Below are 576,716 nucleotides of genomic sequence, written 5' to 3' on the forward strand. Positions count from 1 at the left end.
ATGCAAGTCGATGAGCAAACTTGCTCTGGACAGCGGCAGAAGGCTCAGTTGATGAACAGAAGTGTACAAGAGTGGACAGGCCTCCCTGAGAAAGGAAGAGCTGTGTGTGCAGAGTGAATGCAGGCAGTCCTTGGTGACTTGTCCTGAGTGATCGCTCCTCACTCAGTTGGGGATTAAATGGTGCCTCCAGTGGTTTTCTCTAAGCCTAAAATTCATGAAAAACTTCACACTACAAAGTGTTCTGTCATCCCTGGACAAATCAATACATCAGACCCTATCCTTAAGGATAATCAGCATAATTCAAATTACGACACTTTAAAGGATGCCCTAAAAAAGTCATCACTGCAGTATTTCACGTTGTATCAGAGTGACAGGAAGAGGCAAAATTACCCACAAAATGCTAAACTAGCACTGAAGATGTAGCTTGTTCACACCCAAGATCTGACCTGTCTGGAAACCAGCACTAGGACAGGTTCCTCTGAATAAGGAAGCAGGCCATCTGCATATTTCCAAAAGAGCCTCAGAAATCCATTTCCCCACCCCTAACCCTCTCACTGCCTCACTTTTCAGAAACACTTACATGCCAGACATAGGAACAGTAGTTTGATTTACACAACAGTGTAGCATACTGTAAAAATCTTTTATGAAACATAAACCAAAACCAGTTGGCTTAAAGGAGATGTCAACCATTAAATATACTGTTAGACACTGCTTGCTTTTATAAGAAGGGTTAAAATAATCAAAGCCAGGAAAATGTTATTAATTTCAAAATGTTTTCTCTTTGCTTCTCATTGCTCCCATTCTACATAAAGAAAAGGAAGAATATAGGAAAAGAAAGACAAATTATCAGGATAGTGTCCTCAGAATCTAAGCTCCTGGGATTACTAGCTAGAATGTACAATTCTTCCAAATCAGTTACTAATATTTAGCATAACTATTTTCAGACGACATTAGGTTTGACATTAGTAAATTCTCACCAAACATGGACAAAAATCAACTGATGACAGAACGAATTTGAGTTTATCCATTAAAGATCTAATCTCCACATAGCATCCAGTTTTTTGCTATATTCTATACTGCCGGGTGATTTATTTTTAAAGGTCATTTTGAGTACTCTCAGCCACTTGGCCCATTTTAAAAGCTACACTTGATTAAATTTGGGCAACAAGTTCATCGCAATATCACTGAGATCATCTGAACAAGTGAACAGACTATAAATTCAAAAACAAATGAATTTGGATTCCTTTTCTTTTGCTTGACATGGGTATAACTATCTCAAAATTTTGGTACACATGTTCATCTGTGACCCATCCAAAATTTAGATGCATTAGGGATATTACACTAAGCTGTGGAGCTGCTGACCATTATCTTTCTGAAAACAATTACATATGCCTGTAATAAATTGCATCAATAGCAGTCAATTATCTCAAGAACACTCTACTAACCCTTGTCACAAATGTATTGCTGTGCATCAGATTTTTTTCCCCAACAACTGAATTATTCTCGAAACTTAGTATTGCTTCACATCCTAAAAATAGCCACTCCAGTTCTCTTGTGTTACCCTGCTCTGTTCCCAGGAGGTAGGGCAGTGCTATAAACAATGCTTTATTTTTTACAGATGAAGAAACAATGAAATGTAACGGAGGTACAGGCACTTGGCCTGAATCATTTTGAAAATCAATAATGAGGCAAGCAATGAACTAGTGGGGTCAAGGTTTACTGTCAGCCCTCCTGGGGTCCTCTGCAACCCTGGTGTGAGCTCTAATGAGCACATCCTCACAACACGGGCACAAAAGAAATCTGAAATCCTCATTTTTACCCCCCAGATCTCTATCTCTCCCAACACAACCTTGACACATGGCAAATACATTGAATGACAAGAAAATTAATTGAATGTTTCCAACCCTGGATTCTTTTTTCCCTCGCTTAGAGAAATGGGGATTGTTCAAAATGGAAGCATCAGGAGAAAAAAATAATAATAATACAGTCTGATAACTGTTCCATGGATAAAAGAGAAGCTGAACTTCCCATGACCTGTCCATCAAGTGCCGGGGCCAGCCATTAGGACTGTCCCATGGGGCACCGCTGAATTGCAAAGACAGATTTCCTCACTCGATTCAAGTGAAAAGAAAAGACTCACCCCCAGCTTCTTCATTTTTCTCTGCCTCCATAGGGCAAGATCTTCAGTGGAGAAAAGGCACATCCTCCCTCTTTTCTGCCTAATTCAATCCAAGCAGGCCCACCAAGAAACAAGTCTTTCTCAAACCCCACCGCCCTAAGCCATGACCACCTCCATACAACTCTCCTCCTCAGAGCACCCTAACAAAATATGGTCGAAGAAAACTGTTCTGCAGAGAGGAATCCCGGTTCGACACTAAACTTCTCTATCCAACCGCAGGAAAAAAACTACCTCAAGATGACTCCATCTGTGCGGAACACGAGGAGAGGCTGACTATGGCTGCAAGAAGTATCCGGGACTGCTGCACAGAGAGGTGAGGGAGCTGTTTCCTGGAGGACTTCTTTAGAAAAAAACTGAAGAAACAGTTAAGGGTGAGCAGACTGATGTGCCTGTGGGAGCAAGATTTCATCCCTCATGTGGTTCTGATGACCCCTTTGCTTACAGTGGGTCAAAGGTCTGTTCTCACCATGCAGACAGTAAGCGTCGTGAGAATTAGGACTTTAGGCATTCACCAGATATCTACTGTGCACCTACTGTGCACCACGCCTTGTGTCTACCACACTTTTGTGAAAGCGAAAACCATCCTCACCCATTAGAAATTTTATAAGAAAAATCACGTTAAAAATGAAAAATTCATTTAAACAAGATTTAAAATACATTTTAAAAATTCATTTAAACAAAATAAAAACAAAATTAAAAATCCAAATATTATTTGCAGTAATCACTTTAACAAACTGATCAATGCGTTTTACAATAGTTACGTGTCATTTGTAAACCATTTTTTTCCCTCCGTCCCATTAAAAAAAAAAAAAAAAAAGCCAGGAAGTGATTCTATAAGTATGAAGGGTTGTAATGCTAAAGAGGAATTTTTTAAAAAGCTAGTGTTATAATATTTAGTTATATACAAACAGCACTTCCTCAAAAATTACCTTACTGCAAAAAATATTTCTAGAAGCTACCTTACTAGAAATACAAATATATGTGTGTGTGTGTGTGTGTGTGTGTGTGTGTGAAAAGCGAAAGTGAAAGTCCCTCAGTCATGTCCGAATCTTTGTGACCACCTTGGAATTCTCCAGGTCAGAATACTGGACTGGGTAGCCTTTCCCTTCTCTGGGGGATAGTCCCAACCCAGGGATTGAACCCAGGTCTCCCACACTGCAGGTGGATTCTTTACCAACTGAGCTATCAGGGAAGCCCTATATATATATAATGGGATGTTTTCATTACTGATTTAGTAAGATTTTACAATGCTTCTTTAACTGTTATTTGGGTGGAGTGACTCAATATAAAAGCAGAGATTCCTAAAAACACTAGAAAGGAGTATAATGGCTGAATACACCATAAAAAGTTTATAAATTAGTCCACTAGAATATAAACAGCATGAGGACAGGATTTTTTTTTTTTTTTTTTACTGTTTTGTTCACTGATGAATCCCCAGTGTATAGTACAGCACTTTTTCCAGAGTAGGTGCCTAATAAATTTTTGTTGCATTAATAAATGTTTGTTTAAAAGTCAACAGTCTCATAAACACTTTAGCTGGTCTCCTAAGAAAGCCCAAGGCCCCAGGAGTAAACACTGGTTCTCTGGCTCTTGCAATTTACGTAGAAGTTCAAGTTGGGTAATTCTGGCCCCAAAGGCTATTTTTAGATCAAAAACTCAAGAAGGATGATACACAGAGAACCACATAATTTAGTCCACTTCACTAGTGTAGCACTGGCTGAGTTAAAGGAGAAATATCCCAAATTTTAATTGCCATTTCCATTTGTTAACTATGAAGAAACAAGTGTCTTCTGACATCACTTCTTAAACCATTTCAATCAAAAGTCTAAGTATTTTATTGTCTTTTCTTTTGATCTAACCCCTTCTTTGGAGAAGGAAATGGCAATCCACTCCAGTATTCTTGCCTGCAAAATCCCATGGATGGAGCAGTCTGGGAGGCTATAGTTCATGGGGTCGTGAAGAGTCAGATGAGTAACTAACATATAACCCCCTCTTAACAATAATCTTGCCTGCGCCTGTGCATGCTCAGTCACTAATTTGTGTCTGACTCTTTGCGACCCCGTGGACTGTAGCCCCCCTAGGTTCCTCTGTTCATGGGATTATTCAGGTAAGAATACTGGAATGGGTTGCCATTTCCTCCTCTAGGGGATCTTCCCAAACCAGGGATCAAACCTGTGTCTCTCTGTGTCTCCTGTATTAGCAGGAGGATTCTTTACCACTGAGCCACCTGGGAAGCCCCAATCATAGCTACGAGGTATCAAGTGTTTACTGTGTATTGTGGAGAAGGGAATGGCAATCGGTGCCAATATTCTTGTCTGGAGAATTCCATAGACAGAGGAGCCTGGTGGGCTACAGTCCATGGGGTCGCAAAGAGTTGGACACAACTGAGTGACTAATACTTTCACTTTCATTGATACCAATGTCCACATTCTCTTAAAAATTTCACAATGACCCTTAAACAGAGATTACCATTCTCATTTTGTAATTGCAAAGAGATTAGCTGGCCTTCCTAAATTCCCCGAGCTGGTCGTGGAACTGGAATTCACCCAGGTCTGAAATGAAGTGAAAGTCGCTCGGTCGCATCCGTCTGACTTTTTGAGACCCCATGGACTATAAAGTCCATGGAATTCTCCAGAATACTGTACAGCAGAGCTTTTCCCTTCTCCAGGGGATGGTCCCAGCCCAGGAATTGAACCCAGGTCTCCCACATTGCAAGTGGCTTCTTAACCAGCTGAGCCACAAGGATAGCTGCCCTCAAACCAGGTTCTTAACCCCTAGGCTGCCTGGGTATCCCACTGGCAGATGTGTATAAACTACTGGGGAGAACAATGTGATGAGAGACAAAATGGCTGATGATTTCTTTAAATCTGTGAACTAATTTTGATGTGCAAACACTAGCTTATGTGGTGTGGAATGGTGAAAAGACCAAAGGTTGTTGGAGCCAAACGGCCCTGAGTTCAGATCCAGCTTCACCACCAACTATCAGAGCATCCTTGCAAAACCACTTACCCTTTCTGAGTCTCAGTTTCGTTAAGTGTAACCATGAAGAGCATGCCTGCGCTGAAGCCTGCACAGAGTAAGTGTTCTTAAAACCTAAATTCCCTTCCTTCTAACGGATTTGCTAAATTGGCACCGGGCTGATTTTTTTAAGTGTTTGGTTCATCCTTGTAATACCATAATTACAGAATATAATGACACTGCATTCTCTATAACTACAAAGTAGAATTTATAAACTGATAAAATTATGAGTTGGAAGAGCCTTTAGAAGCCATCTGTTCCCATCTTTTCCATTTCCAAATCAAGTCCAGAGTTTAAAATGACCCATTTCCAAGTTTTTACAGAAAGTTAATTGCAAAGACACAACTAGACTTTAAGTCCTCTGCCCCGGCTCCCACTAACCCCCTGGTTTTTGCCTCACATTACACAGGCATGGCAATGCATGTAATTTTCAGACAATTAAGCAGTATAAAATAACCTCAGTTTAATTGCATCCAATTAACAAACCAAATTAGTGTTTCATATGTACACTATTAAACTAGTTGTCTGGTTTCCAAAAGAAATAAAACACTGTTTCAAATGAATCTAGCATTTTAGTGAACAAAGCTACTTACAATTTAAATTACCTTTCCTATAATCTTCTTTATATGGAATTAGACCTAATCTCCATTTTAAAAGAAATACTCTCTGCAACTATCAGGATGAGAATTACTACACTGCATTCTAAGTATCAAATTTTCCTTCTCACTGTACACACATGATTTTCTGAGATTAGCGTGTTTGTGCACTTGCATGCCCATACACATATGCATGCCTACAGATCCCCAAGCAAATACAAATGAGGGTGTGTCTACATTTACTTATTGCCTAGTTTCAAAAGTCCCATCTTTCTGGTGAGCTTCTGAAATGTAGTGAATCTGCTTTAGTGCAAATAATGAGTTTCAGAGAGCTCCTGCTTTCTTTTTCAAAGAAAATAAAACCACCAAATAAATCTGTCAAAAAAAAAACAAAACTGCTTTTCAAGAGCACTGCACTAAGCTATCTGTCCAGTATTGCTGTGAATTAGGTATAAAAGTTATCAATGAAAAAGCAGTATTTTAGGGTTTCCCTGGTGGCTCAGTGGCAAGGAGTCCTCCTGCCAATGCAGGAAACACAGGTTTGATCCCTGGTCCAGGAAGATCCCACATGCTGCAGAGCACCTAAGCCCATGTGCCATGTGCTACGATTACTGAGCTTGAGTTCTAGAGCCCAGGAACTGCAACTACTGAGCCCCATGTGCCGCAGTCACCGAGCCCTCGCCCCCAAGAGCAACAAGAGAAGCCATCTCAATGAGAAGCACACACACCGTAACTAGAACTACTCACCACAACTAGTGAAAGATCTGTGCGGCAAAGAAGACCCAGTACAGCCAAAAAATCAATAAATAAAATTTAAAAACAGTATTCTAATGAACCATGAAATGAATCATCTATTCATTTCTTAAATACTTACATCTAAAAACATAAATACCTTGTAATTCTGAGTATAACCATTTTCATAAGTTGGCCAACTTTATTAGTATTTATGAGTATTTTCTGGAGCAAAAAGTTCTACAGTAGGTTAAAATAATAATGCAGTACTGTATTTAAAATGTAGTTCGAACTGACAATCTGTCACACCTATTGGGCCATTTTTATCAAAATATTTTAATCACTCTTATTACTATTTTACAAGGTGCTTTTAAGATGTCCATTAACAGGATTAAAAGAATCATACACGCAGTAGTGTCAATCTTTGTTACTTCTCTTTGGAGCATTACAACAATTTTACTGCCTCTCAGCTACCAAGATATCCATCCCATATACCCTTATCATCTTTCTAAAACATATACATCATAGCATCACTTCTCTGCTCAAAAACCTAAGTGAAATCCAGCTCAGGAGGGCTGTAGAGCCCCACATATCTGGAATCAATGTATCTTTCCAGGCTCACCTTACTCCTTCTCTCCCATTAGTTTAACTCTGCCCCCGGACTCCAGGTCAAATTGTGCTGGGCCTTTCCCTTCCCCTTTTGTTTACTGAAATCCTACCCAGTTTTCCAAGGCCTCAGTTAAAAATCACATCCTCCCAAAAATATTTTCTAATCTTTCCTGCTGGGGGAAAATAAAAAAAGTGCCTCCATTCATACACTGCTTTCACTCGTAAGCTTAATAAACTTTACTTAGAAACCATCTGTCTTCTCTAGACTGTAAAATTCTTACACTCTTTGTCTTTCTATTTCTCAGTTATTCATTCTGATCTCCAGTATGACTCCATTGCTTGGAATAACTACAAATACTGGCTCTTTCTACCACCTAAATAAAATTTTTTACATTATATAAATTTTAGAACAGGAAGCAAATAATTAAATGATACAGCTGACAAAATGGAACATGAGTCCAAGACTACATAAAAGAATGTTGTATTTCAAGAACCTCACATTCTCTTGTAAGTATTACACTGACCACTCATCACACATAGAGCAAAAAAAAAAAAAAAAAATCAGATCCAAATTTCTCCAAAATTTCTGAAGTTTGCAAACATGTAGACTAATTATCTGGGAAAATGAATGTTTTAGTAGCTATTTAGAATCATATAGATCCAGCTCATGCAGAGCTCTAAAGATTAATCGGTTACTTCACACAGTGACCTTGTAAAGACTTTTGAATTTGCAGTTATTTATTAACTGAATCAATGATGCCAGCCAATGTAGTTAACTGGAGACCCAAATAAGTATATTATAAAACAAACTGTTTATTCCTAAAAAAGAGAAAAAAGTTAGTTTTCATACAACTAACCCCCTCAAACTGAAGTCAGCATATAAAATCATAACAAATTTCCAGGAGAGTCATTTATATGGAGGTACTATGAAAAGACACAGGTTATACACAAGCCTGCTCCAGGTTCTAGGCCCTGCCTCCCAAATTCCCTCCCAATGAAAGTCTCTAACATGGCCAATGGCAGGGTCATCATATGCCTGGATTTGCCAAGGACAGTCTCCATTTATGCCAAGAAAGACAATCATTCATGTAGTCAACCTGCCCACATATTCTGAACTCATCTTGCATTACCTCTCCTGTTACCTGCCCTCCAGCCCCACTGGCCTGCTTCTAGCTCTTCAAAACACTGTACATCCCCCAACCTCAGCTCATCTGCATTTTTCCTTCACTGAAGGATATTCCCCTCTCCCTATCTATCTTTTTCTCCTCTTATTTGTTCTGCAGTCTCAGCTCAAATATCACCTCCTCAGAGAGATCGCCTCCTCACTCCCAGACAGGGATGACAGACCTCTTCTTACACATTCCTTTATGTTTCTTCCATAGCATGTATAACAGACCTAATGATTAGGACCCGGCAGCGCCAACAGATTACAAGTTCCTTTTGTGATCTGGTTCATCATTCTACCTTTGGTATCTAGCACAAGGTCTGACTCCTAGTAAATACTTGTTGAATGAATGGATGAATAAGTTGCAACTGATCAAGACAACCAGGGCACCTGCCATGATACTCTAAAGAAAGGGCTAGGATTTTAAGTGAGTGACAACGCAGAACACTGGAGGGCCCTGAATACTTCCTGACTTTACATCCAACCATCCTGTGACCAAAAGAGCAGGTCAAACCCCACCTGCTTTCTGCACAGAACTATCTTCAGGCACACAAACATCACTTTCATTGCTTCTTTCCAAAGCTATAAATTTGGAGCCTAACCCTTCATTCATTGCTTCTCTTCAAAGCAAGCACTTTCCTCAAATACATCAAATGGTTAGATTCCAAATTTGTAGCTGTTAGGAAATCTAAAGTTATGGACACTTGTAAGATCACATGTCACAGTTAATACATGTCACATGTCAAGTGATGGGCAATGAAAGTATATGTTAAGATTAGTGGCTCATTATTTGACCCAGAACAATAATGACACAAATTATCAAGCAGTTCTGATTCTATTCTAAATGCAGCGGTTAAAACAGTATGCGGTCCTAGGTTTATATTAATGCTAGTAGCCATGATACACCTCAGAAACCAAAGATTTCACAGATCAAGTAAGCTGTGTCCTCCCTTTGTACATAAAGACTTGGTGTTGCTTCACAACAATAGATGAAATGCTGAAATATTTTTCCAAATTACTTAGAGCCATCTCATAGCTACAAATACTGATCTATAACCTCCCTTTTTATTAACTTTATCATAAACAGCATATAGAAAGCAATGCTTTTGATTGTGATCAAATACCAGGAATGGGTAGAAAATTACATGACTTGCACAATTTCCTTCAAACAAGCACAATATTATTTTCATAAAGTTTTCCCATTTTCCCTCCATCCTCTGTGTTCATCCACAGCTTCAAACATTGAGAAGACTGACTCATTGACTTAAGATTCACTGCAGTTTTACTCAAGATTAATGAAGACTCTGCCTCTGTGATTACAGCAAAGCCATACACATGGTCTGTTCCTTATGAAATCTGAAGTCCACTGAGTTGACTTAGCAAACTACCTCTGCTCCTTTTTCTAATATCAGTTTAAAAGGCACAATACTTACATACCAAGTTTTAGCCAAAATATGCATTCACAATGAATTAATATATAAATACATTAACCAGAAGCATATCACTGGAAGCTTCAGGTGGAAATTTAAATTGTGAACCATTTCTCCACCTACAGGACCAGTGCATAGACCTACAGAGAGTACTGCTGAGGCTGGCTATGAACCAAAATGTGATAATCATGTTTAACAGACATAGGTGATAAGTTTGATGCACAACCATCCATCCAGTTGATCTTAGCCACTTTCCCCTTATTATAATATTTACCACATCAGGTATCAATATTCCTCATCTTAATGGATTACACTTTCCTCACCAAATAACATTTTCTATAGGTCTTTAAAACTACTTTTCCTATGTTGAAGCTTTCTGATTAATTTCAGCTAAGTACTAATAACTCAAAATCTAAAACCAATACAGAAAGAGTACATGTTATTTGTAGCTGCTACTGCTGAAATAAACCCTGCGTAAAAAAAAAATTGACAAATTCTTAAAGATTCTTTATTTTGATTGAATCAGCATAAAAGATTCAGCCTGATTTTCTGAATAGTGACAAAGCGCCAAAACCTCAAGCAGACACATGTACCATTATTCCACAAGGAACACCTGCAAACATGTTGCTTGTTTTGTTTTCATAGTAACAAGAACGTTTATCAACACATCTTATGTAAAAGGAGCCTGATCAATCAAAAGATTTTGCTGGCTAATCTTTCAATGTAGTCAAATAACATGATCTCATTACATGATAATATACACAGTAAATTCACTTTTACATTCCATGTTTAAGAGACATATAAACATGTTTTATCTACTCTAATGGTATCTTTCCAAAGACTGCTACAAGGATCTAACGAGTTGAAAATCAGTTACATCTTAATTTGTAGCATCATTAATATATTATCATGCCCCAAATTGCACCCAAATTAATTTCACATCGGTTTAATCATAAATGCCCTTATATAAATAAAAGCAGTCTCTAATAAAGGCAACCACATAAAATACAATCATCATCACAGAAATATAGATGCCAACAAGCAGATTTTGTTTTATACCTGACCGATGTTCAAAGCAAGAAACTCAGACAATTTTCTAACAGCTTCACCACTTAATACAACATTTTCCTATATATAAGAAATATACTGCATTTCAAACCTAGTGGTCAAAAGGGATTATGACACTTGAAGCACACTGTTATTAAGGAGATACAGGTAAATCCCTTTCACCTCAAAATTAAAATACACAGTTTTCATCTGGTACCATGACTTCGTAGTGTTCCACAGGAATTTTGTCTGAATAATGAAAATGATATCCTTTCTACTCAAGTGGAGGGCATTTCTGTCTTGATAAATTATTTGGCCTATATCCTAAAAATCAAAACCAATCTATTTATTATACAATCTTCTTGGGTAAATTTTTGCTTTGGCACTGTTATACAGAGAAAAAGCACAAGACATTCACAAATTCTAATATATATGATATATATAATATATATTTAAGTACATATAACACATGTGCAAATATTTTAAATAACTTGATTTCCTCAAAGACAAACAGCACCAAACATTACTATATCACTAGAGAAAACGTTTCTAATAAAGTTAAACTGTTTTTTTTTAGGAGGACAGATCATAGCAAACTTAATTAAAATGGATCTTATTAATATTTCAAGTAATTTCTGGGCTTGATTATGCACTACAGAAGAAACAACTGTACTGAAGAGAAAAATCAATAGCCCTTGACCAGGGCTGTGGGTATGCTAGAAAAAACACAGTTCTCTCGTGCCTTACCCAGGTCGAGCCTTTGGGGGTGGGGGAGAGTACCAATAACAATTTGGAAGTCAACTGAATTATTTTTAACACGGCAAAAAAAGGAAGGAGGAAAATCAGTTCAAATTTTCCATTATAATGAAAGTACCGGAAACAAGCCTTTTTATGTTCATTTTAGGCCCAAGTAACTGTGCAGAGAATAGGGCTTTTGCAATGTCAGTTGCACACTCTGCTTCCTGTGCGAATTTCAACCATTACAGGTGTCCTAAACCCTCCAGTGAAACCGATCTACTATCAAGGGATTCCTGCGGTCCCCTCGAAGCCACCCGTACTGCCCCTACCCCGCACGTATGACTGCCCATTTCCTGCGAGTGTCTCTAGTAAGGACCCTCTCTCTTCTGCACTCCTGCGGTTAAAATACCCACTTCTCCTTGGCGTGGCATGTAAAAGCTTTCCCATTAGAGAGGACTAGTTCCTGCAGTCCTTTCTACTTAGATGCTGTCAAGTCAGAGAGGAGTCACTTGAAGAAAACCCTCCTCCCCCGCTCCTTTCCCCCCACCGGAGCCACGTCCCTGAAGGACAACACCAAGGGACACTTCCTGACCTTCTACCCTTTCGCCCGATTTGGGCTGGGAGGGCTGGGGTCGCATTTTCTCGTGTCCTCTGCTGCACTGGATGTGTTATGTAAGACGGACAGGACGCGGGAGGCACATGCGTATAAAGCGCACGGATCTGTGATAACAGCTGGGGTGGCAGGGCAGATCTGGAGTCTCCCCCACCAAATACGACAGACACCACACACACACACACATACACACACACATTACCCCCACACACACACACGCCGCCGCCGCCCCCCCCCCCACCCCCAGCAGTGTTTTCCTGTCTCGCCCCTACCAGAACCAGACGCACAGAAAGGAAAGGCGGGGGGGAGGGGTGAAGGGAGGTGAGAGAGGAGGAGGAGCGGCCGCACGTCTGCTTTGATAGCAGCCGGCAGAGCCGCCGCGGCAGAGAGCCCCTCGTTAACCCCCTTCCTGTGGCTGCACCACGTCATGGAACATTCCCGGAACGGGCCAACGTTCCACCCACTTCAGGGAACAGACATAAAGGCGCAGACCCAGCTCCCCACAGTGCACAGCCCAAACACACATGTCCCTTTCCCGGTCCCCCGGCAGACGCACAGGCGAACACGCATGCAAGACGCCCCCACCGGTCTCCGCGCGCCCCCGGCCAGCCCGCCGCGCCGGGAGCCACTCTGCGGCCGGTGCACCCGCAAGGCGAGGGCGCCTTCGCCTGAACCTTCCATCGAGACAGTCCCCTCCTTCCTCGCTTCCTTCCTTCTCTCCTTCCTTCCTTCCTTCCCCGCTGGGGAGGAGAAAGGAGTCGCCGAAATGCCAACAGCCGGCTCCTCCGCTGCGCTCGCTCGGCCGCAGGCCGGCGGCCCGGCCCTCGCGCCGCCCGCCCCCGGCCCCGGCCCGCTCCGCGCGGCCCCCTCCCCCGTTACCTGACGACGGGCGGCCGGCGGCCGCGGCAGCCGCAGCGGTGGCCCGGCGGTGCGCGCCGGTGCACGTCCCTCATTAGTAACCAGGCACATTCCTGCCTCCAGCGCTCCCGCGCCGCCCCCTCCCCCCAGGACATTACGCAAAGCAGCCTCCCCTCATCTGCATAGATCCTCGGCCAGGGTATTCCCCGCATTTCCCAACGCGCCCGACCCCCCCTCCCGAGGTCTCCCCCATCCCCGCCCCCTCCGACCCTCACCCTCCGGACGCCGGTCCCGAGCCGGGGGCGCGCGCCGGGAGGGGCCAGGGGGGTCCGGCGGAGGCGATTACGGTGTAAAGTGAAACGAGCTCCCAATGCTAAAGGAGGCAGGAAAAAACACCGCGCCAAGGCCACTTACCGAGCCGAGGGACCTAGATTCCCGCCGCTCTGCTCGCCCGAACGGTCGGTCCGCCCTCCACGCACCCCGAGGCTGCACCCAGCACCCCCAAAAGTCGAGACGTGTAGGAATATGGTTAAGGAGCCAGGAGACCCTCCAAGTTGCTCCGGGCTCCCGGGAGCCTCAACGTCCAAGACACAACTTGGCCAAGACTTGTGCCACAGTCACCGGAGATGTTTCTGCGGAGACCCTCCTCCGGCGGGCAGAGACAGCGCTCGGCGGCGCCCCGCTCGCCTCCTCTCCACCCCCTCACCTCCAGCCCGCCTCCGGCCGGCCGCCCGCCCCCGGGCCGCTAGCCCCTCGGGCGGCTGTCAGCTCCCGGCAGCCGCCGGGTGACAGGGGCGGGAGGAGGGCGCGACGCGGCGGCCCGAGCCCGAGCGGGCGAGGGGGATCCTCGCAGCAGCAGCAGCGGCAGCCGCTCACCTGGAAAGTCACCGCTGAGAAGAAGGAGGAGGAGGAGGACGGAGAGAAGGAGGAGGAAGAGGAGGGAGAGGAGGAGGGGGAGGAAACCCCCCTGGTGCCCTTGTTCTCGCTGCCGCGGCGGCCGCTCCTCGCCAAGGCTGAGCGTGTCTGGTGGGGGGTGTCTGGTAGCATTTCCTTAAGGACAGAGGGAGGGCGGGTGCGGAGGGAGGGAAGCGATCCCGACCGCCGGCCCAGGCTCCTCTTTCCTTTTATTTATTTTTCTGACACTGTACGGAGATGGGCCCGGGGCAGGGGCCACGAGGCTCGGGAGGGAGCCGCGAGGCCCGGGCCGCAGCCTTCTGCGTGCGGGAGCCGCAGCGGCCGCCTCCCCTCCCGGTCTGTGGACGCACCGGGTTATTCCTGGCAGCGCCTCCCCGAACAGAAGTTACTAGGAGGAGTGCGCGGCGAGGGCGGGCGGGGGGGAGAGGCGGAGAGAGGGAGGGAGGAAGAGGGAGAGACTCAGCCAGCGACGTCATCGGATCCCCCAGCGCGTCCCAGGGAGGGAGGCTGAACCAGAAAAACCAGTCTGGAGCCGGCGAGCGGAGTGGGTTGAGCGGCTCGCGGGGCGACGGGGCAGGGAGGCGACCGCTAGGGCAGGGCCGGGCCCCCGCGCGGCCGCGCTCTCGCTCGCTCGGATCGGGGATCTCCCCCGGAGAGCTGGTCTCTACTTGTCTTGCAGAAAAAAAGCTTGGGCGTCTCTGGGAGCCTGAGAATTTCCTATAGGGATATGGAAACCTCCTCTCCCCACCCCCATCTTCCCCATTTCCCAGATGCTGGTTCCCGGTCTTGAACACGCACGGCATTACAGAATAATGAGTATTGTCTTGGACGATTCTGGCCGGTTCCATCCTCTGATCCCTTTCCCTCACCCCGCCTCTGCTACTCACATTTGTTATCGGTCAAGAAAAACAAAATCAGACTGTAGCTGCTGGCTGCGTTTCTGGAGCTTTGCAAAGTGTTTTAGTAGCACTTTTCTTGGCCCCCACCCCCAACCCCCGCGGAAGCACGAACTTTTCTGGCGCCCGAAATGCCCCAACTGCCTTCCCTGAGGTCACTCACCAGGGCGCCCTGGGCGCACCCAGTTCGGGGAACGCGGCCCGCCCCGCCGGGGTATTCAAATCGGCTGGGGCCGCGGCGCAGGGAGCAGCTGCCGGCTTCCTGGTGGGCCGAGCTGGGACCTGGGGCGAGCGGCCGCCCCCAGCCTGCGCGAGTCCCTTCCTCCGAAGGGACGCGAGTGAAATCACACGCAGCTCGGGGAGAGCGGGGCCATGGGGCGGGGGAATCCCAGGCGAGTAGGCGCCGGGACGCTGGGCTTCCTCCCCGGCCCGGCGACACCCCGGGGGACGCCGGGGCTCCCTCGAGCCGCTAGCCTGCCCGTGTGGACTCATGTACACCCTAGAGGGGGAGGTTCCCGGGAGGCCGCGGCGGCCGGAGAGCCGCAAGAGGCCGTCGGGCCGGGCGGATGTCCCGAGCGCCTCCTCCGGGTGGTCTCCGTACCGAGCGGGGACCGCGCGCCGCCCCTCCCGGGCGGCCGATAGGAGCCGAGGGCCCGGGCGCCGCGAGCCCCAGCCGCCCTCCCCACCCCGCGGCCGCGCCGCCGCCCTGCCCCGGGCAGAGTAAACAAGAGACGCGCAAGATTTGACCTGGCGCGACCCGGATTTCTGGCCGGGGTTCCCCCTGAGCAGGTGACTCCGTGGGAGGGGTGGAAATTAGTCTCTGGAATTCCGGGCCAAATACATTCACTGTGGTTCTGCTTTTAAGGCAGGTATTTCACCGACAACTGCGGACTGTTTTGCGTCTCAAGTTTCAGATTTCGCGGAAAGGGACCAAATGTCAAGGCATATCAAATATTCCCTTCCCTTTTCATTAAAAGAGAGTGCATTAATAGGACAGCCCCTTTAATGACTGCAAGAATAGCACTGCCGGTTTCGTTTCTGTTTTGTTTTGTTTTTCATTTCGACGTATAATCAGTGCATTTCTGAGGTTCCGGTGCAAGGGCGACATAGTCCTGAAGGCCGCTTCTGCACCGTCAAGAGGTGATACATTTTTTTATCGATATATTTTTAAAGGAGAAAAATCTGAATGATTTGTAAAAAGTTTCACTGTGTCCTTTGAGAGTGAGTTCATTTAAATTCAGGGCCTACTTCCACTGAAGCGGCTTCTCCTTTCATTGTATAAGTTTTTTTTTATCGTTCTGCCTCTCTTGACTTAACTTGAAGCACTTAATAAAAACTCCCGATCATCATTTTCTCTTAAATGTATGCTATTGCATTTTTAGACATCCGTTTATTAAGCAAAACGTGATTTTTGAAAATATTTTTCACTGTCAAGCCTACCTGCTACATACTCCCAGAACCCATTTTATTTAATTGCTTAATAGAGATTAAGCAGTTTCTTTAAGAATCCAAATTTCTTTCACACACAATAACAGCTGCCCAAGCTCCCAGAAGCTAAGCAAGGAAAGTAGCAAGCAGTGTTTTGCTTCACAAGAATAAATGTTAGTTGAAATCTTAAAAGTCTGTTTTAAAGGACTAGATTAAGTGGTATAATGTGAATATTAGGATACTTAGGTAATTAGTTTACTTTTTTTAAAGCAAATAGACATGAGTTTTGATGACCTAAGTGGACCCCTAAAGATAGTCTTTAGTCCAACTTTTGTCCCAAGATCATCAGATACTAAAGATGATAGCCTGAATTGAGTTAAAGCACAAGTAAAAATACTTATGAATATGTGTACACTAGATGACATCCCCTCTGGTAGGAAGAATCACTGTCTTTAAGTAAAAGCATCCCTGTCTCCAGCTGCTAATGCTAAGACATGTCTGTCTAGTTGCTTCTATTTAAGGGCAATATGGTAACACAAAAATTCCTCTCCCCAGAGAACTTCAAAGTCAAAACCAAAACTGGCCTTGGTAAACTGTGCACTCAGCCCTGAGAAGTGCTATAGTTAAGTGAGGTTGGCTAGGGCAGAGCTTGACCCTGCCTGGAAACCCACATGGAGCATTACAACAAGGTAGGAACTTTCTTTTCATTCCTTGTCTTTTTCTTCTTACTTCTCAGGTTCAAAGGAAAGGAAAATCTGGTAATCTGGATTATAAGATATTAAGAAAGTAAAATAATGCCTCATGGCAGTAGGGTATTTTTTTTCAGAGTCAGAAATCACTTCAAACTGAAAGCGCTTTTTTTTTTTTAACTTTCACTGCACTGGTTCTTAGTTGCAGCACGTGGGATCTAGTTCCCCAACCAGGGATCAAACCTGGACCCCCTGCATTAGGAGCGAAGGGTCTTAACCACTGGACCACCAGGGAAGTCCCTGAAAGCACTTCATTCAAAAAATATTTATTGAGTATCTACTACATGCTGAAGACACTTAGGATCAGTGAACTCACAAAAAAATCTCTGCTCTCTTGGAACTTGTATTCTAGTAAGGGGGAAAGGAGATGGAAGAGGAACAGGATATAAAACAGCCCTAACATATAAATGGTAGAGAACTTTGGAAGATTACAAGCAAAAACAAAAATAGGGTAAAGGGTGGGGTGGGAGGTGTCATGTTTCAGTATTAAATAGGAAGATCAGAATGGGACTCACTGAGAAGTGACATTTCTGCTGAGGCTTGAAAAGGAAATGATTTAGCAGTGGATATATCTGGAGTAAAGAACAAGTTGCAGGTAGAGGGACCAGCTAAGATTAAGTTCTAAGACTGGAGCAGGCCTGGCGTGTTTGTGGACTTAAGGGAAACAGTGTGACAGGAACAGAATGCAACTGCCTATGAATGAAACAGCCTCCCCGGCCACTGTCAGGACTTTTCTCATTCAGAAAAAAAAAAGCTTGACAAAGGGTAGATTTATTGTGTTACCACCCAATCCCACTTAATCTGAAAATTTGTGGGCCAGGAATCTGCATTTCAATAAGTTTGTGATCCTTATCCATTCTAAATCTCAAGATGTACTGCCACAAAGCACAGTGACTGATACACCCAGTCAGGTAGGAACTGGGTACCAGGAGCCATTGTACAGAAAGCTTCCAGAATCAGGCAAGGCTGTGTTGTTAATCAGGACTCTTGCAGTTGGCAAGTTGCAATCCTCAACTCAAACTAGCTTAATTAAAGGGACTTTATTGATTCACACAACCAGAATATCAAGGACTATATTCCAATTCAGTGGGACCCTGAGGCTCAGATGATGTTACCCTGGTTCAGTCATTTCCCCTCTCTCCGCTCTTTGTGTCTCTCTGTTTCATTTCCCTCTTCAGACCAGCACTCTGCGGTGTGCTGGCTGTAATCCCAAGTGACTGCTTTCCTGGGTTAGCAACCTCAGTAGGAAAAGACCTTCCCAGATAGCTCAGGCAGGCTTACTAGTCAAGTCCTTGCACCAGAACCAATCATTGATCACAGTTTCTGGAAGAGTACTGTGCATTTCAGCAGTCCATGCTGCTAGGAAGACTAAATTCTTCATTCTTGAGAGCACTCAGGGAATATGAACATCTGGTCTTTTTCCTAAGGAAGATGGGTTCAGAGGCTTCTCATGGAAAACCTTCTTAATAAAGTACAAAAACTCAGATTAGGAAACAGTCAGTACCAGGATTACTGAAATCCAAATGCACCTTAGATACAGGGAAAACAGAGGCTTAACAATACCTCACTAATAATTTACCTACATCACACTGGTACTCTGATGCTCAGTCGTGTCCAGCTCTTTGCAACCCCATGGGCTGTAACCTGCCAGGCTCCTCTCTCCATGGAACTCTCCAGGCAAGAATACTGGAGTGGGTTGCCATTCTCTTCTCCAGGGGATCTTCCTGACCCAGGGATCAAACCACATCTCTTGTGTCTCCTATGCTGGCAGGAGGATTCTTTCCCACTAGCGCCACCTGGGAAACGCACATTAGCCCTTTCCCACTCTACTCTTTTCCATCAGCTCCTGCCACTCCAAAATAAATTATAACTGAAATTCCTTCACTCAACAGTCATTGCTGCTGCTGCTGCTGCTGCTGCTAGGTCGCTTCAGTCGTGCCTGACTCTGTGCGGCCTCATAGACGGCAGCCCACCAGGCTCCCCCGTCCCTGGGATTCTCCAGGCAAGAACACTGGAGTGGGTTGCCATTTCCTTCTCCAATGCATGAAAGTGAAAAGTCAAAGTGAAGTCACTCAGTCGTGTCCGACTCCTGGCGACCCCATGGACTGCAGCCTACCAGGCTCCGCCATCCATGGGATTTTCCAGGCAAGAGTACTGGAGTGGGGTGCCATTGCCAACAGTCATTACTTGGGGTTAAGTCTTTGCATCTATCGAAATCTTCCATTACAAGCCAGATACAAGCAGTGAGCTCTTACTATCCTAAGCTCTTAATAGGTCATTAACTTCTTATGAGAGATTTATTTTTTAAATTGCCTTTCCAAAGCGACAGCTACCTCAGGACTCAGACTGATTTATCTTGATAAAACATAAGATGGGGATGATATGAGGAGGGGGATAAGACAAAGAGGTCAAGCTTGGGCAGGACTGCTATGGGGGAAAGGGTGGAGAAATATGAAATGAGAGACAGGCAAAACAAAAGGAGGTCTTCAGTACCCACTGAGGATGCCTCTGCTCAGGGTCTGTGAAGGGGGCACCATGATGGTCTGGGCTTCTCAGGCAGGAGGGAAGTGGGTGGCTCCAGCAGTCTAGAGTGTAGGTCCCCCTCTGACCTTGAGCTCAAGGGAGACTTGCCTTCCCTCTCCAGGCCTCTACTTCCTCATCTGAACAACAAGGAGATCCCCTTCTAACCACAGATTCTGACAATTCTGAACTCCCTACAGTTCAGTAGAGCCTGAAGGGAGGGAACAAGAGGGGAGGGCAGCAGAAAAGAGAAAAATAAAAGGGAGAGAGCCTATCAAGGACCATTGCATTCTTCAAAAGCTTGTGAGTAGTTTCTTAGGAGAAAACCTCAATTTCCAATTCTAAGGAAATGGACATATTTGGGAGGATGGATAAATAATGGATAAGGATGAGGGGACAGAGATTTGGGGTTAAACTTATGCTATATAAATTCACTGTGCTGTATGCCCAGATATGAAAAGAACTGTTTCCCATTATCAGCCTTAAGACGTGTTAGGGAAAAAAGGTATTTTTCTTGAGTTTATCCAGTGAAGTCTTTTGTTGTTTGTTGTTGTTCAGTCACTCAGTTGTGTCCAACTCTTTGGGACCCCGAGGACTGTAGCCCGCCAGGCTCCTCTGTCCATGGGGTTTTCCAGGCAAGAACACTGGAGTGAGTCACCATTTCCTCCTCCAGGAGATCTGTCCCACAAGGGGTTGAACCAACATCTCCGGCATTGGCAGGCAGATTCTTTACCAGAGCCACCAGGGAAGCCTTTTATTGATACCTAAATCCTTATACTTTGGCGATTTCTGAAAATAACAACTTGACCCACTCCCAATCTGTCTGCTGATCAGCTCTAATTCTCTTTTTTATAGCTTGGACTCTGAGTTAAGAGGAGAAATAGAAGTCAAATAGCTGTCACAAACCTTGTGTAGTAACTCAGGCCCTTATCTAGAAATTTTATGTAAAATAAGGTTAAAAAGCATTATGTCAAAGAGAATATGTGCTAGTAGAGGATATTATCTGAGACCCAAAGGAGAATACTCTCAAATTACATAGATGTGCAGCAAAGGGATTCACCAAGCTGTTGCTTTGATCACAATACAGTACAGGGGGTGCCCATTGAGATGGTCTCACGCAACCATCAATATGCTTGATGAACTCAAACCACAGAGAGAAGTGTGTCATAGCAATACATTTTGTGTAAGGGAAAGAAGAAATTCAGGACTGTTTAGAAAGATTTCCACAAGAGAAAATTACAATCATTTTTTAAATATTTTGTATCTAAGAGGATTGATTCAATTATTTGAAAATTCCATGTATATAGGTAAGACCATTCTCATTGATTTTTCATATGGTATAGCAGTATTACAAAGCTAATTATTTGGTTTCTATCTTTTAAAAATTTTTTATGGAGTATTTCTTTAGTATGTCATTTTCCATTGACATTCTTACCTATGTACATGAATATGTCAGAAGGCTCTGTCCCAGCAAACTGACACACTCCATGTCCCCATAGTGCCCTCTCATTTTTATCTGTCATTGTGTTCTAATCATTTCTCCTAATCTAGACTGTGGAATCCTCAATTAGCTGAGACTGTGTCAACTGTGCATTGGGGTGAATAAATACAATGAATTTTAAAGTCAGTGTTTTATCCTTGCCTTCTTACTTTTCCTGGCCGCTGCGTACAAGCCATGGCACAGCCTTAGCTAAATAAAATCTCATATAATGACACAGACAGGGTCAGATTTAAAACAGATCTACATTAAAAAGAACTGTATGTGCTTTGGGGAAGCAGCCTGTTCTGATGTTGATCTTAGATCTGTTCTTTAAGGCAATTATTACTTTCCAGCAATTAAAGATTTTGTGCCGGATATTAGGGATGCCTGACAAAGCACCAGGGTTACTGAATGCCATGCACATAGACCAGACCTTGAAGGACTGATACAACAGCCAGTATTATTTTTAAATTTAGGTACACAAAATGAATAAGTTGTGTGATTGCTTTTTGCATATATATATACTGTGCTTAGTCACTCAGTCATGTCCAACTGTTTGCAACCCCATGGACATTAGCCTACCAGGCTCCTCTGTCCACTGAATTCTCCAGGTCAGAATACTGGAATGGGTAGCTGTTCCCTTCTCCAGAGGATCTTCCCACCCCACGTCTCCTGCATTATAGATGGATTCTTTACTGTCTTGAGTCACCAGGGAAGCCCAGTATATGTGTATATGTGGGTCTAGATAGATGGATAGATATGTGTGCCCAGTTGCTTAAGTCATGTTCGACTCTTTGCGACCCTTTGGACTGGTAGCTCACCAGGTTCCTCTGTCCATGGAATTTCTAAGGCAAAAATATTGGAGTGGGTTGCCATTCCCTTCTCCAGAAGATCTTCCAGAACCAGGGATGGAATCCATGTCTCCTGTGTCTCAGGCTGCTTCTATACCACTAAGCCACCTGGGAAGCCCATATATATAGGTGTGTATGTATGTGTAACCATTACCCTGACCAAAATGGAAAATATTTTTAACACTCCAAGATGCTCCGTTATGACTCTTCCCAGTAAATGTACCCCTGAAGTAATCAGCATTCTAACTTCCATCTCCATAGATTAGATTTTGAGCAAAGACATCTATCATCTATCCATCTATTTTTTTTGTTCCAAAAATTAATCATGTGGTGCACACTGTTTGGTAGCTGGAGACACAGGAATAAACAAAGCAGGTGAGGCCTCTAGGTTCTGTGGGGCTCACATTCTGGTTGGGGAGCTGATCATAGACAAATTAATAAGATAGTCCAAATTATGAAAAAAACCCATGAAAAATGGATCAAGGTAATTGATAGACAGTAGATAGGTAAGGTTGAGAAGTGTTGGATGGGGGTGGGGAGTATCTGCCCAGGTAATATTTGGGCTGAGAACTGACGGAAGAGCAGGGAAAGAGAGCCCCAGGAAGAGGGAACTGAAACTGTAAAATCCCTAAGACAAGAAGCAGCTCAGTACCAAGAGGAACTGAAAGGCCAAGTGTGGCTGGACTTGAGAGGTGGGGGGTCAGGGAGAAAGTCCTGAGAAATAATGTAAGAAAAGCAACAAGGAGCCAGAGTAACATGCCTTTATGGGAACAAGGGGAGTGCCTGGAACAAGGGGAGAGACCTTGGAGTTAAAAAATATGTATCTGATATACTCTATTAATTAACTGTAAAAACTTTTCCCATAAAGAACCTTCAGTAAATAAGTAGTGGCTGCTAGAGATGACTTGCAACTGGATGGCAGGTCAGTGAGGAAATAATTCCAAAGCAGAGGACTTTGTGAAAACGTAATTATACATGTTGAATGTAACAAAGGAAAATAGTTTTTAAGGTAGCAAATCCTAAAGAGAATTTGGATAATGTGGGTGCTGTTCTTCACATTTTTCTATGGCTAATTAGAGAGAACTGGGAAACACACAATGCTGCCCACCGCCCTGCCAACTCATTATGGGCAGTTCTAATTTCAGATAAATGAAGCCCTTGGTTACCACCCCCAGCTTGTCTCAGAACATGTATTGTGTTATCAGAGCAGATGAGTAAAAATAATAGCTTTCTGAATATCTATTAAGGGGTAGCTTTCTCTTATTCAATCAGTTCAGTTCAGTTGCTCAGTCGTGTCCAACTCTTTGCAACCCCATGAATCGCAGCACACCAGGTCTCCCTGTCAATTACCAACTCCCAGAGTTTACTCAAACTCATGTCCATCGAGTCGGTGATGCCATCCAGCCATCTCATCCTCTGTCATCCCCTTCTCCTCCTACCCCAATCCCTCCCAGCATCAGAGTCTTTTCCAGTGAGTTAACTCTTTGCATGAGGTGCCCAAAGTATTGGAGTTTCAGCTTTAGCATCAGTCCTTCCAGTGAACACCCAGGACTGATCTCCTTTAGAGTGGACTGGTTGGATCTCCTTGCAATCCAAGGGACTCTCAAGAGTCTTCTCCAACACCACAGTTCAAAAGCATCAATTCTTCAGTGCTCAGCTTTCTTCACAGTCCAACTCTCACATCCATACATGACCATTGGAAAAACCATAGCCTTGACTAGATGGACCTTTGTAGGCAAAATGTCTTTGCTTTTTAATATGCTATCTAGATTTAGCTTATTAAAGGATACTTAAGTTCAAATCTGTCTCCATGTTAATGAAGCAACTCCCAAATTCACTTTGCTCTTAAAAATCTAAGTTTTCCATTTTTCCCCTTTACACAGAAAAATGTGATATTTGGCTAGGTAGCTTAGAAAACCAACATTTTCATATGCATGTAATTAGAAAAAGTAAGTGATTATGTAAAATCTCAGGTGTATATATATATATATGTATATGCATATACACACTTGTGTCTATCTTCTCTTTAGCAAACAATATATATATTTCTCATTTTAAAAAGCATTTCTAATATTTACTTATCCAACTATGTAGAAACAGATAGATACTAAAAACAAATAGCCAGTTATCACCTTTAAAACATCCCTTTTTAACCATGAGGTTACTAAAAAGCAAAAACTGTGAAGTATACATGATGGGAAACATTAAATTTCATGGTGAGGGTGAAATTTGAGGATGGAAAAAAATCAGGATAACTTACATTTGAGTTGAAGTTCTCCGTAAGGCATTTCATCACTGGGTTCATTTATGTGAGTATTAATAACAGTATTTGGAAAATGTACTCCCAAAAAAGCCTAAATTGAAAGCAGAAATGAAGAAAATTTGCATGATTTTAAATATCAAAATATCTGAAAGCATGAAGCTATATGATTGAATTTTCCATGATTATGGAGATTTTGTTTTATGTGGAACAAACTGAAAGGGTCTTCCTGATTCTGGTGCTTCAGAACTTAGAAGAGAGGCTGGCTCTCATTTTTGTTAGGCTGGCACCTAACATCTCTGAGAGCAGATTCTCCTGCATAATTGGGACAATAGTATTTATTTCAGTGTTACTGCAACAGGTAAGTGGCATGCAACAAGCACTTACTATGTGCTGGTTATTTGTATAAATATCTGCGGCTTGGACACTATATTTTTTTATGACTCTGAGCAAGACACTAGTCTCTGGGTCTAAGTATTTTTGTTTATAAACAGAGTTGAACAATGTGAGCCCTAAGTTTCCTTTTAACTCTGATATTTGATAATTCTTATTATCTAGATGGTATCAGTTTCCTCATCTTTGTAATGGGCATACTAAGATCACCTCCCTCACAGAATTTTTGAGAGGATAAAATAAATTAACAGGCAGAAATTCTTAGAACATTGCCTGGCACACACATATTAGCCATGATGGTGATAATGATGATGATAACTCCACTGGTAAATAGTGTGGTAGTTCTAAAACATTTAGTGTCTGGTTGATTATATGATCTCTTCTTTCTAGAGTAAATGCCAGAGTTACTAAGATTTTACCCTCTAAAGGCTCTTCAAAACTAAACTTATTTGCTTCTCAGTAAAAAATTGGTAGAGATTTCCCAGGACATATATTCTGACCTGCTAACATCTTCATTTTTTTTCATCTAGTAACAATGTTTTAAAAAATTAATTGACTCACTTATCACCCCCCTCTCTTTTTGTGAGTCTGAAAATGGGTACTTTTGGTGTGTACTTTTGTTGTAAAAAAACCTCTAGCACCAAAATTCTACACTTATTGTCAGAGCTCAGTAAATTTACTTGGAGAGTTTCCTCTTCAAATTATTTTAAATAAAACTTAATTTCATCAAATAACTCAAGCATGCTAACATTTCATTGGCACTTGAAGAAAAGTTTGGATTTATCCCGAACTGTGATTTGCATAGGTCATTTCCTCAGTCGCCCTAACCTTTTTGTGAAAAGCTACACACAATTAAATAAGCCGGTTCAAGCAAATGAACCGGTGAGTGCATTATAAATAGCAACCAAAATTATACTTCAGATGTTAACTGGTTTGTCCTGATTTAATAATGAATTGCATCATTTGACAAATGAGATAAGGCCTTCACCTTTAGCTTTCTGATCCAAACTTCTAATAGTTGAAATTTATTATTACCATCTGGTGTCTGGCCTTTGAGATGCCCCGGTGATGTCTGCCTCATTGCAAGTAGTCAGGGCTTGTCTGCCAAAAAAGCTCTCTGCTAAGAGTCTTGATTGGCAGGCCCAGTGAGGAGGCAAAGAACCCACTGAACCATGTAGACACAGTTCAAACTCTGTAGAAGTTTCCTCTAGTTCCAGGCAGACTCAGTTTCTTAGCTTGTGTTGCAAAGAAACTATCACTATCAAAGCTGTTTTTATTTTTAATCTCAATCTTGAAGGATGTAGTTCCTACACTTGTTAATATTTTGGGCCTCTTTTAAGCTATTAGGCACCGTTTACAAGATGGGCATCATTTTAATGCTTTTCATCCTCAGCTAAAATTGAGGCTGAAGCTAAGAGTGCTGTATAGCCTAGGGTTTTAACTCAATGAAGCCCACGAATCTGGCTGTTCTTTATTGTTCTTCATATTGTCCTAGGTTCTGGGAAAGGCTAGATGAATCTTACTGCTTCCAAGAAACTTAAAATAAGGGAGGAAGGACAGAGTAAACACACATAGTGCTTGCGTACATGCTCAGTTACTTTAGTCGTGTCTCTTTGTGACGCTATGGACTGTAGCCTGCCAGGCTCCTCGGTCCAAGGGATTCTCCAGGCAAGAATACTGTAGTGGGTTGTCATTTCCCACTCCAAAGGATCTTGCTGACCCAGAGATCAAATCGTGTCTCCTGTGTTTCCTGCAATGCAGGCAGATTCTTGACCCACTGAGCCATCTGGGAAGCCATGCAGAGAACCATAGCCAGTTACATAAATGAACGTGAAAGTGCTAAGCACGATGGTACATATTATCAGTGCAATCAATTATTTGGTACGTATACAAGAACATTTAAGAAGGTAAAATTTAGGAAAACAATTAGAAATGAAATGCAAATAGCAAGATAGCTAGTGTCTCTAGAGTTGAAAATTTGGTTTGAGTAAAAGCATCTGCCCGCAATGCAGGAGACCTGGGTTCGATCCCTGGGTTGGGGAGATTTCCCTGGAGAAGGAAATGGCAACCCACTCCAGTATTCTTGCCTGGAGAATCCCATGGACGGAGGAACCTGATGGGCTAAAGTCCACGGGGTCGCAAAGAGTCGGACACGACTGAGCGACTTCACTTTCACTTTCACTATCTATCTTAGTAGGTTTGACTAGTGTGGAAATGCCAAGCCTGGGGAAAACAGGAGTTTCCAATACTAGTGTCTGCAGCATTCATTACTAGAAGTATCCAAAAGATAATCGATATTAAGTCTTAGTTGGTCTATGAGGAGGCTGAGATGGAGGGAAGTTAAACAGTCTTCCCATGATCACCCAGTCATCAGGTAAGAGCAGAGATTCAAGTCCAGGGCTAAGGGCTCTAAAGTTATGCCCCAGACTCCTCACACATGCATTTAGTAACCACACCCCACCTTTGGTTGGGTGTACAGAGATGTACAGAGATGACTGTACATTTGAGAGTGGAAGAAGCTATGAATAAATAAGTCTTGGTGAGTGGCATGAACCAAGACAGTCCAGGGTCAACTGGGAGGTTTGGTCACCTTCTCTCTTCTCCCCACTCCAGTCATCTACCAGACACTGAGTGTTTCTGGCCAGGTGCTGAGTTCTCAGTCTAAATTGATTGAAGTCTTACAATTCTAGGAAGTCTTCCATTTTCAGTGAGCCCTCAGAGAAACAGTTTCAATCAAATAAACCACTGACAGTGGAATTTCAAGTAGTCAGGTACCAGATAATGCAAACTATTTCAAAACAACAGTATTTTCCTGACATCTGTCAGCTCACATCTTTCCTATGATACTCAGCCAGCTCAATGTTTAAGCACTATTGATCAGCTGAATACTACATGTACTGATGGAATTCACAGGTAAAAACTGTAAATTAACAAGGTAGAAATGAAAGGTGTTCTGCCCAATATCCTTAGGTAGATAGATAGATAGTGAAGTTGCTCAGTCGTGTCCGACTCTTTGCGACCCCGTGGACAGTAGCCAACCAGGCTCCTCCATCCATGGGATTTTCCAGGCAAGAATACTGGAGTTGGTTGCCATTTCCTTCTCCAGGGGATCTTCCCGACCCAGGGATTGAACCCGGGTCTTCCGCATTGTAGGCAGACGCTTTACCATCTGAGCCACCAGGGAAGTCACCCAAGATCCTTAGCACTAGCCAAAGCTTAGATTTTCATATCTAGTTCAGAGCTCATCAACAAAAGGAAAAATCTGGAAATTTGGAGAGCATTCAAAAGAGACTGAAGACTAAAACAAAATTATACATATGTTTAAATGTTTGTGTTGTGTGTGTTTAGTTGCTCAGTTGTGTCTGACTCTTTGCAACCCCATGGGCTGTAGCCCACAAGGCTCCTTCTGTACCTGGAATTTTCCAATGAAAAAAAAAAAAACTGCAGCAGGTTGCCATATCCTACTCCATGGGATCAAAGCTACTAAAATGTAATGTGTTTCAATAAAATGGTATATGTCCCCAACTCAGCCAAGTTCACAGGTGTCCAATAGCAGAGAGGCACAGACTATCAAATGCCTGGCTACTACTTGTATAAAATTTAAGTTAAAACTCATTTTCATCCCAAGAATGTGTGACATCTAAATTAATATTTTACCTGTTTTGCTTTTAGTTTAGGTTTTTGGCAATTTTCAATTTCACTCTTATTTGCAAAAAAAAAGGAAAGTCTACAAGGGAAATTAGTGGAAAAAAGGCAAAGAAGGGAGGGGATAAAATAAATACTGAAGGAGGAAATGGGAATAGGGAAAAACACCAACACATAGAAACTTAAAAATACTCCAGTTAGGCTCAGGGAACCAGCACCCCTGGTAGCAAGTGTTATTAAACATCGGAACGGGTTGCTAAGGGAGGTGAGGGAATCTCCCTTTCCCAGAAGTCTTTAAAAATAGGATCACATCTGGTGGGAATGGAATAATGGTGGTACTGCCTGACTGCACAGCATCCAGAGGCTGGTAATTCTACCATTTCTATTTCTGATTGTTGAGAAGTAACAAATAACTTCAGTCCACCTATCATACTGGGACTTACAATGTCTATCATTTTAATTGTGTTACAAAATTGTTTTCACTGGGTTTTGCCATGCAAAACTAGATAAGTAAATTATTCAGTGTATAGTTGAATTTGGGCTTCCCTGAGAGCTCAGCAGGTAAAGAATCTGCTCACAATGCAGGAGACACAGGAGATTCAGGTTTGATCTCTGGATAAGGAAGATCCACTGGAGAAGGAAATGGAAACCTACTCCAGTATCCTTGCCTGAAAAATCCCACGTACAGAGGAGCCTGGCAGGCTGCAGTCCAAAGGGTTGCCAAGAGTCGGACACAACAGAACACACAAACACGCACATAACATGTAGTTGAATCTATAGCAAAGGCTCAAACCTTACTTACTTATTTGTAATATTTTCCCAAAACACTACAAAACCAGAAAGGTACTGAGTTTATGTCCTCACAAAGAAGTTAGGGATAAGACAATGTACAGAATCCTGTCTTCAATTTTTAATTTTAACTGAGTAGTACTTGGGGGGTGGGTGAAGTTGTAGGAGGGCTGGATTGAATAAACCTAATTAGAATTTCAGTCTTTCAGGCCAGTGTTTCAAGAAGTGAAAGGATATTTGTTCCTTGGAGAGAGTGTGGGTTGGGATCTGATATATCTGCAGTGCCCCTTTCATCACTGATATTTTGCTTTATACGAAGCTACCAGATTATGTGCCCTGTTGCATTTAGTTGCACATATATTTGTTATGCTCCTACTTTTTATTAGGCACTGTGCCAGGAATACAAGGAGAAACAGATCACAGCCCATGACCTTGAATAACACAGTCTAAAAACAGCAGTTGAGCCCAGGTGTGGTGGGGAGTTCTGCTAGTGTAAGTTTGGATCTGCATTTTAGGACAAAGAATCCATAATTACAAATACAAAATTAAGAATGAAAGTGAACATTTATTTCATCGAGAAAAGAAGCCACAACAAATTACAAGTCTTAAAATTCCAAAAAATTCCAGAACCATCACAAAACCTAGGGGAAAAAACTGTTTTTAATTAACTGTGCGATTCATATCTGTAATTCTATTTGTCCTTCATATTGGTTGCATATTGTTGACCACGACAAGAATTTTGTTATATCATTTCCCATCAAAAGAATAGAATAATAGTTCCTCTGGTATGCATTCCTCTAATAATCTTGATCAAAATTTATTTTCTTTCTGGTTCACAACTTAGTCATAATTAAAAGTAAATTTTCAGAATTGTTGTCAAGTAGAGAAAAATCTCAATCAAGTTTCCTTCTTACATAAACCGTAAGAGCTGTAAGATTTCAAGGCACTGCAAATTTTCTTATAAATGAATAATTTTAAATACTCTTTCAGTTGATGATACTTGTGAATCAGCTAGTCATTCATGTCCTTTTTGTAATGGTATATTGTAAATTTGATTTTGACTCCATCAATGCCAGTATTATGTGTTTAATTTGAAAGACATTTAAATATTTTTCCAATGAGTTTGAGTGATTCACTCCTCTTCAGTCATTAGATTTTCAAAGAATAAAGAGCTTGTTTAAAACCTGTCTCTTCTTAAAGAATTATTACTCTTTTTATTATCTGAAACTGTTTTTGTTATAATTTACTTCTTGATGACAAAAGAATTTGTATTGATTTTATTACCCAGTTTTATTTTATAATCCATTAATTTTCATCTGGATTTTTTTCTCAGAGCTTCCATAAATTAATTCACAGGTGACAAAAGAAGTACTCTTCCTGGATGTCCATATCAAAAGTCATTGATTTCTCAGATTTTTTAGTTGAAAATTTCCAAAATGTCTATCAAATTTCAGGTAGAATGAAGTATTTATGATTTTTCATCTGTTTGAATAAACTTTTTGCACCTTGTTTGTATTTATATTTCTCTTCAAGACTTTTGAAATTTTATTTTAGTGTTGTTTATTGTAATGACCCACACTGCAAGACTTGAGCAGCTTTTCTATGAGCAAACAGTCTTGTTACTCTTAGACTTTTGAAATAAATATTCTTTTGCATTTTTAAAAAAATAGAAGTATAATTACCATTCAGTAGACTGCACAGATCATAGTGTTTAACTCGGTGAGTTTTTCCATTCAGAAAACTAAGATCATGGCATCTGGTCGCATCACTCCATGGGAAATAGATGGGGAAACAGTGGAAACAGTGTCAGACTTTATTTTCGGGGCTCCAAAATCACTGCAGATGGTGACTGCAGCCATGAAATTAAAAGACACTTACTTCTTGGAAGGAAAGTTATGACCAACCTAGATAGCATATTCAAAAGCAGAGACATTACTTTGCCAACAAAGGTTCATAAATCAAGGCTATGGTTTTTCCTGTGGTCATGTATGGATGTGAGAGTTGGACTGTGAAGAGAGCTGAGCACCAAAGAATTGATGCTTTTGAACTGTGGTGTTGGAGAAGACTCTTGAGAGTCCCTTGGACTGCAAGGAGGTCCAACCAGTCCATTCAGAAGAGATCAGTCCTGGTTGTTCTTTGGAAGGAATGATACTAAAGCTGAAACTCCAGTACTTTGGCCACCTCATGCGAAGAGTTGACTCATTGGAAAAGACTCTGATGCTGGGAGGGATTGGGGACAGGAGGAGAAGGGGACGACAGAGGATGAGATGGCTGGATGGCATCACGGACTCGATGAACGTGAGTCTGAGTGAACTCTGGGAGTGGTGATGGACAGGGAGGCCTGGTGTGCTGCGATTCATGGGTTCGCAAAGAGTCAGACACGACTGAGCAACTGAACTGAACTGAACTGAACCACCACCTAAAACGGGAGGAAGGATATATCCACCACCCCAGGAAATTCTCTTTGTCTCTTTCCCATCAATTTTCCCTTCTCCATTCACCCTGACACCCAGAGTAATCATTTTCTGATTTCTGTCACCATAATATATGTTACCTCTTCTTGGAATTTATATAAATGGGGTCTGTGTCTGTCTGTCTTTGCTCAGCATAGTGATTCTGAGAATCAGCCACGTTGTATGTCTTGGTAATTTGCTCTGTTTTATGACTGACTATGATTCCATTACATAAACATACCACAATTTGTTTATTCATTCTCCCATCGACAGACATTTGAGTTCTTTCCAGTTTAGGGCCATTATGAATAAGATTGTCTTGAACAGTCTTGTACAAGTGTTTGTGTGGACATAATATGTTGTTTGTCTTTCTCTTAAGTAAATACCTGAGAGTAGAATGGCTAGGTCACAGGATAGAAGCCTATTTAACTTTATTAGAAACATGCATATGTGTTTAATATGTTTCATCTGGAAGGAAAACACAAAAACAAAACATGTAGTTGCTGCACAGTACCAAGGCAGTCAGTGATTTGGGGTTCTGTAAAGGCAGTTAATCCTGCACCTGAACGTCCTCTCTGGCTTCTCACCACCATCATTCACTGGTCCAGCCATGCAGAACGACTTGCTGGTCCATGAGTATGTGACTTAGTCTCTTCCCTGTAATTCTGCCTATAAGACACTTCCTCTGGATGGCTGCTCTTCTCTTCTTTATCTGCCCTATCTATCCTCAAAGATGAGAATTCTTTTCATCCCTGGAAGGCCTTTATATCACCCTTCTCTAGTCCCCCCACAATCTCTCTCCAAGCTGAATGAAGGGTCCCTACTTGGTGCTCATATAGAAACCCGTGTTTCCCCTGTAAGTGGAAAACTTGGTTATTTATCAATGACAAACCTGGACAGCATATTAAAAAGCAAAGACATCACTCTGCCAACAAAAGCCTGTCTAGTCAAAGCTATGGTTTTTCCAGTGGTGAGATATGGATGTGAGAATTGGACCATAAAAAAGGCTGAGAGTCAAAGAATTGATGCTTTTGAATTGTGTGCTGGAGAAGACTCTTGAGAGTCCCTTGAACTGCAAGAAGATCAAACCAGTCAATTCTAAAGGAAATCAACCCTAAGTATTCATTGGAAGGAGTGATACTGAACCGCCAATACTTTGGCCACCTAATGTGCAGAGCAGACTGATTGGAAAAGACCCTGATGCTAGGAAAGACTGAAAGCGAGAAGAGGGTGGCAGAGGGTGAGATGGTTAGACAGTATCACCAACTCAAGGAATATGAACTTGAGCATACTCCAGGAAATAGTAGAGGACAGGGAAGGCTGGTGTGCTGCAGTCCACGGGGTCATGAAGAGTGGAACATGACTTAGTGACTGAACAACAGCAACAATTTATCTGTCTCCACCACTGGACTATAAGCTCCCCAAGGACAGAGTCCTGATCACAGTCAGAATCTAACATCCAGCAAAGGTTTTCACTCAGAGTATGTGCGGTTGTCGCTCAGTCATCTCCAACTCTTTGCTTCCGCATGGACTGTAGCCTGCCAGACTCCTCTGTCCATGGAATTCTCCAGGCATGAATACTGGAGTGGGTTGCCATTTCCTTTTCCAGGAGATCTTCCTGACCCAGGGATTGAACCCAGGTCTCCTGTACTGCAGGCAGATTCTTTACCATCTGAGTAATGCTCAGCAAATGTTAGTTGAATCAGTGAATAAGTACTTGAACAGGTTTGATGTGGTTGTTGGGGATGGAGAAGTTTCTTTATACCTGCGTGATATTCAGGTAGAAATAGATAGTTGACAATATAGGTTTGGTGTGGAGGTGGGTGGAGTGTAGATAATATGAACCCTCACTGCTCTAGTAGGTAAGAGTTGGAAGCTTCAAACTGAATGAACTCACCTGAGAATAGGTGCCATTTTTAAAAGTAGCTGAAAATGAGATGAGAGGGCCAAATTGTAGTAGGTGGTGGAATAAATGGGAAGAGAGAAGACACACGCAAACTGTGTGGACAACTAACTGAAAAAATTTGGTGGTGAGATTTTTATATATATATTTTTTATTTATTTGGCTGCGTTGGGTCTTAGTTGCAGCATGCAGGATCTTTCCTGGTGGTGCACAGCCTTCTCTCTAGTTGTGGTTCATGGCCTTATGGCCTGTGGTGTTTATGATCTTAATTCCCCCACTAGGGGTCGAACTCACATCTGCTGCATTGGAAGGAGGATTCTTAACCACTGGACCACCAGGGAAGTCCCCGTGCTGAGATGTTGAGTAAAGCAGGTAAGAGAAAAGCAAGAGAAAAGGTTGAGTAAAGCAAGTAAATGAGATTGGATAGTATTATGCTGTTTTCATCTTTGTTTTATTTGTTCAAAAAAGAAAAGCTGATTGAGCCTATTTTCAAACTGAGGGACCAGAGTCATTGGAGAGATATTATTTTGAAAGTGTGAAAGTGTTAGTTGCTCAGTCATGTCCAACTCTTTGCAACCCCATGAACTGTAGCCTCTGTCCATGGAATTCTCCAGGCAAGAATACTGGAGTGGGTTGTCATTCCCTTCTCCAGGGGATCTTCCTCACCCTGGGATCGAACCCAGGTCTCTCACATTACAGACAGATTCTTTGAGCCATTGAAATATGATAGCAAATAAGAAAAATTAATAAAGTTTTTACTGAGGTCTCATACCTTAGATCATGACTTGGGTTTTATCTTCTATCCTAGGTGACCTTATTTTCATTCCAAGGCATTGATTAAGATTGGAGGTCAAAAGTATTAGGGTGGCTTCAAGCAGAAGCCTTTATCTATAATGAGTGGAACACAGTGAAGACTGTGAGAGGCTATCCATCAGGAATTCCATGAGCTCGCTCTACTGCGAGCTTGTATTAGAGCCCTAATAATGCTAAGAGACCATTGCATAATGGAACCTAGATAATGACATTTTGGAGCTGGAAATAGGCTGAGACTATCTTGTCCAGCATGGTCCGGTCCTTATTTATTGGTCAGGACACAGCTTAGACATCATATCTTCTGGGAATTCTTCCTCAGGATGTGAATAAAGTGAAAGTTGCTCAGTCATGTCCAACTCTTTGCGATACCATGGTCTTTACGGTCCATGGAATTCTCCAGACCAGAATAGTGGAGTGGGTAGCCTTTCCCTTCTCCAGGGGATCTGCCCAACTCAGGGAACAAACCCAGGTCTTTCGCATTACAGACAGTTTCTTTACCAGCTGAGCCACAAGGGAAGCCCAAGAATACTGGAGTGGGTAGCCTATCCTTTCTCCAGTGGATATTCCCGACCCAGGAATCAAACCAGGGTTTCCTCCATTGCATGCAGATTCTTTACCAACTGAGCTATCAGGGAAGCCCTCGGGATGTGAATAAATACGCCTTTAAAAAGTCACAAGGAGATTTTACATCCTCCTCTTGGAGTTTCATGATGTTTAGTCTTAAATGTGCACTTTAAAAACCTCTGAGAAGTTCTGCAATTAAAAAAAAAAAACTGTTTAATTTTGATGCCCAAAGCGGTTTTCAATCTTATTTGAACATGAACTGCTTATGCTTTTATTTTGTGGACACCTATAGGCATCCTACAGAATCTACTTCAAGAGTCACTAAACTACTCTAATTCTTTCATTCAGTTGTGGAAGTCTCATTCAGTGTTTTTATCCCCTTGTTTCAGCTAATTAAACTTAGTAGTTTTTATTTTATTATTTTGGTTGACTGGGATAATCTAGGCAGTTCCGTTCCATGTAACGTTAGCTGAGTTTGCAGTTATCTGTGGCTTGACTTGGCTAGAACACCCCAGATGCCCCACTCTGATGTCTCGGTTAGGATGGATGAAACCTGAACTTAACTTTGGATGCTAGAATGGTTCAATGTGTCTCTCTTTCCATCTAGTCTCAGGACCTCTAGCTCTTCACATGCATTTACCATCTGATCTCCCCTTATGGTATCTTCATAGGATAAAAAGGTGACTTACATAGTGACTCAGGACTCCCAAATTACCAAATCAGAATATTCCTATGTCTTCTTATGGTTTAGGCACAGAACTGGTACAGTTATCACTTTCATCACATTCTACTGGTTAAAGTTGTCACAGGGCCAGCTCAGATTCAAGAGGAATAGTCCATGGTGGTGACAATGAAAATTGCAGTCACATTTAATCCACCATACTTCTCATGGACTTTTGGCATCTTGTGAAATAAAGAACCTGTTCACTGACCCTGGAAAAGTCCCTAGATAAGTCAGGCTTCTTGGCACCACAGAGATGGCTGAGATCCATTATGTCATTCTGGACACCCAGGATCAATGTCAGGCAAATGGCCAGTAGGATCCAGCTCATCAAGGAAGGGGAACTTTCAAAGACTCACATCAGTGCTAGTAATCTAAACCAGAGGGCCAAATTCACTCACTGTCTGTTTTTGTAAATAAAGATTTGTTGGGTCACCGCCACCCCCATTCATTTATGTATTGTCTGTGGCTGCCTTTGCGCTGTAAGATCAGAGCTGAATAGTTGTGACAGCAACAATCTGGTCTTCTGAGCCTAAAACATTTTCTCTCTAGCCCTTCATCTAAAGAGATTGTCATCCCCTGGTCTAGGCTGTGTAAGCATTACAATATGACAGTGACATTATCATGAGATGAGTCTATCCATATATCTTAGTCAATTCCAGCTGCTGCAACAAAAATTCCATAGACTGGATGACTTAAAAAAGAAATTTATTTTCAGTTTTGGAAGCTGGGAAGTCCAAGATCAAGGTGCTGCCCAATTCAGTTCCTGGCTCCATCTTGTTCCTGCTTTGCAAAGGATGCCTTCTTACTTTAGCTGCACATGACAGAGAGAGAGGTCATCTCTTTTGTGTCTTTTCTTATAAAGGCACTAATACCAATCATAGGGGCTCTACCCTCTTGACCTGATTGCCTCCCAAAGACTCTTACCTCCAAATACCATCACATTCGTGATTAAGGCTTCAACATGTGAATTTGGGGAAGGATATATTCAGTTCACAGCACCATATATTCAGGAAATTCACAATATTAGCAAACTGTAGAGCATTTTCCAAGGATATAAATATTGTTTTGTGTTGTCATATGCATCAGTTCAGTTCAGTTCATCGCTCAGTCGTGTCCAACTCTTTGAGACCCCATGAATCACAGCACGCCAGGCCTCCCTGTCCATCACCACTCCCAGAGTTCACTCAGACTCACGTCCATCGAGTCCGTGATACCATCGAGCCATCTCATCTTCGGTTGTCCCCTTCTCCTCCTGCCCCCAATCCCTCCCAGCATCAGAGTCTTTTCCAATGAGTCAACTCTTCGCATGAGGTAGCCAAAGTACTGGAGCTTCAGCTTTAGCATCATTCCTCCCAAAGAAATCCCAGGGTTGATCTCCTTCAGAATGGACTGGTTGGATCTCCTTGCAGTCCAAGGGACTCTCAAGAGTCTTCTCCAACACCACAGTTCAAAAGTATCAATTCTTTGGAGCTCAGCCTTCTTCACAGTCCAACTCTCACATCCATACATGACCACAGGAAAAACCATAGCCTTGACTAGACAGACCTTAGTCGGCAAAGTAATGTCTCTGCTTTTGTATATACTATCTAGGTTGGTCATAACTTTTCTTCCAAGGAGTAAGCGTCTTTTAATTTCATGGCTGCAGTCACCATCTGCAGTGATTTTGGAGCCCAAAAAAATAAAGTCTGACACTGTTTCCCCTGTTTCCCCATCTATTTCCCATGAAGTGATGGGACCGGATGCCATGATCTTAGTTTTCTGAATGTTGAGCTTTAAGCCAACTTTTTCACTCTCCTCTTTCACTTTCATCAAGAGGCTTTTTAGCTCCTCTTCACTTTCTGCCATAAGGATGGTGTCATCTGCATATCTGAGGTTATTGATATTTCTCCTGGCAATTTTGATTCCAGCTTGTGTTTCTTCCAGTCCAGCATTTCTCATGATGTACTCTGCCTAGAAGTTAAATAAGCAGGATGACAATATACAGCCTTGATGCACTCCTTTTCCTATTTGGAACCAGTCTGTTGTTCCATGTCCAGTTCTAACTGTTGCTTCCTGACCTGCATAGATTTCTCAAGAGGCAAGTCAGGTGGTCTGGTATTCCAATCTCTTTCAGAATTGTCCACAGTTTATTGTGATCCACACAGTCAAAGGCTTTGGCATAGTCAATAAAGCAGAAATAGATGTTTTTCTGGAACTCTCTTGCTTTTTCCATGATCCAGTGGATGTTGGCAATTTGAACTCTGGTTCCTCTGCCTTTTCTAAAACCAGCTTGAATATCAGGGAGTTCAAGGTTCGCGTATTGCTGAAGCCTGGCTTGGAGAATTTTGAGCATTACTTTACTAGCATGTGAGATGAGTGCAATTGTGTGGTAGTTTGAGCATTCTTTGGCATTGCCTTTCTTTGGGATTGGAATGAAAACTGACCTTTTCCAGTCCTGGGGCCACTGCTGAGTTTTCCAAATGTGCTGGCATATTGAGTGCAGCACTTTCACAGCATCATCTTTCAGGATTTTAAACAGCTCAACTGGAATTCCATCACCTCCACTAGCTTTGTTGGTAGTGATGCTTTCTAAGGCCCACTTCACTTCACATTCCAAGATGTCTGGCTCTAGATTAGTGATCACATCATCATGATTATCTGGGTCGTGAAGATCTTTTTTGTACAATTCTTCCGTGTATTCTTGCCATCTCTTCTTAATATCTTCTGCTTCTGTTAGGTCCAGACCATTTCTGTCTTTTATTGAGCCCATCTTTGCATGAAATGTTCCCTTGGTCTCTCTAATTTTCTTGAAGAGGTCTCTAGTCTTTCCCATTCTGTTCTTTTCCTCCATTTCTTTGCATTGATCACTGAAGAAGGCTTTCTTATCTCTTCTTGCTATTCTTTGGAACTCTGCATTCAGATGCTTATATCTTTCCTTTTCTCCTTTGCTTTTCACCTCTCTTCTTTTCACAGCTATTTGTAAGGCCTCCCCAGACAGCCATTTTGCTTTTTTGCATTTCTTTTCCATGGGGATCGTCTTGATCCCTGTCTCCTGTACAATGTCACAAACCTCATTCCATAGTTCATCAGGCACTCTATCTATCAGATCTAGGCCCTTAAATCTATTTCTCACTTCCACTGTGTAATCATAAGGGATTTGATTTAGATCATACCTGAATGGTCTAGCAGTTTTCCCTACTTTCTTCAATTTGAGTCTGAATTTGGCAATAAGGAGTTCATGATCTGAGCCACAATCAGCTCCCAGTCTTATTTTTGTTGACTGTATAGAGCTTCTCCATCTTTGGCTGCAAAGAATATAATCAATCTGATTTCAGTGTTGACCATCTGGTGATGTCCATGTGTAGAATCTTCTCTTGTGTTGTTGGAAGAGGGTGTTTTCTATGACCAGTGCATTTTCTTGGCAAAACCCTATTAGTCTTTGCCCTGCTTCATTCCATACTCCAAGGCCAAATTTGCCTGTTACTCCAGGAGTTTCCTGACTTCCTACTTTTGCATTCCAGTCCCCTATAATGAAAAGGATATCTTTTTTGGGTGTTAGTTCTAAAAGGTCTTGTAGGTCTTCATAAAACCGTTCAGCTTCAGTTTCTTCAGCATTACTGGTTGGGACATAGACTTGGATAACTGTGATATTGAATGGTTTTCCTTGGAGACGAACAGAGATCATTCTGTCGTTTTTGAGAATGCATCCAAGTACTGCATTTTGGACTCTTTTGTTGACCACGATGGATACTCCATTTCTTCTGAGGGATTCCTGCCCGCAGTAGTAGATATAATGGTCATCTGAGTTAAATTCACCCATTCCAGTCCATTTTAGTTCGCTGATTCCTAGAATGTCGATGTTCTCTCTTGCCATCTCTTGTTTGACCACTTCCAATTTGCCTTGATTCATAGACCTGACATTCCAGGTTCCTATGCAATATTGCTCTTCACAGCATGGATCTTACTTCTATCACCAGTCACATCCACAACTGGGTATTGTTGTTGCTTTGGCTCCATCCCTTCATTCTTTCTGGAGTTATTTCTCCACTGATCTCCAGTAGCATATTGGGCACCTAATGACCTGGGGAGTTCCTCTTTTGGTATCCTATCATTTTGCCTTTTCATACTGTTCTGGAGAAGGGAATGGCAAGCCACTTCAATATTCTTGCCTTGAGAACCCCATGAACAGTCATATACATCAGTACTTCATTATTTGTCAATGCTGATTGTATTTTCATTATTATCCATTCACCTGTTAATGGACATTTAAATGGTTTGTAGTTTTTTATTTATTACAAATAAAGCTTCTATGAACATTCATGTAGAGGTTTTGGAAGAAATACATGATATTATTTCTCTTGAGTAAATACCTAGGACTAAAATGTCTGGATCGTGTGGTTGGTATACATTTAACTTCTTAAGAAACTGTCAAAATATTTTCCAAATATTTTCCATTCCCATTATCAGTTTATGAGAATTGTTATTCTGCCACATCCTTGCCAACACTGGGTATGGTCAGTCCTTTAATTTTAACCATTGTAATGGGTCTGTAGTGGCACACTATTGTGGTTTTAACTTGCGTTTCTCTAATGAATTATGTCTCTGAGCATCACTTCATATGCTGATTAGCTGTAAAGTGTCTGTTCAGAACTTTGACTCATTTATTTAAAAAATGAATTATTTCTTATTGTTGAGTTTTGAGAGTTCTTTAAATATTCTGGATATAATTTTTATCAATTATCTGATTTACAAATATTTTCTGTCTGTCTGTGGCTTTTCTTTCTCTTTTGATGAAGTTCCACGTTTCCATTTCTTCTTTTATGGACAATGCCTGTGTCATATATAAGAAATCCTTGTCTAATCCAAAGTCACAAAGTTTTCCAAAGAGAGATGATGAGAAGGGAGAGAAATATACAGATTAAGGAATTATGGAGAGCTTCCCTGGTGACTCAGACAGTAAAGAATCTGCCTACAATGCAGGAGACTTGAAGACTTCCCCTGGGAGGGGGAAGATCCCCTGGAGAAGGGAATGGCTATGCATTCCGGCATTCTTAATTGGAGAATTCCATGGACAGAGGAGTCTGATGGGCTATAGCCCATGGGGTCGTAAATGAGTCAGGCATGACTAAGCATCTAAACAACAACAACAAGGTCTACAGGGCCCAGTTAAAGAGAAATAAGAATTAAGAATGATCCTGTGTTTTTGGCCTGGCTGATTAGATGGATGATGATGTCCTTCAAAAGTATAGGGAAAGATGATGGATTCATTTTGTATATCTTGTTTTTGAGAGTTTGTTGGTGCAATGTCAGTTTTTGGCAAAATCTTGGTGCATAGTATTTTTATGATTTAAAAAATGCATAAATAAAGAAGTCAAATGTGGTAACGATTTCTGCAGCTGTTCTCATTCTGAAGATAGAAAAGACAAGGAACACTTCCTCTAAGGTCTAGAGAAGGCTGAATCAATTGCTGCTATTGTAAATTCATGTTCTTCTACATAAATTTGCTGGATCTGAAGCACTGTTATTATTAGTGACATTGACTTTTTTTTTCCTAGACTTGCTCATTCTATTAAGCTAGTTGTAAAAAAAAACACACAAAAAAACAAAACCCAAATCATAGACTTAATACGATAAAAATTCACTCTTTTGAAGCATTTCAAAGTTGATCTAGTGGTTTCCCCTAGTCAGAGCTCCTGCTAGCTCAATGATTCATGCTCCTACAGTCTTAAAAATCGGCTATCTTAGAGATGACTTCCGAGGGTGTCACATTTGGTGATAGGGCTGAAGAGTTGCTCAAGATATTTTAAGGATTAGGCCTCAGTCAGTTCAGTTCAGTCACTTAGTTGTGTCCGACTCTTTGTGACCCCATGAATCGCAGCAAGCCAGGCCTCCCTGTCCATCACCAACTCCCGGAGTTCACTCAGACTCACGTCCATCGAGTCAGTGATGCCATCAAGCCATCTCATCCTCTGTCGTCCCCTTCTCCTGCTGCCCCCAATCTCTCCCAGCATCAGAGTCTTTTCCAATGAGTCAACTCTTTGTGTGAGGTGGCCAAAGTACTGGAGCTTAAGCTTTAGCATCAGTCCTTCTGATGAACACCTAGGACTGATCTCCTTTAAGATGGACTGGTTGGACCACCTTGCGGTCCAAGGGACTCTCAAGAGCCTTCTCCAACACCACAGTTCAAAAGCATCAATTCTTCAGTGCTCAGCTTTCTTCACAGTCCAACTCTCACATCCATACATGACCACTGGAAAAACCATAGCCTTGACTAGATGGACCTTTGTTGGCAAAGTAATATCTCTGCTTTTTAATATGCTATCTAGGTTGATCATAACTTTCCTTCCAAGGAGTAAGCGTCTTTTAATTTCATGGCTTCAATCACCATCTGCAGTGATTTTAGAACCCCCAAAGTAAAGTCTGACACTGTCTCCACTGTTTCCCCATCTATTTTCCATGAAGTGATGGGACCGGATGCCATGATCTTAGTTTTTTAAATGTTGATCTTTATCAACTTTTTTACTCTCCACTTTCACTTTCATCAAGAGGCTTTTTAGTTCCTCTTCACTTTCTGCCATAAAGGTGGTGTCATCTGCATATCTGAGGTTATTGATATTTCTCCCGGCAATCCTGATTCCAGCTTGGGCTTCTTTCAGTCCAGCGTTTCTCATGACGTACTCTGCAGATAAGTTAAATAAGCAAGGTGACAGTATACAGCCTTGATGTGCTCCTTTTCCTATTTGGAACCAGTCTGTTGTTCCATGTCCAGTTCTAACTGTTGCTTCCTGACCTGCATACAGATTTCTCAAGAGGTAGGGCAGGTGGTCTGGCATTTCCATCTCTTTCAGAATTTTCCACAGTTTATTGTGATCCACACAGTCAAAGATTTTGGCATAGTCAATAGAGCAGAAATAGATGTTTTCTGGAACTCTCTTGCTTTTTCCATGATCCAGTGGATGTTGGCAATTTGATCTCTGGTTCCTCTGCCTTTTCTAAAACCAGCTTGAACATCAGGAAGTTCACGGTTCACGTATTGCTGAAGCCTGGCTTGGAGAATTTTGAGTATTACTTTACTAGCGTGTGAGATGAGTGCAATTGTGTGGTAGTTTGAGCATTCTCTGGCATTGCCTTTCTTTGGGATTGACACTTTCACAGCAACATCTTTCAGGATTTCAAATAGCTCAACTGGAATTCCATCACCTCCACTAGCTTTGTTCACAGTGATGCTTTCTTAGGCCCACCTGAGTTCACATTCCAGGATGTCTGGCTCTAGGTGAATGACCACACCATCATGATTATCTGGGTCATGAAGATCTTTTTTGTACAGTTCTTCGGTGTATTCTTGCCACCTCTTAATATCTTCTGCTTCGGTTAGGTTCATACCATTCCTGTCCTTTTTTGAGCCCATCTTAGCATGAAGTGTTCCCTTGGTATCTCTAATTTTCTTGAAGAAATCTCTAGTCATTCCCATTCTGTTGTTTTTCTCTATTTCCTTGCATTGATCATTGAGGAAGGCTTTCCTATCTCTCCTTGCTATTCTTTGGAACTCTGCATTCAGATGCTTATACCTTTCCTTTTCTCCTTTGCTTTTCATTTCTCTTCTTTCCTAGCTATTTGTAAGAAGCTATTTGTAGGTCTATGAAGACCTACAAGGCCTTTTAGAACTAACACCCAAAAAAGATGTCCTTTTCATAATAGGGGACTGGAATGCAAAAGTAGGAAGTCAAGAAACACCCAAGCTATTTGTAGGTCTATGAAGACCTACAAGACCTTTTAGAACTAACACCCAAAAAAGATGTCCTTTTCATTATAGGGGACTGGGATGCAAAAGTAGGAAGTCAAGAAACACCTAGAGTAACAGGCAAATTTGGCCTTGGAGTATGGAATGAAGCAGGGCAAAGGCTAATAGAGTTTTGCCAAGAGAACACACTGGTCATACCAAACACCCTCTTCCAACAACACAAGAGAAGATTCTACACATGGACATCACCAGATGGTCAACACCAAAATCAGATTGATTATATTCTTTGCAGCCAAAGATGGAGAAGCTCTATACAGTCAACAGAAACAAGACCAGGAGCTGATTGTGGCTCAGATCATAAACTCCTTATTGCCAAATTCAGACTTAAATTGAAGAAAGTAGGGAAAACCACTAGACCATTCACGTATGATCTAAATCAAATCCCTTATGATTACACAGTGGAAGTGAGAAATAGATTTAAGGGCCTAGATCTGATAGAGTGTCTGATGAACTATGGATGGAGGTTCGTGACATTGTACAGGAGACAGGGATCAAGACCATCCCATGGAAAAGCAATGCAAAAAAGCAAAATGGCTGTCTGAGGAGGTCTTACAAATAGCTATGAAAAGAAGAGAAGCGCAATGCAAAGGAGAAAAGGAAAAATAGAGTTAAGAAAGGATTAGGCCTAGAAGCAGATCAAATCACCTCTGCCCACATTCCATTGATAAACAGAGTCATGTGGTCTCAGCCCAATACAAAGAGGCTGTTAAATTTGATCCTATGACTGCCTACAAATGGGAAGGAGGATTGATGACCATCTGGTCAGTCTCTACAACAATTCACAGAGAGCTAGTTTTCAGGTAAGTGCATAAATAAATAGACAATACCAATCGTCAGCATTTGTGCTTCCACACAGATTTACTGCTCAAAGAATGAATAATTTACAGTATTTTGTAACTGCAAAAATAAGATCATACTATTTTCTCCTACTCATTTAAGACACTCTGTTACTTGGATGCCAAAGGCTTTCTAATTCTTCTGGAGGAATTCAGATCCTTATGCAAAAGGTAATAATACTTAGTGGTTCTTTTCTTCTTTCTCAGCTCTATGAGAAATTGCCACCATAACTACAGGGGAGAATTTGGCAAACTGAAACAGAGACCTTCAAGAGATGTAGAACTCAGATGTTTCAAGTTACAACATCTCAGATGTCATTATTGAACAATAAAGAGTCTGTTAGAGGTATCAACATCTGGCATAATAAGGATCCTTATGTTTGCATAATATCTCATGTACATATATTAGGTTATCATCACAGTCACTGTCTATGTATCATAATACCATCCAGATTTTCTATGAGGAACTGCTGGGTGGAGTTGGCTCTACCTCTAATTTATGGGAAGGGCATATGGCCTAGACCCGGCTAATAACACTTCAAAACTCCTTATTGCAAGGAGTGGTTCAGAAACAATCACAACATCCAAGTCATACTAGTCAGAGTCATTGCCAATTGATGATTTGACTACTGTTGCAACAGTTGAGAAATAGACCTTCTGTTTCTGAAGTTCGCTGGATATAAACTGGAGTTGTTGGAGGCCATCTCACCCCATGAGGAAAACCTGCCTGAGCGTTGGGTCTAACAGGAGAAAGCAGAGTCAGGGCATTAGTTTTGGCATAGTCTCTTAGTCTATTCGGGCTGCTATAACAGAATACCATAAACTGGGTGGCTTATAAACAACAGAAATTAATTTTCTCTTAGTTCTCAAGAATGGGAAGTCCAAGATCAAGTTGCTTGGCCCATTGCTGTCTAGTGAGAACCTGCTTCCTAGTTCATGGACGTCATTTCCTTGATGTGTCCTTACTTGGAAGGAAGGGCAGGGGTGCTCTCTGCAGTCTCTTTTATGAGGTCACCTCTTGACTTTCATGACCTAATCACCTCCCCCAAACCACACCTCAAAATATCATCACATTGAGAATTAAATTTCAACATATGAGTTTTTGGTGGGGGACAGAAACTTTTAGTCTGTAGCAGTGACAACATATAAACCAGAATCCAGACACACCAATGCATGGCTAATCCTGGAGGGTCAATGCATTCTTTTTGTTCCCTTTTGCCATTTTGAGCTGAGTATTTTTTTCTTTGCAACTGAATATGCTTTGGTTGAGCTGTTACTAGTTTCCTTCCCAGATGGCTCAGTGTTAAAGAATCTGCCTGCCAAGCAGGAGACACAAGTTTGATCCCTAGGTCAGGAAGATCACCTGGAGAAGGAAATGGCAACCCATTCCAGTATTCTTGCCTGGGAAATCCCATGGACAGAGGAGCCTGGCAAGCTCCCGTCCATGGGGTCGCCAAAGTGTTGGACACAGCTTAGCAACTAAAACAACAACAACAAACTGAGATTTAGAGATCTTAAGCAACTCATTTGGGTAGAGCAAAAGGAAAATTGATTTAAAGGGCAGTGCTCTAATTAATTTTTATTAATTAAGATTCTTTTAAGGTTTTAAAGCACTTTTCTCTTTGTATCAAGACTTAAGAAAAGTTTCCTCAGGATAAAACAATTACTGAACTGTAACTAGAAAGTTCAGCCTTTCCAATATTTATTGGCAGTTCTTGCACAGCATTTTTTATTATAAATATGAATGCTGAGTCATTCTCAAGAAGTAAATAGTAAATTTAAGCACTTTATGAGCCATATGATGGATGCATCTGCTTCTGTTCTGTACTTGAAATTTTTGTCTCAGGTCTAATCTAAAGTCAACAGAGAAGGTTTGAAATACTCAAATGTGTGCTTCTTGTGAAATCTAGTGGTTTTAGGGGAAAAAAACATGCATGTACTGTATACTTCAAAATAACTAAATAACAGTATTCTTAATGGGAAAAAAATCCCATTTTTTCCTGGAACTGTGAATGGAAAACTCAACTGCATACCATTCCAATTCAAGGATCTGTAATCTTAGACCATTGAAGAGTTCCTCTTTCCAAGGAATGTTTCTCTGTGTGGTTTCTAAACCTCCTGACTTTTTTTTTGCAAAAATTTAGCATGCCCTGAGAAGCTTAAGAGAAACAGCAATGTAAGAATATAATAGGCCTCCTTGAGTTTTCATATCTGACACAGAGTTCTTCCATTTTTATCATATTTAGTCACACTCTTTACCTCTTTTGATTTTACTGAATATTTAGAGCAAGACAATGAGCTGAATTTTCTCTTTGACAACAAATGTGAAGACAAGATTTGCCAGGCCTCAGCCATAGGTACTACAGAAACACATGGATAGCCAACTTGTCAGAAATCTAGGGTTCTCTTTACTCTTTTACAAGTCAATAGTTATAATTTTATTCTTTTAGAAGATTTTTCTTGATGCGGACCATTTTTAAAGTCCTTGTTGAATGTGTTACAATATTCTTCTGTTTTTTTTTTAAAACATTTTGTTTTTTTCGCCACAAGGTGTGTGGGATTTTAGCTGCCTGCCCGGGACCAAAATCACATTCCTTATATTGGAAGCTGAAGTTTCAACCACTGGACCACCAGGAAAGTCCCAGTAGTTATAATTTTAATCAAACTCTGGGCCTTCTATATGGTATTTGTTTACCTTAATAAGACTATTTACTAATTGCTTGCCTCCTTCAGGTGCCCTCTGAATATCTCATGGGAATAAATAGCTCAAACAGAGTCACAAACAGAGGGGAGAGGGAAGTTGTTTTTCTCTTTCTACAGTGATGAGAATGATCCTGAAGCCCAACAAAAAGATATCCTGATACCAGTGCCCAGATTTTTTGGCTCAGAGGCTAGTGCTGCACTTGGGGTTAAGCAACCTAATTATTCAACTTATCTGACCCTCAGTTTCTTTTTCTTTTAGTAAAATAGAAATACTAATGTTTTCCTCAGGGAATTTGTAAAGATTGAAAGATTAAATGTCCTTTCACTGTTCAGTTTTTTAAAAAAGCACTGTAATCTGTATGTGAAAATAAGATATTAAAGATAATTGAGCACCAGTTTTCAACTCCTTCCCTGACATAAAAATTATAGTAAATAACGTTTAAAATCCAAAAACTAACACAACTGTCAGTTCAGTTCAGTTCAGTTCAGTCACTCAGTAGTGTCCAACTCTTTGCGACCCCATGAATTGCAGCACACCAGGCCTCCCTGTCCATCACCAACTCCCGGAGTTCACTCAGACTCACGTCCATCGAGTCAGTGATGCCATCCAGCCATCTCATCCTCGGTCATCCCCTTTTCCTCCTGCCCCCAATCCCTCCCAGCATCAAAGTCTTTTCCAATGAGTCAACTCTTCACGTGAGGTGGCCAAAGTACTGAAGTTTCAGCTTTAGCATCATTTCTTCCAAAGAAATCCCAGGGTTGATCTCCTTCAGAATGGACTGGTTGGATCTCCTTGCAGTCCAAGGGACTCTCAAGAGTCTTCTCCAACACCACAGTTCAAAAGCATTAATTCTTCGGCATTCAGCCTTCTTCACAGTCCAACTCTCACATCCATACATGACTACTGGAAAAACCGTAGCCTTGACTAGACGGACTTTAGTTGGCAAAGTAATGTCTCTGCTTTTGAATATACTATCTAGGCTGGTCATAACTTTCCTTCCTAGGAGTAAGCGTCTTTTAATTTCATGGCTGCAGTCACCATCTGCAGTGATTTTGGAGCCCCCCAAAATAAAGTCTGACCCTGTTTCCACTGTTTCCCCATCTATTTCCCATGAAGTGATGGGACTGGATGCCATGATCTTCGTTTTCTGAATGTTGAGCTTTAAGCCAACTTTGTCACTCTCCTCTTTCACTTTCATCAAGAGGCTTTTTAGCTCCTCTTCACTTTCTGCCATAAGGGTGGTGTCATCTGCATATCTGAGGTTATTGATATTTCTCTTGGGGGCTTCCCAAGTGGCCTAGTGGTAAAGAATTTGCCTGCCAATGCAGGAGATGTAGGTTTGATCCCTGGGTCAGGAAAATCCCCTGGAGAAGAAAATGGCAACCCACTCTAGTGTTCTTGCCTGGAAAACTCCATGGACAAAGGAGTCTGGCAGGCTACAGTCTGTGGGGTCGCAAAGAGTCAGACATGACTGAGCACACAGTCCAGTTCACATGGAATTTAAAGGGGATTTTGGTTACAGTGTTGAGACATCTATGGGCAATAGACTTTTCTTCATTCCTCTAGCTTTCTACTCATATGGGATGCTTCCCCCACGCTTTGGCTTGGGTGAGTCCCTAGAGACTCTGCATTTATTTCCAGAGAAGAGTTACTTCTGACTGCCATCTAAGCTTGATGCTGAGAATGCAGCTTTGTTCATGGAGCATGAAAGCAGCTTGCAGAGTCCTGCTGATTGGCATAAACCCACTTGGAAAGGAACTTTTTCATTCATGTGTATATACACTCACAAACACACACACGAAGCAGCACTTCTTCCCCATTCATGGGCAGAAACAATTTCAATTGCATTGGACACTTTTTCATCTTTCTGGTTTTAAAACATAGAAAAATACAGGTGTGACTGGTGATTAATTACTGATTTGTCAATTGACAAGTCTGGATGCTACAAACTTCAGCTTTCTTGGCCTTTGTATAAACTTCCTCTCTGAAGGTGTTAGAGAGTCTTAGGAAGACTGAGTGTTTTGTGTAAATTGTATTCTTTTGCTGAATATGTGAAGTTGCAGTGATTCCGTCTGGCGCAGTGTTCATAAACTGTTGCAATGCATTCTTTTTATTGATTGCTTTGCATAAACTTACATATAATTGATTGGTAGAAATAAATTATGCTTATTGTTTATTTGATATTTTTTGTTTGCACCTCTTGAACTGTAAGAAGCAGGAAGATCAAAATGTTTGAGGACCATAGAACCACATATTCCCTCAGTTTGAGCACAGACTCATGAAGGGAGCAAGAAATGTACACTGTGTTCTCAAAAGCTAAAAGTGAGGTGGGAGTTACTAACTTGCTTCTGAGAAAAAAAAATATTTATGAGGCTGGTCTTGAAAAATAGTCTCAATGTTCTTCAACATGTATAATCCAACTTTTACTTCCACTCTACTATTACAATAATTCACAGGCTAATTCACCAACTGACTTTCAATGGTCATATTTTATGACCTCATTTTAGACCTTACATCATGCAATTGACACCTTCTCATATTGACCCTTAAGTATTGGAGCTCCCAGAGTTTTGTCCACTGTTAAAACTCTTCTTCACTCTACTCTTCTTCAGAGTTCTCAAAGTAGGAGCCTATAAACTGGATACAGTCCACAGATATATTCAATTTGGGCTCAACAGTATTTCAGGCAAATTTAAGAAACAGTATTTAAAAGTAGAACTTTTCACTTATTCATTTGGATTTTCCAGGTTCTTTTAAAACATAGAAAGATTTGACAACACTAGACCAACACTTCTGCATAGCTAATTAATTGGAACTAAATAGAGGTTGCTGGACATTTGCCGTAGTTCTCACCACTCCCTGCTGCCTTGAATCTCTGGCCCATTCCCTTAACTCACTTCCATGACCCCTTGAACTCATCCTGTGGAGTCTTACCCACACTTGTGGTCTGAACTACCTCACTCTAAAGTTCTAATCCAGAACATATTCTAAAAAGCCCTACAGTATCTCCATTCCAACTAGAGGGACTGTAGGTTCCTGAGTCTCAGCGTGTCCAAAACCAAACAGGTTTTTTTCTCATTAGCCACCAAATTTGCTTCTCCTATAGTCTCTATATAATTAATAATGTCACCATCCATAGTGGTCAGGTTTTTTAAAAAAAATATTTATGGTTTTGGCCATGCTGGGTCTTAGTTGCAGCATGCGAGACCTTGAGTTGCCATATGCAAACCCTTAGTTGAGGCATACAGTATATAGTTACCTGACCAGGGACAGAATCTGGGCCACCTGAATTGGGAGCACAGAGCCTTAGCCACTGAACCACAAGGGAAGTCCCTGTAATGTTTTAAATGTCAATTTGTCTAGGCTGTGCTCCTGCTAAGTTGCTTCAGTCGTGTCCGACTTTGTGCAACCCCATAGACGGCAGCGTACTGGGCTCTCCCATCCCTGGGATTCTCTAGGCGAGAATACTGGAGTGGGTTGCCATTTCCTTCTCCAATGCATGAAAGTGAAAAGTCAAAGTGAAGTTGCTCAGTCATGTCCGACTCTTAGCGACCCCATGCACTGAGGCCTACCAGGCTCCTCTGTCCATGGGGTACCCAGTTATCAAATAAACACTAATCTAGGTCTTGCTGAGAAAGTATTCTGTAAATGTGGTTAACATCTACAATCAGTTGACTTTAAGTAAAGGAGAATATCTTTATAATCTGAGATCTCATCCAGTCAGTTGCAAAGCAAAACTGAGGCTTTCCTGGAGAAGAAGATATTAGGCCTGAAGACAGCAGCATCAGCTCAGCTGCTGCTTGAGAATGTCTAGCCTGCCGGTCTTCCCTATCGACTCCAGACTAGCCAGCACCCCACCATCCGACTGTTTCTGTTCCTTTGAACAATCCGAAAGTGATGCCTCAGTCCTCTAGACATCCGTACTAAGAACCTACAAGACTTCCTCAACACATTCTCCATACAGCTTTCATCCAGTCATACTCCTTTCCAATTATTTTTCAAAATTTCATACTTCTATAACTCAAATATTCTCCCTATTTACTTAGACATTAAAGTCCAAACTCTTAAGTAGGGTATACCTGGCTATTTATTTTCTGGACCTGCATACTTCTCCAGACTAATGTTTACCTGTACTATTCACTTATCTTGTACTTATCAGCTGGATGGAAACACTTCCATATATTTGAAGGCACCCCATCATATTCTGTTCTATGCTTAAGCTGCTCCTACAGTTTCAAATATCCTAGCTTTTAAAGCACCTGGCGAAAACATACTCAGCTTCAAAGACTTGGTTAAAGCATCTTCTATAAAACCTCCCCATCATTCCCCTTCCCGGTAGAACCGATCAACTTTTCCTTTGTACCCCAGCTTCCTCTTGTGTACTTCACCCAATTACAGCTATAATATAAGAATTTATTACATTTGTTCATTTACATGTTTGTCTTTCTCCGTTAAGCCATGAGGCCTAATTCTTTCCCTAATGTAGTAGACTCTGGTGGCAACAATTGCTAATGCCTCATCAACATCCATTCTCTCCTCTTCCACAGTAATAGAACTACTAACTTGGCACATAGCCATCCAGAATAAAGTCTGCATTGTCAGTCTCCCTTGCAACTTGCTGTGGTTAAGTGACTGAGTTCTGAACAAATGAAAATGGATCTAATGAAAGTGTCCTGGGCCAGCATTCAAGAAGCTTCCACTGGCGGCAGGTGATCTGTTTTCTTTTTTAATTGAAGTATAGTTGATTTACAATGCTGTGTTAATTTCTTCTGTTTTCTATTTACAGTAGTTTTTATCTGCTAACCCCAAACTCTCAGTCTACCCCTCCATCCTGTTCTCTCTATCAGGGGCAGCTGTCTTGATGCACAGAAGGTAGTAACCTGGCCAGCACCTTAGGCCAACATAAAGACGCCCTCTTTGACCCTTCTTCTTCTCTTTTTTCAGTCTACTTTTGGAACATGGATTTGATAACTAAGGTTCCATTTTGGTTCTTGAGGAAAAGGCATGGTCAAGTGGAAAGCTGCAAATTGTCTAGGTCCCTGAAGACTTTGTAAAACAAAGTCATGATACCAGCCTTAGAATACTACTTCTGCACATTCACTCAGGAAAAAAATGAATTTTCACTATATATTAATATATGATTATAGTAACACCTTCACTTGGCACTAATTTTCATTTTCATTGTCATTTAAGCTTTGAAATCAGCACAAAGATTTCTTCCTAGGTCCAAGTCAGAGAGAGGCTGATAAGCTCAGCAGTGATCCGACTGTGTCTGGGTTTTAAAGCTCAAGTCCAGTGTTTGCATTTGGTCCTCATTTTGCTTGTACAGAGTAACTTCTGCTTTTCAACCTCTGGACTTTGACTTGCTTCCAGCTCCAGTCCCCGGGAAACCCAGTCCTTGACACATTCTGCTCCACTTGGCCAGTATCTGACTTAGCAGGCCAATTCCATCTCCTACATGTAGGGATGAGTTAGCAAACCAAACAAGAGGGAGGAACAGCTCAGTTAGAGCCAAGATAGAGGCGAGATAGGAGGCTGTGAGCTGAGTGGAGAAAGTGCCAGCAGCAAAGCAAAGAATTTGAGCCCACAGTTGGTGCACTGGGAAAGCAAGACTAGGAGAGAAATATGACAAAAGACTGCTAGGATGGATCTTAATTTACTGCTTCAAGGACCATGTTCATTTCATGCCCAGATGAATTATGACACATTATGACTCTTTTCCAATATGGATATAGAAAGTAGACACTCTTAGATACTTGAGTGGGAATATAAATTGAAAAAAAATTTTAAGAGGGAAACTTGACAGTTCTCTCAAATATTTTAAATGCGCATTCACTAGCGTGCATGTGTGCTTTGTTGCTCTTTTACAATCCCATGGATGGTAGTCCACCAGGCTCCTCTGTCTGTAGGATTTCCAGGTAAGAATACTGGAGAGGGTTGCCATTTCCTCCTCCAGGGGTTATTCCCAACCCAGGGATCGAACCCATGTCTCCTGCATTGGCAGATGAATTCTTTACCACTATGCCACCTGGGCATTCACTAGCAGCAAAAAAATTTAAAGAAAGAAGCTATATTATTTAATATTGTTCAAGATGTCTTACTTAACACAATAAGACACACAGACCCACATTCACCTATATAGTCTTTTCCCAACAGAAATAGAAACTAAATTTAGCAAGAAATACCTAAAACTCCTATGAAGAAAACTGTATAAATTCATTGGTGTTTACATGAGAACTAAAAATATTAAATCTCTCTTTGATGATTTTAGTATTCTTATATAGAAAACTCAAAGAAATAACTGATACTTCAACATTAGAATTCAGTAAGATAGTTAGAAATAAGAAAAATATGTAGAATTAACTATATACATAAGAAATAATAATCAGAAAATATAATGAAGAAAAGGAAGCAATTCAAATCAGTGAATAACTGACAGATTAATCAATAGTTTGGAAAAATTTGCTAGTCAAAATAGGAAAAAAAATTATATTCTTTCTTCATACAACACACAATCCAGATGGTTTAAATGTGCAAATAAAGAATATATAGAATAAAATATGAGAGCACCTAAACAAAATATAGTATCAAAACAAAAATCTTTCATGGTGTAGAAAAAAGCCTATTGTGACCCTCAGAAAAAAGTACAAAAACTGAAAAGGAAATTATTGACAGTTGATTATATAAAATTAGAAACTTAAATATCATAGAAAACTTGGCCAGTAAATAACACACTAAGAGGATATACTTGTGATACATTTGAAGGTTGAATAGTTTTGTTATAAAGAGTGCCCACACATGGGAAAGTGAGAGTCGCTCAGTTGTGTCTGACTCTTTGTGACCCCATGGACTGTAGCCTGCCAGGCTCCTCTGTCTATGGGATTCTCCAGGCTGGAGAATACTAGAATGGGTAGCCATTCCCTTCTCTAGGGGGTCTTCCCAACCCAGGGATCGAACCCAGGTCTCCTGCATTGCAGGCAGATGCTTTACAGTCGGAGTCACCACGGAAGCCCATGGGAAAAGAACCTAACAGAAAGAGTGGATGTGTGTAGACATAGAATTGATTTACTTTGCTGTACATCTGAAACTGCCAAAGAGTGCTCCAACTACTGCACAATTGCACTCATCTCACATGCTAGTAAAGTAAGGCTCAAAATTCTCCAAGCCAGGCTTCAGCAATACGTGAGCCGTGAACTTCCTGATGTTCAAGCTGGTTTTAGAAAAGGCAGAGAAAAAAAAAAAAGAAAAGAAAAGGCAGAGGAACTAGAGATCAAATTGCCAACATCCGCTGGATCATGGAAAAAGCAAGAGAGTTCTAGAAAAACATCTATTTCTGCTTTATTGACTATGCCAAAGCCTTTGACTGTGTGGATCCCAATAAACTGCGGAAAATTCTGAAAGAGATGGGAATACCAGACCATCTGACCTGCCTCTTGAGAAATCTGTATGCAGGTCAGGAAGCAACAGTTAGAATTGGACATGGAGCAACAGACTGGTTCCAAATAGGAAAAGGAGTACGTCAGGCTGTATATTGTCACCCTGCTTATTTAACTTACACGCAGAGTACATCATGAGAAACTCTGGACTGGAAGAAACACAAGCTGGAATCAAGATTGCCGGGAGAAATATAAATAACCTCAGATATGCAGATGACACCATCCTTATGGCAGAAAGTGAAGAGGAGCTAAAAAGCCTCTTGATGAAAGTGAAAGAGGAGAGTGAAAAAGTTGGCTTAAAGCTCAACATTCAGAAAACAAAGATCACGGCATCCAGTCCCATCACTTCATGGGAAATAGATGGGGAAACAGTAGAAACACTGTCAGACTTTATTTTGGGGGGCTCCAAAATCACTGCAGATAGTGACTGCAGCCATGAAATTAAAAGACGCTTACTCCTTGGAAGGAAAGTTATGATCAACCTAGATAGCATATTCAAAAGCAGAGACATTATTTTGCCAACAAAGGTCCGTCTAGTCAAGGCTATGGTTTCTCCAGTAGTCATGTATGGATGTGAGAGTTGGACTGTGAAGAAGGCTGAGCTCCAAAGAATTAATGCTTTTGAACTGTGGTGTTGGAGAAGCCTTTTGAGAGTCCCTTGGACTGCAAGGAGATCCAACCAGTCCATTCTGAAGGAGATCAGCCCTGGGATTTCTTTGGAGGGAATGATGCTAAAGCTGACACTCCAGTACTTTGGCCACCTCATGCAAAGAGTTGACTCATTGGAAAAGACTCTGATGCTGGGAGGGATTGGGGGCAGGGGAGAAGGGGATGACAGAGGATGAGATGACTGGATGGCATCATTTACTCGATGGACGTGAGTTTGAGTGAACTCCGGGAGTTGGTGATGGACAGGGAGGCCTGGCGTGCTGCTATTCATGGGGTTGCAAAGAGTCGGACACGACTGAGCGACTGAAATGAACTGAACTGAACATCTGAAACTAGCATAACATTGTGAATCAACTTACTCCGATTCAGAAAAAAGGAATGCTTGCACATCAATAAGAGAAAAACCATCCATTGGGAAATAAGCAAAGAAAATGAAAAAGTGATTCACAAAATAGACTTATAAATGAAGAAAAACATGGGAGAAGGTGACCGATGTCACTAAACAAAATACACAGAGATTCAAACAAAGTAAAATATAATCTAATACTTATTAGGTTCACAAAGATGAGAAAGATTTCTAATCAATGTGGAAGAGAAGAAAAACCTCAAGAGAAAAATGAGCCAAGAAAAGAATAACAATTTTTGTATATCAGATTAACAGAAGAAAAAGACACAGTGGAGTGGAATACAGTGGATCTGTGTTTGTTCTTCCTGTAAGCATGTTCTACCTCCAGCCTTTCTGTTTTCTTACCTCATGGGTTTTTCCAGCTTTGGCAGACAAAATCTGCCTGGCTTTGCCTATCATTTGTACACAACTGAACTCACTGACCAAATTGTCTGGTTTCATAGATAGGTGGGGAGAAGGTGGAAAGAGAGATAGAGACAGAGACAGAGGGTGACTTACAGGGGAAAAGAAAGTTGAGATTCAAAGGTCCTGAGGGCAGCAGGACTTATGCCATTCCCAGGGGCAGCAGCCTGGGAGTCTGGGGACCAGTTCTAGGTTTACAGCTTTTCAAAGATCCCCAAGTATGGCATGGAAACAGCAGAGTCACCAGATGCCAGGGGACATGAGCCTTGGAGGATAAGCACGCCTATTGTAGCCTCATGGACAGAAGGCTTCAGGGAGCTCTCTGCTGCACTGGAGTAGTTTTAAGAATCCCCAGGTTTTGCAAGACCTTGTGGCTTCGGTGGAAGAGAGCCTTGGAGGAGATCCGCAGTTAAAGTTGTAATTTAATCCCTTTTCTCACGTCAAGAGGATAGACCACCAAATCTAATTTAAATTTTTTTTAAGTAAATAAGGGAATATGACATTTCTTGTGCACCAAGTTTCAGTGGCTTAGTTGCGACATGGTTAACCAGCATGTGGAAAAAGAGGCACCTCTGGAAAATAAGCATAAACTATTTGGGAGAGCCATTTGTTAATACATATTAAAATAAAAAATGAGCATTTTTTGATGAGCAATCTTTTTTTTTTTAATTTTTATTTTTACTTTATTTTACTTTACAATACTGTATTGGTTTTGCCATACATTTACATGAATCTGCCACGGGTGTACATGAGTTCCCAAACATGCAATCTTAATCCTAGGACTTTACACTAAAGAACTTTATTAACTGGGCAAAGTGAATAGATAAATTGCAAAATTACTTATACTACTGAAAAGATTTTGGAAAATTCTGCATGCCTCTCAGTAGGAAACTGCTTGAATAAATTATGAAATAAACCAGGGTATATACATACCATAGACTATTCTGAAGCATTATAAGTGATTAGGTGCTCAAAACATCATTTATTAAGGAAATAGAAGCCAAAGCCACAATGAGATGCCACTTCATACCCACTAGGCCAACTGTCATTCAGTCTTAATTACGTTGATTCACAGTGCTTATCAGGTCTACTATATCCTTCTACTTTTCTGTCTATTCATTCTTTTAATTTCTGAGTTTGATATTGAAACTACAACTAAAAATCTAGGTTTATCTACTTAAAAAAGTATTGCACTATATAGTGGAATGATGTGTAACTTTGTTCTGTATTTTCCAAGTCTCCTATAAATGTGTTATCATACTTTCATAATTTAAAAAAAAATTTGTTTTTAAAAAGTGTTAGTGAGGATAGAGAGAAATTGGAATCTTCATAAATTGCTAGTGGGAAGGTAAAATGTTGCAGCTGCTGTGGAAAACAGTTTGGCAGTTCCTCAAAAACTTAAACATAGGATAACCATATGACTCAGCAATTCCACGCTTACTTATATAGCCAAATGAATCGAAAACATATGTCTATACAATAACTAGTACATGTGTGTTTATAGCAGTATTATCCATAATAACCCCAAAATGGAAGCAATCTGAGTATAGATGAATGGGTAAACAAAAGTGTATTCATGCAATGAAGTATTATTCAACAATAAAAGGGAATGAAGGACTGGTACAACCATGAAAAGGAGCAAGGTACTGTGATGGTTAATATTTTGTGTCAACTTGACAGGGCTAAAGGGATGCCCAGATAGTTGGTAAACAATACTTCTGGGTATGTCTGTGGGAGTGTTTCTGAAAGAGAATCAGTAGACTGGGAAAGAAGACTTGCCTCCCCAGTGTAGATGGGCATCATCCAATATAGTTAAACCCAATCCAGTCCACTGAGGGCTCACATAGAACAAAAAGGCAGAAGAAGTGTGACAATTACCCTTGTGGTTCTTGTGAAGATTGAGAAAATGTGCATTAGAAGATCCTGATTGAAAAAAAGAGAGAGGGGTTGATGGGACATTCACATCTCCTGCTACAACGCGGAGCTCCTGGTTCTCCAGCTTTCAGACCAAGTAATTCTGAGGCTGTGGGCCTTGGAGTAGGAGTGACATCATCTACTCTCTTGATTCTCAGGCCGACAGACTGTGACTGAATTATGCCACCAGCCTGGTGTTCCAGACTCTGGGACTCCTTGGACTCCATAATTGCATGAGCCAGGTCCTGTAAGTCTCCTCTTATCTGCCTCCCTGTATATCCCACTAGTTCTGCTTCTCTGAGGAACTCTGACTAATACAAGTACTCCTATTGATATCCTTCTCCATATATTAATAAGTTACATTCACAAGGTCCTAGGGAACCTACCTTTGTGGGAGCACCCATCAACACACTACAGATGTGTAGAGAAATATTTCATTGGCCACAAGTTCATTCCAGTTTTCCCATGAGATCTTATGCAACAAATGAACAAAATTTTTGGCCAACTCAGTATTTCAATAGAATTTCTTGAAGGGTGTGATTTCAAGGGTTATTAGCTTTTCATATACTTAACTGTATTCTTAAAATAAGGAACACACACTATTTCCCAAAACCGGTAGGAAAAAGAAATTGTTAACAACTAGAGTTTGCCAGGGTGCAGAGAATTGAGATTTTCCATGTACCACTAGTATAATTGTAAATTGGTAGAGCCTTCTAGAGGGCAATTTGATAATTCAATTTCTAGGAATTTATCCTGTGGGAGTAGTTATACCCTTGTGCAAAGTTATATATGCTCAGCGATGCCCATTATAGCATTTTTTGTGACAGCAGAAAAGTTTTAAAAATTACTTTTTTTAGTCTATTTTTCCTCAGCAAAGATTCCTTATGGACCTAGTTCAAGAAAGAGTAAACAAGTCTATATTAAAAATAAGAGATTATTTCCTGCATATTGATAAGGACCACAATATATTGTTAAATAAAAATAGTAAGTTAAAATATTATGTATGGTGTGATCTCATTTAAAATTACTGTTTTTATACACTCCAGACAAAAAATTCTAAAAGATGTATACCATTTGGGTAGCAATTATCTCTGAGGGATGAGATTATAGAATTTTCACTTCCTGTTTTATAGATTTCTGCATTGTAGAAACGTTTTACAATGAGCATCTATTATTTCTATTATAAGAAGGAAACAATGTAATTTAATCTTTTTTTTTTTTTTTTGAAAGAAAAAAAGGAAAATCTCACAGAGAGCAGCATTGTTCCAGGGCTGGGTCTTGGGCCAAGGTTTAGACTCTGTTGCACAGCGGTGGACAGGACCTTACTCAGCTGGAGCTTGTGCATGGCTTGATTGACATTCTCTTTCTGGCCTGGGCTTTCATGCATCTGGCATGGCTCAGCTGGGAACCCCGTTGAAATTTCCATGAAGGGGCCTCTCCCGCTGTGTGTGTGATATTGACCATTTCTTAGTTTTCTGCACAACCAGAGCACCAAGAATGCTACCAGCATTGAAACCAAGCCCCATTTAGATCACTGCTTCTTAGCTGTGTGACTTTGAGTGTTATTTAACCTCTCTAGGGTCCAGTCCGTCCTAAAGGAGATCAGTCCTGGGTGTTCATTGGAAGGATTGATGCTAAAGCTGAAACTCCAATATTCTGGCCACCTCATGCAAAGAGTTGACTCATTGGAAAAGACTCTGATGCTGGGAGGGATTGAGAGCAGGAAGAGAAGGGGACGACAGAGGATGAGATGGCTGGATGGCATCACCGACTCGATGGACGTGAGTTTGAGTGAACTCCAGGAGTTGGTGATCGGCAGGGAGGCCTGGCATGCTGCGATTCATGGGGTCACAAAGAATCGGATATGACTGAGTGACCGAACTGAACTGAACTGAACTGAACTGGGGGTGCCTACCTCAAAGATCGATTTTCAAGATAAAATTTAAAAACATGTGAGATACTTTCATAGACATTGCGACATAGTAGATGTGTTGTTGCTGTTCATTGTTTTTCCATCACCAAGTCGTGTCTGACTCTTTGCAACATCATGAACTGTAGCACATCAAGCTTCCCTGTCCTTCACTATCTCCTGGAGTTTGCTCAAACTCATGTCCATTGAGTCGGTGATGCCATCCAACCATCTCATCCTCTGTTGCTCTCTTCTCCTCCTGCCCTCAATCTTTCCCAGCATCAGAGTCTTTCCCAGTGAGTCAGCTCTTCAAATCAGGTGGCCAAAGTATTGGAACATCAGCTTTAGCATCAGTCCTTCCAATGAATATTCAGGGTTGATTTCCTTTAGGATTGACTGTTTCTATCTCCTTGCAGTCCAAGGGACTGTCAAGAGTCTTCTCTAGCAACACAGCATGAAAGCATCAATTCTTTGGTGCTCAGCCTTCTTTTGGTCTAACTCTCACATCCATTCATGACTACTGGAAAAAACATAGCTATGACTGTATGGACTTTCGTCTGCAAAATGATGTTTGTGCTTTTTAATATGCTCTCTAGATTTGTCATAGATTTTCTTCCAAGGAGCAAGCATCTTTTAATTTTATGCCTGCAGTCACCATCTGCAGTGATTTTTGAGCCCAAGAAAATAAAATCTGCTACCATTTCCACTTTTCCTCCATCTATTTGCCATGAAGTAATGCCCTTGGATGCTATGATCTTAGCTTTTGAATGTTGAGTTTTAAGCCAGTTTTTTCACTCTCCTCTTTCACCTTCATCAAGAAGCTCTTTAGTTCTTCTTTGCTTTCTGCCATTAGTAGGTGTGTGCATGTGTACATTCTAAGTTGCTTCACTCATGTCCTACTCTGTGTGACCCTATGGACTCTAGCCTGCAAGGCTCCTGTGTCCATGGGATTCTCCAAGTAAGAATACTAGAGTGGGTTGCCATGACTCTTCCAGGGGCTCTTCCCAACTCAGGGATTGAACCCAGGTCTCCTGCATTGGCAGGAGGGTTCTTTACCACTAGTGCCACCTGGGAAGCTCTAGTAGGTGTGTAATGAACAGCAATCCATACCCCCATGAATGTTGACACACTCCTCCTTTTCTCCCTGCTCACATTCACTGGCAGATGGATAACTTAAAGCAGTGATTATCGATGGGAACACTCTCATCTTCTTGGTGGCATTTCATAAATGGGGGAGAGGAACAATTTTGGGTTGTCCCCACAGGGAAGATGCTACTGGTTTTCACTAGATCTGTTGGCAGGGTCCAGGAATACTAGGTGTCCTGGAATGCATGAGACAATCTAGACAATAAAATCTATTAATAGCATCATACATAACTTATCATTGTCCCACAAAGTATTCATAGAAGTTAAAATCCTGTTTAATATTATCTGAGTTTAGAAACTAATTCCATTTTATATAACAACACTATTATTTTTCAGGGGAAGGATTGTATTTTTTATTGTTTGGACTTCATCACTATTTCTTGATCACATTCTGACAGGAGCACCGCTTATGTATGTTTTTTGAGTCTCCAAATAAACATACCTCTAACCATCTGCCTCTGTGTTTGTCACAAGTTGGTTTGGTACATAGGTACAATCATATGACTACACTATTCTATCTTTTAGAAGGCTCAGTCTTAATCATTTACCTAATGAAGTTCTTGCTGCTGCTGCTGCTAAGTCGCATCAGTCGTGTCCGACTCTGTGCGACCCCAGAGATGGCAGCCCTCCAGACTCCCCCGTCCCTGGGATTCTCTAGGCAAGAACACTGGAGTGGGTTGCCATTTCCTTCTCCAATGCAGGCAAGAGCACTGGAGTGGGGTGCCATTGCCTTCTCCGGAAGTTCATGCTAATCTGTTATAAATTATTTTTCTCTTACCTCTCTCCTGTATTGGTTTGTGCATTTTATTGATTTTTTTGAAACTTTGTGCATGTAGCTTACATTATTCATGACTTTTGCTTTGGAATCATAAAGGTAGCATCACAAAATAGGTATCACAAAAAGAAGACATGGAAGAGTCTAAAAGATCATAAACTTTTTCAGTTGCAGCCAAAAACCTGGAAGAGATCTCTCCTGTGAAGTAGGGTGGGTTCACAATTAAATGCTTTCAACTGAAGAACAGTGACATTGACAAAAATTCAGGTATCTCGCTGTCCCCACTTCCACAGGGCTTATAAGCCTTCAGGATAATAGCCAACACATTTCTGGGTACGTCTGTGAGGTGTCTCTGGTAAGGACTAACATGTGATTTAAAATACTGAATAGAGATGCATCCTCACCAGCGTTGGAGGCAGGCATCTTTCAATTCATTGAGAGTGTGAATGGAGCAAAAAGGCAAAGGTAGGGTAAATTCTTTGACTCTTCTTGAACTGGGACACCCCTTTTTTCCTGCCCATAGACATTGGAGCTCCTGGTTCTCGGGCCTTCAGACTTCAGGATTTACAGCAGCAGCTTCTCTGCTTCTCAGACTTTCAGACTCAGATTGATCACACCCCCAGCTTTCCTGGTACCTCTGCCTGCAGGTGGCGGATTGGGAGCTTCGTCAGCCTCCATAATCACGTAAGTCAAATCCTATAATAAATCTCTTTTATCTGTCTGTCTATCTATCTATCCTGTTGGCACTGTTTCTCTGGAGATCCCTAACAATCATCATGGCAAATAAAATGGAAAATAGGCAGACTTTCAGTTGTTTTTAGTGCCTGGAAAAGGGGAAAAGAAAAAGTGGTTATAACAGTATTTCAGATAAGGAGGTACTATTATCTGAAGCTACACCACGTGTGAAAATGAGGAACTATGTGAGAAATGTGAGGAAATCAGTGCTGCTACAGAAGAACAGATGAAATAGCAAGATAAGTTATTAGCATTAAGGCCAGTCATTAGTGTTAAGGCCAGTACAGGGCAACTAAATCAGAGATGCAAGGCCACTGGATTTAACCAGAAGAAATCACTGTTCATCTGAAGTGGATACCCAATTAAATGATAGTGCAAAAGGAGGGGGAAATGTTAACAGAAAGCAAAACAATGGTCAAATTACCGAGAGAGATAGAGGGTGGGAGGGAAAAAAGCAACAAAATTTGTCTGGACCTCAGAAGTATGGAGAGAGAAATTTGAAAAGCGTGAGTAAAAGCCAGAACTGTTCTGGTCATTTTAGAACTCCCGCTACTTTTTATTGCTCTTTGAAGTATGAATTGTGGAGCCTTAAAATTGTTTTTGACGTAGCATAATAGATGGGGAGAGAGCACGGCTTCAGCCCTCAGTGCCTCCATCTTGTCATTCATCCCTGAGAAAGCCAAAAGTGGTGCCACAAACACAGAGGAGTAGGAGAATCTGGTGGATGAAAGACAGATACAGTAGTGGAATAATGGTTAAAGAGATGGAAGGAATAAGTGTGGGGAGGGAATAAACATTTATTTCCTGATATGAACCAGATGCTCTAAATACATTATCTCATTCAACCTTCACCACAGTCCTGAGGAGTCACCATGGCCCTTTTAGGATCCAAAAAGCAGGAGGTTAAATAATTTGTCCAAGAATATACAGTTCCATTGAAGCTGAGACTGTGTTCAGAGTCTCCTATCACAACACGTGTCCTCAATACAGAAAAAATGGCATTTGTAGAATAGAAGAAACAAAGTTGAAGCTGTAAATTCTTAAGTAGAAAAAAATCCCAGGGAGATGACATTAAAAATATTCGAATAAGTCATGGTCAAAGTCGAGCCAAGGGTCACAGTCATTGAATTGTTGTGGAAAATGCTCCTGAACTATTAAGGAAACAGGAGCTATTTAATAAAATGTAATTTTCACTTAGGGAGAGGTGGGAAGAGACTTTGTAATCAACTGAGACCTAGTATGAAAATTGTAAATAATGAAGAGACCGTCATGTTTCCTCTGGCAGAAAAAGATGGCCAGATTGCGGCAACAGTTCAAGAATTTTATAAAGGAGAGACCCACCCCCCAACTCCTGGAGAAGAGTCATCTTTCCTCTCCCTTCCCCCCAGTTCTTTCTTCCAGCCAGACCTTTCTCAGAAACTCCGATTTGGGGAAATAAAAACGGCAGGAAATTCAGCGTTTGCTCTTGGCAGCACTGCCTCTCTCTTCAGGCCGCCCCCCACATTTCCTATTTGATCTATCTGTTCTAATCTGTACCCACATCTCGCACTCTCCATAACTAAAAGAACTAGTAGCTATTAGCAAAAGAGTGCCTCCCTCACATGTGATCTTCTTACACACCCCTACATTAAGTCCACGTGGAATAAATTGATCCATGAAATGTGAAATGTCTCTTTCCTGGACAAAACATTTCTGAAAATTGTTTATTTCATGACAAATGCATGACAGATGGTGTGAGGAGTAGTGAGGCATTCAAAACAGTACAAAGTTTCCTACTGTTCTATCAGATGTTTCCACTGTCTGTTCCATCCATTAAATGCTGCCTGATTTTTCCTCCGCAAACTTCACTTTGACTTTTTGCAAACAAATAATGCCTTTGGTGTTCATTTAAAATCTTCTTACACTATTACTGGAAACCTCCGCCTTAAATGGAGCCCTCACATGACTTAGAACAAGCGGTGGGAAGCATTCATCGTCACATCAACGTCCCAACACAGAGAATATGGAGCTCATTGATCAAGGAGCGTTGATTACATTACCTGTGATTGCTGAAATTCTTAAATTCAAGGTGTCGCTTGATACATAAGTAATTTTAAAATTTGTTTAGTTACGGAAAATTAGTACTACAATTTTAAATGTCCCACTCTGTCAGGAACTGATTTGTTGTAACAATACCAAATTATGTTACCTCAAGGATAGTTCTTTTCGGCTCTATTTGGGTAAATGATGACTGGTATTCCCCTGGAGGTCCACTCTACTTTATGGCTGTGAATTAATAAACACACGGAACTGGAGTATTTGCATACGCACAGGCACACGTGTGCACACAAACACGACTCCCACCAAGATGCTATTTAAAAATGCTCCTACATGATCCAGATGTTCCAAGCCTACTGCATGTTGCCCCTTCATTCAGTTTGTTTTGTTCATTTTCCCTTTATGAATCTTTTGAAGAACAATTTTGGATCGAAAGTAACAATGAGCTTCTAGAAGAAAACTTGTAGAGATGTGGATGATGTTGTTTTCAGTGGGCCTTCCAGATGACAACTGTGTTGTGTTTTTGCTCTTCCTGCTGAGTCAGATCCTTTATAGAATCAAGTGGCTCTGTATATGCTGATCTCTGGTAGAAACTGAGATTTTTATCACATTTTTATAAAAAGACCATACTCTCTAAAATGAAACAGGAAAAAAGCAAAGATATCTGATGAAAGACCCCAATTAGAAGCCAAAATCTTTTCAGCAAAATCATATTTGCTGAAAAGTAGAAGGATGTTTTCGAAGTTATTCTGAAAATAAGTTGACTCTACTTGGCATCCTTCACAAAATGGAAAGTACTGCAGTGTCTGCTGCCTGTTTTCTTGCGCACAACTGACCCATGCTAAATAAGAAACAAACCCCAAACTCCTTTGCCTTAATTTTTTGTCTGACCAGCAAACCAACTTAACGAATTATTTTATTTCTACTGAAGAGATTTGCCAAGTAGATTGCCATCTGTAATTGTTTTTTTAAAATACACCACTCAGTAGCATAATTGGCTAAAATTTTGTTGTTGATAGAATCCTAATAGTAATTGCAAACCGAAGAGAAAATGAAGATATTGAAATGTGAGTAATTTGAAGCAGCATTTTTAAAGGAGCAGTGAAATAAGTCTGCTATGGAGTGTTTGGAGAAGGAAATGGCAATCCACTCCAGGACTATTGCCTGGAAAATCCCCTGGACAGAGGGGCCTGGTAGGCTACAGCCCACGGGGTCGCAAAGAGTCGGACACGACTGAGCGACTTCACTTCAAACATTAATTCAGAGGTGATGGCATCCCACTCCAGTACTCTTGCCTGGAAAATCCCACGGACAGAAAAGCCTGGTAGGCTACAGTCCATGGGGTCACGAAGAGTCGGACACGACTGAGCGACCTCACATGGAGTGTTACCTTCCAGGTTTCTTGTCTCCAGAATTCAAATCTGTGACAAGCGCAGGTTGGCATTTCAGCTTTATAAGGCTCAGTTTTACTGAAGGACTAATAGAGAAGGTGACTAGGGGAGAGAGGGAGAGAGAGAAAGAGAGAGAGATGCCAGCAGTTTAAGTATATTACATGTGGTCACCAGTTCAGAGCAAACGTCTAAGTCACTTAGTCTTGATTTTCATGGTGCGTTCCCACCATCTTAGTAGAATAAAGTGTGATTCCTTCTTATAAGGTTAGCTAACTACTTTCATGTATCCATTTAAGAAGTATGTATAGAATATTTATTTGCTGGTAATTACAAAGTGAATGTTAGCCACATTACCAATGGTAACTATCACCACTAAAGAATGGAACTTTAAGTCTGGTTGTTTGTTATGATTCAAAAATTAAAATAAGATTCTGCTGAAATTAATTTCTCTGCTAGATAAAGGGAGACTGAACTATCATCAGTTCTCTGGGAACTACCATCAGTTCTCTCTCATGACTTTTTATGATTAGGTATCCTAGTTAGCAGTACGATCTAGTTCAGCCCCTCTATTCCCCATTTCAACCAGATGTTCTGCTCAAGTTGCAAAATGCCAATAAAGTAACATACATTCCTTATACTTTTGCATTAGATCATGGCTCACATTGCCCTGAGAGTAAAACACAGGCATTTTTCCAGAACATAACAAAGCCTCCTGCGTGTGTCTACTACCGGGTGGTGTTCATGTCCTCCTACCTTGGTGCTTCCACTTGACATGTGTCCTGTGGCCAGCTCTAGTATTCTCCCTGCCAAATGGCCCTACCTTGACCCAAATGTACATTTCATTTCTTGCTGTGGCTTCTCATGCTCAAGGGAGCTGTGGAATAAATGGGAAAAGCCTGGATTTAAGTCCAATTCTCCTGCCACTCAAATATGCAGATGACACCACCTTAATGGCAGAAAGTAAAGAGGAACTAAAGAACCTCTTGATGAAGGTGAAAGGGGAGAGTGAAAAAGCTGGCTTAAAACTCAAAATCCAAAAAACTAAGATCATGGCATCTGATCCCATTCTTGGGCTCCAAAGTCACTGCAGATGGTGACTGCAGCCATGAAATTAAAAGATGCTTGCTCCTTGGAAGAAAAGCTATGACAAACATAGACAGTGTATTAAAAAGCAGACACATCATTGTGCCAACAGAGGTCCACAAAGACAAAACTATGGTTTTCCCAGTAGTCATATATGGATATGACAGTTGGACCATAAAGAAGGTTGAGTGGCAAAAAGTTGATGCTTTTGAACTGGGGTGCTGGAGAAGACTCTTGAGTGTCCCTTGGACTGCAAGGAGATCAAACCAGTCAATTCTAAAGGGAATCAACCCTGAATGTTCATGGGAAGGACTAATGCTGAAGCTGAAGCTCCAACACCACCTGATGTGAAGAGCTAACTCATTAGAAAAGACCCTGATGCTGGGAAAGATTGACGGTAAGAGGAGACAGGGATGACAGGATGAGATGGTTGGATGACATCACTCACTCAGTGGACATGAATTTGAGTGAACTCCAAGAGACAGTGAAGGACAGGGAAGCCTAGTGTGTTGCAGTCCATGGGATCACAAAGAGCTGGACACAGCTTAGCAACTGAACAACAACTCCTGCTACTCTGTGACTTTTGGGAAAATCATTATAAGCATTAAACGCGATGTGCTTTCTGAGAGGCTCTGTGTGGGCTGTAAAAGAAAGGAAAAAAGAGATTCTCAAGTATTTGATTTGAGTAAACAGAGCTATGTTTACTGAGATGACATGAACATTGGACTCTTTGCCACCCCATGGACTATACAGTTCATGGAATTCTCCAGGCCAGAATACTGGAGTGGGTAGTCTTTCCCTTCTCCAGGGGATCTTCCCAACCCAGGGGTTAAACCCAGGTCTCCCACATTGCGGGCAGATTTTTTACCAGCTGAGCCGCAAAGGAAGCCCTAACATTGGAGTAGTAGGTGTGAAATGGGGAGAAGGTTGGCAGCTACATGCTGGATGTGTTAATTTCATGATTCCAATCAGACATGCAAAGTTAGAGGTCAGCAATGCAGCTTAGTATAGCGGTCTAGATACTAGGAGAATAGTCCGGGCTAAAGGTACAATTTTGGAACCCTTAGCATATTGGGAGCATCTAATGCCTCAGGACTAGATGAGATAACCTACCTGTCATCTAAGCATAGACAAAAAATAGAGAAATGCCCCAAAGTCCGAGCTCTGGGCAGGCAATCATTTAGAAGTGGGTAAGTGGAGAGCCAACTGGCAAATGAAGGGGCAACAGGGGTGAAGAAAATCCAGGAATGTGAATAAATGATATATCCTCAATTACACACTTTATATATGATTAATAGATATTTACTAAGCATATGATTAGTGCAAGTAACTTCAGGGTAACAAAATGAAACAGACTTGCCATGAATCCTGCCTTCAAGGTGGTTCCACTCTAGCAGATAGATAAATGTCTGCTAATGCTAAGTCACTTCAGTTGTGTCCGACTCTGTGCGACCCCATAGATGGCAGCCCACCAGGTCCCCCTGTCCCTGGGATTCTCCAGGCAAGAACACTGGAGTGGGTTGCCATTTCCTTCTCCAATGCATGAAAGTGAAAAGTGAAAGGGAAGTTGCTCAGTCGTGTTCACTGTTAGCATGGACTGCAGCCTACCAGGCTCCTCCATCCATGGGATTTTCCAGGCAAGAGTACTGGAGTGGGGTGCCATGTCTACACATCACTGAAATGCAAGGTAAAGAGTGATAAATGAGTCAGAGACAGTAGTATAAGATTTTAAAGATGTGGTAACTAAGTGCAGTGTGGTATCCTGGTTTGAATCCTGAAATAGAAATGCACATTAGTGGAAAAGCCAGTGAAATTTGAATAAAGTCTGTGATTTAGCTGGTAGTATTATTGTGCCCTTGCTATTTTACCAGTTTGGACAAATAATGCTATTGTTATTTAAGAGTTAACAGCTGAGTGAGCAGCCTATAGGCATCCTCTGTAATATCTTTGCAATTTTTCTGAAAATCTAAAATCATTAAAAAAAAAATTAGATAGTCTGGAGAGGGCTTTCCTGGTGGCTCAGTGGTAAAGAATCTGCCTGCCAGTGCAGGAGGCATGGGTTTTATCCCTGATCCAGGAAGATCCCACATGCCACAGAGCAACTAAGACCAAGGGCCACAGTTATTGACCCTATGCTCTAGAGCCCTGGAGCTGCAACTACTGAAGCAACTACCCTAGAGTCTGTGCTCTGCAATGAGAGAAGCCACTGCAATGAGAAACCTGCACACCACCTCTAGAGAGTAGTCCTCACTCGCAGCAACCAGAGGAAAGCCACACAGCAACAAAAACCCAGCAGAGTCAACAAATAATAATAATAAATAAAAAGTCTGGAGATTGAGATGAGAAAGACCTGGGGTGAGGAAGTACATAGGAAAAAACTCCATGGTTATATCAGGTGGGTAATGTGACGTCAAATGGGCCTTGAAAGCATCATTATGAACAAAGCTAGTGGAGGTGATGGAATTCCAGTTGAGCTATTTCAAATCCTGACAGATGATGCTGTGAAAGTGCTGCACTTAATATGCCAGCATATTTGGAAAACTCAGCAGTGGCCACAGGACTGGAAAAGGTCAGTTTTCATTCCAATCCCAAAGAAAGGCAATGCCAAAGAATGCTCAAACTACCGCACAATTGCACTCATCTCACAGGCTAGTAAAGTAATGCTCAAAATTCTCCAAGCCAGACTTCAGCAATATGTGAACCGTGAAACTCCAGATGTTCAAGCTGGTTTTAGAAAAGGCAGAGGAACCAGAGATCAAATTGCCAACATCCGCTGGATCATGGAAAAAGCAAGAGAGTTCTAGAAAAACATCTATTTCTGCTTTATTGACTATGCCAAAGCCTTTGACTGTGTGGATCACAATAAACTTTGGATAATTCTGAAAGAGATGGGGATCCCAGACCACCTGACCTGCCTCTTGAGAAACCTATATGCAGGTCAGGAAGCAACAGTTAGAACTGGACATGGAACAACAGACTGGTTCCAAATAGGAAAAGGAGTATGTCAAGGCTGTATATTGTCACTCTGCTTATTTAACTTCTATGCAGAGTACATCATGAGAAACGCTGGACTGGAAGAAACACAAGCTGGAATCAAGATTGCTGGGAGAAATATCAATAACCTCAGATATGCAGATGACACCACCCTTATGGCAGAAAGTGAAGAGGAACGAAAAAGCCTCTTGATGAAAGTGAAAGAGGAGAGTGAAAAAGTTGGCTTAAAGCTCAACATTCAGAAAACGAAGATCATGGCATCCGGTCCCATCACTTCATGGGAAATAGATGGGGAAACAGTGGAAACAGTGTCAGACTTTATTTGGGGGGGCTCCAAAATTACTGAGATGGTGATTGAAGCCATGAAATTAAAAGATGCTTACTCCTTGGAAGGAAAGTTATGACCAACCTAGATAACATATTCAAAAGCAGAGACATTATTTTGCCAACAAATGTCCATCTAGTCAAGGCTATGGTTTTTCCTGTGGTCATGTATGGATGTGAGAGTTGGACTGTGAAGAAAGCTGAGCGCCAAAGAATTGATGCTTTTGAACTGTGGTGTTGGAGAAGACTCTTGAGAGTCCCTTGGACTGCAAGGTGATCCAACCAGTCCATTCTAAGGGAGATCAGTCCTGGGTGTTCATTGGAAGGACTGATGCTAAAGCTGACACTCCAGTACTTGGGCCACCTCATGGGAAGAGTTGACTCACTGGAAAAGACCCTGATGCTGGGAAGATTGGGGGCAGGAGGAGAAGGGGATGACAGAGGATGAAATGGCTGGATGGCATCACTGACTCAATGGACATGCGTTTGGGTCAACTCTGGGGGTTGGTGATGGACAGGGAGGCCTGGCATGCTTCGATTCACGGGGTCATAAGAGTCGGACATGACTGAGTGACTGAACTGAACTAAGGATTAACAACAGCAAAAGAGGAGATGCATTCCAAGCAGAGGCAAAAACATTTTCAAAAGCGAGGAGGTACAGTTCTGACTCAGCATAAAATGTTAAACAGCAAAAGCTCCCTAGCTAAGTGATTCTAAGTGTGGTTTAGAACCATTTCCCTGCTAGCCTTAGAAATGGGGGACCAATCACTAGACCTAGGGTTTGCATCATGTCCCAAACTTTTGTCTATGAAACACTCAACCTGGTACCCCTAGAGGCTATCTGTCCCCATCGAGTGGATCTGGTTTTCTTCCTGGGCCTGTGATGGCAGATATACAACATATTGTCACAGTCACTCTGACCAAGCTGTTTGGAAATGGAACTTTTTTGACATCACTACTCATTTTACAACTCCAAATCTAGTGCTACTTTAACGTGAAAGAAGTCTTCCTTTCTTTATCATGGACTCTTGAGTATTTTTCTAGATGAGCAGCTTAGTAATGATCACTTTCTGCCTTAAACCAGTGCCTGAGAAACAGATACTGCTGCATTGGTGAAGTGCTCTTGGTCTGTATTAGTTGGTTACATAAGGGATGACCATAGTCATCTTTAACTTTTCTGAATGGATTCTTTACTGTTGTGATGCTAGTAACTTTAGCATTGCGTTGTTGTAAAAATGTAATGAAATAAGATAATGTTGTCCAGGGCCTGGAATAACAGAAGCGCTTAATAAATTTGATCTTATTCTCAAGAAGTTTCTTTATAAGAGGAGAGATTGTGTCCTATTCAACTCGAAACCCCTGTAACACAGTGCTTTTTGACTATCAAGTTGAATTCTCAAAGGAAAACACAAACAGCCTATCTAGATATCTTTCAATCACACTTGAGGATTGTACTTCACTGCTCATCTGTAGTGTTTAGAAAGAGTAGTACTTTGTATTGTAGATATCTTAGCATTAAAGGACTCTCACTGTATAAATTTTACATAAAAAATTAAAGATCAAAGGGTTTAAGTGACTTGCTCAAGAAAATACAAGCTGGCAAGTGGCCATGTTACTCCTATGAGATAGTTCCTATCTCCCAAAAGTTGAGCCAACATATATTAAATGTCTACTCCTTATCAATCACTATCATAAGTACTTTCAATAAAGATTTTATTCTTAAATACGATCTTGGCATTTGGATGTTACTTCCTGTATTTCCCCTGTTTCGGCCCTGACTACCGAATTGCATTTTGACTGTGAGCAGTTGTAGCTGGATGTGCTGACTGAAGAGTCCATTTTAGTTTGCTGTCTAATCCTATAAAGTTCCTGATGTCATGTGAGAAGCTTCAGATTACCAACAGAGGCTCCTTTCCTTACTCGGGCTCTTTCCTTTACTCACACCTGCTGTCTCTGCTAGTCTATGTCCAAGAAACTCACCAACTCCTGTCACAGTCAATAAATGGTAATCATTCAGCTAAAAAATATCCACTTCTTCATTCTAGGGGAAAACTGTACCTAATTCAGACAAGATATAAAGTCACAATGTGTGATAACTGTGTAATGTTTGATCAGAGAACAGCAAATTTCCTTAGTGCTTCTAATGCAAAATTGTGTGATCCTGTGCTTTATTTATATAATTAGAGGTAGATATTTGTCATAATATATTTACATATGTATGTAACTGAGTTTCCATAACTGAGTTTCTTCTCTTTTAGAAACATTAAAAAGTATTTTAAAAACTCAACTTGTTAGCCACAATATTGAAATCATTGGGATGTGTGTTTTATTTTTTTTCTACCATATTTATAAATTAATATTCTAGAAAACCTATATTTCTATTTAGACTTAACATGAAAAAGTATTTGGGGTCATTGTATATTAATGCATATATATGGAATCTATAAAAATGGTACCAATGAACCTAGTAGGGAACTTGTAGACACAGTGGGTGACGGTGAGGGTGGGGCGAATTGAGAAAGTTGCATTGACATATATGCGCTATCATGTGTGGACTTCCCAGGTGGCGCTAGTGGTAAAGAAACCACCTGCCAATGCAAAAGGTATAAGAAACGCAGGTTCGATCCCTGGGTGGGGAAGATCCCCAGGAGGAGGGCATGGCAACCCACTCCAGTATTCGTGCCTGGAGAATCCCGTGAGCAGAGGAGCCTGGCAGACTATAGTTCATAGGGTCACACAGAGTTGGACACAACTGAAGTGACCTAGCACACAAGCATGTGTAAAATAGTGGGAAGCTGCTATAATACACAGGGAGCCGAGCCTGGTGCTCTGTGATGATGTAGACAAATGGGATTGGAGGAAGGATTTCCACTCAGGAGGGAAGGGAAACCAACACAAAATCGTAAAGCAGTTTTTCGCCAATTAAAAAATGAATAAAGTTTAACCCCACCCCCCCCCCCAAATATGAAAAGGTATTTGGGCTTGAGACAGAGTAGAAATCTGAATATGGTAGAAAGCTATATTAAGATACTTTAAAATTGTTTTTGCTAAATTTTTAAAGAATTTAAAGCTTGTCAATGTGCTCATCAAGGTAACTATTAATACATAGTAATATAACAATTGCAGATGTTCCTTTTTACATTCTAAGAATACATGACTGGTTTGGTGTAAAAGATGTATTGATAGAACAGATATCTTTCCTTTCTGTGTCAGCACACGTGGGTCAAAGGGTGCAAACTCCCAGCTATAAGATGAGTAAGTTCCACAGATCTAATACACAGTGTAGTGACTATCATTATTGTTACCATATTGTATACTGGAAAGTTGTCAAGAGAGTGAATCTTAAATATTATTATCACCAAAAAATGATAATGATATGCGAGGATACAGGTGTTAACTCACTTTATTGTGATAATTTTTTCATAATATACATATATATCAAATCATCACATTTTGCATCTTAAACATACATGTTGTGTGTCAATAATCTCTCAATAAACCTGGAAAATAAGAGGAGTCTATAAAAATAGAATACTAAAGAGTCTACATTCCAATCATCTTGAGGAACTGGGGGAATTATAGAAGGTTATCAATCATATACTGAAATAAACATGCAAAGTCATAATTGTCTCTACATTATATATGTGTTATTTTTTTGGCATAGAATGTTAGGATATTATTTAATTTGGCTATTATCTTTAGGTATGACTTTTTGATACTAAAACGCTTGGCAGTTAAACATGATTCAGAGCCATTTCTTGTTTAGTTTACTGTCCCCCACCAAGTGCCTAATGAGCACGCATAAAATTTTCTTGATGAAAGGAAAGCATTCCCTTGTAGGAAAAGAACCTGCTGTTGGGCTATCAAGGTGCAGCCCATCTTTATCCTTACTTAACATCACCTTGACCTTGAAAGCATTTAAGTGTTTTATTCATTATTTCATGAGCTTGATATGATCTCAGGGCTTGTTTTACGTCCTGCTCTAAAGAACTGAATCATAAAGGTGAAGCAGTGAGCCCTTTGCAGCCTTTGAAATACAGGTCAATCTGGGGGAAACTGGGTTTAGAAAACGGTGACTCTGTGAGATGTAGCAGCAAATCAAAAGAAAAATATAAGACCTCTGTGTTCTGTCTTAATGGAGTAACAGAACTCAGATTCACTTCCCCACCATAAACTGGTAGAACACTGGACAAACAAATGTTTGTCAAGCAAATGAAACAAATGTTTCTAGATGTCTGCATGTCTGTGATCTCTGATAAAAACAACTTTTAAAAAACTGTGTATCAAGCATCAGTGACCTGTGGAACAATACCAGCTGGTTTAACATATTTGAGTATTGGGGGAAAGGTAAGATTATTTGAGGAAATAATGAACTAAGCTGTTGTAAATTTGATGAAAATTTCAAAAATGTCTTCAGAGAAAAGTTAACAATGTAAGATAATGATAATTTAGATTAAATTCCAGATTACATCAATCAAAATTGTGAAGTGGGGGAGAAACAGCAAGGACAGCAAAAGCCTGAAATATTTCTCATTTTATACAGATGATAATTATTAGATATTGTTACATTCTTAGGCTTGATAAATATTTCAAACTGCTCTTAACCACAAAAAGATAATCACTAATAGTAAAACTGTAATTGTACCTTCCAAACTACTAGAGAAATAAGAGCTAAGAAAATATAGTTGGTGGAAATATAATGGATATAAAGACTTTTATACAATATGATCCTGTTTTATTATATGTATATATAACATATATAGAAAAATTAAAAGCTGAAAATCCTCAGATTATAAAAGTAGTTGTGTCCAACAGGTTGGGATCAAGGGGTTTTGGCTGTTTTTGTTATTTACGTATTTCAACATTTTCCAAATGTTCTATGATTAGAACACTATTTTGTGATTTTAAAAAATTAATAAAATTGAAACTTTAAATTTAAAAACACACAATATATATACATCCAGATAGATTATATTCCACGTTGGTGAGGGTGTGGACTAGTAACTGGAACTTCCATTCATTGCGGATAGAATGCAAACTTGTACACCTTTGTGGAAAAACACTTGACAGTTTCTTGTAAAGTTAACATATGCTTACCATACAACCAAGCAGTCCTGTTTCTAGATATTTACACAAAGAAATGAAAACACATGTCCACAACAAGACTTGTATATTAATGTCACAGAAACTTTATTTATAATAGCCAGAGTTGTAAATAATTCAAATGTTCATCAATAAGTGGTGACTGGATAAACACGTTATTTATACACAGATGTGCATAAAGGATTACAGCAATTAAAAAATAACAAATTACTGACATCGTCAACAACATGAATGAGTTTCAAAACATGATCCTAAGCAAGAGAAGTCAGACGCAAAAGAATTTACAGCAAATTGTTTCTTTTATATGAGATCCTAAAATGACAAATTCAATTTAAATGGACAGAGAACAGGTATGACTCTTTGGGATAGGGAGAATGGTAGCAAATGACTAGAAAGGTACATAAGGGAATTTGGAAGGTTGACAGAAAGTTCTATATCTTGATTGTGGTGGTGGTTGCATGGCTATCTATATCTTTCAAAGCGCACCAAACTATACCTTTAAAGCATATGCAGTGTGCTCAGTCACTCAGTCGTGTCGAATTCTTTGTGATCCCATGGACTGTAGCCTGCCAGGCTTCTCTGTCCATGGGATTTTCCCAGGAAGAATACTGGAAGGGGTTGCCATATCCTCCTCCAAGAGATCCTCCTAACACAGGGATTGAACCCACGTCTCTTGTATCTCCTGCATTAGCAGGTGGGTTCTTTACCACTGCACCACCTGGGAAGCCCACCCTTAAATTAGGTACATAACGAAGATCATGGCATCTACTCCCATCACTTCATGGGAAATAGATGGGGAAACAGTAGAAACAGTGTCAGACTTTATTTTTAGGGGCTCAAAAATCACTGCAGATGGTCACTGCAGCCATGAAATTAAAAGACACTTACTCCTTGGAAGGAAAGTTATGACCAACCTAGACAGCATATTCAAAAGCAGAGACATTGCCGACTAAGGTCCGGCTAGTCAAGGCTATTGCTTTTCCAGTAGTCATGTATGGATGTGAGAGTTGGATTGTGAAAAAAGCTGAGTGCCGAAGAATTGATGAGTTTGAACTGTGATGTTGGAGAAGACTCTTGAGAGTCCCTTGGACTGCAAGGAGATCCAACCAGTCCATTCTGAAGGAGATCAGCCCTGGGATTTCTTTGGAAGGAATGATGCTAAAGCTGAAACTTCAGTACTTTGGCCACCTTGTGCAAAGAGTGGACTCATTGGAAAAGACCCTGATGCTGGGAGGGATTGGGGGCAGGAGGTAAAGGGGACGACCGAGGATGAGATGGCTGGATGGCATCACCGACTTGATGGATGTGAGTCTGAGTGAACTCCGGGAGTTGGTGATGGACAGGGAGGCCTGGCGTGGTGCAATTCATGGGGTCGTGAAGAGTCGGACACGACTGAGCGACTGAACTGAACTGAATTGTATGTAAACTATTTCTCAATAAAGATGATTTTTAAAGCAAATTAACACTGGCATAATTATATGATGAACTTGAAAATGCCACTTATCTTTCAAGGCTTTATTTATTTTTCTTTTAAGGCTTAAAGTCAGGTCTTAAAGTCCATATTCACTAATCCTGTGATCTTACAGCAAATGACTTCAACTTCCTTAACTTTTTCCTTAAAATGTGGATAATTCCTCATAGGATTGTTACTCCAAAAGTACTGTGAATTGTTTGTGAGATTGTATTTCAATCAATTTTAATGTTTTTTGAAAAATTTTTACTTGATTTTCATGTAACTTCAGATTTATATATGATAACATTCTCCATATCACTTCACCCAAATTCCCCCAAAGTTAACAATCTTGCATAACCAAATAATCAAAATAAAGAGATTAATATTGTTCAGCACAATCACTGGATCTTATTCACGTTTTTATGAACTATCCATTGATGGTCGTTTTTCTAATCCAGCATCCAATTCATGATCACATGTTACATTTAGTTCCACATATTTTTAGTTTCCTATCTGGAACTATCCCTCAATCTTTCTTCATCTTTCACATCCTTGATACTTTTGAAGAGTGTTGGTCAGGTATTTTTAGAAATGTTCCTAAATTTAAGGTTATCTGATATTTTCTCCTGATTAAACTCTGGTTACTCATTTTGGGTAAAAATTCCACAAAAATGAGATTGTGTCCTCATTAGTGTAGCACAGCCTGCTGTTGACCGTCATCTCATTACCGGTAATGTTAATTTTAATTGGCTAAGGCGATATCTTCTAGGTTTATTTACTGTAGTTACTATTTTCCGTGTTTTAATCAATAGGTAACTTATAGAGGGATACTTTAAGACTACATAAATATACCATTCCTCACGGTATTTTTCATCCAGTAATTTTTGCATCTGTTGGTGATTCTTGCCTGGAACAATTGCTACCGTGTTTGTTATCAAGTGGTGATTTTCTGTTTTCACCCCTTCTCTATTTGTTAGAACTCTATCAGGAGGACGAGCTTTCCACTTTCCACTTATTTGTTTCAATTATCTATTTATAGCAGTATGCACTCATGGCTTGTTGTTCTAGCCTCTGGATTTTAACTCATCATTATCATGATTAATTCATTTGCTTTTTGCTCACATTGTTCAGGCGTGGCCATTGGAATTCCACTCAGATTGACTCCTGTGTATTTTTGACACTTTCCAGTCACTTTTGTTGTTGTTTAGTCACTAAGTGGTGTCCGACTCTTTTGCAACCCCATGGACAGTAGTCTGCCAGGCTCGTCTGTTCATAGGATTTTCCAGGCAAGAATATTGGAATGAGTTGTAATTTCCTTCTCTAGAGGATCTTTCCGACCCAGAGATTAAACCCATGTCTCCTGCTCAGCAGGCAGATTCTTTACCACTGGGTCACCTGAGAAACTCATTCTTATTACTTTTAGTTCATTTCAGTTCAGTTGCTCAGTCGTGTCCGACTCTTTGTGACCCCATGAACTGCAGCACGCCAGGCCTCCCTGTACATCACCAACTCCCGGAGTCCACCCAAACCCATGTCCATTGAGTCGATGATGCCATCCAACCATCTCATCCTCTGTTGTCCCCTTCTCCTCCTGCCCTCAATCTTTTCCAGCATCAGGGTCTTTTCCAATGAGTCAGCTCTTTGCATCAGGTGGCCAAAGTATTGGAGTTTCAGCTTCAACATCAGTCCTTCCAGTGAACACCCAGGGCTGATCTCCTTTAGGATGGACTGGTTGGATCTCCCTGCAGCCCAAGGGACTCTCAAGAGTCTTCTCCAATACCACACACCTCCTTTATTATCTGGTATCACAAAATATTATCTTGCACTTTTTTTGGTCTCTGTTCTGGAGTCAGACATTTTTCTATGGAGCTCTGCCTTCTTAGTAATGAAAATGAAGGCTCATATCCCACCTCTTTAATCAGTCTTAAAATATAAGTCTGGGAAACTGTGTGAGTAGTGGATGGTAATAGAAAAAAGACATGCAGAAGCTTGTGTTTTCATCAAGTGATTGGCTTTAAATTCAAAATTGTTGTTGGCTTTCAGTTTTACCAGCTGAAACATATCTTAGGATTTTACATACTATTAAACTGATACTGGAATCAGAAGGTGATAATGGCATGGGGAGGGTGTGAAATTGCCATTCAAGATCTTTCTCGTGCTGCACAGAACACCACAAACATGGGTCATAACCAGGACTGTGAAGCTAATATTTGAGTCGTCATAAAATTCTGGGCCCAGAGTATGGCAAAGAGGAACTAAGCTTAAAGCGTCAATAAATGAGCCACTTGATGTCCCAAATGACTTACTAGTTAGGGAATAACTCACAGAAAGACAGTCTGGCTGAGCTCTGAGTGAAGTTCAATAAGCACTCTATGTGGGAATCCAAAATAGTAACTTCAATCTCTTCTGAGAAATGGGATTGAGGCACCAAAAGACATTTTCCATTGGGATTTCTGTGAAAAGGCGAAATTCAAACACAATTTTAAAGAAATGATTATCAACTGAGCCATTTCACTTGATAAACTCAGTTTTCAAAATGACACTTCTGAATTTTTCAGAACAAGTAGAAAATTGATATGATTAGCATGTAACTATTATCACAATACTTGAAGAGTAGCCCACATCTTGAACCTACTCAGGTAGAATTCCAGGTTTTATAAAAAGGGAAAAAACGCTCAGAAAGTGTATGCTGCCACAGTTTACCCCCAAGTTGGCACAGAGAGGAAAGGGAGTCCTACATCTTTTTCAGGGTACATGGTATCCCTTTCTACATTTCCATATTTTTCCTCTAGTCAAATGTTTTTCTTGAAGTACTTTAATTTTTTTTCTTTAAGTAGAGATAGAAGGAATCTTCTCTATCCCCTTGCCAGTCAGACTGGAGTTAACTTAGTCATGCCAAATATAAAGAACTCAGTTCAGTTCAGTTCAGTTCAGTCGCTCAGTCGTGTCCGACTCTTCGCAACACCATGAATCGCAGCACACCAGGCCTCCCTGTCCATCACCAACTCCCGGAGTTCACTCAGACTCACGTCCATTGAGTCAGTGATGCCATCCAGCCATCTCATCCTCTGTCGTCCCCTTCTCCTCCTGCCCCCAATCCCTCCCAGCATCAGAGTCTTTTCCAATGAGTCAACTCTTCCCATGAGGTGGCCAAAGCACTGGAGTTTCAGCTTTAGCATCATTCCTTCCAAAGAAATCCCAGGGCTGATCTCCTTTAGAATGGACTGGTTGGATCTCCTTGCAGTCCAAGGGACTCTCAAGAGTCTTCTCCAACACCACAGTTCAAACGCATCAATTCTTTGGCACTCAGCCTCTTCACAGTCCAACTCTCACATCCATACATGATCACTGGAAAAACCATAGCCTTGACTAGACTGACCTTAGTTGGCAAAGTAATGTCTCTGCTTTTGAATATACTATCTAGGTTGGTCATAACTTTTCTTCCAAGGAGTAAGCGTCTTTTAATTTCATGGCTGCAGTCACCATCTGCAGTGATTTTGGAGCCCAAAAAAATAAAGTCTGACACTGTTTCTACTGTTTCCCCATCTATTTCCCATGAAGTGATGGGACCGGATGCCATGATCTTCGTTTTCTGAATGTTGAGCTTTAAGCCAACTTTTTCACTCTCCTCTTTCACTTTCATCAAGAGGCTTTTTAGCTCCTCTTCACTTTCTGCTATAAGGGTGGTGTCATCTGCATATCTGAGGTTATTGATATTTCTCCCAGCAATCTTGATTCCAGCTTGTGTTTCTTCCAGTCCAGTGTTTCTCATGATGTACTCTGCATAGAAGTTAAATAAACAGGGTGACAATATACAGCCTTGACATACTCCTTTTCCTATTTGGAACCAGTCTGTTGTTCCATATCCAGTTCTAACTGTTGCTTCCTGACCTGCATATAGGTTTCTCAAGAGGCAGGTTAGGTGGTCTGGTATCCCCATCTCTTTCAGAATTTTCCACAGTTTATTGGGATCCACACAGTCGAAGTCTTTGGCATAGTCAATAAAGCAGAAATAGATGTTTTTCTGGAACTCTCTTGCTTTTTCCATGATCCAGTGGATGTTGGCAATTTGATCTCTGGTTCCTCTGCCTTTTCTAAAACCAGCTTGAACATCAGGGAGTTCATAGCTCACATATTGCTGAAGCCTGGCTTGGAGAATTTGGAGCATTACTTTACTAGCATGTGAGATGAGTACAATTGTGCAGTAGTTTGAGCATTCTTTGGCATTGCCTTTCTTTGGGATTGGAATGAAAACTGACCTTTTCCAGTCCTGTGGCCACTGCTGAGTTTTCCAAATTTGCTAGCATATTAAGTGCAGCACTTTCACAGCATCATCTTTAAGGATTTGAAAAAACTCAGCTGGAATTCTGTCACCTCCACTAGCTTTGTTCGTAGTGATGCTTTCTAAGGCCCATTTGACTTCACATTCCAAGATGTCTGGCTCACTAGGCCCCTGAATTGTATGGATAGCAACTGTTTTTATGTGGGAAAGCCTAAGAAATCTATAAGGGGACCGAGAATGTGCTAATGTGGGTCTTTTCCTGGGTTTTCCTCTGTGTAGCATGCCATTTTCTGCTCCATAAGGTAGTTATGTGAGCTGCTGCCCCTCATTACACCCCAGAAATTGGCCTTGAATAGCCTGAAGAAGTCAGGCAGCTCTAGAGCACCTCCCTATCTGGAATGTTAAACAAGTACATTTTTACCTGACCCTGTAACCCTGGATTCATCCTTGGCTCTGAAAGCTTCTCCTCCCACGTGGTCTGCAAATCAACTTATCCTCCCCTCACTATGCCTGTTTGTGACTTCATCTGATGATCCTTTTAATGGTAACATCTGTGGCTTCTCGGCCTTTTAGGAGTTTGTGGAGATGAGTGAGGTCATGTGTGTTAAACCGAAAGGAAAGCACTTCAGCTCACTGTTTGCCAGGAATAGAGTGCCTGAATAACAGAAGGTGTCCTTTTACATGTAGGAAGATATATTTCCCAAGGAATGGAGAGACTTAATGGAAACTCAATTGAAGATGTAAATAATCCAAATTTAGAACTCAAATTTCCAGATTTTCCAAGGGCTATGTTTAAAACTCTACTGTCTCTCTACTTCATGGAACATGTAAGAAAGGTGTATTAACACATGCAAGATTCAGCTTCATAGTTACACCAAACTGCAGCTTCCTAGACTATAAAGCTCAAGGCACAGTAATTCTTCTCATGGAGGAATGCATTTAATGAGGAGTAAGGCTAAGTTAACCATTTGAAAATGACTTTATTGAATTTACATCCATATCACAGCCTATTTTTAAGCATGCTTTAATTTTTAAAAAATCATATGCATTTTTTCTGATTTAAAAAGTAATATAGGAACAATGTAAACATTGAAAATGCAGGGAAAATGTAATGTAAAAAATGTGAAGTGTAATGTAATAAAAATAAAAATAATTGTTAAAGACACCATTATTATTTCAGTTAGTAAATCCCCCCAATTTTTTTCTTTCTTTTTTTAATTGAAGTATAATTGACATATGCCATTGTGTAAGTTTAAAGAATAGAACATAGTGATTTGATGCATTTAAGTATTGCAGTATGATTTCCACCCAAAACTTTTCTGTTCATGTAAATGTAATTATACTTTTATATATTTTATATTATATAAGTACATTTATTTTTACAATTACATAGATTATATATAATAATACTACACATGTGGTACATATCAACATATTCTAGAATATATATTAGTACCTATTATTATTTGTTGTTGTTTAGAAGCTAAGTCGTATCCATGTCTTTTGCAACCCTGTGGACTGTAGCCTGCCAAGATCCTCTGTCCATGGGGTTTTCCAGACAAGAATACTAGAATGGGTTGTCATTTCCTTCTCCAGGGGATCTTCCCAACCAAGGGATTGAACTCATGTCTCTTGTGTCTCCTTCATTAGCAATCAGATTCTTTACCACTGCACCACCTGGGAAGCCCCATCTACCCCATCTATTATTATACACTATTAATATTAATTAAATAAAAATTATTATTTTATTTTGGAGAAGGGGATGGCAACCCACTCTAGTATTCTTGCCTGAAGAATCCCCATGGACAGAGGAGCCTGGAGGGCTACAGTCTATGGAGTCGCAAAGAGTCAGACACGACTGAGAGACTAACACATAACACAATATTAATTAAATAATAATTATTATTTTATTTAAAAATCAGTTGGTTCCTACTTCTTTTAAAAACAAAACTCCTTCTTACATTTATTATGAAACTTTACCCGTGAACTTATACAACTTGAGTTTTAATGACTGTGAAGTGTTCTTTTGGATAATTATACCATAATTTATGTAAATATTTTGTAATACTTAGGTAGATAACACATTGTTGGGACATAGAGCCTTTTTTTATACTATTGACAGTGGTCAAATAATGTTCTATATTTGAATCTTTGTGCATACTCATATTTTTCCTATAGAATAAATACAAATAGGTAAAATACATAATAAAGTTTAAAAGATTTTGTCACACATCTCTACATTGCCTGTAAAAAGTTGGCTTTAAGTTATACCTTTCAAGCACTGTCTGTTTCCCTGTCTCTTTGTTGTAACTATTACAGTTGCATCTGGTGTCAGGCAACTGAAAAGTCTGAGCACAGTGGTTTTCAAAAGTAGGCAGAGTTGTCTCAGGCCACAAAAAACCAGGAGTCAAGGTCAGCCTAATACAGATGCTCAAGGATATCATCAGAAAGCTTGTCTTTTTCAGATTTTCAGCTTTGCCATATTTGGCATTTGGCTTGCATCCCTGTATTGCAAAACAGCTGTTGCACTTACAGGCATGTATTAGTAATGCTGATTCAAAGAAGGAAAAGCACAGGATTTCTCCATGTGGACCTGCATCATTTGTTTGGGGAGGACCTCCTTGGGGACATCTACCTGTATTCCATCATAGCACATCCCTTGTTACCAGGAGAGGCGACTGTTTTTGCTTTCCCAATTCCTGATTCTGTAATAGGGAAAGGCAGGAACAAAGACCTTGAATATTTGGAGTCAGGCTCAGGGTTTGTAATCGATGGTATGCCTACTTGAAGTTTTTAAAAACAATGCTAAAACCCACTGCCCCACAACCCCACCGAAGGCTTAGACCAAAATACATTCTCACCAACAATGCTAGAGGGTATCAGTTGCCCTTTATATAGTTGCCCTATATTTTTTGTCTTTTTAATTTTTAAAAATAGTTTCAGAGAGTAGCACTGATACATTTATACTACCATGTGTACAATAGATAACTGGTGGGAAGTACCTGTATAGCACAGGGAACTCAGTCTGGTGCTCTGTGATGACCTGGAGGAGTGGGATGGAGAAGGGATGGGAGGGAGGCTCAAGAGAGAGGGGATATATGTATACATATCTCTGATTCACCTTGTTGAACAGCAAATACTAACATATTGCTGTAAAGCAATTATCTCCCAATTTAAAATAAAATAATTTTAAATTAATTGGAAAAATAGTTTTAAATATATCTCCTTTATCATTATAATTTTTTTGCCCAATTGTATTCTGTTTTTCCAATTGAGTAATTTTGTTATATGTGTTGCTCCTATTATATATATAATTTTACATTGTCTTTTCATTTAAAATTATTTCATATACATTTTCCCATGCCATTATTACTTCAAAAAATGACACCAAATGGCTGCCTAATATGATGATTTTATTCTTATCTTCTCCAATTTCCCCTTTTTGCTATCTCAATTAATTTTTTTTTTAAAGCTTTAGGTATAATTTTTAGTCTGAATCTTGGATTATTATTCTATGAATGAGGACTTCTATCTACTTTGATGTTGCAGTCTAATACTTTTTAAGTTAAAAACTTTTATTTTTAAATGAACTTTTTATTCTAGAATAGTTTTAGATTTATAGGAAAATTGCAAAGATTATAAGAAGGCTCCCCATAAATCTTGCACCCAGTTTCTCCAATTCTCAACATCTGATACTAGTAGAGAATATCTGTCACAACTAATGAGTCAATATCAATACATTATTATTTACTAAAGTCCATACATTATTCATATATTCTTAGGTTTTTACTATTGTCTTTTTTTTTTGTTCCAGGATCCTATCTAGAATATCATGTATTAACATGTCTCCTAAGGATCCTTTTAAGAAAGACTGTGGCACTTTCTCAGACTTGCCTTGTTTTTCATAGTCTTAATGGTTCTGAAGAATACTGGTCATGTACTTTGTAAAATATTCTGCAGTTTCTACTTGCATGATTTTTTTCCCAGTGATTAGACAGAGGTTAAGAATTTGGGGGAAGAAGAACACAGAGGTGGAATATTATTTTCATCACCTCATATTCGAAGAAAGATGCTATCAACAGAAGTTATAACTAATAATGTTAAGTTTGATCACTTGTCCAATAGTGTCCTTAAGCCTTCTCCACTCTGGGGTCACTCTTTTCCCCACTTCCCATTCTACTCTTTGGAAGCGTGTCACTATGAGTAGCCCATACTTTTAAGGAGTGAATGTTATTCTCACTTCCGTGAGGGGGCAGTATCTGTATAGACTCACCTTCATGAATCACAGCCTTGTCATGGCAAATGGGCTTGCATAACTCAGTGAAGCTATGAACCATGCCATGCAGGGCCACCCAAGACAGACAGGTCATAGTGAAGAGTTCTGACAAAATGTGCCCACTTAAGGAGGGAATGGCAAGCCGCTCCAGTATTCTTGCTGCAAGAACCTCATGAGCAGTATGAAAAGTCAAAAAGATATGACAACAGAAAACAAGCCCCCAGCTTGGTAGGTGTCCAATATGCACTCAATATGCCAGCAAATGTGGAAAACTCAGCAGTGGCCACAGGACTGGAAAAGGTCAGTTTTCATTCCAATCCCAAAGAAAGGCAATGCCAAAGAATGCTCAAACTACTGCATAATTGCACTCATCTCACATCCTAGTAATGTAATGCTCAAAATTCTCCAAGTCAGGCTTCAGCAATACATGAACGGTGAACTTCCAAGATGTTCAACCTGGACTTAGAAAAGGCAGAGGAACCAGAGATCAAATTGCCAACATCCACTGGATCATCAAAAAAGCAAGAGAGTTCCAGAAAAACATCTATTTCTGCTTTATTGACTATGCCAAAGCCTTTGACTGAGTGGATCACAATTAACTGGAAAATTCTGTCAAAGGCCTTCTCTGCATCTATTGAGATACGCAGCACTGTTTATAATAGCCAGGACATGGAAACAAACTAGATGTCCATCAGCAGATGAATGGATAAGAAAGCTGTGGTACATATACACAATGGAGTATCACTCAGCCATTAAAAAGAATACATTTGAATCAGTTCTAATGAGGTGGATGAAACTGGAGCCTATTATACAGAGTGAAGTAAGCCAGAAAGAAAAACACCAATACAGTATACTAACACATATATATGGAATTTAGAAAGATGGTAATGATAACCCTGTATACAAGACAGCAAAAGAGACACAGATGTATAGAATGGACTTTTGGACTCTGTGGGAGAGGGAGAGGGTGGGATGATTTGGGAGAATGGCATTTAAACATGTATACTATCATGTAAGAAACAAATCGCCAAATGTTCGGTACAGGATACAGGATGCTTGGGGCTGGTGCATGGGGAAGATCCAGAGAGATGATATGGGGTGGGAGGTGGGAGGGGGGTTCAGGATTGGGAACTCATGTACACCCATGGCAGATTCATGTCAATGTATGGCAAAACCAATACAGTATTGTAAAGCAAAATAAAGTAAAAATAAATATAAAAAAAATAAACTGGAAAATTCTGAAAGATATGGGAATGCCAGACCACCTGACCTGCCTTTTGAGAAATCTGTATGTAGGTCAGGAAGCAACAGTTAGAACTGGACATGGACCAACAGACTGGTTCCAAATAGGAAAAGGAGTATGTCAAGGCTGTATATTGTCACCCTGTTTATTTAATTTATATGCAGAGTACATCATGAGAAATGCTGGATTGGATGAAGCACAAGCTTGAATCAAGATTGCTGGGAAAATATCAATAACCTCAGATATGCAGATGACACCACCCTTATGGCAGAAAGTGAAGAAAACTTAAAGAGCCTCTTGAAAGTGAAAGAGGAGAATGAAAATTTTGGCTTAAAGCTCAACATTTAGAAAACAAAGATCATGGCATCTGGTCCCATCACTTCATGGCAAATATAAGGAGAAACAGTGGAAACAGGGGCAGACTTTTATTTTGGGGGGCTCCAAAGTCACTGTGGATGGTAACTGCAGCTGTAAAATTAAAAGACTCTTACTCTTTGGTAGAAAAGTTATGACCAACCTAGACAGCATATCAAAAAGCAGAGACATTATTTGTCAACAAAGGTCCATCTAGTCAAGGCTATGGTTTTCCCAGTAGTCGTGTATGGATGTGAGATTTGGACTATAAAGAAAGCTGAGTGCCAAAGAATTGATGCTTTTGCACTATGGTGTTGGAGAAGACTCTCAAGAGTCCCTTAGACTGTAAGGAGATCCAACCAGTCCATCCTAAAGGAGATCAGTCCTTAGTGTTCATTGGAAGGACTGATGTTGAAGCTGACACTCCTATACTTTGGCCACCTGATGTGAAGAGCTGACTCATTTGAAAAGACCCTGATGCTGGGAAAGATTGAAGGCAGGAGGAGAAGGGGATGACAGAGGATGAGATGGTTGGATGGCATCACTGACTCAATGGACATGAATTTGAGTAAACTCTGGGAGTTGGTGATGGACAGGGAGGCCTGGCATGCCTCCCTGAGGTCACAAAGAGTCAGATACAACTGAGTGACTGAACTGAACTGAACTGAACTGAACTGAACTGAACTGGGTGCTGTCTCCAAAACAAAGCATGATCTTGGTTTGTTTCCAAGGCAAACCATTCAATATCACAGTATCCAAGTCTATGACCCACCCACCGATGCTGAAGAAGCTGAAGTTGCATGGTTCTTGAAGACCAACAAGAGCTTCTAAAACTAACACCAAAAAAGATGTCCTTTTCATCTCAGGGGATTAGACTGCAAAAATAGGAAATCAAGAGACACTTTGAGTAACAGGCAAGTTTGGCCTTGGAGTACAAAATGAAGCAGGGCAAACGCTAAAAGTTTTGTCAAGCAAACACACTGGTCACAGCAAAACCCTTTCCCAACAACACAAGAGACAACTCTACTTGTGGACATCACCAAATGGTCAATACCGAAATGAGATTGATTATTTCTTTGCAGCTGAAGCTGGAGAAGCTCTTCACTGTCAGCAAAAACAAGACCTGGAGCTCACTGTGGCTCTGATCCTCAGCTCCTTATTGAAAAATGCAGGCTTAAATTGAAGAAAGTAGAGAAAACCACTAGGCAATCCAGTTCAGTTTAGTTCAGTCATTTAGTCATGTCCGACTCTCTGTGACCCCTTAGACTACAGCATGCCAGGCTTCCCTGTCCATCAGAAACTCTTGGAGCTTGCTCAAACTCATGTCCATTGAGTCAATGATGCCATCCAACCATCTCATCCTCTGTTGTCCATTCAGTTCAGTTCAATTCAGTTCAGTCGTTCAGTTGTGTCCGACTCTCCGTGACCCCATGAATCACAGCACGCCAGGCCTCCCTGTCCACCTCCAACTCCTGGAGTTTACCCAAACTCATGTTCATCGAGTTGGTGATGCCATCCAGCCATCTCATCCTCTGTTGTCCCCTTCTCCTCCTGCCCCCAAACCCTCCCAGCATCAGGGTCTTTTCCAGTGAGTCAACTCTTTGCATGAGGTGGCCAAAGTATTGGAGTTTCAGCTTCAGCATCAGTCCTTCCAATGAACATCCAGGATTGATCTCCTTTAGGATGGACTGGTTGGACCTCCTTGCAGTACAAGGGACTCTTAAGAGTCTTCTCCAACACCACAGTTCAAACGCATCAATTCTTTGGCACTCAGCTTTCTTCACAGTCCAACTCTCACATCCATCCATGACCACAGGAAAAACCATAGCCTTGACTAGACGGACCTTAGTCGGCAAAGTAATGTCTCTGCTTTTGAATATGCTATCTAGGTTGGTCATAACTTTTCTTCCAAGGAGTAAGCGTCTTTTAATTTCATAGCTGCAATCACCATCTGCAGTGATTTTGGAGCCCCAAAAAATAGTCTGACACTGTTTCCACTGTTTCCCCATCTATTTCCCATGAAGTGATGGGACCGGATGCCATGATCTTCGTTTCTGAATGTTGAGCTTTAAGCCCACTTTTTCGCTCTCCTCTTTCACTTTCATCAAGAAGCTTTTTCGTTTCTCTTCACTTTCTGCCATAAGGGTGGTGTCATCTGCATATCTGAGGTTATTGATATTTCTCCTGGCAATCTTGATTCCAGCTTGTGTTTCTTCCAGTCCAGCGTTTCTCATGATGTACTCTGCATAGAAGTTAAACAAGCAGGGTGACAATATATAGCCTTGACGTACTCCTTTTCCTATTTGGAACCAGTCTGTTGTTCCATATCCAGTTCTAACTGTTGCTTCCTGACCTGCATACAGATTTCTCAAGAGGCAGGTTAGGTGGTCTGGTATTCCCATCTCTCTCAGAATTTTCCACAGTTTACTGTGATCCACACAGTCAAAGGCTTTGGCATAGTCAGTAAAGCAGAAATAGATGTTTTTCTGGAACTCTCTTGCTTTTTCCATGATCCAGTGGATGTTGGCAATTTCAAGTATGACCTAAATAAAATATCTTATAATTATAGAGTGGAGGTGACAAATAGATTCCAGGGATTAGATCTGATAGTCAGAGTGCCTGAAGAACTATGGACAGAGGTTCATAACCTTGTACAGGAGGCAGTGACCATAACCATCCCAAAGAAAAAGAAATGCAAGAAGGCAAAGTGGTGATCTGAGAGGGCTTTGCAAATAACTGAGGAAAGAACAGAGAAAGGCAAAGGAAAGAGGGAAAGATATACCCAACTGAATGCAGAGTTACAGAGAATACCAAGGAGAGATAAGAAGGCTTTCTTAAATGAACAATGCAAAGAAGTAGAGGAAAACAATAGAATGGGAAAGAATAGAGGTCTCTTCAAGAAAAATGGAAATATCAAGGGAACATTTCATGCAAGGAAGGGCATGATAAAGCGCAGAAACGGTACAGACTTAACAAAAGCAGAAAAAAAGAAGAGGTGGCAAGAATACACAGAAAAACCATACAAAAAGGTCTTAATGACCAGGATAACCACGATGGTGTGGTCACCTGCCTAGAGCCAGACATCCTGGAGTGTGAAGTCAAATGGGCCTTAGGAAGCATTACTGCAAACAAAGCTAGTGGAGGTGATGGAATTCCAGCGGGGCTATTTAAAACACTAAAGATGATGCTGAAAATGCTGCACTCAATATGTCAACAAATTTGGAAAACTCAGCAGTGGCCACAGGACTGGAAAAATTCAGTTTTCACTCCAATCACAAAGGGCAGTGATAAAGAGTGGTCAAACCACCGTAACTGCTAGTAAGGAGTTATGCTCAAGATCACATGCTAGTAAAGTTATGCTCAAGATCAAATTGTGGTGCTAGGGAAGACTCTTGAGCATCCCTTGGACTACAAGATCAAACAAGTCAATCCTAAAGGAAATCAACCCTGAATATGCATTGGAAGGACTGATGCTGAAGGTCCAATACTTTGGCCACCTGATGCAAAGAGCCAAAGCATTGGAAAAGACCCTGATGCTGGGAAAGATTGAGGGCAAGAGAAGAGGGTGACAGAGGATGAGATAGTTGAATGGCATCATCAACTCAATGGACATGAGTTTGAGCAAGCTCCAACATACAGTGAAGGAGAGGGAAGCCTGGTGTGCTACAGTCCATGGGCTTGTAAAGAGTCGGACATGACTGAGTGACTGAACAACAACAACCTACATAAACTGTTTTGGGTTCTTCCACATGGCTTAGTTATTCATTCATTCATTTATGCTAGTGAGAAACTCACGGATGTTTGTTAAACACTTTGGGTTATAACGCAATACTGCATTATATCTTTTCTTTTTCAAATGGTTCCAGTTTTGGCCACTGGAAGCTCTTTCTGTTGGCTCCTGTTTCCTTTGGCATATTTCCATCTTTGGTTTTGTTGTCATTGAACATCCTTACTTCGTGATACCACAAAATGCTTCAGGCTTATCTTGTATGTTGCCTGCCTCAGTCGTGGAATCAACCTATTCTCCAAAAAGTCTGGTTTCTTCTTTTGGAGAATTGGAAACCTGGCTCTGGACACTGGGTTTGTTTAGGATGTTACATCTTATAATCAATGAATATATTTTATTCAGTTTTAATTTTCTTCTCATTTTTTTTTATATATATGTTCAGTTTAAGCTAATTCTCTGTATCCTATTCTTGATAGAAATAAAGGATTTTTCCAAACATGCATTAGGTTTCTTCTAATTTTAACATGAATAGGGGTGGTACAGGGCTTCCCAGGAGGCTCAGTGGTAAAATATCGGCCTTCCAGTGCAGGAAATGGAGCTTGATATCTCGGTCAGGAAGATCCCTTGGAATAGGAAATGGCAGCCCACTCCAGTACTCTTGCCTGGGAATCCCGTGAACTGAGGAACCTGGTGGGCTACAGTCCATGGGGTCAGAAAGAGTCAGACACAACTGAGCATGCATGCAAGGGGGATACATGGATATCTGTTCGCTGGCAGCAGAGGCCTCTTCAGCCTTACTGAGGTCCATCTGAAGTTTACGAGGCTTGTGAACTTGCAGAGGAGGAAGGGGACCGTCCGCGCTGCCATTCTTCATCAGCTCAGTAAACCCAGCCATGAAAAGGCACTTATGACCTTTCTTCACACCTCCCACTACAGAGACCCAAGATTCTGCCTCTGAAAAAGAAATTTTATATAGCAAAGGGACAACTGAGCAAAATACACCCTGATTCGAAATCCCATTTTGTACCATTCCATTTTTAACACCATGTTTGTGGAATGACAAAACAAAAACAACAGATTTAAGAAACATGAGTAGCCCCATTCATTTCTATGCAGGCATTATAGGCATTGTACAGTGACAGAGGCCACTGGCATCAGAGCTAAAATAAGAACAGACAAGTAGTGTAATGGGGAATCCATCAATCACATTAACAGCAAATGGCACACTAATCATTTATCTATTATTTATCATACAGATAAGTATATCCTGTCTAGACTGCAGAAGCACTCAAATACAAAGGTGTCAATAAGTACAAATAGAAATAACTTGGTTGAATAATAATAGACATTAATTATAAATTAAAATGAATGGAATATAAGGAAAAACACCTTCTAGATTGTGCTTATTGACACAGCCTATTCTGTGAAACTGTTCAAGGGATTAAGGTTTTTGTTACCTGCTGAATCTGATTTTGTAAATTAGATGAAAAAAATACTTGTTCAGATTTTTCAAATAAACATACTTGCTAGAAAAAGGATCCCTCAAATAAGCAGAATTCTTAATTTGTATAATGCATGGTTTTGGTGTTTCCAGGTATATTTATTTGACTTTCAAATTTTTCTTACATCAATTTCATGTCTAAAAAAAAGAACTAAAGCAAATAGTTTACTTTGATCAAATCTACCAATCATAACTTGTGTAGACTTAAATAAGGAAAGATCACTGTTAAAGACAATAGCTATTATAATAATCTTGATTAGTAAAAATCACAAAATTCAGTGTAGAATTTAACACATAATTGCTTCCAAATAGGAAAAGGAGTATGTCAAAGCTGTATATTGTCACCCTGCTTATTTAACTTCTATGCAGAGTACATCATGAGAAATGCTGGGCTGGATGAAGCACAAGCTGGAATCAAGATTGCCAGGAGAAATATCAATAACCTCAGATATGCAGATGACATCACCCTTATGGCAGAAAGTGAAGAAGACTTAGAGAACCTCTTGATCAAAGTGAAAGAAGAGAGTGAAAAGTTGGCTTAGTGCTCAACATTCAGAAAACTAAGATCATGGCATACAGTCCCATCACTTCATGGGAAATAGATGGGAAAACACTGGAAACAGTGGCTGACTTTATTTTGGGGGGCTCCAAAATCACTGCAGATGGTGATTGCAGCCATGAAATTAAAACACACTTAACTCCTTGGAAGGAAAGCTATGACCAACCTAGACAGTATATTCAAAAGCAGAGACATTACTTTGCCAACAAAGGTCCATCTAGTCAAGGCTATGGTTTTTTCAGCAGTCATGTATGGATGTGAGAATTGGACTATAAGGAAAGCTGAGTGCTGAAGAATTAATGCTTTTGAACTATGATGTTGGAGAAGACTCTTGAGAGTCCCTTGGACTGCAAGGAGAACCAACCAGTCCATTCTAAAGGAGATCAATCCTGGGTGTTCGTTGGAAGGACTGATGTTGAAGCTGAAACTCCAGTACTTAGCCACCTGATGCAAAGAGCTGACTCATTTGAAAAGACCCTAATGCTGGTAAAGATTGAGGGCAGGAGGAGAAGGGGATGACAGAGGATGAGATGGTTGGATGGCATCACTGATTCAATGGACATGAGTTTGAGTAAACTCTGGGAGTTGATGATGGACAGGGAGGCCTGGTGTGCTGCAGTTCATGGGGTTGCAAAGAGTCGGACACGACTGAGCGACTGAACTGAACTGAATTGTGTTAACACAATTTAACACAAAAAACTGAGTTTCCCCTTTTTGCTGAGTTGTTCAGTCAAAAGAAAATTTCATTTGGACAGTGTGAAAAATGGCTTACAGTGGGACAAGGCAGGCAGTGAGGAGCCTGGCATGACAGAGGGGCCCATTCTTTCCACTGGGAAAGCTGACCAGCATCCAAGACTTATATCCTTAGGTTTAAGCTTATGGGCACTTACTCAGGGCGACTTGAGTACATTACCAGTATCAGGAGCCATGGGGACCCCCTCACAATCGTTAGTTTCATTTAGGGAGTCCTTGGCTTGTGTGTTACAGGCTAGGGCTGAGAGTGGAGATCCATGACACAATACCCGTGTCTCAAAGAAAGTGGGGAGTCCCACTTGCAGGAGATTCAGGTGTCGTGGCTGTACTGGGCTTCAGGAACAAGATGCCAACATCTGGTAGAGCATCTGCCTGGAATGAAACAGGTTACTCATTTTCTGCAAGTACCCAGGTAGATCATTTAACAAAGGTCTTGAACTGGATTAAAGCAGAAGCCGTTGGGCTACAGTTGTGTAGAATCAGAGGCACCTAGCCAGAGTGGGTAGGGGTACAAGACCACCTTTGAAGAACATGGCACCCAAGGGAGATTGTGACTAAGGCATGTATGCAGAAGTCAAAATTCAGCTGGAGATACTACACCAGATTGAATAAATGCCAAAATGTCTTGGTCTCAGCAAATCAGATGCTGGAACAGAGCACCATGGAGAGCGTTAGGGCTGATCTGGTACCTCATCAGGGGCTGTTTGTATGGGGTTAATTTGATGATGATGGGATTTTAGGAGAAGGCTTCTTTCTGATGGACCAGAGCAGATTAATTGTCACCTGACATAGGGCTGGAGTTGCTCTACAAAATGGGAAGGCAAGAGGCCGGCTGTGGGGAACCAGAAACACAGGAGACTCAAACACAGGAGGCTCAAATCTACAGATGTGACTAAGCATAACGTGGAAACCTGAATGGGATCTTGGGACCAAAAAAGATCCTTGGGTAAAAATGAAGACAATCTGAATATTCATTGGAAGGACTGATACTGAAGCTGAAGCTCCAATCTTTTGGCCACCTGATGCAAAGAGCCAACTCACTGGAAAAGACCCTGATGCTGGGAAAGATTGAAGGCGGAAGGAGAAGGGGACAACAGGAGATGAGATGGTTGGATGGCATCACCAACTCAATGGACATGAGTTTGAGTAAACTTTGGGAAATAGTGAAGGACAGGGAAGCCTGGTGTGTTGCAGACCATGGAGTTGAAAAGAGTTGGACATCACTTGGCAACCTAACAACAACAATCTGAATATCTTATGGACTTAATCATAATGTATCAACGGTACATATTTGTTACAAAAGTGTGGAGGTCAACCATAAGAGAACCTGGGTCCAGGGTATCTAGCAAACTTTGTACTATCTTTGAACCTTCTCTTTAAATCTGAAACAACTAAAAAATAAAAATAAAAGTGTCATTTAAAAAAATCAGGCTTCTCATCATCTTCCTCTTCTTTTTTCTCTTTTTCTTGTAAACATTTTTCCTGTTCAGTGAGAAAACAGCATTTCTAATTAATTTGATTGGGATGTTTTTGTTATTTTACAACTCAAAATATCTTCCCAGTAATATGATATTTATGTACATATTTTGTGTATTTCATATACAAAAGCTAGCCAATTTGCCTACATACTACTTTGTGTATCATTTTAAGAACAAACATACTGTGACTTCAAGTGTAATAATTCATTTGAAAAAAATACATTTGGAAGAAACACATTTTAAGAACAGTATCGTTGAAAAACAGAATCAACATCTGTCAACAAAGATGAATTTTTTAGATTAAAACTTGAAATCTTTCTAAATTTACTTCTTCACCTCTTTCCTTCTTTCCTCATCTCTCACTTTCTTTTTTCTTTCCCCCCTCCCTCCTTCTGTTCCTTCTTTCCCTCATGCCTAGTTTCTTTATTTTTCATTTTAATAGGCTTGAAATCCTTATTTAGATAAGTCTCCTTTGGATCTCTCCATGTTCTAACATTATTTAGCAACTCCCTGGGAATTAGTAACCTGGATATATATACCTTAAAGTATTTTGTTAAAATCTGCAGTTATATTTGATAACTATAAACATCTAGTTCAATCCCATCTTTTGATTAAAAACTTGAGGTTTAGGGTTTGGAGAGGTTGGCCAAGCTGTGCTATGTAATTCCACAGATTAATAAGTAGCAGTGTGTGTCAGCAGCTCAGTCGTGTCCAACTCTTTGCAGCTCCATGGATTAGCTCACCAGGCTCTTCTGTCCATGGGATTTTCCAGGCAAGGATACTTAAGTAGATAGCCATTCCTTTCTCCAGGGGATCTTCCCGGCCCAGAGATTAAACCCGGGTCTTCTGCATTGCAAGCAGATTCTTTACCATCTGAGCCACTAGGGAAATCCAGTAAGTAGCAGAACTGGGCCTAAATCCAGCAATCTACCTTCCAGTCAAATGCACATGTTATTGCACAGTATTGCCTTCACTGTATAAAAATAACTTTGTTTGCAGAGTACTCTTGAAATTTCCCTCCCTGTAAGAAAAGGACAAGCTTGGGCCACTAACTATTTGCCTGGACTTTGTCATCTATTGTTCCAGCAGGATGCTGTGAATCCTTTTACAGCCTAACTTTATTATCTCTCTAAAAGGAAATGCTGAGAAAAATTCATGATTCTCTTACTTAGATGAAACTATCAGCTAGTTAATAATTTATAAAATTAATTTACAACCATATGGATTTCCCTCTTATCTAAACCTTTCTTCCAAGTACAAATATGGGCTAAAATTTTAATAGTATAAAGAGTGGTATTGTATTTTAAAGTGTCTTGCCAAAGAGTTATCTAGATGTAAAGTAGATGAAAGTTATTAGCCTTGAAGATGATGCTGTAAAGCTATATCGTTACTCGTTCAGAAAGGCACACTCATTTATATATTGTGGGTAATTCTCTATTTTGTAGCTATGGTCTATTTGCTGTAAGCTTGTCTGAGGGAATTTCTGCTTCTGTAACAAATGGTCTGTGTTCAAGAAGAGCTACCTGAGTTAATTTCTAATATTCTTTTTATTTCCTACAAGTCAATATCCTGCTTCATGGGATATGTTTTCATGTCCTCAGGGCACTTCTGCCCAAATAGCAGTTGCCTCAGGTGGTTTTACCTGAGAGCGATTGCTATCTTCCTACTTGGCTTTCAGTGATGGTGCGTGGAACAATGGAAGAGTATTTTAGTTCAGTTCAGTTCAGTGGCTCAGTCGTGTCCGACTCTTTGCGACCCCATGAATCGCAGCATGCCAGGACTCCCTGTCCATCACCAACTACCGGAGTTCACTCAGACTCACGTCCATCGGGTCAGTGATGCCATCCAGCCATCTCATCCTCTGTTGTCCCCTTCTTCTCCTGTCCCCAATCCCTCCCAGCATCAGAGTCTTTTCCAATGAGTCAACTCTTCCCATGAGGTGGCCAAAGTACTGGAGTTTCAGCTTTAGCATCATTCCTTCCAAGGAAATCCCAGGGCTGATCTCCTTCAGAATGGCCTGGTTGGATCTCCTTGCAGTCCAAGGGACTCTCAACAGTCTTCTCCAACACCACAGTTCTAAAGCATCAATTCTTTGGTGCTCAGCCTTCTTGACAGTCCAACTCTCACATCCATACATGACTACTGGAAAAACCATAGCCTTGACTAGACGGACCTTTGTTGGCAAAGTAATGTCTCTGCTTTTGAATATGCTATCTAGGTTGGTCATAACTTTTCTTCCAAGGAGTAAGCGTCTTTTAATTTCATGGCTGCAATCACCATCTGCAGTGATTTTGGAGCCCCCCCAAAATAAAGTCTGACACTGTTTCCACTGTTTCCCCATCTATTTCCCATGAAGTGATGGGACCAGATGCCATGATCTTCGTTTTCTGAGTGTTGAGCTTTAAGCCAACTTTTTCACTCTCACTTTCATCAAGAGGCTTTTTAGTTCCTCTTCACTTTCTGCCATAAGGGTGGTGTCATCTGCATATGTGAGGTTATTGATATTTCTCCCGGCAATCTTGATTCCAGCTTGTGTTTCTTCCAGTCCAGCGTTTCTCATGATGTACTCTGCGTGTAAGTTAAATAAGCAGGGTGACAATATACAGCCTTGACGTACTCCTTTTCCTATTTGGAACCAGTCTGTTGTTCCATGTCCAGTTCTAACTGTTGCTTCCTGACCTGCATACAGATTTCTCAAGAGGCAGGTCAGGTGGTCTGGTATTCCCATCTCTTTCAGAATTTTCCACAGTTTATTGGGATCCACACAGTCAAAGATTTTGGCATAGTCAATAAAGCAGAAATAGATGTTTTTCTGGAACTCTCTTGCTTTTTCCATGATCCGGTGGATGTTGGCAATTTGATCTCTGGTTCCTCTGCCTTTTCTAAAACCAGCTTGAACATCAGGGAGTTCACAGCTCACATATTGCTGAAGCCTGGCTTGGAGAATTTTGAGCATTACTTTACTAGCATGTGAGATGAGTACAATTGTGCAGTAGTTTGAGCATTCTTTGGCATTGCCTTTCTTTGGGATTGGAATGAAAACTGACTTTTTCCAGTCCTGTGGCCACTGCTGAGTTTTCCAAATTTGCTGGCATATTGAGTGCAGCACTTTTGCAGCATCATCTGTCAGGATTTGAAATAGCTCAATTGGAATTCCATCACCTCCACTAGCTTTGTTCGTAGTGATGCTTTCTAAGGCCCACTTGACTTTACATTCCAGGATGTCTGGCTCTAGATGAGTGATCACACCATCGTGATTATCTGTGTCATGAATATCTTTTTTGTACAGTTCTTCTGTGCATTCTTGTCACCTCTTCTTAATATCTTCTGCTTCTGTTAGGTTCATACCATTTCTGTCCTTGATCGAGCCCATCTTTGCATGAAATGTTCCCTTGGTATCTCTAATTTTCTTGAAGACTCTAGTCTTTCCTATTCTGTTGTTTTGCTCTAAAAGAATGGCTTGATAGGTCAGATTAGTGGTTCAGCAGGTGTGGGTTTCCAGTTTTGTTGATGGGAAACCCTACCCTGCTCTAGTGCTTGAGTTTGGTGAAGGGCTAGGTGACTCTCTGGCGCCACACACTGGTGTCCTGCTCACAGGCAAATCCCTTCAGACTCTCCATCAGTAAGTGCAGCAGATTATACCCAGAAAAATTGCAAAAGGCAAGGTAAACACTTTTGCAAAACCAATCTGATTCCAGAAGCATAGGACTAGTATAAGTAATTTTCCTCCAAAATTTCTTCCCTTCAGGTATTTACAGCTAAAGCACAAATTTAGCTTTGCGTTCCCATTTGTACCATAGATTCCTTAATTTTCATGTTCTCTTTTCTATTTTCTAATTAAAAATAACATGAGTGAGTGAGTGCTTAGTCACTCAGTTGTGTCTGACTCTGTGCCACCCCATGGACTGTAGCCCACCAGGCTCCTCTGTCCATGGGATTTCAAGGCAAGAATACTGGAGGAGGTTGCCATTCCCTTCCGCAGGGGATCTTCCCGATCAAGGGATTGAATCCGCGTCTCATGCATTGCAGGCAGATTCTTTACTGTTTGAGCCACCAGGGAAGCCTCAAATAATATAGGAATCATTTTTTTTTTAATAGGAATCATTTTAAAAAATCATTTAAAATGAAGAAAGTAGTGAGAATCTCTACCCTACCCCTTAGAAAAAACTACTAATGGCATATAGCCTTCCAGCTTTTTAACTGTTTATGCTACCAAAAATACATCATACTGTGTGTGACTTGCACTTACTTTTTAACTTATCAATACACATTGGGCATCTTTCTATACAATACACATTGAATCATCCCATTATTGTCAATTGCTACATAGTATTCTATTTATGTTATGTGAAGTTATCTCATAACTTATTTAACCACTCCCCCAATGATGTACATTTAGATTATATTTTTGCTGAAGGTAACAGCATTATTCATATACCTGTGATTACTTTGGACAATATTTCTGCAGGATAAATTCCTAGAAGAGAAATTACTAAGGTGAAATATTATAGCTTTTCATTTATACTTCAACACAGCAGATGGTGACTGCAGGCATGAAATTAAAAGACACTTGCTTCTTGGAAGAAAAGCTATGGCAAACTTAGACTGTATATTAAAAAGCAGAGACATTACTTTGCCAACAAATGTCCATATAGTCAAAGCTATAGTTTTCTAGTAGTTATGTATGGATGTGAGAGTTGGACCATAAAGAAGGCTGAGTGTCAAAGAATTGATCATTTTGAACTGTGGTGCTAGAGAAGACTCTGGAGAGTCCCTTGGACTGCAAGGAGAACAAACGAGTCAGTCCTAAAGGAAATCAATCTTGAATATTCATTGGAAGAACTGATGCTGAAGCTCCAATACTTTGGCCACCTGATGCAAAAAGCCAACACATTAGAAAAGACCCTGATGCTGGGAAAGACTGAAGGCAGGAGGAGAAGGGGACAACAGAAGACGAGATGGTTGGATGGCATCACCAACTCAATGGACATGAGTTTGAGCAAGCTCCAGGAGATAGTGAAGGACAGGGAAACCTAGCGTGCTTCAGTCCATGGGGTCGCAAAGGATTGGACATGACTGATCAACTGAACAACAAATCAAGAATGTATGAAAACTTTTATTTTCTTATGGTCATACCTAATACTGTGAGTTTTTAATCTTTTTTATTCTTTGCCAGCCTAATTGAAATTTACTCTTAGAAGTGAGCATGGGTAGCTTTTTAAAAATGTTCAATCATCATCTGAGTTCTTTTTTTAAAACATAATTTCATTTTTGTCTGTGCTGGGTCCTCCTTGCTGCACTCGGGCATTCTCTAGTTGTAGCGAGCAGAGGTTACTCTCTAGTTGCGGGTGCATGGGCTTTGCACTGTGGTGGCTTTTCTTGCTGCAGAGCAGAGCTCTAGGGCATGCAGAGTTCAGTAGTTGCGGCACGTGGGTTCAGTAGTTGCAGTTCCTGGGCTTTAGAGCACAGACTCAACAGTTGTTGTGCATGGGCTTAGTTACTCTGCTGTGTGTGGGATCTTCCCAGACCAGGGATTGAACCCACATCCCTTGCATTGGCAGGCAGATTTTTTATCACTGGGAAGCCCCATCTGAGTTCGTGTATTTTATGTTCATATTTTTTGAATATTTTCCATAGTGGTGTTTTCCTTTATCTCATGGATTTGTGACTGTTATATTTCCCTCCTTTGTCATTAGTCTTTTATCTTTGTTTATATAGTCCTTTCTGTTCATCTTTTTCTTTATGGTTTCTATCATGATGTTATTTAGCAAGGTGTTCCTCACATAAAAATTATTTTCTCCTTGGACATTTACTACTTTTGTAATACGTTCTAATAAACTACAAATCTAGACTTCATTAATCCTTTGTGTATTTTTCTTGGCTCTTTTAATTTACTTATTCTTTTCCAAATGAAATTTTAAAATAATTTTTCAAGGTTCTGAAAATGCTACATTTAGTTTTCAATTGCAGTTGCAGTAACTTTATTAAAATTTATCACCTTATACTCTCTCCCCAATATGGTTATGTTTATTCTTTATTTTAGTCTGCTTTTTGTATTTCATTAAAGCCTTGTGTCTTTCTTGTTGAATTTATTTCCAAGTATGTTTATTAGTGTTATTAAGGAGTCTTCTTTCTCAGTCCATTTTCTAACTTATTATTAACTTTTGGTATATTTCTCTTGAATTGACTGTTTTCCTGTTCTTACTTTCTCTTGCTACTAATGCATCAAATAATTTTCTTGATTTTGCTCCAAGGAGGTTAAGTGATGGTACACTTTCACTAAATATGCTTACCTCATTTCTTTTTCTTATATTCTTTCATTGGTTAAAAGTTCCAAAATATTGTTGACCAATGGTGGTGTTACCAGAAAGATTAATTTATGATTTCGATGTAATTATTTTTTATATTTAATTACTAAGTATCATATTTGTTCTGGAATTCTGAAAAATACTCCTTATCAAATTAAGAAGGCTTGTTTCTTTCATAGCTCACTAAGAATTTTAATCAGAAATAATATCGAGGGACTTCTCTGGTCCAGTGGCTAAGACTTCATGCTCCCAATGCAAGGGGGACTGGATTCAACTCCTGGTCAGGGAACTAGATCCCACTTGATGCAACTAAGACCTGGCATACAATAAATAAATATTAGCCAAATAAATAAATTATAAGCCAAATAAATAAATATTAAAAAAAGAAAGAATGTTGAGATTTTGAACTTGTCCTTTTAGCATCTACTAATATTAAATTTACATATTTTCAACACTGGATATACGACATCATACATTTGTCAAACTCATAAAACTAGACAACACAAAAAGTGATTTCTAATGTAGCTATGGACTTTTATTAGTAATAGTGATCAATTGTAACAAATATACCTAGCTAATGCAAGATATTAGTAATAGGAGAAACTGTGGTAGAAGAGAGGGAGTATATGAGAATTCTCTGTTTCCTGCTCCATTTTTCTGTAAATCTAAAACTGCTCTAAGAAATAAAATCTATTCAGTTAAACAAAATTAAAAAGAAAGAAAAATTACATTAAAAAAGTCATTTAACCCTCCTCAGCCTCTGTTCCCTCATCTATGAAATAAGGGGCTTAGACTAGTTGATCTCTACCTATTCCTCCGAATAGAAGTTTCCATCATTCTGACTGTCTATATAAAGATGTCTGTCTGCCACTGTATATATTTTTTCTTTCAGTTTTACTGAGATATAATTGACATGTAGCACTCTGTAAGCTTAGGATGTACAGTACCATTATTTGACTTACATACATCACAAAATGATTATCACAATAAGTTTAGTGAACATCCATCATCTCATAAAGATACAAAAATAAAGAATTGGAGAAAAATTTTTTTCTTCTAAGACTTTACTCTTTTCGCAACTTATATGTATAACATACAGCAATATTAATTATATTTATCATGTCGTATATCATATCCTCAGTGATTAGTCCTCTTATTACTGGAGATTTATACTTTTTGACCACCTTCATTCAATTTCCCTCCCCTAAATCCCCATCTCTGCTAACCATAAATCTGACCTCTTTTGCTATAAATGAGTTTGTTTTTGAAGAATAATTGACCTACAACCCTATGTTGGTTTCTATCTCACAACACAGTGATTCAATATTTCTATACATTTCAAACTGATCACCATAATGTCCAGTTATGATGTCTAATTATGACATCATACAAAGATATTACATAATTATTGACTATATTTCCCAGTGTACATTTCATATCTGTGACCAATTTATTTGATAAGCAGAATTTTGTACTTCTTAATCTCTCTCACCTATTTCTTTCCTCCTCCTGATTTCACTCCTGTCTGGCATTTTGTTTGCTATATCTATAACTACTTCTGTTTTGTTATACTTGTTCACTTGATTTGTTTTTTTCTTTAGATTCTACATATAATATCATATGATATTTGTCTTTGTCTGATTTACTTGGCTTAGTATGATAATTTCCAGGTCCATTCATGTTATCACAAATGGAAAAGTTTTATTCTTTATTCTTTTCTATTGCTGAGTAATATTCTATCCTCTTTATTCACTCATCTGTTGATGGATACTTAGGTTGGTTCCATATCTTGGCTATTGTAAATAATGCTGTAGTGAACACAGAGGTGCATAAATCTTTTGCAATTAACGTTTCTGTTTTCTTCAGAGAAATACTCAGCAGTGCAGTTTCTGGATCATATGGTAATTCTTTTTTTTTTTTTTTGAGGAATCTCTATACTATTTTCCACAGTGTATATTTTCCAATACATATTAAGGTGGAAGAAAAGAGTAAGTTGAAAAAGATAATCTATCAGTTTAAGTAAAAGGTAAAGGAATATCATTATGCAATTCTGAAAAATAAAAGAAACAATACAATTATTGGATGAATCTGGTGATGAAATGTAGTTTATAGGAAAGGGATCATGGAGAAATACATTCATTTAAATAAAATAACTCAAGTTTTTAAAGGATAACTTCAAATGACTCAGGTGCTATGAAATGATAACTAAAAGACTGTCAGTAATGGAACCTATGAAAATTATTATAAAATGATTTGTGGCTCAGGAAATACTTACCTAAAAATTTCTCATCATCATGAATCAGACAATAATGTCCACAAAGATGCTGAGATACAGATGTTGTTTCTGCCTCATATGATATGTTCTCCATCAGATGTTAGTGTGGGTGGAGCAGGCAGCTGCCTGAGAGGGGTGGTGGGAACTGTAACATGAGAAAACACAACCCAAAGCACATGGCTCATCGGAACCAGAAGAGGAATTACACCTGGGTTCTGAGGTGCACTGACTGGCAGCATCGGTGTGGTGTTGTGATTAAAAACCCCAAACACCTGTTTTTAATTCCCAGCTCTGCCATTCTCTGGTTGTGTGACTTTGGGCAGTTTACTTAATTTTCTCTATGTCTCCGTTTCCTTTTATGTAAAATGCAGATAATAATAGTAACCCTTCTCAGTGAGGATAAGAAGAGTTAATATTTACAAAGTTCTTAGATCAGAGCCTGGCCCGCAGTAAGTGTTATGTGAGTGTTTATTAAATAAAAAATAGATGCATTAGTTCTAGCTTACTATCCTATGACTCGGCACTTTTTGAAGCCTGCCAGGAAATCACAAGTATCTCCTGGTATCATCATTTAGCTGCATATAACAGAACACTTTTCTACATTGCTTTAAACAAATACAGGGAGTTATTTTTCTCCCATCACAAGACGTCTGCAAGGAGGCCACAGCTGGCATAGGTTCAGCAGGTTAAAGATGTCAGGGCAAAGAGCTCTGAGAGTCTCTGCTTCTTTTCTTTGAGCTTACCAAGTGGTTACTGAAGCTTTAATCATCCTATATACAGTGAAACAGGAAAACTAGGGATGGCGGTGGTGGGGGCTGTACTATTGCAGCATTTCTCAAAAGTCCTTTCAGCAGATTCTGACTTTCCATAGAATTATGGCTTGGTCCAGATACATCATTGCATTCCCAGGTGAATTTCCAAATACCCTTTTGGGTGTGTCCTGTGTTCAGAGCCCAGCTGTCAGTGAAGTGAGTAATTCACCAGCTTTTTTTGACAAATGAAATTTCTTCACTAAAGGTTTTTTTTTTTTTTTATGTGGACCATTTAAAAAAGTATTTTCTTGAATTTATTACAATATTGCTTCTGTTTTATGTTTTGGCTTTTTGGCCCCAGGGCATGTGGAATCATAGCTCTCCAACCAGGGATAGAACCCACACCCACTGGTGAAGTCTTAACCACATCTCTGGTGAAGTCTTAACCACGGGACTGCCAGGGAAGTCTGGACATACGAAGTTTTGAGAGGAAGGCAAAGTGGATGCTCAGCTCTTGGGATGGGAGATGAGGTATCTAAACTAGCCTGGGTTCCAGCATGTCTGCTTGGCTACCAGTCTTCCCTTGGGACAAGGGAAGCTGGGGTTCTCTCTGCTCTCAATTGGCCAGTTTCACAGATAATTTAAACTGGCTTCTGGCACTTGGCAGGACTGCTTGACACTGCCATCTCTCGTGGTAAATCATATGTTTCCTGAAAACAAAATGAAAACGAAATTGTTTAATTTTGTCTAACCCCTCGTTAGTGTTGGATGTTTATTACACTAGGTTCTAAAATGAACTTTTAACTAGCTCTGAGGATAACTAACACAGAGAGCTAGTAAATGGACTGCAAACATTTAACTGCCCTTAACTATGGGGGAAAGTTCCTTAATATGGTAAGAAGAATGATCCATCCCACCATCCCTGCATTCCACATTTCTGTGATATTGCCCTCTTGCAGATGCTACCAGCTTGCCCAATGTCTTACCTTCTATGGACAAAGAGTTTGGGACTCAAGTTTATAGTTTAATTATCTTCTTCACATAATTTCAAACTACTGGGAAATACATTTTCCATCTTACAAAAGACAGGGAGTGTTCTTTGGCAACTACACCTCCTTCAAGTTGCTTCCACCTGAAGCGCATCTCAAGGCAACCCCTTATGAGGGTAATGGTGGTTGTTTTGGAGGCTCATAGGCTGCTCCATTAGGAAAAGATGACCTTTAATGTGAAAGTGCTCCCTAGTTGGCAAAATATTTGCAAATATAGGCATTATTAGAGAATTTTTGCCAGAGATGAGCCTTGAGAGATGAGTAGAAATTTGAGAGATGGAGAAAATGACATGAATCATTAGTGCTTAAGGGGCATGGAAGAACGAATGTTGACTTTTGGGGGGTGTTCCTATGATAACAAAATACATAATTATTTTAAAAGGTGCAGTAACAAAAGTTGAAACACTGTGTTAAGGTCAGATAAATGGAAGAGACTGAACACCAAGTCAAGGGGGTCGGTTGGTTGTAGGCCATGGGGAGCCATTGACTATTTCTGAGGCAAGGAATGACAAAGTTCCAATTGAAGCTATCGTTCCAAGAAGATAACTCTAGTGGCCGTGATAAGGGGTAGTGAAGGTGCAAGGATGGTGGTAGAAAGAGCAATCACAGAATTTATGCACTAAGGCAAAAGCAGTAGAAGTAAAACCAAAGGCTCAGAATTGAGAAATGTGGCAGATAATGGATTCCTGTAATTTGACTACTGGTTGGACTGCAAGGAGATCCAACCAGTCCATTCTAAAGGAGATCAGTCCTGGGTGTTCTTTGGAAAGAATGATGCTAAAGCTGAAACTCCAACACTTTGGTCACCTCATGTGACGAGTTGACTCATTGGAAAAGACTCTGATGCTGGGAGGGATTGGGGGCAGGAGGAGAAGGGGACGATAGAGGATGAGATGGCTGGATGGCATCACTGACTCGATGGATGTGTGTTTGAGTGAACTCCAGGAGTTGGTGATGGACAGGGAGGCCTGGCATGCTGCAATTCATGGGGTTGCAAAGAGTTGGATATGACTGAGCAACTAAACTGAACTGAACTGGATGTTGGGAGGGGGAGGAACCATTAGTGGTCTCTCAATATGTCTGTTTTCTCCTTATATTAGAGTTCTGGAGGTGTCGTTGACAAAGTACTGCAAACTGGATGGCTTAAAACAGTTAACAAATTTACTGTCTCAGAATCCGCAGGCTAGAAATGGAGGTGTCAGCAGGGCTGGTTCCTTCTGAGATCTGTGGGCAGAATTGGTTCGGAGCCTCTCCCACTTTCTGGCGACAATCTGCAGTCCCTGGTATTCCCTGGCTTGTCACGACTCCAATCTCTGCCTCCATCTTCCGGTGGCATTCTCTGTGTGTCTCTGTCTCCTTATAAGGACACCATGTTGGATTAAGGATCCACTGGGATGATGTCACCTTAACTAATGACATCTGCAATGACTCTGTTTCCAAAGAAGGCCACTTTCCAAGGTCCAGGAAATTAGAGCTTTCACATATTTTCTTGGAGGACATATTTCAACCTGTAACATTCCCCCACCCCTTCCTTACAAATGGAGCCCTGACGTGGGGCCTGACTTAGATGGAGGCTGCTTTTCTGGGTGGAGAGTTCTGTATCTCGTTTCATCAGGCAGCCAGCCCAAGTAAGTTGGTGCAGCCATTCCTAACCTTGAGACCAGATCAGCAATTCTAATCTCACCTGACTGACAAGGGGAGGCTAACAGCTGCCACAGAGGATAAGTGGGGGGCCACTCAGGGGCAGGAAAGCAAGTAAGGGCTGAGTGAGGGGCAGGGCTCCAGGGCAAGCAAGCCCAGCTGGGATGAAGACAAGGTTTCAACTCACTGTCTTTTCCTTTTAAACAGTGTTTTTCATTTGTGAATTTAATAAAATCTGTGTAAAAATTTTTTTAAATAGTTATAAAAAGGCCCATACTGGAGGCTGCTTTTCCGAGGTTTGGCCACATGGAAGTGCACTGGCCAGTGACGCGAAGGTGGAAGTCATTCTTTAACGGACAGCGTACATATGTCCTTTTGACCTGACTTTGTGTTTCCCTTCAAGGAACAGGGATGCCAAAGTAATCTCAACCCTTACTGAGGAGGAGGCAGACGGGGTATGATTCTAAAGCAGGCTTGAGAGAGTTCTTTGGATATCCTGCTTAAGATGTGAACCTGGCCTTCTTTCAAAGTCCCAACCTGCAGGCTTCTAGCTGACTCCAGCTGAGTGACCCTAGCAAACGGTCACCATACCAGTGTGGTGATGGTGGTGGTGTTTTGGCTGACTTAACTTCCAAAAATTTGAACTAAAATGCACCCACGTAGGCCATTTACTCATTTTTCATAGATACAATTTTACCCTATTATCTTACATCTAGCTTTACTTATATATATGCCTGGTCTCTGAATGATTTGGGTTTAAGACCTCTGAAATATTCTTAAAATATATGTTGAACATTTATTTAGACTAGAGGCTGAAGACTGTGGCAGGAAAAAAGACCCCTTGGTGATGGAGGTCTGCCTCTTCTCTACTGCCCAGAGCAAGAGATTTAGAGTTCCAAACTCCTGTATATGGTCTACTCAGCAAAGCAAAAGCTCTGCAATTACCCTGACACCCACCGGGGAGAGGAAATTTAGCAATGATTTACTGTCATTCTAAAATGCGTTTAGAAAGTTCTCTTACCATTCATTCACCTATCTATCAAAGCAGTTTATAAGAACGTTTCTTCTAACAACACAGTTTCCTCTGTGAGAATAATTCTGGTAAGTGGATTACCTTCAATGCGCCACACTTCCAGGGATATTTTGGCACCATTAAGAGACTGTGGGCTTCCCTGATGACTCAGTGGTAAAGAATCTGCCTGCAATGAAGGAGATGGGGTTCCATCCTTGACTTGGGAAGGTCCCCTGGAGAAGGAAGTGACAATCCACTCTAGTATTCTTGTCTAGAGAATTCCATGGACAGAGGAGCCTGGCGGGCTACAGGCCATAGGGTCACAAAAGAGTTGGATACGACTTAGCAACTGAACAACAGCAAAGAGACTGGCACCCCCAGGCCATCTGGTTCTTCTAACACAGTACACTGGTGATGCTTCCAGACAGTGGGGACATTGGAGATGGGCCAGTTGTTGAGAAGGAAATAATGAGCACAGGTAGAATGTGAATCGCCACTGAGCCATCCGCATGGATTGTTGACAGCAGGAAAATGACATCTTACATGATGAAGAGGGACTGGGAAGGTGATGTGCTGCCAGATGTGCTGGTCTGGATACGTTCACATCAAGAGCATTCCTGGCAAGATGAGTAGCTTTGGCAAACTTACCGACAGATCTCCGGGAGTGGAGGGGGGCGGGGGTGCTTCAGATCTGTGTGAGATTTAGCCAGTGACTTGTGCCTAGTCTCAACACTACCCTTTCTGAAGCTTTTCAGTGACTCCCTTTGATGTTCAGAAATCTCATAACTTAGTAGAGCTCTCTATAGCAAATAGAGTCCATTTTTAAACCCGAAACTAACTGTTTCCATCAGCTACATCAGCACAGCTGCTAGTTGCTGCTGCTCTTTTGACCTGTAAGTAACAACCCTTCCTGATTAACAGCAAAAAAAACCAGTCTGGCTAATGAACGGTACTGGCACTATATTCCATATCTAAAGCAAGAATGGCAGGACATACTTAAAGTGAAGCAAGAATATAACCTACAGCCCAGATTACTGTACCCAGCAAGGATCTCATTCAAATATAAAGGAGAAATCAAAAGCTTTACAGACAAGCAAAAGGTGAGAGAATTCAGCACCACCAAACCAGCTTTCCAACAAATGCTAAAGGATCTTCTCTAGACATGAAACACAGAAAGGGTGTATGAACCTGAACCCAAAACAATAAAGTAAATGGCAACAGGATCATACTTATCAATAATTACCTTAAATGTAAATGGGTTGAATGCCCCAACCAAAAGACAAAGACTGGCTGATTGGATACAAAAACAAGACCCCTATATATGTTATCTACAAGAGACCCACCTCGAAACAAGGGACACATACAGACTGAAAGTGAAGGGCTGGAAAAAGATATTCCACGCATATGGAGACCAGAAGAAAGCAGGAGTAGCAATACTCATATCAGATAAAATAGACTTTAAAACAAATTCTGTGAAAAGAAACAAAGAAGGACACTACATAATGATCAAAGGATCAATCCAAGAAGAAGATATGACAATTATAAATATATATGCACCCAACATAGGAGCACCGCAATATGTAAGACAAATGCTAACAAGCATGAAAGGGGAAATTAACACAATAATACTGGGAGACTTTAATACCCCACTCACACCTATGGATAGATCAACTAAACAGAAAATTAACAAGGAATCACAAACTTTAAATGATACAATAGACCAGTTAGATCTAATTGATATATATAGGACATTTCACCCCAATACAATGAATTTCACCTTTTTCTCAAGCTCACACGGAACCTTCTCCAGGATAGATCACATCCTAGGCCATAAATCTAGCCTTGGTAAATTCAAAAAAATTGAAACCATTCCAAGCATCTTTTCTGACCACAATGCAGTAAGATTAGATCTCAATTACAGGAGAAAAACTATTAAAAATTCCAACATATGGAGGCTGAACAACACGCTGCTGAATAACCAACAAATCACAGAAGAAATCAAAAAAGAAATCAAAATATGCATAGAAACCAATACAAATGAAAACATTGCCTTCTCCGAAAAATGAAAACACAACAACCCAAAACCCGTGGGACACTGTAAAAGCAGTGCTAAGGGGAAGGTTCATAGCAATACAGGCATACCTCAAGAAACAAGAAAAAAGTCAAATAAATAACCTAACTCTACACCTAAAGCAACTAGAAAAGGAAGAAATGAAGAACCCCAGGGTTAGTAGAAGGAAAGAAATCTTAAAAATTAGGGCAGAAATAAATGCAAAAGAAACAAAAGAGACCATAGCAAAAATCAACAAAGCCAAAAGCTGGTTTTTTGAGAGGGTAAATAAAACTGACAAACCATTAGCCAGACTCATCAAGGAACAAAGGGAGAAAAATCAAATCAATAAAATTAGAAATGAAAATGGAGAGATCACAATAGACAACACAGACATACAAAGGATTATAAAAGACTACTATCAGCAATTATATGCCAATAAAATGGACAACTTGGAAGAAATGGACAAAGTCTTAGAAAAGTACACAGGCAATAAATGCTGGAGAGGGTGTGGAGAAAAGGGAACCCTCTTACACTGTCGGTGGGAATGCAAACTAGTACAGCCACTATGGAGAATAGTGTGGAGATTCCTTAAAAAACTGGAAATAGAACTGCCATATGACCCAGCAATCCAACTGCTGGGCATACACACCAAGGAAACCAGAATTGAAAGAGACACATGTACCCCAATGTTCATCACAGCACTGTTTATAATGGCCAGGGCATGGAAACAACCTAGATGTCCATCAGCAGATGAATGGATAAGAAAGCTGTGGTACATATACACAATGGAATATTACTCAGCCATTAAGAATACATTTGAATCAGTTCTAATAAGGTGGATGAAACTGGAGCCTATTATATAGAGTGAAGTAAGCCAGAAAGAAAAACACCAATACAGTATACTAATGCATATATATGGAATTTAGAAAGATGGTAACGATAGCCCTGTATGCAAGACAGCAAAAGAGACACAGATGTATAGAACAGTCTTTTGGACTCTGTGGGATAGGGCGAGGGTGGCATGATTTGGGAGAATGGCTTTGAAACATGTATATTATCATATGTGAAACGGATCACCAGTCCAGGTTCGATGCAGGATACAGGATACTTGGGGCTGGTGCACTGGGATGCCCCAGAGGGATGGTATGGGGAGGGAGGTGGGAGGGGGGTTCAGATTGGGAACTCATGTACACCCATGGCGGATTCATGTTGATGTATGGCAAAACCAATACAATAATGTAAAGTAATTAGCCTCCAATTAAAATAAATAAATTTATATATTAAAAAAATCTGTAATGAGCATCAAATATAGGGAAAAAGAGTGATTTTTACCTGCTTCTTAATCTTCCCAATTGCCCTCTAGAGCAACAGAGCTCTCCTTGGAAACTCAGTCCATAATAAACACATGTCTGTGAACAAATATACACATTATTTTGCCAAAGGGTGATTTCTTTGGTTTTTGAGCTACAAATAACCCCTGAAAAGTGGCTTTCTCAACTAAATATGCAGTCATTACAGTGTATTTATAGTGATTAAAAATCTTTATTAGGGACTTACTTAGATTTTCAGTAGATCTGCTTTTTAATTTTGCAATTTTATGATCACGGAGCATGGACACACAATTTTTAAAAATGCACCCAACTTCTACATGAAGATAAAATCAGGCTTTGTCAATAATAGTTTTATGCTAGTAGAATCTTCTTGGAATTATCTTGATTTGGGGAACACTATAATTTCTATTAGCATAATTATAAGGCCAATTAGAAAATATATACTGGTTTTCTCTGGGTTAAGAGCTCGGGTGGAAAAATTCAGGAAAACATTCATGAGTTGCTACTTTACCTCCGGCACTCTGCTCATCCTGCTCTGACTCCACATTTTCTGACTCAGAGACTATTTGCAGAGGACACCTGTTTTAAATGTACCAACAGGAAATACCTATGTTGTCTTTTCATAATCTGATGCTGCATTTGGTTAGCTGAAATGTGACGCTGCCCATGGACTGAAGCAACTTCAGTGTGACAGCATTTACTGGAAGGCAGAGGGAATCCAGTTTATATTTATTTTCCTTCTATTAAGATCTGGCATTGTAGCATAAAAAAAAGGGCAAAACCAGTTTAACTCTCAAAAGATTAGTATTAAATTACATAACAGGAATTTACATCCAGACTCAGTATAATTTGCCCTTAATGCATAAAACTGTTGTCTGACAATGCTTGCTTTATAACATTTTATTTATAAACTTTTTGTCCAGTCTGTCTTGTTATATATCGACAGGATATTTATTAATATAAACCTTCAGTGGAAAAGTGCAGGGCAGTCTGCCCGCTGGAATAGAATTAACAAGGGAATTTCATAATGATTAACGGTAGTCTAACACTAAAATTCCAGCTGGGTCCGAACGCAAGCAAGTCACAGGAGGCGGGTGGGATGCGCGGTTTACACCCCACGTGCACGCCTCCGACGGTGCCACTCGGCCAGCAAGTCCTCGAGCTGGACCGTTGGTCCACACTGGGGTCCCCTCCTTCCGAGCGGGTTTCCAGGCCCCGGTGCCCGGCCCCGCGCCCGCCCAGCCCGGGCCGCGCTCCGTCTTCGCCCGGCAGACGCTGCGGGCCGCGGTTCCCGGAACCCCATGCGCGCTCCTCGAGCCCCGGAAGCCCTCGGAGGCCGCCCACCCGCTCCTGGGACTCCGAGGGGGTGTCCCCGGCCAGGTCTCCAGGGCTGGCGAAGGCAGCAGCAGAATGAGGGAGATGACGAAAGAGCTGACGCCACGCCGCCCACCCGGCCGCCGCCGGAGCCCGCACACGCCGCCCCGCCCGGGCGGTCGCCCGCGCGCTCGCGCTCGCGCCGGTCCCGCGGGGCGCGCCCCGCCTCCTCCCGCCCCGCCCCGCCCGGGGTTCCCACGGCGCCCGCCCGCGCCCGGCGCCGTCCTCCCCGCCGCCCAGGCCTTTGGCGAACATGGCGCTTGTCCCCTGCCAGGTGCTGCGGGTGGCCATCCTGCTGTCCTACTGCTCTATCCTGTGCAACTACAAGGCCATCGAAATGCCCTCGCATCAGACCTACGGAGGGAGCTGGAAATTCCTGACGTTCATTGATCTGGTAAGGCCGCCCCCCTCCCCTCCCCCGTCCTCCCCGCACCCGGAACCCGCGTGTGTTTGAGGGTGCGTCGGCGTCTGCGCGCGTGCCGCCGGCATCTAGCCGCGTCCTCGCTTCTTCCCCAGTGACTGCGTCTCAAAGGCCCCGCTGCCCCCGCAGCAGTACCTTCGGAAGCACCCAGCGTTGCCTGGTAGCTGGGGCACAAGTGCAGATGGGTCGCAGCCAGGTGGTGGGCTCTTTGGAGGGGAACACACACCTGCTTCTAAGAGGTGCCTTGGGAAGATTCTCCTCTTAGCAAATGGATCGGACGACCTTGATCAGGAGCGGCCTGAGACCCATTCGACCCCCAGGATGCTTTCCAGAGCACCCACCGTGGGATCAATTTGCAGCAGCTGGAAGACACTGGATATCTTCGAATGACTTGAAGCTTCCTCTGAAAGGACCAGAGTCCTCCTCACAAAGAAGAGAAAGTTCCTCAGAAAAAATAGAAATCGCCTAATAAAGTTGTCTTCCTTTTATCTGTTTTTTTTTTTGCCCCTTGTCACTAATTTACTTCCAAACTTTGTCCTCAGAAACATTAGAAGAGAAAGATTTTCCAAATGTATTCTCATTGTGACGCTACACTTCTCCCTATCTTACCGTGTAAAAGTTCACAGTAGTTTGCATAAGCAACTCCTCTGTTGGCACAACATCATGGCCTTGGAAGTTGTAGTTTGTTCCCTTTCTTTTCGACAGCTTACCACTTCTGGCACTAAAAGGGCCAGAGAATCAGCCTGAGCATAAGACTCAATAAGGACATGGGGTGGAGCCTAGGAACTTCAAGGTGATAGGTGACTCAGACGAGCTCAAACACACAGTAAAAGATGGTCAAGTACGAACAGAGAAAACAAAAGCGAGAAGTTCTAGGGACTAGAGAAAATGCAGAACCCAGTAAACCGGTCGCCAGAACTACCGCTACACGAGGTTCGCTGCACAAACGAGATTGTAATCTTATTGTTGACCCTTCATTTTGATGAAGAGAACTTGATAACTGTTTTGAGATACTTCCAAAGGCTGAGGATCCTTCAAAGAAATGCAGTCAGCGGGAGTTTTGTGTAGAAATGCCATTTTAAATCTGTATCTTGTTAGATATGTTCTGAGAGGAATTAAAGTCATTTTTTTCTCGGCACTCTCCAAATTGGGCACCAAGACTGCCCAGGACATAGTGTTTTAGGGGTTTCAATTTTCAGTTCCTCAACTTCCAGGTCTTTCTGGAAACGGATCTGCCTCTGAACATGGCTATTGCCTGCCAGTTCTCCTTTCTTCTGCCCCATTCATCCAAGACTCAAGCATGGGACAAGGCTCTGTGCTGTATTTATCTGTTCCTTTTAGCTTTCAGAAGATGGACTGGTGTCACTAGAACTATCTTCATATTTGCTTGAAAAACGAAGTCAGACTTGTCTTGACAGAAAGTCGTCTTGGGTTGATTAGTTCATCCACGGGCTCTACCTTTTCTAATCTTCCATAAGACTCAGTGAAACCTGTAGTCCTGAGATTCTAATAAATATGGATCAGAGCATTAGAAATCATGTCCCCCTTCAACTGTGCAAACTTAGGTTATTTAGATGTTTAAACATTTAGATGTTATTGAGAAATATGTGCATAGATTTTCAGAATTCTTTTTTACTGGCTATATGAAGAAAATCTGTCAGATCACTACCTTATCCTGTTCTTGATCTCGCTTAGAGCTGGCCCAAGGAACTGCATTGAGTTGATGCACTGATGAAAATCCCACCAGAACCATAGGAGCTGTGAACAGTTCTCAGAAGTATTAGATGTAATTTTGAGGGCATAGGAGAGAGCATCAGCAGGTGAGAGGGGGAGATATTGAGGGTGTCATTAACCCGTGCAAGAGATGACAACTCACACTGGCATGGCTTACTGTGTGTTACAGAAGAAGACTCACAAGAAACAATATATCTCTCATAACCTTTGTGTGACATCAAACTTTAATAGAGCCCATCTGACTGCTTAAACTGTCATACAATTTGTATTTTAGCATTTGGCGATTGGACCTACCTGTTTTAAATAATGATAATCACCACAAACATGCTTTTGTCTATCAGAATTTAGGCCATGAATTCAAATTTGAAGCTTTTACTTTGTTTCACATTTAGATTCAGTTTGCATAGGGCCTTCAGCCAATCATTCAAACTCTGTCTCTGTGGCTTTGGATTGAAATATAATAAATCCTTCGTCGAGAGTTCCTGTGAGAAAGTACAGTCTAGAATATATTCAAAGAAACACTCTTGCAAAGTGTTACTCTTTTTGTTATTAGAGATTTAGAGTCTTTGGCGCATAAGCATTGTACAGCTGTTTAAACAACCATCCTGTCAATCCCTAGTAATGGCATGAAAAGATTAGGCTACTATAATTGACTCATTTAATTTCTCATTTTTTGTGTGTTTAAGAAAATAATAAACACTATTACTTCAGTGCTTTGGACATTTTTAATGGTTCTAAACCCATTAGAGCAATTCTGAAAGAAGATTTAGTTTCTTAAAACTTCAAGGAAAAGGCCCTTTTTGTAGGCAACTTAGTAGGCAACTTAGATCACAGAGAATCAAGACATTTATCCTGGTGGTCACATTCTGATTCTGTGATCTGTGGCATCAGTTTACCAAAATGTAGCTCAGAAATTTCAGGCAACATGGATCCAGGATAATATGGTTATGCTGCAGTGGCCATTCCAGCCATATCTGTATCTTTCTTTGAGTATGAGAGTCATCCCAAAAGAATTGGAGCTCATGGCTAAAAACTGAAATGCAAGTTATTGCTATCAGCAATCTTATCCTATTTTTTTTCCCTAAGAGCTTTATTTCCTAGAATCAAAGAACAGTGAGAAAACTAAACGTGCTTCAGGAAAATTCAAGTTAGTAAATGGAAATGGAACACTTGGCATGACAGGCAGAATAATAGACCACCCCCCCTCCAAAAAAAAAGTCTGCATCCTGATCCTTGGAGCCTGTAAATATGTGAGGTTACATGGCAAAGGAATTAAGATTGCTAATCAACTGACCTTCAAAGAGAGAGGTTTATCTACAGTTTATTGCAGTTTATCTACGTTACTGCAAGGTTTCTTAAAAGTGAAGGGAGGCAGAAGAGACGAATGAGTTGGAGGAAGATGGGACAGTGGAAGAAAGTCACAGAGAGATACAACATTGCTGGCTTTGAAGGTGAAGGAAGGGGCCAAGAGCCAAGGAATGTGGGAGGTGTCAACAGGCTGTAAAGGGCAAGGAAATAACCCCTCTCCCAGAGACTCCAGAAGAAGCACAGTTCTGCTGACACCCTGATTTTAGTCATGTGAAACCCATTTTGGACTTCTGACCTCTAGAACCATAAAATAATAAACCATGAAATAAAAAATCTGCATTTAAACCACTAAACTTATGGTAATTTGTTGCAGCAGCAATAGAAAGCTTGTACACTTGGCTCTAAAGCCTGTGACCTAAGAAGAAAACCTTAAACGTTATTGTACTTATGCAGTAAGATAATGACTTAGATAGTTCTTTATGTATATTAGACAATTGGTTAATTTTAGTTTTAACCAAAATACAGGTTTTTCCCTTCTGCATCTGTGAAACTGCGCTGGGAAGACATACATGTGACAACGGGCAATGTAAGAATCTATAAAAGTGGAATAGCTTCAGAAAAACTAGACCTTTTCTTTACTGTGAAGTATTTTAGAAATTATCATTGTGCAGCATGCCATGCCAGAAGGAATACTCTTAACTGGAAATAAACTGGAAAGAAAAAAATATTGAACTGACTACTGTTCAAATATTTTCTTCACCAGTATTACTGGTGAAGAATTTTCTTCAAATGATGTAGATTCATTCACTTATTCACTAATCAAGTAATTTCCCAAGTTATATAATAATTGACCCTCAACGTGATAGAAATGAAGAATCAGAATCAAACCAACATAAATAAAAGAAAAAACAGACTGGATGTTGAGGCCTATGAGTAGTACTAGAATAGTGGGGGTTTAGTAAACATTTGAATAGAGAGCATCTTTCCATGTGTTCAGTAAGTATTCTTTCCTTGTGTGTCCTCCTATAACCATTCAAAATACTGTGGATTTTTGGAAATATATCAATCAGAATTTTACTGAACTCTATATGATAGAATGTCTAAACCATGAATGAGAATCAACTTCTCTGAAAAACATGAACTGGACATTTGTTATAAAAAATTACTATAGACTTGGGATTTAAGATGCTTTGATTTTTAAAAATTGAAACAGAAATGTGATTATCTGGTCCCATTTGCTCTAGTTCGTGGTTCTCACCGTTTCGAGGGTTATCATGTCTTGCGTGTGTGCATGCTCAGTTGTGTCCAACTCTTTGTGACCCCTTGGACTAAGAATACTGAAGTGGGTTTGCCATTTCCTACCTCAGGGGATCCACCTGATCTAGGGATCAAACCCATACCTCCTGCATCTGTTGCAGTGGCAGGTGGATTCTTTCTCACTGAACCACCTGGGAAGCCCTGTCATGTCTTAGGGCTCCATTATATTCATTATTTCTCCTGTACTGACTTTCCATTCATGCACAGGCAGAATGTTGGTGAGGCCCTACCTCCTCAGAGTGTGGTCTGAGGACCAGAAGTGATCTCATCTGGGAGCCTCCTAGAAATGTGGAACCTTTGGCTCTGCCCCAGACTTTCTGAATAAGCATTTACCTGTTAATAATATCATTCTGTGATTTTTTTGCACATTCCAGTTTGAAAAATACTGCTCTAGGCCACACTGTTTCTGTTTTGTCATTTACTATGGAGTAGCTTGTAGAAAACAGCCTTCATATATTAATTCTGCCTACTGTATTTAAAACAATTAAGCATACTTCAATATATATTTAATTATGTCACTTTTATTGTTACATGGTTAAAACGATGTTGTAAAAAAAATGACAACTTTAAGTGAAAGAGAAAAATATGTATTTGGCACCAAGGGTAGGCTGTTTGTTGCAGCTGAGAAACAAATTTGGCTAATCTTCAGGGAAACCAAGCGAAAAAGAATACACGTTTGATTGCATTGTCTCTACTGTTGGAATAAAGGAAGCATAACAATTTATCAGGAAAAATACAATTCTTTCCAGACAACTGACTTTGCAAGGTTCTTTACCACTCAGCTAGTCATATAAATGACCTTGGGTAGCGTAGCAGATAATGCCTTTGATTATTTTCCAGCAGATTATCTATGGAAATATTCTTATAGTTTTTTTTTACATTATGATTTTATGAAAGCCAAAGGCATGGTCTTCTGTTTTGACTGGGTGAAGGCATTTTTGCAGAGGTTTAAGGTAATACAATCTGGATACTTATTTTTGTTATCTAAATCTGTTTTGTAAAAGAATTTAAGAAAACCACAGAGGAAGCAGGATAAATAAGAGTTCAGATGTGGAAAAGCTTGGGGTGTTCAAAGAACAGGAAATGGTCAAGTATACCTGGAGGATACATTTTTTTCTTTTAGGCATGCTAAGAATTTTTGACCTTTAAAAATATTTAAAAGGGAGAATGAGCAGTGTAAGTATACTAAAGGATGCATTTGAGTTTGTCTTACATTTTCTTATATACTTGTAAGAAAATATTCTTGATTCTAGTCCATGGCTTAATTTCAAATAGGAAATAAAATATCTTGAGAGGAGAGTCTATATACCATTATGTAACTATGATATTTAGCTTTGCCAGTCAAAACCACATAGTGCCATGTGAAGGCCAGTAGTTCACTGAGTAGTCTGAACAAAATTAGACAGGTTTGTTGTGTTCAATATTGTGAAACTGCAACTTTTTTTTTTTTCAGTGCAATCAGACTTGACCCTAAATGCATATAAACTTCAAGGATTAAATAATGCTTTTTCCTAACCTGGGGGAAGAATTTTGAGTAGGATACTTTGCACAGAGTTCTCTTCCCTCTCTTTGAAAGTGTTTCTTTTGGATCAGGCATAAAATAGGGGCCTGGATTTGTCAGAGTTGGGGAAATAGTTGATGATATAATCACTCATTCCCTTTCTTAGTTGCAAATGTTATTGAAATTACAGAGTCATCTGACCATGCTGAGGTCACTTCTTTTCCCATCTCTGCCATTCCCTGTGTCTGGTATAACATTTAGCAAAATTGGTAGCTGCTCTTGAGGCTTTCATTTGTTTCTCTGTGTTCCCCTGAAATATCACATGTTTCTGTGGAAGTGTGAACAATAGTACAGTTTTCCATATTGAATCAGATGTCCCCGTGATCCAAGCACACTTGGAAAAATCTTACTGCTTAGGATTCCATAACAACATAGCTTGCTTTGTGTCTAGCAGTCTGTGGCTAGACAGTTAAAGGGCCCCTGTCTCCTCTGCCCGGTAGTCCTGCCAGAGGACTGAGTACAGGGCTCTCTCTATGCACATGAGAAAACCCCTGGAGCAGATCCATCATGGAGGGCAGCAAGGTATGGGATGTTGCTTCGGTAGGCTGGATCAAATAGGTTAATGGAGAATCATTAGAGAAATTGCTGGAATTCACCAGGTGGCAAGAATACTGTCATTTTGAATCTTGAGCAAATGGCATGTGTTCAAGACGATGCTTTAGAAGCATGAAATTATAAAAAATCATTGAGATAATGGTTTAGCCCCTTCGTGTTGACTTTATATTTAGATCTCTCAGGATGTGTTATAACTTAACAGTTTAATTTCAGATCAACACATAGCATTCCAGAAAATTTGTACAATTCTGTTGCATAGAATTCCATAGCCTACACACATGCTCAGTCGTGTCCAACTCTTTGGGACCCTATGGACTGTAGCTCACCAGGCTCCTCTGTCTATGGGATTATCCCAGCAAGAATACTGGAGTGGGTTGCCATTTCCTCTTCCGGGGAATCTTCCCAACCCAGAGGTCGAAACCATATCTCCTGTGGCTCCTGCCTCAGCAGGTGGATTCTTCACTGTTGAGCCACCTGGGAATCACGTAGCTGCTACCACAATCACTTAAAAATATTAGAATATTTTCCTGTGATATTCCCTTATAGTCAAACCCTCCCCCTGAATCTTAACAATCACAGGTTTGTTTTCTATCCTTATAGTTTTGCTTTTTCTAGAAATACATATATATAAAGCATATGATATATAGTCTTTGAATCTGGCTCTTTTCATTTAGCATAATGCATTTCAGATTCATTCACGTTGCTGTGTATATCCACAGTTTGTTCCATTTTAATGCTGAGTAGTATTTTATGGCATTGATATATTGCTTTGTTGATTCACTGATAAACTGAAGTGCATCTGAGTTTTTTTCTAGTTTGGAGTGATTGTAAGAAAAGCTGCTATAAATATTTGCACAAGTTTTGTATGAACATGAGCTTTCATTTTTTATGGGAGTGGAATCACTTGGTTATATAGCAATTATATGTTTAGCCTGATAAGAAACCACCAAACTGTTTTCCAGAGTGATTATGTCATGTGGCACTGCCTTCGGCAATTTATGAGAGTTTCAGTTGCTCTGTGTCCTCGTCTGTGGGCATTGTCAAGTGTCTTCTACTTTAGCTGTTCTAATTGGTGTACAGTGTTATTTAATTTGCATCTCCCTCATGACTAATGATGTTAAGCCTCTTTTCTTGTACATCCTTATCATATATATATATCTTCTTTCCAGGTACTTGTTCAAATCTTTTGCCCATTTTAAGAAAAGATTGTTTTATTATTGTTAAGCTTAGAGAGTTTTTGTGTATGCTAAATAGAAGTTCTTTGTCAAATATGTGATTTGCAAACATTTTCTTGCTATCTGGGGCTATCTTTACATTTTGTTAGTAGAGGCAGTCCCCGATTTACATTGGTTCAACTTTATAGTTTTTTGATGGTATGAAAGCATTACACATTCATTGAAAGTTGCTCAGTGGTGGTGTCCAACTCTTTGCGACCCTGTGGACTATACAGTCCATGGTATTCTCCAGGCCAGAATACAGGAGTGGGTAGCTGTTCCCTTCTCCAAGGGATCTTCCCAACCCAGGGATCAAACCCAGGTCTCCCGCATTGTTGGCTGATTCTTTACCACTTGAGCCACAAAGGAAGCCCTCATTTTACTTATAAGTGAGCAGTCATGGATGATCAAGGGCTCAGACTGTCCTCTAGCAGCTTCCTTTGCTTAAGCAGAAGGGAAAAAAGGAAAGGAACACTCTCATACAGAGGTGGATGTCACCAGAGTGAACCCTGTCATTCTGGATGTGAACCCCGCCATTCTGGTTGTGAGGCCGCTTGGAAATACGAGCAAGCTCAAGGGGCTCAGAGTGTTGGTTGGGACAGGACGCAGGTAGTTAACATCTAGGAGCAGAGTCAGGAAACCAGCATTTACATCTGTCTACACTGTGCATTGACAGCAGAAGCCAGGGCAAGAAGCTTTACTCTGCCGCCCCTTGCTTTGTTTATAAGCATGTGATATGCAGTATGATATGCTCTTGAGATGCAAGCCTCAGCTCCCAGGCACCCATGGGGTCAGGAAGGCAAACAACTGATACACTTAAAACCATTCTGTATCCACACAGCCATTCGGTTTTTCACTTTCAGTAGATTATTCAATAAACTACATGAGACATTCAACACTTTATTTTAAATTAAGCTTTGGATTAGACTGTTTTTCCCAACTGTAGGCTCATGTAAGTATTCTGAGCACGTTTAAGGCAGGTTAGGCTCAGCTATGGTGCTTGGTAAGTTGTGCATGTTAAATGCTTTTTCAGCTAAGGCAGTATTTTCACCTTACCATGAGTTTGTCATGGTATGGATGCACCACACTTTGTTTAATCATTCATCCATTGAAAGTAATCTGGCTTGTTTCTGCTTTTGAGCTATTATGTATAAAGCTGCTATGAATACTCATGTATAGGTTTTTATGTGAACATAAGTTTTTATTTCTCTGGCATACATGTCCAAGAGGGCAATTTCTGGGTTTTATCATGATTGCAATTTTAGTTTTAAAAGAAACTATCTAGGGCCACAGAATGGCTATACCAGTTTACATTTCCACCAGCAATATACGAGTGATACATTTTCCCCTCATGTTGACAGTTATGTGGTGGTGTCACTATTTTGAAATCTTGGCCATTTTAACTGATGTGTAGTGCCCTCTCATTGTGGTTATAATTTGCATTTCTCAAGTGCCTAATAATCTTGAACATCTTTTCCTGTCTTACTTGCCATGTGTATATCCTCTTTAGTGAAACAAATAGTATTCTTTTGTTAAATTTTACTTTCTGGTTGTTTATTGTTAGTATATAGAGATATAATTGATTTTTACATACTGACCTTATATCCTGTGACTTTGCTAACTCACTTATTCATTCTATGAGCTTTGTTGTGAATTTCATGCAGGTTTTTTTTTTTTTTTAATGTAGACAGTCATATCATCTGGTAATAGAGACAGTTTTCTTCCTTTCTAATCATCATGCCTTTTATTTCTTTTTCATGTCTTACTGTCTTGTTTAAGACTTCTAATATGATATTCATAATATGCGTTGAGAGTGGATAGTCTTGTCATTTCACTTTTAGGGGGACTTTTTTTGCACTTAAGTATAATATTAGCTATAGATTTTTTGCATACCCTCTTTATCACTTTGAGCACAATTCCTATTTCTTGTTTACTGAGAAGCTGTTTTTAAAAATATCATAAATGGATGTTGAATTTTGTCATGTGACTTTAACTGCATCTATTGATATGTTCATATGACTTTTTTCCTCTTAACATTGATTGATTTTTGGATATTAAGTTGATCCTGCTTTCCCAGAGTGAATGTACTTGATTGTGGTATAGTGTCCTTTTTATCCCTGGAGAAGAAAATGGCAATTTGCTAGCATTTTGTTGATTTTACCTCTCTGTTAAAGAGGAGTATTTGTAGTTTTGGGGGTGTTTTTTTTTTTTTTGGCCTGGCTTTGATAGTATTGTAATGGTGTAGCCTTATTCCTTCTTGATGTTCTGGAAGAAGACGGAGTAAATTTGCTATTACTTCCTCCTGAAATTTGTGATAGAATTTACAAGAGAAAATCACTGAGCCTGGAGTTTTCTTGGTTGAAAATTCAATTTGGTTGATTTCAAGACATAGGATTATTCAGGTTATTTCTTTTCTTTTGAGATGTGGTAGTTTATGTCTTTCAGGGAATTGATTCATTTCATCTAATGTCAAGATTCTCTCCTTTTCTTTCATTGTCTTTAGGGTCTGTAGTGATAACCAAAGTTCACTCCTGTCATTGGGAATCTGTATCTTTTTTCTTCGTTAGTATGGCTAAGGACTTCTCAGTTTTGTTTATTTTTTCAGAGGTCAGCTGTTGGTTTCACTGGCTTTGTCCTATTGTTTTTCTTTTTTTCAGTTTCATTGATTTCTGCATTTAAACTTTATTACTTTCTCCCTTCTGTTTGTATTGGGTTTAATTGGTTCTTCTTTTATTAGTTTTCTAATGTGGAAACAGGTTTATTAAATTGAGTTCTTTTTTCTTTTATAATATTTAATACTGCTTTAGTTTCATGTTACAAATTTTAATATACTTTATTTTCATTGTCATTCATTTAAAAATATTTTAATATCTCTTTTGAAATTCAAAAAATTATTAAGACTTCATTTTTTTAGAGCAGTTTTAGGTTCACAGCAAAATTGAGGCAATGTAGGGAGGTTTCCTGTACACCCCTTGCCCTTACCAGAGTCTTTCTGTTTCACAATGGGTTATTGAAACATGTGGTGTTTAATTTATACATTTTTGGCTATATCTCAGATATGTTTCTGTCATTTTTCTAGTTTAATTTCATTCTGATCAGAAGTCATTTTCTGCATAAGTTCACTTCTTTTAAAATTTGTTGTTCGTTTTTATGGCCTTGAGTATGGACTGTCATGTTAAATATTCCATGTACACTTGAATGTCAATTACATTAAGTTAGTGAATAATGTTGATCGGGTCCCTTATATCTTGCTGATTTTCTGACTACTCTCTTATTAACTGAGAGAGGAACCTTGAAGTCTCTGGGTGTAATTGTGGGTTTGTCTACTTCTTGTTTCAGTTTTACTTCACATATTTTGGGGCATATATTTTGTTAAGTACATACGCATTTAGGAATGCTGTATATCTTGATGAATTATTTGTTTCATGATTATAAATATTCTTTTTCCTTGATAATTTTTCTTTGCTTTGCCTGATACTATCATAACTTTTCCAGTTTTCTTTTGATAAATGTTGGATTGTATATTTTTTCATCCTTTTACTTTTTTATCTATAGTGACATATTTAAAGTGGACTGTTTTGTTGACAACATATTGAGTCTTATTTTTAAATTTAATTTGATAATCTCTATACTTTAGTAGATACCGTGTACATTTAATTATTGAAATGGTTAGATTTAGGTCTGCCATTTATTATTTTCTTTTTCTGACCTTTTTTTTTTGTTCCCTCATTCCCCATTTCCTGCCTTCTACTAGTCTATTTTTTAATATTCATTTTAATTTCACTATTGGCTATTTGGATCATCTCTTTGTATTATTATAGTTGCTGTTCTTTGGATTACTGAATACACAACTTACTTTACGTATTCTAGAGTGAATAGTTTACCATTTCAATTAAAACATTCCAACCTTATTGCTTCACTCACCCCACTTAGTTGTCATATTAAGTACACCCACATAACTTGAGAAATCCACAGATAGTGTTTTAAGTTTTGCTCTCAAGTCAAACGTTTTAAATAACTTGGTTGAGTAAAATAGTCTATTTCTTGACCCAGATATTTACTATTTCTGTTGTTCTTCTTTCAGCCCTTGTGTCCACATTTCCGTCTGATATCATTTCCTGTAAGCCTGAGAATTTTTTTTTTAGTATTTCCTTAATATTGGTTCTACTGGGAACAAATTATATATTTTAATTTTCCTTAATCAGAGAGTTCCTCCTAATTTTGTTTTCAGTCCCGAGAGATATTTTCACTGCGTATAAAATTCTGTTTAATCTTTTATCACTTGAAAGATGTTGTGCCACTGTCATCTGGCTTCTGTGATTTCTGATGCGAAGTCTACAGTCATCCAAACCATTGCTCCCTTGAATGTAATGTGTTATTTTCTGCTGGCTTGCTTGAAGTTTTTTCCCTTTGTCTTTAATTTTCAACAGTTTGATTATGATGTGTCTGGCCATGTTTTTATGAGTTTACCCTGTTAAGAATTTGCTAAAGAACCTCTTGATGAAAGTGAAAGAGGAAAGTGAAAAAGTTGGTTTAAAGCTCAGCATTCAGAAAACTAAGATCATGGCATCTGGTCCCATCACTTCATGGCAAATAGATGGGGAAACAGTGGCTGACTTTCTTGTTTTGGGCTCCAAAATCACTGCAGATGATGACTGCAGCTATGAAATTAAAAGATGTTTACTCCTTGGAAGGAAAGTTATGACCAACCTAGATAGCATATTCAAAAGCAGCGACATTACGTTGCCAACAAAGGTCTGTCTAGTCAAGGCTATGGTTTTTCCTGCGGTCATGTATGGATGTGAGAGTTGGACTGTGAAGAAGGCTGAGCGCCGAAGAATTGATGCTTTAGAACTGTGGTGTTGGAGAAGACTGTTGAGAGTCCCTTGGACTGCAAGGAGATCCAACCAGTCCATCCTAAAGGAGATCAGTCCTTAGTGTTCATTGGAAGGACTGATGTTGAAACTGAAACTCCAGTACTTTGGCCACCTGATGCGAAGAATTGACTCATTGGAAAAGACTCTGATGCTGGGAAAGATTGAGGGCAGGAGAAGGGGACGACAGAGGATGAGATGTTTGGATGGCATCACCGATTCAATGGACATGGGTTTGGTGAACTCCGGGAGTTGGTGATGAACAGGGAGGCCTGGCATGCTGTGGTTCATGGGGTCGCAGAGAGTCAGACAGGACTGAGCGACTGAACTAAACTGAACCTCTTGAATCTACGATCTTTAACACAGTTTGAAAAGTTTTCAATCATTATTTCTTCAGATATTCTTTCTGCATCCATCTGTCTCTTTTATCTCTTCTCAGACTCCACTGATACGAAGATCATACCTTTTGATTATTGTCCCACAAGTTTCTGAGGACTTGGGATTTTTTTTCTCCAGTCTTTTTTTCCTCTCTGTTCTTTAGGTTCTGTGATTTCTATTGATTTATCTCCTAATTCAGTGACTATTTCCTTTGTTATCTACATTCTGCTATTAAAAACATCCAGTGAGTTTTAAAATTTCAACTTTTGTCTCTTTCAGCTCTAAAATTTCTGCTTTTCTTCATAGCTTCTGCTTCTCAATTAAGCATCTCTCTCTTTTATCCTTTTAAACAATGTTCACCTTTACCTTATTCAGGATTGTTGAAGAGCTGCTCTAAAGTCCTCGTGTGATAATTCCAACATCTCTGCCAACCTGGAATAAGTATTTGTTAATTGTCTTTTTCCTTGAATATTGATCAGATTAATGTCCTTTGGAAAATGGTTTTCTGTTTGATTGTTTAGGAGGCAATCAATCAATTTAGGTGCAAACTTCATATTCTGTCTCATAGTGGTTTCTGATGTCAGCTGTAATTTCAAATACTCTGCCAGGAGTTTTGGATCTGACTGGGGCTTATAGCACCCAGGAGTTAGTCTAGAACTAGTATAATGATTTCTATGGTAGTTTATGTCTCGACACCTCTGCTGAGCCTCTTGAGGTTCGTTCTGGTCAGGTCCAGGACTTACATTAGTTCATAACACAGACTTAGGAATTGCTTCTTTTCATGTGTCTTCTCTCCATGATTTCTCCCATGCTCTAAAACTCTCACATGCTCTTTTTCTTGGTTCCTCTGGTCAGAAGGATGGCGTCCTCTCAGAATTTTAGCCTCCCATGCCGTTGTGCAGCCTACACAATTGGAGCTTTCTTATGGACAAGCGGCAGGAGAACCCTTTGTAAGAAGGTCTTTTCCCAGTTCCTCTGGCTGGAAAGATGGGCTTTTCTTGGGGTTTCAGGTACCTGTGCTGTTGCCAGTGAAGCTCTCTATCTGGGGCCTGGCTTCATAGCAAAGCTGAGAGTGAAATAAAAGGTGAAAAAAAAAAATATTCAAAGTCTCCAGCACGCAAGAGTAATTTCCCAGTCCTCTGGCTGGGAAAAAGGCAGTTCTCCTGGAGTTCTGGCTGTCTGTGCTTGCTGCATAATTCCAGGATTCAACTTACCTTCAGGTCAATTCTAGGTGAGAAAGGACAGTGAAGCTCCATCAACCTCACACATTATGGGTCTTTATTTAAGTTTTTCTCTAACTCCTGATACACCTAATATGTGTACTTTTCAAAGTCTTCAGGTAGTTGGTTTTTGTATTTTGTTAGGAGCTTTAGTTGTAGTCAGTGGGAATGTTGGGCTGCAATCAGCTTTCTTCATCTTGGCTGACAGCAAAAACACCTTATATATCATTTTATTACCTGTTTTCCACCTAGAATATTTTATAAATAATTCCGTGTCAGCATACGTTCTTCCATAACATAATTTTTAATGACTGCATATTCCTTCCTATGGGAGTTTATATTATTGATTGTCTTAGTGAATATATGGGTAGATAAATCTTTACGTACATCTGTGATTATTTTCTTAGGATAAATTCTTAGAGGCAGAACTGATATACAAAGTCCTTAAAAGAGTATCTTAACTTTAGGTCAATCAATTTATAGTCTCTCCAATATTTAGAGTATTTATTTCTCTATTAATGCTCACACATTTTCCATGAATAGAAAAATAATGCCAGTGATCACTGGAGGTACTTCAGCCCCCCAGTTTCCTGTCCAGGAGATGCTCTGCAAATATTTCATCACATTATCTAATAAATATAAGTGATTAGTTGTCTTTGACTGTTTATAAAACCCAGTGGTATTAGACACATTTAGTATGGGCTTATAAATGCTTAAGGCAAATATAAATCTTTAAGTGCCTAAAGATTCCATCGTAATTAGGATGAAATTGACATGGCTGAAGTGAGCAATATAGCTTTCTATACACTGTAATCATGGGTTTGCTTGTGCATTCCATTCATCTTGCATTGAAATTGTAATTTAGCTGAGTCATGAATGATTTATTAGATTCAGATTGAAAAGTCAACATTAGGAGTCAAGGAAAGTGTGTTTGCTGTAGCATTACCTATGTTTTTATTTGTAATTACACTTACACAATGTTGCTATTTCTAAAAAGGCATATAAACATTCCTGTCCTACTCTTGCAACTCCAGGGAGTGTGTAGCTCATGAGGCTCCGCTGTCCATGGAATTCTCCAGGCAAGAATACTAGAGTAGGTTGCCATTCTCTTCTCCAGGGCATCTTCTTGACCCAGGGATCAAACTTGGGTCTCCAGCATTGTAGGAGATTCTTTGCCATCTGAGCCATAGGGAAGCCCTACATGAACATTAAGAATTCATATAGAATGGGAAAATATCCTCTTCTAGAATATTAAAGCATTGTTCTATACCAGAATAGATAACTTCTGTATCAGCCCAGGCCCTACAGAGAAAAGAGATGGGACGCTTAAAATGAGTAATTTAAGTGAATTTAGGGAAGGAATGATTTACAAGGGTGGACAGGGTATAGTGAAGTCACATGAAACAGCACAAAACTGGTGGCCTAGTAATAAGGATAGGTTACCACTGCAAGGCCTGAGCAGAGCCTTTGTTTCTCATCCAGCCTGCAAAACAGAACAAATATCCCAAGGTTCTTTTTCTTTCTCTGTCTGATTTTCTGCCAATACTCTTTGTCGGTTAAACACTGCAGGAAATCAAAGGGTAAGAAAGCCTCTTGATGCAGTGCACAGCTATCTACCAGGGTGCATATAGGAAAAATTATGGAATTTAAACCCCCTACCACAAGTGCATTCAAATGTCTCTGGTTAATTTGTAACCTTTTGTATTTAATGAAGGAAAATTTTTGTCTCAGAAGGTATTAATTTATAGTTGAATATAGAAAACGATCATTCTTGACATATGAAATTTCTTAGCAAAATACACTATACATTTACTGGAGTATATGCAACATGTTACACCTATTAAATAGAGGTGTTATAGCATAAGAGATGAGTGCTTGTGTTTAGAAGTCAGATTGAATTTGAATCCCAACCTTTTCATCTGCCAGTTATCTGACTCTGGGTAAATTTATTCCCATCTCTAAGGCCTAATGTTGTCATTGCTGTTGGTTTTAATTTATTAAATGGGAATAATAATAGTATCCATCACAGAGTTGTGAGTATTAAATCGATTAATGTTTGTTAATTGCACAACCCAATGCCTGGCACGTATCAGTTAGTTAATAAATGTTATCTTCTTGTTGTTCAGTCACTAAGTTGTGTCTGATTCCTTGGGACCCCAAGGACTGCAGCACATCAGGCTCCTCTGTTCTTCACCATCTCCCAGAGTTTGCTCAAATTCATGTCAGTTGAGTCAGTGATGCTATCTAACCACCTCATCCTCTGCCGCCCCCTTCTCTTTTTTGCCTTCAGTCTTTCCCAAGATCAGGGTCTTTTCCAGTGAGTCAGCTCTTTGCATCAGGTGGTCAAAGTATTGGAGCCTCAGCTTCAGCAACAGTCCTTCCAATGTTCAGAGTTGATTTCCTTTAGGATTGATTGGTTTGATCTCCTTGCAGTCCAAAGGGACTCTTAAGAGCCTTCTCCAGTACCACAGTTCAAAGGCATCCATTTTTCAGTGCTCAGCCTTCTTTATGGTCCAACTCTCACACCTGTACATGACTTCTGGGAGAACAATAATTTTGACTATATGAACCTTTGTCAGCAAAGTGATGTCTTTGGTTTTTAATATGCTGTCTAGGTTTGTCATAGCTTTCCTTCCAAGGAGCAAGTGTCTTTTAGTTTCATCACTGCAGTCCAAAATTCCACAGTGATTTCGGAGCCCAAGAAAATAAAATCTGTCACTAATTGTTTAATTTAGCATTTGGAAAGAATAGAGAATTCAGTGATTAAGTGCATAGGCTCTCGAGTAAAGTCTTCTGGGTCGGCAGCCTAGTCCTGCCTCTGAATCTTTCCTTGGGGTAGCCACATTTGGTGACCTCGTTTCTCCATCAGAAAATTGAGGATGATATATATATCCTCAATTATATATTTGTGTATCTATAATGAAACTTCATAATAATATAAAAAATTTAGAATTAACAGTCAACCTGGTTTCACAATCTGAGAGGGTAAGTCCCATGAAAGCTAGTGAAATTATCTCCAAATATGTAATCAATAGCCCTCCATATCTGCTGGTGTAAAACCTGAGATGATAGTACTGAAACTGTTTTCCTGTTTCTGATTCAGGGATAAAAGTATCTGGAAAGACTTCTCTTTTTTATTCATTTTTTCTATTTTATTTTTAATTAACGTACACTAAATTTGATTTTTTTGTGTATATAGTTATTTTAACACGTGCATAGATTTGTGTAACTGTCACTGTGATCAAGATACAGAACACTTCCATCATCCCATAAACTCCATCATGCTATTTATTTGAAGTCCCCCAATTCCTAACCACTGTTCCCTTCTCCATCACTATATTGCCCTTTCAAAAATGTCATAGAAATGGAAGCATACAGTTTGTAATGTTTTGAGGTCACCTGGGAAGGACTTCTTTATTCCAGTGGTATGGATCTGAAAGGTGGCCAAAGTGATGCCTAACTGGTGTCTGTAAAACCAGAAAATAAGAGGGCAAGAAGGAAGTAGGAAAAAGACTAACAGAAGTGCACTGCATCCTGAGAAATTCATATACACAAACCAAGTGGTGTAGGTTTCAACTAAGAAGCAATAGTGTACTCTTGGATTTATAGTTTCTTTTTCATGAACTCCATTAGTTCAGAGTGATGGAGAACCAACCCATGAGGTGCAGCAAAATGCCTTCTCAATGGGCAAATGCTCACTACTTGGAAGGCTTACAAAATACTACTGAACTGAGCTAAGATTATACATATACATTATTCAGTTCAGATCAGTCATTCAGTCATGTCCAACTCTTTGCGACCCCACGGACTGCAGCACACCAGGCTTCCCTGTCCAGCACCAACTCCCGGAGCTTACTCAACCTCATATCCATCGTGTCAGTGATGCCATCCAACCATCTCATCCTCTGTCGTCCCCTTCTCCTCCCACCTTCAATCTTTCTCAGCATCAGGGTCTTTTCCGATGAGTCAGCTCTTCACATCAGGTGGCCAAAGGATTGGAGTTTCAGCATCAGTCCTTCCAGTGAATATTCAGGACTGGTTTCCTTTAGGATTGACTGGTTGGAACAATGCAATAATAATTATAGATTGTATTTGACCATAATTCTGGGACTAGAGGAGCACTGAAGAAAAAGAGTGACCCTCAGATTAATCTACATATACTATCTGTTGGAAAAATATTAGTCTTAGGTAAATCTTTTTGTTGTTGGTCCAAGCTGAGTAAATAGAGAAGCAACTTATATACAACCCTAGAAAATTATTGCAGAACATGGGAAACTGGAGAAGGAAATGGCAGCCCACTCCAGTGTTCTTGCCTGGAGAATCCCAGGGACGTCAGAGCCTGGTGGGCTGCCGTCTCTGGGGTCGCACAGAGTCAGACACGACTGAAGCGACTTAGCAGCAACATGGGAAACAGAAGTGAAAGTGAAAGTCGCTCAGTCTTTGCCACCCCGTGGACCCCTTGAAATTCTCCAGGCCAGAATACTGGAGTCGGTAGTGTTTCCCTTCTCCAGGGGATCTTCCCAACCCAGGGATCGAACCCAGGTCTCCTGCATTGCAGGTAGATTCTTTACCAGCTGAGCCTCAAGGGAAGCCCAGGAATACTGGAGTGGGTATCCTATCCCTTCTCCAGGGGATCTTCGTGACCCAGGAATCAAACCAGTGTCTCCTGCATTGCAGGCGGATTCTTTACTAACTGAGCTATGAGGGAAACAGAGTGTCATCCTAAAGACTCAAAAGAGGAGCATGCTCATAAAGTTTTTTTACGCTAGGAAACCAAAAATGTGGTTAATAGAAAACTGTTCAAAATCCTCAGGCTCATTAGAATGAATAGTATCTAAGAAACAGAGTACAAGATCGAAAGTTGAGAATGGAGAAGTGAAAAGACAACAGAAATGAAAAGGAAGGTGGTGACAGAACTTTAATCGCAAGACTCTAAAAATGCAGTGGCAAAATGAGATTTACAGTGGGGCCACTAAAAACTAAAATTGATATTGTGGAAAATCAGATCAGTGTGGTGGAGAACAAGCTAAAGAAATTCTCTCAGAATTCGAAAGAAAAAGGAAAAGGGACTAAAATAAGGAAAATGAGGCTATAAAGTAGAAAGAATGGAAATTCAATAACAATTATTACTTCTGAAAAATAAACCACAGCAATTAGGACAGACATAATAAATCAAAATAGAAAAAAAAATCCTCAGAGCTGAGAGAAAAAAGGTCTGAGTATATGGATTGAAATGTTCATATTTCTCAAGCAAAAGAAATAAGAAATGACACACACCTGGATTTATCCTGGCAAAGTTTATGATTTAAGATAGTTATTAACTATCATGTAAGTCTCCATGTGTGAAAAACAAAATAAAATATAAAGAGTACTTTTAACAAATTACCTGCTGTGGAGCAAATATTACGATACTCTGAATCATCTAAATTTAGCGTCTGTCATTTAGACTGCAGCTTAAAGAAAGTAACAGAGAAACACCTACAGAATTTTGAGGAGAAAATAATGTGACATAAAATTTCATGTTCAGCCAAGTTATCTTTTCAAGTTCTGGCAACTGACATTTATTATCAGTTATATCAGATTTCGTAAAATCCTACCCCTATTTACCTCTTCTTGTTTTTTTAAATTCTATTTATTGCTGCCTTTTCACAGAACAAGCTGAGAGAGGAATTAAAAATGTAAAATTCAGGAATGAAATAGGCACAGTATAAGATTTGTCCTTGATAATGATGAATTATAAAGTCTAAAAAATTTGTTAGGTTTTCTAAAGTAGCAAGGAGTAGTGGAATAGTTGAAAGCTAAAATGTCACTAAGAGAGACTTTTGGCCAGTAATCTAGCTTGAGTTAATGAAGTCTGAATTATATATTTTTCTTTTTTTTAATATAAATTTATTTATTTTAATTGGAGGCTAATTACTTTACAATATTATATTGGTTTTGCCATACATCAACATGAATCTGCCACAGGTGTACACGTGTTCCCCATCCTGAACCCCCCTCCCACCTCCCTCCCCATACCATCCCTCTGGGTCATCCCAGTGCACCAGCCCCAAGTATCCTGTATCCTGCACTGAACCTGGACTGGCGATTCATCTCTTATATGATATTATACATGTTTCAATGCCATTCTTCCAAATCATCCCACCCTCTCCCTCTTCCACAGAGTCCAAAAGACTGTTCTATACATCTGTGTCTCTTTTGCTGTCTCTCATACAGGGTTATCGTTACCATCTTTCTAAATTCCATATATATGCATTAGTATACTGTATTGGTGTTTTTCTTTCTGGCTTACTTCACTCTGTGTAATAGGCTCCAGTTTCATCCACCTCATTAGAACTGATTCAAATGAATTCTTTTTAATGGCAGGATCTAATTACAATTTGGATATACTTATTACAGTAGTCTCTCTGCTTGGAAGTATTTGTCCAGATTAGTTCTTGACACTCTAATCAAGAAAACAGCATTAGAGGGACTTCCTTGGTGCTACAGTGGTTAGGACTTCACCTTCCAGTGCCTGGGGTGCACGTTCGAACCCTGGTCAGGGAGCTTGATGTGGACCATTTTAAAAGCTTTACTGAATTATTTTACAGTATTGCTTCTGTTTTATGTTTTGGTTTTTTGACCGTGAAGCATGTGGACTCTTAGCTCCGTGACCAGGGTTCGAACGTGCACCCCAGGCACTGGAAGGTGAGGTCGTAACCACTGTAGCACCAAGGAAGTCCCTCTAAAGCTGTTTTCTTGATTAGAGTGTCAAGAATTAATCTGGACAAATACTTCCAAGCAGAGAGACTACTGTAATAAGTATATCCAAATTGTAATTAGCTCCTGAAAGTGCTAAACTGAGCAGTATTGGTTTTGCTGCTTCCATTGCAGTTTATGCGAATGAATGTAAATTGATATACCTAAGCTGGGTAAATCACCTTTTCTAAACCTTTAGAATGCTTTCATCATTGGTCAGTTTCAAAGGCAAATAAATATAGTCTTATTTAGGTCAGTCTACAATGAGAGACCTCTGTTGTCCAGATTGCTCCTCTCTTTACTCTTAAATTCTGATTTCAAATGAATTAAAAAACAAACCAAAAAAGAAGATCCTTGTATTGTCACTGTAAGTAAAGCTTCATCTTGAAACCTCACTATATAAATTTCCTTGGACTAAGATTTCACCTATGTGCATACCACCACAATGCTATAAATACTATATAATGGTCAACAAATACTATATAATGATAATTGTTTGGAAGTTTTCTTAATGACTTCCCTGTCTTCAAAAAGTAAGTTTAAAAGGGAATAGCCTTCTATCTAGACATGGTCTCTATCAAATATAAGTTAGAAATTAATAGGAGTTTATTACATGCGTGCGTGTGTGCTCAGGCGTGTCCGATTCTTTGCAACCCCATGGACTGCAGCTTGCCAGGCTCTTCTGTCCATAGGATTTTCCCAGGCAAGAATACTGGAGTGGGTTGCCATTTCCTTCTCCAGGGAATTTTCTCAATCCAGGAATTGAATTCACGTCTCCTGCATGGGCAAGCAGATTCTTTACCACTATGTCACCTGAAAAGCCCTATATCATAGATACTATATAACACAGTTACAATTGCTTCATTCCTACTTTACATTTTTACTGAAGGGCAACCTAGAATTATCATTTTAAATGAATTTTTCCTTCTAATATTTAAAATTTCTTCATACATTAAAGAAGTTAAACTCTTGACTGTAATAAACCCATCTGAGCCAATTTCTGTTTGCCACAGGGAGCCATTTATGATGTGACCTCATTTGATATTTTAAAAATTGCCATCAGTGACCTTAGACATAAATAGAAAGGGGAGCAGCACTTTCCCGAAGAGCTAAATTATAAAGGAAAAGTGAGACTTTCTTTTCTAAGGGAATGCCTGTCAGAAGTAACATCCCTTGCTTTTTGCTGAACTTGGGATTGCTCTGTTACTTTGCAGTGGGATGATTTCTCAAGAGACATTCTGCTGTAGCATCTTTTCCAGTCCTTACGCCCCTCTCCTTTCCGCATGTTTTAGCATAGATTCTGTGGTCCAACATTGTAATCACACCCTTGTAAACCATCAGCTACTATATCCTTTTCTGCCTTCAGTCTTATTCGCCTAGAAAATCTGTAATTCTGATTAAACTCAACCACCTACTTACTCATTCTTGCCCCTGAGCAGTTGAGCACGATTAAAGTAACTCGCGGAAGCATGCTCTTTGGCCTTCCTTCGTATGTGTGACCACAGATATCCTGTGGGCTCTCAGTACTGCCTAACAATGCACTTCCCTCATCATTTGACTCTCCTGTTCTCACAGCACCTCTTTCCCCTGTGTTCTTTTGTCTTCAGATCTTGGGCAGCCTTTCTCTGATCCTCTCACTCAGAGAAGTCTTCATACTGGCCAAAGAGCATGGTGAACTTACTGTTTGTTTCAGTTAGGAAACTAAAGCAACCAGAAGAAACCTCTTCATTCTTCCACCATCAACCCTCCTTCATGTGAACCGTACTCTGTGTTCCCTCCTGTTAGGGTGGATGACCTGCCCGGACTTCTAAGAACAGCTCTTCCATGTGTGTCCTGGACTCCACAACTTCTTGCCTACTTGAGCATTCCATTACTGTAATCATTTCCTCTCCTTCCTGTTTTATTCAATTTTCCATTTCAGCTTCTTCATTTCCATCAGTCTACAAACATTTGCTATCTCTTATCATAAACAAAACAAATAAAATATATCTCCGTCTTTAATCTTTTATGCTACCCTGTGTCTCTTGTTCCATTTCCAGCAAAACTCTTTGAAAGAACTGTCTATGCTTCCAGTTTCCTCTTCCTCTTTGCCATTGTCTCTTATACCAACTCCATTCTGAGTAAGGTCACCAGGGACCACCTCATTGACAAATACAGTAGCAATAATAATTTTAAGTCTTCAGTTAACTTAAACTCTCAAGAACATTTGTTCCAGCCAGTCACTTTCTCTTCCTGGAGACAATTTCTTAACACTTGGCTGCTGGGAAAGTACATTCTCCTGACCTTCTACCTTCATTTCTGACTCTTTCTTCTCAGTCTTCCTTTCTTAACTCTCTTTCTCTTCTTAAACTTTCAATTTCAGATGCCGCAGAAATCAGCCCTAGATTCTCTTTTGTGTCTAGTCCATATTCATTCCCTGGGGGAATGTAGGGAACAAGGTATAAGGAAGGTTGAGAGTCTCGTTTGCAAGCACTTCTCAACCTTCCTTATACCTTGTCCCTACACTGGGCAGAACATCTCGTTTGTAAGAATGTTCAGCCTTGGTTGAGAGTCTTGTTTGCAAGCACTTCTCAACCTTCCTTATACCTTGTTCCCTACACTGGGCAGAACATCTCGTTTGTAAGAATGTTCAGCCTTGGTTGAGAGTCTTGTTTGCAAGCACTTCTCAACCTTCCTTATACCTTGTTCCCTACAGGGGAACTCATCTAATATCGTGACTTTAAATACATTCTATTGATGATCTTCCAGATTTATGTTTTGAGCCCCAGTCTCTTTTGAGCACCTTATTCTTATATCCAACTGCCTGATTTGTGTCTCTGCTTAGAGGATTAATATACATTTCAAACTATGTTAAAAAAAAAAATTACTGGTTTCAGCTTCCAAACCTGTGTTCACCTCATTGTTCTCTATTTCAATAATTATTACCATCACCCAGGACTGCAGTGTTGTAAAAATCCAGGTTACATTGTTCTTGTGAATTAAGTGAATTTTTATTTGCGTCTTCTGTGTGTTTTCCCCAATGGGCATCTTGTTTATAATGGGCTTAAAATGGTAAACAATTGAGCATCAGGATCTAGCTCTTGAAATTTTCAACCTACTGCAGATGGTGACTGCAGCCATGAAATTAAAAGACGCTTACTCCTTGGAAGAAAAGTTATGACCAACCTCGACAGCATATTAAAAAGCAGAGACATTACTTTGTCAACAAAGGTCCATCTAGTCAAGGCTATGGTTTTTCCAGTGGTCCTGTATGGATGTGAGAGTTGGATTATAAAGCTGAGTGCCGAAGAATTGATACTTTTGAACTGTGGTGTTGGAGAAGACTCTTGAGAGTCCCTTGGACTGCAAGGAGATCCAACTAGTCCATCCTAAAGGAGATCACTCCTGAGTGTTCATTGGAAGGACTGATGTTGAAGCTGAAACTCCGATACTTTGGCCACCTGATGTGATGAGCTGACTCATTTGAAAAGACCCTGGTGCTGGGAAAGATTGAGGGCTGGAGGAGAAGGGGACGGCAGAGGATCAGATGGTTGGATGACATCACCAACTCAATGGACATGGGTTTGAGTGAACTCTGGGAGTTGGTGATGTACAGGGGGGCCTGGCGTGCTGCGGTTCATGGGGTCGCAAAGTCAGACACGACTGAGTGACTGAACTGAACTGAACTGAACCGAGCAGCTACTATACTAATAATATGATGAAAATTGCTAACTAATATAACTTGGTTGGAGAAATTGCTATAAATCAGGGAATAATCTTCATACTGGCCAAAGCACACACATAATGCCAAAAAATCTTTAACCAGTTTTAGGTCTTGGAGATTTTTTAGCAAAGGGTTTTTGATTTTTTTTTTTAAAAGAATCAGTTTTTAACCTAGTTCTTAGGGAAGTAGCATATATTATAAAAATTAAGGTAACTGTAAATGGAAAATAACCTTTAAGAATTGTATAAAATTTTAAAAAAATAATGGGTAAAGAACCTGAATAGATATTTCTTTAAAGAAGACATATAAATAACCCAGTTATATGAAAAGGTTCAGTTCAGTTCAGTTCAGTCGCTCAGTTGTGTCTGACTCTTTGCAACCCCATGGACTGCAGCACTCCAGGCCTCCCTGTCCATCACCAACTCCTGGAGTTTGCTCAAACTCATGTCTATTGAGTCGGTGATGCCATCCAACCACCTCATTCTCTGTCAGCCCCCTTCTCCTCCTGCCTTCAATCTTTCCCAGCATCAGGGTCTTTTCAAATGAGTCACTTCTCATCAGGTTCAGAACATCACTAATCATAAGGGAAATGCAAATCAAAACCACAGTGAAATATCACCTCACACCTGTTAGGATGGATATTGTTAAAAAGACAAGCAATGACAAGAATTGGCAAGGATGTGGAGGAAAAGAAGTGCTTGGACACTGTTGGTGAGAATGTCAGTTCATGTAGCCATAATAGAAAACATTATGGAGGTTTCTAAAAAACTAAAAATAGAACTGCCATTCGTCCATGGTAAGTTGTTTCAGTTGTGTCCGACTCTTTGTGACCCTATGGACTATAGCCTGCCAGGCTCCTCTGTCCGTGGGATTCTCCAGGCCAGAATACTGGAGTGGGTTGCCATGCCCTTCCCCAGGGGATCTTCCTGACCCATGGATTGAACCCAGGTCTCCTGCACTGCAGGCAGATTCTTTACTGTTTGAGTTACCCATATAACTCAGCAATTACACTCTTGGATATATGTCCAAAGGAAATGAATTCACTATCTTGAAGAGATGCCTGCATTTCCATGTTCATTGCAGCATTATTCACAGTTGTCAAGATATGAACACAACCTAAATGTCTGTCATTTGATGACCAAATAAAGAAAATGAGATACATAGAGAACATTATTCATCCTTAAAAAAGAAGAAAAGCCTGCCATTGGCAGCAACTGGAATGAACCTAGAGAAAGCTTTGCAAAGTGAAATAAACCAGACACAGAAAGACAAATACTTAATGACCTCACTAATATGGGAAATCCAAAATAGTCAAAGAAGCAGAGACTAGAGTGGTGCTTTCCAGGAACTGGGTGAAGGGGACAATAGGGAGATTATTAAAGGATGAAAAGTTTCAGTTATGCAAGATGAATAAGTTCTGGAGCAGTATTATATTGTACATCTGAAATTTTCTAAAAGGTAGATCTTGAGCACGTTGAAAGAAAGAGAAAGGAAGGAAGAAAAGGAGGCAGGGAAAGAAAATGATAACTGTGTGAAGTGATGGATATGTTAATTAGCTTGTTTGTGGTAATCATTTCACAGTGTATACATGTATCAAATATAAGTGATAAATCTTAAATATATACAGTTTTGTCAATTGTACTTCAATAAAGCTGAAAAAAAAATCAATTTTTACCTAGTGTTTAGAGAAATAACTGTAAGTCATTTTTTTGATTTGACCAAAGATAGCCATGGTTGTTTTTGACTAAAAAGAGGTAAATATTATGTAGAAAATCTGAAAAAACAAACCAAAAAAAAATCCGGAAACTAATGTGTTATAGCAAGATTGCAGGATATACTCACTTTCCTGTGTACTAGCAATAAACAGATGGAATTTGAAATTTAAAAATACCATTTACATTGGGATGCCGCAAAATGGAATACTTAGGTATAAATCTAAACCAATATGTACAGGATCTATATGAGAAAAACTAGAGAATTATGTTAAACAAAACCAAAGAAGAACTGAATAAATGGAGAGAGAGTCTATCTTCATGGATAGGAAGACTCAAGTTGTTCCTCCCAATTTGAATCAATGCAATTCTGATCAGAATTCCCAGAAAGTTAGTTTGTGGTTATCAAAACACTGATTCTGACCAAAGACCCAGAAAACCAACAGAAAACTGAAGAAGACCAAATTTGGAGGACTGACTCTACCTGACTTCAAGACTTGTAAAGCTATAGTAATTAAGACAGTGTGGCATTGGTGAAAGAATACATCAGTAAATCAGTGGAACAAAATAGAGAGCCCGGAAATAAACCCAGACAAACCTAGACTACTGATCTTTGATATGAAGAAACAAAGGCTATACAATGGAGTAAAGATAGTCTTTCCTGGAAAAACTGGATGCCTACATGTAAAACAATGCATCCAGACATAGATCTTACACTCTACAAAACTTAGCTCAGAATGGATCACAGGCCTAAAGGTAAAACACCGGGCTATGAAACTTAGAAGACAACATAGAAGAAAACCTAAATGACCTTGGGTATGGTGATGACAGTTTAGATACAACACTAAAGGCATGATCCATGAAAGAAATAATTGATAAGATGGGCTGTATTAAAATTAAAAATGTCTGCTTTGCAAAATAAGCTGAGAAGGCTAGCCACAGAATGGGAAAAAGTATTCACAAATAAAAGGGACCAACAAGGGATTAGTCTCCAAAACAGACAAACAGCTCATGCCAATCACTATCAAAAAAAAAAATCAAAAAATGGGCAAAATATCTAAATAGACATTTCTCCAAAGAAAACATCAGTTCACTTCAGTTCAGTCACTTAAGTCATGTCCGACTCCTTGGCGACCCCATGGACTGCAGTGTGCCAGGCCTCCCTGTTCATCACCAACTCCTGGAATTTACTCAGACTCATGCCCATCGAGTAAATGATACCACCCAACCATCTCATCATCTGCCATCCCATTCTCCTCCCACCTTCAATGTTTCCCAGCATCAGGGTCTTTTCAAATGAGTCAGCTCTTTGCATCAGGTAGCCAAAGATTGGAGTTCCAGCTTCAGCATCAGTCCTTCCAATGACTATTCAGGACTGATTTCCTTTAGGATGGACGGGTTGGATCTTCTCGCTGTCCAAGGGACTCTCAAGAGTCGTCACCAACACCACAGTTCAAAAGCATCAATTCTTCGATGCTCACCTTTCTTTATAGTCCAACTCTCACATCCATACGTGACTACTGGAAAAGCCATGGCTTTGACTAGATGCACCTTTGTTGGACAAGTAATGTCTCTGCTTTTTAATATGCTGTCTAGGTTGGTCATAACTTTTCTTTCCAGGAACAAGCATCTTTTAATTTCATGGCTACAGTCATCATCTGCAGTGATTTTGAAGCCCCCCAAATAAAGTCTGTGACTTTCCACTGGTTCCCCATCTATTTGCCGTGAAGTGACGGGACCAGATGCCATGATCTTCATTTTCTTAAAGTTGAGTTTTAAGCCAACTTTTTCACTCTCTTCTTTCACTTTCATTAAGAGGTTCTTTAGTTCTTCTTCACCTTCAGCCATAAGGGTGATGTCATCTGGATGTCTGAGGTTCTTGATATTTCTCCCAGCCATCTTGTGCTTCATCCAGTCCAGCATTTTTCATGATGAACTCTGCATATAAGTTAAATAAGCAGAGTGATAATATGCAGCCTTGACATACTCCTTTCCCAATTTGAAACCAGGCTGTTGTTCCATGTCCAGTTCTAACTATTGCTTCTTGACCTGTATACAGATTTCTCAAGAGGCAGGTCAGGTGGCCTGGTATTCTCATCTCTTTCAGAATTTCCCACAGTTTGTTGTAATCCACACAGTCAATGGCTTTGGCATAGTCAATAAAGCAGAAGTAGATGTTTTTCTGGAACTCTCTTGCTTTTTTGATAATCCAACAGATGTTGGCAATTTGATCTCTGGTTCCTCTAACTTTTCTAAATCCAGCTTGAATTCTGGAATTTCATTGTTCATGTACTGTTGAAGCCTGTCTTGGAGAATTTTGAGCATTACTTTGCTAACGTGTGACATAAGTACAATTGTGCAGTAGTTGAGCATTCTTTGATATTGCCTTTCTTTGGGATTGGAATGAAAACTGACCTTTTCCCGTCCTGTGGCCACTGCTGAGTTTTCCAAATTTGCTGACATATTGAGTGCAGCACTTCCACAGCATCATCTTTTAGGATTTGAAATAGTTCAACTGAAATTCCATTGCCTCCACTAGCTGTTTTTGTAGTGATACTTCCTAAGGCCCACTGGACTTTGCATTCCAGTATGTCTGGCTCTAAATGAGTGATCACACCATCGTGTTTATCTGGGTCGCGAAGATCTTTTTAATATAGTTTTTCTCTGTATTCTTACCACCTCTTCTTAATATCTTTGGTTCTGTTACGTCCATTCCATTCCTTTATTGAGCCCATCTTTGCATGAAATGTTCTCTTAGTATCTCTAATTTTCTTGAAGAGATCTCTAGTCTTTCCCATTCCATTGTTTTCCTCTATTTCTTTGCACTGATCACTGAGCAAGGCTTTCTTAACTTTCCTTGCTATTCTTTGGAACTCTGCATTCAAATGAGTATATTTTTCCTTTTTTCCTTTGCTTTTCACTTCTCTTCTTTTCTCAGCTACTTGTAAGGGCTCCTCAGACAAACCATTTTGCCTTTTTGCGTTTCTTTTTCTTGGGGACAGTCTTGATCACTGCCTCCTGTAAAATGTCACGAACTTCTTCAGGCACTCTATCAGATCTAATCCCTTGAATCTCACTTCTCACTTCCACTGTATAATCATAAGGGATTTGATTTAGGTCATACCTGAATGGTCTGGTGGTTTTCCTTACTTTCTTCTATTTCAGTCTGAATTTGTCAATATGGAGTTCATGATCTGAGCCACAGTCAGCTCCCAGTCTTGTTTTTTGCTGACTTTATAGAGTGTCTCCATCTTTGGCTGCAAACAATATAATCAGTCTGATTTTGGTATTGACCATCTGGTGATGTCCATGTGTAGTTTTCTCTTGTGTTGTTGGAAGAGGGTGTTTGCTGTGACCAGTGCGTTCTCTTGGCAAAACTCTGTTAGCCTTTGACCTGCTTCATTTTGTACTCCAAGGCCAAATTTGCCTGTTACTCCAGGTGTTTCTTGACTTCCTACTTTGGCATTCCAGTCCCCCATAATGAAAAGGACATCTTTTTTGGGTGTTAGTTCTAGAAGGTCTTGTAGGTCTTCATAGAACCGTTCAACTTCAGCTTCTTCAGCATTACTGGTCAGGGCATAGACTTTGATTACCGTAATACTGAGTGATTTGCCTTGGAAACAAACAGAGATCATTCCTTTGTTTTTGAGATGTCATTCAAGTACTGCATTTCAGACTCTTTTGTTGACTATGATGGTCACTCCATTTCTTCTAAGGAATTCTGGCCCATGATAGTACATATAATGGTCATCTGAGTTAAATTCACCCATTCTAGTCCATTTTAGTTTACTGATTCCTAAAACGTTGATGTTCACTCTTGCCATCTCCTGTTTGACCACTTCCAATTTGCCTTGATTCATGAACCTGACATTCCAGGTTCCTATGCAGTGTTGCTCTTTACAGCATCAGACTTTACTTCCATCACCAGTCACATCCACAACGGGGTGTTGTTTTTGCTTTGACTCCATCCCTTCGTTCTTTCTGGAGTCATTTCTCCACTGATCTCCAGTAGCATATTGGGCACCTACTGACCTGGGGAATTCATCTTTCAGAAGACATTAGATGGCCAAGAGGCACATGAAAAGATCTTCAACATCATTAGTTAGTAGAGAAGTATAGATCAAAGCTATGAGGTATGACCTCACACCGATCAGAATGGCCATCACCAAAAAATCTACAGATAATTAATGCTGCAGAGGGTGTGGAAAAAAAGGAACCCTCCTAAACTGTTGGTGGGAATATAAGTTGGTGTAGCCACTGTGAAGAACAGTATGGAGGTTCCTTAAAAAATTAAAAATAGAGCTGCCATATAATCCAGTAATCTTACTCCTGGGCATAATATATTTTGAGAAAAACATGATTTGAAAGGATCCATGAACCCCCTTCATTGCAGCACTGTTTATAGTAGCAAAGACATGGAAGCAACCTAAATATCCATTGACAGATGAATGGTAAGGAAGATGTGATACATAGGTGTAATGGAATATTACTCAGCCATTTAAAAGAATGAAATAATGCTGTTTGCAGCAACATTGATGATCCTGGTGATTATCATATGGTTATCATACTAAGTGAAGTAAGTCAGAGAGAAACAAATATCATATATCACTTATATGTGGAATCTAAGAAAAATGATAAGAATGAGCTTATTACAAAACAGAAACAGACTCACAGACTTAGAGAATGAACTTATGATTACTGGGGGGCATGAGTGAGGGGAGGGATAGATTAGGAGTTTAAGATTGACAGGTACCCACCTTTATAGTTAAACTAGATAACCAACAGGGATCTACTGTATGACACAGGGAACTCTGGTCAATATTATGTAATAACCTAAATGGAAAAAGAATTTTAAAAAGAACAGATACATGTGTATGTATAACTGAATCACTTTGCTATACTTCTGAAACTAACACAACATTGTTAATCAACTGTACTCCAATGTGGGCTTCCCTTGTGGCTCAGCTGGTTAATAATCCGCCTGCAATGCCAGAGACCTGGATTCAATTCCTGGGTTGGGAAGATCCCCTGGAGAAGGGAAAGGCTACCCACTCCAGTATTCTGGCCTGGAGAATTCCATGGACAAAGAGTCAGACATGACTGAGCGACTTTCACTTCACTTCACTTCATACTCCAATATAAAATAAAAATTACAAAAATTAAATTCCTAATTTAAAAAGAAGTGGTAAATATCAAAGAACGAAAAGTACGTCATTAGCTCTTCTTATATGCTGTTTTGTTGTTGTTGTTTAGTTCCTAAGTCATGTTCTACTCTCTGTGACCCCATGGACTGTAGCCCACCAGGCTCCTCTGTCCATGAGATTTCCCAGGCAATCTGGAGTGGGTTGCCATTTCCTTCCTAGGGGATCTTCCCAACCTAGGGGTTGAACTCATGTCTCGTGCATTGGCAGGCTGTTTCCACTACTGAGCCACCAGGGAAGTCCTTATATGCTGCTACTATTGCAGAAAATTTTGCTTTGCAGCTGGAAATATTGGAAAGATCAAGGAGCTTTCAAAGGAATTTCTAGCTAACAGTAAATACAAGTACTCTGCCTAATCTGGGCTTGCAATGCTGTCTTCCATGTTGTTGTTCAGTCGCTAAGTTGTGTCTGAGTCTTTGCAACCCCATGGACTGCAGCATTCCAGGTCTCCCTGTCTTCCACTATCTCCTGGAGTTTGCTCAAATTCATGTCCACTGAGTCGGTGATGCTATGTAACCATCTCATCCTCTGCTATCTTACACAGAGGACTCCATATTCCAGGAAAGATAGAGACTTTTCAAAAGTCAATCATGGAAAAAAATGACAGACATAAAATGGTATAATAGGTCTGTGCAAAAGTTATTAAGTACAGTTGTAGAATTGATTTTGCTATTGTTACTTTCTATGTCATGTTCCTTTCCCATCGCATATTTCTGCCTCTTGCCAAGGGGTAGCTGCTATCCCTAATTTTGTGTTTATAATTCCTTCTTTTTAAAAGATAGTATGTACTCCTAAACAATATATTGTGTCGGTTAGTTTTGCTTGATTAGGACCTTTATAAAAATGGTGTCATTATGGAGGCTTTCTTCATCTAAATAGAAATGGCATGCTTAAGTAGGGTAAACTTGACAGGACAATGAGCCATTGTGATGTTGTTTACATGCCTGTGTTTCTTATTGCCTCAGTACTCTGTAATTTGGTCTTGCAACTGATTAGCCAGTTAGGAACTGGAAGGGTGATATGTAAATGTTACTGTCTAACTGACAGAATGATTTATTAGATGTGTATATTTGAGGAATTTCACCTGCTTTGTTGTTTGGGAGGCCCAGTGCCAAACTGAAACATGGATGTCAAGGGCAGCCCTGTGGCCAGCTTTTTAAGAAAATTCAGCCAAAGTTGAATTCCATTCAAGTACAGTTTTGTTTGTTTGCCAGTGGTGTCAGACTGATTGTAAAATGGATTTATCTTTCCTATAGTTTCGATCAGCACTGTTGAATCTTTGAGCACGCCTGAGTATAACCCATGAGGCCTGATGTCACCCACTCATTGACTACACTAGCTTGGCTTTTACCACTGCTCATGTGAGGCCTTTCTGTTCTTCCAACATCAACTGCCAAGTGGAGCCTCTGAACCATAGGATTTCCGTAAAGATGTCTTCCCTTTTTGCTTAGGGAACAATGTGTACTACTCATTGAGCCAGGGTGTTTACCTTGGTCTCAGAGATCATTGGAGTTTTGTTTTCATTAAAAATACTCTTTTGAATTCAGTGTTGGTCTCAATGTGATTAGAATAGAAAATGCTATCAATTATTTTTATAAAGAAAGCAAAAAAAGAAGAAACTTGAAGTTGGATGTAACTTTAATTTTCAAAATAAAAAAGCTTTCATTTACTTTAGGAAATAGCAGGAGTCAGTATTATAAAAATGTGTTGGTTAAAGCTTCCTAATTTTAAAATGGGTCCCTTAATACTCTAATCTTTTAAACCTTTGTTTTAAAAGGCAAGTGATATGTACATACCTCTATACTAAGATTTTATAAGATACTAGTGGAGAATAGGGCTCCTCAGATGGCTCAGTGGTAAAGAATACACCTGCCAATGCAGGAGAGGCAGGAGTTGTGAGTTTGATCCCTGGGTCGGGAAGATCCCCTGGAGAAGGAAGTGGCAACCCACTCTAGTATTCTTGCTTGGGAAATCCCATGGACAGAGGAGCCTGGTGGGCTACAGTCCGCAGGGTTGCAAAAGTGTCGGACACAACTTAGAGACTAAACAACAACAACAGATGGGGAGTAGAATAATATGGTCATAGTGAAATGTAATGCCTTAAATAATTAATTTAAGCTTGCTGGTTTAAAAGCTTGAATTTTATTTTGTATCATTTTTATATGTGTATCTGAGAAGCTTTTGTTTTCCTTATAACTCTTTTTACTTGTACTGAAACTCAGTATATTGGAAAACTCAGCAGTGGCCACAGGACTGGAAAAGGTCAGTTTTCATTCCAATCCCAAAGAAAGGCAATGCCAAAAAATGTTCAAACTACCGCACAATTGCACTCATCTCACACGCTAGTAAACTAATGCCAAAATTCTCCAAGCCAGGCTTCAGCAATACATGAACCGTCAACTTCAAGATGTTCAAGCTGGTTTTAGAAAAGGCAGAGGAATCAGACATCAAGTTGCCAACATCCGATGGATCATCAAAAAAGCAAGAAAGCTTCGAAAAATATCTATTTCTGCTTTATTGACTATGCCAAAGCCTTTGACTGTGTGGATCACAATAAACTGTGGGAAATTGTGAAACAGATGGGAATACCAAACTACCTGATCTGCCTCTTGAAGAACCTGTATGCAGGTCAGGAAGCAACAGTTAGAACTGGACATGGAACAACAGACTCGTTCCAAATGGAAAAAGGAGTACGTCAAGGCTGTATGTTGTCACCCTGTTTATTTAACTTATATGCAGAGTACATCATGAAAAACGCTGGGCTGGAGGAAGCACAAGCTGGAATCAAGACTGGGAGAAATATCAATAACCTCATATGCAGATGATACCACCTTTATGGCAGAAAGTGAAGAGGAACTAAAGAGCCTCTTGATGAAAGTGAAAGAGGAGAGTGAAAAACTTGGCTTAAAGCTCAACATTCAGAAAACGAAGATCATGGCATCTGGTCCCATCACTTCATGGCAAATATGGGGAAACAGTGGAAACAGTGTCAGACTTTATTTTTTTGGGCTTCAAAATCACTGCAGATGGTGATTGAAGCCATGAAATTAAAAGATGCTTACTCCTTGGAAGGAAAGTTATGACTAACCTAGATAGCATATTGAAAAGCAGAGACATTACTTTGTCAACAAAGGTCTGTCTAGTCAAGGCTATGGTTTTTCCAGTGGTCATGTATGGATGTGAGAGTTGGACTATAAAGAAAGCTGAGTGCCGAAGAATTGATGCTTTTGAACCGTGGTGTTGGAGAAGACTCTTGAGAGTCCCTTGGACTGCAAGGAGATCCAACCAGTCCATCCTAAGTGAGATCAATCCTGGGTATTCATTGGTAGGACTGATGTTGAAGCAGAAACTGCAATACTTTGGCCACCTGATGCGCAGAGCTGACTGATTTGAAAAGACCCTGGTGCTGGGAAAGATTGAGGGCAGGAGGAGAAGGGAAGGACAGAGGATGAGATAGTTGGATGGCATCACCAACTCAATGGACATGGGTTTGGGTGAACTCTGGGAGTTGGTGATGGACAGGGAGGCCTGGCGTGCTGCGGTTCATGGGGTCACAAAGAGTTGGACACGACTGAGCAACTGAACTGAACTGAACTTGTACTGATGTCAAACTGCTTTAAGTAGCAGACATAGTTAAAGTTTATAAACATGAGATGCTGAGTTGATGGCTTTCATTCTGCAAGTTTTATTTTAGTGGAGTAAAATGAGAAAGTATGATAGTGAGATGGCAGCTGGGAGACCACTAAACCCAGTGCTCAAAAATCCCAGGGAGCACATTTTATCAGTTAAAGCACAAATAGCCCATAGGGTGGTACAGATCAATTATGGACAACATTGTGTGAATTGCTCTAATTAGGTGATCACATTGTTTACATTCCAGCCTCTTAGTATAATTTCTAGGGAATTGTTGGTTAGAGGAAAGAGGAGCAAGTTGGAAGGGTTGGGGAGAGAAAGACCTTGTTCAAGGGCATGAATGGAGCCTGGGATTGGAGAGGTCTGCAGGGGCTGGTGTCTTTGGAGGTCATGTGAAGGGTGGGGCCCTGAAAATCAGGAAGAACGAATCCAGAGTGGATTGTCAGACAAGATCACCATCGACATCATCTACTGTGACTTCCTAATTAGTGTCTGAGTAAACCATTGGACAGAAAGAAGATCAAACCAGTCATTCCTAAAGGAAATCAACCCAGGATATTCATTGGAAGGACTAATGCTGAAGCGCCAATCCTTTGGCCACCTGATGCGAAGAACCAAACTTATTGGAAAAGACCCTGATGCTGGGAAAGATTGTAGGCAGGAAGAGAAGGGGATGACAGAGATGAGATGGGTAGATGGCATCACCGACTCAATGGACATGAGTTTGAGCAAACTCCAAGAGTTGGTGATGGATAGGGATGCCTGGCGTGCTGCAGCCCATGGGGTGCAAAGAGTCAGACACAAATCAGCGACTAAACTGAACTGAAACATTTATAGTCAGAAGAATGACTTAAAGCAACCAGGACATGTTAAATGAAAATGTCATTATTTCGGGTCTCTTTGGATATTTTTTAAAGCTCATACACAGAACATACCCAGTGGGAAATTACATTAGTTGCTCATCATTGCCTTCACTTTAACATTCAGATACCTGCATGTAAAAGCGTTCTAGGTAAAATAATATTATTGCTTGATATTAAGATATTTCATATTTCACCACGTCATACATCTTTAGTTCCTGTTCTAGTTAACAGATAACTGACTTAGTAGAATCTGAAATTTTCTTAGAAGCAGACAGGCGTAGACATGCTGAAGTCATTACTGATATTTTCATCAAAGCCAAAGCCAAACTAAATAAAGAAACAAACCCCAAACTCTGTACATCTATTGCCACTTTGTCTTTTATAATGTCCCGAAGTCCTGACCAGGGTCCTGAAGATTTGTGTACACTTTAGGCACAAATATCTAGTATTCAAATAGGACTTGGGCCATTAGCAGTGAACGTATACTTTTGGAGGGTGTTGCTGGAGTGTACATTTAAAATCAGCACAAAGGCAGTGAAAACTGGCCATTTTTATTAGTGGATTGACTTACCCTGCAAACACTTCCTGGACACTACTATGTGTTGCTTTGATAAGTTGTGGTAATACAATGATAAGTAACACCCAGCCTTTGCCTTCAAAAATGTTGCTGTGTAATGGGAGCATCAGACCCAAACACTTATAAAACACTGTAGAAGAATCGTGAAGGAGAGATGTACCGGATCTTATGAATGATTGGAAGGTCTACTGCTTACCATCATGGTTGGCTTCTAAAGTGACCCTGATTAGTCAAGTTAAGCCCACCTACATCTGGAACCCCAGTGCTTGGTAGAAAGCATATATGATTCTTCCTTTACCTGGTGAAGTCTATGACTGTGTTTAAAAGTACACTGTTTTAGCACATTGAGGTCTCATTTATAGCACTGGGAAACAGGGGAGCTATGATAAATATAGAAGCCTTCAAAAACAAGCTGCTGAACCTCCTTTATTTTCTGATAAGTTCAAACCTGAAATTATTCACTAAAGGAGAATTACGAGGGCCATAGAAGGGGGTTTGGTCACTAGCCAGGATTCCTATGAAAAACTGAATGAAAAGTACTTGCCCCATTAAAAGATTTTGCCAGCCCTTTCTGCCCTCCAAGGAAGGAACTGACAGTATTTCTGGTTGTTATTGTTGCTACTGCTGCTGCTGGTGATGACAGTTGTGGGTAAGATGGAAAGAGATTATTTTTTAAATTGTGGTAAAAATAACATAAAAGATACTATTTTAACCATATTTAGCTGTATAGTTCGGTGGCAGTGAGCACACTCACATTGTCATGCAACTCTCACCATCATCCATCTCCTGATGTTTTCACCTTCCTAAACTGAAACCGTTCCCATTAGACACTAACTCCCCATCTCCCCTCCCTGCCCCCCCCCCACCTACCCCCACAGCCCCTGGCGTCCACCAGTGTACATTCTGACTCTGAGTTTGACTCTTGGAGATATTTTATATAAGTGGAATCCAACAGTATTCGTCTGTACCTAATGTATTTTGGAATGCATTTTTTAAAAAATTCGGGTATATTTGCTTTACAGTGTTGTGTTAATTTCTGCTGTACAGTGAAATGAATCAACTGTTACTTTAATCAACCCTAGAGGTGTTCCGGAGAAGCCAGGAGATAAGCAAACGTGGAGTTGAGGGTTGGTCTATGGTGATTTCTGCGAATCCTCTTTGCTGCCTTTCTAGTGTCTCCTTAGAATTGTTTTTTGAGTTTTACAAATAATCATTCCATGGAAACAAATGAGATTCCGAGATAAAAAGTACTAACACTGAAAATTTATGGCGCTTAACAGCCCTTTGCCTTGTATTCCTCTATTCCATTCACAGTAATACATGTAGGACTCTGGTGTCTCTTAATGTTGAGCGTGGAGCTTTGCTCTGACCTCATCTTAGTGAGGGACTCTTCTCCATGGAGGCCTCTGTTCCCATCCTGAAGTGCCATCTGTGCAGCAGCATAGTGGTCCTCTGTCTCAGCTGGGTGCTCTGTACTTTGAAAGACCTTGGAGTGTGTGACATTTGGTTCACCAGAGACCTCTTAGCCTGTCCGAGGTTTGAGCCCTTCTGTTTTTGTTTTTCTGTGCTGCATCAGAGAGAAAACCAGAGAAGCCACAGAAGACGCCGAGTGTGTCCCACAGCTCCAGGTTGTAAGCTGAAAGTAAACTCCAGAACTAGGGATGTTTATCCTGGGCAGAAAAATGGCATATGAGCAGTTTAGTTCAGCTAAGATAGGGTTTTTATAGTACCTCTCAACTCATGGCGACATTTCTATATTTTTAAAACTTTTGTAAGTTGAGGGATAATTGCCTTACAATGTTGTGTTAGTTTCTGCTGTACAACAGCATGAATCAGCTACAAGTATACACGTATCCCCTCCCTTGACCCCCGCAGCCTTCCATCCCTCTTTGTCATCACAGAGCACCAAGCTGAGCTCCCTGTGTTATACAGCAGGTTTCTGTTCAGTTCAGTTCGGTTCAGTCGCTCAGTCGTGTCCGACTCTTTGTGACCCCATGGACTGCAGCACGCCATGCCTCCCTGTCCATCACCAACTCCCAGAGTTTACTCAAACTCATGTCATGATGGCGTGGTTGATGTCGTCCAACCATCTCATCCTCTGTAGTCCCTTCTTCTCCCGCCTTCAATCTTTCTCAGCATCAGGGTCTTTTCAAATGTGTCAGTTCTTCGCATCAGGTGACCAAAGTATTGGAGTTTCAGCTTCAGCATCAGTCCTTCCAATGAATATTCAGGACTGGTTTCCTTTAGGATGGACTAGTTGGATCTCCTTGCAGTCCAAGGGACTCTCAGGAGTCTTCTCCAACACCACAATTCAAAAGCATCAATTCTCTGGCACTCAGCTTTCTTTATGGTCCAACTCTCACATCCATACATGACCACAGGAAAAACCATAGCTTTGACTAAATGGACTTTTGTTGGCAAAGTAAAGTCTCTGCTTTTTAATAAGCAGTCTAGGTTGGTCATAACTTTTCTTTCCAGGAGCCAGCTTCTTTTCATTTCATGGCTACAGTCACCACCTGCAGTGATTTTGGAGCTGCCCCTCAAAATAAAGTCTGTCACTGTTTCCACTGTTTCACCATCTATTTGTCATGAAGTGATGGGACCGGATGCCATGATCTTAGTTTTCTGAATGTTGAGCTTTAAGCCAAATTTTTCACTCTCCTCTTTCACTGTCATCAAGTGGCTTTTTAGCTTCTCTTCACTTTCTGCCATAAGGGTGGTGTCATCTGCATATCTGAGGTTATTGATATTGCTCCTGGCAATCTTGATTCCAGCTTGTGCTTCATCCAGTCCAGCATTTCTCATGATGTACTCTGCATATAAGTTAAATAAGCAGGGGACAATGTACAGGTTTCTGTTAGCTATCTGTTTTACACACAGTAGTGGAGAAGGCAATGGCAACCCACTCCAGTACTCTTGCCTGGAAACTCCCATGGACAGAGGAGCCTGGTAGGCTGTAGTCCATGGGGTCATGAAGAGTCGGACACAACTGAGTGACTTCACTTTCAGTTTTCACTTTCATGCATTGAAGAAGGAAATGGCAACCCACTCCAGTGTTCTTGCCTGAGAATCTCAGGGACGAAGGAGCCTGGTAGGCTGCCATCTATGGGGTCACATGGAGTCGGACACAACTGAAGTGACTTAGCAGCAGCAGCAGCAGCGTATTGTTAGTGCAACTCTCAGTTCATTCCATCTTCTCCTGTCCTCACTTATGTTCACAAGTTTGTTCTCTACATCTGCATCTCTTCTCTCTTATTCATGCCCTGCAAATAGGATCATCAGTACCATTTTTCTAGATTATATATATGTATATATGTGTTAATATATGGTGAAGGTACTGATAAAGCTATGAATGGTGAGCGATCAGAGCATAGACCTTCAGAGAAAAAAATCAGGAAGCACAGCCCCCTGTTGAGTATCATAATTTTAATACCACTTACCTCCTTAAATCTAAAATACTTGCCTAGGAGTGATAGCTGGAATGCTTCCTGAAGTTGGCCACAAACACTATGAAGTGTAAGTTTTACTGAGAAAAAAGTGTCAAACCATGTCAATATCCTTTCCACAGCTCCAGAGAAAAAACATGTGCACAAGCACAATTCTACCCTTGAATTGGCAATGCAAGTGAAATGGATCATTTACTGTAGAGGAATGTGTTATTGAGTTCTCTGATTTGTTTTCTGAAACTTCAGTAGCCTGGGTTCAGACGTAGGGCTTTGCTTTGGAAGTGCAATAGAACATTAGGACCTTCGCACAGTTCTTGGGCACACTCAGCCGCAGTAGTTGTCATTCCTGAGAATTTAGCTCTACAGGCAGCCAGCCTCCAAGCAGGGCAGATGGTGGGAACAGGAGATGATTGACTTTTGGGGAAATGTGGTAGGAATGGAGGCCATTAAGGAAATGGTAGCCTTTCTACAAGGATCCCCAAAGTCCGATAGGGGAGTACAGTGAAACTGAATGCCTTTTCTTTCTGTACAATGATGGACTGAATTGTGCCCCCCTGCCTCTAAATTCTTCTTGCTTGGAGAATCCCTTGGACAGAGGAGCCTGGTGGGCTACAGTCTATAGGGTCACACCGAGTCAGACATGACTGAAGTGACTTAGCATGCAGCACAAATTCTAATGTTGAAGTCCTCACATCCAGTACCTAAGAATGAAACCAGACAGCAAGGAGATCAAACCAGTCAGTCCTAAAGGAAATCAACTCTGCATATTCATTGGAAATCTGTTGCCGAAGCTGAAGCTTCAGTACTTCGGCCACCTGATTCCATTCATTGGAAAAGACTGTGATGCTGGGAAAGCTTGAGGGCAGGAGGAGAAGGGGATGACAGAGAATAAGGTGGTTGGATGGCATCACTGACTCAGTGGACATGAATTTGAGCAAAATTCATGAGATGGTGAAGGACAGAGGAGTCTGGAGTGCTGCAGTACATGGGGCAGCAAAGAGTTGGACATGACTAAGTGGCTGAAAAACAAGATGTAATTAGTTGAGATCCTGAAGCATAGGGTGGGCCCCTCATCCAACATGATCGGCGTCCTTGTAAACAGGGAGAATTTTGCCCGAACACACACATGGGGAGAGCACTGTGAAGATGAGGGCAGAGACTGGGGTGATGCCTCTGCAGCAAAGAAGGCCAAAGATGGCCAGGAAACCACCATTGAGTTGGAGAGAGGCATGGTATAGTTTTCCTCTCACAGGCCTCAGGAGGACCCCCTCTGCTGACACCTTAATCTTGGACTTCTAGCCTTCAGAACTGTGAGACAAGATATTTTTGCTGTTTAAGCCATTCCGTTTTTGGCACTAGAAGATGAATAGATGTTTTATCGTTTCTTGTCTGTCTCTTCCAGTTCACCCTGCATTCACTGAGGTCAGGGACTACAAACCTGGTCATTTCCAAAACCTCATCCCATAACACAGTGTCTGGCAGCACGCTTGGTAGTAAGGCTGGTTTAGTCACTGTGTCTGACTCTGCAGTCTGACAGACTGCAGCCCATCAGGCTCCTCTGTCCATGGGATTTCTCAGGCAAGAATACTGGAGTGGGTTGCTGTTTCCTTCCCCAGGGGATCTTCCCGACCCAGGAATCAAACCCAGGAATTCACCTGGGCCACCAGAGAAGCCTGAAGTATTTATTGAATATATAAGTAAATATACTGGTTCCTACTGATAAGCATTTGGATTACTCTCAATTAGGAAAGGAATTATTCTATTCTCCTAATTCTCGAACTTATACCTGTTTATTTTTGACATTGGCTTAGGTTCAGAGTGGCTCCTTTTCATTGCTGCTGCTTTTCCCCAGATCATACTCCTGCACTTAATTCAGGCATTTCTCTATTTTAAAAGTTAAATATATCAATTTTTATAGTTTCTGTAGCTTCCCTGGTGGCCCAGTGGATTGGGCAAGCTCTGGGATATGGTGGGGGACAGGGAGTCCTGGTGTGCTACAGTTGGACACGACTGAGTGACTGAGTCTCGAAGCTTTCCTTTATGATAAAATTTGTATAGGTTGTGTGAAACATTCAGTCAGGAATCTTTTTGAGGGGAAAATAGCAGTTTTAAAAAAATTGATGTACAAATAAAGTCAAAGATTCATTTCAGCATAAAGATGCCTACACATTGTAGAGATGTGTCATCAGTAAATAACCTGCATGGACAATTTATCTAGACAGAGCGAAAGTGATAGGTTTATCTAAAAACTTGGCCGTAGACTAGACATCTGTCATCTAGATTGTGGGAACTAGCTATACTGATTTCTAGTGATATGTGAGTGAACTGAGATATTTTCAAACTAGAAGTGAAAATGCAGGTCCTCAAGAATAAACTGCAAAACTTGCCCACTTCCAAGTGCAAGCAATGAAACTGTGCCAACTGGGCATGCACGGACACCTCAGCGTCCATCTACTTAGCACTGAACCTTTCTTTCAGGGGGCTAAAATGCAGAGGGGACAGAGGTTTACTGAAGACTGAGGAAACGAGATGACTCAGAAGGACACAGGGAAGGGCAGAAGAATTCTGATTCTGAGGCGTATAGTTTCTGTGATATTGGTTCTTAGAACTCCTGAGTTACAAATCTTTTCTGAAAACTTGGAAATCACTAAAATATCCTTACATCATGATAACCTGGAAATGTTTCTAACTTAACATCTTTTGTGTGTTTTGGTTTCTGTGGTTCTTTGTGCTTGTTTAGTTGTATTTCTTCTAAAGAAGGGAAATAGAGAACAAATACTTGATTAGATTCACAGTCCGGTTATATAGATGATGGACAACATGGTTTTTACAGAAAACGTCCCTCTGAAAATTCATCTGCATGAATTGTTGTTGTTTTAGCTGGAGGGATATATTTTGCTTAAATGTTTACACTTGTCAGAATGGCTACACAAAAACTTTCATGCTGAATTGTGTCTCTCAATTTACAGTTAAGTAGAAAACTTTTTCAGAGTACAGGGAAGATCATATCCTATGTGGTCACGGGGGATTCCTGAAGGTTTTTGTCTGCCGTGTTTGCTGTGTAAGATTATTGTAATGTGAATTAGAGGCTCTAGACTCAGATCTAGTTGAAAAACATTCCAGATTTACTCTACCAAAAGTGGTTAAAATAAAAATTTTCTGCAAGATTTCCCACTTACTACGCAGCATTTAAGAAAAATTTACTCAATTTAAGACAGTATCTTGAGACACCTAAGATCAAGCAAAAGAACTTGGAAGGAAAAACATCTTCTGACTGTGATGGTCTTTCGTGGTGTCTATTTGATAGCACAACAAGCGAAATAGAACTCCTTGCTTTCCCTTTTCACTGATCTAACCTCTGTTTCTAGAAATACCAACTAGAAGGGCAGCTCAGAGAATTCTCACTTAACAACTTCAGCTGGATGGGACCCAGAGCCTGGCTCTAGGGCATAAAATTACACTTTTAACTGTATGTGTGGATACTAACACTTGCCTTTGCGAGTTTCAGACAGACACATATATGTGGTATGTATGTGTGTGCTAAGTGTGCTAAGTCACTCAGTCCTGTTTGACTCCTTGCACCCTATGGACTGTGGCCCACTGGGCTCCTCTGTCCATGGGATCCTCCAGGCAAGAATACTGGAGTGGGTTGTCATGCCCTCCTCCAGCAGATTTCCCGACCCAGGGATCAAACCCGCATCTCTTATGTTTCCTGCATTAGCAGATGAGTTTATTTTTTATTTTTTTACTTTATTTTACTTTACAATACTGCATTAGTTTTGCCATACATTGACATGAATCTGCCACGGGTGTACATGAGTTCCCAATCCTGAACCCCCCTCCCACCTCCCACCCAACTAGTGCCACCTGGGAGTCACCATATGTGGTACACTCATATTAACTTTCTAAGATGTTTACTATTAGAAATGCCTTTTAAGCCCCTGGGCTATAGAGGTATTCTCTGGAGAAAAGAATGGCAATCCACTCCAGTATTCTTGCCCGGAGAATTCCACAAACAGAGAAGCCTGGCAGGCTACAGTCCATGGGGTCGCAAAGAGTAAGACATGACTGAGCGACTAACACACAGAGATGTATTACTGTGGAATGCTATAATTCTATACATTTGACCACACCTCCTTAATATACCCCATTTGTTTATACATTTATTCACACACTCATTAACTCACTTGTTTATTTATTTTATAAACCCAACAGGTTTACTGAGAAATGCACAGATCTTATGTAAGTACCTCAGAAAACTTTTGCAAAGGGAACATGTCTGTGTAACCAATGCCCAGATCAGGCTCTCAAATAGCAGTCCAAAGTCGCCTGTGTCCCCTCCGTGCCATCACCTCCTCAGAGGTAACCACTGTTATGGCCTCTGTCACTGTGGACTAGTGCTGCCTTTTTGTGCTGGGGTTTTTGTCTAGCTGTTCTTGCTCAGTATTGTAATCTACATGATTCATCCATGTGCTTACATGTAGCAGTGATTTCTTCTTTTTCATTACTGTGTAGGATTCTGTTTTAGGTATTTTAAAACTTACTTTCAATTCTGTTGCTCATGCACTTTGGAGTTAGTTTCCGTTTGAAGCTATTAGGAATAACGCATCGGGGAACATGCTGGTGCATGTGTTTGGTGCGTGAGTGTGTTTGCCCAGGAGTAGAATTGCTTGGTTAACATCAACTGTTAATATACCCATGTTTAGCTTAGTAGGTACTGCCTAACAGTTTTCCAGAGTGGCTTTAAATTTTTACATTCCTGCCAGCAGTGTTTAAAAGTTCCAGTTATTCTGTGTCTTCACCCACACTTAGGGCATCCCTGATAGCTCAGTTGGTAAAGAATCTACCTGCAATGCAGGAGACCCTGGTTTAATTCTTGGGTCGGGAAGATCCCCTGGAGAAGGGATAGGCTACCGTATCCGGTATTCTTGGGCTTCCCTTGTGGCTCAGCTGGTAAAGAATCCGCCTGCAATGTGGGAGACCTGGGTTTGATCCCTGGGTTGGGAAGATCCCCTGGAGAAGGGAAAGGCTACCCACTCCAGTATTCTGGCCTGGAGAATTCCATGGACTGTATATATAGCCCATGGAGTCACAAAGAGTCAGACACAACTGAGAAACTTTCGCTTTCACTTTTTACCAACATTTGTAGTGTCGAGTTTTAAATATTATTTTATTATTTTAATTTAGCTATTCTGAGGGTTATAATTAATACTTCATTATGTTTGAATGTATTTTCTCTAATCAATAATAATGTTAAGTTTTTTATTTGCTTATTGATGATTTCACTAGCCTTTTTAATGAAATGCCTGTTAAAGTCCTTTACCATTAAAAAAAATTGAGTATTCTCACTTTTTTGATTTGTAGGAAACTTTAAAAATATATGTATATATCCATTTCATTGTCTAACTCACTGAAACTATGAACCATACTGTGTAGGGCCACCCAGGATGGACCAGTCATGGTGGAGAGCTCTGACAGAACATGGTCCGCTGGAGAAGGGAATGGCAAACCACTTCAGTATTCTTGCCTTGAAAACCCCATGAACAGTATGAAAAGGCAAAAAGATAGGATACTGAAAGATGAACTCCCAAGTTCAGTAGGTGCCTAATATGCTACTGGAAATCAGTGGAGAAATAACTCCAGAAAGAATGAAGAGATGGAGCCAAAGCAAAAACAACACCCTGTTGTGGATGTGACTGGTGATGGAAGTAAAGTCTGTTGCTATAAGGAACAATATTGCATAGGAACTTAGAATGTTAGGTCCATGAATGAAGGTGAATTGGAAAAAGTCAAATAGGAGATGGCAAGAGTGAACATCAACGTTTTAGGAATCAGTGAACTAAAATGGACTAGAATGGGAGAATTTAACTCAGATGACCATTATATGTACTACTGTGGGCAAGAATTCCTTAGAAGAAATGGAGTAGCCATCATGGTCAACAAAAGAGTCCGAAATGCAGTACTTGGATGCAATCTCAAAAATGACAGAATGATCTCTGTTCATTTCCAAGGCAAACCATTCAATATCATGGTAATCGAAGTCTATGCCCTGACCAGTAATGCTGAAGAAGCTGAAGTTGAACGGTTCTGTGAAGACCTACAAAATCTTCTAGAACTAACAACGAAAAAACATGTCCTTTTCATTATGGGGGACTGGAATGCAAAACTAGGAAGTCAAGAGATATCTGGAGTAATAGGCAAATTTGGCCTTGGAGTACAAAATGAAGCAGGTCAAAGGCTAACAGAGTTTGCCAAGAGAATGCACTGGTCATAGCAAACACCCTCTTCCAACAACACGAGAAGACTCTATACATGGACATCACCAGGTCATCAGCACCAAAATCAGATTGATTATATTCTTTGTAGCCAAAGATGGAGAAGCTCTATACTGTCAGCAAAAACAAGACTAGGAGCTGACTGTGGCTCAGATCATGAACTCCTTATTGACAAATTCAGACTGAAATAGAAGAAAGTAAGAAAAACCACCAGACCATTCAGGTATGACCTAAATCAAATGCCTTACAATTAAACAGTGGAAGTGAGAAATAGATTCAAGGGATTAGATCTGACAGAGTGCCTGAAGAACTATGGATGGAGCTGTGTGACATTTTACAGGAGGCAGTGATCAAGACCATCCCCAAGAAAAAGAAATGCAAAAAGGCAAAATGGTTGTCTGAGGAGGCCTTATAAATAGCCAAGAAAAGAAGAGAAGCGAAAGGCAAAGGAGAAAAAGAAAAATATACCCATTTGAGTGCAGAGTTCTAAAGAATAGCAAGAAAAGGTAAGAAAGCCTTCCTCAGTGATTAGTGCAAAGAAGTAGAGGAAAACAACAGAATGGGAAAGACTAGCGATCTCTTCAAGAAAATTAGAGATACCAAGGGAATATTTCATGCAAAGATGGGCACAGTAAAGGACAGAAATGATATGGACCTAACAGAAGCAGAAGATATTAAGAAGAGGTGGCAAGAATGCACAGAAGAACTATACAAAAAAGATCTTCATGATCTAGATAACCACGATGGTGTGATCATTCACTTAGAGCCAGACATCCTGGAATGTGAAGTCACGTGGGCCTTAGGAATCATCACTACGAACAAAGCTAGTGGAGGTGATGGAATTCCAGTTGAGCTATTTCAAATCCTGAAAGATGATGCTGTGAAAGTGCTGCACTCAGTATGCCAGCACATTTGGAAAACTCAGCAGTGGCCACAGGACTGGAAAAGGTCAGTTTTCATTCCATTCCCAAAGAAAGGCAATGCCAAAGAATGTTCAAACTACTGCACAATTGGACTCATCTCACATGCTAGTAAAGTAATGCTCAATATTCTCCAAGGTAGGCTTCAGCAATACGTGAACCGTGAACTTCCAGATGTTCAAGCTGGATTTAGAAAAGACAGAGGAACCAGAGATTAAATTGCCAACATCCTCTGGATCATGGAAAAAGCAAGAGAGTTCCAGAAAAACATCTATTTCTGCTTTATTGACTATGCCAAAGCCTTTGACTGTGTGGATCACAAGAAACTGGAAAATTCTTCAAGAGATGGGAATACCAGACCACTTGACCTACCTCCTGAGAAATCTGTATACAGGTCAAGAAGCAACAGTTAGAACTAGACATGGAACAACAGCCTGGTTCCAAATTGGAAAAAGGAGTACGTCACAGCTGTATATTGTCATTCTGCTTATTTAACTTATATGCAGAGTACATCATGGGAAATGCTGGGCTGGGTGAAGCACAAGCTGAAATCAAGACTGCTGGGAGAGGTGGATTCATGTCAATGTATGGCAAAACCAATACAGTATTGTAAAGTAAAATAAAGTAAAAATAAAAATTTAAAAAAAAAAGAAAAACAAACAAACAAAAAAACAATAACGTCAGATATGCAGATGACACCACCCTTATGGCAAAAAGCAAGGAAGAACTAAAGAGCGTTTTGATGAAAGTGAAAGAGGAGCGTAAAAAAGTTTGCTTCAAACTCAACATTCAGAAAACTAAGATCATGGCATTCAGTCCCATCACTTCATGGCACATAGATGGGGAAACAATGGAAACAGTGAGAGACTTTGTTTTTGGGACTCCAAAATCACTGCAGATGGTGACTACAGCCATGAAATTAAAAGATGCTTGCTCTTGGAAGAAAATTTGTGACCAACCTAGACAGCATATTAAAAAGCAGAGACATTACTTTGCCAACAAAGGTCCATCTAGTCAAAGCTATAGTTTTTCCAGTAGTCATGCATGGATGTGAGAGTTGGATTCTAAAGAAAGCTGAGCACTGAAGAATTGATGCTTTTGAACTGTGGTGTTTGAGAAGACTCTTGAGAGTCCCTTGGACAGTGAAGGTATACAACCAGTCCATCTTAAAGGAAATCAGTCCTGAATATTCATTGGAAGGACTGATGGCTGAACCTGAAGCTCCAATCCTTCGGTCACCTGATGCAAAGAAGTGACTCATTTGAAAAGATCCTGATGTTGGAAAAGATTGAAGGTGGGAGGAGAAGGGGATGACAGAGGATGAGATGGTTGGATGGCATCACTGACTCAATGGACATGAGTTTGAGTAAGCTCTGGGAGTTGGTGATGGAGAAGGAAGCCTGGCATACGTACTGCAGTCCATGGGGTCACAAAGCGTCAGACACAACTAAGGACTGAACTGATCTGAACTGATACGATTACAGAAGTACGTGTATTACAAAGATATATATTTTAAATATAGCTTGTTGTAACTCTACATATACTGCATCTTTTGAGCAGTTGAAACATGTACACCCATGGCTGAGTCATGTCAATGTATGGCAAAGAAGTACTACAGTATTGTAAAGTAATTAGCCTCCAATTAAAAGAAAATTCTTATTTTCAACAAAGCCATTTTATTAATCTGTTCCACTACTGTACATGATTACTTTTGCCCTTTTAAGAAATAGCTGTGTGATCCAAGATCATGAAGATATTCCCCTATTCTATATTCTAGTTTTGTCGTCTGACATCTCACATTTACGATCCATCTGGTAGTAAATTTTGTGTGTGGTGTGAGGTAGGAGGCTTCTCTCTCACATGGATGTCTGTTCTTTCACCCAAACAATGGCAGTGGCAGCTTTGTTCTATATTAGATGACTGTTATGTGTCAGTCTGTGTCTGGATTCTCTTCTGTCTCATTGGTCTTTTTATCTGTCCTTGCCACACACTTACAATTATAGTAGCTATAAATTAAATCTTGATATCTGATCCTGTAAGTCCTCCAACTTTATTCTTAAAGATTGTTTTTATTCCTCTTGGCCTTTTGAATTTCCATTTTAGAATCAGCTTGCCATTTTCTTTTACACAAAAAAATTAGGTTGTTAATTGAAATAACATTGAGTGCTATCAGTTTAGGGAGAATTCACATTTTTGCAATATTGTACCTTCTGGGAACATAGTATATTCCTCCATTTCTTTAGGGCTCCTTTTAACCTTATCTCTGTAAAGTTTTGTGGTTTTCTATGTGGTGGTCTTACACATCTTTAGCTTTTTTCTGGTAATGTGCCTTCTTTGTAGTTTGAGAGCTGCTTCTAATTTGTATAAAAGCAAAATCTTCCTTTAGACTCACAACCTTAAGCAAAATGTTATGGAGAAACTATTTTGAAGCTGCAGAGAGGAAGTGCCCTTGTGCCTTGAAGAGGAGGTGTGGGGTTTTTTTGGGTGGTGCTTTGAGGTAGGTGAGATGCAGTATGTCTTGTCCAGATGGAGTCTCTGGAAATCTTAAAAGCAGCAGATGGGTGTGGGAAGAATGACAGAGAATTGAAAAGCATACTGACTTACTGCCTTGGGTAATTGCATAGTTGAATGAAGAAACCAATGTGTATTTTAAGTATCTGAACCACATTCATTGACATTAAACAAAGGCCCATTCTAAACAAATAAATTACATCCTGGACCTTCCTTCCTAAATCTTTGACTTTCCTTCACCAATTGCCAGAGATTAAGCATTTTACCATTAATGATCAAAAGATTATTCAGGTGACCGAGTAAGGGATAAATTGGATTTACCATCAAGTAGATTTCCCATTAAATAAAAAAAATACTTCAAAATTTCATAAATCATGCATAAGTCAGTGAAAGCATACTGTTTCAGAGTTGAAGTCTCTTAGAGTCCCTCTAATTATTCATTTATGTTTCTTCCCTTTCCCAGACACTCTTTGGGAAAGAATATTTCTTATTCACTGATTTCAGTGTCTCAACTCCAGCTCACTTCTCACACTGGTTCCTGATTCCCGAAGTCTGTTGAAATTACTGTTTTCATCAAGACATAAAACCTCCTCATTGTCAGATTCAGTGAAAACATTTGTGCTCCTCCAGCTTCTTTTCAACATTTGAGATTATTGAAATACTCCTTCTCTGTGGAACTATTCGGCCATGGCTTCCTTGATGCTCATCATCCTTGCCTGGTCTTTCTCCTCCCTCTCTGACACTCTTCCTCGGGCCATTTTCCAGGCTCTCTTTGTCCCATAAGTGTTGGTTTTGCACACGGCCAGCTTCCCTGATAGCTCAGTTGGTAAAGAATCCTGAAATGCAGGAGAACCCAGTTCAATTCCTAGATTGGGAAGATCCCCTGGAGGAGGGATAGGCTACCCACTCCAGTGTTCTTGGGTTTCCCTGGTGGCTCAGCTGGTAAAAAATCCACCTGCAACACAGAAGACCTGGGTTTGATCCCTGGGTTGGGAAGATCCCCTGGAGAAGGGAAAGGCTACGCACTCCTGTATTCTGGCCTGGAGAATTTCATGGACTGTATAGTCCATGGGGTCATGAAGAGTTGGATATGACTGAAGCGACTAAGTTCAGCGCCACTTGGGAAACCCCGTCAATATTACTAACAACTGCTTTTTTTCTGTTCCCACATATGCTCACATGTGGCCTTCCTAAACAGCCTCCTCACAGGCTCCTCTGCCTTCAGTATTCTCAGTCTTCAGTCTGTTATCTGCTTTTAGGGTGAGCTCTCTTGAATGTGCTGCTCCTCTATTGAAAATTGTACAGTGGTGCTGATTTTCCTTTGACATAAAGGCCGAACTCCTCACCGTGGTGTTCCAAACCTAGTCATACTGGAGCTCCTTTCTGCTTCTCTTATCTCATCTCTTGATGTTAGTTCTCCCGAATTGCTTGCAGTTCCTTCTATCACTCGCTGCTGCTTCTGCCCAAACAGGCACACCCCTGTCCTCATCCATCGCCCTCCTCCTGGGGACCGCCTCCTACTCATTCTGCAGAACTCAAGATAGGACACACTCTAGGGAGAGTCCACACCCTGCCGGTATGGACTCTATTAAATTACATCGTGATTATCTATTTTGGTCACCCCGCTGTGAATTTCTTGAAGGCAAGGAACATGCCTTTCACGTTTGTGTTCCTCTTCCACGGCTGCTTTTACAAATGAGCACTGTAATAGGCCTTGGGAGTGCCCAGATGAGTAGGGCATTATCTCTGCCCATGGGGCTCCCACAATAGAGAAGGAGAAATAGAAGCATCAACAGATAGTTATGGTGTGATTTGATGTGTACCATGTTACAGGTGTTTTAAAACAAGGAAGAGGCAGCACCTGATTCTGGGTCTGACAGAGTTCTATTAAAGTGTACCCAAGGGATCTCTAGAGAAATCACATGTGGAGAAATAGTCCACCGAGTAAAGATCATCTCTAGGAAAATTCCTGACAGCCCTGCAGCCTATGTTACCAGCTGCTCCCCTGAGAGTGTTCCCTCGGGTCTCCAGGTGAAGAGGACAGTATGAGAGTTAAAATACTTACAGTTGATATTGGAGCGTGTAAATAGACATTATGAGGTTTGTATGTAGAGATCGATGCATTCAGCTGTGTTTTGATTGGAGAGGTATATGCATTAAGATTAGTGGAGACTTGGAAGAAAATCAGCATCTTATTTTGTGTGCTCAGGAGCTCTCTGACCAAAACCCTAACCCTACTTGAGGCAGATGTCCACCCTGACTTTGTAAATGTTTGCCTTGACAATGAATGAGAAAAACCTAAAGCCTTGAAAGGTTCCATTTGGTTCTTTTTTTGGATATATACTGTTAAATCGCAGAAAACAATCCAGAAAAGCAGGATCTTTACATTTTGGTTTCCCTGCATCCACATCCCAGGAGAGGACACTTCACGGTTGAGTGTTCCATGGGTATTCTTCCAGACCCGAGGGTAATGACCAGAGTCTTATGCAGTTCAAGGTGAACTCACACTAGCCGTCAGAGAAGGAAGCTGAATTCATCTGGACCAGAGTCATCTAGTCTGTATACGGGATTGTCTTCAGTAGTGCCTTGTGCCTGGTGTGCTGTGGTTCATGGGGTCACAAAGAGTGGGACACAACTGAGTGACTGAACTGAACTGAACTGAACTGAATGCCTTGTACTGATGCCTATCAACTTGAGGGGCCATGACTAAACTTCAGGAGGTTTGGAGAGTCCCTGAGATTCCACATAAAATTGAGTATGTGTGCGTAGGGGAAGAAAGGCCATAGCTTTCATCGTATCCTTGAAGTTCTTGTAACTTAAAGAACCACTGGTCTACACCCTTTGCTTTCTGTTCATTGTATTTATTCATTTGGTAATCATGTATGGAGGATCTACACCTTGGGCATCTTGCTGCCTGCTGACTTACTCTTTTGACATGTGTTGCAGCGATGCATGGAGTGGTGGGAAAAATTGAAGGCGGGAGGAGAAGGGGACGATAGAGGATGAGATGGTTGGATGGCATCACTGACTTGATGGACGTAAGTTTTGAGTAAGCTCCAGGAGTTGGTGATGGACAGGGAAGCCTCATGTGCTGCAGTCCATGGGGTCGCGAGTGGTGGGAAAGATTGAAGGCGGGAGGAAAAGGGGACAACAGAGGATGAGATGGTTGGATGGCATCGCTGACTCGATGGACATGAGCTTGAGTAAGCTCTGGGAGTTTTTGATGGACAGGGAAGCCTGGTGTGCTGCAGTCCATGCGGTCACAAAGAGTCAGACATGACTGAGTGACTGAACTGACCTGACAGAGTGGTTCAGATTCAAGTCAGCAGTCATGACAACCTAGGTTGCAGGCACTTCATGTGCAAGATCTCACTGAGTCTTCACAGTAAATCTGTGTGGTATGTATTCTTATGACCATTTTACAGAGAGAAAACAAGTTAAGAGTGTAAAAAATACATTCCTAAGGGCAACTGAATACTCAAGCAGGTGAACTGAACCCAAGCATCTAAAGATGGATAGAACATTATGCTCCCAGTCTTAAGCTCACAGTCTTCTGGGGCAGCCAGAGAGAAACAGATACTTAAATCCAGTGACATAAATTTAAGGATAGACCAATATACAATATAAAATCTCAGTATCAATGTGTATATCTTTCCTCCAGCTGTACTTTGTCAAGGAGAGAGAGGAGCTGGGTCTCGAAAGATGAATAATAGTTGACTTGGTGGACTGGAATTAAAAAGCATACAAGGTTGATGGAAAAACATTTACAAAACATAGATGTGAGCTAGTTTTCTGCTTGTGATGAAATGAGAGTGGTTTGAAACAGTGAGCACATAAATAAATATCACAGCTTTTAGAAAGAGGTAAGTGGGAGAATCAGGTTCTACCGTATGTGTTTCCACATATATTAACAAATCTACAGTTTCTTTCCAGAAAGTAGTAGTCCAGGCTATACAGTAGCCACAATTTTAAATGCCTTTTTTTCTTTTTTTAAGAATTTTTCCCCCATGGCTAATTCAATATGTGTGTCCTTCACACTGTACGTATTTAGGACTTGTTGATTCTGTAAGTTCTCTTAGGGCAGAGACCCACTGTAAACATTTTCCTAACCTAATCTAGATACAAACAAAATCTCAGCTTAACAACTAACCCAAACACACAGGTAACTGCTTCATCTACTTCATGGCCCTAAATAGCAGGAAAGTTTATAGAAAGTATATTTTCAAATTAAATGATCAAAACATATTTTCAAAACTCTTCTAGGGATAGTAAATTTAATGCTTGTTTTTTTCTCCTGAAAAACAGCACAAGTAGTATAAAACAATGGTAGTTAATTCCTAAGGGGAAATACTTCAAGAAACTTTGACATATTAATACTTGTTTGTGCTTTAGCTTGCTGTTTCCTTTAAAAGTTTTCAGCAAGTTCTCAGAAATATGAATGGAAAAAACTTTTCTTGACTCCACTTTAAAGTAAGTGGGAAAGAAAATGCACAAAATTGGAAGTGGTGGCAGGGAGGGAAAGAGAATACAAGCAAATAGGAAGCCAGCACTGTTTTTATTTTACTACTGATTAGACATGGTAAGTTATAATTTGAATAAAATGTTCAGGTTGTAAGTGTGTATTTTTCCACTTGAAAAAGCTATTTACACTATGATATAATTTTCAACGCATGTCAGCTTACTGGTTATCAATCACTAGAACATAGTATCCCAGCGTACTGTATACCCTTGCATCAATGGACATCAAATGTCCATCAACTGCTTCAAGTATCCTGCCTAAAAACTATATTTTTAGGTCATTATGTTTTTGTTTTTATGTTTTACATAAACTGAGATCATGATCTATATAAAAGTTTTCTGGCCCAGTATTCTTTAATCTGTAAAATCAAGTTTGTTGGAGTCTCTGGCTTCTGAGGTTTTTGTAAGGATTAAATGAGATGGGTCAGGAGGGAGCTCAGCTCAGTGCCTGGCACATAGTCAGTGTTCAGTTATATTAGTGTTGCTGTGGGGGTTGTGGTTACTTTGTGTGTGTGTGATGAGATTTTTTTTGAGATCCTGCTGTTCAGTTCAGTTCAGTTCAGTTCAGTCGCTCAGTCGTGTCCTTCTCTTAGCAACTTTCAAATAAGCAGTACAGTATTACTAACTATAGTCATCTCTGGTTACTTTCTGTTACTTGTTTTTCATACTTGATTATGTGAGTATTTTCTCAAGTTGTTCGCTGTTGTTCAAAGACATGATATTTCAAGGATATAGAAATATCCCCCCATTCCTTCAAGGTTTAAATATGTCATCTGGGTCAGGTTAACCATTTCCAGATTGTTAATATATGGACTGCAGTGAAACAGATGTTCTTGTCTGTAAGTTTCTGTGAGCCAGTAAGATGCATTTCTAAAAGTATTTGAAAAACTTTTGATTCATCTGTTCAAATTATATCCCTGAAAGATTGTACCTGTTTGGAACTCCCCATTTCTATTACAGTGTTGAAATAAGAATTAAGTAAATGTAAAAGAATGTGGGGAAATGTAATAGAAGGCTGTGAGTTTCAGAATCAGAATATTTGCAATCATTTATACCATGGAAGGCAAGGTAAATTTAATGGCTATTATCTTTCATATTTACAAGAAGCTTTTGTATAGATAATAGCTTTTTTGTGTATAAATAAAAGCATTGTATAGAAGTCGAAAGGTCTAATCCCAAGACTGAATCACACAGGAATGTATACAAGCTTGAGGAAGTCACTCTACCTCCCATATTTATTTAGTTATAGTTTGTAAAATGGTGATGCAGTCCTATCTTAAAGGGCTCTTTGGGTGGTTAAATAAGATTGTTAAGCACCAGGCAAAGGTCTTGGCACAAAGTAAGCACCTGTGGTTGACCACAGTGTTATTGACCAAGAATATAATTTTTGCTGAAGAACATGCCTTCAGCCTTCCTCATTTGTTGCCTCATTCATAAAGCAGGAGAGTTCCCATCAGGTGCTCTGGCTGCTTCACAAGAGAGCAGAGGGCAGAATTCCACGACACCCGTCAGTTTCACTGTCAGCATTTTCACTGTCGGCCATTTCAGTGGTCCTGGTTAGGGTTAGCTTAATACGGTTCTCTTCCTCGACTGAATGTACATTTAGCTCCAGCCTAGTTCTAAACTCTGAACCAAGCACTGGTGATTGGGGAGTGAATAAAATATACTCTTGTCTGTGATGGGTTCACAATCTAGACAGGAAGTGGTTACCATCCTTTTTGGGTAAAATTCTTCTCTGTACTTTTTAGTGAACATTTTTTAATGCTCTTCCATTGGGACATGAACTGGTAGATATGGCAGCCCACTCCAGTATTCTTGCCTGGAGAATCCCATGGACAGAGGAGCCTGGTGGGCTACAGTCGACAGGGTCGCAAAGAGTCGGACATGACTGAGCGACTTCACTTCAGTAAGAAAACCAAGCCTGAGGTGGTGCTCCTTATCTGAGATGATAAGACTGTGGTAATGTGTTAGTCACTGAGTCATGTCTGACTCTTTGCAGCCCCATAGACTGGAGCTTGCCAGGCTCCACTGTCCATGAAATTCTCCAGGCAAGAATACTGGAGTGGGTAGCTATTCCCTTCTTGAGGGGATCTTTCCAACCCAGGGACTGAACCCAGGTCTCCTGCATTGCAGGCAGATTTTTTACCATCTGAGCCACCAGGGAAGTCATATTACAAGTTAGTTAGCAAGCCTTGGTAGAAAGAGGATGGGCTTTTCATCAAAAGACCTGGGTTGACAGCCAGGCTTCAAAACATACTTGTTGAATGATTTTGAGCAGGGCAGGCTCAGAAGACAAAAAGAGGTAAAATTTGATCATTCATTCATTCATTTGGCAAGTATTTGTTGAGCACCAGGGAATCACCAGTGAATAACTTATACAACAAATACCAGCCTCATAGAGATCAGATTCTAGTGGGGAGAAAGGGTAGGATATAAAAAATGATGCTTGTGAAGGAGCAACATTTTTTTTTTTTAATCCTCTCCTTTCTCCCACTAGAATCTGCTCTCCATGAACCTATTTGAAGGGCAGTAATGGAGATGCAGAAATAGAGAACAGATTTGTGGACACAGAGGGAAGGAGAGAGTGGGAGGAATTGAGAGAGTAGCATGGAAACATATACATTACCATATGTAAAATAGGTAGCCAGTGGGAATTTGCTATATGACACAGGGAGCTCAGCCTAGTGTTCTGTGACGTCTAGAAGGGTGGGCTGGAATGGGAGGGCGGTTCAAGAAGGAGGGGACAGATGTATACCTATGGGTGATTCATGTTGATGTATGACAGAAACCAACACAAAATTATAAATCAATTTTCCTCCAATTAAAAATGAATAAGTATGTTTTAAAATGTTGCTTGGGAAGGAGAAAAAGGCAGTATAGGAGCTAGGGAGTATCACTGGGGAGGAGCCTCCCTACAAGCTAAGGTTTGCATGAAGACAGTGGAAAAGTGGTTTAAGAAAACAGCAAATTTAGAGGCCCCAAACAGAAGGCCAGTGGGGCTGGAGCAGGGCGAGCTAGGGGGACAGTGGCAGGAAAAAGCAAAGGGCCTCTTGGCATGTGCTGCGAAGGGCCCTTTGGCTTTTCCTGAACATGAGATAGGAAGCTTTTGAAGGGCATTGAGCAGAGTGACGTGATCTGACTTTTCATAGCCTCACTCTGGCTGCCGCATAGAACAGAGTGGAGTCAAGCAGAAAAGCCAGACGGTCAGGCAGGAGGCTTTGCCAGCAACTGAGGGGAAAGTTGGTGGTGACTCGGATCACGGAGGGAGCAGCAGAAGTGGCACAAAGTGTCAGATTCTGGACATTTTTAGACACAGAGCCATCCGGATCTGCACATGAATGGCACAAGCAGAGCTGGGGGACGCATGACTATAAAGTCAGAATTTCCATCCATGGAGATGAGGATGACTGTGAGAGATTTGTCAGGGAATGCAAGGTCTGTGTTGGACCTGTGAAGTTGGAAATTCCTATCTGAAATGTTCAAATGAGGATGTTGAATAGATAGCTGGAATTCAAGGGAGAGATCTGGGCTAGAGATGTCCGTGTAGGTAGGAGCCCTTATCACAGAGATAGTATCCAAAGTCAGGAGACTGGATCAGATCTTCAAGGTAGTGAATGAGGCTGGAAAAACAGACAGCACTCCAATGTCTGAGCCCTGGGGTATGCAGAGTTTAGAGGCTGAGGAGATAGCAAGGAAGCAGCAGAGACAGAGAAGGGATATTCAGTGGAAAGGGGGGAAAGCCAACTTGCAGAACAACTTCATAAACACATATTACATGCCGTAGACTACCATATGTTGTTGTTTAGCTGTTAAGTCGTGTCCAACTCTTTTGTGACTCCATAGACTGTAGCCTGCTATGGAATTTCCCAGGCAAGAATACTGGAGTGAGTTGCCATTTCCTTCTCCAGGGGATCTTCTCAACCCAGGGATCGAACCCACTTCTCCTATATTGGCAGGTGGATTATTTTTACTGCTGAGCCACCAGAGGAGGCCTAGACTGGATGATCATTGCTATAACATACTTTTGGAAAAATGCAATATATCATGATTTTAATGCACGATTTGATTGGGGTATATTTCAAGTATAGCCTTAATACCCTATACACTGTGGTGACTACCAAAAACATTTTTTTTTACTAAAGTTGTCCTCATGGCCTGAAAGATTTAAAGAATTTTCTCATCAGGGATTGATTCAGGCACAGAGATGATTTGGGCGTCACTGGAGATGATTACGTGCAACCCTGTGCAGAATATTTCATGATAGTGTTCAAGTAGAAATAGTCATCTTAGTCTCTAAATTTACTACCTGAAAACACAGTGATTTGGAAAAACACCAAAGGATTTGGGTCCATAATTACAGTATTACTAAAATAGATGTATACATTATTTACAATGTGCTTTCAAAATTAAGGTAAGACAGACCTGTTGATTGGACTTAAAACAGGGACCAATTTTTCTACGTTAATGACACCTTCCAGAAAATGGTTGTGTAAACATGCTTTTATCATCATGTATTTGTAGAGAGCTTTTTCACATCTGACTAGATTTATTCAATTTAAAGAATTTAGTAGTTTAACACATTATGCTAAGTGAAATAAAGCCAGTTACAGAAGGGCAAATATTGCATGATTCCACTTATACAAGCTTTCTAAAATAATCAGACTCAGAGAACAGAATAGAATGGTGGTTGCTAGGGGGTTGTCAGAGGGGAATGAGGAGTTGCTAATCAGCAGTTACGAAGTTTCAGTTACGTAAGGTGAATAAATTCTAGAGACCTGTTTTTCACCATTGTGCCTATAGTTAATAATACTGTATGATACCCTTAAAATCTGATGAGGGTAGAGTTCATGTTAAATGTTCTTACTACAATAAAATAAAAATAAAAATGAATTAAAGAAATGAATTTAATGACATGGCCTAAGATCTATCATTTATGTTGCTTTATGGTGGCTCAGATGGTAAAGCGTCTGCCTGCAATGCGGGAGACCTGGGTTCGATTCCTGGGTCGGGAAGATCCCCTGGAGAAGGAAATGGCAATCCACTCCAGCACTCTTGCCTGGAAAATCCCATGGACAGAGGAGCCTGATAGGCTACAGTCCATGGGGTTGCAAAGAGTTGGACACGACTGAGTGACTTCACTTTCACTTTATGTTAATAAGTAACTGAATCATAATATTCTGTTAAGAGTTTACAACAAAGAGGGAATTGAGGGACCTAAGTAAAACCATTGCCAGAGATGCACCTATAGGGAACTTCTGGAGAGTGTTTCTAAGAAAGAATTTTCATAGCACTTTCTCTTTATCACTTACTAACACGTCTCTAAGCTCATGTCTGGAAGCATTCTGGCTACCAGAAGACGTTAAGATATTTTCCCAGATGTGCTCAATTTAAATATCAAACACATCATAAACTGCCACATATATGTTTAAATCAAAGAGTTTTGGAGACTAAGAAATTCAAAAGTAGGGAATAATTTTCATAATATGCTACACTCTTGAGAGGTATCCGTGTCTAGGACAATACTTAAGTGGAGTAAAGCCCACATCTGTGCATGGGTAACAGCCACTGGACCTAAAACCCACAGGCAGCTGGTCCGTATCATAATAGATACACATGCTGTGCATGGAAGAGAATGATGCTAAAGCCCTATACCTCTTATACTCCCAATGGAAGGTAGGGTTTCCAAAACTGTGGAGCCTTCACTTAAGATAAAGAGATAAGTAGTTAAGTGTTTGCAGTAGCTCAGGAACGCTTCAAACTTAGTTATCTAAGTGGCTTATCCCTTCTTCCTCCAGTATTTGGGATCTGGGGCTTCTACCTGGATAAAGGGTGTGGACAGAAACCTTCATCCCTTTCTGTAAATCCTACTCAGTGCATTGATATGTGCGATTAGCACCAACACAGCATAAGGAAGGAAAAGAAACCCACTAAATAGAAAGAGTTTTCAGATCCAGCATTTGGGGAGATTTGATCCAGGATATTTTGATGTCACAAAAGTGTATTGACCAAAACATTTGTCCTGGATTCAGTATCAGTAATGGATTTTTAAAACAATCTGCTACTGCTAAGTCACTTCAGTCGTGTCCGACTCTGTGTGACCCCGTGGACTGCAGCCTACCAGGCTCCTCCGTCCATGGGATTTTCCAGGCAAGAGTACTGGAGTGGGTTGCCATTGCCTTCTCCTAATTGACAAGTAATAGCTGAGGCAAATATTGTGTGTGTGTGTGTGTGTGCGCGCGCGCGTGTGTGCTGTGTGTGCTTAGTCGCTCAGTCCTGTCTGACTCTTTGCAACCCCATGGACTGTAGCCTGCCAGGCTCCTCTGTCCATGGGGTTCTCCAGGTGAATATTGGAGTGGGTTACCATGACCTCCTCACACACACACATATATGTATGTATATATATATACATGTATATAGGCTTCCCAGATGGCTCATTGAGTGAAGACTCTGCCTGTAGTACAGAAGATAAAGGTGCCATATGTTCAGTCCCTGGGTCAGGAAGATCCCCTGGAGAAGGAAATGGCTCTCCATTCCAGTACATGGACACAGGAGCCTGGAGGGCCGAGGTTCGTAGCATTTCAGAGTCAGAAATGACTGACGCAGCTGAGCACACATGCAGCTTATATATATGTATATGCTTCCTCATGGCCAGTCTGTAAATTTGAGATAATCTGATGAACATCTCTAGGTACTAGTTCATTTGTAGCATCTGATGTCAAGTAAGATAGAAAAGATGGCTAGACTAGGTCTTTGCCCACCCCATATTCTCAACTACATCGTTCCTTCTAGCATTTACTAGTTTGAAACATTAACCTTCAGCTACTGCGTTCTGATCGAGAGTTACTGACTCTAAGTTTAACATCCATGTAATATTAAGGATGAAGAGTATATATAAACTTTTCCTTCAGAACTTGTGAGCTTATTACAACTTTACGTTTTCTTTGGAGTAAATTTTTGTGTTCCGTGTCCCCCTCCAGCCAAATCCATATGTTAAAATCTTCAAGGTGATGATGATATTAAGAGGTGGAACCCTTGGGAGGTGATTAGGTCATGATAGTGGAACCCTAGTGAATGAGATTATACCCTTACAAAAGAGACCGCACAGAAGTCTCTTGACCCTTCTGCCTTGTAAGAGCACAGCAAGAAGACTGCCATCTGTGAACCAGAAGGCAGGGCTTCACCAGACACCAAATCCACCAGCACCTTGATCTTGGACTTCCCAGCCTGTAGAACTGTAAGAAATGAATTTCATTTTACAAGCCACCCAGTGTATGGTGCTTCTATTCAATTCAGTTCAGTTCAGTTGCTTAGTCATGTCCGACTCTTTGCAACCTCATGAACTGCAGCATGCCAGGCCTCCCTGTCCATCACCAACTCCCAGAGTTTACCCAAAATCATGTCCATTGAGTCGGTGATGCCATCCAACCATCTCTGTCATCCCCTTCTCCTTCCACCTTCAATCTTTCCCAACATCAGGGTCTTTTCAAATGAGTCAGCTCTTCGCATCAGGTGGCCAAAATATTGGAGTTTTAGCTTCAACATCATTCCTTCCAATGAACATCCAGGACTGACCTCCTTTAGGATGGACTGGTTGGATCTCCTTGCAGTCAAAGGGACTCTCAAGAGTCTTCTCCAACACCACAGTTCAAAAGCATCAATTCTTCGGCACTCAGCTTTCTGTATAGTCCAACTCTCACATCCATACATGACCACTGGAAAAACCATAGCCTTGACTAGACGGACTTTTTTTGACAAAGTAATGTCTCTGCTTTTGAATATGCTATCTAGGTTGGTCATAACTTTCCTTCCAAGGTGTAAGCATCTTTGAATTTCATGGCTGCAGTCACCATCTGCAGTGACTTTGGAGCCCCCCAAAATAAAGTCAGCCACTGTTTCCACTGTTTCCCCATCTATTTGCTTTTATTACAGAGCCCAAACAGACAGAGACATTACATAAATCTTTTCTCCCAAAGATCATGTCTTTGTTTTCCCCCCTTCTTCCCCCACCCCCTATTTTCTTCCTTCTTCACTTAACAGAATTGCCATTAAAATATCACTAATGGCAACCCACTCCAGTATTCTTGCTTGGGAAATCCCATGGACAGAGGAGCCTGACGGGCTACAGTCCATGGAGTCGCAAAAGAGCTGGACACAACTTAGCGACTAAATGACTAGTTATTTGGAGAAGCTATCAAAACCATTTTCTTAGGATCATCTCCAGTGTGGTCCGCAGTTTGGGCTTTCTCACTGGCAAGTGGCTGAGGCTGTACTGTTCACGTTTTAACTCTTAGAAACATAAGTAAATGTTTGATTTTTCTAAAACCCATGATATTTATTTCAAATAGAGTTATTTTTAGTGGTTCTGATTTTAGAAAGCTCAGAAAAATCTTATGTGGAATCACTTAGAAATTTATAAAGGTTAAGAAAAGTTTGTTTTTTTTTTTTTTTTTACTAAATTTAGTATGTTATACCCTGCACAAGACAGTTTTTCAGAAAATTGGCTTTCCCAGCTGTCTTTAAAATTTGGTATAAATTTTAGTATGCTTCCTAATATAAAAGTTAGTATACTTTCTGATTTCTAACCAACAACAGATTATTTTCATTTATTTGTTATCCTGGTGAGAAAATTATTGCTAGCTTTAAAAGTTAATGTACCTTATGAGGCAACATAAAATATGTATTGTTTTGTTTTGTTTTCTGAGGTTCTAGAACTCTTCGGTTGTTTCTTCTTGAGTTTATACTTTTAAATGTATTTTGATTTCATAATGGGTAGTATTAGAGTCTCTTAGGAGAAGTTCCTGGATGAATAGTATTTTGAGGAAGAAATGAATATTTTAAATGAATGTCTGCTGTAACTCCACAGGATTTTTGGTTTTCCTTCCTTATTCTACCCATAATAAAAGTGGTGAGATTTATCCCTTTGTGGAATATATTTATCATTTTTAATTGTTCTGTCCATGACAGCACTGGGTTTGTGTGTGTGTGCATGCTATTTATTGGCTTTTAAACATACTTTGTGTGTCTATGAGAACAGGAATGTGACAGGGTCAAAAGAAAAAAGATGAATTACTTTAATGTAATTGAAAGGAAAAAATGCTATTCTTTGTATTTCTATTGATGCAAGGCACTCAGTTAATATTCATTGTTTATAAACATATATTTTATATTGATATACTTAATTGACAGGTTTCTAAAATATCTGTGATAATTTTTTAGAACCTATGCTTCTTTGTATTTTTGGTTCCAATTTCTTAACTTTTTTTTTTTTTTCGCCCCAGAAGTTTACAATCCCATGAGTACATAAAATTCACTCCTCATGATATTTTTTTTCTCTCCAACTCTGCTGACTTTTATCACAACCTCCCAGGAGTTGCTTGTCATAGCCACCCCTGGATCTCATGGTTGCTGAGAACAGCTTGAGCTCTAGGTCATTCTTGGACCATAGGCTCCCACCATTCAGTTTTATTTGCTCCCACTGCCTGGAGAATCCCAGGAATTCTCCGTCTATGGGGTCGCACAGAGTCGGACACGACTGAAGTGACTTAGCAGCAGCAGCAGACCTGTGACTGCCCCTCCCCCCAAAAAAAACCCCTCACGCTCTGCCACTCTCCTGACTTCGTGCTTTTCTCTATTCACCTCCTGACACCATCACCTTGTGGGTTTTCCCTGCTGAGCCTCATACCCACGAGGTCTACCTGCATGCCCTTGACTCGGGTGTTGAGCATGACTGGCAGCAAATGCAGGTACACCCCACCCCGATTTTCCAGAGCTTGCTGTATACCACTTGGCTTTTGTTATAAAAGACCTACATTAGTATCTTTTTGCTAACTGAAAGAAATCCATAGAGGATTTTCACTTTTACATGGAAAAAAGATGAAAGGAAGAGGTAGAGTTCAGCTTCTGCTTTATAGTGAATTGTATGTGCTTCAGAGCAGTGGCAGGGATATCACCAAGCTCCTTCCTTGGGAACCACACTCAGCTTAAAACTATGGTGGCTTAATGCTTTATGTCAGTTTATTTTGTGCATCTGTTAGCATGATATGTCCTAAAGTCCTTGCTTCTCTGCTTTACCCTTATCAGCTTGTGAAGGGTTGCATAGCACTACAGCAGTGCAGATCAGTTGAAATATAGCCGTGCAGTCACCTTCGTAGCAGGGCCCTCTGCATCTCCTGGCCATCCTTCTACCAGCCCTCCTTCTCTACTCAGCTGTCTTTGCCACTGTCATTAATTCTGTAATTAGATGTCATTAATTCTATAATGTAGGTATGTGTTAATATCACAGCCCAGATGTGCCAATCTCTAGAGATACAATATCGAACAAAAACCATACTCTGCCCCCATGTGCCTGCAAGAGAGTCAGGCATTTATAAAATAGCAGCACTAATGATGATTTTATTACACTTGAATCCAGGGGGAAAAAACAAAAGATAACCTAAAATGCATACTGGGGTAGAGAGAAGGAGACTCTAACTTGGCTCTAGGTAGCATTTTATTGTTATTATTGTCTTGCTTTTCCTTATGATTTTACCACATGTGTGTCCCTGGACTGATATTGTGGGTTTTTTTTTCCCTTTCTTTTAGAACTTTATTTCAATGGTGTGATACTCTTTTGGTCTTCTAAGACTTGCTTTTATTGTTCAGTGTTACACTTGTGTGATCACCTGTATTAATTTATATAACTAGGTATTTTATTTTCACTGCTGCATATTATTCTTTTATACCTCTGTTTATCCATGGTTGAGTCTGCTTTGTGCACATTTGGTTGTTTTGTTCTTTCTGTTATAAACAATTCAGATACGAACAGGAAAGGTGTGATAAAGATTAGTTAATTTTCAATACGCATGCAAATTTTAGTTTAGGTCTTTCACTTCAGCCTTATCTATCTATCACAAGTACCACAAACTGGGCTTCCCTGGTGGCTCAGTGGTAAAGAATCTGCCTGCAAATGCAGGAGATGAGGATTTGATTCCTGGGTCAGGAAGATGCCCCGGAGAAGGAAATGACAACCCACTCTAGTATTCTTGCCTGGGAAGTCCTGTGGACAGAGGAGCCTGGTTGGCTACAGTCCATGGGGTGCAAAGAGTCAGACATGGCTGAGTGACTAAACAACAGCAACCATGAAGTAGCAACAAATTTGACCACTTTGAATGTTGCATCATGTTTAAAATGTTATGATAAAATCTCCATCATCTTTTCCTGATATACTATCTGTAGAAGGTGGCATAAAATAATTAAATGACCCAAAGTCAAGAGACAGGTCAGACTGTCTGTCTGAATAACTAAAAGCAAATGTCCTTCCCTCTTTCTTAGCATTTCGTTAGAATAATTACAGTATTGTCAGCAGTGCTCTTAAAATATCAGTTAAGTCATGGTGAGTTAAACGAGATAGCTGTTGTCTCTCAGCTTCAAATTCACCCTGTAACACCTGCTCTTCCATAACCTTTTAAGCATTTCTCCTTTACATTGAAGATGATGTTGAGCTTTCTCAGTAAAGGACACTGAAGGGATATTGCAGAAGGATGGGGCGTCACTTACTGGTTCCAGCTGCTGTCCCAGTGGTCAGCTGTGTGGGTAGAAGAACATTTAGTGTTGCTCAGCCCCAGCTACAGGTAGGGGGTGTGCAGTCCCTGCAGCCCCTACCTCCCAACCTGGGCACCCACCACCTGCTCCAGGTCTCCTGCCCACAGTGGTCGCTCAGCTCCTTCTGTGCACCTGCCCATTGGCAGAGGCTCACCTGTACCTCCATCATCTCCCTGACCGCCAACACAGTGTCTTTTGTGAGGTCTGAAGCCCATCCTTGGGTAGGGGGCTTCTTCCAAGTTCTTCTTTCCTTGGCTGCTCTCCCTGAGCCCCAGGGCACCATCTAGCATCCTCTTTACATGTAATACTTACTCTCCTATGATAACCTAATCAATCTTTGTATTAAACGTACCCTGCTTTAAAAAAAATCAATGAAATCTAAAACCTAGCATAAACTTCCACATCAGGTGTTCTAAATGTCACCAGTTTTTTTACTTCTTTTCTATGCATGATCTAAAGTCTTGGTTTATTTATTTATTATTATTATTTATTCTTTGATTGGAGGAAAATTGCTTTACAATGTTGTGTTGGTTTCTACTGTACAACAGTGCAGTTCAGCCATAATTATACATACATCAGTTCTCTCTTGAGTCCCTCGTCTGCCCCCATCCCACTCCTCTAGGTCATCACAGAGCACCAGGCTGTGCTCCCTGTGTTACATAGCATTGAATCAGTTCTCATGAGGTGGATGAACCTAGAGGCTGTTATACAGAGTGAAGGAAGTCAGAAAGAGGAACGCAGGTATCGTATATTAGCGCATATATATGGAATCTAGAAAAATGGAATTGATGAACCTATTTGCAAGGAAGGAACGGAGATGCAGATACGGAGTATGAACTTGCAGACACAATGGGGGAAGGAGAAAGTGGGACGAATGGAGAAAGTAGTATCAACATATGTACACTGCTGTGTGTAAAACAGATAGCTGGTGAGAAGTTGCTCTATCACCAGGTTTTAAGTACAAGAAAATCATGTTCCAGTTTAGCTATAACTCAGAATTATGTCCATTAAGTTACTGTTGGCCCTTGAATAGGTGGGAGTTAGAGACCCTCATGCAGGAGAAAAACCTGTGTATAATTTTATAGTTGGCCTTTCGTATCTGAGGTTCCTCATCTGTGTACACACCCAACCACAGATCATGTAGTAGCGTGGTATTTACTATTGAAAAAAAAATCCATGTATAAGTGGAACCATGCAGTTCAAACCTGTGTTGTTCAAGGGTCAACTCTATTTTTAAGCATAAGCATATTTTGTTTCCTAATAGAAACTTAAGGTGATAACTTTGTGAAGAAAGTAATGGTTGTATTTAATTTGTTACCTGAGTAATTGAGAACTGTAAGGTACTTCTTAATTTCTTAATGTAATAAATTACAGTACCATTTCTGACTTCTTAAAAATTTCATACTCGTCTAAAGGACAGAAGCATATACCTAAAACAACACTCTTGTTTCACATTACACACTTTAGGTCCCAGGAGACACGCATAAGACCACTAATATGTGTATGCATCCTCAGCTTTACTAGATAATGCCATTATTTCAAAAGTGACTGGACCAAAATATACTCCCTTTAGCATTGTTCCACACCATCTTCCTCACTTGGTATTGTCAGAGTTTTCTGTATCATTAATGAATTTTAAAATGTCTCGGGGACCTTTCATTTTTTATGAGATTTTACATTGTCACTTAAGTTGATTACTGGTAGGACCCTTCCAGCACTAGCTTCATACTATCTCAAGCTATAAGGACCCAGGGATTTTCTAATACTCTTAACAAAGAGGTAAAATGTTATGAAGTCATAGATGAACTAGTAGAGAATAGAAGTGAAAAGAATGGTTCATTTACACTTTGCAGCAGTTAACTTTAAAGTGAAATAGTAAATTAATGTGGTAGAATAGTGGCCAGTTTGGGTTTAAATTGGAAAATGCTATCTGATAGGGAGTAAGACCTTTCAGAGCCCATCTAGAAGCTTTTGTCTAGGAAGACCCTATTTCTGAAGGCAGAAGTCAGCATCTTGACACAGCGAACCAGTTTCGTAAGTATTTTAACCATTCCGTTTCCTGCCAAGTATTTATCTACAATTATGCAGACATAGTCTTTGTGTAGACTCAGTGTTAGACCAAAATCAATAGATTGCTAAGTATTTAAAGCAGAAACATCTATGGACGGAGACCATGTTTTTCTAATGGGCTTAATTAATACAATGTTACCTGCAGATGTATGTGCTTTTAATGCATATAGTTTAGCTTCTTATATATAGATTGTGCATATGTTATGTATGATTATCTGATTTTATGTCATCACTTGTGGCTCAGACAGTAAAGAATCTGCCTGCAATGCAGGAGACCTGGGTTTAACCTCTGGGTCAGGAAGATCCTGTGGAGAAGGGAATGGCAACCTTCTCCAGTATTCCTGCCTGGAAAATATCCATGGAGAGAGCAACCTGGCTGGCTACAGTCCATGGGGTCACAAAGAGTTGGACATGACTGAATAGCTAACACTTTCATGTCATAACTTAGGATCTGGTTTGATCTTAATTCAGTTCCTTTTATTTAGATTTCAAAATTATCTAGTTCTTTAACTAATGATTATGTTTGGCACTTAATAATATTTTACTGCACAAGTAAACATTTAGTTGGATAAAGCCAATTTTATAGTGTTAGAAAGTTAATGCATTTTGAAACAAATTTGTGTTATTAAAGATACAACATCTTTTTTCTTTAAATAATTGTTCACCACTGTTCCTGTGCATTTAGTAAATGCAGATGCCCCTAAGTTAGAGCCTAGACACTTCTAGGTACATTCACATTTGCTCACAGCATGCAATCATTTAATAGTCTGTGTTGCTGCATTAGTAGTTTACTGTTTTGTATGTAGTAATCAATAAATATTTGTTAAATGAATCAATAGTGTATTTAATTCAGCATTAAAATTATTCATGCTAATATTAATAGTTGAAAAAAATCTTTAGGCTTGTAAAAAGTTTGGGGTAGCTTCTAATGTCAGTGGAGCACAGGAAATACCCAAGGGGAATTTTCTGTCGTTATTTGTGGATTAGAATGGGATCCCCAGAAAGAACCCTGCAGTGCTCTTATCAGGATGTTGCTGGAATATGGAATGATTGCACCCATTATTTGTGCAGCGCATGCAATGCTTTCTTTAGATGACTGCTCTCCTTGCTACTTATTGAAAACAATTCTGTGATGTTTGTAAACAAATTTTGTGGACAAGATTTCCTTTCCAAAGCAGCTTATCTAAGTGTATTATTTCTGACTGAAAAGCTTATTTTTCTTTCTATCTGAATAGATTGCTTGCCAGTGGTGACTTACAGCTGATTTCATCGATTTTCAGTAATGAGATAGAGCAGTATGAGGTAAATGTCTGTGTACATGGGCAAAGACTCTAAATCACATTCTGAAAACCACGGGCTTGATGATGTAATGAGTCCATCTCGTCAAAAATGTTTGTGGTGAAGATTCCTTGAAAATACTTGGGTTTGAAGCACATCACTTTAATGGAAGATTTAGAAAAATAAGACTTACAGTCATTAGAGTGAGAGAACCATTTTGGCTTGTTCAGGCTAACTCTCTCCAAGGGCAGTGGCGGAAGATTCACCAGGCAGTACGTCTGATGGAAATAGTCTCAGAGGATGAAGGAGGCAGAAAGAGCTTGTGGTACCTTTTAATGCATTGGTTTCTCTACAGAGTAGCATTCAAACATGTAACTAATGATGGCTTCCATGTAACTGATGGGCTCCATTCTGTAGAATTGCCAGAGATGTTCAGATGTCTCCAGCAAGGAAGGCACTGGAAGCACGCGTGAAGAAATTCTTGCCGAATTCACTCATCTGATTTCATACAGAGTCACTGTTCCTTGGTGCCAAACTACTGTTGGCATTCACTCTTGATCTTGATAATAAGAAGGAGTTATGCACTATTAAAAAGTAAGGCATGTGTGGAATGAAGGGGGAGTCCCTTAGAAGATTGTGTTTTATGGTACTGCTATTTTGTAGCTCTTGTATTCTTTCAACATGGTATTTCACTCCTTCAGATTCACTCTTCATTGAATACATTTATTGCCATGGATTTGTTTTGAGCAAGAACTACATTGAAAGTTTTATGAACTGAAAACAAAATAACTGTTTATGCTATGCAGTGCCACAGCTTCCCTGATAGCTCAATGCAGGAGACCCCAGTTCGATTGCTTGGTCAGAAAGATCCCCTGGAGAAAGGAGAGGCTACCCGCTCCAGTATTCTTGGGTTTCCCCTGTGGCTCAGCTGGTAAAGAATCTGCTTGCAATGCAGGAGACCTGGGTTCGATTCCTGGGTTAGGAAGATCCCCCGGAGAAGGGAAAGTCTACCCACTCCAGTATTCTGGCCTGGAGAATTCCATGGACTCTACAGTCCATGGTGTCGCAAAGAGTCGGACATGACTGAGTGACTTTCACTATTCACTATACAGTGCCGCATGATGCATGAGAAACTGAAAGGCCTTCAGCTCACACCATTTCTCCAAATGTGTTATTCACCCTCCTGCACAGGAGAAATTACACAAACACAACACGTACCGTGTATGTTATATGGGCATATTCCATCTGTCTGTCTATCTATTCCATTCTTTCCTGGTTTACTAGAGTTTACATAATGTTATTCTCTGATTACTGAAGAGCTTAGATAGATTTTTCACTTCTTCTTTATCATCTCCCCTTTAATTAATGCTCTTGTCCTCATATAGAGGACTCCTCCAGGCCTTCCCTTATGACACCTATAAATCTCACTGCCTTCATTCCATCTGTTCTCTCCACAGTTTTCCTTCATTCCATGATCCACATCACTCCAATTTCATTGCCACCCCTCAGAGTTCCATCTTCTTGTTTCCTCTGTCTGCTGTGTCTAAAAACTAACTTTAAAATAAGCAAAATATTCAAAACAAGCATTATGGTGCTCTTTGCATTAATCTTATGAAAGTAAAATATGAACAAAATGCAGTACGTTGATTTATAAGGAATCTTATTCCCAAAGGTCAAGACAGCTTTACTGGTCTTAAAGTTCATACAAATAATGATTCCATTTCTTCCTTATACTACTTTTCCTATATTGGTGCATCCTTGGTTCTTGCCTGAGTTTGGCCAATTATTCAGAAATGTAAAAATTAGCAACTGAAGTAATGACATAACCTGATATAGAGACTATAGCTTTGGTGCAATTACATGTAATTGGGGATATTGAAGTTGACCTAGTGAAATGAAATAAAATCCATTCTCGATAAACTATGTCCTATATGTTTGAGAATAAATGTTAGAAGTCTTAACGAATTTACCCTCTAGTACAAACAGAATTGTAATAGATTAGTGCATTCCAGAGAAAAGGGAAAATAATGTTAATTTAATAAAGATACTCATGTCAAGAAAGATGAAGACATGAATGGAATTTGGGTACATTTCCACACTTGTGGAAGTGAATCCTAAACATAAAATGACTCAGTAAATAAGTTGTGATTTTCTGCCAGGGAGAGTTGAGGAGCTGGATGGAAGATGCAGAATGAATTAAACAGTAGAGAACATTCTAGAGGAATAAATGCTGGAATGACTGCAAAATATCCTGGGATTTTTTTTTCCCCATTCTGATAGATTTCTATTTATATTTTTTAGAGAGATAAGATACATTTGACCACTTCATTTCTACACGTGATACAAAATAATAAGATCAAGCAGCCTGCTAAGAACTCAAAGCCAGATGGTGTATATATATGTCATGCTGAGCTGATGGTTTGAAAATGCCAGCTCTGCAGAATGGCTGGAGCTGAATAACGCTTCAATGGAATCCTACTTAAGATTCACTTGTGCATCTTCATGTGACTTTTACATTCTTAACTTCATGAATTTTAAGTTGCTGTGGACAGCATGATACATATAGGTAGCAGAGTGAAATGTTTCTAATGTGATTTGTTAGCTGTCAACGCAAGTCAGATTTTAACAAAGTAGCAGAAATATAAATGGTTTAACAATATTGACTAACTGCTTCTTAAATGAACAAATAACCAAAAGTCAATCCTTGCTTCTCTGCAGGAAATGATGGACTGTTCCATAATTTTTAGGTATAATCTTCTGAGTATTAGCCAGTGTGAGTTAAAAGAAAGATAGCAATACCCAACATCCCTCTGTGTCTCCTGATTGGAAATTGGGAGAAAATTGTTATGTGGTCTCTCCTCTCTTTGATTTCCACATTCTTTGGGGAGGTTTTCCACAGCAGTTAAGGCATGGCAGCCGTATTGTGGTCATAAGCTGGGGAGAGCCACTGGAGAGACCTCCAGACAGTGACGGGATGGCCACCAGGTAGTGGTGAGGGGACTGCTATGTTAGGCAACACCAGTGGTTAAGAAGAGGAGTCAGCTGTAGAGATGTATAAGATTTCATAATACCATTAATCTTCTAAATTGGGCAAAATGTTTATATTTGCAGAACTTTTGTTTTTCTCTTCTGGAATATGAGATTCTATTTCTCTGCTTTCATTTGCACTTTAAATTTTCATAAAAACATCTGTTATCCAAGAACAAGTGAATCATTTATTTATTTTAAAAAAGCTTATTGAGAAATTTAAACCTTTGTTAAATCAGTTTTTGCTCCCTCCATTTTGAAGCTCAACTATGGTAGTACACATTTAAGATCATTATGTCTTCTTAGTGAAGTGATGCCTTTATCATGATTTATTTTTGGTAATATCACTTATACTGAAACCTTCTTTTGATATTAATATAGCTATTCCATCTTTCTTATGATTAGTGTTCATATCCATTTACTTTTAACAAATCCACATCTTTATACTTGAAGTGCTCTTTGTTTTTTAAATTCAATCTGTCAATCTCTGCTTTTTAATTGGAAACTTTAAACCATTTGTATTTAATGTAATTATAGGCATTGTTGGATTAAAGTCTGCTGTCTTACTTTTTTTTTCTCTGTGTCATCTGTTCTTTGTTTCTTTTCCCCAATTTCTGACTTCTTTTAGATTACTTGGATATTGTTACTATTCCATTTTATTTCCAGTATTTGTTTATTATTTACAGTAGATAGAATTTCTAAATTGGCCCCCAAAGATGTCCCACTCTAATCCTGGGAACCTGTGAATGAATGAGCTGCAACTCCTCTGATTACACTGATATACAAATAGTTGACCTTAAGAAAGAATACTATCCATGTGGGCCTGATCTTATTATTACATGAGCCCTTAAAATTAGAAAGCTTTTTCAGGCCAGAAGAGGAATACAGAAGAGAGATTTAAGAAGATCTAAAGCATAAAGAGTAATTGATATTCTGGATTTGAGTATGGAGGTAGCCATCGTACATGGATTGGAGAGCAGATACAAGGAGCTGAGAGTGACTCTGGCTGGCAGAGAATGTGAGCTTCGGTTTTACAGTGTAAAAAAGCTAAAGCTCAAGGCTTGAAAGTTACAGTGTAAAAAAGCTAAAGCTCAAGGCTTGAAAGTTACAGTGTAAAAAAGCTAAAGCTCAAGGCTTGAAAGTAGATCCTTTTCCTGAGCCTCCAAATAAGAGCCCAACTTGGTCAACACTGTAAGTTTGCTATTGTGGTACCCTGAGCATAGAAGCCAGACTAACTTACCTGGACTTCTGACCTAAAGAACTGTACCTAATAATTTGTGTGTTAAGCTGCTAAGTTTGTGGTTATTTGTCAGCACAGGAAACCAATACACCAGCTAAAGATCTCCATTTTGTTCTTTGAGAGGTTGCTCTGCTGCTGCTGCTAAGTCTCTTCAGTCGTGTCCGACTCTGTGCGACCCCATGGACGGCAGCCCACCGGGATTCCCCATCCCTGGGATTCTCCAGGCAAGAACACTGGAGTGGGTTGCCATTTCCTTCTCCAAGAGAAGGTTGCTCTAGGGTTTATAATATGCATCTTTAACTTGTCACTGTTCTGCCAAATAATATTATACCACTTTATATGTAACTAAGAATTCAACAGCAGTATGCCTTCCATTCCTCCCTTATCTTTCCTGCTATGATTGTCATAATTTTATTTCCAAATATGTTTAAAACCTCACAATATATTGTTATATTTTTGCCTTAAGTAGTCATTTATCTTTAAAAATAAAACAGAAGATAAATTTTTTATGTTTATCCACATATTTACTATTTTAGCAATTGTCATTGTTTAGTTTAAACTTGAAGTTATATTTGGTATCATATTCTCAATTCCTTTTACATTTCTTTTAGTGAAAGTCTGTTGCCACTATTTGTCTATTTGTCTGAAAAAGTCTTTCACCTTTGACGGTTTTTCCCCTTTAAGAACTTTAAAAATGTCATTTTACTGTTTTCTGGCTTGTTTTGTTTTAGAAGTCTGAGATACTTTTAATCTTCATTTTTCTGTACACGATGCCATTTTCTGCAGTGACTGTTGAGGCTTCCTCTTTTTCACAGAGTTTCAGCATTTTATTGCACTATGCTTACGTAGTTTTCTTTGTACGTGCTCCATTTTTTAGGTTCTTGTACATGTGGGTTTATAGTTTTCAATAAATTAGGAAAAACATCAGCCATTATTTCTTCACATATTCTTTCTATATCACCTTTTGCTTCTTCAGGGCTCTAATACATGTATATTAGATTGCTTGATATTTTCTCACAGTTCACTGTTCAGTTCAGTTCAGTTGCTAAGTTGTGTCCGACTCTTTGTGACCCCATGAACCGCAGCATGCCAGGCCTCCCTGTCTGTCAGCAACTCCTAGAGTTCACCCGAACCATGTCCATTGAGTCGGTAATGCCATCCAACCATCTCATCCTCTGTCGTCCCCTTCTCCTCCTGCCCCCAATCCCTTCCAGCATCAGGGTCTTTTCAAATGAGTCAGCTCTTCGCATCAGGTGGCCAAAGTATTGGAGTTTCAGCTTCAGCATCAGTCCTTCCAATGAACACCCAGGACTGATCTCCTTTAGGATGGACTAGTTGGATCTCCTTGCAGTCCAAGGGACTCTCAAGAGTCTTTGGTACTGTTAATTTTTACAGTCTTATTTTTCTTTCTTTGATTCATTTTGGATAGTTTATTTTTGCTGTGTATTCAGTTTTAAACCTTCTCTTCTGTAGTGGCTCATCTATTATTCTCATGCAGTGACTTTTTAATTTCAGGTAATATCTTCTTCACTTTTAATATACAGTTTGATTCTTTAAATTTTTTCCCTCTCATTGTTTTCATTTAACTTCTTAGTTTAATTTAGTTGTTTAATGTTCTTGTATTCTAATTCCAATATTTCTGTCATTTCTATACCTATTTTTATTTAATTCATTTTCTCCTGGTTAAAGGACTTTCTGTTTCTCGGCATGTCTAGTAATCTTTGATTGGATGTTGGATATTGTTAAATGTTTGGATTTTGTTCTCCTCCTTTAAGGAGTATAGAATTTTATATTTGCAAGTATTTTAGTTATTCATAGATCAGCCTGATTGTTTTTTCTTTGAGGCTTGTTTTTAAATATTGTTGGATTAGATCTAAAGTCACCTTTATTCCAGGGCCATCTTAGCACTGCTGTTTAAGTATTAAGTGTCTTCGGTCTCTACTGAATGCCTGTTGTAGTCTATAAGGCTTCTCTGTTTGGTAAGAACTTGAATACCTGTATATCCTAATTGGGCTCTTGAGAATGTGTTTATGGGGGGTAGAATTCTCAAATGACCCTCAGTGATACTCATATTTACATAATCTCCTCCCACTGGGTTTTGGATGATCCTGTGAGTGTGATCACTCCTTTAATTATATTACTTTATATGGCCAAGGAGAATTATCCACAGTGGGCCTGATCTCATCATGTGAGCCCTTTAGAAAACAGGTTTCTCTGGCTGATTACAGAGGGGAAAAGCCAAATATATGAAAAATTGATTTCTATATTTAGTACAAATGTCTAGTTTATGGTAGGAGACAAATATGGTACCTGTTACTTGACCATGGAATTTTAAAATTCACCTAATTCACTTGAGTTGGAGCTCACTAAATTCTGCTACTATTAGCTGATCTTTAAAACTAGAGGAAACTGATTTGGAAGGAAGGGAATTGAAAGAAGCTAGTTAACTATATTCCAAAAGTAAGAAAACCACTCTTTTTAAAGTTATTTGGAAATGTTTCATAATAATGAAATATATAGAGAAGACTATAATAAACTTCCATATACCCAATAATCAACTTAAGAAATAAAATACTGATATAGTTGCAGCCCTTCTGTCCTTCCTTCAATCTCATCCTCCTCGTAGAGGTACTTAATTTTAGTGTTATTAATTCCATTTTACCTCATATGCATGCATCTTTGAATTTATCTTTACATTTTTTGACATTTGTTTTAATGGTATCAATATGCAGCATTTTTTGTTTCCTTTTTTGTTTGTTTAATATTTTGTTGTGAGACTGAAAAATTGATGTGTGCTTAAAATTCCATTGTATGACTATAGCATGATTTATCTAGTCCACTATTAAGAGATTTTATTTTTTTATTGTATTTCTTTTTTTTTCTTTTTTTTTTTAATTTTAAAATCTTTAATTCTTACATGTGTTCCCAAACATGAACCCCCCTCCCACCTCCCTTCCCATTTTTGATTGTATTCATTTATTGAAGCAGTGAATGCTGAAATTAACTTTCTTGTAGATGTGACTTCATAGTGAAGTCACTAGATAAAAGAGTAAATGAATTTTTAGATCACTAGCCACTAACAGTTTTTCTTCAAAGTGGTTTCCCCAATTTTCATTCCTACCATAAGAATTCTGGTTATTCTCCATCCATATAACCCTTGGTACTGTCAGAATTAAATTACAGTAGTCAATAGTTAGATGGATGAGAAAAATGCTATCTCATTGTGATCTAAATTTGCATTTCTCTGATTATTGAGAAGGGAGGACGCTTTTTAATATGTTCATTACCAGATTGTAATAGAGATTATTCTTCTCCAGTATTATTCCCCAATTTCTCAAACCCCATTAGGGTTGACATAAAGGTCTAACATCTAAAGTCATTAAGATGTATGATGGAAAATTTTCCCAAGTGGCAGATTATTCCCTGAGTCATTTAAGTTATTTCTGGTCATCATAGCATGATTCTTGCCAACACTTTTAATTGTGCCATGCTCAATGTGGCAGTCTTAGCTTCTCCCACTCTGGTTTTTCTGGTTGTAAAAAAGCAAGAATCTTAAGTCATTGAAGGCAAAAGTAGGCTAAGTTATGAAGAATAGAATATTATTCTGGATAAGAATGACTAATAACAATAGGGTTTGCTGATTTCAAAAGAGCCTGGTGTATTACCTGGTGATGGAATCTTCATATCTGGGAATTTTTCAAGTGGCTTAGATAAAAATTTAACCAGAATGGTTAACAAAACTGAGTGTGTCTGTGCTTTTCCAAGAGATAGAACCAAGTAATTTTGAGGGTCCTTCTCCCCGCTTTGTCCTGTGCCTCAATGAGGAACAGAACTTTCACAGATTCGTTCAACTGCCAAGATGATAATCCACTAAGAAAATTATTTTGTTATGTTTTCTAACCATAATGAACAAAATTGTATCTTGTACAAATACATCATCAGTAAATTATTTCTTGTAAATGGAACTAGAAAAATTCCCCTGAATCTGTTCTTGGTGCTAAATGGGTATGACTTTGAGCCCATGGAATATGCTTTCTTCCCTTTGCATAATTAGAATTACCATCTGCCAAGTTATGTTACAGTATTCTGCTTGCCTTCACTTGTAGCTCTGGATCACCAACAGTTTTACCCTCACTTTAGGAATTTCACGAGTATCTGGGCTCTAGCATTTCAGTGGTCTCTGTGATGGTCCAAGTAAACATGGCTATGTAAGTAATTCAATTTGTAATTGATTTTGGAATGTACAAGTTGTTGTACATTTTGGGGGAAAATGGGTGAGTAAGTTTACCTTACTTCGGAAAGATCTTATTTCATAAAGATTGAAAACTTCAAACGGAGGTCATTTAGTTCAAGTTTGAAAACAGAAAATTGCTGTGTTTCAGTCTTGATGATTGCATTCAGTTGATTTCTCTGTGACTCAAGGACTAGAAGCTTTCTACCACTTCCTTTGGTAGAAAAAATTTTGACCCTATGAGATTAAATCATGGGAAGGTTTTTTCACATTCAGACTTAATTGTCTCATTTATTATTGATCTTTTTCTTTATCTTTTTCTTTGCACTTTTTAGATGTTTGTTAAATTGCACTAGTCAATATTACTAAACCACAGATGTGATGTTGTAAAATAAGGGATATGTCATTTTGAGAACAGTTTCTGCTCGCGTATGTTTTGCATTTGTCCTTAGCAAAAATGGAAGTAGTGTTTTAAGGTGGATTTTCTCACCTATGATAGCAAGTTGTAAATATCCGAGCCTTTCTCTTTTTTCAGGGCCAGGTCTTTAAATGTGCATCTCATCCTCTTACCCTATGTCATGTTGCAGAGGTATAACTGGTTTGCTCTTCTCCAGGTTGGGTCTCTTTCGATCTTATTGACTTACTACCAATCACTGTCTCCCTCCAGGTTATCCAAGCTGTCTTTTTTGGCATCTGTGTGCTGACCGATCTTTCCAGTCTTCTGACTAGAGGAAGTGGGAACCAAGAACAGGAAAGACAGCTCAAGAAGCTCATCTCTCTCCGGGACTGGATGCTGGCTGTATTGGCCTTTCCTGTTGGGGTTGTGAGTATGATGTAAATTGCATTTAACCACAAAAGAAATGGGTCTTATATTAGACTTCTCAGAGGGAAAACAGGGCTAGTTATAGGCTTCTGCACTGGGGCTGCCATAGCATAGCACCACAGACTGAGTGGCTTAAACAACAGAAATTTAGTTTTTCCCATTTCTAGAGGCTGCTAGTCTGATATCCAGGTGTCCGCAGGGTTGATTTTTTCGGAGGTCTCTCTCCTTGGCTTGCAAATGGCCTCCTTTGCCTGTATCTTCACATGCTTTTTCCTCTGTGTATCCCTGTCCCAATCTCCCCTTCTTAGAAGGACACAGTCATACTGGACCTCAATGATATCATTTAATCTCACTTGCCTCGTTAAAGACGTTGCCTCTGAATACAGTCACGTTTCAAGATACTGAGAGTTAGGACTTCAACATAGGAATTTTAGGGGGATACAATTCAACCTGTAACAGTTTCTTAAGCAGCCCAGACTTAAAATGTATGGCTCTGTGATCATTCTTGTATTTTTGAACTTGGGAGAGGAAGTCAGTAATAGCTCATACTTCTTCACTTACTCAGTGGTGCCATTAACTCATATCACTTAAGTAAATGCTGCTTAATGTTTGATTCTACTCTGGCTTCATTGATTTCCATTGTTTTCAGTTAGATTCCCTCCCTAGCTTAACTTCCTTCACTGGTCTGTTAATCGCCCTTCATCTCTACATAGAGGGCCAGGGCACCACGCGATTCTATATATTTTAACCTGTGAAGAGCCAGAAGAATGAGAGAACACTTGTAAATTGTGATAACAAGTAAGAGCATTTTGTGTAACTCAAATACAGAACTTTCATCGGCCACCTGATAGAAATCAGGTGGAGAAATAGAAACCCGTGTACCAAGTCCAAGGTCCTTTGTAGGCAGAGTCAGAAAGATGCTTTTCAAATCCTTCCAATGGCTCTTACTCATATTTGCGACATTTATACCTGGCTGAAGCCTCTATACACTTGTTCTAGGACCAGTTAGTGGGCACCAAGACTATTACTGAATTGCTTTTTCTATATACTGAGTTGTGTCTTCTTGGAATGAAGTAATCCTTAGCTCTTAACAACAGGCCAGGGAAAGTAGTATGATACGGTTGTATGTCTCCTCATTCATCCTTACCCTCTGAAAATCTAGATGGATGCTCAGATTAAAGCCATCTAGCAGATCTCTCAAAACTGGTTGCTTAACATAACAGAGTTAAATACCTTATATATTATTCAATATTTCCTTCTTTAGACTTGCCTTATAAAATTCAAATACCTTCTATGAGAATACTTATCTAAGAGAAATTTTCCATTGCCATAAACTATAAAGACCTACACTTTCTACTTGAAAGGATTATCTAGAAAATCCAAGTTTGTATGTTTTCTGTTACTTTTTACCTGCTTGAGGTGAAAGTGTTAGTCACTCAGTCATGTCTGACTCTTTGCAACCCCATGGACCTATCCACCAACTTCTCCAGGCAAAAATACTGGAGTGGGTAGGCATTCCCTTTTCCAGTTTACTGCCTTGGGATTTCTATAGGCATGTCACTAATTCTGGAGATCCTCCTTGATTAGAAGGAATACAGTAGTAACACAATACAAAGGCAAATAGAAATACAGTATTACCCTTTCCTCCTTGTTCTGCCCGCTTCTGTTATGTGGTGTCAGACTGTGTCTCGATGAGCTTAAGTTGTGTGTCTTGCTACTCTAATCAAAGGTTCATTGCATATGCCCTCTAGACATTTATGACATTACTTTAGCCTAAAACATTTTATCCTGCTTGAGACTTGAGATATTTGTCCACTTTCAGTATCCTCCTTGAATTTAGTCCATGCATGCTTTGTGATTTGTAAAAAGAATGGGAGTCTTTTTGTTTGCTTGTTTGTTTGATTTGAGTACATCCAATATTTTCTCCCATGTTTTACTATGTTTGTTGTTTTCTCTGTATTTTAAAAGAGAGAGGAAACATCATAATACCTTTATTATGCTCCTTTTTGAGCCAAAAGTCGTAACATCAGATTTTCATGACATAATGTATGCAACTTTCCTAGTCGATGAACTTCACAGAGGAATATAAAGAATAAATAATGAATCAGAGATGTGTCATTTCACTGATTTCTTTAACTCTTATTTTTTTCTTGCCTGCTGATATGTTATAGTCAATATTTGGGTCATAATTTTCCCTGTTAAAATGAGCCACTTTCCTTTTTATAGTCACTAGCATTCTATTTTTCCTGAGCTTCTTGGAGCCTCCCTCTCCTTCTGCCCCTCTCTTTTTCTCTTTCTGTCTGTCTTTTTAATATAAGGAAGAATCCTGGCCTGTAATTGCCTTGCATTTTCCATTGTTTCTTACTGTCATTTGATTTTTTGTGTTTGTTTACCTGATTTCACACTCTAACACACAGAAATTCACTGAGGCCAAAAAACAAAATGATTGATAAATGCCTTCTTCCTAGATTTCACTGATTTTATTATAAAGTCATATTTTCAGAGGATATGAATTTGACTCTTTATAACCATTTTTTATATAATTTTAAACTCAGTGGACATAAGTTCGAGCAAACTCCAGGAGACAATGAAGGACAGGGAAGCCTGGCGTACTGCAGTTCATGGGGTTGCAGAGTTGGACACAGCTGAGCAGTGAAACATTAACAGTCATTTTTATCCATTTTTTTCCATATAAGCATACAGTTTCATGGTATTTCCCTTGTCTTTCTCTCTACTTCCCAGCTTTCCTTTCACATGAGCCCTAGTCTCTGCTGTGACCTCAGAGGTTCCCTGCCCTTCTGTATCTCCCCCAGCTGCTCATTAGGATCTGGAATTCCACAGTAGTTTCATCACTTAAGACTTTCTTCCTTGTTAGCATATGAGCCCTTCCTGAAGCAGCGTCACTGGGAAACACTTGAAGAGGTGTCATCTTTTCTCTTCCTGTGGCTCCTGGCCTGAGAGGAAGGTAACCAGCCCAAAGGGTTCATTACATCAGACAGATGGAAATAGCAGTGATGCCCAGGACTTGTAGGAATCTGTAGTGTAAGAATGCCTATATAATGCAAATGACTGGTTATAACATTTGCAATTGAACACCTTGTATCATGTTGGTTGACACAGTCAAAATGCTAAAGGGAAAATCCCAGCACTCTCCCTGTGCCCAGAAAGCCTGCGACGTGGCTTGAGCCTCTGAAGAAGGAAGATGCAGAAACTCCACTTAGAAGTTGGTGGTCAGTCCCCAGGGCCTCCAGGCTCTGACTGCCAGATGACTGCCAGCCTCACAGAGGACCTCCTTTGCTGCCTTCTCCAACTTTCTCAGCTCCACACTTTTGCCAACCACAAGTTTGAAGGGGAAAGCGATGTCATTTTTGCTTCTTGCTGCTGCTGCTGCTGCTCCTGCTAAGTCGCTTCAGTCGTGTCTGACTCTGTGCAACCCCAGAGATGGCAGCCCACCAGGCTCCCCTGTCCCTGGGAAGAACCCTGGAGTGGGTTTGCTTCTTGGTGCAGGGCAAAAGGGCTTCCCTTGTCATGCTAGTGGTAAAGAACCCTCTTGACAATGCAGAAGACATAAGAGACGTAGGTTCAATCTCAACGTGGGTTGAGAAGATCCCTTGGAGAAGGGCATAGCAAGCCACTCTGGTATTCTTGACTGGAGAATCCCATGCACAGAGGATAGGATCCTGGCAGCCTACAGTCCATAGGGTTCCAAAGAGTTGGACATGAAACTGAAGAGACTTTTAGCACACAAGCCATAAAGGCAGTGGGCCTGAAAAGAGGACAGAATGGCAGCTGAATGGATCACTTCTGCTCAAAGTTTCCCAAAGAGTCCTCTCCACCCTAAGCTTTTCTGGACATTTCCATTATTTCTGTCTCTCTCACCTCAGCTGCAACTGTGGCAGCAAGAAAGACCTGGGTAGGTTATCTAGGACTTGTATTTTTTCCACTAATGCTTCCTCCAGTAACGAGGTTAATTGAGAGCCGACAGTGATTGTTTTGTGTGGGCATGAAGCGCTAAGTATGATTCTGTGACCCATGGACCTGATGCCTCTACTTCACGCAGTCTGTCTCTCTCAAGGATATATAAAAGTAATGAAGCATTCCAACCCAAGATAATTGAGGTGAAGCTTTGTTTCAGCATAACCTTGAAGAAACCAGGCAGGATTGCTTGAGTGAACAAAGCATGTATGATCCTGATTTGTGTAGATTCCCATAAATGCAAAGCTGGCCTTGATTAGTGATGCTAATGGCCGGAAACCACCACCACTCCCAAAGCCTTGCAGCTCATTTTTGCAGGGACAACCCCTGAGAGGCTCATCTTACCATGTGCAGTTCATTTCTGAACCCTATCACCCTTTTAAAGAAGCATTACAAATAATTCTATGACATTATGTGGTCTGGGAGCACTGAAGTTTATTAGGAGCAATCAAACCAAGAATGTCTTTTGTCTCCCGTGAGTTCCGTTGACTTTCATGCTGGCAGATACTCTTCTAGTTAAGAGAATAGGCTAAGGCTTTCAACCAAAAATAAAAAGAAAATAAGAGTAGTAAAAAATGAGTATGATGAGTATGAAATTGCCTCTTTCAAAAGTCCTAAATGTGTCCCCAACTGTAGGCCTGAGCAGCTCATTTAATGATGAAGAACAATCATATTTTCCATCAGTTTAAGTCTGTGCATCCCATTCATCCACAGCTGCTCAGCTTGCAGGATGCACATAATCCGTGCTCACCACCTTCTTGGTACACCTTTGTCCCTGGCCTCACTTAGGTAGCTCTAGACCCAATGTGAGGTTGCTGCTTAACTAACTTTGGCAGGTAGGTGATGATGAAGATGTACCTGTCTAAACAAAAAGGGAACCATCTGAGAAAGTCCTGAAAATTTGAATCTAGTCTAACCTAGGGTGGGATCCAAGATATTGTGAGCAAACCAGCATGTGCCTGGATGAGCTTTTCTGGAATTTGAGGTTTTCATTTGAGTTTAGTTTCAGAGCTGTTAAGTAACCCTTTTCTGGTGTTACAATCATGTTTTTATAAAGATTTTATTAAGATTTGACATGGAACAACTTAGTCTAGATCCCTGTAAAACTCACTTTTGCTTATGATGGGAACTGTGCGGTACCTGCTTCTTTGGGAAACATGGAAAATGCAAATTGAAATTTTAGATGCATACTCAAAGAAAAAGTATCTAGCAATTATTTTCAAACTGAGATTCTTCAAATTCTTCATTTATTGATACACTAGCTAACTAAGCCATCCTTCAGAAAAATTTTTTGATGCATATGAATTTAGATTGTCATACTTCTACAATTTTAAAAAAAGTTCATTTCTGATTTTCAGAGGTAAGAGATTAGCTTAAATGGAAAACAAACTTATTAATGAATATTAGTTACTAATATCAATGTCTGTTAACATAACACAAAGGAAGGAAATTTGGTTCCATTTGAGACTGTAAATAAAAGCAAATGTCTTTTCTTCTATTTTGATATTAAGGGAAAACTTGGGATTAAATACACTTAATATCTCCTGATCCTCTCTTTATTAAATTTTCACACAAGTGCCTGACATCAAACTTTTCTATTTTTTTCTTTAAGCCTTCATTGATGTTTTAAGTTTCTTCCAATGCCCTTTCTAGTCACCTTTGAAGTTAAGAATATAAAAACTGCTAGGTCATATTTTATGGTTAAACCTCATTCTTTGATATTGAGTCAGTCTCAGGCTTTACCCCGGTGCTGAAATGAGTGTGCATTGAGTGGTGCAAGGGGGAAGGTTTAGAGATGAGGATTCATTCAAGATCAGTAAGCAAAAGGAGCATTTTCCTCCCATTGCAGGAGAAATGCTCAGAAGACAATCATTACCTAACTTAGGTTAGTTGCCTATGATCACCTTTTTGATAGTCTTTTCAAAAGACCAAGGACGTTATATGACCAGTCAGATATACCTGGTAGGGAACTGAGTTGCTTCTTAACCATCTTATATATTCTTCTCTGCTAAATGAAAACCAAAGATTTTCTGCATAGTTAAACCATTTAATTTATACACATTCATGCTAACACAGCAAAGTCAGCTTGCAAAACAAATTCCTTCAACACAAAATATAACCGCACTTTTAACAAAATTTTACTATGACCCACTCATTTATAGGCAGAGCATTCAAAGAATGGAAGTTCTATTCAAATCAGTAGTTATTTATGGGTATGTGGAGCTTCCCAGGTAGTGGTAGGAGCCAAGACAGTATTGACTGATTTTGCCTTTCAGGGTCTCACAGTCTAAAGAAGGTGACTTTATATAAGTTATCTCAACAAGTGAATTGAAAGAAGACATGAAGAGTATAACAATACATATAAGTATAGAAGTAGCCTGCAAGGACATGGAAGCAACCTAGAGATGTCCATCAGCAGATGAATGGATAAGAAAGCTGTGGTACATATACACAATGGAGTATTACTCAGCCATTAAAATGAATACATTTGAATCAGTTCTTTTTTTTTTTAATTTTTATTTTTACTTTATTTTACTTTACAATACTGTATTGGTTTTGCCATACATTGACATGAATCCACCACGGGTGTAATGCGTTCCCAAACATGAACCCCCCTCCCACCTCCCTCCCCATAACATCTCTCTGGGTCATCACTGTCCACCAGCCCCAAGCATGCTGTATCCTGTGTCGGACATAGACTGGTGATTCTATTCTTACATGATAGTATACATGTTTCAATGCCATTCTCCCAAATCATCCCACCCTCTCCCTCTCCCTCTGAGTCCAAAAGTCCGTTATACACATCTGTGTCTCCTTTGCTGTCTTGCATACAGGGTCATCATTGCCATCTTTCTAAATTCCATATATATGTGTTAGTATACTGTATTGGTGTTTTTCTTTCTGGCTTACTTCACTCTGTATAATCGGCTCCAGTTTCATCCATCTCATCAGAACTGATTCAAATGAATTCTTTTTAACGGCTGAGTAATACTCCATTGTGTATATGTACCACAGCTTTCTTATCCATTCATCTGCTGATGGACATCTAGGTTGTTTCCATGTCCTGGCTATTATCAACAGTGCTGTGATGAACATTGGGGTACATGTGTCTCTTTCAGTTCTGGTTTCCTCGGTGTGTATGCCCAGCAGTGGGATTGCTGGGTCATAAGGTAGTTCTATTTGCATTTTTTTAAGGAATCTCCACACTGTTCTCCATAGTGGCTGTACTAGTTTGCATTCCCACCAACAGTGTAGGAGGGTTCCCTTTTCTCCACACCCTCTCCAGCATTTATTGCTTGCAGATTTTTGGATCGCAGCCATTCTGACTGGTGTGAAGTGGTACCTCATTGTGGTTTTGACTTGCATTTCTCTGATAATGAGTGATGTTGAGCATTTAGCCATCCGTATGTCTTCTTTGGAGAAATGTCTATTTAGTTCTTTGGCCCATTTTTTGATTGGGTCATTTATTTTTCTGGAATTGAGCTGCATAAGTTGCTTGTATATTTTTGAGATTAGTTGTTTGTCAGTTGCTTCATTTGCTATTATTTTCTCCCATTCCGAAGGCTGTCTTTTCACCTTGCTTATATTTTCCTTTGTTGTGCAGAAGCTTTTAATTTTAATTAGATCCCATTTGTTTATTTTTGCTTTTATTTCCAGAATTCTGGGAGGTGGATCATAGAGGATCCTGCTGTGATTTATGTCGGAGAGTGTTTTGCCTATATTCTCCTCTAGGAGTTTTATAGTTTCTGGTCTTACATTTAGATCTTTAATCCATTTTGAGTTTATTTTTGTGCGCGGTGTTAGAAAGTGATCTAGTTTCATTCTTTTACAAGTGGTTGACCAGTTTTCCCAGCACCACTTGTTAAAGAGAATGTCTTTACTCCATTGTGTATTCTTGCCTCCTTTGTCAAAGATAAGGTGTCCATATGTGTGTGGATTTATCTCTGGGCTTTCTATTGAATCAGTTCTAATGAGGTGGATGAAACTGGAGCCTATTATACAGAGTGAAGTAAGCCAGAAAGAAAAACACCAATACAGTATACTAACACATATATATGGAATTTAGAAAGATGGTAACAATAACCCTGTATGCGAGACAGCAAAAGAGACACAGATGTAAAGAACACTCTTTTGGACTCTGTGAGAGAGGGTGAGGGTGGGAAGATTTGGGAGAATGGCATTGAAACATGTATAATATCATATATGAAATGAATTGCCAGTCCAGGTTCGATGCATGATACTGGATGCTTGGGGTTAGTGCACTGGGATGACCCAGAAGGATGGTACGAGGAGGGAGGAAGGCAGGGTTCAGGATGAGGAACACGTGTACACCCATGGCAGATTCATGTTATTGTATGGCAAAACCAATACAATATTGTAAAGTAATTAGCCTCCAATTAAAATAAATAAATTTATATTAATTTTAAAAAAAAGAAGTAGCCTAAAAGATGGAGAAGGCAATGGCAGCCCACTCCAGTTCTCTTGCCTGGAAAATCCAATGGATGGAGGAGCCTGGTAGGCTGCGGTCCATGGGGTTGCTAAGAGTCAGACACGACTGAGCAACTTCACTTTCACTTTTCACTTTCATGGATTGGAGAAGGAAATGGCAACCCACTTCAGTGTTCTTGCCTGGAGAATCCCAGGGACGGACGGAGCCTGGTGGGCTGCCATCTATGGGGTTGCACAGAGTCAGACACGACTGAAGTGACTTAGTAGCAGCAGCAGCAACCTGCAAAAAGAAGGAATTTATTTTAGTGAGTAGAAAGTCCTGAAAGACTTCCCAGAAACGATGATATCAGAGCTCTGTTTTGAATAATGACTAAAAACTTACTGGACGTGTAAGTTAGTGATGCTTTCAGCTGTTAGAAACAGAGTATCACCAGATGTTCATCTGGCTCACTTTTTCACATCATTCAAGACTGCTCAAATTATTTCACCTCAGAACAGCTTCCATGAGTAAACTTTATAAATTAGCCCTTGTCGGTCTCTGTCCCGTTAACTTGCTTTGTATTCTCCATCATGATTACTGCTACCAGGCACATTATATGTTTATTCTTTTATTTCTATGGTTTGTCTTCTCTGACTTGGTACATGTTCTGTGAGGTTAGAGAGCTTGTGTGTTTGGCTTACTGCTATAACCCAAGCATCAGAAGCAATGTCTAAATAATTTAGTGTTTTTTTAATGAATATCCAACCAACTGTGGTTTAAACAATAAATATATTCAGGGTCTCATAAAATAAGAAGTCTGTAAGCAGGAAGTTTTAGGGTAATATGGCTCAGTATTATCTTTTGAAGCTTATGTATTTTCTGTTTTCTACTTCTCTATCTCTGGAGTGCTGACTTTTTTGAACTTGCTACTTTCAATCTCTGAAGGACTGATGAACCACCACCTACTGTATGCTTTGCAACCATGTTCAAGGCAGGTAGAGGAAGACACTCTTAAGGGAGCTCTCCTCAAAGGGTTTGTCTTTTCATCGTACAAGTAACCTTTCTCAGAAGCTCCATCAGCCAGTGTCCCCATAGGTCTCATTGGTGAGGATTGTCCTGTGGCTCTAGCCAGCTGCATGGAATGCTGGGAAAGCAAGTAGGAGAAGCAAGGAATGAGGTCACCATGAGGGCTTAAATTATTCATGATTTATCTTAATGTGCCTTATGGGTTAGGCACACTACTGCCCAAACAAAATTGCTAGTTTCAAGAAATAGAAATAACAATTGTTGAGACTAATGACTGCATGTCAAATAAGTAAAAACTAATAGAATTTCAGGTAATTTATTGTTTATCTGTGTTGATATAAAAATAGATACTGTAAAACTAATGCAACTAATCATGGATATTTTCTGAGCCAAGAAAGGCAGATTTTTTTTCCATTCAGTCTCTGCCAATATCTTTTTTTTTTTTTTTTTTTCGGTGCTGTCTCAGCAGTATTATCATGAACAGTTATCTAAATCTGACATTTGAAATTCTTCTCAAAGAAAATCACATATGTTACACAATTGACTAAATGGCTTATGTTCATTTTCTGAAAGTCCATACAAAATTTGTCACAGGTAGCCCTGCTTTAGTCCAGCAACTCAGATATGTAGATACCAGGTTCAGTGAGTAAAATTTGCCTCTGATAGTAGCTAATGGGAAGTTGCTTTATAACACAGGGAGCTCAGCCTGGTACTCTGTGACAACCTAGAGGGATAGGATGGAGTGGAGGTTGGGAGAGAGGTTCAAGAGGGAGGGGACATATGTATTCTTATGATTGATTCATGTCGTATGGCAGAAACCAACACAGCATTGTAAAGCAATTATCCTCCAATTAAAAATAAATTAAAAAGAAATAATAGTCCTCTAGAAATTATAGAGAAGTATCATGTCCTCTAGAGCATCTCACAGAGTTCCCACTCTCTCTGGGCAAAAGGGCCACAGATGTGTCTCAGAAAATGATGTCTTTTTCCCATATTTATATCTGTAAGCAAGATATAGATTTGAAATATTTGATCGAGAAAAAGTAGAATTGTTAGTTAGTGATTGTGTCAGTCGCTCAGTCGTGTCCAGCTCTTTGCAGCCCAAAGGGCTGTGTAGCCTGCCAGGCTCCTCTGTCCATGTAATTCTCTAGGCAAGAATACTGGAGTGAGTTGCCGTTTCCTTCTCCAGGGGATCTTCCCGACCCAGGGATCAAACCCAGGTCTCCTGCATTGCAGGCAAATTCTTTACCATCTGAACCACCAGGGAAGCCCAGTAATTATCATGCTGCTGCTGCTAAGTCGCTTCAGTCGTGTCCAACTCTGTGTGACCCCATAGACGGCAGCCCACCAGGCTCCCCTGTCCCTGGGATTCTCCAGGCAAGAACACTGGAGTGGGTTGCCATTTCCTTCTCCAGTGCATGAAAGTGAAAAGTGAAAGTGAAGTCACTCAGTCGTGTCCGACTCTTTGCGACCCCATGGACTGCAGCCCACCAGGCTCCTCTGTCCATGGGATTTTCCAGGCAAGAGTAATGGATTGGGTTGCCATTGCCTTCTCCGAATAATTCTCATAATTAATGTTAACTCAGTAACGCTTAATAATGTACATGATTCCTGTTCTCAAAAATATGAACCCCCCCTGCCCCAAACCAGGATCTTTCGTATGCTCTTGTTTGGGAGACCAATAGCAAGATGCAGTATTATTGTTGTTTTTTTTTTAATTTTTTTTAAGGAAAGAAAAAAGGAACACTTTCATTTTTTGTCTTCCTTCTCTGCATATTTCCCTCCCTCCCTATCCCTCTAGTTTAGTTTCTCTCTTAACCCTTCCCCGTCATCCTCTGCCTCAAAACCGTCTCCTTGTTTGTAGAAAAAAAAACAACAATTTGCTGTGTGGGTGTTCCTGAAATTACTACACAGCCCCTGTGGGCGTTTTGAGGTAACTCTTACCTGTTTTAGCTGGATCAAAATGTGCTGGGTTAAATCAGCCAATATGAAAGGAATATTTCCCCCCAAGGAAGGAGCTAGTAAACTTTCCACCTACACAAAATGTATTAACTTTTCCTTATGCAATTACCATGCTAATGCTTTGCTTATTTTGCCACAGCGAGCCAGTCCCAGATAGGACTTTCATTCATCCTGCCTTTTTCAAACTTACCTGGGAACAAAAGTGAAGGCATGATTCCAGCTTGGGGGGGAATGTGTCCTGGAGACACAGGTGGGAAGGTGGGAAGATGAGAGATGGTGAGGGGAGAGATTGTGTGTAGGCACAGTTCACAGATGGCCCTGCCCTCTGTCTGCTAAGCACTGATGAAAAAACTTCTCCAAGAAGTTTCCCTCTTCGAAATGTCCCTTCACCCTGTTGCTTAGGTCTGTGCTTCATTTACCCATGAGGACCAATATGTACCAGAAGTTTGGGCTGTGGTGGCCCCAAAAGCTTGGTGCAGCATGAGGAAAATGAAGAGAGCTGTGTCCCAGAGGGAGCCGGAAAAGGCCTTTCCATCCCATCTGCTCTTCTGCTTCTCTGGGTTCCTACCACTGTGTCTGTTGTTTGCCAAGGAAAGGCTGGGGAGGGGCGTGAAATAGGAGAGAATCCTCAGCATAGATTAGTGGTGTGCCCAGGTTGGACGGCACGTGTGGAGAAGAGTTTTCTGTGCCCATTTTTATCACCTCACCTCTTAATCCTAAGAAGAGCCCCTCCCCTTTCTTCACCTTCACAGTCAACTACGAAATTAGAATGACTGCCTTCCTACAAACACAAATAACTTAACAGAAACAGCCTCAGCGCTCCCATGCCCAGAAAATAACACGAGTGCGCACGCCCAGGAGATTGCTATAAAAATTAGCATGGAGTCAACAAAAGAAGACGGTCCCTAGAATCACTGATACGGTAACATTTTTGTCTGACTGGTCCACCACTCTCCATGATCACATCCTGGGCCATGCTACTTCCTAAATCACACCTGCAGCCCAGGCTCGGTGGGATTCTGGGGGGAATCAGATGGCAGAGAAGGAAGAGTGGTCCAAGGGGCAGAGAGCATCCTTCAGGTTCCCATGCTGCTCCTGACACTCTCGCTCTCTAGTCCCTGCACATCTACCTGCCCTGAATCCTCTGAGGGTCCCAAGCCCCCCAACAAAAGCCCAAAGCACTGGCAGGCAGGTGACAGCCCCTAACTTGGCATTCCCCTACCTCCATCACTTATGAACCAGAGTCTCAACTGGGACCTGCATTGTTTACTTTTAATCACCTTGCATTAAAAAATGCTTTAAATACTCAGGGTTAGCTTTGTCCTAACCATAATATCTGTGATGGGAACTGACATGCTGGTTATGTTTCTCCACTGCACGTTGAAATGAACATGTAATCATCACAGTAAAATCATTTTCTGTGCTGTGCCGCCATGCTCAGTCACTCAGTCCTGTCTGACTTTTTGGGCCCCGTGGACTATAACCCCCCAGGCTCCTCTGTCCATGGGATTTTCCAGGCAAGAATGTTGGAGTGAGACGCCATTTCCTTCTCCGTGGTATCTTCCTAACCCAGGAATCAAACCCATATCTCTTATGTCTCCTGCATGGCAGGCAGGATCTTTACCACTAGCTCCACCTGGGAAGCACCAAAACTCATTTTCATTAAGTTAAAAAAAAAAAAGAGATTCTACCTGTACCCCTTTCCCTCCCAAATTACCGTAGAGTTCTAAAGAAGTTGCCGCACACCCTGAGACATTTGCTGTCTTTTTTGTTTCCAGCTGTTCAGTTGCTGGGGACCAGCAGTTCCATTTATACCTTGCTTTCTGAAACTTCTCGCCATCTCCCTTCCCGTAGTGACAAAACCCATAGCAACTCAAGAGCCTGAAAAGTCTATGAATGAGAACTCGCTTCTTCTATGTACTGCTGTGGACCACACTAAGGGCTGTAGTCTGATTGTTATTTAATCCCCAGAGCCCCCAAAGGTAAGAATGTCTGTCATTCTTACTCCACAGAAGAGGGTTCTGTCGTACAGCTTGACAAACAGGGTTCCCGTTTCCTAAGTCCCTTGCCTGAGGTCCATGGCTAGGAAATCGTGCGATCTGGGCTTGAACACAAGCACTCTGATCACGAAGCTTTTTGCAAGTACTCTAAATTTTTTGACAATCCAGACCCAATCTTGCTTTTTATCATTGACCTGATAGACACTTTCAGCTATATACGTGAACTCCAAGCTGGCCACAGTTTCTCATTTAGGATAATACATCAAAAATGAGAAAGGGACTTAGTCATTATGTGACTCAGAAATGACTGTGTATCTTTTTCCTTGAGGCCGTTTAACAAAAGCCTGTTCATTTGTGCTTGTTATTGTTTCCCTGTGATATATTATTTCATTGGCACCATAGAGCCAATGGTTTCGTACAGTTTTACGGGCTAATTTATAAAGTACAAATTTTGGCAAGGAAAGAACGTCTTCCTGCCTTGTCTTCTTGTTTCAACAATTGGACCCAGATTTAAGCTATCATGTATTTTACCCAATATGCTTGTTTTTAATATGTGAAAATAAGGTTTTGTCAGTAGAATTAGCTACATTTAAAAAATGACTATTAAATGTATCTAGCATCATCTGTAAACCATCTCTGGGTTTCTAAGAAGTGTAGTTCAGAGGTACACAATTGCAAAAGAATATTTTTGAGAATAAATGATCCAATACATTCTGCATGGGTAGCCTAACAACTCAACCGTGCCTACCCAGTGAAATATTTTACTCAGGATTCCTAAGAGCCATCTTGTTCTGCTTCATCAAGAGCTTTCGGTAAATCTGCTTTCCTTTTTAATATTTATGATTTATTGCCCCTCATATTTTTGACAAGGATTTGAGATTGTCTGAGTCAAATTGCTTCATCAAAGTAGCCCAGTATTCTGGGTCTCTGCATCTTTCAGCAAAGGCCGCCTGTAAATCATTTTGCCTATTTGGATAAGTGTCTTCTGTGTTACGCTGCAGGGTACACAGAGCAACTTACTTATGTACTTTCTCTTGAAAAAAATGAGGCAAGCCAGGAAAATGGGGAGAAACTAGATCTTCTGGCAAATTCAGTTAACATTTATAGAGTGCTGTACACTAGATACTATGTTAAATGCTCTCACAAGATTTCAGTTACTCTGTTAGTGCATAAATGCATTGCGGGCTCAGTCATGTTTGACTCTTTGCAACCCCCTGGACTGTAGCCTGCCAGCCTGCTCTATTCATGGGATTCTCCAGGCAAGAACACTGGAGTGGGTTGCCATTTCCTACTCCGGGGGATCTTCCCCACCCTGGAACTGAACCTGCGTCTCTTGTGTCTCTTGCATTGTTAGGCAGAATCTTTACCACTGAGCCACCTGGAAGCCATTAATCTATTCAGATCAGTTCAGTCGCTCAGTCGTCTCCGACTTTTTGCGACCCCATGATTCGCAGCACACCAGGTCTCCCTGTCCAACACCAACTCCCGGAGTTCACTCAGACTCACGTCCATCGAGTCAGTGATGCCATCCAGCCGTCTCATCCTCTGTCGTCCCCTTCTCCTCCTGCCCCCAGTCCCTCCCAGCATCAGAGTCTTTTCCAATGAGTCAACTCTTCGCATGAGGTGGCCAAAGTACTGGAGTTTCAGCTTGAGCATCATTCCTTGCAAAGAACACCCAGGACTGATCTCTTCTGAATGGACTGGTTGGATCTCCTTGCAGTCCAAGGGACTCTCAAGAGTCTTCTCCAACACCACAGTTCAAAAGCATCAATTCTTTGGCATTCAGCTTTCTTCACAGGCCAACTCTCACATCCATACGTGACCACTGGAAAAACCATAGCCTTGACTAGATGGACCTTTGTTGGCAAAATAATATCTCTGCTTTTTAATATGCTATCTAGGTTGGTCATAACTTTCCTTCCAAGGAGTAAGCGTCTTTTAATTTCATGGCTGCAGTCACCATCTGCAGTGATCTTGGAGCCCAAAAAAATAAAGTCAGCCACTGTTTCCACTGTTACCCCATCTATTTCCCATGAAGTGATGGGACCGGATGCCATGATCTTCTTTTCTGAATGTTGAGCTTTAAGCCAACTTTTTCACTCTCCTCTTTCACTTTCATCAAGAGGCTCTTTAGTTCCTCTTCACTTTCTGCCATAAGGGTGGTGCCATCTGCGTATCTGAGGTTATTGATATTTCTCCCGGCAATCTTGATTCCAGCTTGTGTTTCTTCCAGCCCAGCATTTCTCATGATGTACTTTGCATAGAAGTTAAATAAGGAGGGTGACAATATACAGCCTTGACATACTCCTTTTCCAATTTGGAACCAGTCTGTTGTTCCATGTCTAGTTCTAACTGTTGCTTCCTGACCTGCATATAGGTTTCTCAAGAGGCAGGTCAGGTGGTCTGGTATTCCCATCTCTCTCAGAAGTTTCCACAGTTTATTGTGATCCACACAGTCGAAGCCTTTGGCATAGTCAGTAAAGCAGAAATAGATGGTTTTTTGGAGCTCTCTTGCTTTTTCGATGATCCATTGGATGTTGGCAATTTGATCTCTGGTTCCTCTGCCTTTTCTAAAACCAGCTTGAACATCAGGGCGTTCACAGTTCACGTATTGCTGAAGCCTGGCTTGAAGAATTTTGAGCAGTACTTTACTAGCGTGTGAGATGAGTGCAATTGTGCGGTAGTTTGAGCGTTCTTTGGCATTGCCTTTCTTTGGGATTGGAATGAATACTGACCTTTTCCAGTCCTGTGGTTACTGCTGAGTTTTCCAAATTTGCTGGCATATTGAGTGCAGCACTTTCACAGCATCATCTTTCAGGATTTGAAATAGCTCAACTGGAATTCCATCACCTCCACTAGCTTTGTTGGTAGTGATGCTTTCTAAGGCCCACTTGACTTCACATTCCAGGATGTTTGGCTCTGTTAGGGGATCTCATAAAAACAAATGGCAGTAGACAGTTGCCGCGCCCTCATCCATACAGACTGTGATGCTGGCAAGAGCACTGGAGCGCCGAGGAGGGGAAGCTGCTGTCGTGCTGGCCTTCAGAGCCCGTTCTTGTTTTGCTCAGTCCTGTCTAGAGATTAATGCCTGTATATTGGATCCGGTCAGAAATGTTTGATGCTCTGTGCTTGAAGAGTCTCAAGCAAAAATGGCAGTAAGGAGGAGAAAAAGAGAAAGCTCTGAGGCTGGGGGATCATCCATACGAAGTAGATTTTCTTTGGGTCTCTTTGCTCTGCGAGCAGATCAGCATCAAAACAGATGTTTCTCCCCAGTCTTGGCACCTTCCTGAGATGCTGATCCTCAAAGTAATTAGTTTAGTAGAACCTCCTGGTTCTTAACTGACAAGAAGGGTTCTTGAACCCCCCTCCCGAGAAAGAATCCGTAATTGGTCAGCTGTTCTCTAGGGGGGCCTTAGCAGATGACAGGGACTTCAGGTAGACCAAATGCCAAGAAAAGACTCCTGAAGTGCTGTCAGGCAGACGGATTGCTGATGCTCTGGCTGCGTGCTAGCATCTTTGAGCCATTTCAGTTCCAAAGATGATTTGCTTTTTGACTCCTTCCTCTTTGTTTATACAGCATAGATCATCACAGAATGATTTAAAGGTGAAAACGAAAATCCACACAACTTGTCACAACAAGCATTTGTTGCTTTTATAATAAGAAAACTGCACATGTGTTCTCATTTGCAGATGTATTCTCATTTAGGATGGTCATGCTCTGAATTTAATGGATAAGTTGTTCATAGCAGGAAAAAGAAGGAACATTGGCATGTTGTTATGATACTAAAAAACAAACACACCAACCTCTGCAAAGGGTCTTTTCCCATTGCAAACTGCGGATAGAACTTGCTGCATGTTTTCATTGTTCATGCATGAATCTAAAATAAACAAAACACAGAAAACCTCAGCTTCCTCCCTCTCTTATCTCTATAGCAATTCAAAGGCAGTGAGTGGCCATTTGTGGATGTCCCAGCTGGGACAGTACTCAAATACCATTATAGCCAGGGACCAAAGACCCAGACACTCAATTTTGTGAGTCTATTTTACAGGAATTCTTCTCTCAGTAAATGAACGTATGCCAACTAAATGAATATAGACTGAAGTGTAGCTCAGAAAGGTAATTAAGTCATTTATACTTATAAAAAGGTTGTCAGGCCAACTGGAGTCTCTGTAAGCTTTTCCTAGGGGCAGAACAACTTTGAAGATAACAAAGAGTAGCCAGAAGAATCCTGGGAGAACTCAAAATCAAGCCACAGGGGATAATTGGATGATGATAGCGGTGGGTAGTCAAATTACTATGATCTGAGCCATCCTTTTGTATCTCAAGGACTGACTTGCTAGGTAGACTGGAATGCTTCCCTGGGTGGCCAGAGGACCCTCTCCTCTATACAGAGTTGAAGACAAGTCTTTTTTTTTTAACTTAGCTTTTTTTGATTAATTAATTTATTTTAATTGGAGGAAAATTACAGTATTGTGATGATTTTTGCCATACATCAACGTGAATCAGCCACAGATATATATGTGTCCCCTGCATCCTTACAGAGGATGCTTACAGAGACTCCAGTTGGCCTGACAACCTTTTTATAAGTATAAATGACTTAATTACCTTTCTGAGCTACACTTCAGTCTATATGTGTCCACCCGCCTCTCACCTCCCTTTTCACTATGTGAATTGTCCAAGAGCATCAGCTTTGGGTGTCCTGTGAAGACAATTCTTATTCTTTAATACCCGTAAGCCTAAACACTATGATGACCAGTTTGCTCCTGTTAACAAATTCTTCTTGGGCATCTTTAATCTGTTTGTTCAGGCTTTGTCTTCTACTGTTACAGCAGTGTTCTGGTCAGGGCATTCTGATACTATACCTGAGGCACTGAATATAGGTAATCATTGATGCATAGCCACCTAATTTAGGATGCTTCTACAAAAGGATGCACTAATTACTTACATAATTAACTTTCATTTAATTAGATTACTTTAGATTTTTCTTTATTCTCAGGTGGAACTTTAAATTCAAGTTGCAGTTAGCTGGCTGTCTCTCTTATGTACTTACAACTATCCTGTGAATATTCATTTTAATATAATCATATTAAATAACTAGACTATAATCCCCTTTTATTAAAAAGAGAGAGATGGCAAGAGTTGGATTTTATGACAAAAAGTCCAGATTGTTTTTCAAGAAAGAAACTCATATCAATGCTAATCAATTGGCAGTGGTTTTCTAACATAATAAGGTAGTCTTGTGTGAGGTTCCTGGATTCTTTAATTATCCTATTTACCATCACTTGACAGAGAGTAAGAGAACCCTTGCTCAGTTTATTTAGGTCTGGAATTCAGTTTAAAATGAATCAATTCCTTTTCTCCACACCCTCTCCAGCATTTATTCCTTGCAGATTTTTGGATCGCAGACATTCTGACTGGTGTGAAGTGGTACCTCATTGTGGTTTTGATTTGCATTTCTCTGATAGTGAGTGATGTTGAGCATCTTTTCATGTGTTTGTTAGCCATCCGTATGTCTTCTTTGGAGAAATGTCTATTTAGTTCTTTGGCCCATTTTTTGATTGGGTCATTTATTTTTCTGGAATTGAGCTGCATAAGTTGCTTGTATATTTTTGAGATTAGTTGTTTGTCAGTTGCTTCATTTGCTATTATTTTCTCCCATTCCGAAGGCTGTCTTTTCACCTTGCTTATATTTTCCTTTGTTGTGCAGAAGCTTTTAATTTTAATTAGATCCCATTTGTTTATTTTTGCTTTTATTTCCAGTATTCTGGGAGGTGGATCATAGAGGATCCTGCTGTGATTTATGTCTGAGAGTGTTTTGCCTATATTCTCCTCTAGGAGTTTTATAGTTTCTGGCCTTACATTTAGATCTTTAATCCATTTTGAGTTTATTTTTGTGTGTGGTGTTAGAAAGTGATCTAGTTTCATTCTTTTACAAGTGGTTGACCAGTTTTCCCAGCATCACTTGTTAAAGAGATTGTCTTTACTCCATTGTATATTCTTGCCTCCTTTGTCAAAGCAATCCCACTGCTGGGCATACACACCGAGGAAACCAGAATTGAAAGAGACACATGTACCCCAATGTTCATCGCAGCACTGTTTATAATAGCCAGGACATGGAAACAACCTAGATGTCCATCAGCAGATGAATGGATAAGAAATCTGTGGTACATATACACAATGGAGTATTACTCAGCCATTAAAAAGAATACATTTGAATCAGTTCTGGTGAGATGGATGAAACTGGAGCCGATTATACAGAGTGAAGTAAGCCAGAAAGAAAAACACCAATACAGTATACTAACACATATATATGGAATTTAGAAAGATGGCAATGACGACCTTGTATGCAAGACAGCAAAAAAGACACAGATGTGTATAACGGACTTTTGGACTCAGAGGGAGAGGGAGAGGGTGGGATGATTTGGGAGAATGGCATTGTAACATGTATACTATCATGTAAGAATCGAATCGCCAGTCTATGTCCGACGCAGGATACAGCATGCTTGGGGCTGGTACATGGTGATGACCCAGAGAGATGTTATGGGGAGGGAGGTGGGAGGGGGGTTCATGTTTGGGAACGCATATACACCCGTGGTGGATTCATGTCAATGTATGGCAAAACCTATACAGTATTGTAAAGTAAAATAAAGTGAAAAAAAAATAAAATGAATCAATTCACAACTCTGAACCTGTAAAGGAGGATTAGTTATTAGAATGCTAAAGTGACCCACCTTCTGTAGTCAGCTCACCTGTGTAAGGTATAAGGTAACCAGATAGCAAAAGAGTATGAGCCTGGAGACAGACCATTAGTGATCCATCTATGTCTGTTTCATACTCTTTATGGGAAGATTTTAACTTCTGATCTGATTTCACAATTATAAGGGGATCTGTGTTTTGTCCCAATTTCGGTAAGTTTGGCAGATGACCAGAAAATGGGATACTCAGTGTCTGCCCACAGAGCCTCCTTTTATCTGTGCCCTGCCCTCTCACAGTGCATACCACCTTCCTGCCAGGCCCACCACCTCTAGGATGCTATCAACCCAATGTGATAATAAGCCTTCAAACATCACTCTTCACCAAAGAAGACTGCCACCAATAGGGGCCAACCCCAGGCAATTTGGATTCTGTTGGTAGGAAAGAAAAGCAAACTTTAATTTTAAAAAACTGATCATTTCCATGTTTCAAACAGGCCAGGCAGAGATGCCTGAGTCTCGGGAAAGAGCCAGAATCAAGGGAACCAGGTGATTGGTGCCATTGCAGCCTGTAGGCACAGGGGTTATACAGGGCGTGACCCTGGATAGAGAGTCTGGAGACCGTAGGTCAGAGGGCCCCAGCCCCACAAGCTGGTATTGTAGGGAAAAGCATGCATCTCAAAGATGACATAAGAATAAGAGATCCTGTCAACTGAACTTTGAGTATGGAAGGTAGCATGGCTCCATGGGGCAAGACAAGCCCCAAGTATCAGTTAGGACCAGCAAATGTTCTAAATAAGTATTGCTTCTCTGGCCTTTGGATGTGAATTTGCCAGGAGGAAGGTGTACCTGGTCACATCAACCTTGTTGAGACGCTTGAAGTTCCATGAATGCGCTTATTAACTTTGAAGGGAAGAATGATTCTTCCAACTTGTTCCATGCTACTGTCCTATAGTATCACATGTATGTCGTGTTAGATCCATGATTTTTGGCAATTTTTCTCTTCCTTTTTCCAAACTAATTAACCAAAAGTATTTACTCACCAAATATTCATTGAGTTCCCTACTCTGTGCAGGAAACAACTGCACAATGAAAGTAACACTGATTGAGCTTGAATTTTGAAAAAAAAAGTGTAATGAATTTTAATCTATGGTTATAAAAAGCACAAAGGAATGGGCACTTGGAGGTGTATGGTGAGTTTGGAAAACAACACGTAGTGTGGTAATTGGGTTTCTGGAAGAAGCGGGAAAGAGACTGCATGGAGAATTTGTGGCCTGATCACAGAGGGAGTTTTTATTTTATTCTGTAAACAAGGGGGAGCCATTGGAAGTTTTAAACTGGGAAATTCTTAAAATGTTTTCATAACTTAAACATTCTGAGATCATGAAAAAACAGAAGTAGAGTTAAGAGGACACTGAAGCCAGTGGGTCAAGACAAGAGGCAACCACAATAGTCCAGGAGAGGAACATGGTGGCCTGGATCTGGAGTAAAGACTGAGGGTGCTGAGAATGGAGAATGACACAGGAGCCTTTGTGAAAGTCAGTTCGACAGACAGTGGTGACCTGGGATACAACAGCTTCACGTCTAGTCATTTATTCCCCTGAGGTTCTTATATAGGTGCAAGAACCATACACATAACATGTCCATTGCAACATTATTCAAAATTGTGATAATTGGAATGAATGTACACATTTGTTAGTTGAAATTGAAAGTTGCTCAGTCATGTCCAACTCTTTGCAACCCCATGGGCTATAAATTCTCCAGGCCAGAATACTGGAGTGGGTAGCCTTTCCCTTCTCCAGGGGATCTTCCCAACCCAGGGATCAAACCCAGGTCTCTTGCATTGCAGGCGGATTCTTTACCAGCTGAGCCACAAGGGAAGCCCACGAATACTGGGGTGGGTAGCCTATCCCTTCTCCAGTGGATCTTCCTAACCCAGGAATCGAACTGGGGTCTCCTGCATTGCAGAAGGATTCTTTACCAACTGAGCTATGAGGGAAGCCGCATTTATTAGTTAGTGCTTACATAAATGATGGTGCATAGCATACAGTGGGGTACTATGAGGTACTTCAGAAAAATGGGATATCTCTTTAAAATATTTTTAAATTAAATTGCATAAGACTAGGTATAGTATGACCTGATTTTGTAAAATAATGCATGGAATGCATTTAACATGCTTGGAAAAAAGTCCTGAAGGATATAACCGTCCTTTTGGCAATGACTAAAGTACAGGGTGAGGTTGCAAAGTATTTTTGTACATTTCTGTATGCTGATTGATTTACAACAGATATTTTCATATTTTAAAATGTCTGGCTGTTGCACTTATACATGAATAGCATGGTCTTAGATGGGCCTCCCTGTGAACAGCTTGTAACAGACATCCTGGGAGCTCTAGAGCAGGGATGACCCTTCAGAGTTGCCTTAAATTGAGGCGAAGCAGCTGGATCTCTATGTCCTTGGATTTAGACTGCCCCTGGGAAAGAGGCATGGCTTTCGGCAAGACCTTTCCCTGCAGCTAAGGGCAATTCTAATGAGGGATGTAGCTGGCAGTAGCCAGCAATGGATATTCCCAACATCTGCAGGGTGGATGCACAGGCCCTGAAGAGGAAATCTGGGAGAAGTACTACAGTATCCACTACAGTTAATTGACATAAGTAAAAGATTTGTTTTCGGACTTTGCAAAACTTAATTACCACATGTAGCTTCCATGAATTCAAAGATAAAGGAGGTAAATGGAAGATCTAGGTGCAGAATAAATTTCAGTGAAATGAAGCCTTTTGATTAAAACAATCTTAGCAGTTAGAAATACAAAGTAATTAAGGCTGTGGTTTTTCCTGTGGTCATGTATGGATGTGAGAGTTGGACTGTGAAGAAGGCTGAGCGCCGAAGAATTGATGCGTTTGAACGTGGTGTTGGAGAAGACTCTTGAGAGTCCCTTGGACTTCAAGGAGATCCAACCAGTCCATTCTGAAGGAGATCAGCCCTGGGATTTCTTTGGAAGGAATGATGCTAAAGCTGAAGCTCCAGTATTTTGGCCACCTCATGCGAAGAGTTGACTCATTGGAAAAGACTCTGATGCTGGGAGAGATTGGGGGCAGGAGGAGAAGGGGACGACCCAGGATGAGATGGCTGGATGGCATCACGGACTCGATGGACGTGAGTCTGAGTGAACTCCAGGAGATGGTGATGGACAGGGAGGCCTGGCATGCTGCGATTCATGGGGTCACAAAGAGTTGGACATGACTGAGCGACTGAACTGAACTGAACTTAAGTGAACTCTGACATGGCATCCAGTCCCATCACTTCATGGCAGATAGATGGGGAAACAGTGGAAACAGTGGCTGACTTTATTTTTCTGGGCTCCAAAATCACTGCAGATGGTGATTGCAGCCATGAAATTAAAAGACGCTTACTCCTTGGAAGGAAAGTTATGACCACCCTAGACAGCATATTAAAAAGCAGAGACATTTGTCAACAAACGTTGACAACAAAGGTCCATCTAATCAAGGCTATGGTTTTTCCTGTAGTCATATATGGATGTGAGAGTTGGACTCTAAAGAAAGCTGAGTGCCGAAGATTGATGCTTTTGAACTGTGGTGTTGGAGAAGACTCTTGAGAGTCCCTTGAACTGCAAGGAGATCCAACCAGTCCATCCTAAAGGAGATCAGTCCTGGGTGTCCATTGGAAGGACTGATGTTGAAGTTGAAACGCCAATATTTTGGCCACCTGATGTGAAGAGCTGACTCATTTGAAAAGACCCTGATGCTGGGAAAGATTGAGGGCAGGAGGAGAACGGGACGACGGAGGATGAGATGGTTGGATGGCATCACCGACTCAATGGACATGGGTTTGGGTGGACTCCAGGAGTTGATGATGGACAGGGAGGCCTGGAGTGCTGTGATTCATGGGATCACAAAGAGTCGGACATGATTGAGCGACTGAACTAAACTGAACTGAACTGATGAAGGGCACTTTCTGTAGCCTATCCCTTCATAGAAGGTATGGGCCCTCTGTGGGCCAGGCCTTTCAGGTTCAAGACCCACTCTACAAATTTGCATGGGCCTAAGGCCATTGTCATCCATCTCTGTGGCCATAGTTCACAGAACACTCAGATTTTAGTGTAGCCATTTGCCTCTGGGGCAGGCTCAGTTTCTGTGTTTGCTACTGTTCAGGTTTTTCCTGTTCTTTTTTTGTCTGCATGGGTTTTTCGGCTCCTAGTGATTTCCCTTCCTTTCTTGTCTGCTCAGCAATATATTTGAAAGTATATTTGTCATAATTTATTTAGGACCTAGCGTTTCATAGCAGGAAGGTTTCTCGGTGTATCTAGTCCTCTAGACTGCAGAGAGCTAAACCCCCACTGTCTACAAAGGCAGTTTTTCCTTTTAACTGCTTATAATGCGACTTTCAGTTTTATGTAGTTTTAATTTTTATATTTTATTTCTTTCGATAATTCTATCCATTCACTTTTATCCTCTTGCTCTATCATCTTTTCTTTAAGTCCCAATTTTTCCTCTTTGACTGCTTTTTTTAAACAGATAATTATTTGATCATAAATTAATGAATACATTTTCTGGTTTGCATTGTTCAGTTGCCCTCTCCCATTTTGGTCATATCCAGGTTTATCTCTCTTCTTTTTATTGTGGTATCTATGAATATATTTCATGCTTTTTTTTTTTTTTAATGATTACTCATCCTTAAATCTGTTTGTCCTTCCTGTCTAGCTTTTTATGAAAAGCTAGAACTGGAGACAGGCTAGGAACTTATAAAGGGCAGCTTGAATTTCTGTTTTCCACCACTGCTCTCCCCTGGAGAATGGCTTCTTTCTGGGCCAGAGTCATCTCTCTCTCCTTGACTCATATTGCTCCCAGTCCTGCTGCGTGGTGATAGGAAGCTTGGTCTTCATCAGGTGAGCAGGAGCACTCCCTTCAGGCTGGTTATCACAGATCCTGTCATGTTTACCTCCCATGACCACATCCTGCTTTTTGCAGAGATACCATACTGGCCCACTTCCACACTGAACATCATCACCTCTGACCCCTGAACATTTCCCCAAGGCTCCCATGCACCTCAGACCTCCGGTTCCCAGCAAAGGTCACTGTGTGTCTCTTACAGTGGGCCACCTGTAGGATCTCTCTGTTCTGCTCACTGGACCACAGAGCCCTCTGATCTTGTTTCTTACATCAGAGTCTCTTCCTGGCCCAGTTCAAGTTCCCTAATACTTGGCAGCCTGTTGAGTAGAGTGATGTTTGGATTAGGGATGTTTCCTTCTCCAGTTGGTCTCTTTGTTTCTCATTCCTCTTATTCTTGGTTGATTTCAAGAAAGAGAGTCTTTAGTCTTCCATCTTGATCTTGAAGTTCAGGGAAAGATAATTTCAAGATAATAGAAGACTTAAACAGGTAAAGAGGAGTTAATGGATAGAAGATCTGAGAAGAGATGGGCTAGAAGAAAAACCTTGGAAAGAAAGGCTTATCTCCTTACAGACAGGAGGGCAAAAATCGTGGATAACATAGAGAAATTTTAGGTCAGTAAAAATATTGAAGGAGTAAAAGGGTATTCGCTTCTCTGGAAGATGTGGTCTGATACATACAAGCAGCAACCCACTTTTATTCATTTATTCAACAATTTTTTTTTTTTTTAACCACTAACATGTTAGGTACCAGGCAAGAGGAAACAGCAGTGAGCATGACAAAGAAGTTCCTGATTCCTAACTCTTCACTTTCTCATAAAAGATCCAGATAATGAACAATTGAACCACAGCAAAAGGAGCTTATTTTCTATCAGGGTCTCTGACAGAAAATGCAACAGTGGTGAGGCTTCCATGCAGAGGTGCTGGCTTTCCTCAAGCTGATGGAACAGAGAATCCAGCCACATGAAAACACAGGAAGAACGTTCCTGGTGTAGAGTGGAAAATGCTACAGCTCTGAGGCAGGAAAACCCATAATGAATTTTAGGAACAATCAAATAGCCAATTGGCTTAGGGAGCAAGAAAGAATATGGTATAAATGAAGATTGGAGATCAAGGCAGGCATCAACTCATAGGTTTTGTAGGAGTTGGATTTTTTATTCTTACATTAGTCAGAAAAGATAGTTAAGGCCTGTGTGCTGTGTTGTGCTAAGTTGCTTCAGTTGTATCCGACTGTTTGTGACCCCATAGACTGCAGCCTGCTGGCCTCCTCTGTCCATGGGATTCTCTAGAAAGAATACTGGAGTGGGTTGCCATGTCCTCCTCCAGGGGATCTTCCCAGCCCAGGGATCCAACCACATCGCTTGTATCTCCTGCCTTGGCAGGTGAGTTCTTTACCACTAGCACCACCTGGTAAGCCCATTATTTAAGGCCTGCTGCTGCTACTGCTAAGTCACTTCAGTCATATCTGACCCTGTGCGACCCCATAGATGGCAGCCCACCAGGCTCCCCCATCCCTGGGACTCTCCAGGCAAGAACACTGGAGTGGCTTGCCATTTCCTTCTCCAGTGCATGAAAGTGAAAAGTGAAAGTGAAGTCGCTCAGTTGTGTCCAACTCTTAGCAACCCCATGGACTGCAGCCTACCAGGCTCCGCCATCCATGGGATTTTCCAGGCAAGAGTACTGGAGTGGGGTGCCATTGCCTTCTCCAGTTAAGGCCTAAGTGTGGATAAATATGGAGAAATGATAAATTCTATCAAAAAGATGGAAGCCATGAAAAAGGTTTAACATCACCATGTGCTTTACAAACTCTAAACGGAGATTCTGGTTTTAAAGTAATTTGAGCAGAATATATAGCATATATATAGTCACTCACAATGTCATCATTACAGTAGAGAAATTCTTTATCACACTTCTTGGAATGAGTATTAGTAACACTGTACACTGAAACAAAAGATGCTACAACTTTCAGAGTGCTTATGCTTCACTTGCATTGCTGAAGTTAAAGGTATGGCTGAGGGAAGTCAGGCAGAAAGAGAGCACCTAGGATCTCCTAAATGTGTGAAATAGGAAGACAAGAGCCATGTCAAAATGAGGCATTCACTCTCTGCTTGGAGGCCACCAGGGATAAAGCCAGCTATCATCTGGAACACACAGTTTACTCGCAGGCTGTGTGTGTTTGCAAAGAGAAATCACAACTGAAAACATGTCTAGATATTACCGCTCAGCAAGAATATGACCTTGGAAAGAATCGATGGGGAAGAAAATCGTGAAAAGGAAATCTAGAAGCAGAGCTGCTGCTGCTGCTCAGTCGCTCAGTCGTGTCCAATTCTTGTGGCCCCGTGGACTGTAACCTGCCAGGCTCCTCTCTCCATGGGATTTCCCAGGCAAGAAGACTGGAGTGGGTTGCCATTTCCTTCTCCAGGGGATCTTCCTGGCCCAGAGATCAAACCCTCATCTCCTGCTTGGCAGGCAGATTCTTTACCACCTGGGAAGTCCCAGAAGCAGAGCAGTTGAGCCCAAAAGAGAATCTAAATGTTTTCCAATCGGTAATAGGTCAAGTCTTAGTACTAATAGATTAGTTTTAAGGGGGAAAGCAATTTCATAGGCTCATGTCATGTTGAAGCTGAAGACTTAAAGATGCATTCGTTTAGTACCTTCTTCCCTTCTTTAATGGTGGATAATTGAGATCATGCTAAAAGGCCTTTTTGAACCAATCTACAGATCACTGGTCATGTATGGATGTGAGAGTTGGACTATACAGAATGCTGAGCGCTGAAAAATTGATCCTTTTGAACTGTGATGTTGGAGAAGACTCTTGAGAGTCCCTTGGACTGCAAGGAGATCCAACCAGTCCATCCTAAAGGAGATCAGTCCTGGGTGTTCATTGGAAGGACTGATGTTGAAGCTGAAACTCCAATACTTTGGCCACCTGATGCAAAGAGCTGACTCATTTGAAAAGACTCTGATGCTGGGAAAGATTGAGGGTGGGAGGAGAAGGGAACGACAGAGGATGAGATGGCTGGATGGCATCACCGACTCGATGGACATGGGTTTGGGTGGACTCCGGGAGTTGGTGATGGACAGGCAGGCCTGGCGTGCTGCGGTTCAGAGTCAGACACGACTGAGCGACTGGACTGAGCTGAACAGATCTGTGGCTTCAGGGCGGATGTCTTGGCAACTTCCTTTGCATTCTAATTGCTGTTACTAAACTCGAATCAGCTTCAGTTGATCACTGATCAGTAAAACTTCTTCATAGAAGTGAACTAAAACTGATTTGCTTCAGCTTCTGTTAAACTCCATATGAGAGATTCCTTCTAAAAAGAGACAGTGTGAATCCAGTTTTGTTTTTTATTATTATTATTTTTTTATTATTTATTATTATTTTTCTTTTACTTTACTGTATTGGTTTTGCCACACATTGACATGAATCCGCCACGGGTGTACATGAGTTCCCAATCCTGAAACCCCCTCCCACCTCCCACCCCATATCATCTCTCTGGGTCATCCCAGTGCACCAGCCCCAAGTATCCTGTATCCTGTATCGAACCTGGACTGGCGATTCGTTTCTTACATGATAGTATACATGTTTCAATGCCATTCTCCCAAATCATCCCACCCTCTCCCTCTCCCACAGAGTCCAAAAGTCCGTTCTATATGTCTGTGTCTCTTTTGCTGTCTCGCATACAGGGTCATCATTGCCATCTTTCTAAATTCCATATATATGTGTTAGTATACTGTATTGGTGTTTTTCTTTCTGGCTTACTTCACTCTGTATAATCGGCTCCAGTTTCATCCACCTCATTAGAACTGATTCAAATGTATTCTTTTTAATGGCTGAGTAATACTCCATTGTGTATATGTACCACAGCTTTCTTATCCATTCATCTGCTGATGGACATCTAGGTTGTTTCCATGTCCTGGCTATTATATCAGTGCTGTGATGCATATTGGGGTACATGTGTCTCTTTCAATTCTGGTTTCCTTGGTGTGTATGCCCAGCAGTTGGATTGCTGGGTCATAAGCCAGTTCTATTTGCAATTTTTTAAGGAATCTCCACACTGTTCTCCATAGTGGCTGTACTAGTTTGCATTCCCACCAACAGTGTAGGAGGGTTCCCTTTTCTCCACACCCTCTCTAGCATTTATTGCTTGTAGACTTTTGGATTGCTGCCATTCTGACTGGTATGAAATGGTACCTTATTGTGGTTTTGATTTGCATTTCTCTGATAATGAGTGATGTTGAGCATCTTTCCATGTGTTTTTTAGCCATCCGGATGTCTTCTTTGGAGAAATGTCTATTTAGTTCTTTGGCCCATTTTTTGATTGGGTCGTTTATTTTTCTGGACTTGAGCTGCGTAAGTTGCTTGTATGTTTTTGAGATTAGTTGTTTGTCAGTTGCTTCATTTGCTATTATTTTCTCCCATTCAGAAGGCTGTCTTTTCACCTTGCTTATAGTTTCCTTTGTTGTTTAGAAGCTTTTAATTTTAATTAGATCCCATTTGTTTATTTTTGCTTTTATTTCCAGAATTCTGGGAGGTGGATCATAGAGGATCCTGCTGTGGTTTATGTTGGAGAGTGTTTTGCCTACCTTACATTTAGATCTTTAATCCATTTTGAGTTTATTTTTGTGTGCGGTGTTAGAAAGTGACCTAGTTTCATTCTTTTACAAGTGGTTGACCAGTTTTCCCAGCACCACTTGTTAAAGAGATTGTCTTTACTCCATTGTATATTCTTGCCTCCTTTGTCGAAGATAAGGTGTCCATACACCTTACATGGATTTATCTCTGGGCTTTCTATTTTGTTCCGTTGATCTATATTTCTGTCTTTGTGCCAGTACCATACTGTCTTGATGACTGTGGCTTTGTAGTAGAGCCTGAAGTCAGGCAAGTTGATTCCTCCAGTTCCATTCTTCTTTCTCAAGATTGCTTTGGCTATTTGAGGTTTTTTGTATTTCCATACAAATTGTGAAATTATTTGTTCTAGGTCTGTGAAAAATACCGCTGGTAGCTTGATAGGGATTGCATTGAATCTGTAGATTGCTTTGGGTAGTATACTCATTTTCACTATATTGATTCTTCTGATCCATGAACATGGTATATTTCTCCATCTATTAGTGTCCTCTTTGATTTCTTTCATCAGTGTTTTATAGTTTTCTATATATAGGTCTTTAGTTTCTTTAGGTAGATATATTCCTAAGTATTTTATTCTTTTCATTGCAATGGTGAATGGAATTGTTTCCTTAATTTCTTTTTCTACTTTCTCATTATTAGTGTATAGGAATGCAAGGAATTTCTGTGTGTTGATTTTATATCCCGCAACTTTATGGTATTCATTGATTCACTCTAGTAATTTTCTTGTGGAGTCTTTAGGGTTTTCTATGTAGAGGATCATGTCATCTGCAAACAGTGAGAGTTTTACTTCTTTTCCAATTTGGATTCCTTTCATTTCTTTTTCTGCTCTGATTGCTGTGGCCAAAACTTCCAGAACTATGTTGAATAGTAGTTGTGAAAGTGGGCACCCTTGTCTTGTTCCTGACTTTAGGGGAAATGCTTTCAATTTTTCACCATTGAGGATAATGTTTGCTGTGGGTTTGTCATATATAGCTTTTATTATGTTGAGGTATGTTCCTTCTATTCCTGCTTTCTGGAGAGTTTTTGTCATAAACAGTTGTTGAATTCTGTCAAAGGCTTTCTCTGCATCTATTGAGATAATCATATGGCTTTTATTTTTCCAGTTTTCTTTTGTGTTGGTTTCTCTTTTGTGGGGTTCAGATGAGGTCTCAGTAAGCACTGTAACACAAGTATTCTGTCTGGGATGCTTGGAGGACTGGAGAGTGACTGTGCTTCTCCCACTGTCAGTTCACGTACAGTATTCTGGTCCTGGCAGCACAGCACCAGCAGGTGTGTGCTGAGGAGGAGCTGGCCACTGGTCCTGGCTGGAGAAGAAGCTTCATAGCCGTAGGACATTTCAGAATCACTTAGCCTGTCCAAGAGAACCTATTTTTGTTCATACCCATGCCCTGCTAGTAGAGTTCAAACTTATTTTGGGTTTGCTGATGACCATACCATCAAGAGGATGTCAGTGCAGGAAGCCAAGAAGGTACCATCTGTGCTGTGTTTTTAATCTCAAGAATTATTTAGAAGGCTGATTGCTCAGTTAGCTGTGCCTCTTGACCTTCTAGTGTTACACTAAGGAAGGGGATGAACCCTTTCTTAAAAGTCACTTTGTTTTTAATAACCCATATAATTCCCTCAATGAATGGTGGGGGTCAGAGGATTGGCCAAATTGCACGATTAAATATTGACCCTACGGTGATTTATATGTGATAGGGACACCACAAATGATCGTTCCTGGTGATGGAAAGTAGATCTCCACAGTGGTGTGGTGGCCAACATTAACAATTGGCTCTCTAAAGATAAACTGTCTGATTTGTAGCATTTGCTAATTTCCATAGTAGACTATTAAGAACAACTTTTCAAATTCAGATTTTAGATGAAATAGAGAAATTCTACAAAAGGCACAAATGACTATAACTAAAGAAAAAATTAGAAAACCAGAAAAATCTGTATCTGTTAAAGAAATTTAATTCACAATTAAATCTTCTCACAAGAAAACTTACAAGCCCAGATGATGCCACTGGAAAAGTATATCAAATAGGTATGAAGGAAATAATACCAATCTCGCACAAAGTCCTTCGCAAAATAAAGGGGGGAACACTTTTCCACTTTATTTTTTTTTCCACTTTATTTTTTGAGGCCAGGATTATCCTGTAACCAAAATTTTAAAAATGACATTATGAGAAATTTTAAAAAAACTAGAGATCAATATATTTTATGAATAAAGATGGAAAAAATAAGGATGGATGAAATAGCAGCAAGTCAAATCCAGTAATGTAAAAAAAATGATCATACATGATGACCAGGAATTAAAGATTGATTTAACATTAAGAATCAATTGCTATCATCCATCATATTAACAGAATAAAAGAGAAAATAACATGTGGCCACCTGAAAATATGCAGCAAAATTATCTGAAAGAATTCATCACTCATTCATTACATGCATAAATTAGGAATAGAAGAGATTTTCCTCAACTTGATAAAAGACACCTAAGCAATACCTGCAGTTAATATCAAACTGAAATGCCGAAAAACTGAATACTTTCCCTAAGTAGAGAAGGCAAGGATGCTCAGTCTTCATCACTTCTAGTCAACATTGTTCGATAAGAAAAGAAAAACAAGTAAAACAGCATACAAATTGTAAAGAAAGAGGAAAAATCTGTCATTTGCAGATCATGTTCATATAAAACTGAAACTAATTTATGACATAATTACTCAAATTACTAAGTGAATTTTGAACAGACACAGGATACCATGTCAATATACAAAAAGCATTTGTATATAATAGAGAAATTTGAATAGAGGATTCTTAATATGCCACCAACAAACAATGTAAAAAAGAAATTTAAAGCTATCTACAATAGCAGAAAAAAACATGAAATGCTTAGTGATAGATTTAACAAAATATGTGCAAGAGCTGTACACCCAGAACTATAAGCAGTGAGAAATTAAAAATCTTAATAAATGGAGGCATAATTGTGCTGATAGGTTAGAAGACTCATTACGGTTAAGATGTCATCATTTCTCTTCATATTGAATATATTGATTCAGTACAGTTCTAGTCAGAATTTGAGGACAATGTTTTTGTATGAATTCACAAGCTGAGATTCTGAAAAATTAAGTGAAAAAGCAAAGGACTTAAAATAGCCAAAACAATTTTGGAAAAGAAGACTAGAAAGCAAATGGAAATCTAAGGAATCTAAGATGGCCCCAAAATTCTGCTCCCTTCTACGCAGGCCTGTACGGTCCCCTCCCCTTGCGTGTGGACGGGGCCTTGTGTCTGTGATGGGATGTCACTGTCTTGATTAAAGTACCTTATGTGGCAAAAGTAAACAGGTTTCCACCTATGACTCCATCCAGGATTGAAATGGTTTTGTGCCTGTGTATGGATCGCCAGGCCAGTTGTCAAACTGGTTCTCACCCTACAGAAACAAATACCTCTTAACCATCTCTCTGGTCAAGAGTACACACATTTATTGCACAGTCTTTCCTCCAGGGTCAGACTCAAGAAAGAGACCCACACAGGCCCTGAGGCATACTTGTGCCTATTCAGGCAGGAAATTCCAGGGTCATGGCTTCCCAGGATGTGGTTTAGCAAAGGAGGGGCATACAGGCTCTGGGTAGACCAGCCATGTGGACCTGGGATTGCTTTACTCCATGGGGAGAGAGGAAGGTTCCAGGTGCCTGGAGCAGACCCTTGCAAAACAGAACATCTCAAACTTTGATGTGCACAGGAATGACCTCAGGATCTTATCAAAATCCAGGGTCAAAACCTATCAGGCTGGGACCTGGCATTCTGCTAAAAAGCTCTCAGGTGGCGTGGGTGCTGCTGATCCAGGGACCATGCTTTGAGTAACAAAGCTATAAAGCATGGCGCCCACCCAGATCTGAGGACAGGGAACCCTGATATTCAGTGCACATGAAGTTAGTGGTGGAGTGAACAAACCCAAATTGTGGATAATTCAAAAATTATTTGTTGTACTTGGAAAGATCCTGATGATAATTAGCATTAAGCTAATAATACATTTTTTTTCTTTTTTCTTTTTGTGCATTTATCCACTGAATAAACACAGTTGCCCCAAAAGCAAGATAAATAACTAGGGACCATACTCTGGTATTAAACTACATTTGTTATCTACAATTACTATTGTAATTATCATTCAGTGTGTTTTATGAAACAGTAAATGTTCATAACATCCTAGATTTTAAGGGTGAACTTTTTCAAGCTAAGATTTTCCATGTGATAACTTACACACTTGGAAATAAACTTTGGTACCCTTCTGGTTTATAACATGGAGCTATAAACACCAGGAGTTTTATAAAAAGTGGCAATAAAATAGATATTATTAATAAAATGTCAGGGCATGGATGCCTTATGAGAAATGAGATAAAATTGTTCCTACTTAATATTCTTGCTGCATTTTATCATTCTGTAGTATTTATTATTTTGAGACATAACTCTGAAGAGACTTTGAGACTTCCCTCTGAGATGGTTCATTCTCTTTTCATGCTACATTTATAGACTATTTACAAAAGCATTCACTTAAAAAAAATTCTATGGTGAAAGTTAAGACCTTGGGCCGTTTGTTTCTTTATCTGAGCTTCTTCTCTCACCATTAGTTTGAGAAAGGTAAAATAATCAATTGAGTACACTTTTGACGATGAGGTTGCTGATGGGTCAAAGTAAACCCCTGGCATCAAGATGAATTTATGAGCTATTCCAAGAGAATTAGGAATCTTCCTTTCCTCTCTGTATACTCTGCTTCTCAGTGCCACTAAAGCCCTTGCTTTAAGCTATATAAATTAATACATTTGCTGGAAATGTGACTTTAGGACATTTTATAGCAGTGATTTCAATGCTGTTAGTGGTGAAATAGAAACTTGAGAATGTGAAGATTAATTTAAACCACATGATGGGTTCAAGGAAAATACACTACAACTTCTTGAGTGTGTTCTAACTCTGTACAGTGGGGAATGGGATCCAAAAAACCACCAATGAACTTTTAAACCCTCTTGAGGGGAATCAAACCAACACAATTAGCCCTGGAAGGAAGCTGTTCCAGATGACAGACAGACCATCTCTCTGTCTCGCTCACAAACAGCCCTGTGCCTGAGAACACAGTTGGGAGATCAAGGAGAGAGGAAGAACCCCAACAGTTACCACTAATGGGATGAAGTTAGAACGATCTTTCCAGTTATTAGCTGGCTTACTGATTTATCTCTCATTGTAAATTAAGTTTTGTTGGGTTCTTTGAACAACAGAAAACCAACCAGTTGTATGCTGTGGACAGTTGGTGCCTTTGAAATAAAAGGATTTCTTTTCCCTTCCAGTTCGTTGTAGCGGTGTTCTGGATCATTTATGCCTATGACAGAGAGATGATTTACCCGAAATTGCTTGATAATTTTATCCCAGGGTGGCTGAATCATGGAATGGTAAGTGAACAAAAACAAATTATTTCTTTTTATTAAAAAAAATCTACTAAAGAGCTGTTTTCTAATTCAAACTGTCAATAAAATCTAGCGAAGTAGCTGTGAAATGGAAATTATAGTGAGACTATAGTTAGAGAAGAAAACTGAATGTAAATTTTAAAAATGTCTTCTCATGACATTGAGTCACTATTAAAACTGTAGAAACTGAATCCATGGTTTATGAGAGGTGTCAGTTGTGTTAGTTATAATACAATTGGCTCATTCCAAGATGGATTTAATTTCCGTACCATTCAAAGGCTTGTCCTCTATTGGAGATGGAGGATTGATTCCCACCTGCACCACTATGGATACCCTATAGTCCATGGAATTCTCCAGGCCAGAATACTGGAGTGGGTAGCCTTTCCCTTCTCCAGGGGTCTTCCCAACCCACGGCTCAAACCCAGGTCTCCGCATTGCGGGTAGATTCTTTACCAGCTGAGCCACAAGGGAAGCCCAAGAATACTGGAGTGGGTAGCCTATCCCTTCTCCAGCGGATCTTCCCAAGCCGGGAATCGAACTGGGGTCTCCTGCACTGCAGGCAGTTCTTTAGCAACTGAGCTATCAGGGAAGCCCATGCCTCCTCCACATCACATCAGTGAGACTGTGTTGAAAGTGGCTAATGTACTTGAAGAATTTCCCCCTGGAGGAGCGGCAGGCTGTTACTTTCCCTGGGAGGGCTGCTGCAGACATTGAAGGTGTCTTGTCGGGTTCCGTTCATCCCAGGTGTTTGCCTATGGCTGTGACGTCTTTTCCTTCTTCACGGTCTAATTGTTTTGAACACTTTAGACTTGATATTACCTTCACAAGTTTCAAATAAAATACTTTATGCAGTTTGCGCATCACTTGACAAAATTTGAGGATATATTTTCTGCAGAGGAATTTTGTGTTGTCTTCCCTATCCATCTCTGGAATTGAGTGCTGTTTCATTTATTAACTTAAGAAGCTCACATTTCTTGGTTGCGTCAATTTTTAGAACATGTCCCTGAGTACTCCTAGTGAAAGGGCAGCCCATGGCAGAAATTATAGGGAAATGAAGAACTGGAAATCACGTGTCTGAGGTTCAAAATAAGTGTTTCCCTTCTCCCCCCAGATTTGGTATATTTTAAGAAAAGTGGTGTGTAGTAACAAACAAACATTATTGTACTGAGGAGTGAGCGTTGATCAAACCTTTTGTAAGCCAACTCCTCAAAAGTAGCACATCTCAGAGAACTGGAATTTTCCTTGAGTCCAATTCGAGCCACACTGTAGAAGGATTAACATGGCACCTCAGGTCTAGTTAAAAACAGATTAATCAGTTTGAGCTTCTTGTCAATTGAATGTAAACATGTCCAGAGCCTGACATGGTTACTCTGCCTCTCTCTAGCATATCTCTTTTCTTAAATATGGAAATACACTCCGAACTCCCAAGTCTTTGCAGTCCTCCGCCCACAATGCCCTTTCCATTCTTCACTGGGAATCTCCTGCTCATGTTGCCAGCGTATATACTGTTTTCTTTATGGAGCCTTTCCCCACTCTCACAAGCCAAGTTCACTCTGCTATTAGCTGTGCTTGCCTGGCACTTTTATATCTCCATGGTACATGTCTGTATCCCCCACGAAGATGTTATGTGGTTAGTGCAAATTGGTAGCCTTTGAATCCTAAGTCTTTGCCTAGCCACCTGGCATATAGGAGGACCAGTACATATTCATTAGATTGATGACTAATTCAGTACAGCCAGTCCCCACAATTCTTTGCCAGTAAATACTAATAGCTACTATTTTTTGAGACCCTACTATGTGCCAGGCTATATAGTTTAATCTCCACAGTGGTTCTATGACCTTTTTACAGAAGAAGAAACTGAAGCTTAGAAAGTTTCCAACACCAGAAGGGCTTTAGAAGTATAATAGTGTCCTGGGCAATTTGGCCTGTTGTCTACATCCCTAAACTATACGGTGTTACATTCTAGCCAGAGAATAAATCACAATCTTTGCAGATCCTGGTGCTACTTAATGTTTGGAGTGAATGGTTTGTTCAATATGTATGTAGTTGTTAGAACTTCAGCTGGACGCTTCTAATTTTCCCTTGACTCACCTTAATGGGTTAAAATTCTGACTCTTGGAGGAAACACTACTTAGAAATGCAAGGAGGATTTGAGTGACACAGATATTTAGGAAAGGGAAAAGATAAATTAATGAACATGTCAAGTCCTCTTAACATGAGATCAGTAGATTTCTTCTCAATGAATTTTGTCTCATGAAAAGTCATGACCATTTCTTGGCCTTTTTTCTTGTTCCAATTCATGGTTCAAGAATTGCTAACAAAAAAGTTACATCTGGTGGCTAAGGAATATTTTGTAATATTAAACAATTTATATTACTCTAAATATGTATAGATGAAACTTTAAATACAACATACATAAAACATGATGCTGATTCTTTGGATTGGCAATTAAAATATGAACATTAAATACTGCAATCACAAATAATTTAATTCATGATTATTATAAAAATGTATAATACAATTTATGAAACATCAAAAAATTAAGTCAGCATTTTCAGCTTTGTTTAAATTGTATTTAATTTTAATAGGTACTTTTGAATATCTAATTATAAAAATATGAAAATAATTCATTACAATTTTTACATTTATTTGATGCTCATATTTTGATGAAAGCATTCAAATTATATACACTTTAGTTATAATTATATTCTGTTTTTAATTGATGTTTTTGTTAATGTTTTAATGATATTTTGTTAATACAGTAGAGCTCAACTTTTGTGAGAATTTCCATTATTAAGAAAAAGGGCATGGCAACCCACTCCAGTATTCTTGCCTGGAGACTCCTATGAACAGAGGATGGCAGGCTACAGTCCATGGGGTCACAGAGAGTTGGACACGACTGAAGTTACTTAGGACACATGCACAAATTTGCTGAAATAAAATTGGGAGTATTTGCATTATACTGAATATTTATATTTGTAATTATTAAATTTTACTACTCAACCATATTTTTCAATTTTGTTTTACAAAAATATATCTAATAACGTTGGAGGATAGAATATATTTTGTTTAATACTTTCTAGGTTTAATTTGTAACTTTCACATATTTCTGCAAATGGCTTACAGCCCTCCAGGCCTGTTTGCTATTATTGCCTGCTTAGGTTGTTATAAATATAAGAATTCCAAGAGAGAATGTACTGTGTTCTTACATATAGAATCACATTCATTGTTTGAAGGATCTCAACATCATTTCTAGGGATCCAGAGTGCTGTACCACAGAACTGAGATACAATGTATAAGTCTATCATGGCACTATTTCAGGAGAATCAAGTCAGTCTTGAATTTACAGCATTCCAAATAGGCATAAGAGAACACTTACAGGGTCTGAAATTCACAGGGGTTTCAATTTTGATTTTCACTGAAGTTGCCAGAAGTTAGACATGATTAGAACTAAAGGAAAATATTCTCTCTCTTTCTTTCCATTGTCTTTTTGTTTGCTCTCAGCAATCCTAGAATTTATTTGCAGAAGAGGAGAGGAAATGGCTGACTGGAAGGGTAATATACCCTTGCTGTGCAAACAGTAGGTCATCTCCAGGCCCATTTAAGTAGTAGTATATGCACACACACATGCACACCACACGAAGAATTTTAATTTATTACAACTAAAAATACAAGCATGTAAAGGATGGCACTTTTAACTAGAGTCAGCTCAATATCCAAAACAAAAATGTTTCTGTCCTTGCAACCCTATTTACCTTTGTATTCCCAGCAATTCAAACAGCGCACAGTGCCTATTAGACCTTCACTTAGTGTCAGTGATAAAAAAGATGCTTTTGTATTTACTTTTCAAACTTAGAAGAATGTCAACAATTATTTCTTTCTATCACCTTTTATTCTCAGTCCACTGATAATCAGACAAAGAGAAAACAGAAGTGATATCAGCAAATGAATCAGAGTTTCCAAAATGTAATGTTGTGGTAGGATCTTCATGGCTGCCACATATGGAGGCCGATAGAGTCGGACACGACTGAGCGACTTCACTTTCACGTTTCACTTTCATGCATTGGAGAAGGAAATGGCAAGCCACTCCAGTGTTCTTGCCTGGAGAATCCCAGGGACGAGGAAGCCTGGTGGGAGGCCGTCTATGGGGTCGCACAGAGGTGGACATGACTGAAGCAACTTAGCAGCAGCAGCAGCAGCAGCAGCTAGCATTTATTGAAAACTTTCCACATGCAAAGCACCCTGGTAGGCACTGTGTAGTTACCAGACGAGAAAAACAAGTGCAATTTTAAAGAATGGGAAAGGCATGTTTGAAGTGGATGAAGGTATTTATTAATAAGTAAGAAAACCATTTCCCAGACCAACAGAGCATCCCCAGTAGGTTGTGTTCACTTACACTAGAAGAAGCAATGTTGTTATTCTGGCTTATTTCTTGGATGCAAAAGTAGAACCGTGAACGTTTCTCTTTTGCTGAGTATAATTTTAAAGCATTGTCAATGGAGTAAATATACATTAAAAGCAATAAATAAATATTTAAACTCTAGAAAGATTGCAGACTCTCAGTGATGCTATAATAGGAAAAGCAACAATAAGACAGTCTCCTAGCTTATGGAAGACCTGATTAATGTTTATAAAGTGCTTTTGAAATTTCAAGCACTGCAAAAGTTTCAGTTCAGTTCAGTCGCTCAGTCGTGTCCGACTTTTTGCGACCCCATGAATCACAGCACACCAGGCCTCCCTGTCCATCACCAACTCCTGGAATTCACTCAGACTCACGTCCATCGAGTCAGTGATGCCATCCAGCCATCTCATCCTCTGTCGTCCCCTTCTCCTCCTGCCCCCAATCCCTCCCAGCATCAGAGTCTCTTCCAGTGAGTCAACTGTTCTCATGAGGTGGCCAAAGTACTGGAGTTTCAGCTTTAGCATCATTTCTTCCAAAGAACACCCAGGGCTGATCTTCAGAAAGGACTGGTTGGATCTCCTTGCAGTCCAAGGGACTCTCAAGAGTCTTCTCCAACACCACAGTTCAAAAGCATCAATTCTTTGGCACTCAGCTTTCTTCACAGTCCAACTCTCACATCCATACGTGACCACTGGAAAAACCATAGCCTTGACTAGACAGACCTTTGTTGGCAAAGCAATGTCTCTGCTTTTGAATATACTATCTAGGTTGGTCATAACTTTTCTTCCAAGGAGTAAGCGTCTTTTAATTTCATGGCTGCAGTCACCATCTGCAGTGATTTTGGAGCCCCCCAAAATGAAGTCTGACACTGTTTCCACTGTTTCCCCATCTATTTGCCATGAAGTGATGGGACCAGATGCCATGAACTTCTTTTCTGAATGTTGAGCTTTAAGCCAACTTTTTCACTCTTCACTTTCACTGTCATCAAGAGGCGTTTTAGTTCCTCTTCACTTTCTGCCATAAGGGTGGTGTCATCTGCTTATCTGAGGTTATTGATATTTCCCAGCAATCTTGATTCCAGCTTGTGCTTCTTCCAGCCCTGCGTTTCTCATGATGTACTCTGCATATAAGTTAAATAAACAGGGTGACAATATACAGCCTTGACGTACTCCTTTTCCTATTTGGAACCAGTCTGTTGTTCCATGTCCCGTTCTAACTGTTGCCTCCTGACCTGCATACAGGTTTCTCAAGAGGCAGGTCAGGGATATTATTTTTATCCCACAGATCTTTAAGCAGACATGACCTGGATGCTCTTATCATCACAGCGGAGTTATTAATTCCCTATATAATTTATCAGGAGACAGAAAATAAGTCCCACCTCTCCTCATGCTTGATTTGTCAGTCGTTCTTGTTATATGTAACTGATCCTCAAGAGAACCTTAATTTAGGCAAATGTTTATTCTGTTCAATATTATTTTGACATTTGGTAATTACTAAAGTTCTTGTACATCTGTCTTTTCCAGAAGAGAAGGCATTAAATACTGCTTGGATGATCATTGGTTTTGTAGAAACTCAGATTTGATGTTCTTCTTTTGGTAAATAATAAAGCTTACGGAAATTTTCCATGTCTGGGATACAAGGATTATGCATTTCATTGCCCATAGAGTCTGCCATGCTGACATTGTATATTTCATAAAATAAACTGTTGATTGAAAGAATACCTTCTTTTTCATATGAAAAAAACTGACCTTTCTCAATTTTCCCAGCATATTCTAAAGTAACTAGAAGATATCTGGAAATTTTCAAAAATAAAAGTGAGACTGAAGCAGAGGTTAGAAATTTCTTGGGAACCTCTTTCTAAGGCTCCCAGTGGACCTCCCAAAGAAAACAAAGAAGACCCCAAAGAGCGAGGAGAGGTACAAAATTACTAAAGTCTGTTTTTGTGTGCAAGCTTTTTTCATAATCAATGTTACTGATTTTAGCTTTTTCCGCTGTGAATTTCATTTGTGATCATTAGTTCTGCCAGGCCACTGGGCTTGGGGTGTCAGATGTTGTCAGTCTAAATTTTGGCTTGAAGACTTGATTATTCCATCTCTTTAAATCAGTAATGTAAGATATTTAATTTTAGCTTTTATCATTATTTTTATTATTTATCATTTCAATCAGAAGTATTGTAAATTGAGAAGAATGTATTCTTTTAAATGATATTTGAGACATTTAAACAAGTTTGTGAGGTAGAGAGACAGAGGTTTTTCTGGTTCCATGTATGAGGAACTTGGGATTTGCAACTCAATCATAACAAGTAAAAAGCTGAACAGATTGAGAAATCATCAACTCCTCTTGGATCCATGTGAGAGTGGAGAACATAGAGCATGCTGCTGCCCCAAGGTCAGTGAGACCAACCATCAGATACAGAGAATAACAAACAAACTGCAGCAGAGTCTCCTGAGTGGAAACCACCGTAGGAACCAGGGCCATGGGAGGGAAACCTGAACGCTAGTTGGTGGATTGCTGGAGGCTCGGAGAGGATAACCTGAGAGTGAAAAGATCCAGGGCTGCCTGGGCATAGAGAGGTTCGCACAATATTTTGAGATTTACCTCCAGGAGCTCAACCAGATTCCCACAGTAAATTTCAGAGAAACATTCCTTCCTGCTTCCAGCAGAGGGAAAAGAAAAGGAACTATTGTGAGATACACCGAAACACACAGCTCTTGACAAGGCCTGACCTCAAGGGAAACTAGTTAGCCAGAGCCTAACCTGCTGGGGTTGGAGAAGGCAATGGCACCCCATTCCAGTACTCTTGCCTGGAAAACCTCATGGACGGAGGAGCCTGGTGGGCTGCAGTCCACGGGGTCACTAAGAGTCGGACATGACTGAGCGACTTCACTCTCACTTTTCACTTTCATGCATCGGAGAAGGAAATGGCAACCCTCTCCAGTGTTCCTGCCTGGAGAATCCCAGGGATGGGGGAGCCTGGTGGGCTGCTGTCTATGGGGTCACACAGAGTCGGACACAACTGAAACAACTTAGCAGCAGCAGCAGCAACCTGCTGGGGTATCATCAGAACCTAACTGACCTGGCAGGAGGGACATAACTAACTCCGCCTGGCTCTAGCCTTTCTGTCCTGCCTATGGGAAGGAGGGGAGAAGCCTGAGAAACGCTTGGGAAGTTCATGATCCAGAAGCACAGTCTCACTGAAAGATTGAAGTGTCTATAGTGCTAATCATAGGGCTATAGAACATTTCTCCTCCCGACGCCTCACCACCATATTACTAAAGGCCTTTTATAGCAGTTCCTTTTATTCAGCACATCATGTCCACCTATCAAGGAAAAAAAAATCACAAGGCATACCAAAAGACAACAAGCACAATTAGAAGAGACAGAGCAAGGATCAGAGCCAGACATGGTAAGGATATTGGGATTATCAGGCTGGGAATTTAGAACAACTATGATGGGTCTTCCTCAGTGATCCAGTGAATTCCACACTCCAAAGGCAGGGGACCCAGGTTCAATCTCTAGTCAGGGAACTACATCTCACATGCTGTAACTAAGAGTTCGCGTGCCCAGTTAAAGATCCCGTATGCTGCAATGAAGCTTGAAGATTCCATATGCCACAACTAAGAGTTTGCATGCCCAACTAAAGATCCCATATGCTTCAGTGAAGCTTGGAGATCCCAGGTGCCACAACTAAAACCTAGCACAGCCGAATGAATATTAAATAAATAAGCTACTATGATTAATATGCTAAGGATTTTAATGGATAAAGTAGGCATCATGCAAGAACAGATGGGCAGTATAAACTGAGAGATGAAAATCCTCAGAAAGAGCCAAGAAGTGCTAGCAATAAAAACACTGTAACAGAAATGAAGAATGCTTTTGATGGGCTTATTAGTAGACTAGACACAGCTGAGGAAAGAACCTGTGACCTAGAAGACGTATCAATAGAATCCTCAGAAACCAAAAAGTAAAGAGAGCAAAGACTGAAAAAACAGATATCCAAGGACTGTGGGATAATGACTAAAGGTATAACAGATGCATGATGGGATTACCAAAAGGAGAAGAAAGAGAAAGAAACAGAAGAAATATGATGGAGAATTTCCCTCAAATTAAATTCAGACCTTAAACCACAAATCCAGGAAGCTCAGCGAACACCAAGCAGGATAAAGGCCAAAAAAACTATGCCTAGGAGTATCACTGTTAAACTACAGAAAATCAGAGATAATGAAAAAAAAAAAATCCTGAAAGAAGCAAGAAAGAAGTGGAAAGGAGGAGACAGAGGCTGGGATGAGGAAGGGGCAGAATAGGGAGAAGAGAAAATAAAGGAGGGACCATTGTGACTGAGAAGAGAAACGGCTGCAGAAAGGGGCCCATGGAGTAAGGAGATGAGAAAGAGGAAGACTAGGGGAAAGGGGGTTAAAAATACCCTAGGGTAAAGAAGGCACGATGGCAAGGCCAAATCACGTGGTTTCTTATACCATGTCTCCTTTATAGCTTCTGAATTTCGGGATTAATTTTTCTCTCTGCAGTACCTGGCATAGCCCTTGGCATAGTATAGGTACCCAGTAATCATCTGATGAAACAATAGATGTTAGTAGTTTGAGCTGGCCTCTGTTCTGTTCCTTGAACACACCAGACACCCTTCTTGTCTTAGAATGCTCTCCCTTGGAGATCTGCTTGATTCACTTCTTCGCCTCCCTCAAATCTTTGCTCAGTCTCACTTTCTCAATAAGGCTTACTCTGAGCAGCTTATTAGGCATTGCAATTGCCCCCAACCCCCCGGAATCCCCTTACCTTGCTGTCTACTCCCCTCATGGCATTAAATGTCCTTGACATATTATATGGTTTTGTTATTTGTTGTATTTATGGCTTATTGTCTATCTCCCTCTGCTAGAATGTAATTTCCATAAAGACAGGGATCTTTGTTTCAGGGACTGATTTATCCCAGGCTCCTAGAACAGTGCCTGATTTGTTGCATAAATGAATCAACTTTATCAATATTCTATGTCCATGCTTTCTCTTGTTCTCTTTTATCCCACTCTTTTTTTTTCCCTTCCATACTTGTTGACAGAGAGTGTGATTCCAAACCATTTACTTTATTCCTAACTTGTACTTCACTTCACTTTTCAAATTCATTTTCACTGCAGCCAAATCTTATGTGCATGGCCTTCTGTCCCCCCAAGGGTCTTGTTGGTTGTACATATATTGTTCTTCCTGCCTGAAATAGCCAGAATTGATGTCTGAAGAACACATCATGGGTCTCTGGAACATTTAAGAGCTATAGGCCAGGTAAATAATAGCTTGGATCAAATGTATTGAAAAGCTCTTCAATATATTGATTATTTTATCTGGGTACTGGTTATTTTTCCTCTAGGGTAATAGTCAGACAATGCTTTTTAAAGCAACTTCCTGGCATCACAAATTCCTTTGTAGAACTGATTTTCCATGCAAGGGTAGAATTCAAGGCTATTACTTGGCTTACACCCTACTCTTTTCTTTGCTACATTTAATAGATGAGCAGGCCCAGCAGTAGTGCGAGTTCATCAAAAGGTCTATAAATTATATTCAGATATTTTGGGGTCAGCAAAACCCAACGTGTGGTTTACTCAAGTGTTTTTACCCCTAATCCTTAAATCCATAGATATTTCAAAGTAAACTTCATTCATGTGTTTCCCATTCATTTGCCCTTAGCCCTTCATAATTGGGGGAGGGGTGGAGACAGGCAGAAAGGTATTGTCCTAGGAACTGGCTTCCTTCTTCACTACCACAGACAGATCATTCATTAGCCACAGACCTAACTCCTTGGCAGAAGTCCATCCCTATATCCTTTCCAGTTCCCTTTTAATTGAAGCTCCAACCTCAGCAAGCATCAGTGATGGCTGCCAAAGAAAGTGAAGTGGAAAAAAGCTGCATTTTCTATCACAGAGGCACAGAATTCCAGAATCTTAGACTTGGGAAGTGACTGTAAAGATCATCTGGTGCATACTGCATGTGATATTTAAATCACTTGAATAATATCCTGGCAGATTCAGCCTCTGCTTCAGCATCTCTGGTGATGAAACTTCAACAGTGGACCAAGACTCTGGGGTCTTCAGCTTAGGAAAAACTCTCATAAGATACTCAGTTCTTTTTAAGTACCGATCTGCCCAGTCCCTTCATCCATTATTCAAGATCAAAACACCAGTCCTGTTTGCACATGACTTCAGTCTGTGCCCTGCATGGATTGTTCCCAAGTCTGTACTTCCTGGTCCAACTTCTCATGAGGAATGACACTCTGCATTTGACATGAGGACCTTGAGAAAAACATATTAATATGTTAAACCATATAAATGTGTTGAAACAACCTCATGTAACCCCTCCTCTAAATCTTGTAATGCATCTTGCATTGCCTTCTCAACAATGGCAAGATGCATCTAAAATTCCTCTTTCTACCACACCCACCACGCTAGGTTGGCAAGCCGTGTCATCCGTACCTCCAAAGTAGCTGCCGAATCTGCTCCAGCCTTCTTACCTTCACCATCCTTCCTTTAGATCAAGGCGTCGTCATCAAATCAGCTGAACTGAGGCATCGAGCTCAATTAATCTCTCTGCCTCCCCACTGTCTCCTCTCCACACCTCTCTCCATATTGTTAATTTTCTAGAAGAACTGAGGTTCTGCAGCCCCTTTATATATTTCCTTCTCAGACATCACCTATGAGTCAAGTGGTCCAGAGGCTCCTCGGTGTCTGAGTGGGTCTTCTGACTGCACTTGTAACACTTGTTCCTACACCTGTGGTTTCTCTTATCACATTGTGTGATTACTGTTAACTTACTTGTTTACTCCTCCAATGAGCTATGAGGCCAAAAAGGAGAGCAACTTCTTTATTTCATCCTTTCCTCCAAAATCTAGCATAGACTCTAAGGTGAAGGGCACACTCAGTAGCTAACGTTTATTGAGGTACACAAGCCCTTTATCACACTGTCTTCCCTGACCAGGCTTCCGCTTGTCTACATTTGTTTTGACAGTTTTATGTGAGTTGGCAAGTGCTTGCTTATGAGTCCTTGTTTATTAGTCTTGTCCATGCTTCCATTAACTTTTTTGGCAGTTTCACCGCTGTTGTAGTTGTGTAGTCCCTAAGTCGTGTCCCACCGTTTTGCAGCCCCATGGATTGTAACCCACCAGGCTCCTCTGTCCATGGGATTTCCCAGGCAGGAACTGGAGTAGGTTGCCATTTCCTCCTCCAGGAGATCTTCCCGACCCAGGGATCAAACCTGGCAGGCGGGTTCTTTTCTGCTGAGCCACCAGGGAAGCCCAGTTTCACTAAATACTCTACACTAAAACTTCCACATCATTCTTACCTGACTGCTATGTGGTTAAGCTAAGATTTAAAGTTATTATTGTTAAATGCAGTGTGACTATAGGATAGGGGAGGCTACAAGGCTAAGAACTTGAGGATCATTGAATGGACATTCTGGGAGTTAATAAAATGATGGAATCTTTGTTCTGAGTCGCAGTGCCTAAGTTTGTGCCATTGCATTGAAGCTGCCTTGGAGACCACACTGAGGAAAGTCAGTAACAAAGCAATTGATTTGTCAGAGCAGTAAATTGTAACCACATTGTAACTGTGCTTGGAGAGGATGCTTGATTCTAAGATCAAGACAGGTATTTAAATGAAACTGCCATACCTGTGGCAGAACGAAAGAGCAGGCCACAGTAACTGTTACTGAAAATGGTGTCCACTTGTCCAAGCTCACCCCGCTGGTGAGTGGACTAGCTGGGGGTAGAATGCTGTGCTGCCCGACCCCATGGGACTTCCTGGCCCCAGAGCCTCTCCCCGTGGAGTGTCAACATCAATTTAAAGAGATGCCTTTCAATGTGCATTGTCATTATAGCTCACAAACATATTTCATGAAGACACTGGTAAACATATCTGGCATTTTAAATTATTTTCCTTTTCATCTGAGCAAGAGTGATTTTTTTCCCCATTGTTCTGCCATATCCATATTCAGAGAAGAAGCTTGTAATTAATGATCCAGTTAAAGTATGTTTTAACCCAAGTACAAAGATTGGCCGATTGGTGGAAATGTTTCCTTTTAATGCAAACTTTTTCATCCTTATCAAATACATTAATTCATGTGACCTGGTAATAGATCTAATTATCTTATATATCCAAGTGCTGCTGTTCACATTGCCACTATCTGTATATGTGGAATGAAAAGATTAATAAACATGCCTTTTATCAATCTTTATCAATTCCTTTTATCAACATTCCTTTCATCAATCCTTTTATCAACTCTCCTTTTATGAACTCTGAATATTCATCGGAAGGACTGATGCTGAAGCTGAAGCTCCAATAGTTTTGCCACCTGATGTGAGATGGCTGGATGGCATCACCGACTCAAAATCCATTGAAATGTTAGTGATTGAGTCAGTGATGCCATCCAACTCTCTCATCCTCTTTCACTCCCTTCTCCTCCTGCCCTCAGTCTTTCCTAGAATCAGGGTCTTTTCCAATGAGTTGGCTTTTCACGTCAGGTGGCCAAAGTATTGGAGCTTCAGCTTCAGCATCAGTCCTTCCAGTGAATATTCAGAGTTGATTTCCTTTAGGATTGACTGGTTTGATCTCCTTGGAGTAAAAGGGACTCTCAAGAGTCCTCTCCAATACCAGTTTGAAAGCATCAGTTCTTTAGCACTCAGCCTTCTCTGTGGTTCAACTCTCATCCATACACAACTACTGGAAAAGACATGGCTTTGACTATGCAGACCTTTGTCTGTAAAGTGTCGGTCGCTACAGTGTAGTGTACATAATTTAAGAGGCTAGTGACAGTAGAATTCTCTGCTCGGCAGTCTGTCTGTATTTCTCTGCTGAGTCCCACTAGCAGGGAATGTTTAACTTACTGTGGGAATTCATAAGATGGTAGCCATGGAAGTAAAGAGCCCCAGTGCCTGCCACACAGTAGGCCAAACACATGCAAGTCCTCTAAAATAGGATGGAGGATAAAGAGGATGTGGTGCATGTATCTAATGGAATATTACTCGGCCACAAAGAGGAACAAAATTTGGTCGTTTGTAGTGATGTGAATGAAACTAGAGCCTATCATACAGAGTGAAGCAAGTCAGAAAGACATTCTTGATTAATGTATACATATGCAATCTAGAAAAATGGTACTGATGAACCTGTTTTCAGGGCAAGAAAAGAGATGCAGAAGTAGAGAACAGACTTGTGGACAGAGTGGGGGAAGGCGAGTGCGGGACAGACTGAGAGAGCAGCATTGACATGTATCACTGCCATGTGTGAAATAGACGGCTGGTAGGAAGTTCCGTGTCACACAGGAGGCTCAGCTTGCTGCTCTGCAATGACCTTGAGGGGAAGGATGGGGGCTGTGTAGAGGGAGTAGCCATCCCCTTCTCCAGGGTATCTTCCTGACACAGGGATCGAACCTGGGTCTCCTGCATTGCAGGCAGATTCTTGATGGGTGAGCCACAAGGGAAGTCCAGTGGAAGGAGAGGAAGGCTCAAAAGGGAGGGACATATGTATACATATAGCTGATTCACCTTGTTGTACAGCAAAAGCTAACAGAACATTGTAAAGCAATTCTACTCCAATTAAAAAATAAAATAGGATGGGATAAGATAAAATATTAAAATGAAAATATTCTTTAGCTAATGATTTTAATTCATTATCAAATACTAAGTAACAAGTTAGTGTCAAGCTCTATCTAAAGCTTCCAGGGAAAGTGCCTGGGTGGAAATCTTGTATTTATTGCAACACAGAATTTGTATATACTCCTAACCTAAAAAGTTAATGATATATCTTAATAGCTCCTACAAAACGTAAACTATTTACCTTTGGACATAGACTTCAGGTCTTCTTTCTTTATTTTAAAGCATGTGCCCTCTGTTGCACTTCTTGAAAAGAACTTTGCTAAAACTCAGAATGTGACTGCTAATATTCACACATATGGCAAATATGAACTCATCAGACCACAGCTATTTTGCTGCATTCCACGGTGTCTCATTTATTTGTTTAATTTGCAGCTATAGCAACTAGATTCCACCACTTCAGGCTCTTACACAGACCTCCAGTCTGATCAGCTTGGTCAAAGCTTGGCACTCAGGACTGTACTCAATTGAAGACATATGCACAGACTCACTTACCACATTTTTTAACCCGGTTTTCACACTGGGTAATGTGTAATCTTTGCATAAAAATATGAAAAGCCACCGTCTGCACAGATAGTAGGCAATTAAAAGATGCTGCGACCTTCTTTTCTGTAACATTTCAAATCTTAAAGTTTTCTTGGCATGCTTTTCTGAAGCCCATCTGACTGTGAAGCAGGCTGCCTCTCCACAGAAGGCTCACTCCAGCAATGACTAATGGATTGACCTGGTGCCACACTAGTGTAGCTCCACGCATGCTGCTCTGCACAAGACAAGCATTTGGAAATGACCTTGAAACGAAGTTTTGCCAAGTTAGTGAAATATGGGCCTTCAAGGAGTGCCATTTCACCAGCCATTTCCAGAAGGGTCTTCACTGCATTGTCAAAACCTGGCCTTTTCATTTGGTATTGGTTTACCATGAGTGTTTAAGGAATAATACTCCCTCTTGATTTTATTAGTTGCAGTTTGTAACAGGTTGGAAAAATTAGGTAATGTTGAGAATCAGCTTCCCACTATTGTTTCTCTTAGGTGGTTTTTTTTTTTCTTTCAAACACTTGCTGAAGGAAAGGAGATGCTCAAAAGGTCCAACTATAAGCGGGGAGATGGGAGCTTAAAATGGAGAGTAACCTGCAAACAAGGGTGAAAATGCAGGTGGTGGATAGAGAAAAGACAGTAGGAAGAAGTAACTGGGTACTTGAAAACTGCCCAGTTGGTAGGATTTCATTTCATTGGATTTAGATTCCAGACAGGGAGTGTTTCTCTGATCTCAGTACACATCCATATAGTAATCTGTTGTAGTTGTTTGAAAATGTTCGTTGATGCTGACATCAGTTGTTACTATATGGTTTCCATTTTACTGAATGATCTGTTTATCTTAGTGCCCAGTGTCTCTAGATGGCGCTTCTCATGCTGGTGCAGTTGGCTGCTGACATTTCAGATCTGGATAATGAAGCTGTGCTTTCACCTTATTTGGAAGTCAGTGATCAAGCTGCTGTATTGGTACAACTTGGAAAGGTCCCCTTCAGCTTCTCCTCTTGTGACCTCACTTCAGCGAGGGACAGTTGTGACAGTCGAAAGGCAGGGTAGTCAAGATGGGCTATTGGAAGGGCCTTGGGGAGCAAGCCATTCCTCTTAATGCATTGTTAATTAATTCTCTTAATTCTTCATGACTTCTCTGAAGCCAGCTCTCAGACTTTTATGCAAAGTCAGATTCTACACTTTTATTTTTAAAAAAGAAAAAAGAAGAAAAGACTATCAATTCAACTCCTTTAGAATGCTCTAAGGAAACTGTGAAAAACCTCTGGCCAGTCTCATTTTTAAAATGCTGCTAATCCTCACTAAGTCATCCTGGGAAACATACATCTATAAGATCAGGGCAACATACTGTCAGCAGCAACTTCCCAGAACACTCCTTCTTACTTCATCTGGGATTTTTCAATAAGTAATTTGATATTTCTGCAAGTGTAAACTGGAATCACTAAAATGAAGGCATTTTTTCCTTATAAGCTCAAACCTTCCAGACTCATCGTTTTGTACAGTTACATAAGTAAGCCATGCAACTGAGCTAAAAGTAAATTATAGAATATAACAGTTGCAACATATCCAACTAATGGTAAAACCAGAAATATATTTGCAAAACAGTTTTTGCATGATTTCAGTTTATATTGAAATCATGTTTGGTGATTTTTCATTAGATCTTGCTTAGTGTCATATGCTAAATTATTTGCTTGTGAATTTTTTTTTTTTCTCCCCAGTTGCCTGTATTTGGAAAGTTTGCTTGAAAAGTTCTGGCATAGGAAACTTATAAAGATTCCATTATCTTATCCTGTTTTATCTGTCTGTATTTAGGATAGTTTGCTTTAAATTGCAGCTAATACATGTTTTTTTCACTTTTAAAAGTTTTAAAATAAAGAACATCATTTTCCAATAGCCCTCACCCCTATGCTGTCTCATATTAACATGACTGATTTTTAATGTGCTTCCTAAAACATCTCTCAACTTCCTACATAAAGTAGGGATGACAAAAATGAATAAAGGACTGAAGGAGGAATGATAAAAGGAGAGGGAAGTGCAGCAGGGAACATCAAATGTAAGGAACACTGTGACTTCTGGCATTCAGCAACATAGATCGCAGACCATAGGGACAGAGAGCCAGAATTAAAAAGAGAAGGTCAAGGCCAAGGAGCTTTTGACCCCTAAGAAATCTTGTGTCTTTTTGTCTTGCTGAATTCAGCCCACAGCTCTGCTGTTCTCCTCCTGATAATATTTTTCATTTATCTTTTCAGTAAACATTTAGATCTGAGGAAATAGGAGCTTATCATTATTCAGTATAATCAGACAATACTTTCACCTTTAAGCTATATTCACAATCTCACCATCCTATTTTTTTAGCATCAAATGAGATTATTTATGTGTATGTGAATAGAATATAATGCATTTTCTTATGAAAAATGTATTGATTTATTCTGCATTCTCTCATAGCTCCTTTCAGTTGAACAGGGGTCTTTTCTCCAAAGGTAGGGACTTTCATTACCTTTATTCTAACGTGATGGCACTTTGTCCTCTTTGTGTTCATTGCACAAAGAAAAAAAATGAACACTTTGTGCTCATTGCACAATCTCTCTCAGATATTTTTGGTGTACCTTCACGTATATTTATACTAGGATACACAGTGGAAAGAACTATGATCCTGTGTTGGTCAGGGTTCTTCAGAGACACAGAATCAACAGGATGTGTGTATGTAATAAGGAGGACTTCTCTGTAGCTCAGTGGTAAAGAATCCACCTGCAATGCAGGAGACGTAGGTTCGATCCCTGGGTCAGGAAGACCCTCTGGAGAAGGAAATGGTGACCCATTCCAGTATTCTTGCCTGGGAAATCCTATGGACAGATGAGCCTAGTGGGCTACAGTCCATGGGGTCACAAAAGAGTTGGACACAACTTGGCAACTAAAATAACAACAACAATATAATAAGGAATTGGCTCACGTAACTTTGGAGGGTGAGGAGTCCCAAGATCTGAGGTCACCAAGCTCGAAACCCAGGAGAGCCAGCCCTTTATTAATAATTTCAGTCCAAATCCAGAGGCCTGAGAACCCGAAAAGCAGATGGTGTAGGTTCTAGTCCAAGTCTGAGTCCAAAGGCAGAAGACCAGGGTCCCAGCCAGAGGACAGGTAGGCAGAGAGCACAAACTCTCCCCTTCTCAGCCTTCAGTTCTGTGTATGTGTGCATGCTCAGTTGCATCCACCTCTTTGCAACCCCACGGACTGCAGCCTGCCCGGCCGTTTGGGCCTTCAGTGGATTTGGATGAGGCCCACCCCCACTGGGGAGGGGGCAATCTGCTTTGCTCAGCCTCCTGGTTTTAATTTCATCCAGAAACATCCTCCAGACACAGAAGAATATCTAACTAAATACCTGAACACCCCATGACCTAGTCAAGTTGACCCATAAAATTAACCATTACAGATCCCCACTGAAAATTCCTCTTTCCCTTTAGAAACAACTCCATGTGTAGAGGTCTGAATAATGCTTCCTTCTTTCCATGTCGTCAAATTTGCATTAAAGTTGGTCAACCAGGTTGGCTCAGATCTCAAGCTCAGAGACCAACCAGTCCTTGCTGATTGATTCAGTCTGCAGTGGGATGCGTGCACCATCTGTAATTTTTTTTTTTTAATGCACCCTCACATGGTTCTGGGAGAAGGCAATGGCACCCCACTCCATTACTCTTGCCTGGAAAATCCCATGGATGGAGGAGCCTGGTAGGCTGCAATCCATGGGGTCACGAAGAGTCGGACACGACTGAGTGACTTCACTTTCACTTTTCACTTTTATGCATTGGAGAAGGAAATGGCGACCCACTCCAGTGTTCTTGCCTGGAGAATCCCAGGGACAGGGGAGCCTGGTGGGCTGCTGTCTATGGGGTCGCACAGAGTCAGACACGACTTAAGCGACTTAGCAGCAGCAGCAGCAGCAGCACATGGTTCTGAGGCGTGGCCAAGTTTGAGAACCCTTGAATCCATGGGTCTCTAGGCTTTTGGGGGGGAGCTTGATGAAAGAGGCTGATGGAAGAACATGAAGCCAGCCATCACCACGTCACTGTGATGATGACTGGAGCTGAGCTGAGTAGAGGGCATGGCAAAGAGACAAACCTGGGTAAACATGCATAACTGAATCAACCATTATGGATTGGTCACAAGGTGCCTCGGTTGGCACCACCCCAAGATTCTAGAAAAATGAACCAATATTAATGTTACTTAAAAGATTAAAAGCATAATACATGTCAATTATCATTAATCCTTGAAAATATTTATGGAGTTAAATGGTCTGTAACTAATTAGAGATGGCAGTTAATGGGGGATATTAGTTTCCTTTGAATTTTATGAAACAAAATATAAATCTTTTATATAGCTATATTTCCTACCAAATGGATTTTTACGTGTCAGTGGGATTTTTTTAAAGTTTTATTTTATTCTCTTGGATTTCACTCCTTTTCCATAAATCCTACGAGGAGAATTACAATGAGGTGAGTCACACTGTCTTAACACTTTTTTTGGAGCTTCTGCCAATGCAGCTTGGACTATGGGAATTTTTTTAGAGATGTATTTGGGAAACATGGAAAGAGAAAGGATGGAGGAAGGAAGGAAGAAGAAAAGGAAAGAAAGGTACAAAATACTTTACTTTAGATTATGTGTTTTTTAACTTCATGGCATTATACAGGTGAAACTTTCATTGTATCTATCAGACCACCTGAAGTACAGTTGGGTTTGAGTTTCAGAAGTTTATTCATGAGCTAGTCATTTGGAACTGGGAACATATTTTCACATGAAGATTTTGTTCTGTAAGTGGTAATTCATTTTTCTAGCTAGCTCATAAACTCTCCTCGTTCTGTTTGAAAACTGATTGATTGTGCATTCCCAGTAATAAATAGTCAGCTATACTGTTGGAAACATGTACAGCTACAGAACTTAAAAGCAATGAAATCAATTGCCTTCACTTTTCACTTGAATGTTGATTGATGCTAGAGGGAAAACAGGTTCAGCTGGAGGAACAGGAGCATGTTCAGAACATTTAACATGGATATTTGAGAGCGACAGTCAAAGGAGCAGAAATCATTCTTTCTTGAGGGTCTCTGCAGCCACTCATATGCCACCAAAAACCAACACGTTTAGACCTTATTAGTAAGTTCCCACTAAAAATGCCTTCTTTCCTTCCTGCAGCAAATATTGAAAGTGAAAGTTGCTCAGTCATGTCTGACTCTTTGTGACCCAATGGACCATACAGTCCATGGAATTCTCCAGGCCAGAATACTGGAGTGGGTAGCTTTTCCTTTCTCCAGGGGATCTTCCTAACCTGGGAATCGAACCCAGGTCTCCCACATTGCAGGTGGATTCTTTACCAGCTGAGCCACAAGGGAAACCCAAGAATACTAGAGTGGGTAGCTTATCCCTTCGCCAGGGGATATTCCCAACCCAGGAATCTAACTGGGGTCTCCTGCATCGCAGATGGATTCTTTACCAACTAAGCTATCAGAAAGGGAAAAGTTAAGTCCCTCAGTTGTGTCCGACTCTTTGCGACTCCATGGACTGTAGCATACCAGGCTCCTCAGCCCATGGGATTTTCCAGGCAAGAGTACTGAAGTGGGTTGCCGTTTCCTTCTCCAGGGGATCTTTCTGACCCAGGGATCGAACCCAGGTATATCCCTCATTGCAGGCAGACACTTTACTGTTTAAGCCACCAGGGAAGTTAAGCTGTCAGGGAAGCAGCAAATACTAGTGGACCACATGCTTGTGTGTGCTTAAATATTTACCACTTGTACCAGAAGAAACAGCAAGTACCTCTTTTCTTGTGGAGCTTGTAATCTATTAGGAGAGACAAATAATTTTCCAAATAGATGACTTTTGATTCACCTGTTTTTATGAAGAATTATATATGGTCTTTGAAGTCTATACATATTTATAAGGAATGATGACTCATATAGGGTATACCTGTATAGGGGGAGGGGACATAAGTCTTTGTCATATACTTGCCATGGACCAGCCACTTACTGGCTCTGTCTCATCTAGAGTGACCCTGAAGGGCAAGGATCATTATCACCATCTCTGAGATTCACAGAAGCTAATGTGTCAAAGAGGGTAGGACACGGGGCAGCTGAGCCTGGATGCAAACCCAAGTGTGTCTGACCGAAGGCACTTTATGTCAGTCTCAGCTGCCTGTTCTGCAAAATGACTCTGGAGATATTTCCTATTATTCAACTCAGTATTTTTATATAGGTATCCATGCAATAATCTCCTTCCTAGAATTTAACAGTGGAAACAGTGCTGTTTGTCCTGGTGTTTTTCATTAATGTGAGCCATTTCCGCTTCTCTGATGCCACACTTTGTGTTCTCATGCCATAGCCAGCTCACCTGTGGCTTCCAAGATGGTTTTCTCTCTTTTCCCACCGTATTTTTGTCTCATTCTTTATTGTGTGTGGATTTCCACTACCCTGAGTGTTTCATTGCAAGCTGCCTTGTCCTTTTGAGAAACACAAAAAGAAAAGAAATTGTTATGACTTCTGGAATTCCTCAGTGCTCTGTTTGTTTGTTTTTTCCTTTTGTATCCTCTACATGACTTGGAATAGGGCCTTGCACTTAGGAGTGAGAAATAAGTGTTGATTCATTGTTAACTGATCATAGCAATTCCTAAGGACACCTCTGGCTATTTTAAAGAGGTTGAAGAAGTTGATGGCTCTGACCATATATGTTAGCTTTACCATAAGACTTACTACTTTCCTTTTTCTTAATAGAGACTTGTCTCTTGCATTGTCTTGTGTTTGTCACTCATAAATGGAATATAAAGGACAATGATCACAGCCAGTGTTCATCCCACTCCTACTGTGCTAAGCACTTTATAGATACTGTCTACTTAATCCTCCCAACCTTATCATTATCCCCATTTTATAGAAGGAGAAACTGAGGACTAGAGAATTTAAATGGTTAACAGGGAAATAACCTTTCTCCTGATAATTCAGCAAGAGATGGGAGAAAAGAATGGGGAAGGAGAAAGGATTATACAAGAGAAATATCAATAAATTGCTTCAGATATGATCAGTCAGGGGCTTCCCAGGCAGTGCTAGTATTAAAGAGCCCACCTGCTCATGCAGGTAGACTGAAGAGATATAGGTTTGATCCCTGGGTTGGAAAGATCCCCTGGAAGAGGGCATTGCAACCCACTCCAGTATTCTTGCCTGGAGAATCCCATGGACAGAGGAGCCTGGCAGGCTACAGTCCATAGGGCTGCAAAGAGTCAGATACAACAGAAGTGACTTAGCATGCTCGCATGATTAGTCAAATGTAGAAGGCTGGGAAGAAATGTAAGTGATTTAGAAGAGAACTATTCTTACCACCCATCCCATGCTCTGTTAACCTGGGAGAGGAAGAAGTCACATGCAAATGGCTGTTAATATATATGAGACATTCTCTTCTCAGGAGATCATAACTTGGTGGGATGCTGATCTTAGAAATTTCTTTAATCCACTTATTTATTTGGATAGCTTCAAGTTATATAGTTTAATGTAGTACAGAAACCTTAAGGTCCTCGGTAGCCTTCTGGGCTGGCCCTTGCTTTTCTGTGGGCCCCCAGTCTGCTGTAACCCCAGGGTCCCTGGAGAAACTGAATGTGTGCTCGATCTCTTTGCCTTCTGGGTAGTGACCCCAAGACTCTTGCGGTCATTCTTGCCCCCGGAGCAGCAGCTCAGGTCCTCAGGGACCTCTGTGGAGCTTTATCGCAGAAGGACAAAGAAACACACTGGAAAGAAGGAGAGGCAGGATTATTGGGGCTTCCTCAGGGAATGAGGAGGAGTCAGAGATGAACCTATTCGTGCGTATTTGGTCAACACTCCATTGCTTGGGACTGTCCTGGGCACTGATTTTATTCTTCTTGAGAAAAAAATGCAGCCAATCATGGGGAAAAAACTAAAGCTCCAAGAAAAGATAGAGAATGAAAGAGATCCAGGGACCACTTTTCAGGAGCTGACATTGGAAGTAGATGCAGTGATTTGGGGAGAATTTCCTTTCACGCTGAGCTTCAGGAACTCGAAGTAATTGGATGTGTCTGAAAGTGATGTCAGAAATATGGGCATAACTGGAGCTTTGGTTAAGAGAAATAGGCAGGGACTTGGATGTGGGCAAAGCCTCCGTACCAAACACTAGTTTTGGTTTTATCTCTTAGGAAACAAGAAGCAGGGCAAAGTTTCACATGAGGAAAATGATTTGGTTTACACATGGGAAAGGTGAGAACAGAAAGGAAGGGTGTGTGAACTCGAGGAACAGCCGGAGGCAGGAAATGCCGCCTTATGTTGATACATGCAGAGAAATCTGACTGCAGAAAAGGTGCAAGGAGTTCACCCAGGGCCAAGCCAGAAACGCCGGGTGTCCTGGCCTAGGAGACCGAACTTGATCCTAATGGCTTTGGGGAGTGGCTGAAGGATTTCAGAGGGAAAGTGGAGTCAGAGAGTGACTTCCTTCTTTGGGATTGAGGAAGAAGAATTGATAGGGACAGCCTGCATTTAGGAGGTAAGAAGAGAGAGTGGAGCTTTGGCCAATGCCCGCACTACAGTGGGGAAAAACTGGGAAGGCACCATCACAGAGGTGGAGGGATAGTTCTGGGAGAAGGTGGAGATGAAGAATCAAGAGAGGAAAGCACTTCCAGGATGTTGCTGGGCACTTCCGGAGAGGATAGGTGGACAGCATCCTGGGCCGCATGGTGGTCTCATCAGACAAGGACAGCAACCACGCGGGAGCTGACTGTGGCAAAACGATCACAAGGGATCAGAGGATAGAGATAAGAGGAGCCTGCCTGAAATGCAAAAAGCAATAAAAAATTTTATCCATGTAGCATTTCTTTAGTTGAGGGAAGCTGGACCGCTTTGTCTTCCTCTTGAGCCAGAAGTAAGAGCAGATCAGCATTTGAGTAGATAATTTTTCCATTCCTGGCCTTACCTTCTTGTGAGCCTCCACTTCCTCCAGGTGAGAGAGGTGCTATTTCTGACCCCACTGCAGGGTTAGTTTTCCCAGCTAGAGGATGATGGCCTTTGGTATCTTTGTCTACCACTTAATGTCATCCAGAGCGTTTTTCCTATGTTGATCTCAGTGTTAATCTATACATACATGCTAAATCGCTTCAGTCATGTCCAACTCTTGGCGACCCTATGGACGCCTGCCAGGTTCCTCTGTCCATGGGATTCTCCAGGGAAGAATACTGGAGTGGGAAGCCATTTCTTCCTCTAGGGGATCTTCCCAACCCAGGGATCGAACCCACGTCTCTTACGTCTCCTGCATTGGCAAGCAGGTTCTTGACCACTAGCGCCACCTAGTATATACATAATAAGGATGAATAAAGTATACAAAATATACACCAGTATATACATAATAAGAATGAATCATGGGAGAATATGGGAACCTTTGATGAAAAGAATTTTCTAGTTTTGTGCACTTCCTGAGAGGTGGGGAAGAGAAACTTTAATCCTTCCCATTTGTGATGTTTCAGTTGTCAACACATCAGAAACCAGAAAAACAAAAACTTAATTTGATTAATTGGAAGGATGAATGATTTAGATTATATGTCTTTCTTTAAAATATTCTGAAATTTGACTCAGATATTTAGGAACCTTCAGAAATTTCTGTGGACATGTTACTAGAGATCAGCCGTTTGTTTCACTGAGAATTCAAAATGAGAAATGTATTTTAAAAAATAGATAAAATTGGGCCTGAATTGGAGAAATAGTTTGCTGACCAATGTCATTTGAAGACATTGAACTTGAGACTCCTTGCTTTGTCCATTTCTCAAGATAAATATGTGGTCATGAACCGGGATGGGCATTTCAGGTTGCTGTGAAGTTGACGTTAGAATGGGCTGAGCATGCATGACATCCTTGGAGATACGATAGTTCAGATGAGACAAAAATGCTTTTCAGTTCTTTCTCATAATTTCCCTAATCTTTCTGGCAATAAAAGAAAAAAGAAAAAACTTTCCAGGAGTATAAAATGTTACTGAATTTGTGGCCATTGTCATGGTTACCTGCATAGTTTCATTGCTTTATTAATGTGTAATCCCCTTTATTTCTGGAAAGATCATTATCGTGAAACACAATAGTTTGCAGCCTCTTAGCAAGTTTCACCACATATCTCAGAGATTCTGACAGTAGCTGTGATGAATGTGTGTGTGGTTTCTGGGCCACCTGTGTGCTGTTGACTCAGTAACCAGGACATCATTGTTTAGGAAAAGACAAGTTGAAGTTAATCACCCTGAGAATCCTTTGCAAGTTTAAATGCTTCCCTAAACAAAAGTGCTTATTTTTTCCTCAAGGAGAATGATCCAGGGCTTGAGTCTTTTTCTAACTAAAATAATTTAGTGTTTCTGACATTAAAACTCTTTAAAGTAATTATTATTACTTACTAAAGTCACTTGGAGGTTTCAGGAAATTTTTTTTCTGATAAATTCTTTAAAATACTATCTTTCCTAAATTAGTTTCGTACATCATAGAAGGGTTTTTGTGAGACGCTGTTAATAGAGGTGTTGAGTAAGATTTTCCAAGGATATTCTCCCACTACTGAAGCTGAAGCTAAATATAATAGCTCAGTAAATCATTTTTCAGGCTAACTGCTGCTGATGGTAGATGCTGCTGGCTGATCCCCACGTTCATTTCTCTTCTTCCTGGGTGCTCAGCCAACTACATTTCCCGGCACCCCCTGCAGTTAAGTCTGACCATAAGACTCATGGGGCAGTGGAAATCATATATCACCTTCAAATCATATGTATCAGCTTCCAGATGTGGTCCATAAGTACCTCCCCCTTATTCTCCATCACTTGTTATCAGGCTGGTTGATGACTTTGCCGATCTGGACCGTTGAATAACTAGATGGAGCTGAGCCTCCCTGCCAACCAGAAACATCCATTGGAAAGGAAGACAGACCCTCTGAGATGTGAGGGTTGTGTACTATATCACCTCGTGTTACTCTGACTAATATACTGCTAATCAACATTTCTTCTAAGCAGTCATAGAATCCTTGATTTTTCATCCACAAGTTTTTCCCACAACTTCTTCCATTGTTGTAGGGTCTCTAATTAGTGTCCAGTGATAACCTTGCTGTTTTGAACAAGGGCTGGTGACCTGAATGGCTGCAGCTATAGAGAATTACAAAACATCATTAGATCCTTCTGACTTATGTGCACAGAGAACAAAAAGAAATCGAATTAACCTTTTCTGGAAACTTCTGTGTGCCAAGTACTATGTTCATTCCTTTAATATACATCATTTATTCGCTATAATTCATCTTCTAGGGAACTCTGTTATTCTCATTTTTAAAAGTGTCATATAGTTTTAACAATTTCTTTATAGTTAGGGAGAAGCCAGGGAGGATTCAAGCAAAAGTTTCTCTGGAACTAAATCCAGCCACATTGGACTTTCATAGTGTATATTCGGTTAACTAGTGTCAGTCAATCATCATACTCCAAGACAGACAACTAGTAATAATTGAAAACATATGCAAAGAATACTGGATTATCTGTGATGTTGGCAGTAGAAACTCTCATTAGATTTTTAGAAAATTATAATACTGACATTGTTGAATTTTACCTTCTATCCTAATTAAGATATCAGAAGTGCTATTGTAACAAATACCAAAATAACCGTAGTTTAAAGCCAATGGTCTGGAAGTTGGAAGGCTAGCTGTCCCTCATGAGCTCAATTTGGGCCCCAGGCTCTTTCACCTGGTTGCCTTGGGATCTTCTAGGGTTTTTCTTCATTGACTTGGTGGCAGATGGCTTACCAGACAGCATCTGAATATAAGCCCTTAAGAAGTGGGTATAAGAGAGGAGAGGGCACACACCTTTTCAGTTAAAGGTTCGACCCAGAAATGGCACACATCACTTTTGCTCAAAAAGTCACTGACTGCAAGAGAGTCCAGGAAATGTCATCCCTGAGGGCCTTGCCTTGTGCCAGGGCCTTGCCTTGTGCCACGGCCTCTTTTCTTACAGAAAAAGCGACAGGAGGCTTGATGGGACAAGTCACAGCTTTTGCCCCACCTCCTTTCCCTTCCCATTCTTTGACACACGTGCTAATGAGAAGGATCCAAAACAGCAGTGGCTGGAACAGAGAAGGAAATGAATCAAGCAAACGAAGTATAATTCAGAAATTGAATATCTCCTCTCTCCTTAACCTCTTCCAGCACATATGCTAAAAGAATCGAGAGTTAATGTCTTGCACTAAGTTGTTTAAAATAGGCTATAACTATTAAATCAAGCATTCTTTGAATAAAATGATTGCAACAAATGGAGGACATATGAACAAAGACTAGCTGTTAAATCATGTGAGGTAATTAGAATTTCATTAGGTCTGACATGTGGTTGAATTATAAAGCAAAACCTCATCTGCTAGAGATATATAAGTGGAATGATATATAAGTGAAATGGTATGATGTCTGGAGTTTGCTTTAAAATACTCCAGGAAAAAAAAATGGAAGTAAGTTTGATGAATAGATGAAATTAGATTGGGAAAATGTTATGAGTTGTTGAAGCTGGATGATGGGTTCATGGGGGTTCATTATGCTATTCTTTCTACTTTTATGTATATTTGAAATATTCCATACCACAATAAAAAGTTAAATAAATACTTGTTCCAGGAAAGAAAAGCAATTTTTTGGCCATGCCCGGATATTCATATATGAGCTCATTTCTGTACTCCAGTTAAGTACACTCTTAAGTTTTCAGTGAATTATTATTTATTTTGCATGCATGCAACTGGAAAAATTCACTTCATCTCAAGAATTCATTAATAATTTGAGCCAATTAAACAAAAAACTCTGGCAAGTGCCTGCTGCATCTAGTAACACAAGGAACACAAAAATGAATAAGGTAAAGCCCATGAGTTTAAAGTCTAATCGAGCAGATAAGACTGTCTCTCAAATAAATCTAATTTAAGAGAAGTATTCAAAGAGGTTTAAAAGTTAGGAGGTCACACCAACTTGGAAGGATTGGCAAAAGTTTCCTGAATCAGCTATCATAAGCTTTAAAGACAAGAGTAAGCTTTTTGGCAGATGGGAGTGCTGGGTAGAATGGTCTGGGCAGGGGACCACCAAGAGCAAGGCTCCAAGCCAGAGATCGTGAGATAATTCCCTGGTGACAGGAAAGACAGAAATAGTTTTGAGTGTTGAGTCTCTGGATGTCCCATTAAAGGAAATCAGGGAGTAAAGAGGACCTGGCCAAGAAAATTTGTATTCTTTATAGAGCCATGTTATCTTTGAGGAGCTTCCCAGGTGGTTCTCGTGGTAAAGAGCCCACCTGCAAAGGCAGGAGACATAAGAGATGTGAGTTCGATCCCTAGGTTGGGAAGATCCCCTGGAGGAGGCTGTGGCAACCCACTTCAGTGTTCTTGCCTGGAGAATCTCATGGACAGAGGAGCCTGGCAGGCTACAGTTCATGGGGTCACAAAGAGTTGGACACAACTGAAGCAGTCAGTACTGGGTGTTCATTGGAAGGACTGATGCTGAAGCTGAAACTCCAATACTTTGGCCACATGATGCAAAGAGCTGACTCATTGGAAAAGACCCTAACGTTGGGAAAGATTGAGGGCAGGAGGAGAAGGGGACGGCAGAGGATGAGATGGTTGGATGGCATCACCGACTCAATGGATATGGATTTGGGCAGACTCCAGCAGTTGGTGATGGATAGGGAGGCCTGGCATGCTGTGGTTCATGGGGTCACAAAGATTCAGACACGACTGAGTGACTGAACCGAATGGAAGCGATGTGCGCACACTTGCACGTTGTCTTCAAGACCCTGGTGAAATGCTAGGTGTCCATCTTCAAATACGGCGTTGGGGTACACAGAGGGGTTTGTGTGGGTAGTCAGCTGCATGAATGGATAGTTGAAACTGTGGATAAATAATGACTTTACTGCTGAAGAGAGCAAAAAAAAGATGTTTTTTTTAAAGACTAGTTCAGTAGAGTAAAGGATGGCGATTGTCACAGCAACATCACTGTGAAAACGACATGATGATTTCAGTTGATACGAAATCAGAATGAGCCTCTGGGTAACAAGATCCATGTCCTTCCTCTCTGCCCCCCTCCCCCCTCGCACCCTCCCACCCGTTGAGTTCTCAGCACTTTCTTACCCTCCCAGAGCCCACTTATCTCTACTTAATCTCTCTGCTCTCCTTTAGTTTAAGCTTCTCCAAAGAGTTGTCCCCTCAGAATGTCTGCATCCCTGACTCCGTGTACCCTTTAACCCAGAAGTCTGCTGCACCACTCTGCTGAAACTATTTTCAGTTCCACAGGGAGGGTTTGCAGTCACCTCTGGGTTCACCAGGTCCACGGACATCTTTTACTCCTCACTTCCTTGACTCTCTGAGCAGTTTTTGACTCAACTAGCCTTTCCCTCTTCCTCTCTCTTCTTGGCCCCTGGTTTTCTCTCTGCTGTTGCTTCTCATTTTCTGTTCAGGCATCTCCTCTCCGTAAGGCTTATGTATTGTGGTGCCTTGGGACCAATAATGCTGGACTCTCTTTTCTTCCAACAGCCTCTCCTAAAGAGGTTTCTTCCTGTTTCATCGTTTTACTTATCAAAAATCAGCAAGGCTCTCACATAGGTATCTCATCTGAGTCCTGCACCTACCTCATACCTCCACTCAAATTTCTTATAGATGTTTCATACACAACAGATTCAGACTGAAATTTGGACCCCTCCCTCCCTCCCAGACCTGTTGTCCATCTCAGTATCACCACCATCTACTTTGCTCTTCGAGGAGATAAAGTGAATCATTTTGTCTGCAAAAGACCCACAGGACAAATCCACTAGGAAGCCCCAGTAAACACGACCTCTTTATGAAATGCCCTTTGATCCCCAGACTGTTCCCTAAAATAGTGAAAGTTTGTAAGCTGTAAAAACTAAAGCTTTCTCACATAGCTTCATTGTAACAGAGCAGTTTGATTCAGGCACCAGTGCTAGCTTTAAGTTTAAACTTGTGGCTGACTTTAAGTTACATATTTTAAAGGATTTCTTATACTGGGCAGCCAAGCTCCCTGAGCTGACCTCATTTGGTTACAGTCAGGACTGGTCCCAGGGGGTTCCATAAGTAGATAGGACCCCACAGAACATCCAAGAGATGCCTTTCTCAGCCAGAGCAGAAATCGGCAGGCTGTGGACCTCTCCACCACCCTTTATTCTGCTCCAAGTGGTGAAAAACAGGAACTCTAATCCTCTGTGGTGAAGAACTGGGGACACTTTTCTTTCTTTCCCACCTAAGGCTTCTCAGAAGATGAACTTAAAGGCAACTTGTGTTTTATCTTTGCCTTATGAATCCATGTTCTCTGTGGAAAAGCACAGTAATTTGCAGGAAAGAGAACCTTCTAATTCCAGCTTCAGGACTAGAAAATTAGTTGTAAGTCTGGTTAGTAGAGCTGTCCTCATCTCTTTACTATACCTCCCTCCATATCTAACATGTAACAATAAATAACACTCCTTGAGTATTTGCTTTGTGCCAGACACTGTCCCAATGCTTTACATGTATGAATTTATCTCATCTGCACAGCAATCTAGGAGCTAGTTTTCATTGTTGTAACTGTTTAATATATGAGAAAATTGAGGCATAGGAAGTTAATACATCACTTAAAGACACCCAGCTAATGTGACTCTAGGACTTAAATTCAGGATATTCGATTCCAGTTGCACCCTCTTTTTTTATTGAAGTATAATTGTTTTACAGTGCTATGTTAGTTTCTGCTGTACAACGAAGCGAATCATCTATAGTGAAAGTGAAAGTGAAGTTGCTCAGTCGTGTCCAACTCTTTGTGACCCCATGGACTGTAGCCTACCAGGCTCCTCAGTCCATGGAATTCTCCAGGCAAGAATACTGGAGTGAGTTGCCATTTCCTTCTCCAGGGGATCTTCCCAACCCAGGGATCGAACCCAGGTCTTCCACACTGCAGGCAGACGCTCTACCATGTGAGCCACCTATATGTATACATATATCCCCTCCTTTTTGGACCTCCCTCCTACCACCACCCCCCCATCCCACCCTTCTAGGGCATCATGGAAGCTTGCATCCTCTTAACCACTCTGTTATACCAAACTGCATAGAAACTAAACTACCTCTGAATTAAATTTTCCCCTCATTCGTACCATGCCATTGATGTAAGATGTACCATCATCTTAATTTATATCAGTTTTCAAGAATAAAGTAAGCACTACCAAATCAAGTGTCATTGTAGTAGGACTATCTTTTAAAAGCCTGACCAATTTTTTTTTTCTTCTTGGTAATTCCATTTTACCTCATACACAGACTAATTGCAGAAAACAAAGAGGCAAATTCTTGATGACTGAGTTCTAAGATTGGGCCTTCTGATTCATAAAGAATAATTTGGATATTCATAAAGGATAGTTTTGTTTAATTACAAGATAGAATGTTTTTTAAAAAATCTCTTCAAGGTTTGCTTTGCATGTCAAGAATCAAAGCCTGATAATTTGGTAGGTTGCAGAGAATCCCAGGGACAGGGGAGCCTGATGGTCTGCCGTCTGTGGGGTCGCACAGAGTCGGACACGACTGAAGTGACTTAGCAGCAGCAACAGAGAATGAAGGATGGTGTCTAAGAAGCTTCGTGTCCCAGTAGAGATAACATTTTATTTGTTGGCAGGAGAGGAATCTGCAGCTGAGATGCTGAAGGACTCTTAGAAGGTGATCCATACTCGAGTGCCTCTGGAGATGGGAGATAATGGAGCCCCAGGAGCACTTGGAGGAATCTCATAGTACAAGAGCTCCAGCTGAGGTCCCAGCCATCCTTCCAGGGGGTTCAATTCAGTTCAGTCGCTCAGTCGTGTCTGACCCTTTCTGACCCCATGGACTGCAGCACGTCAGGCCTCCCTGTCCATCACCAACTCCCAGAATTCACTCAAACTCATGCCCATTGAGTCGATGAGGCCATCCAACCATCTCATCCTCTGTCGTCCCCTTCTCCTCCCGCCTTCAATGTTTCCCAGCATCAGGCTCTTTTCCAGTGAGTCAGTTATTTGCATCAGGTGGCCAAAGTATTGGAATTTCAGATTCAGCATCAGTCCTTCCAATGAATATTCAGGACTGATTTCCTTCAGGATGGACTGGTTGGATTTCCTTGCTGTCCAAGGGACTCTTAAGAGTCTTCTCAAACACCACAGTTTAAAAGCATCAGTTCTTTGGTGCTCAGCTTTCTTTAGAGTCCAACTCTCACATCCATGCATGACTGCTGAAAAACCATAGCTTTGACTAGATGGACCTTTGTTGGCAAAGTAATGTCTCTGCTTTTGAATATGCTGTCTAGGTCGGTCATAACTTTCCTTCCAAGGAGCAAGTGTCTTTTAATTTCATGGCTGCAGTCACCATCTGCAGTGATTTTGGAGCCCCCCCAAATAAAGTCAGCCACTGTTTCCACTGTTTCCCCATCTATTTGCCATAAAGTGATGGGACCAGATGCCATGATCTTAGTTTTCTGAATGTTGAGTTTTAAGCCAACTTTTTCACTCTCCTCTTTCACTTTCATCAAGAGGTTCTTTAGTTCTTCTTTGCTTTCTGCCCTAAGGGTGGTGTCATCTGCATATGTAAGATTATTGATATTTCTCCTGGCAATCTTGATTCCAGCTTATGCTTCATCCAGACCAGCATTTCTCATGATATACACTCCAGGGGGAGTCACACCTAATAGCATCTCTTGCAGCAGTACAGTGGTGGAGGGGAGGATGTAGCTGGTTGAGATGTCCACACAACATGGAAAGTATCTTAAAATTTCCTCCTGTCCCTAGAGGTTTCCCTGGGAGGGGATCCAAAAGGCCTTGGTATCTTATGGAAGGAACACCAATGAGCATATTTGATGCGGATTCCACGTTTCAGAGTCTGTGGAAACAGAAGCAACATCAGCAGCAGAAGCATTGTGGTTCGAAGTCCCAAGAAAAGATTAGCAGAGTTGTTGGGGTTGGGTGGGGGATTGGTGGGGGGTGGGGGGGACAGGGAGGATTAGCAGAATTAGGGATAGGTGGGGGAAAATTAATGGATTGGATGTCTCTTCCTTGATGCCATGGCACTTATGAGCCTTCTTAGAATGTAGATGCTAGCCCAGGGAAGAAGAGAAGGAAGGGCAGAACCCTAATTTGACTCTAAGTTCTCAATCAGATTGACATAAGTGAACATGACTGAGTATCCCTAGGAGTGGCTGTGGTTTTAGTAGCTGAATTACTCAAGGTCACAGAGATAAGACAGAATTGCAGTCAGGATTCTACCACTATCTATGCCATATCATTCTGTACTATCTCCATGTTTACCATAACTAAATGGAATGATGACTCAAGACCTACATTAAGTTACATGATAGAAATGTGAAGGGTGATTGTGACACTCACCTTGTGATGTTAGACACCAGTTTTAAGATGTATACACATTTTCATAAATGCTAAGATGGAAGAGGTGTAAGATATACTCTCTGCTACCACCACCTAATCCATGTGTTTACCTTGGTGATTGCCCAGTGCCTCCAGACTAGATATATGAGGCATTTTGTATATAATGAGGAGCGAGAAAACTAGAAATTGGATCAAAAATTTTAAAGAGACAGAATGCTGTGCAGAATCAGGGAACTTCCTTGTAATCTCGGCTATCCAAGGACAGAAGGAGTATCCTTGAGGGGCACCAAGCACCACATCCGTTGAGATGTTAGAGCATCATCAAGATGCCTACTGCTAGGATGGGACCTTATGGAAGGGAATTCAGTAGAGAACATAGGACGGTTGATGTAGTCTTTAAGGTCCCTTCCAACTTTGGAATCTTGCCATTTTAGAATGGAGATTGTGATCGCCAGATTGCTGTATATTTATTTTTTATTTTTTTTTAATTAATTTTTTTTAATTTAATTTTAAAATCTTTAATTCTTACATGTGTTCCCAAACATGGACCCCCCTCCCATCTCCCTCCCCATAACATCTCTGTGGGTCATCCCCATGCACCAGCCCCAAGCATGCTGTATCCTGCGTCAGACATAGACTGGCGATTCAATTCTTACATGATAGTATACATGATAGAATGCCATTCTCCCAAATCATCCCACCCTCTCCCTCTCCCTCTGAGTTCAAAAGTCCGTTATACACCACTGTGTCTTTTTTCCTGTCTTGCATACAGGGTCGTCATTGTTATCTTTCTAAATTCCATATATATATGTGTTAGTATACTGTATTGCTGTATATTTAAAGAGTGAAAAGAGACACGGACAGTAAACTGGTCTTTTGGAGCTGGTTATCATTTAGGGAAGCAGCGCTTTATTGTATAATCTGGTAGGATTGAGCGAAGATTTTAACACTGGGAAGAACTGAGCAGGTTTCTTGGAGAAGGTAACAAACTGGTAAACATGAAAAATTTCAAGTTAGAGTTCTGTTCTAGTATCTACAGCTGCATAGTACCCCTAAACTTGGTGGCTTCAAACAACCACTGTACTCTCTCTCGGGATTTGGTAGCTCTGGAGTTGAGGCAGCGCTCAGCTGGGTGCTTTTTCTGCTCTACATGGTATCCACTGAGGTCACTCACTGGTATTCAGTTGGCATGGTCCTGTGTCCTGGCAGGGATGGCTGGAAGGCTGTGTTCCGCTGGGACTGTTAACCAAGGCTTCTGCATATGACCTCATAGTCTCTCGGTAGTCTATCTTCTTACATGGCAGTTCCATGCTCCCGGAGAAGAGTTCTAGGAGATCCAGGTAAAACTACGAGTTCTCTTCCGGGCTAGCCTCAGGAGCCTAAAGCATCACTTCTGCCGCATCCTATTGTTCGGTCACGTTCCTAAGGCCAGGTCATACTCAAGGGGAAAGGATCTTCGTGCCACCTCTCAATGACAGAAATGTAAAAAATTTATAGCCATCTTTAATCTCTCATAGAGAAAATGAGTCAGTATTCTGAACCATGTGGGGAGTTCAAGCTGACAGCAAAAATGAAAGGGTTCTTCTTAGAATAGCGGGGGAACATGTCTGCCTTGGTGACAAGGACCAGAAATAAGGGTTCCAGGGAGCATATGGCTGGTTCATTTTGCTGCACAGTAGAAACTAACAACATTGCAAAGCAACTATACTCCAATAAAAATTAGTTTAAGAAAAAAAAAATTTAATTAAAAAAAAAAGCTTTCCAGGGCATGGAGATAGAAACTTTGAGATGGAAACAAGAGATGGTAGAAGGAGTTTTTCTCAGGGAATTCAACTAACCCAAGGCTATCTAGTTGAAGAGGAGTTTCACATAAAGGAGATTACACCTTCCACCCACTCTCTCTATATATTACCTCTGGGTTTCCTCATTCTAATAATATATCTTCACTGGTTTTACCAAGCATGTATCACAGAGACTTCTATCTCAAGCCACTAACTGCAAGATTTGGGGGCTCATATTTGCATTGCTGTTCATCCAACACATCAAAGTCTGTTGTAGTCCGGGGCTGTGAGACAGGTAAATCGGTCTCCCTGGAAAGCAACCCCATCTGTGGCTTCGTTCCCAGTCCACTGTTAAGGGATTGAGCAGACTAGCCGTGAACCCAGGCTTGTGTAACAAAACATGAAATCTGCTCTCTACAAATTATCCAGATAATCTCTCCCAAGCCCCTTCTGGGTAAAAAGCAGAGCCACATGAGGGTGACATTCTGGCAGGCGTTCAAAGCGGGAGTGGTCCTGGCTTGGCTATATGCACAGAGCAGTTGGATTGGGTTGTTTGACGCAGCTCTGCTTGTATGTAACCTTTCAATAAGCTTTTTAAGAAGCTTGCTAATTAATTTTAAAGGAGTATTTCTCTTTGGCATCGTGTCTCATTCTTTTCACATTATATATTCCGGTGATAAATGATGGATGCATAAATACATTACTTTTGCTCAATCAGTGTTTGCTGTTGTTGATGTTAAAGTCCACAAACTGGATTTGTTTCAGGATAGCTGAATTTGGAATGTAACATTTTGCCAAGTCAGTATCTCACTTGCCCAGACAACACACATGTGGATTTTGCTGTTGCTTTCTTTTTAAAATAGTATATGTCTCTGGTGCCATTGATTAATGTAATATTGCATTAATGTGCTGTTACAACACCCTAAGGCATGCATGGGTTCTTTTAGACAGCAGTAAAGAATTCCCCAAACTAAAGTTTTTTAATAAAATACAGATTGCAGGGCAAAAGAAAAAATCAACGTTGAGAATTTATGGATCGCAAAAGTGCTTGAAGAATCAAGTTTTGGTGGACTTGCCAATGGAAATACAGTGTAATTGTTCTATAATTTCATTCCTCTAAATCATTAGACATTATCTATATTCATTTACTGCATGTGTTTTTAAATGACCCAAATATCTGACAACATTGGTCCGCAACTTCTCTTTTTATTTTTATGTTTCCACTTGCTCCAGTGTTTGTATAATCCTTATTGTTGGATCCAAAACTTCAATGAGGACTTGACAGCCACATGTGCAACAGAGCTCAAAATACAAAAATTATAATGGAATTCTTCATTGCTCATTGTAAATAGCTAGCAGGCAGCTTTCTTCACTGCAGAGCTGATGTAACTCTGGCATGGAGTCATTCTGTGCCTATTATAAGTAACAACTATCTTTTTCTTTCTCAAGGTAGTTTTCAATCTCTATCATATTTTCTTATCACAAAAATCTGGAATAGTATTTTTCTAAATCAATTAACTGATGTAAAATTTAACTGAATAAAAATATTCTTGATACAATATCTTCCACTTTGTATATAAAGATGCTATTGCATCCTGCCTGTAACAGAGGGCATAAATCCAACTCTGCTCTTTTGTTTGACCCCAGGGTATTGTTGTTTCCCCTGGAGGAGGAGATGGCAACCCACTCCAGTATTCTCGCCTGGAGAATCCTATGGACAGAGGAGCCTGGTGGGCTAGGGTCCATGGGGTCACAAAGAGTCAGCCACGAATGAGTGCATGCATGTATGCACAAACACACACACATAATTTCCAAACTTAATTTGATAAGGGAAACACAGCAAGGTTTGCTTTTTTAGTGTTAACCTATTTTAGCCTTATTGCATATGTAAAATACAGAAGGTATCATCTCTCGTTTTAACCCCCTAAATTTTTTTAAGATCCCCTTGAAAGCAAACAATGTGAAAACAAACCAATGAGGAAAACAGTGATTGCTCCCTAACAGAAAGACAGTTTTTATGTAAGCAAGTTTTATGAATCAGCACTTTGATATGAATAATTTGCAGATATGATCATAAGATCATTAAGTTCAAGCATGCAGAAACCATCCTGCTGTTTGCTAATAGTGCTAATAGAAGCCAGTTGAAATGAGGTAGATCACTGGTCTTAACACGCCTGCAAGTCCAGCTGCCGTTGATGGTCATAGCTGAAATAAAGAAGAGAGTATTTCTCTTATATTTGTGTACTTTTAGACCTGGACTTTTTATTCAGTTGATTCTGTAAAATATCAATTTAGATTGAGAATTAAAAATTAAAATAGGGGATGGTCTGTGGTGAGTGATTGTGCTTGTGCTTAGGTGCTCAGTCATGTCCAATTCTTCACGATCCCATGGACTGTAATCCACCAGGCTCCTCTGTCCATGGGGATTCTCCAGGCAAGAATACTGGAGGGGTTGCCATGCTCTCCTCCAGGGGATCTTCCCAACCTAGGGATCAAATTCAAATCTCCTGCACTACAGGCAGATTCTTCACCTTCTGAGCCACTAGGGAACCCCTCTGTTGAGTGATTATCTGGGTTTTAAAACTACATGCCAAGGGACATGTCATTACTTATGACAAGGATGTCATAAGTAATATAAACCCAGAAGACGTTGGGGCAGGCATCCCCTAATCTGTAAAGTGGTGTAGGAGGAAAGTGGAGAAATTGTCACTCCCTTCTAGATATCATCTCTTTTGTTAACACAGGTTTTGTTTTTTTTTTCCCTCTGTTGCCCAAATTGTAATGACCTAAGACATAGATTCCATCCCATGACTGTCCTTTCCCTAAAACCACCAGATTGAGTGCCTCCCATGTCCCAATTATAAAGTTCTCTTGTGTTTTTGTGGTGTTTGTATTCCCATAGTTGCAAATAAAAAGTGTATTTTTAGTTTTAGAATTTTCCTTTCCATTAAAAAAAATCCCTGAAGATTTGTGGCACCACTGTTATTTCTGTTAATGTCATTGCTTCCATAGCAGCGAGCTAAGATTTTGCAAGAAACTATGTTTACAAAAAAGCAGTTGTCTAAGTGAACATTATAGCTCCATGTAGCAGAGTTTCAGTTTAGATTTCCTAGAACCATTACAGTACACGCACACACACACACAAACACACACACACACAACACACACACACACCCCTTCCAGTTTATGTTATAAACACAGTATAATTGGCTAAATTCTCTTGTCCATGGAACTGAGATGTAACTAGCTCTTTGGGTTTCTGTAACAATAAAAGGTCAGGCAACTCACATTCTGAACTGCAAGGTGGATTCTTTCCTGCTCTCTATTCTAAGTGGGAGTAGAATATAAAATAAACGAGTTTGTATTGATATTTAAGCATTAGGGTGGACTTAAGGAAAATAAAAAATAGGAAACAAAGAAAAAAATCCTGATTTCCACAGCTCATTTTGCTTAGCATAAACCTTATGATATTTATTTTGCCTAAAAGGTTTTTTCCTCTCAGGATTTCAGTTGGTAGAACCATATCTTTAATTTAGGAGACTTCAGGTTTGCTTTACTGTCTTCCAGTTCAGAGATTTCAGTGACTGTTCTATAGAGAAATAAAAATGTCTGTATGAATGGTCATTTCTAATTCTGTCTCACTCGGCATGAAATGACATGAGAACATTTAGAGAAACGATGCTAAGAAAGTCACTGCTGAGTTTTTATCTTCACGGGAGTTGGGTTGGCCTCAAAGTGTCCGAATGTGGCTTGGCATTACAGATTTTCTCTGAAAAATGAATTCCAAAATCTTTCTGATAGATGTGGCCTGTGTTCAGTTCTACAGGTAAAACCTAGCTGGGAAAGAAAATTAATATTTTTCTGCAGCATTTTCAAGCAGTGCTCTTTACTAAAATAATCCATAGCAACTGTTGGCCGCTGAACTCTGCAGCCATTGTGCAAAAGGACAAGCAAAATAAGAGTAATGTGCCACTTCCTCCCTTCCTGCTGAGAGCTTACAGTTGCATGAATACAGCCGTGAGTCCAGAGTGAAATAGATGGATACAAAGAAAAGAAGCAAAGTGACACGTGTTCAGCCAACTATGTTATATAATCAGGGGGCAGGAAGGGTCACTGATGCATGGTCTTGTTAGGTTGTCAAGGCTTAATTCTTATGAGACATTTTGAGGAATGAAGGCTATAATTTAGTGAGGAGGAAGAATCACATGCTTTGGCTTTATCCAGCAAAATAGTGGCATCATAAAATCAGTAACTCTGCAGAAATCAAAAATTAAACTCACCATATCCATACTGCCTGAAAGCAAACCCTTAAAACTCTCATCTCACAGCCACCAAGCAAAAGTCTTTCTAAATCATATTATTTTTCTCAAAGATTTTTTTTTAATGTGAGCCATTTTTAATGTCTTTATGTAATTTTTTGTAGTACTGCTTCTGTTTTGCTTTTTTGGCCACAGGGTGTGTGGCCAATTCCTACCTCCTTGACCAGGAATTGAACCTACACCCTCTACATGGGAAGGCGAAGTCTTAACCACCGGACGACCAGGGTAGTTGTTCAGTCGCTAAGTCATATCCTACTCTTTGCGACCCTATGGACTGCAGCACACCAGGCTTCCCCAGGGATGTCCCTCTAAATCATTTTAGACTTTTCCCCAGCTATTCTAAAATTCAGTTTCCTTACCTGGAACTGAATCCTAGGATCCTTAAAAAAAAAAAAAAAATTTCATTTTATAATTCAAGAAAATTGCCACAGCCAACAGAAATAAAAGTGGTGGAGCTCTCAGGAAACTGCAGAAAGGAAGGCTCCTGGGAGGAGAGGAAGATCACCGCCAAGGGTCCTGCACTAGTGGCGCAGGAGAGCGAGAAAAATGCAGCGGGAGCTTCTTCTCCAATGTCTGATGTGGCAGGGGCCCCTAAGCCTCTCTCTGCATTGACTTTGGGGTAATCTGGAAGGTTGACTGAAACCACCCACTCTTCACCTCTGCAATACCTCGAGTCGGTAGAACCAAAAACACAGCTCATGTCTCAATCCTGCAACACAGAAAACGCAGATCTTGTGTTCATTTAACAAGAAACAAACATGTAGTTATGATTCATTTACCAAGTATTGAATTTGTTAAACAGCTATTCTATGTAGATAGAAAAGAGGATACTGAAATTATAGTCCCTCCTTCTACAGTTATCCCAGGGACGGGGGAGCCTGGTGGGCTGCTGTCTATCGGGTCGCACAGAGTCAGACACGACTGAAGTGACTTAGCAGTAGCAGCATACAGTTATGTTAAGCAGACTAGTGCCCCCACACCACCAAAAAAAAAGGCTGTACCCTAATCCCAGAAACCTATGAATATGTTAGAGTGGAGAGTTAAGAGAGCAGACGGAGTGCAGATGGCTAATCAGTGGACTTTACGATAAAGAGATTATCCTGGTTTAGAGATTATCCTGGTTTAGAGATTATCCTGGTTTATCCAGGTAGTTGGAAATGTCCTTTAAATGTGAAAGAGGGAACAGAAAGGTGAGTGTCAGAGAGAGAGATGATTTCAGAAAGGCTTAACCGGCCGCTGCTGACTCTGAAGACGGAGGAAGGGGCCACCTGCCAAGGAATGTGGACCCCTTCTAGATGCTGGAAAAGGCAAGAAAACAGATTCTCCCCTAGAGCCTTCAGAAGAACAGCAGTCTGATGACATCTAGGTTTTTAGCCCATCGAGACTCATGTCAGACTTCTGACGTCCTGAACTATAAGATAAGAAAGTTGTGTTGTTTTAAGCCACCAAGTTTATGATAATTTGCTATAGGAGGCATAAAGAACTAGTGCAATTATGCTGTTGATTTCCTTTATATTGTGTCATAAATTACCTTTTGCATTTGCGTCTTCGTTTTCTCTTGGTCTCCTTTCATGCTCAAGAATGCACCCTCTAGGAGGGCAGGGTCTGGTCTATGTGTTCTGGCCTATCTGGCCCAGCTGTACTCAGGAGCTGGGCACAGAGCCTGGAATACGCTGGTGCTCTATAAATGCTTCCTGAGTGTCTTGTGCATGATTACATACATAAAAGATGCTTAGAAATCATGCCTCTCTCTGGAGCTTCTGCAAGATATATACATATGAAATAACCAAGGAAAACGGAAGAGTAGCAAGAGATCAGAGACCCAGAGGAAGAGTAGATGTGGAGAGCAGAAAATATCAATTTCAAAACAATTAAGATTTAAATCCTCTGTGCTTGAGAGAGTCCCATGCTGCAGAAGAATGTAAGACTATTGAAAGAAGCAGCATTTAAACAGGAAGAAGACTGGTGGTGTTCAACCACAGAAGACTGTTAAAACCCTTTCTGAGACTGACTTACCATAGTGCTATAAATCAGTTTTTATCAGGAGACAATAGAAAATGAAATTCACCTATGGCAATAAATACAGTGAAAAAAACTAGATGCGGCAGAGAAACTGGGTAGAACATTAATTGTGAAATAAAATCAATATGTCAGAAATGTATATCCTGCTGAGGCTTTCACTGCCTTTGCCTGTAAATGTTAACAAAATGCTCTCCATGTTTGTTACATCACAAAGAAGAAAAACCTTACGTTTAAAAGCTCCCGGAAGTAAAAGCCAAGGTGTTTTATGTGCTTTTCTCCATCTTCTTCATTAGTGGTTTGTAGGCACATCTTTTTAAAATTTTTATTGAAATATGGTTGATTTACAATGTTGTATTGGTTTTAGGTGTACAGTGCAGTGATTCAGTTGAACAATGAAAAGTAAAAGTGTTAGTTGTTCAGTCATGTCCGACTCTTCTGTGACTCCGTGCACTGTAGCTCGCCAGCCTCCTCTGTCCATGAAATTCTCTAGGCAAGAATACTGGAGAGGGTAACTATTCCCTTCTCCAGGGGATATTATTGACCCAAGAATCAAACACCGGTCTCCCGCATTGCAGGCAGATTCTTTACCATCTGAGCCATACACATGTGTGTGTATATATGTATATATATTTTTACATTTTCTTCCATTATAAGTTATTATAAGATATTGAGTATAGTTCCCCTATTCTATAGAGTAGGTCCTTGGTGGTTATCTTTTTTATGTATAGCAATGTGTGTATTTTAACCCCAAACTCCTAATTTACTCCTTCCCCTCACCCACCCTGCAGGCAGATTTTTAACAATATCTTTGTTTTTTGATGCTTCACCCATCAATAAATATTAATCACTTTGCACTTAAACATTAAATTTCAAGATTAAATTATTTAATAATTAATGATTAAATTATTTAATTCTGCCTATGAGGTGGGCTGCTGTCTGTGCGGTCGCACAGAGTGTGACACGACTAAAGCAACTCAGCAGCAGCAGCAGCAGCGTGAGGTGGGTCCCATGTATCCCTGTTTCTATGAAAGTTGCTCAGTCGTGTCCGACTCTTTGTTACCCCATGAACTTTACAGTCCATGGAATTCTCCAGGCCAGAATACTGGAGTGGGTAGCCATTTCCTTCTCCAGGGGGTCTTCCCAACCCAGGGATCGAACCCAGATCTCCCGCATTGCAAGCAGATTCTTCACCAGCTGAGCCACCAGGGAAGCCCTATTTCTATAGACAAGGTCTTTGCAAAAGTGGGTCAGACAGTGAGTTAGTGGTGGAGCCTGGGTTTCAGCCCAGGCAGTCCACTTTCTTAGCTGAGAGTCCAGACCATTCCTTAGCTGCCCCTCAGCGCATCCTCCCCACCAGACACTGGGCTGGGTCCTGGAATAGACAGGTGAATATCAGCCCCTGGCCTCACGTGACTTGCCCTCTAGGAGGCGAGGCCTATCACCAGTGAAGGAGACCACTGCACAGCATGACGAGGAGTGAACACCAGGGTAGACAGACCCAGTTCCGGGAGCATCAGGGGCTGTCACACTGCAGGTTGCTAGTGTTACCCTATACCAAGAGCAAATGAATATTTGTAATGAAAAATATAGCCATAAGTGCCTCATATGCAAACGTTAGGTGAGGTGGAAGTTGATGAGATGTGATCTGAATGATTTTTTTTTTTACAGGTTTGCCCCATTTTATTGCACTTTACAGATACTCTGTGGGTTTTTTGGCAGGGGGAAGGAAAATAGATTATTAAGGAAGGTACAAGTCAAATACATGCTTAGCAGTTTACATTCATGTTATATAAATTTATGTAAACTTTACACACTGAATTATTTTTTTTAATTCCAACAATAAGTTAATTCTTTACATTTTTTTTTCCTTCTTACAGTATGATACCTGTTCTGAATGTCTTTTGTCTAGCTCAGGGTTTCTCAGCTTCAGCAGTATTGAATATTTGAGGCAGATAGTTCTTGGTTGTGGGGGAGGGGGTGCTGTGTCAGATGCTTAGCAATGACCCCTCCCACCTCCAAGTGTGATAACCGAAAACGTCTCCAGACATTGCTGAATGTCCCCTGGAGAGCAAAAGAGCCCTGGTTGAGAAGCATTGGTAGTATTCTTGGGCTTCCCTTGTGGCTCACCTGGTAAAGAATCTCCCTGTAATGCAGGAGACCTGGGTTCAATCCCTGGGTTGAGAAAATGCCCTGGAGAAGGGAAAGGCTACCCACTCCACTATTCTGGCCTGGAAAATTCCATGGACTGTATAGTCCATGGGGTTGCAAAGAGTTGGACACGACTGAGCGACTTTCACTTCACTTCACTTCTGAGAAGCACCGGTAATTCAGATCCCACCGGTCCTTGAAGACCATCTATCTGTCTGAATACTTTGGCCATTCGCCTTACCACTGTCTCTTCTCAGCAACCTTGGACAGTCTGAGAAGCTCAGCAGCTACATTTCTTATATCCAGCCATCCCCCAGCCTCCACACCTGCTGCCTGAGGATGGGAAGGACCTCATCACCGAGGGCAGTCAGCCTGCCCTCATCTCCCCAGTGCTCCACTCAAGGCTTGATTTGGGGTTTCCTCCTCACTCTGCCCCATAGACTCTCCCCTCTGCCTCCCTGGGTTTTGAAGGTGTGCAGGTTTGGGGGCTCAAGAGCAGAAGAAAATAGGAAAACTGAGGTTAGCAATTTTTGAGAAAAGGAAAGGAAAAATAGCTTGCAGTTGGATACCAGTTCCATTGACTCTTACTGGACAGTATGGCTCAAGAAGTAACTTAATTTGGCATATATGAAAAAAAAAAAATGAGTGCTCATCACGGCTACTTTCACAGAAAGTGTGAATGTAGTTCTATCTCTTTGAAGTTCTTTGTATTTCCTGGCATTCTCTGGAGGGTGATTCTTCCCTTCCAGGTGGGGAAAAACAAATCTGAGATGTTATGAATTCTGTTTAAAGGATAAAAGCTATACAGTGAGGGGCTTTTGGGCTTCTCAGGTGGCACTAGTGGTAAAGAACCGCCTGCCAATGCAGGAGACTTAAGAGTCACGGGTTTGATCCCTGGGTAGGGAAGATTGCCTGGAAGAGGGCATGGCAACCCACTCTTGCCATGGAGAATCCCATGGATAGAATCCCATGGATAGCCCTGATGGGCTACAGTCCATAGGGTCACAAAGAGTCGGGCACAACTTAAGCGATTTAGCACGAGGTTAACAAAGCAAATGGAAGGAAAGAGAAAAAAGTCAGGATGGAAGGAACCATTCTAAAGTTAGAGGCTGTTTGAAGGTACGGATATGAGCAAGGTCTGACACAGTTCTGAAAGAAGGCTTCCAGACGTGTGCTGAGCAAGGGACTGACCAGAAGATGAATTGTGATCTGTTGATGAAAATGTCTCATTACTTTGTCATTATACCTATTCGGTCCTCAAAACCGAACTGTGAAATGAAAGCATGGTACCCTGTGGTGCTGGGCTCTTGTGGAAAGAAGGTCCTCTGTGTGAGTCGAGAAGAGCTCACGGGTCTAGGACAAGAGGTTCCTTGCATTTAGCTCCCATTTGGACCAAAACTTCAGAGACTCCCTACTGTAGAGTACCAACATGGGGCAGACAGAGAATAGAAATCAAAGTGAATTTTAAAGGCATATATGCCCATCATAACATCTGGTCTCCTAAGACAGCAACCCGAGGAAGCAGAAAGGCTTTGCTTTTAAACCAAGAAAAGCACCCTTAATCTGTAAAGCCAAGGCTTCGTGTGGATGGTGTGATGGAGGGTCTGAGGGAAGGAAACCGGAAGCAACCATCTCCAGATCAATTTGTTAAAAGGCATTGTGACCCTAAGTCTTAACAAATAGCAAAACAGACCCCTAAATAGCCCCTCTGAATTCCACACCCCTGAAGTTTTACCTAGAGGTTTTGATTTCTCGCAGTAAAATTACAGTGAAGATAGATCTTTTTAAGGTACTCGATACTCCACTATAGTAGAATACATTTTAAATATGATTGTATGTGTTTAACTACATTATTGCTCCACTTTATTAATCTACAAACAGTTATTGTGAGCCATCAAGTGCCAGTTACTGTGCCTGGAGATATACAAATAAATAAATACTCTGTTGCTGACCTCAAGGCTCTTATTATCTAGTGGAGAAAAAGACAAGGAAACTTCACAGTCACAATGCAGATTTTTAGTGTCTTGACAGAGTGCGGTATGAGAACAGTATCTGGAAAATTCCTTCTGAGAAGACAAACGTAAAAAATAAAAATAATTGTTTAATTTTGTTGATTCAAGACTTTTAACAAGTCTTTTTTAAGAATGCTTTCAGCTCCCCACATAAATGAGGAAAGATGGGGTATAATCAAATAGAAAGTTGGAACTGTAGAGCAACATGGCTCTTTCATGAGTGTTTGAATAATTGCCACAGCACTGAACAAAGAATAATAAAATATACAGTTGATTTTTCCTATTAAGAAAATTTGCCAAAACCTAATAAAATCCTCATGATATCTTGCCTCATAAAGTAACTGAAGGGAAATGCCTCCATGTTTTCATACATTTAATGCCACTAAGATATGTTACTGCCAAGATATGCAAATAACCCTGCCTGGCCTGGATTTAGGGGTGACAGGTTGAGTCTGGAATGCTTGTTGCTCTTAACATGCAATAAAAAGAGCGCTAGACTTGGGTCCTTACTGCCGGCCCTGCTCTGCTGCTTACTAGCTGCCAAGATTTCAGATAAGCCAATTAACCTTTCTGAACCTCAGGTACCTCTTATATAAGGTGAGCTTTATAGGAGGACTGCGAGGACTCAATGAAATACAGGTTATGTTTAGCCATTATATCTATTAATTAGCTTTTGGGTGAATGGATCTTTCATGCATCAAGATTATACTCTAACTTTAGCATAATTACAAAATAGGTAAATAGAAGCCTTCTGCCTCTTCCTGCTTCCTCACCCCACCGTGATCTGTCCTCACTGTGACCAAAATGATCTTATGAAACACAGAGGGATCATATCACTCTCCCAAGTGATACACTTAAGGTGTCTACTCATCACGGTCCAGAGGAAGCCCAGCACCTTGGAGCCCAGGCCCCATCTGTTCTGGGGGTGAGGTGTGCCCATCTCCCCAGCTGAACTCTGGTGGCCCCTGGCACACCCTGTGCTCAGGCAGGCTCACTGTGCCCAATCTCTTTCTCCTCCATGTCTTTACACATGCTGCTCCCTCATATTGGAGCGCCCTTGACCCTGCTTCTTCACTAACAAATTCCTTCCAGTGAGTTCCTCAACATTCAGCTCAAGTCTGAACACCTTCCCTTGTGCTTTTCACGATATGCCATTATCTACCTCCCTAGGAGACTTCTCTCCCTGAAATACTACTGTCCATGAGCTTATCCGTCTCCCTTGCTGACTCAGACTTTTCAAAGGCAGGGACCAGGGACCATCACACTTGGCCATTGCCTCACAACATGCTTGGAACATTGTTGGTCCAAGCATCCACTCTCACTTTTTTCCAAACTGATAAACTCTTATTTTTAGCTGCACACAGGGCCACCAGAAATTTTTAAAAAGCACAAAACTTTTATTTCCCAGTCCTCTTTACAGCTAGATAAGACACATGGTGAGGTTCTGACACATAAAATGGAAGTGGAAGTGTTTTGTGGAACTTCTAGGAAGGATTCTTAGTAAGAGCTGACTCACCAGGGGAGGTTGGGGGGGGGGGATCTCCCTTGACCTTCTGCTTGTCCTTTTTCTTCTGGCCTGAACTTTAGAAATGGTCACGAGAGTCTCAGAAGCCATTTGGGTCACAAGGTGCACCTGACGATGTTAAGTTAGGATGTCAAAGTAGAAAGGTAGAAAGAGTCTGTTCTCTGTTGTTGTTCAGTGGCTAAGTCGTGTCCAACTCTGAAACCCCATGGATTGCAGCCAGGCTTCCCTATCTCTCACCGTCTCCTGGAGTTTGTTCAGACTCATGTCCATTGAGTTGGTGATGCCGCCCAACCATCTCGCCCTCTGCCGCCCTCTTCTCCTTTTACCGCCAGTCTTCCCCAGCATCAGGGTCTTTTCCAATGAGTCGTCTCTTTGCATGAGTGGGCTCGTTCTCTGAAGACACTATTAATCCGCTGTCCTGGCCTGTGGGCTTCTTTTCATGAGAGAGAACTAAATTGACGCTGGAGAGCAGTGGTGGGCACACATTTTCTGTGAAGGGACATAGTAAGTGTTTTAGGCTTTGTGGCCCCTGTAACCTCTGTCACAGCTGCTTGACTTCTGCTCTTGGAGTGCCAGGGCAGCCCTAGACAACACACCGACAGATGAATGACTGTCTTCAAATAAAATTCTAGTTTACATAATTAGAGAGATTGGAGCTCGCTAATCCCTGCTCTGAGGCACTGAGATGTTGAGTCTTCATAATATGTGTAGCCAAATCTAACTTTAACTAATACATCCTGTTGAGTGAGATGAAACATTTGATTTGGAGGAGAGAAATTGCCGTGACCCTTGTTTCATTTTTTTTTTTAGTGTTTTCTTTCAGAAGACTTTCTCCATTCCCTTCTCCTGATTGAATTATACAAAGTTCTGACATTGCTGTTTCCATACTCTTTTGATTATTAAGACCAGCTGGGGACTTCCCTGGCAGTCCAGTAGGTAAGACTCCTCACTTTCTAGTATGGGGTGGGGGGATGGGGCACGGGTTCAATCTCTGGTCAGGGAACTAAGATCTCACATGCTAGGCAGTGCAGTCAAAAAAAAATTTTTTTTAAAGACTAACTGAATTGGACTCAGGGTTTTTCTGGGTTTCCCTCAATTTCATTATGTTCCATTTAGAGGATTCCAGCGGAATAAAAATGGACAGTCCTTAGGTGTGTGAACAAGGAGAATGGAAGACAAGGCCTGTAGGAACTGAATGAGGAATGTCATGCTGAGCGCTCCTAAAGTACGTTTGAAGTTCACAACAAAACTTTCAGGCTGACAGGATGATACCGTATTGTACTTGGTTACCAGGGAGATCGTACAAGCTGAACTGATGCTTAGCAGCAGGACAAGAGCTGGTCTTGAAGATTCTTTTGAGCAAAGACTTTGTCTGATGTTCTTAGAATATCTTGGTTTTTCTGGGTTAGCTCACCCTGGGAAAGCAGAACAATACACTGCAGACCAGGAATGGCAGATTGATCTTCCCTCCCATGCAGATTCCAGCCCAGGGGTAGTAGACATCTGCAATATTGAGAAGGATTCTGTGGTGGTTCAGTTTTTTAGTAGAAGTGGTCTCTGCGTCTTCTCTGATAGTGGTTCTCCTCAGGTGCATGGGAGCTGGAGAGGAGGGGCTAGATAGGTTCTTTCTCTTGAAATATACTCAAGGATCATGAAAGCTAGAAGGAAGCCATAGTTTAAACCACCTCTAACCTGGTTCTCTATTTTGCGGAGGATGATATTAGGCTTAGAAATGTAAAGTAACTCATGCAGTGTTACACACCTAATTTTGTGGTAACACCACAATTACTCGTCAACAGTAGACTTTTTCATTATACAGTACTATACATATTTATGGGCTTCCCTGATAGCTCATTTGGTAAAGAATCCACCTGCAATGCAGGAGACCCCAGTTCTATTCCTGGGTCAAGAAGATCCACTGGAGAAGAGATTGGCTACCCACTCCAGTATTCTTGGGCTTCCCTGTGGCTCAGCTGGTAAAGAATCTACCTGCAATGCAGGAGACCTGGGTTTGATCCCTGGGTTGGGAAGATCCCCTGGAGAAGGGAACGGCTACCCACTCCAATATTCTGGCCTGGAGAATTCCATGGACGCTATAGTCCAAGGAGTTGCAAGGAGTCGGACATGATTAAGTGACTTTCACTTCACTTCACGCATGTTTAACTAAGATCTTTTTACACTTTTCACTATTTTTTCATAATTTCTTTCTAACATAAAACTTAAACCAGCTCATCAGTGAGATCTTGCTTCATTCCCGAGACCGCATGCATATCTAGACCTCTTATTCTTGGCACTTTACGAGCCTAATTCTTCAGATTCCATTTAGTCCTGTGAGCCCCTGATTACCTTCCAAAAATTGCTTTTTGTTATTGTTAGGTTAATGATGATCAGAGTCAGTTTCAATTGCCTGCAGTCCAGAACTATGGTTGATATGGAAATGGATCCTGGGAGTGGGGTTCAGGAAGCATTCAGGAAACAGGAAGAATTGGGAACTGCTTATCTAACCTAGATTAGGTAAAATGCAGAGAAGTCCTAGGTGATAACAGGAATGTGATTCCAATAGCTCATGGCACCGAGTGGCCAGGGCATGAATTAAATGCACCTGCACTCACCTGAGCAGCTGGCATCAGGTGATGGAGAGAAGGCAAGCTTTAGGATTATTACTGTCATAGAAGAGCAGAATGGATCTGAGGGGTTCAAGGGCCATAAGGTGAGAAGTAGAATGCTGGGTGCAAATCCAAATGGACTTCAATCAAGTTCAACAAAAATCCAAGAACTTTCAGTAGCCATGGAAAAAGATTTTTCTGGAGCCTCAGATCAGAGCTTTTTTTTTTTTTTTTAATTCCCACAAGTTCTGATGCCATGGGGTTTGAATCACAGTGTTAGTTGAATTCAGTGTGTTCAAGTCCTGGAAAGAACAGAGCCCGAGGAACCAGAGCAGTTATCTGGGAAGTCAGAATGCGTGGGAGACCCCTGCCCCCTGGGCCTCGGTCACCCTTGGACATGGCCTCGCCTCCTTGCTCTGTTGCATCGCCTGCAGGAGCTTTTGCCGGGAGGAGTCCACCTCTCCCACCTTGGTTAGGACTCCAGAATCCTACCTGTTCTTCACTTTGGAGTGAATTTTCGCCTCTCATTTTTTAGGTAGCAGAATTTGTAAGCTTGTGCCTCATAGTAACTTTTATTTATGTGAAATTCTGAAGACCTCCATGAGTGAGATTCAATAAATCCCTGAGTTAGAGTCCTCATAATTTTTCTACTAAAATAAAACAGTTTATTGAACTAACAAATCATTAGTGCTAATAACTGCTAAAGATGTACAACTAAAAGCAGTTTTTAAAGAAATAAAATTCTTGACTGTACTTAGTACTTTTTTTCATTAATCTTCATCTTTAGTCACTCACCACCTTATTTTTCTCTTTCTCTTCTCGTTTTTAATTGTCCTTTATTTGAAAGTATTACAGCCACATTAGAGTCAAGAAAAAGAAAACCCATTATTCCGTCATTGTTACCATTTTAGTTTATTTCCTTCTTGACTTTTTCATTTGCTTTTTTTCTGCTAAACATTGTGGTAAATATAATGCTGGTGTACAACTTCTAAACTTTAATATATCACGCACATTTTAATCACTCAAAATGTATTCCCATGGCCTTCTTTCCAGTGGTTTCATAATATTGAAAAGAGTACTGGCATTAAGTTGTGATTGTGAATTTTTTTCTTTTTTTCCACTTTACTTTTTTAATTGAAGGATATTTCCTTTACAGAATTTTGTGATTTTCTGTCATACATCAACAAGAATCAGCCATAGGTACACCCATGTCCCATCCCTCCCAAGCCTCCCTTCCATCTCCCTCCTCCCCACCCTTCTAGATTGTCACAGAGCCCCTGTCTGAGTTCCTTGAGTCATACAGCAAATTCCCACTGGCTGTCTATTTTACATACGGTAATATAAGTTTCCATGTTACCCTCTCCATACATCTCCCCTTCTCCCTCCTCCTCTCCCTCCATGTCCATAAGTCTGTTCTCTCTGTCAGTTTCTCCATTACTGCCCTGCAAATAAATTCATCAGCGCCATCCTTCTAGATTCCATTTATATGGATCAGTATACAATATATATATATTTCTCTTTCTGAGTCGCTTCACTGTGTATCATAGGCTCTAGAGCGAAAAAATCCTGCTTTATTATACCCAGCTACTTAGAAGTATTTAGTTATCATTTGTTGAATTAAAATCCATTGCCCATTCTAAGTTTGTAATGTTTTTAAACACTATTCCAACAAACACCTTTACAGATATAGCTTTTCACGTATTTTTTTAATGTAAGATAGATTTCCAGGGCGGGATTACTAGTCACATGGTATGACCATGTTTATGGCTCAATACATTGCCAAAGTGCTTTTCTTCTAGAAGGGCTGTATTGATTTACAGTGCCCCCTGTGATGTGTGAGATCACAGTTTCCCTACACCCTTGTCAGCACTCTTGCAGCGAAAGTACAGTGATTTTAGTGTGAACATTTTCTCACATGTGTCTTCACTAATTGCATTTTCTTGTTCCTGAAGTCACTGACTTTAGCTACTTGAAGGAACTCTCTATAGAGTGAAGATGGTAACATATTTACTGCTTAGTATTGTTCTCGCTTTTCTCACTTTTTATGTTTTTTTTATATGCAGTTGTGGGATTTTTTTTTGGAACATCCTCACTCTCCTTTGAACCTGTTAGCCTTCTTCTGAGAGTACCTTGAGCTCTAAAATTTGCAGCCTGTGAGCCTTTTCTTGTCATCTTGCCTTCGCTGTCAGCATTAACTGACTCAGTTCAGTTCAGTCGCTCAGTCATGTCTGATTCTTTGCAACCCCATGGACCACAGCATGCCAGGCCTCCCTGTCCATCACCAATTCCCAGAGTTTACTCAAACTCATGTCCATTGAGTTGGTGATGCCATCCAACCATCTCATCCTCTGTTGTATTCATGACTGCTGTCAGCCAGTCCAGAAAACACCTTAAATTTCCTTTTCTTACATCCCAGTATTGCTTTCCATGGTCAAAAGTAGAGTAAAATATCATATGTTTTCCCAATGTTACTGTCCTCTTCCAGCTAGGAAATGAGCCTCTATTTGACCCATCTCCAGGCTTCCCAGATGGCACTAATGGTAAAGGTCCTGCTTGTTTATTCAAGAGACATAAGAGACGTGGGTTTAATCTCTTATGGGGATGGGTCGGGAAGATACCCTGGAGGAGGGTATGGCAACCCACTCCAGTATTCTTGCCTGGAGAATTCCATGGACAGAGGAGCCTGGCGGACGACAGTCCATAGGGTCACACACAGTCGGACACGACTGCAGTGACTTAGCATACATGTGCGGTTCATCTCTCCTGCCCAACTTCCTGTCCTTGAAGGAGGTGTCTGATGCACATCTTTACAAATCTTTGCAGATTTCTGCCTTCTGCTAAACCTGCTTCCAGTGTTTTAAAGTAGCCAGGTGGTCCCCCTGCGTACCAGAACTTGAGTCTAAACAGGACATAAACTGTTCCCTTTATATCAGGGAGTGATTTCTAAAAAATAGGTGTTCTGAAGGCTCCCTTATTCATTCTCAGTTTTTGCAAATCACGCCTTTTCTTGTTTTGCTAAACCACTAGTGCTTCCTGACCCCTGATTCTGTTTACTCTTTTTCCAATGTCAGCTCTGGTTTTCTCTCAAGTAGAGGAATTCAGCCTTTTAAAAATCTTTTCAGAAGTTGCTACTTTAATCTTCGTCCCTCACATTTCACTCCTCAACCTAATGGACACATTTTTTGGTTCTGAGGAAACCTGTGTGAACTGCAAGTCACTGAATATAGATCCTATATTGTTGTTCAAAATTAATTAACCAGAAGTGGTTAATTAACCACTTAATATTAACCCACATAACTATTTATTAATGATAAAAAAAAAAAAAACAGAACCTGGATTCAGACTAAAATTTGGCCTTAGAACAACTCACCTGTTTTTTGGCCTCTCTTGGTGGAAATGTTTTCAGCTCTAATCAGTGCCCTTATCTATGTGATGGAATGCTGACAAGATAATGATCACAGGGACAAAAGAAATTGTGGCCCCAATAACGGTACACCCTGTGAGTGTCTCCTGAGCCTCCCTCTCCTTAGTCACCCACAGAGTACACACCACCTCAGCAGGCAGCATGATCACTGTTGGATACTTTTAGGGTTGTTTTTTTTTTTAAGTTCTCTCTTTTATCTTGAGCCAAAATCTGCCTGCATGCAGCTTCCATTCACTGATCCTCATTTATCCCTCTGTAACAAAACCAGATGCATATCCTTTCTAGTTGCCAGGGTGGAGAGAAGTAGGTAGCAGTAGCTGGACTCCGTCTGGATTTCCCTCCGTTTCTCGCCAGTGTGCAAGCATGTGGTATGTCAGACACTCTCAAGTGGGCAATTAACGAGGCAGTTTACCTGCCATGAGTGCTTTAATGAGTAGTGTTGTTTCATCTTAATGAATGGTGATATACTTACGCTTCACCGGTAGATCAGTACATTCTTATTAAGGAAACTGGGTCCTTCCCACCAACTTTGAGTGATTAGTTTTGTCTTTGCAACTGCCTTGCTATGAAAGAGATTTTCATCCTATGTTCGCTTTCCTCTCCAACTTGAGTGCGGTTAAGATTGATGAGGAGATGGGCGGTAAACCCTCTGAGCTCTTTGAAACCAGTGCCCAATACAAACCTGTTTAGTTCTGTTCTTTTGTGGTCTCTGGCTTCAGCATTTGGCCTTCAGGAGCATTTTGGTCCAAGCTACCCTGTGGTCTCTGTGGTCTTCACTGGTGGCAACTGGTTCCCAGGGATATTACCTGTGTTTGAATCTCGCATGGCTCATAACTTTCATCTAGATCCAATTTCTTTGGTCTGTTCCATATGAAGAAATAGGAGAAAATGTGATAATAGCAGCTAGTATTAGTGTGCTCTGTGAGCCAAGAGCTGTTCTAAATCCCTACCTTGGATTATTGCATTTATTAGCCAGTCATGTGTCCTGGAAAAACAGCATAGGTTCTGTGCTAAGTACTTCACATTCATTACTTCATTTCATCCTTCATTTCCATTTCTTACCCTATGGTATTCTAACTTCCTCAATGACATGACTGGTTAGATGCAATAATCCATGTAAAGTTCTTAAAACAGTGTGCCTGGTATAGCTAACATTGTAGACATGTGCTGTCATTGCAGCACATGGATTCTCTAGTTGTGGCACGTAGGCTCAGTAGTCGTGGTGCAAGGGCTTAATGGCTTGGCAGCATGTTGCCCCGCCAGATATCAAACCTGCATCTCCTGCATTATAAAGTGGGTTCTTAGCCACTGGACCTCCAGGGAAGTCCTAGCTGTGCCACTTAATAGACTGAGTGCCCAGGCAAGTTCCTCAAGTCCTGAGAGTTTTGATTTCACATCTACACATAAGATATGTGACCCTGATGATCTCTAAGGTCCCTTGCCCTCTGAAATCCTCCCCCGACATATTTCTTTGTCAAAATGTGAATGTCACCATATTAATGGCTATATTTCTACCATCTTAGCCCATGAAAGTGAAAGTCACTCAATCATGTCCGACTCTTTGCAACTATAGCCTGCCAGGCTCCTCTGTCCTTGGAATTCTCCAGGCAAGAATACTGGAGTGGATAGCTATTCCCTTTTCCAGGGGATCTTCCCAAACCAGGAATCAAACCCAGGTCTCCCACATTGCAGACAGATTCTTTACCTTCTGAGCCACCAAGGAAGCCCAAGAAAATGAGTGGGTAACCTATCCCTTCTCCAGGGGATCTTCCCAACCCAGGGATTGAATCAGGGTCTCCTGCATTGCATGCAGATTCTTTACCAGCTGAGCTACCAGGAAGGCACTATAATGGGAGATGCTTCTGGAAATTCTTAGGCAGGAAGGTGAGAAGAGCACCCTCCAAGATGTCCTCTGTCTGCCCCGCCAGCCCTCTCACCATAAGTGAAGCCATCAGTAACCACTTGGTTTAGGAGTTGTCAGGGAAAGTGCAGTGCAAAACACATTATTGGTAGTATTGTGTTTTTGAAATCAGTTTCTTACAGCTCGTCTGCATGGAGGTGGTATGTTGTCATAAGAAAAGTGCTGGCCCAGGAATCAGGAGCCTTTGAATTTAATTCCAGGTCCAGTTCTCCCATCTGATCCTTGGGCAAATGGCATTTACGTTTCCTGGGCCTTAGTTATTTCAGCTGTCACAAAGGGATTGTTAAAAATTTCTTCTGATTCTAAAACTCTGCCACAAAGTTCTTTATATGAGAACAATACTCTGATGAAATCCTATGGGCAGAAAAGCATTTGTCTCTCCTTTCTCTTTTTTTTTGCCAAGTGTAATGAGAGTTGGTGTGGAAAAAAAAAAATGTGCTGTGAAAAGGTTCATTCAGGCTTTTCTTAATAGATCGAATGGTTGGTATTTCTGCTGGCTTCTGAAATACATTACAAATCACAATCTGGAGAAAGTTCCGAACCAGCTCCAAGCCTTCCTGCTGAATTTGGATACATCTTTAGGTCTTACTCTGCAGCTCATCCTTAACAACTGACAAAATATTTACTTTGCTCAGTACAGAAAAGGGTAACATTTTCCAAAATATTAAACTAGGTTGGATTCAGAACACAGACAATGAGGCAAAAAGTTGGACCTCTGCTTGAAGCCATGTCGTTGAATCATTTTCCAGAGTGCCATGAGAAACGGAGCCGGAGTGCATGTTTGTGCTCCATGGTGATTCTGAAAAGGGCAGGAGCCAGCCAGGCTCTGTCTGGCATATTCACTGGTATGTAGACCGGAGGTTCTCAAAGTGTGGTCCCCGGACCGGCAGCATTGCCATCCCCTTGCAGCTGGTCGTGATGCAAACTCTCACGACCCATCCCAGAGCTACTGAATCAGGAAATCCTCAGAGGTGGCCTAGCAGTCTGTGTTGTAATGAGTCCTCCCAGTAAACAAGTCCAGGGAAATCTCATGCTAGGAAGAGTTTGAGAACCACTGGTGAGGCCCATGAGGGCTACAGGGCTTGTTAGGTTTGAATTAAGGGTATGAAGCAGTAACAAGACTGGTAACTTCTAATTAGTCATTCTTTTTCTAATATAAATGAACTGGTATGTAAATTGAAAACCTTGGCATATCGCTTTTTGAAATGTGCTCTACTCTTTTCCCCCACCCCTCTTCTCTCCCAATCTTCCTCTACCCTCTTCCCAACCTCCACTCACAGGTTCCTAACAATAGTGTCTTAAGTTATGCTTGGCTATTACTTAGGATGGTAAAAATGCACTGCAGTTGGTTTTAATGTACTTGCATGTAGCTCATGATTCTGATAAAGAACTAACTGCACTTAAAAAAAAAAAAAAACCCTCTCATTTAAGGCCTCTCCTAGCATAAAACTGTGGACAAAAATTGAATGACTACAATTTATAGTTTTCTGTTAAATCTTATGGTTAACAAAATTACTGGTTTTTTATAAATAAGTTGTAATTTTAATGAAAGTACTAGAAATTGCTCTAGTTGCCAACTTCCATGAAGAAATGGACTACTGTTTTAAGGATCATATTATTTCTATAAAATTGCAAATACTTTCTGGAAGAAATTAAGATAATCCTCACAAATGCCTCCTCCTGCCACTGCCCCCTCACTCATTCGTGTTACCTGCCTGGCCCCTGCAGGCATCTGAGCTGTGACCTTTGTCCTGCAGTCTCCTGCTGGGCGACGTCATGCAATCCCAGGGCCCTGCATCTGTTGATTTGGAAAGCTCACAGATCTATAACTGGAGTGTGATTTTGTTCCCAAATTTCAGCCAATACCTCCAACTGCTTCCATATCCTTCCAGCACCTTAAAGACCTAACAGACCACACAGCCAAACTGGAACACATCATCTTTTACCTGAATTTGACTGTTTCTGATGTCCCTGTTTGTTTTAATCAGCCTCCCCCCGCCCTGCCCTCTGCAGCCCGTCACAAGCTGGGGGCAGGAAACTTGTGACACCAGAGAAAGTTCGAGGGTTTGGGGACTGTGTAGATCTGAGGTCAAATCCAGGGTCTACCACTTTTTGGCTCCATGCCTTTGGGCAACTCCTCAAATCTTCAGCCTCTTCATGTGTAAACCAGAGAATTCTTTTGATGAATCAAGAAGGAAAAGTATATGAAACATGGTTGTGTAACATATTATCCAAAGCAGGACATATTGAGAATCAAAGAGGCCATTGTTAGTAATTATTCCATGAGAGAGAAAGAAAGAGGGAGGAAGGGTAGGAAGGGAAGAAAGAGGGAGGGAGGAAGGGAAGGAAAGAATGAAGAGAGAAAGAAAGAAAGGCATAAACTCAGACTGTGCCAAGAAAAACAGGACATGTGTCCATCCTGTTTCATGTGTTGTTATTATGTGTTAGAGTAACGTGCGCTGTGTCCCCTGTAAATACTAGCTCCCTTGCCCTTCCCGTCATCCCGTCGTTTTCCTTCAGTGTTTTCTGGGTCTGCCTCCTCTTGTATCCTCAGCTGTCCTCAGTCCCTGTCTCTGAGGGTAGTAATGCTGTCTTGATTGGCGTTTCTCCCCTCTGCTGTGTTCTCTGTACTGCTGCCAGCTGAATCTTCTCGAACTGCCTCCCTTAAACCATTCTCTGCCTCAAGACCCTGTAACAACTTCCCCACAGCCCACCTAATGGAGGTAAAACTGCCCAGCATGGCATTGAAGAACCTTCCTGTTTGGGGTCCAGTCTGTTTGTTCAGACTTAATCCCAAGCCCCTTCCTTTATTTATGGTGGCTCAGAGGTTAAAGTGTCTGCTTCCAGTGCGGGAGACCTGGGTTCGATCCCTGGGTCGGGAAGATCCTCTGGAGAAGGAAATGGTAATCCACTCCAGTATTCTTGCCTGGAGAATCCCATGGACAGAGAAGCCTGGTAGGCTACAGTCTATGGGGTCGCAAAGAGTCGGACACGACTGAGCCACTTCACTTTACTTGGCAAACCCGACCATCTTCCCAACTGCCCAGCCTTCCCTCATGCCTCTGCTTCCAGGCTTCTCCTTTATTCTAGAGCCTCAGATGCTTTCTGTCTGTATTGAAGGTTTATGCCTTAGGCATCCCACAGTAGGGGGCGGAGAGAGGAGGCCGCAGCTATATCTGGTTCAGACCTCTTTCCCTTCAATGATCTGCACAGAAGAGGAACTCAGTAAATGCTGCTTGAATGCATAACTGACTGAATGAAAGTCACTTTTGCCCTGCCAATAACTAAATAACGCCACTGCCTCCTCAGTGAGTCAAAAGTTCCTTAAACTATATGGCAGAGATTCCCATTGACTTTGCTATTTTTTTAAGAACTGGGAGATTAAAACCATTAACTTTGTAACAGTAATGACTCTAAAACTGCACATAACTTTCCCCTGACTCGTCATATTGATTCGTTTAGTCTGATTTGCCCAGAAAGAGATTATTTGATTTTTTTTTAAACTTTTGGCCAAAGAAGGAAATTTTACACATGCATATTGTGAAAGTCAGGTATCTGCTTACAACTTGGACATTGTAAAATACTTAAAATCAATCTCTTTGACTGCCTCTCTCCAGACTCCAAAATATGTGGGACAGCTTTGTCTTGCTTTTTCCTTGTTCTCTCCCAATATGGGAAGCAAATGTTTATCTATTCTAAGGTAAGGTGGCTTTACTATCTCTTTTGGCATATTTGTTTGTATAACTATTTTATAGTCAATAAAAGCATGCACCTGTAGTTTAAAGAATGGAAATAATAGGTTTTATCCACCCAAAATTTTTTTTTAATTTTTGTTCGAATTCTCTTTAAGAGAAAGTAACTTGTCTGAAAATAGACCCTTTGGAATGGTGGTAGCAGGAGCTCAGTCATAAGTTTCTGACTTCTATTCTGATATTTATCCACTTGTTTGACTTACGGAAGTGTTCTGGTATAGTGAAAAAAGTCACAGTGAAAAAAGCTTACCTTAAAATGACAGTTCTCGATTCTATTCTCCATTAACTTTTTAATTCGAGATCATTTTCTTGGCATTAAATAATTGCTCATGTAATTCTGCCAACTGCTGTGAATATTTCTACCCAAGACTTTTATCTCAGTGTGAGTTTTCAGAAATGAAAATACAAGCAGTTAACTTTCATTGAATTTGAAATGCTTAGGTCTCAGAATTTGCATAATTTTATGAAAATTATGTAGAAACTACTTAACTTAGGTAACCATTAAAAAATTAATGGAATTACAGAGGGGTGGTTAATTCACATTCCCTCTGAGGAGACTCTGGGATGTCAGGACAGGCCACCAAGCATCCTATTTCCAAAGATAACCTAGTGCCCCATGGAAAAATAATTAACTGTCTGAATTTCTGCCATTGAAGTAAGACTCTTGAAGAAAGATAATCTAGACTTACTTCCCAGAGGTATGAGGGTTGTCCCAGAAAGCAGGAATCTTACCTGGAGTCAGTCAGTCAATCAGCCTGTCAGTAAATGTGTATTAGTCAGTCGGCCTGTCAGTAAATATATATTCAGTACTTGCCATATGCTAGGTGGTGAGCTAGGTGTTGGCATACAGAGGGAAGCCAGCCGCCGCCCTGTCGCATGGAGCGTGCTGACTAGTGGAAAGGACTGTCGCAGCAGTGTCTGTGCTCTGCCCCAGGCCCTTCCTTAACCTCCATCCTATTCCATCCTGGCAGCAGGAGGAGAACTTTATTTTTTTTTAATTTAAATTTATTTATTTTAATTGGAGGCTAATTACTTTACAATATTATATTGGTTTTGCCATACATCAACATGAATCCGCCATTCAACACTGAGAGATACCTGATAAGGGTCCTCCAATCTGGGATCTGGAGACTTCTAACCTTTTTGACCCCAGAGATTATGGGACTAAAAAAAAACAACAACAAACAAAAAGCAAAACAAAAAATAGGCCAACTTTAAGGCCTAAAATACCTGAAAAATGATGCAGAGATCAAATCCTTTAAGTATAGGCCAAGAGCTGTGATCTGTTTGAGTTAAAATCTTTTTCATTGTGGACCACCCTCTTGGGTTTCTAAGGGTTCTTTTAACAGCCCTTCAGACACATAACCAAACACTCAGCTGCCTGAAGGGATTGGATGGTGGGGGAGTGGTGGAGGAGGGCATGGCTGGTTACTGTAGATATACACATGCATGGGCCCCAGGGCATCCAGGAAGAGCTGGGGTCCCAGGAAAACAGAAGTGCATGGGTCTTGAGTCCGTGGTCTATGTTAATGGGACTCTGTCTTTCTCCCAGGACCTACTACCTCCTCTTTCTTACTGTTAGATAACTATTTTCTAACTTCCTTAAGCTTCTTTGGTCCTGTTTTTTTCTCTTTATGATTTTGCTAACACTGTTAAGCAGTAAAAACCTTTCTTGTCTTCAAGTAGCATCTTATATTTAAAGCTGATGAGAGTGGAAATACTCCAAATAAAGTGAGTGTGGGCTTGGCCCCTCCCACTCAGACCTCCCCCCATCCTTAGGTCCCATCGTTTACTTATCCGCGTCACCTAATATAACCACTGTAGGTCCCCAAGAGAGAATCTAATAGGCTGTATCAAGACTTTTTGCACTAGGCCTATTTACAGAGCAGACTGTTCTAGAGTGAAGTGGTCATCCTTGCACCAATCATTTGAGGCCAAGGTAGGGATGGGGTTAAGTGGTGCAAAATGTGGCTACGAGGGTCTGTCCCTCCAACCAAGGATGGATAAGATGGTGGCCTTGGGCAGGGACTGTGTGTGTGGCAAGCACCATGACTGCCCTCTAGTGCACGGTGTGAGGGGAGCCTTGCTGGCACCCAAAGCAGCAGATTATGTGGGAAGGTGGAAACATTGAACAGTCATTGGCCAACATGAAGCGAGAAGAGCTAAGGAGCAGTAAAGAGTCTGGGCAGCCATCCCGGGGATCTGAACCTCCTTTCCTTACACAGATGAGAGACTCAGAGGGCTCTGGGAAAACAAAGGTAACTTTTCATTTGCCTCTTTGTGTAGGTGTGAAGCCAGCTTTTTAAAATGTGTTCATGTCAAGTATAAAAACACGAACTCATTCTCAACTTAAGAGTTCAATTCTTATTCCTGGGAAAAAGTCAAAAGTTGCTTTAGTGGCCCCACGGGCTGCTACTTTAAAGGATACCAGGCTGAGATATTTCTGGCGGTTGGATCACACCAGCACCAGGTTAGAACCAGGTGGGAGGAACTGTGATCTCAGCCAGAGGAAGCTGGACATGCCCCTCCATGAGCCCAGCACCTCCAGCGGAGCGAAGACCCGACTCCAGGAGTGCCCTTGGACTTGGCAAGAAGGCACTGTGAAGAAAGCAGCTCTATTTCCTGCAATTCGAACAAAGTGCTTAAAAACTATTGGTACTTAACTAATCGCGTTCGAAGACCTTTGCCTCCAGAACAGAGCATATCTGAAGAGACTCCAGTTCTAACTCTGGCACTGGCTTATGGTGTAACTGAGTTCCACTTGCCTAGCCTCTTGTTTTCTCTTTCTGTGAAAGAGACATCCCACAAGTAATGTTTCCCAGGTTGGGAATCCCACCAAAGCGTTCCCACAACCTGCTGTCAGTTCTCTTCCACCATCTCTGCAGTTCTACCCCAAATACATAGGGGGTGCTTGTTGGCAGTTGGAAAAAAGATGTTGTATGATGTAATGTACCTTTCACATTTGCAAGTTAGCACCTTAAAATCCACCAGAACACATAGATGACCACCCGTGCCACCACCCCTGCCTCACAGAGAGACTGCTGTGGTGTCACTGATTGGGTCACTCACGTGGCCTGGGCCCCCATGGCCTTGCCAGCTTGTCGTTCTCATTTCGTCAGATAGCACCATCTCTGCAAACCACCCTCCACAGAAAATGATCGAGCCAATGCCACTGGTTAATTTTTTCTTAATCTTTTTATAACAGTTTCATTATTTGGATGCTTCTGGGATTGGCATTCCCAGAAAAAAACGACTTTTGAGTGCAGGCATGGAAGAACTTTGCTGGTTTATTGTGGTACTAATTCATATGCAGCCTGCCCCCATTTACAGGGCCTCATTCAGAGGCAGAAAATGATATTATATCAGATTCTGCTTGACATTTCATGAACTTAGTGTCTATTCTATTTAAAGGTAATTAAAAATGTGGTTCCAGATTCACAGAACTTCTCTTAACTTACTGTTCGTTAGAGTTCCCATCCCGATACCCTTCCTTCCTTTCCCCCTCAGGAAGATTAGCTCCCTGAAGTCTAAAATGTCAACCTGATTGTGTCACTTCCAGGTTTAAAATCCTTTAAAGGATCCCTGATGTCCACAGTCCCCCTGGTGGTTCAGTCGCTAAAGAGTCTGCCTGCAATGCCAGAGACCCAGGTTCAGTCCCTGGGTGGGGAGGATTCCCTGGAGAAGGAAATGGCAATCCATAAAGTACTCTTGCCTGGAGAATTCCATGGACAGAGGAGCCTAGTGGACTGCAGTCCATGAGGTTAAAAAGAGTTGGACACGACTGTAGTGACTTAGCACAGCACAGCAGTCCACCCCCTGGTAATCATAAGTCTGTTTTCTACAAACGTCACTCTATTCTTGATTTGTAGGTAAATTCATTTGTACCCATTTCTAGATTCCATATGGTATTTGTCTTTCTCTGTCTGCCTGACTCCATTCAGTATAACATCTTGGGGTTTGGACCATAGCAATGACTCTGCAGGACACTGCAGCCGTTTCTCAAATCTTATATTTTAAACCTAAATTGTAACATGTACAGTTTCGTAAATTTCAAATCCAAGGCCTTGGATCACAGGACCGTGGTTGATTGATTTTGCTCAAATGGGAGCCCAGGAAATTGAGGAGATAGTACAGAGGTTGAGGGGAGTGAACCCTGTTTAAGTGCTCGGGGAACCTTGCCAGACCAGTTGTGAATAACTGCTGTTCTTTATCATATCCTTGGTTTATTAAGTCAGTGAATCATTAGAACAGGCTTTTTCTAATGATCTGCATTTTGAGTTGGATGCTCTTGGAGGTCAGCTCCGGTGCCTGCCTGGCATCTGTCCATGGTGCTCAAGCAACAGGGATGCTGTTCTGACAACACCAAAGCCCTCCGAAAGCACACCTCTGCCCAGTTCTGTGGGACTGGTGTGGCCAGGGGCTTAGTGGAAGTGGGAAACAGGGAGGAGAGGAAAACCTGGGTTGTGACAGTGACAGTTTTTCCTACCTTGAATAAAACGCTAGGCAATATGCCTTTTTAAAGGAAAAAGATTTATTTTTCTGATCTCTTCACACATTCTGCTCACTCATAAAAAGAAGAAAGAGTAGTTATGTTCTGGAAAACTGCATGCACTCTACTTCTATTGTTTTGTCACCTGCTGTCTTCTCACAAAGGTAGATTAGAGTGATTAGTGATAATCAGATGGTATTCTTAAGAGAGTTTCCCCCTCAAAAAGAGAAAATCCTTGAGATTTTCCTACTTGCTTTGGAGCCTCTGAGACCTTCAGGAACTTTGTCTCAAAAGAGAAGAAAATATTGATTGAGCACGCTGACCTGGAGGTTTTGTCTTTATGTGGGGAGGGGGTGATGGATCATCGAAAAAGCAAGAGAGTTCCAGAAAAACATCTGTTTCTGCTTTATTGACTACGCCCAAGCCTTTGACTGTGTGGATCACAACAAACTGTGGAAAATTTTTCAAGAGATGGGAATATCAGACCACCTGACCTGCCTCTTGAGAAATCTGTATGCAGGTCAGCAAAAGTTAGAACTGGACGTGGAACAACAGACTGGTTCCAACTCTGGAAAGGAGTACATCAAGGCTGTATATTATCACCCTGCTTATTTAACTTACATGCAGAGTACATCATGCGAAATGCTGGGCTGGATGAAGCACAAGCTGGAATCAAGATTGCTGGGAGAAATATCAATAACTTCAGATATGCAGATGACACCACCCTTATATCAGAAAGCAAAGCTAAAGAGCCTCTTGATGAAAGTGAGAGAGGAGAGTGAAAAAGTTCAACATTCAGAAAACAAAGATCATGGCATCTGGTCCCATCACTGCTTGGCAAATAGATGGGAAAACAGTAGAAACAGTGAGAGAATTTATTCTGGGGGGCTCCAGAATCACTGTAAGTGATGACTGCAGCCATGAAATGAAAAGACACTTGCTCCTTGGAAGAAAAGCTTTGACCAACCTAGACAGCATATTAAAAAGCAGAGACATTACTTTGCCAACAAAGGTCCATCTAGTCAGAGCTGTGGTTTTTCCAGTAGTCATGTATGGATATGAGATTTGGACTATAAAGAAAGCTGAGTGCTGAAGAATTGATACTTCTGAACTATGGTGTTGGAGAAGACTCTTGAGAGTCCCTTGGACTGCAAGGAGATCCAACCAGTCAATCCTAAAGGAAATCAGTCCTGAATATTCATTGGAAGGACTGATGCTGAAGCTGAAACTCCAATACTTTGGCCACCTGATACAAAGAACCTACTCATTTGAAAAGGCCCTGATGCTGGGAAGTATTGAAGGCAGGAGGAGGAGGGGACGACAGAGGATGAGATGGTTGGATGGCATCACTGACTCGATGGACATGAGTTCAAGCAAGCTCCAGGAGTTGGTGATGGACAGGGAGGCCTGGCGTGCTGCAGTCCATGGGGTCTCAAAGAGTTAGACATAACTGAGTGACTGAACTGAACTGAACTGGAGGGCTGATAGTTGTTCAGTCATGCCTGACTCTTTGCGATCCCATAGACCACAGTCCACCAGGCTCCTCCATCCATGGGGTTTTCACGCAAGGATACTGGAGTGGTTTACCATTTCCTTCTCCATTGTATGGTGGGGGAGGGGAATGTTCATTGCTAGCAAAATATAGCAGGAAGGGAAAAAAAGAATTAATCCAACTAATGTCACCTCTCCGGATCCTCCTTTCTCTTCAGGTAGGTTTTCACATGTTCTTTTTTGATTGGGGTGAGTGAGGATTCCTCAGATAAATCCCAATTAAGATCCTCTAATCAAGGAAGAATAGACCAAACTAGACTCAAGAGCCTAAACCAACACCAGTGATAACAGGATGGAACAGAAAAACTTGAACCATGAATTTTGAAAGTGGCCTTTCACTCCTGGCGGTGAGTATTCTGTGATACATACAGCAAAAGCTTTTAATACTTGAGGAATAAAAATGAAATTAATTGCAATCAGATTGGCTGAGAACATGGCAAAAGGAATATTCCATGCTGAGCTCAAAAGCACTACCCTTATACCCCAAGGAAACCAGAATTGAAAAAGGCACATGTACCCCAATGTTCATGGCAGCACCATTTACAATAGCTAGGACATGGAAGCAACCTAGATGTCCATCGGCAGATTTATGGATAAAGAAGATGTGGTATATATACGCAATGTAATATTACTCAGCTATAAAAGGGAATCTATTTGCATCAGTTCTAATGAGGTGGATGAACCTAGAGCCTGTTATACGGTGAAGTAAGTCAGAAGGAGAAAGAGTCCTGTAATAATGCATAATATGTGGAATCTAGAAAGATGATACTGATGATTCTATTGCAGGGCAGCAAAGGAGACACAGACTTTTGAACACAGTGGGGAAAGGAAAGGGTGGGATGATTTGAGAGAGTAGCATTGAAACATATACATTAGCATATGTGTATGTATGGATAGCCAGTGGGAATTTGCTGTATGATGCAGGGAACCCAAAGCTGGTGCTCTATGACCACCTCGCGGGGTGGGATGGGAAGGGAGATGGGAAGGAGGTTCAAGAGGGAGGGGACTTATGTAAACTTCTGGCTGATTCATGTTGATGTATGGCAGAAACTGTCACAATATTGTAAAGCAGTCATCCTCAATTAAAAATAAAAATTTTAAAAACTGCACTGCCGTTCCTGGGGAAATAAGTTAATGATTACTCCATTGCCCTGTGTGCATGCATTTATCCATTCAGTCATCAGACATTAATCGAGGACCCACTAAATGTTAGGTAGGTGGTATATGATGCTGACTTTAGAGGAGCTGAAATTCAAGTAGCAGAAGTGGGTTAGGGAATGGTCACAGACAAGGTAAGGGAATAGAACATGTAGAAGGTGGAACCCCAGAAGACAGGCTTTGTCTTCAGATGAAATTCCGTGAGGACTTTTATTCCGTGCAAGAGTTTTTTAAAATAGAATTTCATATTTTCTTTTCATCATTGCATGTCTGCCTCCAGGCACACGTTATGCGTTACTGTGTTGTTGGAAAGAGAAAAATACTCATGATTTACTTGGATACTTTTGCATAGGGTTTTGCATTTGGCTTTATTTTATAAAATAATGGCAGGGGAAATAGGCAGGAAATAGACATATCCATAGGACAATTCTGATTGGAAGCTAAACCTTCCAGTCAGTGTGTGAGAAACAAAGTGTCTCCTGTAAGCTCCCAGAATGATGACCAGGAGCTTTTTTTTTTTTTCTGCTAAATGCCTCCCCAGACTCTCCATCTTCCTTCCTTCCTCCCCTGATACATTTTCCTTTTCTTGAACCAGTAAGTACCCCCCCAAACTGTCCAGTTTACCAGCCAGGATATTTTGGTGTGTTTGACCCTGGCAAGCCTCTGTGGGCCTTGCAGGCTGTACCAGCTCCCTCCCTACGGCTGGTGTCCCTCCCGGTGACCTTCGTGGCCATCTGGGCCGGGCCCCGCGTCTGCCCATTCAGCCCAGCAGGGCAGGACCTTGGCCGTGAGTTTGCAGATGCTCCGCTAGGACTCCGCTTCCGTGACTCACGCCATCTGTTGGTAATTTGTCGTTTATTCTGGAGTCAGGGGTTTTCAAAGACTTGCATCCCTGGTGTCCCTCCACGGGGTGCCCTCGCTGTCTGACTGTAGTTTTCTGACACCAGCTTCCCATCCGGTCTCGGGCCAGACCCCAGCACTGAGTCAAGCTGCCACGAGCGTAATGATCGTGTTCTTTGCACTCTCGAGAGCCTCACACCAAGTTCCTCACCCCCTCTTGGGTGAGTTACGCTTTTTGTGGGACTTGTTTGAAGTTCGTCCAAGCTGGCAGCCATGGGGTTCCATTTCTACAAGCTCCAGCAGCAGTAGGCTGCAGCCCTTTGTGTCATCAGGCCATCTGCTTAGCTTTCTCCCTCTTCAAACTGTAAATAAAATGAGCTACCTACACCAAAAAAAGCACCCCTTCATTATAACCCATTTGCATCAAGTCAACCCGGATGGCGCTGCTTTGTCCGTACTAAACTATATTGCTTTCTCACACCTGTTTAAGAAATGTTATTTGCACCAAAAGCATAGACAATAATAATAGTGAATATATATTGATGTTTTTCTACATAGCAGGCACCATGCTACATCTTTCATGTTCACATGATTCCATTTTATCCTCAGGAAAAAAAGAAAAACATGAAAGAGGTACGGTTCCCATTTCTGCTTCTGCCTGTAAGGAAATTGAGGCTCAGACAGGCGATGAAACTTGTCTGCTCGTTAGTGACCATGCTGAAATCTAAACCCCACCCACTAGCTCCTGAGTGCAAGAGTTTAGCTTTTTGTGTGTACCCCCCATTCTTGATGTTAAGTATCTAATGCTTTGAATTTCAGTGCCTTTGACTAGTTAACCCCTCCCTCTGTTTTTATTTTATGTTATTTAGTTTTGGCTGTGCTGGGTCTTCATTGCCGTGCATGACCTTCTCGTTGCAGTGGCTTCTCTTGTTGTGGAGTACGGGCTCTAGAGCATACAGGCTTCAGTACTTGGGGCACATGGGCTCAGTAGTTGCAGTTCCCAGGCTCTAGAGCACAGGCTGAGTAGTTGTAGTGCATGGGCTTAGTTGTGCAGGACACGAAATCTTCCCAGACCAGGGATCAAACTCATGTCCCCTGCATTGGCAGGTAGACTTTTTACTACTGAACCACCAGGGAGGTCCTGCCTTACTCCTTAAAGACAGCATCACATTTATTAGCAATTTCATTAATCTACTCAAATGTTTTATTGAGCATCTACTGTGTGCCATGCACCATCCTGGGTCCTGAGGAGCCAATTATGGAGAAGTCATCTCATGGAGCTTATGGTATAGTTGGGGCTGCATTTATTTATTTAACAAACCTTTGTAAGAACTGGTGTATAGTCACTGTGCTAGAGACTGGGCCTATAAAATCAAAAATGATATGATCCCTCAATGTATTTCACTCAGAGTTGTTTCCCATATAGCAGAACTCTCAGGGAGTTTACAATTCCAGGATTAGGAATCAGAAGAGCTAGGTGCCGGCACCCAGTCAATATATGTTCTGTCGAAATCTTTGAACTTCTCCCTCCCTTGATTCCGTCATCTATTAAAGAGAGACAAGGTAAGGTTACCTTCAGCTCTGGGAAAAGAATCCTCTGACTGAACTTAGCTTTGCAGAAAAGCTAGGGTTTAGAATGGTGGGGAAAGAGAAAAGGGATAAGTAGATTCATGAGAAAGGCAGGAAAAAAGTCAAGAAGTGAATTAATCAGAAAACTTTTCACTTCAAGTAACAGAAAACCTGACCAATGACTTGAAAAATTAGGAATTTATTTTTTCACATAAAGAGGTCAAAGAAGAAGTGTTTCTGATCTTATTTCAGTTGCTCAATAATGTCAACAAGGACGTCGTTTCCTTCTGTTTCTGAACTGCCGCCCTTACTATGTTGGCCTTTAAAGTTAGTGCCTTGTGGTTACAGGGTAGTTGCTCTTGTTTCCAGAATTATTTTCTTATAATTGTGCCTCGAGCAGAAAGGAAACCATAGGAGAACGTGCCTTTCTCCCTAGTGTGGCACTTGTTTGTGTGCTTATATCTCTGTGGATTTATACCAATAGCCGTCATTGGTCCAGAGACCACACTCTGAGTGTCTGATTAAAAGAACTTCCATGAGGATCTAGTTATTCTTCAGGCGGAAATGTTTTATGTTCCTCTTTGCTCTTCATGGCAACGTTCCTCAGATCTCTAGATTTTCCTATACGTACATGGATTGACCTGATGTTGACAAGGCCACCCAGAGAACTTCTGTCCATCCTCACAGGCCATGAGAAAAATGATCTGAAAAAAAGCAAAAACAAGAACCCCAAAAACTCTACAGTTGCCTGTGCTGGGCACAAGGTAAAGTCATGTTTAGCAGGTTCAAGAGAGCTGCTAAAAGAGACAGGCCCTGGGCATACTCAGAAACCGTTTTAGGGCCTTTATTTTTCCTTCATGCTTAGTTGCTCAGTCATGTGCAACTCTTGCGACCTCACGGACTGTCGCCCACCAGGCTCCTCTGTCCGTGAGATTCTCCAGGCAAGGATACTGGAGTGGATTGTCATTCCCTTCTCCAGGGGGTCCTTCTGATCCAGAGATCAAATCTGGGTCTGTCTTCTGCATTGCAGGCAGATTCTTTACCATCTTAGCTCTGAATTAATGCAAATCCCCCATGAAGCCCAGTTCTCACGAGTGAGACTGAGCCAAATGAGGGCTATGTGGCCCCTTTTACCTCGCAGCCTGTACCCCTAACTCAAGTCAAACTGGCTTCAAGTTCAAACTCAAATTTGGCTGTCACTGTCTTCCCAGTTCTGGGATGGGGGTGTTAAAAGACAAACAGAAAGAAAGGAGCCAGGTAAAAAGAGCTTATTCCCTGCAGCCGTACAGTTACACCTCCTATCAAGATTTCTACTTCTATTTTGTGTAACAGATATTTCCAGTGTGCTTACTGTGTTTCAGGCCCTGTCCTAAGGAATTTACAAACAAATTCCTCATGACAATCTTAGGAGGTAGGTTCTGCTATCCTTCCTATTTCAGAAATGAGAAAACTAAAGCACAGATTATTTAAGCAATATCTCAAAGTCACACAGCCCGGTTTTTATTCACGTCAGTGAATCTCCTTATCTAGGGTAAAAGGGAAAGTGTCGTTAGTCACTCACTAGTCATGTTCGACTCTTTGTGACCGCATGGACTGTAGCCCGCCAGGTTCCTCTATCCATGGTGTTTCCCAGGCAAGAGTACCAGAGTGGGTTGTCATTTCCTTCTCCAGGGCATCTGCCCGACCCAGGGCTCGAACCTGAGTTTCCTGCATTGGCAGACAGATTCTTTATCACTGAGGCACCAGGGAAGCCCAAGAAGGAAAGTAGACGGAAGAGTTTAGAACAAGTGGGTGTAATAGCAGTGTGAGAAGAGGTGAGCCTCAGGCCAGGAGAAACAAGCCTTTTTGGCATGAGAAAGCAGCCATGTCTCAGAAATAACAAAAAGGGATTCTAGTCACTGTAAGGGAAAACAAACTTTTGTCTGAGTGGCAGGTTTGGGATGTTATATGAGAAAGTAGCACCAAAATCATGTGTATATCGTAACCAAACTCACATCAAAGAAATGGTGACACCCCTGTGGCAATAGCAATAATAAGAAAATGGCTATGCTGTTTTGGTTTTTCTTTTTGTTTTTAAATTAATTTTGGGGGGAGTATAGTTCCTTTGCAGTGCTGTGTTAGTCTCAACCCTACAACAAAATGAATCAGCTATACGTATACATATATCCCTCCCTTCTGGATTTCCTTCCCGTTTATGTCACCACAGTGCACTAAGTAGAGTTTTCCGTGCTATACATTATATTTTCATTATTATCTAATTTATACATAGTATCAGTAGTGTATATGTGTCACTGATATTCCAGTACCAATAACCCAATTCCTCCCACCCCCCTTTCCCCTTTATTATCCATATATTTGTTCTCTGTGTCTCTTGTTTCTCTGTTTCTGATTTGCAAATAAGATCATATATTTTCTAGATTCTACATATGTGTTAGCTATTTTGAATCTCCACTATATGATGGCAAGTTACGTACGTAACTTTGTTTAATTTTGCAATCCTATCAGAAAAACAGTATTATGCCCATTTCTCAGATGCAAAAGTTGATAAAGGGAAAAACAGATACAATCAGGTGCTGTTAATCTCACAGCTCCTGACTGGTAGTCAGAATTTCTATCTGGTTTTATATTGAGTCCAAATCACAGGTCGCTGTTACTCAGCCACACCACCAGATTTAGTGACCCCCCCCCATGCCATGGGCAGATGGAACAGAGGACTCCTAGCACTGTGTGCCCAGCCATCATGTGTCCAAGTCTCAGAAGATAAATCTAAACCAGTTGCTTGCTTGTTTGCTTTCAGTTGGAAAAATCCATGAAAGATAAGCATAGCCCCGCATTAACTGGAGACAGAACACTTCTATTTCCTAGAAGTGGAACATCTTAGCCTCTAGCAAGAAGACTATCCCACATGATGACTGAGAATTTGTGCCCCCAGCAACCTCATGGAAACTCCGAGGGGATCTGTCTCTTATCCCTACACTGAGTTGTGTGTGGTCTGTGGAAGGTGAAGTGTTACTGAGCCTGACTCCAATCTGATGCCCTGGATGGGTGACCCACTGGAGGTCTGGGGTTCTGCCAAGGTTATTTCCATCCTAGATCTACATAGAGTTTTTTGGCAAATAGAGTTGGTCCCTGAGACCAGACTAGTGGGTGTTTTCATTACCCCGTGGGGCTTGTATAAATTTATTCCCTTCCGTTTACAGAAATCTTCGTTCCAGCTTCTTTTCAGTCTTTGTGATAAACAATCAGTTGATTGTGTGGGAACATTCACAGTCACATATGTAGATGCTAAAGCCTTACTGAGTGCAGAACTGGAATTCTAGCTTGGACATTCATGGTTTGTCTAAAGCAATTCAGGAAGGTAATAAAAGCCCAGTCATTCCAGAATGGGTCATCAGGAGTGGTGTTCTCGGAATGCCAAGTAAAACTGTGCAAACAGCACTGATAGGCATTTCAAAAAGAAAGTAAGAAAGCTCATGCATTTTTGGAATTGACAGGGTACATCCCAATAATTATATACTTGCTTGGTGCCTTAGTCTTCTCTCTCTTTGAATGACCTCCCAGTTATAAATAACCAGATAAAGTATCCTAGATTCCAAAATGCCCGGAATCTTTTGACCAGGTGAAGTCTCATCTTTCAAGGTATCTGATGTTAAGTCACCCCAGATCAACCTGTACATTTTACTTGATGACATAGGTATTATTAAAGTACTGATGCAGGACAGTGGAGGAAGGAGACTTCCTATAGCTTGTTTAAGAAGGGAAGTAATTTTCTTATTTCCACCTGGCTCTGGTTCAGAAGTATTAGCTCAGTCAGTAAAGAATCCGCCTGCAGTGCAGGAGACCCCGGATCGATTCCTGGGTTGGGAAGATCCCCTGGAGAAGGGATAGGCTACCCACTCTAGTATTCTTGGGCTTCCCTTGTGGCTCAGCTGGTAAAGAATCTGCCTGCAGTGTGGGAGACCTGGGTTTGATCCCTGGGTTGGGAAGATCCCCTGGAGAAGGGAAAGGCTACCCACTGCAGTGTTCTGGCCTGGAGAATTCCATGGACTGTATAGTCTATGGGGTCGCAAAGAGTTGGACAGGACAGAGCAACTTTCACTTTCACTTTCAGTGCCATATATCACAGAGTGAAGTAGGAAGAGAAATCCCTTGTGGAAGGTGTGGGGGCGGGGAAGAGTCAATAAATGGAGATTTTCCGGAGAGAGTTGAGGTTAAGAGAGGGATCCACAAGTATTTGTGATCTGTTCTTGCCAGGCTTCTCTGTGACTAGATATCTACTGAGTTTGAACCAGAAAGCATTCTCCATCCACGCCACAGACATTATCGCGCTCACACCTCTATGGGAAAGCTCTTAGCTCTCCCCTCCTGCTCTCAGCACAGACATAGCTAATCAATCATAGCACTCTTCCTGCCAAGCCAGGATTTGGCATCAAAATCCTCCACACCCCAATGCTCCAGGCAGATCCTCTCATGAGCCATGACAGCTGGCACTTGAAAGCTGTTTACTTTCTCAGTCAGCTTCCCCGATAGCTCAGCAGTAAAGAATCTGCCTGCAGTTCAGGAGACGCAAGGGACATGGGTTCTGTCCCTAGGTCGAGAACATCTCCTGGAGAGATGGCAACCCGCTCCTGTATTCTCATCAGGAAAATCCCATGGACAGAGAAACCTGGCAGGCTACAGTCCGGGTCACAAAGAGTCGGACAAGACTGAGCACCTGAGCACACACACAGTGGTGATGCAGACATGAATGAAACATGGCACCTGACCTCAGACAGCCCACAGGCTGCTAAGGGAAACACATCTGGCAACAGGGACTTACAGTATTTTGAGATGATATGATAGAATTATATTTCAATGGTGCGGCAACACAGAAGGAAGAGGAACTGTCTATAACTAAAGGAGTGTTTCCCTGAGGAAAGGAACATGAGTCCGACTGAAAGGAGGAGAGACTTCAGTTCCCAGGAAATGGGATAGGCATGGGGGCTCTGAATCGCTTCATCTGTGACAGTGCTTTCTCAGCCTCGGGTCCGAGTGGGGGAATGGCAAGGCTGTGGGAGTGGGGGCAGCCACAGGTCAGGAGCTGTCCCGCCTCAATTGCCAAATAAGGTGTCGAGGACTTCTCTTGCAGGAAAGTTCCCAGTTTGCAGCATGTGGCCCCCTTGGGGACCATAGCATTATTACAAGGGCGCCATGAATTCACACCAGACCGAGTAGCCTGCATTAGCAGGAAGTGTGTCACGTGAGTCTGTGCTCATAACGTCACTGCTAAGAAAGCACCATGTGCTATGGGCAGAAGACACAAGGGAAAGAAGGCTTCCACCCTCCAGAGTTCAGTCTGAAGTCCGCAAACCGAACGCTATGCACCTGGGGGTCCTGACTTAGAGAATCTATTTAATTGTGAAATGCACTACCTGTGCAAGCTGGGAAATGTGAAGAGCTTGGGAGTCCCGGACATCTACTCAAGTGCTTTTATATTTTACATGATCAGATGAATTCTTTTTTTTTTTTTTTTGACAAATACATAAATTTGCTTTGGGTTCACAAGCTCATAGCATATGTTTCCACTAAAGCCTTTTCTTAAAGTTAGGTTCATTCTCTGAGAAGCAATTATATTTAAATAAATACTATAGAGGAAATATGCTCAGCCATTAATCTGCCAAGTAGTTCATCCTTGAAAGAAGACACAGTCTGTAACATTGTTATGACTAAATTAGCAGCATTAAGGATCAGCAAGCATTATCAATTTAGTTGGCATTCATACCTCTCAAAATCTAGTTAATGAACAAAGCTTTCAGTTTATTTGTCAAAATATTGAATAGCCAGCCCTCATTACCCAAGTTAATGTTATAATAATCTCCTGCATTTGTAAAGGACAGTTGGCAAAGGACTTTTCTCTGATGTATGTTATATCATTTGAAGCTCTCAATACCATTCAAGGTGGATGGAACGGTATTAAGCATATTTTAGTATCAGCAGTATAAGTATTGCCAGTATCCTAGGTCTGGATTCTTTACTAAATACCTATGTAAACAGAATGAAACGGAGGGATTGAATAATTATCTTCAGTGAGAACTTGAGGACAGTTAGGTATATTGGTCCTTTCCCACCGCATACCAGTTAAATCATAAGAGGGTTACCGTGGGTTTTCAAGAGCTCTTTAACACTTTTCAAGGTGAGTAGGCACCCAAAAGATGAACCAAGTGAACCTAATAAAAAATTGGGTCCCATGGCAACCTGGCAACATGCAATTTGAGGAATTATCCCAATTTGAAACATTTCTATTAATAGCACATTTTCATAAGCACAGAGTGTACCCTGGAAAGCAAGAAAAACAAAGTCAAATTTTTAAGAAACTGAAGAAAAAGGAAGTTGAAATGAACAAGACTGGAACAGAGAAAGAGGTGGGGTTCTAGTTGCCAAGGAGCAGTGAAGTGATGACTGTATCATCCGTATGACCCATGAAAGGAGAGAAGCTGCTGCAGGGCTTGTTGTCAGTTCTTTTTCTAGACGACATTTGGATATTTGCAGTAGCAAAGTGTACTGAAATGGCATCTAGTTATACAAAAGTAGTAAAAAAAAAAAAAAAAAGAAAAAAAAAAAGGAGTGGGAAAGAGAAACACAGCTTCCAAAGATTTTAAGTGTGTAGAATTTCATAGTGATTAGATTTTCCCCCTGAGGGTTCTACACTAAATTTATGGCTTCTTTCATTTTATTGATACTATAATGGAATTTGATACACTCTAATTCAGAAACTTCAAATGTTTGTTCATTTCATATGACAGTACAGAATCCAATCAAGAATAGAGATTGCCCCTCCCAGAGCTACAAATATACAAAATGATAATTGCTTGGAAAAGAAATAACAAGTTTGAGATGAGGGTGCTATTCTCTGCTGTTAGCCAATGAAGCAATTTCAAAAGTGTGGCTCTTCCAGATTTTTCCTGCAGAACTATTTGTGTGTTTCTATGCAGGAAGGACAAACTGTGGGAACTTGATGGCTGTAAGTCCACTTATTGATCAGTCTGCTTGGGGACTTGCAAACATCATCTGTAATCCTAGCAATGCAGTCTGTGAATACCCTCAACAAAGGTGTCTTATGGGGCAGTTTAGCCTATCAACCCGTAGGGTAGACTTTTATGAAATCTGGGTCTATGCTCAAGGCAGAAAGGTCTGGGTTTTAAGTCCTGGCTTCAGCTCACTGAATTAACTTAGGTAAGTGTCATTCAGTTTCCTCATAGAGTTAGTTGGGAAATAAATGAGATGATCCATTTGAGCCATTCAACATAGAAACAGGCACGTAGTACACGTTCACTTTTAAAATCATTTGTAAATGTGTGTAAAGTGTATAAAATAATAGCCAGCATTTACAGAGCAACTTAGCTATGGTAAAGAATCTGCCTGCCAATGCAAGAGACATGGGTTAAATCCCTGGGTCTGGAAGATCCCCTGGAGGAGGAAATAGCAATCCACGCCAGTATTCTTGCCTGGAAAATCCCCATGGACAGAGGAACTTGGCAGGCTACAGTCCATAGGATTGCAAGAGTCAAACATGACTTAGCAACTAACACTTTCACTTACTTAACCTTTCATATATTGTCCTACATGTTTTACATGTCAAAACTGATGCTATATGAGGGAATGCAGAAGTTTCAACTCATGTGAGAGTTAGCCAATTACAAGATTACACCAGACTAGCCTCACTACTAGCACCAACTGCAAGTTCAGGGGTTCTCAAAACCATCCTCAAGTTCAAAAATCCACTAGAAGGACTCACAGAACTCACTGAATGATGCTGTGCTCATCCTTATGATTTATCACAGGAAAAGGATAGGGGTAAAAATCAGCCACAGGAATAGGTATGGAACGGAGACCAGGACAGATCCACGGGTGGTTTCCAGTTAAACAGCATTCATTCCTCCTGGTGAGGGTGTGTGACCCTGTGCACGACGGACAGCTAACCAGGGAAGCTCCCCGGAGCCTTCGATGTCCAGAGTTTTACTGGGGCTCAAATCACATGCTGCCTGCATGGCTGACCTTTGGTCTCTAGTTCTTCCCAGGGACACAATTGCTACCATGGGAGCCAAAGCTATCATAAAATCACATTCTTAGATTGGCTGGTGGCCAAAGTTCCCAGGCAAAGACACTCCCCAAGAGGTAGGATATTCCAGGGGTCTAGAGAGCACCTCTTAGTAGCTGAGAGCAAAGACCAGACCTCTCTTTGGGGAGATTAATTCTTCATTGTATTTCCATCTCATAGATGAAGAAACTGAAATGGAGGGAGGTTAAGAAACTTGAGCCAGGATTCAAATCCAGGCAGTCTCTCCCTGGAATCTGTAAACATTACCCCTCACTGCCTGCTGCTGTGTTCACTGACTACTGAGATCAGACTGCTGATAGATGGTAGGATTTAAATTTGAACTTAGGTGGGTCTGATTCAAAAGTTCTTGGTCTCACTATGTCCCTCTGACTTTTCCTTGTGAAAACATGAGAACCCCACTGACCTAAAAGACTCTTCTTTGGCTTCTTATACCCCTGAAAGCAAGTGGAGTTGCTAGCACCCCTCCCTGGGTTCTTTCTCTGGCATGTAAAACTGTGCTTGGCTCAGAGGAAAGTGCACCTTCATGGTTTCCTGGGACACTCTTATGACTAGTAAGAGTCAATGGAGTTTCTATGAGCCCTAAAAATAATATAATCTATGAAGCTAATAATCCTCTGTTATTTCTACAGGGGAAAAAATGTGCTGCCAGTGGTGGTGGTTTAGTCTCTTAGTCGTGTCTGATTCTTTGCAACCCCATGGACTGTAGCTCACCAAGTTCCTCTGTCCATAGGATTTCCCAGGCAAGAATACTGGAAGGGGTAGCAATTTCCTTCTCCAGGGGATCTTCCCGACCCAGGGATCACACCTGGGTCTCGTGCATGGCAGGAGATTCTTTACCAACTGACCCATATATGCATGTAAGTAAAGCCAAGGGAAGGTGTTTTAGTCACATGCTATGAGTGTCTTCATGAAAGCTTTGCTCTTGCCACCTGTTTGCATATAGTGTATCACTGTGGCACATGTAAGAGCATGCTTCCTCTTGTATTCTTCAGGTCACAGTTTGATGTCTCTCAGCTCAGTTCAATCGCTCAGTCGTGTCCGACTCTTTGCGACCCCATGAATCGCAGCACGCCAGGCCTCCCTGTCCATCACCAACTCCCGGAGCTCACCCAAACTCGTGTCCATCGAGTTGGTGATGCCATCCAGCCATCTCATCCTCTGTCATCCCCTTCTCCTCCTGCCCCCAATCCCTTCCAGCATCAGGGTCTTTTCCAATGAGTCAGTTCTTAGCATCAGGTGACCAGAGTATTGGAGTTTCAACTTCAGCATCAGTCCTTCCAATGAACACCCAGGACTGATCTCCTTTAGGATGGACTGGTTGGATCTCCTTGCATTCCAAGGGACTCTCAAGAGTCTTCTCCAACACCACAGTTCAAAAGCATTAATTCTTTGGTGCTCAGCTTTCTTCACAGTCCAACTCTCACATCCACACATGACCACTGGAAAAACCATAGCCTTAACTAGATGGACCTTTGTTGGCAAAGTAATGTCTCTGCTTTTCAATATGCTATCTAGGTTGGTCATAACTTTTCTTCCAAGGAGTAAGCGTCTTTTAATTTCATGGCTGCAGTCACCATCTGCAGTGATTTTGGAGCCCCCAAAAATAAAGTCTGACACTGTTTCCACTGTTTCCCCATCTATATCCCATGGAGTGATGGGACCAGATGCCATGATCTTAGTCTCTAGCAGTCTGAAATTTAGGATGTAGTTACACATACCAGGCTAAAGCTTGTTCCTCTCATCACTGTCTTAGTTGCTTGTCAGACCTGGAGGGTTTTGAAGGGAGCAGTGGAAGGACAGCCATAGTCCATCACCCTCAGAGTAGAGCTTTTCTGAGTAACCACTGCAAACAAAGGGATCACTGATGAAAACCAAAGGGGTGGGCCTCTCCCGCCCACAGATATCAACCATGCTGATGTACATGGCCCGCTCATCACCAGGCTAGGGGTCAAGCTATATGAGTTCAGTTGATTGAACTTGAATCAAGGCAAAAAGTACATGTAACCCACCCCCACTTCCTACAGCTCTCATCAGTTAGTTGAATTCCTCATTAATCAGCATCTCCCAGGGTAAGACATCAAAAACAATATGTATTTAAAGTTCCAGGACTTCCCTGGTGGCTCAGTAGTAAAGAATCCACTTGCCAGTGCAGGGGACATGGGTTTGATCCCTGTGCTCTAGAGCCCAGAAGCCACAACTACTGAACTCATGCTCCCTAGAGCCAGCGCTCTGCAACAGGAGAAGCCCCTGCGGTGAGAAGCCCTCACACCGCAACTCGAGAGTAGCCCCTGCTTGCCACAGCTAAATAAAAGCCCGCACTGCAGTGAAAGCAGTGAAGACCCAGCACAGCCAAAAATAAACAAACACATTTAAAATAAATTATTTGAAGTTCCACAGAGATTCTTAGGCTCAACAAATGTCAAGAGCATAATAGAGCTAAAAGGATGCCACCACTGAAAAACTTAAATTTGCAAAATATGTGAAACAGGACAATCTTATCATCTAATATTCATTTTTAGCAACTAAAGCAGGTTCATTCTTTAAAGGGAAGGAAAATGCTCAATTCCCACTTTTTAATTTTGGTTTGTAAGAGGGGCTGTTAGTGTTAATTGAAAGTTAAGCATTTAATTACATAGTAATGCATATTTTTAAAATTACCACAAAGTAATTTAATTGTCATTTACAAATACATTGCCGTTTTTAAAGTGTTTTCATGCTGGATGTTAATGCCTACAACTGAATGAAAGCCTAAAGCCACTGCTAGGCATGAAAATGTCCTTTGACTCACGTCTCTTCTTGGGGACAAGGGTTGGTTTGCAGCTATTTCCTCAGTGCCCTGTCAGTATCACACTGATGGAATAATTAGTTATTAAGCGTTTGTTGATGCCAGTGGGACATGCAGGCTGGGTTTCAAGTTCTTTTGCTGTAGTTCACATAGATGTATTATGAGGCTACATGGAGAAGTGAGGGAAGACATAAAACCAGGTGGGCAGCCTCACAGAGAAGCGAATATGGGTCATTGTTAAGGCCAGGATTGGACAGTAGCTCCTTCATCTGCAGGTGGTTCTAGAAACTCAACAGTAACTCTAATAGCTTCCCAAGTTCAATACTCAGCTCTTCCAACTCTGCTCCTCTGTCTGCCGGGTTAGACTTCCTATTCCCTGACCAGCTGTGGTTTCTGCTGCTGCTACCAGTGACCTTCCCATGCCATAGCTTCTGTTTACACAGAGCTTCTACTCTCTATGGCTTCTGCTCCTTGCCTTCCTCCTGTGTCTCTGGCTTCAGCCCATCCTATTGTTTTTCGATGCTCTCAGTGTCTCCCATTTAAAGCCTCTAAAAGATAGATGGGTCAGCAGTCGTGATCCCATTTGATGCACCTCCACTGGGTATACATCACAACAAGCAAGTCACCATAAGGGTCAATGGACTGCCTGCAGAAGGCTGGCTTGGGATCAACCACTGGTTCTTCATCTAGCTGCCTTTGACCAGGAAAGGAGAGTCATGGGATATATAGCATGGCAAGCTATGCATAATAAATCCCTTAGGAAAAGGAAACTATGAGCATGGCAGGCACTGTGGGACTTTTCAGAAAGCCCTGTGACATCCAGAACAAGGCACATCACATCAGCATCCCTCTGGTTGAGCCCCTGGCCAGTCCCCTTTTGGGCGCAGCTCTCTGTGTGCCCTGAGCTGAAGCCTGGGGGTTCAATTGCTCTTCTCCATGAATGTGCCTCTCTGTGTCTTCTTTCCCATCCAGGCTGGCTCTCCAATAGGAAGCAGCTCTTTATAGTCTTCCTCCCTTCCTCTGTGTCCCTAAAGAATCACATGGTTTTTCTGTTTTCAGTGCTTTCCTGCTAATTACTCTGGTTTGAGTGTGGGCTAACTAGAACAGCAAACATGAGGGAAGGTATACATCTCAGAAGAGTTCCAGGAGTAGTTTAGGCTGAAATGTAAACATTTTTGACCAAAATAATAATAATAATAACATGTCTACATCTTAATCTCCAGAACCTGTGAGTACCACCTATTATGGCAAAAGAATGATTTTTAACTTCTATGGCAAAATGATGTGATTGGTTAAGGATCTAAAGGGAGAAGCTTATCCTAGATCATGAGTGTCCTTGTGTGAGAAAGGCAGCGGGAGATTAGACAGAACACAGAAGAGGAGGTGGCAGCAGGCCCCTGGAGGTAGAGATTGGAGTGGTGTGGCCGCAAGCCAAGGACACCAGCAACTTCAAGATGTGGAAGAAGCAAGGGAAGATTCCCCCCCCTAGAGCCCTTGGAAACACTGCATCCCTGCCGACAGTTTCATTTCAGATTTCTAGCCTCTAGGACTATGAGGAAATAAACTTCAATGGTTTTAAGTTATCCAGTTATGGTACTCTTTGTAGAAGCCCTAGGAATCTAATATATATGCTGTCTTAAATGTTCCATGGAAGTCTCCAAAGTTTCTTGAGAGCTGACCTGTCTTATGCTATTAGTTTGCAAACTAGAGTGGATTGTGGCCTGAGGTAGGTTCAGGATAGCACCCAGCTAGGTCTGCTGAGGCAGCTGGTCTGCAAGTTTCGTGAGAGTAGAACAAGGTGCTCATTCTAGGTGCATTATTTGTTGAACAAACGAATGCATTCTCTGGCTTCCTTCTAATCCATTTTTTTCCTGGATCTGTGCATCCAGATGACTCTTCTGACCTCAGATGGCCCTGCAATTTAAAGATGGGACTTTTCTAGCCATTTGTTTCATCCCAATCTGGCCCCTGGCCTTTTGCAATTCTTTCCACTGTTCTTCCTTTCAGCACCACAGAGACATTCTGGATAAGAAAGACATCTTGCCTTTCTTTTTGTTTCCTTTAAATAAGGCAAACTATTGTTTCTGAAATAAACCTCATTACAAACAGACCTTGTTTTATTGCATTTTGCTTTATTGCCCTGTGCAGATACTATGCCTTTTTTACAAATTGTGGCAAATTGAACAAGTCTATTGGCTCCATTTTCCTAACAGCACTTGCTCACTTCATGTCTCTGTGTCATATTTCAGGCTTTTTCTTTATTATTGTGTTTGTAAATTGTACAATATTTCAGACTTTTTCATTATTATTGTATTTTGTTGGTAATCTGCCATCAGTGATGTTTGATGTTACTTTTATGACTCATTGAAGGCTGAGGTGATGGCATTTTTAGCAGTGAAGTATTTTTTAATTAAGGTGTGTACATTTTTAGACATAATGCTGTTGCACCCTTAATAGACCACAGTACAGTATAAACATAGCTTTAATTTGCACTGGAAAAGCAAAAACTTCATGTGACTCAGTTTACTGTGGTATTTGCACTATTACCTAGAATCAAACAGCCAGTGTATCTGAATTATGCCTGTGTTCTTCTTTCCATTTCTGCTTTCCATCTCCCAAGCTTAATCAAATTCTGTTTCTCCACCCTTTCCCCCTGACGGAACTTTCTCCTCTTTGGAACTTTCATGCCACCTTATCCCTTTTCTATATCACTTATTTCTGTTTGGAAACCACATATTTATGAGAATACCAACTCTTCTGCCAGACCATCCACTTCATCTTTCTCTTACTGTGTCTTATAGGGACAGCTTACAGGATAGGAACCCAAAAAATATTGGATGATTGAATAAACAGAAATTTGGGCGTTTCAACAAACAGAGAGAAATTTTGTAGTAAAATCCTTAATATGCTAGGAAGTTAAGAAGGTAAATCAAATTATTTTGAAACAGCATTGAAGGCCCAGTTGAAATGGTGGTGGGCTAGTCTGAATGTGGATGAGTAAGATCAGAATAGTTAGATGAATCTGCACTTGGTTTCTTAGTTTTGTTTTATTTTTTTCTATTGCTCAATAGCAAATTACTACAAACTTAGCAACCTAAAAGGGCACTCAGTTATCATCTCACAGTTTTTGAAGGTCAGTAGTCCAAACATGGTTTAGCTGGGTCTTTTGCTAAAAGGCTTCTCACAAGTTGCAAATCATCAGCCAGGGATGCGGTCTTACTGGAAGGACTGAGTGGGGAACGAGCTCTTACAAAGAGCAGGCTCTTGGCAGGATTCAGTTATTCAAGGGCTGCTAGACTCAGAGCCTCAGTTTCTAGCTGGCTGTTGGCCAGAGGATGCTCCCTTAGGTCTTGTCATATGGGCCTCCCCAGCATAGCTCTGTGGCTCATCAAAGCCAGCAAGAGAAGTAGCCTACTAGCAAAACAGAACTCACAGTCTTATCTAAACTAACCATAGAAGTAATATCTCATCACCTGTACCAGATACTGTAGGTTTAAGGCAAATCAGTGCCTACCTTCCAACAAGGGCGTAGACATGAAAATACATCTTTGAATATGTCTACCACTTCTGATAAGTACCATAGACATTCCTTAAGTATTCGGAAAAGGTCGTGTTCCAAAAATTGGTTTCTTTTGGCTGGAACTAAGAATTCAGTAGGATTTCCTTACAAAAACAAGGGAGTTATATTCCTGGGCTTACCTCCAGGTAAGGGCCATTTTACTCAGACTAGGCCAAGTAGCACACTAACCAAACTACAATAAACTACATTTATTTATGCCATTGTTATTCTATGACAATATGCTTTCCAAATGTCAAGTTGGAGTGTTGGGACAAATTCTCCAATTAGCAGATCCTTAGCATAACCGTGTAGGGAGGTTAGGAGTTCTATACGTCTGCCATCAGGAACTCGTCAAGTATTTCACACTATGTATATGAACAGATGATCCCCAAGCAAAATATTTATCCATAAGCTGATAATCAATGACACATTTACGGTGTAAATGCCTGTACACCATAAATATATCATTTACAGTGTGCTCATTCTCTGACATCCTCATTATTTGTATGGAAAATCTGCACATTTCCAACAGGGAGAGCAAATCATTTTCAAAGACTTTCAAAAAGTATCATTCAAGAAAGCATTTCAAATCATTTTTGTACTCTTCAGACTAAACAAAAACTTCCACCGAAGCAATACTGAAGCCCCTAGGCTGAAGTTCCTGGTCATGGTTTGTTTACACTGAATCTCATGGGTTAGTAATGATGCCACCTCCTCTGCCTGCAGCTCAAGGTGGAAGACTCTCCCGATTAGGTCAGCAGAAGAATTTCTTTTGAATTTTCAGCTTCATCAAAGACTGGCCTTCCCCCTGTTTGAAGTCTTCTCTTGCTTCTTAGCCATTGGGGGTGCTTTGAACTCAGCTCCCACTGACCCCGTTTCCTCTTCAAAGGCTTCTTCCCTTCCATGCAGGGAGAAAATGCCCTTTGAAAATAGTGGGTTCCTGCCTTATATGAGTCGGTTAGTGTAAGTGGCAATAAATAAAAATAATAACAAGCAGCAGGAGAAAATGGGGAAGTGGTAAGAAAGCCACTCTGCAGTGTTACTTGGAGGAGAAAGTATTTAACATGCCTTATTCTCTGCTGTGCTGCAGCCTCTGTAGCTTGCATGAAGCAGGGGATGGGCATTTAAAGTGGCCTATCCTTTGGTGGGAATTTTGGCCCAAGTAGACCTTCCAGAGATGTCATACATAGGAATATCCAAATTTAAAGCAACTTCACTTAGCTGAATGAGAATCTTCCCCAGACACATAACCAGTTAGACCCTGTCATGAGGCAAAGACCTGGACATCTTGTTTTGACTGGTAACACAAACTGAAGCTGAAAATTCTTGAGAATTATTCTTTTTCTGAGATATTGACTCAGGAGTTCATGGACTAGTTATGGGTTAATTCTGTTGCGCTTTTTTTATTTTGTCCAATTTAAGTCACTAACTTGCATATGTACAATTTTAACCCTGATGAAGTAGTTTCTGTTTTGTTTTCTCAGGAAGATGCTACTAGAGTTGTGATAGCTTGTAAGACACTTAAAAGTAGGTCCTTCGCATTCTAGAAGTCTCTGATTATGTGATCTTAGGTTAAACTATCTGTAGGAGCATCAGCCACTGTGACGTAGAATACCTCCTTAAATTGCTGCCTGATACAGAATAGTTCCAGCATTAAACAGCAGTGGCCTGTAGTTAGAGCACTGATCAAACCATATTTTCCTTCATATCTGGGGTGTATTAATGTGCTAGGGCTGCCATAACAAAATGCCATGGACTGGATAGTTTAAACACCAGAAACTTATTACTCACAGTCCTGGAGGCTGGAAGTCCAATCAAGGTGTTGACAGGGTTGGTTTCTCCTGAGGCCGCTTCATGGCCGCCTTCTCACAGTGATCTCACATAGCTTTTTCTCTGAGTGATCACACCCCTGGTGTCTCTTCTTTCTTAACAAGGACACTAGTCCTATTGGTTTAGGGCTCCACCCTTATGATCTCATTTAACCTCAGTTACTTCTTTTAAGATCCTGTCTACAAGTAGTCACATTGGGGGTTGGGGTTTCAATGTAGGCATTTTGGGAGAACGCATTTCTCTCCATAGCTTGTGGTTACCAGTAATGTCCATAGGTGGATTGGAAGTCATAAATAGTTTGTGAAAATTGTGTGTGTTTGTGGCTTTTTTCTGGGGAGAAAGCTCACGCTTTTCTTGGGAATTTCAAAGAATGTCAATAGGACTCACTGCTTTACATCAACTTCCCTAATTATTTTTCTAGTTGGGATGATATATGCTGATCCTTCGCAAAGATTCTGTGATTCTGTTAGCCCTGTTCCATTCTTCCTAAATTTTGAGATACTCTTATTTGGCTATGAATCATAACTCTGTTGAAAGGTTAGGGAGAACATGTTTTCTTATTCTGCTGAGATGACTAAAATGATGATGTTGCATTTTTTCGGTACCGACCAGCTTAGAGTTTCTTTTTTTGTAAATGGTGGCTTAGGTGCTTAAGAAAAATATGTAGTTTTATAAATCAAATAAACATCTGAGAAAGTTAAAGAAAATAACAATTAAAAAGCAATTATGAATTTAGGACATAGGAATAGTATTGAAAAAATAAATAGAGTTGAACTTCCCAGTTATAGGCAGTTTTGTTTGTATGAGCTAAGTTGCTTCAGTCATGTCTGATTCTTTGTGACCCCATGGACTGTAGCCCGCCAGGCTCCTCTGTCTGTGGGGTTCTCCAGGCAAGAATACTGAAGTGGGTTGCCATGCTCTCCTCCAGAGGATCTTCCTGACCCAGGGATCAAACCTGCATCTCTTACATCTACCTGCATTGGCAAGTGGGTTCTTTACCACTAGCAGCGCCCGGGAAGCCCCAGTGTTGTTTATGCCTATGTAATATGCAGAGGAAAGCCATGAACACCAGTAGTAGGGATATAGGCCCTATGATAAAAACCGACAGAAATTAGAATTTTTTAAATAGAAAATGGGTATGACTGATACTTCAGTAGCTATCCCTAGCCAGTACATCCTCTCCCTCTCCCATAGGCCTGCACCTTTATGTGGGTCCCATCATATGCTGATCTCTGAGGCTATTTTTATCGAATATATGTGCCACCGACTTTTTAAACTTGAACTTTGGATTTTCACTTGCCATCAATAAGTTTAATTTTGATAGGTTTAGCCATTTTTCTTGCCCAGTGGTATTCAATTTTTTTTTAAATTGTGGAAAGTTTAAATCCAGACGAAATCTTCCATGGATGCCAAGTGGACAAAAATGAAGCTTATAGCTGAGAGAGAGAAAGGAAGGGCCCTGCTGAAATAAAAAATGTATTATCAGTATGATATTTCCCTACTCCCAATTCTGCTCTATTTGGAATTCCCAGTCCATCAACTGTCCAGAGCAGATTATTTCTTTCTTTGCTTAATTCTCTCTATATATTAAAATATCATAAGAAACAAAATTATGTTCCTGGTTGTCTTTTTTTTTTAATCAGCTGGGACATAGTTATTTTTCTCTGACAGCAACCTCTTGTAAAAATGTCAGTAGTGGATGGGAAAATTAAGGCGATGCCCACTTCCTTTTCCTCATTTAGGACAGTGATGGTAGGAGGAGGAAATCCTACATCATATAACTGGCTTTGGAAACATCTTTAACCTTTGGTCTCATTTGCTCCTAAAGCATGCATCTGGAGTCATAGAAACTATATAAGATGTCTTATGACTTTCTGATGAATGGCTATTTTGGAAAGAATCCTTTCAAAGCCCCCACATCATTTTTACTGAAGTCACTGTGTCAGTATCAAAGACATCTGGTAACTCACTGCCTTGATCCATGCCTGATGGCTTTTAGGGAGTGCTCCAAGCTCCTGGAGTCAATAACACCTGAATCGCTGAAATAAAATGAACTTTGAAATGGGCTGTTGACTATTAAAGTTTGAATATTTCCAATTTTTTAATTAAAAATATTTTTTTAAAAGCTTCATTCACTGACCTTCGCAAAGATTTGAGGAAACCTTCCTTAAAAAGCAAATTGACTTCTGAAATTAGTACAGATGTAACACTTGGGAGTCTTTGCAGTTTTCAGTGGAAATACATACTGAATCCATGCATGTGTGTATGTGTTGAAATGTTATAGTTAAGCATTTATATTTTGGCAGAAAGTTTTATGCTTGCCTTTTTTGTTTTTGGTTTTTTTTGTTTGTTTGTATTTGGTTTAGTTTGGTTTGCTTTGGTTTGGTTTCTTTCGGGTTGGGTTTTTTGTTTTGTTTTGGTTCTCACAACATTTTGGCTCTAAATGGCTCGGCAAAGAAATAAAAGTTTGCAACGTTTTATGTAATTTGCCCCTAAGTCATGCAGAGTTTGTGTCAAAACTAAATTGAGATCTTTTTTCAGCCAGGATTTTTTTTTAATCTGGTGGTTTAACTAGCGAACACACCACCCTCTGTTTCTTAGTGTATCTGGTAGGTTCTGATACTGTGCTAGGGGCCAGGAGGACACAGAAATACGTCTTGGGCCCTCTCCTCACATCTGCACCGTCTACCTTGACTCCACAAACTCAGACAGTCCAATAGGCCAGGATAACCTCTTCGTGATTTCTAATTTTTACTTGTGCCCAGTGATGTCTCCGGAAGATGGAGACAATTCCGAAAGCATACATTTTGGTGAGAGGCTGAGTTCCCCTTACCATTCATTGCTTCCTGCCAGCCCTCAAGATTAAGCATATCCGTGTGCTACTGATGGTGCTTTTTCTATTGGGATTTTGAAAATTAAGGAGGGAAGGGAAGTGATGAATGGCATTGCAGACTCATCTTGTGCCATCCAGCTTTAAACATGGAGTTCTGCCAGACTTGTTCTCAGGCCCTCTTCTGGTCTTAATACATACATTTCTCTTAAATGAGCTTGTCTACACAGTAATTTCACCTGCCACCTAGCTAATAAGGATTCTTTTCCAAGCTCTAAACCCATGTGAACTTGAACATTGTAAAGATTCCTCTTGTCTAACATGCTCGTGGCCAAAGTTGGGAACATACGCAATGTCTTTTCTGAATGGTTGTTTGTATGATAGACAGGGAACTCTAGAAGAGCAATGACATGGCAAAACGACTGGTGATGAATTTAATTTTGGATTGGCTGCTTTTCAGCAAGTTTCAGTTCTATAAGGTTTGGATATAGTGACCTTGAGGCCAACTGAACAATTTCTGTAGAATATATGTGGGCCAAAATTATATTGCAGAAGGAAATAAATGGAGACAGAGAGAATCTTCTACTTCTTAAAGACAGCTCTCCCCACCTGATACTTCAGTTCAATGTACATAATTATACTCAGTGTTTATTAAATAGTTGGAATTTACTTCTGTCCTCTGCTTATCTTTGGGGACCAGTAAACTTAACCATTCATTTGTTCATTCATTCATCCAGGGCCACAGATTATCTGGATGGGCAAGTTAAGTCCACTTTATTCCAAGTTTGCTCTGAAACCTTTAGGATACTGTGATCACAAGGGAAAATATAGTCAAGGAAAGACTATAGCAAGAACAATTAAATAACAATAACACAAAGAAAGCTGAGCACAGAAGAAATGATATTTTTGAACTGTGGTGCTGGAGAAGACTCTTCAGAGTCCCTTGGACTGCAAGGAGATCTAACCGGAACATCCTAAAGGAGATCAGTCCTGGGTGTTCATTGGAAGGACTGATGTTGAAGCTGAAACTCCAATACTTTGGCCACCTGATGCGAAGGGCTGACTCATTTGAAAAGACCCTGATGCTGGGAAGCATTGAGGGCAGGAGGAGAAGGGGACAACAGCAAATGACATGGTTGGATGGCATCACCAACTCAATGGACATGGGTTTGGTGGACTCCAGGAGTTGTGATGGACAGGGAGCCTGGCATGCTGTAGTTCATGGTGTCGCAAAGAGTCAGACACGACTGAGCGGCTGAACTGAACTGAACACAAACATTAATTGAGTGCTTATAATGTGCCAGGTACAGTACATTATATATACATTGTCAGATTTATTCCTGCACACCACCATTTATTTATTCTCTTTAACCGCATTTTACAGATGTGTGAACTGAGGTTTCAATAAGTTAACTGTCTGCCCCAAGATCACAAAGCTAGTGAGTGAAAAGCTACAATTCCACCCTGGTCTCATTTGAGAGCACTTCCCTTAACCCTACACTTTTCATCCCACACTTACAAAAGTTTCTAATTCACTGATTGATATATTTTGCATAAGGAAGTCCACCATTGGCCTCATTCTTCCTTTTGCTCATTAAAGTTCACACACAAACAAAAAGCCTGTTTAAATATGTTTAACTCTTCAAACATGTTTAACTCTTCTTTAAAGCATGTTTAACTCTTTAACTTCTCTTTAGTTGAAGGGACAGGGAAGAAAAATTAAAAATGAGAGTCCCCTGGAGATGACCTGAGAATCTTACTATATCCAGACATGGAGGATCATGTGCAGAGAAGCAGGGAAAGATGAAGGAAAGCATGGGTTACTCTTCAAGTTGGCATCTTGCAACTCATGCAAGGCTGGATTCCAGGGTGTCTACTGTGACTACTGGCGGCCTTGACCTAAGCAGACAAGTTTCCCCCTGAAAAGCAGTTTTGGTTAAATGTCAGAATTAATGAGGGGGTGGGGGGTGGGGTGGGTGGGGAATGAAGCTAATAAAATAACATAGGCAAATTGTAACCCTTAACTTTCCTTCATATAAAAAATTTTTTAATGCTTGAGTCTTGCATTTTTCAACACAGCTGGAGAAATAGAATCACCACCAAACTAACCCTACAGTGGTTTGAGTTCACAAAAATGGGAAGTTAAAGAAAACTCCATTAACTTAGAGTCATCATAGCCTTCTGAAAAGAAAAGAAATCTAATTCAGAATACCTCCAAGAGAGCAATGAGCTAAGTAAACAGCTCTAACCTCACAATGATTTTTTTTTTAATTTTTATTTTGTATTGGGGTAGAGCCAATTAACGATGTTGTGATGGTTTCCGGTGAACAGCCGTACATATACGTGTATGCTTTTTCCCTCAAACTCCCCTCCCACCCAGGCTGCCGAATAACATTGAGCAGAGTTCCATGTGCTATACAGTAGGTACTTGTTGGTTATACATTTTAAATATAGCAGTGTGTACATGTCCATCACAAACTCCCTTACTATCCCCTACCCCATCCTTGCCCCCAGCAACCATAAATTCACTCTCTAAGTCTGTAATCTCACAATAATTTGAGGAACTTCTTGAAGTTATTTTCTCTCCTTGATATTAGTACAGCAAATTTAAGTTGTCTGGTAATCCTTGGGCTCTGGGGAAAGCAAATGGTTAGTTAATGGTAAATTTCTCTCAATGATTATCTTTCAGAAAACATGTGAGTTATGAGAGAGAGTAAGAGTACCTAATTCACCCTGCTGTTGAAAAGAGAATTGGATGACAGGTTCTAGATGCTGCTGCTAAAAGGCTTTCAGCAGTTTCTGTGCTCAGCCATGGATATGTCAGTGAAATAAATAACCAAAGGCAGTCTAAGAATTTGCAGAAGGAAGTGTTTTCATAAAAACATCTCTATATTAAATCTACTTGCAAATTTAAACTGTACCAGGGGAAGGGAAATGGGTTTATATAATCCAAGTAGCATAGGAAATATTAAATACTTTATGTTGTTAAAACAGGGTGACATCATTGGCAAGGCACTTTTTTCTCTAGGAAACGGAAGGCTCCATCCACCAGTAAGAGGTTGGAAGAATTACTCACTGTGGGAGAAAGTCTAACATACTCAACAGCCCTGCCTACAGTTTATGGTAGCACTGGAAAACAAGAACTGACCTGTTTTATCTCACCATATTTCCAAGCTGCAACATAAAAAGGGAGCAGAGGTGGAGACAATAAGGAAATTCTGGGAATCCATGGCTTTCAAATGGAGGAAACTGCTGCCAAGAATCACATTAATGTACTACTTAATCATATGTGAGTTTTAAGAAATAGGATTCTTAAGGATTTCTAGAATGAAGGAAGGGATTTTACGCAGAATTAGGAAAAGATAGAGGCAGCCAATATACATCAAGCAGACTATAAACTGAGGACTTTTTTCTTAAGGTTTACAATCTAGCAAGTAGAAGATCTTAGAATCATGCTGTCCTGTCCAGTGTCCCAGAGGGCCAGTCCAGGGACAGAAAATCATTAGGGGCACCACAAATGAGAGTCATGCAATTTACTTTTCTGTCTAAACATTGTGGTCAGTTTTTCAGACGTTTTCAATGTGCATTGAAATGTGCATTTCAACTCCAGTCCTTTCTAATATTGTCCCCTTTACATTCCTACTCAAACAAATCTGCTTAGCCATCCTGAAATATACATAAAATTAACACCAGGGATAAACAGGGGGATATTAATCCCCAGGAATATTTGTTAGGACACTTCGGCCCCAGCGGACTCACTTGAAAACTTGAAACCTAAGACACTATAACTCTTGACCAAGACCTGTGTACAAGGAAAATCAGATTAGTACCCCTCCTTCACTTGGCCCCACCATGTGTGACTTTTCTGTTTGTAAAGTCAATTACTTCTGGTGACCAAGCATTTTTAAATGGTCCTCTAGTCAAGCAAAAGGGTTCTACTATTCCGCTCTACAACTTTTATCTGATACCTTTTCCTTTCCCTTTTCTGTGTCCTGGTATTTTGCCAGATTTTCTTCCATTCTTCCACTCACTTAGGCACTCACTTAAGCTTCTTCCTCTTCTCACTGTGTTTTATATCTGCTATCTGGGACTTGCTCATTTGCCCTTTCTCCTGTTCATCTTCTCAGCTTATACTATAAGCTGTGCCTTGTTCGTTTGTATTTCTTTTTTTTTTAATGCTATATTCTGATATTTTCCTACACATATGTCACATTCTCTTTAGTGTAAACATTTTTAAATGTTTAAATATTTAAATGAAGTTATCTTTAACAATAAAGTAATATATGTAAATTGAAGAACATTTGAAAAAATAGAAAAATGTAGAAACAAGAAAGATGACTCTGGGTTCTTCAGACAAAGGAAGTCACCGTTAACATTACAACATGTTCTTTTTAGATTCTTTTACAAACAAGACTTTCTAAAATATGTTTGATAGTATAAGTAGTCTTTGATTTTCTTTGATGTCTAAATATGATAGTGTAAGTGTTTTTCTTAATGTATTTTAATGGCTACATAATATTCCATTGAGTGGCTATAGCTTAGTTTAAAAACTGTTCCCTCATTGTAGATCATTAAGATATGTTTTAATGATTTTACTATTGTAAGTAGTGTTTGGGAAAATATCTTTTTTTACTAGGCCAAGGAAGGGTGTGTTTATCTGTTTTATGCAGGGTAATTATTATTTCTTTGGCCTAGATCTCAGAAGTTCAATTACAGTCTTCGGGAAAGGGTTTGGAGCCCTTGATAATAAGGTCAGTTTGCTTTCAAAACAGTATTTGCAATGTGTTCTTTGTCCAGCGTTCATGAGTCTGTGTTTTTCACCTCATTCTTGCAACATTAGGTTTTCTTATTTTAAAATAAAGAGTTGATAATTTAATATGTGAAAATGGTTTTCTTTTGAGTGAAACTGCTTATTAGTAAGGGTACCTGTATTTCCATGAACTTGTTTATTATTAACCCTTATGCATTAGGTCTTTCACCCCTTCTTTCCCTTTCCATCACCTTGTAGCCACATGCTAATTTCCTATGCTTATCCTCAGTCCCTTCTGCTCGCTTTTCCAACCCCAAAGTTAATTCTGTAATTCTCTTTTGTCTCGTGTCCAGTAGCTTGTGGGGCAGTGGGACCCAAATTGCATTTTAAGATCATTTTTATGAGTCGTTCTCAGCAGGCGTTTTCGAGGCCCCAGTTTCTTTTTCTGTCCCCCACTGTGAAAAACTGATTGGCAGCTGGTGACGGGCAGGGCACTGGTGCTTGGCACTCACAGGAAGCCCTGCAGGAGGTGCCCAGAGCCACAGCGGAGGAAGTGTGGCCAAGCCAGCACAAGGTGGGGGACCAGATGTCGCCCGATTATGTTCCATTGAAATCCAAACAAAGCCCCAGATTCAGGATCATTTCCTTGAGACTCCCCCGTTGGAAACTGGCACCAATCCAGACCCTCACAACAGCTGGTCTCCCCATGCTAGGATTTATGTGCCTTGCAGAAAACTTTACCTGTGTGTTATTGATTGGTTTCTGCAAAGCAATCAAACAGTATCTCGAAGACCCAAAGCGTCCTGCTCTCTGCTGAAAATAAAAAGAGCCCATATATCACTGAACACGCCAGCGATCTTATTACAGGCTTGGGAACTCTGAGGAGGATGTGTTGTCCTTGTTATTTATGCCACCCATGTTAACCTTGAGGCTGTGTTCTGACACTTGCAGGTTGGCAATGACAATGCTCTACTCTTGTTAGGAGACTAAGTCCACCCTTTGGAAATAAATTCTATTATAAAATAAGCTTTCAGGGAACACCAGCAGATGAGAAATTGTGCTTATGTTTCTCATCATCCAGTTCATGTTGGGAAACCTGAGAATCTCTCCAAAAGCTCCTGGCTTGTTATCTCGAGGTCATTTGCATCCGTGCCGTCCACTTTCTTGCTCCCGAGGAAGGTGAATTGGAAGCCTGACAATTTCATTTTCTGAATATCAAGGAGGAGGAGTAAACAGAAACCATCCTCACTGCCACCCCCACCCCGCAAAAAGATACTGTAGTTGCTTGTGCTGAGCAGCAGAGGAAGGTTTTACTTTTAAGACACAAGTATTTTTAAGGAAAACAAAAAGAATTGTGAAAGAACACCAATTTATCTAATACTTAGCTAAAAATGTATTCCTGACCTAGATCCAGGAGCTCAATTTTATGGGTTGCCTTTATAATTGGCTAGCCCAGCTGTTTCAATCACCTGATAAGGTCTGGGGGACTCTCTCTCTCTCTCCCCTCTGGTTGCCTGGCGGTCCTCAACCCAGATTCTCAGACCTCACAGTAAGATTCTGGAGCAAACCCTCTCCATTAGAAACAAACAAAATAAATTGTTTCCATTCCCCCAAAGGAATGTGCTAAAGCCTTTTTTCCTCTTTAACATGGATACAATTTAAGTTTGGCAAGAGCTGGACACAGTATACCTCAGAGGATCGCGCTTTTGTGAGAGACCCTTACCGAAAGACCCCTTCGTCCTCCCTGTAAACTTTCAAAGACAGAAAGTAACCAAGTCAGGCCTTCGGCATCCACAGGATTTCTGCAAAATCCTTAACTGATTCCCTCATTTCACAAAAATGGCTTCAGCACCTACTATGTGAAAACCCTGTGTGCGTGTTCCTTTCCGGCTGTCCCCACAAGGCTGTGAAGTCAAAGCTTCTTACAGTGTGTACTTCGCTGGCTTCATTTCTAGCCCTTAAAGCTGCACCAGGGGCATCCAGATGTCATTCAGTGACATTTCATTACTCTGATTCAGAATCCTATTTATCTGTAATGCTCCATGGTTGAGAAATTCAAGGGAATTAAAGATAAGACATGGTCCATTCATCCTATCCTAAGTTGCTCAGTCGTGTCCAACTCTTTGCAACCCCATGGACTATACAGTCCATGGAATTCTCCAGGCCAGAACACTGGAGTGGGTAGCCTTTCCCTTCTCCAGGGGATCTTCCCAACCCAGGGATCGAACCCAGGTCTCCCGCATTGCAGGTGGATTCTTTACCAGCTGAGCCACAAGGGAAGCCCAGGAATACTGGAGTGGGTAGCCTATCCCTTCTACAGTGGATCTTCCTGACCCCAGAATGGAACCGGGGTCTCCTGCGTTGCAGGCAGATTCTTTACCAGCTGAGCTATCAGGGAAGCCCTGGCCCATTCGTGGCAGGCATTGAGAGGGAAATCACCAGAGATGATCGCAAGAACTGATCAAAGACAACAATATGATCAAGAGCCGACTCAATTAGAACCAAAAGAGTTGATCTCCCAGTTTTTGTGCATGGACTTCCCTGGTGGTCCAGCGGTTAAGAGCACCTGCCAGTGCAGGGAACACAGGTTCTATCCCTGGTTTGAGAAGAGCCCACAAGCAGCAGAGCAGCTAAGCCCGTGCACCACAACTTCTGAGCCCACACCCTGGAGCCCATGCTCCTCAACAAAAGAAGCCACCGCAGGGAGCCCACACACCACAGCTAGAGAGTAGCCCCCGCTCACCTCAACTAAAGAAAGCCCCTATGCAGCAACAAAGACCCAACGCAGCCAAAAATAAATAAAGATTAAGAAGAAAAGAATATGCACGTGACTCATAAACGCAGCCCCGGCCCTTGCCAGTGTCCTGTTATCTCTCCTTCCCTTCCCTGTCCCTCACCTACGTTTGTAAAACATTTCCTGCTCAAGATTCTAAGGGATTCCAACATCTTTGCTCAAACACTGGGAATCATCTTGTTTCCCTGGACGGAAGCAATCCCCGTCAAGGGTCAGACCCCAAGTCAGTTAAGGCCAGAGGACAGGGTCCCCTGCAGCTACATTGGAGAAGGACTTATTTGCCTTCAGCTCTAAAGGCACTTGATATTCTTAACACACCCTAGCCTTTCCTAGTAATCCATTTTTCATTGATCATACTCACAAATTTGCCAAAACATTTACTGAATCGATTTATACTTTCAGTCCGCTCCACTTTCATAACCCAGAAGCTGCTTCTCCTCATACAGCTCAGCACACAGCTTTTTATATTCCTCAGCTTGCTTTATTCCTAGCCCCAGTATTCTGGGAACTGGCTGTCATATCTAGTTCACACAACCCATAACGGTCCTCATTTGATACCTTTTGAACAGTCTTTCTCTCATCCATTCTCCCTTCATCCTCTTCAGTTCTTGAGACCGAAAAGATTCTCAAGGCTCCGAGTGAGCTCTGACCTCATCCAACTTCCTTCTTTAGTGGCTCCCATAAAGCTGAGATTTATGGCTATCAAAGTGAGAGGAATATTGGGTCAGGGAGATATGTTGGCTGGAGCAAGGAATTGACCTGCAGACAAAAAGTGATGAATAGCTCTTAAAAGTCCACTCTCCACTAATGAGGAAGGCTCCGGGTGAAGAGTCGTAAATTCCACTCACGACTGCAGACACTAGGGATTTTTCTATTTACCTAAGATATTTGCAGAATGGGGATCTGACTCTTAATGGGGTCAACAAAAGTAGACGTGGGGAAGAGTCCCTGAGCTGTGTGTAAGCTTGCAAAAATGTTTCTCTCCCCTTGGTCTGGAGAGGCTAATGAAAATGTCAGGTTTCTTTGCTTTGGCTGAACTGAACACTGGGTAGGTAATACCATTGATCTCATACTGATCTGAAGCTAGCCAAAAATATATGTCTTTGGTTAATTATATAAAAATGGGGGAGGATTAGGACTTGAATATATACATCTTGGCTGCTGCTGCTGCTGCTAAGTCACTTCAGTCGTGTCTGACTCTGTGTGACCCCATAGACAGCAGCCCACCAGGCTCCTCCATCCCTGGGATTCTCCAGGCAAGAACACTGGAGTGGGTTGCCATTTCCCTCTCCAATGCATGAAAGTGAAAAGTGAAAGTAAAGTCGCTCAGTCGTGTCCGACTCTCAGCGACCCCATGGACTACAGCCTTCCAGGCTCCTCCATCCATGGGATTTTCCAGGCAAGAGTACTAGAGTGGGGTGCCATTGCCTTCTCCAATACATATTGGCAAACAAAATCATTCAAAGTATTGGTCAGTGGGTGCAAGTTACAGGATCTAAGGTCATAAGGAAAAATAAAACTGAAGGTCTTTTGTGTGATCTAGATACGGAGCATGAAGATTCTTCTTCCTCCAGAAGCCCCTCCCAAACGCACTGTCTCACAGGGGAATGAGAGCTTTGCAACATCCGTATGACTGGCATTGTTCCTGGAGCCTCAGATTCACAGGGACCAAAACTACATGGTCTAGCAGGTGCCTGATTCAGCCTTACTCAGAGGAATAAGTTGTTGTATAGCTACAAATGGATGGCAACTTTTGGAGGGCATTAAGTGCCAGCCATGCCTTGGTTAGTAAGAGACCCAGTTATATGTCAAGGAAGCCTGTTACTCATGCATGACCATGTATAAAATGACGGTAGCTGCCTTTATAGATCCTAAACTAGGCGGTAATGAGGAATTTACTGTATACTGACCAGTTTCTTGTCTCCTAAATCAGTAAGTCATATGATGTCAGGGCAGTCATAGTCCAGGAGTGAATTGTGAGCTGTCAACCAGGTGGTGCAGTAGAGAAGAATCTACCTGTCAGTGCAGGAGATGCAAGAGATGTGGGTTCAATCCCTGGGATGGGAATCTTCCTCAGAGAAAGAAATGGCAACCCACTCCAGTATTGTTGCTCGGAAAATCCCATGGACAGAGAAGCCTGGCAGACCGCAGCCCATGGGATCACAAAGAGCCAGACACAATTGAGCACAGCACAGAGCACAGAAAACCACCCATCACTGTATTGATATATTGCTATATTCCCTTGATGAGTATCACACACAGAGATTGGACCTGGCTGCGTGATGACTGTGGGTATGGTCTCCTGGCGTTGTGATGTCCTGGGTGGGCCCCTTTTGGGGACCGAAGGACTTACTTCCCCAGCAGCTGGAGGTGCTGCCTCTTCAGCCCCTCATTGGAAGTTCTCTCTGGGAGCCACTCTCACCTGAACCAAGCCATCTTGCTAAAGGTCAGTCCCCCTTCCCCAGACAGCCACATCCCATCACTAGTCCATGCTTGGGATAAAGACCTGGCCCGTTTACCCCAATTTGGGACAACACTGAAGGGCCAACCCAGCTTCAGATCTCCTGGTAGAGTCAGTTAAGACCCTCATTGAGCATCATGAGCATACTTCACCCTCTGCCTTATTGCCCTTCTTTTCCACCTACGGGCACTGACCATCAGAAACTCCCAAATAAACTTCTGCACACCAGTTCCCATCTCAAGAGTCTGCTTCACAGGGAACCTGACCTGCGCAGGATCCCTGCTCTCAACTGCTGCAGACTCTTACAGATGAAGAGCCTGGGGTCCAGAGGGACCCCTGTTGGCTCAAAGTTATATAGCCCTCTACTGGTGAATGGCTTCCTGGTCCTTCCTTCTCTCCATCTCTCCACAGCAAGCAGAGCCTTTGCAGCTACTAGAGTCTGGATTCAGTGCTGACTACTTAATCATCAGTACAGCCTAAGCAAGACAAGAATGTGCAGGGAATGACTGCTTGAACAAAGGCCTAGAAGGAGCAGTGAACTTGATGTGCTGTGTGCCCAGGGCAACAGAGATGTTATCCATTTCCTAGAGGCCCCCCTCTCCCCTAGGACCTACTGTCCGACCACCCACATGACTGTAACAACCAGCATTGCTTTGAGTAGAAAGTGTGTCCTTTTCCGTTTGCAAAGTCAAATTAAGAGGCTACAGAGAAAACGTTTTGTGCTCTGAGCTAAATTGCCTCTTTCTCCCTTGACTTCCCCTGGTAATCTTTGGGAGAATGTTTAAATACTTGATGCTGTAAAGTCTCCTCTGACAGTATTACCTTATGTCATGGAATGATTGTGAAAAAGAGCTAAATCACAGCTACTTTCATGCGTGTTAAATAGTGCTTCTGAAAAAGCTTGAATTTAGTTTAATAGGTCATAGAAATAAATTTCCAGACTTCCCTGGTGGTCCAGTGGCTAAGACTCCATGCTCCCAATGCAGAGGGTTCGGGTTTGATTCTTGGTCAGGAAACTAGATCCCACATGCTACAACTGAGACCTGGTGCAACCGAACAAATAAATAAATACATATTTTTAAAAATAGAGAGAAATTTAAAGATTAAAGCTGAAATCTTCCCCATTCCTGAGTATGTTGTTGTGTGTGGGGATTTGCATGTGTATTTGTGTGTGTGTGTGTGTGTACACACGTATGTGGGTGTATGCATGTGTGTACTCATGGATGGATTTGCGTATGCCTTACGGTGTGTGCATGTGTGTGTGTTTGCGTGTATGTGTGTGTATGCATATGCACACTCTCTATTAACATGATGCCATTGGCAGGGTGCATGTCACCCTCTGGAGATTCACAGCTCTCTGCTTTCGATTACACTCAGTCTAGTCCAAAACCCCTCTGAACTAATCCTAGTCAACTTGGAAGCCACCAGGCTCAGGCATGAGGCTGTCAAATGTGAGTGTTTGCAGATGTCAGTGAGGATGGCAGGATTCCAGGAGGACAGATCAAGGCTTAGTCACTGAAAAATGCATGCCAGTGCATCCCGGCTCCAGAGCACCAGCGCAGCCGTAAGAAGAACGTGTCGTGACAGTAAATCAATAACCTCTTGGAGACGATTCTTTTCTGAAACATCCCTGATTAATTATGCCAGCGCACACTTGGCCACAGTACTTTGCTTCAGCATTAACTTAATGCTTTTTGCGTGAAGCTGGATTATAACTGGTTCTCATAAGTCAAATTTGACATTTCAAATCGGGCTTTAAAGGTTTGGGTTATAGATTTTATAACATCTTCATGTCAAACATAATTGCTCCTATAGCCGCTGGTAGACATTTGCCAATCAATCAGAATAACATTTATTTTATCATAAACAAGGCTAAATGAAAACCATTTGAAATCATTGTATTTGAAGACTCGGTGAAGAAGCTTCTTTGGGATGGCTGAAATCTGCTTATGTATTGTGGTGGAGGAATGCGGGCAAATTACCAAAGTTGATGGAAATGTGTTACTTTTTTCTCACTTCAAAAAATTAATGCCTCTCTGTATTTTGTGACTGTTTAGCTTCTGCTTTAGTTAGGTAATTTAGTACCAGATGAATATGATTTGGGGCAAAGTAGTCCCGTTCCTATCTGTAATAGAAAATTTTATTTTTTGTCCCTTCAAGATGAAGGTATTTTTAATGCACTTATATATTGCATCTAGAAATTTATTTTTTATTCATCTTAAATGGCCAGGTCTTTTTAATATTAAAACTAATGGAAAACAGGGCTTACCTAGGGGAAAGTCATATTTTCGTGGTCCTTGAACAAAGGTTTGTTGAGGCACTGTTAAGTTGCCTGTTCAGAGCAGGGGGCTAAGTCTACAATGGTCAGTAAAGCTTGCCCATTCTCCCTAAAGAAGTTCCCCACACCTCACGGTGCTCCCCTTCCTTTGTGTCCACTGTAGCATTCTGTGGCCTGTTGATACTCAGTATCTTCACACCAGCATCAACCTAGAAGCGACCACATCACTCTTGTTAATAATAGCCTGTGGTGATGGCACCCCACTCCAGTACTCTTGCTTGGAAAATCCCATGGATGGAGGAGCTTAGTAGGCTGCAGTCCATGGGGTCGCGAAGAGTCGGACACGACTGAGCAACTGAGCGACTTCACTTTTCACTTTCATGCATTGGAGAAGGAAATGGCAACCCACTCCAGTGTTCTTGCCTGGAGAATCCCAGGGATGGGGGAGCCTGCTGTCTGTGGGGTCGCACAGAGTCGGACATGACTGAAGCGACTTAGCAGCAGCAGCAGCATTGACCAGAACTAGTCCCACTGCCCAACTTAACTGTGAAGCAGCAGAGATCTGTGAGGGATGATTCTCTGATAAGCAGAAAATGACCATGCCTTCAGTGTGGACTAAAGAGAAGCTCCCAAATATCAGAGGATTATAATCAGAGAAAAGAGCGTGAGCAAAGGCCTGGCCACGAAAGGTCTTTTGGTGGAACAGTAAAGTTGCCAGTACAAAATGTGTGAGATTAGTCTGGAAAAGCCAGCTGAGTCCAGTAGATGGGATGTGTCTCTGAAGGCAGTGGTAAGAAACTTGGACTTTGTTCTGAAGAGAGTGAGAAGGTTTCAGAGAAGGGAATCAAGTGGTCGGAATAATACCCTAACAGTAGAGGACGCTGATGGACTTGGATGCATATTTCTATGGAGCTCAAAATAATCTTAGAGAAGCATATGAATGACATTAAAGTCCTACTTTCTTATTTTGCCAGTTCTTTTTAATTTCAGAGTGCTCCTCACAATGAGTTTCGTTTTTCTGTACCTGCTCCCTGAACTTGACAGTGCGTCATGAGCTTTAAGAGTGCTGGATATTTTCCTGATGACAGGAACACCTGATTAAATTTCCTTTCCCTCTCCTTCTACCTCTAATATGTCTCCCATTACTCTTCCTTCCATTCCTTTTCAACCCACCGACTAAAATGCTTTCCAAATACATTTATTCAACCAGTCCATCCTAAAGGAGATCAGTCCTGGGTGTTCATTGGAAGGACTGATATTGAAGCTGAAACTCCAATACTTTGGCCACCTGATGCAAAGAGCTGACTCATTTGAAAAGACCCTGATGCTGGGAAAGATTGAGGGCAGGCAGGAGGAAAAGGAAGACAGAGAATGAGATGGTTGGATGGCATCACTGACTCAATAGACATGAGTTTGGGTGGACTCCAGGAGTTGGTGATGGACAAGGAGGCCTGGCGTGCTGTGGTTCATGGGGTCGCAAAGAGTCGGACAGGACTGAGCAACTGAACTGAACTGAACTGAGGCCAAAGAAAAGACAAGAAACAGCCACCCATAGCATCTCAGTGCCTCCCTATGTCAGTGGACTGCGATTATTCTTATTCCTTTCTCTCTGCCTACCTGAGGCTCTTGGTACCCATGAGATTTACCCCCAAATATGAATGGGAAGTCTGTTCTGATAGTCTCCCTTTTAACCTTGGGTGTAGAGGCCCCTCATCCTTCAGCCCTTGAAGCCCCTTGAAGTGAATGGGTGGGTGAGGGAAGGGCCAAGCTTCTCCTCCCAGACACAGTCATGAGACCAAGACCATCACTTCCTTGTCTCCATTTTTCCACTGACCATTCTCAATCCTCAGGTCTTCCCAAGGGCTTCACAAGTAATAGAGCATCACAGTTCAAGAATAAGTCCAAAAGCCAAACTGCCCAAGTCTAAGCCCAAACCCACTACCTTCCAGTTGGTGAACCCAGAGCAACTTCCTCAACTTCCCTGTGCCTCGATTTTTGTAAAACAGAATTGATGTAAACATATGCCTCAGAGGATCACTGTAAGATATAAATGACTTTGGACATGAGTTTGAGCAAACTGGGAGTTGGTGATGGACAGGGAAGCCTGGTGTGCTGTGGTCCATGGGGTTGCAAAGAGTTGGACATGACTGAGCGACTGAACTGAATCCATGTAGAGGACTGGCATGCAGTAGATATTAGACAATATCATTTAGCAATTCATCTTAAGTGAGAGATCTCCCAAAATCTCTCAGTTATTTTTTCATGTACTGTATAGGTCACTTTTACTACAGAATCTCATCTAATACTTATGCAGTCCTAATGACTTTGGTCTTTTCTGAGCTGAGAGACTCCACATTTGTATTTGCCTAATTGAAATGCCTGGTGTGCTACGGTCCATGAGGTCGCAAAGAATCAGACACAACTTAGCAACTGAACAACAACAACAAAATTGAAATGCATTCCCGAGAACAGCCATCCATTGGGGCAGTGATCTTTGTCTGCTCTATCCTGGAATATATTTAAACACATGAAATCGTGAATTGCATGTGACAGGAGTACAATAAGCTTTTTATTGAATGAATGAACAAACAAGCTAGTTCGGGGAGCAGTATGTGTCACTCAGGAAAAAAACACAGGTTTGGAGTCTAGTAGATCTGAGCTCTATTAACTTCCCTGGTATCTCAGCTGGTAAAGAATCCACCTGCAATGCAGGTCCAATTCCTGGGTCAGGAAGATCCCCTAGAGAAGGAATATAGGCTACCCACTCCAGTATTCTTAGGCTTCCCTGGTGGCTCAGATGGTAAAGAATCCACCTGCAATGCGGGAGACCTGGGTTCAATCCCTAAGTTGAGAAGATCCCCTGGAGAAGGGAACAGCTACCCATGCCAGTATTCTTGCCTGGAGAATTCCATGGACAGAGGAGCCTGGCAGGCTACAGTCCATGACGTCATGAAGAGTCGGCCATGACTAAGAGACTTTCACGCTCACAAATCCGAGGTCTAAGGCTGGCTGCACCATTGCCTACTTCTGTGTAACCTCTGACAAGTCCATCCCTGTTCCTCCACTCCTTCATTTATAAAATGGAGATGAAAATATGTTTCATTAGAGTTGCTCTAAGAATTAGATATAATGCTGATTGGAAATGTTTAGTATATAAAGCTGAGCTTGTATTAGAAGCTTAGGAAATGGTAAACATTCTTATGATTGTATATGCAGTGTTTCTGCACGTAATGAATGATGGGGGAAGCAACATGAGACAGAGAGATGAATGAGGTCATTGGCTTGTTTAACCTATCGTGTATGTTTGCCAGAACTTTCTCAATGCACAGCAGAAACTAACACAACATTTTAAAACAATTACACCCCAATAAAATAATAATAAAATGAAGACCAGATTTCTCTTTTAGTCTTTCCCCTGTACTGTTTTCCAGTAGTACGGCAATTATTAACGTAAAAGAGAAAAGAGAAGTAAAGAGGGGGAAACTGTAGGTGAGGAAGCTGTAGAGAGGTCAGGGAGAGAGGAGGCTGAGGAAGACCTAGAAGAAAGTCATGGAGAGAGTCAGGTTCCGGCCTTGAGGAAAGAGCGGGCAGGACAAAGGGAAGGAAGGAGAGAGGACCGTGCCTGTAGACAAATCTCTCCTCTCTCCAGTCTGTCCTGCATCCTGCCTCCAGCTCGCCCTTTCTACTTTATTATTGTTCAGTTGCTGAGTCATGTCCAACTCTCTGAGACCCTGCCAGGCTCCCCTGTCCTTCACTATCTCCCGGAGTTTGCTCAGATTCATGTCCACTGAGTTGGTGATGCCATCTAACCATCTCATTCACTGCCACCCGCTTCTCCTTTTGCCTTCAGATCTTTCCCAGCATCAGGGTCTTTTCCAGTGAGTCAGCTCTTTGGATCAGGTGGCCAAAGTATATTGCCCTTTCTACTATCAATACCCAAGTATGTTTCTCCTGTGTCCGTGCACTTCCAGCTGTATGGAGGAATTTAAGCAGAGCTACCTCTGCTTCTTACAGAAACAGAGTCCATATAAAAATACTGCACGATTTGGCTGCTGCCCACCTCAGCTGTCCAGACACCATTCTTCATGCTCTTTCGTGTCCTGTGACATGGTGATGGTTCCTTAGTGGTCTGTACGGGTCCTTTACATCATTTCTTCCTCTTGAGCTGGTAAATGAACGTCTTCCTGCGCCCTTTCTTCTACTTGTGAAGCCCTAGTCACATGTAAACACCCAACTGAAATGTCTTCTGGTGTGTGCAGCTTTCCCTCGACCTACCCCAGCAGACCAGGTCACCCCAATCGTTGCACCGTCCCGAGTGTGCACATCTACACCAGTTGTCCGCTGTCCTGAGTGTGCACATCTGTGTGTAGCACCTCATGTTGTAATCACTTGATCATCTCAGACCAGTCATCCTCACATTGCTATTCTGTGTGAACCACAGATACTAATTGTGAAATGTTCATGGAACAAGTGACTATGGGGTCACTTTCAAGTCACTCTTACCTTTTAAGATACAGCATGGGTTATTTCTGGAACCGCGTTCACAAAATTCCTTTTAGTGGCCCCCAGGCTGCTGGGCTGAAAAGAAGGCAGCACTCTAGAGCTTCCCAATAATGCCACAGAGCCTCAGCACCTTGTGGATACCTTCACTAGCAAGACTCAGCAGGAGATACTAACTTCCCTCGAGTCATATTAAAACTGCTTTTTAAATGCAGAAATCATAGCCTGGTACCACTGTCCCAGTGTTAATTGTTTCTGTAATGCATCATTTGCTTTTAATTGCAAAGATACGCATGTCTTGGTTCAGTGCATGACTCTGTTTTGTTTATTTGGCCTAATTATTAAAACCATATCCTAAGAGCTGCTGGGGCTAATGTTAGAACTGGATGAGTCCCAAATTTAGTATTGAGTCCATAAAGCATTTTGGAAGTGCCTGGAACATACTGACACTTAAGAAATATTGGTTCCATCTGAATCTATGTTTCTGACCCTGGGTCACATTTCTAGCCTCATTCTGAGAAGCCTGTGTAAGCGTATCTCGGACAGTTTGAGAGCCAGCGGTGACAGGTATCCAGCTCCACACAGAAAAGGCACAATTTCAAAGACTCTGGTGTTTCTGGGGAGATTCTGTATCATACTGTACTGGTGTGACCACATTAAAGCCAGCACCTCAGCTCTCAGGAGAGGGAGGCCCCTGACACGGGGAAGTTCCATTTGACTCCTAGAGACTGGAAACTCCTGAGGATTAAAAAAAACACCAAAATATCCCTATTGTGAAGAGAGTGAGGGAAGGTGGCAGATTTTGAGCCGACCAATTAATAAAGTTAATAATGACAGTTTTTGGTGGCAGGAGAAAACATTTGGTTGGGTTTTCAGAGTTTAAAATTCAGGATTTTTAAAGCCTGCCTCAGCTTTGTTTCCAAGCTGCCCGGTTTGACATTGCCATCTGGGCACATCCACTGACTGAATTTACGGTTGCTCCAGGAGCAGCCCCACCCCAGTTCTGCGCATGCTCCACCCAGCGCTGCTTTTCTGTGCGTTCATCAAACGTTTGCCTTATTTGGAGAGCCCAGAAGCTTTGCAAAAGTTAGAAACTGTCAGTGTTTTGTGACTTTTTCGGGGGGCGGGGGGGCGCGGTCCTTCTCATATCACCCCTCCTATCATTTTAGATCATGTTTTGCTAATACAATGGGCTTTAACTTCAAACTTGGAAATTCCTTGTTGCTTCATGATAGCACAGAAATTTCTGTTTTAATCCCCTTTTACTCTGGTTAAGGGGTGGCAGAGCAAAGGAACAAAATATTCATGTTAAAATATGGAGTGTATGCCTTTCTGTATCCTAGAGCTGTTTTCCATATTATTTTTATTTATAATTTTATTTATAATTTATGAGGGGTTAAATTACACACATACACACACAGAGCCATCCTTCCATTTTTTATTTTTTGATCAAAATTTGTCATGGAATATAAGAAAACCTATCCTGACAATCATGAAGGGAAGAACTGGGTTCTACTTACATGGGGACCACCATGAGCACTGCTCCACTGGAATCCAGCAAGCCAGACATCCCCAGCAATCTCATTTGTAGCTAGCTCAGACAGCGATTTGAGGCATCCGTTACCTTGAGAACATTCCCAAAGGTCTGCCTGTGCCCTACTGATGCAAATCAGTGGACAGAGGATGGCCAGCTCTCTCGTTATCCAGCTAGGCAAGGGTTGGTCTGGAACCCCTCATATTCAAAAGATGGTTTTGCTTCCAAGGAAGAAAATCTTTTTTTTTTTTTGTCTTTTTAAAATTTATATTAACACGTAGTTGACTTACAATGTTGTATTAGTTTCTGCATCATCATCAGTTCAGTCACTCAGTCATGTCTGACTCTTTGTGACCCCATAGAGTGCAGCACACCAGGGTTACTTGTCCATCACCATCTCCCGGAGCTTATTCAAACTCATATCCATAGAGTCAGTGATGCCATCCAACCATCTCATCCTCTGTCGACCACTTCTCCTGCCATCAATCTTTCCCAGCATCAGGGTCTTTTCCAAGGAGTCAGTTCTTAGCATCAGGTGGCCAAAGGGTTGGAGTTTCAGCTTCAGCATCAGTCCTTCCAATGAACACCCAGGACTGATCTCCTTCAGAATGGACTGGTTGGATCTCCTTGCAGTTCAAGGGACTCTCAAGAGTCTTCTCCAACACCACAATTCAAAAGCATCAATTCTTCGGCACTCAGCTTTCTTCACAGTCCAACTCTCACATCCATACATGACTACTGGAAAAACCATAGCCTTGACTAGACAGACTTCTATTGACAAAGTAATGTCTCTGCTTTTTAATATGCTGTCTAGGTTGGTCATAGCTTTTCTTCCAAGGAGCAAGCGTCTTTTAATTTCATGGCTGCAATCACCATCTGCGGTGATTTTGGAGCCCAAAATAAGAAAGTCTTTCACTGTTTTCATTGTTTCGTCATCTGTTGCCATGAAGTGACGGGACCAGATGCCATGATCTTAGTTTTCTGATTGTTGAGTTTAAGCCAGCTTTTTCACTCTCTTCTTTTACTTTCATCAAGAGGCTCTTTAGTTATTCTTCGCTTTCTGACATAAGGGTGGTGTCATCTGTATATCTGAGGTTATTGATATTTCTCCTGGCAATCTTGATTCCAGCTAGTGCTTCATCCAGCCCAGCATTTCTCATATGTACTCTGCATATAAGTTAAATAAGCAAGGTGACAGTATATAGCCTTGACATTACTCCTTTTCCGATTTGGAACCAATTTGTTTTTCCATGTCCAGTTCTAACTGTTCCTTCTTGACCTGCATTCAGATTTCTCAGGAGGCAGATAAGGTGGTCTGGTATTCCCATCTCTTTAAGAATTTTCCACAGTTTGTTGTGATCCACATAGTCAAAGGCTTTGGCATAGTCAATAAAACAGAAGTAGATGTTTTCCTGGAATTCTCTTGCTTTTTTGATGATCCAACAGATGTTGGCAATTTGATCTCTGGTTCCTCTGCCTTTTCTAAATCCAGCTTGAACATCTGGAAGTTCACGGTTCACATACTGTTGAAGCCTGGCTGGGAGAATTTTGAGCATTACTTTACTAGCATGTGAGATGAGTGCAACTGTCTGGTAGTCTGAGCATTCTTTGGCATTGCCTTTCTTTGGGGTTGGAATGAAAACAGGCCTTTTCCAGTCCTGTGCCACTGTACAGCAAAGTGAGTCAGTTATGTCAATACATATACATATATCCACTGCTTTTTAGATTCTGTTCCCATGTAGGTCATTACAGAGTATTGTGTAGAGTTCCCTGTGCTGTACAGTAGGTTCTTATTAGTTATTTGTTTTATATATGTCACTCAGTTGTCTTATACATAGTAGTGTGTATATGTCAATATATACAATTTCCCAATTTATCCCTGTTCACCCTTCCCCTTTGGTAACCATAAGTTTGTGGTTTTTTCTACATATATGACTCTATTTCTGTTTTGTAAGTAGGTTCATTTATACCATTTTTTTAAGATCCAATATTTAAGTGATGGACTTTCCTGGTAGCTCAGCTGGTAAAGAATCCACCTGCAGTGCGGGTGACCTGGGTTCAATCCCTGGGTTGGAAGATCCCCTGGAGAAGGGAATGGCTACCCACTCCAGTATTCTTGCCTGAAGAATCCCCAGGGACAGAGGAGCCTGGCAGGCTATAAGTCCATGGGGTCAGAAAGAGCTGGACATGACCGAGCGACTAAGCACAGCATAGCACAATATTCCGTAGTCTATATGGTATATATGGACCACATTTTCTTTATCCATTCCTCCATCAATGGACATTTAAGTTGTTTCTATGTCCTAGTTATTTCAAAAGGTAAATGTACCCCAATGTCCATTGAAATGATTTTTAATCCATGTTATGTGGTATGGAAGCAATACCTTTCTATTAAAAAAATATTTGGGGGATTTCCTTAGTAGTCTAGTGGGCTGAGATTCCATGGTCCCCATGCAGGGGGGCCTGGGTTTGATCCCTGATCAGAGAACTGGATTCTGTAAGCTACAGCTAAGACCCGGGGCAGCCAAATAAATAAATAATTTTTTAAATGTTCATTTTAAATATCTATATATTTTGGAAAGCAGGAGAAAGACCAAAGAAATGGAAGGTGAAAGTCTTCAAATTTTATTTTATATTTTATGTACTACACATTCTGACTATAACCACAGATGCTAGAACTTTAAAGTAATCTTGAGCAGTCTCCTAATTCATCTGCTCTACTTTTGTGCCATCACACAGCATATATTTTAATCCTTCTATTTATTCTGCAGGAAAGTTTATTATAAAACTTCCCTTTAGTTTATAGACTACTAAATGCCATCACAAATAATGAAAGTATTTTCCCCATAGCAAGTCCAGACCCTTCTTGTGTAGTATAAATCCATTTTTTAAATCCTCTTAAATACCATTAAGTTCCTCCATCCATACCTAAACTTCCTAGTCATCTGTCTCTCCATTTTTTCTGGCAAAAGCACACCTGTTCATAAGTCAAATAATTCAGCACTTAGAAGGTACAGGTACAGTTTACAGATAATCTGTTCCAGGGTATAGATGTGTGGCTCAGATGGTATTTGAGATAACTGAAGGGCACAGGGCCCTGGCATTAAATAGTATTGAGTCACCTGGTGAAAAGCTAATTCTCTCTCAATTATCTTTCAATCCTTCTGATTTCCTTTAGAAGGGTCTCTATTTCATTCTAGCCTGTCTTTGCACAGGCATACTAAGTCACTCAGTTGTGTCCAGCTCTCTGTGCACGTCTTTAATGCCCCTCTAATTCTAACACCCCTACTTAACACATATAGAACAGGCTTCTGAATCAAACGGGCAAACGTGTCTATTGAATATTTATCCAGATCAATTAGTTTTCATTGTATTTGTTTTTGTGGTTATCTTCTATTAATATATTCCATTTAGGAGAGTTTAAAAACCTTGTAAGTTTTCCTTTAAATATATTTATTTAAGGGGAAAAAAGTGAATTGACTAAAAAAATTATTTAAAAAAGCATGTAGCATGCGACAGGACTGAATTAGGACTTTTGAGTTTTTAGACATTGTATCTTTCCTCCATGATACTGTTCTGAATGCCTATATGTCACAGGAAAGAACTCATTTAGTAAAATGTGTTTTCTCACGGTGAAAATCTTTTTGTTTATATTGAGGCTTAACCAAAAAAATAGTTCTGGTTTGTTGAGAGACAACATAAGTGACCTTAGATCATGTACTGCCACAAGCTTATTGAGTCAAACATGATTTATCTCTGATATCTTTTAAAGACATAATTCTAATATATGAAACAGCATGGAATTTGGAGACAGAACTGGGTCTTGAACACTTGGTAGACTTACTTAGTAGGGCACAACAGTTATTGCCTTTGGACTTCTCTGTTGGTCCAGTGCTTAAGAATTCACCTGCCAATGCAGGGGACACAGGTTTGATCCTGGTTCAGGAAGATTCCATATGCCGGGGGGTGGGGGATCGGGGGTGGCCACTAAACTGGTGGGCCACATGCTACTGAAGCCCACACGCTCTAGAGCCCGTACTCTGCGACAGGAGAAGCCACTGCGGTTAAGAAGCCCACGCACCGTAGCTAGAGAGCAGCTCCCGCTCGCTGCAACTCCATAAAGCCTGCACACAGCGACGAAGACCCCAGCACAACCAAAAACAACAAATAAATAACTAATTTTTAAAAAGACAGTTACTTTTTCCGAGTCTTTGTTAGTCCCATCAACAGAAAAGAGTTAGTCACTCTCATTTAGGATGTGGTTTCAAAGATTAAATGATCTCCACAAATATTTATTGAGCCCCTCCTATGTGCTAGGCTCTTCTTTAAGTGCTACAAATACCACAGTGAACAAAATGTAAGCTTACCACTCTTGTGCAGCTTTGATCTTAAATGGAGCTGAATATTTCTTTCCTGGTTCTTGTCATTGAAACAGTGTTGCCTGGGAGTGGGTTAGAACTGAATTTCTTGTACCCCTACTTCTGAAGTAATTGCCCCTCTTGCTGCTACAGATTTTGAGTCACAGTTAGCTGCCAAAGGTAACTTAGAGATTCAACAAGGCCTTTCACAGATTTTTAAATATCTTTTCTTTAGTCATAAGACTTTAGCTACATGCAGAGAAACATTTATATTTGCTGTAAATATTTTGCACTATTTTTACTTTTGTTAATCTGTAATGTTTATCAGTAAACATAATTTGCATTATAAAATTTTAGAAAAGGGGATATACATTATTTAGTGCATGAAAATTCTACATAATAAGCTGTTACTACTCTCATATAGAATTTGCCCCTGGTCAAAACTGGCATGGGCACAGCTAGCCACAGAAAGATCTTTTGTCCTCGCTGATGGAAGAAGTAGCTCCTTTTTAGTGGCGATGATGCCAGAAATGAAGAGACCTGGAGAGATTTTCATTTTTCAAAGAGATTTTTTTTTTTTTTTTGGCCTGGCATCACCAAAGGACATCCTAACCTTTCCAGGTTTGACATCTGATGATCAGCAAATAGGCTTGGTAAAATAATGTTAACTGGGTAAAAATATTCAGATTAGTGGTTGGACCTTATACAGATTTACAGAAGAATGAGTGAATTTTTACTCAGTGTGGTGCAATGGAGTAAGAAGTCGAGCTTAGATATATCTTAATATTAAAAAGTCAAAAATAATATCATTTTATAACCAACACAGACTATTAGAGTCACCACTATCTTCAGTGTAAACATTTGATTTGCAGGGATTTTCCTTCTATGTGGGATCTGAGAAGTCTCAGCCTTATTGCTAACTATATTTTTGACTTTTTACATGAAATCACTATTGTAGAACTATTTCTGGCATCTCAAATTGTTGGTGAAATTCTATGCCAACATTATCTGAGGTGACTAAATTATAGTGGAAAAAAAACACAATGAAATAAGTCTTTAAAATACATACCATCTCTGTATTAACACAGGTGTTAGTTTTGTGTGGTTCCCTTTAAAGTTAATTATACTAATTATTTAAAACAATAACAGAGAAGCAAAGGATAAGGAAATATAAAGCTACCCAACTATGGAGTCACCCACCCGACATTATAGGCATACCGTAGTCTAATTGCCATGTATTGGCAGTCAGAATAATTATCTAGAAGAGAAAGTTTAAAGCAAAGAATTGCCAGTGTCTTATCATTTCTTACAATATCCTGTTTTTTTTATGAATGTAAACAGTGAGTTGCTCCAAAGATGTTCCCTTCACTATCCCTACCATGTCTTTTCTGCCCAGGTCTACCTGTTACCTGGTTCCATTTTGTGACAGTACTTATTAGAGTTTGAAAATCATAACATATGGTTTCCTGCCTTTTCCTAGAACATGCAAACTACACAGCAAGAGCAGAACAAAGACTCTTTCATGACCATTAAGGAGTATCCTTAATAGAATTCAAAGTTGCTGGTGGTTCAGTTCTTGGTTCCACCATCTTCTTACTCTTGGAAAACTCTCCAGTGATGGAAGGTAAATTTATATCCTGAGTCAGTTTTCCCTTGTGTCTGTCCACCAGATTTCAATGTCAGGAGTGCTTGTCCTTCCTTTCTTCTTACCGTATGGAGGGGATACGTTTTATCCCTATCCTGGCCCACTGAACTGAGAATCTAGAGTGGCCACTGGGTTCGAAAACAAGTGGAAATATTCCACACAACTTCTTTGGAGTGTCTCATCCAACGTCATATCTAAATCCATACACTGCTGGTACAAGCCAGAACATCCTTTCTGCAAGCTAATTTGGCCTTCTTTTCTAACCTGCTGTTGGTTCACACATAATTTGGCATTATGTATCAACAGCCTTAAAATCATAACGTTTGACTGTAAGAAAATAATTTAAATCACTAGGTTGTATACCTGACCCCAATATAATATATTGTAAATCATCAATACATCAGTTAAAAATAATTTAACAAAGATTTCTACAGAAGATATTGATTTAAAATGAATATCTTTAAAATTATTTAAATTAAAATTATTCAAGTAGAAATTGAAAAACCTTATACCACTTAATGACCAAGAATAAAAATCAGTTAAATAAGTGTTGGTACATGGAATTCCCTGGCGATCCAATGGTTAGGACTCAGCGCTTTCACTCCTGGGGCCTGGGTTCCATCCCTTATCAGAAAACTAAGATCCTGCAAACCATGTTGTGAGGTCAAAAATAAATAGATGGATAGATAGAAAAATGTTGATACATCCATAAAATGGAGTTTTCAGCAGTTCTGGTCAGGGTTTATATTCTAAAAGAATTTCTAAAATTGCATATCAGAAATTCTCCTGCTGTAATTCCAAATAAAGTGGCATGCACAGTGTGATCTTAACTGTGTATAAATCATATGAACAAAAAGTTTAGGGGAGAGGGAAGGATGTATAGCAAAATATTAACAGTGGTTGTTTTTATGCCTTTATTATATTCTAATTTGTTTGTTCCCTTTACATCTTTCTATAATTTCCTGTAATGAGAGTAAAGAAAATACAGTTTTAAAAACTAAGATACAGAAGAAAAACCAGGGGAGCAATTGATGGGCTACATGTTTTCATGTCCATTCTACCACTTAGACAAGCCATACACTGGTCTCTGCTGAGGCACTTTTGCTAGGAAATGACACTATCCTTTCTCCTAGTGATGGCAAAACAGCTGTTGAGGGGTGATGATAAGAGCCTGTGTCACCTGGTCTCTGTTCTTTTTCAGCACACAACGGTTTTGCCCTTTATATTAATTGAGATGAGGACATCACACCATGCGTATCCCAGCAGGAGCAGCGGACTGGCCGCCATATGTACCTTCTCTGTTGGCTATATATTATGGTAAGGATGGTGCCTGCTGGGCTTTCGTATTGTATTAGATTTTGTGCTGCTAAATTTGGGCACATATTTCATTATGGATATAATCACTAACAGATTCACACTGTGTGCCTCATTTGGTCCAAGACCTGGGCTTTGTCTCATTTCCCCAGATGCTTATATTTTTAGAAAGTATATGCCAAACCTCACACAACAGGAATTTGTTGAACAATCCCATGTAAGCAGTGCTTCTTCCAAGGCTGCATTTTTCAACTCTTTTTCAAACTAAATGTTTTTCTTGGACCTCAGTTGTATTGCTTTTTTTGCTTGGGGGTTTTTTGTTGTTGTTGTTATTGTTGCTTTTGTTGGGAGTGAGGGAGTTGCAGCGAATGCAAATGAGGACAGAAGGAATGACCTCTTTGGGGAGTGACTTCCACCCTCGAAGTGAAACAAGTGAAAATGTCCATTTTCCTGAGTCAGTTTAAAGCCTGACTGTCACCTAGAGCATGCATTTAATGGCTTTGTTTGGAAAAACTGGGGTAAATAAATGACAGGAAATCTCCACTTGGTCTACTGGGCGTGAATAAATCCCGAGTGGGAGGTGGCCACATTTATCTGATATAAAACTTTTTGCCTGATGAATTTATTTCACTTTAATTTCAGTTCTAACCATGTGTTAACATTTCAAAATTATTTAAGATAGAGACTTTCTTATTTCTCTGTATAATTCCAAGTGCTCTTTAATATATTAGCCTATGCCGAAGAGGTCTCTGCCCCTAGCACTTCTGTCTCTTGGGACTCTCAGGTGCTGAGTTCTGGGTCATCATCCCCTCCTGTAAACTTTTGGGACTGAATCATGTTCTTCCAAACACCCCAGAACTGTACTTAATCCCACCAGAATCCTGGAGCACTTTGTGAGGTCCAGTCCTCATGGAGCATTTTGCTCCAGCCAGCCCAGAAATATTAAATAAAGCTCAGAACAGTGTTTCACATACTTTGCCTGAATAAGGCTCCGAATCTGAACCAAAAGAGGCTTTGCTGTTGGGAAGTCATGCGCGCCCTATGGCTGGATCTAAGGGGACATCCAGATAGTAGACCCTAGAACAAACATGTGGTCATGCTCCATCTGCCACTTCATTGACCAGTCACTGTTCAGAAGGACTGGGGAGCGTTTGTTTTCCTAGTCACATTTTAGGTTGGTTTTGTTTCCAACCAAAACATTAAGTATTGGCTCTCTCTGAAAGAAAAAGTTCAAATGATCTGGACTCACAGGTTAAAGTGTGACTCTGAAATAATGTCTTAAAAATGAAGGCATGTGCTTTATATATAGGAACTTGATGTTCAGATGACTTTTTTTAAAATTGGAGTATAATTACTTTACAATATTTTATTAGTCTCTGCTGCATAATGAAGTGAATCAGCTATACATATACTTACATCCCCTCCTGCTTTGACCTCCCTCCCACCCACCCCGATCCCACCCATCCAGGTCATCTTATGTTTCAGAAGAGTCAGGTAGGAAAGCTAAGAGTTATTCCAGAGATGTTACGATGTTTACAGTTCATGTGGAACTGCCTATAGCTTTAGTTCATATCCCTTCCCATCTCCCCTCCCCTGCCAACAGTCTCATTACTTTGCATTCATATTTACTTACCTATGGTAAGAGAAGATTTTTACTCTGGGAATGCTGGGTGTATTTCTGTGAATTCATTTAGATACCATTAAATTATGTGAATCTTGTAGCACCCCAGAGGTTTTAGGAACTACATACTTTCTGATGGCTTTTCTTCTACCACGGGTACAATCAGTCCACGTTCCAAAGAGACACATGGGAAATACCAGATAGTCTTTATTATAGACCCCCAAGATCCCTCATTAAAATGAAGCATTACTGACGCTCTGCATGCCAAGGGAGACTTGCCAGCTATGCGTCTTTCCTGAGCAAACCAGTGCTTGTTTGGACACGTATCTGCATTAACCAGCAAACTCTTCCAGATATGTTCTGAGAATGTTCTCAGAGTCAACTTTTTCCTTTGGTGCTCTGCCTTAGGCATTCATAGCTGTGCCAAGAGCTAAACAATGCCCCTCACATCATATCACATTATATAAATCCAAGAATTTTAATCGTTATCGCAGAAGGTACTGGCTTTTGCTCCTTTCCAGACTGTCTCAGACACGACATACCAGTGACACAGCAGCAAAAGGTTCAGGATATGAAATCTTCTGACAGCATACCAGGGTTATAACTGGACATTCCAGAGCCTAATGCCAAAATATAAGAAAGCATTCTTCTTGTCACACGCTAATTATAAAGCAGATCTCCCTGACAGTCCTCTGTGTGGCTGAGCTGAAGCTATATACCTCCGAGGCTCCTGGCCAGCCTCCCTGTCTGCTCGGCTCTGATTCTGTCTTGCTGCTCATTCTCACAAGTCTCCCTCCCCATCTGAATCTGCAGTCTTTCTAGATTTGGGTCTCGAGAGTTAAGAAAGCGAGGGGAGCTTTCCCTCATGGACTGGAGTCCACTGAGTACCCATGCTCAGTGACTCCGTTTCCTAGCCTTCATCTCACTCTAACCCAAGCTTAGCATCTGAAGTCATCCCAGACCCTTCCCGTGCCCATCTCCACCTGTCTTTCCACTTACCTGGAAGTCTGGGACAGAGACATCCCCTGACCATTGATGGTGGGCTCTTAACTCCTTCTCTTCACACCTCACCTCCACCATCGCTCCTCCATGCATTTCTCTGCACTGCACTGAAATTTCCCCCTAATGAATAAAATCATCCCTTTTCCCTTATGCAGGACACGGCACCGAAAGTCCCTTTGGTTTCTAATGCAGCTGTAATTATCAGGAAATGTAATGAATGCCATTATTTTGACTGCTGTGCCAAGCAATTTAAAGTATTATCATATTTAGTTCCCCAAATAACCCTCTGAGATAAGCACTATCTGGCTCATTTTACAGATTAGGAAACCAAACTTGAGAGAGATGATATGGCTTACCCAAGGAAAAGAGACTGTTTTTTGTTGTTGCCAGACCTACTGCTGACCCTGAACAATGTGGACTAGGGGTGCCAACCCTCTCTGCGATGGTAAATCTGAGTATAACTGTACAGCCAGCTCCATATACATGGCTCTCCTGTACCTGCAATACCTTTGTCCCTGAGATTCCACATCTGTAGATTCACCCAATTTCAGATCATACACCAATCTCAGGTACCGTTGTGAATATTGAAAAGAAAAACTGGGGGCTTATCTAATTGTCCAGTGGCTAAGCATCTGCCTTCCAGTATAGGGGGTGCATGTTCCCAACTGGGGAACTAAGATCCCACGTGCCACAAGGCAACAAAGCCTGCCCGCTGCAACTGGGGATGCCAAAGAACCGCTACAAAGACCCAGCACAGCCAGAAAAAAAAAAAAAAAACTGTGTCTAAATAAACAAATGAACCATTGAAGTTCAAATCCATGTTCTTGAGGGATCAGCTGTAAGTACAAGCACTGGGGTGTAGCTGCAGAGTCTATACAGGAACCCTACTCTCCGCTCTCTCTGACTGTGTGAGGAGTAACTCTATGGGTGAAGGAATTCAGTGGGTTTTTAGTTTTCCTTTCGTTCTGCAGCAGTACATCAGAAGCAGCCATGTCTGGGCATTAAGGCCGCCGGGTACGAAGTGCCTGCCCCGTGACTGGCACTCAGTGCGCTACCCATTGTTGTTGTTCGGGTTTATACCAAGGATACTCAGTCCTTAGGGAGGCTGAACTCAGCCCCTTTCTGCATGTTTTTTCCCTCATTAACTTGTCATGCTACTCTGAGAGGTGGAGGTCCGGATCCTTGCAGTCCTTGTTCAGATCCCCTCTTCTTAGGAGCTTTGAGCAAATTACTTATCCCCTCTTAGCCTCATTTTTATCACGTTTAAGGTAGGAGATATTGCCTGCATGTTCTCTCCCGTTAGAAATAAATGAGCACACTGGTCATTCCAGAAATGATAGTATCTTTCCTTTCTCCCAGTTGACTAAAGTCCTGAGTGTCTGAGTCTCGATGGAAAGTTTTCATTTCTCTCTCTTCCTCTTTTCCCCACCATCCTTATTTTCATTTTATTCTCTGCTCTTGTTAGGAATTTTGGGCCCACCTGGTGGGATTTATGTCTCCTTCTATTAAGAATGCCAAAGAGTGTTCTGAAAATTTCTTATGTTTCATGTACTAAAGTATTTCCCAAGCTCTGCTTTTCCCCTGAGAATTGAAAACGTCATTACTCTCGCATTATTCTCATCTATGTGCTTTTTACGAACACCTCGTGTAGCGGTAGTTACTGTTTTCTTATCCTCTAAGGAGAAGTCTATGTAGGCGGTTGAGGACTTGCTGTGTGAGAGTGTGGCTTGCACAGGGCGCCTCCAATGTCCATTTGGGTCCTGGTAGGATCAGAGTTTTAGATCAGCATCTGGACAGAACAGGCTTCTGTGTATTATCCATCTCAGTTCCCAGTGTTTAGTGTTTGTTATTCTGAGTTTCATCTTCTCTTACCCCCAACAGCTGGTTCTCAGACATCCTGGGTCATATGAAGAGCTAGAATTCTGCATATGTATTAAGCAGGCCCCTCACCAAGACCATTTTATGTGGTCATGACCCTTCCCACACTCCTCAACATCCTTACCCTCCATCCGAACCAATACGACTTCTTTTCCCCGCCGTCTTCCAGAATCACCATTTGATGCTGTTGGCAAGTTTCCTTTGTATTTCTCCAGCCTGCTCTGCCCATCCCCCTCCACCTCCCTCTCACTCTGTCCTTTCCTCTCTACGCAGACGGCCTGGTCTTTAATTTCACACAGAATGTAAAAAACTTTGAACAGGAACTCTTGAGTTCTTCCTGCAAACATCCTTGCTGTACCCTCCCTGTCCTGTGTCTCCTGTGCCAGTGGGGGAAGCATTTCCACAGCTTCTAACTGGTAGCCCGTCTCAATGTACTCTGGCTCCATCCCCTCCCAGCTCTCTACCCTTCCTCCATCGCTTCATTCTCCTGTAACTCCAGCCTCACTACCAGAGCCTTCCCATCAATACTTGAACAGACTCCTGTCCTTTTCTCCACCCTAAAAAAAAAAAAATTATTATTATTAGTCCACCCCCTTTTATGCTTGGCTACTGTACTATCATTGGAAGGACTGATGCTGAGGCTGAAACTCCGATACTTTGGCCACTTGATGCGAAGAGCTGACTCATTTGAATAGACCCTGATTCTGGGAAAGATTGAAGGCAGGAGGAGAAAGGGATGACAGAGGATGAGACGGCTGGATGGCATCACCAACTCGATGGACATGAGTTTGGATAAACTCTGGGAGTTGGTGATGGACAGGGAAGCCTGACATGTTGCAGTCCATGGGGTCACAGAGAGTCAGACACGACTGAGCGACTGAATGAACTGAACTGTCTCCCTGCTCACAGCCCAGTTTCTCCAAAGAGTTGTCTGTTGTTGTTGATCAGTCACCAAGTTGTGTCCAGTTCTCAGCGACCCCATGGACCGCAGCACACCAGGCCCCCCGTCCCTCACCATCTCCTGGAGTTTGCCCCAGTTCATGTCCATTGAGTCAGTCAAGCTATCCAACCAAAGAGTTGTCTACACTGTCTCTACCCCCATTTACACACTTAGCAGACAGGAGAGGGGAACCGTCGGGAGAATGGAGTTTTTGAGGCAGGCTGCCTGAGCCTGGATTCCACTTCTCTCATATGACCTTGAGCAAATCACATGACCTCCCTGTGTCTTCATGTCCTCATCTGTAAAATGGTATAAGAAGAGTACCTACCTCATAAGGTTGCTATGATGACTAAAGGAAGATTAATTTTTAGTACATGTGAAGCCTATAGGTCAGTATCTAACACAGAGTATACTATGTGAATGGGATTATAAGCCACTCCAGTGTGATTTAAGCTTCATCACTTTGGTTAAACCTTTGCGAATGTCACCAAGAACTTCTATTTTGATAAATCCACTGGATGCTTTATAGACCTCTTCTCAACTGACATGTCAGCAGTTCTGATACTAAATTATCCCCCCACTTCCTGAATCACCCTCCTCCCTGACTTAGCTGATGTAACAACCACCCTAATTTGCTCCCTGCTCTCTCAGCATCACTGACTGGCTCTTCCCACTCTACCCAGTGCTGGAGTCCTTTGAAACTCATGTCTTCTTCTCTTTTTATTTATTATTATTATTTTTTTCATGGCAAGAATACCTAACTTAAGATCTACTCTTGTAATGGAGGTCCTCCTTTTTGAAAATATTCATTTATTTGGCTGCCTCGGGTCTTAGTTGTGGGACACAGGATCTTTCATTGAGGCACAAGGACTCTCTAGTTGCATTGTGCAGGGTGCCCTGGCTCTGTAGTTGCAACACGCAGGCTTACTTGCTCTGAGGCATGTGGGATCTAGCTCTCCAACCAGGAATTGAACCTGTGTCCCCTGCATTGCAAGCAGAATTCTTAACCACTGTACCACTAGAGAAGTCCTGGTCTCCCTCTCTTTTTTTTTTTTGAACCACCTCTTATCAATAGGTAAACCCATCGTTAGTGTACATAGTTAGTCACTCAGTCGTGTCCGGCTCTTTGCAACCCCATGGACCATAGCTCGCCAGGACCTTTGTCCATGGGATTCTCCAGGCAAGAATAATGGACTGGGTTGCCATTCCTTTCTCAAGGGATCTTCCTGACCCAGGAATGAACCTGGGTCTCCTGCATTGCAGGCAGATTCTTTACAATCTGAGCCACCAGGGAAGCCTGACACGACTGAATCAACTTATCTCGCACACCATTTTTGCAGCCACTGTCTCAGATCTCCAGCTCAGAGCTCCCTCTTGATGTTTGCTCACAAGCCTCTCCCCTTTAGCAGCTGCAAACCTAATTCATGTGCTTTCCCAATCACACCCCCAAGTCTCTATCCCCTGAGCGTTGCCACCCACTCAGTGTTTCATGCCCCAAAACTATGAAACCTCCTCAGCCCATCTCTCTTGGACCCACTACAAAGAATCATCCACCAGTTTTTGGCTTCTGTGCCTCCAAAGTGCTTTTAGAATACTTACACTTTGACCCCTCTCCATTGCCAACATCATGGTCCAAGCTGCAGTTATCTCTCTCCTGAGCTACTGCAAAGAGCTGGCATTTCTTCACCTCTAACTCTTCTGTATATAGGATCCCTCAGTTCTTTTGTAAAACCACATATGATCATGCCACTCAATTGCTCAGAGAATGTGGATGACTTCCCATTGTGTCTACGGATAAATTCCAAAATTCCTTTACATGGCCTAGGGGACCTACATTGTTTGATTCCACCGACCTCTGTATTTTCATCCTCCTTCTGTTTCACCTTTGCTTAGCTCTAGCCATGGTGAGCTTCACACCAATTGTCAAGGGTAATACTCTCCTTTCAGCTTCAAAGCTTTCACCTCCCCATACCCCTATCCAACCCCACCCTTCCCTCAGTTATGTCTTCCATAAATATTAGTTTCAGATCCTACTTATCTGTCATGGATCTCTCTGTTCAGTTCAGGTGAGTCACTCAGTCATGTCCAACACTTTGCAACCGCATGGACTGGAGCACACCAGATACCCTGTCCATCACCAACTCCCAGAGCTTACTCAAACCCATGTCCATCGAGTTGGTGATGCCATCCAACCGTCTCATACTCTGTCGTCCCCTTCACCTCCTGCCTTCAATCTTTCTCAGCATCAGGGTCTTTTCCAGTGAGTCAGTTCTTCGCATCAGGATTGGAGTTTCAGCTTCAACATCAGTCCTTCCAATGAATATTCAGGACTGATTTCCTTTAGGATTGACTGGTTTGATCTCCTTGCTGTCCAAGGGACTCTCAACACCACAGTTCAAAAGCATCAATTCTTTGGTGCTCAACCTTCTTTATGGTCCAATTCTCCTATCCATACTGGAAAAATCATAGCTTTGACTATATGGATCTTTGTTGGCAAAGTAATGACTCTAGGTTGGTCATAGCTTTTCTTCCAGGGAGCAAGCATCTTTTAATTTCATGACTGCAGTCACCGTCTGCAATGTTTTGGAGCCCAAGAAAATAAAACCTGTTACTGTTTCCATATTTTCCCTATCTATTTGCCATGGAGTGATGGGACTAGATGCCATGATATTCATTTTTTGACTGTTGAATTTTAACTCAGCTTTTCCACTCTCCTCTTTCACCTTCATCAAGAATCTCTTTAGTTCCTCTTTGCTTTCTGCCATAAGGGTGGTGTCATCTGTGTATCTGAAGTTATTGATATTTCTCCTGGCAGCCTTGATTCCGGCTTGAGCTTCATCCAGCCCAACATTTCTCATGATATATTCTGCATATAAGTTAAATAAGCAAGGTGACAGTATACAGCCTTGATGTACTCCTTTCCCAATTTGGAACCAATCTGTTTTTCCATATCCAGTTCTAACTGTTGCTTCCTTACCTGTATACAGATTTCTCAGGAGGCAGATAAGGTGGTCTGGTATTTCCATCTCTTTAAAAGTTTTCTTTAGCAGTTTGTTATGAACCGCACAGTCAAAGGCTTTAACATAGTCAATGAAGCAGAAGTAGATGTTTTTCTAGAAATCCCTTGCTTTTCTATGATCCAGCAGATGTTGGCAATTTGATCTCTGGTTCCTCTGCATTTCCTGAATCCAGCTTGTACGTCTGGAAGTTCTTGGTTCACGTACTGTTGAAGCCTAGCTTGAAGAACTGAGCATTATCTTGTTAGCATATGAAATGAGTGCAATTGTGTGGTGGTTTGAACATTCTTTGGCATTGCCCTTCTTTGGGATTGGAGTGAAAACTGTCCTTTTCTAGTCCTGTGGCCACTGCTGAGTTTTCCAAATTCGCTGAAAACAGCTGTTCTAAACTGTGTCTTTATACATTAAGGTAGACCTATTTCCTTAATAATTTTCAAAGTAAGAGAAGGAACTGTCTTGATTATTATGATCATATTTTACTTCTCTATTCTGAAAGCATCAGGTCCGTGTTGATTTGGGAAGAAGCTCCTTAGCTCTCACAGACAAGTATTTCCCTCCCATGTGTCAGGCACGGTGTTAAGTGTAGGAGGTGAGCAGTGTATAAATCTCAGCTCTGCCTTCAGGAGTTTATAGTTTGTTAGAGGATAGAGGAAAATTAAAAAGCAATTACCTGGGACTTCCCCGGTGGTCCAGTGGTTCAGACTTCGCCTTCCAATGCAGGGAGTTCAGGTTCACTCTCTGGTTAGGGAGTTAAAATCTCACACACCTCTCAGCCAGAAAACCAGAACATAAAGAACAGAAGCAATATTGTAACAAATTCAATCAAGATTTCTAAGAAATAGTTCTCCTTAAAAAAAAAATCTTAAAAAAAAGCAGTTGCCCTGCAGTTCACAAGGGCTCTAATAGAAGAAGTACAGGAGGCTCTCACAGTCCAGAGGAACATGCCTGCGTGGATGTGTGCTAAGTCACTTCAGTCGTGTCTGCCTCTTTGTGATCCTATGGACCGTAGCCCACCAGAGACCAGGCTCCTCTGTCCATTCGATTCTCCAGGCAAGAATACTGGAGTGGGTTGCCATTTCCTCCTCCAGGGGATCTTCCCGACCCAGGGATCAAAACCACATTTCTTGTATCTCCTGCACTGGCAGGAGAGTTCTTTACCACTTGGACCACCTAGGAAGCCCCCACAGGAACATACCCTATCCCAAACTTACAGGTTCATTGAAGGCTTCTGGCCCTTGAGAAGGGTGAATAAAAATTAGCCATGAGAAGGTCCCAGGTAAGGGAGTCCCCTGAAGAGCAAGGAGACAGTCTAGAGGCAAGAAAGAGCAAATCACAGTCAGGCCGTGACAAGTCAGTGCACCTGGAACCATTGACATTTTCCCAGCTCCAATTACTACCTCTCCTCTCCCTACCAAAACTGCTTTTATTTTGCGTCTCTGCAACATTGTTTTCTCAGTTGGATTTTTGTTTGGTTGGTTGGTTGTCTGATCGATCGATTTGTCAGTTTCCTAAGATGCCAGGCTGTCTTTGGCTTCTCCTTCTCGGCCTCCGTGGCAGCCCCATTCAGCTCCTCACTCCCTAACTCTCAAGCCCTCTGAACAAGCTTTCTTCAGCTGCCTCCTTGTCCACTTTCTGCTTCTTGGCCAGAGATTATTTTAAAATGCAAATCTGATCCTGCCAATCCTCCTGTTTAAAACTCTTCAGTAGTTTGTTTTTGTTTCCAATTTGGGGGGGATTTTTTTTTTCTTTTTTGGTAGCACTTTTATTTTTCCTTCAGCCATGACGTATCCTTGGGCCATGATATTCTCACCTGAGAGTAGAAAAACAGGATGTCTAAGTCATCCTTAAAAGCTGAGAATTACGTACAAAAATCTTACGTAAATTAAAACAACGCATAAATTTGCAGGTACAAATACTAATCATTTTGCGACTAGAGTGAGTAATTTAGCCCCGTGATATTCTGCTGGAAAAATATTGGATACGAAAGAAAATGGAGTCTGCAGGCTGGAATTAGCTCTGGTTCTTAGCTGTAATGGAAGACTGCGAGAAAGAAGTCACAGTTCATTCATAAATTCTTGCCAGCCTCTAGAGAAATCCAGAAATTGTCATTAAGGCTCTGTTTAGATCTGATCAGGCCCCAGAGGGATGAACAGCTCAAGAAAAATTGTCAGTTGGCTGAAGAACCGTCAGATCAGGCCAACTCCCTTCCATAGACACGTTACCCCTTGCCTCCCTTGATTGCACAATATCTCCAACCAGATATACTAAAGTAAACTAAACATAGATACCTACTGAACTTCTGCCCCCAGTTTTTTATCTTAAACATTACTTCTTCCAAGAGGTCTTCCCTGATTCCCATATAGTTTAGGTCTGCTCTTGTTCTTCTTCGTGCTTCTTGCTTATTTGGAATACCTCCTTACCTGTCTGCCTTTCCTTCCTAATGGGGATATCCTAAGGGTGGGAGCTAGTCCTCTTCTGTTAATTTCCGTATCCCCACCTCCTAGCAGGATGTTTGCACAAAGCATTTATCAAACTCAGAAATGAATGAATGAGGAAAGGCTGTAAGCAAATGTTAAGGTTTGGTGACCACAAGCTAAGTTAGCCCTTGGTTTCTGATTTCTCTGTGACAAAAAATTGCCTAACTGCAAGGAGGAAGATGGGTGACATGGAAAGGGTTTTTTGGTTTTGGTTTTTTTAAGAAAGAATAATATAATATGTGGGGCTTCCCTCGTGGCACAGCGGTAAATAATCCGCCTGCAGTGCAGGAAATTGGGTTCAATCCCTGGGTCAGGATGATTCCCCTAGAGAAGGAAATGGCAATGCATTCAAGTATTCTTGCCTGGGAAATCCCATGGACAGAGGAGCCTGGGGGAAGGGTGGGGTGGGCTACAGTCCATGGGGTCAAAAAAAGAGTAGGACACAACTTAGCGACTAAGCAACAGCAAATATACCCCCTTATCCCTCACTTAGCACCAACAGTTATCAGTATATTGCCAAACTTGTTTCATCTATACCTCTCCCTTGTTTTTTTTTTAGAGAGAGATATAACTTGTATATCATAGCATTCACCCTTTTAAAGTGTACAATTCAGTGGTTTTAAAAATATACACAAAGTTGTTCAAGCATTTTCCTAATTCCAGAACATTTTTATCACCCCCAAAAGAATCCCTGCACCTTCAAGCAGTCACTCTTCCCCCAGCCCCTGGAAGGGGCTCATCCACTTTCCGTTTATATGCATTGCCTGTTCTGGATATTTCATGTAAATAGAATCATACAGTGTGTGGCTTTTTATTCTGGCTTCTTTCACTTATCATCATGATTTCAAGGTTCATCCATATTGTAGTATGAATTGTTACTTCAGCTATTTCTATTGCCAAATAACATGTCATTGTCTGGATATACCACAGTTCATTTCTCCATGTGTCAATTGATGGACATCTTTGGATTGTTTCCACTTTTTGGGCTGAAGATGGAAGTTTAAAGGTATAATGTATACATAGTTAAAGGGAAAAGAGGTAACAGAGAAGCTGAAAGATATCAGGCCACAGAGAAGGCCCCTTTGAGACCAAAAATAATTCTGCGGGGGCATGTAATCTTATGGCCTACAAAACTCTTTGAACATGAGTTCTGCCTCTTCTCTGGAACTGCACACACCAGCTCTACTAATCTTTTGTAGTTCCATGAACCTCCCTTGGTCTCTCTCACCTCTGGCATTCACAGCATTCACTCCCTAGGGACCATTTTCTTCCAGGCTTCACTCGCTCATCCATTCTATCTTTTTAAAAAAATTTTATTAAACAGATTACAATGTTATAAAATTCAGAAGATAGAAGATTGATACAAAACTATATCTTTGAGTCTCAGATCAGACATCACTTCCTCCAGGAAGCCATCCCTGATACTCTAGGTTGCTGATGGTGCCACTTTCCAGCCCTTTCCAGTTCTCCCATAGCATCCCCCAGTCACCCATCAAAGCACTCATTGTGCTTCTCTGCAGTCCCTTCCCTCCGTCCCTCCAACCTGATGGGCAGTAACTACTAGGACATTCTCCGTGTGATTCCCCAGTGCCTGAGACAACACATGTGCCTAAGCAAGGCTCAGTACATTTTGAAGGAATAAATGAATGAATGAGTGATGCATAGTGCAAAACCATGAACCCATGAGGGTCAAAGAGGCTGAGAATCTGAGCAGGACAGTAATGTGCCTGTCTTTCCAACACATTGGTGGTTGCAATTCCTCAGAGATAAATTTTCACTCTCTTAGTAAGTGAGAACTAGAGTGATGAATATTTATTTCTGTTTCGGAACCAGCCTTCCATCAAAGCTGAAAATAAATTTTCTAGCAGTATTAGCCCATTGATTCTCCCATTTTCTTTCTATCCACATTTGGTATTCCATTTTTGAATAAAGGTTTCTAGAATATAAATCAAAAGTGGCAAGAAGCTATTCTCTCTGGTGGAAAGAGGTAAAAAGAATAGGAAACTAGCTGGGATTTCAAATGTAATCTAGCATTAGAGTACTATACTTTAATTGATATTGGAGTGAGTGAAAGTGCTTTTTTCAAAAGAAACAAAACTGGGAATTCCCTGGCGATCTAGTGGTTAGGACTCAGTGCTTTCACTGCCGCGGGCCCAGGAAAGTCCCTGATAGAGGACCTAAGATCGGGCCAGCTGTGCAGTGCGGCCAAATAAAAACTAGAAAAAGAAAACTGCTAGTGATATGCTCCTGCACAACTACCATCAATTCTGTTAACTCAAACTTTGTATTCCTTTGGTTAACTCAGTTAAACTTTCACTATTATGCTCACACACGGTCACTTAGTCACGTCCAACTCTTTGTGACCCCTGGACTGTAGCCCACCAGGCTTCTTTGTCCATGGAATTCTTCAGGCAAGAATACTGAAGTGGGTTGCCATTTCCTACTCCAGGAGATCTTCCCAACCCAGGGATCAAACCTGTGTCTCTTGCGTCTTCTCCATTGGCAGGCGGATTCTTTAGCACTGTGCCACCTGGGAAGCCCTTCACTATGTATACTCTCCCCAAGATATTAATTTTTTTTTTAGTAATGGAAAATAAAAAAATTTTACTAGCATATTGAGTTAATAGGGGTTCCCTGAACTTAGCAAAATAAACTCATCTTTGCAATATCTCCCCAAGGATTTCCCTGGTTGGCCAGTGGTTGGGAGTCCACCTGCCAGTGTGGGTGACGCGGGTTCAATCCCTGTTCTGGGAGAACTCTACAGGCCTCGGGGCAGCTGGGCACGTGTGACAACTACTGAGCCCAAGCTCTAGGGCCTGCATGCTGTAGTTGCTAAAGCCCACTCACCTAAAACCTGTGCTCCACTACAAGAGAAGCCACAACAACAAGACTTCCATGCATCACAGCTAGAGAGTAGCCCCCACTTGCTGCAACTAGAGAAAGCCTGCATGAAGCAAAAAAAAAGACCCAGTACAGCCAAAAATAATAAATATGAACTAGAAAGAAATCTTGAACTTAAAAAAAAATTATCTACCCATATAAATTATAGCTGCATTTAAAACACTGTATGCTCAGAGTCTTTGAATTAATTCCCTTTGAGGAAGGCACTGCGTAGAGGAAGCAGTATCTGACACGTATAAATTAAGTGAGATTGATCTATTGAAATATAGCTGGCAACAATCCAGCTTCTTAGTTTGCTTTTAATAGTTTATTTCTGAGTGCATGCATCTTTAAACTATGTAGCTTGTTTTTTACAAGAGACAAATAGTGGGAGATGGCCTTAAATTGACTCTTGCTTTGCAATCCAAAGTATATCTTAATGCAGGTTCCCCTGTGCTTTTCTAATAATGAGGTTGGACAAGAATAATGCTGCCTTGGATTGCAATGTTCAAGGCATTCATTAAAGTTAATAATCAGTGCTCTTGCATAGACACTCTATGCCTAATGTTGATCAGCCCTTTATTGTGTGGCGTTTGCTTGTATTCAAGTAGCAAGGAGCTCACCACAAAGGCCATCAGGTGGGTTTCCATGGTAGCAGTCCTTCTTTTGTTATTCCCGTTTGTAATATAGACAGTAACCAGAAACTCACTGTGTCCCTGCTTAATGAAAAGAAATAGAATATTGATAATACTGGCGGAGCAGGAAGTTGGTCTTTGGGGGTGATACCTAAGGAGGACATGCCATCCACTCAGGGTTTCTTTTAAGGAGCTGTCCAAGAAGTGGGACTTTGTCCTATTAATGACCTTCAGTGGCGACATATCATTGCTCTAGAGACAAATAGAGCTTAAGTGATGACTAGGATAGTCATCACTGAATCTTACAAGAAACAAGTTTGTGATTGTGCCTGCCTAAAAAGAGTACAGTGTGAAACTAGGGAAGAAAAAAAAATCAACTTTTTTTTTAAGCAATTATCTTTTAATTCCCCCAAATTTTTCATTAAAAAGTATACTGCACTGACAGATATCTGTACTGATACCCTCACTATTAGGTTGAATCTTCCATCATGAAAATGTTGTGTTGGAAATTGGAATAAACATGAAAAAATTAACTTTTAACATATAAAGCGTAACACTGAGGAAAGAAAATTGCTTTTAGATTTTTGCTGCATTTGTGTAGGTATTCATCTTCATAGGGACTCAACACCTGGATTTTCCCATTGTCTCTGTTGTTGAAAAATAGCTGTTACTGGGAAGTGTCATTCCAATAACTGTGAATCAGTTATTGGAGCTCACAGCAGCAAGGGAGCTCTGTGAGGCAGCCTGGCTTGTTCTAACAGAGACCCCCAGAGAAGTCAACTGGTCCTCAGTCATTCAAGCAGAGTTTACTATGCCTTATGATTATTTTTGTATTCAGTTCAGTTCAGTCACTCAGTCGTGTCTGACTCTTTGCGACCCCATGAATTGCAGCACGCCAGGCCTCCCTGTCCATCACCAACTCCCGGAGTTCACTCAGACTCACATCCATCGAGTCAGTGATGCCATCCAGCCATCTCATCCTCTGTCGTCCCCTTCTCCTCCTGCCCCCAATCCCTCCCAGCATCAAAGTCTTTTCCAATGAGTCAACTCTGCACATGAGGTGGCCAAAGTACTGGAGTTTCAGCTTTAGCATCATTCCTTCCAAAGAAATCCCAGGGCTGATCTCCTTCAGAATGGACTGGTTGGATCTCCTTGCAGTCCAAGGGACTCTCAAGAGTCTTCTCCAACACCACAGTTCAAAAGCATCAATTCTTTGGCACTCAGCTTCTTCACAGTCCAACTCTCACATCCATACATGACCACTGGAAAAACCATAGCCTTGACTAGACGGACCTTTGTTGGCAAAGTAATGTCTCTGCTTTTCAAACTGCTATATAGGTGGGTCATAACTTTTCTTCCAAGGAGTAAGCGTCTTTTAATTTCATGGCTGCAGTCACCATCAGCAGTGATTTTGGAGCCCAAAAAACAAAGTCTGACATTGTTTCCACTGTTTCCCCTTCTATTTTTCTTTTCAGTCCTCCTCAAACATCATTTCTGCCACTCACTCAGGAGAGAGTAAAAACTGTAACTTTTAATTTAATTTACTTTTCTCCTTCCCAGAAGCTAGGAGATCCAAAAACATTTAGGAACTGGTAAGACTTCAGTGCTTCAATTTTATCTGCTTCAATCCATGAAGTCTCCACAGTGCATTGTAAGACTTTCCCTTGTAGTTCTCGTCTTCATCATAAATGGCTCATGTAAATGTAACATACATGGAGGCATTAAAGTTATGTTGTGTATTAAATATATTTTAAAATACTTTAAAGAGAAAACTTCAGTGAGATAGATGGAGAGCAGGACTTACTAGGAAATAAGAGTGTTGCTGGTAAGACAGAAATGGAAAGGACCCAGGATCAAGATAGAAGAAGTTTAAACTCAATCAAGGACTGAAGATTTCCAGCTTGAAGTTGTTGGGAGGCATCCTTTGACCTTTAAAGTTGGATGGATGATAGAAGAGGTGTGGGCTTTCCCAATGGACAGACCAGAGTGAGTTCAAGGGAGAGAGTCAAAGTCAGCAGGACTGGAAACTGGGGACCTCACTGAATACCAGAAGCAGCAGCAGCTGGGGCAGGCAATTAAGGTCTTGTAAAAGAAGAACTTTTGAGGTCAGTGTTCATTTATCTATAGTTTCTTTTTCAGATTTATTTATTTTTGACTGTGCTGGGTCTTCACTGCTGCGCATAGGCTTTCTCTGGCTGCAAAGAGCAGGGGCTGCTCTCGAGCTGTGGTGCTCGGGCTTCTCAGGGCAGTGGCTTCCCTTGTTGCAGCTCACTGGTTCTAGTTGCACGCGCTCAGTAGATGTGGCTCTGGGACTCTAGAGCGCAGGCTCAGTAGTTGTGGTGCACAGGTTTAGTTGCTCCGAGGCATGTGGCATCTTCCCAGACCAGGGATTGAACCCGTGTCCCCTGCATTGGCTGGTGGATTTTAACCACTGGACCACCAGGGAAGTCCTATCTATGGTTTCTATTGCTTCATTTAGAGTTATTTTAGTTTACAAACTGTTGAAAGGAAAAACCATCAACCTAGAATTCTCTATCCAGCAAAATTATCCTTCAAACATAAAGGAAGAATAAAAATTTTTTCAGACCAAAAAAAAAAAAAAAAAAACTAAGGGAATTCATTGTCTGCAAACCTGACATAGAAGAAATGTAAAAAGATATTCTTTAGGGAAAAAGAAATGTCTGGAAGTGTTGCTGTTTATTAAAGAAAGTTGGCAGTTAGAGAGACTGGCAGTCCAAGGAGGTCATGGGATTAAAGAAGACGTAATCATGGCAGGGATAACCTGAACATTGTCTGTAATCCTGATAACAAGCATCTAGTAAAAGGAGATGGATGAAATGTGCTAGGGAGACCCTAGAGATCACTTTGGCAAAACCTGGAAACCTATGCTTTTTGGTTGTGGGATTTAGGATGTTCTTCCTCCTCCTTGTCCAGAGGCAGCAGTTTAAATGCACAAGTTTCTCACTCCCACAGCCAATTCTGATGATTGCTTGGGCCACAACAATCCCTTGCTGATCACACTCCCTGCCTCCCTCCAGAAAAAACACATGTTCCCTACCGTGTTCAGAAACGTGTCAACTTGGCACCTTGATGCTTTGAGAAGGTCCACATGATTAAACTTGAGCAAAATCACTCATGAATTTCATTAAGAGAAATTCACATTGAATTCTCTTCAGGGAAACATCAGCATAAGACCAGGTAGGCTATACCATGTGGGACCCAGAGGAAGCCAGTCATTTGAAACCAGTTTACACGTGTGCCAGGACCTGTGTGTGGGAGGAATATTCTGAAGTAGATTATTGGCCTGCCTTTGTGGATAAATTACTCTGATATTTGTCGTTTTAAATCAGGAAGAAAGCACACCCTCTCATTACCTCATTGTAGGAATTCATTTTGGGAGGCAAGCACAATTTGCCTCTTTCCCTAGAGATGGGTGGAGGGACTAAGTAACCTTGAAAACATCTTTGTGTATGAGAAGTACAGGAAAATATTATACATCTCTGCCTAAAGAGAAGCGGTGGAAAGCTTTCTTGTTTGTTTTGTTTGCTTGCTTTTTTGTCTAACCTAAGTTGACTGTTTTGAGAACTTTATGTTATCTGATGACTACATTGCTAAAGGAAGCAATACTGTCAATAGTATCCAAGGTGACCTAACTACCATGTGGATGAACTGGATGTTGATATGCAGTATAGATGACACAGGGCTTCCCAGATGGTGCTAGTGGTGAAGAACCAGCCTGCCAGTGCAGGAGACACGAGATGTGGAATTAATCCCTCGGTCAGGAAGATGCCCTGGAGGAGGATATGACAACTCACTCCAGTATTCTTGACTGGAGAATCCCACTGACAGAGGAGTCTGGCAGGCTATAGTCCATAGGGTGGCAAAGAGTTGGACACCACTGAAGCAACTTAGCACGCATGCACATTGATAATGCAACTGCATAGACAGGACCTGCTATATAATTTGTGGGGCCCAGAACAAAATAGAAACATGGAGCTCCTTGTTCAAAAATTATTATGAATTTCAAGATGGTGACAGCAGAGCCTTAAGCCCACTGTGAGGCCCTTCTGAGCACAGGACCCCATGTGACTGCACCCATGAAGCTTGCCCCAACTAGAGATTGCTGTTGTTTAGTCATTCAGTCATGTCTGACTCTCTTGCAGCCCCATGGACTATAGCCCATCAGGCTGCTTTATCCTTGGGATTCTCCAGGCAACAATACTGGAGTGGGTTGCCATTCCCTTCTCCAGGGGATCTTCCCCACCCAGGGATTGAACCCACAGCTTCTGCATCGTCAGACAGATTCTTTACCCTTGAGCCACCAGGGAAGCCCCATGTAGAGATACATCCTGTAAATTTAGGCTAGCTCTGATGAGAAAATTGAAAAGACTTTGATGAATCTTAAATTTTGATTCTACCTTAAAAGACTGTCTTAAGAATGCTCTTTTAAACCCACAGTAAATGAAGAACTGTCTAATTATATCTCTAGCATCTAAAATTCTCTCTGCTAACTGAGTTAGAGGATGTTTCCGTGCTGCTGGAATGAGATGCCTCCATTTGGCATTTGCCTGTGAATTGATGCATGAATTCTCATACACATCACCAAGGAGAGTTTTTTGAGTCCCATTTTCAGAGCCCTGTTCTCACCTAAACAAATGTCCTTTGTCATTTTCTCTGGAACCTACAGCCTTTTCAGTGGGAAATTCAGCACCCATTCCACACTGATCTCCTCAAGGGCACACCTTTGCACCATCATGACTGCTCACCCCACCTGGCACACAGTAGAGACTCAAGAAATTTTTGTTGGATAAATGAGTACACAAACTCCAAAACACTTCAGAAATCTAGATTCTCAGAAATGGAGCAGGAGCCAGTCTCCATGCAGTCAATACTCAGGAGATATCCAAAGGGCCTTTAGAATGACCCTCATATGAGATAGTTAGGTCTAAAGAGAGGGCTAGGTCTAAAGTCAGCAGTTGAGCCAAAGGTCAAAACTACCCTTGGAAAGTCCTTCAGAAGCATCAGGTTGGAGGTATCACATGAGAGGCACAGAAACCCACTAGGCAAAAAGCTGATGCACATCCTTTGTCTCACCCCACCTTGGGGTGCATGCTCATTGCCTGCAGAGCAGTCGTAAATTCCAACAGGCCAGCTGCACATGTGATGTGACTCTTTCTTAAGGGGTAAGTCAAAAGCTTCTCTGAAGGAAGTGTTTATCACTTTATCCCTGCAGTGGCTTTTCTCTCCTTGGGAGAAGTTGTAAAATTCACTTTCTGAGTTTTTTAAGAGACTTGGTCTTGTGTTACTGTTGTTGTTGTTCAATCTCTAAGTCATGTCCAGCTCTTTGTGACTCCATGGACTGTAGCCCGTCAGGCTTCTCTGTCCATGGGATTTCCCAGGCAAGAATCCTGGAATGGGTTGCACTTCCATCTCCAGGGGATAAAGCTTCACCAAAACTGATTTATCTTACTTCTTGTAAAATGTCTGTGTCTCACATATTTTCTACACTGCACTTGAGTTGCTTTTATAGTCAATGGGGGAAAAAAAAGGAAAAAGATTTATGCAGAGATTTCAAAGTGGGGTTATTTTTTTCGGTTCTGAGCACATTACCAGCTGTTCCCATCCATTGTATCTTAGTCTTCAGAGCACTCAGGGAGTGCTGGCGTACAGGCTAGGAGCTAAACTGCTCAGGTGGGTATCTCTGCTTCTTGACCCTCTCAGGGTTTTTCAGGCAAGAATACTGGAGTGGGTTGCCATTTCCTTCTCCAAAGAAGGCTGAGTGCTGAAGCATTGATGCTTTTGAACCGTGGGTTGGAAAAGACTCTTGAGAGTCCCTTGGACAGCAAGGAGATAGACCCGGTCAATCCTGAAGGAAATCATCCCTGAATATTCATTGGAAGAACTGATGCTGAAGTTCCAATACTTTGGCCACCTGATGCAAAGAGGAAACCCATTAGAAAGATCCTGTTGCTGAGAAAGATTGAGGGCAGGAGGAGAATGAGGTGACAGAGACTAAAATAGTTGGATGGCATCACCTACTCAATGGACATGAGTTTGAGCAAGCTCCGGGAGATAGTCAAGGACAGGGAAGCCTGGCATGCTGCAGTCCATGGGGTCACAAAGAATTGGACATGACTTAGCAACTGAACAATAACTACTCTAGAACCACTTGTCCATTGACTTCAAGACACTACACTTCTGTGTTTCTTCCATGTCTCTAGCTTACTTGTTTTTGGTATCCTTTTTAGCTGCATCCTCCTCAAACTACCCCTTAAATCCTGATCCTTTTCAGAACTCTTTTATGGACTTATTTCCATCATACTGTGTACTCTGTCTTAATCTGTTCTGATGGCCTCAACCACCATCTTTTTGCCAATGAACCCAGTATCTGTATTGCCACATCAGTCCTTTCTCTGCAGTCCAAACCCCTGTAACTGCCTTCAGGATATCTCCACTTGGATATCTTACAGATGCCTCAGACTCAACATATCCAAACTGAACTCACTATCCTCTCAAACCAGCTCCCTGACAGCATTCCCTGTCTCCGGGAATGGCAGTACTCTCCACCCAGTTAATCAAGCCAGGAATTTATGATTAATTCTTAACTCATTTCAGTTCCCTCATTGCCTAAATCCAGTCCATCATCAAGTTCTCTTAATTCTATTCCCTATATCAGTGCCTTTCAAACTAATCTTACTGTAAATAAATGAAACATCTTCTGCATCATGACCCAACCAGCATGCAGAAGCACACACTCAGCATAGACACACACACACATACACACACAAGTGGAACAGAAGTTTCACAAAGCAATTTCCATCGTCATTATACGCCCAGCTTTCTAATATTTCCTGTTATGTTTTCTTCTGTTGTTACTAGTGGGTTACTGGCAAGTGTTTAACAACCAGCTCTTCTGGAGGTGAGCAAAGGGGACCCTGATGCGTAGCATTTGACAATTTTCAGTATAAATACTCCCACCATGGTTGAATTTAGGCCATCAACTGACAAGCTTGCAAACATCCTAAAGTACTTGCTCTCCTGACCATATACAGCATGCAATTGCTTATGACCTACCATTTTTGATGGACACTGGTCTAAATAGCTCTTAAATCTACTAATTTTCATTCCCAATGCTACCACTCCAATTCTGGCTACCACCGTTTCTGATACAATTGGTTTCCAGGTTAATCTGATCTGTTTCACATTTATTTAATACCCTTCAAAGACTTCCTGTTGTCCATACTAGGACAGAGTCTACAATTCTTAACCTTGGCTTAAAAAACCACCCACAGTTTGGCAACTGCCTGCCCTTCATGCCCCCTTCTTTGATTTCAATAAGAATGGTTTCTTCTTGAACATCTGTGAATTCTCTCTTGTCTTCGTGACTTTGTTCAGCTCCCATCTTTGTTCAGCTAACTCTTACTCATCCTTCCCATCACAGCTTCAGTGCTTACATTATTCAGTTATTCCTTCTCCAACCATGTGTCAGGCATTATGGTAAGTGCTGAGGAGGCAATGATATGAAGCAACAGAAACAGTCCCTCACCTCACAGAACTCAGATGTGCTAGAGGGGAAGAAATGTTATGCAAATAAAGATATTCAGATTTAAGTACTAATAAAAAAAAGAGCTTAAAAGAGATTCATGGTTCTATAGGAATGAATAAAATCTGACCTATTCTAGTAGAGCAAGGAAAACTTTCCTGCATGATGGCTAGTTAGTTAGAATAGTTGAGATAAGATATAGAGGAGAAATACAACAGTGAGTCTAAGGGGCAGATAACTAACACAGTAGACAGAAATAGAAGCACATGTAAATCCACGTGGCATGAGGGAATGTGGTAAAACCAAGGAACCAAATGAAAGCCAGTGTAAGAGAAGCAGGGTAGGAGGTGGGGTATGAGACAGGTAGAAGCCAACTCAATGAAGGGCACTCTAGACTTCATTAAAAACTGAAGTCTTAAAAAACACACACACTGGAAGGCCATTGATGTGTTTGAAGCAGGAATGCAATGTGTTCAGATTTCTGGTTTGAAACACTCACTATGGCAATTGTGAGGATAAATTGGAAGGAGACAAAAGTAGATGTGGAGACAAATTAAAACTATTACACCACTCCAGACAGAGATGAGCACAACACAAATTCAGATGTTGCTCATGGAGATATAATAGAGAGATGTGTGAGATTACCTGTCAAGACAAGGTAATGGACTGACTATACGTGGTGAAAGAGATGGACACAGCAAAGATGACCCCCAGGCTTGAGTTACAAAACTGAATGGTGATAGTGCCATTCACGAAAGGGAATGTCAGAGAAGGACCAGGTTTGCTGGGAAAGAAAGCATGACTTTGGCTGTAGCTAAATCGACTTTGAGGTAATTTTAAGATATGTAAAATGAGATGTTTTGAGGACGGTTTGATAAACTGTTCCAGAACAGAGGAGAAACCTGTTCCAGGCTGCATAGATTTGTGGAGCATCTGTATAGATAGTAGACATGCAGCATTGAACATGAAAAAACTCATCAGCCAAGAAGACATAATATGAGAGGAAGGTTTAAAAACCAATCCTTAAGGAAATTCAACATTGAATGGCTGGAGAAAAGGGTGAACTTAGAAAGGAAACCAAGAAGAGCAGTCAGAAACATAGAGAGCATAGAGGAGAAATTGAGGTCAAAGAGCCAGTATATTTTGGTGGAGTATCAAGAAAAGAAGCCAGACTTGATGAAAAAAGAGTGCAAAGCACAGAGCTGGAGTCAGTGAATGTAACCTCAGTGGAGAAGATTGTCTTTGACAAGATGGAAGGATACAGAGCAGTATTTATGAAGCTGATGAAAACTTTTTGATTGTTTGAATGGAAAGCATTTGCGCATATTCATCAGCTATGAAAAAATTGGTTTGAAAGAAAGGTGAATACATAGGAGAAAAAAAGTAACTGTAAGGTCCAAAAAAAAGTAGAGAATGATCCCTGGGCACCCGTCACACTCCTCCACTTACCCTAATTCTGACTACATGTGTCATTTTTCCTTGAGTATCTCTATTCCTCAACAGACTGTACTGCATGGGAACAAGAATCACCTTTGCCTCATTTTGCTTCTGTATTCCTGGTGTTCAACACAGCTCAAATAGGAGGCATTCATCTTAATTGCACATTCAAGTGAATGAAATTGGAGGGACATTTAATAGTCAATCCCAGTCTTGTAATACTGCAGCGCATGCATATATATGTATGCACAGGCACACACTCACACACGTGCACACACACACAAACTATGGTCATCCATTTGTTTAGACTAAAATTCAAATTGGCATCATTACCTTAAGCAGAAGCTGTTTGGTCACTAAGACAGGAAGGCCTTAAAGTGAGATAGAAATGGAAAGTCAACCAAGAACTGAGAACTCTCCACCAACTGATGAGCAAGGTCATGAGTCGTTTTTGTGCAGAAAAAAATGAGCCCTGATTATATCAAGGAAACAAATGGTGAAAGCCCACAACCTGTTAAGACAAGTGTCTGCATCATTCACACCAATTCAGGTGAAGCCCCGCATAACAGGACTTTTATATCTGAGATAGTATGATACCTACTAAGTCAAAACAAGTTTAAAAAAAAGAAAACCTTCTCTTCCTTTGGAGACAGTTTTGAATATCTCATACAGGGAAGCAAGTCTATGCAGGAGAAAATAAATCAGATGTACATTCCTTTCCTGGCTTTGCCATTTTTAAAGACAAGTTGTTTAATCCAGTTTCTGTTTCTTTGTTTGTAAAAAGGGGATGAGTCTACCTCATGGAATGGCTAAATAAAATAAAGTGGCTTCCATATCAGAGCACCATTCTCAGAATAGCTCTCCACTTCCCTAACTGGAGAACTCTACATTTCCATCATCACTTCTGACACATCCTCATTTTACTCCAAAAACTCTTGATTTTTACATCAGTAGATGAGGACGATGGGCTTCCCTGGTGGCTCAGACAGTAAAGAATCTGCCTGCAATGCAGGAGACATGGTTTTGATCCCTGGTTTGCGAAGATCCCCTGCAGAAGGGAATAGCAACCCATTCCAGTATGCTTGCCTAGAGAATTCCATGGACCGAGGAGATTGGTGGGCAGCAGTCCATGGGGGTACCATATATAATACTCCCTATTCCACATCCCGCCTAGTCCCTGGTAACCTCTATCATACATTCCATCTCTACAAATTTGCGTATTCTAGTATCTCGTATAAATGAAATCATACAATATGTGCCCTTCTGTATCTGGCTTATTTCAGTTAGCATTATGTTTTCATGGTTTATCCATGTTGTAGCATGCATCAAAATTTTATCCCCCTTTGTAGCTGAGTAATGTTCCATTGTGTGTGTATATACAACATTTTATTTACCCATTAATCTGCTGATGGACACTTGGGATGTTTCCACCTTTTGACTATTTTGAATAATGCTGCTGTCAACGTTGATACACAAATATCTGTTTGTATCCTGCTTCAGTTCTTTTAGATATATACCTCAGAGTGGAATTTCTGAGCCTATGAAACTTTAATACCACAGATAGACTATATCTGTTGATTTCAGTGTGTGTCAGTTCAGTTCAGTTCAGTCGCTCAGTCACGTCCGACTCTTTGCGACCCCATGAATCGCAGCACGCCAGGCCTCCCTGTCCATCACCAACTCCCGGAGTTCACTCAGACTCACATCCATCGAGTCAGTGATGTCATCCAGCCATCTCATCCTCTGTTGTCCCCTTCTCCTCCTGCCCCCAATCCCTCCCAGCATCAGAGTCTTTTCCAATGAGTCAACTCTGCTCATGAGGTGGCCAAAGTACTGGAGTTTCAGCTTTAGCATCATTCCTTTGAAAGAAATCCCAGGGCTGATCTCCTTCAGAATGGACTGGTTGGATCTCCTTGCAGTCCAAGGGACTCTCAAGAGTCTTCTCCAACACCACAATTTAAAAGCATCAATTCTTTGGCACTCAGCTTTCTTCACAGTCCAACTCTCACATCCATACATGACCACTGGTAAAACCATAGCCTTGACTAGACGGACCTTTGTTGGCAAAGTAACACCTCTGCTTTTCAATATGCTATCTAGGTTGGTCATAATTTTTCTTCCAAGGAGTAAGCGTCTTTTAATTTCATGGCTGCAATCACCATCTGCAGTGATTTTGGAGCCCCCAAAAATAAAGCCACTGTTTCCACTGTTTCCCCATCTATTTCCCATGAAGTGATGGGACCAGATGCCATGATCTTCGTTTTCTGAATATATATATATGTATGTATCTCTACTTTATGCATTGAAGGAGTAATATTTCTTTGCTACCTTCCTAGAGCCAATTTTTACTTCCTTGAGGTGGGAGTAATATCACCCTCATTCAGACTGCAAGCTCTAAGATAAAGGCAGGTTTGTTGTCTCAGATGAGGTTTATAGATAGGCAATATACACATAGATCAACTGCTCAAAGAGGAGTGAAACCATTGATGATATGGAAAATGATCCCCAAACACATAAATGTTTAAAGTAATTTTTATTACCCATTCAGTAAAGTAATTTGTATCCTATTTAGTCTTCGGAATTAACAACAGTTGATAAAGTAATGAACCCAAGACTGTTTTAGAAAATAGCTCTCAGCAGTTGTATCAGGACTAAACCAACGAAGCAGATATTCTTACTAAACTTTTAAAAACAATGGAGATTAATGATATATTCCCAGTGAGCCTAAAATATCTCCAGCACACAAATAGAATAATTACAAGCAAGGATTATATAAAGCAGGATGAAAAAAAAGATAAACGAAAAGTGGTCTGTGGGAAGCCAGATGTCAGTGAGGCTACTGGAGGGTTCTGTCAGCACATGGGATACCTACTGGTACCTAGTTGGACGGCAGCATGGCAAGGTTCCTGGAACATTCTCACCTAGGGGTTATGATAGTGTGGTTGCCTAATGCTGTATTGTTTCATTACATAAAGAAGAGATTAGGACGATTATATAACTGTTTAGAAAAGTAACAGTTTCAGATACTTGACTAGACCCTTCAAGTGTCAAGAGAGGCAAGGAGAGAATGGGAAAGTGCAAGATTGGAGGAAACTAAGGAGACACGACCACTAAAAACAACGTGGGATCCTGGATCAATAAAGGACATTGGTGGGAAAACTGGAGAGTGTCAAGTGACGTCTACAGTTTAATTACTTCATTTCAGCAACTGTACCGTAGTTACCTGTTGTTTAGTCACTAAGTCGTGTCTGACTCTTCTGCGACCCCATGGACTGTAGCCCACCAGGCTCCTCTGTCCATGGGATTTCCCAGACAAGAATACTGGAGTGGGTTGCCATTTCCTTCTCCAGGGGATCTTACCGACCCAGAGTCTCCTGCATTGGCAGGTGGATTCTTTACTATGAGCCACCAGGGAAGCCTATGGTTAGATAAGATGCTAAGATGCAGGGAAGCTAAGGGAAGGGCATACTGCAACTCGTGGCACCATATTTACAACTCTTCCTGTGAGTCTAAAATTCTTGGGTTGGCCAAAATGTTCATTCAGTTTTTTCCATTACATCTTACAGAAAAATTGGAGTGAACTTTTTGGCCAACGCAGTATTTTAGAATAAAAATTAAAAGAAAACAAACAACAGCAAAGTTTCTGGTAGCTGCTGAGCGTCAGGTGCAACTGACATTGCTGACCACGGTTTGGAGTTGGGGGTCTGTATTTGTCACAGTGGCAGCTCTGAAATCTGATGTCAGAGTAACTTCTATCTCTGTCTCCTTTCCCATTCCACTGCAGGGTGTGTTGGGTGCATCATGTAACCGGGATGTGGGTGTACCCTTTCCTGGAACACATTGGCCCAGGAGCCAGAATCCTCTTCTTCGGGTCTACAACCATCTTAATGAACTTCTTGTACCTGCTGGGAGAAGTTCTGAACAGCTATATCTGGGATACACAGAGAAGTAAGTATTGTTCAGGGGGGCATAAAACAAAAGAACTGCTGCAGAAACAGATGGAAAATTCCACTGTAGCACAGGATCCCTTATGAAGAGTTTCATTTTTATAACTTCAATATTAATTTAAGAGCTGCTGGCAGTTACCTGAAAGGTTTATTACTCACTGTGTCATGTTCACTAGTAAAACATCCAGATCTAAAAGAAAAGAAGCACGTCTATAAAATTTTATAGGGAGAAATGTAGTGTTTGCCGAAAAAAAAAAAATTCGGAAATTCATTCTGATTAACAAAGTACTGCCTTAGCTAAAAGGACTCCTCCCCCACCCCAATGAAATAGATAAATTATTAAATGTAACCAAACAGTCTCATTAGAAATCACCCAGATCTCTACTTTTTGCGTCATCATCTGCGTGGGTGCAGTAGCTGCCGAGAGGTCTTGCCACCATTCTGCTAAAACTCTGGGCAGCACAGGAATGCCTCCGGCAAGAATGATTCACCAGTGACTGTCATATTCAAGACTTGAAGGTGGCAAAGAAGAATGGGCAGTAAATGGTAATACTTCATGGCTGCAAAAACCTTCTTAACCTATGATTTGATTTCTCTTTTGTTTCTGTTTATGGCAGAGCCTCCATCTTGGCAAGACACGTAACCTTACCCCAGCTGTGCAAAACTGGTCCTAAGTCTATGTCAGATAACATAAAAATGCGAAAGTGGAAAAAGTGACAGCATAGTATGTAGTGATTTGAGTCCTGCATGAAAATACATCCAAAGGGAAGATGGTTTGAAGATCTTAGAGAGCTCTGGGCAGCTCCTCCGATACAGTCACAACATTGTAGATGTCACCTGTAAATGATCCCTGTTCCACAAACATTGGGCATCCTGCTTTGTGCCAAGTACTATGCCAGGAGGTTGATCTAATTAGATAAATAAAACCCAGTCATTGCATGTTATTGAATTGGACTTCTTTTGTGTGTGGATCTTCTAAGATTGCGTGTGTCAAGGTGTTGGCCAGTGTTAAATGGCCCAGAGGAATTTGAGGGTTTCCTTTCTCGGCAGCTGGCTTGATTTTAGGCACTGTTCTATTAGGAAAAGTGCCAAATATTTGTATTCAGTTCAGGCTACAGCTTGGTGGACCAGAAATTAATCTTTTAATAAGTTTCTTCTCTGTTCAATGGAATTGTAATCTTTCTCTATTAGATAACTTATAAAAGTATTTAGTTAACTTACAAAAATGTTTTGAGAACAAAATATAAACTTTTCGCAGCTTCTTGAGAGAAAGGCCATATTTAAATTTAAGCTAATGTGTCCAATCTGTGTTATTCAGAAAGTACCTGTGACTCTAGCTTCTCCTTTGTTAGCTCAGTTCCCATCTTCATTTGCTCATTGTTCTACTACTTCTAAAAGAGGATGGTCTGAAAACCAGGAGAGAAAAAAGCCAGTCTAGGTGAACAGACTATTGCACTTTAGCAGCTTTGAGTTAGACATGGAAAATGAATAGTGAAGCTAAGGTTTTTGGGGTTTTTTTTGGTTTGTTTTTTAATGATCTGTCCAGTTTAATTTGTGCCGTTCTCTTAAGCGATACAAGTTAAGGTCAACTAACATTTTGTAACTCATTTCAGATGTAGAGATTAATTTTATCTACATGGAACCATCCAGTTAATTCCCCCAAAGGCAGATGTTTTGTGTCAAGTGGGCATCTTTTTTGTTTATGCAAGCAATTGCAAACTGATGGCCTGCTCCAAATTTTACCTGCCAAAAAGTTTTGTTAGGCCTAAACAGAATTTTTGTTTTTGAAGCAGTATTTAAAAGTTGGGAGATTTCACATAAAGTCCAGATTTCTCAGCTAATCAAGTATTTTAAGATCTGGCAACTCCAAGCCCACTGTTCTCTGCTGGCAGCAATGAATTAGAATTGGGTATTAGTTGCCCCCTTTCCAAAGGCTCTTTAAGTTGTCCCTAGTTCTCACCTGGTCATTTTGCTCCTTCACAGTAGCTGCCTGGTTCTGTAGGTAGTTGAATTTGAAATTGCTGATTAAAAGCAGTCATGCGTGTGTGTGTCTGTGTGTGTGTTAGAAGGAATTGAGTACAATCAAGTACAGTGTTACAGTCCTGATTGTATTTACTCCACCCGAGACAAAATGCCCCAAGGAGCAAGAATGCCAAATTTGAACACCCTTCCTTGGATCTGTCATTAGGGATTTTAAATGGCTCAGCTTCTTCCACTTGGTTATGTTGGCTTCAACTTCAAAATAAAAATTGCATTGTTAGAGTCTTAGAATTAAAATTAGATTAGAAATCATCTAAACCAATCTTATTTTTAACTAAGAGGCAGCTGAGCCCAGAAATAAGTGACCCACCACAATAGATGGTAGCAGAGTCAACACCATTCAATCCAAGTACTATGTCTAGAGAACCATCAGAATGTCACCACTGGAAACCCAGACACAGGAGAGCTCAGAAACTTCACTCAGAATCATGGATCTAGCTTACAGAATAACACAATAGATCAAAACTGATATGAACTATGAACAAAAATCCCTTAAAACAGGCTAAATTAACAATGAAACATTTTGCTCTTTTCAAAAGAAAATATTAATAACTCAAAGTGGCTTTGTGGATGTTATATTGGTTTGCTAGGGCAGCTGCAACAAAGGACCACTGACTGGTCAGCTTAAACAGTAGAAATGTAATATCCCACAGTTCTGGAGGCCAGAAGTCCAGAATCAAGGTATTGGCAGGGTTGGTTGCTTCTGAGGCCTCTGAGGGAGGGATCTGTCCCAGGTCCCTCTCCTTGACTTGGAGATGGCTGTCTTCATGTTCACATGGCATTTTCCTCTAGGGCTGTCTCCAAATTTCCCCTTTTTATAGAGACATTGGCCATATTTGATTAGGGCCATCCTAACAACTTCATTTTGTGTTAGAAAAAATTTTATCCACAAGTAGAATCACATTCTGAGGTACGAGAGTTTAAGTTTGTGGAGACATAATTCAGCCCATAACATTCTACTTTCTGCCCCCCAAAATTTATGTCCTTCATTCATGCAAAATACATTGCTAATAGCCTCCAAAGTATTTCCAGCATCAACTCTTTAAAGTCCAAAATCTCATCTTAATTATCATTTACATCAGGTGTGGGTAAGACCTGGGTTATGGTTCATCCTGAAGCAAAATTGCTACCCAGCTGTGAACCTGTGAAACCAGACAGAAATATATCTACTTTCAAAACACAGTGGTGGAACAGCCACAGAATATGTATCCCGTTTCCAAAAAGGAGATCATAAGGAAAAAGGGGGTTGCAGTTCTCAACCAGGTTTGAAAGTAGCAGGACATTCCATTCAAGTTTAAGGCCTGAGAATGATCTTTGGCTGAAGGCTGTATCCTCAGGAATCATCAGAAAGGGGAGTGTGGCCTTCCCTCTCAGGCAGCCCTCTTGGGCTAAGGAGGAGTGAACCCCTGAACCACCTTCAGTGTCATTCATCCTTCATTTCATCTTGTCTCTGTCCAGGCTCACTGTGTTTCTGCTGGCACAAAATTCTCCCATGTAATTTCATGAGGGTCCAAATCATCGGACAGGGGGGACCCCACAGGTCTTTCCTGGCTTCTGCTGAAGTGGTAAATTGGATCCATGACTCACATGCCTCATCTCTTTACCAGATGGTTGTCCAGACACAAGCTTGGCCTTCTCTCACATTCTGAGGTCCTGGGCTTTAGGACTTCTACATAGGAATCTGAGGGGGAATACAGTACAGCCTGAAACAGCTGAAATATTCTATGCTTAAGCTAAACTTTCTTTTAATTTCAATGCATCTGACTGGAGTGACCAGTCTTAGTAAAGTCAAATTTTTATGACCAGAAATGAAAATGTCCAAAAGTGATAGTTTGGGGTGAAGGAGGAGAAAGCAGGCCAAGAGGAGAAAGGAGAGGAGGTCAGAGCAAGGCCCATGGGACAGAAACCTCCACCTTGTCCGCCTCGCTCCCCACCGGTTTTCTATCCTACTCATGTCCCCCACAGGCCCACACAGACCTCTAGGGTCGGTCCCGCTGCCCTCAGGGCCCGTCTCCCGGCCTGGGGGAACCCCATGTGACTGACTCTGTCAAGGTCAATCAGCTCTTCCGCTCCACTTCTGACAGAACATCCTGCCTCAGCTTCGTGACAGGTTTCTTTCTGCTGGTTGCGTGGAAATTATACCTCTGCTTCTTCCAAATATTATTTACAGCTGTCTAATTTTTTCCCTCCACCTCAAAGCTGCCAAACTAAAGTAGGTGGGGAGCCATTTTCCCCGTCTGGGTCAATGAACAGCCCCTGTTCTCCACCCCCGCTTTTGAAGATTCCACTGTTGCTGCCAACTCAACCCATCTGCAGGAGAACACTTAGGAGGAAAGAGACTTTGAAAAGAGAAGCAAGCAGTTATTAGCTTCTCCGCAGGAGAAGGAGCATGGGACAGAGTCGGGACCCAGATCATGTGCGCGCTTTGAACAGAATCTGTGTTGTGTTTTCCTGCCTTTGCCGTGGTTACCCGACAACAACCAAGCCACCTCCTGTCTTCTCCCCGCAGCCCTACTCCTCCTCCCTTCACACGTCCTTACTCTTCAGCTTGAAGTTTTCCTTAATATGATTTCTGAGAAGTACTTTGGAAAAAGTGTGACAGATCTCTGCCAGTTCCTTAGTCATGAAAACCAAACCTTAGAGACTGTCTCGGGACACCTGTTCTGAGCCCGTTACGCGCATCCCGCCGCCACCACCCTGACCACGGGAGCGGGTGGTGCTCGCAGCTGGGGGCTGGCAGAAGGGGCGGGGGTGTCTCTCCTATTGCAGGCCCCACGGAGATCACCCTCCAGGCTTCCTTCTACTGCTTTTCCACTAGTTGGCCCTTCTCTGTAGTCACTGTTTACTAATTTATCTCATAAAGATTACTTGAGCTCCTACCTTGAGACAGACACGGTGTTAGGTGCTCGGGACATAATCAGGAACAAAACAGTGGGCTCTGCCCTCAGAGAATTTGCAACTTTTAAAAGAATACCAGGAACTTGCCTGGTGGTTCAGTGGGTAAGACTCCATGCTCCCAATGCAGGGGGCCCGGGTTCTATCCCTGGTCAGGGAACTGGATTCCACAGGCCATAACTAAAATATCCTATGTGCCACCACGAAGACCCAGTGCAGCCAAATAAATTATTTTTTTTAAAAAAAGAATACCAACAAAACCTGCAGTAGATGGGGTCCTTTTGTTCCACCAAAAAGGCTCCAAGAATTTGATGTTAGGAGAAAAGTGTTTAAGTAGAAGCAAAAGAAAAAAAGTGGGGAGCATTTGCCAGATTTAACTTTAGTTTATGAGAATGACCTAAACGTGTTCATCTCCAGGAAAGTGAAATATCACTAACTATTCATTACAGACAACTGGCGAGGTCTCACCAGTCCGGTACGTATGAGTCTCAGGAAGAAAAACATAGTTCTACCAGGCTTGGGTTGAATAAAGGGAGAACTCGAGTTTAAGTACACGTGGGTCTAGAAATAAATAGTTCTTGTGGCTAATAAGCTCTCTATGAGAGCTTATAAAAATAAAACAAACCAAAAAAATGATTTGACTTTTGAAAATCCAGAGTCCTTGCCTTGGGAAGAGTCATGAGTAAAATAAAAATAAATGAGGTCTCTTTGAAACTCATCAACGCCACACCTCCTGTTACTAGAAGCTGGTTACAAGGCAGTCCGATTGGCATTTCTCTGCAAACTCAACGAGTCAAGAACTAACTTGTGTTCCTCACTCCCAGAGGCCATAAGAGCTGGGTGTGTCACAGAGGTGTTATGTCCTGATTTGGGGGGAAGGAAGGAGAGGGAGGTCACTGAGGAAATTCCTGGAGAAAGTTGTGAACGACTTTCCTTGTTAGCTAGGAGAAAAGGGATGGACATGAAGGGTGGATGGGGAGAAGTGTGGTGAGATGAGAGTTCTTTTAAACCTACTCCTGCTGAATCTGATGTCCATATAACGTGCTTTGCCTATATTTCTAGGTATGGAAGAAGAGAAAGAGAAACCTAAATTGGAATGAGATCTAAGTCTAAACAGAAGAGCAGAATGGAGCTACAATTGAAGACTCATTACCCCCTGGGCATCGCAGATGGAGGAGAAGAAGCTTCAAAGAAAATGGTGGAACCAGCCTCTGCCTGCCTACCCCAGAGGGAGGGAACACCTTTTATGGAGAAATATGTGTAAGAATAGAATATGGATATTTCCAAAATAACTTCTCCTCAATTGTGTTTTAAAGAATTCTTTCCAAAATCATTATTGATAATAGCATCTTTTTTTTTTTGACTCTTCTAGTTTTTACAACTGAAATTGGTCATTGGATTTTAATTTTTGCAATTGTAATTCCATGTAATCAATGAAGAAAAGAATCCTATAGTGTTTCTTGTTGAAAAATTTGTGAAAATCCAAGGGGCTGATGTGAAGCAAAACATTTGTGTATTTATTTTTTTCCTGTACTGAGTAACGTAAGCGAAAGCCTGGAGAATCGGGACGGATGTTCCCTATTGCAATAATGTTATGATTGCCTTAAACAGGCAATATTAATAATAATTGCATTGATTTAGTCAAAACCCTGAGTGTATTTGGATCTCATGATTTAATCTTGTGAACATTTCCTAGATGCAAGCTATAACTTTAATAAACAACAAGTAACCCCTAGCCTGATGTCTACATGGTGCATCTCAAAACCCTAGCAACACTGGTGTTTCTTTTCTTATTTCATTTCTATTATTAATACTTCATGAAAAACGGGTTTACTGAGCCTCTGCTATGCTTAGTCATTAGTTGTGTCTGACCCTTTGTGACCCTTTGGACTCTAACCCACCAGGCTCCTCTGTCCATGGGGTTTTCCAGGCAAGAATACTGGAGTGGCTTGCCATTTTCTTCTTCAGGGCATCTTCCCAACCCAGGAACAAACCTGCATCTCCTGTGTCTCCTGCATTGCAGGGGATTTGGATTCTTTATCCACTGAGCCATCGGGAAAGCTCAGGTTCCTATAATTTTTGTTCGTTTGTTTTAAAAATGTGGATCTTTCCGATAAACCCAAAAAAGAAAAAAGCTAACTCATGAAAAAGAAGGCTGACTTAAGAAATCTTTGACCATAATGATTTTTAAATAATACTCACACCAAATAGGTAGCAGAAAACACATTAAATCTTAGAGGAATATAAGCAAGGAATGAATAAAAATAAAAGCAAAAATTAAGTAAGGCAGCAAGAAATAAAGTGGAATTGATAAATATATTGATTAATAAATGCAGTATCTCATCTATACAAATAGGGTTAAAATATGCAAACTACTGATACGTTAACTGAAAAGAAAGAAACACAAAATATTTGGCAAAACAAGCACGGATGTGAACAAATTTTTAATTATAAAAATATGTTTTAAAGTTCTATGGCAACAAATTCTTAGGACCCATGAAATGTGCAATTTTCAAGGAAAATGGATTCAATAAGAATTAGAAAGCTGTGATGGATTGAAATTCATGAAGGATATCTTTTTAATGTTCAGTTAACTATCTCTAAAAAAGGAATTGGGTCCAGAGTATTTTATGAGCAAGTTCTTGAAAACTTTCAAGTAACAATTCTCATGTTTATGAAATTGTTCCAAGATTACAAAATGATGAAACACTTCCCAAATTATTTCTCAAAATTAATAAAACCCTCAAAGCTAACATAGCAAAAGGGAAATTTTTTTCCTTTCTTTAATAAAAATATAAGCAACATAAACCCAACACTTATAGGAATCATTTTTTAAGACTTAGGTTGATTCTGAAAATTCAAGGATGGGTTAATACTATGATTTTTGTTAAAAAAAAAACATTGTCTCAATAGTACATAAAGAAAAGACTCATATGATTCTCTCCATAGTTGCTCTGAGGCAGTTGAAAAACTTTAGCATTTCTGATAATACCATTAGTAATATAAAAATATTTCATATTATGAGAAGCAATGCTGCTGCTAAGTCGCTTCAGTCGTGTCCAACTCTGTGCAACCCCATGGTCTGCAGCCTACCAGGCTCCTCCATCCATGGGATTTTCTAGGCAAGAGTACTGGAGTGGGTTGCCATTGCCTTCTCCGATGAGAAGCAATAGTCATCTCAAATTCCCTTTTAAGGTCAGAAACCAGATAAAGATGTCCGTGACAGTGTTACTGTTATTTTTCTGAGATGTTTGTGTGAGCTACATCCAGCATCAAAAAAGTTATATTTTGACCTAAAGTGAAAAAGTTTTATGTTGTTAAAAAACAGTTTATATAACTATAGAATTGATATTATTAACAGAAAGGAAAATTAAATGTTGTTTAAAAAGAGGCAGGAAAGGAGGAAAACCACCGGAGGAAATTATTTCTCCAGTTGACTCTTAGAATGAAGAAACCTCAAAGAATGGAATATTTCTCAGGACTTTCTGGGGCAATTCCTCTGGGACCCTGTTACTACACCTCTTCTCTAACAAATAACACTTTCCTATTATTGCCACCAAAGCAACACCTAAAGAAACTGACACCTGTGGGGCTTTAGACCTAAAGCTGATACAACTCATTTCTCTGCAGCATGCTGAATTCACACACCGCTTTTAGGTTTGAAATATGATTCTGTGATCAGATTTGCGGTTAAGTTTGGTTTTCCCATGGTGGATCAGTTTTGCTTTGGGAGCCCCAGGCCCTGAACTCTGGCCACACTCCTGGCAGGATGCCCAGGGCTGTCTGTACCAGGCCAGGTGATTCACTAAAACACTCCCACCCAGCCCAGGTGCTGCCAGTGCACCCACTGACCCTCCACAGAAACACCAGGCTTGCCCTGGAGCAGAATCCATCAGGATGACTCGACTATTTGCTATGCTAATCACCAAGTGGAAGAAAAAAATTATTACCTGTGATTTCTCCCTTTGGCTTGGATCCATGGGCTTAACCCCACCAGTGCTCCAAAGGATGTTCAGGCTCCACTCTCTTCCCTCTGCGCCTTATAAAGACGAATCTGCCATCCACGTTCTTGAGGGAGTAGGGAGGAATGATGTGCTTTTAGCTCCACTTCTGAAACAAGAAATAATAATTAATTAATGCAAATCAATAGGTAGACATTTAACAAGAAATTGTACCAAAGATGCACCACATGAAAAGCTTCTCAAATTACTTTTCAGACTTAATATACCCCTCAAAATAAACCAAAAGAGCACAAAACTTTGCTTATCATAGGTAAAATACTAGCAACATAAATCTAATAATTACTATAGTAAATTAATAATTTTTCATGACAAAATGATGTATATTTTTCTCCTGAGGGGCTTTTTAAAAACACAAATAAAAATGGAAGGATAGACTAAATTCTGGAAAAGAAGACTTCATTCTTAAGATTATTTTTTTGTCTGAATAATTAATAAGTTCAATGTAACTCCATTCTAAATTTGACAGAGTTGTTTGGTTTTTTTTCATTTAGCAGAAGAATAAGTGAAAACAGAAAAACCTTGAAAAGGACACTTAAAGAATATGTGTGCTATTAAAACATATAAAAATGCAATAATTAAAATAGCATGGTGTGGCTCAAGAATAGAGAGAAAAATAAAACAGAAAGCAAACCCCGAAACAAGTCCTAGTGTGTGTGTGTATATATATATATATATATATATATATATATATCACATTTAGTAAATAATAAAGATAGCATTTCAAAGCAGGAAGGGCATAATAAATGGTTGAAAGGTACTGCAACAAATGAATAACTATTTGGTAAAAAAAGAAAGAGATAGCTAGATCACACAAAATGTAAACACATACAATTTCATATAAAGTAATGAAATGTAAAAAGTATAAAAATATAAGAAAATATATATGATTATTTCATCCTATAATAGAGATGGGGAAAGTATGTATATATTATATATAATATGTATATTATATGTATAATAATGTATTTGTGTATTAAGGAAATCGATTATTACATATATATGAGGAAATTGAATATAACATATACATTAAAAAATTGAATCTTCAGGTCTCATAGCTGATATACTGTGGGGTAATTGAGAGAATACCAAGATGAGATCAGGGTAATAAGAGCACCATTTCCTTAAATAAGAAGCATGGAGGTGAATTAGGCTGGAATGGGTTTGAATTGACTTTGGATTGACTTTGGGTTTTTCTGTATGTAAGTCAGGTGCTAATTTAGTGAAATTGTAGGGGCAGAATCTAGATTCCAGAGATTTGAAGAATCATTGACATTAGTGGATGGTAAAGAAGTAGAGCTAGCAATTATAGAATGCCCCCACCCCCATTTTGTTGTTGTTGTTGTTTGTTTTGTTTTGTGTTTTTGCTACACTCTGAAGCAGGGGGGACCTTATGACTAGGGATTGAACCTGTGCTTTGTGCAGTGAAAGTATGGAGCCCTAACCACTGGACCACTAGGCAGTTCCCCAGAATGCCATTTTGAAAGCAGAACTTAGGCCTATAGAACACAGTCTGCAAGGACGATACAAATCAATTGTGGATATTCCTGGTTTGTGAATATTAAGGATTGCCTTAGGAGAAAATAAGAGACAAAAGGCCTTGGAAGTGAGTTTGTAGGACAAGGGCAAAATTTACGGACTTCTTTTTAGTGGCTTTAATGGCTGCAGTTTTTTCCTCAAAGAATTGTCTGAAGAGAGGGAGAGAACAGAGAATGGGGTTGGAGTCTGTAACATACCCTAAAAGAGTGGCCTAGACTATGAAAACATAGAAAGCTTTTGAGCCCACGCTGAGGGCCTCCGAAGATCATGACTTTACCTTAATGATAACAAGGACCATTTGGGAATTTCCTCCAAGAGACCTCAACAGGCCAGGCATCATAAAGAACTTGAAAGTTTGGTTTAGAAGAGGAAGTGTCACAAAAAAAACAAGCAGGTAAGAGCCAAGAACATTGGCAAGGATGGTTGGAAGAAGGACTCATGGAGTGTACAAGGAACTGAGGAGGAGAGAAAGAGCAAGGACCCACTTTGGGACACAGCAAAGTGGCCCAGAAATTGGCAGTCTCCATAAGGTTGGAAGGCAGGGAAATGAGGGCAACAGATAGGAAGTCATGATCATAAATTAAATTTGAATTTAACATTTTACAGGAGCATGAGATCATATGATTTTTTTGCTTTTTTAGTTAATATGACATGGTAGTAACATTCTCCAAAGATATCCACATCCTCTAATCACCAGAGTCTTTCAATATCTTACTTTTCACGGCGAAAAGGACTTTGACATAAAATTAAGGTTAGGATTTTGAGATGCAGGGGATACCCTGGATTATCCAGTGTGTGTGCACGTGCTAAGTCACCTCAGTTGCGTCCAACCCTTTGCAACCCTATAGACTGTAGCCCTCCAGGTTCCTCTGTCCATGGAACTCTCCAGGCAAGAATGCTGGAGTGGATTGCCATGCCCTCCTCCAGGGATTTTCCCAACCCAGAAATCAAACCCAGGTCTTCTGCATTCCTGCATTGGCAGGCGGGTTCTTTCTAGCACCACCTGGGAAGCCCATTATCCAGTGTATCTAGTGTAATTACAAAAGTCCTTGTAAGAGGGAGCAGGATGTTCACAGTGACTGCAAGACATCTGACCACAGATGGTGTCAGAAGCTGGAGTAACGCAAGGAAGGGGCCACACGCCAGAGATTACAGGTAGCCTCTAGAGTCAGATATGATTGGACGACTTCACTTTCACTTTTCACTTTCATGCATTGGAGAAGGAAATGGCAACCCACTCCAGTGTTCTTGCCTGGAGAATCCCAGGGACAGCGGAGCCTGCTGGGCTGCCATCTATGGGGTCGCACAGAGTCAGACACGACTGAAGTGACTTAGCAGCAGCAGCAGCAGAGATTTGAAAAGGCAAGGAAACAAACTCTTCCCCAGACCCTCCCTACCATCCTTATTAGCATCTTTACTTTTAGACTTCTGACCTCCAGAACTGTTAGGTAGTAAATTTAACCCACTAAGTTGTGATAATTTTTTATAACAGCAATAAGAATCATATGTTATCATTAAGCACTTTCATATGTTTTTGTGGGCTAGGCTTGCAATGCTCAACACACACACAGACTCATAGCCACATGGTAATAGCTAGAACTCATATTTGTGACTTTTTAACCATTGAATGACCAACACTGTTGTCCTTCACTAAGCCAAACCACTTTCCCAGTGCTGACAAGCCCATCAGAGTCACGCAGACTCTGATTTATTGAAATGGAAGTGCTGAGGAACACTGAAGACATCCCCATGGAAACATCCAAAGACATTTGGACACTTTGCCTCCTCATCAACTAAAGAATGAAAATTTTTGAGACAGATGACCATAATTTCCAGTACAATTCAAAGGATTTTGGAGTAATAACACATGTCTATGTTTGCAACAGGGAGTTTCGCCAGGATGAGGGGTAGCCATCTTATGTCCAAGCTTCACTGAAAATGTACATTTTGAGGCACTTCCCTGGTGGTCCAGGGGCTAAGACTCTGTGCTTCCAATGTGAGGGGTGCAGGTTCTATCCCTTGTTGGGGCATTAAGATCCCACATGCTGCATGGCATGGCCAATAGAAAAAAAGAAAGAAAAGAAAAGAAAATACACATTTTTAAAAGCTGCAGTCAAATCAATCCATGCAGTAATATTCTTTCAAGGGAATTTTGCAAGCATGGTCGATCAAACCCAATATAAAAGCTTCTAAAATACTATCTCTGGTTTTATATACATGCACAAGCATATTAATAAGTTTGATAGAATCATCTCAACATAGACATTTGCAAGAAGGAAATTCATTCATTTTCAAGCAGCACTAAATGTCCTGGGCCCTCAACCCTCTATCCTGCCTGAGCCAGACACCTTATTTCTTCATCCTATTGAGGTTTACTATTTAATCTTGTGCTTTTTGAAATCCAAAGTCAAAACTTCTCCTTGCCCTGCCTTTCCCTGTGGCTGGAGGAGAGTGAAAGGAGCTCTGCTTACATAGCACATGACATCAGAGCTGGCAAGTCTCTGCTCTGCCTCTTAGTCTAACACCAAGGGGCTTAAGTGTTGGCTCCGGCTTTGAGTGCGGATGAAACTGTTAGCCCTTTAGGGAGCTCTGCAAGGGCCCACCCTCGCACAGTTCTTTGTCCTCTGCTCCCCTGTTCCCAAGGTGACAAGCAGCCCACCCAGAAGTTCTGCTTCTGTCCCACCCAGCTGCCTCCCATGGCAGGCATCCTTCAATACTGGCCAAGCCAAGGCGGGGGCGGGGGGGGGAGCCCAGGTTGCCCTGCTCCAGCAGCACCAAATGCTCTGACACACCACCCTACCTCCATCCCCACAGCTCGTGCTGAGGGTGGAGGGAACTTGGGAAACACAGATTGCATCAGAAGAGGGAGGAATGAATAGAAATTTCCCTGCTTCCTGTCTCTCAGCTTTTCCAGTAAGGGAAGGAAGGAAAAGACATTGTTAATACTTCAGGAACCTTCCTTCAGATGACTGATAACCCTGACTACCCTGTGTCCTTTATTGTATAAAGACCAAAGAAGTGGAGTCTAAGAAGCTTGATTCTGTGGGAGGCCTTCTGTCAGCAAAGCTCGCAATGTGGGACTGGCATCAAGAAGGCAGTTCTCAAAAGGTGAGACACTTGGCAGGTTTTATCCTGAACCATGGATTCTGGTTGGCACTTCCAGGGAAGCACAAATGTCCTTCATCACCACTTAACCACTCTCTTTATATATATAAATTTTGTATTATGGTCACCATCATTTGGAATTTTTATATTACAAAATGGTTTTCCACAGACAGATCCCCTATAACATTGTGGCTGTAAGTGAGTTTTCCATTTAAACTCGCTTAGCTTGAGACTCTAATCTTGGCAGTGGTTTAGTTATAATTTAGGAGGTTCCTATATTGATTTTGAGAATCTAGTTGAAAGTCTGAGATAAAAGTTTCTGAGAACTGAGCATGGTAGGGATAAGGGGAGAAAGTCCAAAAACAGAGTTTGCACTTGTGAGAGAAACTGGCAAACTGGAGCATATATTCTGCACTTAAAGTGGGAAATTAAGGCAAAGTTGAAAGAAAGGATCTGTGTCTGGGGAATTTCCACTTCCTGCCATGAGGAAATGATAGCATCTGGAATTATCTCCCCCACAACTGTAAACTAGAAAAGATTGTTAAAATATAATAAAAGTACTGATTTTTGGACGTTGGTCAACAGAGCTGCTGAAGGCTATGATCCCTAAAGAAAGGGAAATTAACTATATGTGCCCTATGATGGCCTTGGCTTTCTGCCTGGAGGCAATTCCCAGATTATAGCGCTGGGAGTGGGGATCTCAACCAAAGTCCAGCGGTCTCGCTAAGCTATGGAGCCCAGGGTCCAAGGAGACCGAGGTGGCTCAAATTTGCGGAGAGTATTGGACATAAGAGGCTCTGAAAAGAAGGGGCTCAAGGAGTATGCATAGAGTCCTCTAGTCTTTGAGTATGAATCTTCACATGAATACAATGAAGTTCTACAGTTTGAGAAAAAGAACAATTAATGAGGACCTGTAAGCTGATTAGGGCTTCCCAGGTGGTGCTGTTGGTAAAGAACCCACCTGCCAATGCAGGAGATGCAAGAGACATGAGTTCAATCCCTGGGTCAGGAAGATTCCCTGAAGGAGGCCATGGTAACCCACTTCAGTATTCTTGCCCAGAGAATCCCACAGACAGAGGATCCTGGCAGGTACAGTCCACAGTCACAAAGAGTTGGACTTGACTGGAGCGACTGAGCATACACACATGTAAGCTGAATAAATCCAAGAGCTCATGTAAGGCCAGGACTAGTTCATATTCCCACTAGCCAGAGTAAACAGACCTCATTGAACAGAGGGACTTGAAGGGTCAGGTTGAGTCACAGACCTTGATTAAATTTTATTCAAGTCCCGCTCTTTAAAAGCATTAAAAGTAACTTCAAAATTATTTAACTCAGAAACTTCACTGCCTCAGAGAAAAAGCACAATGATCTTTAACCAAGAGCAAAACAAACAAAAATCCAGCACTCAGGACAAAATGTATCATAATTGTAAACATACTCTATATGTCAAGAAGTCACCCAGAAATTTGACATAATTGGGAGACAAAGGGAAGATGCAAAAAAAAAAAAATACAAGCAAAACTTTTATGTATGAAAAATATACTGAATGGGATTAACAGAAGACTGGAGAACGTATGAGGAGAAGGTCTGTGAATGTGAAGGCATTGCAATAGAAATTATGCATCCCGAAGCACAGAGAATAGGAGGATGGTGGTGGAGGGTAGTGAACACAGTCTCAGCGACTTGTGGAACAATATATAATTGCAATCTTATTTTTTTAAAAAGAAGAAAAGAAGAGATGGGGAGGAAGCAGAAAATAATACTTGAACAAATAATAAAAATTTTTCCAGTGTTGTTGAAAACTATAATGTCACAAATCTGAGCTCAATAAATCTCTTGCTGGATTAAAAAAAAGACCAAGGAAAATCACATCAAGAGAAATAATAATCATGTTACTGAAAAGCACATCATAAACAGAAAATCTTCAAACCATCCATAGAAAAAAGTCAGGTTACATAGAAAGATTACATCTAAGAATCACAGATTTCTTCTCACAAACTATGCAAGTCCAAAGAAATGGAAGGACATCATGAAAGTGCTGAGAGAAAATAATTGTCAGCCTAGAGTTAACATATCCAGACAGACATATTTCCAAAATTAAGGCAAAATTTAAAAAGTGTTTGAGACAAAAGTTGAAAAAATCTGTCATCAACACAATTCTGGCAGTACAGGCAGAAGGCAAGTTATACCAGATGAGAATTTGAGTGTCCACACTGCATGAAAAACATTAAAAATGAAAAACATTAAATGCCACAAATTTGTGGTTAAATGTGGTTAAATATCATTTTTCTCATATTATTATATCTTTAAAAGATAGTGTTTAATCTATATGTTGTGGTGTTTAAAGCACATATATCAGTAAAATGTATGAAAACTTGTAGCACAAGGGGTGGGACAAGGAAACTTTGTAAGATTCTTCCATTATTCAGAAATCAGTAGAGTGTTTTTGAAGACAAACTCTTATAAATTAAAGATGTAATTTGAAGGCAACTACTAAAAAAAGGAGATATAGCTAATAAACCCAATTGTGGGGATAAATGTTAGTCGTTCAGTTGTGTCCGACTCTTTGTGACCCCATGGACTAAAGCCAGCCAGGCTCCTCTGTCCACTGAATTCTCCAGGCAAGAGTACTAGAGTGGGTTGCCATTCCCTTCTCCAGGGGATCTTCCCCCAGTATTTGAATCTGGGTCTCGTGCATTGCAGGCAGATTCTTTGCCATCTGAGCCACCAGGGAAGCCCCTGGGGATAAAATGGAATACTGAAAAGCCCAGTTATCAAACTGTTCGGTATCTTGATTGTAGGGATGAATCATTATGTGTATGCAAGTATTAAAACTCATCAAATTCACATTTTCAGAGAATGTAGTTTATCATACATAAATCATTTCTCAATAAAGTTAATAAAAATAACCTAATGGAAAACAAGAAAATAGGAGAAGCATAAAACAGATGGGACAAATAGAAAATAAATCATAAGATTATAGGTTTAAACCCAACCTTTTAATAATTTCATGAATCTAAATATTTCTATAAGAGATAGGAATCTTCTGGCTGAGAGACATGGTAAGACCAAACTATATTCTGCCTACTAGAAATTAATTTTTAAAATAAAGTTACAGGCTAAAAATAAAAGGATTAAAAAGATACACCATGCACCACTAGTCATAAGAAAGCTGAAGTAGCTTAATTAATAGCTGACAAAATAAACTTCATAGCAAAGAACACTAACAAGAACAAAGCAGAACATGTTGTAATGATAAAAGAGCTAATTCATCAAAAAGACAGAACAATCCTACATGTGTGTGCAACTAACAGTTGTTTTAAATGTAAGGCAAAGCCTCATAGTTTTGAAAAAGAAATTAGCAAATTCATAATTATAGTTGGATATGTCAATACCCTCAGTAATTGATAGAACAATTAAATAAGGTATCAGTAAGGATATAGAAGCTTCCCAGGTGTGCTACAGCTAAAATAGTGCTTTGAAAAAAATGCATATCTACAAATAATTATTTTAGAAAAAATAGTTCTAAAATCAATGCTGTAATATTCTGCCTTGAGGTAAAAGAAGAAATCAAAATAAACCTAAAGTCTAAGACAGAAGGAGCTATTAAGAACAAAAATGAACAAAACAGGAAATGAACAAGCATAGAGAAATTCAAAGAAACTAAAAAATGATTCTTTGAAAATATCAGTAAAATTGATAACCTTCTGGCTAAACTGATCAATAAAATAAGACAAATATTTACCAGTATTAGGAGTGAAAAGCAGGAAAGTTTGCACTACACTAGAAACATACAGACATTAAAAAGGAAATTAGAGAATATTATGAGCAAATTCATGCCAATAATTTAAATTGAGGTAAAACAGACAAATTTCTTGATAAACAAAAATTACCAAGTGGACTCCAGAAGAAATGGAAAACCTGAATACCCTATAAAAGTTGAATAAATTTAATTCCTGATTCAATTCTCACCAAGATAATTCTAGGCCCAGGAGGCTTTACTTCTTTACTAGAAAATTCTACGAAATATTTAAGAAATAATACAACCCCCACTTTCAAGAAGTATCTCACAGAATGGGGGTTGCCAGAAGTGGGGAGTGGAAGATGGAGGAAATGAGTGCAAACGGTCAAAAGTTGCCAACTTCCAATTATCAGATAAATCAGACTGGGCAATGTAATGTACCACACTGTAACTGTAGTTAACAATGCTCTATTGTGTGCTTGAAAGAGAGTAAATCTTAAAAATTCTTATCGCAAGAAAATAAATTGTAGCTTTGTGAGGTGATGGATATTAACTTATTGCGCTAATCATTCTGCAGTATATACATACATCATTATGCACCTTGAACTAATACAATGTTATATATCAATTACATATCGATAAAACTGGGAGAAAACATTTCAAGAAGAATAGCAATCCTGTATAAACACTTATAGACCACAGAGGAAGGAGGAACACTTCCCAGCTCGTTCTGGTAGGCCAGCATCACCCTGACATCCAGTACTGCCCTTAGATGCCAGCAAGCAGGTCTTAGCTCTGGACTCTGAAGCCTTAGGAAGCCCCACACTTTGGGAGGGGAGGGCACTCCTTAAAATGTTCTAAGTCCCCTGGTGTCTGGGATCAGTTGAGGTTAGCAATGACACCTGGGCAGAGTGCCTTGAGCCTGGACCCTCATAAGTCCTGGTCCCATGCTTTTTCTTACCTGACTCTGTACTATTCACCTGGGCTCAATTATATGCCATATTTGCATATGGGATTCAGACCTATAGGGTCAACCCAAGAGCCTGTGGCAAGGTTCCAAGGGCCCGTGGCAAGGTTCCAGTTCCAGGAAGGTGGACTGGCAAGCAGATTGCTCCCCTTGTCTAATACAGTATTGCTTTTGAGGGGTCATGAAATATTGGGCCTCCAGAATGAAGCTGATAATTTTTTTCTGGCTGTGCTTGTGACATCTTATTTCCCCAGTCAGGGATTGAACCCATGCCCCCTGCATGGAGTCTTACCCACCAGACCGCCAGGGCCATCCTTGATATGCTGATTTTGAGTGACGTATGTTAAAGACATTGGGCTTCCCAGGCGGAGCTAGTGATAAAGAACCAGGAGACTCTGGTTGGATCCCTGGGTCGGGAAGATCCCCTGGAGAAGGGAATGGCTATCCACTCCAATATTCTTGCCTGGAGAATCCCATGGACAGAGGAGCCGGGTGGGCTACAGTCCATAGGGTTGGAAAGAGTTGGACACAACAAAAATCACTTAGCATGCAAGCGTGTCAGACACATAGCAAGTTTAGGTCTCTGGGCTACTAAGAGTTCACTACCAACCCTTGGGTTTGAGTCACATATTTGGACCAATGCCTCGACTTTCACCCACCTACATTCTGACAACTGTGTCGTTCACGTGTCTAGCCCCTGAAGGAAGCAGGTGTCTTTTCCCTGTGGTGGCAAGAATGCTTTACCCCTCGCACTCCCCTCTCTGGCCTCAGGGTTGGTCACCCACCCTCTTCTGCAGGCTTCATATGACATGTCAGGCAGTCCTCTGGAAGTGGTTGTACCTGTCTCCTGTCTCCTCTGGAGGCGTGAAAATCATTGCTCAGCACACCCATTGCCTTTCTCATTGATTTCTCCCTCTCATCCCTGACTAGTGTGGCCCTGCTGCCCCTGGGATTTAGTCCTGCCAGATAACCAGGGAACATTCCTTATACAAAAAGGGATGGCCTTTCTTGCTTTGCCCACAGGCCCCTACATCTCTTCCCAGCTAGTGGCAGCGTCTGGAAAACAGCACTGTGGTCAACACTGGGAAAGATTACACTCTAAAAATGCACTGATTACAGTCTAAAGACTTATACATCTAGGCTCTGAAATTCCAAACCGTACATTGAGCACCATCAGAAAAAAAGAAAGATCATTCACATTTCCCTGCATACTTGGGGTGAGACTTGTTGTTTGTGGTCATCATCCACAAAGTATAGTAATAACTGTTATTGTGTCTCATTGGAAGCCGGTATTCATGGGTGGTGGATGGGTCATGTGACATTGTGAGTTAATGGTGTGATCAGCGTTAAATAAAAGGTAATAGAGAATTGCAGCGGTAATTCTGCAAACAGTGCAAACAGGTTCCACCTTTATGAGTAATACTAGAATTGCTATTTCATTTCTGGTAGTGAGGTAAGACATAAACCAGAAATGATGCATTTGATAATAACGAACTGGAAGAAATGGTTCCTGGACTTAAATCCAAAGAGCTGGATAATAGAAAAGAAACCACCGATAAGACAATAAACAAATACATGAACATCTCTTTTCTACCTATGCATCACATAGACTCATGGATTTTGTAGTATATTGTTAATCAAATTATTTATATAGACAAAGACCTGGCAAAAAAAAAAAAAGAATGCCTGGAGCCTCACACAGTCTAGCGAATAACAAACCAAATACATCATACAGAAAAGCCTACAGACAGTATCCCTCAAGATCTTAAAGATCTCAAAATTCTTAACAGAACATTAACAAATTGAATCCAGCAATTCTAAAAAAGATAATCCATCACAATTAACTGGAGTTTATCTCAGTAATACAAGGTTTGTTTAGCATTATAAAAAGCCATCAATTCAGCATATTAGCTGAACAGAAGAGAAAACAGCATGATAATCTCAATAGAGGCAGGAGAAGAATTTGACAAAAAGTAAGTGTCCATTCATGAAAGTATTCTGTGTCAAAGGGTTTGGGTGACAGAGCCTCCTGAAACAGAGAAAGCCCTGGTTCTGGAGATAGACTGAGTTATGAGCATGTACTTACTATACCTCATTCCAGAACTGAGGCTCAGAGAAGACCAGGAACGTTCTCGAGGACCCACCCTGAGGCTGCTGAGCACACGCGTGTGCTCTGGGTCTTTGTTGCTACACAGGCTTCTCTCCGGTTGTGATAAGTGGGAGCTGTTCTCTAGTTGCCCTCCACAGGTTTCTCACTGAGGCGGCCTTCTCTTGTTTCGGAGCATGCGCATTAGGGCGCAGAGGCTTCAGGAGCTGCAGGCCATGGGCTTAGGAGTCGTGGCTCCCAGGCTGCAGAGCACAGGTTCAGTAGCCGTGGCGCGTGGGCTTAGTTCCCCCGTGGCATGTGGGATCTTCCCTGGGCAGGGATTGAACCCGTGTCTCCTGCTTTGGCGGGAGGATTCTTTTCCGCTGAGCCACCGGGAAAGTCCCCTATCTTGACATTCTTATTCTTAGGTTCCTGCGTACTTCCATCCTTGTTATCTGGGCTGGAGCAAGAAGTCCATTAATCAGGGGAAGAAATCCAACAAACAGAAGCAGAAAACACTTGGGTTGTCATCCATAAGATTCCCCTGGTGGGACCAAATCCTAGTCAGGCTCATTTTCAGGCAGATCACTCTTGACAGATGCCCTTTGAAGCTTTGAGGTTATTTGCAAATAACTGGATTTATTTTTGCAAATAATATCCCAGAGTTAACCTCTTGCTACATCATCTAACTTTCAGAAGAGTTACTTAGGGCACAGAGTGCTCTCTTATTTTAACATCAGTTAAGACCAAGACTAAGAGAAAAGACTGTTACCCTACAGGAGAGTTTCAGTGTAAATCCTCTCTCCAGTTCAGCTGTGTTGGGGATGTGAGTGAAAGCTCTGAAACAGGGCAAAGCTGTTCACTTTCCTAAAATTATTTTTTTTTTACCTGCAGTATATTCTTTCTAGCAGTCAAGGGGCAGTTTTTAAATGCTCCACTCTAGCAAGTGGAGATAAAGACGTTATCTCCCTTTCTTGCATTGCCATCCAGAAAGGGAAACTGTTGTACTTTACTGTGTGCTTTCTCACTCTTTATTTAGACATGAAATTCTAATGGCTTTAAAATAACCTGGGATATGTACATACTCTTTGGTATACATCAACTATGTAGACATTTAAAATGATGACACAGGAAGAATAATTTGGAAATGGTTGTGATGGATTTCCCTTCCCTCTTCTCTGTTCCTCCTTGGCCCCCATTCTGCACAGGGACCCCCTCCTCCTCCTTCTCCCAGATTTCTGACCATTTGCTAGCCAGGCAATTTCTTAACTCATTATTGCTGCCTATTTATCAGCCTTCAGCCCCCTCTCTTTATTCCTGTCCACGCTGCTCCCCTCTCCAACAATGTTCATTCTGTCTCCTTGCTTGAGACAGCAGATTTCATAACCTCTGCTGGGAGTGGTGGGCATTCCCCACCGCTGGAGGGCTTGGTCCCTTTTATCCAGAAAAATGACAGGCGAGGGGGCCTGAGACAAGGGTGTGGACGTGGGGAAAACTGGGCTGAGACTCTGCCAGGCCCCCTGCTAACCTGAACAGAGTGCCTTTGTGTCCCCCACCGAGTGGGAAGAGAAGAGGAAAGTGTGGGTCCCAGAGCACGGGAAGTACTCCTGTTAAATTGTTTGGGGATGTTAGGCAATTAGCATATTGATTGTTACCACAGACCCCAAACTCTGGATCTCCCCAAGATCCTTCAGTGGCCCCTCATTCTGTTGCTGCCCCCTCCACAGCCCCTTCAGTGAGTGAAAAGGAACAATTTTAACAGACAAGAAAGGGCAGAAAAGCATTCATGGTCTTTTGTGACAAATTCCCGAGCTTACCTTCCTGAGGCTGAAAGAAAACTATTCTGTTTGAAACAAAAAGGAAATGAATGGTGAGCTCCAATCGCACAGAGCCTGGGCTCTCAAGCTGCAGAATCGGACAGGCGTGGCTTTAGTTCCCAGCTGGGCCATTGCCTCACTGAAAAGTGAAAATGTTAGTCGCTCAGTGTCCGACTCTTTGCGACCCATGGACTGTAGCCCACCAGGCTCCTCTGTCCACAGGATTCTCCAGGCAAGAATACTGGAGTGGGTTGTCATTTCCTCCTCCAGGGGATCTTTCCCCAGGGATCAAACCTGGGTCTCCTACATTGTAGGCAGATTCCTTCCCATCTGAACATCCAGGGAAGCCCCTTGGGCCTCTTTATTCAGCTCTCTAAGCCTCAGTGTTCTCATCTGGAGAGTGGAGATAATAATCTACCCTTCCTCACTGAGCTGCTATACATGAGCAGTGAGACAGTTTTAATGGGCTCAACCTAGCTTAAAATAAGGACTCAAGAAGGGAAGACAGTCCTACTCTTCCAATGCAATGTAGAAACTAAAGAACTCTTTATTTTATTTTTTTTTCTTGCTATTTATTTGTGTGTGCTTTTTTAAGTAAAAATTTTAATTGAGCTGTAACATCTACATAGGAAAGTACTTACATCATAAGGAAACAGTCTGATGAACTTTCACAAGTAAACACATGTGTAGCTTCTGCCCAGGCTGAGAAGCAGAACAGCAGTCACCTGGTACAGAACTCTGTCCCTCCCCCACTCAGTCTTTCCCACTCACAGATAACCTCTCTTCTGACTTCTGTCGTCATTGTTTAGCTTTTGGTTGTAAAATCAATTCTATTTTATAGATGAGGAAACTGAGGAACCAGAGGGGTTAGATTAGTTGCCCAAGGTCACACAGCTAGTAATGTGGCAGGACCAGGATTCCCACCAGGTCTGTTTGATTTTAGAGCCGGTATATTAGTTATCTATTGCTGTGTAACAAACTACCCACAAGCTCAGTGGCTTAAAATAACCCTAATCATGTATTCTGTCTATATTCTGCTTCTGAGGGTCAGGCGCTCTGACAGGGCATAGTGGGGATGGCTGGTTTCTGCCTGACTGGGTATTATATGGGGCTGACGTTACGTTGTGGAGGCTTATTCATTCAATGTCTGATACTTGGGTTAGGCAGACTCAAACAGTTGGGGCCCTTTGGGTATCTCCACCTCGAAAAATATCTCTTCAGCATAGTGGTTTCAGGATAGCTGGAGTTTTTAAAGGAAAAAAAATGTGTACATCCCAAATGAGAGCTGTGTTAGTTGCTCAGTTGTGTCCGACTCAATTTTGCGACCCCATGGACATAGCCCACCACGTTCTTCTGCCTTTGGGATTCTCTAGTCAAGAATACTTCAGTGGGTTTCTAGTTCCTTCTCCAAGGTATCAATCCACCCAGGGATTGAACCTAGGTCTCCTGCATTGCAGGCGAATTCTTGACCATCTGCCACTCTTTAGAAGTGGCAGGTATTTGCTGCCCTTCAGGAACTCACAGTCTAATCAAAGAAACAAAAACACAAAGAAAAAAATAAGTAAAAATATAATTGAGGAAAAGATTGATGTCATAGACAATGGCCATTATAAGGGACAAGAGAAATTTGTGAACCCTGAGGGAAGTATCAGAGATGCTATAAAGGACACAGAACGTTTGCTTAACTTTAAGAAATCAAAACTGCCTATGTAAAGCCATTCCCATACTGTCTTTACTATCCTTAAAGTTCAGAGATAGTGGAAAACTACAGATGGTTTTGCAGGACAACATCTGTGACTACAGTTAAACTTGGCCTGAATCTTAGCCTTCTGCCCTAATGGCTATAGGAATGCTATCAAAGGGAAAATTGGAAGAAGCTCCGAGTAAGATCACTGTGACAAGGACCACAAGGATGCTCTTCAGCCCCCTTATCTTAGACAACTCTCAGAAATAGTTGCTTTTAATCAAAAGATTAATGTTTTTCAGGCCTAGAAAATATTGTGAATTATTTATCAGTAATTTATTCCCTTCATTTTTCTCTGTTCTTTGTGTCTGGAAATCCTGTTATTCAGATGTAAGACAGTCTGGACTGGCCCTACAATTCATCAATCTTTTCTCTAATCATTTATCTCTTTGCGTTTTTATTTGTTCTGCTTTCTTGGGAATTTCCTCATTTTGCCTTCTAGCCCTTCAATTGAGCTTTTCAAATGTGAACATGTTTTTAACTTCCAAAAGCTCTTTTATGCTTGCTATATGTTTCTATTTTATAGCATCCTATTCTTTTATTTTCTGGATGCACTCTCTTCTCATTTCTTGAGCCTTTTAATGTTTGAAATACATTATCCCTTTTCTATATTGCTTTTGTTGACTACACACTGCATTTGCTGACATTTTTATTTGGGTGCCTCTCTGCCACTTTAGAGCTTTCCCCAGAAGCAACAGAGTTTTTGGTTGTTCATTCATGTTTAAGAGAGCGATGCTAAAAAAAATCAATTTGGGTCTCTAAGAAGGTGGGAGGGGTTGTCAACCCAACACTTCCCACAGAGGATTTATCTGGACAGCCTGATGCTCTCCAGTTTCACCATCTGTAGATCTTTCTTTGTTGACTGATTAGATGCCCTGAGAAGAGACTTTCAAACCCCTGCCTGAAGGCCTAATTGCTAGTGCTCTGGGAGTCAAATGTGAAGATGAATGGTGAAAGAGGAGTGTCTCAAAATTTGGGATCGATAGTTGTGTGTGTGCATGCAAGTGCAATGTACACAGATAAACTGTTTCAGTCTACCCCATGCACCTCTCCACAATTACCTCATTCAGACTGCTATAGCAAATATCATAGATAGGACGGCTTAATCTGCAAACGTTTATTTCTCATAATTCTGGAAGCTGGGTAGTCTAAAATCAAGGTGCTGGCAGATCCAGCTCTGGAAAGACCCTCCGCCTTCATTTCCTGCGCTCTCCTACCTCTTTATCTGCCAGGTCTCAAAAAACATTGGTTCACTCACTCGCTTTGTCTAGAAAGTTTGAGCAGGGGAGTCGCAAGCTGACTTGCATTTCTGAAAGGTGGCCCTTTTCAATGTTGAGGCTGAAAAGCAGGACACCTCTGCTCTGATAAAGTAATGTGGGGTGTGGGCATGAGGAGGAGAGGTGATTGGGAAATGCTTTAAAATAATGCTGTCCAGTAGAACTTTCTGCCATGATGGCAGTATTTTATGTTGGCACTGTCTTGTGTGGGAGCTACTTGCTGTATGTAGCTTTTGAGCACAGCTAGCACAACTAAGGAATTGAATTTCTAATTATTTTCCAATTTGTGTGTGTGTGTTAGTTGCTCAGTTATGTTCAACTCTTTGCAACCCCATGGATTGTAGCCCATCAGGCTGCTCTGTCCATGGAATTCTCCAGGCAAGAACACTGGAGTGTGCTATTTCCTTCTCCAGGGGATCATCCCAGCCCAGGGATTGAACCCAGGTCTCCTGTATTGCAAATTTTTCCAGTTTACTTAACTGAAATAGTCACAGGAGTTTCTTGGAAGTGTAGCTTTAGAAGTAGAACTGTATGTGCATGCTTGCATGAGTGTGTGTGCATTTAAAAAACATTTTAAAATACCATTATTAAGGTATAATTGGTAAAAATAAGTAAATTGCATATGTTTAAAGTGTACATTTTGATGTTTTGACATTTGCATCTACCTTGAAACCATGACCATAATAAGAAAGTGTGCGCATCCACCCTCTGAAAATTATACATAAAATTAGCACACCTGAAGAACAGATGCTGGGTAAACATGAAAGGGCACTAGATTGCATCAGCTGTTTCTTTTTCTGCTTCAAGGATAAAAATGCAGAAAAACAAAACTTCACACCTTTTTTGTCTTTTTGGTGTTTTAGGGTTTTTTCCTTTCCAATTTCAACATTATATAAAGATTCTTACAGCTGAGGTAAAAGTTCTAGAAGGGATGGGAATAAGAATAGATTCAGATATAGAAATGACTTGGGGCCCAGAGAAGTGGGAGGAAGTCTCTGCACTGGGGCCTCACTGTGCCTCCAGAAAGAGCTGTCAACCAACTTGAGACATGTCGTGTATGGAATTCAGACTACTTTCAAGAAATGATGGCTCAGATGGTAAAGAATCTACCTCCAGTGTAGAAGACCTGGGTTCAACCTTGGGTCAGAAAGATCCTCTGGAGAACGGAATGGCAAGCCAGTCCAGTATTCTTGCCTGGGAAATCCCATGGATAGAGGAGCCTGGTGGGCTACAGTCCATGGGGTTGCAAAGAGTCAGACACGACTGAGCAACTAACAGTCACTCACTCAGGCTTCCACTTGGAAAATCCTATTGTCCCTGGGAATTTCACTTGAGATTAAGATTTTCTCAATAAACTTTCTGTGGGTTTTTTTCATTGTATAGATTTTTACCGCTTAAATGCTTGCATTACATAGGACTTCTGTCAGGAGCATTGTTGTGCTAATCCAGGGAGGTAGGCCATTTTCAAGATTTCAGGGAAAAAGAAGGAAAATGATTCAAAAAAAGTTAATGGGGGAGCATTTAAAATGTATCAATTTGGGATTTCCCTGGCAGTCCAGTGTTAAGACTCTGAGCTGCCAGTGCAGGGGGCCTGGGTTCGATCCATAGTTGGGGAACCAAGGTCCCGCATGCCATCTAGCGGGGCCAAAAAAACCCCACCTACCTATCAATATTAAGACATGGTCCTCTCTTGTCTTTGCTCTGAAGCTCACAGAGTGTGTCTGTGGGAGCCCCGAGGCCCTGACTCTGCAGGGCATCCATCCGTGAGGATACTGCATGCTGCAGAACACTCTCATCTTCTGAAATATTTTTAAAGCAAATTCTTATTACTCCCCACAAAACTAGTCATGTTGATTTAGGAACTGTCTTTAGACGCTGATATGGGCCACTTTGTTGAATGATAAAAATGAGATAGTTCCTTTCATTAAAAAATAAATTTGTGGGAATTTCCTGGCAGTCCAGTGATTAGGACTTGGAGCTTTCACTGCGGTGCCAGGGTTCAATTCCTGGTTAGGGAACTAAATCCTGCAAGTCGCATGGTGCACAAATAAATAAATAAATTGACTTGTGATAAATCCAGGCATTCTACTTAACACTGATTCATTTTCCTTTACCTCATAAACCCCCTCCAAGCCTGGATAGACTAAGAATGCTTCATGTATGCACCCATTGATTTCATTCACAAAATATTGATGGTTCTCTCTGTGCCAGGTACTTTTCTAGGAACTGGAGATGCAACCTTGAACAACAACAACAAATCCTACTCTCACCCTAACTGACATGGGTAAGAAGGAAAATTAAAAAGAACGGCAGTAAATATACAATAGGTAAAGATAAGGACTGTAGGGAAAATCGAATAGAAGAGGTGATGGAATTGTCAGAGGAGGGGGAGTCGCTATCATATATAATTTTGTCAAGCAATTCACTGAACAGATCTGATCAGGTTTCTGCAGTTAGTGGGGGAGTTAGCCACGTGGATATCTGCGGAAAAGGCTCCAGGGCAAGCTTTTCTTTGGTGTGTCTGGGATTGGCTGGGGCAGAGCAAGCCAGAGATCGGGAAGAAAGAAGAGGGCCAGATGATGTAAGACACAAGAGGTTTTATCATAGAGACCTGGAACCCAGATGAGATCAGAAGATTTTGGCTGATTGCAAGCAGAGCTGTGATGTTCTCTAACATATGTTTTTAATGGACCACTCTGAGGTTGCTGTCATAAGACTAGACTTGGCATGGTGTGGGAAGTCCAGTAATGTCCATGGCCTAATCCTTGGAAACTTCGAATATGCTATATTACACGGCAATAGAGAATTCAGGTTGCTAATGAAACTAAGGCTGCTAGTCAGCTGGGGAGAAATAGGTAGATTATCCTGGATTATCTGGGTGTGCCCCCATGTAACCAGAGGGCTCTTCTTTTAAGTGGAAGAGGGAGACAGGAGAGTCAGAATCAAGACTGAGGCAACGTCAAAGACACAACCGTCATTGGCGGCTTTGAAAATGGAAGGGGCTCATGAGTCAAGAAATCCTGGCAACTCAGAAGCTGGAGAGGGCAAGGAGCCTTCCAACACATTTTAGATTTCTCATCTCCAGAAACATAAGCTCATTAAATTTGTATTGTGTGAAGCCACTAAACTTGTGCTAATTTGTTACAGCAGCAATAAGACACTAATGAAGATAGGGTGCGAAGGTGAAAGCAAAGACAGTTTAATCACTGGGCATTTACCATGTGCCAGACACTGGGTTAAGCACTGATGATAAAAAGATAAAGCATATAGTTCCTATCATCAAAAAGCACACAGACGAAAAGAGACACATAAACAAGTAATTACAGAAGAGAGTAAATACTGCATACAGATGTACATGAAAGCCTCACCCCCGACGCAAAGCGAGAAGTTGTCAGTCCTCTTCTTCTCTTTGGAAATCAGGAAAGGTTTTTTTGTTGTTGTTGTTTAATTTTAATAAAAGTTCTAATGAATGTTGAGGAAGAAAAGATCTAGACATGCCCAATGGTAGAACAAGCACATGTAAAGTCACAGAGATAAGAAATGGGGTGGAATAGTCCAGCACTGATGGAGAAGGCAATGGCACCCCACTCCAGTACTCTTGCCTGGAAAATCCCATGGGCAGAGGAGCCTGGTGGGCTGCAGTCCATGGGGTCGCTGAGAATTGGACACAACTGAGCGGCTTCACTTTCACTTTTCACTTTCATGCATTGGAGAAGGAAATGGCAACCCATTCCAGTCTTCTTGCTTGGAGAATCCCAGGGACAGTGGAGCCTAGTGGGCTGCCGTCTATGAGGTCGCACAGAGTCGGACACGACTGAAGAGACGCAGCAGCAGCAGCAGCAGTCCAGCACTATAAGCGGTTTGGAGACAATAAATATAGTGGGAAATGAATTGTGAGACATACAGATCATGAAGAGTTTTCCATACTAAGAATTGTAGACAGTGGGATAACTGCAATAATTGCAGGAAATTAATCAGGAAAGATTAATTTTAAAATCACTCCAAGGGCAGTGTGGAGCATATATTGGATAAGGATGAAGGACAGGATTGGAAAAATAAAGGCTTAAAAGAAGAAAGATCCCAGAGTGGTAGATTCAATAGGACTTGATGACTGATTGGATGTGGGTCTTGGAGGAGAGGGTATAGTCTAATGTTACTCTAGGATTTTGGTTTGGCTGATATATCAGTTAGGACTAGGTTTGGCTGTGAATAATAAAGACAAAAATAGCAAAGTCTAGAGAAAATTGATGCTTAATTTCTTGTGCATAAGTCCAGAATTGGCAATGTAGGATTAGAACAGCTCTGCTCCCTGAAGCCCTCAGAGATTCAGGTTCCTTCCAGCACAAAATTCAGTATTTCTGGGGTGTTACCTCAGCCTTGTGGTCCAGGATGGCAGCTCAAGCTCCAGTCATCACATTCACATTCCCAGCAGCAGGATGGATGGAGGAATAAAGAAAATAAAGGCAAAGGAAGGATGATACAATATTTTCAAAAGCTGCCACATGGCACGTCAGTTTGCATTTTCCTTTGGCCAAAACTTAGCTACAGAGAGATTGGGAAAGTAGCCTTTATTCTGAGTGGCCACTAGTCAGCTAAAAACATGGATTGTATTTCTATGGAAGGAGGGGAGAGTAGACAGTGGGCAACAACAGCAGCTTTGCTCCGGCTGATCTCTGGTGATGCTATCACTGAACCAGGTAGAGAGTAAAGAAGGAAGAACTGGAGGCCAAGAGAAAGAACTTGGCTTGGCTCAGGTTGAGTTTGAGCATTTTGAGACTATCAAATTGGAGCTGTATAATGGTTGTTAAAGAAAATGGGTCTAAAGAGCAGATGCAAGAAATATGCTAGAGATGAACACTTGGAAATCATTGTGATTTAGGAGTAAAGGTGACTGCGAGGTGTGAGGGAGGTTCAAGAGGAAGGGGTCACACGTATACCTATGGCTAATTCACGCTGATATACAGCAGAGACCAACACAATAGTGTAAGCAATTATCCTCCAATTAAAAATAAATAATTTTTTTAAAAAGAGTAAAGGTGAGTTTATTCAAGTCGAGTCTAAAGAATGTCAGAGGAAAAAGGTCAAGAAGACCTTTGGCAATGTCAATATTTATAGGAAACAGAGGAAAAAGGAGTCCACAAAGGCACAGAGAGGACCACGAAAAAAGTGATTAATCAGAATCCATAGGAAGAGCGAGTTTCAAAAATGTGGAGAGAGTCAGCAGTGTGAAATCTTAGAAAGGATGATGAAAGGAAGATGAGCGAGAGAAGGAACCGCACAGATTCATAATTAGGAGGCCATCGTGAAGACTGGCAGGATGGTTTCGGAGCTGTGATGACGGGAGGAGCTATGCTGCAGAGAGTTAGGAAGCAGATATTTTTTTAAAAGTATAACAACTGTAGACATCTTTTAAAGATGAAAAGTTTAACAAAACAGAAACACCGGGTGATAAGAGAAATTTTTACATGCACATGTGTAGAAGATGATTCTCTTTAACCTGAATTTCCTTTTGAACAAAATAACGGTGAGTGAAGGGATAGGGGAAGCCGGTGGCTTGTTCTGCAACCCCTGGCCCACAGCCCCGGCAAACCAGCCCCCATGCGTGCCCACAGGCACCAACGGCTAGCGCAGTATTCAAAGAGCTCATTTTGGCCTCTCATTTCTTTTTATACTTCTTCTCTCTAATTTTACCTCTCTCTGTGTCACCAACTCCCACTCCCTCGCTAATCTCCCCCACCACAAACACATGACCAAAGCAGGGCCTATGAGAGAACCCCATCCCTCTGACTCTACTAATTAGAACAGAGATGAACAACTAAGTCAAGTTCAGCCATCAGAGTTCCCCTCTCTGGGTTTCGACTTTAAAGAGAAAAAAAAACAAAAAACAGATCTTGCCTTTTATTTTATACAACTGGAAGGATATGAATCTGGAACAGTCATATTTTTAACACGTGTTTTTACTACATCTCGAAAGCCTATATGTTGGAGGAAAGACTTATATGATGTACAAGGGAAATGGGGGGGAATGTAGGAAGGAGAGGGTACCTGAAGTTACTTAGTGCTTATGTTCAAGGAGCTAACCTGACTCCTGGTTACACAGCTCTTCCTCTCTGAGGACCACCTTGAGTCTTGTCAATAATTTCTCCTTTTTGGTTAGGCTAAGTTCAGGAGTGATTTCTCTGACTTAACTGAATATACAAAAGGACTTATGTGGTCCCCCAATTCCCACCACCCCAGCAAGCTATACTCACGTGGGAATAGATGTAATAATCATGGAGGTCTGGGCAGCTGGGCATTCAAAACAAATACAGATGGCTTCACTGTGGTCAAGAGCCCCAGACAAATGAGCCAGACAGTACCCACACAGTACTGGTTTGGAGGAATGAAGGCAACACCTTCTGAAGGTCAAAGATTCAGGTGTTTGGGAAGACAGAGAAGATTGAGATATAGAAGTTTGGGAAGATACAGAAGTATACAAAGATACAGACAGATGTTTGGGAAGAATTACGAGCAAGGAGAAAATACGACCGATGTTCTACTTGAATTAAAAAAACTAAAAGTGAGTTGGTTGAGGACAACTGAATGAATTGCCTTACCACATGAAATAACTCACTGGGGCTTTAGAAACTGCTTTGGAGAAATACAGATGGTTGAGACGATTCAGTGACAGAACTCTTGTGGTGCAGTGGCTGAGACTGTGCTCCCAGTGCCAGGGAACCCAGGTTCAATCCTTGGCCAGGGAGCTAGATCCCACATGCTGCAACTAAAACCTAAGGCAAGCAAATTAATATTTTTTAAAAGATTAGTATCAACCAGTTGCGATAAACCTTATGTAGATCCTGATTCTAAGAATTAAGAAAAAAAAAGAAAGAAAGAAATGACTCAGTGACAAACTATAATACCAAAGTATTTAGCAATGGTAATTACCATCAAACTTTAACAGTTCATTTCACTTAAGTATTTTTGGACTCTTATTAGGGACTCAGAGAGTAAAGTGTCTGCCTGCAATGTGGGAGGCCCGGGTTCAATCCCTGGGTTGGGAAGATTCCCCTGGAGAAGGAAATGGCAACCCACTCCAGTACTCTTGCCTGGAAAATCCCATGGATGGAGAAGCCTGTAGGCTACAGTCTATGGGGTCACAAAGAATCAGACATGACTGAGCGACTTCACTTTCACTTTAGGGACTCAGAGAGAAGAATACAAAAGAAATAGGAGGCAAAGCTCTGACCTCAAATGCCCCAGTGCTATGGAGAGCACAAGGCTTGACAGACGTGAAATACAAGGGTTTAAAAGGACATAATCAAAGGCAGAATATATGCTGTTTTACCTCAAAGTTTCAGTAACACAGAAGCAACAGAAGGCTTCTGCATCTCCACTTACGAGGATTCCATTTCCTAAACTGGATCAGACTAGATGGGAAAATGTAAAACCTTCAGTATTACCAGCACTTTTTTGCCCACTGCAAACTCAATATATCCAAACCAGCAACACTCAGAATAAAATTAATTTTGGCCAGTTGATAAGCACTGCTGCTGCTAAGTCACTTAAGTCGTGTCTGACTCTGTGTGACCCCATAGACTGCAGCCCACTAGGCTCCCCTGTCCCTGGGATTCTCCAGGCAAGAACACTGGAGTGGGTTGCCATTTCCTTCTCCAATGCATGAAAGTGAAAAGTGAAAGGGAAGTCACTCAGTCATGTCCAACTCTTTGCCATCCCATGGACTACAGCCCACCAGGCTCCTCCACCCATGGGATTTTTCAGGCAAGAGTACTGGAGTGGGGTGCCATTGCCTTCTCCATGATAAGCACTCAGTTCAGTTCAGTTCAGTCACTCAGTCGTGTCCGACTCTTTGCGACCCCATGAATCGCAGCACGCCAGGCCTCCTTGTCCATCACCAACTCCCGGAGGTCACTCAGATTCATGTCCATCGAGTCAGTGATGCCATCCAGCCATCTCATCCTCTGTCGTCCCCTTCTCCTCCTGCCCCCAATCCCTCCCAGCATCAAAGTCTTTTCCAATGAGTCAACTCTGTGCATGAGGTGGCCAAAGTACTGGAGTTTCAGCTTGAGTATCATTCCTTCCAAAGAAATCCCAGGGTTGATCTCCTTCAGAATGGACTGATTGGATGTCCTTGCAGTCCAAGGGACTCTCAAGAGTCTTCTCCAGCACCACAGTTCAAAAGCATCAATTCTTCGGCACTCAGCCTTCTTCACAGTCCAACTACATCCATACATGACCACAGGAAAAACCATAGCCTTGACTAGGCGGACCTTAGTCGGCAAAGTAATGTCTCTGCTTTTGAATATGCTATCTAGGTTGGTCATAACTTTTCTTCCAAGGAGTAAGAGTCTTTTAATTTCATGGCTGCAGTCACCATCTGCAATGATTTTGGAGCCCAAAAAAATAAAGTCTGACACTGTTTCCACTGTGTCATAAGCACTAGAGGGCTCTAAAATGACTTCCCTGGGGGCTCAGATGTTAAAGCATCTGCCTACAATGCAGGAGACCCGGGTTCAATCCCTGGAAGGTCTCCTAGAGAAGGAAATGGCAACCCACTCCCGTATTCTTGCCTGGAAAATCCCATGGACAGAGGAGCCTGGTCGGCTACAGTCCATGGGGTCACAAAGAGTCAGACACGACTTTCACTTTCACTTTCAGAAGACTTTAAACATCATCATATTCCCCCTTGGCATTCTGATATGAAATGGGAAACAGAGAATGTCCTGCGATGTTGAATTACCTTTTACCCACACAGCATGGACTTGAAGTCATGTGGATAAAAATGACAGCAAACAGAGCAACAGGAGAATAAATATTAAACTATTACAACTTTGTGTGTGTGCAAAATCACTTCAGTCACGTCCCACTCTTTGCAACCCTGTGGACCATAGCCCACCAGGCTCCTCTGCCTATGGGATTCTCAATGCAAGAATCCTGGAGTGGGTTACCATTTCTTCCTCCAGGACATTTTCCCAACCCAGGAATTGAACCTGAGTCACTTACATCTCTTGAAAATTGGCAGGTTGGTTCTTTACCACTAGCGCCACCTGGGAAACACAACTTTGTGTTTTATTGAAGAAAAAAAAAAAAGTTAGTGATGTTTGCTTTAAACTTCATAAACAGTACTTCCATACACTTTTACTTTTTCATATAATACTTAGAAACTAAAAGTGAAAGTAAAATTAGGATAACATAAATAATTTTTTAACAAGGTAAACTCAACCTCAATTGAATGTTTGAATGGAAAAAAGTTCCATTAAATGATTCCTGCTACTGTTACTGCTGCTAAGTCACTTCAGTCGTGTCTGACTCTGTGCGACCCCATAGACAGCAGCCCACCAGGCTCCCCTGTCCCTGGGATTCTCCAGGCAAGAACACTGGAGTGGAAGCTATTTTTATTATCCACATGTCTTTAGGGAAGGAGGAAACTGTTTAATCACACAATTGCTCAGATTTTACTACAAGGCAAATTTCAGTTCTCTGTATCTTTATACAGTTGCGTATTTTTTTAAAGATAGAGCTTTAACAGAAAAAATTAAAAAGCAGTCCAGAAAAAAGAAAATACAATCCAGAAATATTTTCTATGTCAGAGCTTACGTTCACACACATGGAATGAAAAAATTTAATTGAAATACATCAAAACTTGTTCATTATTTTATATGTCCATGCACATTTTGGATGTTTCATATTTTCCCAAGCATCAACATGGGTTCCAAGGAAAACGCTACTGGATTACATTTTGTCTACAGAGATAAAAGAAGGAGAATTGCACTCTTCTAAATTGGTGATGGCTTTTCACTCAAATTCAAGATTAAAGAAGTTTAAGTTCTTGCAATTATAGCTCTCTAGACCACATCAATGAGTCTTCACAGACTTACCTTGGCTAGAAATTGTACAGCTGAAGAGATGAAAAAACAATGACATCCTCTTTAATTAGAGCTTTGCTAGATCCATTCTCTGTATATTATAGACATCCTTCAACTTGATTCTAAGACATTTAAGGCAACTGAGGAAAAAAAGGTGAACAGATCTGATAACAAGTTTAAGTATGCCTCTCATTAGTTACTATTTTCATGGGGCCACAGAACTTCCTGTGGTTAATGGTTAACACCATCTGGTGGCCTGCAGGACAGGTGGCAAAGGCAGTCTCAAAGGAGACTTGAGAGGCCACCTTAATTCATTTCCCTGCCTTTAGGCAGAAGAGGAGAAATATGAGATGCTATCAAATTTTTGAAGACTCTCAAGAAAGTAGATTCTAGGACATAAAAATAATAACTCCCCAAAACGTCAGCGTCTAGCAACCTGCATCAGCAACTCTCATTGTCACTGTCGAGGTATTTTAAATCTGTGAGCCTTGGAAAATAGAGGCATGACACAACTAATCTCTGGATGTCAACACATTTACCGATGTGACTCCCCAGAAAATACACATCTGATATCTGCACAGTACAAAAAAAAAAAAGAGCTCAAAGCCCTCATAATTTCTGAAGGGGTTCTAAGCCAGAATGACTTCCATTCTCTCGAAAATGAAATATTGATTTGGAGAGTAAAACTACCAGTCCCATTTCTATTTACCAGACTAGTCAAGATTCGAGATTTTCAAATGTTATTGTTCTCTTTGTTTCTTCTCTTTGAAATTTGTTTCTACACTGGGAACATGAAAGTGAACATGTGCTTTAAGGGCTTAAAAAGAAACACACCCTTTCAATGTTAATCATGTTTATAATTATTTAGCACCTGCTCAGATAAAGACAAGAATAGCGCCAAACAAAAAGTGTTGCTTATTTTCATTGATCTTAGGATCCTGGAGAAGAAGGTGGGATTTTAGAGGGGAGGAAAATAATTCCCTGAGAGTATGACAAGGAGAAACTATGAAAAACCCTGGCAGTAGCAAATCAAAACTATCCCAAGCCAATGACTGCATTCTTTTTCTTTGATCACATCAAATCTCAATTCATGTTACAAATTACATCATGCCATGGAGTTTGCTTCTCTGTCAATCCCAGTCCACACCTGAGAGCCTTTGGTGACATCATGTTCTCAACCAGATGTGCCTTGAAGAAAAATGTAAGGAAACAGAATGTAAGATGATTGCAGACCTGAAAGTCAGGATATAAAAAATAGATCTGTGACTATTCCAAAACAGATGTTTATGGTGAGAAAAACAGCCCATGCACTTCCATGGAAAGAGTAGCAGAAGGGAAAGAGGTAGAATGGAATGTACATGTTATAAGAAGAGACAAAGAGAAGATAAAGAGAAGAATGGAAATAAAAGCAGAGGGGGGAGATGGCAGCGTCAACTTGTGTGCAATGAGATACATCCTGCCTTTCAGGGAAGCCAAATGCACGTGTGTCCATGAGTAGTGCATGTCTCCATGTGTGTGTGTGTGTGAGTGTGTGTATGTGTGCAGAGTAGGAGGGAAAGAGCTTGTGATCTGAAATTTGGATTCAAAGCACCTGTATTTTGAACCCAGATTTAGCCTTTTCTGATGACGTGATCATAGGTACCATAGGTAGATGTGTTTGTTAGGGCTGCCAAAATGAAGCACCAGACTGGGCGGCCAAACCAACCAGGGATGGTATTTTCTCACAGCTCTGAAGGCTAGAAATCCAAGATCAAAGTGTCATCAGATATGGTACATATACACAAAGGAATACTACTCAGCTTTAAAAGAAGCAAAACTGTGGCATTTGCAGAGATGTGGATGGACCTAGAGATTGTCATACGGGTAAAGTAAGTCAGAAAGAGAAAAACAAACACCATATTTTAACACTTACAGGTGCAACCTAGAAAAATGGTACAGATGAACTTATTTGCAAAGAGGAAATAGAGACACAGATGTAGAGAACAAACTATGGACCCCAAGTGGGGAAAGGGGGTGGGATGAATCGGGAGATTGGGATTGACATAGATACACAGCTGCTGTGCTGTGCTGTGCTTAGTCGCTCAGTTGTGTCCAACTCTTTGTGACCCCATGGACTGTAGCCCACCAGGCTCTTCTGTCCATGGGGATTCTCCAGGCAAGAATACTGGAGTGGGTTGCCATGCCCTCCACCAGGGGATCATCCCAACCCAGGGATGAAACCCAGGTCTCCCTCATGGCAAGAGGATTCTTTATTGTCTGAGCAACCAGGGAAGTCCAAGAATACTGGAGTGGGTAGCCTATCCCTTCTCCAGGGGATCTACCTGACCCAAGAATTGAACCAGGGTCTCCTGCATTGCAGGCAGATTTTTTACCAGCTGAGCTACCAGGGAAGGCCCTATATATACACTGCTGCTGCTGCTGCTGCTAAGTAGCTTCAGTCGTGTCCGACTCTGTGCGACCCCATAGATGGCAGCCTCCCAGGCTCCCCCATCCCTGGGATTCTCCAGGCAAGAACACTGGAGTGGGTTGCCATTTCCTTCTCCAATGCATGAAAGTGAAAAGTGAAAGTGAAGTCACTCAGTCGTGTCCGACTCTTTGCGACCACGTGGACTGGAGCCTACCAGGCTCCTCAACCCATGGGATTTTCCAGGCAAGAGTACTGGAGTGGGGTGCCATTGTCTTCTCCACATATATACCCTACTATGTATAAAATAGGTAACTAATGAGAACCTACTGTATAGCACAAGAAACTCTACTCAATTCTCTGTGGTGACCTAACTGGAAAGAAAATGCAAAAAAGAGAGGATATGTGTATGCATAAAGCTAATTCACTTTGCCATAGGGCAGAAACTAAACTACATTGTAAAGCGAGTCAGCTCAGTTCAGTTCAGTCGCTCAGTCATGTCTGACTCTTTGCGACCCCATGAATCACAGCACGCTAAGCTTCCCTGTCCATCACCAACTCCCTGAGTTCACCCAAACTCATGTGTATCAAGTAGGTGATGGCATCCAGCCATCTCATCCTCTGTCATCCCCTTCTCCTCCTGCCCCTAATCCCTCCCAGCATCAGAGTCTTTTCCAATGAGTCAACTCTTCCCATGAGGTGGCCAAAGTACTGGAGTTTCAGCTTTAGCATCATTCCTTCCAAAGAACACCCTGGGCTGATCTCCTTTAGAATGGACTGGTTGGATGTCCTTGCAGTCCAAGGGACTCTCAAGTGTCTTCTCCAACACCACAGCTCAAAAGCATCAATTCTTCAGCGCTCAGCTTTCTTCACAGTCCAACTCTCACATCCATACATGACTACTGGAAAAACCATAGCCTTGACTAGATGGACCTTTGTTGGCAAAGCAATATCTCTGCTTTTTAAAATGCTATCTAGGTTGGTCATGACTTTCCTTCCAAGGGGTACAGTGAAAGTGAAGTTGTTCAGTCGTGTCCGACTCTTTGTGACTCCATAGGCCGTAGCCTACCAAGTTCCTCCGTCCATGGGATTTTTCAGGCAAGAATACTGGAGTGGGTTGCCATTTCCTTCTCCAGGAGATCTTCCTGACCCAGGGATTGAACCTAGGTCTCCCGCATTGTAGGCAGACGCTTTACCGTCTGAGCCATGAGGGAAGTTCTCCAAAGGGTAAGCATCTTTTAATTTCATGACTGCAATCACCATCTGCAGTGATTTTGGAGCCCCCCAAAATAGTCTGACACTGTTTCCACTATTTCCCCATCTATTTCCCATGAAGTGATGGGACCAGATGCCATGATCTTAGTTTTCTGAATGTTAAGCTTTAAGCCAACTTTTTCACTCTCCTCTTGAACTTTCATCAACAGGCTTTTTAGTTCCTCTTCACTTTCTGCCATAAGGGTGGTGTCATCTGCATATCCAAGGTTTTTGATATTTCTCCCGGCAATCTTGATTCCAGCTTGTGCTTCTTTCAGCCCAGCATTTCTCATGATGTACTCTGCATATAAGTTAATAAGCAGGGTAAAACAACTAAATCCCAATAAAAATCAATTTTTCAAAAAGTGTCATCAGAGTTGGTTTCTTTTGAGGTATTTAAATGATGATTATTCTTCTCCCTGTGTCTTCCCTCTGCACCTCTTTGTGTCCTAATTTCCTTTTGCAAAGACACTAGTCATATTGGGCTAGAGCCTACCCTAGTGACCTCATCTTAATTTAATTACCTCATTAAAGGCCATATCTCCAAATACAGTCACATTCTGAGGTACTGAGTGTTAAGATGTCTACATAACATTATGTAACCTTTTCAAGGTCTTTTTTTAAAAAAATTAAAAGGATTATAATAAGAAGAGGGGCTTCCCAGGTGGCACTAGTGGTGAAGAACCTGCCTGACATGAGATGGGGGTTCCACCCCTGGGTCGGGAAGATCCTCTGGAGGAGGGCACAGCAACCCACTCCAGTATTCTTGCCTGGAGAATCCCATGGACAGAGGAGCCTGGCAGGATACAGTCCATGGGGTCACAGAGTCAGACATGACTGAAGCCACTTAGCAAACATAATAAGTAACTCAAAATGCTATTGTAATGACAAAATGAAGTAATATACTATAAAGTTCAAATGTTCAACAGCAAGAAAATGGCTAATTACATAAAGTTCAAATAATTGACTATCATGTGAAAAATTAGAAAAAAAATTTTAATCAAATAAGAAAATACCTCTTATATTAAGTACTTTAAAAAGCACAATTCTTGGACTTTCCTGGTGGTGCAGTGCATAAGAATCCACCTGCCAATACAGGGGTCACGAGTTTGATCCCTGATCCAGGAAGATTCTACATGCCACAGAGCAACTAAGCTCGTGGGCCACAACTTCTGAACCTGCCCTCTAAAGCCTGGAAGCCACAGCTATGGAGGCTGCGTGCCGTAACTAGTGAAGTCTGTGTACCTAGAGCCAGTGCACTGGACCCACAGAATCCATGATAATAAGAAGCTTCATTACCTTATTATGCAGCAAAGAGCAGCCTTCCCTCACTGCAACCAGAGAAACCCCACTTGCAGCCATGAAGACCTAGTGCAACCAAAATATAAATTAATTAAAAAACGCAATTCTTCTTAATATGTGTGTGAACATACTTAAATATATTTAGTTTATAACAAAAAAAATTTTTGTTGAAGGACAATATGCTGTTATGGCTAACTTTGAGTGGTGAAATTATTCAGAGACGATCTCTGTTCTTTTTGTATTAATCTGTATTTTCTAAGTCAACTACAATGCACATGCATGCATGCTAAGCGGCTTCAGTTATGTCTGACTCTTGGCGACCCCGTGTGAACTGTAGCCTGCCAAGCTCCTCTATCCATGGGATTCTCTATGCAGGGATACAGGAGTGGGTTGCCATACCCTCCTCCAGGGCTACAGTGTGCATGAAGTGAAGTGAAGTCGCTCAGTCTTGTCCGACTCTTTGTGACCCCATGGACTGTAGCCGACCAGGCTCCTTTGTCCATGGGATTCTCCAGACAAGAATACTGGAGCGGGTTGCCATTTCCTTCTCCAAGGGATCTTCCCGATCCAGGGATCGAACCCAGGTCTCCCGCATTGCAGGCAGACGCTTTAACCTCTGAGCCACCAGGGAAGCCCATTTATTTAATTTTATTTTGCAACAGGATAAAACTTGGCTTTAATTTTAAAAGTCAAACATACTATAAGGCTCCAGTCCTCTTCATTCTCAGCTCCTGCTACATGAGTGACTACTTTCAACTCTTTTGCCTGTGTCTTCTGATATTTATCTCCATGTTTCTAACACGGGTTTAAGCTTTTTTCTCTTGATATCCCCATTTGTGTTTCTATTGATTTTCTGCTATGGGCAATGAGGAATTAGGCCTTTACACTTACAACTTCTAATTCTCCAAACATTGCCTATCTCCTATAATCCTAATCTAGTTTTATTACATTATTATTAATTAAATATCCAGGGTTCACATTTTATGACCAATAAAACTAACCTTTTTTCTCAGTTCTAAAAATTTGTTGACATCTGTTATCAATTGTCTTCATCTTTCCCCAAACCAGCTTTTAAGGTGGAAAAGGAAAAGCTTGTATCTGAATTATAACCATTCTTGAAAAAAATATGCTTGAGGTAATTTAGCATATACTTTACTGACATATGTAAATATATGCATGTTGTAGTGTGACTATACACATCCATGCTTAAATTCTGGCTTTGTCATTTACTAGCTGAGTGACTTTGGAAAAGATACTTAAACTTTCTGATGCTCAGTTTTTTGTTTTTTTTTGTTGTTGTTGTTTCATTTGATAAATAGTAACACTAGCTGTCCTGCATGATTGGAGTTTGAAATGAAAATGATGTGTTTAAAATGACTATAGTGTGTTAAGAATGTACAAATGGCTCAAACCAGATAATCAGTATATGGTTGATTTTATTAACAGTCATGTCTGATTCTTTGCAACCCCATAGACTGTAGCTCACCAGGCTCCTCTGTCCATGGAATTCTCCAGGCAAGAATAGCCATTCTGCTGGCATGTGGCTAGTCAATCCCTTCTTCAGGAGATCTTCCCAACCCAGGGATTGAACCCGGGTTTCTCTCACTGCAGGCAGATTCTTTACCATGTGAGCCACCAGGGAAGACCATAATTTAAGTTAAAAAAAAATATGATGTAAAAATCTATACTATCATGTTTCAAGTCAAACAATACAAAAGGAGATCAGGAAACTACTAAGAAATTCTTCTGCCTATTTCCTGGTGGCTATAAGACTTAATTTGTCAAGTGAAACTGAACATTTAATTTTAAAGTGTAGGTAATATGGAGGTATAAATAGCTAGCATTGCCCCTAGTATAGTCCAGATGGTCTTATCAGGTCTTATCAAGTTTCTTGTACATTAAGAAACTGAGTTTAACGAGCCAAGAGTACCCTGAGGCAGGCTTGCAATAAACTCAACAAACGTAAAGGCAGCCTTCTGAAGGTGTGAAGGGCTGCCTTCCACTCAGTCAGTCTCCTCCCCTCTTGTGGCGAAGAAAGGAATCTTGACTCCAGAGCCTCACCTACCTTCAGCAGACAGAGGCGTGGCCCTTGCAAGGGCTGTTGTAAAAATGCTTTTGAGACCAAATTCCTTAAAGTAGCAGAGAGACTTGGGTATCTTTTTCTTTCCATTTGAGGACAAAATATCCAACAAAGAGTCTTTCCTCCCTTGTGAATGGAAATAAAGAGTAGATGGTTGTGGGCAGATGGAGAGAAAGGCTTGGCAGTGGGCAGAGGAGAAGTTTTGTGAGAAAGGAAGAAGAGAAGGAAGGGAGAGAGGGCGGTAGGGTGGGTAAGGAAATGCCTCTCTTTGAGTCTCAGTGTCTGGTCCATCTCCCTCAAGGATGGATGTCTCGTCCCTCCCACAGTGCCCCTCCCACCAGAACAAGCAAGGAGGTCCTTCCTTCCTCCAAGTTCAATTAGAGGTCCAAAAAAGTCCACTATACTCAGCAGGAAATTATTCTTTTAACTCTAACACAATTAGCCTTGTCTATTTCACTAGACTCTGCACTCCTTAAGGGCATAGGATATAGCTAATTGTCTTTGCACCAACAATTACACACTGGCACAGAGTAGGCACTCAATAAACAAATAATTTCCTATTAAAACATTTTAGGGCCCACATGCTCTTTTTCTTTCCATAAAGTTCATTATCTTGGGCTGGAAAAAATTAGCTTAAATATTAATAATAAAATTTTCTATTTGGTCCTACATAATAAAAAATAAAGCCCATATTCTATAAAATATTTGGATCTTCTGCTGATGAATAGATGTCTGCTGGTGGATAGAGAGATGTCCTTAGCTGAGATTGACTTTTTTGAAGCATTGACAGCAATTCTGACCCTTAAGGAGGCAGGTGAATTCAGGAGTATGGCTATTGTGGAATGTCATTCAGGAAGTCATTGAACTCTTATAAATAATGAGAACATTGACCAAAGTAAAAATCAAGATATCTCTTTGAGTTCCAGAGTGTTGATGATACAGAAAGCAAATGGCAATAAAGCAAAATTTACTTTTGCTTGTTACTCCTTTAAGGAGAGGAGAGACTGAAAGTACTGTTAAATAAGTAAATGTTGACTTGGAAAGTTCTGTTTTAGAAAAGAATTGTTAGTTCATTCTTTAAAAGTCTGAGTCTGTTTTGTAAATAAGTTCATTTGCATTATTTCTTTAAGATTTTGCATATAAGCGACATCATATGGTATTTGTCTTTCTCTGTCTGACTTACTTCACTTAGTGTGATAATCTCCAGGTCCATCTCTGTTGCGTCTTATGGCATTATTTCACTTTTTTTCATGGCCGAGCTATAGTCCCTGCACCACATCTTCCTTATCCACTCCTCTGTTGATGGACATTTAGGTTGCTTCCATGTCTTGGCTGTTGTGAATAGGGCTGCAGTGAACACTGGGATGCATGGGCCTTTTTAGCACTGTGCTTCCCAGAACATAACCCTATCTCTCTTTGCTCTGTTCATCTCTGTCTCTCTCTCTCTCCCATACACACACACACACACACACACACACACACACACACACACACATCTTCTACAAAGAAATTAACTCTCCATGGAAGATTTTGGGGGCAGAATAGAATGCATTTTGCTCAGACCAACAAAACCAACAAGGGTCAATCAACAGGCTCTGGATCTGCAGTCTCACTAAGTCCTTCATGTAGATAAATGTTAGAAAAATATTCTCCAGGTAAAGATTTTGCCTTGGTGGCTATAAACTGTGACCCTCACCAAACTAGTCGTCACACACCAGTGAGCACTAGGTGGAAGAAACAGCATATTCAAAGAGGAGAACTGAAATATTACAGTCGAAGGAACTTTGAAGATACTCTCAATCAGTCACCATGAAGAAGTGATGAAAAAACTAAGGTCTTGCAGATGAAATGAGACCAGAACTTAGATCTTCTTACCCTGAGGGACACTGCTCTTCCTCAATACGTCATGCTTTCTTTCTCCTGAATTCAATGAAATCAGGAACTACGTTTTATTGAGAAAGCCGAGTTAGGAAGAACACATCTATTCTCGTCCTCTGATACCAGTACCCTGTGATTTCCCTGGATGGAGCTCGTTTCTCTTTTCCCATCTTCCCAACCCAGTGATTATAACTTTTTTCCTCTGAAATGCTATGATGCCTGTGAACACTCACCTGCAGGGACTTCAGAATTCAGAACAAAATCCTTGTTGAACAGGAAAGGAGATCGAGGGAACATTGCCTCTTCGTGTGGAGAAATTTTATGGCATTTCTCCCAAGTGTGTGGTTGTATTTTATGAAATTTTTATGAGAGCACTTCATTTCAGTTCTCCTATTCCTTTTATGGTGGGCCTGTTCCTATTATTTTTCTGTAACTGAGATTTTATTTTTAAATATGAAATTGTGATTATGAGAAAAGGTTCTTTATCCCCAGAGCTGCACTCATGTGTACATAACTTCTTCTGACTTATGTGGAAGCAACTCCCACATCAGAGCTTCAGTCCTGGGCCCATAATTTGCAAGCATCAAATGGAGCCTCATATTGCAATGCAAATTATAGTACCCAGGGATCTGCAGTATAATCACCCAGTTACAAGGAAGGTAAAGAGGAGAGGAAATTACCATAATGGGCCACAGAATCTACACATGATGATACTCAGAGGCCTAGATGGCAGATTTCACCACCATTCGAAAGATATGCTTGCTTTCCTCTGAAAATGTGTTCTCCTTGGTAGAAAGATGCTGTTGACTCCATCTTGGAGAAACTTGATCTTCAGCTTTTTTTTGGTAGTGATGGATTGAGCTGAATTATTCATATTCTCTCATCTGAACAGTGAAATGGCCAACTAGGAGTGGAAATCATTTTAGAAGCTAAACTTCAATGGATGAGTAAGTTGAAACATGGAAACATGGAATGTGAGAGAGAAGAGCATTCTATTAATAAGAGGAGGAAAAAGGATGGGCAAACCTGTAGAGACAGAAAGACCTGTCTGGATGAATGAATAAATAAGATGTGGTACATACATAGAGTAGAATGTTACCCAGCCATAAAAAAGAATGAAATTGAGTCATTTGTAGTGGTGTGGATGAACCTCGAATCTGTCACACAGAGTGAAGTAAGTCAGAAAAACAACTATTGTATATTAACATGTATGTATGGAATCTAGACAAATGATACTGATGAACCTATTTGCAGAGCAGGAAGAGAGACACAGGCATAGAGAATGGACTTGTGGTCACAGCAGAGGAAGGAGACGGGGCACGAATTGGGAGATTAGGATTGACATATATACACTATATACATATATATATGTGTAAAATAGATAGCTACTGGGAACCTGCTGTAGAGCACAGGGAGCCCAGCTTGGTACTCTGCGATGACCTACATGGGTGGGATGGGGTGGAAGGGATGGGAGGGAAGTATATGGGAGGAGAGAGGAGGTGTATGCTTATAACTTATTCACATTGTCATACAGCAGAAGCTGACACATCATGGTAAAGCAATCATACGCCAGTCAAATTTTTTTTTTTTTAAAAAAGAAAGATTTGTCTGAGGACTAGCACAGTCTCACTGGGCTAAAGTGTGGGAGGAGACATTTCAGCACACAGCCACTTGAACTGAAGCACTCATTACCCAGTGAAGCTTAGAGCCTGGACCCCTGAACGCTGATAAGGGGTTCATCTGAGCGGAAACTTTCTCTGATACCCTAAACATCTAACCTTGAGTCAGGATTCCAGAAAGCCCTCTCGGTCAGGAATTAAAGAGACCTAGAACTCTTCCATTTTGACTCCCAGGACCTCCCCAATTGGGAGCAATCACAGTTTCTGCTAGGATGACACCGAATAGAATATTGAACATAGGTGACTCTTCCTCACATCACTTAGAAACTAGCAAAGAATAATCAAATATTTCTTATAAGAAATATTTGTTATTAAGTTCATTAAATTCTTTTTTTTCCAATTATTCACCAGATAATTATTGAGCACCTATTAAACATGGAGATAGAAAAATAAATAAGACTCACTCCCTTCAAATCTCCTCTTCTTGGAAGTGCTGGAGATGGCAATCAGATATACAATTTTAAGGAACTATGGAAATATAAATGCTAGGGGAATGTGAATGAATCATGCGAGCCAGAAGAGTAGTGACCCCACCTAGGTGGATGCAAGTCGGTGATGGAATGCCCACAGTGAATCATATGGGTAAATAGTATTTGACCAAGAAAATGCGGGCTGGAGTGAGAAAGAAACATGGGGGAGGGTATTCCAAGAAGGAGGGATGGCAGCAGAATAACAGAGGCTATAAGGGCAGGATGTGGGTGGTGAGCTTCTGGCAGACTGGAGTTGCTAGGACATCAGGCACGAAGCAGGATGGAGTGTTTCCTGTGGCTGCTGTGACACATTGCCACAAACACAGGGGCTTAAAACCACGTAGACGTGTTCTCTTTACAGCTTCGGAGGTCAGAAGTCCACACTCAGTATCACAGGGCTAATGTCTAGATGTTGGCAGGGCTGATCCCTTCTAGAAGCTCTAAGAGAAAACCTGCTTCCTCGTCTTTTTCATCTTCTGTGCTGGTCTGCATTCCTTGGCTTGTGGCTCCACCTTCATCCACCTCAGAGTGAATGATCCCAGTCTCTGCGTTTGTCATCTTATTACCTTTTCCTGTGATTCTTCTCTCCCAGTCCCTGCTTCCTCGTTGACCTTCTCACCTTCCCGTGTGAGGACCCCTGTGAGTAGATTAGGTCCACCCAGATGCAATGTAATCACAGCTGCAAAGTCCCTTTGTGTAAGGTAATGCTGACCGTTTCCAGGCATTAGGATGTGAACATACTTTGGAGGCTATGATTCAGTCTGTCCCACAGGGAATGGTGGGAAATGAGATTTAGGAACCAAAAGGGAATCCAGAGAAAGAGGGTGTTGTAAGCCACATGAGAAGCTTGACTATAATTCCATAGTTGGCGAGGAGTCATAAGCAGGGTGGACATGACACAGTGTAGAAGCTGGACTGTGGGGGACTCACTGGAATTAGAAAAACTACCAGGGAAGCCACAGTGAGAGTTAATGAGAAACACCACTTATGACTAAATACTAGACAAAGTGCTTCCCATTCCCACACAGTCCTATGAAAAAAAAAAATTATATAAATGGACTTTATGTTCGAATTTTCATAAATCCTTATTAGGGAGTTCTTTCAATTACTTTAGTTAGAACAACAAACCAGTACTTGATGATATGATTAATGATCAAACTGGGACACTTTTGAGATGGCCCCTTTGAAAATTACACAGGGATAACAGGACTGTCCTCAGCCAAACTGGACATATGGTAGCCCTATGTTTGGAGAAGCCACACTGGCCTGAAATGGTTTGAATCAATGCTGGTCCGGGGTGTTAGAGAAGTCTCCTGACTTATTCAGTCAGAAAAAGGCAAAGGCAATTAATCAAACTGCAGTAATAGTAATTTTTCCTGGGATTATGACCTCACAATCACAAGTGTCACATGGTGTTATAAACAAGGGTTTGAAAGATTGCTTCTAAATGAGTATATTAAGTGATTACATACTGAAGATTACAATGCGCAGTTGGAAAAAACCCTGCTGTTTGATGGGTTCTTGTGACTTTAGGAAATGTTTCCAGAGACAGGATCACATTTGGATTCTAAAAGTGCTATGTCTCAAACACCACAGAATTGACCATGATATGCTCTAGAAAACTATATTATTTCTACAGGTGGTTCCAGCCATGAAAGAAACCCTGATGTCAAAATTGCACATGAGAAGTTTCAATAAAACTCCTTCAGGAAATATGAGTGAGGATGTTAATTTCTAAATTAGTATCTAATATCTTGAGTACTATTTTAAATATGTATATGTAAATTAATATTTTAAATATAGACATTTGATTATTGATTCAATTTGTCACCTCAAAAAAATGATTGAGTTTGAGATAAGGTTATCTTCCAACTGAAAAAGCCAGGGGGCTCTATTTGAAATGCTGGTGCCTTCTATTCTGACATATGCAGTATTTTGAAAGTAAACCTATAGGATTTGATAGGTAGGATGCTGGGTGAAAGAGAAGGGTAGTCAGTTGGGTAGGAGGTGGTATCACCAACTTAACTCATCTATAGCATATGCTTACAGGGATAGGATGCATGTTGATATTGGACAGGCTAAATGACCATAGAATTTTATGTTTGCAGAAGTTAATGAAATTGACCCAGAATGTGTGGTACAGTACAATCAAGTGGCCTTGGGATTTCTAATAGCACCCATCTAAAGGGACTCCTGGACTTTCCAGGTGGCACTAGTGGTAAAGAACCCTCCTGCCAATGCAGGAGACATCAGATATGCAGGTTTGAGCCCTGGGTTGGGAAGATCCCCTGGAGGAGGGCACGGCAACCCACTCTAGTATTCTTGACTCGTGAATCCCATGGACAGAGGAGCCTGGAAGGCTACAATCTATAGGACTCCTGAAGACATGAGCTAAGACTACACTGTAGTCAAACCTGGTACAACCAGGATGGGGAGCTGGTAGGCTGGGGCAGGGTGAGGCCAAAAGGAGTCAGAGGCCAATCTGTAGGGTTGAGGCTGACTCAGGGACATAGGACTATGTTTCTTGGCTCTCAAAACTGAAGTGTGAAGAAAGAAAGGGGAGGCAAACACATACACAAATGAAAGACAGAGAGCAAGTTTAACTATTGTCACAGACAAAAATGTCTGTCCTCCCAAAATTCATATGCTGAAGCCCTAACTCCTAAGGCAATGGCATTAGGAAGTGGGGTATTGGGAAGGTGATGAGGTTTAAATGAGTTCATGAGGTTTAAATGAGTTCATGGGGGTGGAGCCCCTATGATGGGATGGGTATTCTTATAAGAGGACTCACCAGAGCCTCCTCTCTCTGCCATGAGAGGATATAATGAGAAGACAGGTGCATGCTAAGTCGCTTCAGTTGCATCCTGCTCTTTGGGACCCTATGGACTGTAGGCTGCCAGGCTCCTCTGTCCATGTGATTTTCCAGGCAGGGATACTGGAGTGGGTTACCATGCCCTTCTCCAGGGGATCTTCCTGACCCAGGGATCGATCCAGCATCTCTTACGTCTCCTGCATTGGTAGGCGGGTTCTTCACCACTAGCAAAGCCCCAGAGAGAAGGCAAAGGTGGCCACTCGCGAGCCAGAAACAAAGCCTCACCAAGAAACGAATCTGCTAGCACCTCAACCTCGGACTTTCCGATCTCCAGAGTCCTGAAAAACAAATATGTTATCTCAGCCACCCAGTCGATGGTATTTTATTATAGCAGCCAGGACCGACTAAGATGATTATGACTCAGGAATTAACTGCCTCGAGGGATTGTCATTCTGCCTTTTCAGTGTGTTGGGGCATCCTGGATGCTAAAGAATGGAGACAGGAACTTGGGGTTGCCAGGAGCAAATATGAGTCTACCTCCCATAGTATCAGCCCCCCACCATCTCTGAGGTTCACTGTGATTGAAGGTGAGCATCAGGACCCCAACAGCTCCCCACTACCCGGAGTTAGGGGAGAACCCGCTTCTTGCTCTGACGGCTGATTGGAACCAAGACCTGGTCATGGAATGACTCTCCCTGAGCCCTGCCTTGAGTTCACTGTCCCTCCAGAAAAGCACAAGCCTCCTCTCTTTCCACAAACATCTGTTCTGTGGGGCCTCCAAGTGGGAGGGTGGGCGCGAGTGGCTGCCTGGCTCCGCAAGTGCCCATTATGAGCAGCGTATCATCTTGCATCGCATTAAGCATGTGATTGCAGCCAGATGCTGCGGTGATGGGCATACAACAACTCCCTATAATAACCGTAATTAGGATCCTGGTGTTTCTTTAGCTCCACGTACTCTGAACTTCTTAAGTCAGAAGAAATTTGAAAGAATTGCTTATTAGAGGCTGCAATCAAATTGGAGAAGGAGAACTTTATAAAGGGGGGAAATTCCTCCCTGACATTTGGGCCTACACACAGCATTGCCCTGACGGTGGTGTGGTTCTGGAGCCCAGAATGAGCCAGCTCTGGCTCCACAAGCCTACTCTCATTTCTCTGCTCCCCTGCGCTTTGCTCTGCCTGGTTCTTTCTCAGCTGCTGCTGGCTGGTGAGGAAAACAAGCACCCGCCTGCCCGTCAGCACCCATGTCCCCTGCTGTGGGGGCTTGCCGAGAGGGGGCGCCTCCCCCGCCCACCAGGGTGAGATTCTTGGAATACCCGGGGAGAGGGGGTCGTTCGATGCTAAAATTGGCCGTTTGCTGTGATGACTAACGGCCACCTGGGCCTGCCATTCTCGTGGACTCATCTATTTGCGGAACACGGAGCTGTTTAGGAGATATTTGTGCACGCGCAAAGTCTTTACTTACAGGAGCACACTGACAAGAGTTGGAAATCCAGTCTGTGAAGAAACACATTGTCTTCGTTTTCCAGGGCTGCCATGAAAATGCCACACGCTGGGTGGCTTCCACAGCAGACATTTCTTGTCTCTCAATTCCAGAGGCTAAAAGCCCGAGACCAAGGTTTCTGCAGGAGCAGTTCCTTCTCACGGCTGTGAGGGAGGGACTGGCTCCAGGCCGCCTTGCTTGGCTTGCAGGTGAACGTCTCCTCCCTGGGTTGTCTTCACATTATTTTCCCTCTACGTATGTGTCCTTCTCATGTGGTTTTGTTTTTAAAGACACCAGCCAGATTGGATCAGGGGCTCGCTCTTCACCAGTCCGCTCAGTCGATCAGTTTTGTCTGACTCTTGCGACCCCACCGACTGTAACCCACCAGGCTCCTCTGTCCATGGGATTTTTTAGGCAAGAATACTGGAGTGGGCTGCCATTTCCTCCTCCAGGACCGAGGGATCAAACCCAAGTCTCTTGCAGTTCCTACATTGGTAAGTGTGTTCTTGGGAAGTCCCACCCTTCACCAGTATGACCTTGTTTTAATTAATTATATCTGCAAGTAAGGTCACATTCTGAGGAGCTGGAGGTTAGAACACGAGCACCTGGTTGAACTGGGGGGATTTCCCTGGTGGCCCAGTGGTTAAGACTTCGCCTTCTAATGCAAGGGGTGTGGGTTTGATCCCTGGTCAGGGAGCTAAGGTCCTATATGCCTCACAGCCAAAAACCCAAAACATAACACAATATTGTAACAAATTCAATAAAGACTTTTAAAATGGCCCACATTAAAAAAAAATTTTTTTTAATGTGAATTTGGGGGAGGACACAATTCAACTCATAACATGTATCATGAGCCTCACCATGTGCCCAGCACTGTGCTGAATTCAGGGGACACACTTGAACAAGGAAGGGAATTTCTACCCTCCAAGAACTTGGTGGGAAAACAGATTAGAGGAAAAAAATTACACAGTAGACAAAGTGATCAGCATTGCAATAGGGCCCTAGGAGAGGACGTGGGAAATCACAGGAGGAGCCCCGGCCTGGCTTTGAAGACTGGGGAAGACTGCTCCCCGAGGAGACGCTGAGGCTGAGTCTGGAGGATGATAGCACTTTGCCAGGGGAAGGCGGGGCAGAGCAGAGAGGTGTGCCAGGTGGAGGTGATTAAAGAGCCAAGGCCCAGGGAAACTTCCCTGGTGGTCCAGTGGCTAAGACTCTGCGATCCCAGTGCAGGGGTTCAATCCCTGGTCAAGGAACTAGATCTCACATGCTGCAACTTAAGACCCAGTACAGCCGAATGAATAAACAAAAACAAATTAATATTTTTTAAAAACCAGAGCCAAAGCCCAGATGAGAGAAGGACTGTGGCCTGCAGAGAGAACTGAAAGAAACTCAGCAGGGTTGAAGTATAGCATGTGAGGGTGGATCTTGGGCGTTAAAGGGAAGAGGAAAAGGACAACTGAGATGATGCAGGAAGGGAAATGATATAGGACCTTGCAAGCCCACGGAGGATACTTGGATATAGACCTGAGGGGATTTGGGAGTCAGTGAAGCCATTTAGGAAACGAGACAATCAGACTTAAGATTAAAAAAAAAAAAAAAAAAGGAACACTAGCCACGGTCTGGCAAGGAAGGGAGCAGGAAAGGAAACCACATAACGGGGAGGTTTCTGTGGTCCAGCAGACAGGTGACCATAGCTCGAATGAGGATAGTGACAGGAGACGGAGCCCACGGGATTTTGATGCTCACCTGTCCTTCGCATCCCAGCCTGGGCTCTTCGGATCTCACAGAGCCACCACGCTCTCCCACTTGCCACTTCACTTGTTTGTGTGAAGGCTTGATACCCATGTCTCCTCCATTATTTTATCTTGCAAACACTTACGTGGTATTGACCATGTACCAGGCACTGAATACATTAGAAATTATAATTCATTTCAGTGTCAAAAAGTAACCATGAAGCAGATGCTAGTATGGTCCCCATCTTACGCAGGGAGACAGAAGGACCTTGCCCAAGGTCAGTCACACAGCTAATGGTGGCATTGCCAGCCCATGACCTCTGGCTTCAGAGTCTGCACTCTTTTATTTATTTTTTATTTTTTAAAATTTTAATTGGAGGCTAATCACTTTACAATATTGTAGTGGTTTTTGCCATACATTCACATGAATCAGCCATGGGTGTACATGTATTCCCCATCCTGACCCTCCCTCCCACCTCCTTCCCCATCCCATCCCTCAGGGTCATCCCAGTGCACCAGCCCTGAGCACTCTGCCTCATGCATCGAACCTGGACTGGTTATCTATTTCACATATGATAATATACATGTTTCAATGCCATTCTCTCAAATTATCCCACCCTCACCTTCTCCCACAGAGTCCAACAGTCTGTTCTTTACATCTGTGTCTCTTTTGCTGTCTCACATACAGGGTTATCGTTACCATCTTTCTAAATTCCATATATATGTGTTAATATACTGTATTGGTGTTTTTCTTTCTAACTTACATCACTCTGTATAACAGGCTCCAGTTTCATCCACCTCATTAGAACTGATTCAAATGCATTCTTTTTAATATTTGAGTAATATTCCATTGTGTATATGTACCACAGCTTTCTTATCCATTCGTCTGCCTATGGACATCTAGGTTGATTCCATGTCCTGGCTATTGTAAACAGTGCTGCGATGAACATTGGGGTACATGTGTCTCTTTCAATTCTGGTTTCCTCGATGTGTATGCCCAGCAGTGGGATTCTTGGATGTTCAAGCTGGTTTTAGAAAAGGCAGAGGAACCAGAGATCAAATTTCCAACATCCGCTGGATCATCAAAAAAGCAAGAGAGCTCCAGAAAAACATCTATTTCTGCTTTATTGACTATGCCAAAGCCTTTGACTGTGTGGATCACAATAAACTGTGGAAAATTCTGAAAGAGATGGGAATACTAGACCACCTGACCTGCCTCTTGAGAAATCTGTATGCATGTCAGGAAGCAGCAGTTAGAACTGGACATGGAACAACAGACTGGTTCCAAATAGGAAAAGGAGTACGTCAAGGCTATATATTGTCACCCTGCTTATTAACTTCTATGCAGAGGACATCATGAGAAACACTGGACTGGAAGAAGCACAAGCTGGAAACAAGATTGTCAGGAGAAATATCAGTGACCTCAGATATGCAGATGACACCACCCTTATGGCAGAAAGTGAAGAGGAACTAAAAAGGCTCTTGATGAAAGTGAAAGAGAGTGGAAAAGTTGGCTTAAAGCTCAACAATCAGAAAACGAAGATCATGGCATCTGGTCCCATCACTTCATGGGAAATAGATGGGGAAACAGTGGAAACAGTGTCAGACCTTATTTTGGGGGGCTCCAAAATCACTGCAGATGGTGATTGCAGCCATGAAATTAAAAGACGCTTACTCCTTGGAAGGAAAGTTATGACCAACCTAGATAGCATATTAAAAAGCAGAGATATTACTTTGCCAACAAAGGTTCATCAGTCAAGGCTATGGTTTTTCCAGTGGTCATGTATGGATGTGAGAGTTGGACTGTGAAGAAAGCTGAGCCCAGAAGAATGGATGCTTTTGAACTGTGGTGTTGGAGAAGACTCTTGAGAGTCCCTTGGACTGCAAGAAGATACAAACAGTCCATTCCAAAGGAGATCAGTCCTGGGTGTTCTTTGGAAGGACTGATGTTGAAGCTGAAACTCCAGTACTTTGGCCACCTCATGTGACGAGGTAACTCATTGGAAAAGACCATGATGCTGGGAGGGATTGGGGGCAGGAGGAGAAGGGGACGACAGAGGATGAGATGGCTGGATGGCATCATTGGCTCGATACACATGAGTCTGGGTGAACTCCAGGAGTGGTGATGGACAGGGAGGCCTGGTGTGCTGTGATTCATGGGGTCACAAAGAGTCAGACATGACTGAGTGATTGAACTGAACTGAACTGATGGCAGTTTTATTTCCAGTTTTTTAAGGAATCTCCACACTGTTCTCCATAGTGGCTGTACTATTTTGCATTCCCACCAACAGTATAAGAGGATTCCCTTTTCTCCACACCCTCTCCAGCTTTTATTGCTTGTAGACTTTTGGATAGCAGCCATTCTGACTGGCGTGAGATGGTACCTCACTGTGATTTTGATTTGCGTTTCTCTGATAATGAGTGATGTTGAGCATCTTTTCATGTGTTTGTTAGCCATTTGTATGTCTTCTTTGGAGAAATGTCTGTTTAGTTCTTTGGCCCATTTTTTGATTGGGTCACTTATTTTTCTGGAATTGAGCTGGAATTTTCTAGAATCTCAAAAATTGTATATTTTTGAGATTAATTCTTTGTCAGTTGCTTCATTTGCTATTATTTTCTCCCATGCTGAAGGCTGTCTTTTCATCTTGCTTATAGTTTCCTTCATTGTGCAAAAGCTTTTAAATTTAATTAGGTCTCATTTGTTTATTTTTGCTTTTATTTCCATTACTCTGGGAGGTGGGTCATAGAGAATCCTGCTATGATTTATGTCAGAGAGCAGAGTCTACACTCTTTTAAAAAAAATTGCATTGAAGTATAGTTGTTTTACACTATTGCATTAGTTTCTGCTGTGTGGGAAAGTGAATCAGCTATTCATATACATATATCCTCTCTTTTTTGGATTTCCTTTCCATTTAGGTCACCACCCCTGGAGAAGGAAATGTCAACCCAACTCCAGTATTCTTGCCTGGAGAATTCCATAGACAGAGGAGCCTGGCAGGCTATACAGTCCATGGGGTCGCTAAGAGTCGGGCACCACTAAGCAACGATCATTCACTCACTAGGTCAACACAAAGTATTGAGTAGAGTTCTCTGCGCTATACAGTAGGTTCTCATTAGTTATCCATTTATACATAGTATCAATAGTGTATGTATGTCTCCCATATCTCCCAATAGAGTTCACACTCTTAAACATGATCTTACCCTCTCCTCTGGTGGCTCAGATGGTAAAGTATATGCCTGCAATACAGGAGACCTGGGTTCGATCCCTGGGTTGGGAAGATTCCCCTGGAGGAGGGCCCACTCCAATATTCTTGCCTGGAGAATCCCATGGACAGAGAAGCCTGGCGGGCTACAGTCCATGGGATCACAAAGAGCTGGACATGACTGAGAGACTAAGCACACACACCCTCTCCTCTACAAGCAAGAGATCACTTCATCATCCCACCCAGCAGAGCGCCAGGTATGCAGCAGACCCTCAATAAGTACCTGTTGAGTGAATGTTGGTGATGATCAGATGTGCATGATATGTAACAGAGGTTGGGAACAGGTGTAAGGTGATTTCCAGAACTTTCAGCTTGGCTGGGAGGTGAGGCTATTCCTTGAGTTGAGGATCACAATGGCAGAAGCTGTTACGAGGGCTGCAGAGGGGAAGATCAGGGACATCCTGATGAGACATATCACTTCCAACACCCCGGTCATCTGGAGCCCTACCCTCGCCCCCCAATAGTTTCATATCACTCACTACACTGGTGAGGATAACATTCATCTGAAACTTTTTCTGCCTTACCCCATAACAGCTGAATAACAGCTATTAGCTTTGGACTCTAGGCATTTTTATGAGCTCTTAGTTCCAAGGCTTGAGGTTTGGCAAAAGGAGCATATTATTCACACACAAAACAACTGCATTAAAATAGCATTAAGAGTCTGGCTTATACCGACAAAACCTAGGAAATTCAGAATTATGGGGAAAAGCCTGTCCTGAGTTCACCCCCACCACTAGGCTGGCGTTACTCCTTCTGCACTGAGGGCAGAGAGAAAGGTCACCACTGGGCAGAAGAGGCCACACTGGAGAAAGAGAAGACAGCCCAGGTTAGGGGGATGGTGGAGGAGAAGCAGGTGCAGGAAGGGCAGTTACAGCGAGGGCAAGGGTACCAGGGCCAGGCCCGCTCCTGGAGCCTGCATGATGATGCAAGTAAGAAGCACCAGCCCCAGTCCCAGGGCCAGGAAAATGCCAGTACCACCCTCTGTCTCCTCTGGGCTGCAGACCACCTTCCTATGAGCTGAGACATTCGCATCTTTGCCCCCTAGGACAAGCCTCAGATTTCCACCCCTCTACTGAACTTGGACATGGGGGAACTCACAGGCAAGTACACTGTTCCCCACTTCATTCTCACCTTTTGAAGGAATTGAGGAGAAAAGAAGCTCAATAATGGGTAAACAAAGTGATGGCTGTATTTCAACACAGAAGCATGGTTGGTTATAACTTTGGAAGACTATTCTGTTAAGTAAATTTGAGAATTTAAATAATATTGATTTGGGGTTGCATTGAGTTCTGACAAAGTGTGGTCAGAAGAAGGGAATGCAAACCACTTCATTATTCTTGCCTTGAGAACCCCATGAATGGTATGAAAAGGCAAAAAGATAGGACACTGAAAGATGAACTCCCCAGGTCAGTAGGTACCCAATATGCTACTGGAGATCAGTGGAGAAATAACTCCAGAAAAATGAAGGGATGGAGCCAAAGCAAAAATAACATCCAGTTGTGGATGTGACTGGTGATAGAAGCAAAGTGCAATGCTATAAAGAGCAATATTATATAAGAACCTGGAATGTTAGGTCCATGAATCAAGGCAAATTCAGTTCAGTTCAGTTCAGTCACTCAGTCGTGTCCGACTCTTTGTGAATCCATGAATCACAGCACGCCAGGTCTCCCTGTCAAGGCAAATTGGAAGTGGTCAAATAGGAGATGGCAAGGGTGAAAGTAGACATTTCAGGAATCAGTGAACTAAAATGGACTGGAATGGGTGAATTTAACTCAGATGACTATTATATCTACTACTGTGGGCAAGAATCCCTGAGAAGAAATGGAGCAGCAAACACAGTCAACAAAAGAGTCTGAAATACAGTACTTGGATGCAATCTCAAAAATGACGGCATGATCTCTGTTCATTTCCAAGGCAAACCATTCCATATCACGGTAATCCAAGTATATGCCCCGACCAGTAATGCTGCAGAAGCTAAAGTTGAATGGTTCTGTGAAGACCTACAAGACCGTCTAGAACTAACACCCCCAAAAGATGTCCTTTTCATTATAGGGGACTGGGATGCAAAAGTATGAAGTCAAGAAACACCTGGAATAACAGGCAAATTTGGCCTTGGAGTACAGAATGAAGCAGGGCAAAAGCTAATAGAGTTTTGCCAAGAGAACACTGGTCATAGCAAACACCATCTTCCAACAACACAAGAGAAGACTCTACACATGGACATCACCAGATGGTCAATACCAAAATCAGATTGATTATATTCTTTGCAGCCAAAGATGGAGAAGCTCTATACAGTCAGCAAAAACAAGACTGGGAGCTGACTGTGGCTCAGATCGTGAACTCCTTATTGCCAAATTCAGTCTTAAATTGAATAAAGTAGGGAAAAACCACTAGACCACTCAGTTCAGTTCAGTTCAGTCACTCAGTTGTGTCCGACTCTTTGTGACCCCATGAATCACAGCACACCAGGCCTCCCTGTCCATCACCATCTCCCAGAGTTCACTCAAACTCATGTCCATCGAGTCAGTGATGCCATCCAGCCATCTCATCCTCTGTCGTCCCCTCTTCCTCCTGTCCCCAGTCCCTCCCATCATCAGAGTCTTTTCCAATGAGTCAACTCTTCACATGAGCTGGCCAAAGTACTGGAGTTTCAGCTTTAGCATCATTCCCTCCAAAGAACACCCAGGGTTGATCTCCTTTAGAATGGACTGGTTGGATCTCCTTGCAGTCCAAGGGACTCTCAAGAGTCTTCTCCAACACCACAGTTTAAAAGCATCAATTCTTTGGTGCTCAGCCTTCTTCACAGTCCATCTCTCACATCCATACATCACCACTGGAAAAACCATAGCCTTGACTAGACAGACCTTTGTTGGCAAAGTAACACCTCTGCTTTTCAATATGCTATCTAGGTTGGTCATAACTTTTCTTCCAAGGAGTAACCACCCAGGTATGACCTAAATCAAATCTCTTACGGTTATACTGTGGAAGTGAGAAATAGATTCAAGGGATTAGATCTGATAGACAAGAGTGCCAGAAGAACTATGGAGGGAGGTTCGTGATATTGTATAGGATATAGGGATCAAGACCATCCCCAAGAAAAAAAAATGCAAAAAAGCAAATTGGCTGTCTGAGGAGGCCTTACGGATAGCTGTGAAAAGAAGAGAAGTGAAAAGCAAAGGAGAAAAGGAAAGATACACCGATTTGAGTCCAAAGTTCCAAAAAATATCAAGGAGAGATAAGAAAGCCTTCCTCAGTGATCAGTGCAAAGAAATAGAGGAAAACAATAGAATGGCAAACACTGGAGATCTCTTCAAGAAAATTAGAGATACCAAGGAAACATATCATGCAAAGATGGGCTCAATAAAGGACAGAAATGGCATGGATCTAACAGAAGCAGAAGATATGAAGAAGAGGTGGCAAGAATACACAGAAGAACTATTCAAAAAAGATCTTCATGACCCAGATAATCATGATGGTGTGATCACTCACTTAGAGCCAGACATCCTGGAATGTGAAGTCAAGTGGGCCTTAGGAAGCATCACTAAGAACAAAGCTGGTGGAGGTGATGGAATTCCAGTTGAGCTATTTCAAATCCTAAAAGATGATGCTGTGAAAGGGCTGCACTCAATATGCCAACAAATTTGGAAAACTCAGCAGTGGCCACAGGACTGGAAAAGGTCTGTTTTCATTCCAATCCCAAGGAAAGGCAATGCCAAAGAATGCTTAAACTACTGCACAATTGCACTCATCTCACACACTAGTAAAGTAATGCCCAAAATTCTCCAGGCCAGGCTTCAACAGTATGTGAACTTCTAGATGTTCAAGCTGGCTTTAGAAAAGGCAAAGATCAAATTGCCAACATTTGTTGGATTATCGGAAAAGCAAGCGAGTTCAAGAAAAACATCTATTTCTGCTTTATTGACTATGCCAAAGCCTTTGACTGTGTGGATCACAATAAACTGTGGAAAATTCTTCCAGAGATGGGAATACCAGACCACCTGACCTGCCTCTTGAGAAATCTGTATGCAGGTCAGGAAGCAGCAGTTAGAACTGGACATGGGACAACAGACTGGTTCCAAATAGGAAACGGAGTGCGTCAAGGCTGTATATTGTCACCCTGCTTATTTAACTTCTATGCAGAGTACATCATGAGAAACACTGGACTGGAAGAAGCACAAGCTGGAATCAAGATTGTCGGGAGAAATATCAATGACCTCAGATATGCAGATGACACCACCCTTATGGCAGAAAGTGAAGAGGAACTAAAAAGGCTCTTGATGAAAGTGAAAGAGAGTGGAAAAGTTGGCTTAAAGCTCAACAATCAGAAAACAAAGATCATGGCATCCGTTCCCACCACTTCATGGCATATAGATGGGGAAACAGTGGAAATAGTGGCTGACTTTATTTTGGGGGGCTCCAAAATCACTGCAGATTGTGACTGCAGCCATGAAATTAAAAGACACTTACTCCTTGGAAGAAAAGTTATGACCAACCTAGACAGCATATTGAAAAGCAGAGACATTACTTTGCCAACAAAGGTCCGTCTAGTCAAGGCTATGATTTTGAACTGTGGTGTTGGAGAAGAGTCTTGAGAGTCCCTTGGACTGCAAGGAAATCCAACCAGTCCATCCTAAAGGAAATCAATCCTGAATATTCATTGGAAAGACTGATGTTGAAGCTGAAACTCCAATCATTTGGCCACCTGATGTGAAGAACTGACTCATCAGAAAAGACCCTGATGGAGGGAAAGATTGAGGACGGGAGAAGGGAATGACAGAGGATGAGATGGTTGAGTGGCATCACTGACTCAATGGATATGAGTTTGAGTAAACTCTGGGAGCTGGTGATGGACAGGGAAACCTGGTGTGCTGCAGTCCATGGGGTCACAAAGAGTCAAATATGACTAAGCAACTGAACTGAACGGAACTGAACTGAGAGTTGGGAAGAGAGGCTAGAAAAATAATTTCTTCCTCTTAGCCAGAAAAGATCTTTGCCTTATTGAGGTGAGGTGGAACCATTTGTTACCTATCTACCTACCCAGGTTTATTGAGGTATGAAAGTAAAAGTGAAAGTCACTCAGTAGTGTCCAACTCTTTGTGACCCCATGGAATTCTCCAGGCCAGAATACTGGAGTGGGTAGCCTATCCCTTCTCCAGGTGATCTTCCCAACTCAGGAATTGAACTGGAGTCTCCTGCATTTCACTTTTCACTTTCATGCATTGGAGAAGGAAATGGCAACCCACTCCAGTGTTCTCGCCTGGAGAATCCCAGGGACAGGGGAGCCTGGTGGGCTGCTGTCTATGGGGTCGCACAGAGTCGGACACGACTGAAGCAACTTAGCAGCAGCAGCAGCTCCTCCATTGGAGGTGGATTCTTTACCAACTGAGTTATCAGGGAAGCATAATTGACAAATAAAACTATAAAATATCTAAAGTGTACAACTTGATGATTTTACGTACATATCCATTGTGAGGGTCTTCCCTGGTGGCTCAGACAGTAAACAATATGTCCACAATGTGAGAGACCCAGGTTCCATCTCTGGGTTGGGAAGATCCCCTGGAGAACGGAATGGCAAGCCACTCCAGTATTCTTGCCAGGAGAATTCTATGGACACAGGAGCCTGGCAGGCTACAGTCCATGGTGTTGCAGAGAATCAGAGAGAACTGAGCAACTAACACACACATACATTCACTGGGAGAAGATTCCCCCTGTGGAGTTAATTACCACATTCATCACCTCACATATTTATCTTTTTTTTGTGTGTGAGAACTTGGTTCTATTCCTTTGGCAAATTTTGATTATATAACAATGTTATCAATTACAGTCATCATGTTACACATTAGACCTTCAGATCTTATTCATCTTGTAACTGACAGTCTGTATGATGGGTTCTTTGGATGTACTTTGGGAAGAAATTTCTGTAATTCTAGAAATTTCAGTTTCACCAGGCCTTTTGGGTAAGAACTTCCCCTAAGCTTTTGAAAATAGTTAAGTGTCATCCAGGGCTTCCCAGGTGGTGCTAATGGTAAAGAACCTGCCTACCAATTCAGGAGATGTAAGAAATGCAAGTTCAATCCCAGGGTCGGGAAGATCTTCTGGTGGAGGGCATAGCAATTCACTCCAGTATTTTTGGCTGGAGAATCCCATGGACTGAGAAGCCTGATGGGCTATAGTCCATGATATTGCAAAGAGTTGAACACAACTGAAGTACTTAGCATGCACAATACTTTAATCCAATAGTTCAAAGATGGGTTAAGTTGGTTTTAAATGTGGTGAAAGTGACCCCCATCTAACTAATTTTAAAATAACAAAATTATAGTCCTTGGAGACGTTCTTTTGGTCTAGCCCAGGGGTGACAGAAGTGGAAGGATAGTGAGACTTGCCTCCATTTACAAGAACCACAAAGGGAATTTGTAAAATCAAAATGTGATGTTAATTCCACCAAGTAATTGCCTTCTTCCGCTAGCTTTTGAATTTCATTAAACTGTTCATGCTCCCAATTTCTCACTGATTAATAAATCTGTTCTCTCTATCCTACAATTGCTATTCACCAGAATAATAACTAAATGGTTGGGCTCATTTAACCCTTACAATAATCCTATGAAGTAGCTACTTTTGTTAGCTCCACTGATAATGTAATGATGTTATTTATCATTGTGCTCTGTAATGATGTTAAGATATTGACCAAGGTCACATATATGTGATGGAGCTGTAATTTGAAGTCCATGTTCGAATTGTTGTCGTTGTTCAGTCACTAAGTTATGTCTGACTCTGCGGCCCCATGGACTGCAGCACACCAGGCTCCTCTGTTCTCCATTATCTTCCAGAGTTTGCTCAAATTCATGACCGTTGACTTGATGATGTTCCACATGCAAATTAAGGTGGGGCTTAGCCATCCAGCCCAACCCAGACCTGAGTTGCCTGTTAAAGCCAGCCTTGAGGGACTTCCCTGGTGGTCTGGTAGCTAAGACTCCTTGCTCCCAATACAAGGGGCCCAGGTTCTAGCCCTGTTCAGTGAACCAGATCCCACATGTGATGATAAAGATCCCATGTGCTGCAACTGAGATGTGACATAGTCAAATAAATAAAAATAAACATTTTAAAAGATTTATTTTAAAAATAGCAACTGTGAGACATCCTCCAGAGTCATAGAACTCATGACTCTTCAAGAAGTTCTCAGCTGGAGAAATCCTTTTCTCTACTAACCAACAAAGAGAGAGAAGAAACAATCATGGGCATTTCTAAATTATACAAAGTGACTTTAAAAATCATGTCTTCTGTACAGATGGACAACAAACACATGAAGAGATACTTAGCATAGCTCATTATTAGAGAAATGCAAATAAAAACTACAGTGAGGTATCACCTCGCACCGATCAGAACAGCTTTCATCAAAAAAAAAAATCTACAAACAAATGCTGGAGAGGGTGTGGGGAAAAGGGAACCCTCTTGCACTGTTGGTGGGAATGTAAATTGATACAGCCACCATGGAAAACAGTATGGAGAGTCCTTTAAAAAAAAAAAAAAAAACTTGGAATGAAGCTACCTTATGACCCAGCAATCCCACTCCTGGGCATATACCATATTTGAAAACCATAATTGAAAAAGACACATGCACCCCGATGTTCATAGCAGCACTATTTACAATAGCTAGGACATGGAGGCAACCTATATATCAACAAATGAATAGATAAAGAAGCTGTGGTATGTATATATAATAGAATATTGACCATAAAAAGGAATGTATTTGAAATCACTTGTAGTGAGGTGGATGAACATGTTATATAGAGCCTGTTATACAAAGTGAAGTAAGTCAGAAAGAGAAAAACAAATATCATATATTAACACATATATACGGAAGATAGAAAGAAATACTGATGAACCTATTTGCAGGGCAGCAATGGAGACTCGGGCATAGAAAACAGACTTTGGACCCATCAGGGGAAGGAGAGGGTGGACAAACTGACAGAGTAGTATTGAAACATATGTTACCATATGTAAAGTAGATAACTAGTGGGAAGTTGCTGTATAACACAAGGAGCTCAGCATGGTACCCTGTGACAACAGAGAGGGGCCGGATAAGGTGAGGAGTAGGCAGGGAGGTTCAACAGGGAGGCAATATATGTATACGTGTGGCTGATTCACACTGCTGTATGGCACAAGCCAGCACAATATTGTAAAGCAATTATCCTCCAAATAAGAATAAATGTTTTAAAATATTTTTAAAAATCATGTCTTCTTGAAAGCACATTGAAGGTGCAGTTCATTCACCCCTCTCCTCAAATAGGAAAACTGAGAGTTTTATGCTACCAGCTCAAAAGCTGAGCTGAGAAAAATGCAGGAACACTCAGACTTCAGTAAATGACCTGGCATCACGTTTCCAGTCTGCTATAAAATGTTAATAATTCTGAGTAATCTGAATGAGAATGCATTAAAGTACAGACCAGCTGGAGGTTGAGAGCAAGCCATTCTTGTGCCCCATCCTGACCTGTCATTTAGCAAACCAGGGACAACTTTGTCATGGAGTGCGGCTAATAAGATGTCACAGCCATGATTCTGTGACACTCCATCAGGGGATACTGGTGATACCTCCTTCTTTTCTGTTTGAAAGAAAGAGACAGGAGGGATTGTTCAGATACAATGACTGCTTGGGGATGAGGATGGAGAGACAATATAAACGTGGGCTGTAACAAGTTCAGAAAGACAGGCAGGACATGGTAACATCAGTAGAACCAGGCTTGTTAAAGCCAGTGGAAGAATTTTGTGGAGCTCAAGATAATTCTGTCCTGGCTGGGATAGTTTTCTAAAAAAAAAACTTTTTATTTTGTATTGGGGTATAGCCGATTAACAGTGTTGATAGTTCAGGTGAATAGAGAAGGGACTCAGCCATACACATACATGTAGCTATTCTCCCCCAAAATCCCCTCCCATTGTCCTGGGTGGGATCTTTCATTCATGGTCTAAAAGGGCCTCTTAAGTGTGACTTGACTTTAAGTTTGAATAAAAAGTATAAGCATTTGACATGTTTCTTGGTAATATGTTCTGATAAAGGATGCCTATGTCTCTAGCTTTGTACTAGGATTCTTTAGCAGGAACTCTCTTAAAACTCCTCTTTGGAGGCTGAAGTTTCGAGGCTTTTTCACACCTTCCCCATCCCACCAGGCTGCTCCTTGAACAAGCACACATGCACACATACTCAACGTGTGCACAGACCCACCAATCCCGGGAGAGGACTTGGTCAGCCCAGATGTGAGCTACAGACCCACACTCAGTTTATTCCCACTAGACTGAAACCATGAGGCTCCAGTGAGACCAACACAGGAGGTCTGAGCTGCTCTTGCTCCCTACTTCCCAGGAAATGCTTTTCCTTGATCTTGCCCATGGGTTTTTTCCCGTGTTTATTTTCTACTTGAGCTGTGAGGACGATGAGAAGAACATGGTAGAAGAAACAAAGGCTTGGGTATCAGAAACAGGGCTGGTGGGCTTCTCTGGTGGCTCAGTGGTGAAGAATCTGCCTGCCAGTGCAGGAGACATGAGTTCGATCCCTGATCTGGGAGGATCCCATATGCCGCGGAGTAACTAAGCCTGTGCTCCACAACTATTGAGCTTGTGTGCTGCTGCTGCTGCTGCTGCTGCTAAGTCGCTTCAGTCGTGTCTGACTCTGGGCAACCCCATAGACGGCAGCCCACCAGGCTCCCCCATCCCTGGGATTCTCCAGGCAAGAACACTGGAGCGGGTTGCCATTTCCTTCTCCAATGCATGAAAGTGAAAAGTGAAACTGAAGTCGCTCAGTCGTGCCCGACTTTTAGCGACCCCATGGACTGCAGCTCACCAGGCTCCTCCATCCATGGGATTTTCCAGGCAAGAGTACTGGAGTGGGGTGCCATTGAACCCAGGAACTGCACCTACTGAGTCCACATGCCCTAGAGCCCACGCTCCACAACAGGAGAAGCCAGCACAGTGAGAAGCCCTTGCACAGCAACTAGAGACAGATCCGTGCAGGAACAAAGACCCAGCACAGCCAAAAATTAACTAATTCATTAATCTTAGAAAAACAGTTGGTGAGAAATGAAAATGATGTATAGGATTTCGGTGGCCCTTTCTCTTTTCCTGCTTTCTTTTGTTGTTGTTCAAAATATAACTACATGGTAAAATATATATCTTTGTTTTATCGCATCATTAAATAACACCTCACTCTGAGTCAGGTTGAGTTATGAAAATTGAAGGTTCACAAAATCAGGTCAAAACTGGCAGAGAGGGGACAGCCCTGTGCTGTGAAGTCACTGGATTTACCCCCTGGCACCCGTGAAGGTCAAGGCCGTCAGCTCATGAGCAGCTCCTCCTGGAGATGACAAAACCCACACAAACGGTTCGGTTCCATGGAAACGGCGGGAAAGCGGGCCCATCTGTTGGTCTGGTCCCACCACCGACTTCCTGTGTTGTCACTTCACACACCACACTGAGGCTTGTCTTTGGAAACACCGAAGAGAAAATGTGTGTGCGCGAATCCTGTAAATGCCCTCTGTTTGACTAGGGTGGGTTCACTTTGTTGCTGCCCAGAGGCAGGAGAGAGGACGAGATGAGAAACCGCACTACCCGTTGGCTCTCCTACAGCTCTGGATGGCTTCTCGGGGTCTGTCCTGGGCTGGGAGCAGGCACTCCAAAATCCTGCCATCCATGATGCACGGGACCAAGTGCCCTTCATCCCATCCTGCTGTCAAGGACCATGGACGCATTGTCATCACCGGAAAGGAGGAGAGCATTCTGATTGGATACAGTCATGTTGGGTGTTGTACATTTTAGTCAGTAGACAAGCATGCCTTTGTTGTTTCTCTCAGGCAACGAACTCCCTCTCTGAAGAGGACAAAGCAGGTCCATTCAATAGAAGACCCAGGCCGCTTCTAGTATGAGTTGATGGCATAGGAAAACATTTTGGAAAGGGCGGGGGGGAATCACAAATTCTTACTTTCAAGTAACTGAAATTCTAATTACAGGTTACCTTGCCTGTTCTCTCCCTGTTACCTCTACATCAAAGGATAAAGTAACGTTTCTAGAAAAGAGCATCAGTGAATGTAAATTTCCACAGAACACCTGTGAGCATGACAGCACCTGAGGTGTGCAGAGGAGGGACAAGGGAGGCGGAGGGAGAGAAGGCTGTCCTTAGGCTAGGAGCTGCAAATGCAGCCTTCAAGGAGACAGGGGAGCATGGCCTGCAGCGCGAGTGAGCTCCATGGAGCCAGGGCTGGAGGCAGACAAGTCTCTGGGATAATAGAACTGTACTTTTTCATTTGTCCAAAAGAGCAAGTGATGTCAATCCAACAGGAAATGCAGATTTATGACATAGTCAACACAATTGTTGTGAAGAACTTTTATTTTCTTAGTTAAGCTTGTTGCTGTTCTGACTCTCAGAACATTGATGCTCACTCTGCAGGGCTTCCCCAGCAGCTCAGTGGGAAAGAACCTACCCGCCAGTTCAGGAGATATAAGAGCCATGGGTTAGATACCTGGGTCGCGAAGATCCCCTGGAGAAGGGAATGGCTACCCACTCCAGCATTCTTGCCTGGAGAATTCCCTGGATGGAGGATCCTGGTGGGTTACAGTCCATGGGATCGCAAAGAGTCAGACACAACAGAAGCGACTTAGCATGCACTCTGCCCCCAGTGGAGTGCACACTTGTGGAGCAACCTCTCCTCCGGGCCAAGCCCTCTTCTTGGGACTGCCTGGGGGCCTCAAACCACAATGGCAATGTCCCTGCTCCCGTGGAGCTTGCCCTTTTGCCTGGGAGACAGGCAGATAGCAAGTGGATAAACAGATCAATTCTCAGAGTGATGAGAAAAACAAAACCCTCTTGTGATGAAGCGATGGAGAGGGAGGAGCCTTTGATGGGGGGGTTGAGACATTTGGTCAGGGAGCTAAATAAATGTCGAGAGGCCGGAGGCAACCTTTTGGAGTAAGATGTGAGTTCCAGGCAGAGAGAGCAGAAACTGGGACGGCCCTGAGGAAATCAGCCTGGGCTCTCAGAACAGAAAGAAGGCTGGGGCAGCTGAGAAGGAGAGGGACCAGGCAGGAGAGTGACAGGGGTGGAGGTAGGGAGTGTGGGCCACATCGGAAGAGCCTTGGAACTCAAGCAAGAATTTTACTTTCCTGTTGTAGCAAATAGGGAAATGAGGCAGGAATTTAGGTAGAGTAGGCTTATAACTCAACATGTAAATACAGTGTGTGAATTAGACCCTGGCAGGCAATTACACAAAGAAAGAAAGCTGAACACCAAGGAACTAATCCTTTTGAACTGTGGTGTTGAGGAAGATTATTGAGAGTCCCTTGGACTGCAAGGAGATCCAATCAGTCTATCCTAAAGGAAACTAGTCCTGAATATTTATTGGAAGGACTGATGTTGAAGCTGAAACTCCAATACTTTGGCCACCTGATGCGAAGAACTAACTCACTAGAAAAGACCCTGATGCTGGACAAGGTTGAAGGTAGGAGGAGAAGGGGACGACAGAGGATGAAATGGTTGGATGGCATCACTGACTCGATGGACATGAGTTTGAGCAGGCTCCGGAAGTTGGTGATGGACAGGGAGGCCTGGCGTGCTGCAGTCCATGGGGTCTCAAAGAGTCAGACATGACTGAGCCACTGAAATGAACTGAGGCAACCCCAGAAGCTCTCAGATTACTGAGGATGTGGGTGAATGGATGACTTACCAGAGATCAGAGGTGTCCATGGGGTCTATAAAGTCGACAGATCCACACAAGATCTTTTGGACCTTATAAGAGACTCTAATACCTTACATTGGTACTTTTTCACAGCTATTCATACTGGACCAGGGGCATCTGAATGACATATGAATACTCCATTTCCTAAGCATCTGTGTGTGTGTGTGTACATGTGCACGCATGCTCAGTCATGTCAGACTCTTTTCAACCCACACCTGTGGATGGTAGCCCACCAGGCTCCTCTGTCCATGGAATTCTCCAGGCAAGAAAATTTGAGCAGATTCCATTTCCTCCTCCAGGGGATCTTTCCTACCCAGGAATCGAACCCACATCTCTTCTGTCTCCTGCATTGGCAGGCAGGTTCTTTACCAGCTGAGCTACCGGAGAAGCCCAGTGAGATCCACATTTAAAAGACTTCTACAGGCTGCGTCCAGGGTTCACAGTGGCTCTTCTAAGATTCCATGTCTTGCAAGCACGCTGCAAACACAATCTGAAAACAAGAGGGGGAAATCTCAGCTCTTATTCCAGACCAGCTGCCACTCTCAGGAAGCCACCGGGACTCTCAGGAAGAACCAGGCTGTCTATTCTCATCACTGGGACAGATCACAGTCATGGGTGTCTTGTCATCAATTCATGGCCAAGATTTTGTCTCCAGATTGCAGCTCACTCATTTCTGACAACACGTTGAGAGGAAAACATGCTTCCCCACTCCTCTTTTCTTCCTTATAAAATGTATGAATTTTGCAGTTATGTTAAAATCAAAAGTTGCTTGAGACTTTCAGAATGAGATATCTCTTCACCCATCAGCATATACATAGCAAGTTTTAAAGGGGTAGAAAAACATTCAAGTAGATCATCTTGGAATATACAGAATAAGATTTAACATTTTTAGAGAAAGGAAGAAGATTTTAAAATTCAGACAGCTCAACAAACACCAACCAAGAGTGTGTCAGAATTATTCTTATTCATCAGTTGTGATGGCTCCAGGGCCCCAGCAGAAAAGCCACCCTGTTCTCCATTGTCTGATGGATGCTGGTTAAAAGGTTATCGTGCAGAAAAGTGGTTCCAGTCTCCAATCTTGCCTGCCTTGTTCTGTCAAGTCAAGGTTGATAAGAGAGGCCAAGGTAATGTGTTCTTTTGCTCTTGTCCTGATAGCTAATCTCAGAATGGCACTAGACTGATATTTACTATTTGGCCATCTGCCATGGGTACTGTATTTTAAAGGACTTTAAATAGAAACACACATGTAACTCAGAATGTTAAGCTAGAAGACTCTTATTTTCAGTTTTAAATCTTTCAACTTACAGTTAAGGAAAAAGATCTGTTTATTGTTCAGACACTAAGTCTTGTCTGACTTTTCCCAATTCCATGGACTGTAGCATTCCAGGTTCCCTGTCCTTCACCATCTCCCGGAGTTTGCTCAAACTCATGTCTGTTGAGTCGGTGATGCCATCCAACCATCTCATCTTCTGTCATCCCCTTCTCCTCCCGCCCTCAGTCCTTCCCAGCTTCAATGTCTTTTCCAGTGAGTTGGCTCTTCACATCAGGTAGCCGAAGCATTGGAGCTTCAGCATCAGTCCTTCCAATGCATGTTAGGGTCTGCGCCACCAGGGAAGCCCTAAATAGATCCAGTTAATTTTCTGAAGCAGCAACAGAACCAGGTCAGGAAGTCACATTTCCTTCTGCCAAATCCACCCAGAGCCACTTTCCTGTTTTACAGTCTTTCAATCATCTAGGCTCGCTGACAACCCATCTAGGGCTCAGCCACAGGATGTCAAAGCAGTTGTAGGGGATTCTGCCTTAATGTGGTCAGGTTAGAACACAGCCTCCAAATACAATGTGGCCTTCACCCCATTTTTATTCATGCTTTTCCTTCGAATCACAGATTCCTTATCTATCTTGAATTATACCACCCCAAACCCTAATCTACACGAAACAGCCAGACATTAGAAGTAATCAAGAAAGGCACCTTTAGGCAAAAACACTCTCTTCTGGTCCACACTAAGGGTAGTGCTGGCTGAGTCCTCTCAGGCTTTGGCTGGGGTCTCAGACTCCAGACAAGCTTGTTTGAGGGTTTTGTCAGTGCCAGAAGCCTGGGAGCAGCAAGGAAGGAAAGAGAAGAGATGCTCCTATGGGTCAGCAGTGGCAGGCCAGACCCTAATGGCACTGAGAAGGTGTCCCAGACCATAAAGCAGTAAGCAGCACCAACAGCCACCAAAAGCAGACACAGTATTCAAAAGGATGATCTCCCAAGCCCCTACGGGCCCTGGAACCAATTCTGCCAACAGCTTGAACAGCAATCAATGCTTTAAAACTACTCCTGATTTAAACATCAAAAAAAAAAAAGTCTTATTCATCATGCTTTGAAAAAGAAAATGAAGAATGCGATACATTTTAGCAAGGCTATAGAGACTATGATGTAACATGCAGTATCTGTTAAAATTGCATTGTTTGAAAGATATAAAGACACAAAACTGTTCTGCTGTGTATGATCCCCAGGAATCCAGATGCCCCCAAATCTCTCTTCTCTTCTCTTCAGCCTGCCCTGAACATCCAGCTCTAGCCAGCCAAGGAGTTCACCTGCTGTTTCCCGATTTTTACACTAAGGAGACGTTGATCGTCTTGGAAAACAGCTTCAATTACACCTCAGTGCAAATTACAGGCAACCTGGGAGGTGAGCATTTTGAGGTGATGTCCATCTCAGTCCTAGGTCCATCCACAATAATTAACAAATCCTCACTGGAAGGTTGATTCTTCTACATTTACTACCTAAACCAGACACCTTCTGAACACACTGCTCTCAACTTCCTCCTTTGAAAGGTAGTTTGTTTGCTATCGGGATTTTTAAAAAATAATGTGCTGAATCATGCAAATTAGAAGAAAGCATTGTCACAGCTGTTTTGTTAAAGTATGCATTTCTTTTATGCTCTTTATGCCATGCTCCGTTATAAGTAAACATGTTGGACTTCCCACCTGGTCTAGTGGTAAAGAATTCACCTGCCAATGCAGGGGACCCGGGTTTGATCTCTGATCTGGGAAGATTCCTCATACCACGGAGCAACTAAGCCCTCAAGCCACAACTGCTGAGCCCATGTGTCTATAGAGACTGTGCTTCGCAACAAGAGAAGCCACCGCAGTGAGAAGCCTGTGTGTCGCAACTGGAGAATAGCCCCCGATCTCTGCAACTAGAGAAAGACCACACACAGCAATGAAGACCCAGCGCAGCAACCCCCATCCTCCCACCAAAAATTAAATGAACATGTTTTTATGGTTTCTTCTCATAAAAAGCAAACTGGAAACCAAAGAATACTATTTTTAAAACAAAGAATCTTTACAAGAAAAGACTCTCTTCCGAGGAAAATATTATCCTACCCCTAACCTACCTCTTACCAAAGTTACAAAATGGGGGAAAAAAAGGCTCAATATAACCTCGGGGACACTAATTGTTCTTTTGAAGCTATTTACAAACAGGGCTTCTGTTCAAACCCTGGAGTCTGGGTCACAACATAGAAGTATGTAGGAGACACTTCCATGCATAAGAGAAGCAGCCACAGGGTCACAACATTGAAATATGTAGGAGACACTTCCATGCATAAGAGAAGCAGCCACAGGGTCACAACATAGAAGTATGTAGGAGACACTTCCATGCATAAGAGAAGCAGCCACAGGGTCACAACATAGAAGTATGTAGGAGACACTTCCATGCATAAGAGAAGCAGCCACAGGGCTGCCTGCTGGCGTGGACTCACAGGAGGATCGTGAGCACCTCAGTAATTGTTCTAAAGCTAAAAACACAGTGTTTGGGAGAGAAAAAAAAGATGGCCAAGAGCTCTCCTCATAAGTGGCTGCCCACAAATAAAAACCCAAAAAACAGTGGCCCAGGGCGGTAGTCCCTAAGATATCAGAATCAGTTAGGAAAAACTATGGCCCCAAGTAATTTGGATTTCCACACCGAACTTTTTCCCCATCTGGACAGCTGCAAATTGGTCTTTTTCCAATTGGACTGAATAACCCAGGAAAATAAAATTTTTAAACAAGCAAAAAAAAAAAATCCTCAACAAGACTAGCTTTTCTAAATCAAATAGCTGTTTTTTCCCCTTCCTCCCCATGCCTGATGTGAACTTACAGCCACAGCCTCACTCAGACCATTCCACCAATCCTGCCAGCAGCTGAGAGTTTAGCTAAAATGACCATCATAGTTAACTGGAATTCTGAAACCAGTTAATGCATGGTTTGGTGCTATTTATTGGATATGGGTGAATTATTCCATGATCTAAGTGCTGACCCCTTTGGTGTGCCTTCCCAGACAGCTGTGTTCTTTGGAAAATTGCAAAAGAACACAGGAGAGTGCAAGAACCCAGGATGGCTGGGAAAGATTTTGCTGGCACAAAAGTAGAGGGAAAAAAAGTTTTTGAACAATACTGTCTAAGTTTAGCAATCTAAGTACTTATTCTCTCTGCAAAGAGTGTACATGACTAACCAATTATGACTGAGTGCTGAAAAGTAGTGTAAAATGAAAGACAATTTCAAATAAGTTACATTGTGAAGCTTCTGCAATTAAACTTCTGGTTGACATGGTAGAAGAAGCAGGGATTTTATTTTACTCTCTTCTCTTAAAACTCACAGAAAAAAACTCTGCCTTCGTGGAAACAAAGAAATGATCTTGCCCCCAAAAAAACTGCCAAACATACTGCCCCAAACTCTAAAGCTTGGACTGAGGTGGGAAGGAGGTTGGGGTCTGTGTCTCTAGAGCTCAGGTAAAATGCCTGTTTCCTAAATGTCAGATCTGAAGTATGTGTCATACATGTGACATACAAATGTCACATCTGAGGTGTTTAGATTGCTAAACTTATTTGGTACTGTTCAAAAATACTTTTTTTCCCCTTGTCTTTTGTGCCAGTAAAATCTTTCCCAGTCATCTTGGGTTCTTGTACTTTCCTATGTCCTTTTGATCTGAAAGACAAAGCCAGTATCCTTTGCAAGGCCTTAGGTAAGGTTGTGCAGACAGGGCCCTGCACAGGGATGCCTGATCCAGAAGATGAGGGGGAGGGAACTGCAATTGGGTCCCTGCTCTATCCTGCAAGCAGAGCTAAATCCTTTCTCCAAATCACCCAAAGATAGCATCTGTTCATCAAGCACTGGCCGGCAGGCATCAACCTAAGAGTGACGCCTCCTTGTAATTCACACTGGGCCCCACGTGGGCTGGTGACAGTCGTGGGTCTTCAGTTAGAGAAAAGAGATCTGGAAGCTGGACGGACTGTGGATGAAGAGGAAAAAATCCCATTAGAACCCAGTTCCGCCCCCTAGAATTGTTAGGAGTCGGCCCGCACTTGCGGTGTCTCCCTACATCTGCTCATTCCTTTCTTTGAAGACACAGCTCACATTTACTTCTGACCTCCAAGAATGAGCGTGACTCTCAGCCAAGTCCTTTAAGTAAAAAGTAGCCCAGTTACAGCTGCTTCCCTCTCTCTGAACAAGCAAGGATAAAAGGAACATAGGGGAAATCAAGTGAAGGACACACATCACAAGAAGACTCTTCTATGGAAGGAAATATCAGCCAGCAAGATTTCTTTACAAAAAAGAAAGAAGGAAAGGAAGGAAGAAGAAACTGTATGTGTTAATTTTAGTGTCAATATGATTGAGCTAAGGGATGCACAGATAGCCGGTAAAACATTATTTCTGAGTGTTTTGTGAGAGTGTTTCTGGAAGAAATTGGCATTTGAGACTATAGACTGGGTAAAGAAGATTGCCCTTATCAGTGTGGGTGGGCCTCACTCAATCTGTTGAAGGCCTTCAAAGAACAAAAAGGCACAGAAAAAAGCAATTTGCCCTTCTTGCTTGCGATGGGACAGTCATCTTCTCCTGCCCTCAGAGTACACAGTTTTCAGGTCTTCAGACCTGGAATGGAATCTACATCATTATCACCCCTGGTTCTCAGGCTTTCAAGCATGATGTGAACTACACTGGCCTGGCTGGTCCTCCAGCTTGCCAATGGCAAAGAGTGGGATTTCTTGGCCTCCAAAATCATGTGAGCAAATTCCTATAATAAACCTTCTCCCTTATTTAGAGCTGTAGCTCACTAATTCTTTTTTCCTTCTGTCTACCTACCTATCTACCTATTTCCCTGTTTTTCTGGAGAACCCTAACACAGGAAAAAAAAAGAAAGAGAGAGAGAGAAAACATTTCAAAAAACAATTGGCAAATAACAGAAAATAATCAAATACACTGACAGATACGCACATTTTAAAATTTAATCAACACCGTTAATTGGACATTGAAAGATATCTAATACTCATGCATGCATGCAAGCTCAGTCACTTCAGTCATGTCTGATTCTTTGCGATCCCATGGATTGTAGCCTGCCAGGCTTCTCCGTCCACAGGATTATCCAGGTGAGAATACTGGAGTGGGTTACCATTTCCTATTCCAGGGGACCTTCTCAACCCAGGGATCAAACCCAGGTCTCCCACAGTTCCCGCATTGTCAGGCGGATTATTTACCACTGAGCCACCTGGGAAGCCCCATTCATTATTCACTCCCATCAAAATATGTGAAAGTTTCCCCACATCTATGCTAACTTGGGATATTTTCAATCTTTTAAATTCATGATAATCTGATGGCTGGAAAAAAAAATGCCTTCTCTTAATTAGCATTTCCCCAATGATTTGTGAAGTCAAGCATGTTTACATTTGTTTACTGGTTATATGTATTTGGCTGCAAGTAGAAGTATCTTCCTGTGCTGGCAAGAATCTTGAAAAGACATGTGAATGACATTCTCCATTGGGAAGAAGCAGATTCAGCACTTTTGAGGTCAGACGCTGCTGGCAGTTTAGCAGTATCGAGTAAGATCAGTCATTAGATACAGGTTTAACTTTTCAGAAAATCCAGAGGGCCAAATTATGTTATGAGGTTTTCTAAATTTGGGGTCAGCCAAAGGCACAACAAAGAGAAAACAGAGTCAGAGGAGTCAGAGAAACTGTATTCAGGGTCATACAAGGAATGCACTAAGCAGTGTGGCTGAGATGAAAGCATAATACTGGAATGACCTTCATTTTTCCAAAGCAGTCTCCCTAGCACCTATGACTTTGAAAGTAATGACTGGGGAGTCAGGCTTTGAAACTTTGAAAGTCCATGATTAAGCTACAAATAAACACAAGATTCTAGAGTATCTACAATGCAGCCGACACTGTCCCAGGAACTGAGTAAATCAGAAAGTATCATAAACGGTGGTCCAGTGTCTAAAACTCTGTGCTCCCAATGCAGGGGATCTAGGTTCGATCCCTGGCCAGGGAACTAGATCCTGTATGCCACAACTAAGAGAGTCCACATGCTGAAACCAAGACCTGGCAGAGCCAAATAAATTATAAATAAATAAATCTGAAAAAAAAAAAAAAAGGAGGCATTGTAACTCAGCACAGGCTCTGGGGCAGGCAGAGGGGAGAGAAAATCTGGCTCATGAATGACAGTGAAAAATGAGGCTAGAAATGCCCACTTCATGCGGGAACTGTAATAATTAGATGAAACTAGGTACTTAGAGCACTTTGCCTTGGACAAAATAGAGGCTCTATAGATATTAATTCCCTCCCTTTTCCTCCAATTCACTTTAACAGTTAATTTGCCATTGTCAATTCATGTGAAAATAATAATATTCATAAACTGGAACACAGAACCGGGGACAGTGGGCTGCCCCAGGCAACAGGGCAGGATGAGATGGTGCCCATGTAAGGAAGGAGTGAGGATGTGATGAACTGAGCTCACTTCAGTCTTATCACCAGGGGCAATGAATCAGGGCTTGCTGTTTACCTGTTTATTAGCATACAACCTGCTAGATTCTTTACAAATATTAAGCTAAAAATACAAAACTCTTGAATTTACTTTAGGAAAAAGGGAAACATAGCAAGCAGCATTTGTATGCTTTAAAGAAGACTTAGAAGAGGCTGCAAAGGGGCTTCAGTTCCTGCATTTTTATGGGAGGGAGGAAGTGACATGTGTGTGTGGAGGACAGGACTGGTGGAGCCCTGTGTAGCAGGGAGCAGGTGAGTATGAAGACGCAGACACAGCCAACCTGCAGTCTACAAATTCTAACTCCCCACTCGGTGATGTAGTGTGTTCTTACTGCTAAAATCAAACCTGACACCATCTAAAGTTTTTCTTTTACCATGAACATTTTATTTCCTCAAATGCTTTCACTTTACAGTAACCATGCTTTAGAAAGGATACCATGCTCAAGATTATTTAAGGAAAGGAACCCTTTCCATCTCCAGAAACTGAAATAGCCCCAAATGTGAGAATTTGCATCAGCTCTCACTGCTATGCAAATCAGACAGCGACTTGTAGGGTGGCCTTGTTTATTTTGGTAAATGTGTGGGTAGGGGAGGGAAAGTGGCTGTTTAAAATGCATTTAAAACTTTCAGTTTCAAATTATCGAGCTCTGCAAGAAGGAACTTAGATTTCCCAGGAACAAAATGAAACAAAGCTTACTCCAGAAATATGTCAGGCATAAATACACTTAAACAAAACTCTTTAAAGCCACATTGTTGGCTATCTGAATAGAGAGTTGAGAATTTTCCTCCCCAATGGGTAATTTAAATTCACTTCACCCGTGAACTCAGAATTCGAGAGCCCCCACATTGAGCCTGCTGGCTCTTTACCACAGTTGTGTAAGGCTGTAATTCCCCGACTTTCTCTGGGCTTGGCCACTGCTTTCGAACTTCTGATTGGATGCTCTAGCCAACCATGACTTCCAGGATATGGATCTTACCTGTGGTCTCACACCTCCTGTCATGACTTTTCTCACTCCATCTAGGCTACTGATAGACCTAAATCTTCTTCCATAGCCAAAGTCTCTCTGTCATTGATTCCCATTGGCTGAATTAATTGCTGTTGCAGATGTACCTCTGAGCTCCTGAACTGCTTCCTCTGTTTAGTATCACGTAATTGAATCATATTAATATCAAGGACAAGTTGATATTAATGTTAGTATGGAAAAATAAATTCACAAGAAGAGTCAGGAGATCAATTTTTAAAAAACGGCAGTAAGGGAAATTGGCTTTCAGTTCAGTTCAGTTCAGTTCAGTCGCTCACTCGTGTCCGACTCTTTGTAACCCCATATACCGCAGCACGCCAGGCCTCCCTGTCCATCACCAACTCCCAGAGTCCACCCAAACCCATGTCCATTGAGTCAGTGATGCCATCCAGCCATCTCATCCTCTGTCATCCCCTTCTCCTCCTGCCCTCAATCTTTCCCACCATCAGGGTCTTTTCAAATGAGTCAGCTCTTCACATCAAGTGGCCAAAGTATTGGAGTTTCAGCTTCAGCATCAGTCCTTCCAATGAACACCCAGGACTGATCTCCTTTAGGATGGACTGGTTGGATCTCCTTGCAGTCCAAGGGACTCTCAAGAGTCTTCTCCAACACCACAGTTCAAAAGCATCAATTCTTCGGCGCTCAGCTTTCTTTATAGGTCAACTCTCACATCCCTGCATGACCACTGGAAAAACCATAGCCTTGACTAGACAGACCTTTGTTGGCAAAGTAATGTCTCTGCTTTTGAATATGCTGTCTAGGTTAGTCATAAGTTTCCTTCCAAGGAGTAAGCATCTTTTAATTTCATGGCTGCAATCACCATCTGCAGTGATTTCAAAGCCCAGAAAAATAAAGTCTGTCACTGTTTCCACTGTTTCCCCATCTATTTGCTATGAAGTGATGGGACCGGATGCCATGATCTTAGTTTTCTGAATGTTGAGCTTTAAGCCAACTTTTACTAAACTTTAAATCTGTTATGAAGCCTTTATCTCTGAAACAGTTAGGTACTGGTGTATGATTAGGTAAACAGATCAGTGGAATAGAATAAAAAGTCCCTGAAGGGACTCAAGTACATATGGAAATTTGGTGTATGACAAAGGCCATCTTAAATTGCTGGGGCAACGGTAGGGGAAATTGGGTGACTACTGGAAAAAGATCATCTGTATCTACACTAAACACAAGAATAAACTAAATGAATCATGAATCTGAATATAGACACTGAAACTATACAAGAATAAGAAAAAACATGGGTACATTCTTCTGTAACTTTGGTACAGGGAAAGTCTTTCTAACCATGACTCATTATCCAGGAAAGAAAATAATAGATTGACTTGTATGGCGAAAGTACCTCATGCAAAGTCAAAAGGCTGTTGACATGCTGGGGAAAATATTTGTAACGTGCACAGGAGACAAGGGGCTAATACACTCAATATTTAAAGAATTCTTAAAGAGGCAGAAATGACTAAAATCAGTAGGAAAAACAGAAAGAAGATAGGAACATAAAATTTATCTTAAAACATATGTCATTTAAACATATGAAAAGATATTCAAACAACTTATAATTAAAGAAATGCAAGTTAGAACTCTATTGTCTCTCACTCATCAGATAGGCAAAAATGTAAAAGCATGATAACACATCCTATTGGCAAGGTAAGAGGAAAACAGGCCCTCTCATGCACTGCTGGTGGGAATACAAAGTGGCACAGCCGTTCAAGAGAGGATTTTGGCCTTGACTAGCTAAACAACTCATGTACTTCTCAGCTGAGCAACCCCACATCTAGGAATCTATTCTGAAGATACATCTCCAAAAATACAAAAATATATATATTTCTGCAGGTTATTTATTATAATATTATTTGAAAATAACCATGCTTTAAAAAAAATAAGCATGTTAAACAGCCATATTTAAATAACCATGCATAAAAGAGTGGCTGAATAAACTGTAGTACAAACAGACAACGGAGTCCTATGCAACTGTGAAAGAGGGGTAGTGATTTTTGTGAGCTGGTATAGTGTGCTTGTGTGCATGCTCAGTCATGTCTGACTCTTTGTAACCCCATGGTCTATAGCCTGCCAGGCTCCTCTGTCCATGGAATTTTCCACAGGAATACTGGAGTGGGTTGCTATTTCCTACATCAGGGGATCTTCCCAACTCAGGTATCAAACTTGGGTCTCCCACATTACAGGCAGATTCTTTACTGTCTGAGCCACAGGGTAGCCCATAAAAGTGTAAACAGTACTCTAAAAAAAAGAATACTCTGAGAGAGGGTATAAGGAATGAACACACTTAAAAGGGGCTCCTCCCTGAAGATGAGATTCAAAACCTATCAAAGCAGGTGTGATAGATGGAAACAGTCAGTGAATGCTAAAAATTAATGAATTGCTTGGACCAAAGTTGCTCCACAATCAGCAGACAAACAGGAAATGACCCTCTGGGGTGCAAGCAAGCCAAACTGGCATGAAGAAAGTACAGCCAGGGCCAGCAAACCAAAAGCTGTCTTCTGGAGTCCAAGTGGCCAAGACTAGCAGACAGGCACACAGAAGGAGTTGGGTCATCGGAAGCCTTCTCACCAGCAGAGCAGCATGAGGCCCAGTGTGATGTCCATGCTGGAACGGCTACAGTGAGGTGGGCGCTGGACCAGTGCCAGGGCGATGAGCTCATGGGGACTATGCGGTCTGGACGAGCAGCACTGGAGTTTCCCACCCACCACTAGTGGCCATGTGACGGGAGTGAGAAGGTAACAAAGGAGCAGCAACTGAAACCAGCAAGAAAAGCCCCTTTCTCGACAGTGTCCCTCCAGTGCCCTTGACTGGCGGCTCATAATGCTGTGCTCGCCACAAAGGAGAAATGCTTAATGGATTCATCTCCATCACAGTTGAGTAAGCAATGAAGGGAGAATTCGGAGATGAAGAGCAATAAATTGGTAACTGGTAGAGAATACGAACAAAGAAATAAACCTAACTGAGTAATAACAAATGAAAAACATAGCCACACAGAAAGTGGAAAAAAAAAAAAAAAACAACCAACATCATTACTTTGAGAAAATGCTTTTACTATGTTCACTAAAACTAAAGATAAAAAGCTAAAACTCACCCTTGTGAGTACATGCACAAATGTACTCACAGGGGTGTGGGAAATTATTTTCTGTGAATTCTAATATAGAGCAAGTAAGAGACAGGGGTTATAAATAGAGTGTTTAGGATAAACCTTGTGGTGATCAAATGGAATTGGAGGTATCACTACGTAGTGATGATTTTACTATATATATGTAGAAAGACACATATACAAATAAATACAGGTGTGTGTGTATATGGTCATCTATTTCTAGCTCTCTCCACTGAGAGCAACTAGAAACAATGACACTCCAGCAGCAGTAGGTACACATACTGCCCAGATCTTGGTTTCTGAATACCAATCTCCAACTGAAGAAACCAGGGCTCCTTGGAATAATGGCTCAGGCCATGGCTGGGCAGCAAAAGCACAAGATGGGCCTGGAACAAACAGCCTGGGGTCTAGAAGTTAAGTACTTTAAACAAATGATGGGAACACATCCAAAGGATATAGAAGCCAAAATGAAGAGGATTTTTTTGGCCAAATGTGAACAAAAAAAAATAATAAATGATGAAAGTAATAGACTATAAACCACAGAACATAATAAGAATCCATCAGTCCATATATTTACTAATATAAGTAAATAATTAGGGGGCGGGGAACAGAGAAGCTCTTCCTTACAATAAAATTCCAATTTAAAATGTAGAAGTAATGATGGAAGGAGATCAAACCAGTCGATCCTAAAGGAAATCAATCCTGAAGATTTATTGGAAGAATTGATACCAAAGCTGAAGCTCCAACACTTTGGCCACCTGATGTGAAGAGCTGACTCACTGGAAAAGACCCTGATGCTGGGAAAGACTGAAGGCAGGAGAAGAAGGGGACGACAGAGGAAGAGATTGTTGGATGGCATCACTGACTCGATGGACATGAGTTTGAGCAAACTCCGGAAAATAGTGAAGGACAGGGAAGCATGGCATGTTGCAGTCCATGAGGTCACAATGAGTCGGACACAACTTAGTGACTGAACAACAGCAGGAGTATGGAAACAGGATGTCACCACTTTCAAACACTATCATTATCTTTTATTTAGACAAGAATGATCAATAAAAAATAAAAATTAGTGGCAAAAGTATTATGAGAAACAGGATATTTAAATAGTCTCAAAGTAGCTCCCCTGCAAAATACTTACTGATGGCAAAGCAAAAATAGTAAGTTTACAGTGGGGAAATCTAACAGACAACTACCTTAACCACATGATCAAAGTTAGTATCACAAGCAGTGTGACAAGTCAACATAACGTGCCTCTTGGTAGGATGCATCAAGAGGGATAAAACATAACTTCTATAGCAGTTAGTGCACAATGCCAGTTTATTCATGAGGAAACAGCAGACAAACCCAAATTGAGGAACCTACAGAAATAACTCAGTTCAGTTCAGTTCAGTCACTCAGGTGTGTCCGACTCTTTGCAATCCCACGAACTGCAGCACACCAGGCTTCCCTGTCCACCACCAACTGCCTGAGCTTGCTCAAACTCATGTCCATTGAGTTAGTGATGCCATTCAACCATCTCGTCCTCTGTTGTCCCCTTCTCCTCCTGCCCTCAATCTTTCCCAGCATCAGGGTCTTTTCAAATGAGTCATTTCTTCACGTCAGGTGGCCAAATTATTGGAATTTCAGCTTCAGCATCAGTCCTTCCAATGAATATTCAGACTGATTTCCTTTAGGATTGACTGGTTGGATCTCCTTGCAGTCCAAGGGACTCTCAAGAGTCTTCTCAAACACCACAGTTCAAAAGCATCAGTTCCTCGGCACTCAGCTTTCTTTATGATCCAACATTCACATCCATACATGACCACTGAAAAAACCATAACTTTGACTAGACGGATCTTTGTTGGCAAAGTAATGTCTCTGCTTTTTAACATGCTGTCTAAGTTGGTCATAGTTTTTCTTTGAGGGAGCAAGCGTCTTTTAATTTCCTGGCTTCAGTCACCACCTGCAGTGATTCTGGAGCCCCCAAAAATGAAGTCTCTCACTGTTTCCCCATCTATTTTCCATGAGGTGATGAGACCAGATGCCATGATCTTCGTTTTTCACATGTTGAGTTTTCAGCCAGCTTTTTCACTCTCCTCTTTCACTTTCTTCAAGAGGCTGTTTAGTTCTTCGCTTTCTGCCATAAGGGTGGTGTCATCTGTGTATCTGAGGTTATTGATATTTCTCCCGGCAATCTTGATTCCAGCTTGTGCTTCATCCAGCCCAGCATATTGCATGATGTACTCTGCATAGAAGTTAAATAAGCAGGGTGACAATATACAGCCTTGATGTACCCCTTGTCCTATTTGGAACCAATCTGTTGTTCCATGTCCAGATCTAACTGCTGCTTCTTCACCTGCATACAGATTTCTCAGGAAGCAGATAAGGTGGTCTGGTATTCCCATCTCTTGAAGAATTTTCCATAGTTTGTTGTGATCCACACAGTCAAAGGCTTTGGTGTAGTCAACAAAGCAGAAGTAGATGTTTTTCTAGAACTCTCTTGCTTTTTTGATGATCCAACAAATGTTGGCAATTTGATCTCAGCAGTGGCCACAGGCCTGGAAAAGGTCAGTCTTCATTCCAATCCCAAAGAAAGGCAATGCCAAAGAATGTTCAAACAGAAATAACTGTCCAATGCCTTTTTAAAGGGTTAAGGGTATGAAAAACAAAGAAAGACAAAGAACTGTTCTAGATTCAAGGGATGGGGATGAAGCGAGCAATGCAACTAGAGTACAAAATCCACAGACACTCATTCCCAGGGTCGTGTGAGTGCAGGGTTGGCCTTGAAGGAAACCAAGGAAACGTGACAACTAAATACAACATGTCATCCTGATTTAGATCCAAGACAGTTGTGGGAAAGCTGGTGAAATTTGAATAATGTCTGTAGATTATATAACAGAATGGTATCAATGTTAATTTCCTGATTTTTATCATTGTACTGTATTAGGTAGGATTAACTTTTGAGGAATCTGGATATGCAGGAATTTTTATACCATTTGTACAACTTTTTATAAGTCTAAAATTAACTTAAGATGAAAAGTTTGAAATTTTTTAATTAAAAATATATTAAAACAAGTAAGGGCACAAGTTTCTGGTCAAGAACCAAGCATAACATCATGTAGGGGGACATTTGTTAAGTAAAGCAACTATGATGCAGGGTGAAAGGGTAGGCTTTGGTACCATCCAGATGTGTGCTCAAGTCTGGCCTTGTTAGTTACTAACTGTGTGATGCTAGCCTAGTTATTTGATCTTCCTAAGCCTCAGTTTCCTCATTAGACATATATATTAATGAGTCATCATAATAATACCAACTTCATATGATTATCTGTATTGTTGTTTTTGTTCAGTCACTAAGTCATGTCAGACTCTTTGTGACCCCATGGACTACAGTACGCCAGACCTCCCAGTCTCTCACCATCTCCCAAAGTTTGCCCAAGTTCATGTACATTGCATCGGTGATGCCATCCAGTCATCTCCTCCTCTAATGCCCTCTTCTCCTTCTGACCTCAATCTTTCCCAGCATCAGGAACTTTTCCAAAGAATCAGTTGTTCGCATCAGATAACCAAAATATTGGAGCTTCAGCGTCAGCATCAGTCCTTCCAATGAATATTCAGGGTTGATTTCCCTTAAGATTGACTGGTTTAATCTCCTTGCTGGCCAAAGGACTTTCAGGAGTCTTCTGCAGCACCACAGTTCAAAGGCATCAATTCTTTGGCATCAACGGTGCCAAAGATAGACCTTCTTTATGGTCCATGCCTTTCAACCGTACGTGACCACTGGGAAGACCATAGCCTTGACTATATGGACCTTTGTCAGCAAAGTAATGTCTCTGCTTTTCAACACACTGTCTAGGTTTGTCATAACTTTCCTGCCAGGAAGCCATCTCTTCTGATTTCATAGCTGCAATTATCTATATTCCAATCTCTATTATGATTACTGATATTCAATAGACGGTATTTGTAAACAACTTTAGTACAAACTCAATCAATAGAAGTCCCAGTAGTTGTGACTGTGGTTGTTAGAATTAGCCATATATTTTTAGTTATTTATTTACTTGGCTGCGTCAGGTCTTAGTACCAGCACACAGGATCTTTGCTGTGTCATGCAAGATCTTTCATTGTAGGGGGGCAGGCTCAGCAGGCCCTTGGCATGTGGGATTTTAGTTTCCCAGTGAGGGTTTGAACCCGTGTCCCCTGCATTGCAAGGTGGATTCTTAACCGCTGGACCACCAGAGAAGTCCCAGGGTTAGCCATATTAATGAGTAGTTTACTCCTTGTGAAGAATTACACCGAGTACACTAAACGGTCCCCTTTAAGACCAAGGAGATACATTTTGGGGGGGCTTCCCAGGTGGCACTAGTGGTAAAGAATCCATCTGCCAATGGAGGAGACACGGGAGACACAGGTTCAATTCTTGGGTCTGGAAGATTCCTTGGAGGAGGGCATGGCAACCTACTCCAGTATTCTTGTCTGGAGAATCCATGGAAAAGGGAGCCTGGTGGGTTACGGTCCATAGCGTCACAAAGAGTTGGGCCGCAATGAGTTGGACACAATGAAACGACTTAGCACACACAGATACATTTTTTAACTGACAAAATGGATAAATAAAAAATGGCTGTTTTTTTTTTTTTTTAAATCAAAACATGATTCTTAGGCCTCTTTTGGAGCAAATAGCTTTTGGTTTACTTTTAACTTTGTAAAACCAAATGTATGACACAAAGCAATTATTGGCACATTGCCTTAAGCAGACGGGGAAAAAGCCACCACAGGGTGACTTGGGCATGGGGAGAACCTAGCTCACTAATAAGTCTTAAATGTTGACTCTTTCAAAGAGGTGAAGAGAAGCCAGACCCCTGGTTTGTCTTTTCTAAGCAGATTCTGAACTGCTTAAATGTGATGACATAGATCAAATATTTGAGGTTCAGGATTGCCTGTAGGTCTATGCTTTCTCCTTTAATCCATTTTTTGAGATAACTCCAGCATAAATAGTGGGCAAGCACAGACGAAGGTTGAAAATGGCTAAAGAGATTCTGTTTGGTGCTGTTTCAGTGCTAAGTCAAACACGAAAATGTCTGGTGTTGCTAGTGATACATGTATTTTATGAAAAGGATAGAAGACAGAAAGACTTCTGTGGCAACTATTCCCTATATAAACAAGGGAAACCATCACAAACAAAATATGTCAATCTGCTATCTTCCAAATATTGCCAATAATCTTTTAAGGTTAAGAACAAAGGCTGCATTCCTGAATGAAGTTTCTTATCTTTAAGATCAACCCCAAAGTTTTGGAAATCCTGGCTTTTGAATTTCCATCCAGTCATTTGGAAATGCAACTCAAATTCATGCTAACCTTAACTGAGGCTTGTGTGTGTGCGTGTGTGTGTGTGTTCAGTTGTGTCCGACTCCATGGACTGTAGCCCACCAGGCTCCCCTGTCCATGGAATATTCCAGGCAAGAATACAGGAGTGGGTTGCCATATCCTACTCCAGGGGATCTTCCTGACCCAGGGAACGAACCCAGGTCTCCTGCTTTGGCAGGTGTAGCCACTTCAGAAACCCTAACTGAGGCTTAACTGTCTATAATCTTTCCCTGACTTCTTGTTGATTCCTGAGAACTCTGATCATATTGGATATTCCAAAGCATCTTCGTCTTTGAATCCTCATCCAACACTGCTCCCCTTCACTCAGCAGTGACCTCTGACCTCTACTTTATGGTGCTGAGATCTGGTCTGTTTAGAGCAAGTGTCATCTAAACCGTTGAGCTTTACTTTCATTCTTATTCAGCCCTTTCCTACCCTCCAGCCTCTGCTCAGTAACTTTCCTTCTCCAGGACTCACTCCTTGATTTGGATTCTCAATCTCATACCCAAAAGCTCTTTCCAACTTATCATTTATTTTTCTGATTTTCCATCAAAAATCCGTAGTCTTTGGGACATCCCTGGCAGTCCATTGGTTAAGACATCACTTTCCAATGGAGGGAATGAGGGTTTGATCCCTGGTTGGGGAGTTAAGATCCCACATACCTCGGGGGCCAAAAAATCAAAACATAAAACAGAAGCAATACTGTAACACATTTGATAAAGGCTTTAAAAATGGACCTCAAAAAAACTTAAAAAAAAAAAATATAGTCTTCCCTTATGCTTTCCCAGAAGTGCTACAGTTATGTTTCCCTGCACAAATCATTGATTTATACTTTACACCTGGCATCTATCCTCACTTCTCTACTGAGACAAAGGCAAGAACATTTTAGTAACATCTGTCTTCTCTGTCTTTGCCATGTCTGACTTTGGTGAACACACAGGCTCAGTTCTAACTCTAGACCTTTGCCCTACGGCAGCCCCACCTGAAACCTTCCCTCCTCTTCATTTGTGTCATCCCTACCCATGCTTAAAGGTCCCACTTGAACCCCTCTTCATCTGGGTAGTCTCGCCAGAATCCCCCTTCCCTGAACTCTTGCAATACTGCCATTAGGATCCACTCCATCTCAAATGATGGTGCCCCCAAATGATGGTTTGGGGAACTACCCAGTGTACACTTCACACAGTCTTGCCCAGCAGCTCTTTCTTGCCCAAGGAGTGAGCGTCTTTCCCTAATCATGCCAACTGGATTCTCTCTCCCAGGAATAGGAATCCTGAATGGAGTGACCAAAGGACAAAGTGGATAGAAGCAAACCATTCTGACTGCAGGATCCTGCTGAGCCTGTGTCCTGACCCCACCCCTTGGATCCTGGGAGGTACAGGATGTGGTCTTCCTGAGTGTGGTTCTTACACATTTTCTTCATTTCTGAGAGCCATGCTTTTTTTCCCCCTCTTAACGTGACCAGAGTAAATGTTTCTCCCTACATCCAAACACACTTAACTAGGATTTTCCCACTGCCTTTTAAAAAAAATATTTATTTATTTGGCTGGGTTGGGTCTCAGTTGCGGCACTTGTGATCTTCGCTGCATCATGTAAGAGTTTTCACTGCAGCGCATGGACTCTCTAGCGTGGCAGGCGGGCTCCAGAACATGTGCACTCAGTAGTTGCAGCTGCCGGCTTAGTTGCTCTACAGCATGTACGATCTCAGTTCCCAAACCAGGAATGGAATCCCCGTCCCCTGCACTGCAAGGCAGATTCTTAACCACTGGACCACCAGAAGTCCCTCCCATTGTCTTTTATTACTGTTTAATTTGAGGAAAGAGTAACTAATTAAATCTTGTGTACCAATGAGATAAGAAGTTTCCTGAGGGCAGAAACTCTGCCTTACAATTCTATATATCTTACATAAGTTTTTAATAATTCAACAGCATGATACTACTCATATGTGAAAAATCTCTGTCTATGAACAAAGAAATAAGAATAACTATCTGAAATCATCTTTATGATTCTTTGTTGCAGTTTAGGATCATCAGTTAATCCCACAAACACAGCCCGAGTGCCAATTATTGATCATGAACCACGTTAGGCCCTGCAGTTGTGTGCAAGATGAAAAAGACAGAAGACATGGCTTCTGTATCTGGAGTTCTTCTTTCCAGTTTAAACTGTGTGTTACCCAATGATAGTACCTCATGTCAATTTGGTACTTTCAGTTCTGAAACGTTTCCAAGTACAACATATCATTTGTTATTTCTATTTTATAAATGGGAAAGCTGCCAACATGTCATGTGACCAAGATCAAGACCAGAGCTACCAGGACAACACAGGTCTCTTGATTTACAGTATTTTCCTTCCTTCTCTCTCTTCCACAGTGAGAAACATTTCCTTCAGGACACAATTAAAGACTGGTATTATGTTTTCTTTAATTCTCACATTACATCCAACTCATGGGTTATTCTTCTGTTATACAAGATAAAGGTAGTTTTTGAGGTTTTGCTAGGGAAAAACAACAGAAGTATTAGCTGATTCTGGGACACCTGACTAACAAATATTTGTGGAGTGCAAGCTCAACGCAATGCATTGGGCCATCCTGTGGTTACACCACTCAGGACATACACAGTTCCCGCCTTCACTAAGTCTGTGGTCTTGTGGGAGAGCAGGGGAGTGTCATATATATGGTAAGTTCTAGAAGGAGGAGATACAGCCCATACACAAGTTCCTCAAGTTTTTATGTTCACAAAGAATCTGAATTGAACTTCTCAGTCTCCCCCAGTCATCTGCATATTGATTGCAACCTATCAGCTTTGCTTATTCCCCTCATTCCAGAACCAGTATCCCATCATCTTTAGAGTATCACCTCTCTTCAAAACTTCCCTTTTCTTTCTAGTCTCTCTTCCTAATTCTTTATTTCCATGGTGATCCTCAAAATCTTCCTGATCCACAGGGCACTCACAAAGATCCTGTCAGATCCTCAGTGGTCCTCAGAGCTCTGTTAAAAATTTTTTTTTTCTTTTCTGAGAAGCAGAGAGTTGTCTCTGTTATATTGTCAGGGGTCTAGGACAGGACCAGGAGGCCAAGAGCCAAAGGGCATGCTGTGAAATTTCCCTTTCAGAAATGCATTGTTAGCAAGCAGTTCACCTAAATGTGTCCTTCTGCTGGTTTGCTTTCAGAGTCAACAGAAGTATATAAAAATGTTCAACTTTTCTTCAAAACATTTGCCATTAAATTGACTTAATAAAAAGAATAACAACAGTAGCTGCAAGTTACAAAGCAAAACTAGGCTAGGACACATTTGTTAAAAGGGCAGTTGATGGAAAAACTAAATTTTCTATCAGTTAAGAGTCCACATTCATCAAATGTTAAAACATACAACTTTCTGGACCATCTTAAAAATATTACTGTCAAATTACTTTGAAAAATAAATTTGTATAGGATATAATTTCCATGTATAATTACTGCTAATATAGGCAGAATGCGGCATTGCTAGGATGATTTGACAGAGGTAGGAGTGAGAATATTAAGAAATTTTATACTCACTGTGTTTTTCAACTATGGCTGGTGAGAGAGATCTGAAAGACTACAAAATGTAAAATGAGGTCAGGCAGTATGTAAAAGTCTGTGTATTTCTTTGATCACAATACCCAGTACTTTTTCATTGAATCTGCTAACATTTATTACCCCTCACAGCATTCTCATGATATATTATCAACAGCTGAATTTTGTCTTCATTGGTTAAGATGTGTAATAAGGGAGTTAAAAGATCTGTAAAGGAGTTGGAGGCAGGGCTAGTTTCTAAATCTTGCATTTATAGTATAATACATCATTAAGTATAGTATAATACATCTTTTTGAACTGTGATGTTGGAGAAGACTCTTGAGAGTTCCTTGAACTGCAAGGAGATCAAACCAGCCCATCCTAAAGGAAATCAGTCCTGAATGTTCATTGGAAGGACTGATACTGAAGCTGAAACTCCAATACTTTGACCACCTGATGCAAAGAACTGACTCGTTGGAAAAGACCCTGATGCTGGGAAAGATTGAAGGCAGGAGGACAAGAGGACAACAGATGAGATGGTTGAATGGCATCACCGACTCGATGGACATGAGTTTGAGCAAGCTCTGGGAGTTGGTGATGGATAGGGAAGCCTGGCATGGTGCAGTTCATGGGGTCCCAGAGTTGGACACGACTGAGTGACTAAACTGAACTGACATCATTAAGAGCTCCAGCTTTGTGAAAAAACAAACCTAGGTTTAAATTCAAGCTCTGTCATTAATTTGTCTATGTGACCCTAAGCAAGACACTTACTATCTGTCAGGTTCTCCATCTGTAAAAAGAGAATATGTAATAGACTGCAAAAATGGACCCAATTGTTCAGCATTTCCTGTATCTAAATACTTTGCAATGCTGCTTTCCAATGCTCTTTAAAGGGATGGAGGGCATTATTCCCCATCCTTACACTCTGTGACTTGCTTTGACCAATGAGATATTAACAGACATGTTACAAGAAGAAGATTGAAAGGGACTTATGCAATTAGGCTTTTTCAGAGCTTGCACTCTGCAATTAACAACAGAACACGCCTAGTCCAAGACTTCTGGAGAAGAGATACAAAGGGAGGAACTGAATTGCCCCCACTTATGATCCCAGCCAAGGTCAGGTTAGATCTGTCTTCACTGAACCAAATCCTACAGGTCATGAGCCAGTCCAGTCAAGGTTGGCAGATCTATTTAACCAGTCACCCTGCATGTATAAGCAATAAATAACTATTTATATATGCCGCTGAGGTTTTGTGGGGTTTTGTTACATAACATTGCTATGACAATAGGCAACTGACACATAATGGTGGTACCTTTCATACACACATCAATTTGAGAAAATATATGTAAATCAGTACAGAACCTAATGATGATTCTAACAATAAAAATAATAATGTGTATTGTTATTTTGGATAAACAGTTACAGAATATGCAAAGGTATTGGCAGTTCATCTGTGGGTCCTGAACACGACCTATTGCGTTGAAAAGTTTTTTTTATAAAATCAGGCAATTTTATTTCCAGTTTTTGCAAAGAGCCAGGCAATTTTATTTTTCAAGCTTGTGAGTATCCTCCAGGCCAGAATACTGGAGTGGGTAGCCATTTCCTTTTCCAGGGGATCTTCCCAACCAGGGATTAAACCCAGGTCTCCCGCATTGCAGGCAGATTCTGTACCAGCTGAGCCACCAGGGAAGTCCAAAAATATTGGAGTGGGTAGCCTATCCCTTCTCCAGAGGACCTTCCTGACCCAGGAATGCAACCGGGGTCTCCTGCATTGCAGGCAGATTCTTTACCAACTGAGCTACCAGGGAAGCCCCCCTGAATATAACCAGTCTCACTGAAAAGTTTTTTACAAAATCATGCAATTTTACTTCCAGTTTTTGCAAAGAACCAGTCAGTTTTATTTTTTAAGCTTGTAAGTATCCTGAAATCTGTTCTTATAAGTAAAACAGTTCTTTTCGTCTACAAGATTTACCTTGTTAAATTTTTTAAAAACATAAAACAAAACAAACAAAAAACCCCACACACACAGAGTAGAGAAAGATATTCATATTTACAACCTACTGAGAGAAGCCAAAGTCTAGGCTCATGAATAAACTCGAGTTATGAGATTTTTGTTCCAGCAGAGGGCTGGGCAGGGATGAACAATCCTCATCCTTCTGGTTCTTTTCCTATTCAGGTAATCTTCTTGAAACAGTTCAATGTGATGGTGAGAAAATGGAGCTCTCGAGTTTAAATTCTGGTTCTGCCCCTTAGTAGCTCTGTGATCTTGAGCACATTAAATTCACTCATTCCTTAAGTGGGAAAAAGAATAGTAACCTTCAAGGTTGCTGCAAGAATCACATAATAGCTGCAAAGCCTCTCACAGCCATGCCTGGCACACGATAAAGTCAATAAATATCAGCAATTACTAGTTATTCTAACAGATGAGTCTGTGTTCTGTCAGCTCCATTTCTAACTAGGCTGGATCTCAGAGAACACTACTATCTAAGTCAGGTGAGCCTAATAGGCCTGGATACAAAATATTGGTATTGACCTCTCTGTAAACGTGGGCTTCCCAGGTGATGCTAGTAGCAAAGAATATGCCTGCCAATGCAGGAGATGCAAGAAACTTGGGTTCAATCTCCCTGAGTCAGGAAGATCCCCTGGAATAGGAAATGGCACCCCACTCTAGTATTCTTGCCTGAAGGATTCCATGGACAGAGGGCTAGCTACAGTCCTGGGGTCACAAAGAGTCTAACACAACTCAGCACGCCTCTGGAACTTGTATCTTTTCTCTTCCATGAGTGTGGCTTAAGCCATTGATGTTTCTCAGCAGCCCCCATGCCATCTCACCTAGCTCCCTTCAGAGTTTTGAGGAAGAGTCCAAAGTGACTTCTAACTTTGCCCTATCACTCTGTCCATTAGCACAAAGACAAATCAAATGCCCTTCACCTAACCAATCAGCAACATGACTAGACAAGTGACTTGCCTTCTTTTAGACATCAACATTCTTCCTTTTTTTTTTTTTTGCTATTTCTCTTACTAATCCAGTGAAATTAACCGTGGGAGCCACAGTCTACTCTGAGAGTTACTGACCTCCACAGGAAAGGAGAGATCAGATCAGAAACCATAAAAAAGCTTACCTTTTCCTTCGTGGAGCTACTTCCTCCATATTGGTTCCTAAATTCTCTTCTATATCCTCCAGGAGTCAGAGAGTAGGCCACGTTATTTCTTCGGGGATTTTATGAATGCCTCTCTATTGTGGCCCCAAAAGCTGCTGAAACAGTCAGGACATTAATTGCATTAGCCCCAATGCCACAGTCAGCTTCAATTCTCTCTCCTCTTGGGTCCTGCTCAGCTATGCTATCGAACTGAGCAGGGTGGACAATAAGCACCAGATGAAATTACGGCCCAAACAATATGCCAGCACTGTAAAATTCCCGAAATTGACTGCCACCTTGTAAAAGTTAACAATACAAACTTTCTCCTATTATCAGTTCAATCTGTTGCTGCTACAGAGAAAATTCAGTCCAAAATTCTGCCCAACCCTATTTCCTTTTACTGACTCAGTTCCAGGCAGAAGAGATGGTTTCCAGGCAGAAGAGATGGTATTCAGGCCTTTGGGTGGAATCTGCGATCCTTTGTTAGCAGCTGCCCCCTGGGCCATCTGCCAGGGTAATTGGAGGAGAGCCTTAACACCTTCAAAGTTTGATCATTTCAACCCTAAAGCTCTCATTTTCTTCTCTTCTGAAATACCTAAGGGTCAACAAAACACACCCGAACATCACAGTACCAGCCTTAATTTCATGAATCTCAAAAGCACAAATTCCCAGTATCAATCTAAACGTCAATTTCCAACTAAGGGCAGTTCCCAAGCAAAAGACTGCATTTCCCAGAGCCCAGCACGTAATTTTCCAGATGCTTAGTGCTAATGCCAGCTACAGATAGTTGTAAAAAGTTTGTTTTACCCACGTCTGCAAGAAAACAAACAGACAGACAAGCAAAAAGACAGAAAGAAAGTCCTCTTCCTTTAGATTTCAGGATGCCAGTGAATTTGTACCAACTGTTAGAATTCAGGCCTTGGGAAGCCAAGTTCACAGGAAGAGAGAAATTCTATATCAAGACACAAATTGTGACACTGTGTGCTCCCTGCCAGGCTTTGCCTGCTCAACTGAGCTTATATACACAATTAAAATGGTAACTTAAAAAGAAAAAGATGAAAGATTTTCTATAGCCCTCATGGCTAACTCTGCCAAGAGTAATCAGCAGTGAAAAGATAAAGCCATCAGTATTTCAATTTAAATGTTAAAATAATAATAAAGCCTATGGTCTCCCTAAGGTTAGTTTATAATAAAAATAACTTCTTGATCCTGGAAAACTTATCTGGTTTCTTTCTTCCTTTCATTCTCCACTTAATGACTGAAGTTATTATTTCCATGGTGGTCTCCAAACCACACTTGGTTTCTATGTAGATTGGCATGTCACCTCCAACAATTTCACCAGCTGCCTTTTCCTCTCAAGAGAATATGATTAAAATATTAATCCAGCTTCTGGACTAATCTTTCAAAAAAAAAAGTTGTATAAATCAATCTCTGCACAGCATTTTCCTCACTCTGAAATATGCAACATGTCCTCATTTTATTTGTGATGCTTGCACAGGAAAGTAAGGTTCTAGCAAAACAGATCTAAAATGTTTACCTCTCTGCCCCTCTCTCCCGCTGCTTCTTCCTGACTTCTCAAATTTGGGAATGGGAAATGGCATGCGCCAGCTCAAAATGTAGGTTTCTAAATGAGAAGAAAGGAGCTGGAAGAAATCACCAGGGATCTAGGTGATGCTCTCTGGGCTGCCCAGCAGTGACCAAAGGCCTCTGGCAAAGCACACAAAGATGGAGGGCACACTCAGCCAGCCGACAGGGCACTCTCAGCCATGCTAATTCACCCATTTGTCCTGCTGGCTGGAAACCGTCCAGAACTGCAGACCCATCAGTCAGTCAGCACTGACCAAAACTGCCTCTGGGCCTAGCATCAGGCTAAATCCCTGCTTTTGAGGAGCTTACAATCCAATTATTGTAATTAGAGGCCAATTGACTATTAAACTATGTGACACTAAATAGGAGTTTGAAGAAAACGGTAGTTGTGGGCTGGAGACGTTGGGAAAGCTTTCACGGAGCCTGTAAAACTCTGAAGGGAAGAGTACAGTCATGCTTGAGGACTATGAAGTTGATAAAATGTGCTTAGGGTAGGAAAACCAGAAAAAAATCTTCGTGTGGAGTCTCAGGCTCATCTGAGGAGGAAATCCCACAATGAAGGCGGTGGGCCTGCAAGGTTCTCTGGGCCATTCTGGCCACAGAACTCGTCACCAAGAAAACGGAATTCCTCTCAGGTCAGGAAGAAGTTCCATCTTTCCTGAAATGGTTTAGCAGTTGAATCAGGATGGTGGACATTGCCAATATAAAAATCAAGCTGACATCCTTAACTTACTGAGGCCTCCAATATAGAAATGTCATTGAAAGAATGGCTTTCTAGCAATGTCAGCTGAGACTAGATTGAAAGTTGAAAGTACGTTCCTGGGAAGTCAGCCTTACTGATGGAGTGTGTGCGTGCTCTGCTGCTCAGTCCTGTCCAACTCTCTGCGCCCCTATGGACTGTAGCCTGCCAGGCTTCTCTGTCCATGGGATTTTCTTGGCAAGAATACTACAGTAGGCTGCCATTTCCTCCTCCAGGGGATCTTCTTGATCCAGGGATTGAACCTCATCTTCTGCATCTCCATCATCGGTAGGTGAATTCTTTACCCTTGAGCCATCAGGAAAGCTCCAATTGATGGAGTGATAGGCCTTTTGCCAAAGGGCACTAACAGCTGAGAAAGATGACTGATAGTACATTTTAGGACTAGGATTAGAGTGATCCAGCAGTAGAATTCTGTTCCATTAATTTTAAAAAGTCATACTGTAGGTTTCAGCCAAAGTAATTAATAAAAATAGCAAGACTTTGTTTCTTCTGTTCCCTTAATTATTAACTTTGCATTCATCTGCATATTTTAATTGAACTACATGCATTACATGAAAAAAGTGCCTCTGGAGAAGCAATCTGTTTCCTTCAGCTCTTCCCATGATTAATGACAGATAAAGTGGGCAGGGGTGAAAGCACTTTTCAACATGGCAATTTTGATTTTCCAAAAGAAAAACTGTCACGGCCCATTTTCTCAGATTGCTGATTGAAATCAACTAGCGTAATGGGTTAATTTTGAAATCTCATCTCTAATTATTATATAAAACTGATATGTACCTCTATTTCCTTTGTTGGGGGGGTGGTGGTTCAAATTTTATTTGAGGCAGATTTCATGGAAAAGGAGGGACACTGGCTGTACTCTGAAAGGCAAGTAGGATTTGGAACAGCAGGGAAGAAGGTGATGGGCAGCATATGCAATATCAGAGGATGGAAGAAACAAGGATCATTTGCAGGTCAGGTTTTCCATAAGGTGGTCAGGGCCTGGCAGAAACTGATGTTTCTAAAGAGCTCATCTCTGCTTCAGCCTGGGAGATGATTGCAAAGTGGGCTGCAGTGGGAACGAGAGCTGGGCTTTCTGTGATCTTTCTGGAAGGTCAAAGGAAGTGTGACGTTCACTCAGTTCTGTGCTGTAAGGAACTCAGGTCTCTTTGCCCCATTTAAAGAGAGTTATAACGAGGTGGATGAACCTAGAGCCTATTACACAGAGTGAAGTGAGCCGGAAAAACAAATATGTATTAATGCATGTATGTGGAATCCAGAAAAATGGTACTGATTAACCTATTTGCAAGGCAGCAATAGAGACAGACTTGTGGACACAGTGGGGGAAGGACTGAGTGGGACATTGAGAAAATAGCATTGAAACATATACATTACCATAAGTAAAGTAGACAGCCAGAGGGAATTTGTTGTATGACGCAGCTCAAACTGTTGCTCTGGCACAACCTAGAGGGTGGGAGGTGAGAGGGAGGTTCAAGAGGAAGGGGACATATGTATGTATACCTATGGCTGATTCATGCTGATGTATGGCAGAAACCAACACAACATTGTAAAGCAATTATCCTCCAATTTAAAAATAAATAATTTTTATAAAAAGATGATGGGAAGATTACCAAGAAAAATAATAAAGACTCTAACGTGGGCTGATATCCACCACTCACTCCCACAATTCCCAATTTTTAAGGACCATCTCAGAAGTTTCTAGGCATGGGGGTAGGCTGCAGGCTCAGACAGGCTGCTTCTCAGCCACCACCAGATGGGAACTGAGTTTGTCATGCTGACCCCAAGCCTAGGACTCCGTCAGACCGGCAACTCCAGCACTTTGCACAAACACACATGATGAATGGTGTGTGAACACACCCCCGTGGGCATTCCCAGGCTCGTGCACAATTCCCTGAATGCTGGCTTTAAACCCCACCCCTTCTGCTAAACAAGAAAGCACAGCAGAATATTAGATGAGAGACAGTGTCATCGAGAAAGGCTTGAATCCACTCTAAGGTATGCTTTGAAGAAAAATAAATAATTCAGAGATGTCAGCACACTATTAAGAAAAAAAAAATGGATTGAAACATTTCACAGAGTTGCGACACCACGATGAGAACCGCTGCCTATGACACGAAGCTGCCTGGGACACCCGACACTTGTCACACAAGTATACTGCAACTGATCAGTCTTGAGGGCTACCCAACCTGGCCGCCCTCCACCGTTCTGTGCTTTCTCCATAGCAAATGGATCGACGCCTATGACTGTACAGAGTGATGACTAACAGCACGTACTACTGTATATAAAACAGATAAACAATGAACTATAGTCAATATATGGTAATAACCTATGATGAAAAGGAATCTGGAAAGAATAGATATAAATATAGACATATAGATACATATGAATCGCTTTGCTGTACACCTGAAACTAACACAATATTGTAAATTTACTACTCTTCAATTTTTTTTAATGGTTAAAAAATGTAAAATAAAATCTGGGAAAGTAAACGTGAAAACAAGCCTTTTTAAAAAATAAAAGAAAAAGCATGCCCTCTGGAGACAGCCTTCATGAATTCAAATCCTAGCTTCACGTCTTCCTGTTCTTCATTAGGGCTGTTCACGACTATTACCATTCTGCTCCTCCCAAGATGGACGGATTACATTTCCTGCCACCTTGAAGTTGGGCGTGTCTGTGTGATTTTAACTCCTATGTGAGAAGAGATTAGTCTCTTTCGGGCAAAAGCCAGTAAGCCCTCCTTACTCAAGAGTGGCCCACGGTCCAGCAGTATATGAATCACCCGGAAGCTTACTAGGAGTGCGGATTCACCGTGTGCCCTTAACGAGTTTCCCAGACTGTGCGCACGCACAATCGAGGGTGAAGCCCTGCTTCACTGCTTGCCATCCTCTCACCTCCCTGCCACCATGACTGACCATGTTCCAGATGGTGGCCCAAGCTCTTGGCCTGACCTGAAGTAAAGCAGCAGAGAGTTAAAGATTTAAGTCACTAAAGTGTGAGGGCTGTTCCCGTGGCATAAACTAGTCTGTTCTAACCGATACACATCCTCAGTGCTCTGTGACTCTGGACAGGTTTTGAACCACCCTGTGCCTCGGTTTCCTGGGTGTAAATGGAGATGACCACTGGACCGATTCTTAGGGTTGATATGAGGTTTACTGAGGTAACATGAAAAGAGCCGGGCACATATTTGATGTAAATGTTAGCGCCTGTTTCTGACACATTGCATCCCCACAGTTCAGATCTTGCTTCGTGATGTGAGATTCCAGTCGCTTAACCTCAGTGAGAGTAGGGTCAGAACCTCTGCCCGTGGCAACCCCCTCCCCCAACCACACAGACTCAGGAAGGAGCATGAAATCACTCACATCAGAGACGGAATGAAAAACGACTCCTTCTCAAAAGGAAGTAGGGGATCTTTGTAACTTGGTCCAAACATCCCTTGCCTGGGTCTTCACACCACTGGCTCTTCCTTACTCTAACATTGCATATGCTGCCCTTCACCCTCTCCCCTGCCTTCTCAAATCCTACTTGCCTTTCAGGATACAGTCAGTGTCCCTCCTTCTACATGAAGTCTGCCTCAAATACTTCTTTACTGTGCAATTTAGAATTAACATAGTTTCTGTCTCAGCTGGCACAGTGTTAAAGAATTTGCATGCAAAACAGGAGATGTGGGGTCAGTCCCTGGGTCAGGAAGATCCCCTAGAGGAGGAAATGGCAACCCACCCCAGTATTCTTGCTGGGAGAATCCCATGGACAGAGGGTCCTGGTGGGCTTTAGTCCATGGGGTCACAAAGAGTCGGAGACGACTGAGCAACTGAGCGCATGCGCGTGCACACGCGCGCGCGCACGCGCACACACACACACACACACACACACACACACACACACATCTATCATGCACAAGACTTTGTCCTGAACTCAAAGCTAGGTGAAAACAAAACATGCACACACAATACCTAGTAAATATTTATTTTTTGTCTTTATGTGATTCTAGCAGCAAAGGGCTACCAAGAAAATTAGGGAAAGAGCAGTGATGGGAATGGTATGGAGATAGTTGTTGTTTAAATCCTGCTTTTTAAAAGGGTCCAATAGATTTCTGAAATTACAGTCACAGTTCTTAAAAGTGATAATTTGCTAACATTTTTAATAAGATGATGATGAATAAAATGTATTTTTTATTCTAAACTCAAATAAAATGATAAAGTATCTTTTCTCCTTGACACTCTCTTGAAGTGTAGGTAAGGAAACAAAATATTCTAAGCCAAGATAAATATTTTATACCTTAGTGTCTTGGATCTCTCTTTCATATTTATAAACCGACTTAAAGAATGAATCACAGTACTGAAGCAATTCACCACAGCTGTGCAATGAACCATGTGATTCAGTTCCAAAGTCACAGAACTTGAATAAGCACCTTAGAAATCCAATCTCAACATTTTATATTCTCTAGACCAGGGCGGGTAGGATACGTTTTCTTAAAGGGCCAGAAACAATATTTTAGCCGTGGGAATCACAGGTCTCTGTCACAGCTACTCGACTCTGCCACTATAGCACAGAGGCAGCCCCAGACAATACGGAAACAAATGGGTATGACTCTGTCCCAACAAAACTGAATTTATGGTCACTGACATTTGAGTTTCATAGTTGACGGGTCACTAAAATCTCCTTTTGATTTTATTACAACCATTTAAAAGCTTAAAACCATTTCTGACTTGTGAGTGGTACCCAATCAGACAGCAAGCTGAGTTTTCCGGCTCCTGCTCTAGACTCCCAAGTTCATGCTTCCTCAACCACATCACGAGGTCTCACTAGTAGTCATGGATACATGGTATGGAGCCCAAAGATCACTTAAAAATAAGGTGAGAAATAACCCCATGAGCCTGCTTTTATTAACTCAACTTGAAAAAACAAAGATCCTAAAGATGTCAAACTTTCACCGGAACATATGCCAGTCTTACTTACCACAAAAATAACAACGTCACCCACCACCCCTTTCCTCACCATGCAATTAACGATTTTCAGAGGAAGAAAATAGTTGGCAGTTTTCTTCATAGATGAGGTCAGTGTAGTCTCATTTCCTTGCCAAAAGGCAGGGAGAGCAATTCCCAATGCCTCGTCTCCCCAGGGCTGTTATAAGACCAGTTGAGGCAGAACGACTGGGAAGGACAAGCTTTGGCTTCAACACGGATTTTTAAACAGGAAACTCACTACTTAAAAAAATTTTTTTTTGTTTTTTGAAAAAGAGCCTTGGCTTTTGCTATTTTTACTGATAGTCATTTTGAAAGTAGCAATGCTTAAAACATTTTAAGTCTAGCTATCTCTATGGAAACCCAAGAGAACTCACATTTTATGACCAAACAGCTACCTACCTAGATCCTCTTGGACCATTGTAGGCCATCTGTGAAGCCAGAAACATCTTAGACCTATTTTTCCAAGACTCTGTCTTATCAGATATATAATTAAACTGATAGAACTATTTGTTCTGCTGAGGAAAAGATAGGGAAAGAACTTATTTCTGAGGTTGCCATTTGATTTTTAAAACATCCCTATTTAAATATTATTAGGAAAAAAATTTTGTGAAGAATTTTATAAATTTTGGCAGACATACTAAAAGAGGAAGAACACAATCAAATAATTTAACAGTTGCTTTGAAATATATATCATTAATTTTCTCTCCATCAATGTCAAATACATTTTATTTTTAAAAATGAAACCGTTCCTCTCCCCAGACGGCATATTCTTTGCAAGGGAGTGTGGGGGTGGGGAGGAGTAATTATATAGCAAATAAATCAGATAACACTTTCACCCATTGACTAAAATTAACATCACCAGTGAGGGACAAATGGCCTTTGGGGACCTCCAGATATGACACTCTGAGGAGAACATCTTATCACCTAGAATGCATAACCTGTAACCATGAGGAAACACCAAGATTAAAAAATAAAAAGGAGGTGCGGGCAGAAGGGCTGTATTATTTTTTAAATGTCACAAGAGACCAAGGCCATGGGAATGTTCTAGAATAAAAGAAGCTAAAGATACTTGACAATCAAATGCAACATCTGACCTTAGAATGGATCTGATATTGCAGGGGAGTGGGGAAGATTCTCTAAAGAATGTTAAGGTGTCAACTGCCAAACTGGAATACAAATAGTATATTAGATGAAAATATTATATCAATGTTAAATTTACAGAACTCAATAACTATACCATGATTATATAAGAACTATTGAGTGTATATATAAAAGAAGTTCTTATATAGCTTCCCAGGTGATGTCAGTGGTAAAGAATCCACCTGCCAATGCAGGAGACACTAGAGACGCAGGTTCAGTCCCTGGATGGGGAAGATCCCCTGGAGGAGAAGATGGCAACCCACTCCAGTATTCTTGCCTGGAAAATTCCATGGATAGAGGAGCCTGACAGGCTACAGTCCATGGGGTCACAAAGAGTCAGACACGACTGAGCAAAGCAAATAAGCGCTAAGCAATACAGGAGTGTATCAATATATGTAACTTTCTACTAAATGGTTCAGAAAAAAATATATACATATATTGTTTTATATATATATGTTTTATGTATTGTATATATATATATATTTAGAAAGAGAAAAATAGAAATCAAATGATAAAGCTTAAAGTAAAAAATGTTAATAGATTTAAAGAATAAGGGACATATAGCTATTTTTACAACTTTTCTCTAAGTTTGAAATTATTTCCAAATAGCATTTAAAGAAAAATTAACAGTTCTAGCCTACATTGGAGTCCTTGGCTATCTGTTTTTTCTCCATGATGTTCCAAATACAACACAGGAAGGGATGCTTATGCCAAGTCACAAGAAAGCACAAAGATATTTTAACATGATCTTTTATCAGTGATTGAAGCCTGCCAAAGCATTACACACCACCCAGTGTACAGAGTCCAGTGTACAGACCAGTAACCATTGGATACTCTAGCAACTCAGATGCAATCATTTCCCACTAATTTCTCTAAACAAGGCTGTGATTCTAAAACCTTTCTGCATCCCCAACTTGCAGGATTATCTCATACACGAAGCAAACCTCTCAGCTGGCCTCTTAGACATGCTCCATCAGTACCAATCAATTGGATTCAATCGTTTGAAATGGAATAATACTTTAAGCCATGTCTATGCAGCTAGAGAATGTGCGGCAAATGAGGAAGCAGGACACCTTATCACACATCCTCACTATCACTGCTTAACTGCTGTCAAAATCCCACAGCCTTCATGTCTGTGAGCCCACAGCGGTGCTGGGGAGCTGGAGGTGCCCATGTCCAATCTTCAGTACTTCGTTCAAACTGATTGTTCACCAAAGCAATGCCTAAGACCAAACATTTAGGAGAGACTACTCTATAACTCACCTGGTGGAAAGAGAATCAAAAAGATAATAACCAAAATTAAAATTTTCAGCGATGCTTAGGCATTTGGAATACTTATACATTCTTCAAAACAGCAAAGAACATATGTATATTGCTAAGTCTTTTGTATCCTTCCCTACTTATAGTTTTATTATTTTCTTGATCCTTTTAGTAGTGACTGTCTCTGGGTTAAAATACCCAGATACTATTTCTGGCTTTGGCTTTGGCTTTGTATCCCAGATACTCTCATTATTAATTTTCCCCCAAATTTCATCAATAATTTTATTTGACAACGTTTACCAAGAACTTAAGAGGTTTTAAGCTTCCCTGGGGGCTCAGTTGGTAAAGAGTCTGGCTGCAGTGCTGGAGACCCAGGTTCAGTCTCTGGGTGGGGAAGATCCCCTGGAGAAGGAAATGGCAACCCATGCCAGTATTCTTGCCTGGAGAATTCCATGGACAGAGGAGACTAGTGGGCTATAGTCCATGTGGTCACAAAGAGTCAGACACAACTGAGGGACTAACACCAAGAACTTACTTGACATAAGATGTGTGGCTGAACTTACGGGGTGGTACTCCCCAGAAAAAAAGCTCTCAGGTTTTTTGTCTGCAAATAATCCCCAAGAAAATGACACGAAGACAATAAGTACAATGAAGTCCACTTGCAGAAAAGCTTAAAAAGCAGAAATGAATCATGACCAACAGCAAAAGTGTATAAACTAGTCAAAGCACTAAAATTTAATGAGAAGATCATTTTTAAAGTAGGTGAAATTGAATGGAAGGTACATGAAAAATTATTATAGATTGAAAATCATGCATATTCTTCTCCATAAAACTTCTCAAATGCAGTTAAAAACACACACGTACAAAACCATGCCATTATAAACCCTCTGTAGTAAGTAACTGCGATTAGCTGCTACTCTCGGCAATATAAAAATCCTTTCACCACAATTACATTCCAGCCTGTAATGTAATTCAAAACAAACAAGTCAGAGACATCACTCAAATGGCAGAACCAACAAATACAGATGCTTTGCATCAAGTAAATGAATCCACTGAAGAAATGCAACCGAGAAGGAGCTGCCTTCCAAGGCTTGGAGCTGGGTTTCTGATGGAACAGCGAGGCCCCCTTCTGGGCAGACACAGAGCATCCCCAAGAGGCTCTGCAAAGCTGAGGTTCATAGTGGCAACCACTGCTACAGTCAGGAAGGTGAGTATCCGAGCTTCCTGCTGTGGATACCCTTTCTAGGGCTGTGCTCACACTTTCACATTTTAGATTTTTTCTTTTTTCTTTCTTGCCATGCTGCATGGCATGTGGGATCTTAGTTTCCCAACCAGGGATGGAACCCTTGCTACCTGCAGTGGAAACTCAGAGTCTTAACCACTGGATTGCCAGGGAAGTCACTTTTACATTGTAGACTTTAAATTCTAAATCTGGATTTTCATAGAGAAATAGCTGTGTTTGATTTCAGGTGTAATGAATCATTCTATTTAATCCTGCAACCATTCCTCCTACTGAGGGGCATGCCCACCCCCTCTGCCTTGTTCTTTTTGCCATAATTCTTATCAACCTCTAACATACTGTATAATCTATTATGATCATTGTCTCCTCCTGCTAGACTAGAAGCTCCATGAGGGCAGGATACTTCATTTTGCTAATGGCAACCCACTCCAGTATTCTTGCCTGGAGAATTCCATGGACAGAGGAGCCCGGAGGGCTACAGTTCATGGGGTTGCTGCAAAGTTGGGACACGACCAAGCAACTTTCACTTCAGTGAACGAACAGGGCCTGGCACAGTAGAGTTGCTCAGTAACAAAGAAAGAGTCATCCACTTAGGCATTTCTTTTATTTTTAAGATGATTCATCTTCAAAGAAGGCATGAATAAGGTTTTATGATAGCAGTATGCTGTTAAATGATGAACATGTGTTTTAAAAGTATGTATTTTCTCTAAATGCTTTATAAAAGCAAAATTCTCTTCTAAGGACCACAGAATCGTGGTCCAATATGTATATGATTCATATATTAATACAACTTCCAAGGAAGTCTCCCTCCCCTACACATGCAACCCGGGAGAACGTGGTGGCTGCTAAGGATGAAGGGTCCCCGTCTGAAAGGCCTGGAGCAGCTGTCTGTCGGGTGATGCTCTCCAGGCAGACACACCAGGCAACTGAGTCTGGATACACATCCTCTGAAAGTCAGTGCACTCCTGGACCAGGCATAATGATTTTGGCATGAAGAACAGGCACTGCTTGCTAATTTCTAAAATCTCAATCTTTAACTTTTCCCCTTCTTATAAATGGTCTTTCAGCTTGTGGAAAAGCTAGGAGTTGTTTGCAACTGTCAGCCTTTTAAAAAGTGCTCGTTTGTTCCCTTAACAGAGCAAATGATGAGAAACCATTTTCCTGCAAATTATGGGCAATATACAAACATATGCTTCAACGATGTCAACAGCTTTCTGTCCAAGAATGTCATCCCAGGGGCATGAGTCTTTCATTAGAACAACTTCAGGATTTGTGACACTCCTTTTTTCGAACCTTTGATTTTGGTGCTGTGAAAAGAAAGAGAAAATGAAGAGGTAGGCCCACGCAGACTGGCTTCATACCAACCAAGTATGTGCACACAGGAGGGGAAAACGGACCATTTGGATTTTCTTGTTTGTAGAAGGTCTTTAACATCTCCACTGCCTCCTCAGCCCGATATCCAGGGGTGCACTGATGAAATAAGAAAGCTGAGAATGAACACAGGCCTAGGAAAATGTGCGCTGCATTCCATGAAAATGGCAACACATACACCATTATGTAAACGTATTTCAGATAACGTCAATACGTCTCATGGATATTAGTAAAATAAGTAAGGAAGCATATTTCCAAAAAAAGACCTCAATTAAATGTCACTGATCAACTCATTATTATTTTTCAATCAACTAACTGCGTGATCCCCGTACACCTACTAGTTATGTGATCTTGTGTAAGATACTTCAACTTTCTATGCCTTGGTTCCCTCATATGTAAAATATAGGTAATTATAGCAATTAACCCAAAAGGATTTTGTGAAAATTAAATGAGATTAGATAGTCACAGGTACAGTTTTTTCAGTAGTCATGTACAGATGTGAGAGCTGGATCATAAAGAAGGCTGAGCACTGAAAAACTGATGCTATGGAACTGTGGTTCTGGAGAAGACTCTTGAGAGTCCCTTGGACAGCAAGGAGATCAAACCAGTCAACCCTAAAGGAAATCAACCCTGAATATACTCATTGGAAGAACAGATGCTGAAGCTAAAGCTCCAGTACTTTCGCTACCTGATGCGAAGAGCTGACTCACTGGAAAAGACCCTGATGCTGGCAAAGACTGAAGGCAGGAGAAAGGGGCAACAGGGGATGAGATGCTTGGATGGCATCACTGATTCAATGGACATGAATTTGAACAAGCTCTGGGAGATAGTGAAGCACAGGGAAGCCTGGCATGCTGTAGTCCATGGGGTTGCAAAGAGTCGGACATGACTTAGGAAATGAAGAATGACAATGACAAAATGAGATTAGATAACATAGCCCCTGTTAATTAAAACACCTGGCACGTTGTGAGTGCTCACTGAGCACTAAGCTATTTTTATCTGCTGTCCGTTAACAGGGGCCCATGAAGTGTTTGATTCTATAGAGCTCGGGTTGGCAGTCCGCAGCTAGAAATGGTCAGCTAAGAATGGTTTTTATATTTTAAAGGGTTAAAATATATATATATGTGACAAAGATATAAGTGGCTCACAAAAGCTAAAATATTTCCTCTCAGGCTTTTTACAGAAAAAACTAGTTCAACCTTACTACAGAGGATATTTTTTGAGTGTTCAGTCTCTTCTATCTTTGATTCTTTCAAAGAAAAGATCAACATGTGAAAGAATAAGAAATTGGGATAACAGTAGGGGGATGAAACTTAATATTAGGGAATATTTAGAGAGACTGAGCAGATCATCTCAGGGAAAGAGCAGGAATAAGCTTAGGTTGTGAGACAACCAGCTGATAGTGCTGGGGTGATTATTAAGGGAGTAAAGGAAAGAAATTAGAGCAATAAAATGAAGTCAAAATATACACGCCTTTGAAGGAGCACAACGTGATGTGGTCACTGGTAATGTCACTGGCAACATCACTGGCATGTTGGACAGAAATGTTCCACCCTTGTCTGCTATCTAAGGGCTCATCTTTGTTCAGCTGAGAAGCTTTGAGGAATTCTTCAGATCTTTCTCATAAATGAAGTACAGAGTCGGCAATTCATTTGCAAAGAGTTATGTAGGCAAAATCTGAGTTACTGATGGAAGTGACTGGAAGAAAGCAAATCACTTTGCAGATTGTTTTAAGGATCAAGCTAACTGTACTGCTCACTCTCCATCCTATGACAGTTTCTTTTCTGATGTGATGGTAAAAGTTATCTGTTCTCAAAAGTGCAGGGCTTGTTGGGAAAGCCAATGTTCAGCTGGGAAAACTCAAAATAGAATGTTTTCCAAAACTTGTTCTCATTGGGATTCAACCAAATTTAGCCCTTCATAGGTACTTAATATTCTCCCAAGAATATCTGAGATCTTTGTTAACTACACACCATGTCCAGCATTTGTTAAGTCCTTTTCTTTTTTAAAGCATAATACTTTTAAGATTAACCTTACATCTTAGAGAGAAAAAAAAATCAAACCAATTTATGGGAACTGGTATTTGTCTAGAGACCAAACTCTGAAATAAAAATTCCTTCTGATCATAGCCTTAAACACGAAAACTCTGGGAGAAGTGTCAAAGTTAAAGAGAAAGTAGAATTTCTAAGTGGATTCTTGGGCCTGGGGGAAATTTCAATATCAAAAAGGCAGGGAAAAAAAAATGAAATCAGGTATTGATTGCTAGATGCCAAAAATAGTACAGGGCAATCAAGCAAAACGACTGACTTTGTGAAAAATTTTGTATATTCACTGTAAATGGCTGCTATAGTCACCAACACAGACTATGCATCGTGCAAATTTGGTACAGCACGGAGCCAGGCACACATGTGGAGGGGAGAGGCCCATAGTGGTAGGGTCCTTACACATAGCTGATGGTGTCGGTGAAGACTGTCAGAGGAAAGCTTGGAAGGCTGGAACTCTCCTTCTGGAGGGATTCTGTTCATTGAGACAGCTAAGCACTCTCCTGGAAATGACTGCCTGCAGTCTTACACTGAGGCCTCCATGACCTTGACCAGAGGTTCCCAGCAACCACCTGGTTCAGTCATGGCTCGTTGGTGTACTGACAACACGCTAATTACCTGCAAGCTCGCAGGTGAGATAAGAGTAATTAGAAAGAAAAAGTATAACAGTTCATGTTACCTGAAATGGTTTCCCAGTACTCGGTAGATCAGCAGAGGCAATATCCAGGACAGAGCCACAGCCACCAAATCTTTCATTCTGGCAGCCATAGACAACCAGCGGGATTCCTGAGAAAGAATTAAGGTCCTACAGAGAACAGGCAGTTCAAGTGCATATTGTGACGAAACTAGGGTGGGTTTATACCAGCTATTCTAGAGAGGAAAGCCCACGCTACCCTTAAAAATAATTAAACTTGGGCTTAGTCTTAAAAATTCAGCTTTGCAATCAAGTAGCATGGCCAAGCAGTCTAAGGTGCTGGATTTAGGCTTCAGTCTCTTCAGAGTCGTGGGTTCAAATTCCACTGCTGCCAGACCAGAGGTTTTTCTCCAGGTCTCAGTTCAGTTCAGTTCAGTTGCTCAGTCGTGTCCGACTCTTTGTGACCCCATGAATCACAGCACGCCAGGCCTCCCTGTCCATTACCAACTCCTGGAGTTCACCCAAACTCACGTCCATCGAGTTGGTGATGCCATCCAGCCATCTCATCCTCTGTCGTCCCCTTCTCCTCCTGCCCCCAATCCCTCCCAGAATCAGGATCTTTTCCAATGAGTCAACTCTTCGCATGAGGTGGCCAAAGTACTGGAGTTTCAGTTTTAGCATCAGTCCTTCCAAAGAACACCCAGGGCTGATCTCCTTCAGAATGGACTGCTTGGATCTCCTTGCAGTCCAAGGAACTCTCAAGAGTCTTCTCCAACACCACAGTTCAAAAGCATCAATTCTTCGGCCCTCAGCTTTCTTCATAGTCCAACTCTCACATCCATACATGACTACTGGAAAAACCATAGCCTTGACTAGATGGACCTTTGTTGGCAAAGTAATGTCTCTGCTTTTGAATATGCTATCTAGGTTGGTCATAACTTTCCTTCCAAGGAATAAGCGTCTTTTAATTTCATGGCTGCAATCACCATCTGCAGTGATTTTGGAGCCCCCCCAAAAAAGTCTGACACTGTTTCCCCATCTATTCCCATGAAATGATGGGGACCAGATGCCATGTTCTTTGTTTTCTGAATGTTGAGCTTTAAGCCAACATTTTCACTCTCCTCTTTCACTTTCATCAAGAGGCTTTTTAGTTCCTCTTCACTTTCTGCCATAAGGGTGGTGTCATCTGCATATCTGAGGTTATTGGTATTTCTCCCGGCAGTCTTGATTCCAGCTTGTGCTTCTTCCAGCCCAGCGTTTCTCATGAGGTACTCTGCATATAATAAATATGCAGAGTAATAAAGAGTTCTCCAGGTCTAAGCACCCTTTAATTCAGGAAGTTCCTTCTAGAATATAACTTAGTTTTAGGCTTCCCTGATAGCTCAGTTGGTAAAGAATCCGCCTGCAATGCAGGAGACCCTGGTTTGATTCCTGAGTCAGGAAGATCTGCTGGAGAAGAGATAGGCTACCCATTCCAGTATTCTTGGGCTTCCCTTGTGGCTCATCTGGTAAGAATCTGCCTGCAATGTGGTAGACCTTGGTTCAGTCCCTGGGTTGGGAAGATCCCCTGAAGAAGGGAAAGGCTTCCCACTCCAGTATTCTGGCCTGGAGAATTCCATGAACTGTATAGTTCATGGGGTTGCAGAGTTGGACACGACTAAGCAACTTTCACTTCACTTCACAATCTAGTTACACAAAAGAAAGAGGTTTAAAAATTAACATCTCACAACTGCAAATGGAGTGAAAACCGAATGTATATTTGCTAAAAGCTTGCAGCTTGGCGCTCTCTCTGGCCTCTCCTAAAGGAGATATTTTGGAATCACTAGAGAATTGGAGCCAGAAGGGAGGCAGGAATTTAATCCAGAGATTTTCACCTGTTAAAAATAACAGATTTTTCCTCTGTTCTTTCCTCAAGCAAATATAACTGTGGCTCAGAATCAACCAAACTAAAATGGAGCCACTCTGGATGGCATGATGGGCAGAGAGTTTACAAAGTGGAAACTGTATGTCTTATCATACTCAAAACCCTCTCTATTATTTTTAGTGATTAAATGATTCACACCCACATACCAAAATAATGGACATGAGTTTGAGCAAGCTCCAGGAGATGGTGAAGGACAGGGAAGCCTGGCATGCTGTAGTCCACAGGTCGCAAAGAGTCAGACACGACTGAGTGACTGAACAGCAACAACCAAAATAAATACGTAAGAGTATGCTAGCATGAGATTCAACAATTGCTGAACTATCAAACAATTTTTAAAAAGATCTTTAGAGGCTAACTTGCTGTACTCAGTATTTGTGTCACTTACTCTGTGAAAGATACAATTTGAAGAGCTATAACTGTATCAACTTCCCATTTATTTACAGTTTTCAGTTCTTAGGCTCCCAAATCACTGCAGAGGGTGACTGCAGCCATGAAATTAAAAGACACTTGCTCCTTGGAAGAAAAGCTATGATGAACCTAGACAACATATTAAAAAGCAGAGACATCACTTTGCTGTCAAAGGTCCATATAGTCAAAGCTATGGTTTTTCCAATAGTCATGTATGGAGGCAAGAGTTGGACCATAAGGAAGGCTGAGCACCGAAGAACTGATGTTTTCAAACTATAGTGCTAGAGGAGCCTCTTGAGAGTCCCTCACACTGCAAGGTGATCAAATTTGTCAATTCTAAAGGAAATCAACTTTGAATATTCATTGGAAGAATTGATGTGGAAGCTGAAACTCCAATACTTTGGCCACCTGATGTGAATAGCTAACTCAATGAAAAAGATGCTGGGAAAGACTGAGGGCAGGAGGAGAAGGGGACAACAGAGGATGAGATGCTGGATGGCATCATTGACTCGATGGACGTGAGTTTGAGTGAACTCCGGGAGTTGGTGATGGACAGGGAGGCCTGGCGTGCTGCGATTCATGGGGTTGCAAAGAGTCGGACATGACTGAGCGACTGAACTGAACTGAAACAATAAAGACTTATAAACAGAGAAAGAGAAATTTTAAGTCACCTGTAATCTGTTCACCAAAGGCAAAATAGGTGTATATTCTTCAGGTCTTTTCTCATGTACACTGTTAAATAGTCTAATTTATGGTCTGTCTTTACCTGACAGTTTAAGTTAGCTTGAAGCATTTCTTGCTCTCACTTGCTTGTTATAGTTTATTGATATTAAAAAAAAAGACTTCATTATTCAAAAGTCTTTCTTAAAAAATGTTTTGGCCAAGGAACACTGTATTTTGTAAAGTACATCTTCCAAAATTTGTTTCATAATTCTGTTTTCATATAGTAGAATCTTGTTTTATAACATTGTCTGGACTTTTTGTTTTACACTGATGCCTTTGTTTTTTTTTTTAATTGAAACATAATTGCTTTACAATTCTGTGCTGGTTTCTGCTGTACAACATCGTGACTCAGCCACCTGTATACATATAAGCTCCTCCCTCTGGTGGGAGGAGCCTCCCTCCCACTCTCGTTCCACTTTCCATTTTTGAGTTCATGAGATGAGTGCGAGACACGAACCTGTGAAGTCAAAGGATACTCATCAGGCGGAGAGCAGCTGCGCACATGATACAGGGCTCCACGGTGACGTACAGCACGGTGTGTTCAAACACTTCAGAAGGACTCCTGCCGCGGCGACGGCACCAGTCTAGGGCCTGGTCAATGGCCACCATTTCGGCATGTCGAGTAGCCTGGAAAGAGAGCTGCCTGCACTGACCTTGTTGGCTACATGTAACAGTATTTTACAAATATTCCAAAGTAAATATGAAAAACGGGCCTATTGTTTCTGCAAACATTTCAGCGAATAAAGGTTTCAGGACACCCTTAGCAGCTGACAGTGGATTTCCTAGTTCAAGTACCATAGCCTTGCCAACAAAAGATACCTAATCTGAGATGTCACAGGAATTACTGCTCTATTTTTAGTTAAGTATCTAAGTACTTTAGGGGACACTTTCAATTAAAATACCAGAGAGATAAGTCTCAAATAAAAAAAGATGTCTATGGTTCCTGAATATTTCCAAGGAACCTGAAACTTTCATAAGCATATGTTTTAGGTTCAAATATGTTTTCAAGACTGTCACTGACCTCACTCTAAACAAATCTATATTTAGAATGTCATCACTGGGATATCATCACTTACATTTTCTCTGGGATAGGATTTTATATACTGGCAGACTCTAGAGAGAAGCAGAGGTTTGGTGTCAGTTTCAGATACCTTCTGGGAGCAGTAGAGTATAGGAGAAATGCACCAAATTTGAAGTCAACCATACTTCAGTCTGAATCCTGACTATGACATTACTAATTGTATTGCCTTGGGCAAGTTACATAGCTTTTCCAAGCCTTAGTTTTCCCAAATGAAATTCTGGTATCTACATCTCATAAAGTGATATGAACTATATGAAGCATAGTCACACGTAACACTATATATGTACTCTGCTGTGTGGCAATTATTTATAGTATTCATGATAAACATGTTTATCAGTAAACTTACACTTAGTGTCAGCTATGTACAAGCACTGCACTAACCTCTGTGGGGGAAAAAGTCTCTGTCCTCCAGAAGCATAAAATTCGGTGGGGCAAACAGAAAGGTGTTCATTTACCTGTGCAAAGTGCTGGCACAGTGGCCAAGGGGCCATGGAAGCCAGAGGCAGATGGGAGCCCTGCTGGCCCAGAATGATAAACTCAGAGCTGGAAGGTTCTTTGGCAAAGACAGTCCCATACCTGACTGCATACCAGAACCAACTGGGGAGCTTAAAAAAACTCGGGTGCTTTTTAGAAATCAGGTTCAGAATTACTGAATCAAACGTCCTCATAGTTCTCAAGAAATAATCACTGACCTAAATCATTTCAATCAACTCTTTTACTGCTGAAGAACCAGAAGCTAAGTAAGCTATGTTGCTGCTAAGTCACTTCAGTCATGTCCGACTCTGTGCGACACCATAGACAGCAGCCCACCAGGCTCCCCCATCCCTGGGATTCTCCAGGCAAGAACACTGGAGTGGGTTGCCATTTCCTTCTCCAATGCATGAAAGTGAAAATTGAAAAGTGAAAGTGAAGTCGCTCAGTTGTGTCCAACTCTTCGAGACCCCATAGACTTCAGCCCACCAGGCTCCTCCATCCCTGGGATTTTCCAGGCAAGAGTACTGGAGTGGGATGCCATTTCCTTCTCCAATGAACCACAAAATACAAATAGGGAGATATGACAATTATTTAAAATACAAAATTCTACTCCCAAATAAGTATCTGTAGATTCACTAATTGGTGTACTATGGCTTGTTGGGCTTTCCAGGTGGCTCAGACGGTAAAGAATCTGCCGGCAATGTAGACCCAGGGTTTGACCCCTGGGTCAGGAAGATCCCCTGGAGAAGTAAATGGCAATTCACTCCAGTTTTCTTGCCTGGAGAATTCCATGGATAGAGGAGCCTGGCGGGCTACATTCCATGCAGTTGTAAAGAGTCGGAAACGACTGAGTGACTAACACACATACACACGCATGGCTTATTACTCATCTTACAGGCATCTTGATGTCCACATAACAATTGTTTTGTGAATCTGGGTTCCTATTTTGCTTGTGTTTCACTAGATCTGAGTTTTCTTGTTGATAGGTGTGATGAATGAACTTGAGAGTGCTCATAGCACCCCCAGCTCGTTCTCCGGCTCCCAAGTAAGATCAAAGTCAACATGAGGGGTGTTAAACTTATAAGCTAACCTTGAGTCCCCCGGGCACTTCTTATAATCCTAAAACTTATGATTTCATTTCTACTCACTGTAACACGTGTGGTGATACCACATTCAACAAGTGTTTCCTTAATTCATAACTTCTCAACCTAACCACAGTAAAGTCACGGAAGCTTTTAAAATGTACCTGCAGGTTCAGAGACAGCAGGTGGTGGAGACTGTACTCCACTGAATTACCTGATATAGGAATAGCTTTCCTTATACAATCCTTTTATACCTTCACAGCTATCAATTGAGGGTGACTTTTTAATTGACTAGGAGGAACACAATAATTAAAGGTACTATACACCCAAGAATACTGGAGTGGGTAGACCATCCCTTCTCCAGCATATCACCCCATCCCAGGAATCAAACCAGGGTCTCCTGCATTGCAGGCAGATTCTTTACCAACTGAGCTAACAGGAAAGCCTCACAATATGAGCTAAACAATATGAGCTATACAATATGAGCTAAATTGCTATGTCTTATAAAGTCGAATTTCCAGGTATTACATTTGCTTAAAATGGAGATGGACTCATTTCTTCTATATGGACACTCTGATGTAATAAAACCCTTCCTGGATTTTACTCGTGTTAAAGCTCTATGAAATGGAAAATCAGACCCAAAGAATTTACTGCTTCATTAAATTTTTCTGAATTATCCAAAATTTTGAAAATCAGTATGGATCACTTTTTATAATCAGAAAAAGAAAAAAGACATTTTGAAAGGTTTCAGGAAACTGTCCTTCCACTTATGGTCACCCAACTATACAGATCCATGTTGCCACCAACCACGAGAAATCCATTCCACACCTACCATCATTGTCATATGTTTCCAATTATACTATTCAACTCACATACATTTTTGGTTTGATTAACTTCATTTCTCCCCTTCCCCACAACTTCATTGTTGTAGACCATAAGGCAGCCAACAGGAACTTCAGTATTGTCTAGGGCGTCTTTGGCCTAAAAGACAAAGTGGAAAATCTAACAGGTGATGTTCAATACTTGAAAAGACGAGAGAAACAGGCGGCCTAAGGAGTACATACACGAACAAACGTCAGAGCAAAGAAACGTGGCTCAGTGTCCCCTTTTCTAAAACATACTCCAGTATTCAGTGCCTTTATTCTCTGTTGTGTCTGTATTGAGAGAGACTCAAGAACAAATCCCCATCATAGGTCCTGAGCTCCCTGAAATTTTCTTTTATTAGAAGCAGGACTGATCAAAGACTACTTTTGACTCTTGTTCTTATACTGCCAGGGGTGTTGGAGAAGACTCTTGAGAGTCCCTTGAACAGCAAGGAGATCAAACCAGTCAATCCTAAAGGAAATCAGTTCTGGATATTCGCTGGAAGGACTGATGCTGAAGCTGAAACTCCAATACTTTGGCCACCTGATGTGAAGAACTGGCTCATTGGAAAAGACCCTGATGTTGGGAAAGACTGAAAGCGGGAGGAGAAGGGGATGACAGAGGATGATGGTTGGATGGCATCACCGACTTGATGGACATGAGTTTGAGCAAGCTCCAGGAGTTGGTGATGGACAGGGAAGCCTGGCATGCTGCAGTCCATGGGGTCACAAAGAGTCAGACACAACTGAGCTACTGAACTGAACTGAGCACTCTTTTCTGACAGAGTACAGGCTTCTCAGGTGGCACAGCGGTAAAGAACGGCCTGCTAATGCAGGAGACGCGGGTTCAATCCCTCGATTGGAAAGATCCCCTGGAGGAGGGGATGGAAATTCACTCCGGTATTCTTGCCTGGGGGATCCCATGGACAGAGGAGCCAACTGGCTATATTCTATAGGGTTGCAAAGAGTCAGACATGACTTAAGCAACTTAGCACAGCACAGCCCATATGTATTTGTAAACAGGTAGAAGAATAAGTAACATTTATAAGTCTTTTTAAAAATTATTTCTTTGTTGAAATTCCACTTGCTTAATCTTTTTGATGCTTTAAAAATTACAGAAAACATCCTCTGGTGTTCCAACAGCATCAAGGTAACCAGACTGCTTATCTCCCTGTGCCCACAATCTCTGTTCTAAGCAAGACAATAATGGCTTTGGAGCACTCTATACAAAACTGGCACACCCATTTTGAAAAGCATGTTAGAAGTTTCTTTAAGAAGTAAAAACACATGTGTGCTAAAGTCGCTTCAGTCGTGTCTGACCCTTTGCAACCCTAGGACCATGGACCTCCAGGCTCCTCCAGGCAAGAATAGTGGAGTGGGTCGCTCTTTCCTTCTCCAGGGGATCTTTCCAACCCAGGGATCAAACCCGCATCTCTTACATCTCCTGCACGGGCAAGGAGGTCATTTACCACTTCGGAAACCCCAAGAAGTACACCTACAAAGAGCCTATGAACAACTAGCTTATTCCACTCCTGAGTATTTACTTAAGAGAAGAGAATATGTGTCCAGCAAAAACAAACAATCAAACCTTGTAAAAAAAATGTTCATAACAGCTTGATTCATAACAGCCACAGGAAACAGCACTGGTGTCCATCAACAAAAGAATGGATAAACAAACCACGGAATACTACTCAGCAATAAAAAAGAAACAAACTACGGATACACACAACAACATGGATGAATCCCAGACATGCTAAGGCAAAAGAAATCAAACACAAAGGTACACACAGTGGTACCATCATGAACAGGGATGAGTAGCTTGATTGGAAACGGACACAATCTGGGGAGGAAAATCTGGGGAAGAAAAAACTTTATCGTGATAAGGGTGTGGCTTACATAGATGTCTGCATCATTCAGAACTGAATGAACAATACATCTAAGACCTGTGCATCTCACTGTATGTGAAATATGCGTGCTAAGTCACTTCAGTCGTGTTTGACTGTGTGTGACCCCATGGACTGTAGCCCGCCAGGCTCCTCTGTTCATGGGATTCTCCAGGCAAGAATACTGGAGTGGGTTGCCATGCTCTCTTCCAGGGGATCTTCCTGACCCAGGGATCAAACCTGCGGCTCGTGCACTGCAGGTGGATTCTTTACTGCTGGGCCACCAGGGAAACCCATGTGAAATATATCTCAACTGAAAAATACAAATGAAAAAAGTAAGGTTAGGCACAGTTCCGCCACCATCCCAGGGATGGTAAACCGATCATTATAGTTGCAGAGTCACCCCTCCATCACCAGCTGTCCATTTTCCTTCCAGCCCTATGGTTGAGGGAATGGGCTTCCCTGCTGGCTCAGCAGTAAAAGAATCTGCCTGCAATGCCGGAGATGTGGGTTTGATTCCTGGGTCAGAAAGATCCCCTGGAGAAGAAAATGGCAACCCACTCTGGTATTCTTGCCTGGAGAATCCCATGGACAGAGGAGCCTGGTGGGCTACAGTCTGTGGAGTAACAAAGAGTCAGATGTGACTTAGCGATTAAACCACCACCATGGTGGCTGAAGGAGCCCCAGCAGTTCTGGGGCCCAGGACAGCTAAGGAATACTTCTTCAGGCACACAGCAAAAACAGGCAGGTTACTTCTGGGATGCCCGGACACCACAGGTGGGAAAGAACCTGAAACGGTTGCGACCCTTGGACTAGTGTAGTCATTTCCACCTCACTATGGTTTAAAGAACCCAAGTACCACTGTTTCTAGAAAGGCATGGCATTTCCTGTTTGGGCAGGCTGGAAGACACTCTAGAAGACTACAGTCCTACTGAAGCAGAGGTATTTACACACACCACAGGGCACACGAAGTGCCAAGCTGAAGGCTTTGCTGAAATCAGTGTGTGTTCGGTCTCCTGCACTAGCCACCTGCTCCCAGCAATAACCCTATCATAACGCTAGCGTGGGTCCCTTAGCTGCTTCAAACATGCTCAGCTGACACTTTTCATTTGGCCAACAGTGGTGAAAGGAGAGGCATGTTGTGGGAGCATATGCTACTTCTCTTGCATCTGGAGTAGTGGGATAAAGCTGAGGCCTGGAGACGTGCAAGGAGACAGTATCTGAAGCCATAAGACCACGTTCTTCAGAACTGGGTCATGTACTACCCACAGGCTAGTTCTGTCCCAGTTCTGTAAAAACAGTTAAAGCATACCCAGTTTGCGCAAAGTTTGAAAGACTGCAGAGTTCCAAGGTCTGGTGCATATATACAAATAAAAAATGTACCATAGGTTACTGCAGGAAGGAAAGCTGGGAGGAGGACTGCCAGCTGGGGAGGGAGGAGACAGTAAGAACCAGCACCGTTAAGGCAATCGTCACACAGAGAGTGAAACTTAAAATAAGTTCAGGATGACACATAAACTGGGGTGCACAAGAAAGACAAATCATGTGCTCATCCATCAAATATCTGTCGAGGGTCTTGAGATAGGAAAGTTATCCTGGATTATTAGGTGGCCCCAAATGCAATCATAACTGCCCTTATGAGAGAGGCGGGGAGAGATTAGACACATAAAGTAGAAAGCAATGGGACGATGGAAGCAGAGAGATTTGAAGATTCTACGCTGTTGGCTTTGAAGATGTGGGAAGGAGCCATGAACCAAGCCTGGAATGTCGCATTGCTGCTGCTGCTGCTAAGTCGCTTCAGTCGTGTCCGACTCTGTGCAACCCCATAGACTGCAGCCCACCAGGCTCCTCTGTCCCTGGGGTTCTCCAGGCAAGAATACTGGAGTGGGTTGCCATTTCCTTCTCCAATGCATGAAAGTGAAAAGTGAAAAGTGAAAGTGAAGTCGCTCAGTTGTGTCCGACTCTTAGTGACCCCATGGACTGCAGCCTACCAGGCTCCTCCATTCATGGGATTTTCCAGGCAAGAGTACTGGAGTGGGGTGCCAAATGTCGCATTAGAAGCTGGAAAAGGCAAGGAAATATATTCTCCTCTAAGGCCTCCAGAGGGCGCACAGCCCTGCTGACACGTTGGTTTGGGGGAAGTGAAACTGAGTGGACTCCTGGCCTCCAGAATCATAAGAGAATAAACCTATGTTGTTCTAAGCCACCAAGTGTGCAGGCATTTGTTACCAAAGCCAGAGAAAACTAATACATCCTGTTAAGAGGAAGAAAAGATAAGCTAAAATGGGAAGAAAGTATTTATAAACCACATATTTAAGGGGACTCTTGAGAGTCCCTTGGACAGCAAGGAGATCAAACCAGTCCACTCTAAAGGAAATCAACCCTAAAATTCACTGGAAGGACTGATGCTGAAGCTGAAGCTCCAATACTTTGGCCACCTGATGCAAAGAGCCCACTCGTCGGAAAAGACCCTCAAGCTCGCAAAGACTGAAGGCAAGGAAAAGGGGAGTGACAGAGGATGAGATGGTTAGATAATATCACTGACTCAAGTAACATGAATTTGAGCAAACTCTGGGAGATAGTGAAGGACAGAGGAGCTTGGTGTGCTGCAGCCCATGGGGTCACAGAGTTCAGTTCAGTTGCTCAGTCGTGTCTGATTCTTTGTGACCCCATGGACTGCAGCACGTCAGGCTTCCCTGTCCATCACCAACTCCCAGAACCTACTCAAACTCATGTCCATTGCATTGGTGATGCCATCCAACCATCTCGTCCTCTGTCATCCCCTTCTCCTCCCACCTTCAACCTTTCCCAGCAACAGGGTCTTTCCCAATGAGTCAGTTCTTCGCATCAGGTGGTCAAAGTATTGGAGTTTCAGCTTCAGCATCAGTCCTTCCAATGAATATTCAGGACTGATTTCCTTTAGGAGTGTAAGGTTGGATCTCCTTGCAGTCCAAGGGACTCTCAAGAGTCTTCTCCACCACCACAGTTCAAAAGCATCAATTCTTCAGCACTCAGCTTTTTTTTATAGTCCAGCTGCCACATCCATACATGACTACTGGAAATACCATAACTTTGACTAGACGGACCTTTGTTGGTAATGTCTCTGCTTTTTAATGTGCTGTCTAGGATGGTCATAGCTTTTCTTCCAAGAAGCAAGCATCTTTTAATTTCATGGCTGGGTCACAAAGAGTCAGACACAATTTCGTGACTGAATAACAACATAATCAACAACAGTCTAGATCTGGATTATGAAAAAAAAAGCCCTAAATTCAACAGTTTAAAAAAATTGTTAGAAAATGGGCAAAAGATACTAAAAAACATTTTATCAAAGATGGCATACAGATGGCAAATAAGTATATGAAAAGATGGATACATCATTAACCATTAGGGAATGTAAATTAAAACCACAATGAGATATCACTACACACTTACCAGAATGGCTGAAATAAAAAGTATTAACAACAGATGCCAGTGAAGCAGAGAAACAGGATCTCATATATTGCTGGCAGGAATGTAAAATTGTTACAGCCACCCTGGGAGATGGTTTGGCAGTTCCTTAAAGAGCTAAACATGCACTTAACATATGACCCAATGATTGCACTTGGGTACAATGAAATCTTATGAAATGTTATGAAATCTTATGTTCATACAGTAACACAATGTCATATACAGACATGAATGTTCAATGAAATTTTACTCCTAATCCAAAACTGGGAATGACCCAAATGTCCTTCAAGGGCTGTCTGGTTAAATATAGTATGTTGCATCCACCCACGGAAAACTACACAGCAACGAAAAGGAGTCAGCTATTAATTGACTCAAGGAAATTACGTTGAGTGGGAAAAAAAAAAAAATTCCCAAAAGGTGCCATATTCAAGTATACCATATTCCCAAATGACAAAACTATAGGTATGGAGAATAGTGACTGCTGGGGATTAGGGTGTGGAAAGGATGGTGGCTATAAAGGGGCAGCAAGAGGAGACTTGTGATCAAACAAAACAGGTAACAAAACTGCACTGAACTCTGCACACACAGATGCACACCCAAGCGCATAGATAAAGCTGATGACATGTGAACAAGCACTGCAGACACCAGGTTAATGTTATATTCCCGGCTGTGATATTTCACTACAGTTATGCAATATGTTACCACTAGAGGAAGCTAGGTGAAGGGTATTGGGGCCTTCTCTGTATACTGTGTTGCAACTTCTTGTGAATTAGTAATTATTTCAAAATGAAACATTAAAAAAAATAAAAGGTGGAATAAACCAGAAGGCTCTTACAATGGCAATTAAGAAGAGATGGCTACTGAGGTAGGAGGAAAACCAGGAGTATCTGGGGTTATAGAGGATCCAAGGAAAATACTGGGCCAAGAAGGGTCAGTTTGGGTGGGATGGAGGAAATGAAAACCAGTAGCCTGAAGACGGGCTTATGTGTAAGTTACATTTCTAGTTTCTATTACAACAGACTCTTGTGTCTGTATGTCAAGTGTTCTGATTCTGAGCTTGCAAATAATAAGAGCTGAGAGCTTGTTGGAATGCTCCCCCTGATGTAGGACTAGTTCAGGCACATTATTAATTCATGTACTTTATAACCCTGTGCGACTGGTTTGTGATTTCCCCATTTTACAGATGAGGTGACTGAGCCATGGGAAGGTTACAGGATCAGTCCCTGTGTGAGGCTGGGCCTAGAGCCGAGGCAATCTGGATCCTCCACTCACTTGTTCAACAAATCTCTGTGGAGCACCTGCAAGGTTCCTGGGTTCTCAGCCACAGCTCTGCCTCTAATGTCTACTCCAGTCACCATTGACCAGCTACTTTACTGGTGCTTGGGTTCTTAGCAGCGCTAGCTCAAGGGACAAAGGGAAAGGGGACGTTCAGCAAGAGTGAGATGCAGAAAGTTTAAAGAAAAACAGAGTAAACAAACAGGGGGGCACATGACAAGGATTATCTGTAAACCTGTCTGCTGAAGAGCTCTACGTGAGGCTACTTGTTCATTTCAAACGTGCAGTTGAGGATCCAAGAGCCGAGGGAAGGAGGGAGTAGGTGGCAGGCAGAGGCAAACCCAAGCTGCCCGGTGAGGTTCCTTCCACATCCTGACTTGTTCACCTGGAAAACAGCCAGGGCCACACTCAGGCACCCAGAGAGGGGACAAGACTTGGGCCTTTCATTTTTTCCTTCGGATTTTCTCGTTTCCTTCAAGAAAATTATCTGCTTTTAACTCCATTTCCCACTCTATATTATATTCCTGTTTCATTTTTGTGAAAATGCCTTCCACTGCAGTCCCAATTAGACAGAAAGCATGAGTGACAATCGTACTTGAAAAGGGCAAATAATGCTGTTGATGAGGAATGGCCTAAACTGAGGGTGAGGAGTGAGCAGGTGGAATGGTGAGTTAGGGAGGAGGTGGCGAGAGCAACCTCACAGCCCCACAGAAACGAGTCACGTGTGTATACGCATATATCCAATACATATATTTGCTTTGCTGTGAAGTTCAAAACAGATTTAATTACACCGAAAAGACTTTTTAATCCATCCCATCTTGTACTTTCCAACATTCCCACCACCTCTTCTGCCAAGTCTGATCGTTTCATTATAAATGCACAAAAGATCCTGCAGAATGGCTCTGAATTGTACCTAGGTAGGTTTTCAACCACCTCATCTTTTTTGAGAGGCTCCGTTACTATTTAAAATGGTGATTTTGTCTTTCATAAATTAATAAGTTACCAAGGTTCAAAACTGAAGAATGAAATCTCTCTTCTCATTGGCTCAAACACTGGTCCCTACTCCAAATGTCTTTAATGTCATTTCTTTTGCTCTTCAAATGTCATCTCCTGCACTCTAGCCAGGGTCCACCTGCTACAGATAAAGACAGCTCTAGGACGGAAGAGACTGTGCAGTTTCTCTAAAGCTGTCCTTCCTACAAACTACTTTCTAGAGATCTGGTGGTAGCAGAAGGGAGGAGGGGGGTCAGAGTGCATAGACTCTTGAATAGTACCCGAGTATATCTCCTACAAAAGAAAAAAGAAAATTGGAGGAAAAGACAATTCGGCCAGGACAACTCTTAGGTAGAAAATAATAACGTTCAAAAGGTCAAACGACACTAGAGCTGTTACTGCTCATGACTCTGAGAAGCTCTGTTCTCCTGTAACACACTAAACTTCTCCACACCTGGAGACCAAGAGCCTCCCAGCCATCACCCAATGCTCCCCACCAGCCAACTGAGTCAGCCAAACTTTTCATTATCCTTCCAGGTCCTTTGTCCTTAAGCTTCTTGGAGCCCCTCTGAGAATCTGGTGAAAGTTATGGACACACCCACTTGAAAAAGGCACAAGCACGTGACACTTTTACACACAGCATCAGGGTTTATAGATTCCTCCTAAAACCTGAGCCCTGGTTAGGAAGTCCTGTTCTGGACAGATAGTTGGATCCCCTCCTAACCCAAGACTGAGTCTCCATTTCTTTGTACTTGATTCCTCCCCTTGAGAACCCATCTCTTCTCTTCCACTCACCTACCTCCCATTCCCCTTTTTCAAGTTAAGAAAGCATCCTGTAATTTCACTCAGCTAACTTGCTCAGGACCTTGTCACCTATTATCTGATAGTATTTTATGTTTGCCTCTTATTGTGGACCCTGGACTTGCTACTATTAACTTTTTCATTTGTGTGCGGCTTAATCTCATCAATTAAACAGCATGCTCCTGGAGGGAAGCACTAGACCCAAGCCCTAGCAAACCTGTTCTGCTCACCTTTGTAGGCCAAGCGCATGGCACAAGGCCTAACACAAAGAAACATTTAATCACACTACATTTGATACAATTTATGTGTCTGCGCTTGATTTCTTTTTGAATTTCCCTCAGACATGCCATAATCTTATACTAATATTAGGTGCCCAGAAAAAGCAACTATAATACACGATTTATTCCAGAAACCTTGCAACTTTTCTCCCTCTGACTCTCTGGTGATATATTTATACACTCAATCTTTCTTTTTTCCTAAGTGTAAAGTAAGTATTGCAGAAAACTTGGGGGTAAAAGAAATTCACACACCAAAAAATTAAAACCACTCTTAATCCCAACACTACAAAATATGATCACTGGTATTATTCTGTAATAGAAATTTTTCAGGTTTTTTCCTATGCCTGCATATACATATTTGTAGCTTTCTAAAAAGTCAAGTAGATTTATACTATATATACCGTTCAGCAGTCTGCCTTTTTCATCTAGAAACATATTACCAACAATTCTCTATGTTGAGTAACATTTTTTCAGCACATGATTTTTTTAAGGCTACATAGTGCTTCTCTGCATAAATATTTATGATTCACTTAATTGGTCCCCTATTGTTTGACTAGCACACGTGGCTATTTTTCAAATTCCTCACTATTATAAACAAATGGAGAACTTCTCTGTATATCTCCACTGATTCCTTATTAATTATTCCTAGAAATAGCTATAAAATACAAACAGTTCCTACGATGTAATTTTTTGTTTCTTTTTAGAACGAAGCATTCTCAACCATTTTTTTTTAAGGCACACCAGAACTTTTAAAAAATATTTATTTATTGGTCTGTGCCAGGTCTTATCTGCAGCACACAGAATGTTTTAGTGGTAGCACGCAAATTCGTAATTGCAGCACGTGGGATCTACTTCCATGTTGCTGCTGTTGTTCAGTCACTAAGTCGTGTCTGACTCTTCCCAACCCCATGGGCTGCAGCATGCCAGGCTCCCCTGTCCTGCACTACCTCCTAGAGTTTGCTCAAATTCACATCCTCTGAGTCAGTGATGCCATCTAACCATCTCATTCTCTACCACTCCCTTCTTCTTTTGCCTTCAATTTTTTCCAACATCACGTCTTTTCCAACGAGTCGGCCCTTTGCATCAGGTGGCCAAAGTATTGGAGCTTCAGCTTCAGCATCAGTCCTTCCAGTGAATATTCGGAGTTGATTTCCTTTAGGATGGACTGGTTGGATCTCCTTGCTGTCCAAGCGACTCTCAAGAGTCTCCTCCAGCACCACAGTTTGAAAGATTCAACTCCTCGGTGCTCAGCCTTTTTTATGATCCAACTCTCACATCCTGGAAAAACCATAGTTTTGACTATAGGGACCATTGTTGGCAAAGTGATGTTTCTGCTTTTTAATACATTGTCTAGGTTTGTCATAGCTTTTCTCCAAGGAGTAAGTGTCTTTTAATATCATAGTTGCAGTCACTGTCCACAGTGATTTTGGGGCCTAAGAATATAAAATCTGTCACTGCTTTCACTTTTTCCCCTTCTGTTTATCATGAAGTGATTGGACTGGATGACATGGTCTCAGTTTTTTGAATGCTGAATCTTAAGCTAGCTTTTTCACTCTCAACTTTCACCCTCATCATGAGGTTCTTTAATTCCTCTTCACTTTCTGCCATTAGGCTGGTATCATCTGCACATCTGAGGTTGTTGAAATTTCTCCGGGCAATCTTGATTCCAGCTTGTGCTTCATCCAGCCCAGCATTTTACATGGTGTACTCTGCATATAAATTAAATAAGCAGAGTGATAATGTACAGCCCTGTCATACCTCCTTTCCCAATTTTGAACCACTCAGTTGTTCCATGTCCAGTTCTAACTGTTGCTGCTTGATCTACATACTAATTTCCTGACCAGGGATCAAATCCAGCCCCCCTGCATTGGGAGTAAGATGTCCTAGCCACTGGACCACCAGGGAAGTCCCTACAATGTGGTTTTTAAAAAGAGAAACTAATAATAAAATTGGGCAAAAGAGAATATATCTAGAAATTCACAGAGGAAAAAAGTCCAAATGTCTAATTAGGATTCCCAATGCATGGTAGTCAGTGGGAATAAAGTGAATCGGCAGAGGGGTCCAATAGAGTACAATGGGGAGCAGTGAGCAACCAAACACAGCACAGGACAAACTGGGGGTGAAGACAGGCGGCTGGGCTCAAATCACATCTCTACCCTTACCAGCTCCCTAACTGTGGGAAGCTTACTTAACTCTAAACCTCGATGTCCACATCTGAAAACGAAGACAGTAATAATACACACCTGATACGCTTTCAAATTGTGGTGTTAGAAAAAACTCTTGTTCAGCAGTCCCTTGTTCAGCAAGGAGATCAAACCACTCATTTCTAAAGGAAACCAACTCTGAATATTCATTGGAAGGACTGTTGTGAAGCTGAAGCTCCAATACTTTGGCCATCTGATGCAAAGAGTCGACTCACTGGAAAAGACCTTGATGCTGGAAAAGATTGAGGGCAGGAGAAGAAGGGGATGATAGAGGATGAGATGGTTAGATAGCATCACTGACTGAACGGACATGAATTTGAGCAAACTCCAAGAGATAGTGGAGGACAGAGGAGCCTGGCATGCTGCAGTCCATGGGGTCACAGAGAGCTGGACATGACTTAGTGGTGGCTGAACAACAACCAAACATATGGTCAGAATGAAACACAGCCCATGGCGATGTGTCTGGAATGTAATAGTGCAATGCTCTTGTTTTTTTTATTTGATTCTAAGCCTACACCCTTAGAATTATATGCTGTGATGATTAAAACAATGACCTTTATTATACGCTATCTCTCCAAAAGAAAACTGTCATGAAAAATAGCGATTTTACAAAACAATAATAAAATATAGAGAACTTTATTTAAAGTTTGATAACTTCACCAAAGAACAACAAGAAATGTAACACAGATATTACTTCTCACCTATGACATTGCCTAATGTTCAGTAGTGATAATTCCAGGGATGGTAGGAACAGGGGTAGGACAGAACATTCTCACACAGGGGATGGACTTGGGACCATTTCAGGCCAGTGCTATCCAACAGAACTGTCGATAGTAATGGAAACGTCCTTTGATCTGTGCCGTCCAATATGGTTGCAACTGGCCATGTGTGGCTACTGAGTAGATGAAAAGCGGCTAACGTGACTGAGAAACTGAATATTTAATTTCATCTTATTCATGAAATAACTAGCCACATATGCTAGTGGCTACTATACTGGGCAGTATAGTTCTAAAAGGCAACCTAAAAACATCTAGACAGATGGCTTTAAAATACATACATCCTATGTCCCATTTTGGTAATTCATTCCAGAGCAATAAAAGAACTATGGGATGGGGGTAAGAGGAAAATAAACTAAAATAAGAAATAATTATGCCTAGGAAAAAAGGATACTTACAATTATGAAGAGAATATGTAATTCGACTTATTTAAAAGACTGCAGATGGTGATTGCAGCCATGAAATTAAAAGACATTTACTCCTTGGAAGGAAAGTTATGACCAACCTAGATGGCATATTCAAAAGCAGAGACATTACTTTGCCAACAAAGGTCTGTCTAGTCAAGGCTATGGTTTTTCCTGTGGTCATGTATGGATGTGAGAGTTAGACTGCGAAGAAGGCTGAGCGCCGAAGAATTGATGCTTTTGAACTGTGGTGTTGGAGAAGACTCTTGAGAGTCCCTTGGACTGCAAGGAGATCCAACCAGTCCATTCTGAAGGAGATCAGCCCTGGGATTTCTTTGGAGGGAATGATGCTGAAGCTGAAACTTCAGTACTTTGGCCACCTCATGTGAAGAGTTGACTCATTGGAAAAGACTCTGATGCTGGGAGGGATTGGGGGCAGGAGGAGAAGGGGACAACAGAGGATGAGACGGCTGGATGGCATCACTGACTCGATGGACGTGAGTCTGAGTAAACTCCGGAAGCTGGTGATGGACAGGGAAGCCTGGCATGCTGCAATTTATGGGGTCGAAAAGAAGTCAGCCACAACTGAGTGACTGAACTGAACTGAACTGATGTCAATAAATTTATAAAAATAAATTTCTTATGACTATGAATTATCTATATAATCAGAAACAGAAAACATTAAAATATTTTCATTTGGGAAAAAAATACCATAAAGATATTACTGGATCAAAGGATAAACTCAGTTTTAAGGCTTTTTTATATGTATATAACAAAGTTGCCTTCTAGAAAAGATGCCCCAATTTCAGCAACCAACTAACCAACTCCTCACACACACATCCTTTTCTACAACAATCATTGCAAGTTTTTGACCTTTGCCAATTTAGCAGCTGAAAAATTATGCTAAGTCACTTCACTTGTGCCTGACTCTCTTCAACCCTACGGACCATAGCCCGCCAGGATCCTCTGTCCATGTGATTCTCCAGACAAGAATACTGAAAAATTATATCTCTTTTTAATTTGAATTTAATCTATTACTAGTGAAATTGCACATTTGTTAACTTGTTCATTATCTGTGTTTCTTTTAGAAATAACATGTTCTTTCATATCCTTTGACTTTTTCAATATTAGGGTGTATATCTCTTTGCCAAGGTTCTTTATATATCAAGGTTATATCAAACCTGTCCTTTTATTTACATGGCAAATATTTTCCCTCTATCCTTTGCTTTGTTACTTTGTATCTTACCTTTTTACTATGTAGAAATCTTCAATATTTATATAACTAAAACCTATTCATTCTTCTTTTATGTTTTCTGCCTTTCATCATATACTTTAAAGAATCCATCGCCATTCCAATTCCTCCAGGCCTTCGCTCAACAAACACCAACATCAGCCAAACACTCAGCCACTTGAATTGGCCATATAAATATGTCTATTCTGTCCAGGTGCTGCAAGTATGCTAGTATCCTCCCTATTATTACATGTGCACTGGACACCTCACTTTCAAATTCCTCAGAACACATTAGCTGCCTCTGAATCTGGTACTAGCTATGCTTCTGGTCTGATTGTAAACTCTTCTCAGAAGTATACAGGACACTTTCGATTACTTCTACAAGTCTTCAAAATAGTTTAAGATTTGAAGTTTCTTTAGTGGAGGTGGCAGGGATGGTTGGACAAAGTCCAAGATTTATCACAAGCATTCTTTTCCCTTTTTTTTAAGACCTGGAAGAAACATATGTGTGTGTTAGTCACTCAGTCGTGTCCAGCTCTGTGACCCTGTGGACTGCTGCCCACCAGGCTCCTCTGTCCATGGGACTCTCCAGGCAAGAATTCTAGAGTGGGAAGAAACATATACTACTGGCCAAAAAAACAAAGTGCAAACTAAGGACCTCCTTGACCCTGTGTAGATAAACTAGGCAACCACATCTTTAGGTGTTTATAGTCCAATTGTGGCTCAGATGGTAAAGTGTCTGCCTGCAATGCAGAAGACCTGGGTTCAATCGCTGGGTGGGGATGATCCCCTGGAGAAGGAAATGGCAACCCACTCCAGGAATCTTGGCCTGGAAAATCCTATGGATGGAGGAGCCTAGTAGGCTACCGTCCATGGGATGGCAAAGAGTTGGGCATGACTAAGCAACTTCACTTTACATTGAGACAATAATGTCAAGGCCAGAGAGACCCTAGAGACTACTAGGAGTTCAACCATCCCAATTCATAGAGTAGGAGGCAGTACCCTAGGGGGATAAAGTGACTTGCCCAAGGTCATATCAAATAGGTACACACTGCTACATTTAAAATGGTTAACCAGCAAGGATCTGTTGTATAGCACAGGGAACTCTGTTCAGTGTTTTGTGGAAGCCTGGATGAGAGGGAGTCTGGGGGAGAAAGGATACATGTATATGTATGGCTGAGTTCCTTTGCCAGCCACCTAAACTATCACTATTCTTTTCTTTATAACGACATTCTTAATGGGTTATACTGCAATACAAAATTAAAAGTTTAATTTTTTTAAAAAAAGGTAGTAAAAAGACTCAAATGTTCAGTCCAGAAGTCTAGAGAATAGCGTGGAGGATATGAAAGGAGAGAAAGAAAACACATTTCTGATGCACAAAGGGGAAACGTTCAATGGCTGAATAAACTTGGCTATGGTAGGATCTCTCAAAATTTCATCTGTGCAAGCTCCCCTTAAATATTCTGAGGATAGTTTCTGAAGCAAATGAAAATAAACAGAAGAGACAAAAAATTTTCAGGATTCCCACATCCCCTGACTTCCAGGTCTCTTATCCATAGAAAGATGTAAATGCAGCTTAATTTGAGACATTTCAACATTCACGTGCATTTACTATCATCCTCATGACTTATGCTGCCCAGCATATGATAGTATTGAAATCATTTGAGGGAAGGAGAGAGATTTTGATATCACATGAAAACTCCTTTTTTCCAGCTGGAAGAATTTAGTAACATAAAATGAGTTCAGGACAAACAGTTCCATATTATAAATTAATCATTTAAAGCATAAGTGAAGTGAAGTCGTTCAGTCGTGTCCAACTCTTTGTGACCCCATAGACTGTAGCCTACCAGGTTCCACCATTCATGGGATTTTCCAGGCAAGAATACTGGGGTAGGCTGCCATTTCCTTCTCCAGGGGATCTTCCCGACCCAGGGACTGAACCCCAGTCTCCCACATGGTAGGCATTGTAGGCAGACGCTTTACCGTCTGAGCCACCAGGGAAGATCCTTTCAAAGCATATGTGAACATTAAAGTGCCAAACAAAAAGTTACGCATCCTCTAAGTTTAATGGGGAGAGTAAATTTTGAAGTGGACTGAAAGACTGCATCATGAAATCAAATCAGGTATCATGACCAGCATTTGTTTTTTCAAAATGGAATGAAAGAGGAATACCAGGAAAACTGTGCATAGGAAGGTTAAGCATCATTTTGTAAAACTTTTGTCTCAATTATACCTAAAAGTGTATACTTGGCATTTACTGGAACGTAATACAAAATAGATTTTTTTTTGTTACTGAGTCACTTACAGTCCATGGGATGGCAAGAGTCGGACATGACTTAGCTACTAAACCACCACCACCACCACTTTCAAAAAGTTCCATATTATAGAAACAAGTTTTTAAAAATATGCATATTTGTGCGTCTAAGATTTATATACCTATGCTGCTAAGTCGCTTCAGTCATGTCCGACTCTGTGCGACCCCAGAGACGGCAGCCCATGAGGCTCCCCTGTCCCTGAGATACTCCAGGCAAGAACACTGGAGTGGGTTGCCATTTCCTTCTCCAATGCATGAAAGTGAAAAGTGAAAGTGAAGTCGCTCAGTCGTGTCCGACTCTTAGCGACCCCATGGACTGCGGCCCACCAGGCTCCTCCTAACATACACGCCAAATACACTTTTATCCCTATTAAAGAGTTCGCTGGCACACATAAGTACGGGTAAAGATTGGGTTGCACACAAAGCTTATCAGACCCCTCCTTAATCAGGAGTCCTGAAGGGAGTGGGGGAAGAAAGGGCAGAGGGCAAGAGGACGGATGGCTGAATGAATGAATGGCGGAATCTGACCGCTCAGGGGCCTGTTCTTATCCTGCTCTCTACCAAAAGAATCCTCAGCTTCCTTCCTTGTCCTAGGTAGGTTCAAGGGGTCATACATACAAAATAATGTAACGTCGCGGATCTGCCAGCGTCCACAGGAAAGAAGGGGACACAGCACGCACGTGCCAGCAGCCCCCGAATAGGGATGTTGACGCTTACTTCAAAACAGTGAAAAAGAAACAATTTCTGTATTTCCTCTCTTCCTTCCCTCAGAGCCACGTGAGAATGGACTAAAGTACATTTCAGGACAGTAAAAGCCAACTGTTTACCCAGAGATTGTGAGCGCCATCGAGATTATTAAGACCCAGAAAGGACCCCGGGGACATTTACTCAAATGCTCGGTCGGGATAAGCCGGAGAAAGTTCCTATCCTATGCGTCCACGCCCCGACCCCCTCACCATTTGCATCGCCTGCTCCATCCACTTTTCGGTCTCCTCCGCAGACACCGAGTACGCGCCATCGGTAGCCGCGGTGGACCCCGCCTTCGCCTCCATACTGCTGCACCCGGGCTGTCTCCCTCAGCATCAGAGGCCGCGGGGAAATAAGAGGACAGGCTGCGGAACGCGGCGGATACGGGTCGTAGTTTCCGGGGGAATCGAACAGTGAGGTACTCGGGAGCAAATTCTGGACGGACCTGGGCGCCCCGGACCAGTGAGCTGCGGCTGCAACAGAAAAGGGCAACTGCTCAGCTATAGTCCACGCCCCCTTCCCGCTCCGGTGACAGTGTCTGCGGAAAGTCGCCTTTGTGATTTCTGGAGAGCACCGAGCGGGACGACGGCCGTCCAGCCGGGTCGTCGGTGCCAGGCGACAAAGAAAGGGTTTCCTGGTGGACCATCATCCCTTCCCTCTAGACAGCCCGCCCCGGGGGCCTGAAAATGCTTAGATCTACGTGGAATTTTCTGAAACGTCACAAAAAGAAATGCATCTTCTTGGGCACGGTCCTTGGAGGTGGGTGACAGCGTTCTTGGCAAGGCGCACTGGAAGAAGAGGGTGGGAGAGGGGTGTCTGTCTTCTAAAATAGAGGCGGAGAAACCACAGCTCAGGATTCGATCAACCATGAGACGGGGGATGGGGTGCAAAACCTCCAAGGTTCTTTAAAGAAAGTGAAGTCGCTCAGTCGTGTCCGATTCTTTGCGACCCCATGGACTGTAGCCTACCAGGCTCCTCCATCCATGGGGGTTTTCCAGGCAAGGGTACTGGAGTGGGTTGCCATTTCCTTCTCCAAGGCTCTTTACATCTCTGCAATTGTGAAATGTGTGCCCTTTGCCCTGGTACTGCCCCTTACTCTGTTTTTCGCCTTTTTCTCACTGCCTTTAGGATAACCCACCTCCGTGTTTGGGCGGTGGCGGGGGGAGGGGGGGCGGTTGTTTGTTTCTTGGGTTCTTTTCTCTCTCTCTCTTATTTTTCTTCTGTTTCAAGACACGTTCTCTTCCACATTTTTTTCTTATTCTCTTCTCTTGTTTTCCTATGAGATTCTTCGTTTCTATTTGCCACTCCCAGGACTTGATTTGGCATTCATCCTTCGCAGAAGTTTCACAGTATTCGAGGAGAGTAAACTAAAGCTTGCACTTCGAATCTTGTTTAAAGTTAAGTCGAATTTTTTGAAAACAGCACAGTTGTATTGAAGGACTGTGCTAGAAGGTATATGCTAGACAAAAAAAAACACAGATCAATATTTTAGCTCTGTTCCTGCTCTTTTAGAATACAAACTGTGTAGTAAACTAGGTAGTAAGAAAGTACTTGCAGGATGCTGGGCGAGCAGGATCTTCAAGACTGGGATGAATTCCCACCTAATTCACATAATTAAGTTACCCAGGCTGAGAGGAGATTTAGAAACAGATTAGATAACAATCTTGAGAGCCTTTTCTTCATAAGACAGTCATGTCCTAATGAGAGGAGACCTGAAGGAAAGAAGAAAATGTTTTGGGTGATACAGGAGAAAGAAATGCAGGAATGTGAAGAGGGAATTTTTAGCATTTGGGTTTTTTGAGAAATATTGTCACTAACTACATACTTTGGTTACAAAAGTAGTCAAAGGCAAAAGCAGCAGTTTCCCAAAGAATTTGGTTGTTTTTCTCTTACTATTGATTATATTTTATGGCTCCCAAACAATTTGAAATTGACAGTACTCTTAGCAATTCAGCTCTGTTGATTCTTGAAAATTTGAAACAGGCTTCTTGTTAATGAATCAAGGAGAGTGTTTTCCTTTTCTCTGAGGTCTATCACAACAACTCAGTAATGATCAAGTATAAATTTTTATGGCATTTGAAAAATTCTTTGCAGATAAAAATATTTTTCAGTGTTTTTATCCACTGATATCTAATGTATATTTAAACTGTGCTAAAACTACTGAGTCCACTTTATTTGTAGAAGCTAATGATTTGTGTGTGATGGAAGAAGTATAAATAGAATATTTTTGCCACGATTGAAGGAAAGAAAAATAGCATACTTCTTCAGATTTGTGGAACAACCTAACGGTGTATTAGAAATAATCATAAGAGAAGCAAAAGAGTACATTTACGAGATATACTTTTTTTTTTTTTTCCAAAAAATCTGTTGAGAGCTTTACAGGTACAGATTAAGAGGAAAGAGAAAGAAGAGGGTGAGGGGCAGGGGAAGAGTTCAGAGGAACAGGAAAAGAAAGTAATCCTAGTATTTTAGAGCAAAAAAGGATCTCAGTTTAAAAGGAAGAAGAGAGTAGATGACCGTGACTGGCATTTCTTTGAGCCTCATAGTCTTTCTTCTTCAAGGGATAGGTCTTATAACATGGTACATATCAGTCTAATTTGAGAAACATTTATCCCTTGCCTATAGTGTTGAAAGGTTTCCCTGGTAGCTCAGTCAGTAAAGATCTGCCTGCAATTCAGGAGATGCGGGTTTGATCCCTGGGTTAGGAAGATCCCCTGGAGAAGGAAATGGCAACCCACTCCAGTATTCTTGTCTGGAGAATCCCATGGACTGAGGAGCCTGGTAGACTGCAGTCCATGGGGTTGCAAGAGTCGGACAGGATTTACTGACTAAACCACCACCATAGTGTTGAAAGTAATATAATTGGAAATACAAGATTCACAGAGATTTTTAATAGTAATAGCTACCATTTTGGGGGTGCCCAGTGGGCCCTATATTAAGTTCTTCTGTTGAGTGGGGATGATGACAAGATAGCTATTGTTATCTGCATTCAAAAATATGGGAACCAGACTGCTAAGAATTTAAGAAACTTGCCAAGGATCCCAGAGTTCGTAACCGGGAAGCTAGAACTCAAACCCCAATGTGTTAGATCCAGAGCACATTCTCTTTCTACTCTGTGCCATTCTATCTTCATGAACTTTATGGTCTGAGAGGAATGAAAACAAATGACTTAGTTTGTTCCAGCTGGTATAACAAAATACCACAGACTGAGTGGCTTATAAATAACAGAAATTTATTTCTGACAGTTCTGCAGCCTGGAAGTCTAAGATCAGGGGGCAGACATGGCTTGGTGAGGGCCTGCTCCTGAGTTAGATCCTCACATAGCAAAAGGGTCTAGGGATCTCAGTGAAGTCCCTTTAATAAGAACATTAATCTCATTCCTGAGGGCTACACTCCCATGCCCTAAGCACTTCCCAAAGACTCCATCCTCCCAACACCATGGAATAGGGCCTTAGAATTTCCGCAGATGAATGTAGAGGAGATACAAACATTCAAACAATAGCAACAGGTATACAAAACAATAAGAGCTGAAAAAATGATATACATATAAAACTGGCAAATAGCATGTGCAGTTGGGAAAAAAATAATTAGGAAAAGGCTTCATGGAAGAAGTGGCACATTTTGATAGACTTGCAACTTAGGTAAGATATCAACATTTCTGCCCAAAACACTTGTCCATCCAATGATGGGGGAAAAAAAAACACCTCAGTTAAAAACTTTGAGTTATGGGCCTTCTTAAGTAGGAATTTGGATGACTAACTGCTTTAGACAAAGTCGTACAGTTTGATCAGTTTTAAGACTAGAACAATGGTTCTCAAACTTTTGGGCCTGAGGTCTCCTTTACACTTTTAAAAATTAAGGACTCTAAAGAGCTCTGTAAAGTTTATGTCTAATAATAATTGTTTCCATATTAAAAATTAAAACCAGAGTATTTTTGAAATAGTAATTATTTTTAAATGTCAATAGTAAATCTATCAAATATTAATGTAAATATTATTTTCAGGAAACAAGTGAGAAAAGTATCGTTGTTTTATATTTTTACAGATCTCTTTACTGTCTGGCTTATATCTCTTTCCACATTTAGTCAGCTGCAATACGCACCTGCAATGTAGTCTTTAGAAAACTCCACTGTACACTCACTCATACGAGAATGAGAATGAAAAAGGCAAAGAGCATTTGTGTTATTACAGAAATAATTTTTACTCACAGATGCCCTAAAAGGTTATTGTACACCTGCAGGAGTGCCCAAGCCACACTTTGAGAACCTCTGTGCTAGGTAACTCAGACAATAAAGAATCTGCCTGCAGTGCAGGAGACCTAGGAGACGCAGGTTTGATCCCTGGATTGGGAAGATGCCCTGGAGAAGGAAATGGCAACCCACCCCAGTGTTCTTGCCTGGAAATCCCATAAAGGAGCTTGGTGGGCTACAGTCCATGGGAACCCAAAGAGTCAGACACGCCTGAGCGAATAACACTTTCTCTTTTTTCTCTTTAATGCTAGCAAAAGTGTTGCAGAGAATGGCCAAATTCATATATATTCACTTGCTGATGTATAAAAATCTCAGAGCATTGACTTATAATTTATATCTTAATCCCTATAATGTCTTGGTCTCTTTAGTTTTTCATTTATTCATCCATTCATTCAACAAACATTTGAATGAGAGTTGACTAGCCTCACTGTTTTCGACTCAGGTGACACAGAGAAATAAGACTCAGTTTTTGACTTTGAGGAACTCATGGTGCATTCAGAAAGCAGAAATGGAAATAAACAAAAGTAGTGCAATCGTCGTATCAGAGTACCATGGTAGAGGAGGCTCTTGCATAGAGACCCTCCATAGAGACCCAGCATAGAGAGAGAGTCGTGTTCAGCAAGCCCCACTGAAGAATCAGCTGGAATCACAGCTACAAAGGAGAAGGGAACACGGGAAAGGGGATGTTCAGCAGCAAATATGTATTGAGTGTCAATTGTGTACCAACGTTATATAGTGGGGATGCATCATCATATAAGACAAAACATATAAGACAAATTGAATAGTCAGATTTAACTTTTAGCAAATCACTTTGCCTATAAAACCTGGATTGAAAAGGAGACCAGAAACAAAAGAGAATTAGGAAACTGTTAAACCAGTTCAAGAGCATTAATAATTGGGTCTGAATGAAAATAATGGTAAAAGGGTGGACTGAAGTGGCAAAATTTAGAAACTATTTCTGAAAAGAATCAATAGCAGGATTTGGTGGTCTTTTGGATGGGAGTAAAGTTAACAGATTATTTTCAAACTCTTATAGAAATTATTAACCTAATAAAATAGTTATATTGCAGAATTTTCATCCATGAAGATACTAAGCAATGATTTTAGAAAACCAAGTTTATGATAGATATAGAAGGGCTTCCCTTGTGACTTAGCTGGTAAAGAATCTGCCTGTATTGCGGGAGACCTGGGTTCAATCCCTGGATTAGGAAGATCCCCTGGAGAAGGGAAAGGCTACCCACTCCAGTATTAGTCTTGCCTGGAGAATTCCATGGACTGTATAGTCCACGGGATCACAAAGAGTCAGACACAACTGAGAGACTTTCACTTCACTTCATGATATAGAAAGACTAGAAGACATTTTGCTTTGCCATCCATATTCTGAAAGGAAACCTCAAAACATTTTACATTTATTTTTTGAGATATTTAATGAATTTTCATTATTTATAACTAAGTTATAACTAAAGAAGTTTTAAAGCTCGTATAATCCCAACCTTTCATTTTTAGGAAGAAATTTAAACCCAGAAAGATGGGACATGCTTAAAAGTTTCCTACCTAGTTGATGCCTCAGCTCTCAGTGTCTGTTCTCTTTCAGACCAGAATTCAAGCAGCAAGTCAGGTGTATAGATCCTGAGCTCCATATTTTAGGCGATGAATTCTCTGCCTTCATTCTTATTTCCCTAGGGAGTCAAATCTGACCCAAAAAAAAAAACCCCAGAAGTTATGAATTTTGAGAATGAGAAGCTGGATAAATTAGTCCTTGTGTAGAAACTTACTTCAGTGCTAATTCAAGGGAAAGAATGGATTATAGAATTTTACACTAACACTGTGTGCTAGTTTGCTAGGGCTGCCGTAGCAGAGTACCACATTCTGAGTGGCTTAAGCAAGATAAACTTATTGTCTCACAGCACTGGAGGTCAGAATTTATTCCATCTAAGGGCTATGAGAGAAGGATCTGTTTCAGGCCCCTCTCCTTGGCTAGTAGATAACTCTCTCCTCCCTGTGTCTTCATGTCATCTTCCCTCTACACATGTCTGTGTCCAGACTTCCCCTTTTTTGTAAGAACAGCAGTCATACTGGATCAGGCCCATCTAATAACCTTTTAACTTGATTATGGCTACAAAGACCCTATCTCCAAATAATGTTATTTCCTGGAATACTGGGGCTTCAACATGTTAATTGGGGGTAGGACACTCTTCAATCCATAACAATTTATTCTTTTAGCTTTAGTAACCATATACTCGTTACCAAATAGACAATACAGTTAGTTGAGCCTGAACAGTACAGGTTTGAACTGTGCTAGACCATTTATAGGGCGCGTCCCTGGTGGCTCAGCGGTAAAGAATCCTCCTGCAATGCAGGAGACACCGGATCAGTCCTTAGGCTGGGAAGATCCCCTGGAGAAGGAAATGGCAACCCACTCCGATATTCATGCTGGAAAAATACCATGGACAGAGGAGCCTGGTGGGCTACGGTCCATGGGGTTGTAAAGTGTCCAACACAGCTGAAGTGAGTGAACATGCATGCACGCAGGCAGGCCACTTATATGCAGACTTTTTTCAGTAAATACTGCAGCACTGCAGATCCTCAGCTGGTTGAACCCAAGGGCGCAGAACTGTGCAGGGGGCCCACTGTAAAGTTGCATGCAGATTTTCCACTGCTGGAGGGAGTGTTCTGCACTCCTAACCCTGGAGATGTTTAAAGGTCAACTGTAGTCCCTAAAGTACTTTTATCAGACACTCTTGAAAATTTAATGAAAGCAGTGGACCTTCTCCTCAGGAAAGCACATAGACCAATCAAATTTATTGTTACTCTAGAAAATTCTTAACTATTCAAGGGGTGTCATTGCAGCATTTCATTTTACACTATTGTTGTTTGAGGAATAATAATTTTACACGAAATTTTTAGCCATCAGGCAAATAAAAGCAATTCACTGAGAAGTTGTTATGTAAGAGTTGCCTGTCAAACAGTTACTTTGTGAAACGTAAGTCAGTTTCTTCATTCTTTTAGTATTATGGCACTGTCATCAGTTTATTGAGGCTGGATTATGAGAAGGGTAGCTCCGGAGCCATTTATATGAATTTTTATTTATTCTTTACAGATGAGTATAATACATTTATTTGTATACAAACAAAAGCAGTCACACTTTGTTTCTAATTATTTGTAGCACATGCTCTTTCACTCAGCTATGACTTTTAAGATATATAACATATCAGTTCATCTGTATTGCTGACATTAGTGAAAATAATTCAGGATATGTATTTACTTTGGTGTTCCTAGAGGACTATTTTCCCCACTGATGACAGATCAAATCCATTTATTGAACTCACATACAATCCTTATATTCTTCTTGTCATATTGAAGGCTACAGACAGTTGGAGGTAGGTGAGGATTAGTTACTTCCTACAACCTTGTTGCCAAGTTATTATGAAACAAATTTGGCACACATTAAAACATCTGTTAGCAAGCATAGATTAAAACAGTATCATTACTTGTTCTGTAAATTCATTGAAATCCCAGTGTCCTTTCTTGGTGCAGCAACAGAACCACACATAAAAGCTTTACTGGAAGCAAAGGCAACAATATTCTCGATGTAGGATTCTGTTGCCCTTTTGGTTAACTCTCTTGTCTAAGAATCCTTTGAACTATCTATTCCTAAAAGGTGAAGGACTTGCTGCTGCTGCTACTGCTAAGTCGCTTCAGTCGTGTCTGACTCTGTGCGACTCCAGAGATAGCAGCCCACCAGGCTCCCCTGTCCCTTGGATTCTCCAGGCAAGAACACTGGAGTGGGTTGTCATTTCCTTCTCCAATGCATGAAAGTGAAAAGTGAAAGTGAAGTCGCTCAGTTGTGTCTGACTCCCAGCGACCCCATGGACTGCAGCCTACCAGGCTCCTCCATCCATGGGATTTGCCAGGCAAGAGTACTGGAGTGGGTTGCCATTGCCTTCGAGATTAGTGTATTCTTGTTCAAATGAATATTACTATTACTAAAATGTTTTAGCTACCCAGTATCTTAAACATTTAATCTGTAAAAAGCCATTTCTGATATTTATTGTGCTTGGTAAAAGTTAGTTTACATACTTACACCTTGAAATGTGGCTTTTGACCAAATGCTAACTAACCATGCCAGAGTGTTCACTTTACCAGCCAGGACAATTGATTGCCCACAGGGTATGACCAAAATGTGCCCATTTATGTTACACTGTCTATACTAAAATGTGTTAAAGTACATTACAGGCACACGACCCCCCCTATATTTTTATACTATTATAAGTTAGGAATTTCTGTACCCTCTTCCCCCTCCCTTTTTCACCTAAGTTTCTAGTTTTCCATGTCTGCCTGACTACCTACCTTTCTTTTAGTCTTCCTTTAAAATTTTTTCTTATATTTTTAAAAATACTATATTTTGATTGAAGAAAACGTGGAAACCATAGAGAAGCAAGCAGAAGGAGAAAAAAATCACTCACTATCCCACTCTTCAGCAGTGATCATTGTTTAATATCTGTTAGAAATTAAAATCCATCTGTTACATGTATATCTACTTACATTAAAAAGCAAAACTTTCAGTATTTTATTTTATTGTCTAACTATATAACATGGTTATTTCCTTGAGTCATGAACTATTTAGCAATGTGGTTTTTAATAGCTGTAAGATTCCATTGTATGGCTAGGCCATAATGCATTTAAACAGTTCCCTTTTGTTGGACACTTAGAATATCTCCAGTTCACTATTAAAGGCATCACCTGACTTTGTAGACTTAATTCCTTTCTGTTTCTTCAGACAATCATCTCTATGTACCCATCTGCCATTGACTTTTAAAATACCAATCTCTTTTTCTTTTTTTTAGGTTGCAATTTGTATATTATTCTTTAGGTTTTTAAAAATTGTGATTTTTAGCTTTTCACTGATATACGCCCTATATTTGGAAAACTTGGGTTAAAAACACCGTTTGGAATTTTCAATACTCTAATAAACTGGATTAGTATAATAACTTGTTTTTGAAAATAATTTTAGGAGTATATATCCTGGGGAAATATGGACAGAAGAAAATCAGAGAAATACAAGAAAGGGAGGCTGCAGAATACATTGCCCAGGCACGACGACAGTATCATTTTGAAAGCAACCAGAGGACTTGCAATATGACAGGTAAGACAGAGAAATATTTATACATGTGTAAAGTTGCTTGATGATTTATATTAATTTACATATCTCCAGGAGCAAAGTTAGAGGAAAAGACAAAAATGACAAATCTAGCAAGTGTTTACATGATTTAACTGAAATACATAATTTAATGTGGATTCTAAAAATCAATGTAAATTAATAATGCAACATAAATGCTAGTTTATTCATTTTCTTTATTCATCCAGCAAATACTGGGGAAGCATAAGGTGAGCAACTGAAGAAAAAAAGACCTGACATTCAGAGTTTATATGCTGAAGTGAGGTGAAGTCGCTCAGTCGTGTCTGACTCTTTGCGACCCCATGGACTGTAGCCTACAAGGCTCCTCTGTCCATGGAATTTTCCAGACAAGAGTACTGGAGTGGGTTGCCATTTCCTTCTCCAGGGGGTCTTCCCGAGCCAGGCGTTGAACCTGGGTCGCCTGCATTGCAAGCAGACACTTTACCATACCGTCTGAGCCACCAGGGAAACCCGTTTATATGCTAGTGGGAGAAAATGATGATAAACACCAGGTAAATAGCTTTAAGCAGTGGTAACTGTTTATAAGGAGAATGAGCTGGGTGAGGGATGGGGATGCTCTTTAAGGTAGGGCAGCCAGTAGAATCTTTACCTCTAAGGAGAAATGAAGTGGGACAATGGAAAGAGCCCTGCAGAATGCCTGAGGTGGAAACAAGCTGCTAAGTCGCTTCAGTCGTGTCCGACTCTGTGCGGCCCCATAGACGGCAGCCCACCAGGCTGCCCCGTCCCTGGGATTCTCCAGGCAAGAACAGTGGAGTGGGTTGCCATTTCCTTCTCCAATGCGTGAAAAGTGAAAGTGAAGTCGCTCCGCCGTGTCCGACTCTTAGCGACCCCGTGGACTGCAGCCTACCAGGCTCCTCCATCCATGGGATTTTCCAGGCAAGAGTACTGGAGTGGGGTGCCATTGCCTTCTCCGGAAACAAGCTTGGCTATTCTCATATTTGAGAAACAGCAGAAAGGCTATATAGCTAGACTAGCACGAGCAATGGGAGAAGTGTGATAAGAGATGAGGTTGCAGGAGTGCCCTGACCCTGATGCCCTCTGGCCATGTCGGCCATAGTCAAGACTCCTAAGTTTCTTACAATTACAGAGGCACCTGCAGAACTGTCAGTCTAGCACAGTAGTATACATTCAGCCAGGTGAATCAGTGGGAATAGTTTAATCTCCAGAGCTAGAAACCTCCTGGAAGGATGCTATCACAAAATCAGCTGCCCGTATTTGAAGAAGGCAAGGTGTTGTGATACATTTTTCTTAACTCCTTGAAGAATTAGTCCTCAAATCCATGTCAAACTTGTTTTCCTTTTTTTGTTGTTGAAAGTTTAATCCTTCCATTTCTTTCAAGAACAACTAATTTAGAAAAAAATTTATAAAGGTAGGTTCTTTTTGTTCAATTTTAAAAGTACAATTTTTTTTCAAGGTTGGGAGAACTTTATTTTTAGTTTAGTCTTATTTGCCAGATAAAGAGACTGGAATTAAGGTTAAAAGACACATTTAGTTGTGGCTATAGTATGGTTTTTAATGTTTGAAATAATAATATTTCAGTCTATAAAGAAAAAATTAATCACAAATGCTATATAAAATGGCAACTCAGATAAGGTACAATAAGAGCACAGTTTCAAGGTGGAGGCAGTTCTGGTTCCATTCCTAGTTTTGCTTGTGATGTCTGTGTGTCTTTGGGAAAATCTAAATGTAGTTCTTTTTCTATAAAATGATCATCATAAAACGTACTTCATAAATATTTTATGAGGAAGTGATAAGATAATTTATATAAACTACTTGATATGTAATAAATGCTCAGTAATGAACAACTTTTTGAAAATTATGTATTTCTTTGAATCAGTATTTAGTTTTCAACATAGTGGTACTACCAAGGGCATTTTAATGAATTTTTAGAGAATAAGAATGGTCCATTTTTCCTTTCCTGTTTTTTTAAGGAAAAAAAAAATCTCATCTCTTGAATGAGAGATTCTTTAAATTCTGTAGTGCTTTACAATTTTCAGAAGTTTCACACACATAATTTCATATAATCCCATAATAACCCTTCCCCCCCACCACTGTTATAATGTCCCTCCTCCCCTTCCCTCTCTCCACTGGTAATGACTAATTTAAGAATAGTTCATTTCTAGTTATTACTCAAATTTTTAAAAACTGGGAAAAGCTAACTTCTGGGGTCTGAAAATACATCTCAGTTTAACGTGGACCCTTATGTCAATTTAACTGCTCTGAGAAGCACAGCTCAAATGCAGTTAGATGTAAAGGAGACTGATTGGGAGGACACCCCTGCAGAATGAAAGGCAGGGAGCAGAAACTATGAAGGAGAGCCTTCAGCCCGCAGTGCAGGTGTGATACTGTGACTAGAATGGGCAAAGGAAGGAAGGTTGGGTAAGAAGAGACTCTGACAACAGCACAGTTCTAAGAAATCTTGGCAGGCCAGTTGGGAGTCCCGAAGCCTAAGAGTTCTGGTAGAGGAGTCCCTCAGAAGTGGCCCTGTTTTTGTATCCTCACTAAGTAACTGTCCCCGTCTGGGAGCAGTTCAGATCCAGAGACGTGGCAGCTAGAGCTGTCAGTCAATTATGGCTCCTCCCAGCAGAAAATGTGTGGGTAGCACATTTCCATGACCATCACACCCGTCAGATGAATAAATAGCTGATATAAGGCAGTTAAAACTAAAATATGGTGCTAAAAGCCAAAATATAGGTTCACTGAAAAAATTTCCAAATTAGCTTTCTGATATGTATTGATAATGGGGTTACAAATCATATAATTAAATTTCTATTCTTTTGCGTAAGAGGTAACGAACCTACTAGAAAAATTTAGTGCTTTTATGTAAATATAATCAGTTTTTTAACATAAGAAGTTGGTCCTAGTTTGAAAGATCGCATCTAGTGGAATGCCTCTGTACCCTGCCCATTGACTTTATCATGTTCATGATTTTTATTAAAGATTTGGAAAGAATGCCTATTAAATTACACATGACACAATGCTTGGATGTGTAACTGACACTACAAATGAAGTTTTGGAATACAGAATAGTCTAGTCCCATTTAAGTGATAGACTGGGATAAAAGAATTGTTCTGCATTAAAAGTCAATTGTACTGAGTCAGGATTATCCAAACTTGCTTAGAAGCAGGATGTATGGGAAAAGAGTGGGAATTCTAGGTGAGCATAAGCTTATTATGAACAGAGTAGGATATGACTTCTGGAAATACTGATTTAATCTTAGACTACAGGAGTAAAGTCTGTTCAGCTCAAAGGTGGTTATAACATGCTCTGTGGTAGTTAGAGCACAAGTCCCTTTCTGCCTCTCGCATGTTGAGAAGATACAAACCGGAATGTGCCAGAAGCCAAATAAGTATAATATTACAAAGAGCTAACAGTTGCTGAGCATTTCCACGTGTGAAGAAGCAGTGTTCTAAATGCCTTTATCCTTCACCCTTACAGCAGTCCTGTACGGTAGATCCACTGTCACCCTCAGTTAACAGATGAGGAAACTGAGGCATGGGGTTAAATGATTTGTGGTTGCACTAGGGGAGTTTATCATGGAGGCTGGATGGCTAAAACAAGCCATGAAAGCTGTATTCAACTCAATACAGAAACATATTTGTTCAGTGTTAGTACAGATGGCTGGAAGAGAAGAATAGCCTTGTCTTTATAGTTGAATATGCTCAAGTGGAAAGTCAGGAGCTCTTATCTCTCCTGAGATAAGAGAGTTACTGAAGAGATTTTTCTTAAATCATGCCATCATACCACATAATCTTTAAAGTTTGCTACTAACCGCATTTCCTAAATGTAGGACTCTAGCAGTACTTTTTCTTGGTAGGATAAAATATCATGCTTAGGATAGATATATATACCATGGACACTAAGAAACCACATTTTACATTGACTCTGAGCTCCTGCTATTGCTAGTGGTCTCAGTAACTTAGGTGATTTAATCATGGACCTTGAGGAAATATGCTGAAGCAACACAGTGCTGCGCTGAAGTAAAGGATTAGAGTAGGCCAGAAGCTGAACTTCCTACAGAAAAAAATTAACGTGGATTTCATAGTTAATGTCCTGCCTAGTCAAGAAGTACAAATCATACACTAAAGTTTTCCCTGTTAGAATATGGCATTTGTAATCTCTGATTTTTTTTATATGGTTATCATTGCTTCTTTAGTGTTAGACATTCACTTTAAATTTATGTGTTCACACTTCTACAACATTTCTTACACGATGCTTGGAGCCATAAATAAACTTTCATAAATTAACATGCAGTTTCTTTTCATTGAGTATTACATCTTATTTTATCTTCATGTTGGTATTATGAAGTTAACAGGCAGTAGCCATTGTCAAAACCAAAACCACAGCTCAGCAGTTCTGAGTTTCTATTAATAGCCCGATGCGCTTTTGTCTAGGTTATAACAAATGCCTGCGCTTTGTGGTGGGGGTTGGTGGTTCAGTCGCTAAGTCATGTCTGACTCTTGTGACCCCATGGACTGACTGTAGCCCGCCAGTCTCCTCTGTCCATGGGATTTTCCAGGCAAGAATACTGGAGTGGGTTGACATTTCCTTCTGCAGGAGATCTTCCTGACCCAGGGATCGAACTCAGGTCACCTGCATTGCAGGCACTCTCCTGCATTGCAGGCAGATTTTTTACCAACTGAGCTACCAGGGAAGCCCACTGCTGTGTAGTAATTTTAATAACTAAATGTTTTCTAAAATTAGAAATAAAATGTGAAGCAAAAGCTAAAGATAAAAGATCATTTTATTAAATCAGAAATAAACATTTTTTGTAAAAGATCTGCAAAAATAAAGAATTATCCATAGTCCATAGGTCAAAGACCAACACTGTTAAGATTTGGGAATTAATTCTTCCCATTTTTTCTTCTATATGTACTTGTGATCATAATAGATATATGCATAATTTTGCTTCGTGTGAGCAGGTAAGTGATTCATTAGTATGTAACTAGTTTTTATTATTAAAAATTTAGTTGAAAACTCCAGCCTCCACCCTCCCTCCTGACACTCATTATTTGCCAGCTCTGTCATGTAGCCCAAAACAGTATGCGTTTCTCGGTGAAGGCAGTCCTGTCACTCGTGAACTTTCTGATTTTCTGTTTATATTACAGTGCTGTCCATGCTCCCAACACTGAGAGAGGCCTTGATGCAGCAACTCAACTCTGAGAGCCTTACAGCTCTGCTGAAAACCAGGTAAACGCAAGTTAATTGTGCAACACGCTGAGAGTTTATAGACTGTACCTGAAATACTTTTCAAAAGTCTTTAATTTCCTTATTTTCCTGTCTAATTAAAGCTTAAGATAAATAGACACACTTAGAAAAAAATATTTACTAACAATATCATTGAATTCATACTTTGTCCGTTTGTTTATGCTCTACCTTGAAGGTGACAGTATTTGTGTGTATTCTGGTTTTCATGTGAAGAGGTCTTCTGTCACTTTGATATTTATTCAGAAATATAATTTTGAGTACTTATTGAATGTGCTGCTGAACCAGATGTTGTGAAGCTGCCAGTTATGTTAAATATTGTGTCTCTTAAAGAGTTTATGGTGTAATAGATAAAGCATGTGAGCATACATTTTAAATAAATATGGCATATGAACTTACATTTTATATGATTAATAAGATGAAGTACAAATAAAACATGAACGTATGATAATGATTTATCATACCAAGACAGTGTACTGTGTACACTGTTTCAGGCCCTTATATATGGAGGATAATATGTATTATTTTTGTTTAGTTGCTAAGTTGTATCTGACTTTTTTTGCAACCACATGACTGTAGTCCACCAGGCTCCCCTGTCTATGGGACTTCCTGGGCAAGAATACTGGAGTGAGTTGCCATTTCCTTCTCCATGAATCTGCCTGATCCAGGGATCAAACCCATGTCTCCTGCATTGGCAGGCAGATTACCACTGAGCCACCTGGGAAACCCATAGTGTGTATTGGAATACTGTAATTTAGTGTGATGCTGTGTTAATTTAAAAAGATTTCCAGAAGGAAATGCTTCTTCCTTTAATGGACAAGAAGAGGGTAGGGGCGAGGAGTGGGGAAAGGTTTCACTTGAATGTATTTTAATCATTGGGGCCTTAGCAAAAAATATTCACCTGCCTTGTAACCATCCTCCAGTAGGCAGGGGATAGAAGGTGCTCTTTCTGGACTGTCTCTCTGTGCCAGGCCCAGTGCTGGATACATTACTCCCAGCTAATTTCCACAATACCCTTGTGAGGCAGATAGTATCTATCATCTGCACGTTGCAAATAGGAATTTAGTGTTCATGCAGAGGACACAGCAAGCTGGAAAGTTCCTTTGAAAACATTTTCTATAATCAAGTCATACCTTCCAAAATAACAATGGATTTGTGTACTCAGGTACACAAATGGATTTGTATACAATAGATTTGTGTAGTGTTTTTGGAGAGTGTAAATTGTAATTTTTTAATTGGAAAACATACACAGCTTGGAATGGATTTAAGGCAAATTGTGTCATAAGCAGTTTTTAAAGGGTTAAAACAAAGTTTAAAAATCAAATAACAATAAAAGAAAATGTTTCCCCCCCAAAAAAGTGTGAGTTCCTGGATAATACACCCATTTTGCAATAGTGCAATTACATATTACTGACTGTCCCATAGTCCACGCAGTTACAATTCTGCTCATCAACATCTTGCTGACAGTTCCTAGAGATAACTATTTTAGAAAAGGTAGAACCTGGATGTTCTCTTCTTCAACCAATTGATCAGATTTTTAAATCTGATTGAAGTATAATGCTAACAATACAAATTTTTTCCCTAACTTCATGATTCTTAGAGATTGACACACTTTTACTACTTATGGATGTAGGGTTTAATTTATAAATTAGTTCATATAGTTATATAAAGAAGAAGCGTACAAGCAGATTGCTCCCAGTAAAATAAATACTTAATTACCTGTATGCACATAAGGAAGAGATACAAAAATAGGCTTTAATTGCCTTAAATTTTAGTCTTATTGGGGAGACAAGACAAATGAAATAAGTGAATACACTGTATTAAAAGCAGCATATCAGTAGCAACAAACACAGTAAGTAGCAACAAACACAGTGGCCTTCTTTCTTGGTGATTAAACATAGGATTCAAGATAATTAAGATAAGGTCTCTGTCCCTTTAAGACCTTGTCATCCAAAGGAGGAATTAGATGAAATAAATGGTCATAATTCAAGACATATTGTGGTAAGTCTGTGTTAAAAAGTAAAAGCAAAATGTGGGAAGAAAACGTGAGAGGCTAGAGAGCAAAGGGATTAATTCTGATGGGTAAAACCTGAGCAGCTTTAAAGAAAAGGCATGAGCCCTCTTTTCTTCACACAGAGAGGAGAATTCTTGGAAGGATAAGATGGACAACAGTTCTCCTCATTGCCTGTTTCCTCTTTAAATATTTTCGTGTTATTTTTTCTTACCTTTCTTTTGATTCGAAATTGTTATATTCATTTGGGGTCAATGAAGTTTCAGTGGCAAAGAATCTTAAACATCCTTCATTACAAGAGAGGCAGAACACTTAGGATTAGTTTAATTCTTAATTTGGTAATATATTTTGGTAACATTAAAGAGCCTGGTCATATTTAACTTGGAGTTGATTTCCATTAGACAATCATTTGATAGGAATCTTGGCATAGAAAGTACCCTTTACATAGGTTTGGAATTAGAATCTTTTAAAAAGATGAGGTAAATTTTTTTCTCATTTTTTGTGAATACATACATTAAAAATGATCACCAAAACCAAGCTAATTAATATATCCATCACTTCACATAGTTACCATTTTTTTAACGTGTGGTGAGAACACATAAGATTTTTTTCTCAGGAAATTCCAAGTATACAAAAGCATTATTAACTGTATTCACCATGCTATACATTAGGTCTCATCTCAATTAAATCTTCCTGGGTAGCTCAAATGGTAAAGAATCTGCCCTCAATGTGGGAGACCTGAATTCAGTCCTTGGATCGGGAAGATCCTCTGGAGAAGGGCATGGTGACCCACTCCAGTATTCTTGCCTGGAGAATTCCATGGACAGAGGAGCCTGGTGGGCTCCAGTCCATGTGGTCGCACAGAGTCGGACACAACTGAGTGACTACCAATTTCACTTTCACCTAAATCTACTTTTAAGCCTGTTAGCAGTGAATGTCAAAATGAAGAAATGTCCTGTGTGGCTATAATTCTGTCCTGTCCCACCAAAATCATGCCAGCTAAGTACAGTTTCAAGACAGATAAGCTTAATTTGCCTTTCCATGCTGCTGCTGCTGCTCAGTAGCTTCAGTCGTGTCCGACTCTGTGCCACCCCAGAGACGGCAGCCCACCAGGATCCCCTGTCCCTGGGATTCTCCAGGCAAGAACACTGGAGTGGGTTGCCATAGCCAGCTGCTATTGAGTACTTCCTGTATTAAAATTTTGGAACTGCTATTTTCTTATTTCATTTAGAATTTCGGTAAGAATCACTTTGAGATTTATCTTAGGCAACATTCAAGAGATGTGATTTAACTGCATTAAAATACCTAATCCTTGAATTATGGTTGATTCCCAGTTTAATATGGGACTAAAATATGATATTCCACAACAAGGCTTAAACAGTAGCTAAGGCTGCAGTAGGGCCCTGGTAGGATTTTCTCCATGTAGCTGTCAAACTTGTGACATCTAGTAAAAGGTTACCTGAAGCTCTGCAGCCCCTCCAGTGGCAAAGAAAGATAAGAAACTAGTAATAGCCCACAGTGGTAATGGTAGTTCAACTTCTTATTGAAATGTAAATTTATATCTGATAATAATAATAAAGAATATTGGATTGTGTTTTTGTCATTTTTAATTTCATTTTTCTTATAATTTATTTTTATTGTATTTTACAAAAGTGTTCATCTGTGACAGATTGGAAATATGAGAACAAAAAAACTGGTTCTACCACGAAGGTGATTTGAACAGCAGTGAACTCCAACCACATAGTACAGTGGAGTACTATGCTGTGGTTTAAAAAAAAAAATGATGGCTGTTATCTATATACTATTATGGAATGATCTCCAGGATATATTGTTGTAAGTTTTAAAAAGTTAAAGGAAAGGTGTATATAGTATGCTACCATTTGTCTAAAGGGGCAGATATGAATATATATATGTATATATATATGTATATATATATATTTGCCTATATAAAGAAAAACAATACAAAGTTAAAGGATTTTTTTAATAGTTGCCTGTGAAGAAGGAAACAAAAGTGAATAGAAACAGACTTCTTTGAATATACTGTGTTGTAAATTCATCAGGGAATACAAATATTTGTAAATATTTTACATATTTATAAAACTATGTTTAGTGTTTGAAAAACAATGTCTAAAGTGATGGTAAAATAAATGAAATAACCTAAATGTGTATCTAGTTGGTGTCATAATCACAAAAACAGAAACTGTGCTGTACCTGCGTGCTTAGTCATGTCCAACTCTCTGTGATCCTGCCAGGCTCCTCTGTCCATGGGTTTTCCAGGCAAGAATACTGGAGTGGATTGCCATTTCCTTCACCAGGGGATCTTCCCGATCCAGGGATCAAACCCATGTCTCCTGTGTCTCCTGTACTGCAGGCAGATTCTTTACCCACTGAGTCATCAGGGAAGCCCAGCAGAAACTATGCCAAGTGACTCTAAAACAGAAATTTGACTGTGTATTTTTAGTGGGATATATACTCTTAGAGCATACAGAATTGAAAAAAACAAAAACCTTAAACTCTTTTCTGAATTGCTATTCTGAGACTGTTGTCCACAGAGTGAGGGATGCAGCAAGTTGTAATTATATTGGTTTCACTGATTTCTAGTGCAGGCAGAAAGAAATACAGATATAAGATTAATGAGATTGTTAAAAAAAAAAGTGATACTAATTTTGAATTAGAAATATAAATATGAATTCATGATGTACTTTATCTCTTTAATATATATATAATAAATAAATAAATACACACATATAGTATACTAGCTGAGTCTTCTGAACCAGGACTCTCAGAGAAATGGATGATTTCAGGCTTGCAAAAATTGAACAAAATGAACCCAGAACACCTTTTGTGTCCAAAAGCAAGGAAGCTGTCAAAGACTGAAGGGTTCATTTCAGAAGAACTTAGGAAGTAACCTGGATAGCCCCACAATGGTCAAAGATGGGCAGTTTGAAAATCAATAAGGGTAACAACTACAGTGGATGGAAACACATCAAGTATACATTTAAATGCCTGTGTTTGTAATGATATTTAAAAAACAATACTTACCATTGAAGGATTATAGACCTACTTCATTATTTGTAAAGTAGTAAATAAGGGAAAGATAAATATTATTCCTGCTTTTCCTGTATGATTTTGTAGTACACATATGCATATGCTCAGAAGGAAGAGAAAGACTGGAAGGACGTACACAGGTAATGGTGATGGTGGTCGTTTAGTCACTAAGTCCTGTCTCTGACTCTTACGAAAATGGGTGTTATCATCAGTTACTGAAATTATAGTCATTTTTTAGTACAGCTTATGGGCTTTGTTTCTACAGTTATAGTTATCTTGTGATAAAATATAATTAAATATTGAACTGCAAAGTTCAAAGTTTTCTGTTAAATTATCTAGATTATTATTTTCATATTTTCTGATATTTTTCTTTAGGCCTTCAAACAAGCTAGAAATATGGGAGGATCTGAAGATAATAAGTAAGCCTACATATTTCAAGGCATAGCCTTAAACTATTTTTAATGGGAAATTGTTGTATTCTATTATGTGGGTGGCTCTTCTTTACCTACCACATGGAGTTGTCGTCAGGATTAAATAATTCTCGTGAAGCAAGTAGATTGATGTCTACTGGTCATAGAAACTGCTTAGTAATGTTCGTGGTGGTGGTGGTATTATTGTTATAATAATACATAAACTTATCCTAGACTACATATGTGTATATTAGGTTCTGATAACAATAAATGAAGTTTTTACTCCAACCTAAACAGTAATTTTACTTTGATATTGTATGCAAACTTTGATTAGTGATAAAAATTTCAAACAAAAAGCTTCCCTAGGACAGATAGATACATATATCTCCATGTCTCAGAACTGCATCCTCTGTCATTCTTGTGTTTTCCTAACTGAATCATGCTTGTTGTTTAGTCACTAAGTCATGTCTGACTCTTTGCAACCCATGGACTATACCTTCCCAGGCTCCTCTGTCCATGGAATTTCCCAAGCGAAAATGCTGGAGTGGGTTGCCATTTCCTTCTCCAGGGGATCTTCCCAGCCGAGGGACTGAACCCGTGTCTGCTGCTTAGCAGGTGGATTCTTTACCACTGAACCACCAGGGAAACACAAATCATGCTTAAGCTTTGCCTGTTTGAAAATGAAATAAACCTGTATAGTACCCTATATTTCCTTTCAGCTATTGTACTTTTTTTAATCTCCCTTGTGTAATACTAAAGCTTTCTACATTCTGTTTCTTTTCTTCTGCACTCCCTCTCATTCTCTGACACACTTGGAGCCTGGTTTCCACTCCTGTATCTCCATCCAAGCAGATATCACAGATCAGTAGTGTTGCTAAATCCATTGGACATTTTCCTCGTCTCAGCAAGAGTCAGCACCTTTCTCTTACCTCTGTTTTGAACAGTCAGTCCTAAACACCTGTGAAGACTGGTCTCTTTCTCTCTGTACCTTCCTCCATCCCTGTATGAGCTTATTTTTACCTGCCAATGACAGCTGGAGCTCTTCATGCTCAGCGCTCTTCTCTGATTCTGAACAAGCTCCCTGGACAGCTCAGAGCTCTGAGGCTACAACTGGGTGCTTCCCAGTCCTTTAACCCTTCACTGAATATATTGGTTATTATCTTTATTGGTTATTGTTTCAATTAAGAGATCATTCCTAATTGACAATAAATATTTTGTAAGCAGATAAACTGAAATATTTTGAATTGATACATTTTTGTACTTGAAATAATTATAAACGTATATTTTAAGTTGTCTTATGAAAAAATAACATAGGGATGGTTTGCGATTTTACACATTTGTTTGTGTTTTAACAATTAGTACAAAGAGGTTTTCTTTTCTCTGCAAAGGTTTCACAAGAAGTATCGTAGCTGTGTACAGTACTTGCATGCTGGTGGTTCTTTTGCGAGTCCAGTTAAACATAATCGGTGGATATATTTATTTGGATAATGCAGCAGTTGGCAAAAATGGCACCGTAAGTTTAATAGACTTAAACTGAAACTGCCTTATCTTTCAAGAGATTCAAAATTTAACCAAATATTGTCATGATAATTTATATAGAATAATTATATTTCATGTGATTATAAACTTTAACCATTATTTTTCTTCTTATTTTGAAACTAGACTTTGTTATGTTAGAGAGTAGTGTTTCCTATTGCTCTAGGTCCTAGAATCTCAGCTTCAGTTATAATGAAAACATTATTTATTAATAATTTTGAGCACCTTATGTCTATTTTGTACAGACAGTTCTTGCTCCCCCAGATGTCCAACAGCAATATTTATCAAGTATTCAGCACCTCCTTGGAGATGGTAAGATTCTTATTTATGACCTGTAAACTAATTCTAATTCATTCATTTGTATTATTGAGGAATTGAAAATGTAAACAAGGCTTTTTTTACATTTATTTTTCTTTTTATAGGCCTGACAGAATTGATCACTGTCATTAAACAAGCTGTGCAGAAGATTTTAGGAAGGTAAGGCATTTTGCATTGGCTTTTCCTAACTTCCTGAGTCTGATGCATAAAAGAACAATTAGCATAGTTCTAGTGAAGCTAGTGACTTGACAAACGGTGGTCTGCAAAATGCTTTTAACCTAATACAGACACAGCCCTGGGTATTACATTGTGGAATCCGTTTTCTTCATCAGTATCAACATTTTGATACTAAGGGGAAAGCTTTAATATTTCATTGTGTATCGATTGATTTCAAAACCAAAAATATTTGGGTCATGAGACAAAAGACCTGCTTTTAAAAATCTGCCTCTGAGGCTTTTAACTCCTGTTCATATGGCAGTGTCTTTAATCACAGTGGGAATTTTCTTGTGAAATCTGCAACGAGATTTTTCTTGGCCCCAAACCAGTGGCCGATTTCTTAATCTGCTCTGATGATTTCATAGTCAGTAGTTTCAGGTGTGACAGGATGAAACAGGATCTCGGGTAGTAACCTGTTAGGAAAGGAGTATTAATAGGACGTGTGGTATAGTTTCACTTATCCCAGTTTCCTTTTCTCTGTTTCTAGTGTTTCTCTTAAACATTCTTTGTCCCTTTTGGACTTGGAGCAAAAACTAAAAGAAATCAGAGATCTCGTTGAGCAGCATAAATCATCTTCTTGGATTAATAATGATGGATCCAAATCTTTATTATGCCATTACATGATGCCAGATGAAGAAACTCCATTAGCAGTTCAGGTACTTAATTCAAAACTATTTAAGCAAAACCAGTTACTCTTTGTTGTTAATGTTTTTTTCATTATGTCTTAAAATTTAGATTTCTGAGTCTCTTGAAAGGTAAGTGATTGAAAGATATATTTCAATAATTTAAATAAAACCTCACTAATTTAGAAAACAAACTATAAATGTGATTGATTTCTAGTTAGAAAGCATTTTAGATATTCAGCAAGATTTTATTGAATATTAGTTATGTGACAGACACTATGATGTATGATTGAGATACAAAATGAATAAGCATGTTCAGTAAACCTGGAGAATTCAGAAGACAAATTCAGTTCCAGTGGCTAAAGCATATTTGTTTGAGATCAAGTAACAGAAGATAAAGCTGGTGGCTGGGGACAGTATCATAAAGAGCTTTGTATGCCAAGATAAAGGGTCTGAACTTCCAGTTCTAGACAAAGGTGAATTTTGATCAGGTCAGTACCACAATCATGTTTACTTTTTAAGATAAATCAGTGATAACAGTATCAGAGTGCACTGAAGGAGGTTGTAGTCATCCAGTTGAGAAACAAAGAAGGCCAGTTCCAACAGTTATCAGCCATGGTGTTGCTATACCCTGGTGTGTCCCGGACAGTTGTGATCTAAATTACTCATTGATTAAGAATAATAAAAATACCAAGGATTACAGGTTATAGGCCTCTTTTAAAGTAATTGCTGCTTATTAATATGTAAGCAGATTGCATCCATTCTTTGCAGTTGAGAGAAGGATCTTCCTCACTTAACAACTGGAGAAGTCTTAGACTAAAGAGGCCCTGTGCCATACCTTATCCTAAAGGCCCTGTTAGAACAAAGATTGCCATGTTTTTCATTGCCTGCTTCCCGCTCCCGCGGAGGCTCCAGAGATAGATTGTAAGCCATTTAAGAGAACCTCATGAACCCCTGCAGGACGGAAGCTAAACTGAATGAACAGAACAGACCTGTCAGAATTAACAAGAGAAGCAAGAGAAAACTCACTTAAAAATTAGAATCTTGAGGAGATGCAATAATAGTATTCTTAAAGCTTTCTGGAATGATAAAGCAGTTTCCACATTTTAAAATTCAACAGTGGACTTAAAAAAGAAAATTCAAAAGAACAGGTAATGAGAGGGATGATGGAGCACATCTTATCTGAATTGAATTTAAACCTACAACTTAGATTGGAAGAACACATGGAGCCTTAGATTAAACTAGATTGATGAGAAAAGACGCATGCATATCCTAATAAAATCCCTTAACAATAATAGAAAAAAATATCTCTGGCCTCTGCAACCTGGAAGACTAATTTTTCTTTGTTAATATGTCCTTCAGATAAATAAAGATCTTATAAAGATCCTATTGTGACTCAGTGTTTTAAATGCTACTCATCTGTGCACATCAACCTGTATAGTTTCTTTGAGTTGAACATTTTTTTTTATTGTTGATAGGACATAGACTTTTGAGATTTCCTGAACTCTTGAGTTTGTTTCACATTAACCCTGTGCTAATATTTGAAACCCTGAAGTGTGGCCTTTTAATTTCACAGGCCTGCGGACTTTCTCCTAGAGATGTTACCACTATTAAACTACTCAATGAAACTAGAGACATGTTGGAAAGGTATGTACACTGCATGTCACAGGAACATGTGCTTCTGTTTTAAATGTACTCATGACCATCTTATAGTTTTTCTTGGACAAATATTCAACATATTATTTTGTTAAAATTAAATTTTAAATATATTCCCCTGCTTTTAGTAGGATTTCCTACCTACACTCGTGCTTGTCTTGTTAGGGTAGGGAGATAAGCAGAGATTTTTTTCCCAAGATACCCAGGATTGCCCCTACCTGTTTTCCTAGCCTCGAGATTCTGATATACTAGTTAAGGGACTGGAAGATAGTTAGCATTTATATTTTGAGGAAAGCTTTAAATGGTGATTCTTATATGCCCAGTGTATTCTGGTATATGTTTAACAACTAGCCCTATAAAGAAAAAAAAAAAAAAACAAACTAAAATTGTAGCCACAGCAGTACTGACTCTGCTGACTCCTGATCTGATGTCACTCAGTGCTGACTTGGGAAGAGGTGCTCTTGCCAGCCAGAGCTAGCCAGCTCTAGCTAATCCTCAGGTATACACACATGTGCACACGTGCTGTGTATGCACACACATACTCAGTTATGAGAACTACTTCCCCTAACCCTTTCAGGTTCGACTCTAATATTACTAAATCTTTGAGTGATAAAAATTCACATCTGCCTTCAATAGAGTATTAACTTTTTAAAATTACCCAGAAGAGAGCCAGAATGTTACAAATGGGAAAAGCCCCAGATTGCATATTAGAAGATGAGAGGACCTAGATTCAAGGTTGGCTCTGCTGTTTATCAGCTGGTCAACCTTGGTTGAGCCACTTACGCTCTTTGAGGTGGTTTTATCATTGTGAAATCTTAGTGGTAATATCAGTTCATCTGCTTTATCTTAAGTGATTAAAGTATCAGTTGTGTTTTTTTTAATTAAAGATAATTTAAGATCATTTTCTCTTGTTTTCTGGGCAGATTATATCCTCTGTTTATAATATTTTTTCATGATCTTGAAGAAAATCAGCAAATTTTCTAGGTTAATTCAGCTATTATATGAATTCATCAAGTTCTAGTCCCTGACTTTCTACAGTATCAATCTCTGCTTCTTTTCTTATTCAAATCACTTCATGAAACTCTAGAAGGTCATCAGTGTTCTTTCGTCAAATCCAGTCAACCTGTAGTGTTCATCTTTCTTGACCTTCCTCTGATAATTAACGCTATTGATCAAGGTTTTCTTGAAATTCTTTCTCTTATGGTTGCCTTGACAGTCTCCCAATTTTTTCCCCAGTTCTCAGACCATTTCTTCTTAGGTTCCTTTATGCCTGTCTTTCCTTTAAATACTAATGTTTCCCAGGTATTTGTTCTTTTTTCATCCTCAACTGCCCCAGGCAATTTTATTTACTCCCATTACTTTACTGTTTATATGTTAATAATTACCAGATTTACTGCCATGCAATGAATTGTGATTTCTACACGTCAGAGACAGAACTAATCTGTTCAACTAGGCAGTTCCTAACCCTGATAGCATATATATTACTCTTCATATCAAAGAGTTTCTGTGAGGTAATAACATGATATAACAAAAAGAGCTTGAACTTTAAGATCAGAAAGGCCTGGGTTCAAATTCTGCCTCCTATATTTACTAGTAACATACCTTAGGATAAATTTCTTCATGCATCAAGTGTCCAGTTCCTCAGCTGAACACATTAACAAAATATTAATAGAGTTTCCTCATAAGAGTTTCCTCAAGAGAAGTAATGATTACTGATATTTATAAAAGTACATTTATGAAGTGCCACATAATGTAAGAAAATCTAGCGAAATGAGCAAATATCCTCACTGCATTGCGTTACACAATTAGCCCTCTTTTTATGCTTAACTTTTAATATTGACTCCTTAATACATTTTTATAGTGTTTTAGTTTATAAAATTGTGACTAGAAATGGTGGTGGCTGTCAAAAGTAGCCACATAGTTACTAAATTTTTGCCCTTTTCCATTGAAAATCTAAAAGGTAATTTATCTTCTTTATGTAGTCCAGATTTTAGTACAGTTTTGAATACCTGTCTCAACCGAGGATTCAGTAGACTGCTAGACAACATGGCTGAGTTCTTTCGACCTACTGAACAAGACCTGCAACATGGTAACTCCATGAATAGGTAAGAAGACATATAAGAATGTTACCAGTCTTATGACTATTCTGATAAAACAGTGATTTTTGATATGTTAATTTTTTGTTCCAGGTAACAAAAAAAGAAAATCTCAGACGACAAATGTGAATGTTTATTTTTTCAACAAATTAAACTCTGTTAAGCCAATGACTCCTTCATTAGGAGGAGCTCTTTCAGTATTCAGTGTTTAAATGTTTATTTCTTCTAAAATTTTGCCACTATACAGAAGTGCTTAACTTGTGAAACTACTTTTCCATAGGCCAGTTTCAATTATTGAGGCTTTTTTAATTTAATGCTTTAGAATACAAAACTGTGAGAATGTTATTTAAGTTCTAACGTTTTCTCTTACATTATTCCAGTACTATAAGATATAATTGGCCTGCATAATTCAACCAGGCATTCTTGTTCTATATTCCCATTTGATGAATTATCTCCTAGTTCTGTAGCCCTTTTTGTAGGATTAGGAATGTTTAGATAGTACAGATGATAATGATTTAAATCATAATTACTAAGTCATGGATTCACTCTGCCAAAAGATAGCTTATGGTTTTATTATAATCTCAGCATGAGCACCTTAAATCTATTAGGATTTACACTGTTTTGCAGTTTTTTTGTATTAAATTCAGAAAATAATAGGTACTAAATCAATGTTAACTGACTGTAGACTCATCTGTTAAAATTAGGGATAACAGTAACTGATATGCAGTATGTATGTGCAATGCCTGTTTTAATTCTCAAATACATAGAGCAAGAGTTTATTTGCCCAGTTCTCTGGGACCACTCTATTATACAAAAAGGAATAATTGGCAGTTAACATTGAGGATTTGGAATGCTTAGGGTCATAAAGTTTATTTTCTGAAGCAATTTAAATGTCATCCTAAAATCTTTTATAGCAATTCTTTAAATTCTCAAAAAAAATTCAGCCTCAGTAAGTTCTCTAAATTAAGGTGCTCCAGTCAACAAAATTTCACTACAGTCTCTATCTAGCAAAAGTATTAGTTATTTACTGAATAGTGATAAGAATTTTTATATAAAACAAATACGTGATCTTATACACTAGAGAATTATAAAAATTATGTTGCAGTTGTATCAGCCATTTCAATCTTTTCTTAACTCCTGTAGTTCTCATGATCACTGCTGTAGGACTCAAGTATTTATTATACTTAACTATTTGACATTGCTAGTAATTAATAGAAATACAGATCAAAACTGTGAGATAATGATTTTTAGCTATCAGATATATGAAGAGTAAAGAAATGCTTGATGTAGAAAGGAGTCATGATAGAGCAGGTATCCTCTCAGACTGTTAGAGAAGCAGAGGGAATTTGGTAATACACATTTTAAAGCTTAAAAGCATTCATATCCTTCAACTCAGTAATTTACTGTAAATACAAAGAGTTATTTATATTAAAGAAAATTAGGCAAAAACTCAATGCCCAACCATAGGGAGCTGATGATATAAGTTGTCACAGCTAGAGGATGGATTACTATATAGTAATTAAAAAACAGACAAATACTTTGGAAGAACTTTTAATGAGATGGAAAGAGTGATTATAGCATGAGAATAAAAATGCAAAACAGTGTTGCTTGGGAGGTTATAGCTGGGTGTTAAAAACACCCAAAAAGTATAGATATGTATAGAAAAATTACTGGAAGAAATTAACTATGATGTCAATTATAATTGTTATTTCTAGATGGTAAAATTATGTTTGGTCTTTATTTTCTTACCAAAACATTTCTGTAAGTACTTTTCAATGGCTATTTCTTTTATAATTAAATGTTAAATTCCTATAAAATAATTTCAGAAAATAATTATTACTGTGATGATTTTTCAGTCTTTCCAGTGTCAGCCTGCCTTTAGCTAAGATAATTCCCATAATAAATGGACAGATCCATTCAGTTTGCAGTGAAACACCTAGTCATTTTGTTCAGGTAAGAGGAGAGCTTGGGTTATTACTCAAAACAGATTGTACTTTTGGTTTTGGTCCTGTTTGTCTAACATAAAATTACATTTCTCTTCTATGATATTTGTTCAAAGAAACCAAAAACTTGAAGCCACATGTAGAGTACAATAGAGTGCCCCATGAGAGTATAATATCATGGCACTTTTATGAGGTTGGGAATACCTTTCTCCATGTTATAGTACAACACATGTTAGACACACTGCATTTTAGTCCAGATATATTCTAGCGGTCAGTTAAATTTACAGTGTTAATGTTTTGTATTAAGCTGTGCCTTGAGGCAAATCAGTGAACCAGTCCCTCAGATTCTGAGGAAAAATGAAACATTTTTGTAGGAAAGTAAAGCATTTAAATAGTTAATAAGTATAACTGTTAATAGTGCACCAATAATCTGTTCATTAAAAGCTGCATCCTCAGTAGGTTATTTAAATTTTTCACTCATCTCCCTATAACTGCATCTCCTTTCTTAGGAAAGCATTTTATAATAGAATACACTGAATAAGACTGATTTTACTAAAAGAACAGCTTTGAATCCAAACTTTTCTTCCAAGTTATTTGCAAACTTGGAAACTGTATAACCAGCAATAAATTACTCACAATACACCTCAATTCCAAACTACTGCCATAATGTGCAGTGAGAAGAGAGAGACTCTAGGCCTAAGTGTAAAGATAGTATCTTCTCAGTAATATTTATTTCAAATTAGAGTATCTCTGATTTTCTACTTGAGAACATGAAGAGCCATGAGGCTATGGGTTGTAATTCTTCCTTTCTCTTATATAGAGTCATTGGCTTGTCCTTCACATGTGGCTTAATTTAAAGTTTAATTTTAGCTGAAAATTTTTTGAACTCTTAAGTTTAAATTTTTTTTTCTTTTAATTTTTATGTGCATATTAGTGTAAGAAAAAAAAATAGTTGTAACTTCTGGCATTTAAACCTTAACTTTACCTTTCTCCATTTTCATAAAAATCTCTGGCTTCATCAGTAAGCTGTTCATCTTGATGAGTAGCATAATATATACACCGGGGCTTCCCTGGTGGCTCAGATGGTAAAGAATCTGCCTGCAGTGCAAGAGACCCAAGTTCAATCCCTGGGTCGGGAAGATCCCCTGGAGAAGGGAATGGCTACCCACTCCAGTATTCTTGCCTGGAGAATTCCACAGACAGAGAAGCCTGGCGGGCCATAGTCCTTTGGATCGCAAAGAGTCAGACGTGACTGAGTGACTAACACACAATGTAACACCAGCTTTGGTGCTTAAATAATTTACATACTATATTACAGTCTATAATTGAGAATGAAAATAAAAGGTACAAACATCATTGATACTAATGCTTAGTATTAATAAATTTTCTTAGTATAATTGGATGTAGATTGTTCATATACTAGACAATTGACAAGACTTCCACCAGTTTTTTAAATTACGATTTCTGTGAGTTAAAGTACCATGTGGTATTCAGAGAATTTAACTATGAATTTGTGAGATGAAGACTTGCTAAGCTTACTTGGATTTTCTGATGCTTAAGAGAGAGCATCAAGGATAGGTTCACTTCCTGTTTCTCTGCTGCTCACTGGGCAGCATAGACCACATAATGGTTTCTGTTGCCATGGGTCGTTTCACTCTCTGAGGAAGCCTATGGACACCTCAGAATGATGCCTATAAGTGTATATTGTAAAATAGGTAGGTTTTAACGAAAACCAACTGTATACAGTTTCAAAATATTTTTTAAAATGACAGTTCATGTAACTTCCGCAACTTACCTAGCATATGATATAAAAATGTCTGAATTCTGTTAAAGACCAACTCACAGGTTCTACTGTCAGTTTGTTGCTTACATACACAGCTGAAAGAAATGCTAGATTTCAGTTAAAGGTTCATGAAAAAAAGATGTAATTTTTTATTTACATTGAAAGTGAAAGTGAAGGTGCTCAGTCGTGTCTGACTCTTTGCGACACCGTGGACTGTAGCCCACCAGGCTCCTCCGTCCATGGGATTCTCCAGGCAAGAAGACTGGAGTGGGTTGCCATTTCCTCCTCCAGGGGATCTTCCCGACCCAGGGATCGACCCAGGTCTCCCGCATTGCAGGCAGACACTTTAACCTCTGAGCCACTAGGGAAGTCAACATTAACAAATCCCATAAGAACCCCTGTTCTCAGGTATATATGTGTGGTTGGTTATGTATGTGTGGATATATTATTGTGGAGAAAGCAATGGCACCCCACTCCAGTACTCTTGCCTGGAAAATCCCATGGACAGAGGAGCCTGGTGGGCTACAGTCCACGGGGTCCCAAAGAGTCAGACACAACTGAGCGACTTCACTTTCACTTTTCACTTTCCTGCTTTGGAAAAGGAAATGGCAACCCACTCCAGTGTTCTTGCCTGGAGAATCCCAGGGACGGCGGAGCCTGGTGGGCTGCCGTCCGTGGGATCGCACAGAGTCGGACACGACTGAGGCGACTTAGCAGCAGCAGCAGCATATATTGTTGCAATCATTTATTCAACAGATACTCATCCAGCATTTGACACACACACACAGAAAGACTATCTTGGATCTTCTTAGTGTGAGGGGGAAAAGTTGTAAGTTGTGGCATTTATACTTTATCTTTGTCCATTTTCATAAAAGTCTCTGCCTTCATCAGTAAGCGGTTCATCTTGACAAGCCACACTTGAATACTTATCATACCCACTGTCTCTCATACAAGAACTTAATAAATATCTCCAGGAATTTATTATAGAAGAAACTACTTTCATTACATGGTTTTCTTTTTGGCCTTAATGCCACAAAACTTTGAGCCAGATTTGTTGCTTGATTGCAGATATGAATTCAGATTATCTGTTCTTTTACAAACTGTAATATTTTATTCTCATCTTTGCTAGGATCTGTTAATGATGGAGCAAGTGAAAGACTTTGCTGCTAATGTGTACGAGGCTTTTAGTACTCCTCAACAACTGGAGAAATGATTTTTTTTTTCCTTCAAGAATAGCTACAATGGAATTCACTTACTTTTTTTAAAAAATGCATCGAATAAATCAACTATATATAGGGTAATGATTTGTTACCATAATGTCTAATAAAAATATATTCTTAAAGTCTTCATAATAAAATAGATTTATTTGGCATCTTAATATATTTTTTTAAAGCCATCAACAGACTGGTTTTTGTGGGCATACCTGAGTGTATACAGTGCAAATATCAGAATTGTTACATCAAATATCAGTTTGTTACATCATGGATATTAGTTCGAAGTCAAATAATGTAAATACTTTATACTTTGACATTAATACTGAGGTAAAATCTGTTTGGGAAGTAGATATAAAGTTTGGAAAAAATGCTATTTAATCTTAAAGTTCACCAGACTGCAGTATACAGGAGAGAATCAGACTTTTCTTCAGTTAATCTTCAAAGAGATAAATACTTTGTCTTAAATATATCTGGTTGAGAACTTTCTTTTTTAATAGAAATCAGTTAATTTAACAACTAGGATTAGGTGGTCCTAATGGGTAAGGCGCCATGCTCCCCCTGCAGGGGGCACAGGTTCAATCCCTGTTCCCTGGCCGGGGAATCTAAGATCCTGCATCCCATAGCACGGCCAAAAATAAGAAGGAACAACTATGATCAGCAATTTTTTTCTTTACTGTTGTTAACAATCCTTAGGAAACTACATACTGATTTAGAGGTGAACATTGTGTTGATGCTGTTTACTCAGCTGTTATTAACTACTGTACATAGTTTCATTTACTTGTATGTAAATAATTATAACTTACTTTGTATTGATTTTAAGCACAGTGAATCTTATTACAATAAAATATTTTAGTAAAATATGGTTTTATCGCGTTAATACTTTACAGCTATTATTTGTCCCATAGCATTTTTGCTGTTTTTTGGAGATTACACTGGTTTTCAAGTTTCATTTTTTTTAACAAGCAATCGCTGCTTTAACTTACTTGTTTAGAAAAATAACATTTCCTTCTAAAAAGAAATAATTCATTGTTCTAGTATATATGTAGTTCTTTATATGGGTAACTAGGACAGAAAGAAATGAATCGTATCATCATTATATTAAATGTATTTCAGTAGCATCATTTATGTTGTTTTATGTTCCTTCAGCATATAACATACAGCTACATAGGAGAAGGTAGAAAGTGAATTGTAATGTCTCTTCTAAGGCCAGGTTAGGCCTGAAGCCAACTGCTAGGGAATCTATGCCTAGAATATATTTTAAAAAAAAAAAAAAAAAAAGGACAAAAGCAGATGTCAAAGTAGAGAGGAGAACACATACTTCTTTTCAAATTAGTCAGAATATAATGATGTAATTTCAAATCCTAAAAGATGATGCTGTGAAAGTGCTGCACTCAGTATGCCGGCACATTTGGAAAATTCAGCAGTGTCCACAGGACTGGAAAAGGTCAGTTTTCATCCCAATCCCAAAGAAAGGCAATGCCAAAGAATGCTCAAACTACCACACAATTGTACTCATCTCACATGCTAGTAAAGTTCTCCAACCCAGGCTTGAGCAATATGTGAACCGTGAACTTCAGATGTTCAAGCTGGTTTTAGAAAAGGCAGAGGAACCAGAGATCAAATTGCCAGCATCCGCTGGATCATCGAAAAAGCAAGAGAATTCCAGAAAAACATCTATTTCTGCTTTATTGACTATGCCAAAGCCTTTGACTGTGTGGATCACAATAAACTGTGGAAAATTCTGAAAGAGATGGGAATATCAGACCACCTGACCTGCCTCTTGAGAAACCTGTATGCAGGTCAGGAAGCAACAGTTAGAATTGGACATGGAACAACAGACTGGTTTCAAATAGGAAAATGAGTACGTCAAGGCTGTATATTGTCACCCTGCTTATTTAACTTCTATGCAGAGTACATCATGAGAAACGCTGGGCTGGAGGAAGCAGAAGCTGGAATCAAGATTGCCAGGAGAAATAATAACCTCATTTATGCAGATGATACCACCCTTATGGGAGAAAGTGAAGAAGAACTAAAGAGCCTCTTGATGAAAGTGAAAGAGTAGAGTGAAAAAGTTGGCTTAAAGCTCAACATTTAGAAAACTAAGATCATGGCATCTGGTCCCATCACTTCATGGCAAATAGATGGGGAAACAGTGTCAGACTTTATGTTTTTGGTCTCCAAAATCACTGCAGATGGTGACTGCAGCCATGAAATTAAAAGACGCTTGCTCCTTGGAAGGAAAGTTACGACCAACCTAGATAGCATATTCAAAGGCAGAGACATTACTTTGCCAACAAAGGTCTGTCTAGTCAAGGCTATGGTTTTTCCAGTAGTCATGTATGGATGTGAGAGTTGGACTGTAAAAAAAAGCTGAGCACCGAAGAATTGATGCTTTTGAACTGTGGTGTTGGAGAAGACTCCTGAGAGTCCCTTGGACTGCAAGGAGATCCAACCAGTCCATGCTAAAGGAGATCAGTCCTGGGTGTTCATTGTAAGGACTGATGTTGATGCTGAAACTCCAATGCTTTGGCCACCTGATATGAAGAGCTGACTCATTTGAAAAGACCCTGATGCTGGGAAAGATTGAGGCCAGAGGAGAAGGGGACAATAGAGGATGAGATGGTTGGATGGCATCACCGACTAAATGGACATGGGTTTGGGTAGACTCTGGGAGTTGGTGATGGACAGGGAGGCCTGGCATACTGCAGTTCATGAGGCTGCAAAGAGTTGGACATGACCGAGTGACTGAACTGAACTGAACTGAAAGTAGAGAGGAGAACTTCTTTTCAAAATTTGTCAGAATATAATGATGTAATAGGATGGTGGCAAACTGTATTTTGGAAAATGAGTGAATGTGTGTGTGATAGAGCATGCATCTCTTCCAGCAAAATTAACCCAGGATTTCATAGAAGAAAATTTTGAGACTGAACAGGTGTGACTTTGTAAGGATAGACTGCTGACCATCAGAAAATTATCACCTGGAATCATCTGCATCTGTAGAGTTGTGGCAGTTATAGAGATGACAAGGTAAAAAACCACATGTATTTGAAGCTAACTGGCCTTAGACATTACAAATTTGTGTTCTAATTGTGTTCTATCTGGACCCCTTAGTAGTTTGGTTAATCCAAAAAGTCTTTTAAAGCAGGATATCATTTTTAAAATAACACATATATGCTTAGATATTTTAACTTAAAGTACAAGTCATCTTTATTTGCCAGTTATTTAATGTAGGACCCAGGTCCTTTCTACCTTTTCATTGTAGGTATGCTTATAAGTGTTCTCTGACATGTCTTATACAAATCATATATGTTACGTTATACAGTTGTGCACGGGTACAGAATACTTGTGGATTTTTAGTACATTTCTGGTGAGTCTTTTAGAACTGTTTTACCAATAATTAACCAATACATTTAAATTGGGCATGGGGAAAGCAACACACTTTCATCTAGCTTTCCAAAGTATTCAACTTGGTTTTCACGGAAACTACAACTCTTCACACTCATTTCATCTTCTTATGTAACATGATAAAAACATAAATTTATCATAAATTACCAAAGATGATCAGTTTGGTGACTGTGTTAGTTTCTTAGAATTGCTGTAATAAATCACCACTAACTGTGTGGAGAAGGCGATGGCACCCCACTCCAGTACTCTTGACTGGAAAATCCCATGGATGGTAGAGCCTGGTGGGCTGCAGTCCATGGGGTCGCTAAGAGTCAGACACAACTGAGCAACTTCACTTTGCCTTTCCACTTTCATGCCTTGGAGAAGGAAATGGCAACCCACTCCAGTATTCTTGCCTAGAGAATCCCAGGGATGGAGGAGCCTGATGGGCTGCCGTCTATGGGGTCTCACAGAGTCAGACACAACTGAAGCGACTTAGCCACAGCAGTGTGGCTTAAAACTACAGAAATTTATTCTCTCACCATTCTGGTGCTTAGAAACCCAAAATTAAGGTGTCAGTAGGGCCATGTACCCTCTGCAGACTCCAAGGAAGAATCCTTCCAACCTTTCTTGACTCCTCCTGCTTCTGGTGGCCCCACATATTCAGCCATGTAACTCAGCAGAGTAACTCCAGTCTCTGCCTATCTTCATGTGGTCATCTACATGTTTGTGACCCCACGTCCACTATGATCTTACCTCAGAACTTACCTTAATTCTTAATTGCACGTGCAAAAACACTGATTCTAAGTAAGATCACATTGTGAGCTTTTGAGTGAGAGTGAAGGTCGCTCAGTCGTATTCAACTCTTTGTGACCCCATGGACTATACAGTCCATGGAGTTCTCCAGGCTAGAATACTGGAGTGGTAGCCTTTCACTTCAGGGGATCTTCCCAACCCAGGGATTGAACCCAGGTCTCCCACATTGCGGGTGAGTTCTTTACGAGATGAGCCACAGGGGAAGCCCAAGAAAACTGGTGTGGGCCGCCTATCCCTTCTCCAGCAGATCTTCCCAACCTAGGAATCCAGGTGGACTGTTTACCAACTGAGCTATCAGAGAAGCCTTCTGAGTAGTTTTTGAGAGCTTTTGAGTAGGTATGATTTACTGGGGAGTACTATTCAACCCACCGCAGTAACAAACTCAGCTAACTGGTGGTATACATGTCTTTTTACATGGACCTTACTGGTGGCTCAAGTGGAAAGAATCTGCCTGCAATGCCGGAGACCCAGGTTCAACCCCTGGGTCGGGAAGATCCCCTGGAGAAGGAATTGGCAATTCAGTCCAGTATTCTTACCTGAGAATTCCATGGACAGAGAAACCTGGTGGGTTACAGTTCATGGAATCACAAAGAGTCAGACACAACTGAGCAACTTTCACTTTTCACTTTCAAATTGATTGCAGCAAGTGGAAACCGAGGTGAAGCATGTGCCAGACAGAATCCTGCTAACTGAAAACCTGCATCTTGCCCAGGCGTCAATTAGTATTCTTTTCCAAGAAAATGGAGAGCATTCGTTACTCTAGTGAGTTGGTTAAATGGAGATTACGTGAAACAATTATACTTTCTCCTTCAAACTTGTATAAATATGTTTGTTACTGTGTATATATAAAAATTCGATATGAACAATTATTTGTTTGCAAGTTAGACAGGAAGGTTTGCATCTAACCCTGTCTTTTACCTACAAAATCAAAAATGAACAGCAAGCAAAATATGTCCTGTTTTCTGTTGCCCTAATTCACATTTATTTGATTAGTCTGAACTTTAAAGTAATTGTGTTGTTTCAATATGGCACTCATAAGAAAATGAGATAAAATCTTGTTAAAGTGATAACCAGTCTAACAATCTAGTTTTGCTTGCCTTCAATACTTCTCTGGTTATTAAAGAAAAATCCAGTGTTACTGAAATTTAAAACAAGTCAAGTTTTTGCCTGTATAATAACTCTGGGAAAAGAATCAGTTGTGGGGGATAAGAACTGTCAGGTGAGTATATGCTCCTTGGTTCTGTCTTGTCACAACAAAGATTTGGAGTGATGGATATTAAAGCCCCCTCGGCGTGTCACAGCTCTCGGGTCTTGGACAGACCGTGTTATAGCTCTCAGGTCTCGAACGGACCATGTTGTATCTCTTAGACAAGTCAGTGTTACAGCTCCATGTTACAGTTCTATTTTATTTAGATAATAGCAGGAAAATCCATCTTTGAGGCATGAGGGCAGGTCGACCCAAAGACACGCAGAGAAGAGCACCCCAGTGTGCGGGATTGAGAGAGAGAGACCCCCAGCGCTTTGGCTCCTCTTTTTATGTTTTTTTCTCCCCCTGGGCCTGCCCTATGTAAATTGGGCTAGCCAGGAGTGTTGTTTGTTCTACCTGAGGTCCTCACGCTGGTCCTCGGACCTTCTTTTGTTCTATTTTCACGGGCTTTTCTCTTTCTTGTTTTTAGCCACCGCCATTCTGGACTCCTGTTTCCTATTCTAACTACCTAATAGAACTATTGGCTTAAACTAAGTAATAAGAGATCTGATTTTTAATTAGCCTTACTATAATTCTTGCCCTTCATACCAATGACAGTTCTAAGAATTTGATGCACTATTTTAAAATCCTTGTTACAAGTCCCACTTACAGTATATTTCACATACAAGCAAGATATACATTAAACTTAAATTTGATGTCTCATTCTGTTCCATATTAATATATGGTTATTAGCAAAGCATTTTATCAGCACCTCTGAATGCTGATCTGTATTTTATCATTTAGCTTCCTCATAGCTACCCATTAACTAAACCCTATATCTAATTATAATTTACTTAAATAGCTCCATTTCCCCTCTATATTCTCTATTTGTAAAGGTCATTATGGACAAGGAAGGAATTTAAATGACTGACAGATTGTCATCTCAAAACTATTTGCTTCAGGTCACCTCACTTTTATGTTACGATTCTTCTAACTCAGAGTTTTTTCCCTTTTTTTGTTTTTTCTTAGTCTAGTGTTGGGGATCATGTAAATCTGTCCTTACTGGACCTCTAATACAATGGTAATTGGGATTTAGAACTCTTAAAGTACTTATTCATGTCAATACTTTAGAATGGTTTTAAAATTTTGATAGCTGTAGAAACTTCAGCTATGAATAATTTTTGAAAAATATTTTCAACTTCAAGATGATTTTATAAAATAAGTGTGAATTTATTACTTCCCTCTCTACTTGAAATGTCTACAGGGAACAATGAGATATCTGCATTTGATTAACATAACAAAATGGAGCCTGTAGTACTTCAATTAAATATCTAACATTGTGGAACATCTTTTGTTAAGGGAAGTGAGTTCTTTAATCAGTGTTTCTTTATATTTATATCAATATCAGTATTTTTGCATCATTCTTAGGGAAAATATGAATACACAATAATTTTCAGAAAGGTTTTCAACTTCAGTTTGCTTAAAGGCAAATAAATACAGGATAAAAAAATTCATTTAAATTGGACCTCAAATTAGCCCACCTACAAAAATAAGCCCACACCTCCAATCCTACACCTTCAACTGCCTCCGCCCAAAAAAACCCTGGAAGAATAAATACTAAAATATTAATAATGGTGACCTTAGTGATTTTGTCTTTAGGCATTTCTGTAAATTTTTAAATATCTATAGTAAATATATCAGTTTTATTACCATGAAGGAAAAAGACAAAAAAATTTTTTATAAAAAGACAGTTACTGTAAGCATAAACATTAAGTCCAATTTATTACATACCTATGACCCTTTGTTGTTGTTGTTTAGTCACTAAGTTGTGTCTGACTCTTTTGCAACCCCATGGACCATAGCCCGCCAGGCTCCTCTGTCCATGAAATTTTCCAGGCAAGAATACTGGAGTGGGTAGCCATTCCCTTCCCCAGGGGATCTTCCCAACCCGGGGACTGAACCAGCATCTCCCACTTGGGCAGGTGAATTCTTCACCACTGAGCCACCTGGGAAGCCCTTATTAATCTGCTGCTGCTGCTAAGTCGCTTCAGTCACGTCCGACTCTGTGCAACCCCATAGATGGCAGCCCACCAGGCTCCCCCATCCCTGGGATTCTCCAGGCAAGAACTCTGGAGTGGGTTGCCATTTCCTTCTCCAATGCATGAAAGTGAAAAGTGAAAGTGAAGTTGCTCAGTCGTCTCTGACTCTTCATGACCCCATGGACTGCAGCCCACCAGGCTCCTCCATCCATGGGATTTTCCAGGCAAGAGTACTGGGGTGGGGTGCCATCCCACAGATAGGGGCCACTTATTATCATCCCACAGTCACTTATTTTCTCACAGTTCTGCAGGCTGAAAGCCTATGGTTTTGGCAGGTTTGGTTTCTCTTGAGGCCTCTCCCTGGCTTGCAGTTGGCCACCTTCTCACGGTGTCTTTAAATGGTCTTTGCTCTGTGTGCTTCCGTCCATGTTCTTCCTCTTCTTATAAGGACTCCAGTCATATTGGATTAAGGTCCCACCCTGATGACTTCATTTAACGTTAGTTACTTCTTTAAACTCTCCAAACCCTATCCTTCTCCAGGGAATCTTCCCAGCCCTGGGATCAAATTCATGTCCCATGCATTGCAGGTGGATTCTTTACCACTGAGCCACCAGGGAAGCCCCATTGAGGCTTAAGACTTTCAAAATGTGAATTTGGCATTAGACATGATTCAGTCCTTAACACCACCAATTTCTCACTACGACAACGATCCCCACCTCTGATTCACACATGGAAACAAATTCAATGTGAAGAGAAATAGCAAAGTGCATTGGACAGTTAAAACAGTTATGTGGGTAACTTAGGAAATCCTTGGCCAATTTTACATTTGCTTTTTCCATGTGCTATAATTACAGAAACCTGAGATACATTCTAGTCTTAGATATAACTGCAACAGGAAGCACTCTACTGTAGGTCAGGTCACATTAGTTAGTGCTAGAGCCCAGCCCCACTGGCAGGGCATCTGATGAATGGTTAGCTGAGGCAGGTCTACCTTGATGCCATTTTCCCTCAAAGGTGTCCAGTGAAGGGGCTGTCCGTGTCCCAGGAGTTTAACCTGAAATTGAAAACATACACATAAATGTCTCCTTATGTGTCTCTGACTTCCTCACTGTATTGGGAAGAAGCAGTTGATACTGCTTAAAGAGCAATGTAGACAGGAGATTCATTGTTTTTACTTTAATTTAGTGGATCACAAGCTGCTTTAATTTATGATCCAAATGCATGTATATATCTCTCTTGCTCCTTTCTTACTCTCGAAAGTGTGCAGGATTTGAGGAAGAATCGTATAGACTGAACAGTGTCAGAGCAGAGAAAACTACCCTTGAACCAATCTGCACAACTAAGGCCTGCCTGGCTCTGACACAGGATGTTCAGGGAAAGGTTCACCTTCCTTATCCAGCCACCCTCCCTCCCCAGATGGCCCAATAATCTCCACTAATCAACAGTACATACGTGTGATCTATTATTACTGTAACTGTTCTATATCCTTAGTCTTACACAAAATGAATTTAAATAAGTAGTTTTCTATATATTTGTGGTTATTTTGAACCAGAAAACTTTGTTTACCATGTAGAATAATACAAAAACAAAACCCGTGGACTTTCAAATAACAGTATTAATGGTGGCCAAAGCTTCCCTGGTGGCTCAGCAGTAGAGAATGTGCCTGCAATGCAGGAGAAGCTGGTTTGATCTCTGGGTTGGAAAGATTCCCTGGAGAAGGAAATGGCAACCCACTCCAGTATTTTGCCTGGAAAGTCCCAAGGACAGAGGAGCCTGGTGGGCTACAGTCTGTGGGGTTGCAAAAGAGACGGACATGACTGAGCGACTAAACAACAAAGAGAACGTAGATAAAATAAAAAGGTAATGTTATGTCCAGGCCTCTAAGCTGCAGTTAAACAAAAGATTTGAACTCTTTATCTCCTTTTCTGCCAGATCAGCCACAAGTGTTAGAAATGAAACATGGGAAAATGGTTTAAGGAGAAAAATTTGGACAATTCGCCTCCCAGAAAATTTTTATTTTGTTAAAAATAAGTTATAAAATATGTTAAAATGAACTCATTGCCAGACCTGATGGCCACAACTGTTAGATTAACCTTTTGTTATTGTTGTTTAGTCTCTCAGTCCTGTCTGACTCTTTGCAACCTCATGGATTGTAGCCCACCAGGCTCCTCTGTCCGTGGAATTTCCTAGGCAAAAATACTGGAGTGTGTTGCCTTTTCCTCCTCCAAAGGATATTCCCAACCCAGGAGTCAAACTCTCAGTTAAACCCGCATCTCTTGCATGGCAGGCAAATTCTTTACTGCTGAGCTAGCAGGGAAGGTTAACCTTTAACCTCCAAATGTTTTAAGAACTTAAAATAGTGGCCATGACATCTTACATTTATCAGATGTGTTCTGGTGTGAGATGTCAGGGGAAGAATCTGAACTCCAGTCTTATGAAAAGAGTCATTTTTGGATGCATGCAGTGAACCTGAGCAACATAGCATGACTGGAGAAGATGTTTTAATTGATAAGCATGGAGATGATGTAACTGTTTTATAGGCTTGGTTTTCTGAGGAATGAAACAAAATTTTCAACAGTTTTTGCCAAACATTGCCATTGATAAAGCTCATTTTAAAATTACTGTCATGAGATGTAAATGGAATACATATAAGGCTCACCTTGAAGTTAAAAGTTAATGTCTTCCTCAGGGTGTTCTAGTCAGCAATTTAAAGGAACAATAAAGACAAAATTCCCTCTTACCTCTGTTGCCCCCAGAGTAGCTTTGGGCTGACCAAGAAAGAGCTGTCCTGATATGGGCCATTTGAGAAACATGGCATAGACCAACTTATCTTTAGGTTTGGATGTGTACCTGGTTAAGAAAAAAAAAATGCATAATAATACTTCTCATTATTTATGGGTCAGGTTCAGAATTATCTTCCAGATATACCTCCATTTAGTAAATATTTACCAATGTTTTCTTTAATCGAGGGAAGAAAAAATAGCCCGATGGTAGCAATAAAAAGCACCCTAAAGGATTCTGACCCCAATCCCGGTGTAGTGTGTGGTGTGGGGGAGAAGTTCCCGCATCACCAGGCAGTTCTCAGGCACCAGCTGGGCGTCCTACAGTTCAACTCCATTCTGACACCATCTACCCAGAGGCAGTGTCAGATTCCAAAAGGTCAGGGTTTATTCCTACCACCAGTCATGTGTCCAGATTGTCATGTGGGGTTCTGACCCACAGGCTATAGATTGGAGATTCCTACAACCCCCTCCTTGAGTTCAGCTAATTTGCTAGAGCAGCTCTCAGAATTCTACTTCCTGGATTACAGGTCTATTATAAAAGGATGTATCTCAGGAACAGCCAGATGGAAAAGACACACAGGACAAGGTATGTGTAGGGGCAGGGGGCTTCCACACCCTCCCCAAGGGCCCTGCTCTCCCGGCACCACCACCAATCCAGAAGCTCTCTGAACACCATTCTTTTGGTTTTTTATGGTGGCCTCATTAATCACTATTGATTAAATCACTGGCCATGATGACTGTTTCAACCTCCAGTCTCTAAAGAGCTGTTTGGAAGCTGAAGTGAACTGAAATAACAAGAGGAGGGAGTTAGACAGTGGGATGATTCAGAATGAGATCATGAAAGGAGTACAAATATTGGAAATGCAAGGTCTAAGTTATGACCAAAAGAAGGGGACAGGATTCCTGGAAAGAAGGAAGTACAAGAACTGCATGCCTGCTAAGTCGCTTCAGTCGTGTCCAACTCTGTGCAACCCTATGGACTGTAGCTTGCCAGTCTCCTCTGTCCATGGGATGGTCCAAGCAAGAATACTGGAGTGGGTTGCCATACCCTCCCCTAGGGGATCTTCCCAACCCAAGGATCAAACCTGCATCTCTTAAGTCTCCTGCATGGCAGGTGGGTTCTTTACCACTAGCATCACTTGGGAAGCCCAAGAACTGAGGGGCCAGCAAATTAGAAGAGCTGTGAATATACACAATCAGAATTATATGAAGAGTAGTTCTGGCAGCCCACTCCAGTATTCTTGCTTGGACCATCCCATGGACAGAGGAGCCTGGTGGGCTAAGTCCATGGGGTTGCAAAGAGTCAGACACAACTGAGCGACTAACTAAGTTCTGGGGACAGCAACAGTGAGCCAGGGCTTAAACTCTCAAAGGATTTCAAAGATGGCCCTGGGAGTCTAGATAGCCATCTAAAGATGCAGCAAGGAGGGGAAACACACACGAACCTGTGGGGAGAGAGCTCCACTGATGAGGCAGGGAGGGTGGCCACCTGGGCTCAGTGCAGTGGAGCCAGGCAACAGCCTTATAGGGATTGCTAAGTAGTCTGACTTTTATCTTTACTTACTGAAAGAGAACTTAATGGAATAATGCTTAATAATTGTCAAGTCCCAGATCAGACACCCTGATAGTCAAATATAAACACAGAAGCAAATTCTAAAACCAAATTTAAAACTAGCTTCTGTAAAATGAAAGATTGGTTCTAAGTTCTCATTATGGCTTCTGCCAGATCCAATATTCTAAAATTCTACAGTTAGGTGCTTCTGTGTAGACTGCCTTACTTTATTTTCTTCAGTGAATTGACAATTGAAGTCATAAGTTCAAAGAAGAGTATTTAGTCCAATCTTTTGGTATACGCTTGATCAGCCTGTACTCGCTTTGGTGGTAACACGGGTGAACTTTAGAGCTTCACTGATACTGTGCTGTGCTTAGGTGCTCAGTCGTGTGATCCCACAGACTGCAGCCCGCCAGGCTCCTCTGTCCGTGGGATTCTCCAGGCGAGAATACTGGAGTGGGTTGCCGAGCCCTCCTCCAGGGGATCTTCCCAACCCAGGGATCAAACTCAGGTCTCCTGAATTGCAGGGGAATTCTTTAGTCTGAGCCACCAGGGAGAACTACTCTTATTTGCGTATGTTAAGATCCTACATCAGAAACCACCCTATGCTTTTTATAGGAGATACTAGTTAAAATTTAGCCAGTTGAGATAATTAATTTTAAAGAAAGTTCAGGTTTAGATTTATTAGAATATATTTTTCCTGCCCTATGGCACTTCCTGCTAATTTGATGAGATGTAACACCTGCAAAAGTTAGAATTTACCTGACTAAACCAAAAGTCTCTTTTGGATTAACCACTCAGCACTTTTTTTTTTTTTTCATTTTTCTGAATGACCTACAATTTTTGTAAGAAGCTTTATTTCTCCCTAAAATTTATCCACTGTTAGAAGGAATCTAGCGATTATTTCAGCTCAACTTGATAAATAATTAAGTGTTTAAAATATGCTGATTTTAAGTAAATAAAATATTCTGTATAGGTGGGCATTCATCCAATTTCCTCTTTATTATACTGTTCTCTTTATCTCTGAGAAATGTTAAATACCTTCTTCTATCAAATAGTACTTACCATACGTCTGGGGTGACAGTGTCATTCTGGGATCTCCAAGCATTGGTTTCATAGATGGCTTCTCCATTGACTTTTAGCCAGATTCCCATTTGCCTCAATCGCTCCTTAAAAATTGCAGAAATGGTGCCATCCTGTGTGGGTCCAATATTCATCAACAGATTTCCTCCACATGAAACTGTTTGTACAAGTTGCTTAAAAATTAAGAATAAATATAGTTCTTAGAGGAAGAAAACAATTCCATCATTAATCACTATCTAAGAGAACACACATAGAAAAAAAAAAAGAGTCATGTCCTGTATTTACAGGCCATTGAGTCATACAGTTTAGAAAACATAATTCTCACATGTGTACACTTTTACAAATATTATTATAATCGTCAGACATTTTACTGTACCTTTACCAACTCTTCAATTGTGAGATAGTCAGAGATTTCAGCATTCCTCCTGTAGCCCCAGGAAAACTTGTCTATTGTCATGCAGTTTTCCCATTTATGTGGCAAAAGATGTCCTGGGTTATAACGATCACTACATGTATAGTAGCCACCATGCTTACAAATGCTACCAGCTCCCCAACGGTCATTGGTGACCACTGTGTCCTGAACTGGGCTGAAATGAAAAGGATGATTAAAAAATTACACAAAAGCAATGTCACTGAAAAACGTGACTGAAATCCACTCTTAGAAAATAACCAGTTGAATATAATACAAACCCCATGATTTTGAAGTAAACTAGACCTGAGTAAGTTGTAGTCCTGGCCCGTTACTTGCTAAGCTCCTTGTCCTAGAGCAAATTACCTAACTCCTCTGAATAATCCATTTCTCCATCTGTTATTAGAACAGAACTTGGGCTTCCCTGGTGGTTCAGACACTAAGGAATCCTCCTGCCACCGCAGGAGACACAGGTTCAATCCCTGGGTTGGGAAGACCCCCTGGAAGAGGGAAAGGCTACCCACTCCAGTATTCTTGCCTGGAGAATCCCATGGACAGAGGAGCCTAGAGGGCTACAGTCCATGGGAGTCAGACACGACTGAGCGACTGACACGATCTATGTAAGACACCTATGTATGCCCAGCACACACAGCACTTAAAAGAGTTTTACTACTATTTAAACGTTCTCCCCTGGTCTCTTCCTCTTATAATTGTGCCTAATATTGAAGATCTCAGCAAAGTTGACTGTTATGGATGGAATTCACTGTGGCATAAAATATTCCCTCAACAGTATTCATCATAGCAGGTGGTACCTCCTGCACTTCTCCATTTAGAGGGGATCGTTTTGGTTCACAAACTGAAGCGGAGGACTCCCAGTATTTCCTTTAGGAAAGGAGTACCTAGAGAAACTGCGGTTATGTACCAAGACAGAGAATTTCTCTGTGCGTCCTCTGTGGACCCAAAGAACACTAGCAGGGCTCTCCCTAACTTCACAGCACAATACCAAGTACTTTTGAGATACAGATATCAATTTGGTCCACATAGTGTGAGCCCTATAGAGGAGCTTAGTCAGAACTCCCTGTTCTAATGGGGCAGCCGGGAACATGCTAGAAAACAAAAGGAAAGAACAGGAAGAAGTGAAATGCTGACGATGAAGGAAAAGAGACAGACAGGGTGACATCTAAGCAGCAAAGATTATCAAAGGTAAGAGGATGCGAAGAAGCAATTAGAGGAACTGAAAAGCACAGCATGAGAAACAGTGATGGATAAACAGCATTGGCCCAGAGAGGTGATGAAAACGGGGACCTACGAAATTAGTCTTCAGAGTGCTGGATGCTGTAATTTTTTTTTAGTCTCAATTCAAAATCAGACTGTTGAGCTATATTTGACTCCTGGTTTGTAACTCTTAGGGCTTCCCAGGTGGCTCAATGGTAAAGAATCCACTTGCCAGTGCAGCAACACGGGTTCGACTCCTGGATCAGGAAGATCCCCTGGAGAAGGAAATGGCAACCCACTCCAGTATTCTTGCTAACTAATTCTTGTTAAGAATATTCCAGTGTTCTTGTAACTCTTGATATTTTGAGTTAATATTGATATATCTAATATGCATTATTTACAATGATTTTCTCCCCATGTCACAAACAAGCCTGAAGGGGAATATTTCAAGAAGCAAGAACTAATGTTATACAGGTATTAAGAATGTCACGTGTAAGAATTGAATCGCCAGTCTATGTCTGATGCAGGATACAGCATGCTTGGGGCTGGTGCATGGGGATGACCCACAGAGATGTTATGGGGAGGGAGGTGGGAGGGGGGTTCATGTTTGGGAACACATGTAAGAATTAAAGACTTTAAAATTTTAAAAAAAAAAAGATAAAAAATAAAAAATAAAAAAAAGAATGTCACGACAGCAGTCTAGTAGCACACACACCTCTCATTGTACAGCCAGGCCAGGAAGTCTAAGCTTTTCCAGTAGGTATCTGGGGCCCCTCCATCGCCATCTGACCACAGCACCTCCGGCTGATACTTGTTCACTAACTCGTAGAGCTCGGGCAGCATCTTAGACACTGGATATTGTCGTTTCTGGAACAAGCTGGATTCATCCTCAAGGAAGAGCGGATGAAACCACTCAAAAAGGGAGTAGTAGAGCCCGAAGCGCAGGTCAGTCCTGTTCCTAACCGCACCTGCAAGTTCCTTGACGATGTCCCTCTTTGGCCCCATGTCTACTGCGTTCCAGTTCCACGAGTACTCTGAGCCCCACAAGGTGAAGCCTGAAACATTATATTAAAAGCCTCTGTAAGCATATCAACTCTGTTCTAGTAAATGTGCGCCTATACCAACACCAAGTTATAAAGGCAGTACACGTGACATATAAATCACTGTTTCTACAAACATCTGTTTTATGACCATTTTTTTTCCTTAGTATATATTTTGCTTTCATGCGAGAAACAAATGAGAATTTAAAAAATATTTTTATTTATTTATTTGGCTACACAGGGCCTTAGTCGCAGCATGCAGGAATCCTTAGTGGCAGCATGCAAGCTCTTAGTTATGGCATGTGGGCTGTAGTTCCCTGACCAGGGATCAAACCTGGTCCCCGTGCATTGGGAGCACTGAGTGTTAGCCACCAGGGAGGTCCCTAACAAATGAGAATTTAAACAAAGTAGAACCAAGATTTTTTTAAGTACTTCTCACGGTACCGCATTGTTGTTGTTCAGTGGCTAAGTCGTGTCCAGCTCTTTGTGATCCCTATGGACTACCAAACGAGAAGCTGCATTATCTCTCGAAGTTTGCTCAAATTTGTGTCCATTAAATCAGTGATGTTATCTAGCCATCTCATCCTCTGTCATCCCCTTCTCCTTTTGCTTTCAATCTTTTCCAGCGTCACAGTCTTTTCCAATGAGTCAGCTCTTCACATCAGGTGGTCAGAATACTGGAGCTTCAGCATCAGTCCTTCCAATGAATATTCAGGACTAATTTCCTTTAGGATTGATTGGTTTGATCTCCTTGCAGTTCAAGGAACTCTCAAGAGTCTTCTCCAGCACAACAATTTGAAAGCATCAATTCTTCAGTGCTCAGTCTTCTTTATGGTCCAACTCTTACATCCATACATGACTACTGGAAAAACCATAGCTTTTGGAGTGGGTTGCCAGTGATTTTGGAGAAAATAAGGTCTGTATAGTCTGATCTTTCTCCAGTATTCTCCCTCTTAGATGATAAGCTCCTGGAGGGACAGTGTGATGTCTGCAGTGTTCCCAGTTATATCCTCAGCCAATGGCTAGCACAAGGTCTAGTACAAAATCACAGTCAACATTAGCAGATCATAGCTGAGATGGGAACATCTTCCACATCCACCATTGTAAACAATGACTGTGACTACTTACAGGGAAGAACCATAGATGCACTCCTGCATGATTCCTGTCTTCCAAATCAAAGAGTATATTCCCTGAGCTTAGAATTATTTTATTATAGTATGGTTCATAGAACACTGATAATCCATGTTCAGTAGTAAATCTCCTTGACCCTCATTATTCATTTAACCCAGCAGGGGTAAGGTACTCTTCCCCAGTAGTTCTATACTTGAAATGTACCCACCATCTGTTATCTCAGTTCAGTTCAGTTCAGTTCAGTTTAGTCGCTCAGTCGTGTCCAACTCTTTGCAACTCCATGAATTGCAGCACGCTAGGCCTCCCTGTCTGTCACCAACTCCCGGAGTTCACTCAGACTCGCGTCCAACAAGTCAGTGATGCCATCCAGCCATCTCATCCTCGGTCGTCCCCTTCTCCTCCTGCCCCCAATCCCTCCCAGCATCAAAGTCTTCTCCAATGAGTCAACTCTTTGCATGAGGTGGCCAAAGTACTGGAGTTTCAGCTTTAGCATCATTCCTTCCAAAGAAATCCCCAGGTTGATCTTTAGAATGGACTGGTTGGATCTCATCCTACTCTAAAATCATAAGCTTGGATGTTGTGCTTTAAATTACCTAAAAGTGAATTATCTACCAACTAAATGGATAAGAAGAATACAATTACATAAGTACTTTGAAATAATTCATATTTTAAAAGGAATTTGCATTTAGATTGCTGGCTTGTCTATATAAAAACCATAAAAGCACTATATAAATTGAATACTTAAGGAATAATATAAAAGCCTCAAAATCTTTAGTTAGGATCTAGGAACATGAATACATTATTACTGTCCTACTAAAATCTAAAGCAATGTTTGTGAACCAACATACGTAAGGTATTTGGTGTAACACTTTACTTTTATAAATCAGGACAAGTCTAAGGCAGAACGTGAAGAAGAACTAAAGAGCCTCTTGATGAATGTGAAAGAGGAGAGTGAAAAAACTGTCTTAAACCTCAACATTCAGAAAACTAAGATCATGGCAGCTGGTCCCATCACTTCATGGCAAATAGATGGGGAAACAGTGGAAACAGTGGCTGACTTTATTTTCCTGGGCTCCAAAATCACTGCAGATGGTGACTGCAGCCATGAAATTAAAAGACGCTTACTCGTTGGAAGGAAAGTTATGACCAACCTAGACAGCATATTAAAAAGCAGAGACATTACTTTGCCAACAAAGGTCCATCTAGTTAAGGGTATGGTTTTTCCAGTGGTCATGTATGGATGCGAGAGTTGGACTATAAAGAAAGCTAAGTGCCGAAGGATTGATGCTTTTGAGCTGTGGTGTTAGAGAAGACTCTTGAGAGTCCCTTGGACTGCAAGGAGATCCAACCAGTCTATCCTAAAGGAGATCAGTCCTGGTTGTTCATTGGAAGGACTGATGTTGAAGCTGAAATTCCAATACTTTGGCCACCTGATGCAAAGAGCTGACTCATTTGAAAAGACCCTGATGCTGGGAAAGATTGAGGGCAGGAGGAGAAGGGGACGACAGAGGATGAGATGGTTGGATGGCATCACCAACTCGATGGATGGGTTTGGGTGAACTCCGGGAGCTGGTGATGGACAGGGAGGCCTGGCGTGCTGCAGTTCATGGGGTCGCAAAGAGTCGGACACGACTGAGTGACTGAGTTGAATTGAACTGAAGATGGACACACTCTTTGGATTCATTTTGAAGAAACTTTTAAAAGAGCTCACACTGGTTCTAAAGATGTTGTAGTAAGCTTCAAAGCACTGTCGGTGATATTTAAAGTCTTATTCCATGTCTCAACTTGGCAGGCCCTAATGTCTGGTGGTGCTAAAACCACTTTGGGTCTTGGGTTCAGTAGCACCACCAGAAGTTCACACAGTGGTCTTCCAGCCTACCTGGGCTCAGCAGGGTCTTCTATAGGCATGAAAACCTCCAACAATATGGTTCTAGAAAGTGTATAAATGTGGGCTACATCATTTGTCCTCACAGCGTGATTAAGAGTTGTTTTGCTGTGTTTTTAAATAAGCTAAGTAATACTTTCTACCATATAGCCTAGAGAAGTTCTAGGCATCAGGAAATCAACATGTCCTAAGTATCCATCTCAGCCTGAGAAACACCTGCAGGAAAAAAATCATTAAGCCACTGGACTGTGGCCAAAAGGAAAAATATCCTGATTCCTTATTTGGGGTTTTCATTCTTTCCTCGTAATCCCCCACGCACCACTGCAGAAAATAATGAGATAAAAATTTTTATTCCAGTGCAAACAAATCATCCAGTTATTTATTTATCTTTGATTGCACTGGGTCTTTGTTGCTATGTACAGGCCTTTCTCTAGCTGTGGCTGGTAGGGGCTGCTCTCTAGTCGTGGTGCACAGGCTTCTCATTGAGGTGACTTCTCCTGTTGCGGAGCTTGGGCTCTAGGGCACCTGGGCTTCAGGAGTTGCAGCCTGAGGGCTCTAAATTCTGGCTTAGTTGCCCTGAGGCCTGTGGGACCTTCCCCGACCAAGGATTGAACCTGCATCCCCTGCACTGGCAGACAGATTCTTAACCACTGAACCATTGGAGAGGTCCAGATTATCTAATTATTAACATGCTGTTGGAGGAATAATAACGTGCTGATGTTTCCTTGATCTTGTAGATATGGGAATGGTAATGGGTAGATTCTATCCTATTAATGTAAGATCACTTTAATGGTTCATTTTATGTGTCAACTTGCCTGGGTCAAAGGGTGCCCAGATATTTGGTTAAACATCATTCAGGATATGTTCCTGAAGGTGTTTCTACAGAAAATTAACATATGAATAGTTAGACTGAGTAAAGCAGATTGCCCACCCAAAGTGGTGGGCCTCATCCAATCGACTGAAGGCCTAAATAGAATAAAAGGCTGATTAAGAAAGAATTCTTCAGACTTTCCTGGTGGTCCAGTGGTTAAGACTCCCCACTTCCACTGCAGGGAGCATGGGTTCAATCCCTGGTCAGGGAACTAAGATTCTGTATGCCGGACATTGTAGCCAAAAAGAAAAAAAAAGCAGCAAAGTTTAAGGAGTGGTGTTTTTTGTTTTTTAATTAAAAAAAAATGTTTTCTCTGTATGTCTTTGAGCTGAGACATTAGTCTTTAACTTAGATTTGGACAGGTACTTATATTATCCACTCTCCTGTTCCTGATGCCTTTGGGCTCAGACTGGAACTATATAACTGGCTGTCTTGGGTCTGGACTTCTCAGCCTCCAGAGTTGCATGAGCCAGTTTCTTATGATAAATCTATACATATTATACTTCCTGTTAGCTCTATTTCTCTGGAGAACCCTAATTCAACCACTCTGTTTCTTTTTAGATATTCTTCCACCATCTCTAATATTTCTGGGCATCATTACAGCCTTGCAATCCTGTTCCTTTCAGGTAGCCTGTGTCATTTGCATCAGTAGCAAACTTTCCTCAACTGGGTCATATAAGAGTTGGCCAAAAGCACCACCTTGTATGTTGGTCATAATGTAAGACAATAGCAAATAATCCCCAGGGTACCTTCCCAGAATGCATTACAGAGGTGAGAAGAAAACGGAAAGAATGTAGTTCAGTTGTAAACTTTGACCTGCAAACCACATCCCCCTTCAAAAGGCTTTAATAAAATCTTGCGTTACTTGGAAATTGTTAAATATGCACATAATAAAATGCGATCAGTTTCCATTTTTTTCTATATGTGGAGGGTATGATCTTTCTGCATACTTAATGCTCCTTTTTTTTTTCTTTTTCTTAATGTTTCTTAATTGGGTGAAACATGTGATCTCTTAAATTACAAGCAAATGTCAGTAGCCACTTAGGACTGCTCCTAAGAGAAAACTGTTTTCATGCGGATGACCTTGCTTTAGTTTCTTCTTCCAAAAGAACTACTTCACATTTATAACCACTGTCAGTGTTTGCAGATGTTGTTCTTACTTACCTTCATGATGTTTGGAAGTTAAGACAACGTATTTGGCACCAGAAGCCTGTAAAATATCTGCCCACTGGTTCGCATCAAAAAATTTTGCTGTAAATAGTGGTCCAAAATCTTCATATGTGAAATCAGGAGGGTAATTATTTTTCATAAAGTCCACATAAGCTGGTATCTTTTCCTTTTGCCAGTACCACCTAAGGGGATGAAGGAAACAGCATATAAGTAGCATACACATAAACACTTGAAATATAGGTATCCCTCAGTATTCATAGAGAATGAGTCCCATGTTTCTCAGCAGATACCAAAATCTGTGAGTACTCAAGTCCCTTACATAAAATGGCATACTACAGCCTGCCCTCCATATCTGCAGTTTGGGCATCTGCAGATTCAAGCAAACATAGATGAAAATTTCTGTCTGAGGTTGGTTAAATCCAGAGATGAAAATCCCTTGAATATAGAGGGCCAATTATGTATTTATTGAAAAAAATACACATAAAAGACCAAACTTGTGCTATTCAGGGGTCAACCATAACTCCCTTTACTAAAATTCTCCCTTATTCAGATGTTACTAAGATTCCCTTCCTATCCCCATTTAGTCTGACTTCACTTAAGGAAAGCTTACATGAACTTCCATAGTCTTCCGTCTATCCCTCTGTGAACTCTACGCAGCTTATCAACCAGAACAGTCTAAACAAACAAGTCACCCATTTGCTCTTAATTCTTCACTTTTCGATTGCAACATGGAGTATACATAATTAGTCCTTTGTAACATAAATGATGTAGTCTTCAAAAGAAGACAAAGTGCATAAAATATAACATAAATGTATTATATTCACTAGCAGGGAACAAGTGATGAGGAAATGACAGTAAAATTAAGAAAATGCTGTTATTTTAATATACTGACTCAGTCTTCAAGGATTACTGGTTATGTGTATTTATTCTGAGCAGTGGGGCCTCAACTGCCTAAGCAGAGCTTCAGAAGGAAAACAACATTGAAAACACAACTTTAAAAAAGAAAACTATTTGTTTATTTTGCTGCCCTGGATGTTAGTCACAGCATGCAGGATCTTTAGTTGTGGCCTGCGAACTCTTATTTGCAGCATATGGGATCTAGTTCCCTGACCAGCGATGGAACCCGGGCCCCCTACTCCAAGAGTGTGGAGTCTTCACCATTGGACCACCAGGGAAATCCTCAAAGCATAATTTTTAGATAAACATTTTATATAAACATGGCAGTAAGCCCATGGTCATGAAATAGATGCAAGTCCCCCCTCTGACCCATCTTTTATTCTTCCTTTCACTACTCCTTTCATAAGAGTGTTTACTGGATGCTGCTGCTGCTGCTAAGTTGCTTCAGTTGTTTCCGACTCTGTGCAACCCCATAGACAGAAGCCCACCAGGCTCCCCTGTCGCTGGGATTCTCCAGGCAAGAACGCTGGAGTGGGTTGCCACCTCCTTCTCCAATGCGTGAAAGTGAAAAGTGAAAGGGAAGTCACTAAGTCGTGTCCGACTCCTAGCGACCCCGTGGACTGCAGCCCACCAGGCTCCTCCGTCCATGGGACTCCCCAGGCAAGAGTACTGTAGTGGGGTGCCATTGCCTTCTCCGTTTACTGGATGAACAAATTCATAATCAGCACTAGATCTCCGAAGATGACCAGGAGGTTCTTTCTGCTGAGAAGGCTTTGCTGAAGGACATACTGTGTCACAAGCCCTCTTCTTTACCTGCCCGAGAGTCAGATACATACTTTCCCAGCTTCCATCACAGCTACCACGTGGACACCTGATCCATGCTGGCCAATGGAACTGGAGGGGAAGCCAACTTGGGAGATTCTGGGAATGGTCTCCTCTCCAGTAGAAAGAGATACAATCTGCCTTTGGACAAGGCTGTGTGATGTGATGCCTGGCCACCATCATGTCACCATGACAGGACAAGTCAACAGGCTGAGGATGACAGAGAGCCCAGGACTTTGATTTCATCACTGAGCCAAGCACTTCTGAATTTCTTATTATGTATAGTAATAAGCTCCTATTATTATACCTTTTATTTGAGTTTTCTGTACCTTCAATTGAAAGTATCCTAATTGATCCATGATGCACTTTTATCTTTTAAATGGAACTGCAAAAGAGAAACTGGGAGAGTCAGAAAGTTAAAAGATAAGAGATTTCTATTTTTTTCCTAGCACATCTAATTTGAACCTGCATTCTCTATTATAGTCTAGAGTCACTTCTCAAATTGCATGAGAAGAGAAGATGAGAAGAAGCACTTATAGTAAACAGCCCACCATTTATATTTGTTTTTGAGCTGCCATTAAGGATAGTCAAACATACTCATCTCTGCTGTTGACTGCCCCAGGTCAAATCAACTGAGATCAGAGATTTAGAGGAGATAAAAAGGGAAACTATAGATAATTAAGAATCTTACACAGGGTTATTGCACTTCCAGACCATCAAAAATATACTCTGTTTTGTAAGAGAATTATGTTTATTGTTCCAGGTCAAAACAAACAACTTTGTGTTCATTTGTAGAAAATGAGAAGTTAACCATTACAAAGAATAAGATGACTCAAAACTAATTGTTTTGTGCAGAGCACTAGTTTCAACTAACAAACATCAAATCCTCTCCTAGCATCAAATGTATCTTTACCTAATCTTCCCAGTTGAACAAAGGTGCTAGTGGTTAACAGAATCTGCTTGCCAATGCAGGAGGCATAAGAGACGCGGATTCAATCCCTGGGTTGGGAAGATCCCCTAGAGGAGGGCATGGCAACCCCCTCCAGTATTCTTGCCTGGAGAATCCCATGAAAACAGAGGAGCCTGGCGGGCTACAGTCCATGGGGTCACAAAGAGTCAGACATGACGGAGCAACTGAGTACACACAATATAAGATGAGGAAATCTGTTAATTTATGTACCTTGCTGTCAGGGGATGTTTAACAGTAGGATTCCTGTGTTCTGTTTCCTGCCTCTCATGAGCTCTCTGTTCCTTATCAGTTCCTGGTAACAGGAACGAGCGGAGTGGCATGCTGCTCCCAGGACTGAGGTCATGAGATGGAATGCATGCATAGAGTTTCCTTCATTAGCTTTTCCATATGGTAAAAGTGATTATTTATGACCCTCTTTCTTTGATATGGATTGTCTTCTGGTTTTATGACCTCTATTACTCCTTGTTTCCTTGGTAACTTGTAAAGTCTGGTCTTTTGATCTTTATCTGAAGAAGCTACCTTGTAAAACAGTATATATACTCACACAGTTCCACCGGAGACTTGGGTCCCCGTGTCCTTCTCTCTCTCTCTCTCTCTCTCTATCCTCTCTCTCTATCTCTTTCTCTTATCTCTCTTTCTGGCTGATTCTCTGGAGTATGGAAGCCTGCTGAGCTCACTTTCCTGCCTGGGCTTTCAAGACCTCTTTCAGAGGATGCCCTGTGCCTACGTGAGTGGTACAAGCCTGTCCTAGGGCTTTATTGGCTCTCTGCGTAACCCAGGGAATATTAGCCTCTTTCCTTCTTTCACTTTCTTATCATTGACTCCAGACCACCAGGTTCTGGTCCATTAAAGGACCACAACACCTTGCTAATCGAAACATTTCAGAAGTAAATTCAAAATGCCTCGCAGTACAAAACTTGCAAAGAAACAGTTATAATATCCTGAAGCAAATATATTTGGTAATACAGGTTATGGAAAGAAAGAGTCCCATATTTTACAAGTTGATTTCAAAAGAGTATATGAATAGTACTCCATAGCTTATGCATTTCTTTTACATCAATTGGCCTAAGTGAATAAGAAAAGTTACTGGTTGCAGAAAGTCAATGTCTTTACAGAAAGTGGTACAATGTTTATAGTGTAAATGTTTATAGTGTAACACAATATATAATTTATACTCTGTATTGTATCAGCCAACTAAAAATTGTCACTTGCCATCTGATTCTATAAGAATGAAGTCCTTAGCCACTGTAGTTGCTGACTTTCAATACACCCTGAAAGGACAGGGTGGAGATTAGGAAAAACTGCCGGAACAGCCTTTCAGATAGTCAGATATTTGCAGATTTTATGAGCCCAATTTCTTGCATGTTTCTCATAGCGAGAAAAGCACTAAAATCATTAAGGGAGATGTTCGTTCCTGGTGACGAGCAGTGACCTTCTTGTGACTAGCGGTGACCTTCTTGTGACTAGCAGTAACCTTCTATCAAAATGTGTGCTGATTGCATATATCCCCTTTCACCAAAAAACGACATATATACTGACCTCCGGCTTCCCTGGTAGCTCAGTGGTAAGGAAACTTCCTGCAATGCAGGAGATGTGGGTTTGATCCCTGGATTGGGAAGATCCCCTAGAGAAGGAAATGGCAACCCATTCTAGTATTCTTGCCAGGGAAATCCCATGGATAGAGGATTTGGGGTCACAAATGTAGGCTACATTCCAAGGGATCGCAAAGAGTAGGACACAACTTAGCAACCCAACAACAACACACTGACCCCCACCCTTACCTCTTCAGAGCAGTTCCACAGAGCTCTCTAAGAGGCAGTCTCCTAGGTTACAGTCCTCATTTTGCCCCAAATAAAACTTAATTCACAACTCTCACACTGGGTGTTTTTTTTTTATAGTTGTCATATTGAATATATATTGTATGAATTAAATTTGTTGTACATTATGTATATAGTATAACGTAGGTTTAAATATTCATTGTTTATTTTCTTATCTTACTTAGGAACATATTATTTATGTGTATATATGTGTATTATGCATACATATATATGTAGTAACACTTCTATCTTGAAGAACTTAACATACCTGAAGTATTTAATCAAGAAAGATGCGAGACACTTAAAGCTGTAAAGGTATGGCTCTCAAGGTAAAATCTAAAGAGCAATTTTTTTGTATACCACCTTTCACATGTTGTTGCTGTTGTTTAATTGCTAAGTTGTGTCCAGATCTTTCTGAGACCCCATGAACTGTAGCACACCAAGCTCCCCTGTCCATGGGATTTTCCAGGCAAGAATACTGGAGTGGGTTGCCATTTCCTTCTCCAGGGGATCTTTCTGACCCAGGGATCAAGCCAGTGTCTCCTGCATTGGCAGGGGGATTCTTTACCACTGAGCCACCAGGCAAGCCCACTTTTCACATTTTGTTCAGTTGCTAAGTTGTGTCCAGCTTTTTCCAACCCCATGGACTGCGGCATGCCAGACTTCCCTGACCTCCACTATCTCCGAGTTTGTTCAAATCCATGTCCATTGAGTCAGTGATGGTATCTAACAATCTCATCCTTTGCTGCCCCCTTTTCCTTTTGCCTTCACTCTTTCCCAGCATCAGGGTCTTTTCCAGTGAGTCAGCTCTTCACATCAGGTGGCCAAAATACTGGAGCTTCAGCCACAGTCCGTCCAATGAATATTCGGGACTGATTTCCTTTAGGATTGACTGGCTGGATCTCTTGCATCCAGTTCAGTTCAGTCACTCAGTCGTGTCTGACTCTTTGTGACCCCATGAATTGCAGCACGCCAGGCCTCCCTGTCCATCACCAATTCCTGGAGTTCACTCAGACTCACGTCCATCGAGTCAGTGATGCCATCCAGCCATCTCATCCTCTGTGATCCCCTTCTCCTCCTGCCCTCAATCCCTCCCAGCATCAGAGTCTTTTCCAATGAGTCAATTCTTCGCATGAGGTGGCCAAAGTACTAGAGCTTCAGCTTTAGCATCATTCCTTCCAAAGAAATCCCAGGGCTGATCTCCTTCAGAATGGACTGGCTGGATCTCCTTGCAGTCCAAGGGACTCTCAAGAGTCTTTTCCAACACCACAGTTCAAAAGCATCAATTCTTCGGCACTCAGCCTTCTTCACAGTCCAACTCTCACATCCATACATGACCACAGGAAAAACCATAGCCTTGACTAGACAGACCTTTGTTGGCAAAGTAATGTCTCTGCTTTTGAATATGCTATCTAGGTTGGTCGTAACTTTTCTTCCAAGGAGTAAGAGTCTTTTAATTTCATGGCTGCAGTCACCATCTGCAGTGATTTTGGAGCCCCCCAAAATAAAGTCAGCCACTGTTTCCACTGTTTCCCCATCTATTTCCCATGAAGTGATGAGACCAGATGCCATGATCTTCGTTTTCTGAATGTTGAGCTTTAGGCCAACTTTTTCACTCTCCTCTTTCACTTTCATCAAGAGGCTTTTTAGTTCCTCTTCACTTTCTGCCATAAGGGTGGTGTCATCTGCATATCTGAGGTTATTGATATTTCTCCCAGCTATCTTGATTCCAGCTTGTGTTTCTTCCAGTCCAGCACTTCTCATGATGTACTCTGCATATAAGTTAAATAAGCAGGGTGACAATATACAGCCTTGACGCACTCATTTTCCTATTTGGAACCAGTCTGTTGTTCCATGTCCAGTTCTAACTGTTGCTTCCTGACCTGCATACAGATTTCTCAAGAGGCAGGTCAGATGGTCTGGTATTCCCATCTCTTGAAGAATTTTCCACAGTTTATTGTGATCCACACAGTCAAAGGCTTTGGCATAGTCAATAAAGCAGAAATAGATGTTTTTCTGGAACTCTCTTGCTTTTTCCATGATCCAGCAGATGTTGGCAATTTGATCTCTGGTTCCTCTGCCTTTTCTAAAACCAGCTTGAACATCTAAAACCAGCTTGAACACGTATTGCTAAAGCCTGGCTTGGAGAATTTTGAGCATTACTTTACTAGCATGTGAGATGAGTACAATTGTGTGGTAGTTTGAGCATTCTTTGGCATTGCCTTTCTTTGGGATTGGAATGAAAACTGACCTTTTCCAGTCCTGTGGTCACTGCTGAGTTTTCCAAATTTGCTAGCATATTGAGTGCAACACTTTCACAGCATCATCTTTCAGGATTTGAAATAGCTCAACTGGAATTCCATCACCTCCACTAGCTTTGTTCATAGTGATGCTTTCTAAGGCCCATTTGACTTCACATTCCAGGATGTCTGGCTCTAAATGAGTGATCACACCATCATGATTATCCGGGTCATGAAGATCTTTTTTGTACAGTCTTCTGTGTATTCTTGCCACCTCTTCTTAATATCTTCTGCTTCTGTTAGGTCCCTACCATTTCTGTCCTTGATCGAGCCCATCTTTGCATGAAATGTTCCCTTGGTATCTCTAATTTTCTTGAAGAGATCTCTGGTCTTCCCATTCTGTTCTTTTCCTCAAGGGACTCTCAAGAATCTTCTCCAACACCACAGTTCAAAAGCATCAATTCTTCGGCACTTAGCTTTCTTTATGGTCCAACTCTCACATCCATATATAACTACTGGGAAAACCATAGTTTTGACTAGATGGACCTTTGTTGGTAAACTGATATCTCTTGCTTTTTAATATGCTGTCTAGGTTTATCATAGCTTTCCTTCCAAGAAGCAAGTATCTTTTAATTTCAAGGCAGCAGTCACTGTCCACAGTGATTTTGGAGCCCAAGAAAATAAAATCTGTCACTGTTTCCATTTCGCCCCATCTATTTGCCATAATGCAACCAGATGCTATGATCTCAGTTTTTTTAATGTTGAATTTCAACACCTTTTTCACTCTCCTCTTTCACCCTCCTCAAGAGGCACTTTAGTTCCTCTTCATTTTTGGCCAGTAGATGTATCATCTGCGTATCTGAGGTTGATATTTCTCCCAGCAGTCTTAATTCCAGCTTGTGATTCATCCAGTCCAGCATTTCTCATGATGTACTCTGCATATAAGTTAAAAAGCAGGGTGACAACATACAACCTTGTCCTACTCCTTTCCCAGTTTAAACCAGTCCATTGTTCCATGTCCTGTTCTAACTGTTGCTGCTTCTCGATCTGCATACAGATTTCTCAGGAAGCAGGCAAGGCAGTCTGGTATTCCCATCTCTTTAAGAATTTTCCAGTTTGCTGTGACGCACCCAGTCAAAGGCTTTAGCGTAGTCAGTGCAGCAGACGTATATGTTTTTCTGGAATTTCCTTGCTTTCTCTGAGATCCAATGGATGTTGGCAATTTGATCTCTGTTCCTCTGCCTTTTCTAAATCCAACCTGAACATCTGCAAGTTCTTGGTTCATGTACTGCTGAAATCTAGCTCGAAGGATTTTGACATAATCTTGCTAGCATGTAAAATGAGCACAGTTGTGTGGTAGTTTCAACATTCTTTGGCGTTGCCCTTCTTTGGGATTGGAATGAAAACTGACATTTTCCAGTCCTGTGGCCACTGCTGAGTTTTTCAAATTTGCTGATTTATTGAGTGCAGCACTTTAACAGCACTATCTTTTATAGGATTAGCTCAGCTGGAATTCCACCACCTCCACTAGCTTTGTTCATAACTTTTCACATAGCAATCTGTTAATAATTGGAGTTTCTTAGGGTTAATGTTCTAGAATCTTTTTTTAAATTTTTCCTTGGACTACATGTGGTAACATTTTAAGGTTAAAGAGCCAGTGAATGCCCAAGTGAACAGAAATCTCACATACCCATGAATTTATCCTTAAACCCTCTTCATGGCAGAACAATTGACAATTGACAAGTAGCAGCAGAACAGCAATGGAGCAAGTCTGCAGTTCGAAGGACAAGGACGGTTTAGGCCCAGAGCTTCCTCCTGCGACCCCCACACAAGCCCTACTTTTCTGCTATTTCATTCTGTCGATGGCTGCAGAGTGGTAAGAACAACTGAGAAGTACAAATACCAAGAAGCTGAGAAGCCAGAGCCACATCAAGGTTCTGACTCTTGGAGTCACACGGAAGCAAAATTCAGCGTTCACCCAGCAACAACCACTTACTTACCCAGTAAATCATAAACGTAACACCCGGAAATGCAAAGCACGGCTCAAACAGCAGAAGGTGAAACTGACTAAGAGACTAAACAAACCCGCAAAGGCTGGAGGTCTGGGTCCTGGCTGCAGGCCAGTGGGGTGCAAAGCGGGATTAGAGGAGACTGAGGGAGGCGCGCTCACCAGAACCATTCGCTCCCGAAACTGGGCACGGAGAACACGCCCCAGTGGATAAAGATGCCGAACTTGGCCTTGTCGAACCAGGCGGGCAGCTGGCGGGCGTCCAGGGACTCCCAGGTGGGGTCGAAGGGCGCAGGGCCGCTCGCGGAACCCGGCGGCGGCAGCAGAAGCAGCAGGATCAGCAGCGGGAGCGCCGGCCCGGGCAGCTTCGGGGATCGCATAGCCTCGCAGCCCCCAGTCCTGGACGCTATCCCGCGGCCTCCGAAAGCTCGTCCTTCCGCGTCCCGGCAAAGAGCCGCCACGGTCACCTGACCAAGCTGCGTTAGGAAAAAGGCACCCTCCCCGCTGGTATGGGAGTGGCCGCGGTTCGGGCCCTGGAACAGAATGACCCCAGGAGGCCTGCAGCGCCCTCTTGCATAACTAAGGAGGCCAGTATTAGCCCGAAGCCTGCCCTGAGCCTGCTCCTCTCAGCCTCCTAGATTAGCCTCTCGAGGGAGAAGAAACTAGTCTGGTTCAGGGACCCGTGGGAGCGCCTCTCCCCTCAAGCTGCAGGACGCTTCCAAAAACCGCCCAGAGAAGGCACCGCTACTGAGCAGCCTGGGTGGAATCGTGGACCTGAAGCCTAATGCGGACACCGCAGGCGGACCATACAGCGGGTGGCACGGAAAAACCCAGATCATTCTCAGCCGCTCCCACCCAGCCACCCCGCTCCCACCCACCAAGGTCTAGGGTGTGTTTGGAACTGTGGTTGTCAGCCTTGGAGTCTGTATCAGGTTAAATTCCACAAGTTTCCAATTCAGGTTGGAGCTCCAGCATTTGCATTTCTAACCAAGTTCTACACGATGCTTGTTTTGCTGGTCTGAACACCAAACTTGGAGAACCACTGCAGTTGAAAACAGTGACCTAAGACAGGTGAAACCAGTGAAAGGAATGCTTGAGAGATCTGAAGTCAGAAGCCTGGAACGATTAACCGAGGTTGAAAGCGCAATTCACGTGGGCTTCAATCCCAGCAGAAGCTCTGTCGACTAAAAGAGACACACAACTCGAGAGTTGCGAGTTAAGTTTTGTTGTTTTTCAGTCGTTCCGTTCAGTTCAGTTCAGTTGCTCAGCTGTGGCCGACTTTTCGCGACCCCATGGACCACAGCATGCCAGGCCTCCCTGTCCATCACCAACTCCCAGAGTCTACTCAAACTCATCTTCATTGAGCCGGTGATGCCATCCAACCATCTCATCCTCTGTCGTCCTCTTCTCCTCCTGCCCTCAATCTTTCCCAGCATCAATGTCTTTTCAAATGAGTCAGCTCTTCACATCAGGTGGCCAAAGTATTGGAGTTTCAGCTTCAACATCAGTCCTTCCAATGAACATTCAGGACTGATCTCTTTTAGGATGGACTGGTTGGAACTCCTTGCAGTCCAAGGGACTCTAAAGAGTCTTCTCCAACACCACAGTTCAAAAGCATCAATTCTTCAACACTCAGCCTTCTTTATCGTCCACTCTCACATCTGTACCTGACTACTGGGAAAACCATAGCTTTGACTAGACGGACCTTTGTTGGCAAAGTAATGTCTCTTCTTTTTAATATACTGTCTAGGTCTGTCATTGCTTTTCTTCCAAAGAGCAAGCATCTTTTAATTTCATGGTTGTAGTTACTGTCCACAGTGATTTTGGAGCCTAAGAAAATAAAGTCTGTCTCTGTTTCCATTGTTTCCCCATCTATTTGCATGAAGTGGTGGGACTGAATGTCATGATCTTCATTTATTGAATATTGAGGTTTAAGCCAGTTTTTTCACTCTCCTCTTTCACTTTCATCAGGAGGCTCTTTAGTTCCTCTTTGCTTCCTGCTGTAAGGGTAGTGTCATCTACATATCTGAGGTTATTGATATTTCTCCCAGCAGTCTTGATTCCTGCTTTGGTTCATCCAGCCCAGCATTTTTCATGATATATTCTGCATATAAGTTAAATAAGCAGGCTGACAATATACAGCCTTGACATAAAAGTGAAAGTGAACATTGCTCAGTAGTGTCCAACTTTTTGCAACCCCATGGACTATACAGTCCACGGAATTCTCCAAGTCAGAATTCTGGAGTGGGTAATCTTTCCCTTCTCCAGGGGATCTTCGCAACCCGGGGATCAAACCCAGGTCTCCTGCATTGTAGGCAGATTCTTTACCAACTGAGCTATCAGGGAACACACTCCTTTCCCAATTTTGAACCAGTCTGTTGTTCCATGTCTGGTTCTAACTGTTGCTTCTTGACCTGCATACAGGTTTTGCAGGAGGCAGGTAAGGTGGTCCGGTATTACCATCTCTTTAAGAATTTCCCACAGTTTGTTGTGATTCACAAACTCAAAGGCTTTCCCTATGTTGTTAAATTTAAGTCTGAATTTTGTAATAAGGAGTTCATGATCTGAGCCAAAATCAGCTCCTGGTCTTGTTTTTGCTGACTGTGTAGAGCTTCTCCATCTTCAGCTACAAAGAATATAATCAATCTGCTATCAATATCGAGCATCTGGTGATGTCCGTGTGTAGAGTTAAGCTTTATTTGGGGGAGAAATGAGGACTGCAGCCCTGGAGACACACCTCAAATAGCTGAAAGACTGCTCCAAAGAGGCAGTGAAAGTGAAGTCACTCAGTTGTGTCCTACTCTTTGTGACCACATGAACTGTAGCCTACCAGGCTCCTGCATCCATGGGATTTTCCACGCAGGAGGACTGGAGTGAGTTGCCATCTCCTTCTCCAGGGGATCCTCCCAACCCAGGCATCGAACCCAGGTCTCCCACATTGCAGGCAGACGCTTTACCATCTGAGCCACCAGGGAAGCCCTGGTGGGAGTGGGAGAACAGGCAGGGGTCAACATGTAAGATTTTGGTGAAGGGGGAGTTCAGTGTAATCAAGCACTTACTTTACAAAAGGTTTTCTGCTCATCAGGAGGAGCTGATGTCACCATGAAGGGATTTAATGATTTGCTAGCCACAAAGAGATGCAAGGATTGGGACCATAAAATCAGTTCCTGAGAATATCTAACTATCTAGAGATGGTTGGATGGTATCACCAATTCAATGGATATGAACTTGGGCAAACTCTGGGAGATGGTGAGGGACAGGGAAGCCTCTTGAGCTGCAGTCCATGGGGTCTCTAAGAGTCAGACGTATTTGGCGACTTCCCAACCAAGGGATTAAACCCACATCCTTTACATCCTCTGCATTGGCAGATGGGTTCTTTATCACTAGCGCCACCTGGGAAGCCCAATTCAAGCACATCACATTTAATTTATCAATGCCAACGCTCATCTGACAGGAGGCGGAGCTCAGGTGGGGAACGCAAGTGATGAGGAGCGGCTGTAAATACAGATGAAGCTTCACTGGCTAGCCCACCGCTCACCTCCTGCTATACAGCCTGGTTCCTGACAGCCCACAGACCAAAAACCGTCCATGGGCTGGGGATTGGGGAACCCTGCCTTATGGGAATGCAGGGGGTCTGGAGCAGATTACCTCCCTAGTGCAGACCAGGAAATTTCAGACTGGAATTATTTAAAATACTACTCCTGAGAGAGGCTGAAACTGCTATTAGCTGATATTAAGTCTTGGTTGGGTTTAGCACAAGTGACTCCATTTGAGGCTGATTGTTTTCTTTTAACAAGTATTATGAAAGAACAAAGAAGAAAATGGCACTAAGTAGCTGTTGCCTTCGTTCTCCTTTCTCTGCGAAGATATGGGAGCAACAGCAGCCACCTGTCACCCCAGGGATAAAGGCATTTACCCTCTTGATGCAGTGTTGATGGCTTCCCAGCACCACAGTCTGACAGGAGGGCTCCCAGTCTTTTCAGAGTGTGGTTATCTGTCGGGAGCCGTGTTCGGCATTACTGACAAAATGGAGGCACGGTCCCCAGCCCCCTCTCCTCATTCCGCAGGCACGGATCCCGGGATGAAGGAGTTAGGCCTTGTAATTCTGACTTGTCTTTTCCTCTCCTAGGCTGAGTTGACTGAAAAGGAATATTAAGGTGCTTATTGTTCTTGAGAGGAGCATGAGAAGGCACAAAGCCTTCTGCAGCATTGCTCAGAAAATAATTCATAAAGTTAATTATTGACATTTGTTCAAGGACTTTTACAAAAAAGTGTTCCAGGATGAGCACATAGGCCGCAGCTTGAGGCCATGGGAGAGATTGATATCTGAAGCCTATTTGTGAGGAGAATGTTTATGGCAAAGGAGTTTACTGAATTTAGGGCTTAGAAATAATTAAAACAGTTAGAAGTTAAAGATTTAAGGAATGTTGTCAAGTTAGCATATTTTACTATAGCTTATAGAAGTTAGGAATTTTTCAGTTCAGTTCAGTCGCTCAGTCATGTCCAACTCTTTGCAACGCCATGAATCACAGCACGCCAGGCCTCCCTGTCCATCACCAACTCCCGGAGTTCACTCAGACTCACGTCCATCGAGTCAGTGATGCCATCCAGAGACACTATAGCTAGAAGTCTTTTTAAGAGATAGTGAGCTCAGGATGTTAGGGGCAAACAGGACTTAGGAAGATAAGTAGTAAACTGAGGAATTTAGCATGAGTTACAATGTAATCACAAGTTAACTATAGGACACATTAGAGAAGGTAGATAACAGATGATAAGGTTGATTCTGAGAGAATCACTGAAGCAGGAACTCTGAGGAGCAACAATGATTTATGGAGATAATAAATCTGGGAGAGGGGGAACTGAAAATGTCAAACCTCTGGCCTAATGCTTTTGTAAAAGTATAAAAGAGAATCTTAAACTTGGAATAAACAGGCAGTCCATAGCAAAATGAGAGGCTGTCTCATTCGCCGACACCGTTCGTCTCTTCAGGTTGAATCCCTGGCTGCTGGAGTTGGACTCCGGCAGTTATCCTGGAAAAGACAATCTGAGAATCCACAGGACATCATTACCAAGTGCAGTAGCCCCAGCTAGTGAAAAAGTGGGGTGATCATTTTTATTTTTCAGTCTTTGATCCTAGGATGATGTAGTACCTCAGTGGCCCCTTGAACCTCCAGGGCACATTTGAACAAAAAAAGAAATGGACCTTTAGTCACTGTGCCTTGACATCCCTTGAAACAGACACTTGCGTAGTAAATGTAAAAGCCATTTTTCAGAGTGACAAGAAGATTGTGAACTCTTAGAGGGACAGTAGATATAACCATGGTGACAAGACATGTGGCCCAGTCTTCTCATCAGTCATCCCTTGCCCATGTGAACCTCACCTTTCGAAAGTTTCCATCTTCCAGACAAACTTCCTTTCTCGTGTAATACGTTACTGTATCTTGGTACTAGTGGTAAAGAACTTGCTTGACAATGAAGGAGACTAAGAGGCACAGGTTTGATCCCTCGGTCAAGAAGATCCCCTGGAGGAGGAAATGGCAAACCACTCCACTATTCTTGCCTGGAAAATACCATGAACAGAGGAACCTGGTGGGCTATGGTCCACAGAGTCATAAAGAGTAGGACACGATTGAAGCAACTTAGTACACAGCATGTATTTCAGTTAAAGACTGCAAATTGGACCTTCTGATCTGCATAAATGCCACTGGGTCATTTACCATTTCACTAGAAAGCAAAGTGTTGGACATGACTGGGCGACTTCACTTTCACTTTTCACTTTCCTGCATTGGAGAAGGAAATGGCAACCCACTCCAGTATTCTTGCCTGGAGAATCCCAGGGATGGGGGAGCCTGATGGGCTGCCATCTATGGGGTTGCAAGAGTCGGACACGACTGAAGTGACTTAGCAGTAGCAGTAGCAGCAGAAAGCAAAGAACTTTTTTTTTAGTTAATAAGTATAACCTTATAATAAAAGTACAATATCTGTAGGAAATACTGAAAATAGATGAAAGACTTTCCCTAGTGCCCTGAGGAAACATAAGAATCCTAGAATGCCAGATGGGAACCGTTGATGAAGGATTTCGAATGAATAGGAAATAGATTTATCGGAAAATAAAGAGATGCTACTCAAAATATACTTTTTAAATGACTGAGAGGATGAAACATTTTAGAACATGGTCACTGATGGCGAGAGTGTATGTCCCATTTTATAATATAATGCTTTACAAAGCTATAGCCTTAGCACTTAAGTTCAGTTCAGTCACTCAGTCGTGTCTGACTCTCTGCAACCCCATGAATCGCAGCACGCCAGGCCTCCCTGTCCATCACCAACTCCCGGAGTTCACTCAGACTCACGCCCATCGAGTCAGTGATGCCATCCAGCCATCTCATCCTCTGTCGTCCGTTCTCCTGCCCCCAATCCCTCCCTGCATCAGAGTCTTTTCCAATGAGTCAACTCTTCGCATGACGTGCCCAAAGTACTGGAGTTTCAGCTTTAGCATCATTCCTTCCAAAGAAATCCCAGGGCTGATCTCCTTCAGAATGGACTGGCTGGATCTCCTTGCAGTCCAAGGGACTCTCAAGAGTCTTTTCCAACACCACAGTTCAAAAGCATCAATTCTTCGGCACTCAGCCTTCTTCACAGTCCAACTCTCACATCCATACATGACCATAGGAAAAACCATAGCCTTGATTAGACGGACCTTAGTCAGCAAAGTAATGTCTCTGCTTTTGAATATACTATCTAGGTTGGTCATAACTTTTCTTCCAAGGAGTAAGCATCTTTTAATTTCATGGCTGCAGTCACCATCTGCAGTGATTTTGGAGCCCCCCAAAATAAGGTCTGACACTGTTTCCACTGTTTCCCCGTCTATTTCCCATGAAGTGATGAGACCAGATGCCATGATCTTCGTTTTCTGAATGTTGAGCTTTAGGCCAACTTTTTCACTCTCCTCTTTCACTTTCATCAAGAGGCTTTTTAGTTCCTCTTCACTTTCTGCCATAAGGGTGGTGTCATCTGCATATCTGAGGTTATTGATATTTCTCCCAGCTATCTTGATTCCAGCTTGCGTTTCTTCCAGTCCAGCACTTCTCATGATGTACTCTGCATATAAGTTAAATAAGCAGGGTGACAATATACAGCCTTGACACACTCCTTTTCCTATTTGGAACCAGTCTGTTGTTCCATGTCCAGTTCTAACTGCTGCTTCCTGACCTGCATACAGATTTCTCAAGAGGCAGGTCAGGTGGTCTGGTATTCCCATCTCTTGAAGAATTTTCCACAGTTTCTTGTGATCCACACAGTCAAAGGCTTTGGCATAGTCAATAAAGCAGAAATAGATGTTTTTCTGGAACTCTCTTGCTTTTTCCATGATCCAGCAGATGTTGGCAATTTGATCTCTGGTTCCTCTGCCTTTTCTAAAACCAGCTTGAACATCTGGAAGTTCACGGTTCACGTATTGCTGAAGCCTGGCTTGGAGAATTTTGAGCATTACTTTACTAGCATGTGAGATGAGTGCAATTGTGCGGTAGTTTGAGCATTCTTTGGCATTGCCTTTCTTTGGGATTGGAATGAAAACTGACCTTTTCCAGTCCTGTGGTCACTGCTGAGTTTTCCAAATTTGCTAGCATATTGAGTGCAACACTTTCACAGCATCATCTTTCAGGATTTGAAATAGCTCAACTGGAATTCCATCACCTCCATTAGCTTTGTTCATAGTGATGCTAAGGCCCATTTGACTTCACATTCCAGGATGTCTGGCTCTAGATGAGTGATCACACCATCATGATTATCTGGGTCATGAAGATCTTTTTTGTACAGTTCTTCTGTGTATTCTTGCCACCTCTTCTTAATATCTTCTGCTTCTGTTAGGTCCATACCATTTCTGTCCTTGATTGAGCCCATCTTTGCATGAAATGTTCCCTTGGTATCTCTAATTTTCTTGAAGAGATCTCTAGTCTTTCCCATTCTGTTCTTTCCCTCTAATTCTTTGCAATGATCTCTGAAGAAGGCTTTCTTATCTCTTCTTGCTATTCTCTGGAACTCTGCATTCAGATGCTTATGTGTTTCCTTTTCTCCTTTGCTTTTCACCTCTCTTCTTTTCACAGCAATTTGTAAGGCCTCCCAAGACAGCCATTGTGCTTTTTTGCATTTCTTTTCCATGGGGATGGTCTTGATCCCTGTCTCCTGTACGATGTCACGAACCTCATTCCATAGTTCATCAGGCACTCTATCTATCAGATCTAGGCCCCTTAAATCTATTTCTCGCTTCCACTGTATAATCATAAGGGATTTGATTTAGGTCATACCTGAATGGTCTAGCGGTTTTCCCTACTTTCTTCAATTTGAGTCTGAATTTGGTAATAAGGAGTTCATGATCTGAGCCATAGTCAGCTCCCGGTCTTGTTTTTGTTGACTGTATAGAGCTTCTCCATCTTTGGCTGCGAAGAATAGAATCAATCTGATTTTGGTGTTGACCATCTGGTGATGTCCATTTGTAGAGTCTTCTCTTGTGTTGTGGGAAGAGGGTGTTTGCTATGACCAGTGCATTTTCTTGGCAAAACTCTATGAGTCTTTGCCCTGCTTCATTCCACATTCCAAGGCCAAATTTGCCTGTTACTCCAGGAGTTTCCTGACTTCCTACTTTTGCATTCCAGTCCCCTATAATGAAAAGGACATCTTTTTTGGTGTTAGTACTACAAGGTCTTGTAGGTGTTCATAAAACCGTTCAACTTCAGCTTCTTCAGCATTACTGGTTGGGGCATAGACTTGAATTACTGTGATATTGAATGGTTTGCCTTGGAGACGAACAGAGATCATTCTGTCGTTTTTGAGATTGCATCCAAGTACTGCATTTCGGACTCTTTTGTTGACCATAATGGCTACTCCATTTCTTCTAAGGGATTCCTGCCCGCAGTAGTAGATATAATGGTCATCTGAGGTAAATTCACCCATTCCAGTCCATTTTAGTTCGCTGATTCCTAGAATGTTGATGTTCACTCTTGCCATCTCTTGTTTGACCACTTCCAACTTGCCTTGATTCATGGACCTGATATTCCAGGTTCCTATGCAATATTGCTCTTTACAGCATCGGACCTTGCTTCTATCACCAGTCACATCCACAGCTGGGTATTGTTTTTGGTTTGGCTTCATCCCTTCATTCTTTCTGGAGTTATTTCTCCACTGATCTCCAGTAGCATATTGGGCATCTACTGACCTGGGGAGTTCCTCTTTCAGTATCCTACCATTTTGCCTTTTCATACTATTCATGGGGTTCTCAAGGCAAGAATACTGAAGTGGTTTGCCATTCACTTCTCCAGTGGACCACATTCTGTCAGACCTCTCCACCATGACCCACCTGTCTTGGGTTGCCCCGCAGGCATGGCTTGGTTTCACTGAGTTAGACAAGACTGTGGTCCTAGTGTGATTAGATTGACTAGTTTTCTGTGAGTGTGGTTTCAGTGTGTCTGCCCTCTGATGCCCTCTTGCAACACCTACCATCTTACTTGGGTTTCTCTTACCTTGGGCATGGGGTATCTCTTCACGGCTGCTCCAGCAAAGCACAGCCGCTGCTACTTACTTGGATGAGGGGTATCTCCTCACCACCGCCCTTCCTGACCTTCAACGTGGGATAGCTCCTCTAGGCCCTCCTGCGCCCACGCATCCACCACTCCTCGGGTTGCTCCTCCTGGCCGCCGCCGCCCCTGGCCTCGGGTGTGGGGTGTCTCCTCCCTGCCACCACTGACCTTGGACGTGGGTAGCTCCTCTCAGCCATTCCTGCGCCGTCGCAGCCTGGCACTCTCGGCCACTGCCCCCGACCTCGGACGTGGGGTAACTTCTCTCGGCAGCGCTTAGTGCGCCGGGTCACAGCCACCCGCACTTGTTGTATCGGGGTCGCAGCCGCCCACACTAATTGAGCAATAGAACACCACCACCTAGGGTTTAACCTTTGTATTTAAAGGTTTTGATAGAGAATCCGGGTATCTGAGAAACAATAGATGTCTTAAGTGTGCTTGACTCATCTTGGAAAGCTTTGGGCCTCAATGGGCAACACAGTTAAGGGGCCCCAATCTCATCCCGTTTGTCTGAGGCCACCTGGAGGCATCAGGTGAAGAAAGTAGAAGGGTCAAGTATTTGTCCCTTGTAGCAACAGGTGGGGCCACCACGCTGGCAGCCACGTGTTGGGGAGCTGCTGGTCCTCGGGGTGCTTACCATGGTCACTGCTCCTGATCTCCCAGAGGGAAAGGGCAGCTCAGCCAGCCGTGGCCAACGTCTATTGCTGCCAGAAGAAGCAGTCGGGCTGTTGACGGCCTCAGGGACTGCTGAGGCTGGAGCTGCTATCTGAGTGAGGCTCTCGAGGATACATTCTGGATCTCCATATGGGAGTTGGGTGCCTGCCAGAAGCCAGTCTTGGCAGTTCCCAGAATTCCTCTGAAGTGGACTGTGGAAGAAGTGAAACATTTGCCCCACGCTGACATCAGCATGGAGCCTCTCTCTTGGAAACGCAGAAGTAAAGCGTTCAAAACAAACTGAAAACCCACGCCATTCTTTATATGGTGAACAAACTGGCCTCATGGTAGAGACAGCATGTGACATGGGGAAATAAAATCCAGACTTTTCCTGGCCTGAGGGCAGGGAGTAGAAGGAGGAATGAAGGGAAGAGGCCAGGGGTCTCAGAGGGGGCAGAGGAGCAGCATAGCGCAGAGTCTGAGAGCATGGATTCCATAGTCAGCCACAGGATGCTCGTCCTGGCTCCCTTCTCGACTCCAGGACTCTGTGGTCCTGAGGGAGTCATCCAGCCTTTCTGCACCTCAGTTTCCACACCTGTTAGATGTGAACGATAATAGTACTTCTTCCTCGTAGGGTTGTTCTGAGAATTAAGCCATGCAAAGCACATATTAAGCCTCACCTAAGTGTAGACTGGTATCATTATATGGGTCAGATAAATACAGGGTGACTAAGAGGGACATTTCAGTCCTAATTCCCACGGACTCAAAAGGAAGCCTCTAGCCTGACAGGCAAGTTGATCTAGATAGAGCCTTGTTAGATGGAGGGAGCTGCTGTTTTCAGATTTCCTGGGGGACCCTGATACTCCAGTCCTGATGTAGACAGGACCCAGAAGTAGCAGAGAACCTAACAGGAAATCTGACTCCTGTAATCCCCTGGTGCCGGGGTCCAGCCCCGGTAGATCCAGGGAATCTGAAGGTGGGGACGGAGTCGGCATCCTTGGAAAAATACATATTTAATTACAGAGATATAGAGAGATTAGAAATGGATAGTGTAGTAGAAAAATTAGTGGAGCGAAAGAGGCTGAATAACTTGGTTTACATGGAATAGCATCCATGCTCCAGATGGGAATTCAGCCAGAAAAACAGGGAGCAAGAAAGAAACGACATGGGGGAATCAGTCTTTCTAGAAACTGATCCGATTTCTTTATTTTTCAGGTTTGTTTATATACCTTTTTGTTATACATAGGGATGAATACAGAGTCATGCAGCGATCAGCAGACCTGACCCTTGTCACAATCAGGTGCTTCATATAAAATTATACAAAGGTCTTATGGGTTTGACATCATCTTCTGGCCATAAGACCTGCTGACATTTTATGGCCCTTTCTGATACTGGTCAGTTAACCAGAAAACTTATTTTTCCAGGGGTGATTTTTTCTTAAATCAGGTGCCACCCTCCAAATAAAGTTGCATTCCTGTAGGGTGAGGGTGTAGTGAGTTACAACTAGGAAAGGAATTCACTTAGCCTAAGGTTTAACATGATTAATCTTAAAGGTTAATACTTATTTTTCCTATATGCTAGTTATATTCATTATGAGGACAAGGAATATGGAGATTTAGCAGCAAATATTGGCTCAACAAATGTAAACTCTTGACCAATGTTCCCCTTAAGATCTATTTAGTCTTAAGATAGTGATAAAGTTACCTTTTTACATAGCAAGGACACAGTGATTTATAACAAAGTACAGTGATCTATAACAAAAGAGAAAATTTATTAACTCAAAAAGTCTAGTATTGCCAACATCAAAAACTACTATATTTTTTTTCTATATTCCAAACACATTGATTAATATATTCCCAGGTGCCTACGGATATGGAGGCCTGGCAGCAATCACTGACTCAACAATGAGAAAAGCCCTATGCTAATACTCCAAACTCTCTGTGCTGTTTATGGTTGAGAGGCTGTCACACAAGCTAGTCTGTCAGCAGAGAGGTTTGACCTGAGACACCCTTGTCACACCCAGGGCAGGGAATTAGCAGTAATTATTGGCAGGACAAATGAAAAAACCCTTCACCAATATAATTTCTAATCAACCCACTAGTACTATAGTAATAATTTTCTAACTTCTCAAAAGAGTCTGTATTTAGAAAGTTTTAAAGCATCTCGTGCCTCTCAAGGTTGGGAGGCTGTAAACAATCACATGTGGCCTGATGAACCTGATCAGGGAGGCTAGAGGACCTCCAGAGGAATTTCTAAGTTGAAACACTCTTGTCACGCCCAGGAATTTTTATTAACTGGAGCTGCAAGTTAACTCCTTCTCCGAGAAAAATGGTTATGAGGGAGAGCCCCCCGTAAAGTCAGAGGTGTAGGTGAGAGCATGAAACAGACTCTGGTTTTGGGGTTGAATGCTCGGGAACAGCATCCTGAGGCTTGATCATGCCTTTGCGTATGCCAAGCCTCCTTCCTCATGACTTTTGCCATGGGTGGAGTTCCTCACGCTGGCCCCCGGCACCCTGGGGCCTCTGTGGCAAGGATTTGGGATTCACCACCGTATCTTAGAGGACTCCAGCATATCACTGAGAGCTGAGGTGGACCCGACAGAGACCAGATCATGAACTACGGCAGCTTCAGGCTTCATGTAGGAACATCAACAGGATGAATATTGGCACTCAGGGACCAGAAGGGACAGTGCCTCCAAGTACTCCTAGTGCCTGGAGAACAATGCCTAAGCCTGCCAGCTTAGGGAGAAGCGAGGGGTGGAGAAGCATCGGAGATACTGAGCTTAGTGTTGGGATTTGTTGTTGTTCAGTCACTAAGTTAGGTCCACTGCAATCCAATGAGTCAGTTTTTTGCATCAAGTGGCTACTGGAGTTTCAGCTTCAGCATCAGTCCTTCCAGTGAATATTGAGGACTGATTTCCTTGAGGATGGACTGGTTAGATCTCCTTGCAGTCCAAGGGACTCTCAAGAGTCTTCTCCAGCACTACGGTTCGAAAGTGTTGGGGTAACATTCCTCAGTGGGACAGTGGGATGCACAGCCATTCACTGTGGACACGGCTGGAAGCCCCTGGGAACCTGAGTTCTGGACGTGGCTCCTGGGTAAACAGACAGGATGAGAGGCGGCTGGTTCTGAAAAGGCTGCCTTGCTCTGGTCTTCTCTGAAGTGGCGTTTAGTCCTGGCAGCGAACCCGGGTCTCCTGCATTACAGGCATATGCTTTACCATCTGAGCCACCAGGGGATCCCTTTTTACCCAAAAGGAAGCCTAAATATTTCCTAAGTAGGCTAATTTACAGGATTTGTTTCCCTGTAATCCAGAATGACAAGTAATTTTGCTCACCAACCAACTAGTGTGTGTATTGGGGGTGTGTGGGTGGGGATAGGCTGGTCTGCAAGGCAAACAGGTTGACTATTAACAAAACAAGAATCCACATTTTCTCTGGATGGCTTTGGGTGGCCCTTGAAATTTTATGACCCTGAAATGCAGTCAAGCATCAGAATATGCAATCCGCTTGTCTCCATTGGAAAATGAATGGTCTGACTAGCATCTGTGCCTGGAGGACCAGTTCAGGAAGAAGAAGTCTCTACCATACATCGGGTCTCCTTTCTTGGGGTCTTCCGTGGGTCAGAGCAGAGGGTGGAGTTTCCACAGCCCTGGTGAGGTGGGAGGGAAAGGACCACATCTTCAGAGGAAGAGGAAGCAGAAAAAAAGGCAAGGAAATAACAGAAAACTGAAAAGGGAGTGGGCAAAAGGGAGAAAGGAAACATTAAAAAAGAAGAACTTAGCAGGGAGGTCTTTAAAAATAGCACATTAAAAAGGTAGCAGAGGAAATGAAGAGTGCCTGAAATTGGAGTCAAAAGGAACAACAATGTAAAGAAAAGCAGACAACGCGTAAGAACAAGTGGCAAGAAGGACGAGAGGGATTGGGAAGAGGGACCAAAGCAGTGCTCCAGAAGCCAAGCAATGTGAGGAACGCGGGGGAGCATCTGAGAGGTGAAGGATGCGGAAAGGCCAGAGGAGGCTAAGAGTACGTTAGAGGAAGCCTGACAGGCGAGGTAGAGGAGAGTGAATGAGGGGGAGATGGGAAAAGAGGTGAGTGTGGGCAGGAAACCTGTGGATGAGGCGGTGTGGGAGGGCTGAGCAAGACAGAGGAGGGCGGCGAGGGGAGTCCTCTCTGCAGCCGGGCTCTAGCTGAGGGCTCTTGCTTTCAGAGGGTAGACCCAGAATAGCAGGATCACCTCCTGCCAGGCTGTGCTTTCTCAAGGAGCCGCCTGTCCTTACCAGAAACGATTCAGATGGTGCATGAAAGCTGTCAGGCATTTTTAAGAATGGCAGTATAGTTGCTTTACAATGCTGTGTTAGCTTCTGCTGCACCAAAAAGTGAATCGGCTCTACATAGACATATCCCCTCTTCCTTGGATTTCCTTCCCACTTAGGTCACCACAGAGCCCTGAGTAGAGTTCCCTGTGCTGCTGCACAGTAGGTTCTCACTAGTTATCTATTTTATATATAATAATGTCACACAAGCATTTTTATTCCAATTTCTTTTAACTGAAGAGCAAAGGTTCTGGTGCATGGTGTCAGGCTGACTCTGACTTTCCCGGGCCCTGGGCACTGTTCCCTTCATGGACCCCTTCCTCCTCCATAAAATAGATAAATAAAGCATATATGTTATGACTGTGCTGGGGTAAAGGCAAATATGTTGATATTATATATTAAAACATTTTTCTTTAGTCTAAAATCTTTTTTTTTTCTTCAGATTTTAGAAGCTAAAACATTGTTGTGGGTCTCTATGAATATGATGGTCCTGGGCACTGTGCCTACTACCCTGATAGATAAGTCAGCCTGGAGAACATACAGACACAGGGTAATGAGCACTAAAAATATACAAAGAGATTAGATGAAACATCAATACTAATGTGAGCCAGGGCAAGTGCACTGGAAGAGCAATGGCTGAAAGTGGTGACCCTGAGAATTCCATGATCACAGGGAGGGGGGTTTTAAGGTGTTGGATAATGCTGTTTAGTGATAACTATATGCTGCGCATCCTTCTAAGTATTTAAAGATACATACACAGATATTTCTCTATCTACCTCTATCCATTTATCAATCAAGCAACCCATCTGTATACATACATATAGTTTCATTAAATCCTCATGGGTGCATGCCTGCTAAGTTGCTTCAGTCGTGTCTGACTCTTTGCAACCCCATGGACTGTAACCCGTGAGGCTCCTCTGTCCATGGGATAGTCCAGGCAAGAATACTAGAGTGGATTACCATGCCCTCCTCCAAGGGATCTTCCCAACCCAGGGATTGAAACCTTGTCTTCTGTGGCTCCTGCATAGCAGGCAGATTCTTTACTGCTGAGCCTCCAGGGAAGTCCTAGTAAGTAAAGTCCTCATAGGGCATTTTTATTATACCCATTATGCAGATGAGGACAAGAGGCACAAAGAGGCTAAAGAACTTGCCTAAATTGATTAGGGCCTGGGTTTTTGACCATCATGCTAAACTGAGTAGCGCTACTTGGACTCTGGTTATTATATTAATGAAATACTCTATTCAGTCTTTCATTCATTTAGTCATGACACCTTTATTTCATTAGGTGAATATACACTTCATTAGCCCCAACTCTGTGCCAGGCACTGAGCTGGGCCCAGCAGATGCCACGAGGAAACGGACAGTTCTTTCCCTTGTATGACTGTCTCTAGTGGGAAATATGGACATTGAACAAATGCCCCAGATATAATGTTGCAAACTGCCGTACATCCCATGAAGTAAAGAATACTATGCCAGCATATGCCATGGAACCCCAATCTAGTCTGGCTTCCCTGCGGAACTAAAATTAAGAACTGAGATCTCTCAAACATGAGTAAGTTAATTAGGTAGACAGTGGGATCAAGTGTGTTTCAGACAGAGGCCAACAGCATGGGTGTTGCTGTTAGGCCCCTTTACGTCAGGGGCCCAGGATGCAAAGCCAGCCCTGAAGAAGCTTCAGAAAACTCTGTTGCCCTCCAGAAGCAGAGTCCAGTCTGAACAGAGAAGGAAACCACAGAGGTGAGCCACGATAGCAGCACAGAGGTACTGTTATGAGACTGTGTGGAGCATTTGAGTGGTGGAGGCAAAGTACTGGGGTGGTGGTATTTTAAGTAATAACCTAAGGGTAAGATGGGTAAGGAAGACTCTAGAGGCCTCCAGTAATTTTCACATGAGGCAGGCAGAGGAGCTTACCTATTTTTAAAGCCCCGAGGACTATTCACCTGAGTATCTGAAGACACTCAGGGGACCAAGAGTCAGTCCTGCAGAGTCTAAGAAAGAATTTTCTTCTGACCTTCTGATAAGATGGGGCTTCCCACGTGGCGCTAGTGACAAAGAACCTGCCTGCCAACACAGGAGACATAAGCTTCTTGGGTTCAATCACTGGGTCGGAAAGATCCCTTGGAGGAGGGCATGGCAACTCACCCCAGTATTCTTGCCTGGAGAATCCCATGGACAGAGGAGTCTGGCGGGCTACTGTCCATGGGGTAGCAAAGATGATCAGAGCTGCATGTGAGGCTGCATAGGTGAAACCTGTATCACTATGGAGGATTCTAGCATGACACACTGGTCAAAATATAGGGAAGCCAACGTATGCAGTGGTGAGGTCATCTGAAGAGATGAGGTGCCCAACAAACGCACCAAGCAGAGAGCCCTTCCTCATATTGTTACCTGTAGGATTTCTTATCTAGGAATAAAGATGGTGGCAGGTGTCACACACATGACTGCGATCTCTGGAAGCCTCTGCTACTGCTGCCAGGTCGCTTCGGTCGTGTCCAACTCTTCGACCCCATAGACGGCAGCCCACCAGGCTCCCCTGTCCCTGGGATTCTCCAGGCAAGAGCACTGGAGTGGATTGCCATTTCCTTCTCCAATGCATGAAAGTGAAAAGCGAAAGTGAAGTCACTCAGTCGTGTCCAACCCTCAGCGACCCCATGGACTGCAGCCCACCAGGCTCCTCTGTCCGTGGGATTTTTCAGGCAAGAGTACTGGAGTGGGGTGCCATTGCTTCAGGTTACATGTGCTTTAATTTGCTTCTTGGGGGGTCCCGGGGGCTGCTCTCCAGGCAGAGGCGCTAGGCTGGGCTCTCCTGCAGCGGGCCCCCCACGCCAGCCCTGCAGACCCTCGGGAAGGGCTGCGTCCTCCTCCAGGCCGCCCCGTGCCCTCCACAAGCTCCTCGTAGGTGATCTCGGCGAATGGCCGCGGCCCGAGCAGCTCCACCATGTCGGCCCGCTCCAGCACCTCTGGCAAGGAAGCTTGTGGCCCTCACTCCAGGCTTCACAGGTGCTGATATTTCTAATGTTTGCAAGGAAGCCGCCCTGATCGCCGCCCACCACCTAAACCCCTCTGTCGGAGAGAAGAACTTCGAGCAGGCCATTGGGAGGGTCATTGGAGGACTTGAGAAGAAGACACAGGTCCTGCAGCTTGGCAAGAAGATGACAGTGGCCTACCATGAGGCTGGTCATGTGGTGGTGGGCTGGTTCCTGGAACACGCAGACCCCCTGCTCAAGGTGTCCATCGTCCCCCAGCGCAAGGGACTCGGCTATGCTCAGTGCCTGCCCAGGGAGCAGTACCTGTACACACAGGAGCAGCTCTTTGACCGCATGTGCGCCATGCTGGGCGGCCGCGTGGCTGAGCAGCTGTTCTTCAGGCGGGTCACCATGGGAGCCCAGGACGACCTGAGGAAGGTCACACAGAGCGCCTATGCCCAGATCGTGCAGTTTGGGATGAGCGAGAAGCTGGGCCAGGTGTCCTTCGATCTCCCACGGCCAGGAGAGGCGCTGGTGGAGAAGCCATTCAGCGAGGCCACGGCCCAGCTCATGGATGAGGAGGTGCGGAGGCTCATCGGCTCTGCGCACGCGCACACCCTGGACCTGCTCACACGCTGCGGAGAGCAGGTGGACAAGGTGGGCAGGCGGCTGCTGGAAGCCTCTAGATGGGGCCATATCCCAGCTCTCTTCACAGCACAGTCTCTTCATCCCTCAGTACTGATACCTTGAGAACATCAGTCATTCTGTAAAGATCAGTTAAGCTGACTTTATCTGATCACAGAATTCCTCAAATGTTCACTCCAAAAAGTACAAGTCTCTCTCGAATATCCATATGAGATTTATTCTCTATATTTTATATATTTTCTCATTTTTTCCCACAGGAAATTTATAATTTAAACCATGTAGCTATTTATTAGCAAGGAAAATGGAATTATGAAAATGGAACATTCAGTACAGTGTTCCAAAAACTACTATGAAATCTTCTTGCTTATTTTTGAAGGCAAGATCCATAAGTAAATCCTTATATATCAGCTACTGAGCAACATAATAAATGAGGAACTCCCAGGGCTGCCTTACTTTTGTCTAAAATGTTGAAACTCATTCTTATATGTATGGATCCATCTTCAGAACAACAGAGTTTTTTTCACTTACTCTTTCTTCTTCCTTAAGTGTAGGGTTGGGTCCTGTCTTTATTTAAAATTTTCATATTTCATTCACAGTGTTTTGCTTGTTTGTATCAATTCTGCCTCAATAGCTACTTCTCTTCTTGGCAGAAAGCTTATGGCTGTGCCTTGTCTCAAGGCACGGCCAAAGACAAAAGAAAGAAGGAAAGTGGTTGGGATTATCCAGATGAGCCCAGTGCAATCACAAAGTCCTTAAATGGGGAAGAGGATACAGAAGAGTCAGAACCAGAGGGATGGCATCATAAGAAAGACTTGACTGGCCATGGCTACCTTTGAAGATGAATGAGAGTCAGCAGTCAGAGAAGGCTCACAGCCTCTAGAAACTAAAAAGTGAAAGGACATGGATCCTTCCCTAGAGCTTCCAGAAGGAACACAGCTCTGCTAACCCCTTGATTTTAGCACACCGACACCTGTTTTGGACTCTGACCTCCAGAACTATAAGATAATAGATGTGTGCTGTTTTCAGCCACTAAATTTGTGCTAATTTGTTCCAGCAGCAACTGGAAACTAATCATACATGTGTGCCTAGTTGCTCAGATGTGTCCAGCTCTTTGCTACCCCATGGACTGTAGCCCACCAGGCTCCTCTGTCCATGGGATTGCCC

At 41.2% G+C, this 576,716-nt stretch overlaps 4 protein-coding genes across 11 annotated transcripts; 2 read left to right on the top strand and 2 right to left on the bottom strand.

Moving 5' to 3' along the window:
- Positions 1–112,667: 112,667 nt before the first annotated feature.
- On the top strand, positions 112,668–373,156 carry AIG1 (androgen induced 1). Of its 7 annotated transcripts, XM_068984916.1 has the most exons (7): positions 112,668–112,827; positions 191,206–191,361; positions 226,302–226,403; positions 339,093–339,208; positions 366,420–366,583; positions 367,200–367,215; positions 372,578–373,156. In XM_068984916.1, exons 1-7 carry the CDS (start codon positions 112,687–112,689, stop codon positions 372,615–372,617), a joined length of 735 nt encoding a protein of 244 aa, XP_068841017.1. In that variant the 5' UTR covers positions 112,668–112,686; the 3' UTR covers positions 372,618–373,156. The 7 variants fall into 7 exon arrangements, with proteins under 7 accessions (XP_068841017.1, XP_068841016.1, XP_068841021.1 ...); XM_068984915.1 differs by lacking the exon at positions 367,200–367,215 and having other exon boundaries at positions 372,580–373,156; XM_068984920.1 differs by lacking the exon at positions 367,200–367,215 and having other exon boundaries at positions 372,589–373,156.
- A 97,249-nt stretch (positions 373,157–470,405) lies between these two features.
- On the bottom strand, positions 470,406–496,879 carry ADAT2 (adenosine deaminase tRNA specific 2). Of its 2 annotated transcripts, none has more exons than XM_068985403.1 (6): positions 496,784–496,879; positions 480,235–480,339; positions 477,198–477,348; positions 473,712–473,818; positions 471,017–471,089; positions 470,406–470,926 (listed from the first exon to the last, which is right to left on the bottom strand). In XM_068985403.1, exons 1-6 carry the CDS (start codon positions 496,877–496,879, stop codon positions 470,883–470,885), a joined length of 576 nt encoding a protein of 191 aa, XP_068841504.1. In that variant the 3' UTR covers positions 470,406–470,882. The 2 variants fall into 2 exon arrangements, with proteins under 2 accessions (XP_068841504.1, XP_068841505.1); XM_068985404.1 differs by lacking the exon at positions 496,784–496,879 and adding an exon at positions 491,142–491,262.
- Positions 496,880–497,099: 220 nt separating this feature from the next.
- On the top strand, positions 497,100–528,813 carry PEX3 (peroxisomal biogenesis factor 3). Its single transcript, XM_068985246.1, has 12 exons — positions 497,100–497,333; positions 505,838–505,969; positions 511,132–511,213; positions 516,663–516,706; positions 518,086–518,210; positions 518,479–518,545; positions 518,656–518,710; positions 519,255–519,423; positions 520,967–521,037; positions 523,029–523,151; positions 524,999–525,095; positions 527,998–528,813. Exons 1-12 carry the CDS (start codon positions 497,261–497,263, stop codon positions 528,079–528,081), a joined length of 1,122 nt encoding a protein of 373 aa, XP_068841347.1. The 5' UTR covers positions 497,100–497,260; the 3' UTR covers positions 528,082–528,813.
- Positions 528,814–532,838: 4,025 nt separating this feature from the next.
- Positions 532,839–557,826, bottom strand: FUCA2 (alpha-L-fucosidase 2). The gene is made up of 7 exons (XM_068984902.1): positions 557,563–557,826; positions 548,641–548,828; positions 543,265–543,604; positions 541,302–541,512; positions 540,908–541,098; positions 538,249–538,357; positions 532,839–536,561 (listed from the first exon to the last, which is right to left on the bottom strand). The coding sequence occupies exons 1-7, from the start codon at positions 557,778–557,780 to the stop codon at positions 536,421–536,423; spliced, it is 1,398 nt and encodes a 465-aa protein (XP_068841003.1). The 5' UTR covers positions 557,781–557,826; the 3' UTR covers positions 532,839–536,420.
- Positions 557,827–576,716: the final 18,890 nt, after the last annotated feature.

This window comes from Capricornis sumatraensis, chromosome 13, assembly GCF_032405125.1.
Source record: "Capricornis sumatraensis isolate serow.1 chromosome 13, serow.2, whole genome shotgun sequence".
NCBI lineage: Eukaryota > Metazoa > Chordata > Mammalia > Artiodactyla > Bovidae > Capricornis > Capricornis sumatraensis.

Bases quoted from the DNA above. Each gene is read 5' to 3' on its own strand.
- AIG1 (XM_068984916.1), top strand. From the start codon at position 112,687: ATGGCGCTTGTCCCCTGCCAGGTGCTGCGGGTGGCCATCCTGCTGTCC. The intron at 112,828-191,205 runs GTAAGGCCGCCC...GTCTCCCTCCAG, and splicing joins TCCTGACGTTCATTGATCTG to GTTATCCAAGCTGTCTTTTT. The intron at 226,404-339,092 runs GTAAGTGAACAA...GTTCTTTTTCAG, and splicing joins GGTGGCTGAATCATGGAATG to CACACAACGGTTTTGCCCTT.
- ADAT2 (XM_068985403.1), bottom strand. From the start codon at position 496,879: ATGGAGGCGAAGGCGGGGTCCACCGCGGCTACCGATGGCGCGTACTCG. The intron at 477,349-480,234 runs GTATGTGAGTTG...CTCTCTTTCCAG, and splicing joins AAGTTAATCAAACCAAAAAT to GCTACTCGACATGCCGAAAT. The intron at 473,819-477,197 runs GTATCCTTTGAC...ATTCTTTCTCAG, and splicing joins AGCTGCTCTCCGCCTGATGA to GAATCCCGCTGGTTGTCTAT.
- PEX3 (XM_068985246.1), top strand. From the start codon at position 497,261: ATGCTTAGATCTACGTGGAATTTTCTGAAACGTCACAAAAAGAAATGC. The intron at 518,711-519,254 runs GTAAGGCATTTT...CTCTGTTTCTAG, and splicing joins GTGCAGAAGATTTTAGGAAG to TGTTTCTCTTAAACATTCTT. The intron at 525,096-527,997 runs GTAAGAGGAGAG...CATCTTTGCTAG, and splicing joins CACCTAGTCATTTTGTTCAG to GATCTGTTAATGATGGAGCA.
- FUCA2 (XM_068984902.1), bottom strand. From the start codon at position 557,780: ATGCGATCCCCGAAGCTGCCCGGGCCGGCGCTCCCGCTGCTGATCCTG. The intron at 538,358-540,907 runs GTAAGTACTATT...TTTCTTAACCAG, and splicing joins ACTGTCACCCCAGACGTATG to GTACACATCCAAACCTAAAG. The intron at 536,562-538,248 runs GTAAGAGGGAAT...TTTCAATTTCAG, and splicing joins CTACTCTGGGGGCAACAGAG to GTTAAACTCCTGGGACACGG.